At 41.7% G+C, this 576,716-nt stretch overlaps 6 protein-coding genes across 15 annotated transcripts; 2 read left to right on the top strand and 4 right to left on the bottom strand.

The window, feature by feature from the left end:
- Positions 1–66,311: 66,311 nt before the first annotated feature.
- SEC16B (SEC16 homolog B, endoplasmic reticulum export factor) lies at positions 66,312–102,483 on the bottom strand. Its single transcript, XM_080649439.1, has 26 exons — positions 102,375–102,483; positions 100,217–100,568; positions 98,777–98,889; positions 97,878–97,998; positions 96,521–96,629; positions 94,729–94,873; positions 93,970–94,118; positions 93,622–93,683; positions 91,871–92,006; positions 91,215–91,445; positions 89,053–89,150; positions 87,024–87,105; positions 83,105–83,222; positions 81,894–82,005; positions 80,188–80,293; positions 78,506–78,646; positions 77,011–77,124; positions 75,973–76,045; positions 74,223–74,522; positions 72,899–72,966; positions 70,537–70,662; positions 70,243–70,341; positions 69,759–69,867; positions 69,562–69,641; positions 68,319–68,417; positions 66,312–67,405 (listed from the first exon to the last, which is right to left on the bottom strand). Exons 2-26 carry the CDS (start codon positions 100,510–100,512, stop codon positions 67,337–67,339), a joined length of 3,156 nt encoding a protein of 1,051 aa, XP_080505565.1. The 5' UTR covers positions 100,513–100,568; positions 102,375–102,483; the 3' UTR covers positions 66,312–67,336.
- Positions 102,484–125,165: 22,682 nt separating this feature from the next.
- LOC308237423 (quinone oxidoreductase-like protein 2) lies at positions 125,166–153,309 on the bottom strand. Its single transcript, XM_080648092.1, has 10 exons — positions 153,251–153,309; positions 153,059–153,167; positions 151,308–151,404; positions 149,723–149,781; positions 149,159–149,224; positions 148,261–148,370; positions 147,364–147,445; positions 138,102–138,283; positions 135,524–135,752; positions 125,166–127,233 (listed from the first exon to the last, which is right to left on the bottom strand). Exons 1-10 carry the CDS (start codon positions 153,292–153,294, stop codon positions 127,165–127,167), a joined length of 1,047 nt encoding a protein of 348 aa, XP_080504218.1. The 5' UTR covers positions 153,295–153,309; the 3' UTR covers positions 125,166–127,164.
- Positions 153,310–170,588: 17,279 nt separating this feature from the next.
- Positions 170,589–171,017, bottom strand: LOC308237565 (translationally-controlled tumor protein-like; the record flags this gene model as incomplete). The annotated part of the gene is made up of 1 exon (XM_080648319.1): positions 170,589–171,017. One exon carries the CDS (start codon positions 171,015–171,017, stop codon positions 170,589–170,591), a length of 429 nt encoding a protein of 142 aa, XP_080504445.1.
- Positions 171,018–194,469: 23,452 nt separating this feature from the next.
- On the top strand, positions 194,470–451,807 carry RASAL2 (RAS protein activator like 2; the record flags this gene model as incomplete). Of its 10 annotated transcripts, none has more annotated exons than XM_080648919.1 (19): positions 194,470–194,670; positions 313,977–314,104; positions 328,579–328,705; positions 388,055–388,161; positions 407,407–407,516; positions 418,338–418,491; positions 421,835–421,933; positions 422,965–423,519; positions 425,822–425,966; positions 427,610–427,754; positions 428,398–428,634; positions 430,948–431,149; positions 433,317–433,495; positions 434,253–435,114; positions 440,762–440,896; positions 442,573–442,775; positions 444,012–444,099; positions 446,835–446,865; positions 449,112–450,222. In XM_080648919.1, 19 exons carry the CDS (start codon positions 194,472–194,474, stop codon positions 449,252–449,254), a joined length of 3,849 nt encoding a protein of 1,282 aa, XP_080505045.1. In that variant the 3' UTR covers positions 449,255–450,222. The 10 variants fall into 10 exon arrangements, with proteins under 10 accessions (XP_080505045.1, XP_080505042.1, XP_080505046.1 ...); XM_080648916.1 differs by having other exon boundaries at positions 433,296–433,495; XM_080648920.1 differs by lacking the exon at positions 446,835–446,865 and having other exon boundaries at positions 449,112–451,807.
- Positions 451,808–455,780: 3,973 nt separating this feature from the next.
- CLEC20A (C-type lectin domain containing 20A) lies at positions 455,781–470,034 on the bottom strand (the record flags this gene model as incomplete). The annotated part of the gene is made up of 8 exons (XM_080647808.1): positions 455,781–455,861; positions 457,261–457,346; positions 458,120–458,239; positions 463,391–463,483; positions 464,336–464,701; positions 465,642–465,707; positions 467,191–467,556; positions 469,995–470,034. The coding sequence occupies 8 exons, from the start codon at positions 470,032–470,034 to the stop codon at positions 455,781–455,783; spliced, it is 1,218 nt and encodes a 405-aa protein (XP_080503934.1).
- A 9,106-nt stretch (positions 470,035–479,140) lies between these two features.
- On the top strand, positions 479,141–487,514 carry TEX35 (testis expressed 35; the record flags this gene model as incomplete). Its single annotated transcript, XM_080647807.1, is given in 10 exon segments — positions 479,141–479,179; positions 479,913–480,012; positions 480,015–480,042; positions 480,044–480,068; positions 480,576–480,644; positions 482,188–482,244; positions 483,152–483,211; positions 486,637–486,701; positions 486,918–487,110; positions 487,467–487,514. Coding segments are annotated over 10 exon segments (684 nt in total).
- Positions 487,515–576,716: the final 89,202 nt, after the last annotated feature.

The raw sequence follows: 576,716 nt of genomic DNA, 5'->3' as shown, positions 1-576,716 counted from the left end.
GAGGTTGGCCAACCGGAGAGAGACCACAGGAGGGCTCCAGGGCATTTCCGGCCCATCTCACTCAGTCCCGATTGGCCGGACTCCAGCAGCAAACTAACCTACCAGTCAGAGCATCTGCCCCCTGGTGGTCAGTGCATGTCATAGTGAGCAGTTAAGCAACCTTAACATATCATTAGCATATTACACTTTGATTGGTTGAACAGACAACCAGATACTTAGCATATTAGGCTTTTATTATATAGGAAGGATGTTATTCTTTGTATCAGACTCCTGGTGCTTCTAGGAGGAAAAAAATAATGATATAATAATACTAGTGGCCCAGTGCACGAAATTCGTACAGGGGGGTTCCCTCAGCCCAGCCTGCACCCTCTCCAATTGGGAACCCCTAGGGGATGACCAACCACCGGTTCAGGGATCGGGCCTAAACCGGCGGTCAGACATCTCTCTCGCAATCTGGGACTGCTGGCTCCTAACTGCTCACCTGCCTGCCTGCCTGATTGCCCCTAACTGCCTCTGCCTGCCTGCCTGATCACCCCTAACCTCTCTGCCTGCCTGCCTGATCGCCCCTAACTGCATCTGCTTGCCTGCCTGATCGCCCCTAACTGCCCTCCCCTGCTGGCCTGATCTCGCCCTCAACTGCTCTCCCCTGCTGGCCTAATCTTGCCCCCAACTGCCTCTGCATGCATGCCTGATCACCCCCAACTGCCCTCCCTTGCCGCCTTGCCGGCCTGATCTTGCCCCCAACTGCCCTCCCCTGCCAGCCTGATCTTGCCCCCAACTGCCCTCCCCTGCCGGCCTGGTTGCCCCCAACTGCCCTCCCCTGACAGCCTGACCTCAGCCCTAACTGCTCTCCCCTGCCGGCCTGATCACCCCTAACTGCCTCTGCCTGCCTGATGGCCCCTAACTGCTCTTCTCTGCTGGCCTGATCTCACCCCCAACTGCCCTCCCCTGCTTGCCTGATCTCGCCCCCAACTTTCCTCCCCTGCTGGCCTGATCTTGCCCCCAACTTCCCTCCCCTGCCAGCCTGATTGCCCCTAACAGCCTCTGCCTCAGCCCCCACCACAATGGCTTTGTCTGGAAGAAAGTCAGACATCCGGAAGATGGCCAGTTGACCTGGTATAATTAGCATATTACCCTTTTAGTAGTATAGATTATATAGGATAGGATTGCTTAAATGGGGGGGAGCCTTTTTCATCAGAAGGGAGATGCTCTTGGCAGACAAAAATACATAATCCCTATATCTGGACTGATAGCCAGCCATATGCACTATACTGCCAAACCAGTCATTAAAAAACTGAACCGTGCGGGAAACCAAGATGGTGGCATAGGTAAGCACCTAAACTGCTGCCTCGCACAACAATTTCAAAACTACAATTAAAAGACAGAACAGACATCATCCAGAACCACAGGAAGGCTGGCTGAGTGGAAATTCTACAACTAGAAGGAAAGAGAAAAGCTCAAGGAGAATCAGAGGAGTGGCAAAGGGCTGAGGTACGGAGACACGCGCGCAGAGAGGAAGGGCGGCTGAGTGCCTGGCTGACTTTCTCTGGTGGGAGGGGGAAGGAAGCCCCCGACTGCACTGAACCCCAGTTCTGACTGCACTGAACCCCAGTTCCGGGTGAAACCCCGTGGACCCAGGCTCATACAGGGGGAGTCTGGACTGTCAGGTAGAGAGAAAGGCACACGGAGACTCGGAGACTCGGGGGAGCCGTGGCGGGCAGGGGTCTGGAGGCACACGTGCGTGAGTGCTTGCAGAGAAGACTGAATGCGGAGGTTGCCACAGCCTTTCCCTAGCGGAAGGGAGTCGGAAGCTCCTGACTGTACTGAACCCCAGTTCCGACTGCACTGAACCCCAGTTCCGGGTGAGCCCCTGGGGACCCACGCTCTTACAGGGGGAATCTGGACTGTCAGGCGGAAACTCAGGGGCACCGCGGAAGACAGAAATCTGGAGGCGTGCGTGCAAGGGCAGGGCTGACGGGAAACCAAAACTGTCTGCTCTGCCCTGAGACTCTGCCCCATCCAAGCTGAGCACAGAGGCTTTTGCAATTTTGCAAGTCTTATCCTATAAGGCTGTCTCCAGCACTGAACTTCTCCCAGCGTAGACACAGCTGGTCCTCACAGCCAACTGGCCTGGAGGTCAATTCCTCCCAGTGATACCAACAACAATCAAGACTTAACTACAACAAGGCTGTACACACAGTCCACAAAGGGGTGCACCAAGAGTGTCTACCTCAGGTTAACTGGGGAGGCCGACCCACTGGGCCATATAGGAAACCTACCACAAAAAGCTACCCTACCAACTCAGGGAATCAACAAAAATGCGGAGACAAAGAAACAGATCATAAACGAAAGAAATGGAGGAAAACAAACAACTGGATATAGAATTCAAAACCACGGTTATAAGGCTTTTCAAGAATATCCTAGAAAAGGTTGATAAATTTAGCGAGACCCTCGAGGATATGAAAAAGAACCAACTAGAAATTAAACATACACTGACTGAAATAAAAAATATTATACAGAGACCCAACAGCAGACTAGAGGAATGAATGCAAGAATCAAGTCAAAGATTTGAAAAATAAAGAAGCAAAAAACACTCAACCGGAAAAGCAAAAAAAAAAAGAAAAAAGAATCCAAAAAGTTGAAGATAGTGTAAGAAGCCTCTGGGACAACTTCAAGCATACCAACATCAGAATTATGGGGGTGCCAGAAGAAGAGAGAGAGCAAGATACTGAAAACCTATTCGAAGAAATAATGACTGAAAACTTCCCCAACCTGGTGAAAGAAATAGACTTACAAGTCCAGGAAGCACACAGAACTCCAAACAAGAGGAATCCAAAGAGGACTACACCAAGACACATCATAATTAAAATGCCAAGAGCAAAAGACAAAGAGAGAATATTAAAAGCAGCAAGAGAAAAACAGTTAAATACCTACAAGGGAACACCCATACGATTGTCAGCTGATTTCTCAACAGAAACTATGCAGGCCAGATGGGAGTGGCAAGAAATATTCACAGTGATGAATAGCAAGAACCTACAACCAAGATTACTCTACCCAGCAAAGTTATCATTCAGAATTGAAGGTCAGATAAAGTGTTTCACAGATAAGAAAAAGCTAAAGGAGTTCATCACCACCAAACCAGTATTATATGAAATGCTGAAAGGTATTCTTTAAGAAGAGGAAGAATAAAAAAGTAAAGAGAAAAATTATGAACAACAAATATATATCTATCAACAAGTGAACCTAAAAATCAAGTGAATTAAAAATATGAGGAACAGAATAAACTGGTGTATATAATAGAATCAGGGGCATAGAAAGGGAGTGGACTGATAATTCTCAGGGGGAAAGGGTATGGAGGGAGCAGGAAGAGACTGGACAAAAATCGTACACCTATGGATGAGGACAGTGGAGGGGAGGTAAGGGCAGAAGGTGGGGTGGGAACCGGGTGGAGGGGAGCTATGGGGGGGAAAAGGAGAAACAATTGTAATAATCTGAACAATAAAGATTTATTAAATTAAAAAAAAACTGAACCTCTTTCTTACACCTTACACCAAACAGCTGTTGCCCTTAAAATCCCTCCTTAGCCCCCACCTTAGGTTCTGCCTTCGCAGTTCACCCAGAGTAGGTTCTGACTGGTCAGTTTCTATGCCAGTCAGCGTCAAAAGCTCCGCCTCCTAGGCAGCCATTAGCTCCTCGCACTTCATCCAGATTTGGTTCTGATTGGTTGGTTTATATGCCAGTCAGCATCTCTGGGCCTATCAATGGGCCTGATCAGAGAGGCAGGGCTGATCAGCAGCCCCAAGGGGAGGCCAGAGAGAAAGAGAGGTGTGGCTGCTGGCCAGGCCCAGAGCGAAAGAAAGAGGCAAGTGCTGATCAACAACTGCCATAGAGGCTACAGATCAGACCCTGCTTCTCTCTCCCCAGGCCTCTCTCTGGGCCTGATCCACAGCCCCCTCGGCAGTCACTGCTGAGTCCGGGCTTCCGCAGCCCAGGCAGTCAGTGCTGGGTACTTACAGTTGGTCGAGCCTTCGGTCATTGTGGATGTTACGGACCCTGCATTTTTATATATTATGATACTTATTGAGCACTTACTGTGTACCAAGGTCACTGCTAGCATTCTCACAACTTCCCTGTGAGACAAGTACCAATTTATGGGGAGAACATTAAGGCAGAGAAAAGTTCTACCTGTATCCTAAGGCCTCCTAGGTCAGTGGTCAGCAAACTGCGGCTCGCGAGCCACATGTGGCTCGCGAGCTGCGGTTTGCCGCTCTGTTGACTAATGAGTTTGCCGACCACTGCTGTAAGGCATTACCCTTACCCAGAAGTTTTGACTTCAGGTTAAAGACATTAGTACATTATTAAAATATTTTTTAAGTGTTTTTCCCTAAGGCAGTGGTCGGCAAACTCATTAGTCCACAGAGCGGCAAACCACGGCTCGCAAGCCGCATGTGGCTTGCGAGCCGCAGTTTGCCGACCACTATCCTAGATCATAAATTATGTAGGCAGAATTAGAATCTGTTCACTTTCACTCCAGAATGTGACCTCTTAACCACCTCAGCCTATTTCTTCTTCATGCTCATTTTCTTGAGGTTGTCTGTGAATATCTCACAGTAACCATTTTCCTGGAGACAGAATTCCAAATTGGCTATGAAACCAGTTATTTTAATTATGCTCTCTCTGGACACCTTCCTAAATGGACCTCTGAATCAGCCCACATTTTATTATTCTAAGCTCTACATATTTATGAAGGTAACCCAGGATCTTTTGAGTTATGAATTCTTCAAACTTTTCCAACTATATTTCAAAGGCTTAGGACTCCTCACACTCTTTAATGGCTTGAAGGGACATTTTCTCTCCATTATAAATTTTAAGCCTGCTTACCTTTTAAATATTCAATATTTAGGTATTATAAGAGCAATAGGATTATTTGGTATCCTAATTGTCTTGGGCCTGTTGGTTCTATTTCTCTGAAGAACCTGATACTAAAGAGAACTGTTAATAACTTGGTCGAGGCAACAGGCAGCTGGGACCAGCCTGAGTAACCCAGGATATATGACTCCGTAATCAGAACCCAAGAGTTAGTGGAATGTGGAAGGAGGATGAGAGGAGCTGGTGAGGAAAGAGGAGAGAGGAAAGCCTGTGAACTGAACAAATACCCCTTTCTGTGACCATAGCTTCCTGCCAGAAATAAGCCTGAACTGGAAGAAAGGAGAACTTCTTATTTGAAAACAAAATTAGTTTTAACTATAACATAAGACCAGGTATATGAACTACCATGCTAAGATGACACCGCATGACATGAAGTGACAGGAGAGCTACTTGTGTTACTCTAGCTTGGACAGCAGTGTCACAGGGCCTATCTGTATTTCACTGGGGGAACAGAGGAAGCATTGGTCCCACAGAGTGGACTTAGAGAGGCAGTGGGAGATGAGTAGAAGTGACTACCTGACTTCCCACCATGGTTACACATGTATATACACATCAAGGGTGGAGAGAAGATCAGAAGGAGACCTTAAGGGCTAAACTGGGCAGGAGGACCATTGCCATAAGTGTGATGAAGGCTCTTAGCACTTTCAGAAAACAATGAAATAAGCTACTAATACTCTTAGCTCCCATGTCACCTGCCTCTTGCCATTTGTGTTAAGCTGTACTTTAGTTCTCATTTTAGCAAAAGCCAGCTTCACTGTCACTAAGCCTCACTCTGCACCAATAAAATCAGAGGGCATCCAAAGAGATCTGTTTCATAAAATCAATGGAAGTGGGAGTGTTACTGTTTTATCTAAAACCAAATGGAGCCCTAACTGGTTTGGCTTGGTGAATAGAGCATCAGCCTGCGGACTGAAGGGTTCAGGTTCAATGCCAGTCAAGGGCATATACCTTGGTTGTGGGCACATCCCCAGTAGGAGGTGTGCAGGAGGCAGCTGATCAATGTTTCTCTCCCATTGATGTTTCTAACTCTCTATCCCTATCCCTTCCTCTCTGTAAAAAAAAAATCAATAAAATATATTTAAAAATTAAAAAATAAAACCAAACGGATTTCTTTGCTCCCTGTCTGGCAGTAGGCTATTGTCCAAAAAACAAGCAAATTCCCCTGAACAAATCTTTGCTTATTCCCTGGGAAGACCCAATACACCTGCCCCAAATCAACCAAGTTACCCTTAACCGCTAGCAGCCTCCCTTCCCTTGACCCCTTCACCATATCTCATGAGAGGTGCTCAGCCTCAATAAGCCTTACTTCCCTTGGGATTCTGTTAATGTACCTTTGCCCCCCAATGATACACATGGTTGCTGCTTCCCAGAGCATCCTTGGCACATCACTGGCCCATGCCTGTTTTGCAGCATCAGAATCTCCTGAACTTTATCAGAGATGATACAGATGTAATTAAACCTGAATTCTCATCTCTCCTTGTGACAACTCAGTGGACAATTAATGATGATAAAAGAGCCTGCCAGCTGCTGCCTGACATACCAATGTGAGCTTCCAACTCCGATGAAGATGGAGGGTGAAGGGCAGGTCCCTCTGGTTCCATTTCAATCTGTCTTTTATCTCACACTAGCTCAAAAGTAACACTCACTTTGGGGAAGTTTAATTCTTTCTTCTTCCTTCTTAAATGCACCAAATAGACCAATGTCTGTGAAATAAGTAAGAAATTTCTGGGAAGAGTAATTTAAGCTTCATCACCACCTATGGTAGACTCAAGTCTAAAACCCGGGAAGCCAACCACGCTCAGAATCACTGACCCTCCAAGAGATCTGTCCACCGCCTCTTTGCCATGGGAACATAGCACATGGTAGGGAGGAAACCTCCATAAGGGACACACTTCATGAATTTTTCCACAATAATGCTGTTCCACTCAAAACTAGCTTTGATCACATTCATCCCTTTTTCTCCAAAAATTCAGGTTCAGCTTATGACTGCCACCTGATACAATAAAATGCTTGGAAGGAGACCAAAGCTTGAGGGAGAGACAGGCTGTGGAGGGAGATGACTGGAGAGAAAATAATCAAAACAAGGAAGATGAGAGGGAATAAGAGAAGGCTGTTCAACACACACTTCAAAAATGCCTGCTGAGGCTCCGTGGCAACAGAATCCGGGTGCTGGCTTCCTGTTTGGTATTTAGGGGCTTGAGAACCCACTTGGATAATTCCCAGAACGAAAAACACAAATGACTCATAAACATATGAAATAAATGTTCCACATCACTTGTAATCAAAGCACTGCAAATATAAAACAACAAGGTAACATTTTCACCTATTAAATTAACAGAGATTAAAAGAAATTCTAATACTCAGCAGAGATGAGATGGCCCATCTCTCTTTGCTGGAGTGTTAATTGGTACCACCTTTCTCCTGTGCAATTTAGTAATATGTAGCAAAAGTCTTCAAAATATGCATACTCATTGGCCCTGTAATCCCCCTTCTAGGATTTACTCTAAGGACATAGCAGCAGTTCCAGCAAAGATGGGTACAAATGTATCATTTGGGATGTTATTAAAAACAGAAAAAGTACAAAAGTAAAATATTACTGTGTTATAAATTATACTAGAGGCCCGGTGCATGAAAATTCATGCACTAGAGGGGGGTCCTTCAGCCCGGCCTACCCCTCTCACAGTCCAGGAGCCCTCAGGGGCAGGAGGTGACCTGGCGATCAGGGAAAGGTGATGCCCCATCAAACCTCTGCGGCTGCCACTGCCAGCAGCACAAGCCTCAGCCACCTCTGGTTACCTGAGCCTCGGGTAAACCTGGGCGGCTGGGCAGCTGCCATCTGAGGCTTGCCTACACCTCAGGCCAGCCCTGGGCAACTGGGCAGCCGCCATGCAAGGCTTGCCTGTGCCTCAGGCCGGCCCTGGGCGGCTGGACAGCTGATATCTGAGGCTTGCCTGTGCCTTGGGTGTCGGCTGGGCAGCCGCCATCAGATGCTTTCCTGCGCCTCGGGCTGGCCCTGGGCGGTGGGGGTGCTGAGGGGACTTGGGGATTCTGGAGGCAGGCATGCGGAGCAACCAGGCCTGCCTGGGGGCGGGCCTGGCCTTGCCGCGCGCCTGCCGCCCCGGCAGGGCTGAGGGTACTGGGCGCCACCATCTTGTGGCTGTGGGCACCGCCATCTTGGAGGGTGGGGCAGTCAATTAGCATATTTCTTCCTTATTGGCTGTGAGTGTTGCCATCTTTGAGGGCGGGCAGACAATTAGAATATTCCCTCCTTATTGGCTGTGGGCGCTGCCATCTTTGCAACAGTGTGAGGGTCAATTAGCATATTCCCTCTTTATTAGATAGGGTTATAGAAATATAAAACATATAATATAAAAATAGATTATAACATTCCTTCAGTAATTAATACTATGTAGCAAATTTATATATTTTAAAGACTATTGATATGATATGAAGCAAAAAAGCCATATCCTATATCAGTGGTCGGCAAACTGCAGCTCATGAGTAATGAGTTTGCTGACCACTGCCTTAGGGAAAAACACTTAAAAAACATTTTAATAATGTACTAATGTCTTTAACCTGAAGTCAAAACTTCTGGGTAAGGGTAATGCCTTACAGCAGTGGTCGGCAAACTCATTAGTCAACAGAGCAGCAAACCGTGGCTTGTGAGCTGCAGTTTGTCGACCACTGTCCTATATAATAAAAGCCTAATATGCTAAGTGTCCAGTCGACTGGTCAGCCGTTCAACCAATCAAAACATAATATGCTAATGATATGCTAAGGCCGTTCAACCACTCACTATGATGTGCACTGACCACCAGGGGGCAGAAAGTCAACCAGTCAACCAGTTGCTATGATGTGCACTAACCACCAGGGGAAAGACACTCCGACCAGTAGGTTACCTTGCTGCTGGGGTCCGGCCAATCGGGACTGAGCGAGGCGGGCCAGACACACCCTGGAGTCCCTCCCCGGCTGGCCAACCTCCCACATCTCTCCCCAGCCCTGATCGTGCACCGGTGAGGTCCCTCAGCCTGGCCTGTGCCCTCTCGCAATCCAGGACCCCTCGAGGGATGTCAGAGAGCCGACCTGACCCGATCCTGCAGGCCAGGCTGAGGGACCCCCACTGGTGCACGAATTCGTGCACTGGGCCTCTAGTTATATATAATGTGATCTCAATTTTTAAATTTTAATATACATGAGAGAAAGAAATAAAATACAAGTGACCGTTGAACAACATGGGGGTTAGGGACACCAAAGCCCACACAGTTAAAATTCCACATAAAACTTTTGACTCACAAAAAATGCATAACCATTAATAGCATGCTGTTGATAGGAAGCCTTCCTGATAATATAAACAGTCAATTAAACACATATTTTGTATGTTATTTGTATTATATACGGTATTCTTACAATAAAGTAAGCTAGAGAAAAGAAAATGTTAAGAAAATCAAAAGATAGAAAAAATACATCTACAGTACTTATTGGAAAAAAATCCATATATGTGTAGTTCAAACCCGTGTTGTTCAAGGATCAACTATAGATAAAAATGTTAACATGAATTATTTTTATGTAGGTGATTTTAGTGGATATTTATTTTCTATATTTTAAAAATTCTCCACAATCAACATACAGTATTCAGGAAATATAAGCAGTATTTTAAAATGTGTAAATAAAGGATTAAATATGCATGAGTCAGAGTGGGCTTTATGACAAACACACCCCTAAATCTTAGTTGCTTAACAAAATAAAGGTTGTGAATCTACTTGGAACTCCTCCCCACCATCGCCTCACTCAGGAATGAAAATTAACAGAGCCTCCACCATCTGGAGCACCAATGGTCACCAAGACAAGGGAAAGGACATTGGCAAGTCATGCACTGGCTCTCACCAACCTGTACCCAGAGATGAGGCATGTCATTTCCACTTACATCTCATTGGCTGAAGTCAGTCATATGACGACTCTTTTATGCTGCAGATCAGGAAGTTCAGTCCTACATGTGTTTAGAGGGAAGAAAATCAGAAATATTTGTGAACAGAACCGGCATTTACTACCCTCAAAAAATACTGATTTTTTTTCTTAAAGATTAATTAGATGTCAAACTGAAAGCCTTTCCTCTCTGCTGCATTAGCAGTCAAGATGTGACATTATGCATCATTCACATAACCCTAGACAGCTTGGTTCTGCTTCTTAATTCAGTGATTGGAACCTAAGCTACTCTGGAAATGTCACTATTGCAGGCAAGAGACTATTTTAAACACTAAAAGACGCAAACATACCAGAGCTACACTAAAGAAACATCCTTTCTTTCCAGGGTCTGCGGAGTAGCGAGGAAAATGCCAGCATTCTGAACATAAGCAATGTTGGAAATGTCTCCCACTTTTTCTCAGTGGTGTAGAATAGAACCCAAGCCTATATCCAAAGTCCTTAACTTAATCACTAGGAATGTTTTTCTAGTCATTATAATGTATTTTCTTTTAAATCTATATTGTGCATATAAAAAGATTAGAACATACCAATTCTAAAGTATAACTATTAACATTCCATGGACATAGACAATAGGATGGTGAAGGCCTGAGGCAGGGTAGGAACTGGGTGGAGGGCAATGGGGGCAAATGGGAAGGGGTATGTGTAATACTCTCAACAGTAAAGATTAAAACCTTTTAAAAATACTGTACAAGGGTAGCTAGTATAATAAAAATGACTATGAACCACAACGAAATACCATCATAATCCTCTATATTCAAACAGTTCATCACACTCACTCTATTAAGTACCATTTTTTATTGTTTTCGTATTAAAAAATTGACTCTATGAGTATCAAAAATGGAAGGTAACATTGCCTAAACAATAAATCAATTCACATTTTTCTTTGTTAAAATATAACTTTGACCATGTTAAAAGTAAAAGTTAATTACATGGAATGTTGGTTTGTAGCTTGCATTGACAGACCTCTCTAAGGGATACAGGTAATTACAGAAAATCCAATCCAAGCCTAAACCCTCGGGGTATCACAGAATCTTTATCATCCACTACATCTAATTGGTCATCAAATCTTGTAGATTCTGAGCTTCTTAAATGCCCATTTCATCTGATTCTTTCTCTCCATTCCCAATTGTTACATTCAGGGCATCCTATCTTTCACCTAGGCCAGTGGTCAGCAAACTGTGGCTCGCGAGCCACATGCGGCTCTTTGGCCCCTTGAGTGTGGCTCTTCCACAAAATACCACAGCCTGGGCGAGTCTATTTTAAAGAAGTGGCGTTAGAAGAAGTTTAAGTTTAAAAAATTTGGCTCTCAAAAGAAATTTCAATCGTTGTACTGTTGATATTTGGCTCTGTTGACTAATGAGTTTGCCGACCACTGACCTAGGCTACTGCAATAATCTATTCACTTGTCTTCTTCCCTTGGACTCTCCCCACCCCCAAACCACCTCCCACACTTTCTGTGAGGATCATTCTAAGCAGAGGGAAAGGCAGTCAAAGGCATGGAGGTGTGAGCAGAAACTAAATAGCAGCCTGGGTCAGTCAGAGGAAGGTGGGCTTCTGGGAGAGAAGATAGGGATGATAGTCAGGCCCAGGTCAAGGAAGCCCTTATGGGCCTTATTACAGAGCTTGCCTCAATGAAGCTAAAACTTTGCTTTCTTCAGAGACTCTGTGGAGGAGTGAATTCCCTGAGAGGGATCATACTGGAGCAAGAGCTCTATGATAGGCAAGGGAGTGAGGTGGCTAGTGCAGATGGGTCCCTATCACCCACTCTCCATACTCAGCAAGCTGGGCCACCACATACGCATATATAGGTTCACATAATGCTTGGCACATCATCAGTCTCTTGTGTCTGTTAATGGGTGAGGTCTTGCTGGACACTCTGCCAGTACATTGCTCCTGACCATGCTGCCACCCAACTGTGCTGCAGCTGAAGTCAGCCCCCATGGTTCTAGTAATGCTCAGAGTGTAAGACAGGCAGATGCTGCTGACGTTCTGGCTGCATCCCTTTGTGGGCAGCCCTTCCTGACCCCCCATGTTCTAATTACATCACCTTCTCAAAATCACACATATCATCCATATGGAAAACGTAACACACACCAGGCATTCAACCAACAACTGCTTCAGTATTAACTTCTAACTCTCCTTGGCTGCCTCTGCCCATATAGCACTTACATTTTTTAGAGTTGTAGAACTTTATGGAGCCAGCTTTCCTTTCTACTTCTTTGTGTATGTCTGTCTCCCTTACCAAGTCCTGAGCTTCTTGAAATCAGGAACCATGTCTCAGACATCTGTGCATCTATCATGATGTCTGGCACACACCGGGTGCTCTATAAATATTTGCTGAATTGAAAGTAATTGTGCAAGGGAGGTCAATCAGAGGTGGCCACTGAGAATAGACTTCACTAAAACTGGTGAATGGCATATGAACCTCACACATGAGCTGGATTCTGATTCCAAAATGGAGAGATGAATCCAAAAGAAATTAGGATTCCCAGACTTCCAATAGAGGGCAGCACATTTGTAACATCAAGACATAATCTGATGCCTAATCACTGGTCTGAGATGATAAAAAATGTGTCCCAGCCCAATAGACAGAAGGAAAACTGCAAAGAAAGCACTTACGGCTATAAATATTTTTTTCTTTATTCCTCATCTGGGCCCTGAGGCCTGTGATTTGGCCCCAATTTTTCATTTGTGGTTGCTTGTTTCAGATAATAAAACTGTTCCTTTACAATAATAGAGGCTATATTGAACCTAAAAATAAATATCAAAAGACCGAAGTCCCTGAGTGGGAGCAATTATTGCAAAAGGACCAGCCAAGCTCAAAACAGCTGTGACAAGATTCTGGTTCAGGCAAGAGGAGCCAGCCTCCTGGCTGATCTGGAGTCAACGTGGGCAGGTTGACACACCACAACAGACAAAATTTTAAAATACAGAAAACAAACAGCAATGCTAAATATACCACCCTGTGAACACTGCTCTTATTTGACCATAATGACCACTAACTCCTTGCAGTATTGCTAAAACACTTCACAAAAAGGACAAAAAATGACCATTTGACACGTGGGGGAGTCCGGGGAGACAGAAGGAAGAGCTACTTGTGAATTTCCAAGAGAAATAACACTAAGATACAATTTTGCTCTTAGGTATAAGTAGTCCCTGTAAGTAAGCAAATGAGAAGTAAGGCAAGCTGATGTGGCTTTGTTTCAATACTGTGTTTATTTGTACATTCAGGGGAAAAAATGACAAAATCATTCAATAAATTTCAAGTGCAAGAGTTAACAGGAGTCAGCAGCAATTACAGAAGATTCTCTCCACATGACCTAAGCCTAGACAATTCACAGACATTTATAGTTCAAGAAGCTCTGTGTGAAGACAATTCTCTTAGAAAATACAGCATCCATGTGCATACATTTTCCCCTTCTCAAATAAATATTTTAATATTTATGTTGTTTAGCGGATGCATTCCAGCCAGTAATTATTTGATCAATTATTTTTAAGCATGCAAGAGATTTTCTCATCATTCACTTATTCAATAAACATTTATTGAGCACCTACTATGTGTGAGGCACTCTACTCTTCCTCTTCCTCTTTCTCCCTCTCTAAAACCAATTTAAAAATTTTTTAAAGCTCAGTGTCTGGTGGAAGAGATGTGGACAATTAAACAAGGTAGTACTATGGTTCAATAACACAGAGGATTGGTACTGAACCAGCCTGGTGGGCAAGGGGTGGGATCTGAAGATGGGTATCAAAGAAGATGATTCTCAAACAGGTAGATTTGCTAGGACCTGTGGATAAAACAAGAGACATCTTATCCTCTACTTACAAATACTAAAAACAGAAATTAATATTAGACAAGAGCTTGCTCGATGCCAGGCATTGAGCTAAGTACTTTGAATACTACATTTTGTTGACACAACATTATGAATATATATGAAACCATAGGATACCAACATATGGCTATGATACAAAGAATAATAGCCCCCAAAGATGTCCATGTTCCTATCCCTGTAACCTGTGTTACATTGTCCTATCCCTGTAACCTGTGTTACATTGGCACAAAATGGTTACCTGGCAAAAGGAGCCTGGCAGGTGAAATTAAGTTTACTGACCTTAAGATAAAACTGTGGATTATCCGGGTGGGCCCATGTATAATCACATGGGCCCTTAAAGGGGGAAGAGGAAGGCAGAAGCGGAAGTCAGAGAGATGCGATGTGAGAGGGACTCCGCCAGCCTTGCTGGCTTTGAAGATGGAGGAGGGAAGGGGGCCACCATCCAAGCAATGCGGACAGCTCTAGAAGCTGAGGACAACCCCCAGCCACCAACCACCAGCCATCAAGGAAATGGGGACCTCAGTCCTACAACCACATGGGACTCAATTTGCAAACAACCTGAAAGAGCCTAGAAGCAAAATTTTTCCCAGAGCCTGCCAACACACCTTGATTTCAGCCTTGTGACACAGGTAGAGAAACGGCCCACTGGGTTTCTGACCTACGAATCTATGAGGTCACAGATTTGTATTGTTTCAGCCACTGAAGTTGTAGATATACTATGACAGCAATAGAAAACAGATATAATGGCATTATCTGGTTAAGTGATAAAGATCAATGGGGAAAATACTGCACCTACCAGTTGCCAAGAGCTTCTCAAATATCATTCCCTTTAACCCTCATGACATGCCAGGTTGATATTATTCTCCCCATTTTACAGATGACAAAACTGAAGTGCAAAGATTTTTTTTAAATAACTATAGTCACGGCTAATGAGTAGTAGAATTGGGACCTGTGCCTAGGACTGTCAGATACCAATGCCCTTGTCCTGCCCTGCTGGTCCCAGGTGATTCTTTACAGTCTGTGTGCTAGACCAGAAGCACTTTTCTGTGCATTATCTTAATTGAGTCCTGCAATGGTCTGTCATTTGCCCCTTTTTCCAAATGAGGACACCAATCTCAATATAAATTATATTCCCGTGGGAATACAGGCTTTCCAACTGCCAGCCCCATCTTCTCTGCTCCAACACCTCAGTGGTGCACAGAGTATCTGTGAATTACACACACAAACTCGGTTCATCAAATTTGCCCTGAATACACAGCCTGTTCTCACAAAGCAGTAGGAGCCGGCTGCTGTCAGGAGAAAAAAATGCTGATGGGGCCCTGGGTAGGAAGTCAATACTTAAGTGAAATTGAAACCTGTGGCTACACTGCTAGAGCTACACTTCAGATGATAATTATCAATAACGGCAGTAATAAGACTTAGAGGCAGAGAGTGACATCCTCAAAGTCTTCCACAGCTGTGCTGGGGACCAGCAATGATGCTCTAAATGTCTCATTCTTACTCAATTATTTAACGAGTTCCTAGAGTCATTTTGTGCCCTGCACTATTTTAAAAAATAATAAAATCTTCCCAACAAAATCTGCTTTATCTGTAGCAAAATTAATTTACCCAAAGGTCCTTCTGGAATATCGCTGTGGCCCAGGCAAAGTGCTAGTCACCAGAGATGCCAGTCGCTGCCTTCATGGGACTTACACTCTATCACAGAGATAGACAGTAAGCAAGCTAGCAAATGACTAAGAGAATTATATTTAAAAGATACAGCAAAGGCAATAAATAGGACTGAGATAGATGGGCGCCTATTTTAAAAACACGTAGGGGCAGAGGTTCTGACCACTGGGATTCAAATCCTGCAGCTACATAGTAAGTGCTCAAGAAATAGAGTTTCTGGTTCATAGTTATCACTTGATAAATATCAGCTGTCTTGAGGCTGTGTCTGTCCTGAAAAGTGAAGTGAAGGGAACTACTCTTCCCTGTAGATATACAGTGAACATTTATGGATGGCTCTCATTGTCTACTGCCCCAGAAAATCATGCATACTGTTATGGATTGAAGTAATACGTTCAAGTCCTAGTGCCCAGCACCTCAGAGGGTAACCTTATTTGGAAATGAGGTCATTGAAGATGTAATTAATTACGATGAACTCATACTGGAGCAGAGTGGGTCTTTAATCCACTATCATTGGTGTTCTTATAAAAAGGGGGAAATTGGACACAGACATAGACATTCATGGAAGGAAGACGATGTGAAGACACTGGGAGAAGATGGCCTTTAGCAGCCTAGGAAAGGGGCCTGGAGAAGATTCTTCCTCACAGCCCACATGAGAAACCAACCCTGCCAGCATTTGATTTTAGATTTCCAGCTTCCAGGTCTGTGAGACACCAATTTCTATTGTTTAAACCACCCAGTTTGTAGTACTTTGTTACAGCAGCCCCAGGAAACTAATACATATTCCTAAAGGGTCAGAAGTAAATATTGTTTAACACTGAATGCCCAGCAGCTGACAGAGGGCCTGGCACATACTACGTGCTCAATAAACATGTATTAAATGAATATATGTCAATAAATGAATAAATATCTAGTATGGTGGCACATAATCTAGCAATACCTGAGGAGAAATGTTTAAGGCCTACAATTACCTTGCTGATGGCAGGGAATCAACCAAATTTGGGATTGGCTATCTGTAATCAAGATGCAGACAAGTGCTTGACCAGGTGATGAAGAGGAAGTCCTTGGAGGTCCCACCTGGCAAGGGGACACAGCTGGGCTCAGAAGGCCTGTGGGGCTTGATGTCTATGTATATGAGGTCTGTTCCTGGGAGCAGCCCTCTCCTCACGTTAGGCTAGGGTTAGCCATCAATCAGTCCCTAGTCACAGAAGCTGGCAAGAGCAAGCAATGTTTCTATTGGTAAAAGCGTCTGAGGAGCTGACGGGTGTGCAACAACAATCTCAGTATGAGGAAAGTTCTAGAAGCCAGGCCCAAATTCTAAGAGGCCAAGGGAATAAGGATTCACCTCCGGGAAGTGATGTGAGAGTGCAGAGGTCAGCCTAACACAGAGGGTGCTCAATTCTCAGCCCACTCAACTGGGAGAGGACGACTGTGAGGCCTCTACAGGGAGAGGAGTGGAGATGCGAGCCAGGTGGGCAGAGGAGCCCAGGTTATCTGGTACCGAGGGCTCTGGGGCAGCAGAGGCAGGAAGATGAGAGGAGTTTTAATACAGGGCAGATGGAGTAGCAAGAGTTAAGGTGGTAATTCGTAGAGCAAAAGAAGAAGGGAGAAGAAAGAATTTTCGTAATTGAACTATTCTAATTGACTGCTGACTCTACACTGTTCAGATTCGCCAGGCAATTGCTTAGTTCTCCATTTCATTTCATCTGTGTAGCTACAGCTATCGCACTAAGTTGGAGGGGGGAGGTAGGCTTAAGAACTGATTAGGGAAAATCACTTCTTGCAGGCCTTAGGTGATTCCTATTAAAAATGATGCCAGGAAAAATCATAATTAAAATGGGAACATGGTGAATAACAAGCACCCCTTTCCTTGAATGTAAAATAAATTTTAACAGCTACCTTAGCAAAAGAACCCAACATATTCAACCTTCCAATAAGGGTAAGCAGAGTTTTCTATCAGAGTGTAATAGAAACTATAAATCAAACATTTCATATCTAGATCCTAGCCAGCTCCAGTGAGTAAAATTCTGCTCTCCAGCAGTCTTATATTATTGTGTATTTCTTTGTTTTTTGTTTTTTATTGGCTGGCTATCACACTTCCTTAAATCTGAAACTACATGGATACTGTTTCTTCATCTTAAATCTGTGAAACTACCTTCAAGAGCTATAGTCTTGACTATTTGTGACATGCTGTCCAAGATAAAGAAGCTGATCAATAATAAATGTGCCTGTGTGAGCTTCTATCAAATGCATACGGTTGAGATGGACTCGTTGGGAGGAAGGAGCGAGGGAGAGAGAGGACAGGGTGGGTTGGTTGAAGATTGCAGAAAGATTTTGGAGAAAGAGGTAGGCAGCAGTAAGTGTTCAGAGTGTTCGCTCAAATGCATTTTAGAGAAGGGGTTATATGGATAATCCAAATCTCCTGATTCTGGTACAATGAAAAGGTTCCTTCCATGAGCATACATTTTCCCTGGTCTCCCCAAACTCAGTGTGAGCCCAACAACATCCTTCACCAAGACAGAGTAGATCATGGAGGAGACAGGCTGCCCATAGAAACTTCAGGTATCTTTTCTGAGACGCTGGTTTCTAACTAGAACAGTGCTCAGAGCTATGTGGCTGACTGATGCCCTCGTCCTGCTGAAAACACAAATGAATCGTCCCCTCAGGAGTGTGGTGCAGGGCAAGATGAAACAGGCTCCTGTGGTCACGGTCACACTCCACAAACTCTCCGGAGACTCTTACCACTCTCCAAGCAACTCCTTGATCATCATAATGGGCTTGCTGGAGAGTGACAGTGAGAGTCCCCAGGTGCAGTGCCGCCAGCCAGCACTGCTGGAGAAGCCAGCTCTCGGGGGACATGGCAACCTTCACTACAGGCAACTGAGCCCTCTGATGACCCAGCCCAGCACCTCAGTGAGACAAGGTCTGTGGCCCCAGAATTCCTGGATACCCTTCAACTCCCTCACACCCTTCCTTTGCTACCCAGTTGCCGGCTTTGGGAAATCTCAAAATTATAGCAATGAAGGAGTTGAAACACCAGTGCCTGTTCTAATTTCTAAAGCTGCCCTCGTGCCTTTGCAACCATCCTTACAACATTCCCCATGCCCCTATGCCAGGACGTCTTCAGTCCAAGCTCAGAGAGGTCTCTCAGAAATGACCCTGGAAAACTAAAGTGTGGCTGACACAAGTCCACAATTCATTTGGGCAAGACCTATAGTTTACCTCTGGCCGTTTGAATCTACAGAAGCCTTAATCCAGTGCTTCTCGCCCCTGGATCCCATGAGAAGCACCTGGGGAATATTTTAAAAGAAAAATGCTAATGCCCAGGCCCCATCCCCAGAGATTCTGACTTGACTGGTCTGGGGTGAGGTCCAGGCCGGCAGCCATGTGTTTCAAAAGCTCCACAGGTGACTGTAAGGTGCAGCCAGGGTGGGCTATCAGATTACCCTCCAAGTCCTCCTGGTCCTTCTTTGTAAGGATAGACTCCTCTGAAGGAAGACATGATAAAAGTGGTCTCACTGATTATATAGCACATACACCTAGACACATTTCCTCATAAATAACTACCCATAAATAACTAATCTCCAATATTTCAGTGCCATTAGAATGTGAGAAAACACGGTCATCGAGTATGAGCACACCTCAGTCCCTGTCCTCTCGTGATTTCTCATCGCCTGACCTTCACTCTAGTGCATTAGCCTAAGGATATAACGAATGTTAACTATTCAAGAAGCCCAAATACAAGACTTTTTCTACTCTCTCTGCTCTGTCCTTTCAAGTGTTAAATTTTTACCAAGCTGTCAGGAAAAAACACCATCATGAAACTCTAACAAGATTTCATAATTCTTGTGTATGCTTGAAACTTTGAGGGAAAGGGAAGAAAATCCTGCTGCTATAAATACTCTCGTGCCAGAGCCTAAAAGACCAAAGATCTAGGACCACAAGAGTGAGTGGCCCTCATTGATCTTTAATCACTCCGTCTCCGTGCCTCTGCTCGGCCTACTGCCTGCTTTCACCATTGCTCCTTATGTCAATTATGTCTACATCTGTCTTCCCCACTAGACTGTAGCTGAACCACAACCTGTGGCTTATTCATTCCTGTACTCCCATCCCCCAACAGATAATATATACTAATAGTTTACATGTATTGAGCACTTACTAGCTGCCGGGCACTGTCCTAGATGCTTTTCACATACCATCTCATTTACCTTCAACTCTGAGTTTCATACTTTTTGTTATCCCATTTTACAAGTGAGGAAACTGGAGTACCGAGTTTAAGCAGCATGCTCACATCCACACAGGACCCAAGAGGCCAAATTCTGGCTCACTTCCAAGCCATCTAGCTGCAGAGTCTACTCTCTTAGCCACTGCTATACAAGGCTGGCGCTTTGAGAAATAAACAGTTATTTTCAAGGTTTCTATTCAGAACCAGGCAGCTGTAGTACTTATCAGATACACGACCTTGATAAAATTACTAAACCTCTAAGCCTGTTTCCTCTTCTAGAAGTAAAAGTAACCCTGAGCTCATGGTGTTTGTGTCACTATTAAATTAGAAAATGCATGTAAGAAGGTTAGCACAGTGCCAGGCATTTACTAGTAGTACGTGTGGTAAAAGCCAGATGCTGCTGCTATATGGTTGGTAACTGGGCTGCTCTCATTAGAAGCATCTCAGTTACTCCCCAATCTCAGTGGCGTTGCCTCTCTCTGCATCAGAGCAGTGGACAGTAGCCACTAATTTTTATATCATTATTTAGATATAATTTACATAACATACCATTCACCCATTTGAAGTGCATAATTCAATGGTTTTCCAGTATGTTCACAGAACTGTATAACTATCATTACAGCCAATTTTAAAACCAATTATTTTTTAGAACCAAGATAGAATCAATTATGGGGTATTTTTCATCACCCAAAAATGAAACTCTATAAACATTAGCAGTCACTCTCCACTTCCCCTAAACTCTCACCCTACATCCCCTGGGCAACCACTAATCTATTCTCTCTGTATTCTGGACATTTCATATAAATGGAATCATGCAGTATGTGATCCTTTGTGACTGACTTCTTGTCCTTAGCATAATGTTTTCGAGATTCATCCAGGCTTAGTATGTATCAACACTTCATTTCTTTTTACTGCAAATGCTATCCCATTGTATGGATAGACTTATTTTATTTACCCAGTTATTAGTTGATGGATAGTTTGGTGATTTCTACTACTTGGCTACTTTGAATAATGCTGCTATGAACATTGGTATACACATTTTTGAATGGACATATGTTTTCATTTCTCTTGGGAGTCAAATTGGCGGGTCACATGGTAATTTTATGTTTAACCTTTTGAGGAACTGCCAGACTGTTTTCCAAAGTAAATAGCCACTAATTTGTGCTTGCTTCTAGATGACTTAGAACAAGTCACTTAACCTCACCAAGCCTCAATTTCCTCATCTGCAAAATGAGGATATTATCTACCAGAGGAGACATTGTAAATACAGTGCCTTCCACTGCCTGACACCCAGCAGGTGCTTAACAAAGGGCAGGTATTCTGTTGTCCCTGGCAAGTAATCCCCCTGCTTGTTCCTCCCTCTCTAGTTGGGATGAGAAATGGCCCATACCACGAAAGGCTTGAGTGCTGCCTAATGGAGGTGTTAGGTGGATAACATCAGAGTACAAAGTCAGACGACATTTCTGGATCGTGTTATCCATCTTTAAAATAAAGAAAAATAAAGAAATAAATGACTCTCAACTCAAGTGTGTGTATGTCGTCCTTGCTTCTATAAACTGGACTTTTGCCCAGAAGCCACAAAAAGTCAATAATTGGAGTTCCATATGCTAATGTAATTTGGTGGAAAACATACAGTCATGCACCATTTAACTATGGGGATATGTTCTGAGAAATGCATCATTAGGCGATTTTGCCATTGTGTGAACATCATAGCGTGCACTTACACAACCTCAATGGAATAGCTTCCACACTTAGGCTATGTGGTCTATAGCCTGTTGCTCCTAGGCTACAAGAGCATGTTCCTATATTGGATACTGTAAGCAATTACAGCATGTTCCTATATTGGATACTGTAAGCAATTATAGCATGATGGTAACTATTTGTGTATCTAAAGCTAACTAGAAAAGCTACATTAACATATAAGCATAAAAGAAAAAAAATGGTACACCTGTATAAGGCACTGGAAGTTGCTCTGGGTGCATCAGCATGTGAGTGGTGAATGAATGTGAAGGCCTAGGACCATGGTCGGCAAACTGCGGCTCGCAAGCCACATGAGGCTCTCTGGCCCCTTGAGTGTGGCTCTTCCACAAAATACCACGGCCTGGGCGAGTCTATTTTGAAGAAGTGGCGTTAGAAGACGTTTAAGTTTAAAAAATGTGGCTCTCAAAAGAAATTTCAATCGTCGTACTGTTGATATTTGGCTCTGTTGACGAATGAGTTTGCCGACCACTGCCCTAGGACATTACCACACAGTCCGGGAGACTTTATACACACCGCACACTTAGGCTCCACTACATTATAAAAAGGTTTTCCTTTCTTCAATAATAAACTAACTTTAGCTTACTGTAACTTTTTTTTACTTTATACACTTGTAAATATTTAACTTTGACTCTCTCGCAATAATACTTAGCTTAAAATACAAACACATTGTACAGCTATACGAAAGTATTTCCTTCTTTATATCCTTATTCTCTATACCAGTGGTCGGCAAACTCATTCGTCAACAGAGCCAAATATCAACAGTACGACGATTGAAATTTCTTTTGAGAGCCTAATTTTTTAAACTTAAACTTCTTCTAACGCCACTTCTTCAAAATAGACTCGCCCAGGCCGTGGTATTTTGTGGAAGAGCCACACTCAAGGGGCCAGAGAGCCGCATGTGGCTCGCGAGCCGCAGCTTGGCGACCACTGTTCTATACCAATAACTGTGAGTAACGCATCACGCTACCACCTTGGAACGGCTGCAACGCTATGGCAGCTGTGACCTTACCAGGCTATGACGTTACTATGGCTACAAGGTCACCACAGCTACAACTTTACACCGGCTCTGCCCTTCCCAGGGCTATGACATTCTGACAGCTGTGACTTTACCATGGCTACAACGTTAAAACAGCTACGCCCTTACCTCCGCTAAGACGCTACTTCGGCTACAAAGGTACCACGGCTACAACTTTACCACAAGTTACGACATTACGCGACGTTACGCCCCGCTGCACGTCCCTCACGTCCCTCACGTCCCGCACGTCCCGCACGTTGGCTACAACATTACGACAGTGACGACTCCACGTCGGCTACGACGCTACAGGCTGGCGATAGGAGTTCCTCAGCTCCATTGTAACCTTATGGGACCACCGTGGTATATGCGGTCGGGCGTTGACCAGAGCCTGGGTCTGCGCAACATCCTCTCCCTTGCCAAAGTTTCCGGCAGGCCTGATCTCCAGCAGGACCTACAAAAACAAGACTCGGCCAAACCCTTGACAGCGTGAGCCTGCGCAAATACAGAAGCGTGAATCCCTGGTTCCATCATTCTAAAGGTCCTGATTAGCATCTCTGTTGCTGGCAGAAAAGACTGACAGTCCATCAGTCGCAAACAACAATAATGTCGCCTGCAAAAAGAAACTTAAGTTCTTGGGGGGAGTTATTGTTTTTCAGGGGAAAAAATATCCCATGGGCAGGCTCACATCACTGCAGAATTTGCAAAACCTGAGGAGAGAAAAAATGAAAACTGGAAAAAGTTAAGCATGCAGTATTTCACATTATGAGGAATATTTTTGCTTTGGGGACAATAAGCAGGACGTTTGGAAAGAACTCGCCTACAATATGAGAAAATGGAAGGATTTCTGTCTTTAGCTGCCACGACAGTAATAGGACAGACTTGAAGATTGGCTGCGATTGAGATGCCCCATTACTGCTGGCTTCGTGGGTGTGGAGGTCACACACCAGATGAAGCCTTGGTGCCAGGCTTTCTTCCAGGGCTCCAGCTTCTGTCTCCTGCAGTAACACTAACTATGGGGTAAGAAAAACTAATCTTTTTTTCTAAAGGCATCCATCACACCTATCAAAGTAGAAGGGTAAGAGTGAGAGACAGAGACTTTCAACTGGGGATTGCAATGAAAGATTTAAGAGAAAAACTTTAAGATTTGCTTACTAATAGCCATGGGAAGGTTAAGAGGATACATGATAATTGAGTAAAAGCCACTTGGGATGTTCTTTATGGGCTTTACACACACACACACACACACACACACACACACAAACTGGTTTTCACAGCCTAATTCAAAGTACCCATTTGCCACTGAATAAAAATATATGCCAGATAAATACACTGATAGTTCCAAGATGTGATATTACTTATTTTGAGGCTGATTTCTATATGAAGCAGGCATGGCATAGACCCCTTCAGTTACTAATGTACTAAAATGACCTCTTCATAGGAGTTGACACATGGGAGGCCTGTATCCCAGCAACCACTACCAGCAGGGGTAGGGGCTCTGATCTTAGAGCCAGAAAGTAAGTCTTGAATTGAGGCTATGTTCTCCATAGCCTTTGGGGCCACCCAGGCTAGCCTGCTCGTCTGCAGGAACCACCCAGGCTAACCTGCTCATCTGCAGAGCCACTGGCTGTAGCCTGTGTTCCCCAGTTCGCAAGGCTGCTCCGTGACCTTGTGCTTACGTAGGTGGCTTTCTGTAATCACCTCCTCATAGAAGCTGTCTATGTACTGCTTCATCTCTCCCACTAGACTGGAAGTTTCTAGAAGAAACAGAAAAGGCATATCTTGTTCATTGACCCAGTGACTGTGCTGACCTCATTGGTGTCCCTAGCTGAGTGAAAGAAATGGAGCATGGAGTCCAGGAGTGGAGCACACCCTGAAACTCCCCAGCCAAGGTAGACCAGGTCAAGTACTGGGAGAGGGAGGGGCCCCAGAGGGATGGTTCTGGGCAAAAACATCTCAAGGACAAGATTCCTGCCCTCCCCCACCCACCCACCCACCCAGTCAATTAGAGCTTCCTATTCAGAAGCTGTGTCTTCTTCTTACTCTGCCTTAGAGCAAAAAAGCCTTTCGACTGTTACATTTAAAATGTCAAAAGCTCTTTGCAACTGTAAAGTATTATTAATAAGTGAGGCCAGATCAGTATAAAATAGGCAGATGAGCCTGGGTTCGAATCATGATTCTGTCACCCACTAGCAAAGAGGTAAATCACTTAATCTCTCTATACCTCAGTTTTCTTGTGCAAAGTAGTGGCAACAGCAGCAAGTAATGTAAGACATATATTTGGTACTCTATTGAGTGATATTTGTTAGTGATGGATGTGTGTATGTAAAGATGTGTTTTGGCAACATTTTGAGTGATGATTCCCAAATGTTTACTAAATGTGTTCCTGTTATATCAAGTGCTATAGATAAACAAGCTATATTTCCTGCCCTCATGGAGGTCACCGTGTACTGAATCAACAGGCCCAGGACTGGCTGCCTCACAGAGAGATTATGATACTTGCCCATGGCTCCCATGTGGCAAAAGTAAGACAAAACTTAGTAATTCCCAGACGCTGCTCTTTCCAGTAGCTCACATTTCATGAGAACAGCAGAGGGTATTTCATTCTACCTCCCATTTCAACCTACCACCCACCCAAAAGACTAGATCCTAACAACCAGCGGGACCTCTGTTGAATGGGTAAAGTAGGGGTGTTCAGATAAGGATTTGAGACAATAAATTACTCCGCATAAGAAAGAGCGAGCTGCCCTGGGTTCAATTCCCACTCAAAGGCAGGTACCTGGGTTGCAGATTCAATCCCTGATCAGGGCATGTGGGGGGCAACTGATCAATGTATCTCACATCAATCTCTCTCTCTCTCTCTCTCTCTCTCTCTCTCTCTCTCTCTTTCTTTTTCTCTCCCTTCCTCCCTCCTTCTGTCCCTTCCACTCTCTAAAAATCAATGGAAAAAATAGCAGATGAAGATTGACAAAAAAAAAAATAAAAAGTTATTGAGAGGTGATTTGAGGAAGGTCTCCAACCTAAAAATCCTTTCATAAATACTATTGAGCACCTATTTCTTATTAGGCATAGACTGAATCGTGTTCACACATGCGCCTTCACTGTAGGTCATGATACACTGTATGTCACAACCAGGCGTCATTGCTGTGTTTTGTTTTTTTAAATGAGGAAATGGACTTGGGAGTTGAAATGATTTCCTGAACAGACAGTGGTGAGAATTCAATTACCCAAAGTTTATGCTTTTTAGGGTGACAGAAGGCTGAGCTCAGAGCTTGGCAGAAATAGGAAAAGAGACCAATGTGTTTTGATAAAAGGTGAAAAGGAAATGAGAGAAAGTCTTGGAGGATTTCTGAGACCAGGGCTGTAAAATTTGGAATGCAGGGCCTCTGGGGGTCTACTATATATAAGGGCCCAGCAGAGGGAAGGTTTCTGGGGCATTGGGAGCATACCGGGGCAGGAGGGAAGTCAAGAGCTCCATAAGAATTTTACCAAAGGCCAAATGTGAGTGAGGTTGAGCCTGACTGGAATCCAAGGACACCTGCTTTGTCCTTTCTGGACTACCTGCTTGCTGTTTGACCTTACTTGGACCAGTCACAAAATCTCCCAGAGTTTTGCAATTTTCTCACCTGCAAACGGGCAATATTTGCTTCAAGCAATGATGAGTGAAAAGTGTTGAAAGTGACTTGAAAATTGCATAGGGACCCTGGGAGCATGATCTGTGGGAGAGCTTCACCATTGTGTCTCAGCCACCACCTTTACTGTGTCTTAGGCACCTTCTTAGGGAATGTGACCTATATCTCGGGCTTTGTTAGCTCAGGGTCCCATTCTTTCATTTCTGTATTTAGAACCCTTTCTGAATTGTACTTGACCACATTTATTTCCTTTCCTGGATAAGGGAGATGCTGTATAAACAGGAGACCTCACACTCACACTGCAAAACTAATTGCCAAGTAATTTTGCTCTGACCCCAGTTGTGTGAAGTCGGTGTCTCCTTTTGATTGTTTCCTTATCCTCAAATGAGAGGGTTGGAACTGATCATCTCTGAGGTTCCTTCAGGCTCCAAAGCTTATGGTCTCTTGAAGTACCCCTTTTGAGTCTATCCTAGCAACTGGTGTTCCAGCACTTTCTATTGCCCAATTAGCATCATTTATCCAATGTTTTTGGCAGGTAATGTGCTTCTATTCCAGGCATCCTGAGCCAATTCTAAAAATCAGAATTCTTGGAAGACTGAAATATTTTAACCATCTTCAAATACATGACATCAAAGTCACCACTTTTCCTTCATCTACCATCTTTGCTCTTTTATCAAAAAAAGAAAGGAAAAAAAGAGGTACTGAGTCCATCTGGCATTATCTTCTTTGAATAAAAGCCCATCTGCTTATTATCTCTAATTTCATTGTCTTCTGGAATATTTTACAGAAGTTTGTTTCAATACTTTTTGCACTGTGTTTCTAATTACTGATCCGGACCATTCCTGCCGACTTAGTGGGGCACCGTGCTTGGCCGTAGTCTTTCTCTTTTTCATCTCCACAATTCTTTACTCTGGAGGCATGATGTGGCCCTTGGCCGTCATTACAGAGCCCTGGTGTAATGCTGCAGAGGCGGATTCTGAGAATCAGCGCCTTTATTGTGGTCTCCCTGGGGACTTGTGAGGCCGCCTCTGATGAATTTTTTCCTGCCTCGACACCATTATTGTCATAGGAAGGATGGAGATAATTACCTGGTTTATTATCCTGAGGCTGGCTTCATCTGGGGGCCCCATGATCACTGGAAACAGAAGGCTCATCTCTGCCTTCAGGAGTCCTGAATAGATGGGTAAAAGATGTACATTTCCCAAATTACAGCATCTCTAAAAGGCAAGGGATGGTCTCTGCGATGGAAATATTTCCAACCGGTTCCTTTTCAAAATACCCCCCTGAAAATCCAAAATGATAAAGCCATTTAAAATTAAGCTCTTTTTCTCCCCAAGTGCATTCCCATTTCTTATTCCCCCAGTTATGATGCTCTCTATCACTTCCCACAATCAAGCAAGTACTGTTCCTCCTTCTCTGTAGCATCTTAATGCTTTTCCCATCTGTCCCTGCTTGCCTTTCCCACTCCACTGTCTAATTTCAGCTTCACATCACATTGTCTCCATTCCTACAGATCCCCCTCTCTCTCAAGCTCTCTCCCACCCCACCCACCATGCACACAATTCCAGAATCACCCACATAAAATATGCATTGGTTTCATCACTCTTCCAAGTCAACAATGCTCTATGTGCCCTTCGCTGTCAGGATTAAATCTCCCTACCCTCGCTGACTTGCAGGGTTTCCACTCTCAGGCCTCATGGTCCCCCAGCCAGTTGTGTATCCCATTGCTGCCCCATGAACCCTCCTTCTAGCCACACAGAGAGTGCTCTGAGCTCTGCACTCTCAGCTTTTGCTTACACACCAACTTCCCAGGCCTGTGAAAAAGTTGAAAAGGGAAAAAGACAGAATTGGGGGTTAATTCTCACTGCAGACACCTAGGAGCTAAAAAGTAAATTGTACACTATATTTTTATAAGGCATGTCCATGATCCAGATAGGTGGACTGAGATCAGAACAACATTGGAGAGGTGATTTTAAGTTAGGCATCTGCACAGGGAATGTGAACTGCTACAGCTTAGGGGTGCCACTGCTAACAAGGACCCATACCAGAGCAACAAAGCACTATGCCTTGGGGTTGACCCCATTTGAAACTCTTCATTAAAATTTTTAATCACAAAATACTTTAGCATTAGTTCACTTCCCGTTTTGGTCTTTCTGGATCGTTCAAGGTTCTTTTGTGAGGCTATATTAACTGGAACCAGAAAGTCTGTGTAAGAAAAATGGAAGATGGGGGTGTGGAAATGAGTTTTGGGAAGAAGGCAAATGTCAGGCCTAGGGATGTCATCTACATTTGTAAGCAATGGGGAGTCACTGAAGGCTTTAGAGCAGAGCCATGAGGAGATGAAAGCAAATTAAGAATAATCTGGTCACCCTGTGCAAAATGGATTAACTTGACTGAAATCCACTCAAATACTGAAGTATTGCTGTCATTCTAATTAGACCTTATGCTTCTCCATTAACTGCATCTTCAAACTCTTCTCTCTCTAAACCCCCTGGCACTGTTGTCTTCTAAGGGCTCCTAGTGCTCTGTCTCCATGATTTTCAACCAGAGGAGAGGCTCAGGATTTGGAAATTAGTTGGCATTTCTTATTGAGGTTGTTGTTATGTTCAGAAGTTGGGGGAAGGGGCAGGTATAGTGGCATTTCATTCCCAAGGGCCAGTGATGCCAAATTCCTCAACACACTGAGGAGTCCTGAACAAGACTAGTCCTGCCCAAAATACCTGCAGTGCCTTGTTTGAAAGGCATGATATTTGATCTCTTTTGCTGCCCCTATCTTTGTCTTCTATAAATTTTCTTCTTCTGTTTGTCAACAGGCATCCCGCCAGCTGCCTGATTAGCAGGTTAAATGGTCACTCAACTGTCATCGAACTCCTTCTCCCTTTCAGGAGCACCTGGAGGAAAGCCAATGTCCATTATTGACCTAGTTCCACAGCACTTGAAATTTCCACCATGTTTTGCAATGGCTTCTATTAGCTAATTCTCATGTCAACACATGTATTGAGTAAGTTTGATTTTAGTGGTTTGCAAGTGGAGAGAACTGCAAACCAGAAGATCTGGAAACCTGTTCACTCTATGCCTTCACAGTCAGACTGTGTGGGAAGCTATTTTCAAAGTCATAATAATTCTTTCAACCCTCTAGGAAATTCACCTAGTAGGGTGCCGTTTGTGTCAAAATTTTATCATGAATATTCCTTCCTTTTTGGAATTTAAATACTTTAGTGGCCTAGTTATGAAAAGTGAATCTCCCTCTTCACTGATCTTCATTATATTACTGAAGATATATATTCATGTTTTTTAAATCTCATTAAAGAGTTGAATGCTTTATTGCCAACTCTATGGAACTCTCTTTTGAGGCCTATTACATTTTGCTTTGTAATATTGGCCCTTTTTTAAGGACTGTTGCATCTTCCTAATACATTGGAAGGGATTTGAAGGCAAACTGTCTTATTCTTTGTATTCCTCTAGCTGCTATGGCAGTGCTTAGTCCCTGGTAATGATTAGTGAATATTTGCTGATGAATTGGTGCTCAAGTTGATGGTCAATTGCATAGTATACAAGGTTTTACTCATTGGGGATTTATTCCTTGATAAAAATATTCACAAAACATTACTGTATTTTACCCCTATGATGTCTCTGTTGCAATTAGTTTCCTTTCTCAAGCACCCATTTCAAAGCCCTAGATATTTCTCTCAAGACTAAGGAGTATCTGACTGCACTCCTGCCAATCAACTAAAACTGACAAAAATGAATGTCTAAAATATACATGGAACTCCAACAAATTAATGAGAAAGATAGGAAACCCAATATTAAAATGGAAAAGGATATAACTAGACAATTCCCAGGAGAAATCCAAATGACTAATAAATATATGAAGAGATGCTCTACATCATTAATAACTAGAAATATGCTAATTTATATTAATGAGAATGTGGAGAAACAGGAGACCTAGTTCATTCCTGGTAGAGAAGAAAGTGGAACAGTCATTCTGGAGAGCAAATTGATTCTATGTGAGCTGGTGTGCAATTACCCTATAATCTGCAACCCCATTCTAGGGCTAACACCCCAGGAACACTCATCAGGACCATACAGGGGGGCATCAAAAAGGATGGTCTTAACAGTGTTGTTTGTGGCTGTGAAACATTGAGCCAGCAATTGTGTCTATAACTGGGGTTATAAGCAAAACATGGTGAACTCACGCTCTGGAAAATGATGTAACAGAATTAACCAGATGCACATTCACCAACATAGATAAATCCTAAAAATTTATGCTGAGTGGAAAGAGCAAAAAAGAAAAAAGACATATACGGAAATATTATATAAATCTAAATGTCATATATTTCAATGACATACTCTAAACACATTAGTATGTATGTTTATTATATATAAAGGGAGAGAATAGATATAGGAATGGGCATAAAGGGGGGAAATACTAAAATAAACTAACCCATGTGAGAAACCAAAAACAGGTAGATGCCATGAGCATCTTAGGATGATGACTGCAATACTGAACCTGAGGTCCGTCTTAGGATGACTTCAACTCTGCACCTTTTCTAACAAGAAAAAGGCAGAGGGTAGTTCTAGATGAAGATTTGAGGAGGTCACCTTTGAGCTAAAAGCATGAGATTTAGTGTGGATAGATATGAAAACATCTATTTTGTCTGCTCAGCAGCCTTTTTCTTTACATACTGATTACAAAATAAGTTATTTCTTAATATCTAGATACATTATTCACAGGTTTTTAAAAAGTCATTATTATATTTGGTTTTATTACAATAAGATATACCTGCAATACAGGCTGACATACATGAGTAATTATTTCTAAGACCTTTATGAATACCCCAATTCACAAAGAAGCACTGTATCACATAATTTACCCCATAATATTAATATATAACGAGTGAAAAACTCATTGTTTTGGGTGGCAGGGGGTAAGGTGTAAGACTCATCCATCAGCCATGTAATCCACCTCTACACCCCAGCATCCCAACCAGCAAGTGCAATTCTAATTCATGCTTCAACAAAAATACAAATTACAATATACTTTGTACCTAGAGGGTCATTTGCAAATAATGAGATATGCAAATTCTAAGTCAATGGAAGTCTGGAGAGTACTATTCCATGGTGACCACTCCAGTGCCCTGGAAGAATTATTGCAGCCTTTTTAAGTGTTTAATATAATATCTGAAACAAAAGAGATCATGAGCAAACCCTGCTTATTTTGATTGACAGTTTGGCCTGTGGCTTAGACCAGTGGTCGGCAAACTCATTAGTCAACAGAGCCAAATATCAACAGTACAACGATTGAAATTTCTTTGGAGAGCCAAATTTTTTAAACTTAAACTTCTTCTAACGCCACTTCTTCAAAACAGATTCGCCCAGGCCATGATATTTTGTGGAAGAGCCACACTCAAGGGGCCAAAGAGCCGCATGTGGCTTGCGAGCCGCAGTTTGCCGACCACTGGCTTAGACCATTGCAGCTCTCCTCCTTAACTCCTCTAGTAATATGATCCTGTCTGTCTCTTTACCCAGCCCTGGAAGACAAGGCCAAAATATCTGTGTTCATTTTACCTTCATTTACTTTGGCAGGATTCCAAAAGCATGGGAAAAAAACATAAATTCCAGCATCTTAGATTCTAAACCAGGGGTCCTCAAACTTTTTAAAGAGGGGGCCAGTTCACTGTCCCTCAGACGGTTGGAGGGCTGGACTATAGTTAAAAAAAAACAACCTATGAACAAATTCCTATGCGCACTGCGGGCCGGGATGAGTCCGCTGCTAAGCAGGACAGGCAGCGGCACCCGGCGGGCGGATAAATGTCCTTGGCGGGCCGCTGCATGTGGCCCGCAGGCCGTAGTTTGAGGAAGCCTGTATCTAAACAGAAGCTGATCAAGTCAATGATTCCTAACACAACTGAACTAATGGGAAATTGAGCAAGAGCTGGCAGCTCTGGCTGTGACAGACGAGATATGCATGTGAGAAAAGAGGGGGAAGTGGAGAAACTCTTTAGCCTTGAGTCAGAATTGTGTCCATCTCAGTGTCATTCCGCCTCAGGAATCTGTAGATGAAAATAATTTAGCTTTGAAACACACGCAGGCTATTCCAGAACACCGCCAACAATTATAAGTATGGAGTGGGGATACGGGAATAGGTTCCTACTGTGCAAAATTGCATGTTATTGAATTGATTGAGTTGTCATTCAGAAAAGGTGATTTTAGAAATGAAGCTAGCAGAGAAATAAAGTAGAAATTCAGATAAAATGCATCCACGTCTTGTTACTGGTATCTGTGAAACTAAAGGATTGCAGCTGGTAAAGGTAATATTATTAAACAATGACACTGAAGGTCATTCTTTGTTACCCTTTTCTAAAAATCATCTCACTTCCTCTTTGGTTCATTGATTTCACTCAGCAGTCACTTGCTGGCTGACTCACTAGGGCTAGGATCAACCAGGCCTTGGTCATACTAAGAAACTCTCATGTGCTCTTAAAGGTCTCCTAGAAGGCATATCCCATGTTCAGTCCCAACCATGAGGCACCCTCACCTCCAGCCTCTTCAATACCCCCACTAAGCTGTCAGTTCTGGTAGTTGACAGAAGGGAACAAAGACCCAGCTTTAAGGCATCTTGTGAGCTAGTCAACAGCAGCACAAAGTACATTTTCTAAAGGCACGTGACAAACTCGTGTTTCATCAGGTTTACTCAGAGAGCTGAGGGGAATCAACTCTGGATTGTGTCTTGTATGTAGTAGGTGCTCAATAAAATGTGTTCAACTGGCAGTTTCCTGCAATAGCAGGAGTCAGAGGGGAAAATTGACATCTGATCTGTCCAAAGTAATAAAAATCCTGCTGAGCATAGAAGCAAAAAGAACAGACTTTAGCTTCCCAGGGGAGAAGACTCAAGGAAGTAGCCGGTTTCCAGGACTTCAGCAAAGGAGACCGGGGGTCAGAACAAGACTCCAGTCCCTTCAGGGAAGGCAAGTGTGAAATGGAATCAACTCAGCAAGCCTAGAGGAAGTATGTACACAGTCATGGGTCCACTGCCACCTTGGGCAGGGTCAAACCTGGAGTGGGCAGAGAGCACTGCAGAGAAGGGGACTTCAGGGCCTGTGGCTCTTTCATTCTCAGCTCCATCTTCCCACACTGGCTCTCAGGATATGTCAATTTAAGTCAGGGACTTCTTCCTCTTATAGGTTTTTTAATGCAAGATTCTAGTGGAAAGATCATGAAGGAGGAATTCTCAGAAGCACTATATTCCAGTCCCAGCCCTGCTGTGACCAGCACGTGCCCTCAGACAAGTCATTTCACTTCTCCAAATCCTAGGTCCCTCCTCATAATTGGGGGCAATGATTCAACTCATTGGAGTGTTTGAGGATAAAGCCATTTCCACATATGGAAGCACTCTGTGAAGAATGGTAGCTATTTGTGTATTTCATATTGAATCCAATGTTGAATTTGTCAAATTGAATTTTCTGTAATTACAGAAATAAAGCTTTAGTGTCAAGAAACTTCAAGCATCGAGCCGACAAAATGAGTGGTGGAGGGAGCCCAAGAGACCTTTCCTGGGCCCCAGAAATCACACTGTAATTGGCACCTACCCAATGCAGCTTCACTGAAGGCCGCTCTGCTTGAAGCTGTGATCAGCAGCTAGTCTTGTATGAAGCACATTTAACTATCTGTTGGAGGGCATGTAAATAAAACTTTCACTGAGGTAAACAGTTGTTCCGTTTTACAGCCCGCGCGCACAAAACTTTTATTCTCCATGATGATATATGGCTTCTATGCATGTGGAAGTCCGAAGCATTGTTCCATGTGGCGTCCTCTAAGTGACTGGCTGATAAATGGTTATTTACTCACTAGTTTTCAAGGCTCATGAAATCCTTTAAACTGGAACACTGTCCCTAACTACCCATTAGTGATCATGGTAATTCTTCCTAATGGGATGTGAGCCAGTTACCCCGACAGCCATAATGGCACAGGGCGGAAGGTTGGGGGCCGATGAGCAGGAGCCTAAGCTCAACTCAGAGGGTTCCTCTAAACCCAAGGCCATATCACATGGTGTGTCACGTTGTGACAATATAGCAGTGCCATATTGTGACAAAATGTGGCCTTAGCACATGGCCATGTCACAGAAAGAGGTTCCAGGAAAGAACTTGGGTGCTATAAACAGCACCTGTTCCTGAATCAAGTGACTGAACCCTCAGTACTCACCTTCTGCTGGTTTCACACCAAAATGACTGTATTCAGCTGCTTGACACGATCTTAAGGCACAAACAAGAGAGTCAAGTATGTTTGTTCCATTTCCGGTCACACCTGCCATAGCGTCTGGGATGTAAGGAAAGTCACTTCTCCATCCGGGGGAAGAAGCTTGATAATGGAATGGATCCAAATTTTGCTTGCCACATTGTTGGTTTGAATTTGCAAAGTACTTACAATAAAAATAACATTATAAATAAGAGTCTGAAAATGTTACCATGGTTATTATAACAATAGTTACCAAGTATTGAGTGCTTATTACTTGTGAGAAACTGTGCTGTGCATTTTGCATGTGATACTCATAGTAAGCCCATGAAATAGGTTTATCATTCGCATTTCACAGGTAAGAACATTAAGGCTCAGAGATGCTAAGTCACTTGCCCAACTTTACAAAGCAGTGAATCCGAGGTTTGAAACCTATGCTCCTGACCACTCCCCCCTGGTCAGTGGAGACCCTTGTGTCCTTGGTACTTTCCATATTTCCCAAATATAAAAAGGAAGTTTTAATTGTAGCATCAGGAAGATATTTTGTCATTAACTTTCTAGGGTAGTCCTCAAAAATTGATGTTAGCTATATACAGGTGATTTATGAAAACATGCATCTGAGCAGGAGACCCAGGGAAAGATGAGAAAGAATATGGAAAATGAGGAACTAGGGGTAGAGAAGGAAGTCAGAGACAGAGGGGGAAGAGGAAAAGCAAATGAAATGAACGAGAAGAGGTCTTCATGGAAGAGCATGTGGGCATGGGAAGGCAACGGGGAAGGACTTTCCAGGCCGGGGGGAGCGGGGGTTGGTTTGTGCAAAAACGTGGAGGAGAAAACCCAGAGGGTAGAGAAGGTGACAAGGAACAGCAGAGGCTTTGAATGTCAAATTAAGAACTTTGGACTCTATTACATCTCCTTAACCAGTGCCACTTCTTAACCTCATGTGGATTTCATAACATAAAAATGTAACAAATGTTAAAACTGCTGTCAACTGGAAAAAGAAAGAAGCAATTGTTGGCATCTACAAAGACCAAAAAAAATTTTAAGGGTGAAATTACTTAAATGTCATATTTATCATTAGAATCATCTTTTCCTTTGAAGTAATAAAAAGACAATTTTCACATTTTCAAAATACTAATGATAATCCAACACATGGTATTGCAAACACTCCAGTATATGTGATCACAGGCCAGGTCTACTGGTATGTGGTGTTGTTTTTTTCTCTCTCTTGTGTGCTGTCCTCAACATCTTGACAGTCTCAGTAAACACTGGGGACTGGAGCTTCTGGACAAACCTTCAGCCTCAGCAGGTAACTGTAATATTAAGCAGGGAAACTGAGGCAGAAGCCCCGTTATGAATTAACTCAGTGGCATTTTAAAAGCCTTCTTGGTTATACAGGGCTCGGCCCACTGCCAGAAAGAGTTAAGTATGGGGCATCTCTCCCGGCACAGTAGACACCCACACTCACTGAGTGTACTGCCTGCCAGGCACTTGAGGAGCTCACAGTCTCATGAAGTTCCTCTATGGTCAAGGCTAACCCAGGGACCCATGGGGCAGAGCTTGTAGGTAGTGAGTGTCTATGGGTCCTGTGCTGAGAGGCTGGTGGGAAGGGGCAGGTGCAGGGACCAGGGCGGGGTCCCACACAGACAAGAAGTACACGGGCTTCACTAGCCCTCCACATCTGTGCAAGGAAGAAGCCTCCTCTTCTACACCCAGTGGTGGGAGATGAGATGGTGTCTGTTTTAGCTCTGATTATTGTGCCAAGGGAACACATGGTCACTTTCCAGCCCAGGAAGGGCCTGCCCAAACTCTTCAGTTTCATCTCCAACCTTACTGCAGCCACCTTGGACAATTTTCAGTTCCTCAAAAGCGCCACATTCTCTCCACGAAGGACCTTCAAGCAGTCTCTTCCTCTGACAGGCACATTCTTCTCCCCTCAGGCCCCTCTCCACCTTCACCTGGCTTGTTCACTCAGTGCTCGCTCACCTGTTGGCTTAAACACCACTCCAGGGAAAGCCTTCTCTCCAGACCAGGGTGAACACCTTGCTGTATACTCCCACAGCACCGGTGGCTTCCTTTTCATGTTTCTTATCACACTTGTAACTATTTGTTTGCTGTCTCCTGCCCCTGTAAGACCATGAGCTTGTACCTGTCTTGTTTCCCACAGTGTCGTTAGTGTCAAGAACAGGACCAGGCCCAGAATAGATGCTCAATAAATATTTGTCAAATGAGTGCACGAGTCATTGAGTCACATCTCTCTGGAAGGTCAGGGTTCTAGAAATTTACATTAGTCCATTGTGAGCTTCTAGCAGCTGAGACCAAGCCTGGTTCATCTTGTAGCCGTAGTGCCTTGCACTCATTTGGGTAGTGACTGAACTTTCAAAAGGGGTGACAGAGGAAGGGAGAGCATGAATAGGGCTTCCTTACACCAGGCCCTCCCCCTTTACCCATCCCTGTAAGCCCAACTCGAATTATATAGGACATCTTTCCTCCCCACATCAGTTTCCTTTTCTCCTATTGGCTTTAATCTCTGCCACTCATCTCCACTCATCACCCCTGTCTTTCTATGTTTCTCTCATGAGCTTCTATAAAGCAGAACTGTGTCTTCTTTCCTTTAGTCTTGGCTCCGAATTCTTTGCACAGTGTCCATATTCGATATACACTGAGTGGCCAGATTATTATGATCTCTAAATGCATAATAATCTGGCCACTCAGTGTGTGTGTGTGTGTGTGTGTGTGTGTGTGTGTGTGTGTGTGTGTGTACACACACATATATATATTTTAGAGGCCCGGTGCATGAATTCATGCATGGGTGGGGTCCGGCCAATCTGGCCAGGGGGAGGGGACATGGGTGGTTGGCCGGCCTGCCTGCTGGTTGAACTCCTGGTCGAGGGGACAATTTGCATATTAGCCTTTTATTATATAGGATATACACTGAGTGGCCAGATTATTATGCGTTCAGAGATCATAATAATATGGCCATTCAGTGTATATTTATTGAGAGCTGACAAGAGATTGAATTTGTTTCCAAAAATATTTTTATAAACTCCTTTCTTAGACTAAAAAAAAACAACAGGGTAGATTTTCAGGTGTGTGGCAAAGCGGAGTGAACACCTTTCTGGAACCAGAAAGGTAAAGTACCTGAGTCTCTCTCCAAGCCTTGGAGTCTATGAAAATAAGTGTCATATTGACACTGTCAAAATGAAAAAGTGCTCTTTGTGTCTTCCTTTAGATAAAGCCTGGCTTTGTCAGCGATGCTCAGGTGTCAGAGGGCACTGGAATCGGGTGGCAGAATGAGCAGGCCAGTTGCTTCAGAGTGGGCCTGCTTTCCATAGGGTCCTTCCCTAAGTGCTGCCCAGACACATCCTGGCACATTGTCCTGGCCCACAGATAATGCACAAAAGCTCACTTTGCTTTACACCAGCATTCCTCCTCGTAGGAGCTCTGCTAAGCTTCCCTACATCTTCCCTCAGGGGTAGAGATAGGAAAGGCCCCCTGAGAGGGACCCCTGGGCATGTCACTAATCCACTCACCTGCATCTGTGTCACATGTAATTACTCACTCGATGCAGAATTACCTGTACCACAGCTCCAGACTGATGAGATGTCGAAGAGCCTTCAAATTGGGGATTACACAGTGCAGCGTGTGGTGCCAAGGTTGGTCTGGAGGGTCCTAAAGCTCTGATTACACACAATCCCCTTCTTTTTAACCTGAAAAACTTCATTTCTCCTGTTTCAAAAGGAAAAATACATGGAGTGTTTTGGAGGAGGCAAAGGGTGTTGCTTGATGTTGTTTTTAACTACATGAAAGCCTTCGTAATCAATACCTAAATCCTCAGAGCTGCATTTAAAGTGAACTCTCTCTCAGTAATCTTCCCATTGGGGTGTGTTGACCTTTGCCTCATGGGAATAAGAAACTACAACTTCTTTATGGCATTTTGCAGGGAAATAATGCAAGAGGCTGAAAAGATGCTGTTTTGACTCTATCTGCATTCCTACCCAGTTTAATCACCAGAGAGGCCCTGTGCAATCCTTTTATCACAATTCCTTTTCATGTGGGTATCTTAAAGATACTAGGAACTTGCATCTCACCACATTTTCAATGCCTTGGAAATTGGGGTCAGAAAGAGCTTCCTGGACTCTTAAGTACACATTTCCTATGCCCATGATGTAGCTGCTAGCCAATCGAGCAGAGGAAACATGGCTGGCCTGAACTGAGATGTGTTATGAGTGTAAAATACACACCAGATTTTAAAACCTAGACTTTTTTTAAAATGTAAGGTACCAGATTAATGATGTTTAAATACTTGGTTACATATTGAAATGAAATGTTTCAGATATGTTAGGTTACATCAGGGTTTCTCAACCTTGGCACTATTGACATTTGGGCCCATGTAGTTGGATGCCTTTTTTCCCTGCTTTCCAGTTCTGATCTCTGAGCCTGCCTTTCCTCAGCTGCTCTTTCCAATCCTGGGTTCCCCTCTCAGCCTGTCATGTCCCACTCAGACCATAAAATCCTCAAAGGTTTGCTGTTTCAGGCACCTAGCCTTTCTTTCCACCCACACAAGCTCCCAACCTATTCTACTGTATCACATCTTCCAGGCTCCACACCTCCTCCAGCCCTTTCTAAAGTTGGTCCCTTCCGGACTCTTCCCCCGATAGTTACACCTTGGCGCCGTATGCAATTTATGGCTGAGTCCAGTCTCTGCTACCAGGCACCTCCATTCCCTCTAGGAAAGCCCAGGGCTCCTCTCCCATAACCTGCCCCCACATCCCCATGAGAGAAAAGAAATGTCAGTGTTACCATTTTACCCGTTAAGTTCCCTTTGACTGAAAGTAACAGAAAACTCCAACTCAAACTGTCCCAACAAGGAATGGGTGGGCAGCTCCACCATTAATGTGGCAACTCAATGACATTAAGGCCCCAGGTGCTGGTCCTCATTTTTGCTTGGTATTCTAAGAGTGTCCACTTCTTCCTTAGGGCTGTTCCCTTCCTGGTCCCAAAGTACCTGCAGCAGTCCCCAGTGCTCCATCCAGAGACCATGTCCAGAGGCAGAAAAAGAGCCACCTCTTCCCTGTGTCTCTTTTGAAGAGTGAGAAAACCTTTCCCATAAGCTCCTAGGAGAAATCACATCTCATTGGCCAGAACTGCATCATGTATCTAGATCTAACCAATAACTAACTGGCAAGGAGACTGGACCACCCACCGTGGTTGGCTGAGATAGTGGTTCTCAAAGTGTGATCGTTAGACCAGCAGTATCAGCATCACCTGATGCAAATGCTCTGACCCCATCCAGACCTGTTAAATCAGAAATTGTAGGGGTAGAGCCCAGCAATTTAACAAGCCCTGCAGGTGATTCTGATGCACATTGAAGTTTAGGAACTACTGACTTAGACCAATCAAGACTTGCTTCTGGGTTAAGGCCTGCCTCCCTTAAAACATGGTAATGATGAATGAGGATAGGTAGACACACACAATCAGAGTTTTCTAACGAATGAGGAAGTAGTGATGGAAGATGTAAAATAGATAGCCAACATCATCTACTATAATCACTATGTCAATTTTTTTTTTCCTTTTTGACTGGAAAAGTTGTCATCCTATATTATAAGCTTGTATTGCACATACCCCATAACCACTTTACAGCTAGGCTAAAGAATGTTTTTGGATAGCCTTGGAAAAAGTTTAACTAACACTATTTCTATACTCTATCTAACAAAAACAACGCTTTAGCAATGCAGTTTCATATTATCCTCAGGACAATTCAGTAAGGTAAGCAAGAGCAGTGGTTATTTTTATTTTCATTTTACATGTGGGAAAACTGAAGCTCGGAAAGGGCAGAATAACCCAACGAGCGGATTTCAGAGCCAGGTTTCACTTTGTAGATGTTCTGGCTCCAACTCTTATACTCGAACTTCCATGATGAGACCAAGCTGCCTCCCAAGTAAACATTGCTAGGCAGACGCCTCTGTGACCCAAGCATCCACTGTCAGAACTCTACAGGGGAGTGACCTCCTGCCATAAAGTCTTTTGGGGAGAAACCCATGACTATCTTTGTGACTTTTGTGCACGGGGTATGCTCTGATGCAAGACATTGGAACTCCAGCTACAAGAAAGCTGACAGCAAGAAGAAACGCCCGAGATTTCCCTCTCACTGTTCACTGTGCAGCACAGAGATTTTGCATTGCTGCTGCCCAAGAAAACGAGCGTTTTCGTTAACACCATGGATTTAATGAGTGACCTAAAGTTCAGCAAAAGAGATGCTATCCTGATCACATTGAAATTACCTAAGAAGGTATTTTTCTCTAGAAAATCCAAGATTTGTCATTTTATTTTGGGAGAGCTAGAGATATGGGTCATTTTTTTAAATATATTTTATTGATTTTTACAGAGAGGAAGGGAGAGGGATAGAGAGTTAGAAACATCGATGAGAGAGAAACATCGATCAGCTGCCTCCTGCACACCCCCTACTGGGGATGTGCCCGCAACCAAGGTACATGCCCTTGACCGGAATCGAACCTGGGACCCTTCAGTCCGCAGGCCGACGCTCTATCCACTGAGCCAAACCAGTTAGGGCTATATGGGTCATTTTAAAATCTTAAATAAGAAAAGAAGAACACACAATATATATGAAAATAAATTCAGCAGCAGCTTTTCAGTTAGGGATCCAGGCTGTTATGTTCTTGAATAACCATCAAACCAGGAGTTCAACCCCAAAGTTGAACCCCACATTGGGGAACGTGGGGAAACAGAACCCAAGGAACAGGGCTGTCATGTTGCTCAGCCCCAGGGCCTCCAGTGTCCTAGTACTCTGTTCAGTCTATAGCCTTGCCAGAAATTTCCTTCAGGTCCAAGGAGCACTTTTGACTAGAACAGGACCACTGAGGTGGGAATCCTATGAGCTCTATCACAGCCCAGACCAACCCTATTAGACCCTCTGAAGGTGGCCAGAGACCCACAGAGCAGAATGTGTCACATACTTTGAGATTTCCGGCAACAAAGGACTTTCACTGAGAAGAATATGTCAGCAGATATCAATGGAAACCCTGAATAAAGGACTAAGGTGACATTTTCCTCATGTCCTTGTCCCTAGGATTCTGCTAGGGAAAAGGTCGTCTCCAGATTCTCTCCTCCTGGCCCTTCCATTAATGTTTCTTACTCCTTGTGTGCCATCAGTTTACCTAGAATGATGATCTCTGAGCTCTGAAGTTCTGTGAATCTGTGCTGAGCTCTCCAGCTCCCAATTCCAACATCCCTCCAACCTGACTTGTCTTAGATGGAACGCACCTGCTCACCAGGATGCTGTCACCAAGAATTTTCTTTTTGATCAAGAGAAATCCCAGCTCCAGCTCCACTGGGTCTTGACACATCTGCTAAGTCCTGTCCCTGACGGAAGTCAGACAACTTCCTGCTGGAGCCCAGGCGGGGAAGAGCAGGTTCCTACCTCAGCCCTGCAGGAGCTCTAGAGTTCAAAGCCCCAGAAAGGGCTCCGCCTAAGCTGGGTTCATAAATGCTTTATTATTGTTCTGCTGAGCAGTTACCCCCATGCCGGGCAAGTCGGAACAAGCCTTCTAAGCCTTGGTGATGGATGTTTGCAGGAAACCCAGGGGAGTTATTAATATTCATGTTCCCATCACACTTTTTCAAGTAATAGAAGCTTGTTTTCTGTAACACATCATTAGGCAAGGAAGACAAGTGACCTCCTAGACTTTTGAAGCACAAAGGTAGCCACCAAAGACCCAGAAGAGAATGCAGGGAGAGCAGACAAGGGGAGAGGCTGGAAGGTGTTAAACGTCCTCCTTTTGGAGACTCCCAGGAGACCCTGTCAGTGGATGCAGACCTGGACCCCTGCTGAGCGAATGGTGGAATCTAGGGATGTTCACAGTCTCTCTGCAGAGGACAGCAGGACTCAGTGCAGGTGTCCACGGTCACAGCTTTGAGAGCACAGAGTGGGGAATAGGGACATCTGAGCTGAGCCATACTGCCTGCATCAGAGCCCTCAAGGGGTCTTCAGACTCAGGGTTAAAATAGCAGGGAGTCATGAGGGTTGGAATGAGCCCAGGGAGACCAGGTTCCCTGCAGCAAAAATTGGAGTGAGGGAGGGTAGAAGTGTCAGTCAATAGGTCAATGAGGATAGGAGCAGGAGAGCCAGCAATGAGGGCAAACCCCACTCTGGGAGTGCCCAGTTAAAAAGCAAGCGGTTTCCCACCCCATTCACACCTCAGAACTTCTCACACTGCACCATAATTAGATGTGTGGCCTCTTTGTGCCTCATCTGCAAAATGAGCATAAGAATAATACTTCACCTTTTTGTAAGAGTTGGTGTGCATAAACGTGCTTAAAACAGCACCTGGCACATAGTATGCTCCATTAAATGAGCTATCATTATTAGGATTATTTATGAGTCCATTTCCCTCAGCCGACTGGGTTCTGGAAGCAGAACCATGTCTCATTATATATGTTACCCCAAAGCCCAGCACAGCGCCACGCACAATTGAATTGCACAACAAATACCTAGTGGGTGAATGAATCAACGAACAAAAGGTACCTTCTTTAATCCTGCAGTTGTAGGAAAAGCCTCACATCCTCAGGCTACACAGAGTCATTTTTTCCTAATAGCATCAGGTCGTTAATCCATTCAACAAGTAATTATTGATCCCCTGATCTGGTCTGGGTGCTGTTCTGGGCGCAGAGGAGCAGAAAGAACAAGACTCCCAGACCTCGTGGAGCTAACCTTTATGGGGGAGATGGAGGAGACAAACGCAAAGGCAACATAGACAAATAAAATATGTGATGTTAGCTGCAGATTTGGCTGCAGAGAAAATGTAAATGGCAAGAACGCCAGGGAGCAGGGGGGCTCAATGTAACTCCAGTGAAGAGGGAAGAAGACCTGCCAGAGAAGAGATCCTTGCATCAGCTGAGGTGAGGGAGCCAGCCAGGAGGATGACACTTCCCGTTAGAATATCGCCCCTCTCTTTCCCTCCAGGAAGCACCAGTTAAATGAACATATAGAAAATGCCTAGTGCTATACCTGACTCATTGTAATAGCTTCACATGGTTATTCTTGTTATTCCAGTCTCATTCCCTCACACTCCCCAACTCACACTTTTCAAAATGCTACAGGAAGAGAAAGTACTGGAGGAGGTGTCGGCTATGTTGTTACTTGGGGAGCTTAGGAGGAGAGGAGGAGGAAAGGTATGATTGACTTTTTTTTTTAATGTATTTTATTGGTTTTTTACAGAGAGGAAGGGAGAGGGATAGAGAGTTAGAAACATCGATGAGAGAGAAACATCAATCAGCTGCCTCCTGCACACCCCCCACTGGGGATGTGCCTGCAACCAAGGTGCCCCTGACCGGAATCGAACCCAGGACCCTTCAGTCCGCGGGCCGACGCTCTATCCACTGAGCCAAACCAGTTTCGGCTATGACTGACTCTTAATACATGTTTTCTGCACCAGACTGTGAGCAGCTTGCCAGTAGCAATCTCCAACTTTGTAACTATGGGCAGCAGAGGACCTGCCACATAGTAGTATTCAATGTGGAGAATACCATGCAGTAACATGCAGTGGGGGGTGTACTGTAATGTGCTTGATTCGATGAGCCCGGCCAGGCTTCTCAGCCCACATGAGCTGGTGACTCCCACGGAGTGAGGCTTGACGGGACCCTAACATCTCAGGAGCTTCACTCCTGCTGCCTCACGTGACTCTTCAAATGCCACCTGGCATTATGGGTGGCGCGTGAGTGGCAGACCACAAAGGGGGTTCAGGTGATTTTACTACAGTTTGGCTTTGTTGGCATTTAGATAAATTGCCCCTTCCTGTAATTTTGAACTTTAGCTCAGTGTTCTCAGAGAAGATATAAATTATTAAACAAACGAAAGCAACTCTGCCTTCAGATCAGATGGCAATTAGCATCACCTAACACTGAGAAAAGTCCCTCTATGTGGTCCCTGTGTCAGCAGAAACAGTTTAGGATTTGGCAACGATGCTCCAGTTCTGGCTGGTGTTAATCTCAGATGTGCCTGGAATTCAGAAAGACTAATTAAAATGATTCGGCATTCTCCCCCACTACAAGAGAAAAGAAAAGGAAATTAAAAAGAGAAGAGAAGAGAAAAGGTAAATCTTGGTATAGGAACAGAGGGAGTTTACATTAACTGTTCATTTTCTATGTACCACATGTGGTACACCCATGTCTCATTTTAATTTTTACATCACGAAGTGGGTGCTACTATCTTTGTGTTGCAGATGATGAAGCTGAAGTTTACTAAAGTTAAGTAACTCACTCACCCAAAGGCACACAGCATCTGGAGGAGCTGGGAGAAGGCAGGGGACCAGAATGGGAAGCCACACCATGCATCCCAGAGGGCTCCTGGCAGGGAGCAGCAATGCCCTGGGAAGAGCATAGATGGGGACTACCCCCTTTGAATAAGTCTTCACCCATTTCAGTGACATCAGAATTATTTCCTCCCAGTGAGAAGAAAATGATGTTTCTTTATAACAAACTAAGCCAAAGTCACACGGTCCCAGAGCACCGTTTCTCACCATTTTCTTCACTGTGGTCTTCCAATTTGGCACATATGTGTGTCTCCTGTTTGATTTTAATCTATATTGCATGTGTAGATACAGAGCTAAAGATATATAGTTCATAGCTCCCATCAATGTTAGAACCAGGCCTTAGTAAATAGTTGTTAAATTCTTATGTAAAATCTATCATGAGAAATAAAAGATTATAACTGACCCAACTAAATAGGGTCCGAAAAAAAGACACCTTTAAGCATTGATTTTTTTTTTTCTGATTCCAAAAGTAAATCCCCCTCTTGGAATTCAGAAAGTGACAGGTGTTATTGACACTAGGATATGGGAAGAGGCAGGTTGAATTAATCAGGTATCAAAACAAAAATCTGTATTTACCTAAGAGTCCCTCTTCCCCTGCGAGATAGATGCCTCTTATGATGAAGAGTTTCACTTCTCGGGGATGATCTTCACAGAAATTAGGGGAAATGTGGTCTTAAAAGGTAAATGAAGAAGTTAAAAGGACACCATTAGAAAGGCATGGAGGATTCCCATGTCAGAGTTCCAACTGGTCAGACAAATATTAACAGGAAGGAGAAAAGCAGACACTACCAAGACAAAGATGAAATTCTGAACCATGAAAGCCAGGAAAGTTGGGAAGAAAATACTGCTTCAAAGATTCCTAGTAAATAAAAAATAAAAAAAGATTCCTAGTAAGACCCTTTTTACTCATCTGAAGATACACACACATGCACACACACACACTGATGAGAATGTTCCTGGGCCTTGGTAACCTTCCAACAACCATTGTTGCCAGTTGCTATGCCCTTTGTCCCAAAACACCTGCTTGGTATAACACAAGTCAGAGATTCCAGCTGAGCAGCCTAGGACCATTGAATTTCAGATTAACCAGGTGATTTCTGAGCCCAAGGAAAGAGCCAGCTCAGACATTTCACTTGGGATCACGCCAGAAGGCAGCTGCCTAAATAACAGCCCCATAACCAGCTCCACGAAGATTGTCCCTCTGGATGAGAAAGGTCATTACTCCTGACAGGAGAGGCAGGGAAAATGAGTCAGGCAAGAGAGACTGACAATGTGATAACGTCTACATCTTCCTTCTTTGGAAATTTCAAACCTTCTTAGAGCAAAGACCTCTGATGACATAGCTGCTCTCTGCCATTCCATAGCTAACCCATTTTTATAAAACAGCTAGCAATGAATCCAATAGCACTAGTATAAGTATTTATAAGTATTAACTCTAATCAATGCAAAAAATATCATTACTCCCGCCTTACTGGTGTGGTTGAATGTTGATCTATGGACCAGGAGGTTTCAATTAAAACAATCAGAAGAGGCTTCACAAGCATTGAAGGATGAGCAGGATTTTGGTGGCAATGGAGGGAAGCAAATTTCAGGTCAAGGGAACACCACAAGTAGAGATTATGAATTGTGAAAGGACATAGGGTTTTGAATAATATCAATGATTGAAGCATTGGGTGTAGGAGAAGCTCAGTGAGAGATGAGGCTGAGAACAGCCCATTAAAAAATGTGTAATGGACAAGGGCTACAGTCAAGCTTTCCGGTTTCCTGCTGCCCCCTGGCTGGCAAGCCACCTGGATTAAGGAGAAACCAAGATGGCGGCATAGGTAAACACCTAAACTGCTGCCTCGCACAACAATTTCAAAACTACAACTAAAAGACAAAACGGACACCATCCAGAACTACAGGAAGGCTGGCTGAGTGGAAATTCTACAACTAGAAGGAAAGAGAACAGCACACTGAGACTCAGAGGAGCTGTAGGAGGCAGAGGTACTAAGACACGCACGCGGAGAGGACTGGCAACTGAGTGCGCGGCTGTCTTTCTCAAGTGGGAGGGAGACAAGAGCTCCCGACTGCGCTGAACTCCAGTTCCAGGCAAGACTCTGGGGACCCAGACTCATACGGGGTGAAAGTGGACTGTCTGGCAGCAGGCAGAACTCAAGGGCAGCTTTTTCTCAGAGGTGCTTGCAGTGATTACCACGGAACACTGAGACACAGGGACCTATTAGGACAGGGCTGACGGGAAACCAATGCGGTCTGCTCTGCCCTGAGACTCCGCCCCATCCAAGCTGAGCACAGAGACTTCTGCAAGTCTTGTCTCATAAGGGTGTCTCCAGCACAGAAGTTCTCCCATCATAGACACAGCTGATCCTCACAGCCAATTGGCCTGGAGGTCAATTCCTCCCAGTGATACCAATAACAATCAAGGATTAACTACAACAAGACTGTGCACACAGCCCACAAAGGGGTGCACCAAGAGTGTCCACCTCAGGTAACTGGGGAGGCTGAGCCACTAAGCCCTATAGGACACCTAGAACAAAAAGCACTCTGTCAACTCAGGCAAGCAGCAAAAATGTGGAGACAAAGAAACAGATCACAAATGAAAGAAATGGAGGAAAGTAAACAACTGGATATAGAGTTCAAAACCATGGTTTAAGGTTTTTCAAGAATTTTCTAGAAAAGGCTGATAAATTTAGTGAGACCCTCGAGGATATGAAAAAGGACCAACTAGAAATTAAGCATACACTGACTGAAATAAAAAATATTATACAGAGATCTAACAGCAGAGTAGAGGATCGCAAGAATCAAGTCAAAGATTTGAAATACAAAGAAGCAAAAAACACTCAACCGGAAAAGCAAAAAGAAAAAAGAATCCAAAAAGTTGAAGATAGTGTAAGAAGCCTCTGAGACAACTTCAAGCGTACCAACATCAGAATTATGGGGGTGCCAGAAGAAGAGAGAGAGCAAGATACTGAAAACCTATTTGAAGAAATAATGACAGAAAACTTCCCCCACCTGGTGAAAGAAATAGACTTACAAGTCCAGGAAGCGCACAGAACCCCAAACAAAAGGAATCCAAAGAGGACCACACCAAGACACCTCATAATTAAAATGCCAAGAGCAAAAGACAAAGAATATTAAAAGCAGCAAGAGAAAAACAGTTAGTTACCTACAAGGGAGCACCCATACAACTGTCAGCTGATTTCTCAACAGAAACTATGCAGGCCAGATGGGAGTGGCAAGAAATGTTCAAAGTGATGAATAGCAAGAACCTACAACCAAGATTACTCTACCCAGCAAAGCTATCATTCAGAATTGAAAAGCAGATAAAGAGCTTCACAGGTAAGAAAAAGCTAAAGGAGTTCATCACCACCAAACCAGTATTATATGAAATGCTGAAAGGCATTCTTTAAGAAGAGGAAGAAGAAGAAGAAAAAAGTAAAGATAAAAATTATGAACAACAAATACATACCTACCCACAAGTGAATCTAAAAATCAAGTGAATAAAAAATCTGATGAACAGAATAAACTGGTGAATATAATAGAATCAGGGGCATAGAAAGGGAGTGGACTGACAATTCTCAGGGGGAAAGGGGTGTGGGGAGTGCACGAAGAGACTGGACAAAAATCGTACACCGCGCGGAAAAGCTGAGGTACCGAGATGCGCGAATCGGGAGCACTGCTGTTTTCAACCCGAAGGGAGATAAGCTCCCGATTACTCCGAACTCCAGTTTCTGGGGAGACGCGGGGGACCCAAACTCCTACGGGGAGAAGCTGGACTGTCTGCCGTGGGGTCGGAAAGTGAGGGAGGCTTGCTTTCAGGGCTGCGCGCAGGAATAATTGTTTACTGTGCTGGGGCGCGGGACACGGGGACAGGGTCGGAGATGCAGAGCCGACTTCTGGCAGCCATCGCTGTTTGCCACGCCCTAGCCCAGTGACGCCCTGAGACCCCGCCCCGCACAACCTACAAACCCACCCAAGCTCCAAGCAGTGGCTTTAGCATATGAATGGTCTGCCCTATTGCAGCTTAACCTAGCAAACTTGCAGCCAGGGTCAGACAGCTCCAAAACCTCCAAACCCCAAGCAAAGAGGAGAAAACTGCAGTTCTCCCTATAGCTCTTGCTGGGTGGCCTCAGACAGTAGCTGACCTGCACCCCATTGGAAATCCAGAAGCCAGTGTACCTAGTGGTCAGAGTGAGACACCAGATTTCAACTCCTCACATCCATGAGTGACACATTCAAGAGGCAGACTCAGTGAGCACCAAAGCCCCACTGAAACAAGTCCTGCCCCATAAGCGTGTCTCCAGCACAGCAGTTCTTCCATTATAGACACAGCGGGTACTCACAGCCAATTAGCCTGGAGGTCAATTCCTCCCAGTGTACCAACAGCAATCAAGGCTTAACTACACCAAGACTTTGCACTCAGCCCACAAAGGGGTGTACCAAAGGCGTCCACCTCAAGTGATTGGGGAGGCTGAGCTACTGGCCCCTATAGGTCACCTACCACACAAAGCCACTCCATCAACACAAGGAAGCAGCAAAATGCGGAGACCAAGAAACATGTCACGAATGAGAGAAATGGAAGAAAGCAAACTACTGGACGACATAGAGTTCAGAACCACATTTATAAGGTTACTCAAGAATCTTCTAAAAACCGCTGAGGAACTTAGTGAGACCTTTAAGGATCTTAATGAGAATACCAAAAAAATGGAAAAGGACCAGTCAGAAATTAAGCATACACTGTCTGAAATAAAGAATATACAGAAACTCAACTGTAGATCAACGTACCCCAAGAATCAAACCAAAGATCTGAAATATGAGGAAACAAAAGACACCCAACCAGAAAAACAAAAAGAAAAAATCCAAAAATATGAAGATAGTGTAAGGAGCCTCTGGGACAACTTTAAGTGTACCAACATCTGAATTTTTGGGGGTGCCAGAAGAAGACAGAGAGCAAAATATTGAAAACCTATTAGAAGAAATAATGACAGAAAACTTTCCCTACCTGGTGAAAGAAATAGACTTACAAGTCCAGGAAGCACACAGAACCCCATACAACAGGAATCCAAAGAGGACCACACCAAGACACATCATAATTAAAATGCCAAGGGCAAAAGACAAAGAGAGAATCTTGAAAGCAGCAAGAGAAAAACGGTTAGTTACCTACAAGGGAGCACCCATACGACTGTCAGCTGATTTCTCGGCAGAAACTATGCAGGCCAGAAGGGAGTGGCAAGAAATATTCAAAGTGATGAACAGCAAGAACCTACAACCAAGATTACTCTACCCAGCAAAACTATCATTCAGAGTTGAAGGTCAGATAAAGAGCTTCACAGACAAGAAAAAGCTAAAGGAGTTCATCACCACCAAACCAGGATTACATGAAATGCTGAAAGGTGTTCTTTAAGAAGAGGAAGAAGAAGAAAAAGGTAAAGATAAAAATTATGAACAACAAAGTGACATCAAATACATACCTACCAACAAGTGAATCTAAAAATCAAGTGAATAAAAAATCTGAAGAACAGAATGGACTGGTGAATATAATAGAATCAGGGACATAGAAAGGGAGTGGACTGACAATTCTGATGGGGGAGGAGGTGTGAAGGGTGCGGGAAGAGATTGGACAAAAATCTTACACCTATGGATGAAGACAGTGGCAGGGGGTAAGGGCATGGGGTGGGGTGGGGAATCAGGTGGAGGGAAGCTATGGGGGAAAAAAAGAGGAACACCTGTAATAATCTGAACAATAAAGATTTATTTAAAAAAAATAATAATAAAATAAAATTTAATTATCTAAGAAAAAAAAATTGTACACCTATGGATGAGGACAGTGGGGGGAGGAGTAAGGGCAGAGGGTGGGGTGGGAACCGGGTGGAGGGAGCTATGGGGGAAAAAAGAGGAACAATTATAATAATCTGAACAATAAAGATTCATTAGAGGAGGATCCAAGATGGTGGCGTAGGTAAACACCTAAACTGCTGCCTCGCACAACAATTTCAAAACTACAACTAAAAGACAAAACGTCTATCACCCAGAACCACGGGAAAGCTGGCTGAGTGGAAGTTCTACAACTAGAAGGAAAGAGAAAAGAGCATTTAGACGTGCACAAGCGCTGAAAAGCTGAGGTACAGAGGCGCGCGAATCGGGCTGGCGACAGGTGACTGGGAGAGCTGCTTTTTTCAACCTGAAGGGAGACAAGCTTCCGATTACTCCGAACTCCAGTTTCTGGGGAGACGTGTGGGATCCAAACTCCTATGGGGAGAAGCTGGACTGTCTGCCATCGGGTCAGAAAGTGAGTGAGGGCTGCGTGCAGGAATAATTGTTTACTGTGCTGGGGCGCGGGACGCGGGGATGCGGGCGGAGATGCAGAGCCGGCTAACTGGCAGCCATTGCTGTTTGCCACGCCCTAGCCTAGTGACACCCTGAGACCCCACCCTGCACAATCTACAAACCCACCCAAGCTCCAAGCAGCAGCTTTAGCATATGAATGACCTGCCTTATCGCAGCTTAACCTAGCAAACTTGCAGCCAGGGTCAGACAGCTCCAAAACCTCCAAACCCCAAGCAAAGAGGAGAAAACCTGTAGTTCTCGCTGTAGCACCTGCTGGGTGGCCTCAGACAGTAGCTGACCTGCACCCCATTGGAGATCCAGAAACCAGTGTACCTAGTGGTCAGTGTGAGACACCAGATTTCAACTCCTCACATCCATAAGTGACACATTCAAGAGGCAGACTCAGTGAGCACCAAAGCCCCACTGAAACAAGTCCTGCCCCATAAGCGTGTCTCCAGCGCAGCAGTTCTTCCATTATAGACACAGCGGGTCCTCACAGCCAATTGACCTGGAGGTCAATTCCTCCCAGTGTACCAACAGCAATCAAGGCTTAACTACACCAAGACTTTGCACTCAGCCCACGAAGGGGTGTACCAAGAACGTCCACCTCAGGTGATTGGGGAGGCTGAGATACTGACCCCCATAGGTCGCCTACCACATAAAGCCACTCCATCAACACAGGGAAGCAACAAAATGCAAAGACAAAGAAACATGTCACGAATGAAAGAAGTGGAGGAAAGCAAACTACTGGACAACATAGAGTTCAGAACCACATTTATAAGGTTACTCAAGAATCTTCTAAAAACCGCCGAGAAACTTGATGAGACCTCCGAAGAGCTTAGTGAGACTTTCAAGGACCTTAATGAGAATGCCAAAAAAATGGAAAAGGACCAGTCAGAAATTAAGCATACACTGTCTAAAATAAAGAATATACAAAAACTCAACTGTAGATCAACATACCCCAAGAATCAAACCAAAGATCTGAAATATGAGAAAACAAAAAACACCCAACCAGAAAAACAAAAAGAAAAAAGAATCCAAAAATATGAAGATAGTGTAAGGAGCCTCTGGGACAACTTCAAGCATACCAACATCCGAATTTTGGGGGTGCCAGAAGAAGACAGAGAGCAAAATATTGAAAACCTATTAGAAGAAATAATGACAGAAAACTTTCCCTACCTGGTGAAAGAAACAGACTTACAAGTTCAGGAAGCACACAGAACCCCATACAACAGGAATCCAAAGAGGACCACACCAAGACACATCATAATTAAAATGCCAAGGGCAAAAGACAAAGAGAGAATCTTGAAAGCAGCAAGAGAAAAACGGTTAGTTACCTACAAGGGAGCACCCACACGACTGTCAGCTGATTTCTCGGCAGAAACTATGCAGGCCAGAAGGGAGTGGCAAGAAATATTCAAAGTGATGAACAGCAAGAACCTACAACCAAGATTACTCTACCCAGCAAAACTATCGTTCAGAGTTGAAGGTCAGATAAAGAGCTTCACAGACAAGAAAAAGCTAAAGGAGTTCATCACCACCAAACCAGGATTACATGAAATGCTGAAGGGTATTCTTTAAGAAGAGGAAGAAGAAGAAAAAGGTAAAGATAAAAATTATGAACAACAAAATGACATCAAATACATACCTACCCACAAGTGAATCTAAAAATCAAGTGAATAAAAAATCTGAAGAACAGAATGGACTGGTGAATATAATAGAATCAGGGACATAGAAAGGGAGTGGACAGACAATTCTCAGGGGGAAGGGGGTGTGAGGGGTTCAGGAAGAGATTGGACAAAAATCTTACACCTATGGATGAAGACAGTGGCAGGGGGTAAGGGCATGGGGTGGGGTGGGGAATCAGGTGGAGGGGAGCTATGGGGGAAAAAAAGAGGAACACCTGTAATAATCTGAACAATAAAGATTTATTTAAAAAAAAGATTGATTAAATTTTTAAAAAAAGAGTGTATTAAAAAAATAAAAAATATATATTTCCTCCAATTCCCTTTTAATGTACACGAATTTTGTGCACCAGGCCACTAGTTGTAAACAATGCTGCAATGAACGTAGGGGTACATATATTCTTTTGAATTAGTGTTTCAGGATTCTTTGGATATATTCCCAAAAATGGCATTACTGGGTCATAGGCAGTTCCATTTTTAATTTTCCACTGTTTTCCATAGTGGTTGCACCAATCTGTATACCCACCAGCAGTGCACTAGAGATGATATATTATATTGTACCCCTGAAACCTATATAATTTTATTAACTAAAGTCACCCTAATAAATTCAATTAAATATAAAAACAGTGCACTAGGGTTCCTTTTTCTCTACATCCTCACCAACACTTGTTGTTTGTTGACTTATTGATGATAGCCATTCTAACAGGTAAACAGTGGTATCTCTTTGCAGTTTTAATTTACATTTCTCTGATGATTAGTGATACTGAGCATCTTTTCATCTGTCTATTGGCCATCTGTATGTCCTCTTTGGAGAATTGTCTATGCAGGTCCTATGCCCATTTCTATTTTCTTTTTTTCCCCATTTCTTAATTGGATTGTTTGCTTTTTTATGTTGAGTTGTATACTTTTTTATAAATTTTGGATATTAACACCCCCCCCCCCAAAAAAAAAGCCTGTAATGCTAAAGAGCTTGGCTTTTGTCCTTTGATACATAAGCAGACATTACAGGTGCTGAGTATTTATGTTCCTGAAGACTTTCCCCTACCTCTCTCTTGAACCCGGGACTACAAATCAGCTGCATGGACATGGCACATCTCCACTTGCAAACCTCATACACATCTCAAACCTAATATACCCAAATTCTTGCCCTTCTCCCCATACCTGCTCTTCCTGCAGTCTTCCCCACTTTCCTGAGGCTAGGGCCAATTACCTAGGAATTAGGTTTAATTTATTTCTTTCTCCCACACCCTACAGCCAATCCATCAGCAAATTATAATAATTCAATCCTGAAAAAATACCCAAAATTCTACCACTTCCAACCACTATCTCCATGGCTACCATGTTGGTCCAACCAACCACCATGATCTATTGTCTGAATTATTGCAAGAGCTCCCTGTCTCCCACCTGGGGTCACCCAGCATGATCCTTAGCAAATGTAAGTCAGACCATGTCAGTCACAACTCTGCTCAAAACCCATCAAGAGTTTCCCTCTCACTCAGAGTAAAGGGCAAAGTCCTTACCTTGACCTCTACATTCTATATGACCTGCTCCTGCCCCCTTCTCTGCAATCTTCTCCTACTGCCCCCTGCCCCCCTGTACCATCCATCCCTCTCCCCTGCCTGCTGGCCTCTTGACTGTCACTCATACCAAGCATGCTCTTCCTCAGGACCTTTACACTTGCTATTCCCTTGGCCTGAATCTTGAGATGGGGTGGTTACACTGATTATCCTGGATGGGGGGAGAGGAGTCCAATGTAATCAAAAGACTTCTTTTAAGAGGGAGGCAGGGGGAGGTTGATACAGAAGAGGAGAAGGCAATGTGATGATGGAAGCAGAGATTGGAGTGATGGGGCCATAAGCCAAGGGTTGTCACAGCCACCAGAAGCTGGAGAAGCATGGATAAGAGCCTCCCTGGAGCCTCCAGGAGGAGCCAGCCCTGCTAAGACATTGATTTTAGCTCCCTAAAGCTCATTTCAGATTTCTGGCCTCCAGACCAGTAAGATAATCAATTTAGTTGTTTTAAGCCACTAAGTTTGTTGTAACTTGTTACAGCAGCTGTAGGAGACTAATACAACTGGGGAACCCCTAGTGTCTGTCACAAGTAGGAAGAACACTGGACAAGGCTCCTTGGATCCCCCAAAATCCTTTCACTCTTAAAATTCTAAGAAACTAGCCCTGTCAGTTTGGCTCAGTGGATAGAGCGTCAGCCTGCAGACTGAAGGGTCCTGGGTTTGATTCCAGTCAAGGGCACATGCCTGGGTTGTGGGCTCGATCCCCAGTGGAGGCCATGCAGGAGGCAGCCAATCAATGATTCTTTCTCATGAATGATGTTTCTATCTCTCTCTTCCTCTCCCTTACTCTCTGAAATCAATAAAAATATATTTTTAAAAATTTCTTTAAAAAAAGAAGAAATAAAATTCTAAGAAAGTAAAGGGTCTTTTTTTAAAAAGTTACTGCTGCCTCTCCTGCTTCTGGATCCTTCCATGGCAAGATGTTGGAGACCGAGGTCAGCACTGTTCCAGTTCCTGTCTATTCAGCTGGGCCCCTTTGGTAACTGGAGCTTTAGGAAACACTATTTCCAAGCCTGACATATAAAATCATCTTATTTTTTAAGAGCATCTGTTTTTTGGTTGTTTTTTTTAGCTTTCTTTTTCTTTTTTCCCCAACCGGAGGAGGAGAAAGAGAAGACTTCATGCCCTGAAGGAGAAATAATTACCTTCAGGACTTTATGACTGCATTCTCAGTGCTTATGCCATTTTGATCAAAGTCAGTCATGAATTAAGAACAAACTGTAGCCTTCTATTCACTGTTTCTTTAAATAACCTTTCTGCCTCTCCTCTTTGAGAAAAAGAAAATTTTAGAACCAAAGTCTGGTATTAACCATAATGATAATGTTTCACTGGCATCATTAGGCAGTTAATGCACACGATGCTTCTCTCAGTGAGGTAGGTCAGCGTCGTTACTCCCTCTTAGCGACGGGGACCTGGATGCTGTGAGATTCAGCACTCACTCACACACTTGTCATCCATCAGTCAGTCATACAGCCAGGGCTGGAAACCAGGTCGACGGAATCTCAGATCTTTCCGACACGCAGAACCAGTAGCGGCCAAACAGCCTCCAGAAAAGAATGTGTTTACAAAAAAGAAAAATGTTTATCAATTAATAACAGGATCCAAATAGAGTGTTCTCATTCTTCAGGGGAGATAAGCCTCGTGAATAATAAACAGAGAACAGAAGACAGTGTAAAAACCAAAGGCGGTGCTGTGTGGGATTCAGAAAAAGCAGACGAGTCTAGGCAGAGTTCATTCCCCCGTGTTTTACACCAACCAGGATTCTCATAGCTCAGAGGTGCTCTGTATTTACACAGTCAGAGCACATACACACATTTTCACCATGAGGACTAGACAGCAACTCCGTCTGCAGAAGAGAATGCATGAGGCATCTGTAAATCAGGCTTTTGCACTCCTCTGTTATAGTGACTGACCTGGATTTAAGAAATCTCCTATAGCTTAGTGATGGCATTACTGCAAGACTTATATGACCCAGCCTGGATCCCTGCTCCAAAGAGACAAGACAGAGAGGTACTCATAGGGCTTATCATTAGCTGAAATGAGCTAATTATTTGAAGCAGCTCAGTGTCTCACTTAAGGCCAGCAGGTAATTTCAGTGAATTTTTTTAAAGGGATGAGTTAAAGCAATAGTTTCAGATGTTGGGGTTTCACAGAAAGATTACATGTCCTCTCCCTACTCTCCCCAAAATGTGGGGGACTCAGAAACTGTTTTTTCAAGTAAAGGCATTTTTAAAGTGTTATCATCTGCTACTACCATCAATTTATAAAAGAAAGAGCATTTTAATGTCAAATAAAGCAGAAGGGCCTAATCTCAGGATTCTAACAAAGTTCATGTAGTTCCATGAAAACTCACTAGATTCTTCTTTCTTTTTAATTGTTATCTATTTATTGATTTTTAGAGAGGGAGAAACATTGAATTGCTGTCCCACTTATTGATGCAATCCTTGGTTGATTCTTGTATGTGCCCTTACCAGGAATCAAACCCACAACCCTGGCATATCAGGATGACACTCTAACCAACTGAGCTAGTGGCCAGGGCCTCACTACATGTTCTTATTTTTCTCACCGCATTGCAGACTGGTGAAAACTTGGCAATGAATATTCTAGCTCTAGCTGCAGATCTCTGGATTAAATGCTCAGTAAGGTTTCTGATGGCTCTTAATTTACAGATCTGATTTGCCATTTTACCATTTGTATACAATTCAAGGGAAGCCATGCCACACACCTATTTTGTTCCTTGAAGCCACAGTGACAGGTAGACTGTGCTTGCAGAGGGTAGTGTCTGAGGGAACAAGCACTTTCATCCACCCATCTACCCATTCATTCATTCAACATTTATGGAGCACCTACTGAACACCAGGGACTACTTTAGGAAGTGGAGGAGCAAAGAAGAATCGCCAAGCCCACTGACACATAAATCAGGAAACAAGGAGACAAAGTTGCAACAAGACCTGCGAATAGAAGTGCCAGGGCCCATGCGAGTATGGTCAGAGATGAGGGAGGTTGGGGGGACCGTGTGCACCTGTTGCACCCACCACAATTTCCATCTTCCACCACACACCCTGGTAACACTGCTGACAATAAGGGAGAGCTTCAGATAAGGCAGACAATGATACATCCCACTGTTCTAATTCTGGAACTGCTATACCACCTCATTAATATGTGAAAATGTGTTTTAAAGCTGCTGATAAACAGCTGCACAGAGGCAGAAATGCTGGCTCCCCTCACATTTGCAAGCTTTATTGGCGCTCAAACATGGCAAGGGAAACGAAGCTTTGCTTGCATGTATAAACCGGGTAATTTGCTGTAATACTCCACATTATTGGCAGACATTTTGCCAAATCATGTCTCCCCAACCACAGTTTAAGGACACTCCTGATTTACACAGCTCTGTAAAAGGCCTCTCTCTTAGAAAGAACTGTCATGTCGGCCGGCAGAGTCGCTTTAACAATGCAATTTGTCAATAAAACAGAAGATTGACTGGCTTCCATGCATTGCACAATTTCTAATCGCTGAATTTCTATTCACTCGGAGAGCGTTTGATTAAGAATTAGATACAAGTTATATAGAAATCAATGCAAGCCCTAAATCCACTGAGGCTATGGGAAGTGCAATTTCAGGGGAAGGGGGAAATTTTATCCTAATTCAGGACCCAAGCGGCTTGTCTGAAACATTGGAGCCAGAGCAGATTGTCATTCCTCCCAGGTACTGCTCCCCAAAGCCAGTGACAAAAGCCCCAAAGTCCCTTACTCTGGGGTGGCTCTGCTCCCTATTTCTCTAGCTACACTTCCAACTGGAGGAAAAGCCCCCAGTGAAACTCAATTTCAACTACCTCCTTTCTCCACTTCCCATCTCTCCCCTCTCTGGTGACAGATTGATGGCCTCCTGAGATGCCTCCTGCATGCACCCTGTGACAGGGGACAGCAACACTGAACTCATGGAATTGATTTCCACGTGTCCCTATTAGCCCATGCTTGTGCAGGCGATTTTCATCCCTGACCTCTGCTCAGCCTCCCCAACCCCACAGAGGAATTACGGCCTGTTGGGTACCCTCTCTGCTGGATAAATATTAAATTCTGTTCTGTTTGGTACCAGGTGGCAGCTGCTCCTTTCCTTCTGGGTTGGGGATTATATATTTGTGTGATTTTTATATTGTGTTTGTTTTCTTGGCAGATGGCTTACTTCTCATTATTGGGGTAGCATGGGGGAAGGAAGGGTATAACTCTCAGGGCATGTTCTGCTTGATAAAAAGCAGATAATTAAAAGGTAGTTAAAAAAAAAAAAAGCACAGAGAGCAAAACTGTATAATTTTAACTAAACACAAACGGCCTTGGATCCTGCCATTATCCACACAACATCCAAGCAGAGCTCAGAGCAGGGTAACTTAGAGACAGGGTTTTCTTTCTAAAAGTATTCAGATGCTTCTCCTAGCACACATGTCTCCTTTGGCCCAGCTCCCCCGGCCCCCCTCCCCAGCCCAGCCCCTGGGTGAGTGGGAAAACAGACTGGGTCAGGGTGTCCCCACATCTAGAAAAAGTGAATGTTTCCTGGCAGTGTTGAGAGTAGAGGCCTTAGAATTGCAAATGCAGCATTAAGTTAAAGCCCTGAGTATAAAATTTGACCTAATTAAGACACTACCGGGGCAAAGCGTTCCAATAGCAATTACATTGGTTGTAAAGGGGTGAACTACGTTTTAAAACCAAGAAATGCTTCTGCCAGAAATAAGCACCCCTGAGGGTCAAACAAAGAATTGTAAATGCAGGATATTACTTGCCTTGACCTCACGTGAGGCACCTCCCTTCCATCAGCAGCCAGGAGGGCTGCCCCTTGGGTGTCTCTCCAAGGAGCACTGGGCTCTCCCCCCTGAAGATCTCTATCATCTCTCCCATGGACAGTTTCTCAAAAGCTGTGATGATCCTCTCATTTGTGTCCCTTGCCTTCCTTCCTGAGCCATTCATTCATTCACAGATTTTTTTTTTTTTGAGCATTTACTATATCAAGACTTCTCTCCATTTCTAAAAGATGCAGAGATGGCTCAAAGTCTAACAACAGGATGGCCCCTCATGGCAACCTCTAGGCCAGAACTAATTTGTGGACATTTTCTTGCAAACCATCTTGAGGTTCTCATGATGGGAAATGATTCATTCGGGCTATTTTGAATATTTAGCCCTTTGATTAGGGATAGGTGCTGTGCAAGGACCTGGAAATACAAAGATGAGTAAGTTACATCACCTGTCCCTGAGAAGTCTCAAGTCTAATGGCAAAAATAAACATATGCATAAACACATAAGATAATGAGTAAAGTCCCTCAGTGGCTGATGGGAAATTGGCATAGAGATACACTCTGGCTGAGACAGCTCCATAAGACTGGGAATGAGATTCAGGGTCCTGCTTGTTTGCGGACAGGTAAAACTACTGTTGTTTTCTTTTTGATGCTATGATGTTTCTTTATTTTTATTCTTGACGCTATTGCAGATGTCCCCATTCCTCTCCTCCCTTGTGCATCCCTCCACCCAGCCTCCATCTCCCTTCCCTCTGGCCATCACCACACTGTTGTCTGTGTCCATGGGCTATGCATATATGTTCTTTAATCCATTCTCCTTCGTTCATCGAGTCCCCCCTCTCTTCAGTCCTCTGAAAGCTGTTAGACTGTTTCATGTATCCATGCCTCTGTTTGTTTTGCTCATCAGTTTATTTTGTTCATTAGATTCCACATACCAGTATACTAGTAAGTGAGATCATTTGGTATTTATCTTCTCTGATTGGCTTATTTCACTTAGCATAATATTTTCCAAGTCCATCCACGCTGTTGGACCTTCTTTTTTATGGCTGCATAGTATTCCATTGTATATATGTACCACAGCTTTTTTTATCCACTCGCCTTGCTAGAACCTCCAAATAAGCTCTCAAGGTACAACTACTTTAAGTAAACAAGAGATGATAATCTAGGCCAGCCGTGGGCAAACTATGGCCCGTGGGCCGGATCCGGCTGTTCTATCCAGTTCTCTTGCTCTCCCCTCCACTCCTTTACTTTGAATTTATATTAGTTCACACAAACACTCCATCCATGCTTTTGTTCTGGCCCTCCGGTCCAGTTTAAGAACCCATTGTGACCCTCGAGTCAAAAAGTTTGTCCACCCCTGACTAGGCTCTGGGGCCCAACTTCATAGGTTCAAATCCCAGCTCCTCCACTTACTGTGTGATCTCCGGGAAGTTACTTAAACTTTCTGGGCCTCCATTTCCTCAGCTGTGAAGTAAGGCTAGTAAGGCCACCTCTTTCAGTTGTTTTAAGGGTTAGAGTAGACAACATGTGAAGAACGAAGCACGATGCTTTCTCAGCTCCATCATTAGCTGTGAAATGTTGGTCAAGTTACTTGAATTCTCAATCCCTCATTGTATGTTAAGAGAACTGAATAAACACATTTAAGCTCTTGTAACAATGCCTAGCACAAAAATCTCAGTTATTGTTATTGATATTTTTATCACTACAAACACACCTTCAATGTAATAATGAGAAAGCTTTACATTTTATATTATGTTCTCACATTCAAATTCCCAAAGACCATCAGCCTGGTAATCAGAACTTTAATTAAAGGGAGTTAGGAAAATTGATTAACCTCTCCAGGCCATGGTCTTTTCATCAATAAAGTTCCCTCTTCCAGAACCTTCCCAGTCACCTCCTTCCCTGGGAGGCAGAATCAGGGGCCTCAGCCACACACCAGCAGTGCCTAGAACAATAGTCATCCTGGAACATATGGGCCACTTGTCTCCCAACTCAACTGTGAGCTCTTGGAGAACTAGACTTGGCTTTCACCCATCTATCCCATGTGAGATCCTAAATCTATGTTTGTTGAATGAGTAACTCCAAATTTTTAACTGAGAAGTTTTGGGGATGCTGATAAATTCAATTAACTTACATAAAGTCACCAGTTTAGCTAGTGGGAAAATGTAAGCCTAGAACTGAAAGTCTTACTTTTACTATAGTGTCTTCCCTGAGACTACAAAGTCAGCCTCTACAAAGTGATAAATGGGAGTGATTGTTTTCTTTGCAAATAATTCATTATTTTAGGGGCTTAATATCAATTAACTTCCAAATGCAAGCTACTCCAGCGCATTTAAAAACTAATTTAATTTAGCAAATGTCAATGTATCTGCAACTTGTCGGTAATATACCTGTTAACAAAGCTAGTGCGAGTGCATCCTGACTCACGATATTAACTGATGTGCATTATTGGGGTGACAAATGGTTTGTTGTCATTGCCTGAAAAGCAAAGAAGCTGAAAAATTGCCTAGAGAAGTCATGAGCATGAGACTTACTTCATGGGAATCCATCCAAATACCCAAAGAGGTAGAAATGAAATCTTGAAACCCAAAACTCAAATTCTTTCCCTCCATCCAGGATGACGAGGTCTCCTCCTGACTGCACACCATGATTATAGAACACAAGAACAGTGGAAAAGAAACAGTGATTATCTTTTATATTCCAAAATGGGCTCTTAGAACTCAGAGACAAGTTTTAAAAGTCAAGGCCTTTCATTTCCAAAAGGCAGGGAGCATTAAAAATTAGCTAAAATCTTCTAGCCAAAAGTTTGGATTTATTGACATAAGCTCTGTTATATCCTATTCTGCCTATTCTGGTGAGTGGGACTCCATGGGTATCTTCCAAGCCACTTGGAAGATGCTTAATGGAGAAGCTTCTTCACAACAGCAATTGTGAAGAAGAGGAAATAAAAGGCTGGGGGTGGAGCTTAGGTGAAATGAGATACATTGAGGAAAGATCCTCATGGGATGGCATCCATGTATGTACACACACACTAAATCACACACACTCTCCACCTTGAACCCTTCTCTTCAGAGACTTACATTGCAATGCTCAGTCTTTTCCTGCCTCAGAATTCTGCAAAAGGCAGAAAGAAGCAAGAAGAGATTCTGTCCTAGTGGTTTGGTGAGTCTAAATCACATGATCTCCCTTTCAGATGCCATTGCCCCCTTGGTATTGATGATCACAGTGCACGATCACCCTTGTTCCTTCAGACTTCATACATACCCACTGATTCTTTATGCCACTTCAAATTCTGGCATAAAGATTTGCTATGCTACGCACTAGCAATGAACTTAACTTTGATCTTAACTATAAAAGGTGGTACAATTTGACTGTATTACATATCAGCCCCCAAATTATATGAATAGATGAAACCCCTATATTATTAAGGAATGGCAAGGCACTAAGTTCTCTGAAGATAGCTTTAAGTATGACAGTTATATTAGGCAGTAATTTTTGTGTATATATGTCTGTCTCCCTCACTAGACTCTGAGTATTTTAAGTGTCAAGATCATCTTGTTGGGAAAGCAGTGCAATGCCTGGCACATTATTCAATTAGTATTTGATGAATGACTGAACAAATAAATGTACATATGTCTGGGACAATGTGGCTAAAAGCCCAGATTCAGAGGTCAGACTATCTGGATTCCCATCCCAGTTCCATCCTTACTAGCTGTGTGACCTTAGACAGATTTCTTGATCTATCTCTCTTGGGTTTTCAGGTTCCTCATCTATAACATGTTGCAGTAACATAGTCTTCATAGAATGCATACCACAGCTCCTGACACAAAGCAAATACTCGAGAAATAGTGTGGCCAGTGTGGCTCAGTTGTTGAGCGTCAACCCATGAACCAAGAGTTCACCAGTTTCATTCCCAGTCAGAGCACATGCTCAATTGCAGGCTTGATCCCCAATAGGGGACATGCAGGACACAGCCAATCAATGTTTCTTTCTCACCATTGATGTTTCTCCCCCTTTCTCTCCTCCCTTCCTCTCTGAAATCAATAAAAATATATTTTTAAAATACTCAAGAAATATTAGTTATTGAAACTCAAAGTGTATGGCCACTATAGCTACCAAAAGATTCCAAGCATGTAGCTGGTTTGATCCCAAACTCTAGTCAAGAAAAAAAAATTTTTTTGTAAGCCTTCATTTCAGAAGCTGGGACATGATTTGATCCTTGCAGAATGTGAAAGACTTGCAGGCACAGGTGGTGGTGAGCAGCTGTTTTCCATCTCCGCTGAGGACCAGCTGAGAGTCTTAAAGAGCCATATGAGTGATTTGGGTATAAAGTATTAGGAATAGCTAGCTTCCTAATGTTCAAGGGTGTGAAACTCTAGGCTGAAGCGTCAAGGGAGGCCATGGAATCCCCATCTCTTGAGATTCTGTAAAAATTGGATATTTAATCGGCTCTCTCTAAGATGGTTCAAGACCAGGAAAGCATCTCACATTAAAATATCAAGCAGCTTGCCCAAGTCAGTCAAGCTTGAGTTGCGTTGCTGTTGACCTAGTTTCAGCCAAGTACTGTTATTACCTGGAGATAGATCCCACAAGGAAGAAAATGTGGGAAGCAGATTCCCCTACTTAGTGAGACTGTAATGAAACATTTAATATGCTCTCAGTCCTCATTCAAAGTAGCGTTCAGTCTCATTAAGGAACCATTTCTGAAGGACCTGAATGAATGGTGCCTGGTATAATTACTTCATGGGAGCAGGCCGCCTCAGGGCCATGTTTAGAGGCAGCCTCAGGTAAGCACCCAACACCCTATTGCGTGCAAATCATGATACACGCAATTGCCAGATTTAGATGGCAAACAGAAGAGGGGAAAGGGCACTTCCCTTTCGCTCTCTGTGGTTAAAGTGTCCCAGAAACTCCTGTGAGTGAGACCCAAATTACCACCTATTAGTCCTTTCAAGCAGAGGAATGTCTTGCATATTTCCTCTTGGGAAGAAAATATTCTGATTTTAGTGAAGACGTGGATGCAGTCTCTTGCTCTCCCTCTTGGTTGCTCAGAGGAAGAGACCAAAGAGAAAGAAGGCTTCTAAGGGAGAAAGAAAGCTAGCAGAGACTTTGATCCTGAGCAACCTGAGGTTTGAGTGAAGGCTCAAAGGGAATCTGTACAGTAGAGGTGACTGGGAATCTCGGCTGGTTTGCAGTGTTATAGCCACAGAAGGGGATTAGACAGAAGGCTGGAATGGTTATATGTGATAAAGACACTTAAATGGAATTTAACGGTTTGTTCTCTTCCAAAATTACTGAACATTAAGTTTAAACGTTTTCGTATAAATATTAAACTACATGTATTTAGCAGGATTGCAAATGTGCACGTAACCACTCAGTGTTTGTGTTGTTGTTTTTTAAAGAAAATGTAGCTTTTTCATTTCCTAAAGTTATTCCTCCTCTAGGAAGGGCACCCCAGTGAGGAGTAAGGGGAATAAAAACAAACTTGCAATTAATAATATGTCTCTCCCCCGTTAAACAGTGCCTCTTGGTAATCCCTTTTTTCCTTTAAAGAGGTTTATTCTCTTTCCCCAAAATGACTCATGCTGATGGGCAGATACAGTGGCTATAGTAGCCCCACACATTTTGGGTGACTGGTTTGGCCCTGCCCTGGCCTGGTGTCTGCTGGGGCACAGTTGGTCCCTGTGGCCTTTTGGGGCACTGTGCCATCATTCCTAAGGAGTCCACATATACCAGACTGCAGGGAGTTGAGGCCTTGCCTCAGACCATGGTCATCCCCAAGGCCAAGCTGCTATGGCTCCCAAGCCCCCTTAGACAAAGCCAGCTTGCAGCCTCTCCCAAGCTCTGGACAAGGAAAGGCGCCGTGAGTGCCCCACTCTCGGGCTCCCCTGTTCCTAGCAGCGTATTTTTATCACCACCTGCTCTACTCCCCACGCTTCCATCTTGCAAAAGGAGGAAATAAATGTTTTTCTCTTACAGCTGCACTTGCTTTGTTTTAGCGCAAATGGTTTGAACCAGCTGAAGCTGTAAAATAATCATGACCTTTAGCAACCTCACCAGCATCACCACCACTAAGAAAAGCTAATAAACAACCAAGACCTCTGAGTGACCCCTTTCATCAGACCCTTACTGGACCCAACGGAGGGTTCTTTCCCAACCAATGAACAATAGGACTTGTTTCAACCAACCACACGCAGATGAACAGGTGCATTCTGACTTCGTTGGGATATAAGCCTGCAATCCTGAATTCCCATACATGCCCTAATCTCCTCCCTTTCTTGTATAGACCCTGATTTTCCCCTTCAGCAAGTGTGTTCCCTTTGCTTGGGACGTAGCTAAGGTCAGTGCCTGCTTTGTGCACACTGTAGTCACTGGTTTTCCATGCAGAATCCCAGCAGGAGGAGGAAGTGAGGGCACAGGCATCTGCCATCTCTGCCTTCCTCTTCGGTCCTCACTCTCCTCCTCTAACAGGCTTCTTTCTATGGAGCAGGATGTCCCCCACATCTTTGGTCCCAGGAGCTCTAAGCCGCATGACCTACCATTGGTGGCAGATGGGCTGCAGGAAGAGAAACTGGCTTAGTAATGGGTACATATTGAGTAGTTTTAAGTTATTATTCCCATTCTACCTATATCAAGAATGAAAAATCCACAGTGTAATCTGTTAGGTAACAAGATAGTCAAGATTTTACTTATAGATTATATACTGATAATTTTTTTTTAAAGAAGACACAAAGTGCTCAGCATGTCCCAGGTACTTTTCTACAAGCTCAATTCATTTATTCTTGCAATGCCCCTATGCGGTAGGTACTATTGTAATTATTATCCTCATGTTATAGATGAGAAGCACAGGACAGTCAAGTAAACTTAACTAACGTCACTACGTAAACTGGGCGTGAGCCCCAGTATTCAAGTCTGAGCAGTGTGACTCCTGTGGAACTCACCCACTACTACCATAATATCACCACTGGGTGTCGGCATACCAACCTGAAGGAGGAGCAGTCTCTTAAGGAAGAAAGGGGAATGGCATTCAGAGAGGGCCTTCTAGATGCAAAACACTTGTGCATGCATTTCCTAATTTAATCTGAGAGATGAACAAACTTTTTAGAAAACAAAATACGTAGTTAATGGAGTGATTGCTTGCATCAGAGAAGCTTTTGTTCATATTTTCTTAACTGAAAAAAACAAAAACAAAAAAACGTTGGAATAGACTTGGAAGTTAAAAGGATCAATCCCTAGGTTCTTCATTAACAAAGGGCTCCTTCCAGGCCTTCACACCCTATCACACAATGAAACCATTAGAAAAGACTTCAGGGAAGAGACCACTCAATGTGCCACAGATAAGCATTTGTTATAAAATTATCTGGTTTAATGGCTACCAACTTTAGAACTGTAGTACATTAGAGTACAAAACCTGTATGTACAATTACACATACAAAAAAATATTCTTTTTGAGGAGCAATTTTTAACAATTTGACAAACACTGAGAGTCATTTCTATTTGGGGTTTGAAAGGGGGAAAAAATGGGAATTTCTAGGCTATCCACCTCGTCCCTCTGGCTCTAGTGTCCGAACATCGATTTGCAAAGGCCTGAAGCAGGGAGGGAGGGATTAACAATATCGCACATTCATTCCTCCTGTCAGGGAAGGGGTGAAGTTTTAGAAAATGTTTTCCATCATTTATTAGACTAATGTTCCATCCATCTGCATCGATAGGTTAGGTAGTTACCATGACAATATGATGCCTACAGCAATCTAACTTGATAGCCAGATGCCAGAATATGAAAAAATAGGACCAGCTAAGAAAGTGAGAGAAATATAATTAATCTGAACCACATAAAAATGTGCACAAAACAAGGACCAACAGAGAAACTGCTGAAATGCCACTCACTGAAAGGGGAATTATAATGAGAATAATTAAGTTTTAGTAAAAAAGCTTTTGCTAAGTAGTCATGAATTGGTCTATAATTGAGGAAGGAGTCAAATTAGTCCAGGATGTTGCTTTGAGTGCTCCCCCCTCAACCCCCAATACTTTCCTGCTGCAGAGCCCAGTGGTATCCTCGGTCAATCCCTTAGGCCCTGAGAATCTGAAGCCGCCGTCCTTGGTGCTGCCTCCGTGGCATCCTGCTCACTCCAGTCTGCTTCTATGCCCAGCTTTCCCATGTGATGAAGTCATTTCCATTGTGTGAAGCTGATCTTAAGAGACTGGACTGAGCTGTGTCCTGGGGGACCCTGTCCCTTTGCCTTCTTCATGCCCAGTGGAGGCAATAGGATAGCACAACCCTGCTGGGGGCCACAACCCAGTAGAGGCGCTGGGAGATTAAGAAGGGAAAACAACATAAATGTGCTCCAGGGAGATGGGCTTGGGTTGGTCATCATGACTGGGTTGGATAGCGACGCTGAGCTAGACGGTTTGGCCGGCTCAGGCTAGCAGCTGTGGGGAGCTGGAAGAGAACCAACATCACATTGGATTAGAGCCCCGAGCATGCTTCCTCCCAGGGCTGACTGGCTGGACTGAGCGAGGGCATCCTGAGAGTCTAGAACACTCCAGCTGCATTTGGCGTCCTACTGTGATGTTCTAAGTATTCACTTCCACCAACACCTTAGGCTCTTGACTATGGCAAAAGTGCCCTGGCCAGTTAGGCTCAGTGGATAAAGCATCAGCCTGCAGACTAAAGGGTCTCAGGTTAGATTCTGGTCAAGGCCACGTACCTGGGTTGCAAGTTCTATCCCTGGCCCTAGTCTGGGCACATGTGGGAGGCAAACAATCGATGTGTTTCTCTCATATCCATGTTTCTCTCTCTCTTTCTCTCCCTCTCCCTTCCACTCTCTCTAAAAATCAATGGAAAATAATATATCCTCAGGTGAGGGTTTAAATAAAGAAATAAATTAAATATGGCAAAAGAAATTCGATTTTATAAAGCAGGAAGGCCAAGTGACACATGAGAGCCATCAGAGTGCCCCAGGTCACTGAGGAGCAGCGAGTTTAGCTTCGCTCAAGGTTTGCAATGATCCACTCACACCAGGACAGAGCAAGGGTGCAGGCACACTGCTGATACCAACACCAGTTGTGTCCCTGGAGTCTCAAGAGTTATGAAATGTCTGGAGCAGTATTGATAATTGCAACACTGACTGACAGGTCCTTCTGTGTGCCAGGTCCTTCGCATACTGAATCTTCACAACTACACAGTGAGGTACCTACTACTAAGCCCATTTTACAGATGCAAAAACTGAGACTTAGAAAGGTTAAGTCATTGCTCAAGAACTCATGCACAGTACATGGTAAACTAGGATTATAAACCCGGATCTTCTTAATCCAAACCCTGTGCTAACCCCTGTCACTCAGGGCTTCCTTACCTGGGGGATCTGAGATGGGTTGTAGAGAGGAACAGCCCCTTTCAAGGGGGTTGGGGGGAGCAGGGCACCAGGGCTGAAGTAGGGCTCAGAGGAAACACCCTGTGACAGAAAATAATAGAAAATCCTATCAGTCACCACCTCCCAGATTCAACTTTGGTCAAGAGATGCAGATGGGGCCTGCCCAGTGTGGCTCAGTGGTTGAGCATAGACCTATGAACCAGGTGGTCACGGCTGGATTCCCAGTAGGGGCACATGTCCTGGTTCGGACTCAACCCCCAGTGGGGGACATGAGGGAGGTAGCTAATTAATCATTCTCTCTCATCATTGATGTTACTCTCTCTCTCGCTCTCCCTTCCTCTCTGAAATCAATTTAAATTATTTTTTTAAAAAGAGATACAGATGGGAAGCACTTCTTAATAAAACTCAGTGAATCTTGAGCAAAAAAACATGGTTCAAGTGGGCACAGCCACCCTCTGGGTCTAGGTGGCAATGAAGAGGCTCAGGTGCAGCTGTCCCTGGAGCACATGAGAAGAAAGAGCCACAATAATGATAGCATCATAAAAAATAATCTAGTCTTTGAAAGGCCTGCAGTACTATAAGAGCACTCTAACCGGCCACAAGAAATAAAAATGCTCTCCTAGCAATCAGCATGCAATCACACCAGAGTTTATTACAGCCCTGGCCATGGACAATGGTGAGCTCTGGCTCCTACTGGGACACGGAAAGTTCTATAGATTTCACCAAAGAAGCAGTTATGGGCTAAATCATGTCCTGCCAAAACTTCATGTGTTAAAACCTAAATCCCAGTACTTCTGAAAGTATTTGGATATAGGGTCTTTAAAGGGTGATTAAGGCAAAATGAGGTCATTAGGATGGGCCCTAACCCAGCATGACCGATGTCCTTGTAAGCAGAGAAAATCTGGACACAGACACACACAGAGGGAAGACCATGGGAAGACATGAGGAGACGGGGATCATCTACCAGCCAAGGAGAGAGGCCTCGGGGCAAATCAACCCTGCCGAACCCTTGATCTCCGATTTCCAGCCTCCAGAACCTTAAGGAAATAAAGTTCTGTTGTTTGTTTAAGCTTCACAGTCTGTGGCCCCTTGTTGTGGCAACCCCAGCAAACTCATAAAGAAGCGTCCCCCATAGTCCCCTGGAGTCAGGCCCCCACGATGAAGGTTCAGTCCTCGCACACACAGGCATCTGGTGTGGCCCTGGGGACAGCCATGGGCTGCTCACCTGGAGCCCAGGCAAGCCTCCATTCCCAGTGATCTCAGCGGTTCCCCCACTGGATGCTGGTCCTTGGACTTCACCCCCACCTAGAAAGCAACAAGTCAGAGCTGTTTCCACTGTTCAGCACTGAGGAGTCCCCATTCCCAGAAGGTACCCCAACCCCTGGACCACCAGTGGCCCCAAGAACGTGAGGGTGGCTGTACCTGTGCCCCTGGAGAAGGTGCCAGGGCCCGGCAGAGACGGGGGCTCTGGGATAGGTGTCAGTGAGAGGCCGGAGCCAGCCTTAGGGGGAGAAGATGGTCTGGGGGTCTCCTGCTCAGTGGAGGAAGAAAGGCAGCTTTGGTGGTTAACAAGTCCCTGCAGGCCTGCTTGTATTCCTGCAACGCCCAAAGCGGAGCCTCCACCCACAACCTGCTGTGGGGTTCTCTCCCCCAAACGCCATCTCCTTTGTGATCCCTGCTTATTAATAAACCCAAATCAACGCTGGCCCTCTAAAGTGGAAACGCTTCATCCTAACTTCTAAGTCTTCCATCATGTGCTTTGCCCCTCATAGGACCTATTTATTTCCCACCATCTCTGTCCCTTCATAAAAGCTCTACTTCACCCAGCCTGGGGAGAGCCCCCTGCCAGCTCCAGCCCTCAGAAGGGCCCCAGAAGAGGGTGCTTCCTTGTCCTCCCGCAAGTTACCTCTGAGTCAGGGCTGTCAGAGGAGTCTTCGTCCCCAGAGGGGGGTGTGCTGTCGGTGGGCTTGGAGCGAAACCAGCTGAACCAGCCAAAGCCTGAGCTCTGGGGGGAAGGAAGGGGCAGTTAGATGGCCTGTAGGTGCGAGTCTCCCAATTCTCACCAACGCTGAGATTAACCCACCCCCAGATGATGGTGGTGAGATGGGGGAGGGGACACAACCAGAGCCCAGATCGCTCAGGAGGCTGGGAAGAGAAGACCCAGTCGCCCCACCTGCGTGCCCTCTCCCCTGTCTCCTACCCTTTCTCTCTGTGCAGGGTCTGGGGAAGACTTTTTATCTGTCTCATCCGAGGACGACTCCTCCTCTTCCTTGGCTGAAACAGTGGAATTCTCAGAAATATTTCGAGCTCTGAGAATCAGTGGCACCTGGAGTTAAAGAAAATAAGCACTGACACATGTATAGCCCTCAACAGGTTACAGGGGCACCTTTACGGGACTGCATCACCTGACCTGACCTGCTCACTAAATCCATGCACATTGTGGGAACTCTGTATTTGTAAACAAATGAATGGATGGATGGATGAGTGATGATGGTGCTTTCAAACAATGGATTTTACCATACCAATATTAAAAATCATATTTATGAATGACATGTAAAATTTCATTTTATAGCATTAAATAACAAATAGAAAATAAATGTTCATATTCATATGTTTTTAACCATTTAAAAACACACATTTGTGTATGTGTGTGTATATATATATGTATATGTGTGTGTATATATATATATATACACACACATATACATATATATGTATATGTATATGTATATGTATGAGTGGCCAGATTATTATGTGTTCAGAGATCATAATAATTTGACCACTCAGTGTGTGTGTGTATATATATATGTGTGTGTGTATATATATATATATATATATATATACACACACACACTGAGTGGTCAGATTATTATGATCTCTGAACACATAATAATCTGGCCACTCAGTATATATCCTATATAATAAAAGGCTAATATGCAAATTTTCCCCTCGACCAGGAGTTCAACCAGCAGGCAGGCCAGCCAATCGCCCATGTCCCCTCCCCCTGGCCAGGCTGGCCGGACCCCACTCATGCACAAATTCATGCACCGGGCCTCTAATATATATACTAGTGTCCTGATGCACGAAGATTCGTGCAAGAATGGGCCTTCCTTCGCCTGGCTGCTGGCACCACCATCGCTCTGGCTGGAGCCACCTTTTCATTCTGGCCCGGAGCTGCCTTTCTGCCTTCCCACACTGCCCAGAGGCCCGGAGCAGCTGGGGCGGTGCAGAATGCCTGCGTCGTCACCATGGCAATGATGCACGTGTCCCGCCCTGCCCCCAGCCGCTCAGCGCCTGCTTATGAAAATTAACCCACCAGCTTTGTTGGGTTAATTTGCATACTCACTCCTGATTGGCTAGTGGGCGTCGCGAAGGTACGGTCAACTTGCATCTTACTCTTTTATTAGTGTAGATATATACACTGAGTGGCCAGACTATTATGTGTTCAGTGATCATAATAATCTGTCCACTCAGTGTATATGTATATATTTTACATATATATATACTAGAGGCCCGGCGCACGAAATTTGTGCGTGGGTATGGTCCGTAGGCCTGACCTGTGATCAGGGCCATCTTCTCCAGCTGCCCGCATCAAGCCCTGCCCCCCGCTGCCACCCAGCCCCGGTTCCCTGTTCGCCATCAGGTGATTGGTGCCTGATGGCTGGGGGAAGGAACCGAGAGGTCGGCTGTTCCTGCCCACTTGCCGGCCCCGCCCCTGCTGTGGGTGGCCATCAGGCGATCGGAGCCTGCCGCCCAGGGAAAGGGACCAAGAGGTGGTCAGTGCACCTCATAGTGACTGGTGGTTCTGCCTTTAGAGTCAATTTGCATATTAGCCTTTTATTATATAGGATATGGAAAAAGTATTGAAAGAAAATTCCAAAATATTTGACTTTGGGATTATGAGTGAGATCTGTTTGATTCTTCATTTTTCAAGTTTTCTATCATTAATAATGTACTACTTTTTTAGTCAGAAAAAGAAAAAGTATGGAAGTTTGTAAGGCCCATAGCCAATCACTACTTGAGAAATTTACATGATGTAACTCTCCAACCAGGCAAGCCGAAGAGCCTCATAAATGTGGAACCAGTGCTGCCCAGGGTTGGGGGAAGGGAGCACTCACTCAACCGCTAGACAGAATGATTCATTAGACACGCTCACCTCTGAGACCTCACAGCCTCACTGAGGACAAAAGGCACAGATGCAGTAGACCCTTCTTGGAAGTAAAGCAAGGTAGAAATGAAAATAAAGAGAGAAATAGCCAGAGTCTTCCAGGATAGGGCAGCGGGGGCATGTGTGATGTGACAGTAAGAATGTGTCAGAGGAATAGACCTGTGAGGCCAAAACTACACAGGGCCCTGATGCCCCGCCCCCAGGGACACAGACTGGTGGGACTGAGCATCAGAACAGCCTCCCCACATCCCGGGACTTGGTGTAGGAGGAAACAAGAAGAAATGAGGTGCCCAGGGAAGGGCAAGCAGGTGCCAGGCAGGCGAGGGAGTTTGCATGTGGCTAAGAAACCAGGTGGCTGGAAAACCTGACGCTTAGGGGGGCTTTGTCCTCTCACCTGTGGTTTGGAAACCACCTTTTGACCATCAGGATGCTGGAAGGTATCTTGGGACACTGTGTTCTCTCCTGTGGCACAAAAAGAAACAAAAACCGTGACTTGCAGCTGTGCCTCTTCCATCCGTCCTGAGGCAGGTAATGGGGACAGTCGGCTTTCCCAACCTCCAAGCAGCTGGTGCTCTGAGCCCCCAACCCCAAGCCGATCACAGGAAACGTGAGGCCCACTTGCCGGCCCTCTCACACAGCCACCCAGGACATGCTGCCCACCCCTCCTCTACCCGGACACCATGGTCGTTCCTTAGGAGTCCTGGAAGTCAGGGCCACCCTGAGCTAAAACCCTGGGGTCCTCCCTGGCCCTTCCCTCCATTTACGTGTCCTGTGTGGACAGGCCCTATCTCCGAAGGTCTAAGAGCTAATCCTCTAGCACAGTGGTTTGCCGACCACTGCCTTAGGGAAAAACACTTAAAAACATTTTAATAGCTGAAACCGGTTTGGCTCAGTGGATAGAGCGTCGGCCTGCGGACTGAAGGGTCCCAGGTTCGATTCTGGTCAAGGGCATGTACCTTGGTTGCGGGCACATCCCCAGTGGGAGGTGTGCAGGAGGCAGCTGATTGATGTTTCTCTCTCATCGATGTTTCTAACTCTCTATCTCTCTCCCTTCCTCTCTGTAAAATATCAATAAAATATATTTTAAAAAATAAATAAATAAATTCTAAAAAACAAACAAACAAAAAAAAATATTTTAATAATGTACTAATGTCTTTAACCTGAAGTCAAAACTTCTGGGTAAGGGTAATGCCTTACGCAGTGGCCGGCAAACTCATTAGTCAACAGAGCAGCAAACCGCGGCTCGCGAGCCGCAGTTTGCCGACCACTGCTCTAGCACATTCCTGGCAATACTCTGCACCACTCACCCACACTCAGCCCTGCTGTCCAAGGCCTGATTGGCCTAAGACACTTAGGAAGAAGACAGAAGCACAGGCCTCTGCAGGCAGTGAGCTCTTGGCCTTAGCAGGACTTGACCTTCACTGTGGTTCAGGGTTCCTTCTCCACTCTGCAGCCTCTCTCCTAGAAACTGTGATCCCAGGGGGGGAACTGCTGTTGGTTGCACTATGCTTGTCCCAGTAGAGAGCTGACTGGAAGGGAGAGAGCAATCTCCCCCGGCTATATGCAGAGCACCAGGGCTGAACCACAGTAGGCCCTCCACCATGTGCACACCCCATTCAGGTCTTTACCAGCTCCCCATTGGTCCCTGCCTCTCCCTCATCTGCCTCCTCCCCTCCAGAACTCCGCACCCCAGGCTGCCAGCCTAGCACAGGTCTTACCAGGGGGCGGGCGTGGCTGCTGGGTTTCTGCCCAGGGCCTTCCTCCAGGAGCCTCTGCCACTGCCGTGCTGCCACCGATCCCTGGCAGACGGGTCTCAGGAACCGAGTAAAGAGGTACTGGGACCCCCATCTGTCCCAAATCTCCTCCCGCTGGGTAGGAGCCTGGCTGGAGGGGCAAGGGCTGCTGTGGGCTGGGCCAGGTGGGGCCCACTGGCTCCACTGGCGGCCACAGGGCAGAGGGGTCCCCAGTGGCTTCTGAGTCACCTTGATGTCCTGAAAAATCCTGGTAGAAAGTGTTTCCTACGAACACAAGGTGAAAAGAAAGAAGTGAGACCTGACCTGTCACATTTGCATAGACTGCACACCGGGCACTTTCCTTCCCATATCCTCTTTGGGAGGTGGTCACGGGGACAGGCCCCTTGCTGTGGCTGCCACCAATGTGATGACAAGTACAACCCAGCAGTTGTGACAGCACTCAGTGCTTGCGGCTTTGAGCTTATAAAAGCGTTTCCCTGACCAACTGTATGATCTCCGAGCCTGACACCAGTGGGTTGGGAGGGCAGAAGCTACCATCTTATGTAAAGCCACACTTGGTTATGTTTGGATGAACGATCTTCTTCAAGGGTTTCCTAGTGGGGTTGGGTATGTAACACTTAGAGAGACTTCAGTTAAAATGCAAATCAAACCACAGAAATGATGGCTTTGCTCTTAAGGAAGTAGAGTGTTGGCCCTGCAAGGGCCCCTGGTGGATTTGTTTTGGCTCTGCCATTCTGCTGACTGGCCCACAGTCATGGATTGGAGTGGGCGGCTGACCCACCTGCTCCAACAGCGGCTTCTAGTGGAAGCAGCCATTCAGAGACACCAGCCTGGCTCTCCTCCTTCACCTTCACAGGCTCTGTGACATGGCAACAAAGCCGAGAAACAGAAACCCAGACCTGCCCTGAGGCCTCCCCTCACCCATCCCTGAAGGGAGAGCTAAGGTGGGAAGTGGCCAGAATTAGATGAGGCCTCGGTCTGACTCCACAGTGGGGTGTAATTTGGGGAAAGGGCACGGAATTAATTGGGGGCAATAATGTCTGCAAACCCAACACTCAGAGGCATCCTGATGGGAAAGGAGGTATGTGCTGAAACACTTTGAAACACATTTCAAATGCATGTGCCAACTGACAGCTTAAAAATCCTAAAAGCTCCCAACGTCCCCAACACTAACATGAAATAGAGGTCATACACCATCTCTGGCCTCAAGAAACGTATTTAGCTGGGGAGACTGTAGTAACAGCTGGAACATTAGACAACAATACAGTGTAACAAGTATTAAAACCTGGAATTTAGGCAGAAACTCTAACAAGCGGGCACCTGGAAGTGTCAGGATGACCGGATGACCGTGGCCACAGGAGCTGTGTGAGGAGGTGCCTGGGCCATCGGGTCAGACTGACACAGGCCTGGAAGACACTCCAGGAAGGGAGGGGCCAACATGCATTCAGTGATGCATCATCTCCTATACCAGCCGTGGGCAAACTACGGCCCGCGGGCCGGATCCGGCTGTTCTATCCGGTTCTCTTGCTCTCCCTTCCGCTCCTTTACTTTGAATTTATATTAGTTCACACAAACACTCCATCCATGCTTTTGTTCTGGCCCTCCGGTCCAGTTTAAGAACCCATTGTGGCCCTCGAGTCAAAAAGTTTGCCCACCCCTGTACCCAGGTCCCGAGAGTCAGCTACTTACACACTGGGCTCATCAGTTTGGGTACCTGTTGTGCCTTGGGCTCCTGAAATGTCTGCATGAGTAGAATGGGGGTTCCCAGTGTCTCCTGATGCCTTTTGCTATTTGAAATAAAGGAAAATCCTTTAAGCAACACAAAGAGAAACAAGAACAGGGAATAATGGTTTAAAAATTAAATCAAAAAGAAACCAGAGGGCGTGACAAAGTGAGGGAACCTCAGCCAGCCGAATGCTGGGGGGTGTGGGGGGAGGAGGCTGCTGGTGGGGGAGGTCAGGAGGGTGGGCCTCAGCCCTTCTCATCTCCCAGCTCTGCCGGAGCAGGCAGGGGCCAGGGGACCAGACCACCAGGGCCCAGGAAGGGGCAAGTGCAGGAACTCAATGCCCCAGTATGTACAGCACGTGGAGGGCGGTAGGGCTGGTTGTGCCTTAAAAATTCCACCTGTTCTTTCTAAGAGGCAGTGGGAGAAAGAAGGTGGAGGGAATGTAAAGTACAGCATAGGGAATAGAGTCAATGGTGTTGTTACAGAGGATGCAGTGTAGAATTGCATACCCAAAATCTATGCAATTTTATTAATCAATGTTACCCCAATAAATAAGAACTTTAAAATAAAATAAAATAAAATAAAAGAAGATGGAGGAAGCCCTGTTCCAATTATTGTCACAATTACTACCAGCAGCTTTTGCAATTGTCAGAACAAAAAGGAAAGGCCTGGAAGTCTTTTAGGCAAATGCCCTACATTACATGAAAGTGATGCGGGTCCACTGTGATCCATTGTTCCTAACAGAGAGATGGGAGCCTTGATCGTCATAAAACGTACTTCCTGGGACCAGAGAGAGGACGGCAGGAATGATTTTGAAAAGGGCCCACTGTCTCACAAGCGAACACAGGAAAACATTTCAGCTCAGCAGAGGCAGCGGCAGGAAGCGCAGCGCCACCCCTCCCCAGGTGAGAGGGGGCTTCAGGGTGATGGGGGCCCCCATAGCCGTCCATGGAGTCAGTGCCTGCATCCTCTGTGTCCAGAGGGAAACAAAGGGCCCGCACACTCACCCGCTCCAAGCCCACTCACCTCCAGCTCCTGGTGCCGCTTCCGGAGGCGCACAAGCCAGTCTGGCTCCAGGTCCCTCTCTCCGCGGCGTCTCTCTAGCACCAGAGGATCCGACAGCTTCAGTTTCTCTGCTAGCTGTGCCAGGTGTCCAGGCGGTAGGGGCAGAGGGACGAGAGGGGAACCGAGGGAAAGAAGTAACAGGAATGGAAAGAAAATGGGGAAAGACGCAATAAGGGAAGGGCAGAAAGTGCCTTAACTCACTTGTAAATTAGATTATAAAGTGATTTGCTCAAGAGAGAGCAAATCCAGCAGCTATCGTCCCAAAATGGCAACATACGTAAGCAATGAACCCATCTTGGTGTTAAAAACTAAGTGAAACATGAGGAGAAACGATTATTGGGCTGTATGTCCTACAAAGCTGTCTGCTTTGTACAAGTACTTCTCACACTCCCATGCTCAGTTGTTTGGAGCATCACCCTGTACACCAAAAGGTTGTGGGTTCGATCCCCAGTCAGGGCACGTACGGGTGGCAACAGATCAATGTTTCTCTCTCACAATGTTTCTCTCTCTCTCTCTCTCTCTCTCTCTCTCTCTGGTAAGGATTAAAAAACACACACACACACACACACACACACACACACACACACACACTCCTAGGACCACCTGGGACCTTGTTAAAATGCTAATTCTGATGCCAGAACCAAGTGGGGCCTGAGATTCTGCATCCCTAACAAGCTCCCAGGTGACCCCTACAGTGGGTCGAGGGACTACTTTGTATTGCAAGACTGTATTCCATTATTAAGTTTCAAAACTTTCCTCCTCCTCCATTCTGGTCCCTGAGCTCACTACCAACGCCACCCTATTGGCAGGAATCTCAGGGTAGGGTAAGGAGCTCAGCACCACCGATTTCACCGGTTACAGAACGAACCCCAACACTTGGGCCTCGTCTAAAGCAAAGCAAATATTGACGGTAGGCTGCCTTTTTCCTCTCCAGCTAATGCATTTTTCTTCAATTAATTAGAACAACTATTTGCCTGATTGTTTTCTTCCCTAGGAACTAAAAGTTGATATGTTTTGTTTTTTTAACGATATCCCACAGGTGATAAAGTATTCCATGCATTTAAAAGCATTTTAATAAGGGGCATTTCCTGTTTTAATCACTAAAGTATATTCTCTAAGCCCAGCTTTTATAATTAGAATGTTTCACCTTCACGTGCAGTCTTGCTGTACCAGAGAAGCAGATGCAAGAATGAATGTATTGCATTGCATACGCCTGGTTCCCCGTCCCCCGCATCCCAAGTCCCCCCCTCGCCCCGCCCACAGCATCCTTCTTTGCACAGTGTCAGGCCTCTGCTTATCACATCTGGGCATGCATGCATGGTCGAAGACAACCTCAGGCTCCTATTTTAAACAGCAGGCTCGGAGACGATGAAAGGTGGAGTCTAAGCCGCTTGGCAATGGCTTGCTCTGAACGCTGCAGATAAAATAGCTGCAGAGAACCCTTTGAGAAGCTCACCTTGATGAGTTCCACCAACAGCACAGGATGACTGCTCTCTCCCTGGCTGAGGAGGGCCGTGCCAACAGCTTCACAGTAATGCAAGGCCTGGGACGTAAGGCCGTAGTCTGCCAGCCGGGAAGCATAAAGGAGTTTATATACCTGCAAAGAGGAACAGGGCCAATGACTCGTCCACCCAGGCAGGGATAGAAAGAAACGAAGAAAAGACTTCTTGGAAGTCAGCTGACTGCCAGCTTCCTCTAACTCTGGCATCTAACTATCAAAGAGGGCCCGTGCCATGGGGGCATTCTGTCTGTGCATGAGCCCAAGTCCAAGCACAGCCTGCAGCTCCCAGACAAAGGACGAAGTCATATCCACTCAGTCTCCCCAGGCCCTGGTCACCATGGAAATGCAGCCCACATCCCTGGAGAGTCTAGTGTACATGGGGCACAGGACCAGGTGCCAGGGGGACATACACAAGAAGAAAAGATGGCTCTAGTGCATGGGCTTAAAGCCAGACAAATGGAGGTTAGCATTCACAGAAGCATGTACAACAGGGCGAGATGGAGCATGAGGGCTTGGGAAACAGGCCCAAGTTCATATCCCAGCTCCAAGCTGGGTGTGGAACACTGGCTACCCACCTCTCTGTGCCTGTTTCCTCACTATAAGATGGAGATAATACTATCTACCCGTTGGTTTTCACAATGGTTAAATGAGATAATCCATGTAAAGTACTTAGAACAAATGATGTGCAAGAGATGTGAGCCCATAACTCTGAACCTCAGTTTCCTCTTCTGTGAAATGGGGGTCATCATGCCGGCCTCACGGGATTAAAAATAATAAACCAGAAGCATAATAGCCCAGTGCCAAGCATGTAGAAGGCATTCACCAGAACTGGCTAATTTCATTACCATCAGCCCCGAGATAACAAGAGACGGCTGATTCAAGAAGGGAACAAGAGACTAGAGGCCTGCACCCCAAGGAGCTGGACAAGGCGAGTCTGTGGGAAAACTCTGAAAGAAGATACTAATAGGGCCATTTTTCTGTATATGGTAATCCATTCATTTTCCAGGTTTTGTTTTGTGTTCCATGTGGTGGGGTGTGCATGTGTGTGTCGCTGCTGGGCCACTTGAGCAGGCACTGAAGGAGGCTTTATGAATTGAAAGTGACAGCAGGGCATCAAGCAGAGAAGTTGAGAAGAGAGGGTAGAGCCTGTGAAGGACAGCGCCACCCGCACAGCTGAAGTCCTGGGGGGAGGAAAAGAGGGTGGGGGCCAAGGACGGAGCACGGAGGAATTTGCAGTTAGAGCAGGAGGAGTGGAGAGAGGTCAGAGAAGCAGGCCAGCAGGAGGGAGCAGAGCCTGCAGCCCCCCGCCCCCAGTGGGACCTCAGGCCCACCCCCTGCAGGGCGGCTGTGGGCCCAGGACAAGGGAGAGAGCACTGCACAGCCAGGACCCAGGCAGGATTCTCACCTGCCAGGAGGCAGGCGGGAGTCTCCAGCAGAGGCCACTGCCGCCTTTTGCTTTCATATCTTAAAATGCAGACATTTAAGGGACCTAGAAAGAAAACCCTAACCCTTCCCACACTCAAACTAAGCTGGCAGGTGACTTAGCCCAGCTAGTATGTGCCAAAGAGCAGAGCTGAAGACGCAGTTGCCCGCAGCCGCTGTCACAGCCCAGGTGCTGGCCCTGTGGGGTCAGTTACCTGGAAAGAAGGGATGAAGGACTGGGGGCGGCCCAGCATCTGGCAGTACTCGAAGATTTCCGTCCTCTGGATAGCCTCAGTGGTTGCAAATTTCAAAAACTCTTGACTAAAACCAGGGAATAATAATAAAAGAGATTGAGGTGGGGAGCGGGGTAGGAATTTGAATCCTAGTAGATGGCTGAACACCAGCTGTACCCATCCATGGCAGGGTGTCTGTCCTGGCCAGGAACGAGAGCCAGGCCTCCAGAGTGAAGGCTTTTTCTCCTCCGTTCCAGGGGAAGGAACAGAACACCGCCCTGCACCAGCCCTTGGGAAGGGATGGGGTGCAGACTGCGGGGAGGGGTGTCCTCTGCCCTCATTGCTAGAAGGTCCCTAAGGCAGGCTGCTCTCCCTCCCAGTAGGGCAGGGCACTGCATCCTCCTCTGAAACATGCTGAGAGCTCACCTGGGTGCCCTGAAAGCCTAGGATGTGCACCTGTCACAGGCCACTCCCAGCCTGAGCCAAAGGACACCAAAGAGGGAGCCATGTGACACTCCAGGAGCACCGAACAGAGACACATGGCCGAGAATGGGGAGACTGCTGAGCCAAAACCCAGTGACGGTCCCTATACTGGATGTTCACTCAGCCAGGGAGGAAGCCAGCTGGGTGACTGTGACCTGAGGAGCCATCAGAGTCCCTAGTGCCAAAATCTCTCCCTCAACAGCTCACCAGTCTCCAGGGCCATCCCTGGGTTTATGACTATCTCCATACTTTTCCTGGTATAATACAAATATAGCAGGGAGACAGATTAACCTGCACACTCTCACTGTCGTATTTGGCACAGATGGGCTTCTCTGACAAGCTAACCATGTGCTATCGGAGCCCAGGGCCTTAAAAGAGCAGGCAATAAGACGGGTGTTTCTACAGTTGCAGGCAGTTTGGTGCAGCACAGTGTGGATTCAAAGTCCAACTTGACCCCACACCAGCTGTGCTATCTTAGACAAGTTGCTTAACCTCTCTGTGCCTTGGTTTTCCTCCTCTATAAAGTGAAGATGAAAAATAACATTTTCTTTAGAGGGTACATTTGTAATGATGGAAGGAAATAATGCAAATATATTGACTGGCACAACCCAAGAGCTCAGGATACCTTAATTATTCCAGGGACAGGGGAAAAGAGGTCCAGAACTTGGAGGACTGCTAGGGAGCAAACTGGCCTTTTTGTTCATTTAGTCATTGTCTAGGGGCTTATTAAAATCCCCCTATGTGAAAAGCCTAATGCTACAGCCAACAGAGAACAAGTGAAAGGTGGAACTTCGAGTAGCACCAAATCAGTAGCTTGTGCACAAAGTCAGGGGTGTAGGAGCTAAACATCAACTTCTTCCACTTTCCAGTTTTGCCTGGGGCTGCCTAACACACAGCTGCAAGGTGCTCACACTAACATTTTATAAGCAACAGTCCCTGGTCGTGGACCCAGGGCGCCACCAAGTGGCCAGAGGTGCACAATACAACACAAGGGCACCAGTTCCCACCAAAGGCCACCTGGTGGTGTGATGCGGCACCCACTGGGCATCTCCTTGCCCAGACCCGTGCAGAAAACAACCCCCGAGGATGGGGCCGGTGGTAGCGGAAATTCACACAAGAAAATGGAGGCATGGAATCCAACAAGGGCTAAATCCATGCCCCAGAAAACATCCTTCCTGTTTCCTTTGCCCCTGAAGATCACATACCTGTGGCTACTGCCCAGCAGAGCCAGATGGTCCGTCTTCACCGTGTAGTGGCCGAAGGGCACATGAGCCATGAGGTAGCAGAAGTGAGCTGCCTCCACCAGACCCTTCCCAGCTGCAGGAGGAGGACAAGCCCCAGTCATGAACACGCCCACGTGGGCACCCATCACGAGTGGGATGGAGACATGAAGAGTGGGTCAGAGGCCAGAGGGAGAAGCCTTACAGACCCCAAACCCCACTCAGTCCCTCTCCCACCACATTTATGGCTTCAAACATTATATTGTAATTTCTTCGGCCACAATAAGGCACTGTTTCACGTCACCCCTAATGGATTTTTTATTAGGAATTTTCTAAATATTTTTGTCCTTCCTGAGGGTGAAAAGCGAGTTGAAATGCCTACACCTGAGCTGGAACAGTTCCATTGGGAGGAACAGTTTTTAAACCAGGCTTCCTGGGGCACTAATGCAGTCCCTGCTAAAATCATACCAGCCTTTTCTCAGTGCTCATAAAAATCATACTAATACTAAATTGTTCCCAGGTTTAAAATGTTCTACTACCTCAAAACTGAGTTAATTCAAGCAGGTAAAGTACCCAGCAAGGCACCTGGCACCTAAGAAGGACTCAACAAACGTCAGGTTCCCTTTGTACCCAGCTGTGGAGTGACCTGCCATCTGGGTTGGCACAACCTTACACAAAGCTATTTTACGTTTCACAGAGTTCCACAGAGAGAACCATGATTTCTCAATGTCCTGCCCCTTGACCAAACCTGAGAGCCACTGATCCGAAACATTCAATAGTCCTTAAGTGTTTATAAGGCCGCGTTCACAGAAGGAGGATAGAAATAAAGACTCCACAATTATACAGGGTAGTTCAGGCACAAATAGAATTTCCTGTCTGGTTGAGCTGGGTCACTGCAGGACTAGCGGCTACAGGAGGCCACATGCCCCATGTCCTAGCTCATCCTCAGGGGAGTCAGATAGAAGGTCCCCTGCTGAGAGGAGCCTCCTACAGCTGCAGAACTTCTGGGAAACAGAAGCCAGAAGGACACTCCTTTCCCCGAAGTTTCTGTCCCCAAACACTGAGGCTCCTGGGTCAAAAGCAAGCTGAAGGTATAGACTTGGGCCCTACACAGAACCCAAGAACCTGAGCACAGGTGTGCGGGGCTTGGGGCTACCCTAGAGGAGAAGGGGAGGACGGTGCTGACGCCTGCTTACCCAAGGTGTCCCCCATGGTGACGATCGCACGCTGATGCAGCTCCGGGTCCCCACCCTGATTCGACAGAATCACAGCCAAGTGAGGCCTCCAGTCTCCCCACTGCTTGTCCCCACAACACTGAAAAGCAGTGGGAAAAAATGAAGATTTATTCAATAAAGTAGCACTGGCCAGAATAGAGGTAAAGAAGGTTGTTGTCTATATCCTGGTTTGGAAGAGTTCAGGAAACACCCACCACACTGCCTACAATACTGCCATTCATTGATTTCACGTTCTCCTTTTAAAGAGCAAAACCCCAAGAGCAATGGCTAGGCAGACAGGCAGATACATATACATACATACATACATACATACATGGGGATAAGATAGATAAATAAAATGACTTTATTAATCACTAATTTTCAAATTTCTTCCTGGTGTTCCCAGTCCCCAATAGCTAGGGACAAAATGAAAATAAAACCCTGATGCTTCAGTGGGAGAAGGAAGACCAAACACATTGGGCTCACGAGGAGAAGAGTCCACATTAGCCTGTTAGAAGTCAGGGGAACATTGGGCTACTTACTACCTTACAAAGAGCTAATACTTTCTGGTTTTACAAAGCCCTCTCACAAACGTCACCTTATTTAATCTTCACAACAACCCTATGAAATCTAATTTCTATCTGCACTTGGAGAATGAAAAACCCAAGCCAAGTGGCCCAGCCCCATTCATTCCCAGTTGAAGGCTGTGCCCCTCCCGCTCTGGTGATACTGCAGGAGCAGATCTCCACCAGGAGGCAGTAAAGTATAAACAAAGATGTGGAAGTAGGAAGAAGCCCCACGCAAATGGTGCTTTTCCTACCCTCTGGCCCTAGGACCCACCCTTCTCGTGAATGAAGGGGAATTTCAGGGCAGGAAACATCAATAAAGAAACAACATAATGTCAAAGAAATAACATGGGCCCAGGATTCAACTGGACTCCTGCCTCTTACTAGTTGTGTGACCTTGAGCAAGTTTCTCAATGTGATTAAACCTTTGTTTCCTCATCTCTTTAATGGAGATCATAATTTCTACCTAAGAGGGTTACTGTTGATACTAAAATAAGATAGTTAGGTAAAGCTGGTTTTCACTTTATAAATTACATGTAGGTGTAAACACACACACACACACACACACACACACACACACACACACACACACACGGCAAAGAAAAGAGGTGCTTTGCAGACCAGCCTAACTTCCAGTTGTTACACAGAGCAGGTGGAGCAGGAGATTGACAGTAATAGCTAAGATGTGGAGGTCAAAACAATTCACAATTACTTGGTCTTTGTAATTATCCCAAGGAACAAAAGAAGCTTTATCCGACTCCATTTTATAGTTACTGTTTATCTGGGCAATGCAGTGTGAATGAGAATGAAGATAATAATAAGTCACAATCCTAATAGCAGTTCTCACTTATTACACTCCGACCATGAGCCATGCCCTGTGCTAAGCATTTCTCCTAGGACAGCCCCGTGCTTTGGGCACTATTATTATCCACATCTTCACATGTGAAGCAGGCTCTTTCTTGCTGGAACTAAAGAAACCAACAAAAGAAAAGCCTTTGCTAAAAACAACGAAAACTTGGAAGTCATTTTTCTGTCTCCTCCACAAGTGATTTTTAAAAGTCACTGTAAAGTAGACCTATGGAGAGAAAGAGAGAGCACACAAATACTTATTAACTAACTTCAACAAGTCAAGCATGATGGTTGATGTGTTCAGATATTCTCTCTCCTTCAATTTTCACAATAACTCTATTGGTTAGGCATCAAAACACCCACAAACATGAGAAACTGAGGCTCTGAGATTAAGGAACAAGGTCAAGTTCACACCGCAATAAGGGGCAGAGGCTCGGTTATACCTGTGCTAGCAGCCCTCACCTGCGCTTTCCGGTGGTCGTGCTTTTTTCCCACTACACCACTCATCATGAGTAACTGAAGTCTAGTTTTTACTGGACGCTGTGAGGCCAGGAAACTCTCCAACACTGAGATCAAATATGGCATTGGCACATCACCTCTGACTCCTTGGTTTTCTCACCTAAAAGTAGGGAACATGTAGCTAACTCTGCCATTGCCCTGAGCCAAGGGACGGTAAACTGATTGCATCATTTCCTGCGTTTTATGACATGATGCAATCTCACTGCAGAGCGCAGGCATTCGCCTGAATTGGAAGGTGGACTCCGTGTTCCAGTGTAACCAGTTGGCTTGATGATGGGCCACGTAAGTCATCATTTCCCTTTTCTTTGTGTGGAGTTGTGCACAAGCAATACGAAAAATAAAAAAGAATAAATTGTGAGGTCCATTTCCATTAAAGCTAGGTGTCAGCAGAAAGCCAAACCTCGAAATACAAGAAAAGGCTGCCAAGGGATGGCGAGTGAACAGAGGTGCATTCAGGAGAAGGCAGGCAGAACACAGAGGGAGAGGGTCCCACAGCCACCTTCACTGGCTGAGGAGCAGCGAAGGCCACACAGACATTCACAGGGAACGCCAGGAGATGCGGGCAGTGCCAGGTGGCCTGGAACAGGCCCTCATCCCTCCCAGCACAAACCTCCCACAAATAACTGGGCCAGGGAAGACTCGACTCCTGTAAAGGAACAAGCACAGAGTCTGCACAAACATGCTGCAAAGATAAAGGGCAAGAAGTAACTTAAAAAATAAATGCAAGGTCAAAAGAACATTCACCAGAAAAAAAAATGTTATAAAACAAAGAATTGTCACCAAATATTTTCTCATGAATTTAAGTAAAATAAAGTGATGAAACAATTTCTGTGAAGCAAGGGCCTAAAGCTCAGTTTTGAGTGCTCAGGGAAGAGGTGGTGGGAACAGGAGGAGATAACATGTGACCTGCAGAGCTCAGGGAGGAAGTGGGAGAAAAACCAAAGAAATGAGGACCAAAATGAAAAGAACATAAAAACTAAAAGACAACGATGAAAACACAATCAGGGACGTGCAGGGTAGAAATTAAAAGAGCAAAATAAATAAACAAACAAATAAATAAATAAATAAAACAAATAATAAAGTTTTTTAAGGAGAAAATTATATGCAGGGGTGGGCAAAAATAGGTTTACAGTGGTTCATGTGGGAAAAAAATGTAGGTTATGATTATTACAATAGCTTTATTAACTTTTGTATATTCATAAATTTAAACCTACTTTTGCACATCCCTATATATAATTCACATATCTATAGTTCATCTATATATGAAATGTGTATAAATGGAGTTCCTGAAAAGAAAATCAAAATAACAGAACAAAACAAATACTGAAGGATATAATTCAAGAAAACTTTTCTGAACTGTAAGATAAGAATACACATAGTCAAAGAGCATCCTGCATCCCAGGAAAAAAGTGACCAAGACTATCAACCAAGATGTAACCTCATTACTGGACTTCAAAGATAAGGAAGGAATACCTGGAGCAAAAAGACCTAGTCTCTTAAAATGGGAAAACTGTCTGGCTGGCCTCAGATGTCACCTGAGCCATATCCAACTCTAGACAATGTGTAAATTCTAAGTCCAGCTTTGAAGATCAAGGTGCAATGGAGGAAAAGGAAAGTAGTCTATAGAAGCCTAGAGAACAGTCTCTTGTTACTCACAACAAAGCAGGCAGCTGTGTTATTGTGGACTGGCAAGGTCTTTGGAATCACAGACCTGGGCCCATCCTGACTCCACTACTCACTAGCTCTGTGACTGTGGGTCATCTCACACTCTGTACCTTAGTTTTCACGTCTGCAAAACAGGACAGTAATCCCTACCTCCATGCATTAAATGACATAATATGCATCAGAGTGCTTAGCACACGGTAAGTGATTAACAATTATTTTGACTTTTAATCTTCAAAGCCATCCCCTGTTCCAGAGCAGTCCCCACCCCCTAAACCCTCGGGATGCTGGGTGTTAAAGGGTACCGTGGCTGCTTGTGGGATCCTCCCCGACATGAGCTGGAACAGGGTCTGCAGTGGGTCGTTGAGCGCCAGTGTGCTTGTGAAACTGTGGAGAGAGGTGACCATTAGCAGTGACCAAGCCAAGAGAGCCTTCAACCCATTGCCCATGAGGCACAGGCCTCGGACATATTTCTATTTGATTGTAGCAGCTTCTTTTGGAACAAGAGTTCCTCTGCTTTTCTGTTGTGCTTTTGTCACACCCACTTTTGGGGGGAGGGCAGGGGGGTGGGATGCTATTTCATTAGCTCCCCCTCATGCTATTTCATTAGCTCCCCCTCACTCCACCACACACCCCAGGCAGATCCCATTGTTGAGGGAGATTTTCTGCACCTTGGCACTGACACCCTAACTCTTGAGCAATCATTTCTATAGGCCTCCCTCCATCATGGAGGTGACCCGCCAACATTTCAAAGGGTCCCGGAGAGCCCTAGCAGTTAACCTGCACCTCTTCTCTTTGGGCCCCTCCTTTCCAGCCCCCTCCCCGCTACCGCAGCAGTCCTCCTCCATGCCCAGCCCATCGCTAGCCTGGGTCTGTAGAGCTTTTACTAAGCACTAAATAGCCATTTTCAGAGAGGCGTAGAACAGAGACTAGCAACGATCATGATGACAAACCAAGGGATGTTCTTAACCGTCATGTGATAAGCTCTACAGCCGAGTTGAGATTTAAGCATACTCAGAAAGAGATTCTTCGCAATTTGCCGGGCACCATGAAAAATCAATGGCCCAAGGCAAAAATCTTCAGCTGAGATGGATGCTACAATGTGGGGAGGTGGGACAGTTTCCAAAACCCGAAGGAGAAGCACACCCAGAGCACCGACTTATTTAACAGCGCCCTTGCCTCGCAGGCTCAGAGCACATGTCGCAATGGAGCTTTGGTGCTCTCCACCAGTCCAGTCCCTGAACAGAACAGGGTGTGTGCAGTGGGGGTACCAGGCCCTGGGAGGCCTGAGGGTTAGTGTAAGAAAGGGACTCCATGGAGGCCATCGTGCAGAACAGACTCCCGGGAGTGTGACAGCCTAAGCCACAGACTGAACTTAGAAAGTCCATCTTCTTAACCAACCCTCCGCTCAACAAGGATGCCCGGCCGATTTAAATAAAGTGAAACTAAGAGAGGAGCTTCACAGCTTGAACCAACACTAGAAGATGAACATTGTGAGGTGCCATCCTTCTCACTGTCCGACCCAAGCCTGCTTCTCCTGGGCAGGTCCCTGCCACAGATCTGTCCCATGGAGGCCATGAGAGCCTAAAGGACTATTCAGAAGCCTTCCCCAGAACCCCTACACCTACCACCTCCAGTGATCCTGATGCTCTTTTGCTATTTCATCTGCTTTATTCCAAACTGCTGGCTGGGTACTCACACCTCCATTCCTATCTCATCCTGGTTTGGGCATTTGTCCTGGTCCACATGGCACCCAGATCTTGGCACGCTGGCATGATTTCTAACTAAATGTACCCCTTCGGTCTTGTCAACTCCCACCACCCTAGATGAAGACTTCCTGATCTAATTCCCAGTCCATAACCCCCTTTCCTACCACAGCTTGTGGTCCTGCTCCCTGTATCCCTGCCTTCTCCGCAGCACCCAGACCTCCACTGCAAGACTAAGCAATAGACACGTACCGATCCTCAGTCCTAAGGCTCTGTCCATTAACCTCACGTGATCATTGGTATTCCCTCACTGATGGAACTATCAAGAACAGCCCCTCCCAAGGAAGAAGGCTACCACAATACAGAAACCCACTTACTCTGTGGAAATCCTGACTCTGGGAAATATTACTAAAATGTTTTATTCAGCTTGTCAGGTAGAATGTGTCTGTATTCAGATTAGAAGGATCTGGGGAAGAGAAATGCTACATCCAGCTCAAAAAAACAGAAACTGAAAAGATGCTTGGAGTGGGGGGCTTCTCAATGCATCTTAGATTTCTCCCCACTGTCCCCCATATTTGGTGGGGGGTCACCCTGCTCCACTGGTCTCCATTGCAAGTCCCCAGCTCACCCACTCATGACCCAGTTGTAAGTCCTTGCGTCCATCTTGCTGGATAGGAACAAAGCATGGCCCCACAAGTGGTTCTTCATGGCCCACTCCAAAGCTTCCTGAAAACAAAGCATCACATTCAATGTTTCTCGGTCACCTTCCCCTGTGCTTAGGTACCACTATCCCCTGAGCACGAAGACTCTTAGAGCCTCATATGGAAAATGGGCTTTAACTGGCATGTATTTCTAAGTTGTCCCTTTCTCCAGCCTCCACTTTGTCAAAATCCATCATGCTATTTCATTAGCTCCCCCTCAAACATAGCTTCCAGTTAGCCTTATTGCAAGCAAAAGTTACACAATACTTTTATGAACCTGAGCACCAAAAATGAGAAGCACCCTCCCCCCCCCCCGCAGGACTGAGTCTCAAAATACAAGTAGCAAGATGGTACAGTCACCCTCTATAGCCATGGGTTCCGCACCGCGGATTTAACCAACCTCATACATTGCTGGTAGAGTACACTGGTACAACCTCTAACAAGGCTATTTGTCATTATCTACCAAAATTACAAACCATCTACCCTTTGACCCAACACCTCCACATCTAGAAATTTGTCACACCTATACTATCTACACAAGGCAAATGGCAATGGGGAGTCATTGAGGCATTGTTTGTAACAGCGAAAGATTGAACAGAATCTAAATGTCAATCTATAAGGGTTTAATTAATTATAATTTGTCTATAGAGACCTGTGCAGCCATAAGACATAATCATAATGAGGAAGATATTTATATAGTATAAGAAGCAGGGGTCAACAAAATGTAGCTAAATTCAACCCATAAGCTAAAAATAGTTTTTACATTTTTTAAATGAGCGGGGTGTGGAAATAAAAGAACAATATTTCATTAGACATGAAAATTATATATAAGACAAATTTCTATGTCCATTAAGTTTTACTGGAGCACAGCCACACCCACTCATTTACATGCCATCTGTGGCTGCTTTCACAGGAGAGCAAAAGAGGTGGGGGCACCATTTCCCCATTCTATCTCTTTTTATCTTTTGATTTTTTTAATAAAATTGATTCACGATGATTTTAATCATATATTCAAGTATTTAAGTTAAGACTTGTAAAATGTGAGTTTGACTTCAAAATTAAACAAGGCATAAAAACAGGTTAATACGTGAGGTGATGGATTTGTCACTTAACTCGATGGGGGAATCCTTTTGCAATGTATACATATATCAAATCACTACAATGTACACTTTAAATATCTTATCATTTTATTTGTCAAATATAGCTCAATAACAAATGTAAAGAGATAATGTAAAAATAATGTCTAATTTACATATCAAAAAAATAAGCAAGACATCACTTCATCTGCTGAAGTAAAGTGTTTAATATTGGCAGGCACACCTTAGATACAGGCTGGTGGGGGTATAGCTTATAAACAAACTTTCCAGAAACTAATTTAGTATATACGTGAATAACTTTTATAAAGCGCATGCCCTTCAACCCAGTAATTTCACTTATAGAAGTTTATCCTAAAAAGACTTATGTGACGTGTGCTAACTGTATAATTTATAATGGGTGACAAAATATTAGATAGCCCACATAGTTGACAATAGTGGATTGGTTATATAAAATATGATGCCCTCATATGTTGGAATATTGTCCAACCAGTTTTTTTACTCATGTAAAATCTTTTTTATTGAATTTATTGGAGTGACATTGGTTAATAAAGTTATATATGTTTCAGGTGTAGATTTATATAACGCATCATTTGTATATTTTATTGTGTGCTCACCACCCCAAGTCAAGTCTCCTTCCATCATCATTTATCCTCCTTATACTCTCTTCTACCTCCTCCCACTCTATCCAACCCTTTTTTAAATGATACATTTTAATGCCATGGGAGTATTTAGAAAAAAAAGAAAGAATTTTATTTTATTTTGAATATACTTTATATGCATGGAAAAAAATGCTAGAAGTAAATATATCCCAATAATAACTGGTTTTATCTTTTAATGGTAGGATTATGGGTGTTTTTATTTTCTTCTTTGTACCTTCCTGAACTCCAGTGCTATAAAATGAATATACATTCCTCATCTATTTGGAAAAGGACTGAGTGGTGGGGACAGACAGTGGTTACTTTTGTAAAACAAGCCTGCCGAAGTGCACTTGCCTTCTTTCTTCCGTAGTAGAGCAGCTTAGTGAATTTCTCCACGATCTGGGCGGGTGTCTCCACACTGGGGGGAATCTCTCCAGTGAGCAGGTTTGCGGTCCCTGAGCTGGGCACTGGCCAGTCGTCATCGGTCAGGTTGATGAGGTTGGCCACGGGCGGCTGCCTCTTGTACTTCTCCAGCTTCTTGCAGTCTTGCATCAGCAGCTCCGCAATGTCAGACCCCACCATGGACTGCAAGGCAAAGAGGGTCATCCTGAGGGAGAAAGAATCCTCTTCATCCTTGTGGGGGCAGGCCAGGCTGAAGAAGTAGGCACGGAAGGGCCTGCCTTCTTCCTGGGGAGGCCAGCACTGGATTGCTGTGTCTCAAACTCAGGTGCCACAAAGGTTATCAGAAATGTGCACACTCTCATAGGAGTATCATCTGGCTGGTGCAGTAACCCAACACCTTCACCATATCCCAGGCCAGCAGAGAAGGGCAAAGTGAAGTTCAGTGCTGGCAAACTGGCATTGACATCTGAGCAATTTGGGAGACCACGCGTTGCTTCTTTACTATTAACTTTTATTATTATGTCATAAGCCAAATCATACTTATCCTAGGAAGGCTTACATTTTAATACAGCCTGCTCCTTCCCACCCATCAGAGAAGTGATACTCACCCCATTCTGTCGACAAAGGAGAACCAACAGTTGCCATAGTAGAGCTGCATCTCTGCTCCCGGGTGTCTCCGATTTGCGGCTCTGAGCTGCTTTCTGCTGGCAGAATGTCATGATGTCCACCTTGTGGACGTCTTCCCTATGGAGAGATTTCAGGGAGCAGAGGGTGAGCGGGCAGACTCTTCCCCATGCAGGACCGTGGGCTCCTCCCATAGTGTGAGGGTGCTGGATGGACCCAACAAGCCAGGACCAGGACAGGGATAACAAGTCTATACTAGTAGCTACAGGACAGTTGTTTCTTTGTGGAACAGGAAGAAACTTCAGATGTTCTCGCATACACTCTCTCCATTTTACAGATGAGGAGACTGAGGCCCCGAGACCTGAAATATCTTGCCTTGGGTAGCAGGCAAGAGCACTCTTCGGAGTCAGACAACTCTGGACTTAAATCTAGCTTGCCATGTCTCAGCTTACAAAACTTTCTTATCTCCTCTGAGCCTCAGCTTTTCCCCCTAAGATCAGAATAATTTTAAAAATCTACCTCCTGCCGAAACCAGTTTGGCTCAGTGGATGGAGCATCGGCCTGCGGACTGAAGGGTCCTGGGTTCGATTCTGGTCAAGGGCATGTACCTTTGTTGCGGGCACATCCCCAGTGGGAGGTGTGCAGGAGGCAGCTGATCGATGTTTCTCTCTCATCGATGTTTCTAGCTCTCTATCCCTCTCCCTTCCTCTCTGTAAAATATCAATAAAATATATTTTAAAAAAAAATCTACCTCCATACAAAAAAGAAATTAGCAAGTTATGTAGCATATATTAAGTGCTCAATAAACAGACAGTATTATTTGCTTAAGACTATTCAATAAAATCAATGCCCAGTTGGGACCAGTATCCTAGTGTCCAAAATACCCAACTCGGTGCTCTACCCACATCTGTATACCTGAGTGTAAGAAATAGACACACACATTTTTACTTAAAAGAACTGTCAAAATACTAGACGGGGATTTTCTTAGAGGGGGAGATCCAGGTTAAGAATACATTTATATAATGGTGTTGCTATTTAAAGGGCTTCCATGTGCATTAATCTCACTTGTGTCTCACGGCCACTGCCTGGAGTGGACAGAGCCAGTGTTACATCATTTCTTAAAGGGAAAACCAAGGCCAGAGAGAGTTAAATGACATGTCTGCCATGGTATATCTAGTTAGTAGGATGCCTAGGGCCAGGATCCAGATGTTCTCACATCAGTCAGGACACTCCACAGCAAGACACTGTGAATATTTATCAGAAGGGACTGGGCATTTAAAAGCAGTTCTAGCTCAATCCTGCAGAGGGCAGACTTGCACACCATCCAGGAATTCACCCGGACCAAGTTCCCTCTTCAGAAAAAGGCAAGCCTTTTTCCCCACTATGATCCACTTGTCTGTGATGTCCCAGGCGGTGCTGCACTTCCGCACTAATGTCTATTAGGAACACGGAACGCTAAAACCTCCTACCATGTCACCTTTGCAAAATGGAATTGATTTCAGATTTTTAAACCTTCACATTAATTGTTCTTCCCCCTCCTCAACTATTAAGTTGCTTCTCAAAAAGGCTCAGGCCACATTAGGCTCTGTCTGGTACCACAGAAAATTCTACTCCAATGGGGATAGACATTTTCTTTCAAAGAAGCCAAGAACAAATCCCCCCAAAATCCTATTCTTGGCAGGAAGACTGTGTAGGTCTCAAAAGCCTTTATTTAGCTGTTCATATGCTAATTTACCTGATCAGGGGTCCTGAGAAAGTTCTCATCTCTTCTTGTTCCTCAGAATCATTAAGAATAACCTGGAACAAAAATTAGATTTGTTCTTCAAGACAATGTCCATCCAATGCCCAGTATCAGAACCCAAGGCTGTGGTCCCAAAGTGCAACTCATGCCTTGTGGTGAAAGCAAGTTCTCCAGTGGCTGAAACTGAGCCAATAGCATCTCAGGGAAAACGTAAGTCCAGCATCACTTCTTTCAGAGAAGATCCCCACCCAGTTCCCCACAAGAGCCCCCTGTTCCAGGAGATGCCCGCGGCTCAGGCAAAGGGGAGCAGGGAGCATTCTGGGGACAAAGACTCTTATTTACCTCCATGCTGTGCAGTTCAACAAGGGCCGTTTGCCTGTCACTGGGAGAGTTGGGACACACACACACCAGCTGACCTCCTGGCCCAAAACTCGCAGGCACATGAGGGACGTAGAACTTCATGGGTGCCTTGGGATCAGCTGCTGAGTCAGCTGCTGACCAACAGACACAGGTGAACACTGTTAGCATGACTGCCACTGCTTTTCTTTACTTAGCAGAGTGCCACAAACACATTTCTGTGTAAATTCCACCTAGGGCCCAGATAAGATTCTGGGTGGGCTACAGAAGTAGAAGCAGATTTAAGCCCCTAAGAATATGTCAGAACATAATGCAAGGATTTTATGGTTGGTCCAAATAGTAATAATGCACAAGGCCCAGACTCTTGGCAATGGAGAGAGGCCGGGACTAGACAAGTCAGCCACATCCAGACAAAGCGATAATGCTTTGTGGCCTGCCCTTGCTTTACCAACCTGACTCCAGTCCTAACTTCCTTCACCTGCTACTTAAAAGCACCAAGGCATGCCCGTTGATGGCTAGGGGCAGGGTTCCCTACCAAGAACCCGCTATGATGCAATGTCCGGTAAAGAGAAAATGTGGGAAACGGAGCCAAGTTGACCTCTCTACCCAGGAGACCTATGTAAGCAAATGAGGCGAACAATGCTCCACTCTTGGAAACCAGGGTAAGGTGTCTTTCCAAGAAACTTGCCCTCAGCCCTCTTTCCATCAGACTCAACCAACTCCTTTGATCACTTCAGCACCCACCAGCCTGCACTGGTCTCCAAATTGTTGAAGCCGTGGGGACATAAGACTCGGAGGCATCTGCCATGTATTGACTGAGCTCATAGCCACTGGAGCTGAGACCAGACTCGTGCTGCTGAAGAAGGTTGGACTCGTGGGGCAGTGATGGCTGGAAGTGAAAAACAACAAAAACACATGGGAAGAATCAGAAACACTTTCAGAGAGATGGTCCTCCCAAGTGTTCCAAACTTTTGAATAAATACAGTGAATGTGAATGTGTTGAAAGAAAAGGGATGGATGATTTGATTGACAGGTGTTTGCTAAGGGATGCATATGTCCCAGTGGAAAGAGTGCAGGCCTTGGGCCCAGGAGGGGCCAGGAGGCCTGGAATCAAATCCCAGCTTTGTCAATACCGAGCTGCTATGACCTAGTGACAAGTGGCTTGGGCTCTCTGAGCTGGGTACCCTCATCTATAATATAATCATAGCTGCCCTGCATAGTTCAAGTACTTAACCATGCATTCATTCACCAGCTATTTAATGAGTACCTACTATGCTCTAGGCACTGTGCTTCCCCTGGGGATACAGGCACACAAAAAATTCATGGGCCCTAACTGGTTTGGCTCAGTGGATAGAGCATCAGCCTGTGGACTGAAAGGTCCCAGGTTCGATACGGTCAAGGGCATGTACCTTGGTTGCGGGCACATCCCCAGAAGGAGGTGTGCAGGAGGCAGCTGATCGATGTTTCTCTCTCCTCTCCTTGTCCCTTCCTCTCTGTAGAAAAATCAATAAAAAATATTTTTTAAAAATTTCATGGAACTTACCTCCTGGGAGGATACAAATAAAACATTGGATGCAAAAGCTCTCTGTACACTGTAAAGTGTTACATGTGTGTGGCTGATAGCATGTGGCCTGCCCTACTGAGCATTAGGTATACAGAAGAAACTGTTCTCAAAAATCATACAAATCCAATCAGGGAAATAAAATTTATACAAGACTGTCAAAAATTAAAAGCTGGTCACCACAGTGCCTTTGCATCTTTTCCATAAACCTAAAATTTTTCCAAAATAAATGTTTACTTTTTTTTTATTTAAGAGTTCCATTTTATGACTTAGGTGATATATACAGTAAGATTTTAGAAGACAGAGATGGTCTTCTAAAAAGTCAAGACAGTCCAGCTGGCATGGCTCAGTGTTTGAGCATTGACCTATGAACCAGGAGATCAGGGTTCGAGTCCTGGTCAGGGCACATGCCCAGGTTGCAGTCTCCATCCCCAGTGTGGGGCATGCAGGAGGCAGCCGGTCAGTGATTTTCTCTCATCATTGATGTTTCTATCTCTCTCTCACTCGCCTTTCCTCTCTGAAATCAATAAATATATATTTAAAAAGAATGCTTTGTAAAAAAATAATTAATAAATAAATAAATAAAAATTAAATGTCAAGAGAGGCTTCAAGCTCTGCTTTTCAGCCCTGAATTAAAAGATTCCAGCAACTTCCCACTTCCTGGGTGAACCAAACTGCTGGCAGCCTCTTCTCTGTTTCCCAGCACCTCAGAGTGACTTGCGTGACATTTCCTGATTCAGCCAATTTGACAAAAATGCAAAAGGGCCAGATCAGGGTCTCAGGCCCTTCGGATTGAAACAGAAAAATGGGGAAAAGAGGAGGGATGAGTGGAGACTCTGCCAAGAGGGGAAGAATTGGACCGCTCAGTCTGCTGGCCACTGGAGACCCCACCCCCAGGGCTCTGCTCTGCCACTGCTGACAATGTAGTTGGGAGGCACTGTCACAGGCCACCAGCTCCATGTCACTTCAAGTTACCTTATTCTTCTGGGCCCCAGTTAGCAGACTCTCCGGAAGCAGGTCCCCAGGCCACTCCTGTCCAGAGTTAGAAGCAGGGCTGTCTCTATAAGGGTTCCCACTCTGAGATCTGCAGCAAAATAACAGGAGAGGTGAGAGGGGGTCCTGGGCAAGCCAGCAAGGCTGAGCTGCTCTCTGCTGGAGGTGGTTCTGTTGCCGAATGCGGACAGGTATCAGGTCGGCCTGTGTGCTGCAGGGAGAAGCACTGTCCTTCCATTCACCACCTCAATCTGTTAATACCAGGAAAATAGGGGCTCCTGAGCTCCCCAGTGCAATTACTAGAAGCTGCCCCGAACCCTGCAGAGAAGGGTGGTCCCTGCCGCCTGACTTCTGGAATGACTTAAATCAGAGCAGTCGGATTAATGGGTTCCAGGGTAAAGGTGCCAGGCCTAAGGGCACCAGGACACGTACTAGTACAAAAGGCTGTTCCCGTCCCCTGCTTGCCTGATCCCAAAGGATGTCCCATTCTCAGGGCACAGGAGTAGGCAGAAGAGAAGCATCCCAGCCCTGGGCAGGACCCAATCATGAGAACTTTTGCAAGGCCACACCTGTCCTGAGACCAACATAGAACAAAGGCCCTGCTTTCTGATGGACCTCAAGAAACAGGATTCTCCCTGACCAGTTTGGCTCAGTGGATGGCATGTCGGCCTGCGGACTGAAGGGTCCCAGGTTCAATTCCGGTCAAGGGCATGTACCTTGGTTGCGGGCACATCTCCAGTAGGGGGTGTGCAGGAGGCAGCTGATCGATGTTTCTCTCTCATCCATGTTTCCAACTCTCTATCCCTCTCTCTTCCTCTCTGTAAAAAATCAATAAAATATATATTTAAAAAAAGAGAAACAGGACTCAGACTAGCCCAGGTTTGAGAACCACATCTCTGAGTTAAGAATCTCACCTTGCCCTAACCGGTTTGGCTCAGTGGAAAGAGCATCGGCCTGCGGACTGAAAGGTCCCAGGTTCAATTCCGGTCAAGGGCATGTACCTTGGTTGCGGGCACATCCCCAGTAGGAGGTGTGCAGGAGGCAGCTGATCGATGTTTCTAACTCTCTATCCCTCTCTCTTCCTCTCTGTAAAAAATCAATAAAATATATTTAAAAAAAGAAAAAAAAAAGAATCTCTCCTCCCAGGGTTCCTGTTCACCGCTGGCCTGGGCTATCCTGGGCTACACCTCCATCCCCGAGGACAAAACTCCCACATCCCCACAACAGAAGCGGACGGGCTGCCAGAGATGAGGGCCCAGCACCAGATGCTGTAAGATTTTCCTAACAGAGTTTGAGTTTGACTGAATCATGTTGACCTGGCCTCTCCTTTCACACTTACTGGAACTGGGTCTCACTGTTTGCTCGAAATGGACTATTCTGGTTTTCATGATGATGTTCATTGAGGTACTTTTGATCTCGATAGTCTTCATGCCGGATATAAGGACTCGCTTGCCTTGGCACTGCACCCTCAGAAAAAAAAAAATAAAATAAAATAAAGCAGGTCACTTCCTGTTTGTGAAAAGTTCCGAAAAGACACTTGCAAGCTATGAAGCTGAGTTACTGGAGCAGAGTAGGTACAAAACACATTTGCCAAAATGAATAAAATTGGTGAGAGCTAATGATGAGATGCCCCTCAGTCCTCCCTGAACCAATTAGCATGGCCCTATACAACTGTATAATGGTGAGGATCGTGTGTGTGAGTGTGTGTGTGTGTGTGTGTGTGTATGTTCAATGTTGAGACAGATTTCTCTTTGCTAGCAGCCATTAGCATATACCTAAAGCCTTACTATTGTATAGGGTATAAATTCCTAATGGCACATATCTGCACCCTCAGGGTAAATGGTGGTCAGACTCATTACAGCCCAGTCACACACTTGAGGATGTCATTGATTCTTGGTCAGAGACTATAATCTTGGCCATAATGAGAAGTAGAAGAAAACACGTGGATGAAGTGCAAACTATCCACAATATTAGCAGCATAATGATAGTTTCAGTACTATCATCTACACGTACAAAGAAAAATGACTGCTTTCTGTCTCTTCTCCTCAAGACAGCAAGCAGTAGTGTCTCTACCATGACCTCATCTGGCCAAGAAAAAGGTAGGCAGGGGCAGGAGTTCTTTCTACCCCAGTAGAGCAGGTGCCCAAGGTGAGGTTCTGAGCATCGCTCCCTTGGCTTGTGCCCCGCCTATCAGACCAGCTGCGCCACCCCAAAGACTTCTGGGAGGTTATTCCATACCTCTTTCTTCTGGTTGCTGCTGTGGGTTCCCAGGGTAGTAATAACTTGTATATGGATATTCTTCCCTTAGAGCTGGAGAGTGATACCTCTGGTATGGATCATCAATGCCTGGCCTAAAATAGCACAGAGAAGGCCAGTCATTTCAAGGATGAGTGTGGTAAAGAGAGAAACCAATGGAAGACTGGACAAACAAACAACTTCAGAGGACAGAATTGTGGCCCCAGTCTAGAACCTGCTTAAAAGGCACAGTTAATTCTACATCTCATGCACAGAAAATCCAGACCCAGAGCAGGAGTAAGAACTTTGATTCAGAACACAGCTGGGATCTTTATAGCAAAGTGTCTCATTCTTCCTCCCCATGATCCCTCTTACTCTTCAACTGCCTACATCCAACCACACAAGGTATTATCTTAGAAAGCCCTGCCCTGATAGTATCCCAGAAAACCCCTTCCAGAGATGAGCAAGAGGCCATTATAATCCCCATCCATATTATAGATGGAAATGAGATTCAAAGGTCAGCTTGAACTATCTTAAATCTGATAGTTTTTATTGCCTCTGTCCTTAACATACCTTCCTTTGAGAATTCAACAATATGGAAAGACTGGGAAAAGGAATTTCAGATTGTTAGTATTTTCAACAATTAATAATTCTTTAGCATTTCATAGGGGCAAAATTCTTTAAAATATCTGTCATAATTCCAGTGCTGAACCTGTAGGCAGATAAATATCACCCCACCTGGAAAAGCCAAAGTGGACACAGGTGGCTTCCAACATTCCATAAAGCACTGCATCCAGTGCTCTCAGAACCCAGAAGCAGGAATTCTAGATTCTCCAACCTAGAATTGCCTCACTGAGACCCCTTCCTTCTGAACATGGAGCTTGCAAGCTTACATCTGCTTTCTCTGAGGTTGATTTTTTTTAAGTTCCCATCCAATCATTCAATGCATTTTTTTCTGGATGCCTATCACATTTTAGATACTGTTCTAGGTACTAGGGCTCTTGTTGATGCTGGTGGTGTCATACTAACCCTGTATCAGAGTGGCTCAAAGACAAAGAGGAAGTTTTTATAGGGATGCCTAGGAGAGGTTATTCCATTGTCTACATATATTTACAGTACTGCCTTTTTGTAATCCTGGAATAGAGGGTTTCATCTGCTCTCTTTAATTTCACCATTCTCTCTATCCTCTCCCCCGCCCACAACACCCAATCAGATTCTGATGGCTTCTTTAAGCAACCCCACCAGGGGATACAGAAAGGGGAACTATTCTTTTCAGTCAATTTGAGAGAGCAAAGGGTTTAGCTACATCAAGGTAGTAGGGTGGAGGAGGAAAAAGGAAAAAAAAAAAAAAGAGGAAAAATAAAAGGAAAAGAAGAAGGATAAGAACCATCTGTTCGTAAACACTCAGGAGAGTTGGGTCAATTCCAAGCTCTAAAGCCATACCTTGAATACAAGTGAGGGTGATAACCCCCTTCATAATAGTCCACCCCGGCCACAGGCTGATGCCATTCCCCAGGCCTGGGTACGTAATGAGGCTGCTGGTGGTCTGCCTTGGGGTCCTGCTGTGGCTGGGGGCTCCCTCGGATGTCTTGCCATTGACGGAACCTCTCTCCCTTGTGCCAAGAGTGAGGAACAGGCCGATGATACCCATCTCTCCGAAAGCCTCGGTCTGGACCCTGGGATGGGGCTGGGGGCCTCCCCCGGGGCTGCGGCGGCAGCTGGGGAATCCAGGGCTCCATCCCTTATCTTCTGAATATCTCTCTTTTTGAGTCAGTTGTGTAGTTATTTTATCTTCCTACAGGAAAAAAACAAAAAGACCCCAAAATTATCATTACTTTAGGTTTATATCCAAACACGATGGTTTGTTGAGGTGTTTTTTTTTAAGCACTTATGGTTCTCAAAATCTATCTAAAACAAACCACATGGCCACTGATATAGAAACATCTGGAGGAAAATCTCAAATAGATACATGAAATAAATAACAGACTAGACAACTACTAGTATGTGGTTGTTGCTTTAAAAATTAAAAAGTACAATTAGTTGGAACAATAATAGATGTGGGAGGCATGAGAGACAGAACAGTAATAGATGAAGCTCCAAAACCCTATCAAAGTATTCCAATTAAATAAATGTCCATTTATTCCACCAGCAAATATTTATTCAACATTTACTATGGGGAGTCTATGCTATCATGGAAATAGAGTGGGCTTAGATCTAGACCAAAGGTCAAATCCTAACTCTGCCACTTATTAGCTAGTTAATTAGTTCAAGCCTCAATTTCCTTATTCATAAAATGGGGATCCTAATGACCAGCTTGCAGGGTTATTGTCAGAATTAGAGATAACTTATGAAGTGCCCAATTCACTATCTGGTCTATGGTTATTGTTCAATAAATAGTAGTTAGTGTTGGAGATAAAGGTTGGGGTAGTGAGGGTAGCTGAAGGCATTTCCTAAACAAAAAGAAGCTTAAATTGACCTCAAGAGACATCTTTCTTGAATCCTTAAATTCGCCTCTAGTACTCAGCCCTATAACAAGGCCATGCCTGCCTCTCCTCCAGGGGACCCAACACAACAAAAGTTTGGGATTGCTTCCATGACCACCCAGAGAGCCATGTCATGGCTGAGATTTAAAACCTGTAAGTCTCCCCAGAATCAAACTGATTTTCCCCACTTATTCCTCAAAATGGGAAACAGCTCCAAGTTCAGACTGCCTTCCAAGCTCCCCGGCCCATGTCACAGAGGAGTACCCCATCCAGCTGCCCCCAAAGGAAGAGCTCACACCGGACCTCACTGCTGCTCAGGGATCCCCTTGTGTCGGGAGAATTCGTTAGCTCGGTCAGACCCTGTTTTTTCTCTGTTGGGAACTGTTTTCAGTTGAAATATTCTGATGGAAGCCACTTCACTTGCTCCCACTCCTGAAGCTCCCTGCCTAAAATAAAAATTCTTATCAAAACAAGAGGTCAAAGGGTATGTGTGGAAATCAACATGTCACTCTGCTCAAATGCCACAGAGCCAGGGTCCACCGCTATGAGCCGAGGGCTGTAAACAGACCAGCTCAGAAGAGCAAGGCGCAGGAGTGCCTTCCACCTCAAGATCAACCCCCGCTCAGGGAAACTGGCACCCTTTTGCCTAGGTTAGCCCACTTTCCTGAAAAATGCAAGCTTTTTCTAGCAAATTCCAGCAAAAATGCTCCAGACACAGTGAAAGTGTGTGTGGGTCTTTCCTGAAGGCCCGAGGAACTCAATACCATTTGGACACATGTAAGAAAGTCTCTGTCACCTTGTCCCCAGATATTTTCACTGGGCAGCCTTCCCTGATTGCAAAGGCACAACACACAATCTCTTCGCCAAAATCCCATCATTTTGTTGCCAAGAGATACCAACTCCAGTAAGTTAGACCTCAGATTATAATTAAGCGCAGCAACCCAAGGGCAACTAAGATTCTCAGAATGAAGGTGTTCCATCCACAGGGACAAGTCACACTGCGAGTTCACATCCATGACCCTCCCTGGCCCCAGTGAGGGCAATGTTGCCTCTGCTAATCTGACAGCCCAGCAAGCACAGGTAAGAGCGAGGACACAAGGTAGCTAGTTCCCACACACCTGCTCTGACGCCTTGCCACCTTCCTTCAGCACGGCTCCAGGAACCTGGCCCAAGAGTGTCTCCTCTCCTCGCGGAGACTGCCAAAGTCCAGGTGCCACATCTACCAAGACTAGCCTGGCCTTCCAATCTACAGCCAGTCAGTTACCTTTGCAACTGCCCGGCCTCCATGGGGCTGATTCACTGGGGCAAAGTACAGCCCGGCCACCGCATGTGGGACAGGCCTGACCTGGCGTATTTGCTCGGAGCCCTGTCAGAGACTGTGCTTCTGTTTGCCTGGTTGTGGGCTGAGCCAGGTTCACTCACATGTGAAAGCATCCAAACCCCACAGCAAACAAGGAACAGAGGCACCAGGGAGAGGAAACCCAGAAAGCCCGCAGGCGGCCCGGCCCGGCCAGAAGAGCACCGCCTTGGGGCACTGACTTGGGACTCTGCCACTGGCTGGCTCCATGACCGACCGAACCTGTCTGAGTCTCAGTTTCTTCTCCTGTAAAAGGGGAATAACTATACTTAGCTTATGGTGGTCACTATGAGGAGTCAGTGCTGGTAAGATGGCACACGTATAAATAAATATGCCCTATATATCAGTATTATTTTTCCCTTTAAAAAAAAAGTAACGTATTTCCACTGGTGGAGGCAGAGGTACTCATTGGTGGTTGTAAATACCTGGTCTCTCTGGTTGGGGTTTTTCTCACTCATGTTTCTCTCCACTGGGTTCTGTTTGTGTATCAAGAGTGTTATCTAAAGGAAGTTAAATCTAATTACTGGAGACACTGAAAAGTTTTCTATTACAGTAAGAAAATAATTTCTTGTATTTACAAAATACATTTTTCGGCATTATTAAGATAATCACGGGAAGCGCATGTCTACTTTTGAATTAATATTTTAAAATGCAGAAAATCATGTCATATACCTTAAACTTACACAATGTTATATGTCAATTATATCTCAATAAGTCAGGGGAGGGGAATAAAATTCAGCATTTGCCCCAAACATTTATTCTTTCTCTCAACAAACACTTACTTAGTCTCTATAAGATACCAGGACTTGACACATGTAAATATGAAGGACAGAGTCCCTGCCTTCAAAAAGTTTGGAGCAAACTAACCCCCCATGTTGTTACTAGTCCAGGGAAGATCACACGTGGGTCCCATGATCAGATACACTACTGTACCTGAACTATGAGGATATAGAGGACATAGTTGTCTCAGCCCCTCAACTGACTCCTAGGGCCTGACCATAGAATGTAAAATTCTCTGACCAACCGTGAACATGGTTTCTTACCCCACTGGGGTCAGAGAATTCTTATAACAGGATGTTAGTCCTGCCCCAAAACATGGACTACATTACTGGGAGGCTAACTCTGGAACTTCACTTTATTGATGATAAAACTAAGATCCAGAGAAGTGAAGTGATTTACCCAAAACCACCACCAAGCTGACCAGAAGCTCAGTCAGGGTTATACTGGTGTAAGGGAGTCACCTTGCACTGGCCTTACAAGGGCTGATTATGACTTATGCAGGAATCGTGCGAGCCAGTAACGAAGCCAGTGGCAACTGGACATCCACCATGGTGGGAGTATTTACATAGCAACTGTCAAACGCTGTAAAGCAAGGTGGCGGTGGCTGTGTCCAGAGAGCCAGTTTACCAGCATACAGATTACAACCCGAACTCCTAGTTCCTGACTCAGCATTCTTTCAAACTCAAACTTGTGAATTGCCATTCTGTGCCAGCCTTCGTTGCACATCTCTGCTTTAAACATCTAGCTCAATTATTCCAAATGCTCTTTCTGTGACATCCCAAAGCATCTCTAGTTATCTCAAGAGTTGTTATGAAACTCCTCAAACACTCACCAACCAAAATAAATTTTAATTAGCTTTAATTATTGTATAGACATACGGCATACAACAGTTACATGGGTCATGGAACGAAATAGGTCATGGTGGGATTTCATCAGCCCAAAAGCTTTGTGATTTATCAGTCTCTGCCCTGCCCAGCCCACATATCCAGTTACTAAATCTTTCAACCTGGCAGTTCAATTCCTCCTGGTTTCTAACCAAGTTTACCCAGCTTGACAAATACATTAGCAGCTCGTCCCCACCAGGAGGTGGGCTAAAATTAGTCTTGCCACCCACACCCTGCTTGCAGTGCCCTGGCGTGATCCCACGGGCTCCCTCGTGCTGGAACAGCGACAGTCTTCACATTCTCCCTTCCCCAAGCATCCCATCCTCCTGCCTGATTCCTGCTCTGCACTTCAACTATGAGCCAGAACTGGATCCCTGGTCGCTTGCTAATGTATGTGAACTTCCTTTCCCGGTCCCTGCATCCTTTCCAAATGCCAGACCACCAATGAGGATCCTGCTTCAAATAGGAGCGACTACCCTGGTTTGACACCTGTCTAACAAAAGCATCCTCCCTGCTAATAATGCTGCTAATCTCTACTCACCAGACCAGGTGAGCATTTGGTAAGAGGCTGGAGAAACGTCAGGAAGGTTTGGGTGGGCTAGTGAGGAAAATAGGAGTGGGCTTTCCCAGGAACATGTCCTCATGGTAACAAGTGGGCTACCACTTAGGTGGACTTGAAACTCATGGGGATTTGAACATCTGAGCTTCATTCCATGCTATACCCAAAGCGCCTGGCACAGTGCCCGACATATGACCAGAACTCAATAAAGATTTTATTTGTGAATGAATAAACACTTTAAATGTTTACTAGCAACAACCTAACTGTACAACTGTATCCAGTAGTTCTCACATCCTGAGTATAGAGTGAAACTTTGATAGGAATTTTCTGGAAAAGGGAAAAGAGAATGCTGAAGCAGTGAGTTAAGGGGACTGAGCAGAGATTAACCAAAGTGATGCCACATGGGGCATAAATGAGACAAAATCAGAATTAAATGACCTGCATACCTTGTTAAACTACATACATCTAAAAGACACACTCCAATCAGACAGTAAAAAAATATATATATTAAATCACAATTTAAAAAAAATCTTAGCTAAACTGGGAATGACTGAATAATGTCCACGCTGCATTTCCAACAGCTGATATACTGAGGCTCTTTTTAGTCAGCAAGTAGCTCATATCTCTGTCTCCAAGAATGAATCAAGGGGTAAAGGTTTAGTGCAGAGCAGCCTCTTGACCCCAGCAAGCCACCTGGAACCAGCCTCAGAGGCGGAGCTTGTGGCTTCAGCCAGTCATTGGGCCGCCAAGGCTAGGACCCCTTCCTTCAGGGAAGCTGGGTGTCAGACAACATGCACAGTAGCGCGCGCCACTCAGCAGTCCAATTATCAGGAAGGACATGTGCCAGGAAAACATGGTCTGAGGGCCAAAGACAATTAGCCTGGCACGGGCACCATAAGCTACCAGTGCCAGTCCTGGGGCTGTTGCTCTTAGCACAACCTCAGGAGTGAAGGCTTGGGCGCAATTCAGGTTCCCTACAGGACTGAGGAATCCCATGTATGAGCCCGACAAAAAGGCTCCTTGAAATGCCACCTACCTGGCTGCCTGCAAACCTGCCCTCCTTGAACCCACCTCTGCTGCCAAGAGCCAGAGAAGCAATGTGTCGCTCAGGAAGAAGAAGGACGCCATTCTTCCTTATCAGCCCTGGGCTGGCTGAGGTGGCCCCACCTCTCTCACTTTACCCCTCCCACTTTATCGACGCCCCCTGAACCAGGATGAGTGGGGTGGCAGATGGATGCTGCTGTGACTTCTGACCTCACGGCAAGCTCCACGGCACAGGTGACTCACACACCCACTAGATGAAATAAAGGGCTGTAAAGTGCTTGGAGTGTTCTCCGAGCTCCCCAGGTCAATAGGACACATTCCCCAGAGGAGCAGTACCACCTGGTGGCCACGGAACAAGGCTGCCTGGGTGTGAATCTCAGCCTCATTCCCTGTGTGAACTCTGTAGGAGATATTCTGTATCTCCTATTCTTCTCTGTACGATGGGGATAATAACAGAACCTACCTCACAGAGTTATTATGAGAGTATAATTAGATTAAAAACCTACAAAGCTCTTGGTGTATAGTAAGTGCTTAATAAATGTTAACTGTTCTCCTCTCCCTGGAAATGCTCTAACGTGCATAGGAAGCGTTCTGCACAGTTTATCAGGAAGGGATAAATTGAGTGCCCATGACTGCAGTGACATCCACACTTTTCCTTTACACTTGACCCAGTGCCCCCATTGAGCCACAAGATCAGGGGAACATAGAGAATCTATGTCACACTACTACACAGTAGCAAAAGAATGGCTTGAGGTAAGAACATCAGAATTAGAAACCTCAAGAAAGTGCAGCCCAAGTCTTCTCACACTTGAGTACTTAGAGCCCCAGGGACAATGCAGGATGCCACAGGACAAACACCAGTTTTACTGTACCAGCAACTCCAGAATATGTTTTAATTTTAAATAAACATAAATAATGTATTATTGGATATTATGGAATAACATTCAACTTTGTGTTAATTTTTACAATGAAGTATGAGATGTCAAAGAAATTTCATACTTGCAATGGGACAGATACACACACACACACACACACACACACACACACACTCATATACACATACCCTGGACCTCCAGAAGTCACTCCAGCCACTTGGTGGAAATGCTTAAGAAACTCATTCTGAACAAGAGCAGACATTCACACACATAACGGATGAGCTGGAAGGAACCCATCCCTGCAGGTGACTGAGTGTCTAAGGCAGGGAGACTTGGGCCCTCGCTCGCACACAGCTTTCACTGACAGACCCACAGCCCTCCAAGTTCTCCACTGCTGGGTAAGAATCCTCTCTTATGTGAGACTCTCTCAGTTTACTGGCACAGAAAGTGTTTGTTCTCCAGTGGAGGTACATCCTCAGGCTCCTTATAGAAACACCCCAAAATTTTAGAGTCAAGATGCTCCTCCTGATATACCACACAAATGCATGACTCAAACTCTCATCTGAACTCTGAACAGAAGAAAACATGCCACTCTACAGCCTTCTTACTCCAGGTTCCATAGTCCTGTTTCTGTTTCCTTATAAAATATCCTTCCCTCCAACGGATGCAAAACATTGGGGGGTGAGGGCATGTATGGGAGTGGGGTGGGGGTGGGGGGCAATGGTAAGATATGTACACATATAATACCTTAATAAAAATTTGAAAAAAAAATAAATAAAATAAAATAAAATAAAATATCCTTCCCTCAGTCACTTTGGGGCATAGCAAGGGCCTGGAGGAAAGGAAATAGCAATCGAAGCCTGGACTTAGTTTTAATGGTGCCATTTCCCAGCCATATGCCTTTGGGGAAAACATAATTCAGTCTCAGCACTGGCCAGGTAGCTCAGTTGGTTAGAGCGTCGCCCCAATAGACCAAGGTTGCAGGTTCCATCCTGATCAGGGCACGTACAAGAACCAACCAATGAATGCATAAATAAGTGGAACAACAAATCGATGTATTTCTCTCTCAATCCTTCCTCTCTCTCTCTCTCTCCCTCCCTCTCTCTCTCTCTTTCTCTCTCCCCTTTCCTCTCTCGCTGAAATGAAATCTCTATGAACTCCAGTTCCCTTATCTTTAAAGTTAAGTCTAAAAAGTACCTCACAGGGTCTCATGAATGTATCAGAAAAAAAAAAGTACTGATAAATAGAAGAATGGACTTTCAATAAGTCTTTCTTTCACTCTTCCAGGTTCCATACTTCTGTTAAAGGTGTGACAAGCTAACCTGTATACAAATCTCACTGTATACAGTACAGTGTTCAAGAACTCAGGTTCTGTATTCGAAGGTGGATTTGAGTCCCAGTGCCTCCACTGACTAGCTGTGAGACCTCAAGGTTAAGGTTACGTAACCTCTCAGGCCAACTGTCTTCATCTGTTAACTGATTGTATAATAATAGATATACATTATTATGGTGGGGAAAATGAGACAATGTACTATTCATGGCATACAGTAGGTGCTCAATTAATATTTGATGATGAGATAAATGCATGATCTAGGAAATGTACTCTGTGCCTGCACAGAGTAACTGTTCAAGAAATAGATGTTGTCAGGATTTTTTAAAAGAACAAAGCAGAAGAATTATCTTCTAGGCTGATCAGGGTATTTGTCCTTATTTAGCATTTATAATAGCAGTTCATATTCAATTTTTATCTTTATTATTAGCTTAGAATCTAATCTGAGGTTATTATTTTAAATTTTCATTCTGCCTTCTCTCTCATAATAATCCATTTCACCATAACTGTCTTCCCCAGAGGAACCCATCCTTGGCTCATTGGTTTTATTACCCAGTGGCATCAGTAGAGCATTTGTCCATTTAGGGGCAGTAAAAGAGAGACCAGAAAGAATAAGAGATCTCACAAAACTCACAGTGTCATTATCAGTCACTGAGTGGAGGAAAAGCAATCACAGGACTTTTAGTCAAAGCTCTGTCCAGAAAAACATACTGGTAATAGCCACATGATGTATTTAAGGCAAAAAGGCAATTATTTAAAAATCCATTCCATGAAAATACCTGGAGTGTAAGTAGGTTCACTCAACCTGATATATACAGAGGTGGGCAAAGTAGGTTTACAGTTGTAACACAATAATTAATAAATAATAATACAAGAATAAACTCTGTGTTTCATGCACAACTTTAAACCTACTTTTGCCCATCCCTCTATGTAATCATAAACTTTAGAACTCAAAGATCAATATCTGTATGTTCTTGTCCCGCTTGTTAGTCAATGAAGCACATACTTTGCTGGTTACTCCTCTGCCTGCTGTTCCATGGACAGAAACAGCCCAAGTGTGTGCACAGCGTGAGCACATACACGCATTTTAGTGGTACTCACACTCTGTTCTCCGGTCTGGAATAAGTGACTGCAGATACAGTTAAGATCCCCAGGAGTGCTGCTTTAATGCTGAATTTAGCACGTCAGGTCAATTTCCATAGGAGCCACTTATGATACCAGAAAGTAAAGTTCAAACTCCAGTTCCTGGAGGACACTGAAGGGCAAGACAAGATGACAGAGAAGTCTCTTTTCTAAGCATAAATGTCTGCAACCATCACAAGGGAGATGGCCAAAGGTCATTATATGAGGGGAGCATTTCATAAATGAATGTTACAGATTCTCTGCAAGCTGAGTAAATACTTGCTGCCTTTCCTGACATTGCTTCTATGATGTAATTTCCATACAAGCTTCCTAAGGATATTTCCTTTCTATGCTTCCTGGCACTGTTGGAGAACTAGGATTTACCCAGTGAATTGGAGGATTGGAGTGGTTCCAGAAGAAGAATCAGTCAGCACAAAAGTATGGTGGGGAGGTTCAGCTTGGCAGGCTCTGGTGACCCACTACATCTAATCAGACTGGAGGGGAACACCCACTCAGGGGAGTGGGAAAAAGGAAGCCAGATGGTCATTTTTTAGGAATTTTGCTGAAGACTACCAGACGCTTCTAAAAGATGCAAAGCAGGTGAGTGACATCATCAAACTGACATTTTAGAAAAACACACAGGTCACAACAAAGAGAATGGCTTGGGGAGTGCCAGACTGCAGGCATGAGGCGGGGGAGGGAGGGGGGGGCAGGGTAGGCCTTAAGAGGCAGTTGCCATCGACCACCTTTTTAAAATCAGTGCAAGCCAAACTAACACACTGGTGGAGGGGAAAGGTGAGCAGGGGGTAGTGTCAGGTTCAAGAGAAAAAACAGAGGCAGAATAAATGGGATTTAGAGGTTAATTGTATTTATGCAGCTCTGCCCTGATGACGGTAGATGGCCATGTCCCTGATCAAGACTGAAATGCATTTTACAGGAAGAAGCGAGTGTTGTGAGGAAAGGAAAGTTCAGGTTGTGCCACGGTAAGTTGAGTTGCCTGCAGGACAAGGTCCTGAGAGAAATCTGCTAGGACTTACATTGGTGGTGGGTGGTGTTTGTCTATACATTGATTCTTTCCTAAAGATTTGTGTGCAGGTTATCAGGGTTGATTTAGGCATTATCTGCATGCAAATCACCATTAAAACTATGGATATGGATGAGATTGTCAAGGAAGACCCCAGACTTCAAAATAAGAAAATAATAGCTTAAGGTAAAAGGCAGAGAAAGAGAAGTTCATGAAGACTGAGAAGGCAGAGTCAGAAGCCAAAGAAGGAGAGATTGTCAATAAAGAGGAAGAGGTAAAGAGAAGAGATGCAGAAAGACATCAAGTTATATAAGAACTTGTAAGTGTCCACTGGATTCCATGGGGCTGGTGGAATGGTCAGAAAAGGTACAGGACAGTGGATAGAGCGTCAGCCTGCAGACTGAAGGATCCCAGGTTCGATTCTGAACAAGGGCACATGCCTGGTTTGCAGGCTCAGTCCCAGTAGGGGGCATGCAGGAGGCAGCTGATCAATGATTCTCTCTCATCATTGATGTTTCTATCTTTCTCCCTCTCCCTTCCTCCCTTTTTTAAAAAGGGACAGGGCAGCAAGGAGGGACCATGAGTGGTTATAAATGAGCTAGTTGGCTAGTACAAAACAGAAGACACTCAAAAATTTCTACCTTATGATGGGAAGCCAGTTAGAGGAAGAACTGAGAGACAGAAGAATAAAGGAAATGAGTGATGGATGTGGTCTCTCAGGAAGCCAATTGGGGATGTAGTTTCAAATCCAAGAGAAGGGATTACTCAGGGGTTGAGAAGCACATGTCTGCACTGAGACGGGAGGGGGATAGCAAGGCATGTATGAATGTCCATGTGGATATTATGGGAGCTAGGGTAGGCCTGCCTGATGGGGAAATTAGTATGCATACTCGTTACATTTTGTCCATCATTCTATTAAAATCTGTTAATGAGACTCCCACAATTTCCAAAGCCCAAAGTGACTGAGCTTATGGTGATTAGTTTCAGGAAGCTGAGGATGCACCATACAGTCATCAGTGATGGGTGTTTTTTTGTTTTGGTTTGGTTTGTATTTTCTACTCTAACTGAAAACACAGCCTGGTTTATTTTTGACTCAATTTAGTTTCTTTCAAGCTATAGTCTGTTGGTCATACCTATTTCAAGCAATTTCATTTTCCTTACTGTCAGGCTTTTGTGTCTTTGCCCCTCAAAAATCAGCAGCTATTGGAAAGGTATTTGCTATGATCAATAACCATTTGAAAATAGAAATTCAGATATGTAAGATGAGTCGCTACCTTTTACACATCTTTCTCAGAAGCAACCTTTTCTCCTACCCATATCACACTGTAAGTGGGCCCATCCAGAAGGATGCTTCAAGTTTCTATTATAGAAAGTCACAACTGTTACACATGAGGTCCCTTTCATCAGTAAAGCACCATTTCCAAATGGGAGGTGAGCAAATCCAATGCTGTGTGAGAGGCTTTTCAGCAAGGGAAAAACTCACACCTGGTGAGGAGTCAATTACTGAAGGGCTTACCCTTTCCAACCCACTCACTGTATAGCACATAAACAGAAGCCCAGAGTGCCATATGGTTAATTGGGATCAAGGCCAGGACCAGAATCCAGGTCTCCTGACTCCCCTCCCACTATTTATTCCTCCTCTCAGAACATCTGGTTTTCCTGCTGGGCAGCAAACTCTGAAGGGCCATGGGAACTCTTCCATCTTGTTCACTTAGGTATCCCCAGCATAGAGGTGACAATACAAAATATCTGTTAGTAGGTTAACCACAATCAGGGTTCATCGCTGTTGGTCATTTGTGAGGTTTCATGCAGAGCTGAACGTCAGAGTAAAAGGTCTCAACCGAAAGAAAAATAATCACCAACCCATAAACACATGGTTTATGAACTCTGAAAATCCCAGGACTCCAGATATGACTGGAGGGTGTGGAAGCCTTGGGAATAGCAGCTGTAGAGCCACCTCTTGCTAACAGGGTCTGTGCCGGGGTTTCATTACTCCTCCAGTTGGCAGGCACCACGCCCCTAGCCTTCTATGCAGCCTGAGAACAGAAGTTTCCACATTGCCTCTCAGTCAGCTTTAACCAACTTGAATCCTCCTTGAAATATTTAACAGGCTCTCTCCTTTCCCCCAAACACTGTAACTGCTAAGCCTCCTTTCATCTTCCCATAATCAAACCTGCCTGAATTTTTATGTGAATTGAAATCACATGTCCTTTTGCACATTCTCAATGCATTCCATGCTTCAGGGGACAGCCCCTGCGGAGTCTGCAGGCACTTCAGGGAGTAAGCATTTGAAAGTAGCATGAACCACAGTTGACATTTGTTTTTTCAAACAAGACCCTGTAAGGTTCTTCGTTTTGCTGAAAACCATGTGCCGGCTTGATGCCTTTCTACTCTGGTTGAGAGCAAATGCTTCTCAAATGAATCTGCTGGAAGCGTTTCTAACGAGAAGTATATTCCCCTCTAAGCATTCTTCAGTTTGTGTTTGGTTTGGGTTAATTGGTTAATGGTGAAAATAAGTACTTACATTGTTTGCCCCTAAATCAGGAGTTGCTGCTGCTGCTGCTGCTCTACCCCATCGTGACAGCCTGCTGTTACTCACAGCTAGCAGACACTGTGAACTTTGATGCCACGTCAGCCGCCCGGAACCGTTAGGCTTCAGCAACAGTTTCCCAGCGGTATGATTTCGTGTGTGGACCCTGACGCTGGAAACAGGACCGGGCCACCATCTTGAGAAGGTCAAAAGAAAGAAGCCACAACCTGAGATTACAGAGAGAAACCTCACAAACCACTTCATGTGATTAAATAAGAATTCCAAGGAGAACTTAAATAGTATATTGACTTTCTAAACAACCATGGTAAGTTAATAATGCACACAAAAAACCAGGATTAGAAATTGAAAAAGTAAAATTTAGTTCATTAAAAAAGTATGATGTTGGAGTGGCCAAAAACTGAAAAAGCAAATGCTCATGAATAGGGAAGTGGTTGACTAGATTGTGAGACATTTCTGTCATGGAATATTAGGATATCTAATAACAAATAATAAATTATAGCTACATCAGTGGAGGGTTCTACAGCATATCAATGAGCAAAAATATCGTATAATATTATACCACTTGGGGTTGCAATGACATATTATCAAGTAAAAAATAATATTATCCCATATGCTATTATGTATGCATTTCTAATAATATGTGATTATATATCCAAGCATTTATGTATTTAAATAGATAAAAAAATATAAAAGATATATACCTGGCTGTTAATAATACTACCTCTTTTGTTTCAAGGAAAGAGTGTACAGGAACAATGAATGAGGGTGGAAGGAACTTTTTAAGAGGCTTAACAATAAAACAGCACTTATTACATTCCATCCCAGATAAAATTACCTGTATGGGAATGGTGCGTGTGCATAAAAAGTATGTCTAAGTTTACAAAAGTGTTAATTAGATATCTTCAGTTGGTGCAATTACAGATAACTTGTATTTTATTCTCTATAATCTTATGTATATTTTAATTTTGTCAAAGAAAAAAATTATTTATATAATCAGAAAAAAAAAACAAACAGTAAAGCTGTTTGTATTATGTAAAACTTGTTGACAGCTGGTAACTTGCCTGAACTCTTAATGCTTCTGAGTCCCTCTGCTAACTCTTCAGTAGATGTGAGCTTTTCCTCTATGTTTCAATTACACTCAAGATTTCTTCAGACGTTCTTGTGCTTATCTGGAAAGGACACGCCATGACAAAGAGAAATGTAAAAAACTCCTCAAGCCCACACTTCACACAGCCCTCCCCTTTGAGAGTGATGTCACAGGTGGGTCACATCTTCACGCGCTTCCGTGATGTGTGGGACACAGGGCGGGCCCACAGCACATGCTCGCACGGAGATGTTGCTGACAGTGCTGTTCAACCTAGACTCTCAGACAATGCCTCTGGAGGTGACTCAGAAATCATTTGGGAAAATGCCAACTGAGCGAAAGAAGAAGGGAGTTGGAATGGACCGACCCATCCCTGTATTTCAGGAACAGAGCCAGAAATTGAGAAATAAACTCTTACTGGTCAGTGACCAAATAACCAACAGAAAGAAAAAAATTCACATGATTAGAACATGGGAAAGGTCACTATGAAATCACTGACTACATTTTCTGAATTAAAATGAAGTGAGATATACGAATGTAGTTGGATAGTAACTTAATTATATTGACAACACATTTTTTTTTTGTTAATTGAGGCAATCATAAGAAATTCAAGATGCACTGTCACCATAAGAGCTATATGTCAAGTAGATATATTTATGAATCAGAAGGTAAATATTGCATGTCTTTATTCATTACTCTGGAATGGGAGAAACTCTCAGTTTTAAACTTAAATGGGAAAAATACCTAAATTTAGGTAAAATTTCTAAATTCTAGAACTGTTTTTAAAAAGAACTTTTGAAAAAAAATGTTGTTCTTATACTTTCAACTACAAAAATAATCCAAAGTAGAGTTCAAAAATGTTTTATCCTAAAAAGAGCTTTAATTCAACCCATCATGTTAGATAGATATATTAGAGATTCAGAAAGGTTAAATAACTTGCCCAAGGTCACACAGTAGAACTTAGGGCTCTGGTTCTTAGAGATCATCCCCACAACGTTGTGCTATAAATATTGAGAATAGATCTGGCCTGGCCTGACTTGTTTAGATAAAGAAGACACTCATAATTACCACATTCTTGCTTTGTATGCAAATAGCACATCCTTATATGTATGCAAAGAGTAGTTAAATATGACCTGCATTTGCCATCTTATGGTTATTCTCCTTTATCTTACTAATAATTACTGGACTTAGATAAAGTGAAGGATGCAAACAGACATCCATAAAAAGCAGAATGGAAATAAATGCCAAATGTGTGATGTTAGCAGTAAATGCTATGACAGATCAGAAGAGGGGGGTAAACCTAAGGGAATTTTGAGAGGGGTAAGAAATCAATGCAAAGGGGGATAGGAACGAATATTCAAAACATGAGGTTTCTTTTCTGAGGACAGTTCTACTATTCAGGCTATTGTTGATGATATGTAACCTTAGTTTACATGGGATTTGTGACCTTGATCCAAAGATAATCTAGCAGTCTCATTTTCCACACACTTCCCCTACTTAAAGAGGATACATTTGGAAAATATGCAAAAAGAAAATATCCCTGTATTCATAAGCCTACATTTTCCTTGGCTCAGACATCTTGGGTAAATTGAGGACGTTACTAAAGTTGTCTGTATGTAACTAAACAACTGAATAAAAAGCGGAAAATGCAGTAATTGCTATGCTCCCAAACACATACCTTTTGGGTCTCATAGACACATCTTTCCAAAACTATCAGCAAATGGAAGGTGTTAGTTTAGACATCACTGAACCAAAACAATCCATGGCAGAAAACAAGTATAAATGTTTCTTCTTGAAAGAATATTAAGCTCCATCTCCTAAATTAGCGATTTTCAACTGGTGTGCCACAGGAATTTTTAAAAGATGCAATACCTGACTATTTAGTCAGGGGCACTGACCTCTTTTCCCTTAGATTGCATCGCTCCAATTTCTGCCTCAGTTTTCCCATGTCAGATCTTCCCTCTGTGTGTGTCCAAACCTGCCTCTACTAATAAAGACACCAGTCATTGCATTAAGGCCACCCTAATCCAGTATGACCTCAGCTTAACTTCATTACATCTATGAGGACCCTATTTCTAAATAAGGTCATATTCACAGGTACCTATGGCTAGGATTTCAACAGACTTTTTGAGGGGACACAATTCAACCCACAACAGGCAATTCATGGAGGTGATGTGACAGCCAGGAATACTGTTCTTCCCCAAAGAACACAGGCTCTTTGGGTCACTAGTAAGCCCTCTGAGAGCCTGTTGCAGCAGAATAGGGTAGGGTCTAGGCCTCCTTTGTAGACCTCAGTTCCCCAGGCTAAGGAAGGGCCATCTCACCAAGTAAACACGCAGCTCGGTGGGCGACCTCAACCCTGCCTAAATGAGAAAACATAGCTGATGCAGGGAAAAGCCATCTTCATAATGAATAAACAATTCAAACAAACATTGTGTTTATGGCGGGTCAGCAGTATCTTTGAATACACAGATGGAATATATTTGATGAGAAGCTACAAGTTGACAAAATAATGAAAGCCTAAAAGATTCCCTACTATCTCACCATTAGCAGCAATCAGGGAAACTGGAGAGATAAAAAAACAAAGAAAATAACCTGCGTTGTGCTACAGAACCCAAATTTGCTTAAGGGGTAATGTACTCCAGTAATCAATTATCAAGGATTAAGTGCCTATTATTGCAACACTGATACAAAATAAATAAATAAATAAAATGCACAGCACCACCCTGCAAAGAACTTACCCACCAGCTGGGGATATGAAGAAACTAGAGCAGTGGTTCTCAACCTTTCTAATGCCACAACCCTTTAATACAGTTCCTCATGTTGTGGTGACCCCCAACCATAAAATTATTTTCTTTATTTTTTTATATATATTTTATTGATTTTTTAGAGAGAGGAAGGGAGAGGGAGAGGGAGTACAAACATCGATGAGAGAGAACATCAATCAGCTGCCTCCTGCACACCACCCACTGGGGATGTGCCCGCAACCAAGGTACATGCCCTTGACCGGAATCGAACCTGGGACCCTTGAGTCCGCAGGCCGACGCTCTATCCACTGAGCCAAACCAGTTAGGGCCATAAATTTATTTTCGTTGCTACTTCATAACTGTAATTGTGCTACTGTTATGAATCATAATGTAAATATCTGTGTTTTCCGATGGTCTTAGGCTCTACAGCAGCGGTCACAACCTGTGGGTCACTTAAGACCATCGGAAAACACAGATATTTACATTACGATTCATAACAGTAGCAAAATTACAGTTATGAAGTAGCAACGAAAATAATTTTATGGTTGGGGGTCACCACAACATGAGGAACTGTATTAAAGGGTCGCAGCATTAGAAAGGTTGAGAACCACTGAACTAGAGGCACATATTAAAGACAAGGTATAGTTCATTGCTAAATTTATGATGTAGAAAGATTCAATGATACAAAAGTAGGAGAGATGAATGATTCCAGGATTATTCAAATTAGGCTTTCTGGAGTTTGATAAGTATTTCTTTGGAGCCCATTCTGTGTTTCCCAGTCACTGGGTTGGACCCTAAACCCTCAACCCTCACTCCATGAGATTATCAGCATCTCTGTCCCACAGGTGAAGAAACAGAGATTCACACACATCAAGTGACTTGCCCAAGGCCAGATAGCTCATAAATTCCCATCAGGAATTGAACTCTACTCTTTCATGGTCAAGTCCATAGCTTTTTCTGCAGTGCATTGAAGGGTGAGTCGGGTTTGGATAGATAAGGAAACACAAGGGGAGTATTTTATGTGTAGGAAATGGGATTAATATTTTATTATTACATTTTCTAATCGGCTCCTGAGAGCCAGCCTGTATCCCCAGATGAGAAGCTCTTAAAATATCTGGGTCAGTGAGAAGAGGATCACAAGGTCTCCTTGTGGTTATTTTTAACTTAAAAAGGGAAAGAAAAAACCCTTTAAAGAAAAAGAGATGATAAAAATGAAAAATACCATGAGAAATTTTACCAGCTGAATTCAAAAAGGTAATTGTTCGATAGGAACAGCTGGGTTACTGACCTGACTTGGACCCTGCAGGGAGGGGTCCCTGGTGGGTCACAGTGGTTCCTGGCCCCATCAGAACTGAGAAGGGTGGCCTGGAATCTACATCAGAAAGGGGACCTGCGACCCAGCAGAAATGGAAAGTAGGAGGCATGCAGGGGCTGATGCCACTTCCCCATACCTGCCTTTAAAATGACATTGCCCTTGATCCTTTCTTCAGAGAAAGAAGGAAGACATTCAGGAGACCTGTTTCAGAGTCTACCACTGGCTTTTGCAATTTCAGAACAAAAGGAAAGGTAGGGAAATCTTCTAAGCAATCGCCCCGTGTTACAGGAAAGTGACTACCAATTGACGTGTGAATGCTGCGCTTATGAGAGAGATATTCTGAGTGCTGCTTGATGTTTTCCTTTGAGACAAATCAGCAGCAATGCAAACCCTCTGCCCAGCTTTCCCATCAACTCAAAGAGACCAGGAATGAGGAAGCTGTAAGTTCCAGAAAATATGTCTCCCAGGACCTCGGAGGAAGAGGGTTCTGCAAATCATCCCACTGTGTCATGTGTCAAAGGCAGCACAGGAAAACTGCCTTCTCTAGGGTCTGAAGCAACAGTGGGTCCAGGGGATAAAGTGACAGATATAGGTTCAAAGTCTAAGGAATCCACTCCCTGGTTGTCTCTCTCATGCAGGGCCCTCATCATGGCCAGTGTTCCCTGAATGTTGAACATCACTAAAGGGTAAGATTAACATCCAATGCACCAAGACTACTATGCAAACTCATGGCAACCTCAGGGCGGAAGAGTGAGCTCTGGGGGTTCCTGGAACAGCAAGATCAAAAGGACCTGGTTTCACTAGGGGAACCAGCCTTCAGCGGGGCCTGAATGGATGCAACTTGCACAGAAAGGGAATGGCAGGTTCTTAGTGCAGAGAGATTTGTTTCTTCAGGTGCTGTGTACCACAGACCCCAAAGTGAGCAAAGCACATCCTGGTCCCTGTTATTAAGGAGCTTGTGGTCCAGCAATCTCCTTGTAGATTGTACTTGGTGGTCATGTCAAAAACTGACATTTATTTAGGGCCCATGATTTGCCAAGTACCATGCTCAGTGCTCCACAAATAAGATTGCACTCTACCCTCTGGTGAGGAGGTAGGGTGGAGTGCTTGGGGGCCAGGTGAAGCAGTTCTTATTTGCTCTAGAGCAGTGGTCGGCAAACTGCAACTCACGAGCCACATGCGGCTCGTGAGCCGCGGTTTGCCGCTCTGTTGACTAATGAGTTTGCCGACCACTGCTCTAGAGGAAATAAGAAGGTATTTTGTTATCAGTTCTCCTTCCTGATGTTGCCATTCTCCCTCTGCCAAAGTTAGATTCTCAAGGGAAGCAAAATTCAGAGGACGCTCCAAGCAAGACCAATTCTCTGTCTCTCTCTCCAAATCTCCATCAGCTTTCCTGCCACAGTGAACTGCAATGGCCATCTTGAAAGAAAATTTCAGAGTCATATTTTTCTCTCTCCCTCAAATCCTAAACCTGAGAAGTGATAAGAAACCAGTCCCCATGGTTTTCCTCATCCAGCCCCTGTACTGGCCCCTTCTTTAGTTTTCCCAAGATCCATAAGAACCCTCAAAGTCGCCCAGAGACCAGAAGATCCATCTTTTAGATGGCATCTCACCAGCAAAACATCCAAAGGAGAAGAGATGCTTGCAAAGTTCTCCTTACCTTCAGTTCTCCACCAGATCTTCGCAGGGAGGATATGAGATGCGAGAAGAAGTGTCTGCACATTCTCCACCTCCCAAGGGGACCAGAGATTATTCCTTGACCACCATCCCCTTATTCATTTCTGAGTTGACAAATACCATTCCCTACTGAGGCCAGAATCAGGAAGGACAAGATGAAGGTCAGCCCACCTGGAGAGTGTAGAACTGAAATGCTAAAGTAAAAGTGGAAATCCTTACACTCATAAAGATAATATCTGTTCATCAACCACAAAACACTTCCAGAAAACATCACTTCATTTGACTCCCACAATAGTAGGCAGATACTAATGTTGATGTTACTATTTTCCTTTTTTTTTTTAAACAAAGAAACTGAGGTACATAAAAAAGAGATGACTCCCTAAGGTCAAAGAGGTCAAACTGGCAGCCTAGCCTTCTAAGCTCAAATTAGGTGCTCTGTCCTCTCCAGCAAACCCACTCATGAATCCTGGTGGACAGGATGGCACTAGAGACAGGAAAGCTTGCTTACTGGTCACCCCGATGGTGTCATCTTCCAAGATTAGGGAAGTTTACCCAAATAGTCTTGATTTCATTTTATAATTGCCTAGGAATCTACCCACCAACAATATAAATCTTTCTCTTATAATATTTGTGTTTTGTCCTTGCAAACTTTAAGAGTAGTAAGTTGCCTATGCTTATGATTCCTGTGTAAAGGAGTGCTATTTTTACTTTGCCCTAAAACTATTCCTTTAAAATGATAAAGTAGTGCTTTATCTTTCTTGTGCTCTGGGATTTAATAAGTTCATATTTTTATCCTTTGATTCTCATTATTTTATAATTTTCTATCAGATTCTCCCCTTAGCCTGTGTCTTTCCAAAATGAAGAGCCCTAATTCTTTTATCATCCCTCAGAGAGAATCCTCTCTACCCTCCACATCAATTTAGGTGTCCTTCTCCAGACCTTGTCTTGCTCTGTACGTCTTTGAGGTATGTCAGCTCATTGGGACCCCCATCACTTTGTCCATTATGTATAAAAGAGCACAGTGACTTCCGCTAAAATAAAATGTAGAAATATTAGAGACCCTTTAAATAACTCAAACGTTATTTTGTTCCACGTGAGCCCAGCATAGGCTGAAAAAATATACATTCTGCTTCAACTCTGAAATGAATTTGAGCACACTAGTACTAAGCAACCTTGTAATCTACTATGAAAATTAGAATTTGCAAAGCACTTTCACATACATTATCTCATTTAACCCTCACATGAACCACGCAAGGTAGAAAACACATATTATCCTCCTTTTTCACATGAGGAAAAAAAAAAAAAGTTGAGTCTAGTCCAAGGTCAAACAGCTGGAATTAGAGCTCCAGTTGCTGGCCCTCCATCACAAGAATGATGCTCTATTCACTGTGCAATACAACCTTCCTTATAACCACTTGAGATTTATTTTAAATCATCAAACTAGCACCTCTAAGTCTCTTTCAGTGGTCCACAGCACATTCACAAAATATTCTATGGTTCTATTGAAAGAAAAGATGGTTAAAGTTGGTCTAGACCAGTGGTTCTCAACCTTTCTAATGCCGCGACCCTTTAATACAGTTCCTCATGTTGTGGTGACCCCCAACCATAAAATTATTTTCATTGCTACTCCATAACTGTAATTTTGCTACTGTTATGAATCGTAATGTAAATATCTGTGTTTTCCGATGGTCTTAGGCGACCCTGCTAGCGGTTCTCAACCTGTGGGTTTCAACCCACAGGTTGAGAACCGCTGCTGTAGAGCCTATTTACATTACGATTACACAGATATTTACATTACGAGTCATTAACAGTAGCAAAATTACAGTTATGAAGTAGCAGCAAAAAATAATTTTATGGTTGGGGGTCACCACAACATGAGGAACTGTATTAAAGGGTTGCAGCATTAGAAAGGTTGAGAACCACTGCTCTAGACCCTCTTCCCTTCTTTCGCCACATGTTCCCCAGGACAACTCAGCCATATCACAGGTATCAATATCACTCCTTGCAAATTATTCCCCATTTTGTGGTCTAGGCCATAGCTTTCTTTTGAGTCTCAGACAAGGATATAAAATTGCATATTTGATACCTCCTGGATATCTCAACAAGTACAAAACTTCATCTTCTGCCCCCATCATATTCCCCTCCACTGCCAAAACTCAATCCCTTTGGACGTTCCTCCTCTCAAATACCTCTCCAGGAACCGAGGAGCCACCCTGAAATTTCCCTCTCCCTCCCCTACTCCACCCATTTTCATCTAACACCAAGTCCATTTGCTTTTACCTCCTGTGTAGCTCACTGTTCTGTCCACTTCTCTCCTTCACTATCATCACCATCTTAGTCCAAAATATCATCATCTCTCATTGGACTTCATCGATTCCTAATTGGTCTGTTCCTCCAATCCTTTCTCCCAACCTCACATTACTGGAGGAATGCTTCCAAAAATGCCCCTAACCCACTCTGCCTAGATCACTTCAATGGCATCACATTGCTTTCAAGGTAAAGGCAAAACCACCAGTAAATGGCCCACAAGTCCCTGTCTAGTCTGGTCCCCACCTCCAGCCTCATCTCACACTAGCCTTCACTTCTCAAGCTCCAGCCCCACTAGCCTTCTCTCAGCCCCTTTTACTCACCATGTATTTTTTTTTTTTTTTAGCCACAGTGTTCTAGAATATTCTTCTCTATTTAAATTCCCAGAATTAGATATGCCTAGAAGGCTCCATCTTCAGATAGTGATTCAAGGGTCTTTCCTCACGGAAACCTTTCTTTTCTTTTTTTTTAAATATATTTTATTGATTTTTTACAGAGAGGAAGAGAGAGGGATAGAGAGTTAGAAACATCGATGAGAGAGAAACATCAATCAGCTGCCTCCTGCACACCTCCTACTGGGGATGTGCCCGCAACTAAGGTACATGCCCTTGACTGGAATCGAACCTGGGACCTTTCAGTCCTCAGGCCGAGGCTCTATCTATTGAGCCAAACCGGTTAGGGCATGGAAATCTTTCTCAATCTGAGTTAAAGCCCCCATCACAGTCTACATGGCACTGGTTTCGCATGGTTTTGTGAATTTAGTTAACATCTGTCTCCCGAGTAGATTTAAATTACCCCAAAGGGTGTCAGGAAATTCTAAAACTTCTGTTCACCATCATATTCTCTGTACTGTGCTGAGCTTAGCACATACATGCACATCAATAACTGTTTGTTAAATAAATGAATGAACCCACTAATAAGGAAATGGTTGTATATGATAAACACTGTCATTATGGAATACTAAGCAGCTGTTAAAAATAAAGATAAGAATATATTTACTAATATGGAATGATGTCCATGACATACTATTGATCTAACACAGTGCATTACAGAACATTATGCATACTCTGATCATTATTTTTAAAACCTAAGTATGTCCTTTCTTAAAAAAAACAAACACACAAATAACCTCTTTGTGTATACATATATATGTGTCTGTATGTTTTACAAGATCTGCAAGACTAACACCAAACTGCTTACAGTGGTTTCCCTAGAGCCATGGTCGGCAAACTGCGGCTCGTGAGGCACATGCGGCTCTTTGGCCCCTTGAGTGTGGCTCTTCCACAAAATACCATGGCCTGGGCGAGTCTATTTTGAAGAAGTGGCGTTAGAAGAAGTTTAAGTTTAAAAAATTTGGCTCTCAAAAGAAATTTCAATCGTTGTACTGTTGATATTTGGCTCTGTTGACTAATGAATTTGCCGACCACTGCCCAAGAGAATGGAAATGAGACAGGATAGAGAAAAATAGGATAACAAATCTATATATATAAAAGCCTAAGCAACCGTTATGACAGAATGACTGGTTGACCAGTGGCTATGACAGGCACTGACCACCACAGGATAGATGCTCAATGCAGGAGCTGCCCCCTGGTGGTCAGTGCACTCCCACAGGCAACCTTCTGCGGCCCTGATTGGGGGGCCGGCCGGCCAACCTCCCAGGGTCCCTCCCTCCAGCCAACTGGCCCCCCTGATAGGCCTTGATCACTGGCCAGGCCAAGGGACCCCACCTGTGCATGAATCCGTGCACTAGGCCTCTAGTCTATTCATAAACTTCTTTCTGGTTTGACTTATTTCAATGACCATATGGTATTGCTATAAATTATTTCAACAATACCACTTTTCAAATAATGATGCATTCACTAAAGATCAGGAAACTGACCGTTTCTAAATACAGTAAAGGGAAAAAAGGAAAAAAAATTATTCTGTATGATTCCTTGACAATGATAAAGCTCCATAAAACAGCATGTTTCCAGCTCAGCTCACCAATCTAGCAATAAGCTGTGATGATTTCCCCACGTGACTTGTATAAACAAAAAAATTTTGAAAAATCATTACTCTTGCACTTACTTATACAGTATTAGAAGGGAAAATAACAGAAAGAAACAATAGTATAAATTTTTCTTAGTTTACTTAGATTTTTTTTTTTGCTAAATAAAAGTGATTATTTGAAAATATCTTCATTTTCCTTCACTTGTCAAATGAAAAGTCTTTTGTCGTCTTTGCCATAGCTCAAATAGGAAAGATAGCTTCCTAAAGCCATGACAGAGGCGGGAGCAGAGACAGAGACACTGGTGACATGTAGACAGGATTGTTCCATAGCTGACAGCACAAAGCCTCACTCTGGTGGTTGAGCGAGGTGTGTGCAGGTGGGCAGACCCAGTTCCGGGAAGAGGGAAGGCAGGTGTGTGGGTGTGCCTTCTGCAGCCAGCCCCGCAGGGTGAGCTGGGGACAGTCTGTGCATACAGAATAAGTGCTGTCGCTTGGAGCTACAATGATTCTTTTTTCAGACTAATGGCTCAGATGGTGGGACAACCAAACAATGACTAAAATCTGAGTCAAATGCTTTCAAATCAAATTATTCCAGTGAAGCAGGAACGCAGGCAAGCAGAGAGCAGATCATGAGGGTTTCTAACCAGTACTTGTTAAACCTGAAGAAACTTGCTCTTCTTAATGACTGCCTCTTTCCATCTAAGTCATTTTGACGTGAGAGAGCTGGGACAATGGATCTTTATTACTAGTGACACCTTCTGATCAGCTCTGAACTATGGCACAGGTAGCCCCCTCTGGGCCCGTGCACTTTCCCAGTCCTGCTTCCACCTCCTCCTCTCCCGAGGCCTCTCCAGCATGTCTTCAATTATCCCAAAGGGTGTCAGGAAATTATAAAATTAGCCTCAAAGTTGGTGTCTTGGTATTTTTGAAAACTAACTTTCATTTGAATATAAAAAGAGCTCACGGAAAGGAGAAGTAAGGTTGGAGGGAAGGGATCCCCCCACCCGCCACCACCCAAGACTCAAATGTGCCACCTGCATGTGGAAGACACCCCAGCATGTGCTCTGACCCTCGAGGAAGCACCAGGTGGACCCACTACACACATGTGGGTGGTTTCCTTGACATCACCCCCCACCCCTTTTCTTCTGTTAATTTCTCAGTTTTAAATTCTTTCCCCAAAATGTTCCCTCGCTATTTGGCAATGCAGTTCCTCTATAAGCATTTTAGGTGAGGAGATCCCAAATGGCCTGGGGTACTTTTCAGAAAACAAAGCCTCTTATCATCTTTATTGGAACAGGATCCTCTTCGAGAATAACTAGTAGTACCCCCATCCCCATGGTATCAGGTATGCTTTCACCCCCACCCCACACTCCTCCTTTATAGGAATCAGCAGACATGAAGTAGAAGAAGCAGAGAACAATGCTTAGCCCCCAGCAAAGGTGTAGGACCCCTCCCCACAGACCAGAACTTGGCAGAGACTGAAGCTTACTTCAGTCTAGATGGGCACTCTACCCACACTCTGTCCTCTTCCCTGAATGCATTCACTTAGATGTGAACAAAATATATTTTTTAAACATTTTATATTGTGGTAAAATATACATAACATAAAATTCACCATTTTAATCCATCTTTAAGGAAATACTTCAGTGGCTTTAAGAACACTCACACTGTGTGTAATCATCTCCAGAACTTTCTCATCTTCCCCAACTGAAACACTGTACCCGTTAAACACTAAGTCCCCATTTCCTCCTCACCTAGTCCCTGGCAACCACCCTTCTACATTCTGTCTCTATGAGTTTGACTACTTTAGGTACCTCATATAAGTAGAATCATACAGTATTTGTCCCTTGTTGACTGGTTTAATGCACTTAGCATAATGTCTTCAAGGTTCACCCATGTTGTGGTGTGTCAAAATGTCCTTTTTTAAGGCTGAATAATATTCCATTGCATGAACATATCACATTTTGTTTACCTATTCATTTGGGCATTTGGATTGTTTCATATTCTTAATTTAATCCTACAATTTAAGAAATACAGATAATTCAAATTCAATTCAGTTTATTGAGCATTTACCAAGGGCAACTAACTGTGCTAGATATTGTGAGAGGTACAGAGGGGAATCCAACATGGTACCTGCTCTCAAGGAATTTTATGCCAAATTAGGAAAACAGGAAAGAAAGAAGTGAAAGTAATAGCATTTGCTAATTGCTTTGCCCAATCACTGCGTGTACTGCTCACAACAACCTTGTGTGATAGATGATATAATATCTACATGAGAGCGAGAAAATGAAGGCTCAGGGACCTTAAGTAACCACCTCCAAAGTGGTGAGACTAGGACTCAAACCCACATCTTGGATTCAGAATCCTGCGTATATTCCACTAGACATGCTGTTCCCTTTGGTGCAAGGCAGAATGTGACAAAGCCTTGGGAGAAGCTACAGGAAGGTAAGAAGGGAAGAGAAGAGATGACCACCCTCCCGAGGGGAGAGGCTCATTGCAGACAAGTTCTTGCAGGTCAGGAAGGCTTATACTGGACAGAGATAAGGGAGTAGAGGAAACTGCTTGAGCCAAGAGCAGAGGAGCAGTCAGGAAATCTCAGTGCATACTGCAGGACCAGTGCAGTTGTTGAACAGAAGGCTAGAAAGCAGAGATGGTCAAAATCTTGATCATAATGGAATGCTAGCTCAAGGAATCTGAATTCCACCAAGTAGACAATGGTGAACCATTGTAGGTTTTCTAAGTCAAGACATAGTTGTAGCTGTGCTTTGGAGAGGTCACCATGACAATAATGCATAACAAAGATGGAGGGGGTATAGTTCATAGGTAGGAAAGCCAGTTAGGTCACTGGAATTAGCAGATGAGACATCATTAGTCAGAATGGAAAAGAGGACATGGAGGTGAGCAGCATCTTAGCAGTGCGGATTACAGAACCTGGACACTGATCCATTATGAATGGGGTGACCCTACATTCTGGTTTGTGTGGGACACCCGTTTTCCTGGTGTAATTCCTTGCTGTTGCATCTCTTCCCTCTCAAACAGGTCCAAGTTTGGACAGTAAAGTATATGATCACACTAATTATGAGGAGTAAGAAAAAAGATTCTAAGGGGACTTGCAAAGATTTTGAACCTGAATTAATAAGGAAGGTAATGTCACCTTTAGAAACACGGGAGGGAAATCAGGTTTTTAGAAAGATGAGGAGTTTGGATGTGGACACTTTGGATGTGGACAGTTTGGATGCTGTTCTTGCTGCTGAGGTGAGGGTTTATTTGAGGGAGAGAAGCACCTTGCCCGTGGACTTGCGCTGTATCACATGAAGGAAAGCATCATTGACCTAAAAAAAAAATCCCAAATTATGTAGAAAGACTTGCATACATGCACATTTCAACAAACATTTGTTGCTGGTTCAATTCTTAAAATAGCTAAAGTATTAAGATGTGCCTTCAATGAACTATATATAATTAACTATGTGACACTAACTAATCACCACAAACCCAAAGGAAAACAATAACATTTAAGAGTAGCCCAATCTCAGAATTTATCTGTCTAACCTATAATTTTCAATGTTGTCAGATAATTGACAGCAGGTAAAAAGTCCTCAGGCCCTGGTTAGTTTGGCTCAATGGATAGAAAGTCAGCCTGCGGACTGAAGGGTCCCGGGTTTGGTCCAGGTCGGGGGCACATGCCTGGGTTGCGGGCTCAGTCTCCAGTAGGGGCTATGCGGGAGGCAGCCAATTGGTGATTCTCTCTCATCCTATCTAATAAAAGAGTAATATGCAAACTGACCATCACTCCAACACACAAGGTGGCTGCCCCAATGTGGTCAAAGATCCTGCCCCCATGTGGACACAAGATGGCCACCACAAGACGGCCAGCAGGGGAGGGCAGTTGGGAGGAACCAGGCCTGCAAGGGAGGGCAGTTGTGGGCGATCAGGCCAGCAGGGGAGGGCAGTTGGGAGGAACCAGGCCTGCAAGGGAAGGCAGTTGGGGGCAATCAAGCCTGCAGGGGAGGGCAGTTAGGGGTGACCCGGCCAGCAGAGGAGGGAAGTTGGGGGTGACCGGGTCTGCAGGGAAGGGCAGTTGTGGGGGACCCAGGCCTGAAGGGGAGAGCAGTTGGGGGATACCAGGCCTGCAGGGGAGGGCAGTTAAGGGTGACCAGGCCTGCAGGGGAGGGCAGTTAGGGGTGACCAGGTCTGCAGGGGAAGGCAGTTAGGGGCAAACAGGCTGGCAGGGGAGCAGTTAGGCATCAATCAGGCTGGCAGGGGAGTGGTTAGGGGGTAATCAGGCTGGCAGGCAGAAGCGGTTAGGGGCAATCTGGAAGGCAGGCAGGCAAGCAGTTGGGAGCCAGCAGTCCTGGATTGTGAGAGGGATGTCTGAGGGGTCGCAGATTGGAGAGGGTGCAAGCTGGGCTGAGGGACACCCCCCTCCGTGCATAAATTTCGTGCACTGGGCCTCTAGTAGAATTTAAAATTTTAAATTTTAAAGAGGCATTACATAGGTGGCAGATGGGTTTAAAATAAAACTGAAGATTATCAGTCAATATTTTGAAGGAGAATTAATAAAGGTAATTGGGGTCGCAGATTGGAGAGGGTGCAGGCTGGGCTGAGGGACACACACACCCGTACACGAATTTCGTGCACCGGGCCTCTAGTTACTGATGTTTCTATCTCTCTCTCTCCCTCTCCCTTCCTCTCTGAAATCCATAAAAATATTTTTTTAAATATATTTTATTGATATTTTACAGAAAGGAAGGGAGAGGGATAGAGAGCTAGAAACATCGATGAGAGAGAAATATCGATCAGCTGCCTCCTGCACACCTCCCACTGGGGATGTGCCCGCAACCAAGGTACATGCCCTTGACCGGAATTGAACCCGGGACCCTTCAGTCCGCAGGCCGACGCTCTATCCACTGAGCCAAACCGGTTTCAGCAAAATATTTTTTTATAAAAAGTTATCAGGCCTGTACATACTCTCCTGTAATATCTATGTGTTCTAGCTTTTTAAAGAATGGAGCTACTGGTAGAAGAATCAGTAATTTAATATTTTACAATTTTGATCTTTTTATTAAAACTGTCCTGTTTCCTGTGTGTCTGAAATTACAGTGTACCTCCAATTCATTTCTAGAAGTACAAGTTATAAAGCATAAATTAAAGAGCAGCCACAGTAATCCAGACAGTGTGATATTGTGAAAGAATAGACAAACAGTCTATTTGAAACAGAGTAGCCAGCCCCAAAATAGGTCCCCACAAATGCAGTCAGCTGATCCTTCGACAAAGGAGCCAAGGCAATTCAATGAAGAAAGGGAAGCCTTTTCAAGAAATAGTGCTAGAATCACTGGACACCCACATACGAAAAATTAATCAAGACAATGCCCTTTCATCTTTCACAAATATTAACTTAAAATGGATCTTACATTTTAAATGTAAAAGGCAAAACGGATTATGGTAGCAGGGGACCAAGTCAACCTTGCCGTGCATCCTAGCAAAGGGATCTAGGCCCCTACACACAGTGAGTCAGGAACCGGACACAGAACCAGGAGCACAGGTGGAACTTTAAAAGACTGCGTGAAAATTTCAGAAACAGAATAAGATCTACAGCACAACCCTATGCTCTTATTTGTTTATGTAACTTGAGACCAACTTGGGGGAGGCAAAGGTGTGGGAATGAGGATAAAGGGAAACCTATATAATAAAAGCATAATATACTAAGTGTCCAGTCGTCAGTTCAACCAATCAAAGCGTAATATGCTAATGATATGCTAAGGCCGCTCAACCGCTCGCTATGACATGCACTGACCACCAGGGGGCAGACACTCTGACCTGTAGGTTAGCTTGCTGCTGGGGTCCAGCTGATTGGGACTGAGCAAGATGGGCCAGGCACACCCTGGAGCCCTCCCGTGGCCCCTCCCTGGCTGGCCAACCTCCCGCATCTCTCCCCGGCCGTGGGGAGCGGGCCTAAGCCGTCAGTCAGACATCTCCCGAGAGCTCCCAGACTGCAAGAGGGCACAGGCCAGGCTGAGGGACCCACCCCCCACAAACACACACAGTGCACGATTTCGTGCACCAGACCTCTAGTAAGTAAATACAGACATCTGTAAATAAGCAGACACAAAAGCCAAAGATGGGACTCACAAAAATGAAAAGGTGCTTTGACATGAGAATTAGGATTAAACAACCCTTTCCACTTTAAATCCTCCCCAAAAACCTAAGAAAAATAAATAAGTAAAAAGCAGGGAAGCAAATCAACTGTGGCAATCTCTCTGTGGCCGGTGCCATGAGCATGTATGTGTCTTTTGGGGCTCTGTGCCTCACCAAGCCCTTTCCAATCCACACAAATTTAGCCTCGTTCAGAGGGGGTGGAAGAGGTCTAAGAAAGATGTCTGAAACACTCGTCCTCGCCTGTCAGTCACTCAAAGCTACATCTCCGGTGACTCACAGCTGCATCACTCTCCCTAATAGTTAGAAGTCACTTGTTCCCAGAAACCTGTCATAGCCCAACAACAAAAATACTTGGGGAAACAAACATAATTTGAGACATTAGTACTTTTTTCACCTGGCATCTTAGAGAAATGAGGAATCCTGCCAATAAAGGGTAGAATAAAAAGAAAAGAGTCACTTCAGATGCTAACGTGTATTGTTAATCATTTTGCACAGAAATCTTTATTAAAATGTAGCACCTATTTACCTGACTTCTTTAACTGATAATCAAGGAGGAGAGACCCTGGGGGGGTAATAATATTTTTGTTCTGTGACTTGGGAATCTCATCATTTTGAATATCCATTATTTTACCTCCTGTTTTGATGTTTTGTTACTTCTATGTCCAGCTGCCACTTCCGCTGTGATTGCAGATGCTTCTAAAAATAACCCAGCTCTGTCCCTTCCCGCCCTGTGGTTTCTATCTGGGCTGGGAAAACAGACAGCCAGCGATGTTAAGGACTGGATGCTTAATAAGAATGATAAGGCTTGGAGTGAAAGACTAAAAAGCAAAGTGCAGGGCTTTAAATCAGTCTTTTGATAGCTAATTTGGTTAGATGCCCGGGGACATTTTCCTCCTGTATTGTACAGGCTGCATCTCAGAGAGGGAGGCTCTCCACACTGATGCCCAGGCAGACACACAGGCTGTGCCCAGACCCCGATTCTCTGGCCTGCAGTGGATGCAGCCATAATTAAATCTGTCTCTGCAAATATGCACCCTGGAATTTGGGGTCAGGGTGAGGATACTGCTTTGGTTTAGGTTCCACTGTTGGAATTTTTAATTAGCTCATCAAGCAGGAATAATCGGAGTAACCTATAGTTCCCTAAATATATTATGCTGATTCATGCTTCCCATTTGAAACCAGCTCTTCCCCCATCATAGCACTATCCTGAGATCTTTCTAACTAAAAAATAAATTGCTTAAGTCTTACTTTTTATTGATTGGCATACAGAATGTACCCAGTGAATGTTTGATGAATCAAATAAACTCATGAATGAATGAATATATCTCGGACTGAGTGGGACTGTTTTTAAAAGGTAAACATATTTAGTTACTGATATACTGTCATAGTTGAATTATATTCATCATATCATTGTTCTGATACAAGTTGATCTGAACCTTCTTTTAAAAGTCACTCAACGCATTTCATCAAAAAAGATACAGATGGCAAATGTGCAAATGAAAAGATACTCAAAATCATTATTCACTAGAGAAATGCAAATTAAACCCGCAATCAGATACTACTCCATACCAATTAGAATGCCTATAATTAAAGAAAGCAACTGACAACAATAAATTCTGGCAGATGAAAGTAACAAAAACTCTCATACATTATTGGTGGGAGCGTAAAATAAGACAACCACTTTGATAAAGAGTTTGGTAGTTATTAAAAGATAAACGTAGAGTGGCAAACCATGTACAATCAAAATTCTGAAATTTTCTAACAAACAGTGATGCTGGAGCACCAGTTTCTAATCGAAAACACACACACACACACACACACACACACACAGAAAACCTATGTGCTATGGATTTTGGTAGGAATGCAATAGAAATGGCCTCATCTTCATGGGCTGCAGAGACTGCAAAAGAATTGCTTCCCACTAACTGAGGCCTAGAGAGCGAGCTGCCAACAGAGTCAAGCTTGCCCCTTCCAACATCAACATTAGTTATTCATAGGATTCCACACAGATTTCTTTAAATGGACATTCTTATCGAATGATATTATCTAGCCACCATTGAAACTGGGAGAAGGGGGACTGCTCCGTAAGTAAAGCCAAATAAATGTCTATGTGAATTTGAAAAGAAAAAGTTAAACATACACTTAGCACATGTCCCAGAAATCCAATTCCTAAAATTAGAAAAACAAAATAAAACATGTCTATACAAAACTCAAACATGAATGTTTATAGATGATTTACTTAGAACCACCAAAAGCTGAAAATAATAAAATATCCCATTAACTGATAAAGAAACAAGTGGTGGTACATCCATACAATGAAATACTATTCTGCAATAAAAAAAGAGTAAACTACTGAAATATGCAAAAGCATGGATGAAGCTCAGAAGCATTATGCAAAGCTGAAGAGGCCAGACTCAAAAGGTTATGTACTGTATGATTCTATTTATATGACAATCTTCAAAAGGCAAAATCATAGGGAAAGAAAACAGATCAGTGGTTGCCAGGCTGTGGGATAGAAAAAGGGAACTTTTTGGAGTGATGGAAAATGTTCTATGTCTTGATTGTAGTGAAGTAGTTACATGACTATATATGTTTGTCAAAACTCAGAGCGAATTTTACTATGTGTAAATTATACTCAAAAAACCTGACTTTAAGAAAAGTCAAGCCATGTATTATTAAACATGGAAATAAATAAATGTTCAAAGTTAAGTGTCAGCCTGGGTTCCTTAGGAAAAAAGCCTAATCAGAATGGATGCCCTAGTGCTCCCTTGCCACCCAGGGAAGCCAGGGTGAGGGGACAATCGTAGTAAATAGTGGAAAGAGGAGACAAACTACACAGTGTGTGTCACTGATTCTGAAACAGTCATCGCTTCAGGGGGACACACCCTGGTTGCTGTTCACGTGGGACCTCTCCAGAGGCCCAAAGGCCATATGAAACCCACTGCATGTCGAAACAGTCCATGGGGAGGAGGAAAAGCAGCAATCTATCTCAGATTCTGCTGTCAGACCAATGTGGACTGGATTCCAGGACTGTCACTTACTACACATTATTGGTCAGGTGCCTTAGCCTCTACAAGTGTTAGTTTCTTCATCTGTAACAGTTAATGGTGAATCGCACCAGATGTTACCAGGGAAGTTAAACCTCAGTCCTTGAGTTTGGCTAAGAAAGAATTCAGAGGCAAGAACTCAAATACAAGCAAAAGTTAATTTAGAAAGTCACAGAAGTAGAAGCAAGCTATGGAAGAAGTGAGCCAGCTGAGCTGCATGCACTCAGGAAATAAGTTACAGAGGCAAAAGAAGGGCCCTTGGAGCTGAGGAGAAAGAAAGGCAAAGCAGACACGCCTGGGGGAAGAAGAGGGGGAAGGTGGAGGTGTGCTCCAGAAAGAGCACACCAGGGAAAGAAAGGAGTGGGGAAAGGCAGAGCATACCAGGGAAAGAAAGGAGTGGGGAAAGGCACAGACATGCTCAAGAGAGAAAGAAAGAGAGAGAATGCACTGGGTCCTTCATTTTAAGGGGTGCATGACCAGCGATAAGCTAGGGAGGAAAAGGTCACCCTAGGGGCAAGGTCCCATCCTACAATACTTGTTTTACCAGTTTTGCCCATTGCTAGGCACCCGGGGCTTTCCGCCCTGCACTCTGCTCATGTCTGTCTAACTGCCTACTCTAACATAACGTGATAAAAATGACTTATTCCTCAGAGTTGTTATGAAGATTAAATGAGAAAATGCATATAAAGTACTTAGCACAGTTCCTGACCCATAGTTAAATACCTAATGTATAGGAGCTGCCATTATTATTATTATTCCTCTAAATGGTTTGCATATTGAAAGAAACAAAAAGAGAAGAAATAGTAAATGGATGGTGTGTGAATGAGGTACTTGAAATTGTTAGGGAGCAGGGCCTCCGAGAGCCAGCTGATAACAGGAAGGTCCACAGAGTGGGAAGAACTAGAAAAATCCTACATGCACAGCCCTCATGGGAAAAGAAAAGGGTAAATGGAAACTGACAGGAGGTTAGCAATTAGATAATTCATGTTTCAGAGGAGAGAGAGCATTAATGTGGGTAATCTGGCTTTCTTTCATGCCTGAGCAGCACATCACTGCAGAGAAGAGACAGTTCTGCCCAATCGCCCTCATTCTCTATCAACAGCTATTCCTGAGCCTCCAGTAAAGCAAACCTCAGTTGACAAGTCGTGTGATAACAGCCACAAGTTGGAAGGGGACTCAGAAATTTTATGGACTGGTGCTTTTCAAGTTTTAAACCACAAAACCTTTACTTAACAGAAAAATATAAATAGAAAAGTAAAAACTTTTTGCACCTACTTCAGCCCCAACACAGATGGGGTCCCAGAGGCCAGCAAGCTCAAGTCTATACCTGCCCACCTCACCTCCAAGACCCAACTGTGGCTCTGGAAGCATAGTCTGAAAGCCACTGTTATTGTCCTGCCCCTCAATTTTAGAGATGTGTTGACTGGAGGTCAGAAAGGTGAGAACTCAACAAAGGTGAACACAGAAGAGGCCAAAGCTGGAATTAGAATCCAGCCAGTTTTCTGATGGCCAGTTGGGTTATCTCTATTGCACTGAGCGCTGCCTTCTTGACTGACATACCAAGAAGATGAGAAAGAACAGTGTTTGGGAAGAATGCGCTTCATCATGGGGAAAAGCATATAACTGGAAGGCCTGTGAACAGTGAAGTCTGGCCTGACAGCTTGGGCTCCGCTAATCTGCATATGAACAAAACATCGCCCCCATCTATGGCAGACTAGAGTTACAAAAACAGTTTTTTGAACATTAAAACAAATTAAGCCAAAGAAAAAAATAATTCACAGTGAATGCCTAATAGATTTGCATAGGCAACGATTTTGCATATGCATGCGCACAATTACACTTTGGAGGAAGTTTAAGCCACATTAATAGGACTGTGGGGGAATGTAAAAGAGGAGTGAATAGCCAACAAAATTAACTACAGTGACTAATGGATGAATTATACTCTTATGATGCTGGGCATGATTTAGTGTTTGTTCACAGAACTCCAGCTTAGATCATCTGGTTGTACTTTAAAGTGTCTTATTTTAAAATCAAAGGTTAAGTGCTGCCTTCTTAGCCTTGTATGTTGTGGAGTTCAGAGTTCACATCAACACGGGTAAATTATTTCCTAAAGGACCACCACGCCCCTCTGTTTGGGACACCACTAATGTAGACAGAGCCATCAAAATTCACCGCCTGCATGGGCCTCACAGGTCCTGCTTCTCAGGCGGCTCACTGGGCTCAGGCTGGACAACCCAGAGGACTGGGAGAAATCCTGTGACCACATCCCAGCCTGAGAGACCCCGTTACTCCATGGAGCATGTTCACCTTTTCATTCCATAAGAGGAGGATTTATAGGATCTGGACAGAAGCTGTTTGGTAGCTTGACACAGATTACTTTCTGGCCTTATCCACACCACATTCCTTAAGAGCATCTCACCTCCTCCAGCTTAAAAACCGCTCCAACATATGGCTGGATGCGCCCTTCCTGGCAGTACTGGAGAGCCGAGGACAGGCTCCTGGAGAAGACGGGGAAGTTCTGGTCTTGGTATCGGCCCCAGTACACACCCATGGCAGAGATATTCTTCAGGAGCAGGAGATTGGCCGGCACAGAAGCAATGGTTCCCCCAGCAAAACCCACCACCACGATCCTGCCCTCCCAGGCCAGGCTAAGGAAAAAAGAAGAAGGAAAAAAAATTAAAACAATGTACACTCATATCCATTAGGATAGCAACTATTTAAAAAGAACAGAAGAGAAAAGAAAAGCAGTGTTGGCAAGGATGCAGAGAACTGGAACCCTCAGGCACTGTTGGTAGAACTGCAAAATGGTGCAACTGCTATGGAAAACAGTATGGAGTTCCCTCAAAAGAATTAAAAATAGAATTTCTATATGATCCAGCTATCCCACTTTCTGGTCTAACTTCAACAGAACTGAAAGCAGGTTCTCAAAGAGATATTTGCACACCCTGTTCACAGCAGCGCTGTCTGTAATAACCAAGAGGTATGAGTAACCCAAATGTCCATCAACTAATTAATGGATTAATAAAATGTGTATATATTTGACAATGGAGTATTATTCAGCCTTAAAAAGGAAGAACTTTCTGTCACATTCTATGACATGGATGAACCTTAAGGACATTATGCTAAGTGAAGTAAGCCAGTTACAAAAAGACAAATACTGTACGATTCTACTTATAACAGGTGTCTAAAGTAGTCAAATTCATAGAAATAGAAAGGAGAATGGTGGTTGCCAAGGGCTGCGGGGAGGGAGGAACAGGGAGCTGTTGTTTAATGGGTGCAGAATTTCAGATCGGCAATGTGGAAAAGTCCTGGAGGTCTGTTTCACAGCAATGTACATCTACTTAACACTACTGAACTGTACACTTAAAATGGTCAATATAGCAAATTTATGTCACATAAATTTTTGCCACAGTAAAAAATGTAGAATAAAATAATAAAAAAACAATGTACATTAATTCATACAGACAAAAAGTAAAACAGGTTCCCAGGGGCTTGGGAGGGGGGGGAAAGGCAGTTATTGTTTAATGGACACAGAGATTTTGTTGGGGAAGGTTACACAACGTTGTGAGCATTCAATGCCACCGGATTGTACACTTACAAATGGTTAAAATGAGAAATACTAGGTTATATATATATTACCACAATTTTTTAAAAAGAAACATGTATTAAACCTCCAGCTAGAAATTCCTCTTGACCTAACAAACTGTCAGGGGTGACCCATCTTGGATTGTATCACTTTGGATCCTTCAGTAGGGAACTATAAATATAAGCCAAAAGTGAGACAGTAGAGGGGGCAGAGGAAGTAGCCAGTTTTCTAAGCAGGCCCACTTTAGAATCAAGACTGTCTGTTTAACTATGCCACTACTTTGTGGAAGGAAACTTGGTGTAAACAAATGTCATTCCATATGCTGTACTCGGAGACAACTCAGTTTGAAGCCCTTGAACTTAGGAAGCAGGAATAAGAAGCCAGATACTTTAATGAAGCATCATTTGCTTTACACAAAGACTTACCTTAGGACTCCTTTAAGTTATGTGCTTCTCTGGAGAGTTTTGAACACTCAACAAAAATTCAAGCAGCAAGTTTCCTGCAGCTCATTGTGAGAAGTACCATACAGTGAGTGCTAAGCAGTGAGTTATAAAAATAAAGTTTGTAAACATCTTTGATATGAAATATGTGCATGTTGATTTGGTGATTTGCTTTTCTTCTTTAGAATGGAAATGAGAAGCTGTTGTCAAAACACTATTATCCAGAAGGCAAGTGACTACTAGCGGCTCTCTGTCCTGGCTCTCCATTTAGTCAACACACTCCCTCCTTTGCTGCTTCTCCAAGCACCGTCCTGGACACACTGCAGGGATGCTTGGGGGCTAGAGCACCAACTGGGTCCCCCGTGTGGGTAAGCTGCTCTCTTTGCTTCTACTTCTACTTTACGAAATAAACCACAAAATTGTGCTTGCCAGGATGACAGGAGAGATGAAACCCATGTTCCAAAGCACTCCAGAGTCCCTGGTTGAAAACAGAATGAAAATTGATGTAGAGACAACCAATTCTCCAGTGATTTTTTAAAAAATAAAACAAATCAAAGGGATATCTAGCCTGCTGGCTACTTCAAAATCCAGCAAGATCAAAAGAGTGTGCACATTTAACATCTGAACAACGATCTCCTCAAGAATTACCCACACCATGGACATAAAGTGGTTAGTGGAGGCCGGCACAGCTGAATTGAACACATGCATAATTTCTAAAGCATTAGATGTTGCCAACTACAGAGTCTGCAGTCATTTCTTGGATATTTTCCAGTGGGATATTTTGTTGTTGCTATATTTAAGCATTTCCTGATTTTCCCCTCTGCTTCTAGTTCTTTCCACGCCCCCACTCAGCTGTTCTCATTGGTGCCAATGCCTGCAGAGAAGTGAGCAGCGAAGACGAAAGAGTAGCAAGGCCAGGAGCGGCAGAGGTCCGGAAAGGTCCCGCAGAGCCCCAGGTTGAGCCCACGCACCTGCGGAGAGCGTCCAGGAAGATGTCTCCCCCCACGGTGTCGATGACCACGTTCACCCCGCCACTGCCCACCAGCTTCCTCACTGCCTCCTTTAGGCTGCCCTGACTGTAGTTCACGCTGGACTGTGCGCCCCTCTGCATGGCCAGCTGGCACTTCTCGTCACTTCCAGCGGCAGCTATTACCTGCATAAAGAACACAAAGCTTCTGAGTTTCAGAATATGTCCTAAGAGGGGCTCATGCCATCCCACCAATCTGCAACCTAAGGGTGCTAATCAAAGAAACCAATGGGACCTTGCTGACCTAACATCAGCCTCAATCCAATGCATCAGCCCCAGCACACAGCACCATTGCACTGGACCCTCCATGCCCCACCATGGATCCACACTTCCAAGAATCCTGGACCCCCAATGGGTCTAGCCAGGAGATTGTTCAGGAGACCCTCAGTAAATCTTCTCCAAATGCAAATTAAAACCACCATTTACTAAGCATCTACTATGAGTCAATTAGTAAGGACACAAACTAAATACCAAGCTGCAGCAAACGAGAAAGGCTTTTCAGACAGTAAAACAAGATTTAATGGGTGGGGGAAATAAGAGATCAACTGAAGGACTTATATGCATGTATATAAGAGTAACCAACGGATGCAAAACATTGGGGGGTGAGGGCATGTATGGGAGTGGGGTGGGGGTGGGGGGCAATGGTAAGATATGTACACATATAATACCTTAATAAAAATTTGAAAAAAAAAAAAAAAAAGATTTAATGGGAAGATCTGGACAGATACTAACCGGCTTTATTACCTAAGGCAAATTACTTATTAAGAACTAACACTTACATAGTATTTACTATGTGCCAGGCACTATTCTAAATTATAGAGAGTTATATAGAGTATTAACTCAATATATTAATAGCCCACTGATCTACATACTATTATTATCCCCATTTTAGAGATAAAGAAACTGAGGCAAAATAACTTAAGTCACTTGTCCAAAGTCACCCAGCTAATGGGAGGCAGAACTGGAAACCAAGCCCAGGTAATCCTTCTCCAAAGTTCATGCTTTAACTTCTCTCTATACTGCCTGCCTACTTCTCTAAGCATCAGTTACCTCATTCGTATATTCATCTTTATTTTAAGAATTCAATGGAACACTACTGTATGTAAAGCACTTGCAAAACTTGGATAAATTGAAACTATTGTTACACATATGCAATAACTTATTCTACTTAAACCTCATAAGAATATTATAAGGAGATATAATTACTTTCATTCTATAGATGGAGATGTAGAACCAGAGAAGTTATTAACTCAGGATCTTCTAGGTAGTAGGTGGTAAAAAACGTATTCAAACCCGTTGCTGCCTGACTCCAAAGCCCATGCTTTTCCACTCCATCATGCCTAAGGTGTGACAAAGATGGCACCAGTGGCTGCGGGGCATACTGTAAGGAGGTCTGGGGTTTGGAAGTCTCCAGAAAAGTTTCAAACACTCAGGTGCCTAGAGGTGCCCTATCACTGCACAGCACCCACCAGCGCACTTTGGCCCCAAGGTGACTTTCAAAAACATCAGTGGCCTTAAAAGATTCCAAACTCACCCATAACAATATGAAACTGAAAGCTACCTTCAAATAGCTGCAGGTCACGGGGGGCTGTCAGCACACAGTGCCACAGTGGGCAACACCTGACCAGGTCAGGCACCTGATTCCAATCCCAGGATTCTCACTAGGTCCTGGGGAGAACTGATATGAATCACTTTCCCTCTTGGTGCCTCACTTTCCTTATCTGTGAAATAGGGATAATAAACACTTTACATTACCCATCGCCCAGGGGTTTTGTGAGGATCAAGGGTTAGAGACAGCTGTGGAGGCACTGTGAAAGCAATACAAAATGCTGTGGATGGAAGATGTTATCAAAATGACCTGTTCCAAGTAGAGAGCATGATGACATTATTTTATTTTTGTTTGCTTTTGCCTAAAACCATTATTGCTGCTTAGATTAGTATCTGAATTGAAGTGAACCTTTCTACTAACCTCCTGTCACTACTCAAAACAAATGGTACAATTTCATCTGTAAGTGTTAAATAGTCACTGGTTCTAGACAATTAGACTAAGTGTGGTTTCCCTGCTAAGAGAGGTGCTAAAAGCCCTTGTTTTTGACATGAAATGTGTTAATACCCACAAGGAGCCTCCTGGTATCTAAGATTGCTTTCAGAACTCACAGTCCTTCCCAAAGGAACTTCATGTGAGAAGGAGAGATGCCACCTGCCAAAATTCCAGACCAATCCAATTATCTCCAAGCCTGCAGATCCTGGCACCTTCTGGATACTCCAATTGCATGCTCCATGGGAACCTCACACTCAACAACATCCAAAACTGAACTTGACATGTCCTCCTGTGTTCTCAATCCCAACGAATGGCAAATCCACAAATTAACCTAGTTTGCTCCTTCCCATTCAATGTCTAATAATAACAGGATCCCTTTTCAAGAGAGTCTTACTGACGTGCCATCACCTCTAACGGGCACAATGCATGTGTAATTTCAATATTTTACCTACAAGGAAAGCATTACCAATGAGGAAACAGAAGTGATTACACTACAGGCAGAGATAGAATGTGAACCTAGGTGAGGGTAACTTCTAAGTCATTGTGCCTTCAACTACATTAGAATGCTCTCCAGGAAACAAATTCTCAATTTTCTTCCAATTTAGTACATCTCAATTCATCACCTCCACTACCCTGGTTCAAGTAGCATCACCTCTGGCTGGGATTGCTCCAAGATTCTGCACTACCACCTATGGACTACACCTGACCTTACCCCATCCCTCATTCCCACTGCTTCCAGAGTGAACTTCGGAAATTCAAAGATAATCATGTCACTTCCCTACTTAACACACTCATGTGCTTCCAATAAGTGTTCAAATTCTCCAGCACCTCCTGATCTTACCTCTGCCCACCTCTATAGTCATTTTCCACTGTTCTCTTGATCCTCTGCCCCATAGATGCTATTTGCAATTCCCTGAATGCATCATGTTAATTCCTCCTCCTCTGTCTTCTAATAGGTCTTCCCACCACTAAAATGGCCTTCACTTCACTTCTTCCTCTATTCAACTGCTACGAGTCCTTCAAAAACTCAGCTTAAATGTCTCTAAAAATCCCTTCTTCTTTGATACCACTTACTTTAATTTGTTAAGTCATTAATTCAAAAAACAGTTACTGAGGACAAAAAAAATGGCGGTGGAATAGACAGACGTGTCCCAAGCCTTGTCCCAGAGCAGATAGAAAGAACAGTTGAGGGTCGCACGGGGAGTGTCTATTGGTGAGTTAAGGGAAAGCTATACTCCAGGAGAAGGTGGGGGACTGCTGGACGGGGCTCCCCTGCCAGGGCAGCCCCCACTGCTGCTGGGTTCCCTTCCAGAGGAACCGGCTTGGACGCGGACACCGTGCCATCTTGAAGGGGAAAGTGGATGTTATGGGAAGCCTGAAAATCTACAACTGCGGCACCCACTGAACAGCTGTGAACCCCAGAGCACCGGTCCCCAATTGGCACAAACACGTGGATTCAGAGGAGCTCTATACTCCACCACAGAAAGGTCAGATTTTGCCTGGGATAAGGTGAGAGAGAACTACATAACCAGACACCCGGAGAAGAGAGATCATGGGGAGACAAAGAAACAGCCCACATAAGAAAGAAAAGCAGGCATCACCAGAAAAGGAAGTAAACAAAATGGAGGCAAGCAACCTGTCAGAGAAAGAATTCAGAGAAATGGTCATAAAGTGGCTGAAAAGAATGGAAGACAAATTCGACAATATGAGCAAGAACCAAGAGGAAATAAAGAAGAACCAAAAAGAAATGAAAAATGACATCGCTGCTGTAAAGAACTCAATAGAAAGCATCAAGGGTAGTCTAGAAGAAGCAGAGGACCGCATCAGTGAGCTAGAAGACAAGGCAGGAAAAAATACCCAAGTAGAGCAGCTTCTAGAAAAAAAAAATTAAAAAGCAAGAGAGCCTACGGGAACTTTGGGACAACACGAAACAAAACAACATCCGCATAATAGGGGTTCCAGAAGGAGAGGAAACTGAGCAAGGAATAGAAAACCTGTTTGAAGAAATAATGACAGAAAAATTCCCTGCTATAGGGAAGAAAAAACCTACACAAATCCAAGAAGCTCACAGAGTCCCAAGCAAAATGAACTCCAAAAGGCCGACGCCAAGGCACATTATAATTAAATTGGCAAACACCAACGACAAAGTAAGAATCTTAAAATTGGCCAGAGAGAGACAGAAAGTTACCTACAAAGGAACCCCCATCAGACTAGCAACTGATTTCTCAACAGAAACTCACCAGGCCAGAAGGGAATGGAATGAAATATACAAAGTCATGCAAAGGAAGGGTCTGAATCGAAGAATACTGTACCCATCAAGGCTATCAATCAAAATCGAAGGTGAAATCAGGAGCTTCACAGACAAAAAAGGGCTAAGGGAATTTATTACCACCAAACCAACAATGCAAGAAATGCTAAAGGGTCTGCTGTAAAAAAAAAAAAAAAAAAAAAAAAAAAAAAAGAAAGAAAGAAAGAAATAGGAAGTAAAGAAGAACACAGGGGTAAAGAATAAAAATGGCGACAAATAAGTACCTATCAATAATAACTTTAAATGTAAATGGATTAAATGCCCCAATCAAAAGACATACGGTAATGGTTTGGATAAGAAAACACGACCCATTTATCTGCTGTCTACAAGAAACCCACCTCAGAAAAAAAGACGCACACAGACTAAGGGTGAAGGGATGGAAAAAGGTTTTTCAGGTGAATGGAAATGAAAAAAAAGCTGGGGTAGCAATACTTATATCTGACAAATTAGATCTCAAAGTAAAGGACATAACAAGAGATAAGGAAGGCCACTTCATAATACTAAAGGGAGCAATCCAACAAGAAGAAATAACTCCGGTAAACATATACACACCCAATACAGGAGCACCCAAATACATAAAAAAAACTCCTGGATGATATCAAAGGAGAGATTGACAGCAATACAATCATAGTAGGAGACTTTAATACCCCACTATCACCATTGGACAAATCCTCTAAACAAAATATCAGCAAAGAAACATCAATCCTAAATGACTCACTAGACCAGATGGAATTAATTGACATCTTCAGAACATTTCACCCCAAAGCCACAGAATATACATTCTTCTCAAGTGCACATGGGTCATTTTCAAAGATAGACCATATGTTGGGTCATAGGCAAAGTCTCTTCAAAGTCAAGAAGATAGAAATCATATCAAGCATCTTCTAAGATCACAGTGGCATAAAACTGGAAATCAACTACCATAAAAACAATCCAAAAAAATCAAACACATGAAGACTAAACAGCATGCTATTAAACAATGACTGGGTTACCAGAGAGATCAAGGAAGAAATAAAAAACATCATGGCAACAAATGACAATGAAAAAACAACAATCCAAAATCTATGGGACACAGCAAAAGCAGTCTTGAGAGGGAAGTTCATAGCTCTACAAGCCTACTGCAAAAAAACAAGAAACAATGGTAATAAATTACCTAACCCTACAACTCAAAAAGTTAGAAAGAGAGCAACAAGAAAAGCCCAGTGTAAGCAGAAGGAAGGAAATAATAAAGATCAGAGCAGGAATAAATGACATTGAGACCAAAAAAACAATACAAAAGATCAACAAAACCAAGAGCTGGTTCTTTTAAAGGATAAACAAGATTGATGAACCTCTAGCCAGGCTCACCAAGAAGCAAAGAGAGAGGACCCAAATAAACAAAATCAGAAATGAAAGACGTGAAATAACAACAGACCCCACAGAAATACAAAGGATTGTTAAAAAATACTATGAACAACTCTATTCCAACAAAATGGACAACCTGGAGAAAATGGACATATTCCTAGAAAAATATAACCTCCCAAAACTCAATCAGGAAGAATCTAAACATCTCAATAGGCCAATAACTATGGAAGAAATTGAAGCAGTCATCAAAAAGCTTCCAGCAAACAAAAGCCTGGGGCCAGATGGCTTCACAGGGGAGTTTTACCAAACATTCAAGGAAGAACTAAAACCTATCCTCCTCAGACTATTCCAAAAAATTCAACAGGAAGGAACACTTCCAAGCTCATTCTATGAAGCCAGCATCACCCTAATACCAAAACCAGGTAAAGACAGCACAATGAAAGAGAATTACAGGCCAATATCCCTCATGAACATAGATGCCAAAATCCTCAACAAAATTCTAGCAAATCGGATTCAGCACTACATCAGAAAGATCGTACACCATGACCAAGTAGGGTTTATCCCAGGAATGCAAGGATGGTACAATATCTGCAAATTAATAAACATGATACATCACATAAACAAATTGAGAGATAAAAATCACATAGTCATATCAATTGATGCAGAAAAAGCATTTGACAAAATCCAACACCCTTTCTTGATAAAAACTCTCAACAAGGTGGGAATAGAAGGATCATACCTCAACATAATCACAGCTATATATGATAAACCCACAGCTAACATCATACTTAATAGGCAAAAACTAAAACCATTTCCCCTAAGAACAGGAACAAGACAAGGATGCCCACTTTCACCACTCCTGTTTGACATAGTACTGGCATTATTAGGCATTGCAATTAGACAAGAAGAAGAAATAAAAGGCATCCAAATTGGAAAAGAAGAAGTAAAGCTGTCCTTATTTGCAGATAACATGATATTGTACATAAAAAACCCGAAAGACTCCACCAAAAAACTAACAGACTTAATAAATGAATTCGGCAATGTAGCAGGATGCAAAATTAACATCAAGAAATCTATGGCATTTCTATACACCAATAATGAACTTACAGAAAGAGAGACTAAAAAAGCAATCCCATTTATCATCGCACCAAAAAAATTAAGATACCTAGGAATAAACTTAACCAAGGAGGTAAAAGACCTATACGCGGAAAACTCCAGGACACTGAAAAAAGAGATAGAGGAAGACGTAAACAGATGGAAGAACATACCGTGTTCATGGATTGGGAGAATCAACATCATTAAAATGTCCATACTACCCAAAGCAATCTATAGATTCAATGCACTCCCCATTAAAATACCAACAGCATATTTCACAGACCTAGAAAGAACTCTCCAAAAATTCATCTGGAATAAAAAAAGACCCCGAATAGCCACAGCAATCCTGAGAAAGAAGAACAAAGTAGGTGGGATCTCAATACCAGATTTTAAAGCCACTGTTCTCAAAACTGCCTGGTTCTGGAACAAGAACAGACATATAGATCAAGGGAATAGAATAGAGAACCCAGAAATCTACCCAAATCACTATGCTCAATTAATATTTGACAAAGGAGGCATGAACATACAATGGAATCAAGACAGTCTCTTCAATAAATGGTGTTGGGAAAATTAGACAGATACATGCAAAAAAAAATGAAACTAGACCACCAACTTACACCATACACAAAAATAAACTCAAAATGGATCAAGGATTTAAACATACGATGAGAAACCATAAAAATACTAGAGGAATCACAGGCAGAAAAATCTCTGACATATGCTGAAGCAATTTCTTCACTGATACTGCTCCTAGGGCAATGGAAACTAAAGAGAAAATAAACAAATGGGACTACATCAAAATAAAAAGCTTTTGCACAGCAAAGGAGACCATCAATAAAACAACAAGAAAGCCCACTGCATGGGAGAACATATTTGCCAATGATATCAACGATAAGGGTTTAATCTCCAACATTTACAGGGAACTCATGCAGCTTAACAAAAAGAAGATAAACAACCCAATCAAAAAATGGGCAACTGATCTAAATAGACACTTTTCGAAAGAAGACAGAAGGAAGGCCAAGAGACGTATGAATACCTGCTCAAAGTCACTAATCATCAGAGAGATGCAAATCAAAACAACAATGCGGTACCATCTCACACCTGTCAGAATGGCTATTATCAACAAATCAACAAATGACAAGTGCTGGTGAGGATGCGGAGAAAAAGGAACCCTGGTGCATTGCTAGTTGGAATGCAGATTGGTGCAGCCACTGTGGAGAACAGTATGGAGTTTCCTCAAAAAACTAGAAATGGAACTCCCATTTGACCCAGTGATCCCACTTCTAGGAATATATCCCAAGAAACTAGAAACACGAACCAGAAAGGATATATGCACCCCTATGTTCATAGCAGCACAATTCACTGTAGCTAAGATTTGGAAACAGCCTATGTGCCCATCAGCAGATGAGTGGATTAAAAAACTGTGGTACATCTACACAATGGAATACTATGCTGCGGTAAAAAAAGGAGTTCTTACCATGTGCAACAACATGGATGGAGATGGAGAGCATTATGCTAAGTGACATAAGCCAGGCAGAGAAAGATAAATATCACATGATCTCACTCATTTGTGGAATATAATGAACAACATAAACTGATGAACAAAAATAGATCCAGAGACAGAGAAACATGAATCAGAACGTCAAACCTCAGGGAAGGTAGGGGAGGGTGAGGTTAAGGGGGAGAGATCAACCAAAGGACTTATATGCATGCATATAAGCCTAATCAATGGACACAGACAACAGGGGCGTGGGGGCATGAATGGGAGGTGGTGGGTAATGAGGGAAGAAGGACACATATGTAATACATTAATCAATAAAGAAATTTAAATAAAAAAAAACAGTTACTGAGTGCCTACTGTGGTCTAGGCACCATGACAGGCACTGGAACTACAATAATGAACCAAACAGACACTGTCCCTGCCTTCATGAGGATTTCAGTCCAGTGGGAGAGATAAATTAATCTAATAATAACACAAGTAAAAGATTAAGCATATACTGAGATGTATAAGGTGTGTACTATGAATGAGAAGTATAAGATGCCATGACATCATATACAAATAGTAGCGGGGGGGGGGGGGAATTAATATTTCCTGAGGGACAAAGGATACTTCCCTAAAAAGTAGCATCTGAGTTTAAATTTGAAGTGTGAGGTGTGGGGGGTGGGAGGGGAAGTTCAGAGCATCACATGTGAAGCGAATTGGACCTTGCAGGTTCCAGTTACTGGAAGGGCCAGTGATTTACTCCTAGGACCCCTCACTGATCCACAGGCAAACAGGTGGCAAGGTTCTGCTCTAGGTGACTTTGCATCCCCAGTGCCTTGCATGTGGTTTTTGCTAAATCAAGGAATACATTCCATGTTTGAGAACCATGTTTTGTGGTATAATTCGTTTAAGTGGAGACTCTAACATACGAATACCTTGGCCTGGAGAACATTTGTTGCCACGTCTATCACTGCAAGGCCTGTGGCTCCAGCTGCTGCCGTCACTAGAACAGTTTCTCTGTGCCAGAGAAAGACGAACGCTACTTCAGAAACCAGAAAGCATCCAGCAATACGATCTCACAAACATTTTGAAACCAGGACATTTTAAAGCAACAAGAGAACTTCGAGACCATTTCATTCAACCCTTTATGTGCATCCCTTCTCCAGCCTTTAGGGCTGGGTGGTACTAATGTGGTCCAGTTTTGAAAATTTCCTGGGAGAAATATTCCTTAATATCTCTAGGTAGCCCCTTCTTTTGAGCTACCACTCAATTTCTGCTCCAGAAATTCTGTCCTAAATCATTCTCATACTATACACTGCTGAATTTTAGAAGGTGGTGATCACATAATGGCACGGGTCAACTAAACCCATCTCTCTGCGGTGATTCGGGGGCTCTCTGAAAAGAGCAGAAGGCAATAGGTAAACCCAGGTAAAGTGAGGAACTTCAGCACCTCTGAGTTTAAAATATCCCAGTTAAATCCACCCAACCAAGCCTCTCGGAAACAAATACCTCAGGCCTCCACTAAAACCAGAGGGAAGAATGTTTAAATAAAACAACTCTCTAAACGAGAAGGTTTTCTAGAAGGTTATATCCCGGGGGTCTGTGAGGGATTTTTCTCCAAATTCATACTGGCCAAGTTCTACCATTCCCTCTAAGACAAAAGGATAGTCCCACCATCACCAAACCCCAATCTCCAGTCACTACTTTCTTTGGCCTTTCCTTAGACAGATTGAACATGAGCTAAAGGTCAGGCAAGGGAGAGGAAGGGGCAAGGCACTTCTGATATCAGAAAAGGGTCCTATTCAGCTCTCTGTTGTCTACACAGTCCTTACCCAGGCTGGGTACGTGCCCGATGCTCCAGGGCCATAATAGCAGTACCATAAGATACGGGCAGGATAGCAGCTTCTCGGAGGGGCACCCTTTCTGGAATCTGCCACAATGCCTATAAAAGAGGTAACAGTGACTTAGTGATTCCATACGTACCTGTTCCTAAAGGCTGCTCAGTAAATATTATGATTTGATTAAATGACTGATTTGCAAAGGGAAACACCTGTCAGGAACAAAGCCTAGAAGAAGTAAAAACCCAGCAACCTGTGACCAAGTTCAAGACTTGGGCGCATCAGTCTTCAAAAATCCTCAAGTTGCACCTGCTCAGGAAGGAACCAACAAACTTATGGAGAATGAAACACTGACCACTCTACTATACTGTATAATGGATGAGTTGGATGATAGGTATATTTTACCTCAATAAAACTGAGGGGGGAAATATGTACTCTTCTCCACTAGCAGGCACCATTCACATCCTGCACAACCAGATCTGGCCACCCTGGCTGCCTCCATTCCTAGGGCCATCTCTTTCACAAGCTCCCGTTGGAGAGAAACTCATTACATCCGGTTTAATGCCCCCAAACAGTTTTTCTACCAAAACTACCTAACTGTGGTCCAATTGAACAGCCAGCCAGTTGCTTCCAGGGCTCAGAAAACAAAATGTTTCTTCATTAAACCACTCCACACTAAGTTCTGTGCAAGAGCTATCACACCGATACTAGAAAAGGGATTTAGCATTTGAGAGAAAGAAGTGCTTGGCTGAAAAACAAGGTATGACCAAACAAATACAAAGAAAAAGGGGTGGGGTAGAGGGGCATGAGGAATGAGGGGTAGGTAAAAATTAAGGAAAAGGAAGGAAACTTTTAAAAATACCTAAACATTGATATTGAGAGATAGGGATACCTTCTGGTCAGTGATACATTCTTCAGCCATACCATTAAAGCCACTCACGCCAATAACTCGATCTCCCTGAAGGGAAAATATCGGTAAGGTAGGTTCAGATGCATCTTTCTTTCTGATTCCATACGACCCCCCAGGTTTGCCCTAACTAACTATTTAGAGTTAATGTTTAGTAAATAATTCAGCCTTTTTCTCAATCTCCCCACGAGGATGCCAAGCCAATCTGAGCATATTTTGGACAATGATATGGGTATCAATTAGAATATGAATTTAGATATGAGTTAGAATCCCAGTGTTAATTTTTTTTCACAAGAAGCTGAAACTTGGTAATTTCCTATCCTCTTAGCCACTAAAGACCTTTTGTTGGTAATGAAAGTTTAATAAAGCAAGGCACTTCTACTGCCTTCCTTCCCCCAACTCAGAATTCATTTCTTCCCCCTCCATCTCAGTTTCCCTTTGGTGTCTTCTGACAGAGACCAGGAGACACAAGACCCTTTGGCTACAAATGAGTTGGCATGTTTCTCAAAGCTACATACACATCAATTCGCTAAATTTCAACAAGTTTACCTCTTTAACTGTGTTGACATCTGTGCCTGTCTCCAATACTGTCCCAGAAAACTCCATTCCTAAAACAAATGGTTTCGAGATTAGGTTACCTGTAAAGCCCAGCACCATGGAGGTCAGAAGATCCTGATCCACAAGCTTTCTGGAACTGAGAGGTTTAAGTGCCTCCCCTCGCCTACCCAGGGAGGAGGGGGAAGAGTGCTGTACCCAAATCACAGGAAAGTGAACTTAAGATTTTCATGATCAGAACCTGAAAAGCTATAGCAGCCCCATTCTTACCAGGACACAAATGAAAATTTCAAGAATAAGTGAAAGCACGGAGGTACACAAGTACTTTTACATGTACACAAATACTTTTGACCCTGATCACTGGGGGCTTGGGCTCCTATAGCACCCCAATTACGACATTCATCATACTGGATGCCATGTCTCCTCTTCTGGACTGTGAGGCCCTCAAGGACATGAACCATATTTATTCATACAGTACTTGGCTCAAATGGATAAGCTAGTATTGTCTGCCCTTTCCTCTTCCACCTCCAAAATTTCTGAATTTAATGATCAGACATTTCCCACTTGAGCTGCCAGAGGACTAACTCAGTTAAGTATGACATGACATCTTCCCTCTATCCAGTATTTCAGCAAATAAAAACAGAGGGAAATGGTTCCAGCTGTTGAGACACAACCAAACACCCTAAGGCCAAAACACAGCAACTATTTTGCAATTACTATATCCTTAACAGTATATTTCTGAATAGAATATACATGCACTATATTCATGCTGAACTACACTTATACCTGTTTAAATAAATTTCAACAACAAAAATCAATCATTTGTCCACATTTTCAGAATTTAAATGCAATCAGATCAGGCATAATGAAAATCAGAGAAGACAATGTGCTACTAGAAATGTATAAACTCTTTCCTTCTTTCTGATACTTTGATATTGAGTTTCTTTGGGAATGTGTAAAGAATAAAAGTTTTGCCCTAGCTGGTTTGGCTCAGTGGATACAGCGTCAGCCTGTGAACCGGAGGGTCCTGGGTTCAATTCTGGTCAAGGGCACATGCCGGGTTGCAGGCTCAATCCCCAGTGGGGGGGCGTGCAGGAGGCAGTCTATCAATAGTTCTCTCACATCATTGATGTTTCTAATTCTCTCTCCCTCGCCCTTCCTCTCTGAAATCAATAAAAATATATATTTTTTAAAAAGAATAAGAGTTTTGGCTGCAAAAACAAAAACAGAACTGAGGCAATATTAAGGAATAAAAAGGAAATGACTAGGACCAATGATGATTGGGATCAGAATTCTGATGGACAGAATGATATGTGAGCATTCATTTGTTCATTTTTAAAATATTTATTGAGCATCTACTATGAGCCAATCACAATGCTAAACTGAGAGATATAATAAGGGTAAAATAGTCATGGAAATTTCCCACAATCTAGTGCTCCTAATGAGTGGTGAGGTTGACATGTCTGAGAGTCACTGACAGTGGGCAAGTACCACCGGGGTAGAGACATAGATGAAGCGCATGGTTCTGAAAACGGTGTCTTCTTCCCCTGCAGCAGTCCCTTGGCCCCTCCATACTTACCAGGTGTGAAGGGAAGATGGGGCCTTTCCTGATACTGACCACGGCAAACCAAAATATCAGCAAAGTTAACTCCACAGAAATGGACATCAACTCTGACCTATAAAGGAAATAGAGAAGAGCAGTACATATCCGTGGAGACAGTAATTGAATTATAGCAAAATATTTACTGAATACCTATTATATGCCAGGTACTGAACTAAGTCGCTATGCACAATCATGAGGCAATCAATAAGGACAATTTCCCTGCCTTCATGGTGCAAAAAGTATGGTAGAGAAGACAGATATTCAACCAAATAATTGTGAGTATTTATATGTTAAATTACAACTTCCACACAAAATGTTAAAAATAGAAATACATGATGCTATAAAGGCATATAATGGGGAGACTTAACCTTTTGGGCAAGTCTGGAGAAATCCTTAAGAAAGTAACACTTGAACTAAGAACAGCCAAGAGTTAACTATTCAAAATAGGAGAGAGAATCCTGGCACTGCCAAAAGCAATGTCATGTGCAAAGGCACTGTGGCGGGGACAAAAGAAAAACCAGCAAGCCTAGAGCACAAATAGGAGAAAGAGATGGGGTTAGAGAGCAGGGCCTATACCATCCACGGGTTTATAGGCTTTATTGATCATCCTAGTCTTCAAGGTAGGAATAATGGGAAGACATTAAAGAATTTTAAGCAGGAGAGTAACATGATCAACTGTCTTGGGAATCAAGAATCATGTGGAGGCTAGAGTCAGATCACCAGCTGATGTTTTAGAACAGCACGGAAGCTGAGGTAGTCCTGCAGCAGGGTAGCCAGCACTTTCTTTAGACCAGGGGTGGGGAAACTTTTTCTCTGCCAAGGCCACTTGGATATTTATAACGTCGTTCGCTTAATATAATTCGCTTAATATAAATTTATGTTGCTGTGAAAACTCCTAGATTTATTGAATTTCGAGTCTTGCCTGCAGTTGCCTAAATTGTTTACATATGCAGCACACACATGACCTCAAGCCACTCCACCTTGACTCACAGATGATTGGAGGATTAATGTCTTCCAGCATCTGAGTCCCAGGAAGCTGAGTGGCTGCCATCACGTGCTCACCCAAATAATCCATTCGGCCAGCAGGTCCTGTTAGTGGTGCTCAGGGCCGGAGCCACATTTCTCCCTCTCACCAGGGGTCCCCCACACTGAGGCTCACTGCCTGCTGCACCTAGTCAGAAGTGCTCATTCTCCACGCCAGCTGACATTGTGTCACCAGAGTGATCAACCCACAAGGCCAACGTGACTTCCATATTTCACTGGAAATGCCCACACCCTAAACCCCACCCCACTGCTGTACAGCCGAGGAGGGCACAAGGCACATATTCCAGGGGACGTTGCTGGTTTAGGGGAGGAGGGAGGGCAGATAATTAGATGCTGACACCCAAGAGAAAGCAACGGATATGGTCCATTTATCTGTGTTAAATCCATAACTTGCAGGTGGTTATGCAAAATGGTGTGCTAATCAGAATTCTCTGTTTCTAAGGCAACAACAGCCCTGGGGCGTTCTGAAAGCGGCCTCCATTTGTGTTTGGGGAGAACAATCTTCCTTAGACCTTCTGGCCTTTTTGTGAACCCTGAATGGGCCCACGGAGCCCACCACGAAGTTGCCCCCAAGCTGAGCGCTTGGGAACTCAATCCAGGGTGGAACCTCCGGTGGGTGTGTGGTGGCCGCGAGGAAAGTGAAAGGGTGTCAAGAGGTCCCGGAGACAGCCCAGTCACCCTACCTCGTGAGGCCCGACAGGGCGGGGGGCGACCTCCGCAATGGCCAGGGGCTGCTTCAACTCCGCGCACCGCGCGGCGCGGTAGTGGCGGCCGCCGCCCGGCCAGGCTCTCCTGCAACACGGGACAGGGATTGGGTTACTCGGGGTCACCCGTGCGGCTGCCTTTTGGAGCTCAGGAAGGAGTCGGGGTCCCACCTGCAGAACCTAAGGAAGCAACGTCCCCAAAACATCACCGCCATGTCCCCGCGCAGGGAGTCACCAGAGGGGAGGGGTCGGGGGGCAGGAAGAGCGGACGGCGCCAGCCCCGCCCTGCCGCGTCCGAGAGCGGAAGTGGGATCGGCCGCGTCCAGGGACACGACCCGACCCGGGCAGGCAGCGCTGCCAGGACTGCCCGGGGCCAGCCCACCCGCAGGGCCGCACGGACCCTGGGCGCTCGTCCCTTGTCCCGCAGGCTTCCTGGAGGTGGAGCCCACTGGAAAGGAAAGTCGTCAAAGGAAATCAATTACCCACGATTATCCATTTGTTGGCATTTTTATAGCAAATTTGGGAGCCTTTTAAAATCACACTTGGTGGCATTTAAATTGTGGTTACTGGGTCTTCTGCACGTGTGAAATCCTAAATGCATAGGTAAAGTCTTCAATGTCTGCCTTGAAAGCCTTATTAGAGTTTAATTCTGTTTGTTTGCTTGTTTGTTTGTTTGTTAATCTTCACCCGAGGATATTTGTTCTGTTGATTTTTGGAGAGAGTGGGAAGGAGGGAGAGGGAGAGAGAGAAACATCCTTTGAGATACACCTGCTGTGCCCTTGCCAGGCCAGCATTGAACCTACAACCCAGGTACCTGCCCTTGCCCTGGAACTGAACCCCTGACCCTTTGGTGCTCAGGGCTCACAGTCTAACCACTGAGCAACATGGGCCAGGGCAAAGTTCAATTCTTGTTACCAATTTCCTCACATTTATAGGACCATTTACACTAAAACTATATGGTTACTAGGAATCCAATGTGGAACGAGCTTACACAAATCCAAAAAATATTTCCAATTGAAGTCAGGCCCAAACCTGGTAGTTTTCATAGTTCTGAAGCCAGTATTATGCCTGGCACAAGATAGATGCTCAATAATTGATTCAGTGATCATATAATTCCTAGCTGAACAGGTGCACTTTGGAAAAACGGAAAACATAACAATATAATCTGTGAAATATTATACAACGGGGTAGTCCTCTGTTGCAACAGTAATCAAATGTCAACATACTGCCAGTATAAGAGAAGCACATATTATCCTGGGAAGTATGTTTCATTTGACAGGTAGCTTTAAAGGCAGCATGATGTCTTTGAAGGACATCTAGTCAGAGTATCGCCTCTCAGGTTCAAGCCCAACTCTACTATCTATTTGTTTGGCTTTGGGACTGACATCTGATGGCTGTGGGGCCCAGTTTTCTCTTCCATAAAGAGAAAACCTTGGGCAGGATAATCCCCAAGTTGCTAAATTCTGTTTCTATTTTTTTTTTTTTATGGAAACAAGAGTGCAAGATAGCAAATGACCTGGAAAGAATGATCAGGAGTAGAATGAAGAAAAAAATAGAGAACAAATATGAAGGAGAAATGAACTTTAGAGATCTGCCCACAGGCTTTGGTGGGAAAGAAATCCAAGAACCAGGTCACCACTTTTATCTTAAGAGCACTCACAAGGAATTTGAAAAGTCATTTTAGCCCCAGTCGCTCTCAGGAGGAACAAGGACTAGAAGGTGAGAAAATGGAAAAGCAATTCTTTCCAATTAGACACTTTGCAAACTCTTAAGTCATTAGGCACATAAAATCAAACCAGCAATAATGGAGAAATACTAACATTAGCACTATCAAAATGAACATTCTGGTTGCCAAATAATAGTGTGCAATAAGAAATCTCAAGTTTATGAAGGGTGAAACCAGGATTGATTGAACTGAGGATAAAATGAGCTGTTATATGTGGAAAATATTTTGTAAAATATTAGGTATTTATACAAGATATAAAAAAGCAAGCAATTTTTAATGGGGCCCCTTGCAGGCAGCAAACATTTCTTTAACCTCCTTGTGTTTGCAGTACTTTGCAACACTTTTAGAAACTTAATGCATGCTTCTCCAATGAATTATTGAAGTATCTTTAAGAATCAAATCTTTTATTCTTGATTAAGTATTTTTATGGAAATTTTTTCTGTTGTGGTCTTCATAATGTCCTTGTCATTCTCAGGGAATATAAGAATCAATGAGTTTGGAGAAATCTATCAATACTGCATCCTACATTTAATAACGATATCTGAAGAAAATAGTTAAAGTCCCTTTAAGAAGAGTGTTAGAGGAAGATGAAAGTGTCTTAGGTAATCGAGGTGATTTTCAACACTTAATAGTATATGCAAAATAGCTCTCACATTTCCAAAGAGTTACAAAGGTAAGTGACAAGGCATTTAATAGTAGTTGCTATAGTAGCAAAAGAAATATTTTGCCTCTTCCTCAAAGTGTTGCCACCACACCATACTATCTAGTTTTTATTATCATCTGGATATTTTGTTTTATTAGGGGGAAAGTGGACAGAAAGAATAAAATTTGAGTCCTGTAGAAGAGTAAGACCAAACAGCTAAATGTGAACTAATCAGCCTTCTGGGAAGAAAGAGAATCAATAACTGCCCTGCAAACCAGTTCCAGGACTCATTAGGAAGTAAAAGAGTGACTCTTCCTGCAGCGACAGCTCACATGAAGAGATGATATTTAACATCCAGAAGCTGCTGGAGGCTGAGGGTGGAGAAGCAACCCGGAGCTGAATATACAAACAACTATGATTTCACAGAATAATGGACAATATATGAACAATGTAAGCAGCATACCAGAGAATGCAGGAAATGCTCAAGTATTTCCCACAGTTAAAATGCTTTATCCACTAGTTTGTCAGCACCTGCAGACCAGACTTTGTCTCAGGGGCCCCGCTTACCACCACATCTGCACAGAGCAGGTACTCAGTATAGCAAGCTGTGTGGGAAAGCTGCCAGCACATTACCATCCAAAGCCACATCCCCCCAAAAATGTTAAGGTGGCTTGCGCCCACTTTCCTGCTGGGCATAATCTGGTCTTTTTTTTTTTTTACTTCAGTATAGTAGTCTTCCTTTCTTTGTGGGGAATATATTCTAAGACACCCCCCCCCCCCAGTGGATGTCTGAAACCTTAGATAGTACCCAACTTTATATATCCTATATTTTTCCTATACATTCATACCATTTCACTTAAAGGAAGCACCTTACGGCTTCTCTTTGGCACACCCTGAGTTGCCAGCATCACTGCTTTTTGTGCTTTGGGGCCATTAGTAAGTACAATAAGAGTTACTTGAACACACGCACTTGGATACCACACAGTGGATCTGATAACCAAGACAACTACTAAGTGACTAATGGGGAGGGGGAAGCGGACACAGCATGGAGACGCTGGACAAGGGGATGATTCATGTAAGGTAAGGAACAGAGCGGTACAACTCGAGATTTCATTCCATTACTCAGAACAGTGTGTAATTTAAAACTTGTGAAGTTTTTATTTCTATTTTTAAAATTAACATTTTTGAGCTGCAGTTGACTGCAGGTAACTAAAAACACAGAAAGCAAAATTACGGGTAAGGGAAGGACTACTGTGTTGCTATTACAGATATGTTATTATCTTCTGCCACAGTGCTGTCCTTCAAGGTTTCTGATGTATGTGGGAATAAGTTTGCCTTTTTATTGAATTCCCCCAGATTGCTATTTCTGATTGTTGCAGTTGGGGTTAATGTTTCTCAACCTCAGAGATGAGCTTTGGCCATTGATTATATGTGGTACGTATTGACCTACTCTATTCCAGAGACCGTTGGAGTAAGATTTACTCCAACACTGAATCAAATCATAGCATTTCAGAGCTGGGGTGAAGTTTCAAGATAATCTAATCACCCTACAATTGAAAACATTTTAAAATAAAAAATGAACTTATTAAAAACTCCCCTTACTCCCCAAAAGATAATCTAATCAAGCTGTTTCATCTACAAGTAGAAAGAAGAGGCTCGCAGAGAGCCTGGCCCAAGGTCACATCAAGGCTTAGTGGCAAGAGTGCCATTAGTATCTAGCTTTCCTGATTTCTTATTCACGTCTTTGGATTTCACTCAACATTATGCACAAAAATATTTCACATTTTCATAGCACTTCAAAGGTTTCAAATCACTGTCACCTAAATTGCTCCATCCTGCCAAAGCTGAGAATAATAATAATTATTGTTGCAACTAGCACTTGCTGGCAACTTAGAGCAAACCAGTCACTACGTACATGCTTTTGCCTCATTTCATTAGTACTCACAATAATCCTCTTCCTGGAATACTATTATTTTCACTCTTTTATAGATCAGGGATATAGGCTGGAAGGAGGTTAAATAACTTGCCCAAAGCCACGCAGCCAGGAAATGGAGCAGTTCAGAAGTTTCCTCATTGCCTGATGCCAGAACCACAGCGAGGACCGAATCTGGCTGCCCACTGTGCCTTCCTCACAAATGCCCTCTGGAGCAGACAAAGAAGGAATTGTACCAAACATCTCAAAGCCATGCTTTGCTTGTAGTTTTAAGATTAATTTTATAGAAATTTTACTGTAGTTCAAGCCTAGAATATAGGCACATTCCCTAAAGAAGAGAATATAGAGAAAGCAGCCTCGAGCGACGCTTGTGCAGTTAAGGGCCAAGAGCAGGAAGAGATGCTAACGTAATTAGGAGTGACTACCCTATTCCATGTAGCTGTGAGCTTGAAAATGTACTGATTTCATTTAAATTTAAAGTATAGTATGTAAGATGAAAACTATGATTATGTAAAATAGTTTACACACACACACACACACACACACACACACACACACACGAACACACGATTTTAATGAAACAATTGCTGACTAGGTTGCCTTGTCACCAGTCATAACTTGAGCAGGTACATGCAGACATTTGGGCTAAATGCTTAGCACCCAGATGGACCAATTTGGAAGAAGTGTTGACCTTGGCAATGGCTGCTGTGGCCCCCAAAATCAACCACCAGTATTTGATGCAGTGATCTATCTTTAATCTTCAACCATCATTATGGAACCAGTTTACAAGGTCGCAAGCATTCTGGCAACTTTATGAAGCCTTTCTAACCCTACCCCTAGAAAGAACAAATTCTTCCCTTCCAAATGTTCCCCCAAAGAAGTTTGTGTAAACCTGTAGTAGCTCTCTAATCTCATTGTTCGGGTGGTAATTTATCTGTTTATACCAACAGCTAAGTTGTAAGCACTGGAGATGGTTCTGATGAAGTGAAAAGAATTTAGAATCAGATATTTCTATGTTCAATTCCTGGTTCAGCCTCTTACTCAGTGTGACCTTGGGAAAGTTAGTCAACCTCTCTGTGCATCTATTATCTCATCTGTAAACCAAGCATAATGATACCCATCTCCGGTGATGGCTGAGAATTAAACAAGGTCAGTGAGTACATGGCAGCACTCAATAAATAGCAGCTCTTATGAAGACAGTTCCTGCCCTTGAACCTCTCACCATCTAGTAGAGGGAGGCACACAAATTGGCATCTAAAATGCCTGGGATAGCCGAAACCGGTTTGGCTCAGTGGATAGAGCGTCAGCCTGCAGACTGAAAGGTCCCAGGTTCAATTCCGGTCAAGGGCATGTACCTTGGTTGCGGGCACATCCCCAGTAGGTGTTCAGGAGGCAGCTGATCGATGTTTCTCTCTCATCGATGTTTTGAACTATCTCTCTCCCTTCCTCTCTGTAAAAAATCAATAAAATATATTTAAAAAAATAAAATAAAATGCCTGGGATATGGCCTATGACAGAGGACTGCAAAGAGGGCTGTGAGAGCACAGAGTTAAACCTACTCCGTTTGGAGAGCATCTTTTCAAGAAAATCTCCCAGAGGGAGGATGAGGAAGAATTAGCCAGACAGAGGGCACAGCTAAGTTTGCCCCAGGCAAAGGAGTTCATGAGAGAGAACGTGGCATGTTCAAGGAACTGCAAGTGGTACATTATAACTAAAGTTATGGTTTGAGTTATGGTGAGGGATGAGGCTGCAGAAGCAGGCGGTGGTGTTGAAAGAGCATAAGTTTTAGAATCGGGCAGTGAGAAATTCCAGCTTCACCACTTTCCAGCCATATATCCTCAACCAAGTGATTTCTATCTGAGTCTCAGTTTCCCCTATTGTAAACGATTGTGATTACATGAACTAATGTATGTAAAGTGCCTAGCACAGAATACACATATCTTTTAAACAAGATAACAAGTAGGCAGGTGCAGGGTGAAGGGGAGTCAATGGGAAAAGAAGGGGGGAGGGATATCTGTAATACACTCAATAATAAAGATACATTTTAAAAATTATAACAAATATTAGTTATCTCTATCTAGGATAAGTGTGGTAGTTATCTCATAATATATACCCATTTTTATTGAGTCAAAGGAAGGATGATAGAATGGGTGAATTCACTCACTTAACACATTTATTAGATGCCATTCATGTGCTGGACACTGTTCTAGTCATGGGGATACAGCAGTGAAAAATAAGACAAAAATCTCTGCCCTGGTGGGACATGCAGTTTATGAATTGAGATGGAGAAGAGGCCACTGGTGTCTGTAAGGGGACAGTCTGCATCATAGCCCATGGGGCTCCAGGCTTACCTGATGAAAGGCTAATATACTGACAAAGCAAGGTTCCAAGAGGTCTGGATGTGGGTCCCACCTCCTAACAATGAGGAGACTCTTGTCCCTCCCTTAATCGCTTCTCACTTATCAACCCGCAGCTTCCTGTTGTGATCCAGGGGAGCTGGTTAGTTGTGTTGTTTGGCAGGAAGAAATGTCAAGGAGGGCTCAATTCTTTCTTGGGCTCTAAGTCTGAAGTGATGGCAAGAGGAAATAGGAAAGCAGCACACACAAAAAAGCTATGGAGAGGGAGATTTGCCTATCTCAGAAGCCAAGTGATAAGTGAGCTCAAATGCCTTGTGATGCATACAGGTTTTATTTCACTGGTAGGAAAATCGTATTTACACGTGTATATCTCTTTACAAACGGGTTTGCCTAGGGGCTCTCATTTAATCCTCTAAATGACTCTACAAATAGGATTTAAACCCACTTAGTCCCATCTCTCTCCTTTAAATTAACTCCTCCCATTCCACTGCGTCCTTCCCTGTGGTACAAAGCCCACATTTCAATCATAAACAAAAACTACAAAAATATTCCTTCAACTCCTTATTCCTCTCTAGCCAACACCTAATTCATCTCCTCCCCACAGCCAAGTCTACTGAAGGTAAAGAATATGCTCATTAGCTTCCTTGCTTTCCTTCCATTCACTCTCCACTGTGATTTCCCCCTGAATACCACTGAAATTGTTCTTGCTGAAGTCACCAGTGATCTCCCATTTGCCCAGTCTAGTGGATGCTTGTCAGTCCCCATTGTGGTTGGCTTCTCACATTTGAAGCCAGTCTCTGCTGATTCCCCTACTTTTCAGCCCACTCCTTCTCAGTCTTGTCCAAAGATTCTTTGTCCTGCGCCACCCCTTTAATGTTGTCAACCAGGCTTCTATGGACCCTGAGAAGATTCATTTGATGTAAACTCCAAAAAGGAATTTCTGCTGAGATGAACTCCCCATGGTCAACTGAAGGCCCAAGTGTTATAAATAGTAACAGTCTAATGGCCATTTGTTGACAGGTGCTCTTCATGTACTCTGTATACTGGGAAGAGTGTCAGCCTAAACTCTGGATTTCCCAGCACTATACCCCACTTCTTTAGGAGTCTAAATCAACCACTGCAGGGAAGCCCTGGTTTTATCTTTCGACCAATGGACAGAGACCTACCCATCCAATCAGAACTGCACAACTATATCTTCATTTGCATCTACACTGACCAATCAGAACTGCTCTATAACGACCAATCAGAACACACAATACCAACCAAGCAGAACTGCATGATAGGGACCAATCAGAACTGTATAAATTTAGAAACCTAATTTGCATAAAATTGGACCACTTGGAAACCTGGGCAGGAACTTTCTCAGTAAAAGGCCACCTCCCAAAGGAGGGGGGGCAGACCATCATAAATAATTTCAGCTATTTGGAGGGGAGAAGAACCAAAATATCCTAATTTTTATAAGAAGTCCCAAAATTATTAAGTAAAAAATTTAAACAAAGGCCACCTCCCCTTTGCCTTGGTGAAGCCCACTTCCAGTTTCCACCAGGTGCTGCATCTCGCTGTTTTGCAAACTGTTCAATCTCTCCATTTTCTAATGTTCTTTTTGGGGAATTTTTGTTGACAGTTCTTTCTATCGCCCTAGTTTCTCTCTCTTCCTATGTGAACTCTCTTTTTTTCTTTAAATTCCTGCTCAACTTCCTGATTTATGAGGAATTCCTAACTATAGTCTCACCACCTCTCATCTTCTCACTCCTCCCCTCTCCATAATATACACAATACCCTCCTTTTGTTTTCATGACAGTTCCTGTGTAGCTTTAGTAAAGCATGCATCACATTATGTTGTGATTGTTTATGCCTCTGTCTTCCCAGGAGATTATGAAAATAATCTTTAGGGTGGAGACAGTGACTTCTTTTTTTTGTTTTGTTTAAAGTATTACATATAGTATTACATATGTTTCCTTTTTCCCCCATTGACCTCCCCCCCCACCCCGCCACCCGACCCCACCCCTGTGACTTCTTTATTTTTTTATTCTCAGAGGCGGGCACAGAGCCTGGCACATGGTAGTCACTGTGATTTAGAGGTGTTTTGCAAATTCCCAAGAATCAAACAGCTAGCAAGTGATGAAGGCAGGGCCTAAACACTAGTCTTCCGACTTAAAGGATGTAGTATCTACCTCACCACAGAGTGCAGGTATTTCATTGTAAGTGCCTCGACCCCAAAGGGCAAGGTGGTGGGGAGGATTTCCTTTTCCCCACAAACATTCCCCTGGCTACCAGGTGTGGACGGATTGTTTGGTATTTGTAGCCTTCCTTTTGCAAACTCTAGGATAAGAGAAGGAAGGGGGAAAAGATACCTCCCATATCTTCCTCCCAGTGGACAATCACGGCCATCACTTCCTTTTGAGCCAGGGGCAGGAAGCCTATCCTGGCTCATGATGTTCCAGGCTTGAGAAGAGCGAAGAGTGACCTTATAAGACACTCTGCAGCAGGGCCAGTCCTGAATATGATCACTACCATCCTGAAGTAATACTCCTGAGGAAACCTGCTAAGGTGACCACAGATACACCTGGAAGGAAAGAAACTTCCTCCTTCCCCAGGAATAAACAAGCTTTCTAGGGAGAGGCTCTGAGATTGGACAGTATGCGCATTCACCAATTACAAGCTCAAATTCCACCCGAATACACACAATCAAAGGCTTTACCAAGGCCATTATCACATGCCCAGGGCCCTCCTGCTGTTTGGGCAACATTTTAGTGCTGCAGTGAAGCAAGATAAATGTCCATCAAAGCGGCAAGGTAAAGACAGACACATTCCGTAGTGCCTTTCTCTGACCTGATGACTCACTTGGCCTTGTCATTTGTAATGCTGACAGCCTGGGAGGGGGAGAAGGAAATGAAGAGGAAAAGAGTGGGTTGTGTCGTGCATGTAATTTGTTTCACCATTTCAGAAGGCTTTTTAATGAGCTTTCTCATTAAGGGCTCTGTGAGCCGATGCTTAAAGTTTTCCGGATAAGCAAATGAGCAGGACTGAAATCAAATGGCATCAGGCCAGCACCTCATACTTTGTTTCAAAGATATAGTAACGGGGAGGGAGAAGGTATGAAAGAAAACATGGTTATTTGTGACAAGAGAGAGTTGATAACTCTTTTGTCCAAGATCATCTGAAAATGAATGATGTGGCTTTCCCCAAGCCCCATGAAAATACTAATGTCCATCAGTTATTAGAATATTAGAGTGTATCTGTGATAACATTTCTCTATCCACCGGTTCCCATGGAGGGAAGTAATTGTCCCGTGTTATCCTAGCCCTCGGTTCATATTTCTCGTAGGGCACTCATCACATTGCACCAGAGATAAAGTCCTCTCCTGACTTTGACCCAGTGGGAGCACTCAGCCTTACCTAGCCTCCTTTATATTCCCACAGCCCAGCATACTGCCCAGACACATAGCAGACACTCAATCCATGTGATTTTACCATTTAACTGAATTCATTAGGTGCTATTAGTACATGAAAAAGGAAAATAAAATAATTAGACCTGAGTATAGACTGCAATTTGGAATAATTTATCACCTTGCAAGGTTCAACAAACATTTTAATGTGCTAACAGCCCCTAATTAAAGCAGCAGCCTTCAATTGAAATGAGCAAGAGGAAGACAATTATGGTGGAGATTCAGAGATGCATTTCTAAAAAAAAATCATTGCTGGACATTGTCTGTTGGATTTCTGAACAGGAATTAGCTCTTTTGGCAATAGAGAAATCCCTTCCAGTGAGTCTGCTTAACAGAACACAAATACAGAATGCACGAAATTCTAGTTGTGTGGCCATACTCGAACCACTAGTCCAGCAATCCTGCTTGTATGGCCTAAGAAACACTTTACTTTTGACAAGTCCAGTGACTTCCAGTGGTGATATACACAAACAGTCTGGCACAGTGCTGGCCATGGAGTATGTGCTCCATAGAAACTGGGTGCCCATGGTCAGGAGATGCACAAAAAGGGGAGTAGGGCTGCCCCACCCAACTGGAAAATGGACATCAGGAGAAGGTGACACAATTTTCCCTGAAACATTTGCTCAATGGTCCAGCATTTTTATGCTTCCGAGTGTTCTTATGTGTTCTGGACTGTACTTCATCCCAGAGAACCAAGGCCATCTCTGTGTGTGTGTCTCTCTCTCACTCAAGTCCACACTTGAATAATCAGCAAGGAATCTGTGATCCATCCCTACAAGCAGAAGAATGAGGCTGGGTGTTCTCAAACTACATAGCTAGAATGTTGTTTTGTTATTTTGTTTGTTTGTTTGTTGAGCATCACTCTTTCACAAAGTGTGATCTAAGGACCATGCATCAGATCCGTGAAGATGCCAATTGAAAGGATTGATCTCCTGGCTGGACTGGCATCCTGGCATCTATACTTTTATCAGGTTCCATCCATGATCCTGCTTCCTGCTGAAGTTCAAGAGCCTCTGGCCCCAGTTTCTGACCTAGTGGTGCCTTGGATCACTAGAGGGCACCCTAGAACAACATTTTCCCCCCAGGCTGCAGGCTTCCCGCTCCTGCCAACCCACCAGGGCTCCGGTGCCCACATAGTTCTGGGCTATGGTTTCCAGGCCCATCCTGGAACCACAGTTTCCTTTAAGAAATGTAATCCAATTGCCACATCACCAAATATATCTAGCATGCATTTCCACAGAAGTACTGCTATAAATTCAATTTCTAAAGACAAATGAGACTTTAAGTCATCCTATGTTTATTCATTGACCACTTATGCATTGTATGCCACAACAACATTAGGTATTAAAAGGATTGATTTAAAAAGAAGACATTCTTCATACTTTCAAAAAAATGTGGGGAAGAGAAGGCATAAATATTAAGTCATTTGAAAATAGTTACACTTAATAGCGAGTCTATTTTCAAATTAATAAGAATATAGAAAAACTTCTACATCTGACACAGACAGATGCCAGTATATGCACAGACAAGGAGCTCCATCTTGGCCCTGAGCTGACTGGGATTCCTGAGAGGGATGGTGGAAAAGATGGGATGGGAGAGGGAAAGGGGAAAGGAGGTCAGGGCAGCCCAACCACAGCAGGTCTTTCTAATCCAGGGCCCGTCTTCCTGTCTCCACAGGCACTTACCTTAAAATGAGCACGGCAAATGCAAATCTGGGAAGAACCACTGGATTTATTGTCATATTGGCCTAGAGCTCATTTATTCAACAAATACTTGCGGCGCATTACCGTGTGCCAAAGACTAGCCACGTACAGGGAAGACAACGGTGGGCAAGGCAGACGCCTAGTGCTGCCTTCAGGTGTTTCCAATCCAGTACGAGAGGCAGACAAACAAACGGGGAATTACAAAGTAGTGCGAAAGTGATAGGTTAAGTAGGAGGTTTATGGGAGCTCACAGGAGAGAGAAACCTGACCCAGAGTCAGGCTGGTGAAGGCGGGCTTCCCTGGGGTAAAAATGTTCAATGGAAGAACTTAAAGGATAAGTTAGGAGCAGCAAGAAAAGGCATATTTGAAAACTGGGGAAGAAAGCAAGCAGATATTTGAGGAACTGAAATAAATTCAGTAGAGCTGGTGGAGCGATGGTGGGGCTGGGGGAAGCGTGCTAAGCAGTGTGAAGCAGGGGCCAGTTCATAAGGAGCCTTGTATATCCTAATGGGGTTACCTGGACATTATCCAAAGGGCACTGGGGAGTCATTGAAGGGTTATGAGCAGGGGTGGTACCATGATCAGAGCCGCATTTTAGGAGAATCTGATTGTGCCAGGGTCAGTGCTACCCTGGTATATTAATAAGCCAGCAAAGCCAAAGGAATCAGTCTTTCCCTTTAAATGAATCTCTCCCTTTAAAGCAAGCATGTCAAACAGCCCTTGGGTCTCATGTGGCCCACAACAAATATTTTTGCGGCCCAGCCAATATAACAGTATGTAAGAAACATTTAAATAAAAATTTTGTAACTTAATTTTTACAGTATCCTGTTATACATAATTATTAATAACGAACTACAACGTTCACTAATGACTGATTACTATAATTGTGTTGCATTCATTTATGTGTCTTATACGCAGGCAAACCGTTTCTCTCCACTAATACTAGTAGCAAATATCTTAGCAGCTGATTGCCACATCATTAGTCTTGTACTGACTTGTTGGGTGTGTGCAACAGGAAATATTTTGCTTTCGGAGAACAAGAAAAATAGGTTTATTTGCATTACGCTTATTAATTTGTGCAGTTATTCAGTGTCTGGTAAGTTAATGTTCAAGAAAAAAAATATTAATTTTTATTAAAATGCTCTATTATTTTATGTTAACGATTACTCATTTATTTCAGCCCTTTGTATTCAGCATGTCTCTATCGAAATAAACCTACGTTTCTATGAAAATTGAAGCTTTTGTTTTTTTGCGGCTCACATAAACTTAAACCTTGTTTATTTGGCCCATGTTAGCCTTTGCATTTGACATGCTTGCTTTAAAGGAATCTTTTCTTCCTCCATCCCCAATCACCAGCTGCCTGGGAACCCCTTTAATAAGGAGGTCTCTTTTTAAGGTCTGCTTCATGTGCCAGATAGCAGAGGAGGCAGGAGTAGCCTAAAATATGAGACTGCCATAAGCTGGATGGTACTTCTCGGGGTAGTCCTCATAAAAAGCGATCTCTGGCAAAGTGGAGAGGAGGTAGGGCCACACTGGATTGAGGAAGAGCGGCCCTCACTGGTTTGGCTCAGTGGAAAGAGCTTTCACCTGCGGACTGAAGGGTCCCAGGTTCAATTCTGGCTAAGGGCACATGCCCGGGTTGCAGCTCGATCCCCAGTAGGGGGTGTGCAGGAGGCAGCCAATCAATGATTCTTGCTCCTCATTGATGTTTCTATCTTCCTCTCCCTTCCTCTCTGAAATCAATTTAAAAATAAATAAATAAATATTTTTTAAAAAAAGAAGAGTGGTCCAAACCCCATATCCTAGGTTAGATACCCTCAGTGTCCCCACTGAACTTGTTAAAGGCCATACAGAGGGGAAACAACCAACTTGTGAATCTGAGCACAAAATTTATGCAAAATATACAAAGAGAGGCCGAAACTGGTTTGGCTCAGTGGATAGAGCGTCGGCCTGCGGACTGAAAGGTCCCAGGTTCGATTCCGGTCAAGGGCATGTACCTTGGTTGCGGGCACATCCCCAGTGGGAGGTGTGCAGGAGGCAGCTGATCGATGTTTCTCTCTCATTGATGTTTCTAGCTCTATCCCTCTCCTCTCTCTTCCTCTCTGTAAAAAATATCAATAAAATATATTAAAAATATATATATATATACAAAGAGAGGCCTTATCTACCTAGGTAACTACTGTTCTATTACTCTTATTACTGTTTATGGTTCTCACTTGGCCCACACATCAAAACATAAAACTCTTCATCGGGCCTCCCATCCTTATCTACATGGTAGCCGAGAGGCAGGTGATGGCCATAAACCTTAATGACCAGAAGAAGCATAATATCAATGCAACTGGTTGAATTTCCAATTAAAGTCTAGCTCTACAATTGTTTGCCTAGAGCAGTGGTCAGCAAACTCATTAGCGGCGAGCCGCGGTTTGCTGACCACTGACCTAGAGAATAATCAGAGAAGCACTTTTTTTTTTTTCTTTTACCATCTCCACCCTCGGGCCAGTCCCCACAGCATCCTGCACCCATATCCTCGTTTCCTAAAACTGAGGCCGCAAGGAGGACAGGCCTTCGAGTAACACAGGTTCCTCAATTCCGGCCTCTGTGACTGGAAGGCCTCACACCCAGTTTCCTTTCCTTCAGAGTAAGGAAGAGTCTGTGCAGGGCCTGGAGCCTCTGGGCACAAAAATAGAATATTGGAGCGTTTGGATTTTCCTTTCCTGACAGTGGACTTACTCAGGAAGAGGCACTTAAACAAGATCTTTTTTCCTCTGTGTGTTTTTCAAATAACACACTGAATGGGGGGAGCAAAACTGTTGTGGAGAGAAGACTTTTCAACCCCCATTCTCTCTGTTCCCCAAACAGGCTGAGTTGTCCTTGCCCCTTAATTCCTTTTCTGCTTGCACTCCACCCTCCCACCCCAGCATGTTGCCACACTCCTTTGCAAGCCTCCCCTTATTTCTACCCCCCTTTCCCCCTCCCAAATCCTAAAAATGCCACATCTCTTCCATTGTTGAGCTTATAACTGAGTCTTCCCACACAGTGATATGAAGAGACATATGATTCAAGCATCCCCATTCCAGAAGTATTATTATAGTCTCAGGAAAAAATAGGAGCCTGCTCTATGTCTGTCACCTGAAATAAACTCTCAGTTCCTTCCCTACTGATCCCCAGATGCTCAATTCTGAATATTATTCCAGCTTATTTGGCCACCCCCAAGGTTCTTAAGCCCAGCTAGTGACTGGGGGAGAGGGAGGAGCAAAGGGGCCCTCTGAAGTTGGCCACCTCAGGGTATGTGAAGCACATGTGTGTCACGTGGCGAAAAAATGTGCCAGCTAACCTCTGGGACTCCCTAGAGAATCCAGAGTTTGTGTCTCTTTGCAGACCTCAGAACAGCCTGTATGTTCTCTTCTCCCTGTTGTGTGTCTGGCGCTTCCCCAATGAGATATCTCCTGGAAAAGCTTTTCCTGTGAGGGTGGGGAGCTTTTGTTCTCTGGGAAATATGGTGCGGCTAATTAAGAGCATTGTCCTTTGAGGGGGGACGTGTCACAGGCTGTGTGTGCTTCCACCAGTGATGAGGGTAGGTGCCTCTGGTCACTGTTGCTATGTCCTTGATCTCTCTCCCTGCTGGGCTAACTGTTTTCAGGGAAATTGTGATAAAGCCCAATAAAATAAAAATAGATATGTGAAGTTAAATCTCTCTCTCTCTCTCTCTCCCTCCCTCTCTCCCTCCCTCCCTCCCTTTCCCCACATTCTTTGCAATGACTTGCGTTTCTATTACTACCTCTTTTCAAAGAAGAACCCTCCAATAGTTTGGTTTTTTTCACCCCTAGCCACCTGGGAGAAGCTGGAGGTCACAGGACGAAAGCCATATTCTGTTTCACCCTGTTTCCTATTAATAACACACAGGCATACAGCTAAAGTGAAATTTCTAGCAACTATTTTGATAGAGTTGCTTATCAGCAAAGAAATAGTTGAACCGCTCTTAGTCCTTGATCTGAAAAACAGGAGTAGAATATTTTATGGCATTCATAGGTCCCAGCACTGCAAAGTTCTTAAAGTATCTTTTAAGCTGTGTTTGGCTCCATAATGGCAACCACAATTAGAAGCCGCCTTTGTTGAGGCAGCCTTCTGCAAGGGGCATCACTTACCTGGTTTGTTCTCTCTGAAGATTCAAGAATCTTCATTCATTAAATGCTACACATATTTATTGCACATTTACTATGTGCTAGCTGGTATTCTGGGTGCTTGGGATAGATTACAGATTCCTACCCTTGTGAGGCTTATATTCTAGCCTGGGGAGATAATCAATAAATAAAACACAACACATTATATATTAAAGGTGATAAGTGTTCTGGGGAGAAAAAAAATGTAGAACAGAATAAGAGCAATTGAGAGAGGTGGGGTAAAGGAGGGAGACAGCAATGGGAAGAGAATGGGCAGGATAGTCATGAGATGTCACTGAGATGGAAGTTGACCAATGACTTGATGCAGTTAGCCATGTGGATGTCCATGTCTATTCAGGACAACTTTTCTGAAAGAGTGAAGAGCCAATGCAAAGGACATTCGATCAGAACAGCCAGAACAGCCAGGAGGCCGCTGTGTGGAGCCCCAGGTAGAGGAGGAGAAGTCAGACAGGTGGCAGGCTCTAGGTCAGCAGTGCTGGGAATGTTATGATAAGGACTTTGTCTTTTACTCTGAGTGGAAAAGGGGGCAACAGGAGGTGTTGAGTAAATCAATGAAATGATTAGACAAATTTTAACAGAATAACCAGGACTGCTTTGTAAAAAAAAAAAAAAAAAAAAAAAGACCGTGTTAGGGTATCTGCAGGTCCTCCTTTCAAAATGTATTTTGAGCAAACTGCATGTAGCTTACTGAACATTTAAAGCTTCAGTGTAGAGAAATGATAAATAATATAGAATGAAGCTGTGAGGTTAATTCCAGGCTCTGTCGCTAGAAAATTGGTTATGGGACATTACGTTCTGAGTGTATTAGATACCTTGGATTGGCTGCTCACCTAGCATGGGCTGTAAAAACATCAAGCTAATCACCATCGTCCTAACAGAGAGGAGATGGGAAGGCAAACCTTTCGTGTAAAATAAACAGGAAGACAAGAATAGTGTCTCCAGGGAGGATTGGGGGGATGGTTAACAAGTGGCACAATGGTATCTCCGGCTCATGCACTATACAGACATACCTCATTTTATTGCCCTCCACTTTATTGCACTTCGCAGATACTGCATTTTTTCACAAATTGAAAGTAAGACCCTCCACCAGCAAAATGATTACGCCTCACTGAAGACTCAAATGGTGGTTAGCATTTTTAAACAAAGTATTTTTAATTAAGATATGTACATTTTGTTTTTAGACGGAATGGTATTGCACACTTAATAGAGTACAGTATAATGTAAACAAAACTTTTTTTTTTTTTTAGTTTAAATGCATTTTATTTTTAGACAACCTACATGACATGTTTCTTTTTTCTCTTAAAAACAATGCCTCGACTCCAAGTAAGTCAAGGTCAAAATAAATGAAGAGCTCAAGATACCATCAGTCCCATTTGTCTTAGTGTGTGCATGACAAGCAGCAGCCAACTTATGATGACAAGAAGCAGCCAGTTATAATGACAGGTGATAGATCCAAATTGCCAAACTTGTTAACATTTTCCCATTTCTAAGCCACCCTTAAAGAAAATCACATCTGGGTCACACCATCCTCCCGGTAGTCCACAGAGCCACCATGGCATCTGGATTCATGTTTTCACCAATAAGGAACTGGTAGTTTTTGAAATTAGCAAGGATGGGCTTGATGTGTTCTGCAGCCCCTGTCATAGGAAGCTCTCCTCTTTCTGGTCTCTGTTCTTCAAGTTTCCCTTCCACTGATTTCATGTCATCTTTGACATGCTCCTTGTAGGCTTCTTTTGGGAAGCCGCTTTCCTGCAAAGGATGGTTCACGAAACTATCACCACCAGTGATGACTGCTTTCGGTTCCTTCGTCCTCCGGCCTTCAGCTGAGGCATTTCCTCTGATCATCGAGTCATCAGTGTTACCCTCTGTCCTACTGACTGTCTTATCCCCTCTACCTCCAGGCACAGCCCGTCTGCGATCTCCCGGATCTTGTGGGAATCGGAACATCTCATCATGGCTGATGAGGTCCCAGCAGATGACCAAGATAGCAGTTAGAAGGAGAGGACAGCCATCCTCGCTGCCTTCGCAGGGAGCCCAGGGCTCTGAGGAAGCGCTTTGCAGCCAGAGTGTTGCTCTGGAGGAGTGGGGGAGTGGACGGAAACGGAAACATAACTTCTCTAGGCACTGGGAAACCAAAACAAAATGTGTGAGTCGCTTTGTTGCAATATTTGCTTTATTGCAGTGGTCTGGAACCGAACCCGCAATAGCTCCGAGGTATGCCTGAATATAAACATTAATCTAAGAGTTTCCAGTTTCCAGACCTAAAAACTGAGACCCAAGGAGGCCAAGTTCACCTGCTTACACTCAGCTAACAATTCAGTGGTAGGACTGGGCGTCACAGCCACAAATCAAATGCCAGCTTTGCTGGTTCCCAGGGCTGTCAGCACTTCCTCGTCACAATTGGTTCCACCAAGAGCTGGAATCCCTCAGTGAAAGGAAAAGTTGCATAATGAAGCAGCATTCAGTGGGGACCTTCTATTCAGCCTGACTCCCGGCCGATCACTCTTTTATCCTGGATCATTTTCTCAAACTATTTATTTCTGTGCAGTGGTGGTGGGAACATTGACGACAAAATGGCACCCTCTTCCTCAATTTTGCGGCTCCCTGTGTGTCTGACTCACACCTGCTGACAGGAACGAGCCTCAGCTTCTTCATTCCCCGCAGAGCTGGGGGTGGATTTTAACTTGCCCTTGCCCTCCCCGTTGTCATGAAGACTGTCAGCTTAACTCTGATTTTAAAACAAAAAAAGAAAAGAAAGAAACAAAGCAACTCTGGAAATCTTTATTACCCAGCAGGTCAGTAGTGGCAGAGAGAGAGCAGCTCAATTCTCCAGTGTCACAGGGAGGGAGCAGGGCAGGCCTTTGAAAGGCCACCCTTTGACTTGTAAAACAGCAGCTAAGTTGGCCACAGAGGCTCTTCTGCAAGGAGAAGCCAGGGGCTCCCCTTTCTGTGCTCAGCCTTTCTCTGAAAATATTCTTTTCACTGGGTGGAGTGTCCTTTTGGTGATATTTATTTGGGGGATGTTTAGAAATCAAGCGTTCATTTGACCTGAAAAATAATGCTCATGTCCAATGAGAGTTTTGAACAAATGAATGCAACACACTCTTCTTATTGCCAATAGGCTGGGCTTGTGAGCTGCTGCTTCATTTTTCCATTCATGACAATAGGCTGATCCTCATTCTTAGCTCTCCCTCTACTCCAGACATTTGCACGATGGCTGGCTCAGGAGTAAAGGTTGTGCTCGCGCTCTTACAGAGAGCAAAGGTAGCGTGTTATATGTGGATTAAACCCCCAACCTTGTTTTCCTTGGTTCCTTGCTCTATGATACCAAGACAGAAACCATTAGGCACAGAGGCACTGCCATGGGATCTATTCTGATTTAGCCAATCTAGGGAAATAACTTTCTCTGGAAACAGGACTCTGGTTATTATTTTCCCACTGTGTTGGAGTATTTGACCTTACTTGCACACACATCAAATGGCTACTGATTATGCTTTTTTGCCTCTCTCCTAAAGCTGCTTTGGAATATTGAGAAAGGGGGCACAATTCAAGAGCAAATTGCTCTGATTAATATTGTATTTATAGTTTAGTCTATCAAGGTCATTTCCCTAGATGCCAGCCTATCTTTCTGAAGACAGAAATACTGTGTCAGAGTCTGTCTATCCCTACAACAGGCAGGAGACCAATGAGGAAAGTGAGAAGTAATAAGAGCGGGATGCACATTTATTTATAAATATACTAGAGGCCCGGTGCACAAAATTCATGCACTGAGGTGGGGGGTCCCTCAGCCTGGCCTGTACCCTCTCGCAGTCCAGGAGCCCTTGGGGGATGTCTGACTGCCGGCTCCATGGAGAGCAGGCCTAAGCCGGCAGTTGGACATCCTTAGTGCTACCATGGAGGTGGGAGAGGCTCCCGCTACCGCCACTGTGCTTGCCAGCCATGAGCCCAGCTTCTGGCTGAGCAGCGCTCCCCCTGTGGGAGCGTAGTGACCACCAGGGGGCAGCTCATCATTGAGCGGGATCAGCAGAAACTGGTTCTCTGAGTGGTCCCAGGTTGCAAGAGGGCTCAGGCCAGGATGAGGGACCTCACCAGTGCACGATCAGGGTTGGAGAGGGATGCAGGAGGTTGGCCAGCCAGTGAGGGACTACGAGAGGATTCCAGGGCATGTCCAGCCCGTCTCGCTGAGTCCCGATTGGCCAGACCCCAGCAGCAAGCTAACCTACTGGTCAGAGCATCTGCCCCCTGGTGGTCAGTGCACATAATAGCGAGCAGTTGAGCAGCCTTAGCATATCATTAGCATATTACGCTTTGATTGGTTGAACGGACAACTGGATGACCAGACACTTAGCATATTAGGCTTTTGTTATATAGGATATTTGGCAGCTTGGTGCCATACATATGTCTAGTCTGGATTTTTCTGCTACTCTTAAACTTCACCTAGGTCACCTCAGTTCCCTCTCAGACTGTTTCTTTGGAAACACACCCACCTCTGTTAAACCATGTTATTCTGCTTCTGTCTCTCCCCTGACCAAATTAAGCATCTGGTGGCTCTACTGCCATTATTACAAATTGACATCTAAATGACACAAGCTTGTGAAACTTGAACTCAATGAAGTCTAGCTGGGGGGATAAATGATGATGGAAGGAGACTTGACTTGGGATGGTGAACACAGATGATTTATTATAGAAGTGTACACCTGAAACCTATATAATTTTACTAACTAATGTCACCCCGATAAATTCAATAAAAAGGTTTAAAAGAGAATAGTAAACAGTCCCTATAAAATCTTGTTATACTTAATTTACTTGTGAATATTGTTTATTCATAAATTGTATAAATAGCACTCTTGCTGTTTGAAATATCACAACTATTGTATTAATAGACTCTAAATTAATAAGTCTTTGCTGGATTTTAGCTATTCCATAATTAAACTGGTAATTTTTATCAGCTTAGAATTAAAGTCATTCCATCTTGGAAAAAAACTAAAAATAGCAAAATTACTACAATTTAAATTATATTAGGGCATCTCTTTCCTGATGTTTTAGGCACCATGATAGAAACTAATCTAAAAAAAATTATATCTTTGTGTTATATGTGTTAAATTTTCCATTTTACGTTGTTTCTCGGCAGAAAAATCTTTTCAAATGTTAAAGGTAATGAAATAAAGACAGGCTTAAAAAAATAATAATAATAAAGCCTAGCTTGTATGACTCTGGCCGCCCTCCCCTTGAGCAAGATGAGTGAGATTACAGGTGCCTATGACACGGGGTGAATGGAGGGCCCAGCAGTCTTAAATTACTGGAAAACATGTAAAAATTTCCTTAATGTCTCCTTGCTTTTAGCAGTCATGTTCACATAAAAAAGACGTTACCTCAGAGTCAGTGATGCCGCCCTCAGGAACCTTGAGGTGTCCTGTTTGGTTCAGACATCCCCCATCAAAGGAGCATAATTCCCTGAGTGTTTGGGCAGAAATAGAATGACCTCATTTCCAAAAAGTTCCAAGTGACCAACGACCATGTTAGTGTAATTTCTAAGCATGGTGCTTAGTATAATGTATTTCGTATTCAGTTTGGGGTTAACGTTAAGAATTTTGGTGACAGGTTTAGCTACAAACATTTCCTTTGTTCATTTCAAAAATATTTAGTGAGTGCCTCTGTGGAATTAAATGATACCGTACCTGCCTTCAAAAGTAATAACAGCCTTCTTTTGAATGTTTGCCATGAGTCAGACACCATTCACAATGCTTCGCTTAGCTTTACTCGTCACAACAACTCTATTTGATAGATGCTGCTATGATTTCCATTTTGCAGAGGACAAAACCGAGGCACAAATTAGCAAGTCATCTAATGTTATAAAACTAGGATGTTGCAGAGTCTGAATCTGAATCCAGGCGATCTTGCTCCACAGCCTGACTTCTTAGCCTTGCACTTGATTGCTGTGGTTTCAACTGCCTTGGGTCTAAAGACATGTCAATGACTGGACTGGACTTAGAACAAATATTTCTTAGGATTAATATTTAGTAATGATTCCTTTTAAGTGCTGTGTTTATAGTGGATATGCAGACTTCACGAATCTCATCTTCTTATTAGATCCCAATATCACAACATTGGAATAACTGGCATAAGGAGGTGGTATTGTCTGATAGTTAAAAACCCAGGCTCTGGAGTCAGTCATACTTGGGGTTCAGTCCCAACTGGGCTACCTACTAGGTACAAGACCTGAAGCGGGATAACCTTTTGTCTGTAAAACGGGGATGATAAGAACACTCACCTCACAGGGTTATGAAAGGAGACACTCTGAGGGATTGTAGGAGCAGCCAGACATGTGGGACAATAGACCTGACTTCCCTGGAATTTTGTTCAGCATCTGTGGCTCTGCCAGCTCAGTTTCCACTTGATATCATTTGAGTGTTACAGAAAACCGGAGAAGAACCCAGCAATACTTAGAGAGATGGAGTTAAATTTATTACACGCGGGTCCAGAGGAAAATCTCTCTAAAATTCTGGGCCCCAACATGTGGGAATTTTCCCTATTTATATGTTTTTACCTTCTTTGTCTCCCAAATATGGGGTGTTTCCGGTCCCCTTTGCAAGTTCTTAAAGAGCCCCTATGTGCTGGGGCCTTGAGACCTCAACCAAAGGCTTGGCCTGGTGCCAGTACTGATAATTTCATACGGGAAAGGTTTAATGGCCTCTCTGAAGTGGGAGTAGTCTTATTTTCCTTATTATTTAAGCAAGCAAGCATCTACAGAAGCCAAATAGCAGGGTTACAATTTCAAACAGCAGTTTTTATATAAGATGGATGCTTCATGAGGACTTCTCTTCTACAGCAGACTTCTTATCACACAGGGCCTTACAGCAGGAGTAATGGCCACCAGGCTCTGCAACGTGTCTGGTTCCTGCTAACCCTACGTGCATGACTCCCCACCTTGCCATGAGCCCCAAAGAAGGAGGCCTGGACTTATCCATGGATGGGTATACTCAGGAAACTCCCTTCCTATCTGGGAGCGTAGGTAAACACATTCCAAGTTCATAATAACAGCTCATTTCACCAGGTGTTTATTTACCAGATACTTTGAAGTAGACTTACCTTTCCAATGAGGAAATTAAGGTCCAGAGAGTTTCCGGTGAAAGTAATAACTAATAAATGGTGAAAGCAACCTTTGAACCCTCTCAACCTGATTCTAAATCCATGATCTCAACCTCTATATATTCGGTACAGAGCTCAGAGTTAGGAAGTATTCAATAAATGTTGACTATGATTAGTAATTTTTCTTATTAGAGGAAAAGGTGCCTTTCTAGATTCAATAAGCTAAAGAACTGATGCAGTCATTTGAAAAGGTTTTTACTGTTTTTTGTTTGTTTTGGTTTGTTACTCTCATTGACACCCTAACTAAACTTATAAAAAGTTATACTTACCAAATAGCCATTTTGATCCAGGCACCTGCTGAATTGCTCAGTGGTGGATCTAGATTGGCTATGACTACCTTTTGTTTTACCTTCTGTTTATGTGGTTTTAATAACCCAAAGTCATTCTTTCAAACATTAGTGTCAAGAGCTGCCAGATCTTCTCATATCTCAATAATACCCCACCCTGCTGCTTCCTGGAGGGGACTGAAATGAGTGTGTGGGTTCTGCCAGGTTTGAATTTGGCTTCCACACCAAATCTGAGCTGTGTGACCTTGGGCTAGGTCAGTGGTCGGCAAACTGCAGCTCGCAAGCCACATGCGGCTCGCGAGCCGCGCTTTGCCGCTCTCTTGACTAATGAGTTTGCCAACCACTGGGCTAGGTACTTAGTGTTGCTGGGCTGCTGTTTCCTGCTTTGTAAAATGGGGCTGTTGGGGGGATTGAATGAGACAAGATATGTAAAACACTTAGCACAGTGCTTATCACAGAGTAGGCGATCCATAATTAAATGCCATTTTCCGTTTCCTTCTCCCAGTAGGGTTTAATTGCTCCAGTCATAGTTCCAAATCATTTTGATTATGCCAGCTTATGACATCTGAAATTTATCAGATGACATTTAAATGCATACGAGTGCCTAGTGATATCTCTGTTTTATATATTGTTTTTATTCAAGTCTAATCTCCCCCATTATATCCCTGAAAGCAGAGGCTATTTCTTATTCATATTTATATTTTCGTTCCCTGTAGTGCCTAACAAAATGACTGGAACATACTAGTATTTAATATGTATCTGCTGACCTAAATTGAAATCAGAGTATTTGGAAAAGATTGAAACGACAACAAAATAGGAAATGCTTGCAATGAAAGGTGAAGGAAATGGGTTTTGGGAGAGGGGAAATTCATATTTCCAGGAAACAAATCACGTGCACTGTATAGATTTTAATATTATATATCATTCAATACTCCTCAAGTACATCTTTAAATTTAATTAAATAATATTCCAGTTCTTTAAAGAGATAATGGTGGCAGAAACAGACAGGTTCACCTTTTTTTTTTTTTTTAATCCTCAGCTGAGGATATTTTTTCCATTGATTTGTTTTGTTGTTTTGGTTTAGAGAGAGTGGAGGGGAGAGAGGAGGTGGAGAGAGGGAGAAAGAGAGAAACATCAATGTGAGAGAGATACATTAATTGGCAGCCTCCCACATGAGCCCCCACCAGGGCCTGGGATGGAACCTGCAACCGAGATATGTGCCCCTTGACTGGGAATGGAACCTGTGACCCTTGGGTGCCAGGGCTGATGCTCTAACCACTGAGCACAACTGGCCAGGGCCAAATTCATCTTTTGAAAATATTTAATGTTTTCACTCACTAGCTTAAATGATATGAACACCTTGAACTGGAGAGATTATACCATTAATGACTTAACTTGTTTCACAGAGTGTTTTAGTTCTATTGTTGCTTATAAAAAGAATTCTCTGTGAGAAAAAAAGAATTTGCAATAGAAGTCAGTTTATACCCTCCATTCAACGAAGAGGACACTTGATAATAGATTCCTGACAGGCCCCTGATAATACGAATGGGACAATGAGCCCAAGGCCGTTTAGTTTACTTTCCCTATTATCTACTCACACTAGAATGACAAAATATTAACCCCAGATCAACCCAACTATCTGATCTCTCCATGCCCACATCTGTCACTTGGCAGACTGGGTTGCTGCCTCCCGTTTGGGTGTGCAGAGCTCTTTTTAATCTCCTGGCTGAATGATACTGTTCTTCATTCAATGGCACATGTCCTGTCAAAGACATGCCTGCTTGGAATGACTCAGTTTTCCTGGGTATCTCCCATGTATCCAGGAGGTATACACGCCATCTTCTGCTTCCTTTCCTTCTGTTTAAAATAAAGAACAGAGATTCCTGGTCAGGGCTCAGCTCTTGGAAGGGAATGAGGGTTTCTCTCACAGCAGAGCTCCTTGAGTCTCGCTCAGTGTTGTGGAAATGCACTGACGTTTTTAAGGGGCTGAGTCAGGGTGGGTTCAAGAGCAGAACTGTGGTTCTCTTTCTTCAGGTTTTATCGTTGAGCTGGGTCCACTGTTCCGGACTCCTCCCTCCCTGATGATGATCTTTTTTTTCCTCTCAAGGGTCCCACTCTCCACCTCTGCAGTCTGGCTTCTATTCTGGGGGGTAGGGGATAAGATGGGGCTCGGGGAGGGGGTGAGGAGTTCTGTCGATGCACATTACTTGATGATAATTTTTTCCAGTGAAAGTTTATTCGTTTGTTTTTAGGCAGAGTCAGAATGTTCCCATATCAAAACAGCCACTTCAAGGCAGCCACATCAAGATGTTCCTGGCATCAAAATGACTATGTCAAAGCTGTGTGTCAGCAAACTGACTATAACAAAACAATATCAAAATGGCTGTGCCCTACATTGGCACAGGACTTGCCATCAAAGGAATGTTTTCTAGAATGTCAGTGCTGTATATAATAAGATAAGATGAAAAGTTGTATGACTTTCCATTGATGTTTCCACTTTCAGTTGGGAGCTGGACTTGATACAAGGAACTCGATGACAAAGGGGCACTACTCTCTATTCCTAGTTATCAATGCCTTCTACAAAAAGGAATTAGGCACAAATTAACAAAGATGATCCTGCTTTGAACTGTGGAAATTGTGAAACACCCATACTGATTTTATAATCATGATTTTACACATTGTTCTCATCACAAATATCTTTTGGTATTATCTACCATGAATCAGCCAACAATTTCATGCCCACATCAAGGCAGCCTGGGGTGATTTGTTCACTGCTTACCACCACTGTGTTCAATCAGAAGCCTGAAAGAACCATAGCACATGCAAATGCTGCCCCAAGATGCTGCCTCTTCAGATACCCAATCAGGTTGTAAAACTTTTCTTAGAAGATTTGATGTTAGAAACCTTTCTTGACCTGTATCTTCAGGCTCAGAAAGCGTACAGGTTGGGCAGAGTCTTGCATTAGGTGTGCAATTTGTAGTGGATATTGCTCTCCCCATAACATAACTGGCCCACCTCTTCTTTGACTTCCAAGGTATCGTGCTCTCTTGGTTTTATCCTGCCTCACTGACCTTTTCTTCTCAGTCCTTTTCTACCTGGCATTTCTCTATCTGATCTCTAAATGTTGAATGCATCAATGCTCAGTGCTAGGCTTTCTTCTCTAAGAATAACACTCTCCCTGGGAGGGATCATTCAACTCTGTGACTTTAGATAGCATCTGTGTGCTGATTACTCTCAATATATATTTTCAGCCTTAACTGTTCCCAGAACTCCAGATTCATATGTCCAACATCCCCATTTGAATGTCCAAGAGGCATCTCAAATTTATAGGTTCAAAATGGAACACTACATTTCCCTACCAAGCCTTTTTCTTCTAGTCTTCTCCATCTTTGTGTTAAAATGAACTATGTAGCCATCTCTGATTCTTTTCTTCTCCTTCACCTCCTCCCCCCTCTTATCTATCTATCTATCTATCTATCTATCTATCTATCTATCTATCTATCATCTATCATCTAGAGATAGGTATCCCATTAGCAAATACCGCTATAATTCTATCCCTAAAACATATCTGGACTACATCTCCTCCCTTCTCTCTCCACTGCCATGACTCTAGTCTAAGTCCCATTATCTCTTACCAGGACTATGGCCTCTTAACTGGTCTTCCCCTTATTGGCATGACTGGATCCTTATCATCATTTAGCTTTCAGACAATGGGTTAAGGCTCAAAGGGGCCTTTCCAAACTACCGGATCAGGAAAACCTCCCTTCCCCCAATTTGTTCTCTATCAACTCACCATGTCAACTTTCTTCATAGAATATACCACAGTCTGTAATTACCTATTTCCTTCCTATGGACTGTGTTCCCTACTATAGTATGAGCTCCATGGGAGCAGGGAGTTCAACTCTTCTCTCCTCCACTCAGTCCCCAAGGTTTATCCCAGTGCCTGACCCACAGTAGGCCCTTGACAAATACTTGCTGGAAAGAATCAAGTCTTTCCAAAAGAGAAAAATCTCTTGGGGATTCCAGAAGTTTAGGAACCATCAATATTTTCTGTTGTTCAGAAACATTCCATTCAGATTGGCCATATATCAAATATGAGGGATATTTATTTAAAGGCATTAAGTTGAGACAATTTTAAGGCCCAATTCAGACATAATTCTGTGACAACTATTCCTTGGTTTGTCCCAAACTGCACATCAGGATGGTGACTATATGTGTTGGCTGGTACCACCTGGTTCAGGTATAAATCATTAGCAATAACTAAAGGTGCTCTTTTGCATAGATGTTGACAAAAGATTTAGTTGGGAAGAAATAATCATATAGATTAAAATGAGCAATATTTAATTTTTAGTTACCTGACACATAAATAAGCATACACTATAAACAGAAATGTAGTTGAGGAATGAGAAAATTTTTGCAAACTTGCATAAGAATTCATTTTAGGTAAGGAATTGTCTTTGATTAGAATAATATCTGAGAGATGCCTAAGGAGTAGAGGCTCTGTATGGGTTGGAAAGAAACGACAAAAAGTTCACAGAATCATTCTGCATAAGAAATTGGGAAATATGGGAAGAAAATAAGAGAAGTAAATGAGGAAGAGTGGGAGAGAAGGCTGAGCAAAAATGTCAGCAGGCTTAACTTTGGGTTGGTGGCAATACAGCAAGGAAACCAAGTTTCCAGTTTTAAATTGGCTGCTGGAGAGAGCTGCATATTTGCCATAGAGCCCCCTACATGATAAACATTATCTTTGACTCTTCAGGAAGAGTCAACTACACATAGCTGCCTCTCATGAATTTGGGGTGGAAAATCTAGAAGGAGTGGCTGTAACCCACCCTCAGGGTCAGTGCCAAATGAAGATAAAGGAACAGCTGCAAGACACAGAGTGAAGAATGGGAATTCAGCTGAAGCCAAACCCTGAGGTTACCAAGAGAATGGGGAACCCAGAAAAACTTCAGGGAGTTTGGGAGAGCATTGGTTTTCCCATAAGACATGAGATGGGGTTTCCAGATGAATTTATGTAAACCTTGAGGTGATATCTGACTTCACAAATAATTCAGGAGCCACTGACACTGTGATTCTGCTGCTAAATATTATCACACCTCACTAAGTATTAGTGAATTCCCTAGTTAGGGATGACAGGTAGTGTGTGTTCTAAGTTGGATCCTCCATAGCGTTAGTTAATTCCCTAATTAGGGATGATAGGTAGTGTATCTTCTAACTTGGATCTTCTTCTTTCATCATTCTATTCTAATTTATTTGTTTCTACTTTCCCCTGTGGTTTCATACTCCAATTTATACCGTGTTAGCCACACTGATAGGTCACTGTTCATTTGTTGTTGTTGTTTATTAATTGAATTTATTAGGGTGACATTAGTTAATAAAATTATATGTTTCTGGGTTACAGTTCTATAATATAGCATCTGTATATTGTGTTGTGTGTTCACCACCCCAAGTCAAGTCTCCTTTCATCACTCCCTTTACCCTCTTCTACTTCCATCCCTCTCCCTTCCCCTTTGGTAATCACCATACTGTTGTCTGTCTATGAGGTGTGTTTTATTTTTTCTTAATCCCTTCACCTTTTTCACCCAGCCCCCCTACCTCCTCCCTCTGATAGCTGTCAGTCTGTTCTCTATATCTATGAGTCTGTTTTCATTTTGTTAGTTAGTTTAGTTGGTTCATTAGATTCCACTTATAAATAAAATCATATGGTATATATCTTTATTCTTAGAGTTGGTTAGCCAGAGCAAATAATAATAATCATCATCACCAATCATCATAAATTTATGACATCTCTGTAGCGGGAGAAGTCTAGCAAAAACTAAATTTTAAGCAATAATACACAGAAAAACCAAACATTCTGCAAAGAGCATATTCAATTAAACTAAATCATTTATTAATTTAACTCAGCAAATATTTATGTGCCAGATACTCTGCTTGGACTTTAAATATGAATAAAACCCAATTACTTCTCTTGATGAGTTCATAGTCCAGTAGGGGACAAATAAAGAAATAATTACAATACAATATGGTAAGTACAGAATATAATAATAATAATGGCATTTATGAAATAATTGAAGAGAGACACTTCGTGAAGCCCATGGGAGGGGTTAGGGTTAGGGATAGCTTTTTTAATGAGCTAATAGCTGAGTTGGATTTTAAAGGGTATGGCTAGTCAAGTAGAGATTGGAGGGAAATTAGATTTGGGTCATGGGTAGGAGAGGTGAATGGAAGTGCAGATGTGCCTTCTAGAAAGGACATCAGAAGCAAAGGCATGGAAGGGAAAAAATGCATATGTTACAGAGGGAACTACAAGTAGTTTGAATTGCTGTAGACAAAAATAAGATGTAAATGAAGCTAGAGGTAAGGCTTACAAAGGTAAGGCTCTGAATGCTATGTTAAAAAGTGTAGACCATCCTGCTGCCGTGGAGAAACACTAAAGGGTATTTTTCTTTTTTAATCCTCACCCAAGGATATATTTTTATTTGATTCTAGCTAGAGAAAGGAAGGGAGAGGGAGAGAAACATTGATTGGCTGCCTCCCATATACCCACAACCTGGTAATGTGCCCTGACCAGGGATCAAACCCAGTACACCTCTGTGCACAGGACAAACGCTCTAACCAACTGAGCCACACAGGCCAGGGGAAAACACTGAAGTGTTTTAAGGCAGAAAAGTGACATGACAAGATTAGAGATTTAACTAAATTACTTAAGTGACTTAAAAAGAATTACAAAGGGGTTGCAGTTGCATCTGTGGTTGTACAAATACTTGAGGTAGACACAATAAAGAAGATTTGTTAGCAAATTATTATTCTTGTTCAGGTAAAAGGTGAAGCAACCCCCATCTGAGGCATAGTGCAGATGGAGAGGTGGGAACAGATTAGGCAATGTTTAGGAAGTTAAATTATCAGGGCATGGTAATTGACTGGATCTGAGAAATGAAGGAGACTGTCAAAGAATTCTTTCTTGGATGACAAATACAGATAATGGGGTCATGAGCTAAGATTGTATCTACAGGAGGATAAACTAATTTAATGGAAAAGATGAGTTCTATTCTAAACATGTGAAGTCCTATGTGCCTTTGGGACAGCTAGGATGAGCCAAAATAAACTAGAACTTCGGGGAGAGATCTCACTCAAAGGTACAGCATTGGAATTCATCTCTGTACAGGTGGTAGTTGAAACATTGAGGGTGCATCAGGTCACTCAGGGAGCATGTGTAGAGAGAATAGTGCCAGTCAGGGGAGATTCCAGGCAGAAGAGAAGCCCATAAAAAGAAAAGAGAGAGAGAGAGTGAGATATATCGATATTTGTCCATGTATTTTAACTGTTGAATAGTATTATTTTGTATGAATAAACCACCATTTATTTATCCACTTCTCACATAAACACATTTTCTCTTAATTAAAAAAATTAAAAAGAAAGAGAAAGTAGAGAAGGAATACTCAGAGATTTATGAGAGAACATGGAGACTGTGGTGTCATTAAGATAAAAAGTACCTGGCCAGTGTGGCTCAGTGGTTGAGCATTGACCTATAAACCAGGTGGTCACCAAGAAAGTCTGGGTCAGGGCACATGTCCGGGTTGTGGGCTCGATCTCCAATGGGGTGCATGCAAGAGGCAGACAATCAATGATCCTCTCTCATTATTGATGTTTTTGCCTCTCTTTCCCTATTCCTTCCTCTCTGAAATCAATAAAAACTATTTTTTTAAAGATAAAGAGTAAATTTTAAGAAGAGATCAATTATGTTATATGTAACACAGGGCTCAAAAAATATTTTAAATTTATCCACTTAGATACCATTTTGAGAACCGCTCTCATAGAGTACAGCAGATTGAAGACTGATTAGGGAGGAAACCCCCTTGAATATCCAGCAAGGATACTTAAACCAGAGAAGGATAGCACCAACAGGGAAAATTATTATTTTTTTAAACATCTTTACTATATTTTATTTTTTAAATATATTTTATTGATTTTTTACAGAGAGGAAGGGGGAGGGATAGAGAGTTAGAAACATCGATGGGAGAGAAACATCGATCAGCTGCCTCCTGCACACTCCCCACCGGGTATGTGCCCGCAACCAAGGTACATGCCCTTGACCAAAATCGAACCTGGGACCCTTGAGTCTGCAGGCCGACGCTCTATCCACTGAGCCAAACCGGTTAGGGCAGGGAAAATTATTAGTCAGTGTTACATATAAATATAGATATACAAAAACTAAATTAAAAACTTAAAATTCATTGAAAATAAAATATAATCAAGGAGGGTTTAATCTCAGAAATGAACTGACACTTTATTTTTTGAAATCTATTAGTGTAATTTACAATCTTATCCAATTAAGGGAGAAAATGATCACTTCAATAAATACAAAAAGTATCATTTAATAAAATAGAATACTCACTTTTTGAATTTACATTATCCTTCTTAGAAAAAGATAAAAATAATCCTAAATGTCAAAAACATATAGCAGACATCATACTTAATGGTGAAATCATGGAAACATTCCCTTTAAAATCAGGAAAAAGACATGGCTATTGTATCCATTCTACATTGTCCTGAGGGTTCTAATCAAGGTAGTAAGACAAGAAAAAAAAATAGGAATTGGTAAGGGAAAAAATAATCATTATATGAAAATAATATGATTATCTAAACAGAACATTCAAGACAATCTTTTGACATGTAATAAATACTTATGAGAGAGTTCTTCAAGGTTGATGGGCATAAAATCAATGCTCAAAAAACAATAGTGTTTCTATCTATCAGCAAATTCTCCTTAATGTACACATTTTGTTAAATTTACAGTCAGAATTCAAACAGGGTGCTTTGTGGAATTTAATCAGTTGATTCTGAAATGCACACGGAAGACTTCAGAACCAAGAATGGGCAAGGCAACTTTGAAAAAGAAAAATGAGGAGAGAAGCTAACACAGTGTGGTACTAGATCATAAATAGGTAAATGGATAAATAGAAGAGGACAGATCAGTACATATGAAACATGGTAGATGATGTATGTGAAAGTACAAAGCAATAAGGAGAAGCTGGACTATTCAATAAATGGTGCTGGGTCAATTAGCTATCCGAGGGGAAAATTAGATCCTTTCCACTGTACACATAAGTAAATGTCAAGTAGATTAAAGACTTCAGTGTGAAAGGTAGAGTAAAAAGGTTTCAGAAGATAATAAAGGAAAATATATAATAAAGGGTAGGCTTTTTTAAGGCATGAAAAACAAATTACAAACAAAAAGGTGTTAAATTAAATTTTTTATTTGAGAAAAGATGCCACAAACAATGTTAAAAAAAAAAAAACAAGACTAGGAGAAAATATTTGCCATTCAAATAACTGACAAAAGATTTGGGCACAGCATATACATAGAGGGAACTTCTATAAATCAATAAAAAGAAGACAAAAATGCAATAGAAAAAAATTGTCAATGAATGTGAATAGACAATTCAGAGAAGTGAAACCCAAATTGCCAAAAGCATATGAAAGGATGCTTAACCTCTCGAGAGGAAAATGCAAAATGTAAAATTGGATTACTTTTCATATATATGAGAATGGCAAAATTTAAAACCTGATAATGCTAAATATTGGTAAGGATGTAAAGATAAGAAACTCTCACACTCTGCTGATGGAAAAGTAAATTTGTACAAGCACAAGGAAAAGCCAATATTTTGTAAACTGGACTGTGTGTACCTTACTATATAGCAATTCAATTTCTGGACATATATCTAGAGAAACTCTGATACATATGCAGAAAGAGAATTGCCTTAAGGATGGTCACTGCTTTATTGTTTGCAATTATAAAAACCTGGGGACAATTATCAATAGTGGAATGTATAAATTAATAGTGGACTAGGTATGATATAAAATTAGACAGCAATTAAATGAATGGACTAGATCCAAGAGTATCAACAGAGATAAATCTTGAAAACACAATACTAAATGCAAAAAGTAAACTTTAGGATGTATTATATGCATGTGAATTTTATGAAGACAAATACAAAAATTCAATAGAAAAAATCATCAAAAGATTTGCATACACACATGTGCATGTGCACATATAGAAGAGACATATACCAACATTAGAATAGTCATGACATTTAGGTAGTTGGGAGAGAAAGGGATTGGATGGGTGTAAAACGAACTTCAGCTATATTTGCAACATGTTATCTTTTTTTTAAAGATCTGAAGGAAAAAATAATGACTGGGAGGTAAGGAGGTAGCAAAGACAGTGAGTATAGGACCTTCTCATCCACTCTACTTTAGTTGTCTACTTTCCAGGACCACATTCTATATCCTGTCATCACTCAGACATTACACCTCAGCAATCGTAAATTTCAGTATCCCACTTTCTGACTACTAGCTTCTAGCTCCTCCTGGTTATCCTGCTAAGGATGTCCTATTATAGACCAATGGGAAAATGACCTCTCCCCCCAAAACAACCTCTAGATTTCTAAATCTCAATAAGAGGAATCAACCGTAATCAATAATGGTGACACAGTCAGCAGCTGTTATGGCCATCTTCATCCATATTTAGATGACAGCTTCCTAGGGATATATTTTGGATATTTTTTGTCTTTGATAAGAGTCTTAAATAGGCCACAGCCATTTTTACTGATACCTTGACACTTTTATTATACCAGAGGCTAAATGTAAATGGGCTAGTGTAGCCTCCACATGCAGACCAATTATGATCATATTGGTAATATGAGGACAGTGGAATCATTACAAAAGTCTCTCTTTTTTGACTTTTTTTTTTATTGCATCTTTTGAGAACTCATTAGATCCACAAAACTAAGAAAGTGATCCTTTTCTTTGGCTAGAGTGAATAACTTGGTGTTTCTATAGTTACCATAAGAACATAGAAATTAATTTGCTAAAGATTTCCCCCTTCATGCCCAACTGGTGTGGCTTGGTGGTTGAGGGTCCACTCATGAACCAATAGGTCAAGGTTCGATTCCCGGTCAGGGCACATGCCCAGGTTGCAGGCTTGATCCCCAGTGGGGGACCCGGGGGAGTACAGGAGGCAGCCAATCAATGATTCTCTCTCATCATTGATGTTTCTGTCTCTTGCTCCCTCTCCTTTCCTCTCTGAAATCAATAAAAAGATATTAAAAAAAAAAAAAGATTGCCCCCTTCATAGATTGTGTTAGTTCATAGATGGTTGGTACTGGATTACTCAAAAGATAGAGTGGTGTTCAGAGCACTAACACATAAAAACTAACATAAAGCTTTTATGAGTTTGATACTTGCCTTTTCTAAAACAAGTTCTGTAGTGGTCATGACTAAAAAAAGAAAAAAATCAGAACTTTGTTGATTTTTCCAACACTCGGCAGTATTTTTTATTTACATGGGGTGAGGTGAGGCACCTTATTATTTTCAGTGCTTAGAACCTCTAAAGGTGTTAACAAGGCCCTGATGTTAGGGGCCCTTGTGGTTCCATCTGGGTGGTTTTATTCTTTTTTCATTCCTGTAGTCGAATACTCAGGTGAGGTCATTGTTTTGGAGGAGCTTTTACCAAGAAGAAATGACGGTGAAGTTCTGTTTGCTTCCTGCCTGATCCACTGCTTTCCCAAACTATATTGGTTGGTACAAACAGAGACCTTCTCTTAGGGGACATGGGTACTCACAAAACCCAAGATGATTCTCAAGTCTTCCTTGGTACCGATGTATGTATACCTAAGATCAAACAGTTTCTAATTTAAAATCGCTATCAAATATTGATGTGAGGAGAACCAGATTCCCCAAGTTTTCCACATCAACCTCAGTTTCCCTGTTTAGGATACTCACTTCCTTTTTACCTGACCCGCTTCCAAACTTCATTCATGCCACAGCTTCTTTCTACCCAGAATGCGGAAGAATGAATGGCAGCCACCCAACCACTAGAGGCTTGCTATCCCAGGCTCCTGAACAAAGAGACTGAGAAAGTAAGGAAATAGTCCTTTTAAGTACAAACCCCTTCTAAGGAGTCGGGAATATATTTTCTCCTTTTGCATTAAGTTCTGTTTAAGACTCGGGATTCAGGATGCTCTCTTGATGAGGGATGAGGGACAGACAAGGTTGAAAAGAGGGACATACTGAGCAATCAGGAACAGCTGAGAGCTACAAAGATAGGGCTGTGCTCATGTATAAATAGAAATGTTGCTGCTACCCTGATGAATCAGACCAGATGTTTCTCTGATGTCTCTGTTTGGTCCTTTGGTTTTTGTTTTTTTTTTAAAGTATAATTTTGCTAAAATTATATGTGGGGCCAGGAATGTGGCATAAATGCTTTAAGCTTTAATAATATGTAAAGGAATAAAATTACTGAAGAAACCTTTATTAACAAGAAAAATACCCATTTAGGAAAGAACTTGAAAAAAGGGCAAGAAGGAAACAACTTGTGATAGGGCTGATTCAGGAGATCTGAATTCTAATCCTTCCTCTGGCACTAGCTGTGTGACCTTGGGCAAGCCATGTCATTTTCCTGGGTCTATGTTTATTTTTTAGGTGTGGGAGGGGCTGGGGAGAGAATGGGGGGTTACATGGCTGGGCTTATTAAATTGATTATTTTAGTTTCTCTTGCAGCCCCAAACATCTAGAATCTAACCAGGTTTTCCTTTTCAATTTAATTTATTGTTTGCTGGCTTCCGGTTTCATTGAGGGGTTAATATGTGAAAGACTTTATGGGGGTAACACAAGGCCCCTGCCTCAAGATGCTTATTACCTAATAGAGTTACACAAAGGACTACATCACAATATATACTATGGTTGGTCCAGAAGACAGACAGCAAATGCCATGGGAACTCAGGGGAGGCAGAGATCACTGCCAGCTTGGAAGACAGGAAATGACTTGCTGGAGGAGGGCATTGGCATATGGTGGGAGGTGAAGTTGGGGGAGGGTTTGAAAACTGGTGGGTTTTGGGCAGGCAGAGATGAAGGAAAGGGCATTCCTCACATAAGAAACAAGCAGAAGCGAGGGACACAGAAAGTGCTGGATGTATTTGGGAACAGTAAAGCATGCATTTTACTTAGGAGGCAGCAGGGAGCTGTTTTTTGAGTTTGGATGTGATCTGTTTTAGGACACTTCACTTCCAGCAGAGTGTAGGATGAACTGGAGGTGGAAAGGCCTCATAGGCAGGAGGACAGCTAAAACACTAATGCATTATCTTGGTGAAAGCTAACCAGGGCTGAGCTGGGATGGTATCAGTGGGAATGGAAAGCAGGGCTTGGATTTATGCAAGCTAAGGTGGAGAAAAGAATGCAAAGGTAACTCCACATTTTCTTTCCTTTTTTAAAATATATTTTATTGATTTTTTACAGAGAGGAAGGGAGAGGGATAGAGAGTTAGAAACATCAATGATGAGAGAAACATCAATCAGCTGCCTCCTGCACACCCCCTACTGGGGATGTGCCCGCAACCAAAGTACATGCCCTTTACTGGAATTGAACCTGGGGGGGACCCTTCAGTCCGCAGGCTGACGCTCTATCCACTGAGCCAAACTGGTTAGGGCAAGTAACTCCACATTTAAGCAAGTATGAGGTAGAAACCTCAGGTTTACAAATATAAAAAGGAAGTTCAAGAAGGGAAGGGTGTTTGAGTAACAAAAAGGGGAGTTTACTTTCCTAAACTACAGGAAGCATATCGTAGTGGAGGTGTTTGACATTCACAAACACCTGATTGGACCTCAGTACTGTGGATGAGGCTGGAGAGGTTATCCAAGAGAGAGTTGAACTTGTAAAAGTGAAGAGATCACCAGGGAATTGTAGAGTGAGGCAGGAGAAAGACAACAGAATATTGAGAAATATCTAAATTCTTCCTTTACGATGAACTGGACACGGTTAATGTTATAGAACACAGGGATGGACAAAACTAGGTTTACAGTGCATTGTGACATTCTTTTGCATTAATAAAGCTGTTGTAATACTCATAACCTGCAAATCTTTCCATACGAACAACTGTAAACCTACTTTTTTGCCACCCCTGTGTAATCAGGAGGTTGCTGTGTCTTTGTGTCCAAGTGGAAAGGTAATAATATTGAAAGGGAGAGGCTGATGAGCCACAGTTTAAAAATTACATTACTGCTTGGGGGATTAGCTGCTTAGAGGTGGTGTCTAGGTAGCCTAGAACGGACTGGCTATAATAAAATGATTGTGTGTTTTCCGACAGATAATCAGAGGAGAAAATTGCACCCATACCTGGTCTTCAGGCTGTGACAGCCAAGATTCCAAATCGTCATCTCTCCTTATTATTGGCAAGATGTATACTCCATCTTTTAGAAATCTCAGATTATAGCCAGCCTTTGCTTTTCAGACTATTACCTGGGGAATTTATTATTATCCTTTTCTCCTTCCCCAGCTTTTAGTTCCCATTTGTCCTGGGTCTTGGGTTGTATTCTAAGGATAATAATTATGTAGATCACCTCTGAGAGCTTAGTGTCTGAAGCTCCAGAGGGAGGAAAAAGGAGGAGGGGTTAGGGTAGGCAGAAATGAGACTTTAGCTCTATTGTAGTTCACACACACAAAAGCCTGTTTGCAAATGCAATGTAAATGAAGACTTTATTAGCCAAGGATTTATCTTCACAATAAGATCCGGGATTACAGCAGGGACATACATGTATACATCCAAGTAGGATTAACTGCCTCCCAACAATGCAAATTGGTTTATCACTTTTGTTTTTGTTTTTCTTCAATATTTTTCATAAGTGTTAATAATTTGCAAAAACCATTAAATATTTACTTTTGGTCCCACAAGTGTTAGAACAATTCTATCTTCCAAGAGGTGAAGGAGACTCTTAAGGTGTTTAGATCTATCAGTGAATTAAAAAATTAGGAGAATAGGGTTTTAATCTGTCTACTAACTAGCTATGTTTAGGTAGGTTGCTTAATAGAATTCTACGCTCCAATTTTTTTTTCATTGGCTAAATGGATATTTAAAAAATATTGGTTTTGTTTATCTCATAGAATTATTGTTCAGGTGGTTAAAATATTTTCTCTTTAAATTATAAACATTAGGTAAATTCCAGACTTACTATTACTTAGGCAACTCGATAACCACTGCAGCTAGTCTGAAGTTAGGATGGGGAGGTGAAGCAGGGCCCAGGATTTGGAGAATCTGGATGAAGAAAGTAGGATTACTGGGGGTTGGCAGAAGCTTTTCTTTTCTTTTTTTTTTTTTTTTTTTCCAAAGGAAAGGCACATTTTATTCTTTTTAAAAAAATGTTTATTTATTTATTTATTTATTTATTTTTTAAATATATTTTTTATTGATATTTTACAGAGAGGAAGGGAGAGGGATAGAGAGCTAGAAACATCGATGAGAGAGAAACATCGATCAGCTGCCTCCTGCACACCTCCCACTGGGGATGTGCCCGCAACCAAGGTACATGCCCTTGACTGGAATCGAACCTGGGACCCTTCAGTCCGCAGGCTGACGCTCTATCCACTGAGCCAAACCGGTTTCGGCTATTTATTTTTCTTTATTGATTAAGGTATTACATATATGTCATCTTCCCATTACCCCCCCCCCCCCACCTCCTCGCTCATGCCCTCACCCCCCTAGTGTCTGTGTCCATTGGTTAGGCTTATATGCATGCATACAAGTCCTTTGGTTGATCTCGCCCCTTCCCCCCACCCTCCCCTGCCTTAGAAGCTTTTCTTTTCAGCTCCAAAATGGATAATGCCACTGAGAGAGCAAAAAACAAACCAAAAAACCCCACCTCTTTCATACACCACTCCTAATTCTGCTTTGAGATAATTGCTTGGGCAAATAAATTCCTTATATATTAACTAATAAAGAGACACTCAGAATTGTACATCTGATGCCCCTTGTTCACTTGCTGTCTGACTTCTGCTACCATGACTTCAACAGTAATTTAGTATAAATAAAAATGCTCTGGCTCCCCGTAATCTCCTAGCTTCAGCACACGCCCCTGTCGACTCAAGCACTGAAAAACACAACAGTTTAGATTTGGAAGTCTGACTGTGGAGTCAAATAAGAAATCAGGGTTCTAGATATTGGAAAGGACTACTCCAAATATATCACCAAGCCACATATCAACCAGCTCAACCACAAAAGGTTCTTGAGGGAATAAAGTTGAACTAACCATTATCATTGAGATTTGTACTGGTGGTTGATTTGCCAGGTAACCTGGCTGTTCTTCAGTTTCCTCACCTGTTAAATAAGAGGCAGGATGAGTTAATTTCTAAGGTCACTTTCTGCTTAGAAATACTGTTATTCTAAGTAAGAATTTGAATAAAATTATAAATGCATCCTCAGATCTCTTGATAAGTCCACCAACTAACACACCAGAATACCACAAAATCAGACCATGAAAATGTTCCCTTGTAGACCAATCTCTGTGCAAAGTAGAGAGAAATGGGGGCGGGGGATACTAAATACCCCAGCCCCCCTAAAGTGTAAAAAAAAAAAAAAAAGCAACATATCCTCGTGGAATTTCTGCTCCGTTTTAAGTAGCTATGTTGAAAAACACTGAAGACCTACTATGTGCAAGGCACTAAGTAGTTATTTTTCTATTTTTTACTTTGCCGGCAAGCTCTTAAACCAGAACGAGTGAATACCGCCTTGGGTGGGCACAAAATTAAAGCCAAGGTCAAGGAAGACGGAGTCTACAAATAGACCAAAAATAAAACTCAAGTGACATCATTAGAGGAAAAATAGCCAACATATTGCACAAAGATCAAAGGCAAAAAGAAAAAAGGAGAGAAACATGTTTGGTTAATACTGGGCTTTTGAGCAATCCATGTGCTTGCGAGGCCCGTCCATCCATCCACACCACACTTCCTAACCATGCTATTCCAAACCGATGACAAGTCCAGCTTCAGCGCGGACAGGGCGCAGAGCGCGGATCCCACACAGATCCCACAGTCCCAGACCCCGCTGCCAACTCTCCTCTCTGGGAAAGAGGGAGTTTCCCCAGGGCGACTGTAAAATAAAACGGCCTCTCCAATCCTTCGTCCAATAAGAAATACTCGTTCAAATAAGTACGTACGTACATAAAAGGGAAAGGATGGGAACATGGGAAAGGGAAGCTCTTTTTCTATCTTTTTAAATTTCCCGCACCCCCTTTCCTCTCCGCCTCCCCACGCCGTCTCCACTTCAAGCTTCAGCTGCAGCTGAAGAGACTGGGACTACGCGCTGCTGGGCGGTTGAGAAGAAAGTTAATTGGAATGGAGGCGGGACTGGCTAGATGAATAATTCGGTGTTCGACTTGTCCTGCCTCGGCGACAGTTCCTCCTCCGCTTCATTACAGATTGCACACGCGGCCGGCGCTCGGCTCTCGATTGCTCCGGCCTATCACCCTGGGATGCCGCCTGCCGCCGCCACCGCCACCGCCACCGCCGGCTGCCTGGCTTGTGGGATCTGCGGCGGAGCCGGAGCCGGAGCCGGAGCCGCGACGGCAGCGGTGGCTTGAGAGTTAGGGGGGCGGGCCGGCTCGTTCCAGGGGAGGGGGCTGAGGGCAGGAGTGCGAGAACCCGGGTCCATCGGCTCCCCTCAGGCTGAGGGAGCGGACACTCGGAGCCCCTGAGGCGGCGGGAGCCGGTCGGAGGGGGCGGCCCCTGGCGGCGACGCCCCCAGCCCAGCCCTGCGGGCCGCGCTCCATTCCCAGCCCGAGCCCGCTCCAGCCGCGGGAGACGCCAGCCGGGGTTTAGGGAGGCGGCTCCGAGGGGGCTGGCGGGCGAGCCGCCCCTCCCGGGTCCTTCCTCGTCCCCTCCCGGGAGGGACCCGCACCTGAGCCCGGACCCCGCCGCGGCCGGGGCCGCGCTGGACCCGCCTCCCGGTCGGGGTCCCACGCGCCGGCTGCAGGTGGGCTGCAGCGCCCGAGCCGCGGGCAGGGGGCGGCGGGGAAGGAGGTGAGCCGCGTCCGCCGGCAGCGCTCGGTCCCTGCCCCGCCGCGCGCTCCTCCCCTCCCCGCAGGCAGGGCGCGGAGCCTTGTACCCGCCCCCTGCTGCTTCCCCCCCGGGCACCATGGAGCTCTCCCCGGCGTCTGGAGGAGCGGAGGCGCTGTCCTGGCCGGAGATGTTCCCGGGACTGGAGTCCGACTCGCCGCTGCCCCCGGAGGATCTGGACGCAGCCGTCCCAGTCGGCGGGGCCGTGGCGGGTGGCATGTTGGATCGGATCCTCCTGGAGTCGGTGTGCCAGCAGCAGGGCTGGGTCCGCGTGTACGGTAAGGACCGCGCCGGGCCGTCGGAGAGGCCAGTGTTTCACCTCTTTGCCGAGGCTGGCATTCATTCCCCAGCTAGTGCCAGCCCTGCGCTCAGCCCCCCTCCTTGTGGGTCCGGTTCCCACGTCCCTTTTTGTCCCGGGTTGCCTTTCGGACAAGTTCCTCCAGACCGGCCTTTGGGTAGAGCGCTGTCTCAGTGTGGTCTCTGGACCCTTTCAGGCACCGGCAGTAAGTTGAAGGGAGTGCTGGGCTCTGCAGACCTAATTCTTAGGTGATTACTTAGAGGGAACTGTCAGCCGATCCTCAAGAAGGTCTGATGGAACACGCTATGAGATCAAGTGAAGGGGATGTCCTTTCTTTCTCTGGATTGAGGCGAGGCTGGAAACCAAGATAGGAAGGAGCTTAGCACAAGTATATATTTGGTGGGAAAAGACTAATCTGCCACCTCTTTCTGAACCTCACTTTCCAAAGACAATCGCTTACCAACTGGTGTGGACTGTTTCAGATTGCACTGTTGTTTCTGGTTCCCTTTGTAAAGTGACTGGGCTGCTACTCAGCAAGTTAAAAGCGATGAGCACACATTAAAACTTTCCCTTTCTGCATTCCTGGTAACCACCTCTTTAATTAAAACGGAATGATGAGATCCTGGGTGAGCCTTGTGGCATCACTGAAACCGTGCTGGTTTTGAAAACTCATAGCCCAAGGATTTATCGCCCGGCATTGAGGACTGAGCAGTGGCTCTCCAAAATGTTAGGAGGTCAGGATGTTTATCACCTCGCTGGCATGGACACAAAAGACGTTAGTCCTGGGTCTAACTGGGTCTAAGATGGCAAACTTGAAGCCCCCTGGGATCAAACACAACGTTAGGATGTTACCCTGCAATTATGTACATTTAAGCCTGTAGTGATCAAGTACATTACCTTTTCTTTCTTCATCCTTCTGAACAGGGCATGCGTTTTCTGTTCAAGAGTGACCAAGACTTAGAAGTTGTCTCCCTGGATAGTTCAGCTGATTTCAAGACATTAAGTCTCTAACTGGGGAGAAAGATCACAGAACTAGGAGTGCAGAGATTTGAGTTTTTGTCTCAGTTCTGCTACTAAATGTCTTATGTGATTTGGGGCAGATCAGGTCACTTTTTCGACCTCTGATTCCTCATCTGTAAAATGAACAGATCGGATTAGATAATCTCTTAATGGCCCTTACAGCTCTAAAAATCCAGCTATTCCTATAACCAGTTCTTAAGGGTAAATATGTATGTACCACATTGTATTTTGCTTGATGTTTATGTGTTTCTTGATGTTATTCTAATTAACTGAAAGCATTACAGAAAAGAAGTGGGAGATGATGCAAGGGCACCCAGTTCATTCTCAGCCAATTAAAAACGTTAGGGCCTGATTTACCATCCACCTGCTACTCCCACTTAGCCTATAGTTTATAGCAAAGGTTGGTGAGAATCTGAAAATGAGCTTGAACTAGAGTATATATGGAGGTTTTTCCCATGCCAGTCTTTTTCTATCCTTACGCAACTTCTTTGACATATTGTTTTTATATGACGTTAGAGATAGGGCCATGTAACTGTAAAAATAATAATGCAGTATTTCAGTGTCCAAAACTATTCTCTCTGGGTTTTCTAGACCTAGATTAACTAACATTCTTTGCATGTAACCCATAAAAATATGTGTTTGTTTTTGTAGTCCATTCCTAGGGCTAGATTTGTGAGAGGTGTGTGTGTGTATTCTTAAATATGTGTGTGCATATACACATACATATACGGTCTCTGTCTCATACAGTGTTCATTTCAGTGTCAAGTTGCAGACTTTCCACTGCCTTGTAACTTTTTTGTAGTCCCTATCAATTAACCAGAAGTTGTTTTTATTTATTGTTTAGAACTGCTACTTTTCTTCCTCAAAACTAAAGCAACTCATCCTGGATACTGCTTTGTTGTCTTTAGTTTGATGTAAATATTCCAAAACTGTCTGAATGACTGTTGGCTTTTTATGTTCTTAGGTAGTTTTTAAGTTGCCTATTGTATACCTCTTCGAAATGCTTTGAAGGAAAATAATAGAATATAGAAAATCAATTTGAAAAACACTAGTTCATTTTGGTATTCTTGTTTATTTGTTTTGGGCGTTCAAAATCCTGATTGTTTTGAAACATCTAGATTCTTCTACACAATTTAAAGAGACTTTGATGAGTGTAGTCTAATGTTTTTTAAAGAAACCTAGAGTATAAAACTGGGGGTTGAGAACTTGGTTTTTTGTTCTGGCTTTGCCACAAATTGGTTGTCTAACTTTGGGCAAGTAATTTTAACTCTGTGGGTCTAAGTTTCTACGTAAAATGTGGAATCTGGAGTAATTGGTATCTGTGGTCCATTTTAGCTTTAGAGTTGTCTGATTCTATGGCCTGCCCTATTATTTTACCTACAGCTAGGCCTGCCAATTTCAGCCCGACTCTTGGGGTTAGGCATCAGGCAAGCCCTGAATGCATTTAAATCATGATTGTCAGAGGATCCTGGGGAGCACTTTTATCAAGAGGTCAGTCAACTGAGTTTTGAAAGAAGGAATGTTGAGGGCAGATGTATATTTGTTTGGAATGTTTTCACAAGATAGGAAGGTAGGGATGGGGATCTTGCTCAAGTCTAGCTCATTCAATTGAGACCTAACGTGAAATAGCCAAGTGGATTTTAGAATAGGGTGCAAAAAAGGAGCTGTTATTAAGTGTTGCTGGCTTCTGGCTATGGTTCACATGCTCTGCAGAACACTAATCTTTGTAACCAATAAGCAAACAAACAACAATGACAAAGGTACCCCCCACCCCAAAGAGGATCTTAACAGAAACTTTTAGAAATGATATTTTATTAGTTTACCTCACAAAATTGGAAGACTAGGCACTCTTTTGAGCTTGCTATTGCCAAAGTTGATATAGATTATATATATACATAATCTCTAGAGTTTTGTGTAGTGCATTGTCATGATTGGAAAACTTTTTTGGAATATGTTCAGAGCTTTGTAATAGGTGGATCTATATTTAAAACACAAATGCACATCTTTGAGACATAGCTAAGAGAAAACTTTATGCTGTTTTAGTCTTCATTTTCTTTTACTTGTAAAATGTTTCATTTGTTGTATTTCAGTGTTACAATAAGTTGTGCCCATTCCCTGTCAGGACTATGAAATTTTTGACACCAGGGAATCTGTCTTGTTTATCTTTGCATTCCTATCTTGCCACCCCCTTTATTGTCACTGTGTCTAGTAGATTGGTACCTTGCTCAGAGTAAGTCAGGGTTTGTTGAATGTTGATCCATCTGTCCTTTTACCATCCAGATCTCAACCGGACTGATTGTATGGATGGTAGAGTAGCTTAAACAAAGGCATGCCACAAACAGCTAAATATGGATGCAGAATCCAAGAGCATCAAATGCAGAACATTTTTCAGATATTTATAGCCTCAAAGCAGAGTCAATTGGCTGAAAAAGCTCAGCAGGCTAGCAAAAGGAAACGGGAGCGGCAAAGCAGCCTCTCTGTGCTTTCTGGTAAACAATGAGAACATTAAAATTAACTACTTTGCCATGAATGGATAGCCAGTGTAGGACACCCTTTGGGAGAAATTGAAATACAGTCTGTAGCAACAGTGCCTGTCTTGGAGCGCGGCACCCATCAGTAAGACAGGTCTGCAAGTGTATGCAGAGAAAGTATTCTTGGAAATATAGTTATCACAATAAAGCAATCACCAAGAAATCATACAGTTTTTAATTTTAATATCAGGACTTATCTAAAATATTCAATTAATAAAACATATCAACATTATTGGTTACTATGAAGCTAGTATATAGCTCATTGTTTATTAAAATTTCTAAAGGCTGGAACTATTTCAGCAAGTAGAAGAAAAAGGGAATTAATTATACTGCATTAAATACCATATAATTCTAGAAATATGACAGTGGGAATTTGGTAAGAATTTCTCATGAACTGGGTATGAGTTGATGGGGGCAGAAGTTTTACCTGGTGTAATAAATAATAGTGCTTATGCTTCACAAATTAAGACAAAGGATGAGATACGCTTTATTGCACTTTTAGAAACTGTGCCTCTGTATTTACTTAAAATGTTGCAAGCAGTAACAAGTCCAGGAAGTTGTTTCATTTTGGTCCAGTATGAATTAGATGTGACTAACTGACCTTATACAAAGATGTTCTTAACTAACTGAATATTCTTAGCACATCATTCATTCTTCCATGTCTTAAATATGAAACCTACCATTTCTGTTTTGCTTTAATATGTAAATGAATATTATTCAAGCAAGACTAAAAGTTTTGTGTGCTCTAGCTAATTGCTTGCTAGAAGAATATCAGTAATGTGTATCTAGTACATGCCCAAATATGTTCATGTTATTTAAGTGTTTTAATTTCCTCAAATACTGTTAATTGAATTTTTATAGATGAGCATTAATACTACCGTAGTACTTTAAAGAGTCTTAGGATCTTAAGCTTGAGTTCAGTACTGAGGATGTGGCATGGACTGTGAATGTTGACAGTTTACCATGATCTCCAATACATTTTATACACATTAGGAGTAATCAGTTCTTTACTGAAATAGGAGAATTTTCAAGGCCCTAGCTGGTTTGGCACAGTGGACAGAGCATCGGCCTGCGGACTGAAGGGTACTGGGTTCAATTCTAGTCAAGGGCACATACCTTGGTTGCAGGCTCCTCCCCAGCCTGGGCCCCAACCAATCGATGTGTTTCTCTCACATTGATGTTTCTCTCTGTCTTTCCCTCTCTCTTCCACTCTCCCTAAAAATCAATGGAAAAATATCCTTGGGTGAGGATTAAAAAACATAATAAAATAAAATTGTTAAAAAAAAGAATGCCTAAGCATATACTAGTATTATTTATTTTAAATTACATTGATTTCAATGAACCCTTTATTTATTCCTTTGAAAGATAATTTATAGATCTCATTTAAATCAGGTGTTCTATTAATGTTTACAGATGAAGGACAGTTTCCTTTATAACCTCTTAGTATTTTTCTACCCTCTGTCATGTTGGTTTATTGATATTTCATTTTCAAAGAATAAAAATATTTTCAAAGAATGAAACTATACATCCACAATCCTTATCCAAAACCATTTGGATTAGAGTGTTTCAAAATTCAAATTTTTTTTATTTTAGAAAATATGGTGTATATATACAGTGACATTAACCTCCTAGTTGGGTCTGGAGCAACATTCAGGAATCAGTTGTGTTGAATATTTCTGCAGTTAAATAAATGAATATTCATACTAAGTGTGGTATAAGACTATAAATAATGTCAGTGCAGGTCAGATTTTACTGCTAAAGAGGTTATGAAAAAAAGGTTTTCAGAGCTTTTTGGATTTACGAATTGCAGGTATGGAATTGAGGTTCTGTACAAATTTTCTGACATAAATAATATGAAGTTCTAGAATGTCCCTATTTGAGAATAGTTTGTTTATAAGGATTTCCTTTATCTTTTCAGATGATAAAATTCAGTGCATACACCTTAAAAATGATGTGGAGTTGTGTCCTATTATGTTGAATGAACAATAATTTTCTCTGATTTGCTAAGGAAAAGAAAAGGGATTCACATGACAAAGAAAGTAGGCTTTACTGAGATTACTAAGGAAATAAATGATGGTAAGACAGTGGTTTCTAATGCTTTGTTTGATTAGAAAGAAGGATGAGGTAAGTTGAAGCAGAGTTTATGTAATTGTTCTTTGCAGGTTGCTCTCTTCAGTAACACAATGTGATTTGATCACCTTTTAAGTAGGTGAACCACAAAAAAAGCATTCAACTAATGACTGAGTTAATCCAGAAAAAATTTAGCTGGCTGCTCCTTTGTCCCTCCCTATTAGAATAACTTTTAAGTAACCAGAGAGGTGTTTGGTCTTGTTAACTAGAAGGAGGAGTTTACAGTGTGCTGAAATTGCTTCACCTGGTCTTGGCAGAGGGATAATTGTTCTCTGATGTTTGTAAAAACACCTTTCTTCCCAAAGGCTGTCAAGTGCTTCTTAAGACCTGTAGGTAGAGTATCCTTTACAGATTTAATGTAGCTTATTTTCTAGTGAGAAAGCATCCATCAAGAAGTACATGATACAAAAATAGTAGGAAAAATAGAAAGATGTCTTGAGGCTCAGTACAGTGGTGTTAGTGGGTTTACTGTAAAAAGAAAAAGAAATGAAAATTGAGCCTTTGAAGGCATGACAAAAGTTCATTTGCTAGATGGTCATACAGGAGTTATCATCTTCCTTGTCTTGACAGCAGGGTTCAAATGTTAGGAGTTACCTTCGTTTTCCAAGTGTTGGTTACATTAATTAGTTGTCTGCATCTACTTTGCTCATAAGGATCCAATTTAGATCCTGATTACATTCTTATTTCTCCATAAATTGTCTTCAACATTGCTCAGATTCTATTCACATGGTGTCATTTTCAGTAGGCCTTCTGAAAGTACTCCCTGTTCAACTCCCGAGTGTAAGAGATGGGTAAGACTTGTATACACCAGTTGGGAGAGTGAAAATTTAGAGAGGAAAATACTTAACATAAGGCAAGGAAACAAAATTCAGAAGTTTAGTGTGAAAAGTTAAAAAAAAAACTTTAAAGTTGATAGTCCCAAATATTTTTCAAAACAATCCTTTGTTTTCTCATTAAGGAAACTGGCTCAGGAAGTTTATTCCCAAAATTGGAGACAAATTCCACAGTTTGTCAGGATTAGAACTCAACCTCAGATTCCTCAGCCGCCTGTTATAGCTTGTAGATCTTACTGCTTCCCCTTAGGGAGATGGCCTTTCAAAGTTGGAGGTCAGGAACAATCCACTCTGAGAAATAGCAGATTGTTAGTTTCACAGTCTTAAAGGGAAACGCTGGAAGTACCATTACCTAGATAACAGAAAACAAAAATGGACAAAACATCCAGAAAGTAGCAGGATGAGAATAATTCCAGAGTGATCCTTTAGAGGTAGACTAGAGGACAGATAATATATTTTAATCTTTGCTTTCCTAAATCCCTTATCCATAAATTCTGTATTCTGCTATTGGAAGTGATATTTTAAGGAAATTTGAATGTTTCATTTATGATGCTTAGAACCCTGGATAATATCTAATAACTTTCTACCTTCCCTTTTAATTTCTAACCTCTCTGATTCATATAATTAAAAAATTAATACATTTTTTTCTAATTATGAATATAATCCATGAATATAATTTGAATTACTAGAAAATCAAGAAAATTAAAATCACCTGTAATTCCATCACTCAGAGATAGATATTCTCTTAATATTTTATTCCAGTCTTTTCTGTGTACAGAAGTACTTTTTTGGAAAAATATTTGATATCATACTATATGTATTTTACCTTCCTGCTTTTGTTCTAACAGTGTATTTTCTTATGGTTTTGGACATGTTAAAATTATTTCAAATATGTTTTTATTTTTAAATTTAATTAAAAAAATAGGTTATACATGTATATATATATGTGTGTGTGTGTGTGTGTGTATATACACACACACACACACACACACACACACACACACTCTAGTGGCCCGGTGCACGAAATTCGTGCACTTTAAAAGGGGGATCCAAAGTCAAGTCCCTGCTTATCCACATGCACCTCAAAATCGCATGAGACCCAGACCCAGCCGCCCCCCCCCCCAATTGGGCTAGATCCAGACCTGGCCAGTCCCACCCTTGTCAAGCCCCGCTGGGCAGGGGGCGTAGCCTCAGGTCCCCTGGCCTGGCGCCAGGACGGGGGCAGGCCTGAGGTCCCCCAGATGGGGTGGGGGGCGTGCCTTGAGGTCTCCCATCAAGCCCCGCCAGGTAGGGGGGGGCGCAGCCTCAGGTTCCCCGGCCTGGCACTGCGAGGGGGGCGCAGCCTCAGGTCCCCCGTCAAGCCCCGCTGGGCGGGGGGGCGCGGCCTGAGTTCCCCCGACCCAGCACTGGGGGTGCACCTTAAGGTCCCCTGTCAAGCCCCGCTGGGTGGGGGGCATGGCCTGAGGTCTCCCGTCAAGCCCCGCCAGGTGGGGGGGCACAGCCTCAGGTCCCCTGGCCCGGTGCTGGGGTAGGGGGTGCAGCCTGAGGTCCCCTGGCCGGGTGCCAGAGCGGGGGGCACGGCCTGAGGTCCCCTGTCAAGCCCTTCAGGGTGGGGGGCGCAGCCTGAGGTCCCCTGTCAAGCCCCATAGAGTGGGGGAGGGTGTAGCCTCCGGTCCCTGCTGATTGCTCATTAAGGCTCCTTAAGGGAACTTGGCTTCAGTTGTGGGTGCAGCCATCTTTGTGATGGAGTGATGGTCAATTAGCATATTCCCTCTTTATTAGATAGGATTCCCCTCCCCCCCCCAAAAAAAAAGATATAAAGGGTATCCATGAGGTCTCTCTCACCCCTCCTCCCTCACCTGCCATCTGGCAGGCAATCGTCCCTTCTACACAATCAATAAATATTTGAAATTCCTGCATATCCTTCCATACCTATTTCATGCACATGGAAGCAGATAAATAGCTACGTAAAAACTCTGCCAAGAGTGGGGTCTAAGAAATTGTTTAAAAAATACTATGTTTTTTTGTGAGGTTAATGAAATGACTGGAGTAGGCCTGTAGAAGAGGTTGGCTAGGTGTTCTGGGAGTCTGGAGCCAGTTGTTGTTGATTGCTTTATATCTGAGTTAATACTGTCATAATTTTTACTGTGCATTTGCTTTTTTCCTTTTTTACACAAATAATAACCCATTACAGGAAATGATCTGCACTTCGTGTTAATTCCTCTTTTACATCCCCCCTCTACACACACTTATTAATAATCTTGGATATATTTTTCCTGTCAGTTTGTAAAGCAGTTCCTTATTCTTCTTATGGCTGCATAATGCCTGGATGAATAGTAATTTATTTAATCATTCCCCAAGTTTTCTGGTGAATAATCTTGAATATAAGTCATTTTGCTTGAGTGTGAGTTTATTAGAAAAATTCATAAAATTTCTATGTGCATATTTGTAATTTTGACAGGTATTCCCAAATTGCTTTCTCTCTTTTTTTTCCTATTTACATTTCATCAGCAGGGTGTGAGAGTGCCTACTTTCCTACACATAGGAAATTAATAAGAGTTTTTGAATCTGACAATCTAAAAGGTAAAAGATAGTGTTAATTTAATGTTACAGTTTTTACAGTAAGTGTGATTGAATATCTCATAGAGCATTTAAATTTATCCTTTTCTGTGAACTTGCATATTTTTTTGCCCATTTTTTTCTTGTTTGTTAAATCAAGCTTTATTGATAAAATGGAATTCAGAATATCTTACTTGGAATAGCACCAGGCCCAGCCAATCATGATAGCAGAATGTAGCATTCTCCTACTATCTGTAGGGAGCTGCTGCTTGTCAATTAATAATTAATTAAATTTAAGGACTAGTAAAAGAGGTGCAAAGAATCAAGGCATTTTAGCCCCAAGACTGATATTCTTATGAATATACTGTATAATGTGCAATACTCATGGCAACAAGTAGAGAACAACCTAAAAGACAATTAAATGAAGGGACCAGCTTTATCAATAATGCCAATCCCACTGCCAAGAACATTAAGATAGTTTCCAATTAACTCTCTGGATGTTTGGCTTTATAAGATTTTGGAATTTTTCTCCATAATCATGTGCTCAGTTGAGTGTCTAGCTGACATGGCTGCTGCTCTCTCTGTCCCAAGTTCTCTGGTGTAATCACTCTCTCCCATGTCATATGCCCTTCTTTAAAGTTGAGGATGAATGTTAAAAGGTTCAATGAAGTTGAGCTGTACTCTCCTTTGGAGGTGAAGGTAAACTCCATGGCTAGATGAGCAGTTTTACCACATATCATCAGTCGATGTAGAGTCGGTGTCATCATTTTTTTTAAGGATTCAGTCTATTATAAACGGCTTCAATTATATTCCATTTTTTCCCCATTTTTAAAAGGTTGTTGGGTCTTTTTCTTAGTGATTTGTAGGAACTCTTAGTATATTAAATAAAGAACCCTTTATCTGTGATGAGTTGTCAGTATTTTTTTGTGTGTTTTTTTCCTCTCTATGCGGAAATTATTTTTATGCAGTGGAATATATGTCTTTTTACTTTTTTATGGCCTTTGGTTTTATGTCTAGTCCTTCTTTGGTTTGTCTAGTCCTTTTTTGTTTTCATTTTTTTGCATTTAAATCTTTGATCCATTTGGAGTTCATCCTGGTATAAAGTATGATATATGAATATAATTTTATTTTTAGAAAGATAGCTTTCCAGTTGTCCTAATATCATTTATTGAATATGTCTTTCCCCATTGGTTTAAGATGACTCCCCTATCCTTTTCTAGATTACCATTTGGATTTTGGGTTATTTCAAGATTTTCTACTTTGTTCTGTTGGTCTGCTAGTATTACATTGCTTTATTATCAAGGTTTTATGCTAGGAAATATAATTTGTTAACAACTAAGTTAACATAACTTATCTAACCATTATCCTATTTTAGACATTAACATTTTTCAAAATTTTTATATTACTAATCTACTAGTTATCTTTGTGCACAAGTCTTTGAATTGAACTTTTGACTTGTTCCTTAGGCTGAATTACTAGAAGAGTATTTTTAAAGGCCTGAGACTTAGTGTGACTTTCCTGGAAAGCAATTACTGCTACAAGTATATGAAAGTATGGCTCATATTTTAAGTCTTACTTCTGTGTTGCTACTTTTAACATATTGCAGTATTTTTACATATATTTCATGTGGTGCCTTCAACATTACTTAGCACCTATCAAATGTCCTCAAAGTTCTAATACTTATAAGACCGTCCTTCAAAAACTTGAGTTGTTTTTCCAATGGTACTCCTGATTAAAGGCATGTTTCTAAGCGAATGAGGAAAGGGAATGAGTAGAGTCACAGCAGTTTGTCTGCTAAAGGTCAAATCCATGACCACGGCCGTATTTATACTATGTTAGATTCTCCAACTGAAATAACATGACACACACACATAATGTCTTAGGTACTCTAAGAAGAACGTAGTTGGTGGTTTTCATCTCAACTGTTCATGTCCTCTTTCTACTCTGCTTCTCAGAGGATTAAGAAGGAATTGACATTCATGAAAGTTCTTCTGAACATGATTTGAATATAGATTCACTTAATTTTAGCTGGATGAATAACAGGTGTATACCTTTTATAGTAATGTGTTAATGACAGTTTTTTATCATGGTATCAGTTTAGGTATGTTGTAGGGAAGTTTATTGTAATGTCAAACAAAACCACATTCAAAGAATGATAACAAGAACTAACATAAATGACAAAAGTGATTTAAATCTTCAGGGGGGAAAAAAGGGTAAGAGTAGGATTTGGACTCCGAAAAATCATGGTTCATATAGATCATTAACCAGTTAACCACATTTTCTTTTTTAAGGCGTCTGTTTTTTAGAGCAGATTTATATTCACAGCAGAATTCAGAGGAAGGTAGATTTCCCATATGCCCCCTGTCCCCACACATGTATAGCCTCCCCCATTATCAAATTCCTAACCAGGGTGGCACATTTGTTACAATTGATGAAGTCATCACCATCATCCAAAGTCTATAATTTAGTTCATATTAGGGTTCATAAGCATAGTTATAACAACATGACAAAGTAAAACTTTTTGGGTGCTTACTATGAGCAAGGCACAGTTCTAGGTTTATGCCTATTAATTTATTTAATCTTCATAACTACCCTATGATATAAATACTATTATTATCTTCATTTTATAGATGAGGAATCAGAGACTTGCCTAAGTAAGTGGCTGAATAGGGTTTGAATCCAGGCAGTTCACTCTTGAGTATATGCTCTTCAGTACTATATAATTTGGCTTCACACAGATAAAAATTTCAAACTCTTTTTATAAAAAACATTGAGTGTGATGTTTGTTAATTTGAACCTTGAAGCTGCAATTTAAGTATGTGTTTTATATAGCACCGTAATATAAAATCATCACATTTGACCTGCTTTGGATGTCATGATATCAAATATCTTCATAGAGTTGTCCAAATTTATTAATTGTAGACAACATGAGAAACTGTATGTGGGTGAGTGGTGTGAATATGTCTATATTTAAAAAATGTTAAACAAAGTCTGTTAGAGATCTAAAATATTTTTTAGCAGTAATACACAAAATATGAAAATAGGTTTTTTCCTATAAAAGCATGCCTTTCTTGGCCTGTTATTTATGTTTGATCATGCCAGTGAAAATACCAAAATTTAAGAGAACACAGTCTTAAGAACCATAAGTTATATTAATCTGGGGCATAGCTTTGTTTATTCCAGGGCTTAAATTTGAAGGGGCTCTCCACTTTAGTATCAGTAATTCTAAAAAGAGAATCCACTTTCATAGAACCAGGTGAAAACATTGATCACAGGTTGGCCACATAACAGATGTTTTAGGACAGTGGACGGCAAACTCATTAGTCAACAGAGCCAAATATCAACAGTACAACGATTGAAATTTCTTTTGAGAGCCAAATTTTTTAAACTTAAACTTCTTCTAATGCCACTTTTTCAAAATAGACTCGCCCAGGCCGAAAACCTACTTCTGTGCATGGGCCACGAAGTTTCAATCGCAATGTACGTGCACGCCCACACGTGGTATTTTGTGGAAGAGCCACATTCAAGGGGCCAAAGAGCCGCATGTGGCTCGCGAGCCGCAGTTTGCCGACTACTGTTGTAGGATATTTATAGAATTCACATTTTTTCCCCCTAAAAGCCCAGGAATATGGTCTCTTGATGATCCTGGTTCACTTTCATCTTAGTTCCTCTTGAACCTAGCTATCCTTATGGTTTGTATCCTAAGGTTTATATTTCAAGGACACAGACTTAAAGCATTGTAACCTATGTGAATCAATTCTGAACTGATTGTAGTTTTTTAGAATCTGTGATTCTTTGAACAACTGGCAGTTTAGCAATGGGAAGTGAGTTACAGTCTTACCTTCAGATAAATTTATACATCTTTTAAAAATAATTTAATATGATGTATTTGACATACAACAAACTATACGTATTTAAAATGTAATCTGATATGTTTTGAAATAGGTAAATAACCATGAAATCACCACCACAATCAAGAAAGTGAACATTTATTTCCTCCAGAAAGTTCCCTTGCATCCCTTTGTAAGCCTCCCACCCATTTCCTCTCCCCTTCCCACCATCACCAGACAAGCACTGATCAGCTTTCAGTCTTTTTGGATTTTCAAGAATTTTATATAAATAGAACGTACAATATATTCTTATTTCTAGTCTGGTTTCTTTCAGCACATTTGTAGATTCCTCTGTGTTATTGCATGTACAGTAGTTAATTTCTTTATATTGCTGAGTAGTATTTCCTTGAATAGATATCACACAATTATCAGTTTACCTTTTGATGAAATTTGGGTTATTTTCAGCTTTTTGGCTGTGACAACTAAAGCTGCTGTTAACAGTTGCATCCAAGTTTTTCTATAGCCATAAGTTTTTATTTCTCTTGAGCAAACACCTAAGAGTGGAATATCTGAGTATCACATTTCCAGTTTCACTGACTTACCAACATGTAGTATTGTTAGTCTTTTCAATTTTAGTCTTCCTAAGAGGTGTGTAGTGATATTTATTGCGGTTTTAATTTGCATTTTTCTGGTGACTGATGATGTTGAGCATCTTTTCATGTGTGTATCAGACATCGATTTATCTTCTTTAGTGAAATATCACAACAAATCTCTTGTCTACTTTTAAAATGGGTTTTTCTTATTGAGTTATACGAATTCTTTATTTAGTCTGGATACAAGTTATTAATCAGATATGTGATTTGCAGTTTTTTTTCCCCATCTATGACTCGCCTTATCATGCTCTTAACAATATCTTCAAATAATAGAAGTTGTTAATTTTGATGAAGTTGATTTATCAATATTTTATTTTACTTTTGTGGATTGTGCTTTTGGTATTTTACTTAAGAAATTTTTGTCTAGCCAAAGAGCACAAAAATATTTTCAAATGTTCTAAAAGTTTTTTAATTTTAGGTCTCAAAATAGTCCCCTTAACTTTTTGTGTTTTCAGAGATCAAAATATTCCTCTTAATTTTCTCTAACAGAGTTAACTGGAAACCTTTAAGTGATAAAGTAACTGGTAACTGATAATTGTTGATGTTTTGACCTTAGTAGTTTTTTGGGATGCAAGGTATAGAACACCAAAAATAAAAACAACTGCCTTGTTTTTATTTAAAAATAAAAATAAAAACCATCTCAAAATCAGATTACATTTTCAAAATGAACTCAACTCTAACCCATTCTGTTTAAGCATTGTATGATGTTTTCATATTTTAGTTTAAAAAGCCCTTAAATATGTCTTCCAAGTAACCAATAAATCTGCATTTAAAATGTATGTACTTATATTTAAAATTAAAATATACCCTGAGTGAAGGAAATAGCAAGATCTTATAAATAAAGCACAATTAAGATTTGGAATATGATATGATTCTTTCATGTTTTTTTTAATGTGTTACAGAGTGTCAGAACAGGATCCCAGTAACCCCCTTTTCTCCAGCTTTTCACACATCACCTGTTTCATAATACAGTTTTTCAGCAGACTTACTGGTTTCCAGTTTCTGGGACCTACCCTAACTGCTTTATGAAAATCAGTACAATATTTTCTTTATGTAAAGTCAGCTTCAGAGATTTTGTAAATAATTTTTTCTTTTTCTAATTTCCTCTTACTGTTCCTTCTTAAAAAGTGTATTTTGTGTACTAAGGATTAAAAATGTATATTGGTGTAGCTCTTGGGCACGTATGATATACATCTCCTTTAGTGTTACCCATGGCAACTTTGTGAAATAGATAGGGTTGTAGATGAAGAAACTGAGTCTAGAACAGGTTGTAACTTGCTGAGAGTTAAAGACTCCGATCCAAGTGTTCGATCTACTTCTAACAGAAATCAAGTAGTTCTGCTTTCTTTTGTCATTTCTTGTCATTAAACTCTTTCCCCTGAAACCCTAGCATTCTCTCTGCTTTTTTTTTTTTAATCTTCAGCATTTTTTCTTAACCTCACCTCATTTTTGGATTTAGCCTTCCTGATACAGTTTTTCATTTCTGGGTTTCTTTGGAAACTTTTGGAGATGTTTTTAAAAAGCTAAGCCTGGCTCTAGGACTGCCTTGTTTTTATTTTTGGTGTTCTATACCTTGAAGACAAAGGTCACTCTGAGTCTTCTCTAAGGAGCATGGAATACATGGAGCCTGACCCCTGTTGTTAACTGCTGAGAAAAATCAATGGCTGAATGTGCCACCAGCCTGAGACTCATGAAATGTTCAACGGAGTGGTTTTGGAATGTTAGGCAAGTGTGAAAGCATTAGTTTGTTTTATCAGCAATCCTATTTTTGTCCTGTATACAAAAAAAATAGGCAAGTGTGGGATTGTGCATTTATTTTGTAAAGCCAACATGGGAGTTGAAAAAATTGAGTATTTTGGAGGCACTTTAAATAATAATAATAAAAAAAGATACTGTCTGCCTTAGCCATGTTTAAGAAAAAATGGAGGAAAATGAAATTTTTCAGGTCTTTAGGAATGAAGACTATAGTAGGGATGCAGTGAAAATGGGTGTCAAAATTGACATAAGAAGTCATTTATCTGTTTGCATTCTCGCATGTCATCTTAATATGAGTCAAAGTGAATGATTCATGAACTGCCTGTACTATTTGTTAGAACCAGTATCTTTGTGGTCCATGAAAAACCTATATTGGAGAGCTGGGACTTTTATAACCAGTAATGTTTTATTTATATATATGTATATATAATTTTTTTGAAATATATTTTTATTGATTTCAGAGAGGAAGGAAGAGGGAGAGAGAAATATCAATGATGAGTGAGAATCATCGATCAGCTGCCTCCTGCACACCCCCTACCGGAATCGAATCCAGGGCCAGCACTCTATGCATTGAGCCAAACGAGCTAGGGTTTTTATTTATATTTTTGGTATCCTATGTAATAAAAGCCTAGGTGGCATCACGCGCGATGCCCTTGCGCAACATCGTCACAAGATGGCCACCACAAGATGGCCAGCAGGGGAGGGCTGTTGTGGGCGATCAGGCCAACAGGGGAGGGCAGTTTTGGGTGATCAGGCCAGCAGGGGAGGGAAATTTTGGGCGACCAGGCCTGCAGGGGAGGGCAGTTGTGGGGGGCCAGGCCTGCAGGGGAGGGCAGTTAGGGTTGACCAGGCCTGCAGGGGAGGGCAGTTAGGGGAGACCAGGCCAGCAGGGGAGGGCAGTTTTGGGCGACCAGGCCTGCAAGGGAGGGCAGTTGTGGGGGGCCAGGCCTGCAGGGGAGGGCAGTTAGGGTTGACCAGGCCTCAGGGGAGGGCAGTTAGGGGCAACCAGGCCAGCAGGGGAGGGCAGTTTTGGGCGACCAGGCCAGCAGGGGAGGGCAGTTGTGGGGGGCCAGGCCTGCAGGGGAGGGCAGTTAGGGTTGACCAGGCCTGCAGGGGAGGGCAGTTGGGGGCGACCAGGCCGGCAGGGGAGGGCAGTTGGGGGCCATCAGGCTGGCAGGGGAGGGCAGTTGCGGGTGAGATCAGGCCTGCAGGGGAGGGCAGTTGGGGGCGATCGGGCTGGCCGGGGAGGGCAGTTGGGGGTGATCAGGCCAGCAGGGAAGCAGTTAGGCGTCAATCATGCCGGCAGGGGAGCGGTTAGGGAGCGATCAGGCTGGCAGGCAGAAGTGGTTAGGGGCAATCAGGCAAGCAGGGGAGCGTTTAGGAGCCAGCAGTCCTAGATTGTGAGAGGGATGTCCTACAGGGACCGGGCCTAAACTGGCAGTCGGACATCCCCCAAGGGGTCTCAGATTGGAGAGGGTACAGGCCAGGCTGAGGGACATCCCCCCATGCACAAATTTCGTGCACCGGGCCTCTAGTATCTTATAATATATAAAATTATATATAGTTTTTGGATGAAGGAAGAATTAAGAGTACAGATTTTTAAAAAATGTGTGTTTATTGATTTTTAGAGAGGAAGGGAGAGGGAGAGAGAAAAAAATAAAAATAAAGCATTTGGATGATATTTTTCATATGCAATGAGTGATATATACTTATTAACTTGGGTCAGTTAGAAATCTAATAACAGGTAGTGGAGTTTTTATTAAGTATAAACAGAATGCATTTGAGAACAAACATTTTACATGCAATAGAATGCATTTTCATCCTGTTTTATGTGACATTTGCTAATTCAGCATATATAGTAGAATACTATTGAGTTCATACTGGGTGGAAACCATCACCTGTGTCTGGTTACTGTATCTTTTAAGTTCTGAAAGAACTATTTATATTATGATAACCCATTTTTTCAATTTATTGCTCACTCTTTGGTCATTCTAGTGTATTACTGTGATGAACTCAATCCCTTGTCTTTGGAAATAAAATACCAATTTGGAGGCCAAAACTAGAAACATGATTTTTACCTCTGTTCCATTTGAGCAAAACAGTACAAAATCGTATGGTCAACTGTCTATACTATTGAGTACTTATTAAGAATACTTAATGCCTGGCCGGCATGGCTCAGTGGTTGAGCATCAACCTATGAACCAGGAGGTCATGGTTCAATTCCCAGTCAGGGCACATGCCCGGGTTGTGGGCCTGATCCCCAATGTGGGGTGTGGAGGAGGCAGCTGATCAATGATTCTTTCTCATTATTGATGGCTCTCTCTCTCTCTCCCTTCCTCTCTGAAATCAATAAAAATATATTTTTTAAAAAAACCAATACTTATAAGGTGCCCTCGCCAGTGTGGTTCAGTTGGTTGGAGTGTCATCCTGTATACCAAAAAGTGGCAGGTTCAAATCTTGGTCAGGGCACATATCCAGGTTGTGTGTTTGATCTCTAGTCAGGGCGAGTGCTGAAGGCAACCAACCAATTGATGTTTTATGTGACAGAGCTGGGAGTTTTATAACCAGTAATGTTTTATTTATATACTAGAGGCCCAATGTACAAAATTCATGCAAGGGGCTCGGCCCTCGCAGCCCTGGCTTCGTCCGGAAGGTCGTCCCGAAGGACGTCCGGTCTTATTAGCATGTTACCTTTTTTTTTTTTTTTTTTTTTTAAATATATTTTATTGATATTTTACGGAGAGGAAGGGAGAGGGATAGAGAGTTAGAAACATCGATCAGCTGCCTCCTGCACACCCCCTACTGGGGATGTGCCCGCAACCAAGGTACATGCCCTTGACCGGAATCGAACCTGGGACCTTTCAGTCTGCAGGCTGACGCTCTATCCACTGAGCCAAACCGGTTTCGGCAGCATGTTACCTTTTTATTATAGATATAGATCAGCTGCCTCCTACACGCCCCCTACAGGGGATCGAGCTCACAACCTGGTCTTGTGTCCTGACTGGGAATCGAACTGTGACCTCCTGTTTCATGGGTTGGCACTCAACCACTGAGCCACGCTGGCTGGGCCTGAACCATTTTTTAAGTGTACACTTCAGTAGCATCAAGTATATTCACTTTATTGTGTAATCATCACCACCATCCATTTCCATAACTTTATCATCTTTTCAGACTGAAACCCTGAACCATAAATAAAAATTTCCCATTCTTTCTCCCCCTTAGTCCTAGCAACCACAATTCTACTTTCTGTTTTTATGAATTTGACTATTCTAGGTACCTCTAATAAGTGGAATAATATAATATTTGTCCTTTTGTTACTTATTTCATGTAATATAATGTCTTAAAGGTTCATCCATCGTGTAGCATGTTTTAGAATGTACTTCCTTTTTAAAACAATAATATTCTAGTATATATATGTATAGACCACATTTTGTTTATTCATTTCTCCGTCAATGGACACCTTTTGAGTTGCTTCCACCTTTTGGTTATTATGAATTATGCTGTCATGAACACTGGTGTTCAAATACTTGTTTGAGTTCTTTCATTCAATTCATTTGGGTATCTGTACAGAAGTGGGATTGCTGAATCATGTATTAATTCTGTGTTTAATTTTTTGAGCAACTGCCATACTGTTTTCCACAGTGGCTGTACCATTTTACATTATCATCAGCAATTCATAAGGATTCCAATTTTCCACTTCCTTGCCAACACTTGTTATTTCTGTTTTTTTGTATATTTAAAAAAATAGTAGTCTTCTAATGTGTGTGAAGTAGAATCTCATCGTGGTTTTAATACCACAAGTTTTTTTATTGCCTCTAAAAGTATCTTACTTTGTTTTGCCTTTGAAATTAAGAACTTAAATTATTTTTCAGAAGAATAACAGTAAACTTTTCTTTATTCTGATAATGTATGTGATATTCTAACCAGCTTAAAATTGAATTGCCCTAGATTTCCTGCTCTCTTATCTTAGGGATTTCTAGCCTGGCTGGTGTGGCTTAGTGGTTGAGCATCGACCTATGAACCAGGAGGTCACTGTTCGATTTCTGGTCAGGGCACATGCCTGGTTGTGGGCTCAAAATGTGGGGTGTGCAGGAGGCAGCCATTTAATGATTCTCTTTCATCATTGGTGTTTCTATCTCTCCCTCTCCCTTCTCACTGAAATAAATAAAATATGTTAAAAAATAAAAAATAAAAAAGTGAAGGGATTTCTACTTGCTTTGTCCTTTGAAAGTTGTTCTCTATGATCCATGGGAGATTATGAAGAGAGGGAAGAGAAGAAAATAACAGTTACATTCATTCAGTTCCCATAAATGACTTTGTTAATCTTGTTTTAATGCTTCAGGTCTGTGCTCAGAAACGGATGTGTCATGCATTACACAGCATGCTGTCATGTGCAGTTGGCCTCCTCATGACTGTCTGAGTAAAACTGACTCAGAGTTTTGATTGAAGCCTGGCCTTCAGTGCAAGAGAAGCAAACATCCACTTAGAGCGGCTAGAAGATTAAGACTGATTTTCATTGTTTGGTCCTTCATTTTTATAACTTCTTTTTCTCTCAGTCATATTATGACTGATTATAGGTCAAGTCTGCTAATCTTGGATTAATTTTATTTCCAGAATGTGTCACAGATAGGAGAATATAGTGGTTTGAAGCTAGAGTTTTATCAAAGGTTATTTATATTTTTAAAGTAACTTTCCTCCTAACAATCATTATTATCCAGCACTTAATGATATTATATTTAAGTTGGGCATTTTCTAGTGGCTTTGAATTATTATTGAGTTTTAGTGGGATATACAGCCTCTTAAAAATTAGGCAGCATGAAAGAAGTGCTTTTTGTTCTGCAGTGGAAGCATTTCAAGGCATAAGAAAGTGGTAGTCCCTTTTTTCCTCTGTGGGAATAACAAAAACAGCATTAACTCTTTCTATCCCAAATAGTAAGTAATTATGGCACAATAGTCCTTTGTGTCATTGACAATGCTTTCTCTGATTTTAAAAATTTCAAGGATAGATTATTTGGGAAGAGCATATTTTTTTGGGAACTTCACTTGAGATACATACATGATATAAATGAAATGCAAGAGTTACAGACGAAGTGGAATATAACCTCAACCACATCACCTCTTTATGTGAGAGAGAACTTACCCTTTTATTTCTGTATATTTTGTATAAGTTAAATCTTGAATACTATCTTGACTACAGTGTATATTGACTTGAATGGTTTATCATATGGGAAATATAAAGAAGCCAAATGTCACATCCAGTATATATGATTTAGTCTCAGTCTTTGGTTGTTACCTTTGCGGGGGAAAAAACCTCAAGGCTAAATACTTTTTTCTTTACCTTATTGGGCAGATATAACCAAATATTAATCTTGATCATCTGACTTTGCTTTTCCTGTCGTGTGTTACTTCCTTCACTTCCTCTTTCTTTCCTCCCTTTTTTATTTTTACATTTAAAATCCAATTAGAAATAGTATTTTTTGTCAGGTTATCAGATGAATTTGCATGATCAAATTTCCAGGTAATTAGAGTGTAACTCATTAAGTGCAAAGACCCTTTCATGGCAAGCTTCTTGGATAGGAATATTCAAATTCATTCTTTTGCTCTCATGGAAAGTATACACCAAACTTAATTTAACATTCTCTTTATAATTATTGGGAGTAGTGGAGGTGATGGTTTTCCCAGATACTTGGTATTAAGCTGAACATTTTATATTAATTATCTTATTTCTTCATCAACTCACAGATTCGATATTAGTATCTTTAGATTAAGGATTAGGTGAATTATCCCCAGGAAGTAAACTAATTTTAATTTTTCCAAGGTCACATGACTTGTGAGTGGCAGAATGCAACAGTGAATTTTGGGCAATCTGACCACAGAGCCTGTACTCTTAATCACTATGACATTTTTTTTTTTTTTTTTTTGACTGTATGAAAATCCCCATTGGGCCTTTTCTTGAGCCTTTACATCTGCTTTTTAAATTTTTGTTTCTTCATTTTGAGGCTCTTTAAAAAATAATTTCCTACTGTCATAGTAACATAACAGTTTTTATCACTCTGTAGGCTTGAAGATCAGATAAACAAACTTGGTAGTGTTACTTCTAATCTCAAAGTGAATAGGTCCTAAGTGAGAATAGTATAAATTACCAGATGATTTACCTCCAGATATGCAAAGTGTTACTATGGTAAGATACCATGTGTGACACCTGAGATTTTTTTTGTCCCAGAAGGATCAAATACTTTATTATTGTATTTAGATAAATATCTTATATTTTTTATTCCAGTTATCTTGTTGGCACTATGACATGATTTTTTGTAGATTTATTTATTTCACTAAATGTATGCAAACAAGCAAACTTGGTTTATTGGAATTGTTAATCCCAAGAGTTAATAAACAGCAGGTACTTTGTAGTCACAATTAAGTCAAGCCCACAAATATTTATTTTCTATGCAAGGTGCTGGGTGGGATACAAATTAATGTAAAGTATGGCTCCTCCCTTTAGAAGTAAACGGAGTACAAGCATATGAAAAGTAAATAATTTCTAACTGAATGGATACACAAGACACTGGATTACCATTAGCTCACACAAGTAGAAGTAAAGTCTGGATGTGGGAGAATATAACTTTGTATATTTTGAATTTTGAAATTTTTGCTATGAGCTTGTTTTCTTTTCACAATATAAATACATGCTTAAAAGAAGAGAAAGGAAATAACTTAAGTAACAGTTCAGTACTGTAGTAGAAGCAGTAACCCAGTGATGAATTGGTGAATGATTCCTGTTTAAAGGGGAGAAATCTCTTTGGATGTTTAATTTGAGTTGCAAGCTGAACAGAAGGGTGGCTTTTTCTTGAGGTTTGGTAAATGAGTGTTGTAATTGTATGATTTGTACATCTTTTACATTGCTTTCATTCACCTTTTGCAATTCAGAAATTTAAATGATACTTTTACAAGAGTTTGGGGCAGGGACAGTGAAATTTGTGAGTTGAGTATAATTTGGAGTCTGTTAGAGCTCAGTGCTTTGCTGTCATCCTTTTTTTCTGTATCCCTTCTCTTCCTCTCCTTATTTCCAGCTTCTTAGCAAACTTGCCTGAGGACTTAACTTAGCTTCACTCCTAAGTGTTTTGCTTCCTTTTTTGAGGTGTGTGTGTGTGGTGGAGGGTAAGTCTAAATGGCATGAAACAAAATGCCTGTCATCTGCCTTTCCATGACCACTTTGGTCACATTGTAACAGCCACCAGTAAACCTGGCAATTCCCTGAACAGCAGGACAAACTTGAATGTGGCATGTGTGCAAGAAGGTTATTTACTTTTCTTAACCTAAAAAGGTAAAACCAGAAAATAGCTCCCTGCTTTTGTTTTGTTTTGTTGTTGTTGTTGTTGTTGTTGCTGTTTGTTTGTTTTTTTGAGGGAGGGGGCATGTTTGATGGGAGGGATATTAATTTAAGTTGCTGTGTAACTTACTATTTAAAATTTTTTGAAAATGTGTCTTTTATATGTAATTAGGCATGTTCGTATAGTAGAGTTTCTGTAAAAATGCTGGGTAGGATTCTTGCTCTGCTCACTATGAAAGTCTGTTCATAGGACTCCTGTGAAAGAGAGAATAGGGAAATCCCTCTGAGGTTTAGATAACTCACACCAGTTAGGAATCCTGGGAGAGCCTGGGTGCTAAGTCAGGCAAAGCCTCTTATCTTTCTTACTGTACTCAACATCTAAAGGGCACTTCACTTATTTTTAGGTAATTATGTTCTGTAGCAGTGATTGTCAAATCAAGGGGAGGTATGACAGGATCATGCCGGGGCGGGGCGGGGGGTGCTTTTCTAAATAAATAGCTGTGTTGTTCCCCAAGATTCTGATGAGTGTTGGGAAAGGAAAAAGGTTGAGGCAGATGTCCATAAGAAACAAGGTAAGGAATTTAATAATTGAGATATTTTAAAATTCTAAATCTATTGTTGTATTTAACACTCCCCTCCCCACCCCTCCTCCCCGCCCCGGCCCCAGCCCCTCCCTTTATCTCACAGTTTTGTGGATCAGAATTTCAGGAGCCAGTTAGCAGAAGAGTCATTCTGGCTCAGGGTGTCATAGCAGTGTAGTCAAGATGTCAGCCATCTGAAGGCTCATTTGGGGCAGGAGGATGGCTCACTCTTATGACTGTTGTTAGACCTCCCTTCCCCACCGGCTGTTGGCAGGAAGCCTTAGTTCCTAGCCACGTGGGCCTCTCTGTAGAACTGTTTTAGTGTCCTCAGGACATGGCTGCTAGTTCCCTAGTGACCCGAAAGAGGGAGCAAGGCGGAAGCTGCAGTGCCTTTTATGACTGTCTTAGAAATCATAAACTGTTACTTCTGTCTTATTCTTTTCCTTAGAAGTGAGTCACTGAGCCTACCCACCCTTAAGGGCAGGGGAATTAGGCTACGTGGTATTTTTTTTACCCTAAGGTTATATTTACTTCCCCACTGAATTCCTCACAGGTAATCTATTTTAATGGTAGTGAGATGACAGATAGGGCTAGGACAAAAACAGTATATTTCTTTTTAAAAATTTTATTTTTCAGCTACAGTTGACATTTAATATTATTTTATACTATTAGTTTCAGGTGTATAGCATAGTGGTTAGACAATTATCTTATATAATAAAAGGCCAGTGACCATAATGACCGGAACGACCGCTTGACCAGTCACTATGGGGTGCATTGACCACCTCTTGGTCCATCCTCCCGTCCCCTCCCCCCCCCCCCCCCCCCCCGGCTCTGATCACAGCACGGTGAACAGGGAGCCACGGGGAACCAGGTGAGTGGTGGCAAGCAGGCGGAAGATGGCCCTGATTGCAGGCTAGGCCTAGGAACCCTACCTGTGCACGATTTAGTGTGCTGGGCCTCTGGTATAATTTATAAAGTGACCCCTCCCCAGTATTTCCAGTACCCACCTGGCATCATACATAGTTATGATACTAGAGGCCCAGTGTATGAAATTCATGCACTAGTAGGGTCCCTAGTGGCTGCCGGCTGCCGGCTGGGGTACTCCCTCCCTTCCCCTGGCTGGCCCTGCCCCTTGGTTGAACTCCTGGATGAACTCCCGGTCGAGGGGACAATTTGCATACTATGCTTTTATTATATTGGATTATTGATTATATTCCTTTTGTTGAACTTTAGGCTTCATATTTTAATGGGAGGAATACTAAAGAATTTGTGGACATATATTTTAAAACTAAATGAGATATAAAAGAAAATTGGTTTCTCTTTTCTAATAATTGGCATTTAAAAATATTTTGAGTCCTTCCATTGCAAGGTATTATGGACTTATACAGGTAAAAGACTCTGCTCTCTAGAATATTCTAGTCCTAGTTGGGAAAGTTAGGCATATATAAATATGACATATTCCCAGAGTACTTGTGACTTGCTTTTTCAAATTAACATTGCCTCAATATTGTTCCAATTTATTAACCTTAATTAGAAAATGTTAAAAATCTTGTCTCTTCATTTTTTAAAAAGAGCTGTGACATTCCTGAATATTTATTAGTTGAACTCCTTTGGGTAAATTCAGAGTTTCTATAATTTAACTAATTAATATCTATATTATGCAAAATGTATAAGGTATAGAAGAGAAATAACAGCATTTTAAATATGCCCTATGAACTCTTTGAGTCTTAGAAGAAATAACCATTGTTTTTTAATTATTCTAGTTAGCTAATTGCTAATGTAAAAGAAATACAGATGCCAAAGTGAGGGTTTTGAATACAGAGTTAATTATCCAGACTGCCAGTTTATAGATCTTTTTGTAAACTGCTGTCCTTTTTGTAGCTCTGAACTTAATTAAGCATTTCCTCCTAGTAAGATCCTTTCTGTTTAAATATAGAGGCATTATAATGTAGCAGAAAGATGGTGGGTTTGGGATTAAATTTGGGCTCAAATCTTTGCTTTGTTATATATTACCTATGTGACCTTGGGCCAGCTATTTAATCTCTGAGTTTCTTGGTCTATCACTGAGGTTTATTGTGAAGATTAAATGGAAATCATACGAAGGGTTGCCCAGGGCCTCTTAGATACTCAGTAAATGTTAGTTACCTTAATTTTACTCATTTTCCTTCAGGAATGAAGAGAAAGGCAGTTAGGAAAGGTTTCCTTGAGATTTATTTAAACTAGGGGTGGGGAACCTCCTGCCCGAGGGCCCTATAAGGCCCGAGAAATCATTTGGTCTGGCCCTGCCAAGGCATTAGGGGTGGTTGAGTTAATTAAATATTTGACCAGATATAGCAGGCTAACTTTTAAGTTGATAATTTTGTATGGCCCGAAAATGATGTTACAAATATCTAAATGGCCCTTGGTAGAAAAAAGGTTTCCTATCCCTGATTTAAACTGAGAACCAATAAAGGTCAGCTGTATCCAGTGCGAATAACATGTGCAAAGCTATAGTGAGGACAAGCTTGACAGTTAAGAACAAATCAAAGGCTTTGTGTCTGGCGCACAGTAGGGATAACATTGGAGAAGTAGGTTGGAGCCAGATCTTACTGTAAGACCCCTCCCCTCGAGGTTATGGCAAGCATTTATTTGTATTTAATTCTGAATGTAGTGGAAACCATTGGAGAGGTTAAATTTGTGAAGGCTGTAACTCTGATTTTCCAAATTTTGAGACAGTATGCTGCAGTTAATCCTCGAGGAGGGATTTATTTTTCTTTTATTCAGAATCTGAGGTTCTTAATGTTTATGACTTGGTTTGAATTTTTTTTTTCTTTTTCAAAATTCAGTGAATAAACTTTTATAGAGGAGATTCATGTAGATCTATGATCCTTTCTCTGTAAGAACTTTAAAATAACTGCAGGGACTGAGATAGAACCTCCCTCCCCTCTGTTCTGTTTCTGCTTCCAGAAGTTGTTTTTCTTCTGCCCTCTTTTTTCCCCAATTACTGAATTTTTATGGAAGTTAGGGATTGAGCATTTGAAGCGAGTTCTGCTGTCTCCCTCTGTTGTTTTTCTATGCAATGTTGCACAATTTTCACTGTTGGCTAAGCAAATTTTCTGGAACACTTTCTAAGGCACATATATTCCCATTGCCTTTTTTCTCTTCATGCTAACAACATTCTATTGCTAGGCATCTATCATCTGTGATATATAGTAGGAAATAATACTGAGAGTTAATTTATTAACCTGTTAACTCTTAATTGACTCTTTGAAAGTTTCCGAGTTTTATTTCACAGAATGAAAAATCTTGTTAGTACTTTTAAGAACAGAGTCAGCTTTAGATGCTGAATGATGCTTTCTAATAGTCAAATATTTTTACTTTCATAAAAGTCAACAGTAGAGTTAAGGATTTTGTGAAATAATTTATATGTGGCCAAAAAATTACACCTTCAACTTGGATGATTTGGTTAAACCAGTACCAAGTACTTTTTTAATGAAGTCAAAATATATAATGTGTCTGGAGTGGGTACCATTTTTATTCACTATTTCTGCTCTTCTGGATAATCAAAAACATTGTGGAAGTGGAAATGTACTCACTTCTCTCCCACTTTCCAGAAGCACCTAGGAATGGAGCAGGGTGTGTTTTCTAACTTCTGTTAGCTATGGAGAAGGAAGAAGAAGATGACTAATATTTAATTACTTTTTAGTGTTTTAGCTAGTGTACATTAGGTAGTTAGTTTTCCCATTTAATTCTTACAAACATTTTATAACACAGGTGATATTCTCCAGAAACAGAGTAACTTGTCCATCGTTACACGATAGCACAGTCAAGATTTGAACCCAGGTCTGTCTAATTCTGAAGCTATGTCTGTCCTTCCTTCTTTTCCCTTTCCTTCTTTCTTCCTTTCCCTTTCCCTTCATCTCCTCCTTTATCTGTCCTTTCTCTTTCCTTTCTTCCTTTTCTTTCCTTCTCCTCTATTTTCTTCTCTCCCCTTTCTTAAAAAAAAACACAAAAACAAATTCCTTTATTATTATTGTCCAGGTACATTGTTGAAAATTATAAAATATATAACCCCAAAGATTCATTTAAAATTGATTTGTCCAAACCAGTATCAGTATAGTATCATGCATTTTACCTACTTGTTATGTCTTTAAATAATTTCCAAATATAGTCCTAGAGAATAAAGTTATTGGCAAGATTCAGTTGAGAGGAAATTTACATATTACCTCCTAAAGCTAGTTAATAAAAATTTTCTGTCACTCCTATGTTTTCAACAAATATTCCACATGAATGACAAAGTTAAAATGAAGGTTAAATATTTTTAGACACATCAGTTAAGAATTTAGACTATTGTAGGAATATGAAAATGGTGATTGAGGTCTGCATTTGCACAAGCAATCTGTTTGGAATATGAAGATCTTTTGGCTGCGTTTATTAAAAGGGGAGAATAATAATTGATGACCATTTTAAAGTCATGAGCTAATTTTCCTGGGGTTCCCTGACATTGTCAGATGAATAACATCATATACTGTTGTATATTATTATCAAAATGGTGGTTCTTTTATGCCTCTTATGAATATATTACAAATGTAAAAGTTTTTTATGAAATACTTTTTCAGAATAGTGTCAAGAATTAGAATTGATTTTATCGTGTGTGTTTTCTCTATAATGCATCACAATGTCATTGTGTTGGTCTTTTTTTCAGAATGGATAGTGGTGGTCAGGTAGTGGATAGTCTGTGAGCCATATGACTTTCAATAAATCGCATAACCATTTTATTCATCAGTTCCCTCATTTCTAAAATGTGATGGAAATACCCTATTTCCTTAGATTTTGAGCTGCAAACATTTTTTTACATTCTAAGTGCTCTGTGATCAGGATGTATTTTTATGATTGCCATATCTTACTGTCAGCCAGATGACAATAGAGATGAAGTTACATAATTTTTTGTTGTTGATATCTTCTAAGATTATAGCATCCAGCCACTCTCCTATATTTGATGATAGCACTTACCTTGACTTCTTTCAAGGATCAAATTAGTTAATACATATAAAGTACTGAGTATCTGCCACCTAGTAAATGCTATATAAGTATTAGCTATTTTTAGTATGTATTACAAATATTATAAGAGTGGTTGGCTGATTTATTTATAACTTTAAGATTATGTAATTCCTTTTCTTTGTGGAACACAAAGCATTTTTCCAATGGACATTTTGAAAAAGAAAATGAAATTTTTTAATGTTACAGATATATAATAAATAAAAAGGAGAGATGATTACCAGGCAGAAGAGGTAAATGAGGGTAGTAAAAGTGGCAATAATAAGCAGAATACAATTTATACTTAATACAAGGATGTAAGTTTCTATACTTTTTCTTTTCTATGTTGACATTAGGGAGTAGATTCTAAGAAAATATCTAGTAGATTCTGACTTCTTGGAAGATTGTCAATCTTTATGGCTATAAATTTTCTATGTAGGTTTCTCTTTCTGATGGGACTGAGGAAACTTTTTCTTAAAGGACCATATTTGTGAAAAATTGAGCACTTATATTTTTGTTCTTATTGTGATTTTTTACATGTTGAATAGTATTACAATTAGTCATTACCTGATTATCTCTGTAAGCCTTTTCACTGGACTCTTTCCTGATACTGCTTCTGACTTAAAAATAGAACTCCAGAGTGATAACAAGAGCTTTTGAATTTTTAAAAGTAAGTCCTTATCATTTCATTCTTCATTGTGAAGAATTTGGTACAGGGTTGTAGACAAAGTAGTCTTGAGTTTATACCAAGTATGAAGTTGCCTGTGATAGGGGGAAAAATACAGGGAAGTTAATTCTTTTGATGTGGTACTGTACTGTTCACTAAATCACATGAACTTTATGTGAAAATTATCATATAAAGTTATCAATTGTCATATTACAAGTTTTTTTTAAATGTAGATTTTTTTCCTAGGGTGATTTCCTTTGTGGTAAATTAAAGTAGTGGTAAAATAGTTTAGATGCCTTATTACCTTTTATGGGAATGAAATGTACATGAATTTTGCTGTTTTGTGATAAGAAAGTAGAAGGCTACTTTTCACTGAGCTCCTCTGTGTCAAAGCCTGAGCACTTTACATGTGCACTTATATTTTACACAATCTTTTTTTTACATATTACCCTATGAAATGTTAGAATTTTTATCCCCATTTTACAATGCTGAAAGAGGTTAAAGAGCTTAGTAAATGCTAGGATTTGGACCGGTTTCTACATTATTCTAAAACCTCTGAAAGCTGATTATAGTTTAAAACCTAAATAGCTGGAGCCTCTCTTTTCAGATTAGGTCAGTGCTTCTCAACCTTTTCTTCCTTGTCTCCTTCACAACCCTCCCATCCCCCACTCCCCAAGTCTTTTTAAAAAATACACTTTATTTTTTGAGCAGGTTTAGGTTTATAGAAAAATTATGCAGAAAGTACAGAGAGTTCCCATATCCCAACCCCCCTTCCCAAACATGCACAATTTCTTCTGTTATTAGGGTGGTACATTCATTATAATTGATGAGCCAATCCTATCTAATAAAGAGGAAATATGCAAATTAACTCTCACACCATCACAAAGATGGTGGTGCCCAGTCCACTCAGCCCCGCCCGAGTCCCCCAGTCCTTTCAGCCCCACTGTGGGGTGGCAGGGTGCGGCCGGACCCACCCTCACCCCCCCAGCCGCCCAGGGCTGGTCTGAGGTGCAGGCAAGCCTCGGATGGCAACTGCCCAGCTGATGCCCGAGGTGTAGGCAAGCATTGGATGGTGGCTGCCCAGCCGCCCAGTGCTGCCTGAGGTTCAGGTAACCAGGGCTGGCAGAGGCTTGCACTGCCGGCAGTGGCAGCAGCAGAGGTGTGATGGGGGTGTTGCCTTCCCCTGATCTCTGGGTCGCTTTCTGCCCCTGACGGCTCCCGGACTGTGAGAGGGGGCAGGCCGAGCTGAGGGACCCCCCCTCCAGTGCATGAATTTTCATGCCCCGGGCCTCTAGTATTAGTATATTATCATTAACTATAGTTCCTAGTCTACATTAGATTTCATTCTTAGTGGTGTATAGTTCTGTGGGTTTTGACAAATGCATGATGTCATGTGTCCACCATTACACTCATGTAGAATAGCTTCACTGCCCCCAAAAGTGCCCTGTGCTGTACCTCTTTATCCCTCTTCCCTTGAATCCCTGGCAATTATTGATAATTTTACTGTCTATATAGTTTTGCCTTTTCCAGAATGTTACGTGGTTAACATCATACTGCTTTTCACTTGGGCTTCTTTCACTTAGCAGTGGACATTTAAAGTTCCTCTATGTCTTTTTATGGCTTGATAGTTCATTTCTTTTTATTGTAGAATAATGCTCCCCTTTATGCATATACTACAGTTTGGTCATACATGTATCTATCAGAATATCTTGTGTGTTTCCTATTTTTGGCAGTTATATATTTGTGAGCTCTTCACTTAGACTGAAAAAGCAAAATATCAAGGAGTCTTAGACCTCCACCATGTAATTTTAATATCATAGATATAATGTGTATTTGTTTGTGTGCTGTGCCTTTTGGAAGGCCATAACCATTTTAATAGCTAAAATGTTTTCATCTTCCAAGAACCATCTTTAAGGTGACCTTATTAGAGACCCCTGTGACTACAGAAGCTCAGCCATTGTGTTAATATTCCTGGTAGCAGCAAAGAGGAAGGGTAAAGGGCCAAAAGATTCTTTCAGTTGAGTCAGTCACATATACACAACCATTCCAGAAGATCCCACACATCATTTAATCTCATTAGCCAGAATTTAGACATGTGGCCACATCCAGCTATATGGGAAACTAAACTAGGTATATTGCTGCCCCAAAAGAGTGGAGTTCCATTATTAAGGAAGGAAGAGAAGAGTGTATGTATATTGGATAGGAAAGTAGCACTTTCTTCCATAGTGAGGGAAATAATAGTTTTTGTTTCCATTGAGATACAATAGGTTATTCTAAAAATCTTAGTTGATCGTTGAAAATTTGCAATAAAGCCCTGACCTGTGTAGCTCAGTTGGTTGAGTGACACTGAAAGGTCACTGGTTCAATTGCCAGTCAGGACACATGCCCAGGTTGCAGGTTCAATCCTTTCTATCTTTTCTTTCTTTCTTTCTCTCTCTCTCTCTCTCTCTCTCTCTCTCTCTCTCTCTCTCTCTTTCTTTCTCTCTCTCCCCCCACCTCCCTTCTCTCCCTTCCTCCTGCTCTCCCCTTTCTCTTTCTTTTTCCTCTTCCTTCCTCTCTCTCTCAAATCAATGAAAATATATTTTAAGAAAATTTGCAATAAGTTAAGTTTAGTTATCTAGCAATAAATTTAGTCATCATTAGGAAGATCTTTCTTACACATTTCTTATTGGAAAGAATACGGTGAAAGGAAGGGATTAAGCAAAAACAAACAAACAAATAAAAGAAACTCATAGACATAGACAACAGTATGGTGATTACCAGACAAAAAGGTGGGTGGGGGAGGTAGAATTGGGTAAAGGAGGAATAAATGGTGACAGAAGAAGGAGATTTGACTTTGGGTGATGAGCACACAACCATCCAAAAAAAAAAAGAAAAGAAAAAAGAAAAGACCATGGGTGATTGCCATTGACTTATATTCAGAGGGCTTTAAATAGGTACTTCTGGGAAATAAGACAGATTATACTTCGATTTTTCACTATAGAGAGGAATGTTCTTTCTCTTTCTTCTCATACCTGAGCTGTGGAGTCCTAAGGGGGTTCTGACATGATTTTTGTAAATTAATGTTGGTGTAGCTTTATTTCGCTATTGAATGCTTAGTAGTTACAATCAGATTGCATTCTTTGTTTTCTGACATTCAAAAAGAAAATTAGAGAAAACTTGGGCTATATAAATTATTTCACAAGTCACTCAAAAGTATTTGTTGGGGCCCATTTTTGCATGTAATCGTGTTGCTTTTAAAGCTGTTGCAAGTTCTATTGCTGAGATGCTTGGGAAACATGTTCCTGTCTCATTCTATTATTCTTAGATGATTGAGTTGGAAATGTTTATGCAGCTTTTATAATGGTGACTTATTGGCTAAGTATGTGTGCCTGCTGCTTTCTTTGTCATTTGAATAATGAATTAACTTGTAGGTGGCCATGGGAAGAGGTTGTTATGAATGGATTTTGCCTACGCTTTTTTTGGTAGCAAATTATATTTGCTGCAAGGTTGCAGCACCATACCTTTATTTCTTCAGCTATTATAAAGCTATTAATTTTCACAGTGATGGGTGGCAGTAACCTTTCTCACACCAGCCAGGCTTAGCATGGTGGATGTCAGGTTAAGCTGTGGGTGGGGATGTCTATATAAAGGGTTGGTATGGTATGAATGCCAAAGTTACTTAATTGCATAAAATGCTTCCTTTTAGCTATTGCCTTTGGCTATTTCCATTTGTCTTAAGATTGGTTCATTTATTTTATACAACTTGGACTATTTATGAAGTTGCAAATTACAGCTATAATTAAATCTTTCTTTAAATTGGTTATGCCAAAGTAGATGCTTATGTAGATGATTCAGATTATTTTATTTTGAACTTTTATAATAGGAGAATTGGACATTTTAACTGTCTTAACTTTGGCCTTCCATTCTACTCTCATTACCGTAAGTTGTTTATATGAGTAAAATAGGTAGTAAATATGAACAAACCATTAAGATATATATGAATGCAATGCATAGGCTCCCTTAGGCAAACAAATTATATTATACAAGCAAGATGTTCTTTCCCTGGTGGTCTGAGATGTAGTGACAGAATTAGATTGTATATCTACATATATAAAAGGCTAATATGCTAAGTGTCCCTCCCTCCATCCGACTGGTCACTATGACATGCACTGACCACTAGGAGGCAGATGCTTAACGCAGGAGCTGCTGAGCTGCAATGACTTGGCAGCAGTGGTTTTCGGCTGATGCACCCTGAAACCAGATAGGCGGGAGCCCGATTCCTCGCGGGGCTGCGCGATTCTACCTTTAGCTGTGGGTTATGTTGTTGCTGGGGCACTGTCAGTCCCTTATCTGGTTTACTGCACACTTGCATTTATGTTCCACACCCTGTGTGATAGCAACTTTGCAGAGTGCCCTCTTGCCCTCTGGGACCCCTTGGGGATGTCAGAGAGCCAGTTTTGGCCTGATCCCCACAGGCCAGGCCGAGGGACCTCACCTGCCAGAGGGACCCTGCTCACTCCGCAGATGCCTTTCGAGCCATGGTGCCAACCCAGGTGCGGCTGGTCGGGGAAGGACCGCGGGAGGTTGGCTCCAGGGCGTGTCTGGCCTGGCTAGCCCAGTCCTGCCACACCGGCCACCTTCTAATTAATTTCCTTTTAATGTACACAAATTTGTGCACTGGTACACTAGTACATGTATAACCAGAGAAAGCGCACCTTTATTCTTGAAGTGATGTGAGTTTCATTTTATCTGCTTTGTCATAAAATGAATGAATTGTTAGTTTACGATAAGCATCTATACTGGAGTAATTGGTATTTCTTAGATTGTTTTTCTTTAATCATTCTTTAAAAAAAGAATATAAAACTATGAGTAAGGGATTAGAGAAAAGAAGTGACAGAAAATGGTAGGGTTTAGTAAACTGCTTTGACTTTTAATTTTGACCCATAAGGGCCAAGTTTCATATATACACTGTAAATTGTATGAAGGAACGCCATTTAATTAGTTTCCTAAATGATGGATTTAAACACAATGATTTTATTAAAAGCATAATGTGGTTTATCTATTTTATTCTTCACTATTAATTAGGTTAAAGTTTAGAAATTTGGAGAGTTGTCCATGGCTAGTGAAAGTTGTTATTGTGCACTTAGGTGAATGTGCGTGTGTAAGTATGTGGGTTTATTTAGGTAATCTTGGAGATTGCCTTTGTAATTTTGCAGATTACATTTTCTTTTACTATAATTTTTCACTTCCCTTTTGTTTCTCCGATCTGGAAAAAACAAACAGGACTACTGTGACAGGTTCTCTCATTCTTTCTTCCCCTCCTTTCACCTTCCCTTCCTTCCTTCTATTAAATATAGATGATAAAAAGTATTATGCCAAGTGAATGACTAAATCAGTATAAAAGTGTCCTGTTGACCTAGATTATTCTAGGACATATTCTAAACTATCTAACCTATTCACTAATTTATGCGCTAGATGTTGATAAGAAAATTAGGAAGCCTTTCAGATATTTCTAAGTTACAGAGAATGAGTTTATATTCTTAGATATTTTTTGAGTATTTGCTATATACAGGGGCACTTGTAGGACTTTTAACCTTTTCTATTAAGGAGCATGCCAAAATCTGATTAAGTAAAACATATTTCATAAAGTGGATTTTTGTTTGTTTATTTCTGGTTGTTGTACATATTACCCATACAAGAAATTCTACAATTGTTGTGGTTTTAATTCAGTTTTTTTCTTAACTTCAATATTTCTGCCAGTGCCTCCTCAACCATGGCCATCTTTCCTTCTGCTGGTCATCTCTTCTTAATTTTCTGTTATTTACCTTATAGAGTTTGTTGTCTTGCCTTTTCCCATATTTTGTCTTAATTTCCCTTTTTGCCAAACTTTTTGATTATCAGTTGGAGAGAGATTCCATGTTCCTTCTAGGAGCCACATTGGAACAAAGTAATCATTTTAAAAAGGATGCTCTTCTGGATAAAATAAGGTAAAGAGATTAGCCAAAGAACATATATGCATAGCCCATGGACACAGACGACAGTGTGGTGAAGGCCAGGGGAAGGAGTGGAGTGCAGGCTGGGTAGAGTTGGGGAAATTTGGGGGATATCTGTTATAGTGTCAACAATAAAAAATAATTAAAAATAAAAGATTGCTCTTTATATGAAATAAAAACTGTCCTATATAGTATTTAAACACTTTACCATTATCTTTCCTTCTGCCACCTTCCTAAATGGGAGGCCAATTTGATCAAATAGTGCAGTCTGAATGATTTTCTGTGGCGCTTAAATAAACTACATTTAACATGCAAATAGGATCACTCTGATAGTTATCTATTATCTGAACATTGGGTATACTACTTCATTAGCTAATGGAAACAATTAGACTAGAAATGGCTGTTATTGGACTGGATTTGTAAACTGCCACAACCCCCTGTATATAAACATTGTGAGTTCTGTTAGTGTTGGTATCTGCTTTATATAATTCAACTTGTAATTTTTCCACTTTTAAGAGTATTGCCCTATTTTAGAAGAATTGGAATTGTAAATTTACTCCTTGTCAGGTCATTATATAAACTTGTTCCTTAAACATTTAATCTTTTATAGATTTTCCTGGGTGTTTTTTTAAAAATATATTTTATTGATTTTTTACAAAGAAGGGAGAAGGATAGAGAGTTAGAAACATCGATGAGAGAGAAACATCGATCAGCTGCCTCCTGCACACCTCTTACTGGGGATGTGCCCGAAACCAAGGTACATGCCCTTGACCAGAATCGAACCTGGGACCTTTCAGTCTGCAGGCCGACACTCTATCCACTGAGCCAAACCGGTTAGGGCTTTCTGGGTGTTTTTAAAAAATGTTTTTGAAATGATGATAGAAGCTGTATATTTTAATTTCCCTAAATCTCTTCATAAAAACAGAACAACTAGGATACCTAAGTGAATAATTCACAGACAATATTTATAACAAAACTAGATAAAATATTCCAATGAACCTCAAAATATAAACAAACAAGGAAATAGCACCAGTAGCTACAAAACATGTATAACCAAAGATTCTGTATCAAAACAAACTGACTTTAAAGTATAACAGCGTATGTTTTTATGAATATGCACCAACCCAGGAAATATTGCTCCCTTGAGCCCTCCCCGAAAACATACTATAAAATGGCATTGTCCTTTAAGAGTTTTTGCAATGATGGGAATGTTCTCTTTTGGTGCTGTTCAATATAGTAGCCCTAGCCACATGTGACTGCTGAAGCACTTGAAATATGGCTAGTGTAACTAAGGAATTAAAATTTTTATTTTATTTTAATGAACTTAAATAGATATGTGCTAGTTTTTAATGGTGCAGCTATTGAATGAGCACTACAACAAAAATGACTGGCATGCCATAGGACAGGCAAAATATTCCAGCTAATGAAGAAGGAATGACAGACTCAAAATGAATGAATTGATTAATTGATTGATTATGTGCCTACCAATAGTTGATAACATTCCCAAAAGAAAGACAATCATATACAATGTGTCTCTTGATGGAAGCACACAATAACTTAAGAAGTAATCTTGCAATGTTTCTCCAAAAAAAAGCTATACAGATGGCCAATAAATACATATAAAGATGCTCAAAATCATTAATCATCAAGGAAATAGTTTGGAAGTTTTAAAAAGTTAATTATAGAATTAATAACATTATCCAGCAATTCTACTCCTATGTACCTACACAAGAGAAAGAAAACATATGTCTGCACAAAAAGCTTGATATTATCCTTTGCATATTGATGTAGCTGTAGCTATTTAATACTTGCCAATTCATCATCACCATTTCCGAGAATCCCTCCACACTTAATTATACCTGTTACTGAGAATTGTAAAAATGTAGAACGAGAAGGAACTAGGAGGTCATTTAGTCCATAAACATTGTTTCGGAGACGAAGAATCTTAAACTTGGCATAGTTATGTGGTTATAAGCAGAGTCAGGTCCATATCCCAGCTTGCTTGACTCTGATCACTACTCTTTCCCACATCTGTAGCATTGTGACAATGGATAAATGGTAAGGAGTGGTCAGATTACTTACAAAGACAAAATGAATATTTGGGTTTAATTGGCTCATAAGTTCAAGTAAAGCGGGAAAGGGAACCAAAATAACCAACTGAAACAGATATAAAGGATTAGATAGAAGATATGTTTATATATGTAATATATATATAATATATATATATTTTGTATGTGTAAATATAGCTTAAAATTTTTTAAGATTATTTTACTTAGAGCAGATTTTGGTTTACAACAAAATTGAAAGGGAGGCACAAAGATTTCCCATATATTCACTGCTACCACATATCCCCCATTATCACTCACCATAATGGCACATTTTCACCATTGAACCTACACTGACACATCATAATCATTCAAAGTTCATATTCTACCTTAGGGTTTACTTTTGGTTTTGTACATTTTATGGGTTTGGAGAAATATATACTAACATAATTCCATCATTATAATATCATACAGAGTATTTTCGTTGCCCTAAAAGTCCTGTGATCTGCCTACTCATTTCCCTCTTCTACCATAGCCATCCATCTTTTTACTGTTCCCATAGTTTTACCTTTTTCAGAATGTCATATAGTTGGAACTATATAATGTGTAGCCTTTTTAGACTGGCTTCTTTCACTTAATAATATCCATTTAAAGTTCCTCTATGTCTTTTCATGGCTTGACAGCTCACTTCTTTTTAGTGTGACTGAATTAAGGTACTATAAACATTAAGGTTTTCAACTCCTTTGGGTAAATATCAAGGAGCACAGTTGCTGGCTTATGTTCTGTTATTGATTCAGTCTTTTTCTACAATAAAATCCAATTCTACAAACTATGAACAAGGGTGTAGACAGATAATCTAGATGAAAATGCCAGCAAACAGGATCATGATTCTGTATTCTATGAACCCATAGGTCATTGGAACATTTCAGACATAAATGCTATTCTGATGTAAGTTGCTTGGTTCTAGTGATCGTCATCAGGTTGCATGCTTTGTCTTCTAATAAAATTTCTTAATTATAATTAATGTATATTTCCCTTAATATACTTGATTTTTGTTTTTAAATGTAAGATATTTTTAAGGAAGTTCCCCCCCCCCTTGAAAAATATTACTCACTCAGTATCTTAGAAACCAGAAAAAAAAAAAAAGATTAGAAATGTGATGACATCCTGTTGTTATAATTTACATTTACTTCATAAAAAATATCTGTTACTGTCTTCCAGGAGATTTTTTTAGTTAGTTCTAAAGCAGCCTCCTACATATTTTTTTATTCAGGAGACAGATCTTGTTGGATCACTGTCATCTTGACAGCTTAATTTTTTCTTTCTCTTTAGAGAATGTGCTGAATATGTTGGATGTCTTCTCTCAGTTTTACTTAAAGCCCCAATGAATGACTTGACCACTGATGACTGTCTTCCCACAGACTGTGGGTGTACTCTGCAGGACTTTGTTGAGGATATTGTACCTCTATTCTATGTAAGGAACAATTTAGTTAGGTTCCATTGCATCCTATATAATAAAAGTCTAATATGCTAAGTGTCCAGTCATCCGGTCAGCCATTCAACCAATCAAAGCATAATATGCTAATGATATGCTAAGTCTGCTCAACTGCTTGCTATGACGTGCACTGATCACCAGAGGGCAGACAGTCAACCATTCACTATGACGTGCACTGACCACCAGGGGGCAGACGCTTGCTGTTAGGACTGAGTGAGACGGGCTGGACACGCTCTGGAGCCCTCCTGTGGTCCCTCCCTGGCTGGCAACCTCCATGTCCTTCCCCAGCCCCGATCATGCACTGATGAGGTCCCTCGGCCTGGCCTGTGCCCTGAGGGTACCCCCCCTCCCCCAGTGCATGAATTTCGTGCACTGGGCCTCTAGTCTCTATATAAGTTGTTACAGAGATTCTTAGAACTGGGATTCTCTTCTTCTTCCTAGTAATTAGTAATCTGCTAGTTGAGTTCATAGTTTCCAGAAACCTGTTATAAAATAGTGTTTGATTGCTGCCCATCATAAACCTTATAATTCTTGCCTTGTTTAATGATTATTAGGTATTAATTGCATAGTGTATTGTAAGTTCTGTTCAGATAATATTTTCTTGACACCTAGGAACTTGTAATTACTTTTTTTAAATTAATGTTTTTCAATATAAAAATAAATCTATTACCACATTATAGATACAAAATAATTAGCCATTTACATTCAGTAAACATTAATCTTTCAAGAAAAACGATTTTAAATATAATATTACATACAATGAACATTAATATTTCAGGAAAAAAATTTAAATATAATAATATTACCCAAACTGTACTAACACTATAATATCACAAAAGTTGTAGGAAATATTAAAAATCTGCAAATAACAGAATTACTTCTATTATATTCTAAAATATTTTTTTTCTCTGGCTCTATTTTTCTTCATCAGTTTATGTTGTTCATTATATTCCACAAATGAGTGAGATCATGTGATATTTATCTTACTCTGACTGGCTTATTTTTGTAATTACTTTTTAGTAATAGAAATTTGCCACCCGAAAATTTCTAACTGGAAGCTTAAAATTATTTCACTTGAGATAGATTAAGTACTGGATTTTATTAAAAAAAAAAACTATCCGCTATTGGCTGCTGAAAACACATACGTAAATACAAAGAAATCAAGTTATTGATTTAGCAACAATAGTGATTTAAGTTATTTATTTTGAGAATTTTCATTTTTTGTACATTGTAAAAATCTTTAATCTCTAAGTAAGTATTAATTGTGTGATTTGTACTCTCTTTCCTTTCTCATTATATCAGTTAGTTTTAGTATACACATAAGTAATATGCTGATTTAATCGATTCTTTGTAAACAATAAACAGGATATAATATGGATGTTGATGAGAAACTTCGGTGGTTATAACAATAAACTGTGGGGGAGATTATGTTTTTTGTTGTCCAAATGTCAGCTGTGCTCAGATATATATTTTTTTATTTGGAAGAAATATACATGAAATTAGAGTGGTTAAATTACCAGTGTTAGCTAAAGTATTAGACTTCGTTAAAGCCAGTCAGCAATTCTGTTTAGAAGATTAAGTGATTGATTTTTGGATAGTTGACATTTAACAAGTCTTGTTGAATATATAGAGAAGACAGAAGTAAGCTAAAGGCATCAAACATTATTAGATTTTCTAATAAATACTCTCCTTAAAAACACAATAAAAATGTCAGTGTTAAAAACCTGATACAATGATGTATAAATGGATGATAGTAATTAAAATATAACTTTAGAACAGGTTGAAAAATATGATTATATGTAAGATCCATAGTAGTGTCATTTCATGAATGCCAGACCAATGTATTTTGTCTATGAATCAGCAATTCTATTTAGTTGAAATACTTACTCATGACTATCATTGCTTATTATAATACTGGACATTATGGGTAGCCTTCTTTGTGTGTATAAAATGTTAGTATATATTTGGTGGTCCTTGACTTGCATAGCAATCCTGTTTTGAACATTTTATTGACTTCCCAAACTTCTTTCTGTACGCGGGATTGAATATTCAATAGTCTGTTTCCTGAGTCTTGATAATTTTGAACTTGCATTGTGGTACTTCTTGCTCCAGATAATTGGCAATGATTTTCTAGCTTAGGCAATTGGGCTGGGAATGGTCCAAATATTTTCACAGTGTCCTGCCTTTGGAGGGAGCCTCCCAGGAATCCTAGATTGCCAGGTGCTTCTCTGGATCACTGCACAGCCGGAGCCTGGGATTTGTTTGCTTACAGTGATGCCCATCTACCCAGGGTTTCCCCAGTCTTGCCCTTCCCTATGTCACCCCTCTGCATCTTTACCACCCAGTTTTTTGCTCTTGTGGGGAGTTGGGCTTGATCGATGGAGGGAAAGGCTGTTGGTCTGCAGGAAGGACAAATACCAGGTTTCAATTTGCAAGGCCACAGGTTGTTGAGGTGCCTCTGAGGGTTATCTGCAGTTTCCTGGGTTGCTGATTTGGGGTAAGGGTGGTGTTCAGGTAGTGCCCTCAAAGCCTTAATTAGGAATTTGATTATATTTTTTAGTAATCTGGGAACATAACCACCATGATAGCATATGCGTCTATTTTTAGACACATACATTCAGCCTTTAAGTGCATTTTTGGAATATTTTATATAAAAGTAGGGGACTGCCAATATTAAATGATGTTTTACTATAAAGTTTATTGCTATAAGATTTGTATAAGATTTTTCTCTTTTAAAAAACGTATCTTTATTGTTGAAAGTATTATAGATGTCCCCCTCTCCCCCCCCCCCCTACATTGGTCCCCTCCACCTTGCTTCCATCCCCTCCCCAGGCCTTCACTGCTCTAATGTCTGTCCATGGGTTATGTATGTAAGTTCTCTGATTAATTCCCCCCCTTCCCCCAAATTCAGTGTGTTATTAACTTGTTCAGTGGTGATTAGTTTCAGCCCTATACATCTCATGGAAACCACTATATAAAAAAAAATACTTCTTACTATTATTTCTTTTCACCTGCTTATTTCTAAATGGTAATTTTTTCACATGGGTCCAGAAAAAAATTAGTGACCAGTGGACACATTCTGTTTGGCTGCTTTGTTTGCTTGCATGATATGTATCAAGAGGCCAAGTTTGATATGCTTGGTTGCAAAACCACCTTATTCTTTGTTTAACTTACTGCATACATTTTATTTGAATTGCAATACTCCTCTTGGCATTTGAGCTCAAAGCTCTGCTTTAGAAGAATAGCATGGGGCATCCTAGTATAGTGTAGGGATACGTTTGGGAATTAGATCAACTTGGATTGAAAATCTTGCTCTGCCTCATATCTTGTGTGTGTCCTTGGACAAAGTAGTTGACCAGTTCTTGTTTTCCTCATTTGTAAAATGGGGAAATAATATTATTTTTAAGGATTAAGTGAGACATTTTATATGTATCATCTAGCACATAGTAGATATCCTATAATTCTTATTGTAGTTAGAAGAACCAGTGGTATCATGGCAGCTTTTGCAAAGTATTAGTACCTCTTACTTTGATTCCCAATATTTTCTCCCCTTATAATTTAAATCCGCAGGTTGCTCTTTGTAGAAATATGTGAATGGATTTGTCCCTTAAAATATACTTGATGCTTCTTTTAATAGGTATTAATTTCATTCCCATTTTTCTGAGGTCATAGACAGTATTTAAGTGTTAAAAAGTATTATAATAAAAGTGTTTCTTGGTGACTTCTAGATCCTAAGTCTTACATTCAGATTACTGGATAATATTTACTCTGTGAGCTCTATATTGGCAAAATATACTCTTTTAAAGTCTTAATCATCTGGAACTAGTAAGGTAAAATGTAATTTGAAGTTTGGAATATAAACAACAGAAGACTTAATTTAGAAATTATTCTTGGAAATATAATTTTAAAGGAGTGAAAGTTTGGGTTTTATTTTTGTTCTTTATCCTTCATATTTTAGTCTTTTAAATATGGCATGCATATCATTGCTGTAAGAAACTTTGCCCATGAGATGATGACACCATACCATCTACATTGATGGTGTCCTCTATCATGTATATATATCCTCTAAGTAGGCCAGTCACATAATACGGGAGGGTAGATCTGGCATATCTTATTTCAAAGTAGTGCTACAACTTTGTCTTGGCTGACCAGACAGTCTCCTTGTAGTCTAGTACTTTTCAGATGCCCTAGAAAATGAAATCAGACAAAACAAAGTGATGAGGGAAAATGTTTCTAAATGAACTGATTTACACATCTTCCTGCTCTTTTCTAAAATGCTTTCACTTATTAGAGAATTACTGAAGAATAAAAATTTTTCCCCTCTTCTTCATATATTCCATAAAATACCACTTTGAATGTCTGTGTTCAGAGTAAAAATTGAAATGATCAGAATTTTTAAATTTTTACTCATTTTCTGGTAAGATTGTTCTGTGGTTTGGAAAACCTCAGTAGAACTTGTGTAGAGGCATATGAGCAGAAGCATAATAATGTAACAAAACAATAAAGTAATAAAGTTACGACTTCATAAGATAGTTGATAGAACTGTTTTTTAATAACTAAGCTCATGAATTGACATCAGGATCAGGGTCATAATAAAGGGGTCCCATTTATATTAAATTTCTTGTGTAAACATTTATTAATCCTGTCTACTGAAGAAAAGGTCATTAAGACAGTTCCTGATTTATAGAACATTTTGAAAGAAGATAGCTTGATTGCTTTCAATAATGTGCAGAATTGGCCCCAACTAAATAAAGAGTATCCTATATAATAAAAGCCTAATATGCAAATTGTCCCCTTGGACGGTCGTTTGACCAGGAGTTCCACTGGGAGATCAGGAGTTCAACCCCTCGCTATGACATGCACTGACCACCAGGGGGTGGCGCGGAACGTGGTAGGTGTCAGCGACACAGCCCTGGCAGTGGGCGGTGGCCCCGACGAGAGTGGGACCAACGCGGGATGGTAGAGCAGGTGAGTGGGTGGCTCCAATCCAAGGTGAGTAAGAGTGGGAGCCTGATCCCCACAGGCCATCCTGAGGGACCCTACCCATGCACGAATTCGTGCACCGGGCCTCTAGTAGAGTAATAACGAGGCTTCTTTTGTGAGAGAAAAGAACTTAAATGGGTGAGGCTCATTGCATTAAGCATGTTCATCATTCAGAATCAGTACCCAAAAGAATTTGATGCTGCGAACTGTGGTGTTCCATTGAACATAATAAACTCCACATTCTCTCTGATTGTTTCCTCACAGGTGAAGATTCCCCCAAGTGTTCCTCCTACTGTTTTGTTTTTCCTACTGTTTTGTTTTGTTTTTGTTTTCACCCAAACATGCCTCTCAATTTAAAAATCGAAACATAATTTCCATACTATAAAAATTTTCCTTTTAAAAATGCACAGCTAGCCAAAACCGGTTTGGCTCAGTGGATAGAGTGTCGGCCTGCGGACTGAAAGGTCCCAGGTTCGATTCCGGTCAAGGGCATGTAACTTGGTTGCGGGCACATCCCCAGTGGGAGGTGTGCATGAGGCAGCTGGTCGATGTTTCTCTCTCATCGATGTTTCTGACTATCTATCCCTCTTCCTTCCTCTCTGTAAAAAATCAATAAAATATATTTTAAAAAAATGCACAGCTAGGTGGTTTTTAAGATATTGCACAATAACTTGTGCAGCCATTACTATTATGTAATTCTAGAACATTCATCACCCAAAGAGAAACCCTCTATGCATTAATAGCTACTGCCCATTTCCCCCTCCCCTAATCTCTGGCAACTGTTTTACTTTCTGTCTTTATGAAATTACTCATTCTGTATATTTCATAAATGTGGAATCATCTTATGTGGCCCTTTGTGACTGGCTTATTTCACTTGGCATAATGTTTTCAAGACTCATCCATTTTATAACATATATCAGTACTCTGTTCCATTTTATGACTGAATAATATTCCATTGTATGAATACTAGTATACCATATTCATCAGTTGATTGAAACAGTTGTTTCCACTTTTTGATTATTATGAATACTGATATGAACATTTGTGAACAAGTTTGTTGATTTGTTTTCATTTGTGTGTGTGTGTGTGTGTGTGTGTGTGTGTGTGTTGTCTAGGAGTGAAATTTCTTGGTGATATCATAAGTATACTAGTATGTTTAACTTTTTGAGGAACTGCCAAAATGTTTCATTTTACAATCCCACCAACTATGAATAAAGATTTCAGTTTTTTTCATAGTTTTGTCAACACTTGTAACTGTCTATCTTTTTTTATTATACATATCCTAGTGGATATGCAGTGGCATGTCTTTGTGGTTTTGATTTGAATTACCTAGATGACTAAGGATGATGACTATCTTTCCATGTGCTTATAGGATCTTGTATATCTTCTTTGGAGGAATATCTATTCAAATCCTTTGCCCATTTATTTTAATGTTGATTGTTGATTTGTAAGAATTTTTAAATAAATTCTGGATACTAGACCTTATTAGATACATAATTTGAAAATATCTCCCATTCTGCATGTTGTTTTTTCACTTTTTTGATGCCTTTTGAAGCACAAAAATTTTAAATTTTGATGAAGTCCTTGTGTGCTTTTTGTGTCATAGCAAAGAAATCATTGCCTACTCCAATGTCATGCAGAATTATGCATGTGTTTTCTTCTAAAAGATTTATAGTTTTAGCTTCAAGCAATATCAAGAAAGTAAAAAGACAACCTGTAGGACGGGAGAAAATATATCAGTATACCAATACGGAAATGGTGACCAGAATATATAAAACCCATTTTGAGCCAGTTTTTGTGAATGATGTCAGGGGTTAGGTCCAACTTTATTTACACTTTTGTATATGGATATCCTGTCATTCCATCACCGTTTGTTGAAAAGATTATTTTTTCTACATTAAATTGTCTTGACACTCATGTCAGAATCAATTGTTCATAAATATATGGGTTTATTGCTTTTGATCTGTATGTCTGTTTTATATCTTTACCACATAGTCTTAATTGTTGTAGCTTTGTAGTAAATTTTGAAATTGGGAAGTGTGAGTGTTCTAATTTGTTCTGCTTCTAGATTGCTTTAGCTATTTTGGGTCCCTTGCAATTCCATATGAATTTTAGAATCAGATTATCAATTTCTGCAAAAATAAAGTCAGCTGGGATGTTTGTAAGGATTTTGTGTAATCTGTAGATCAGTTTGGGTAGTGTTGCTATTGTAATAATATTAAATCTTCCAATTCATAAACTTGGGATACATTTTCATTTATTTAGGTCATCTTTAATTTCTTACATTGGTGTTTTATAGTTGTCAATGTACAAGTGTTCCATTTCTTTCGTTAAGTTTATTCCTAAGTATTTTATTCTTTTTAATACTACTGTAAAAGAAAAAGGAATGAGAAGGCATATTTGGTAAAGTATTAACTTTTGGGGAATCTGGATGAAGAGTATACAAGAACTCTTTTTATAGGTCTTTAACCTTTCTAGAAATCCAAAACTATTTAAAAAAATGTTTTAAAAATACTGTATATAAAAGGAAGACAACTGCTAGACATAGAAATTAGCACTTGGATTCCCCAATGCTATACTAGTATATTACCTGTCAGGTCTTATTTCTGGAAAGAAAATTAATTTAAAAAGTAGAAAAAAAAAGTCAGTAGAGGTCACTTTTTAGTTTAAATTTTTAATCACTTAGGGACATGGATTTTTACAGTTTTATTGCAATCCTCTCTACTTTCTGTTCTGAGGAAGATATTTGCAGTTGTTAATCAAAACAAACAAACAATAAAATCTTCTTAATTGATACATGCAGTGAGACTCCCCCCCCCCCCCCCCCCAATATTGGGCAAGATATTTTTCATCTTTAGCATTTTCGTTAGGCTTTTAGTAACATGCACACTAAATTACAATGTGCGTAAACCACTAGTTATTATAGTTTTAAGCTATTGAAACACAAAATGACAGTGGACTTCATCTCTGTGCAGAAGACTTGAAATTTAGAGACAGATAAAGCAATAACAGAATGAGAAAAATGAAGATTTATATTTTCAAGTTGACTATTGTGAAACATAATAATGTAAATGATTTTCTGTGCCTTTTGTCTTAATTGCTGATATCTATACTATACAAGATGGAAATAATTTCCAATATAAAAATATGAGCTTATTTTACAGATAATGAATCAAAATAATAGATTGTTCCTTATTTGAGAGTACTGTTTTGAAATCCGTGGTTTGCATAATTTAATTTTTCTTTTTAAAGTAAGAGGAACACATATAAAAATAGACAGCTGCTTTTATAGGAGAAAACAAGTTTTTAATTGTCTAAGAGCATTTTTAAAAATAAAAGTTCATCTTGGATTTAGAGTGTGTTTTCAATTTAACCAAACAACCAGATTTTCCTATCAACATTAGAAACGACTGAGGGCTAGCTTGATTCAGAGCACTAGCAGATGGCATCCTACTTCTGGCAAAATGGATAGAAAATTCCTTAAGCACCCACTTGCATATGTTCTTGTCTTCATAAAATCCTGTGCACTTTTAAACTTAAATACTCTCTACAGTTTTAAGAAAACATTTATTAAAGTTGAAATTGGAGATAGCACACAAACAGGTAAGATTTAGTCTGATTGTAGATCCTGTGACAAAATGAAAACTGCAGACCCGAAAGTAGACTGCCTTATTATTGGCAAACTACTACATATCTGTTATGTGTAGATATAGCTATATACACGGGGACAAAATTTATCAGAAATATCATTACCAGAAATCTTCTCCCTCCCTTTCACACCTTCAGCTTAATTTCTAGAGGTTATCTTTTTAAAGTACTTTATAAAGGACTAATTAGTAATCAGAAGGTTCACTGGTAATCTATGAGAGGTCACTCCTATTTTGAGTATGATATTTTCTACCCACTTTCATGTCTTATTTAAAATTTTGGATTGTGTTATGTTCTACTGGTATCTTTAATGTGGCCTGTAGGGTCTCAACAATGTGCACTTAGCTATAGAGGCTAGTTGCAGTGCATACTGGTCCATGTATTCCTGAGATTTTTGCCTACAAGCTTATGTTTGACTCGACAACAGTCAGTGGGGCTGGGGCTGTCACCATCATATGAAAAATGGGTAGTGGATTACACAGAATGACCTCATTTATAGTCATTCTCATTACTGCCTTTTTTTTTTTTTTTTTTTTAGTTTGTCAAATGTTGTACAGCTCATATGTGGAAACCTAAGTCTTTTAATATGTGTTTGAACATGTATGATAATGGTGGCTCTATAAATTTATTCTTTTAACTATGAAACTATTTTTCATTTAACATTTAAGATTTCCAAGACAATGAAGAAAGATCAATGAAATTATACTTAATTTTCTACTTTTATTAGGGCAGTAACAGAGCAATAGAAGATATAATCATTAACACTTAAATTATTTTTAACATTGATATATGTACAGTTGTCTACTTATTCTTTAACAGTGTGCCATTTGTCAATTTTCAGCATCTTTTTGACTACTTCCCTTTTTCTTCTTATCCAGTGTATACTAAAAGAAAAAAACCAATATCTATTCTTATAGTTGAATATCTCTAAGTCTTACTTAACTATCATGGTTCTTTTTTCTTCCATCTATGATTGACAGGTTGTATTCACAGTTTAACAAAACCTCAAGGAATCTTGGGTAACAGTTCTTATTAGAAGATTTTATTTTGGTGAATGTTCATTTATTTTTATATATCTCTTAGAGAAGGGCTTGCTTCACTTTTCATTAGGTTCATTTACTTGGTTGAGTTCATTTTTTGAAAAGGGTTCTTTTTAACCGTTACAGTTGATACTGATTGCCTCCCTTTTTGTGTATTTAATGAGGATGCTAATAATGGAATAGTTAATAGTGGTCGGCAAACTCATTAGTCAACAGAGCCAAATATCAACAGTACAACGATTGAAATTTCTTTTTGAGAGCCAAATTTTTTAAACTTAAACTTCTAATGCCACTTCTTGAAAATAGACTCGCCCAGGCCGTGGTATTTTGTGGAAGAGCCACACTCAAGGGGTCAAAGAGCCGCATGTGGCTCGCGAGCCGTAGTTTGCCGACCACGGGTATAGTAGATCCAAGAGATGATCTTTATCTTTTACCCTTAAAAGAGGAAAAGTCAAGAGACATGCAGAGAAGTCTTATTGGTTCTGTTTATGTCACAGCTATTACTTGATGAGTCCTCTTCAATTTTGTGCCTCACGTTTGTGCCTTTTCTCAACCATTCTATTTATTATTGAAATTAGCCTTTTAGGGTTTGTAGCCATATGCTGAGTTCTGAATGTAAAGAACAGTTACAATTCTATTTTCAACCTTTAAAATGAAGACTATAGTTTTTAATTATGAGACAGTTTTAAAATGGGATGGAGTTAGGTGGGTGGACCTTTCCAAAAAGCAACTTGTAAAAGTTACTAAAGTATTTATGCTTGCCAGAGTGCTGCCTTCTTAACATTCCACTTTATATTTTAAAGAACTTACACGTCATGGAAGAAAGGAAGGTTTAAAATAGATTAGCAGTTTGGCTAGGAGATTATGAATTTATTTCCACTCTTAACATCCTTACTGTGTGTCTTTGTCCTTCCCCATCCTCCTCACCCTGATTTACTTTATATTTGTCTTTTCTTGTTTAGTTTAAACTGCTCCTCATTTCTGAATACATAAATTAAAAATAGGCAATACGCTATTGTTACTTGGTTACTATGTAATATTCCAAGACATTTGAAAGTAGATTCTTGACCTGCATTTTATTGGGAATAAAATGTTGACCAGAGAATGACATATTTATGAAGTAGATTAAAGGATTTCCTCTCTTTATTTTAACCTAGAAAAAGATACAGTAAATTGCCCCAGGAACTAGATATCTTGAGATATAGAAATTCTGTGGTCTTTCCCTGGAAGTATGTGAAGACATAGTTTACACATGTTTTGGTAGGAGCAAAGAACAGGAAACTGCTAAGTTAAATCTAACAATTGCTATTTGTGGAAAGAGCTAAGTCATAGTTAATTCCTCCATTGCAATAAAATGTATAATCAGAAAAGGGAATATCTAATTAGAAGCACACTTCTTAGAGGCTTAACATGTTTTTAATATTCAATCATATGCACAGCTATTTAAATATTTTCTTCTGTTTCACAGCAAACTTTTCAAGGGGAGTTCTTTGGTAGTTCTTTTTCTTAGAGTTGGTCCTTCTGTGTTCACTTTTAAAGTTGATTTTCTTTGCTTTTTTTTCTGTGAAGGACATGTTCATTCATATTTTATGCTCATTTCATATATCTTTTTTATTCAGGAGTTTTGATCTACCTTTATCCCTTTCTCAGGTCGTTAGGTTTCAGATGTTAATCATCCGTACATTAGTGTTTGTTTACAATTAAACACATGTTTAGGTACACATATGCGCACACTGTGTGTGTGTGCACACACGTGCATTTTGTATTTTCTTTCTTTAGTTTTGTTGATTTGAGTTCATCATTCTCCTCTTTCCATTCCTTCATTCAAGTCCTTTTCAAGCCTTGAACCTGGGCAAGGCCTAACTAACTTTGAAACTATTACTGGCTAATCCTATATAATAATCCTATATAATAAAAGGGCAATATGCAAATAGACCGAATGGCAGAACAACCAACCAAAGCGTAATATGCTAATGATATGCTAAGCCTGCTCAATTGCTTGCTACAGTCAACTGGTCGACCAGTTGCTATGACGTGCACTGACCACCAGGGGGTAGATGTTCCGACCAGTAGGTTAACTTGCTGCTGGGGTCCGACTGATCGGGACTGAGCGAGATGGACCAGACATGCCCTAGAGCCCTCCCATGGTCCCTCCCCGTCTCAATCATGCACTGGTGGGGTCCCTCAGCCTGGCCTGAGCCCTCTCACAATCCTGGACCCCTTGGGGGATGTTGGAGAGCCGGTTTCAGCCCGATCCCTCAGGCCACTCCTCTTGGGAGGGCGCCAGATGCAGGGCTCATGGCTGGTGAGTGCTGGTGCGGCAGCATGAGTCTCTCCCTGTCTGCACTGATAGGGCGCGAGCCTGCGGCAAGCACAGTGGGGCCAGGATGAGTAGGAGTGGCAGGTAGGAGCTGCAGACGGTGTTGGACTGCGGGTTTTGGCCCAATCCCTGCAGGCCACCCAGAGGGATTCCACCCATGCACAAATTTGTGCACGGGGCCTCTAGTATTGTCATAACTATGTATGGTGCTAGGTGGGTACTAGACAATGGGGGAGGGGATCACTTTGTAAGTTATATAAATGTCTAACCACTATGCTGTACACTTGAAACTAATATAATATTGAATGTCAACTGTAATTGAAAAATACAAAAAAGAAACTATTAATAGCTGTTTCATGTTTGGAGAGGTTGTCAATGAAAAATTGATAGGAGATGAAAGGATGTGTCTCTAATGAATTTGCAAATCCTTTATGCCTTTTTAATGTTTTTCTCATCCCATTTCACAAAATCAGTTATACCTACAAATTGGTCCAAGTAATAGTGTGTTAGGGGTTAAGGTAAGAAGAATGGCCACTTCTGATTATGGCCTAGATAACTTTTAGAAACTGTTATGGTCTAAGAGAAGCTGACTACAACTCCAGCCTTTAACATACAAATTAACCCTGCAAACTACTGTTTAACAATATTAAATTCTGCTTATGAAGAAGTCTGACAGGTTTTCCATTTAAATTTGGTATTATTATTTCTACATCAGTGATTCTCAGTGCTATCAGACTCACTGTTCACTTGTTATGGCAAATATCTTGTGATATTTATTCTATCTTGAAACAAAATTCATATATGGGTGTATGTATATCTGTATATTTATATCTATATCTTTATTATATACATTCATACATTAACTTCACATAAGTCAAAAGTAACTATAATACCTTACGTAATATAAATGAGACATTTTAAGGAAAGTAATTTAGAATTGGTGACATGATTTTCCAAAAAGGTAAACAACCTTGGTAAAATTCCAAAAAAAAAAAAAAAAATACAGTCTTTATTTATTTGGTAATTTCATTCTTAGAAATTCAGTATATGCTAAAAGTGTGTTGCCCTAACCGGTTTGGCTCAGTGGATAGAGCGTTGGCCTGCGGACTGAAGGGTCCCAGGTTCGATTCCGGTCAAGGGCATGTACCTTGGTTGCGGGCACATCCCCAGTAGGGCGTGTGCAGGAGGCAGCTGATCGATGTTTCTCTCTCATCGATGTTTCTCTCTATCCCTCTCCCTTCTTCTCTGTAAAAATCAATAAAATATATTTTTTAAAAAAAGTGTGCAAAAATGCCTTATGTTTTTGTGTAGAACGATTTAAGTGTTAGGCTTAGATAATTATTTCACTCATGCAAATGTATGGTAGTACATTCTTTCACTGAGGGGTTTAACATGTGTTCCTTTCTCCCTCCTCCCTCCTCAGGGTTGGAGGAGGAGAGAACTCTAAAACTCAGAGTTCTAGAACTCTAAAACTCTTAGGGGTGCATAGCTAGCCCTATTTTGAACCACTGTCCTGGAGGAAAGGTCAAGGGGGAAATAGTTCTAACAGTTTATAGTGTCTCTAGTAAGGCATTGTGGCCCATTCAGGTAATGAGCTTTATGGTAGGATGCATATAATAAATGAAATATAAAAGGTCATCACCACATTATGCTATATATCTGAATATAGCATTTGCCTTGGCTTAAAGTGTATAAACCTGTCATTCTTTTTTAGGGCATAAGGTCCTAATCTGGGATCTGGGTACTCCTTGTAATTACACAATTTGTGTGTATTTTCTTTCTGGTCAGATGGTCCATAGTTTTGAGTAAATCCTTAAAGGAGTCCCTGAGGTAATGATAAAGTCTAACAAGTGTGGAAGGAGTCAGTTCTCTTCCTATGAACCTTGGAGCACAGGGCACACCCTGAGGTTGACTGGAATTAGCCTTACCTTTCACACAACTTCTTTCCTTTTTGATTAGAAGAAAGAGGGATTAAAATCCTATAATTGAGGAAGTCCATTTTTTATAATTTAAGTCTCTTGAAACCATGGCTTTGAAACTCAGAAGAAAAGCTAACATGTTGTCACTGAGTATCCTGCCACATTTCAGGAGAATTTTAATTATTGAGTCAAGCTTTCCAGGATATCAGTTATGACAAACAAGCTTTAAAAAAATAAGTGTTTCATATTGTAATCAAGTGTCACATTTAAAAAAAGAAAAAGAAAGGCTTTTCTCTTTACCCTCCCTTCCATTTACTCCCATATATGTGACCAAAGTTCATACCCAATGGAAATTACTTTTTAGAGAGGCAGTAACGTTAGGAAAAATTTTACTTAGTTTATGCTGCCTCTTCCTTTTCCTTGTTATTCCAAGAAGTTTCAAGAAAAATCTTTGTCCCCTAATAAATGAGTATGATATGAGAAAAGCATTAGCATATACTCTTTTTCTCTTCTTGGAAAATGCCAATAATATTCTTGACCTTCTCTTTAAATGCTTGATCTAGGTCACATGGTATCACCTCCTAGTTGTCTTTTTATTTATTTATTTATTTATTTATTTTTATTTTTTTTATTTTTTATTTATTTATTTTTTTTTTATATATACCTTCAGTTTATTGCTGTAGATCTTTATGTAGATCCAAGATTCTGTCAGGTATTAAATTTCTTCTGCTTGAATAGTTACTTTAACCTTTCTTCTAATACAAGTCTGCTGGTAATAAGTTCTTTCAGGTTTTGTTTTTTGGAAAAAGGTCTTTGTTTCTCTTTCCTTTTTGAAAGATTTTATTTTCTGGGTGTAGAATTCTGGGCAGTTTTGTTTTTTTCCTTTCAGCACTTTAAAGATATTTCTCCATAGTTTTTTGGCTTTCTTTTTTTTAAAATAAATCTTTATTGTTCAGATTATTACAAGTGTTCCTGTTTTTTTTCCCCCATAGCTCCACTCCACCTGATTCCCCACCCCACCCCATGCCCTTACCCCCTGCCACTGTCTTCATCCATAGGTGTAAGATTTTTGTCCAATCTCTTCCCGCACCCCTCACACCCCTTCCCCCTGAGAATTGTCAGTCCACTCCCTTTCTATGTCCCTGATTCTATTATATTCACCAGTCCATTCTGTTCTTCAGATTTTTTATTCACTTGATTTTTAGATTCACTTGTTGGTAGGTATGTATTTGATGTCATTTTGTTGTTCATAATTTTTATCTTTACCTTTTTCTTCTTCTTCCTCTTCTTAAAGAATACCCTTCAGCATTTCATGTAATCCTGGTTTGGTAGTGATGAACTCCTTTAACTTTTTCTTGTCTGTGAAGCTCTTTATCTGACCTTCAACTCTGAATGATAGCTTTGCTGGGTAGAGTAATCTTGGTTGTAGGTTCTTGCTGTTCATCACTTTGAATATTTCTTGCCACTCCCTTCTGGCCTGCATAGTTTCTGCCGAGAAATCAGCTGACAGTCGTATGGGTGCTCCCTTGTAGGTAACTAACCGCTTTTCTCTTGCTGCTTTCAAGATTCTCTCTTTGTCTTTTGCCCTTGGCATTTTAATTATGATGTGTCTTGGTGTGGTCCTCTTTGGATTCCTCTTGTATGGGGTTCTGTGTGCGTCCTGAACTTGTAAGTCTATTTCTTTCACCAGGTAGGGAAAGTTTTCTGTCATTATTTCTTCTAATAGGTTTTCAATATTTTGCTCTCTCTCTTCTTCTGGCACCCCAAAAATTCGGATGTTGGTACGCTTAAAGTTGTCCCAGAGGCTCCTTACACTATCTTCATATTTTTGGATTCTTTTTTCTTTTTGTTTTTCTGGTTGGGTGTTTTTTGTTTCCTCATATTTCAGATTTTTGGTTTGATTCTTGGGGTACGTTGATCTACAGTTGAGTTTCTGTATATTCTTTATTTCACACAGTGTATGCTTAATTTCTGACTGGTCCTTTTCCATTTTTTTGGCATTCTCATTAAGGTCCTTGAAGGTCTCACTAAGTTCCTCAGCGGTTTTTAGAAGATTCTTGAGTAACCTTATAAATGTGGTTCTGAACTCTATGTCGTCCAGTAGTTTGCTTTCCTCCATTTCTCTCATTCGTGACATGTTTCTTTGTCTCCGCATTTTGCTGCTTCCTTGTGCTGATGGAGTGGCTTTGTGTGGTAGGTGACCTATAGGGGCCAGTAGCTCAGCCTCCCCAATCACCTGAGGTGGACGCCTTTGGTACACCCCTTTGTGGGCTGAGTGCAAAGTCTTGGTGTAGTTAAGCCTTGATTGCTGTTGGTACACTGGGAGGAATTGACCTCCAGGCCAATTGGCTGTGAGGACCCGCTGTGTCTATAATGGAAGAACTGCTGCGCTGGAGACACGCTTATGGTGCAGGACTTGTTTCAGTGGGGCTTTGGTGCTCACTGAGTCTGCCTCTTGAATGTGTCACTTATGGATGTGAGGAGTTGAAATCTGGTATCTCACACTGACCACTAGGTACACTGGCTTCTGGATCTCCAATGGGGTGCAGGTCAGCTACTGTCTGAGGCCACCCATTAGGAGCTACAGCAAGAACTACAGTTTTCTCTTCTTTGCTTGGGGTTTGGAGGTTTTGGAGCTGTCTGGCCCGGGCTGCAAGTTTGCTAGGTTAAGCTGCAATAGGGCAGGCCATTCATATGCTAAAGCCGCTGCTTGGAGCTTGGGTGGGTTCGTAGATTGTGCAGGGCGGGGTCTCAGGGCGTGACTAGGCTAGGGCGTGGCAAACAGCAATGGCTGCCAGTAAGCCGGCTCTGCATCTCTGACCATGTCCCCCGCTTCCCGCGCCCCAGCACAATAAACAATTGTTCCTGCGCACAGCCCTGCAAGCAAGCCTCCCTCACTTTCCGACCCCACGACAGATAGTCCAGCTTCTCCCCGTAGGAGTTTGGGTCCCCCGCGTCTCCCCAGAAACTGGAGTTCAGAGTAATCGGGAGCTTATCTCCCTTCGGTTTGAAAACAGCAGTGCTCCCAGTCGCCCGTCGCCAGCCCGATTTCGCACGTCTCCGTACCTCAGCTTTTCAGTGCTTGTGCACCCGTCAATGCTGTTTGCTCTTTCCTTCTAGTTGTAGAACTTCCACTCAGCCAGCTTTCCCGTGGTTCTGGGTGATAGACGTTTTGTCTTTTAGTTGTAGTTTTGAAATTGTTGTGCGAGGCAGCAGTTTAGGTGTTTACCTACGCTGCCATCTTGGATCTCCTGCTAGTTGTCTTTTTAAAAAGTACAGAATCCCTTATCTATATCTTTTGGGAGCAGGCTTCAGGATTCTTCTAATATTCCTCATATTTCCTTTTTATTTGCCATCTAAAATTAATGTTTCCCTGATAATACAGTTTCCACTATAATGAGTTGGAAAATTCTAAAAGCTTTTCTTCAATTTTTGTTGAGACAAAAGGTGTATATATTTTTCTAACACACACAATCTGAATGATGCCCTAACATAGGCTTTTAAGTAAGAATATCATGGGGAAAGAAGTTAATGGGGACTTCTTATCAGGGTAGCACCAAGGTTTTGAATTTTGTAGGTTAGATGAAATTAAACTTCCTAGACCAAATTCCCTAAGTGATTAGGTTGTGTTGGACACGGGTTATAATTAAGTTAGTCAAGAAGGCCTAAACACATAATAAAGGAGAGGGTAATTAGTTTCCTGCTCTGCCTCCAGATTTAAGCAGTGCAAAGGATTCATGCAGGAACCTTTTGACTTTGGCATTTACTTTCCAAGGACAATTGCAGGCAGCAGCTAGTTCCTTCATGAGCTAAATTCAGTTCCTTCCTGAACTTGCTTTAAAAAATAATCATCCTTGCCAGATTTCAACTTCTGAATTGCCTGTTTTCAAATCAGTAAAAATTATTGTCAAATCCTGATTGCTGTATATTGCTTACCTAGAGTCACAAAAAACTTTTAGGAAAGTTTTACTGTTCTGTGGAGCTGTTGGCACTTCTGTAGCTAAGGTGAGATAGTGAGAGTCATATAGTGCATGGCACATTTTAAAATATATTTTTATTTATTTTAGAGAGAGGAAGGAAGAGGGAGATAGAAACATTAATGACAGAGAAACATCGATTGGCTGCCTCCTGCACGCCCCCTACTGGAAATTCAGCCTGAAACCCTGGCTGGGAATCGAACCAGTGACCTCCTGGTTCATGGTTTGATGCTCAATCACTGAGCCACACCAGCTGGGCCGCATGGCACATTTGACAGTAAGGAGGTTCTAAATTTTAGAGCTAATGTCATTGACTTGACTTCTAACTTTGGGAGAACAATATTTTCTTGTTTCATTTTTATCATTAATAAAATGAGAGAAAATGATCTTAATTTCCTTTAACTTCCCTGATTTTAACATGCATTTTTTCTTTTTAGTTTAGTTAATTATCCCCATTAATCTCATTTAACTTTGAAATTTTTAATTCTTTTTTTAGAGGAAAAGTCATATATGAGTATGGAAAACATAATAACTCCAAGAGTGTATGATGAAAGTGAAGTCCACCTCTTACCCTAGTTTCTCCTCCACCCCAGTTTCTTAGGCCTCTCTTCCAGAGCTAATCACTATTGTATCCTTCAGAAATATTCAGTGCATACAAGCACATATGAATATATGCGTGTGCCTCTTTTTACCAGTTAAACATATTTATTTAATTACTTAACTTTCAAATCACATTTTATATTTATTTTAAATATTGCCATTCCTTTGAAATGAATTATACATTAATAATAGTTATAATTATTTAATGATAACTAAATTATTTAATGAATGGTAACTGAATTATTTAATTATTTTCTAGATCATTTTTTCTCTTTGATCTTTAATAGAAATAAATTTATGGTCAGTTAGTACTTCCATTTTAAAGATGGTAAGGTATGTGATATTTCTGAACTTCCAACTTTTTAAACAGTAGTTATAATAAGAGTATTTTATATTTGATAATTTTTCCCCATTTGATTCAAATGTTTTAAAATGTCTTGTGTCTCGAATTTTGCTCAGTGTTTTACTTGCATTATTTGAAATTCTTACAATAAATTTCCAGGGTTGATATTATTCTATTTGAGTAACATGGAAACTGAGCCTGATAATGTGTTGGTGACTGCTTAATGGTTCCTTGGGTTAAAAAAAAAAAAAAGTCCTGATTTGTAGCATTTGCTGATTTTTGTGGTATAAATGCTCCCATTATGGCTGATTTCAGGGTACCAACTGACTTCAAATGAAGTTAGTGAAGGGGGACTTGGGAAGAGGTAGATGGGCATAGTTGGCTCTCCAGCAATACGAGCCAGCTCTAGCACACCAGTGACTGAGGCTTTTAAAAACACAGTAACTGCCTTGGCCAGTATTGCTCAGTTGGTTGAACTTTGTCCCATGCACCCAGAGGTCACCTGTTCGATTCCTGGTCAGAGCACTTGCCTCATTTGCTGGCTAGATCCCCAGTAGTGCAGGAGGCAGCAGATCTCTCTCTCTCTCTCTCTCTCTCTCTCTCTCTCTCTCTCTCTCTCTCTCTCTCTCATTTTCTCTAAAAATCAATAAAAACATTAAAAAAAAAAAAGCACAGTAACCTTTCTTTGGTAAATCAAAGTTCACACTCACATCAGTCTGATTCTAAAGACTGTACTCTTCTATAATATTCCTTTTCTTTTCTGGATAAAAAAATAGCAGAGTACTGCCCCTTCAACTTGAGGAAGACAGAGTTGGAAGAGACAGAGGGGAAGAGAATGTAAAGAGAAGGGGGAATGAGGGAGGAGGAAAAAAGGAGTTTTAAGACCAAAAATCGAGAACAACTGATTGAGACTATTTTGAAGGTGGGAAAAGAAAAGCAAGTCTTACTAAAGTGATAACTCAAGTTCTAGCAAAATATGCAGCAATCTTATCACTCTCAAGAGGACACGCAGCATACAGAAATGATAAAAGTGGTTACCACATCTTAAGTGGGATTGTGTTCAGACAACACCCTTCCTGCAACTGATCTATTCTTACCACTTTTATTCACACCAACTTTAACCAATGACCACCTCATTGTACACAAAAACATCTAACAAAGTAGCTAATGTAGACAATAAATCTCAATCTCTTATTCATATGACACAGAAAATACCCACAATTTTGGGGGGGTAAAAAAGAAAGCCAAATATGCTTTTGTACATTCAGAATTTACAAAATATCAAGTGGGGGGTGAGATAGAGTTTCAGAGCACATCTAGGAGTGTTCATCTATTTGAATTTTTCAGAGGCTGGTTATGAAATATTTATTAATCTGGATACACTACAGTAAAGTCCTTTTATATGTGGTTTTGAAATGCTTAAGGTGGCAGATTAAAAAGTTTTTCCATATGTTTATAACCAATCATATAAAAGCCATGTATTTCACTGAAATGTTCTGAGTTATCTTAATGACATTTAACTTCTTTCATAAAGCATATGTAGTTTTAGCTGAATAGCAATAACACATAACAAGAGAATACATTATTAATTTTATAAATCTTTTCCTTTCCCATTCTTGCAAAATTACATGGTACCAAAACCATGATATTGGAAGAAGAGGAAAAGCAAGGCACCGTTGCTATCCTAACCATAATGTTTACTTAGTTTTATAACTATAGATGTATATACAATGCAGGAAAATATTAAATGCAGGAGAATATTAAAATAATAAAAATAGGAACTTTATTAAAAAACATTGTTACACCCTAACCGGTTTGGCTCAGTGGATAGAGCATCGGCCTGGGGACTGAAGGGTCCCGGGTTCGATTCCGGTCAAGGGCATGTACCTGGGTTGCGGGCACATCCCCAGTAGGGGGCGTGCAGGAGGCAGCTGATTGATGTCTCTCTCTCATCGATGTTTCTAACTCTCTATCCCTCTCTCTTCCTCTCTGTAAAAAATCAATAAAATATATTTTAAAAATAAATAAAATAAAAAATAAAAAACATTGTTACTCTGTATATAAACAACCATAAATATACCACTTGAAGCTGGAGAGAAGAATCCACTGGAATTTAAGTCTGCTGGACAGTTTTCATATCAGATAAGAAATAGATATACATTTTCTTCTAATTTGTTGGATTTAATATATGACTTAGTGTTATTTATAATATTTTCTTATTCTTTTAGTGTCTTTAGACTCTGTAACAATGTTCCCATTTCATTTGTGATACTGTGTCTTTTTTCTTAATTATTCTGATTAGAGGTTTTTCAATTTTAATCTCAAAAACTAGCTTTTGTTACTGATGTATTTATAATTTCTTTAAATTTTAGTGATAAAATTTTGATTTATAAAAGAATTACAAAGATACTACAGAGTTCCCATATACCTCACACCTATTTTCTCCTATTAATATCTTATATTGATTGATACATTATTGTTTACTAAAGTCATATTTTATTCAGATTTCCTTAGTTTCTACTTAATATACTTTCTCTGTTCCAGGATCCCATCAAGGATACTCCATTACATTTAGTTGTCATATCTCCTTAAGTGCTTTTTTGCTGTGACAGTTTCTCAGACTGTCCTTGTTTTTGATAATGTTGATAGAGGAATGTTTAGATTGTGTGCATACTGACCTGTGTATCTGCACATATCACTGAATATTTCTAAATGTAACCATCTGTGTCTGTTTAAGCTGAAACATAAGTTTATACTGGTATCTCCAACTCTTATTCTACCTTCCTTCCATGGCTTATTGATAAACTCCCACTCTTAACAATGAAAAACCTGGCTCCCACAATCTGTCACCCATTTCCTTAATTGTTCAATTCCAATATACATGTATAGGGGTTTCAGAATTGTTACTCCATATCCCCTGTGGGAAACAGTTTCATCAACTAAAGCATAGTGCTTATATATCATTTCTTTTGCTTTTAGTTTTACAGACTCTATTAATACCCAAAGTGACTTAGTTAGGATAGCACCTCCCCCCTCAATGCCTCCCCCTTCAGTGAGATTGTGTCACACATTCATATTACAGATAGATTTTTTTAAAATCACATTCTGCTTTAATACTGGAATCTCCTGACTTCCTAAATGACTTATTTTTAATATGTATATTTAACATGCACTCTTTTGTGCTGTAAAGTTCTATGGGTTTTGACAAATGTTTAGTATCATGGGTTCACCATTACAGTATCATACAGAATAGTTCTAAAAAAAAATTTGTATACTTCACCTCTTCAACATCGCTGCCCCCTCAGTCCTCTAGCAACTACTGATTTGTTTACTGTTTCTATAGTTTTCCCTTTTCCAGAATGTCGTACAATTGTAATAATAAATTATATAGGATTCTCAAACTGGCTTCATTCACTTAATAATATGCATTTAAGAGTCATCCATGTTTTTGTGAAGCTACATAGCTCATTCCTTTCTTTTGTTGAATAGTCTATTGAATAGGTACTATATATTGAAGGACATGTTGGTTGTTTCTAGTTTTTTTGGTAATTATAAATAAAGCTGTTATAAACATCCAAGTGCAGCTTTTTGTGTGGACATAAGTTTTCAAATAGTTGTATAAATACCTAGGAGCATGACTATATAAGACTGTTTAGCTTTGTAAAAAATTGCCAAAGTGTATTTCATAGCGTCTGTGCCAGTTTCCATTTTTACCGGCAATGAATGGGAATTCTGCATCCTCACCAACAGCTGGTGTTGCCAGTTTTTTTGGATTTTAACTATTTTAATAGGGGTATAGTGGTATCTTACTGTTTTAATTTAAATTTTCCCAAAGACAGATGATGTTGATAATCTTTTCATATGCATATTTGTTATCTGTATTTTTTTTTTGGTTCAGATCTTTTGCCTATATTTTAATTGGATTATTTTCTTAATGTTGGGTTTGAGGGTTCTTTGTATATACTGAGTACAAGTCCTTTAGCAGATATGTGTTTTACAAGTATCTTTTCCCAATATATGGCTTGCCTTGTTTTCTTTGCAGTGTTTTTTACAAAGCAAAAGTGGTTCATTTCAGATATTTGTATTTTTCAGTTCCATAAATTTCATTTGGTCCTTTAAAAAATAACTTTCACTTCTTTATTATCATGTATTTGTTTACATTCTTAAACATATTTACAATATCTATTTTATAGTTTTTGTTCATTTCATCACCTGTTATTTCTGGTATTGTACCTAGTGACTAATTTTTCTACTGGTTATGTTTCACAAAACTTCTTAACATGGACAGTAATTTTTTATTGGATTTTGGACATCCGGAATTTTACCTTGTTGATTTTTCGCTTTTTGTTGTCTTTAATTATGCGTGAGTTTACCTTTCTTGAAAATCAGCTTTTTCGTTTTGAAGCTTGATGTAACACTGTTAGGATGGGTCTAAAGAGGCTTTTTAGACCCAGTGTGGCTCAGTGGTTGAGCGTTTACCCCGGAACCAGGACATCATGGTTTGATTGCTGCTCAGGGCACATGCCCGGATTGTGAGCTCCATCCCCAGTAGGGGATGTGGAGGAGACAGCCAATCAATGATTCTCTTTCATCACTGATACTTCTGTCTCTTTCCCTTTTCCTTCCTCTCTCTGAAATAAATAAATAACATATTAAAAGTTAAAATAAAATAAAGTTGCTTTTTGTCTTGGGCTAATTTTGTCTTACTGCCAATGTGTAATCCTTTGGGGATAACTACACATGCTTTGGGTATTAAACAAGGTTTCTTCTTCTTAGACTAGGTAGAGGGGCGCAGTTTCAAATGTCTTCCAGAACTGAGTGAGTTGTGAGGATTTATCCTAGCATTTTTTCTTGTTTGTTTGTTGTGTTTTTTGCCAGTAGTAATGAACTTTAATTCTACATACATGTAGCTTAGTTATGCAACCAGTAACTCAAAGGAATCCCCATGCAGATTTCTGAATTTCATTATGTAATTTCCTTTTCTCTGGTATTTTAACCTGCAAATTCCATCAGCCTCAATCTCTCTTAACTCCCATTTCTGCCTCCTGAAATTCAGGAGACCATTGTGTTCTGCCTGTGTTCCCTCTCCCTGTGCCCAAATTCAGAAATGGCTTCAGCTGAAAATCCGGAATTTTCATAAGGTTTATCTGATATGTTTTTCTTCTCTTAGGGGTCACAGTCCTGTGCTTCCTGTTTCCTAATATATGAAAAAAACTTTAATATATTTTGTCTGGTTTTCTAGTTGATTATAGCAGGAGAACAAGTTCAGTATCAGTTGATAGTCATGGCACGAAATGGATGGCCATAGTTTCATTTTTAGCATAATATTAATTACGTTACCCAAAGTCTACCACTAAAGAAATTTAACTTCACAGATTATTTAAAATATTTCCTATTTAAAAAGCATGTTTAAATAAAACCTAAATAGAGTAAAATTCTTTTTTTTAAATTCTTATCTGAGAATATGTTTGTTGACTTAAGGGAGGGAAAAAGGGAGAAACGAACATCGATGTGAGAGAAAAACATTGATTGATTGTTTCCCGTACTAGTTCCAACCAGGGATTGAACCCTCAAACTAGGTATGTGCCCTGACCTGGAATAGAACCCACAACCCTCTTGGTGTACAGGATGATGCACTAACCAACTGAGCCATCTAGCCAGGGCTAAAAATAGTAAAATTCTTAAACTTACATTCTGATTATATGTTTAATTCAGTAAACATTTATGGAGTATTATAATTTAGAAGAAGGTAAATTATACTCAGTATTTAGAAATATTTGTACATTAGCCTAGGTGTGAACTAAATGGCATTATTCTAGGGTGAAGAACTACAGGACTCACTAAAAGTACCTAATTTCTCAATTTTACACCCCTCTCCCAAAGTTACTGAGTGCTGTTCCTCAGCTGTTTCCTCCTTCCCCCCCTCCCTCCCTTTCTTTCTTCCTTCCTTCCTTTCTTGATTCAGTGATTCATCGATAGGGCCACTAAGTGCTCTTAATATGCAGTCACATTCACTGGCACCAGTCCTAATATATAAAAAGCCAGGGGTGTCACGACTGAAACAAACGGACACACTACCGAACACAGGCTGCGTGGGGCGACCAGGCTGGCAGGGGGGTTAGTGAGGGACGGCCAAACGACTGAACAGCAGCTGCGTGGGGCGACCAGGCTGGCAGGGGGTTTGTGAGGGATGACTAAATGACTGAACAGCAGGCTGCGTGGGGCGACCAGGCTGGTAGGGGGACAGTTGGGGGCAACCAGGCTGGCAGGGGGGCAGTTAGGGGCAACCAGGCTGGCGGGGGGGGAGGGCAGTTAGGGGTGACCAGGCTGGCAGGCAGAGGCGGTTAGGGGTGATCAGGCTGGCAGGCAGGTGAGCAGTTAGGAGCCAGCGGTCCTGGACTGTAAGAGGGATCCCGGATTGGAGAGGGTACAGGCTGGGCTGAGGGGACCCTCCCCTCGTGCATGAATTTTATGCACTGGGCCCCTAGTGTGTGTGTGTGTGTGTGTGTGTGTGTGTGTGTGTGTGTGTGTGTGTGTGTGTGTGTGTATAGTGGTCAGATTATTATGACCACCCCATCAGTACTTTGCTGGGCCACCTTTTGCCTTCAATACTGCGGCGATTCTTCTTGGCATTGACTTCACGAGATGTTGAAAGGTGATGTGATGAATCTGACACCATGCCTGATGAATAGCATTGTCCAGTTTTGTGAGATTTGATGGTTGTGGAACCAGCTGCCTGATGGCTCTTTTAACTTCATCCCACAAATGCTCAATTGGATTGAGATCTGGTGATTGTGGGGGCCACCTAAGCAAGGTAAAGCCTCCCTCATGTTCTTGAAACCACTCCTGCACAATATGAGCACCGTGGCATGGCGCATTGTCTTATTTGAAGAAGCCATCTCCATTGGGATATGCCATCAACATGATAGGATGAACTTGATCAGCAGCAATACTTAGGTATGTTGTGCTATTCAGATGTTGTTCCACATGAATTAAAGGGCCCAAATCATGCCAGGAAGACATGCCCCAAACCATAACACTGCCCCCACCAGCTTGAAGGGTTGTAATCATGCATGTGGGATGCATGCTTTCATGCTGTTTTCGTGAAATTCTCACTCAGCCATCTGCATGATGCAACTGGAAACGTGATTCATCGGACCACATGACTTTTTTCCAATGTTCGAATGTCCAATCCTTTTGTGTTCCTGTGTGAATTGGAGATGTTTTATCTTGGTAACTGCAGATAGCAAAGGTGTTCGAATAGGCCTTCGGCTTCCATATCCCATACAGTGCAGTGTATGGCTAATTTGCCTGCAAACGTCAGGTGGTCATAATAATCTGGCCACTCGTTATATATAAAAGCCTAATATGCTAAGTGTTCGACCAGTCACTATGACGTGCACTGACCACCAGGGGGCAGTCATTCTGACCGGTAGGTTAGCTTGCTGCTGGGGTCCGACCTATTGGGACTGGGTGAGACGGGCTGGACATGCCCTGGAGCCCTCCCACATTCCCTCCCTGGCCAGCCAACTTCCCGCTGTCCCTCCCTGGCCAGCCGGCCCCCATCGGCCCTGATTGCTGGCCCGGCCGAGGGACTCCACCTGTACACGAATTCATGCACCGGGCCTCTGGTTATAAAATAAAGTCCCATAGGGTAGTTAGAAGCAGCCAGGATAAAGGCAAAGTAACCATAGCAATTATTGTTATCCACTTCAAATGTTGATTTATGTTACCTTTGTAAAATCTGGAGCAATTATACAGATATCAACTGCATCATTATCAACCATGAGTTACTATAAGTGAACGACTCATAACATTCTCCAAAACCACTATTATATTGCAACGTCATTATGGCATAAATAAAGGACTTTCAGCAATAGCCTGTGTGCCCTGGTATATATACTCTAAAATTTTTTAATAAAAATTGATTGTTGTATGAGGATGTAATAATTAAATCTTGGTCCAGTAGTTTAGTCATTTTGAAAATAAAGATGTTGTGACTTTGTGAGAACTAATAGGAATACTTACATCTATCTGTTATTTTTTTGAATTAGTAATATGTACAAATACCAGATAGAGAAGGAAAGACCTATAGTCAACCAGAGAATTCATCCTGAGCCATTGGTTTCAAGTCATGCTTCTTTTCATGAATTTAATTAATAATGTAATAGATACATTTTCTTGGAGGCTTTAGAATTCTTTAACTTTTCAACAAAGGTCATAATATCTCTGTTGTATATAGAGTTATATTTAGTTTATAAATTGCTTTTATTAGTCATAACCCAGTGGTCTCCAATTCTACTATAAATCAGAAACTGAGCCAATTAAAATAAATCTATCTGTGAATATACTTTATACCAATTGTCTCAAAAGTGTGGTATGTACACTACTGAAGATAAACAAGATAATCCTCTGGAGTTCAGGTTATAAAAGCATTAGCACTTATATTGATAAATTTTTATCTCTTTAAATTTATATTTTTCAGTGTATATAACCTGTTCTGAGTCAGTATCGATATGTTAGGATAGCTGTTGTAGATGACACATCTATATTAAATTAAATTTAATATTTTTAAAGGAATTTAACAAATATTTAAGATAGATTTTATTTTATAGATTTTAGAGAGAGGAAGTGAGAGGGAGAGAGACAAACAATGATGAGAATCATAATATGGCTGCTTCCTGCTTGCTACTGGGAATGGAGCTAGCAACCTGGGCATGTGCGCTGACTGGGAATCAAACTGTGACCTCCTGGTTCATGGGTTAACCCTTAACCACTGAACTACACTGGCTGGGCAGATTTAATATTTTTCTTAAACAATAAAACCAATAATTCAGAGATGCAAATATGTATGTTTAAATAAATAGATATACAGTTAGATAATATTGATCTGGCTTAAGCAACTGATCAATAAATGGTAGAAATGCATCTATAGGAGGTAAAAACAGTAAGGAATTTAGAGGTGTACATTCTCCTGCCTTTAATGTGTAATGAAGTAGGCAAATGAATGTATAATTTTTAGTACTCCCCACACTGAGACTATTCAACTATTTCCTTTGCATTCCATCTCCAAGAGACTGGTTAAGGAGAGGGAAGAAGTACAGAGTCTCAAGTCCTAGGATGCTGGCACTGCCCTTGGGGAAAGTTCAGACCTTGCATCACTTCTTGGGTATGCACGAATTTCTAGTTCCCATAGAGAAGCTGATTCCTGGCAGAAGGCAGATAGATACAGCAAGACTGAGTCTCAACTTGAGAATCAGAGAAATTTTCAAAGGAATAAAGGCCCTTAGTTAAAGGGTAAAATTTCAATAGCTAAACAGGTAGCAATGAAAAATATATTTACATTTGGATCACATTTGAGGGAATGCATTCCAACAATTTCAAATTATTATACCATGACATAAATCAGTGTGGATGCATGTGGCAATTACCTTTATTAATTCTCCTTCAAAATATTGACTGATAATCTTTCAGTTTTATTTTAACCCCATCTGCCACCTAAGTAATGCCTCTTTAAAATTTAAAATTTTAAATTCTACTAGAGGCCCGGTGCACGAAATTTGTGCACGGAGGGGGGTGTCCCTCAGCCCAGCCTGCACCCTCTCCAATCTGCGACCCTTCAGACATCCCTCTCACAATCTAGGACTGCTGGCTCCCAACTGCTCGTCTGCCTGCCTTCCTGATTGCCCCTAACCGCTTCTGCCTGCCAGCCTGATCACCCCCTAACCACTCCCCTGCCAGCCTGATTGATGCCTAACTGCTTTCCTGCCAGCCCGATTGCCCCTAACTGCCCTCCCCTGATGGCCTGGTCACCCCTAACTGCCCTCCCCTGCCAACCTGGTCGCCCCCAACTGCCCTCCCCTGCCAGCCTGGTCGCTCCTAACTGTCCTCCCCTGCAGACCTGGGTACCCCCCAACTGCCCTCCTCTGCAGGCCTGGTCCCCCCCAACTTCCCTCCCCTGTCGTCTTTCCTAACTGCCCTTCCCTGCAGGCCTGATTGCCCCCAACTGCCCTCCCTTGCAGGCCTGGTCCCTCTCAACTGCCCTCCCCTGCTGGCCATCTTGTGGCAGCCATCTTGTGTCCACATGGGGGTGGCCATCTTTGACCACATGTGGGCGGCCATCTTGTGTGTTGGAGTGACGGTCAATTTGCATATTACCCTTTTATTAGATAGGATAATCTAGGTCACTTCTAATTTGCCAACAGTCAGTATACTACTTTCCCTGTTGTTAAAAGGTCATTAAATGTTTACTGTTTAACTAACTGCATTTGAAAAACTACTTGTAAGTGAACTTTTCAGTAATATGCATTGTGGATTATTACATGGATTTTGAGTTACTAAGCTTGTTAAATTAATAAATTTAAGACAATAATTGGGTGTCAGTACTTACATGCCTTTGGGGAATGGGCCTTATTTTCTTCATCTATAAAATGGAATAATACCTTCCTTGTAGAGTGCATTGAGCATTTTTTAAAAAGACACATGAATATGAATATCATAGACTTTCAATTTAAGAAATAAAGTTGAATCTTTAATTTTCAAATTTTTTTTATTTTTAGTGCTTATTCGCATTGATTTAAAAAAATATTAGTTGCCAATGGTATCACATACGCCTAAAAATCTATTGCTTTGCAAATTTGGGGGCCATTTATATGCACTAAAAACATATCAAAAAATAACTGTAGCACTAGAAAAAGAGAAAAGTCAAGCCACAAAATGGGAAAAGATATTTGTAACATATAAAACAAAGGATTAATGTAAAAAAAAGAGCTTCTCATTTCCCACAGAGTAGACTATGATTTCCATTTTGTCCCCATTATATTCCATAGGCACTTGTATTTGTGGACTAATGAACCCTTCTTAGCAGCTATTAGTGTCCATGACTGTTTCCCCTAACTGGACTGTGAGGTAATTGAGATAATGTAGAGTACATTGTTATTTATTCCCAATCCTTTGAACAACTCTGAGAATACAGTGACTGCTTTAAAAATATCTGTTGATGTAATTGAATGAATGTTTTGACCTAAGCAGTTTTTCTTAAAAGTCTTTTCTCACTAAATATTAATAATTAACTATAAAATGTAGAAGAATACTATGAAGTTTCTGAAGTTCTCCTAGATTTCTAGGATTCTAGTACATGTTGGGATGGTCTGTACTTTGGAAAAGGATGTCTAAAGTGAAAGTGACCCTGTAAAATTGTAGAAGTCACTAAAAACTGACAGAGTAATATATTTAACTAGTTCAGTCATCACAAGATAGTAGGTATTCAATAAATATTTGTTGAATGAATGATAAAAATACCCAAGAAATACAGTGAACAGTAACAAACATAAGTAACTGAACAAATATAAAAACAGCATTTTCAGATTGCTGTCTATATGGTTTTCTTATGTGACTCTGTGATCTACTAAATTGCTCATGCCAACTAGCACATATAGGAACTAGGAACATAGATAAGTAAACCCAAGCAGGGGAGATGAAGAACTGCATATTAGTGATGAATGATAATAGTCTGAGGGAAAAGATGACTAAGAGAAATGAAGAAATTTAAGGTTGCTACTCACATGCTTGAGGTTTACCAGTGATCCATATGGCTGTAATTAACAGGAGATGGTCCATTGCACTTGTAGGTATAGTTTGAGAGATAGTTTGAGTTTTTTTTAAAGTATGAAACATGCCACAAAAAAACAAGAATAAAAAAATGGAAAAGGTTTTTATATGACAGAAAAAAATGCTGATACTATAATTTTAGTTTTAAAAACTTATTAAATTTAGATTTAGTATTTAAATGTAGGAATTATGTTGATATCTATATTGACAAATAATCTTAGAACGTTGCTACCATTTGTGAACTTAAGAGTGATGTGGTAAATTTTGGAGTGTAATTCTCAGGAGCATTATAATAATAATGCAAAATAATGTGTAAAAGAGAAGCTTGAAGAATAATGTCATGTAGGGTATCAAATATTGGAGGGGGACTTTTATGAAATGTATGTGATTTTTAAGAATTCCTTGTAAGAACTTTCTGAGAGAATGAGATCAGAATTGGAAAGTTAACATCTAGCCCAGGCTCCTCATTTTTTATGGAATTTTTATTGTTTTGATCCAGAATATCAGTTCTTTTGTTCTTGTCCCAGAAGGTGGCCGATTCTCTGAAGATAAAGAAGAATCTGTTGAAGAGAAGTTTGGGTTTCTTGCCATTTCCCAGACTATCACTCAATAGAATTTACCGAGTATATGGCAGTCATCACAGATTCCTTATTTGTCTAATGATGTGACTGTACTTTCAAACACAAATGCAAAACTATAAGGGAAATCCTTTACTTTTAGTTGATTCATGTCAATACTACATGTATTGCGCTTTGAGATTTAAGGATTTCAGCCCATAAATAGGGATAAATTTGGCAAGCCTATATTTCCAAAGATCAAACACTTCAGAAGGTTTTCCAACTCCAGCCAGAAGCGTACAATTTAGTGGAGGCTCATCTTAGTGCTAGGATTGGCCTTGCTCAAGGTTACCTTTTCTTTCTGGAACTTAGACCTCTTTGAGAGGTAGCCTTTCTTACCTCATCTGCCTTATTTTTTTTCATTTTCCTTGAGTCATGCTGACTGTGTGGTATGTTTAACTTAGTCTTCATAATTTAAATATCATAATTTTGAAGTATTTGAGTCTCATTGTTCCAATAAGAATTGTATTTACACATAATCACTTTGGATTTAATTTTTTTTTTGTTATTCTAGGTGGAAACTTAGATTATTGATTTTAGATATTTCTTATATATATATATATATATATATATATATATATATATATATATATATATATATATATATTATTTTATTGATTTTTTACAGAGTGGAAGGGAGAGAGATAGAGAGTTAGAAACATCCATCAGCTGCCTCCTGCACAACCCCCACTGGGGATGTGCCCGCAACCAAGGTACGCGTCCTTGACCAGAATCGAACCTGGGACCCTCCAGTCTGCAGGCCAACGCTCTAGCCCAGCCGTGGGCAAACTACGGCCCACGGGCCGGATCTGGCTGTTCTATCCGGTTCTCTTGCTCTCCCCTCCGCTCCTTTACTTTGAATTTATATTAGTTCACACAAACACTCCATCCATGCTTTTGTTCCGGCCCTCCGGTCCAGTTTCAGAACCCATTGTGGCCCTCGAGTCAAAAAGTTTGCCCACCCCTGCTGAGCCACACCAGCCAGGGCTAGATATTTCTTTTTTAATAATATATGCACTTAGTGTTCCTCTAAGCACTTCTTTGGTTGCATCCCAAAGATTTTGTTTTAATTCTATTTAGTTCACATTTTTTAAAAAAATTCTTTTGAGATTTCTTCTTTGACTACTGTGTTATTTAGAACTATGTTGTTTAATCTCCATGCATTTTGGGATTTTTCAGATATCTTTCCATTATTGATTTCTAGTTTAATTCCACTAGGGTTTGAGAGCATACATTGTATGATTTCTAGTATTTTAATTTTGTTAAGGTTTGTTTACGGCCCAAAATGTGGTGTATGTTGGTGAATGTTACATATGAATTTGAGAAGAATGTGTATTTTGCTGTTGTTGAAGTAATCTATATATGTGAATGATAGCTGGTTGATGGATGGTACTGTTGAAGAGTTCAACTCTGTCCTTACTGATTTTCTGCCTGCTGGATCTGTGCATTTTTGATAGAGTGGTATTGAAATATCCAGCAACAATAGTGGATTCATCATTTTCTCCTTGCATCTCTATCAGTTTTTACCTTATGTAGTTTGATACTCTGCTGTTAGGCACACACACATTAAGTATTCTTATATTTTCTTGGGAAATTGACTCCTTTATCATTATGTAATGCCCTTTTCTATCCTGATAATTTTCCTTGCTCTGAATTCTGCACTGCTGAAAAAATAGCTACTTCAGCTTTCTTTGATTAGCATGTTATATGCGTTAGCATGTTACATCTTTTTTCCACCCCTTTACTTTTAATCTATTTGTGTCTTTATATCAAAAGCATGTGTCTTGTAGACAACATTTGGTTGGGTCTTGTGTTTTGATGCTCTCTTACAGTCTGTCTCTGTCTTTTAATTGGCATTTTCAGACCATTGACATTTAAAGTGACTATTGATATATATGCTAAAACAGGAAAGAAAATGGAATCATATAAAATACTGTATTAAAATCACAAAAGGCAAAAGTGGAGTGGAAAACAAATATAGGAACAAGGAACAAGGGTAACAAATAGAAAATGATAATATGCAAATTGACCGAATGGTGGAACAACTGGTTGCATGATGGGCACTGATCACCAGGGAGCAGACACTCAACACAGGTGCTGTCCCCTGGTGGTCAGTGTGCTCCCACAGAAGGAGCACTGCTCAGCCACAAGCCAGGCTGATTGATGGTCACCTCTGTGGCAGCGCTAAGGATGTCTGACGGACAGCTTAGGCCCTAAGCCACAGTCAGACATCCCCTAAGGGCTCCTGGGCTGCAAAAGGGCGCAGGCCAGGCTGAGGGGACCCCCCCCCCCACCCAGTGCACGAATGTCGTGCACTGGGCCTCTAGTAATAAATATAATATAGTATAGTATAATTATAAAGTATAATTTTTTTTAAACTTTTTTAAGTGGTTGCCTTAGAGTTTGCAGTATACATTTATGGCTAATCCAAGTCTGCTTTCAAATAACACAATACTGCTTTACAGGTAGTGCTGGTACTTTATAACAACAAATATTTGTATTTCTTTCCTCTGGCCCCCTCAATTTTGGGGCTTAGCTAAACCTACCTTAGTTTAAGCTGCTACGTTATTCATCAGATGTACAATGCTCATATTTATTTCAGATTATCAGAGTATTATTCATTTTCCAAGTATGTATTCATTAAAGAACATATGAAACCTATTGAGAGCTTGCAGTTATCTCTTTATGCTTATGATTTTCTCCAAATGGTAATACTAACATTAAAAATAATTTTTAAGAAATCCTAAAAAGCCAGAATATAGTTTCTGCACCAACTAAATTGGTATTTCTGGGGGAAAAACTTCAAAAAAATTTTTAATTAAAGCAATATTTCCTCCCTCTTTTTGCCCTCTTCTAATTTCACATCATCTCCCCCCCCCCCCCCCCCCCACTCCCCGCTATAACACTTCTCCATCCATACCCTTGATTCAGGAAAAGCAACTCTTTGGAGTATAATAAAAACAGGCATGGAGATTCCATGATGTTGGTAAAAGCAGCATTGATTTAGTAATCTCACAAGGAAATGTCCAAATACAGCAATAACTAATATAGAGATGCATGGGCTGTGAAGACCTATGGTAAGAAGGTTTAACTTAGGGAGGGCAAAAAGGCCTTTCTCAAGAAGAAGCACTTGAAATGAAATCTGAAGCATGAGTAGGCAAGTGATGAAGGGTGGAAGATCCTTCTAGGACAGGTAGAGGGAGCAGTGTAAACAGGAGCAGTGGGAAAGAGTGGTTAGTATGGTAACTAAAAGGATTCAAGTTCTTTAAGAAGGAGGCTGAAGGGGTGGGGTAGGTAGGAACTATGATATGTTAAGGAATTTTGGTTTAATTGTGTTGTTTTCATAAGAGTAGTGAGAAGCCATTGCAAAGTTTTAAACAGGATGTAGTCAATTTGTATTTTGAAAACGTTATCTGACTATAGTAAGAATAATGGTTTGCAAGGTTCATAGGAGATGTAGGTAGATGAATTTAGGAGGCTGTTGTAATCCAAGTGAAAAACGATAGTAGGTTGATTTAGAGGAAATGGAGAGAAGTAGATTAAATAATACTTAGGAGGGGAAATCCAGCAAGACTTATAAATTGGATATTGAATGGTAAGAGAGGGGGATGGATAATGGTGCCTTCCACTAGGATAAAGAACATTGGAGTGAGACAAGATTTCAAATGGAAATATCATGTGTTAGGTTTTATGCATTTGAATTTGAGTTAGTCATATAATGGCAAGTTGAATATAGAAGTATGTTGCTAAAAGGAGGCAAGGTATGAACTGAAGGTATAAGTTGATGTGGTAACTGTGAATAATGATGTGCATGGTAAGAATATGGAGAAGGGGTACCAAGGACCTCGTTTGAAAAACTCCCAACATTTAGAGACTAGATAGAGAAAAATGAACCTCAAAGGAGACAGAAGTGTGATCAGAGAGGTTAGAGGAAAATCAGAAGTTTTTATTTTTTTTTTAAAGGCTAATATCATTAGGAGTATTCTGTGTTTTTGTTTTAAAATGTTCTCTTATTTTAAAGAAAGTATTAATTCCAATACTTGTCTGTTAAAAATAATTTTTCTTTAGCCCTTCTAGACATATCTTTGTCTCATAAAGGAGAAGCAATTGTGTGCGTGTCAGGTGTGTCTTAGAGTTCTACTACTCAGAAGGGAGGTAGTTTCTTCTACAGGAAGTGTTTCATCAGGAAGCAGATGTGCTCCAGTGATAGGAGATGGGAAAGGGATGTTTTGTTAATAATTACTTAGCTTTGTATAAACAAGGGCTTTGTATTTTTGAAAGATGTCTTCTTCTGGTTTACAGAAATTAATCCTATTTTTAAAGCTTTTCATGAGTTGATCTGAGGTATGCATTCTCTTATTCTAGTAACAGAATTCTAGAACTGTTAATTGTAGCATACATCATGTCTTCTGTTTCAAAAGAGCTTATGGGACACATGGAACAGAATTCCAGTATAGAAAAGGTGTGTCTTAAGATAAGAAGTGGTGCCCCCCTGCCGGGTGGCTCAGTTGATTGGAGCATCCTCCCATACACCAAAAAGTTGCGGATTTAATCCTCGGTAGGGGTGCATACAGGAGGCAACCGATTGATGTTTATCTCTCACATAGATGTTTCTCTCTCTCTCTCTCTCTCTCTCTCTCTCTCTCTCCTGTCCTCTCTTTAAAAATCAATAAACATATCCTTGGGTGAGATTAAAAAAAAAAGGATAGGCAGACTATTTGTAAACTGAGAAAGCTCAAATTTTGCCTTTCATCTCTGATTACTTCCCTTAGTTGAAATAAATCTAAAAAGACACATTGATGTTTCTTTCGCTCTCCTTCTCTAAAAATCAATAAAAACATATCCTCTGGTGAGGATTTAAAAAAATGCTGCAATTCATAAAGTACAGGAGATTGTAGGAATTTTAATTGGGCTTTATATGTTGTAGATAATCTTTTTTTAAAAATTTTATCTTTACTGTTGAAAGTATTACAGATGTCCCCATTTTTTTCCCCATTGACCTCATCCACCTTCCCCCCATCCTCCCCCCCTCAGGCCTTCACCACACTATTGTCTGTGTCCACGGGTTATGCATATCTATAATAATAAAAGTATAATATGCTAATTAGACCGGACTTCCTTCCAGACAACCTTCTGGACAAAAGCCTGGGCTGCGAGGGATGCCTGGGTCTCTGGTGCCTGCCAGCAGACGGAGGGAAGCCAGTGCCGGCAGCTGGGGGAAGGAAGGCCTACTCTTGTACGAATTTCATGCATCGGGCCTCTAGTTATGCATATAAATTCTTTAGTTAATCTTTCCCCACCCATCCACCCATCCCTGCCTATGCTCTGAGATTCATCAGTCTTACGGTCTGCTGGAAGCCATTTGGCTAGGATTATTATATGTTTTATTCTCAGCACACCACCATGAGAACTATTAAATCTCTATATCAGCGATTCTCAACCTTTTTAATCTCATGGCACACATAAATTAATTACTAAAATTTTGTGGCACACCAAAAATATATTTTTTGCCAAAAAATAGGTATAAATTTTATTCATTCACACCTAATGGCTATTGTGTTGACTGTGGTCATTTTTTAATTCGACAATCAATCTAAGGGAAAAGAGGTCAATGCGCCTGACTAAATAGCAGATATTGCATGTTTTAAAAATTCTTACCACACACTAGTTAAAAATCGTTGCTCTATGTGTTATATACACTCTCACAGAATATTGTAGGCAAATATTCTCACTTTGTTTTCAAATCCCAATACAATTTTTTATTTTGGTGAATCTAAACTGACTGAATCTCATGGGAGACTTGGGAATTTCAGGCTGAGGTGAGTGGGTGGATGGGTGGGTGGGAAGAGATCAACCAAAGGCCTTGTATGCATATATGCATAACCCGTGGACACAGACAATAGGGTGGTGAAGGCCTGGTGGAGGCGGGGGAGGGGAGAGGCTAGAAGGGGTCAGTGGGGAAAAAAGGGTCATATGTAATACTTTAAACAATAAAGATTTAAAAAAATTGATTTACAGCTTGCTGTTCACAATTTGGTCCATGGATCAGCAGCATAGGTACCACCTGACAGGGGTCCTCAAACTACGGCCCGCGGGCCACATGTGGCCCACCGAGGACATTTATCTGGCCCGCTGGGTGCCGCTGCCTGTCCTGCTTAGCAGCAGACTCGTCCCGGGCCGCAGTGCGCATAGGAATTTGTTCATAGTTTTATTTTTAAACTATAGTCCGACCCTCCAACGGTCTGAGGGACAGTGAACTGGCCCCCTGTTTAAAAAGTTTGAGGACCCCTGAAAGCTTGTTAGAAATGAAGACTCTGGCCCTCACCAACGTTTACTAGAGCAAACTGCATTGAAAAAAAATTTTTTTTGATTTCAGAGAGCAAGGGAGAGGGAAGGAAAGATAGAAAAATGAATGATGAGAGAGAACATTGATCAGCTGCCTCCTGCATGCCCCACACTGTGGATCGAGCCTGCAGCCCGGGCTTGTGCCATGACCAGGAATCGAAACCATGACCTGCTGGTTCATAGGTTGGTGCTCAACCACTGAGCCGGCCAACTCTGCATTTTAATTTAATCTGCAGGTAATTCTTCCACCCAGCACGATTTGGAAACAGAGGTATTGCTTTGGGTTTTTTTTGTGTGATTGATTTTCTCTACCCTCATCATGAGTTTGTTCTTTGGTTCTTACTGTTCTGATAAAGAGAGGAGGAAGAAAAGAAAAAAGTGAAAAAGTTTGAACTGAATTTACTAAGGTTAAGAGCTATTTCCCCTTTGCTTTTATTGTGCTTTCCAATGGCAAGTTCTCCTGTTGATATTTACCTGTTTTTTACCATACCAGTTACATGCAACAGTTCTGCTGTTATGCTTGTTTTGAAAATGAGGATTTGTACTATGCAATTAATATTAGGGAACATATGTTTTTGTTACATGAATTTTATGTTTGCTTAAGTGCCCTTCATTTGAGAAACACTAATTGAATGCAGAAAACTGTGCTGAGTAAAACTATGCCACATAGGAAATGTTCAAAAGGCATACAGTTCAGCCAACCATCAGCAACATCAATTCTCTTCTTGTGTTGTGAGTCACACCATCCACTTATGGTGTCATAGCTGTTTCTAGGATTTCAGGTAACACTCCTACCACTGCACAAAAACAATAAAGCTGCAATCCTGAAGCCCACTTCTACATTTTTTTTTCAATGTAGGCTTTTTTTCAAGGTAACGGACCATACTTATTTTGGCATTTAGATACATAAAATGTTCTACAGTTTTTATTAGCTTCCTGTCTTATGTGTTGTTGAAGTTTCTGAGTGTTGCTCTCCAACCCCCATCTTGCCCATAAGTCCCTTAGTTTTATTGTGCAGTTCCGTACGGTGTGGTGACTTTTATGGAATGCATGTTACATTATAGCAGACTAGACTATACTAATAGAATCTCAAGATTAAGAGAATCTCAAAAGAAATTGGTTCTATCCATTATGCCTTAGACTTGGTAAAAATCCCCTTCCTACACACTTCTTTAACACCCTATATAATCCCTTTCCCAATGTCAGCCTTTCCTGATCAACTGGCATTTTCAAGAGGGCAGGGACAGTCTTTCCTATTCTTTACTTGTTCCTCTAGTCCTAATGCAGTGCCTGATACATTGTAGTGGCTCAAAAATAATTTGAGATATGACTGAATATAAGGACTTGCATACTTATTTAGGGAATTCAGATGTTTCTTTTGATTTAGTAACCAGATTGGTTCTTAAAGCTGTCCCTCCCTCCCTCCCTCCCTCCCTCCCTTCCTCCCTCCTTCCTTCTTTCCTTCCTCTCTTTCCTTCCTTCGTTCCTTCATTTCTTTTTTGCTTTTTTTCTCTTTTTTATTTTTTATTTAAATCTGTGTTTTAAATGTTACATATTATTATTAAGAAAATTTTAAGGTAGTTGATACTTGAGGTGGCAGAAACTTTCTTGTTCTGACACTTCATTGATCAAACAATTTTTATAGTAGGTTTCATATGAATGTAACTTAGTGGTACTAGTGTCATTGTTTCTACAAATTTTTAAGAAATTATAAATCCTGTGAATAGTTTCTTTAAAAATTCATAAATTCATTATACAGGGTGGGGCAATAGTAACTTTACAGTTGTTTTTATGGAAAAATAATATAATAAATAATAATACACAAACACTTATGTACTCACAACTGTAAACCTACTTTTGCCTAACCCTGTATATATTTAAGAAAATTCAGAAAGTGAAGAATGCCAAGTTATTATTTTAAATTCAGGTTAAAGATAAAACTAAGAGAAATAACAATATAAACTAGGCTTTCCTAATGAGAGAAGCATTTGTCCAAGCAAACTTTAGCCAGCTGTGAGAGAGAGTAATCTTGCCCTTTATTTCTTTGCTTATTTGTTCTTAGAGGCTGTCACTTCCTCACTCTTAGTTCTTTGCTTTCTGATTCCACTTGAATCTTTTTCAGTTATTTAATATTTTCCAGTTCCATATTCCTCAAATAGAGAAGTTTATGGCAAGGAGAATTGTGGTAGTTCCTCAAAAGAATTGAGTTGATGAGTTTAGAAACTACAATAATTATTTTTACCCATAACCTTACTTATTTAGTGTGTAAAAGTAAGAATTTTCTCATTTAACGTTGAGTTTCTGAATTTCACTGTGGATTACAGGGCTCAAGTTCTACCCTTCCTGTGCAACTTTTTTCTAAATCGTAGCCTTAACTTAATTTTCCATTGAGGTATTTTAATAGGTGATCTTGATTAACTTCCCTCTTCCATAAAACCTGTGAAAGTACATATTTTGTTATAGTGCCCAAAAAATACTCTGACACAGACACCATTACCATATTAATAATAAAAATATCTGTATTATAAACCCAAAAGAAGTAGTTGTGGAATTTAAGTTTACTTGTGTACTTTTTTTTTTTAATTTAGGGTACTTTTATTTTGATGTAATTTTAAACCTATAAAAAATTTTCAAGAGTGCAAGAAATTTCCATATACTCTTTACTTAGGTTCAACAACAATTATGTACATTTTGACCCATTTGCTTTATCATATTTTATCTACCGTTACACACATGTTTTTTCTTGAATCCTTTAAAAATTGGAAACATCATGCCCCTATATCCCTGAATACTTATGTCTGAATTTCCTAAGAATAACAACATCCTCTTTCATAACCACACTAAAATTACCAATATAAGGAAATTTAACCTTAATATGATTCTATTTTATAATCCATAACTCATTTTCAAATTGTATTAATTCTCCCAGTAAATGTCCTTTATGGCTATTTGCCCTTCTCCCCATTTCAAGATCCAATCCAAAATCATGTTAAAGTTAGGACAGTTATTTTGTATATCTTCTTTAATTTGAGGTTACCGGGTGTTGCTTGTGATTAGATTTAGGGCATGCTTTTTTTTCTTTGCAGGAATAACACATAAGTGATAGTTTTATCCATCACAGTTCATCATATTAGGAGGCACAAAATGTTAGCTTATTCCAGTATTGGTATTCATTCATTCTGTGATGTATTAATTCCTTTCCTTAAGCCCAGTTACACAGAAAGTAGTTTCAGAATTGCTATCCCTAACACCAGATAAGTAAACCTACTAGAATTCAGTATTGCTTACAGTATTTTAAGGTAAAATTTAATTATGGAAAAATACATAAATCTTAAGGGAACAGTTGGATGAGTTTTGATAAATACACCCATATTCACATCTCTAAAGACTTAGAAAATTTCTATCACTCAGAAAGCTTCCTGGTGAACATTTCTTGTTAATACTGCCCCCTCCCTCAATTGACAACTGTTTTTCTAATTTTTTCCCCATTATAGATTAGTTTAGACTGTTATAGAACTTCATAGCAGTGAAATCATACAATATGTATTTTTTTTTGTGCCCAGTTTTTTTGTTGTTGGCATAATATCTGTGATATTCACCCACATTGTTTTGTGTATTATTAGTTCATTTTTTTTTATGGCTGAGTAATACCCCATTGTATGCAAATAGCACAGTTTGTTTATCCATTCTACTGTGATGGATGTTTGGGTTGTTTTCAGTTTATGGCTATCCTATATAATAAAACTCTAATATGCAAATTGACTGAATGGCAGAACTACCAGTCGCTATGACGTGCACTGATCACCAAGGGGCAGGTGCTCAACGCAGGAGCTGCCCCCGGTGGTCAGTGTGGGTCCACAGCCACTCTGCTGACCGGGATGAGCGGCGCTCCCACAGCGGGCCGATCTCCCCCACCAGTGCACGAATCCTGTGCACCGGGCCTCTAGTAATAAAGCAGATATGAACATTCAAGTAAAAGTATGTACATTTTAATTTTTTGTATGTAAGTGCCTAAGAGTGGAACTGCTGGGTCATTGGATAAATGGTTATTTTTTTTAAATGTTGAATTTGTTCTTTGGTATTGTAACATTTTATGATCCCATTACCATTTATGAGGATGTTGGCCATAACTGGTGTTATCAGCCCTTTAAATGTTAGCCATTCTAGTGGTTGTGACTGATAGATATCTCATTAGTTACTAATGAGTTTGAGTTGTTTTTTAATATGTTTATTGACAATTCATATAGCTTTCTTTGTGAAGGGTTGGTTAAACTTTTTTGTCGGTTTTTAAAAATTGGGTTGCTTTTCTTTTTCCTAATAAATTGTAGGACTTATTCATATATTGTAGTACAAATTGTTTTTGAGATGTTTATATTGTGAATATTTTCTTCCATTTTGTGGCTTGCTTATTGACTAAAAAATAAATTTATTTGGGGTGACATTGGTTAATGTGATTATATAGGTTTCAAGTGTACATTTCTATGATACATGATTTGTATATTGCATTGTGTGCCCATTATCCAAGTCAAATCTTCTGCCCTTATCAGATATTTGACTCCCTTTACCCTTTATTACTCCTTACTCCCCCTTCCCTCTGGTAACCACCATACTGTTGTCTGTGTCTATGAGTTTTTTTATTGTTTTTCTTGCTTATTCTTTTGTTGCTTTCAGTTTTATATCCCACATATGAGTGAAATAATGTGGTTCTTAACTTTTTCTGTCTGACTTATTTTGCTTAGCATGATATTCTCAAGATCCATCCACATTGTTGCAAGTGGCAGTATTTTCTTATGGCTCAGTAGTATTCCATTATATATACATACCATATCTTTATCCAATCGTTTATTAAAGACCACTTCAACTGTTTCCATGTCTTGGCCACCATGAATAATGCTGCAATGAACATAGGGGTGCATATATCTTTGCCAATAAATATTTTCAAAATTTATGGGTAGATACCCAGAAGGGGGCTTGCTGGGTCATATGGTAACTTTATTCTTAAAATTTTTAGGAGCCTCCATACTGTTTTTCATAGTGTCAGAAGACCTGAACAGATACTTCTCCCAAGAATACATACAAATGCCCAATAGATACATGACAAGATGCTCAGCTTCACTAACTATTAGGGAAATGCAAATCAAAACTACAATGAACCCTGGCTGGTGTGACTCATTTGATTGGGTATCGTCCCATGCACTGAAAGGTTGCCAATTCAATTCCCAGTCAGGGCATATGTCCTGATTGCGGGCTCCATCCCTGTTAGGGGGCGTTGAGGAGGCAGCCGACCTATGTTTCATTCTCACATCGATGTTTCTCTCTCACTCTCCCCTCCTTTCTTCCTAAAAACAAAACAAAACAAAACACACACACACACACACACACACACACACACACACACACACTATAATGAGATACCACCTCACACCTGTTAAGAATGGCTGTTATCAAAAGACCAGCAATAAGTGTTGGAGAGGTTGTGGAGAAAAAGGAACTCTCATTCACTGCTGGTGGGAGTGTAAACTGATACAGCAATTATGATTTTCTTAATGTGTTCTATTGAATAGAAATTTTAGATTTTTATGAATTCATATTAATGTTTTCCTATTATGGTTATTGCTTTCTGTGTTCTAAGACATTTTGCCTACCCTCACTTCACAAAAATATTCTCTTCTGGATTCTTTGACAAGTATTATTGTTTTATATTTTCCATCTCGGTTTATTTTCCATCACAGATTAATTTTTGTGGATGGGTGGATGTACTTCATAATAGAGACTAGAGCTTAATGTTTATTCTTTTTCTTCAAATTCACATTTCTGAGTGTGTGTGTTTTTTTAAAACAAGAAACATATTATGCTTGTGAGTTACTCTAATTTGATATGCTTTTGGGAAAGCCGAGTACTTCAACATTAATATAGAAATGTACAAGTTAGAGACTACATAAGCAAATGAAAATGAGTTTATTGCTTTATGATAACGGAAATAAAACATTTGAATATGTTTAAAAGAATGGGTATATTACTAAATTTACTGTTTTTACATTAATAAGAGAAACTTGTGTGAGAACTTTTTCATTGTACACATTATACAAATAAATGGATAGTTTTTTAGTTTTTCAGATGAAATCATTTTTTATTTAACTTGCAAAGAGATTTGATTGCCATGTTATATCTCTTTTACTGGTGGTCTAAAGTCTGTCAGGCTTTCCATTTGAAACCCCTATTTTCAGGAGTTTATGAGAAGACAGTTAAAAAAAAACACCCAACCAAAATCTTGGCATTCATGGTCTTGGTTCAATAGAAGGTACTTACTTTAACAAAATTTTAAATAGTCAGCTCTTTTTTTAAAATTGTAAGCAGCACAAAGAGGAATAAAGGAATTTCTTTGGTTAAATAAATTGGGAATAGTTTTCCAGACAGCTTACCCCAATTCAATTTACAAAGCAAACTTTTCCCTTTTAGAAATCATTTAAGTATGTATGGTCCTATGTTCCAGTTGCCACAATATCTTGCCTCAGGATTTTTTTTCCTTTCTATCTTTCCTAGCAAATATCCTATGTCCCTCTTCTCTTTTTATCCATTTATATGTTTTGTTTTGTTTTTTTAGTTCGCCATAATATATTTACAATAAAAATGGCTTTAAATTTTGGCATTCTTTTGTCCTTTTCCCTCTACTTTGCAATGCCTACTCAAAGCAAGACTACCTATTGGTCGGAAAACAATATTAACTTTGAGAGAAGTGTTATAAATAGCAGTGCTTGAAGTTAAATGTCTGAAATCCAAACTTTAAAAACTATTCTGAAGAGCTGCTACTTAAAAAGCAGGCTTTTAGTCAGGGTTTTTTTCTTCCGGAAAGTGTGGCTGTCAGCTTGAGGACTTTCACATTCTGTTTTTAACCTACTATCATTTGCATGGTGAACACTTAAATACTATTGGTCCATAAAGGTGTCTGTGGGTTTTTGTTGCTTTTATTTCACTTCTTATTTTTAAAAAAATCATTTCCTGAAAACCTAGTACAGACATGTAACCTACTGGAAGGGAGCAAGATGATCTGGAAACCTTTACTTTTGCTGTATTCTGAAGATAATTTGCTTCAGGCAAGAGATTTTTGGGTGCTGCTGAAATTTCGGAGATCTGGGAAAATGGGGTAATAGAATAACATGACACCAGTCCTTAAGCAGCAACATCTGCTGTGGTTCAAAGCCACACAAAGAAAGCTACTTAAGCAGTTGAATGTTTTGGACTGCACGGACAAGTGTGGTTCAGCTGCTAAGACTGCAGCGTAGAGGGAACTTTCAGCTTAGAGAAGTTGTTTAAAAATGGAGTCCTGGAAGATGAACATCTTTAAGAGACAAACATCACCTTATCCTCCAAGCTATCGAAGATCTTTATCAGAACCTGCTTATGCTAATTCAGAGATCGGAACAAGCTTAAAGAGTTATCCATGGTGTGGTCCATTGAAAAGCAAGAGGAAGAAAAATGAACATGATGTTTCCAATCTAGGAAAGCCATTGAGTGCCTATCGGTGGCAAACACATCCTAGCTTTAGATGCAAAGGGGGCAAGAAAGACAGTATGCAAAATAATAAAGGAGACTTGGATGAACTACAACAAAAGCTCATGCCAAAGATGGTTGATACTAATGCTGCTGCTTCTGCTAATGAGGTCCTTGGAACATCAGCAGAGAAGCTGAACCTGGCCAACACCCGGTCACTTCGGGTTCCATTCACCAGATCTATTTCAGAGCCAGAACCCCGCTGCAGTATCAGATTTGTGAGACCATCGCTGACTTCAGGGAGGTCAGTGGAGTCTGAGCAGCAAGGATATTTCATCCGTGGCATTTTCTCTACTCTTTCCAATGGCTTCTCCAGGATGCTGAGTCTAAAAGGAGAATCAACCAATGAGCCAGTAAGAGAAGGTATATTGTGATGCATAAGGGGAAAAAAAGAGATACCTGATTTAATTACTATCGGAATTTTAATTACTTCTGTTTTATAATAAGCTAAACCACGCTATTTACTCATTATGACCCAAATTTATGTAATAAGTACACTTTTTAAAAAGTGATAAACACTACTTCAGAGACCCCTCTTCAATGAATAATAATAAATAACAGTAAAATATGGGTTTGGTTAAAGAATTTTTGTGTTATGTTATACTCTTGAACTCCGTTTTAAAGTCTGTGTAAAAGTGTTTAATTTTTTTAATCTTTAAGTTTTTCAAGTTAAATGCAATTTAGAGGGAGCATAATTGAATAATTTCCTCATGACAAAGTGAGAATTAAAAAACATAACTACTGTTATCCCTTTATAAAAATTAACAAATGTTATTAAAACTATTTATAGCAGAATTGTTTTGGTAGGTTTTAAATGTTGGAATTTTGATTTGCTTATGTCATAAAAATATACAATTTGCATATGGGAAGTGGAAGATGCAAATCTTGAATATGTTTTCAGATGACAAAATTGAAATTTGTGTTTGAGAAAACAGAATCGTCAAATTTTTAAAAACCTCATTAGGACTTGTTTAAATTAAAAAAGTTTTATGTTGATGGTAGTATTGTTAAAGCCAAAATATAAAAATAAAAAAAAAAGGAAAACCTCTGATGGCCTTGGAAATGACTGACCGAATCTGATAAGCTGTCTCAATTATGTGTTGAGACCTATGTTTATTTGTTTGTTTTGTGTTGTTTTTCTTGAAAATATTAACACTGAAACTTTGATACTATTTTCATTCAGTTGAGAGAATTTTTGGACAAGCTCTGATTATTAGAAAACTTTAACTTATCTTTCTTATGAGATTGGCCACATCAGCAGAACTTTTAACTCTAAAATTATGGGAATTAAAGAATTTTGTTATTGCAGTGTAATTTAATATATTTTTAAAATAAAATTGGAGAATGTGAGTGATATATAAGAACTAAGTAATTTTGCAAATATATGTGTACCAATAACTCAGTATTTTTTCTAAACTCTGCCTTCCCTAGATTTTCCTTGACTCAGTGAGTTTTAATGATATACTAGTACTTAAGTGTTTTTGATTTTTTGCTTACTTTTGGCTTACAGATAACTACCAAGAGTAAAATCTTTGTTGATGTGCCTCTATTAACATTCCATTAAAATTTTTGAGCCTTAGCTGGTTTGGCTCAGTGGCTAGAGTGTCGACCTTCAGACTGAAGGGTCCTGGGTTCGATTCTAGTCAAGGGCACATGCCCGGGTTGTGGGCTGGATCCCCAGTGTGGGGTGTGCAGGAGGAAGCCAATCAATTATTCTCTTTCATCATTGATGTTTCTATCTGTCTCTCCCTTCCTCTCTGAAATCAATAACAATATATTTAAAAAAATTTTTTTTGAAAGGCTAGGTAGTTGCATTTCCTTGGATAGTAGTATACCTGTTTCCTTTTCCGGTGATCATAGGCTGATGTAAAGGAGCATTAAAGAGAATTAAGAGTTTAAAATAAATTCTTAGAATCAGTGCCTCTCAGTGGTTAACGTGCGCATTTGATAAAAGAAAACTATAGGTGTTTGGTTTTTTTAGTATTTATGTTTATAAACATTTTTGGACTTTGGTAGTTAACTTTCACTTTTTAGCAAGTATGCCAAATTGTTGACCATGTGTGAAGTGTTTTGAGAATGTGCACCTGCTTTTTACACATTTTGTTCTACTTAAGGAGATATGAAATATTCTGCATTTATTACATCCTAATCTTATCCATTCTAATGATAGAATAACTATGCATGTGGAAGCATGTACAGAGTTTAAGGTGTATTTATAAGAGATTTTAAGTTCAATAATTAAAGAATAGTACATACTATTCCTCTACCAGTCAGGTCAGCAATTTTTATTAAACAGTTACTATACCTCCTGAGTGCTTCACCAGTGTAGAGCCAAGCTCTTTAAATTGGACTGTAATTTTAATGCAAAGATTGGAGCTATTTTTTGTCAAGCGTGCAGTCTGTGTCAGTGATTTTCTAACCTGCAGTTGTGAATTTTTCTTTATTTCTCTTTCCCCACAAGGGAAAGAGTATGTTTGGCGTGGCAGATGTGAATTCTACTGCCATCTATGCCAATTATCATTTGTAAAATTTAATCTCTTAATTTCTCTTTACACTTTTGTGGAATAGTAATTCCTTTCTCACAAGTGATAAATAAAATTTGAAAATGCTATGTAAGTTATTACAGTATTGTGGCAATGTATGGAAATATAAGAACATAGATGTCTTTAAGACTGTGTTAAGAAAATGAATATATTTATTAATTTGAAACCCACTAGTGTTTGTTACTTTTCTTCTTTAATATAAATTGCAAGATGTCAGAGGCATTAAATAATGTATGTACGTATTTAATACATTTAAAATAGTGTTTGGCACATAGCAGCTATCTATATTTAGATATTGTTTCTATTAAGAAAGTGAATTTACATGGATACAGTTGTTTTTAAAAAGTAAGGAAAAAAGATACTTGATTCATAAGTTTGTTATAATTATTAAATATAAATTGTAGTGTTTTAATCTTAAATTTTGTGAACTCAAACTTGTTCTGAGCATGTGCATGTTCTGATAATAAACAAATAATAATTTCTTATATCATAACTGAACACAATTACCTCAAGCTTAAAGCAATGACATATATATACTATTCTTAGGGTCTTCAACCAATTTAAGAGGGAGAAGCTCAAGGCTTCACTACTATTCTGTGTTCAACTCTCCAGTTGAACAGTATGTATTCCTTCATCTGATACTATGTGTAGGTCAAATGATAAAATATTTAAAAAATTAAACATTTTCTTATGGCTAAAAGTAATTCCAGCTGCATTTGGGCCCATGGCTAAGCATGGAGTCAACTTGCTTACAATAGGGGAAATAAATTGAACGCTCATTAAGAGAGGAATAACTAAATAGATATGGCATATCAGATCAACAAAATTCCATATAATCTACATGGTTGCCACTTACTACTCTGAAACTTAGTAGAAACTATAAATTGTAAAAGTACATGGGATGTAAACCATATATATAATGTATGTAACACTTAGAAAGTAGAAATTACTGGGAGGCAATTTTATTCCTAAATTATTTTCCTTCCTCTGTTAGTATGTATAGTAGGTAGGAATGAAAGCTTAAAAAAGTAAGGAAGTATACTAATTAAAAAATGAAATAAGAAAGAAAATGAAATATACTTTAGGTAGTTCTTCTTTCTGGTTATAATTTATGCTTTATCATGTCATAGTAATGAGAATATCCTCTTTCCCAGTGTTAGTTATATTATTAAAGACCCCCTATTTTAGAAGTTAGAAGACTATTTTTTCTCAATAATTTTTTTAATATTCTCATTCCATTTTTAACAACTTTTTCATACAAAATGTTATTGAAAAGGACCTTATATGTTAATTCAAGAATTGTTTATTTAGTTCCTAAGACACTGTTATTGGTGCTGGGAACATAGCACATTATTTATTAACTAGGGGCCCAGTGCACGAATTTGTGCACCTTGAAAGGAACTGTGGGTGCTATGGTGGGCACAGGGGCGGGTCTTGGCCCATCCTCCGTAGCCCCACCTGCTGTGGCCTTCTGTCCTGTCTGCAGGCAGCCCCGCACCTGCTCTGCCGCTCCCGCTCTGCTGCTCTCACACGTTGGTGGCACCGGCCCCGCTCGCACCCGCTGATGGCGCGGAGCTATTGGGGCTGGCGCCATCAGCGGGTGTGAGCGGCGGCTGCTGCCCCAATCGCTCCTCAGGAGCAGGGGGAGGTGGTGAAGCCCTCAGGGGCGATTAGAGCCGGCAGACACTGCTTGCACCCACTGAGTGATCAGGACTGGCACCAGCAGCGGGTGTGAGTGGGGCCAGCGCCGGCAGCAGGTGCGAGTGCTGGGTGGGACTGCGGTGCACAGGAGCAAAGAATTTTCAATAACCTCCAGAGGCTCACCCTGATGACAGCAACTGGCGCCCTGCCTTGGTCTGGAGTTCCCGCTCACCTGCTCCACCATTCTGCCGCCGCGGCCGACGCCTGCCATGTTCCATGCTCTGCCGCCTGCTGCCGATGGCCTACATGTTCCGTGTGTGCCCCCTGGTGGTCAGCACACATCATAGCGACCAGTTGTTCAGTTGTTCTGCTGTTCAGTCTATTTGCATATTAGCCTTTTATTATATAGGATGTGAAGCTTCCTTACTTATTCTAGGGAACCAGTAACCATATTAGAAAAAAAAAGTCTAAGTTCACAAGAAGTACATATAATAAACAGTGGTAAAGTCTAGTTAGTGTACGAACTTACTTAGTGCCTAGATCTTTTTCTATAATTGAATCTTCTGTTTGCTTTATATTATCAGTTAACAATAGATGTTTCTACAAATTTAGAGAAATGTTTTCTTCTTGCTATTTCTCCTGAGAATCTGTGTTTCAGCATGCATATCACCTATTCAGCTAACATTTTGTCATCCATCTGTTGCATCTAAGCTGTCCTGAAGTTGTTGATCCAATATTTTGTCATTTATGATATTTATGTTGTCTGTTGTTAAGCAACTTTGAAGTTAATAAATAAGTTTTAAAAATAAGGCAATGAACTTCAACACTTTAGGCTACTTATGTATAAGTCTACTGTATTAGAAATTATTCAACATATCAATATAATTCTTTCATTAAAATTTTTTTTATTGATTTCAGAGAGGAAAAAGAGAGATAGAAACATCAATGATGAAAGAGAATCATTGATCACTGCCTCCTGCATGCCCAACTGAGGATCAAGCATGTGACCAGGGCATTGCCTTGACCAGGAATTGAACCATGACCTCCTGGTTCACAGGTTGATGCTCAACCACTGAGCCATGCCAGCCGGGCCTTTCATTTTCAATAAGTGTATTCTGGGTATGTTAATCTGCTAAGGCTGCCATAACAAAATACCACAGACTAGGGCAGACTATGTAGCTTAAAAAACAGAAATTTATTTTCTTACAATTCCGCAGGCTGGAAGTCTAAGATCAAGGTGTGGGTGGAGTTGCTTTCTCCTGAGGCTTTGTCAGCTTGCAGATGGGTCTGTCTTTTTGTTTTATTCTCACTTGGCTTTCTACTGTTCATAGGTGCCTTTAGTGCAGTGGTTCTCAACCTTTCTAATGCCGCGACCCTTTAATACAGTTCCTCATGTTGTGGTGACCCCCAACCATAAAATTATTTTCGTTGCTACTTCATAACTGTAATTTTGCTACTGTTAATGAATCGTAATGTAAATATCTGTGTTTTCCGATGGTCTTAAGCTCTACAGCAGCGGTTTTCAACCTGTGGGTTTCGACCCACAGGTTGAGAACCGCTAGCAGGGTTGCCTAAGACCATCGGAAAACACAGATATTTACATTACGATTCATAACAGTAGCAAAATTACAGTTATGAAGTAGCAACGAAAATAATTTTATGGTTGGGGGTCACCACAACATGAGGAACTGTATTAAAGGGTAGCGGCATTAGAAAGGTTGAGAACCACTGCTTTAGTGTGTCTTCCTCTTTTAAAAGACACCAGTCCTGTTGGAGTAGGGCCCCATCTCATTATGACCTCATTTAACCTTAATTACCTCTTTAAAGGTCCTATGTCCAAATATAGTCACACTGAGGGCTAGAGCTTCAACATATAATTTTTAGGGGGATATAGTTCAGTCTGTAACATCAGGGAACAAAGGTCTCAACAATTATGAGGTTATTAATGCAATATATTAGTGTGAAATTTAAAATGTTGCATGACATAGTCACAAATATGCTCAACTTTAAAATGCGTGGTTTGTCAACCTCTGGGTACTTTATACACATTTATCTGGTTTCATCATCTGAATAATCTTGTTGGGGTAGTTATTCTCATTGTAAAAGTAAGGAAGTAGAAACTCAGAAAGGTTTAGTTACTTCCCTATGACTACCCAGCTAGTCAGTGGTGAGTCCCAGGTCTTTCTTATTCCAGGTCCCTTTTCTTACCCTTTCATTTTGGTGGATCTCTGAGCATATGGTATTTGAGAGATTTTTAAGAACCTGGGAGTTTCTGCCCAATGAGCACCGCAGAATAATGGAGCAAGAGGAATATAGGAGTAGAGGTCAGCACATGGAAGTTGGAGCCAAGGAGTAGATGAAATCACTCAGCTGTGTGTGTGTGTGTGCGCGCGCGCGCGCGCGCAGAAGGTGTAGCGTGGAGGCAGTCAGAATGTTAAGATTAGTGTCCTGACCTTGGCGCATTTGATCATACTTATTCCAGGCTTATCAGAGGCTATTAGCTGAACCACTCAACTTTCATGATTATAGACTTAGAGTTTACCTATAGTGGTGGCAAGTTTAATGTTCTTACTTTATATACACACCGCCGCCGCCGCCGCCGCCGCTGCTGCTGCTGCTGCAGCTTGAGGTGCTGATGGAAGCTGCGGGGCGTGCCTGCGACCAACCTGCCCTGGTGTGAGCAGGCCCCGAGCGGGCAGCACGTTCCATCAGCGACTCCATCAGCGGCCGGCCAGGCATACGCGCATGGAGGTGAAGTTGCTGGTGCCTGCTTTCCTGCAGGCCTGAGCCCCTGAGCAGCTGGGGATAAGCTGGTGATCCCAACTGCCTGACAGCCAGGCGCTGGCGTTCGGCCTGGTGACTGGCGAACGGGCAGAAGATGGCCCTGATAGCAGAAGGCCAGGCCCTAGGGACCCTACCTGCACGATTTCGTGCGCTGGGCCTCTAGTCTTACATAAGTGGAATCATATAATATTTGTCCTTGTGTATAATTTAGTTGTTTTGAGTATATTCACAGAGTTGTACAGCCACACTGCAATAAATTTTTTTTAATATATTTTATTGATTTTTTACAGAGAGGAAGGGAGAGGGATATAGAGTCAGAAACATCGATGAGAGAGAAACATCGATCAGCTGCCTCTTGCACACCTCCTACTGGAGATGTGCCCGCAACCAAGGTACATGCCCTTGACTGGAATTGAACCCGGGACCCTTGAGTCCGCAGGCTGACGCTCTATCCACTGAGCCAAACCGGTCAGGGCATCACACTGCAATAAATTTTATAACACCAGAAAAGAAACTCGGTACCTTTTAGCAGTCACTTCCCAACATGCCCTTAACCCCCCACCAGTGTTTGTGGGTTTATTCCCAGATCCAGTTTGTTTTTTTTTGTTAAAGATAGGCAGAATCCATAGGTAACCACTAATGTACTTTTTGTCTCCATAGATTTATAAATTTGCCTATAGATTTCATATAATGGAATCATACATTGTGTGGCCCCTTTTTTTAAAAAACTATTCTGTGCTTTCTTCTAGCATTCATATGGGTTTGCTTTATGCGTGTCAATCTTTGTTATTTTATTTATTTTTAAATATATTTTATTTATTTTTTTACAGAGAGGAAGGGAGAGGGATAGAGAGTTAGAAACATCGATGAGAGAGAAACATCGATCAGCTGCCTCCTGCACACCCCCTGCTGGGAATGTGCCCGCAACCAAGGTACATGCCCTTGACCGGAATCGAACCTGGGACCCTTTAGTCCGCAGGCCGACGCTCTATCCACTGAGCCAAACCAGTTAGGGCTGGCCTCTTTTCTTATTTTTTTTTTTAAACTAGTGGACATTTTAATGAACTTCCCTCTGTGTAGCTTCAAGCTACTAGGACACAGGCCCCACCAACACCCTTAATCTCCTCAGCTCTTCTGCTGAAGACCTTGGCCTTCACAATGACAGACTGCTTTGGGAGCTTTCCCTTCCCCAGAACTTTGCAGTAGCCCGATCACACCACATCAGTGATAGGAGCAGCTCCAGTCTTGCTTTTGGCAGCATTTACCCACGTCTACTCACTGATCAGTGTCCACAGTCTTTCAAGGTTGACAGTTGGGAAGAAGCTCTGGTTCCTCTTTAAGTGGTAATGCCTCATACCAACTTTCCCAAAGGAACCTGGGTTGATATTCGTTGAAGTTGATCCTGTGATGCAAGCCAGCAGCATAACGCCCCCCCCCCCCAAGTCCTTTCTGTGCTTACAGATGCGGCCGTGGCCGTGGGTCATGTGGCCCCGAAGTCTGGATGGAATGCCAATGGCTGAGATGCAAGAGCATCTCTTATTCAGCATAATACTTTCAGGGTTCATCCATGTTATAGCATCTATCAATACTTTTTCCTTTTTATAACTAAATAATATTCTATTATGTGGCTATACTACATTTTGATTTATGTATTCACCAGTTGATGGACATTGAATTGTCCTTTTTGGCTATTATGAACAATGCTGCTATGAAAATTCATGAACAAGTTTTTACATGGATATATGTTTTCATTTCTCTTGGATATATTTACACTTATATTTTGTAAAGGACATATCCTGATCCAAAATAATGATTTGGTGTTTTGAGACCTTAAGTCACATTTAGTTTTCCATTTGTTATCTAAACATGTGACAGTCTTGCTGTTTTATATCTATGTATTGGTTCATTTAATAAATATTTGTACCAGGTATTTATAATAGTTTCGTGTTAATCGAATAGTTTCATTAATTAGCATTTTTTTACACCTGTGCAGAAAATAGAAACAGTATGTTTTTAGTTACATGTGATTTAGTTTCCAACTAGAAGCTTGATTATTGAACTTGTCAATTTGTCTTCATTGCCAGGATGATAGTTACATTTTTATCTGCCTGAGGCAGTTTGTAGTCAATTTCTCACGCTCAAGGCTGGTATATCTTTGTGAGGAAGCAAAGAGAAGAGTAATATGAGTAATGACTGAATCTATGATTATGAAACCTTACCCATATGAGTATACAGGTTCTTAGTGACTGAGCTTTAGTCAGTAAACCACAGGCATTTTTCTTGTCTTTCTCATGTGAATTTTCTCATTGACATATCCTTAATTACTTTTTCTCTTAGTTTTTAGATTTGTTGATGATTATTCACTTGTCTTTACAAAATAGAAATCTTGTGTTGTGTCCACGATCTTAGATGTTTTCACCAAAATGTCAAAATAGTTTGAAGCTTATGGAATACCAATTCAACTATAACTTAGCACAGCACATAACCATAACCTTGGTCAAAGTAAAGGGTATTTTGAATGCTATGTGTGTGGTTTGTTGTTCTGGAGAAAAGTAGTATCTGGTGGTTAGAACATATGAGTTGTCAGCATTTTGTGGGTTATTTCCCAGATCCAATTGTTGTGTTTTTGTTTTGTTTTGTTTTGTTTTAAGATAGGCAGGGTCCATGCCTGGTATATGTTTAGTGGAATGCTTTATATACTATGGATGTACTATAAACACTAATGAAGATTTTATACTATTGGCAGAAAAATGTTCAATAAATTACTGACAATATATATTAAGTAATGGTAGCTGTAATGGGTGCTTAGTGATTCTATTCTTTAAGCTTTCTTTGCAAAAGGCATAATTAACATTCTTTCCTATTAGTGATGGTATTTTAAGCAAACCATAAAGAACTTTGTGTGTGTGTGTGTGTGTGTGTGTGTGTGTGTGTGTGTGTATTATTGATTTCAGAGAGGAAGGAAGAGGGAGAAAGATAAAGAATTATTGATTGGCTACCTCCTGCATGCCCCCTACTGGGAATCAAGCCGGCATCACCTGCATGTTCCCTGACTGGGAATCGAACTGTGACCTCCAGGTTCATAGGTCGATGCTTAACCCCTGAGCCACACTGGCAGGGGTATTAAAGAACTTTTTTAAAATTCAAAGTATTTAGACATTACTGTCTTTGTGAGGGACTGCTGAAAATCCTATGTAATGAACTCATCCATTTCATAGTAGTACTTGCCAGAAATTCAGAATAAGGGACATGCTTTAAGATTGTGTGATGATTCTAGTATGTGGAGGCTAGGCACTGATAATCTAGTATTTAAGTTTTATTTAACTTTCATCCTCTTGATAACATCCTAAACTGGGAGTTTTAAAAAATAAGCCCTCTTGTAATATTATTGGTCCTTGAGCTGGACAGAGATGTTCTGCCCTTAAAATAAAGTAATAAAGGCTTCATCCTACCTTATTAAAAACAGATAAATGGCATTAAAATATTTTTCAATTATAATTCTATAAATATTTCTTAACATTTTAGTGCCTGGCTTCCTCAATGATAAAGTATGGTTCTTAACTCAAATTTCTATATTTGATTACTTTATATTTAATACCCACCATTGAGTTACTTTTTATCCTGTGACTTAATTTTAGGGCATGGCCTTTCAAACAGTTTTGTTGTTTTTTTAAATTCTTTATTGTTTAAAGCAAACAAACTTTTTATGAACACCCATTGTCCATAGTGAACAGGGGTTGGTTGCTAGTAGAAATATCATGATGGTAGCTGGGTTTTTTAATCCTCTCTAGCCTTTATTCCAATTTATTAGATTGACAAGGCTCAGATATTGCTATTAGTCCCTAGGTTGATACTGTATTCATCTTTCTGTTTTCTGTAGAATTTTAAATGTATAATTTTGTTCAACTAGAAGGAGTTTAATATTTCTTTGTGCAATCCATCTCTTCATTACATTTTTTTAACCAATGAGGAGTGTTCATTTAAACACTATAACAGAGTCATTTTTGTTATTGTTAGCCAGTTTTCTTTCTCAGCAATAGATGACTTCAAATATTAGATGTGAAAGAACCTTTTATCCAAGAGTAAGTGGAATTGGAATAATACCACTTAAAATAAATCATTTAAAGCAGTTGCCTGAATTTCATACTAAGTAACATATTAATATATGCATGTGTGTATGGGGGTGTAGAGGATGATTAGGAATTTATCTTTAAAAAATATGAAGTGGACCTGGCCAGTGTTGCTCAGTGGTTGAACATCGAACTATGAACCAGGAGGTCACGGTCAATAACAGGTCAGGACATCTGTCCGGGTTGTATGCTTGATCCCTAGAGTGGGGTGTGCAGGAGGCAACCGATCAATAATTCTCTCTCATCATTGTCCTGGTTTAACAACACAGTTTTAAAATAAAAGTGCAGGACATAACATGCAAGAAAGAAAAAATAATTTTCCATTTATAAATAAAATGAAAAATTAGGATGAATTTATGAATATGCCTGAATATTTACATTTTGATAATCATGCTCTCTCTGGAGTGCTACATGTTAACATTTTAAATGAGTATTATTGATGTAAATTGTGTCTATACTTTGGATCAGATACAGAGTGCTGAGTATTAAAGAATGAAGCATTCTCGGTGTACAGATATCCAAAGATCTCTGAGCTATGTTATAACATGAGCAGCAAAGGTAGCTGTGTTTTTGTTTAGTTCTTTATAGTTTTCAAACCCTTTCAACTGTGTTATTTGATAATAAGTGCATTGTGAAAAATATAAGTTCACTTTGTGTATGGGGAGAAACACTTTATATATGGGAAAATTCCAGAAGGAAGCTCTTTCCTCTTTTAAGGCAACTGTGGATTTGGTAATGAGAGATGGGTGACCCTGAGAGTTAGAACTGAATCCTTCACCAGTCTCATATATCTATCTGCCTATCTTATATTAATTTAACTAGAATAAGTTGGGCCTTGATCCTGTGTAAGATTCAATAACTTTTACTTAATATCTTCCCTTTCTCTGTCAGAGATGGGTGACCAAACATTGTACTGGGAAAAGTGAGTGTAGGGTGGCAAACAACCTACCAACATATCACTGCAGTGTCTTGGGCAACATTACTTACTCTTCATGTGCTAACTATTCAATGCAAATAATAAAAGTACAGATGAATTTCACCCTCCTCCTCCCCCAAAACATACACATATGGAGAGGGACATGCAGATGCTATAATTGGACCACTTAGTCTGAAAAGCTCTTTCCACATGACTTTTCTTTGTTCTCTTGCTATGGTGTTTACCTATAGCTCTCTCCTTGTTCAACTGGTCACTCACGCTGCTCTAGAGGTAGTATAATATTCGTATGTGACCTCACAGTTTACTGGTATCAACATTTTATCACTTTAAGTATAGTGTAGAAACCTTCTATTTAGGTCTGTCTACCTTTCCCACTTTAAAATATTGTCTTGAGTATCAGATGGTATTATAATTTTTGCTTTAATAAAATATAAACTTCTGAGGATGATAGAATATATCCTCATATTTCTGCTCTTTTTATTATTTTTTCTTCCTTTCTAATACTCTAACATTTCTTTTAATTATTTTCTCTCTGAAGAATTCTCTTTTGCCATTCTTTATTTTATTAAATATATTTTTATTGATTTCAGAGAGGAAGGGGGGGGAGAGAGAGAGAGATAGAAACACCAATGATGAGTGAAAATCATTGATCGGCTACCTCCTGCACGTCCCACACTGGGGATCAAACCTGAAACCCAGTCATGTGCCCTGACAGGGAATTGAACCGTGATCTCCTAGTTCATAGGTTTAGAGCTTTCCTTCAACTGAGAATGCCTTAATTTCCCCTTCATTTCACAAGGATAATTTCATCAGGTATAGAATTTGAAGTTGACAGTTTTCTTTCAGCATTTGAAAAATCTTGTTCCACTTACTTTGTGGTTTTAGATGAGAAATTGACTGTCATTTGGATTGGTGTTTCCCTATAGCCATGGTCGGCAAACTGCGGCTCGCGAGCCACATGTGGCTCTTTGGCCCCTTGAGTGTGGCTCTTCCACAAAATACCATGGCCTGGGCAAGTCTATTTTGAAGAATTGGAGTTAGAAGAAGTTTAAGTTTAAAAAATTTGGCTCTCAAAAGAAATTTCAATCGTTGTACTGTTGATATTCGACTCTGTTGACTAATGAGTTTGCCAACCACTGCTCTAGAGGTAACATGTCATTTTTTTCTTACTGCTTTCACAACTTATTTTTTGTCTTTAGTATTCAGAAGTTAATTATGATGGGTCTTGTCTTGGATTTCTTTGGGTTTACTCAGCTTCTTTTTTTTTGTTAATCCTCACACAAGGGGTAGTTTTTCCATTGATATTTTTTCTTTCTTTTTTTTTAGAAAGGGTGGAAAGGAGGGAGGGAAAGGGAAGAGAGAGAGAGAGAAACAGAAACATCGCTGTGAAAGAGACACATTGATTGGTTGCCTCCTGCATGCGCCCTGACTTGGGCCGGGGATTGAACCTGCAGCCCAGGTATGTGCCCTTGACTGGGAATCAAACCTGTGACCCTTAGGTCCTCGAGCTAATGCTCTAACCACTGAATCACATCGGCCAGGGCAACTCAGCTTCTTGAATCTGGAGGCTTATGTCTTTTGCCTACCCTTTTGGGAGGTCTTCAGCCATTATTTTTTCCAAATACTCTTCTGTCTACTCTATTTCTCCTCTCCTGGAATGCCACTGATAGAAGTATTAGATCTTTTGATATTGTCTACAGGTCTTTTTAATATTTATTTTTTCAGTCTCTTTTTTCTTTGTTGTTCACATACAGTAAATTCTGTTTTTCTGTCCTAAATTTTGCTGATTCTGTCATCTCCATTCTACTATTGTAGTTCTGCTGTTGTATTTTTGGTTCTATAATTTTCATGTAGTTTTTTAATAAATTCTATTTCTTTGCTAAGATATTCTATTCTTTTTTAATTTGTCCCAAGGTAATTTCCAATTTATTGTGAAGCTTTTTATGATGCCTGCTTTAAATTCCTTCTCAGATTATTAAAACATCTGAGACATCTTAGTTGACTGTTTTTTTGTTTGCATTCATGCTGTGATATTCTTGTTTCTTGGTATGATGGATGATTTTTTTAAATTGAATCTTGAACATTTTGGCTGTAAATTGTAGGTCCAGTTTAAGTCTTTTATTTTAGCAGGCTGCCAACCTATTTAGGTTTAGCATGTAGCTACAAGCCTAATGTTAAAAGGTATGGTTCCTATGACAATTTAATTTTCAGATTTTTTGCAGCACTATTTTGGTCTTCTTGGTTTATATGGGCCTCCTACTCATTTCTGCTGGAGCTGGCTGGGGGAGCAGCAGGAGCTTTCCCAGAACAGGCCATCTGTGCCTCTAGGAAGGAGAAGGGAGTCTCCAGCCCATGGGGACAGGCCTTCTGGGCTGGGATGCTGTGACAAGATCCCCTGCCTCTTGGAGATGGAGAACAATTCCCCAGGCTGGACAATCCCTCTTTTCAGGATCCCCTCCCCTTCACCTCTGTCCCCTGCTACCTGGTATTTCTTGGTGAGGGAGGGTTGTCTCAGGTCTGGAGGGGGGAAGGGGTATGTGGTTCCCTTGGCTGCTCATTGTTTGCAGGCCTCCCCACCATACTCCCAGGCTAGTACTGTTGGGCTTGCCTAGTGTTGTCAAAGGAATGAGACTACCCAGACTGCTTTCTGTTGCTTGGGGCAAGGCTTTGGGTCACCTTCTTCTGTTGAACCCGGGGTTATAAGATGTCCTGCCACTATGTTGTTTCTCAAGTCAGTCTTCTTTCTGTTTTCAGCTTTCTGTTTTCAGAGTTCTATGGCTACCTTTTTAAGTTCCAAAGTGTAGTTTCATTTAGCAGGGACCAGTATGAAAAAAATGAGTGTATGCCATTGTCTGGCCCAAGATTCATTCTTAATCCTTTGTTATTCATATTTTTCTTTAGACTGCCTAACCTGTCATAATCTTTATCAAATTTCTGCAGTTGTTAAATGGTATAACTCTTCTATAGCCTTACTTATCAGAACTTTTGTATATGAAATCTGAGTTCTTTTCTATCATAGCTCTCCTCAGCTTTGTGAAATCCTATTTTGCAAGATTAGCAATTTGACTATGCAGTGACTTTGTACTCATACAGGATTCAAAAATGATCAAGAAAGGTTCAGGGCGAATAGTATTCAAGCAAGGGTTGATTTATATGAGGGGTAATTTAACTCGTGAAATTATTGTTTTCAGTAAAATTTTATTTTTATCTGTGAAGACTACAGTGAATATTTATATAAGCAAAAATTTACCTATATATTTATGTACTTATACTTTATTTTTTAATTGAAAGTTCTCTAATCTAATATTTTTATTATACAGATGAGTAAAATAAAGTTAAAAGAAGACTTAAAAAATGCCTATATAAAGATCTCCTTATAATCTAAACAGAGAAGCTTTGCAAAGGTTGGAAAGGGGTACTGTTAATTACTTTAGGACAACAAGGTGTAATCCTGGGTCACGTGGTCATTCAACCTAGATCAGATTGCTGGTTAGTACAAAATCTGGTTTTATGAGACCCCAAATATCCTGACTCCTGTGGCCCCATGTATCATAGCATTATGATTATGATCATATAGAGTCATATTACTTTGGTTCAGGTCCTGACTTTACTAGTTATTAACAGTGTGGCTGTGATCAATTTACACAAGTTCTCTGTACATCAATTTCTTTATATGTAATATGGGAGTAATGATAGTGTACCCACCTTACAGGGATGCTATGAGGCTTAAATGAGATTAGGCATGCTGGTGCTGTTATTACTGTTATTTTAAAATATTCTTACATTAGAAAAGGCAAGGGCTAATTGAGAACTAGTAGCTTCAGTGTGAGATTAAGAGCCATGAGTCTGGGGTTCTATTTCTGTTTTGCTCCTGACTCACTTGGACTCTTTGGGAAACTGCTTAACCTTTTTGTGGCTGAAACTTGCCATCTTAAAGCTAGAAGAATCTTGCTATCTGCTCACTTTATGTAAAATGGTAAAGAAATTTTTGGAAAATGCTTTGTGAAAAGGTGTTTCATAAGCACATAACTTTATTCATCTCAGAACTGACATTAACTTGCTCATTAAATATGTATGGCTTCTAATTTGCTTAACTAGTAATCCAAAATTATATTAATGTATAATGTGGGGATGTTGACACTTCCGTTAGAACGTTTCCTTTTGTGTTTTCTCATAATTTAAAAAAATATAGATACTTGCTGCCACATTATATTAGAAATATGTGTAAAAATCAGTATGTATAAATTATTGATAATGACTGAACAATAATTTCTCATTTTTCTACTTAGTTTTAATTAAAATGTAGCTTTGATTCTTTTTAAAGAACAAAAGAGGATAGAAGTGGCGACAAGGAATGGTTGATTAATTATAATGAGAATAGAATATGGACTAAACTGTACCTTAAAAGAACATTTAGCCTCTTCTCCTGCCACAGTAGAATTATATTTTAATGAATTCAGTTGAATAATCAGTGATTAAGTAGCTACCATGGAAAAAAGTGAGAGTTTTAGTAGGGAAAATAGATGACTATTTACTTTGTTCTTTCATTATCATTAATGGTATAGGTAATCTTTTCAAAGTTTGTGGCAAGTAGAGGCAGTATGTGAAATGAAATCTTATACAACATTTTGATTATTTTGAATTAGCTAGACTTAGCTAAACGTTTTTATGAGGTTTAAAGAGTTACATGGTCAGTTCAGAAAAGACATATACATAAACGTTTCAAATTTGCCAAATTGATTTCTTATTGAGGTCCAGAATCAGTGCTAATTTAAAATTTTTTGATAAAGGTAAAAAAGTTTTGTTACTTAAAAGGATAAAGCACTTGAAAACTTGTGTAGTCTGAAAAATGTCTTGGGAGTCTTTTTGTTCAAATAATTTTCCTATAATTTACTTTGAGATTATGACTTGTACTGAATGATTTTCATTTCATGATTATGAGGAATTGAAAGAATTCAAGATTTCAAAATAAAATTAAGTGGAAAATTATATTCTTAAAATACAAATTGTTGCATTTTAAATGTAAAATTAGTACTATAATAAAAATCCAGGTGTAGATTTATTCTCTTATGGTTCAGGAGGCCAGAAGTCTATGAAATTTACGTGTCAGCAGGGTTGGTTCCTTTTGCAGGTCCAGAGGGAGAATCTGTTCTGTGCCTCTCTCCCAGTTTTAGGTATCTGCTAGAAATCCTTGCCATTCCTTGGCTTCTCGCTCCATTACTATAGTCTGTGTCTCCATTATCACATGGCCATCTTTTTTGTGTGTCTCTTCTGTGTCTCCATATCTCCCATTCCTCATAAGGACATGAGTCCTATTTCAGTATGAACTCTTCTTATCTTGACATTTTACTGGAAGGTCATCAGAGTAGTTAGGCAACAGAAAGAAGGAATAGGCATCCATATTGGGGAAAAAAAGGAGTAAAACTATCTCTTTTTGAAAATAACATGTTCAAGTATAGTAATATCTTAAGAAATCCACTAAAAATTTGTTGAAAATATGAATTCAACAAGGTTGCAGAGTGCAGGATAAATATACAAAAATCAATGGTACTTATGTATACTTGCAACAAGTAATCCAAAATGGAATTCAGAAAGCAATTCCATTCACAGTAGCATCAAAAATAAGATACTTAGGAATGAATTTTAAAAAAAGAAGTGCAGAATGTTTACTCTGAAGACTTCAAACACAATTGGAAGAAATTAAAGATATACATTTTTAAAATCTCATGTTTATGAATTGGAATACTTAATTTTAAGAAGCAATACTCACTAAACTGATCTACAGATTTAATGAAATCCTGTCAGAATGCTAGCTGACTATTTTTTGTTGAAATGATAAGCTAATTCTAAAATTTGTACGAAATTTCAAGGAACCAGAATATGCAAAACATTCTTGAAAACGAAAAACAACAACGACACAGTAGGAGGGCTCACATTGCCCAATCTTACAGTTACAAAACAACAGTACAAGATAGTGTAGTATTTGCTTAGGGATAGACATATATATCAATGGAATAAAATTGAGAGTCCAGAAATAAAACTATGTGTTTAAGGTCAACTGATTTTGAAAAATGTTGCCTGTTTAATGCGGGAAAGAAAAGCATTTTCAAAAATGGTGCTGGGAAGGCCAGGCCGGTGTGGCTCAGTAGTTGAGAGTCGGCTCATGAACCTGGAGGTCACAGTTCAATTCCTGGACAGGGTACATGCCCAGATTGAGGGTTCAATCCCCAGTAGGAGGCGTGCAGAAGGCAGCCAATCAATGATTCTCTCTCATCCATGTTTCTGTCTCTCTATCCTTCTCCCTTCCTCTCTCTAAAATCAATAAAAATATATTTTAAAAAAATGGTGCTGGGACAATTTGATAGGCACATGCAAAAATTGAAGTTTGACCTTTACTAGCACACGAGATACATAATAAACTCAAAATGGATCAAAGCTTTTCATGTAGGTGCTATAACTATAATATCCTTAGAAGAATTAATATGGAGGTATATCTTCATGACCTAGGCTTTAGCAAAAGATTTCTAGATAAGACTCCAAAAGCCTGAGCAGCAAAAGAAAAAGTAGATAATTAGAACTTAATCAAAATTTAAACTTGAATGCACTAAAGGATACCATTGAGAGAGTGAAAAGATAACCCCACAGAATGGGAGAAAGTATTTTCAAATCAAGTATCTGATAAGCAGTTAACATCCAAAGTATCCAAGAAACTCATACAACTCAATAAAAAAACCACACCAAACAATTAAAAATTGGCGGAAGGATTTGAATAAACATTTTTTCAAATGACTGAATGGTATATGAAAAGGTGCTCAATATCACATAATCAGAAAAATTCAAATTAAAACCATGAGATAGCACCTCACACCTCTTATGGATAGTATCAAAAAGACAAGAGAGAAAAAATGCTGCTTAGGAAGTGGGTTAAAGGGAACCCCTTTACACTGTTGATGGGAATATAAATTTGTACAGCCACTGTGGAAAACAGTGTGCGGTTCCCCAAGAAATGAAAAATAGAACTACCATGTGATCTAGCAATTCAACTTCATATTCAAATGAAATGAAATCATTATCTTGAAGATAATCTATACTCCAATGTTCATTGCAGCATTATTCACAATATCAATAGTTTGGAAACAAATATCTGTCTGTGGATGAATGGATAAAGAAAAAATATGAATATATAAACAGGAATATTTTTCAACTTTGAAAAAGAAGGAAATCCTGCTATTTACAACAACATGGGTGAACCTGGAGGGCATTATGCTATGTGAAATAAGCCAGACAGAGAAAGACAAACACTGCATTTTATCACTTATATGTGGAATCTAATAAAAAACAACGAAGTTGAACTCATAGAAACAGAGTACAATTAAGATTGTCAGGGACTTGGGGGAAATAGAGAAGTTGGTAAAAGTGTACAAACTTGCACTTATAATATTAAGATCTTTGGATCTTAGAATATACTACAGGCCTGGTGCACGAAATTCGTGCATGGGGGTGTGTGTCCCTCAGCCAAGCCTGCACCCTCTCTAATCTGGGACCCCTTGAGGGATGTCCGACTGCCCGTTTAGGCCCGATCCCAGTGGTATCGGGCCTAAACGGGCAGTCGGACATCCCTCTCACAATCCAGGACTGCTGGCTCCCAACTGCTCGCCTGCCTGCCTTCCTGATTGCCCCTAACCACTTCTGCCTGCCAGCCTGATCACCCCCTAACCACTCCCCTGCCAGCCTGATTGATGCCTAACTGCTCCCCTGCCAGCCTCTTTGCCCCTAACTGCCCTCCCTTGCAGGCCTGGTCACCCCTAACTGCCCTCCCCTGCAGGCCTGGTTACCCCTAACTGCCCTCCCCTGCAGCCCTAGTCCCCCCCACTGCTCTCCCCTGCAGGCCTGGGTCTCCCTCAACTGCCCTCCCTTGCAGGCCTGCTTGCCCCTAACTGCCCTCCTCTGCCAGCCTGTTTTCCCCTAACTGCCCTCCCCTGTAGGCCTGATCGCCCCCAACTGCCCTCCCCTGCTGGCCATCTTGTGGTGGCCATCTTGTGTCCACATGGAGGCAGCCATCTTTGACCACATGGGGGCAGCCATCTTGCGTGTTGGAGTGATGGTCAATTTGCATATCACTCTTTTATTAGCTAGGATAGAGGCCTGGTGCACGGGTGGGGGTGGGGGCCAGCTGGTTTGCCCTGAAGGGTGTCCCGGATCAGGGTAGGGGTTCCCTTGGGGTGTGGGGCGGCCTGGGTGAGGGGCCTGTGGTGGTTTGCAGGCCGGCCACGCCCCCTGGCAACCCAAATGGAGGCCCTGGTATCTGGGATTTATTTATCTTCTATAATTGAAACTTTGTAGCCTTGAGCGGAGCCAAGCCTCCTGCTGGCTCCGTGGCTGCAGCCATTTTTGTTGGGATTTATTTATCTTCTATAATTGAAACTTTGTAGTGGAGGCCAAGGAAGGCCAGGGCTGCAGGAGCTTGGCTTCCTCCATTGCCAGGGGCAACCCAAGCCTCCTGCTCTCTCCAGCTCTGTGGCTGCCACCATTTTTGTTGGGATTTATTTATCTTCTATAATTGAAAGTTTGTAGCCTTGAGTGGAGTCCTGGGCCTGCCAGGGTGTGCAGAAAGCTTGGCTTCCTCCATTACCGGGGAAACCCAAGCCTCCTGCTTGCTCCATTGCCACAGCCATCTTGGTTGGGTTAATTTGCATACTCACTCCTGATTGGCTGGTGGGCATTGTGAAGGTATGATCAATTTGCATCTTTCTCTTTTATTAGATAGGATAACATGGAGATTATGTATAACATGGTGACCATGCTGGATAATACTATATTGTATAATTGACATTTTCTATGAGAGTAGAACTTAAGTGTTTTCATTCCAAAATAAAAACATAAATATGTGAAGTAATGGATATGTTAACTCGATGGAGGGATTCTTTTACCATGTATCAAATCATGTTGTATACTTTAAATATATTACAATTTTATATGTGAATCATATCTCGTTAAAGTTGACAAAACCCCACATTGACATACCACTTCATACATATTAGGATAGCTATTATTAAAGAATAGATTAATAACAAATATTGATGAGGATGTAGAGAAGTTGAAACCCTCATACATTGCTGGTAGAAATATAAAATGGTGTAGCTACTTTGGAAAACAACCTCACAGTTCCAACTAAACATAGAATAACCATATGACTCAACAGTTGTACTTTTAGGTACTCAGGATAAATGAAAGCATATGTCCACATAAAACTTGTGCACAGATGTTTATAGCAGCATTATTCATGAAAGCCAAAGGGTGGAAACAACTCAAATGTATATTAACTGATGAATGGATCTGCATGTGGTATATTCATACAATGGTGTACTAATACCTGCAACAACATGGATGAGTCTTTAAAAATGTTATGCAAAATGAAAGGCACATATTATGTGATTTCCTTCATATGAAATATTTGAATAGGGAAATATATGGAGACACAAAATAGATTAGTGGTTTCTTAGGGTTGAGGAAGATGAGATGAAAGTGAGGGTAATAGTTAAAGCATGATGGAACTCCTTTTTGAAGTGATTAAAATGTTCTATTATCAACGCAGGTGATAGTTGCACAAATTGTAATTATACTATAGACCATTGAATTGTGCACTTAAGTGGGTAGATTTTATTTTCTGAATTATATTTCAGTAAAGCTATTATAAAAGAATTGTCTGTTTTCCAAGGTAAATTAGATATATTTGATGTCACCGCTATTGTTTTAAAACTGTCATATTGAACTTTTGAGTTTAGTATAGAATACAGCTACAAACAGCCTTAGCAGAGTCTGAGTTACTAAAAACAACCAACCACCAACAAACTATTTTAGACCTAGTGATCTTACAAATTGCCTGAAATGTGAGATTTGCTTTGCCATCTTAATAGATGTCAATTTTGCTTCTTAAAAATATATTTGGTAATCATTGTTTTAGCACACTCAGAGATTCAAGAAAGTTTGATGTCTTTTTATCTTGTGTGTATATGTTTCTAGTTTTACCTTCTTATATAAGTCTTCATTTTGTCAACATTTTATAGAGTTCTAATTAAGACCTCAGCTCAATATTGTACAAATAAAATTGTGTCAGTGACATGGTAAAACATCATTTACTAGTAACAGGTGTAAATTTAAACCTGAATATGAAAGATGACACGATAGCAAACCAGAGAAAGACATATAAAAGACAATTGTTCTTTAGAAAATGGGTTTAATAAGGATTTTTCTTTCTTTTTTTGTTTTTTGTTTTTGTTTTTGGAAAGGGAGAAATATAATGGTAGATTTTATGATTTTAGGGTCTTTTTTATTCATCTTATTCTTGATTAAGCTTTTTAGAATTAAGATATCTCAATATATTTACTTAAAATTTTCATTATGTTTAACACTATGACTTTTGCTCTTTGCTTTTAAAATCAATTAGATGTGTGATCACACAAACCTTTTTAGAGTCTTTCAAAGAAGAAAAAAACTTGTTAGCTTACAAGTAAAATTATTTTGCATTATTTTATTTCCATAACTCAAAGTTTTTCTATGTCCTAAATAAATAACTTCACTAAAATATCTGGAGTATTAGTTTCCTGATAGTCATACCATCATTTTTAAGAAGTTTGCAGTCGTACCTGCATATAAATGTTGACTTGATAAAGATAGGCACCCTCACAAAATTCAACTTGACAGTGAATTGGAAAGCACAGAATCTATTTTTGGAGGCTTTAGGGGACTTATATAAAGCCCACAATGGCTTTCTAAAATTAAAAAAAAAAAAAGTCTTTTAGAGCCCTGGCCGGGTAGCTCAGTTGGTTAGAGCATTGTCTGGATACGCCAAGGTTGCTGGTCTATTCCCAGTCAGGACACATACAAGAATCAACCAGTGAATGCATCAATAAGTGCAATAGCAAAATTGATATCTCCCTTCCTTCTTTCCTCCCTCCCTCCCTCCTCCTCTCTCAAATCAAATAACATTTTTAAAATTCTTAAAATCTTCTATTTCTCTCCTATATTTTGTCTTGTAATCGACCCTTTATACACACCATTCAGTTCTTTATATTACTGTCTGTTAAAAAAAGTTTTTAAAATGGTTAAATAAACCATTTGCAAAGATTAGAACAATGTAATATATGTCTTTAAAAGTATCAAGTAATATATAAGTTCCCTAAAATATATTTAATACTTAATAACATGACTTAAAATAGGAATCAAATACAATCTTCATCCAAAGGAGTTTGTAACAAAAATGTTATTCTAGCCGAAAGCGGTTTGGCTCAGTGGATAGAGCGTTGGCCTGCAGACTGAAGGGTCCCGGGTTCGATTCCGGTCAAGGGCATGTACCGTGGTTGCGGGCACATCCCCAGTGGGAGGTGTGCAGGAGGCAGCTGATCGATGTTTCTCTCTCATCGATGTTTCTGGCTCTCTATCCCTCTCCCTTCCTCTCTGTAAAAAATCAATAAAATATATTTAAAAAAATGTTATTCTAAAAAAATGCAAAACTGACTAAATAGAAACTCTCTTTGCCCTGTAATCTTGGCATTGTAACTGTCCAATATGAGGTAATATAAGAAGAGCCGCTGAAAGGCATGGCTTTCCATTCCTATAGCCCAGAGCTCCCTGCTGCTGCCATCATCATCAAACAGCTCTTGCAAACTCTAATTGCATTCTGTAAATGCTCCCTATTTTTCTTGTCAGTTTCCAATCTGCATTTTGAAATACATGCTTAAAATATTTATCTCCTAAATAGAAAAACAAGAACTCTGGAACTGTCAAAACTCTCAATGACACATGTAATTAATGGAAAACATTCCACAAATACAGTTGATGTAAAGACAATATAACTATTTAGGTCGAGAGAGAGAGAGAGAGAGAGAGAGAGAGAGAGAGAGAGAGAGAGAGAGAGAGAGAGAGAGAGAGAAGAGCTTAGGTATCAACCTTTTAAAACAATTTAGCCCTAAATACCACCTTTTTAAGGAGATCTTTGTAAAGGATTATAAACTTGTTTCACTTTTAACAATAGTATAGTTAATCGTTTTAGCCTGTGTTTTGTGTTGCAGTAGTTATTCTAGCTAGAATAAACAAGTTTACATATAAACTTATAGGTGAATTCCAGGTAGATGTTAGGTAAGGAAAAATGACTTTTCTAGGAAAGTCATACAGGAAGAAATTATTTTTAAATATTACTAAATGGGTACTCTATAATAGCAGAGCATTATTTATAAGGATTAATCAGAAGTGTTTATGTGCATTGAATTTTAAAAATCTGTAATGTGTACTCTCTATTAATAGGGCTATGTACGTTCTTAATCCTCTCTTTTGCTCTCATTAAGTTGAAAATATAAAAATGAATAATCAAATGATTGAGGAATGTTGCTGAGTATATTATTTGGAAGAATTATTGGAGCAAAATCAGTATCCCTTCTCTGTTGGAAACAGTGACTTAAATAGAGAGAAAGTGGCAGGCTTCTGGTATTGTTAGGAAGGTTGTGCTCCTGAGCTTATATAACTGCTGGGTATTTAAAGTTCCTGGTATCCTTGGAAACATAAACTGTTTGTGATACCAATTGGTGCTTGTATTTCAGTGATGTCATACAATTTACAGATTCACACAATGGATCTCTTGTTTGTGGACCTACACAGGAGTTCAGATAGTTTTGGAAAAGCAAAGAAATTGAGGCTTAAGAGTGTGTGTGTGAGAAAGAAAAAGGGGGGAGAGGGGAAAGTGGGGATGGAGAAAGATAGTTTTTTTTTCAGGCTTTAATTTTACAAATCAGTGACAACTTTACTATCCATTCCGTAATCCTTTGAGTTTGGATTCAACTTTTTGAAAAAGCAAAAAACATCACGCACCAAATTTCTTACAGTTTTACACTCTTGTGGTTGCATTTGAGAAGTATATACACATTTTTGTACTAATAAAAACTTACAGAAAAACAGATGAGGATTAATTGCTCTTCTCAAGTTTACCCATCATCTATACAGTAGTAAGAGGCTTATAGAGCCAGGAGTATTTAAAATAATTGGTTAGATTAACACAGTGCCATTAAAAGGATTATTTTCTCCCTATCTGAGTGGTTCAGTTGGTTGGAGCATTGTCCTGTACACTGAAAGGTGGTGAGTTCCATTCCCAGTCAGGGCACATACCCAGGTTTGGGTTCAGTTCCCATTGGGTGTACAGGAGGCAACGGATCAATGTTTCTCTCTCTCTCTCTTATAACAACTTAGCGCGCGCTCTCTCTCTCTCTCTCACGTGCGCTCTCTCTCTCTCAAAATCAATGAAAAACATATCCTCAGGTGAGAATTTTAAAAGCAAGGGTGGGGGGAGATACGTCGATTCATGGCACATGGTGTACTAGAACCTGTTCAGTGGTACCAAATGGAAGTTTTCTTTTGTTAGAGCAAACTCGTGTAGTTTGGTGAGTTTTTAAAAAAAAATTTTTTTTTTTTTTATTGATTTCAGAGTGGAAGGAAGAGGGAGAGAGAGATAGAAGCATTAATGATGAGATAGAATCATTCATTGTCTGCCTCCTGCACCCAGCCTAACGGGGATTGAGCCCACAACCTGGGCATGTGCCCTGACTGGGAATTGAACCGTGACCTCCTGGTTCATAGGTCAACGCTCAACCACTGAGCCATGTCGGTTGGGCTAGTTTGGGGTTTTCCCCAGAATATTTCCAAGGAAATATTTATTTACATATATTAAATAATCCTGAAAGTCATTCACAGTTTAAACCTGTTTTTTCTCTGACATTTTATTACAGTATTTTTAGCATCAATAGTTTTGAATTGGAATAAGAAATGAATTTGTTTTATCAAATGTGTGAAGTAAAAAGAATAATGAGAACTAACATTTATTGTAGGCTTACAATATGCTAGGTACTGTTCTAAATGCTTGAAATTTTTCTTTTAATCCTCACCACATCCCTGTGAGGTAGAAATGATATTGTTCCTATTATAACGATGAGGAAACTGAAGCACCAAGGGGTTAAGTATCTTAACTAGAGTTGCACAGCTGGTAATCAGAAGAGCAGGGATTCCTTTGCAAGCAGTTTGATTCCAGAGTCTGTGCTCTTAACCATCTGACCATGATGCTTCTCAGTAGCAATGATAATGAGAGCTAACATTTATTGAGCATTTTTCTTTGTGCCAGAAATTGGAGTAATTGTTCTCCATTCCCTCTGTTGTGTTAACTCACTCAAATAACCTAAGTTGGGGACATGGGTTTCATTCTGCTAAATTTCTGTGCTTTGATAGCCTCTTCTTAAAGATCTTTTCAAACAATTCATATGTGCTGAGGATGTAGCTGTCATATACAACCACCCTAACTTCCTCACCATAGTGATATATTTTCTAATGTTCAATATATTTAGTGTTCAGTGTTCAATAAACAATTATTATTCAATTTCTCTTTAAAAATTAGTACACATTGTTAAAAATGTATATATTTAAAGTCAGTATTCAGTACTTACACATTTTTTAGTCAGTACTCAATTGGATTAGGCATGGGTGAATACCATTTTGCATTTCCTTTCTATGTTATTATTATTATTTGGTTAAGAATTGCCTTATTTCTTAATTTGTAGCTATTAATTATTCCTCTATTCTTGTGGGGTTTTGTCAGTCTCTCTCTGTTTCTCTCTGTCAGAATTTCTCTCTCTCTCTCTCTCTACATATATATATATATAATATATATAATATATACACTTAATTTAAGCAATTATGATAATGATGCAGTACAGGGTGCTGTCAGAGCATATAAAAAGAACAATGGACTTAGTCTGGGAGCAGTAGGTGGAGGAGAATATAAGTACAGATGACCCCCTCTGCTTCCATGATCACGGAACCCCCCTCTTAATATATAATAATATATATTAATAATAATATATAATAATAATATATAATAATATATATTATTATATATATATAATATCTTTACTGTAGTTTTGGGGTTTTGAGATGGATTGAAATTATATATGTTCAACGTGCCATTTTAACCTAGTACCTGTCACATATTTCTTAAAATAAAATTTTAGTAAGACATTTGAGGAGCCCTTGAAGCAATTCTAGGTTCTTCTATAGGTGAGGGTAGAGGTTTGGACCTAGATACACAGATCTAATTTTTAACTTGATTTTTTTTTTCTTTTGACTGAATGTGACCCAACTATATTCATTGGCTTTTCCCTCAAACCTGATCTTCTTACAGAATTTCTAATCTCAGTAAATGAAACCTCCATCCATCTCTCAACAAAAATGCAAATCAGTGGTGTCACTTCTCTGTTTAAAACCCTTCAGGGGCTTCCTTTCCTTCCTAGGATCAAGATCAACTTTTTTAAACGTTGTTTATAGGTCTCTGTTGATTTTGGCCCAGACTGTTTCACCAGCCTCCTATCTCTACACATGCATCAAACAGAGGGGCCTCCTTTTCAGATTGTTGGAGAAGTAGAACCACTTTCTTCCTCAAAGGCTTTGGGCCAGTGATTGATTTGCCTGAAATGCTAATACAGTTGTCCCTCAGTTTCCACTGTGGATTTGTTCCTTGACCCTTTGCAGATACCAATATCCCTGGATGCTCAAGTTCTTTATATAAAACTAGAGGCCTGGTGCATAAAATTTGTGCATGGGTAGGGTCCCTAGGCCTGGCCAATGATCAGGGATGATCAGGGCCTTCTGGCTGCTGGCTGGGGCCTCCCTTCCCCACTGCTGGCTGCCGGCCGGGGCCTGCCTTCATTCTGTGCCCGCCCCCCCCCCCCCGGTGGTCAGCACATGTCATAGCAAGCAATTGAACTCCCAGTCTCCCGGTCAAACTCCCGAGGGGACACTTTGCATGTTAGCCTTTTATATATATAGATGGCATAATATTTGCATATAACCTACACACATCCTCCTATATACTTTAAATAATCCTTAGATTACTTAAAATACCTAATACAATGTAAATGTTATGTAATAGTGTGTGTCATTCATCTGAGAATATGGACTAAATATCATCCTGTAGCATTTCTTTTCTCAGCAGGATTGTGTTCCGTGATCATGTTGTTTAAAGATTTCATGTAATCTGAATATGTTTTAAGATAATAGGAAGGCTCAGGAAATTCATACGGAATTGTTTAGGGAATAATGACAAGAAAACCTGTACATGTTCACTGCAGATACAACCATCGTAGGCCTAACTACATACTACACATCAGCAACAACATTTTTTATAATATCTTTATTTGCTGTTGGTTTAATCCATGGAAGCAGAGGGGGTCATCTGTACTTATATTCTCCTCCACCTACTGCTCCCAGACTAAGTCCATTGTTCTTTTTATATGCTCTGACAGCACCCTGTACTGCATCATTATCATAATTGCTTAAATTAAGTGTATACTAATTGTGCAGTATTTGACCTCTCTTCTAAATTTAAGTTGCATTAGTTCAGTGACTAGGTCTGTCTTGTTCACTGTTATATTCCCAGGCTTGAGTACACAGTAAATAAATACTTACAGAATTTAAATCACAACAAAGAGAAGTTATATTCATATGCTAGAAAAAATCATACATTGTATATTAAATAACTAAGTTCAAAGATAACTGAACTAGGTGTGTCATTTTTGAGCAAGTAATTTTATGTCTTTGAGCCTCATTTTATTAATCTATGAATTGAGGGAATGTGATTTATTGACCTTGAAGGTATCTTTCAACTCTGATTTGTTTCCTAAAGGATCTCTCTTTTCCTGTTCTGTGCATTTTTTTTCCTGTTGACTTTTATTTTTGTTTATTCTCCTACTTAATGCTCATCATTATTTGATTTTCTAGATTCATTCTTCTCTCTTTACTGTCTGTAATGTGCATGTATTCTTTGATATCTGAATTCTCAACATCCAAATATTTGCCACAGTGACTTGGAAATATTTAACCTAAAATTGACTCTCCAAATTAAAATATTGTTCTGGCCCAAAACATTAAGTTGCACATGAACCTGGGTGAGAGAATATGGAGTAGACTGTTCTTATATCATTTGTTTTCCCAACAGGATGTGTTTTGTAATTATGTTGTTTAAAGGTTTCATGCAATCTGAATATCTTTTAAGATAATGGGAAAGCTTGTGAAAAGTAAGTGAGCCTAGGAGAATTAGAAAAGCTCTTAGGTTAGAAGAAAAGATGGAAATGATAAAGATTAATGAGAGATAAGACAAAACAAAAAATGACATGAAAACTTGCCTGTGCATGAGTCCCCATGTAGTATGATTTTTACCTTTTTTTGTGGGGAAAATAAAATTATGAAAATGTTGTTAGTTTAGAAAGCCTTGTTAATTTTATTTTATTGTGCTATTTGCATCATTATAAATTACTAACAGATTATTATTTATTTACAGTACATGTTTACAGTATACAGAAAATGGAAATTGTATCTGATACTCTACTATGTACAAATGTACCCACTAACAAGTTAGTTGAATATAAATGATTTTGTATGCTTATTTTTAAATATAAAATTTTTGGTGGATTGCATATAGGGTTATGATTTTAAGGATACTTAACAATACCTGGGGAAATTAATTGGGAGTTTTAAATGTGTTTGAACTACATTATTCTTTGTCCACTTAAAATCACAAATGGTCTCCTGTTATATGAAAATTTGCCATCCAACACATTTTCAGGAATGAATTAGATTTGTATAAGAGGGATGTCTGTTCTACTTGTGTTGGTTGTATTGAAGAGAAAAAGCTAAGTGCTTGCTTTTACTGCTTTATAGTCTCATATTGTAGGTGTTCATTCTCGCCTACTCATTTGAGGTCAGTGGTTTAAGTTTTATGCATTCTGCCTTCTTCTGTTCTTTAGATAGGTACTGTCACAGTATTGGCTGTATAACCAATCGCTAAAACCTCAGAAACTGATCTCTCAAAAGTGGTAAACTATTTATGCATTTTCCCCCTTTTCCATTAAGAATCACATTCCTTTAAAAGCTCTAATTCTTTCCCCACAGCAGCTGTTTCTAAAGGAAAGTGATGATATTCAGTTCAAAAAAGAGGCAAGTGTGGGGCCATATTAATATAGGAAGAGGTACTAAATATAACAAAAGGAATGAGTATTAAGTGGTGTTTGAGATGAATTCTTAGTCTAGTTCATTTTTCTACCAGTAATAGGAACATGAGACGTGAAAAGGATCTTGAATATAGATCATTTATGCAATACAAAGGTTATGTTTTAAGGGCCAGACTAGTATTTTCTTACACTTTTCTTAAATTTGCACCATACTTGACTGTTTAAGAAAAACTTGCGTATAGACCTTTGTGTTCTTTTAAAGATTAATATGTAAATGAATTATTTTGAGTATTTTATATTTTTCTGACTGGGTTACAGTATGAACTACATATGTGAGGGGTCTATTCGGATTGAAGAGCAGGCTATGACTGACTGTCATTTGTCATCATTTATTTATTTATTTAAAATATTTTTATTGATTTCAGAAAGGAAGGGAGAGGGATAGAGAGATACAAACATCAATGATGAGAGAGAATCACTGATTGGCTGCCTCCTGTATGCCCTCTACTTTGGATCGAGCCTGCAACCTCCAGGCATGTGCCCTGACTTCCTGGTTCATATGTTGATGCTCAACCACTGAGCCACACGGTCTTGGGCACCATCTGCCATTTTGATGCTGACCATCATTCATAATTCCATTCAGTTACCTAATCTGTATAATTGTTTAAGCAGTGCTTGGACAGTGTGGGGATTATGGGACTTATGCCTTTTTGCATGTCTCAGAAGTGGAAGAAAGTATATGATCTGCTCTTCCTGCCGTAGTGCAAACTGTGTACTTGTGATGTGGTAGGAAGAAGCAAATCCAAACATTATAGGAAATGTGTCCCATCCTAACCATTTTCTTAAAAGATTACTTAGGTAATCTTAGTACTTAGGTTATAGCATCAAACTACTGTTTATCAAGTACTTGATTGCTATAAATAAGTCACATTTTCAATGAACTTATTACATTGTTCTCAGATGAGTCACTGGGGCCTGTGACAAAACAGAGTTAGAACCCCCATGCTTACGTCTGAGTGCTGCTGAGACTGAGAGGGAGGCAGCAGAGGGACTCTTTTGCAAACTTTAGACTAAGGGAAATTATTCACCAGAAAGAAGTGTCGCCTGTTATCTCCCACTTGCCCTCTTTTACTCTTAGAAAGAAAGGGTGATGGTAAGCATAGGGTATTTACTGACTAGACACCAATGTTTCAGTAGCTTAGAAATTAAGCCTGTAATTGAAGAAAAACTAAAATGGTTACCTAAGGTTAAGATACATAATATAAATTTTTAACAAATAGTTGTGGTCTCATTGTGAATTTGTGATAAGGATTAAAACTTATATTTTCATAAAGGCACTCATTTCTGAACTATGATTTTATAAAACATAGAGTCATTTATTACTCAGTACCCTTATTATTCACCAGGGTTAGTATGACCATATTTAAATCTACTGGAGCCATTGATTCGTGTGCACTGTAATGTAACTTGCCAGCTCTGAGGTTCATTGTATGTTAGGACTAAGCGGACTTCACAGGCAATGATTTTAGTGGTTGGATGGTTATCAACTTAAGAAAATTTTTGTTTATTCTGGAAGCAAGGTATTTTCTGACATTTTAATAGAATATGGAGGTGGCGAGGTAATGAGGAATAAAATAAGTAAGATTAAACTTCATTTTAATATCCTGATGGGTTTGTTTTTTCTTTCTATACTTTAAGAATGAAATAGAATGACTTAAAATATATTGTATTGATGGGAGGTAATTAATAGCATCTGGCCTAGGCCTAGGGCAGGCAGCATTATCACATTTATAAAATATTAAGAGAAAATAGTCCTTTGTGTACTTAGGGAAATTGATGTGTCCTTAGCTAGTTAAAGTACAGTGGCTATGTTTTAAAGTTATTTATATGTATTTTTACTTCTATAAGATATTAGTGATTTTAATTCTGAAATTTTATAAAGAAACTAGAGGTTCAGTGCATGAAATTCAGGCATGGGTAGGGTCCCTAGGCCTGGCCAGCAATCAGGGCCCATCAGGTTCCCTGCCTCCCCACCTCCCTGCCTCCCTGCTTCCTCCTTCCCTTGCTCCCTCAGCACCCCTCTCCCCCGACCACTGGTTGCCTGCCATGTTCTGCGCTGCTCCCTGGTGGTCAGCGCACATCATAGCGAGCGATCGAACTCTGTTCTCCTGGTCGAACTCCCAAGGGGACACTTTGCATATTAGCCTTTTATATATATAGATGCTTATACTTGACTTGGGGTTCTAAGCAAATTCAGAACCAAAAGAAATCTGATCATTGAAATTTGAATGTTGGGAAGAACTTGCCATTTCTAAACCAGGTTAGTTCTGGCATGGAAATAAACACACACACACCTTTCTACAACAGTTCAGACCCATGCAGTTTACAACTACTTGTTAGAAATGTGTTTCTATTTTAATGTATTAAAATATCCCTGATACAGATAGATTTCCCAAAACTGCGTCTTTGTTTTTTTTAGGTGGTACTAAGAATCAATGAAAGGCTGTTGAGACTGAATGAAACATTAGAGTTTGTGTTTTAGCTGGAGGAATGAATTTCTCTATAGAATCCTCTGTAAAACTTGTTTTGAATGGCAGTAAATAGGTTTGGGATGTTAACAATTGCTTTTAACTTATGTTGGGATTTTAAAAAAATGTGGCTTGTAAATAATGTGATTCAAAAGCAACACAGATGAATTTCTAAGGAGCTGAAAGACACAAAAATAAAATTTCCCACAGCAATTTTTTTTCTTTGACATACTCCATATTTGGGTCATAGATTTAGTCTTTTCCACTCTATGCCTATTTCTGCTTCTAATTGGATCCCTTTTTTACTCTCCTATTATAAGTCTTTTGAGATGCTTTCTAAGTCTGGAAGAGACAAGATGCTAACCTTCTAAGAGAAAAGTTAATTTGTGGATATTTATAGATATGCCTAATGGAATTTCCAGTGAGTCTTTAAGAGAATTACTCCGGATGACATTCAGTGCTGATACTAATTTATATTTTGTCAGGAAACCCAAGTTATGCTATAAATATAGTATCCTATATTCTAATTTTTATGGACAGGCGCTGTCAATATTTTCTTACTTACTAGAGATCATAAGACTACTGTTCAAATTAAATTACAGTGGGCAGTTAGGTCACCCACTTACATAAGAAGGTTAGTCATTTGAATGAAAACTTGTCTGGGCCACAAAACCACCACATTTCCACATAAAGTAGGTGTATCCTCTCTGTTGAGGTAGTCTTGGTATTTGCTCTAAAAATAGGCCTACATTGTGGTAAAAATCTAATCCAATTGTTTATCCAAATCATATTAAGAAAATCAGCTTTTTAAAAATAAGTTTTTGTTGATTTCAGAGAGAGGAAGGGAGAGGGAGAGATAGAAACATAATTGAGAATCATTGATTGGCTGCCTCCTGCATGCTCCCTACTGGGGATCGAGCCCACAACTCAGACATGTGCCCTGACCAGGAATCAAACCAGGACCTCCTAGTTCATAGGTGGACGCTCAACCACTGAGCCACTCCGGCCAGGCAAGAAAATCAGCTTTGATAGGACTTTTAATTATAGGCGAGGATCTCCTATTGTGTCAAAAAGGATTAAGAGTGAGTTCCTTTGAAGCTTTTTGTGATGATTTTAGGAAATTCTAAAGTGTAAAGAAAACTTTAAAGTAATTTAAGATGCTTGGAATACAAGAAGAGAATTGAGGGTGGAGTTGGTGTGGTATAGAGAAGCTGTAGATATAGTAAATCCTGCTATGCACAGTGCAGAGGAGATGAGAAGAAGCAGGAAAATAGGGGGAAACCGTTGGTGAACTTGTCCAGCCAAGTCCTAGTAACATTTTGAAATTATTTTAGAGGGTAGTTGATAAGTTCCCCAAAACATGTAGAGCAACACATTTTAGAATAGGCAATTAAGTCCAAAGGAGCACTGAAGATAATAATGGACACAATAAGGGGCCTTAAGAAGATAGACATATACCTAAACTACCCTAATTTCTGACTTGTTTACTTTCTATAGAACTTAGGGTATAGTTATGCATATTTGAGTAATTATGGTATACGATATCATTTTAACTTTCTTTCAGTCAGTCAATACCAGTAATACCATTCTGTGATAAAAAGACTGAAAGTCTGTAGAAAGTAATAGTGATGAAAACACGCATCTAATAGATAAAATGCTCTTTCTTATGATTCACAGCTCTCCTGCTCTCAGGGGTTTTTGTTTTCTAACTTCTTCAGCTTGAGGTGCTCCTTTAGCATAATAATTAAACAGTAATAAGTAATGTATTTTAAATGATTCCTGCAAATATATTCCTGAAAGGTGTTAGTCCTTCGTAGCTAAAGATCTTTTAGTATGTATTGAACTGCCATAAAGTCTTATTTAATGGATCTAATGTGTTCTTATGATTAAGATACATTGTAAGGTTTACAACAGCCCAAATGAGTGAATAGTTTATATGAAAAAATTTTAAAGTGACAAAGTAATGGTAACCACTTGGTATTTTATAGGGAAATGAGACATTTAGAAGAGTGGAGACATTTAGCTTTGACATTGTATACCTTCATCTCAGAGACATGATGGTAATATGTTTAGATCTTTCCTTGAGGAAATTGCTTCCTATGATTTTAAGGTATTACTGGCCTCTAGTGGTAATATGCTATAGTTTAAACATTCCTAATTCTTATGAGTAACTAGAAAGAAAGCCTTTTTAAAGGTCTAAGCTGCCAATAACTTCACTTTCTCAGTTCTAGGTCAACAGTACTCTCAAAGTGTGCAAGCGACAGCATCTTCCTCTTAATGACCAGGGCCTCTATCTTTTATTCTTGTCTCTGAGTCACCTTTACTCTTTATTTTGAACTAGAGGCCCGGTGCACGAAATTCGTGCACGGGGGTGTGTGTCCCTCAGCCAAGCCTGCACCCTCTCCAATCTGGGACCCCTCGAGGAATGTCCGACTGCCCGTTTAGGCCCGATCACCGGGATTGGGCCTAAACGGGCAGTCGGACATCCCTCTTACAATCCAGGACTGCTGGCTCCCAACTGCTCGCCTGCTTGATTGCCCCTAACTGCTTCTGCCTGCCAGCCTGATCACCCCCTAACCACTCCCCTGCAGGCCTGATCGCCCCTAACTGTCCTCCCTTGCCAGCCTGGTCACCCCCAACTGCCCTTCCCTGCAGGCTTGGTCACCCCTAACTGCCCTCCCCTGCTGAACTGGTCACCCCCAACTGCCCTCTCCTGCTGGCCTGGTTGCCCCTAACGGCTCTCCCCAGCTGGCCTGGTCCCCCCCAACTGCCTCCCCTGCAGGCCTGGTCCCCTCCAACTGCCATCCCCTGCAGGCCTGGTCCCCCCAACTGACCTCCCCTGCAGGCCTGATTGCTCCCAACTGCCCTCCCTTGCAGGCCTGATTGCCCACAACTGCCCTCCCCTACCGGCCTTCTTCTGTCCACATGGGGGCGGCCATCTTGTGTGTTGGAGTGATGGTCAATTTGCATATTACTCTTCTATTAGATAGGATGGTACTGGTTTAGCTCTAAAGTGACCTTTCATTATTTTAGGGCATATACAATAGTGATTACTGTGTTAAGTTTGTGCTTATGGTTATAGAGTGTTTCAGCCCTCTTTTCTGCATACTTCTCTTTGTTAACAGTTTTTATTTTCTTTCTTTTTTTAAAAACAGTTTTTATTTTCTTAAAAGAAAGTTAAGATTTTAGTTTACCATTGAGATTCATGTTTAGACTCATCTCTTATTTGATTTTGAAAAATGTTACATTTGAAATACTAGTTTGCTAAGTAGGATAATGATTTGTCATTTTTGTTTTTCATTTGTTACCTAGATGTGAAAGGGCCACCTACACATCGTCTGTCTTGTGGCCAGTCACCCTACACTGATACGACAACATGGGAGCGGAAGTATTGCATCCTCACAGACAGCCAGTTGGTGTTGCTCAACAAGGAGAAAGAGGTGAGAAGGATATTATTGAGAAAAGCTACTTCCCTTTTCTGACCAAATTCCTGACATAATATAGTTTTTACTAGAGGCCCGGTGCACGAAATTTGTGCACGGGGGCGGGGGTGTGTCCCTCAGCCCAACTTGCACCCTCTCCAATCTGGGACCCCTCGAGGGATGTCCGACAACAGGCCTACCAGGATTGGGCCTAAACGGACAGTCGGACATCCCTCTCACAATCCAGGATTGCTGGCTCCCAACTGCTTGTCTGCCTGCCTTCCTGATTGCCCCTAACTGCTTCTGCCTGCCAGCCTGATCACCCCCTAACCACTCCCATGCCAGCCTGATTGATGCCTAACTGCTCCCCTGCCAGCCTGTTTGCCCCTAACTGCCCTCCCCTGCTGGCCTGGTCACCCCTAACTGCCCTCCCCTGCAGGCCTGGTCCCCCCTAACTGCCCTTCCCTACAGGCCCGATTGCCTCCAACTTCCCTCCTCTGCTGGCCTGGTCACCCCTAACTGCCCTCCCCTGCAGGCTTGATTGCCCCCAACTGCCCTACCTTGCAGCCCTGGTTCCCCACCCCCAACTGCCCTCACCTGCTGGCCTGATCGCCCACAACTGCCCTTCCTTGCAGGCCTGGTCCCTCCCAACTGCCCTTCCCTGCTGGTCATCTTGTGGTGGCCATCTTGTGTCCACATGGGGGCAGCCATCTTGTGTGTTGGAGTGATGGTCAGTTTGCATATTACTCTTTTATTAAATAAGATAGAGGCCTGGTGCATGGGTGGGGTCCAGCTGGTTTGTCTTGAAGGGTGTCCCGGATCAGGGTGGGGGTTCCCTTGGGGCGTGGGGTGACCTGGGTGAGGGGCCTGTGGTGGTTTGCAGGCCGGCCACGACCCCCGGCGACCCAAACAGAGGCCCTGGTATCTTGGATTTACTTATCTTCTATAATTGAAACTTTGTAGCCTTGAGCAGAGCCAAGCCTCCTGCTTACTCTGTGGCCGCAGCCATTTTTGTTGGGATTTATTTATCTTCTATAATTGAAACTTTGTAGCCTTAAGTGGAAGCCTGGGCTAGTCAGGGTGTGGGGAAAGCTTGGCTTCCTCCATTGCTGGGGAAACCCAAGCCTCCTCCTCGCTCCGTGGCTGCAGCCATCTTGGTTGGGTTAATTTGCATACTCGCTTCTGATTGGCTGGTGGGCGTGGCTTGTGGGTGTAGCAGAGTGATGGTTAATTTGCATATTACTCTTTTATTAGATAGGATTTATTAAATAGGATTTGCATTTATGAAAATGAGGCTGTATGAATGATAAACTATAGGTGCATGAGAGGGCTGCATGGCAGTTGCTGTAGCTCTACACAAAAGAACACAGCCTCTACCAGTACAAAAATGGCCAGCAAGGAGGATGCAAGGGAAAATCAACACTCTCTCTTCTCCTGACTTCTGACTTCTTCTTTTAATGATTTTTTACAGAGAGGAAGGGAGAGGGATAGAGAGAAACATCGATGAGAGAGAAACATCGGTCAGCTGCCTCCTGCACACTCCCTACTGGGTATGTGCCCACAACCAAGGTACATGCTCTTGACTGGAATCGAACCTGGGACCCTTGATGCCTAACTGCTCCCCTGCCAGCCTTTATTTTGAGTCCACAGGCCGACGCTCTACCCACTGAGCCAAACCAGTTAGGGCCTGACTTCTGACTTCTTGTCATTGTTACCTAATGGCCAAACCTAACTTGAAATCAGAAGAAAAGATTACTCTTGATGTGTTCTGTAGAGGTTTGCTTCCTGAAACACAGTGCAAGGGAGAGAAGGACAGAGTAGATCTAGAGAGGCAGACAGAATGTAATTAGTGCTGTTTTAGGTGAACTTTCTGTCCCTCTAAACAAAAAAGTAAAAAACAATAACAACAGAACCCCTTGAACTTACCATATACTATGACTACTTTATTTATCAAATAAATTCCACATCCAAGTAATTCATTTCATTATTGGTGATTTATCACATGTTGCCATTCTGATTTAGTAGGACCAGTAAGCCATCCTATTGCCAACCTCCACAACATAAAAAAAATAATGAATATGATCCTGACAAAGGGATAATGGAAGGGAAGGAGAAGAAAAGATCTGATTCAATGAAAGAGAAAGATAATTGCCAAATATACTGTGTGTATATACACAGTATACACCACACACACACACGTATACACACACACCTATAGGTAGAGTATCAATATAGTAAGTAAAGTAATACTTTAATATTATCAAATTTAATTTTATTAAAATAATTTTTAAAAGGGTCCTTTTCTCGAGCAGTCTAGTATATGTGGATTGTGTTTATATTAAGTAGACAAATAATAAAAATCGGTAGAGTGAATATTAGTAGAGAAGATTTTTAGTTACCAATTTGAATAAACAGATCATTCAAAATGCACATTTTAACCAACCTACTCTGTCTTCAGTTTTTTTAAAATCACAGTTATGAACAGATCATTTGTCATCTTTATGCCCTTCCTTACATTTTATTCAGCTTAGTACTGTAAGAAATGTAATAGCCTAAGGATAGATAGCATAAACATGCCTTATTTAGAACCAAAATATAGTAGGTGTACCGGTTAATAAGGCGGATTTTTTTCAGTAGATGGAGTTACACATATGTTGATATATATGCGATTTGATATGTATGCTATTTTGTTGTATTGACAAGCTTCAAAACTTCATATGCCAAATTTGCTGAAGGTATTAACGTCATAGGTATTTTTACACTTAAAAATGTCGAATTTCATGCCAAAAAAAGAGCATTTGCGGGAAGTTATAATTCATTACTTTATTTTGAAGAAAAGTGCTGCTGAATACTTTGGGAAGCTTATGGTGAACATGCTCCATCCCAAGATACTTGTGAATGCTGGTTTAAACGCTTTAAAAGTGATGATTTCTATGTGAAAGACAAAGAACATCCAGGTCAACCAAAAAAGTTTGAAGACCAACAGTTACAAGCATTATTGGATGAAGATGCCTGTCAAACTCAAAAACAACTTGCAGAAAGATTAAACGTTGCTCAGCAAACAATTTCTGATTGTTTACAAGCAATGGGAAATATTTTATAGGAAGGAAAATGGGTGCCACATCAACTGAACGAAAGACAAATGGAAAACCGAAAAATCATCAGTAAAATGAAAGAAAGTATTTTTTGCATTGAATTGTGACTAGTGATGAAAAGTGGATTTATTTTGAGAATCCCAAACACACAAAATCATGGATGGATCCAGGTCAACCATTAACATCGACTACAAGGCCAAATCGGTTTGGAAAGAAGACAATGCTCTGCGTTTGGTGGGATCAGGAAGGTGTGGTGTATTATGAGCTTCTAAAACCAGGTGAAACTGTTAATACTGATTGCTACCGACAACAAATAATCAATTTGAACCACGAATTGGTTGTGAAACAAACAGAATGGGCCAGAAGACATGGCAAAGTAATTTTGCTTCATGATGATGCACCATCACACACTTCAAAACCAGTTAAAGACACATTAAAAGATCTTGCCTGGAAACTATTAACCCACTCGCTGTATTCACCAGACCTTGCTCCTTCAGATTACCACTTGTTCCGATCGATGGCACATGCAATTTCTGAGCAGCACTTCAAAACGTATGAAGAAGTGGAAAATTTGGTCTCTGAATGGTTTGCCTCAAAACAAGGAAAGTTCTATTGGGATGGTATCCACAAATTACCTAAAAGATGGGGAAATATGTAGCTAGCAATGGACATTACTTTGAATAAAGCACTTTTGATGTTTCTCTTGAAATTATCGTGTTTTGTTTGATTACAAAATCCACATTATTAACCAGTACAGCTAGTAATCCACTGATTAGATATTACTGATCATTTGAATAATCCAGGCCTGGGTCCCCTTTTGTCTCATAAAATAACTGTCCATGATGAATAATTTTCTAAAAACATTATCTTAGGTACTTTATGCCTTTTCATGCCAGTTATCATAAGTAACCCTAGATGCCCAGGGAACTCATCTCCCACACTCTACTTTTGGCTCTGTAAATCTCCTTTTCTGTCTCTGTCATTCACTCATTCTTCCCTACCTCTTGAAACCCCTTCACTCTGCCCTCTGCAACTTATGGTCCATCAGCAGCAAACTCAGCCGTTCTTCCACCTCTTCCTGAAGGAGTCCCTTAATTTTTGGTCTCATGAGAACCTGTATCTTCCCTGAGGATACTGTTTTCTGTGAGGTCCTGTCAAGTGTTGGCTGTTTTTCTCCCACAGCCCTCAGACCATGCTGCCTATAGTAGTTGTCCTTCTCCTCCCATGGCTGCTTCCTGTCTGACCTCTCCCCAACCCCTTTACACCTTGTTTGTCCCTCACACCTCTGATATCCTTTCTTCCCCCTTCACCCGGCCTGAATATTATGGTCAGTCATTGCCATTGCTCCCTTGCACACTATTCCCTTGCCCTTCTCTTGCATCATCATTCTCACTTGACGGTGAGACAGCTCACTTAAATACTGCTCCTCATCTTCCCTGCCTGCTTCCATGCAGCATAATGTGTCTGGAGAAAATCACTCCACCATACTGATGGTCTTTAAACTAATGACTGTAAGCCTCATGTAAGCCCCTAATGTTGCTTGGCAATTACAAAACACTTTTCTAGTCCAATTATTGTGCGGCTCTTCTGGACGAGTGTTTCTCAATCTATGTGTGGTGAAGGACCATTTTTTTTCCTCTCACCTCATTGTGAACAATAAAATACAATAAAATGAAATTTGTAAAAAAGACAAAAATACAAACCCAGAATTTTTATTAGATTTAACAAAAATAAAATTACAATTTAAAAAATATTCACAGAGTGATCATAACATAGGAAAAGAAGGAATAGAATTACAAAACTTACACATGTTCCTGGAAAGTGTGTTGTACAATGAGACAAATCCACTGATCTCAACTTCTGTACTGTTACATTGTTTATTAGTAACAAACAATTTGTAGAGCAGCACATTGGACCACACTTTGAGTAGCACAATCCAGTGATTTCCAAGATTATTTTTTACATCTCTTCCTCTTTTCTAAAAATCCCTTCTCTATTACCCTCGCTTACAATTGACTACTTTGCTTCTTACTTCACTGAGAAGATTCAAGCACTCAGAAGAGAACTTCTGCATACTCCATTGCCATGTCTGCCTATCCACCAGCACCTGTTTCCTATACCCTGACTTCCCTCCTTTGACTATGGTTCAACTGACCACCATCCGACAATCCGTCCCTGCATGGGTGCCCATTCAAAGGATGTAGCACTAGCAATTCTCCCCCACCCCTTTAGTTTTTCAATTTTTTGCTGTCCACTAGCTCATCCCCACCAGCATGCTATTATTTCTCCTATCTTAAAAGAAAATAAGCTGATATCAACCTCACTTCTGCATCCAGTTACCATCCTTTTCTGCTTCCCTTAATAGCAAAAATTCTCGAAACTTGTAAGCTCACTGTCTCTTAATTCCTCTTCTCTTGTTCTCGCTTAAACCTACTCTGATCAGACTGTTACCCAGAATACTCTGCCAAAATTACTCTTGTTAAGTTTACTGATGACCTCCAGATTACTAAATTCAGTGGTTGGTTCTCATTTGACTTAATTTGTCAGTTACATTTAATGCAGTTGATGGCTCATTTCTTCTTCTAGAACAACTCTCTTCCCTTGGCATCCCTGACACTGTGCTCTCTTAGTTTTCTTCCTGACTCTCTGGCAATTCCTTCTAAGTCATCTTTGCAGATGTCTCTTCTCTCCAAATCTTTACAGGGTAGTACCAGTCCTTGGACATCACTTCCTAGGACTCTCATCCCATCTTATGACCTTAAACACCCTCTAATGCTGATGATTCCTAATTTTATGTCTTAAGCCTACACATCTCTGTTGTCTATCTAGAATCCATATCCATCTGCTCATTACATATCTCTACTTGAATATGTAGTAGTCATCTTCAACAAGCCCCACACTGATCCCCTAGTCTTCCGAAGCCTTCCAGAGACCTTCTCTTTCTTCATTAATGACAGCTCCATTCTTCCTAGTTCAAAGGCTCACTGTGATCCAGCCACTCTGGCTTCGGCACTGTCCTTGAGCACATCAGACATGTTCCTGCCTCAAAGCCTTAGCCTTGGCTTTTCCCTTAAGATATTTGAATGATTTCACTTTTTCTCCTCCTTGAACTCTTTGTTTAGATATCACCTGCTTAATATAGACCCACCTATTTAAAATTGCCACCCCTGCCCTGGCCGGGTAGCTCAGTTGGTTAAAGCATCATCTTGATATGCCAAGGTTTCTGGTTCGATCCCCAATCAGGGCACATACAAGAAGCAACCAATGAATTCATAAATTAGTGGAACAGATAGATGTTTCTCTCTCCCTCTCTGTCTCTTTCTGTCTCCCTTTCTCCCTTCCTTTTCCCTCTCAAGTCAATCAAATAAATAAATAAATTGCAATCCCTCCTGTATCTCCATCCAGAACATCTGATCTAATTATGTGGCTCTGTTTTTTGTTTTTGTTTTTGTTTTGTTTTTTTTGTCCCTTAGCATTTGCCACTTTCTAAAATGCTAAAGAATTTATTTGTTATATTTATTGTCTTTCTTAACCACTACTGGAATGTAGGCTTTAGGGCAAGGATTTTTTTCTGTTTTGTTCAATGTTGTATCCCTCAGTGCTTAGGACAGTTCTTGACACATAAGTAAATTCTCAATAAATATTTTTTAAATAAATTTTGAAAAAGCCAAATTATAAATTTGATTCCTGAAGATCCATTTTCTTAATATAAGTGTGAGAGGCGATGCACCTGTCCTTTTATCTTTTCTTTTTGTGTGAAAAATTTTTCCAGAACATGAGGCTTAATCCCATGTTTTTCCCCTAAAACTAGATAATGAAAGAGGAAAAAAATAATCCATAAAATGCTTTTCTATTGTTGATATGTGATTCCATCTGTATTTATTGAACATGTATTATGTGTGCAGTATTGTGATTGCAGAGATGCAGGTTTGGGGACATATTATGGTAAATTAAAAGTTATAACCATTTGGAACTCCATGCAGGTAGTGTTTGCACAACATTGTGAATGTACTAAATGTCACTGAGTTAATTCACTTTAAAATGGTTAATTTTATGTTAAGTGAATTTCACCTCAGTAAATTATTTTTTCTTAAGATTACAATATAATCACAAGGAAAGATTAACTGAGATATTGCCTGGAGTGGGTTATGGTGTGAATTGGAGATTGCCAAAAAAGGTTTTACAGAGAAATCTGTGATTAGGTCATGTCCAGGGAGAAACAGAAGCTCACCTGGAGGAAAAGAAGGGAAGGATATTTCAAGTATAAGGAGACAGATCAGGAAACATCTCTCTCTTTGGTAAATTGCAAAATGCTCAGAATCCTTGGAATACAGCTTGAAGAAAAGTGATAGCTGTCAAGAATCAAATGAGAAAGTGCCTTGAAGGCCATGCTAAGGAATTTGGACGTAATTCTGGAAATGATTTGGATCATGGAAAGGTATTTGAAAAAGTCGGTGACATCATCAGATTTGCTTCTTAGAAAAGTAACTCTGTTAATCATGTGGAAAATTGAGTGAATGTTACTGGAAGAAAATAGAAAGTTAGGTTACTGTAGTATTCCAGGTAAGAGATGAGCAGTTCATGAAATAGTTTGCAAAAATAGTTAATGCCTAAGACAGATATGTTATACCATTATTAAGTTGGAAAAACTGAATTAAGTCTCTAGGATAAGAAAATATTAAGCCATTGCTGTAACTACTACATAAGTGATAAATTTAATATTCTCTTAATTTCATTACAAGAAATGATTAGAAATCGTGTGTGTGTGTGTGTGTGTGTCTGCTGTCACTCACTATCAGCAGGAGTATAACTCTCTCTCACCCTCACAAGTTTTCATGAACAAATTAGAATTTCTTGAAATAAGGAATTTAAGGAATTTCCTGTTAAAATTATCTAAAAAGGCTGTTTTAAACCTTAACAAATCATGGGGGTGTTTATTGCTGTGCTACAGAAATCAATTAAGAAGATTCTGTAAGGATTTAAACTGAATCCTTAGCCAGGCACTGCTGGAATGTGGGAGGATTATATTAGTCTAGCATCACTTGTGCATTCAGTGTGTGGGATCTTTTAATGCTGTCTCTTAACTCTGCATGTTTCCTGTCAGAAACGGGAAAAAGTCTGCCTGGGGGATGTACATGGGAAGAGTGTTAAATACACCGATTGCCAATTTGGGAATGTAGCAGAAGGGTAGGTCTGTGCAGAATGCTGAAAGAAGAGAAGTCTGCCAGGAGTATCACCTTGAGAAATGACTCACTGGCTTAGTAAATTGCTTCATGTAAATTGTGCCAAATAGACATTGCTTATGTGTAATGAGATATACTTCCCTGCCCGGATGCCAGGAAAGGCCCCAGCTGGCTTGGTACTAAGCCATTTTAAAGAGGGTGTAGGAGGCCATTTGAATTCCATTTTGCTTGCAAGAGATAAGACCAAGTAAACCAGAGATTAAGGAGTTGAGGGAAATGGTGGAGAAAGCAATCATGAACCCCTCTGAGTGGAGCCAGTATAAAAATACAAACAAACAAAAAACCCCCGAAATTTGTTGAGTTCCTTTGGCAATAACAAGTCATTAGGAAGAGTTAACATGGCTCCATTTTTCTTCATTCAGAGTCCACTTTCTGTAGGTGGGATTTTTAAAGCAGGATACTAGTACACAGGTAGCAGGATAATAATAATGTAATTTTAAGATAAAAATTTTTTTTCTTTCTTTGGAAAAGCAGTATTTATACTCAGATATATTAATGAAAATAGCCATTAGGCTTTTACACAAACAGCCAAAAATCAGCTGTTACTTACCTGGGGTAACTACCCATGGCATATTTCATTCAGAATGACTTTCAGATTATTCAGCAGATACATAATGTGTCCCTGTTGATCATGTGGAAAATTCATGTGTTAGGAGTTATAAAGAATAAGACACAGTTCTCTCCTCTCTCCCCCACATACCAAATTTAGTTGTGGAAATAAGACAAACAATTTTAAAATGGCATTTGAGAAATATCACAAATAAACTGGATAGAATAAAAGAAATCCATTTATTCTAAAGGACTATAGTCTATGTCATTAAGATGCTATTGGTAATGGGCAGTTACCAAAGGAAGCTTAAGAAAGGAAGGGATTTGATCAAAGTTATGTGTTAATGAATATGTTTTAAAATCGTTTCTATTGATTTCAGAGAGAGGAAGGGAAAGGGAGAGGGAGAGAGATACAGAAACATCTATAAGAGATTAAATCATGTATCCACTGCCTCCTGCGTGCCCCCTACTGGGAATCAAACCTGCAACCCACGCATGTGCCCTGACCAGGAATCGAACCATGACCTCCTAGTTTATGGGTCAATGCTCAACCACTGAGCCATACCAGCTGGGCTGTGTTATGAATATTAATCTATAGGATGTATTGGAAGAGGGAGAGATAGGAAGGAGAAAGACCAATTAAGAGACTACCATTCCTCTAATTTAAAAACCTGAAAGGTTTCCCAGTGCTTCTTGAATTATGCATGGTCTGGTATTAATGCCCTCCCAATGCGCTCATAATGTATTTTGGTGTTCTAGCCCCATTTCTCCCCTTGAAGAGACTCTAATTAAATTGGCAAAACAAAATAAAAAAGTCATATGCTTACCAACTTTGCTGATGTTAATGTCTTTTTCCTTTGCCTACAATGGCCAACCTCTCTACCTATTAAATATTCATTCATTCATTTGTGGGTTGGAGCTATTTTAAGATTTGGGGATTGACTGGTAAGATACAAGCTGTTAAGTTACATGGAATTAGTTGCTCAAAGGAATAATTATAATTCATTGTAGTAAGTAGAATGACAGAGAAAAATCTGTTATTGGAGGAACCTCAGGAAGGTGTACCTGAATCTCCTACCTTAGGGAATTGGTAGAAAGGGAAGACTCCTGGAAGAGGCAATGTCTGTCCTGTGCCTTAGGATGAATAGTTTTACCTGGTAGGTAAAGAATAGAAAAGAAAATGGGGGAAATATTTCAAGCTGAGACAACAGACTAAGCAAAGGCACTGAACTACACAATAGGGACTGTATTAGGGAAATGCAAGCAATTTGGTGTTCCTAGAATGTAAAGTCTGAAGCTGATGCTTTTAGCATAAGAGTTCTTTTTGTTTTTATTTTTGTAGAAAAGCTTTTGAGAAGCCTTATACAGCAAACAGTTCAGAATTATGCCCTGACTGAAGCAGAAGGCTGCTTTTACCCATCACATACATCCACTGTATCAGGATACAGTAGACTTGAGCATCACTTAAACATCTTTAGAGAAAAAATTACAGAGCATTTTCTTTTGATAGTTAGCATAAACTTGGTTTCCTGTACTTGACTATTTAATCTGCATGTACACAGATTGAAATTGAAGTTATTTTATGTATAATTCTAAAAAATGAAAGGCAATTTGTAGAAAATATGAGGTACCCTATCTAATAGAAGAGTAATATGCAAATTAACCACCACTCCGCTACACCCACAAGCCATGCCCACCAGCCAATCAGGAGCGACTATGCAAATTAACCCAACCAAGATGGCTGTGGCCATGGAGCGAGCAGGAGGCTCGGGTTTCCCTGGTAATGGAGGAAGCCAAGCTTTACGCACACCCTGGCCGGCCTAGGTCTCCACCCAAGGCTACAAAGTTTCAATTATAGAAGATAAATAAATGTCAACAAAAATGGTGGCATCCATGGAGCTGGAGAAAACAGGAGGCTTGAGTTGCCCCTGGCGATGGAGGAAGCCAAGCTTTCCATAGCCCTGGCCTGCCTTGGCCTCCTCTGCTCAAGGCTACGAAGTTTCAATTATAGAAGATAAATCCCAGATACCAGGGCCTCCGCTTGGGTTGCTGAGGGGCATGGCCGGCCTGAAAACCACCACAGGCCCCTCGTCCAGGCCTCCCCACACCCCAAGGGAACCCCCACCCTGATCCGGGACACCCTTCAGGGCAAACCATCTGGCCCCCACCCATGCACCAGGCCTCTATCCTATCTAATAAAAGAATAATATGCAAACTGACCATCACTCCAACACACAAGATGGCTGCCCCCATGTGGGACACAAGATGGCCGCCACAAGATGGCCAGCAGGGGAGGGGAGTTGGGAGGGACCAGGCCTGCAAGGGAGGGCAGTGGGCGATCAGGCCAGCAGGCGAGGGCAGTTGGGGGTGGGGGACCAGGGCTGCAAGAGAGGGCAGTTGGGGGCAATCAAGCCTGCAGGGGAGGGCAGTTAGGGGTGATGAGGCCGGCAGAGGAGGGAAGTTGGGGGCAAACAGGCTGGCAGGAGAGCAGTTAGGCATCAATCAGGCTGGCAGGGGAGTGCTTAGGGGGTGATCAGGCTGGCAGGCAGAAGCGGTTAGGGGCAATCAGGAAGGCAGGCAGGCGAGCAGTTGGGAGCCAGCAGTCCTGGATTGTGAGAGGGATGTCCGACTGCCCGTTTAGGCCCGATCCCGGTGGGCAGTCAGACATCCCTTGCGGGGTCCCAGATTGGAGAGGGTGCAGGCTGGGCTGAGGGAAACACCTGCGCGCCCCCCCCCCCCACTCCGTGCACAAATTTCATGCACCAGGCCTCTAGTATGTATATAAATAGTATTTGTAAGTAAATTTATTTGTGCATGTTGCTCCTCCATTGTCATGGATGGTTTGGAACTGACAAAGAGGATCAGGATTCAGAAATTACGTTCAACTTTGTTATTAGCATATCTTAGATCCCTGAGAAGCCATATACTCCTTACTATGTCCCATTTGCCTCATCTGCAACGAAATGAATTAAAGCACTTGATTTTATTTTTTTCCTGAGGAAAAGTTGGACTCAAGGCACAGTACAAGGCCAAAGAGGTTAAAAAGAATTCCTCTCATGTTATAGAACCTAGAAGGTACATAAATTTTAAAGATTAATTCAATATAAATAATGGTACTAGTAAATAAATGTGTACTAGTAAATGTCCTGGCTGGTGTTGCTCAGTTGGTTGGGTGTTGTCCTATGCACCAAAAGGTTGCCAGTTCAATTCCTGGTCAGAGTACATGTCCAGGTTGTGGGCTCTATCCCTGGTAGTGGGCATGCAGCAGGTAGCAGGTCAATGTTCTGCTCTCACATTGATGTTTTTCTCTCTCTTCCTCTCCCTCTAAAAATCAATAAAAAATATTTAAAAAAATTAAACTAGTAAACTAAATTAGGGCAATTAGAATGGACAACATAGCTTTTCTAAAATTGACTTTCTAAAACTGATTCTCTGATTTGGTATCCCCTTATTTTTTTAGGATGTGTACAAAGATCGGTGAACTCCAACTTAGTTTGAAAATACTTGAAATATGATCCCTCTAATATTCAAGTAGATCAATATCTTGTAAAAATATTTTACATAGGGATCAATCTATAATGTTGTAAAAGATTCATAAGAAGTGCAGGTTTAGAATAAAAGTCAACACTATTCTCCCATATATCCCAAGTGAGAGATAGTATACCCCAATTGTAAGTGATACTTTGAATGAAACCTTTTATTATATTTTAAGTTACAATAGTGGGAAATGAAGAGTCTACACGAAAACTTTGAGAAAAATAATTGTGAGTGAAATTTAGGCCCAAATAAGTTTTATATATTTTATGTATCTTCTCCTTGGACATGGTAGAGGTAAAGTATATGATAATAGAAGCCATTTCTTATTTTTTTCCAAATGTAGTCTTTATACATTTTCACAGGAAAGATCATAGGTCATTTCCTCCTATAATATAAAAAATAACTACTACATTTTTTCCTTATAGCTTGAACTTTCATTATTTCAGATAATAGGTGCTTTTAGAACTTTGAGGAAAATAGTTGTTTATTTAGGTTCCTCTGTTTGTTCAGAGATACAAACTTTCCACTCTACTTATATTTACCCCTATTCCTTTCTACTTTTAAGGCAGGTAGAGGTTACATTTTTGCCTCTTACTAGATGAGAGCTATTTAACCTCTCTCTACTACTCTTTTAATTATTTAAGTAGAGATAATATAATTTTCATCCTGAAAGGGCTGGATGACTTGGATTACCATTTGTAAAGTTTTATATTACAGAGTGCTTTTGGAATAGTTCATCTTTTTATTGATACTATTATTTGGTTTCCCCTTATTTTTTTAGAATGTTACCATTGTTAATTCTGTTTTTTGATTTCTCAGTGTGCAAGTAATGCAAGAATAGTTATGGTAATGAGGAAATAGTGAATTTTTGGTCCTATAAAGAGTGTGAAAATTTTTAGACATTAGGACTTTGCTCTTCAGATTCTCAGTGGCTCAGAGAGAGTTTCCCTTGCTATCACCTGCTTGACCCCAGTCATAGGAGTTAGATTACTGAGGCAAAGTTGAAGACATATACATTCAAGCCTGTGTGTATTCCAGTTTTTCTAGATCAGTTTATGTGATATGTATTCACTGCAGTCATTTGTAAAAATAAATTATTCCTCATCTGTAAAAGGGGGTTAATGATGGCTCCCTCATAATGTCACTCATGTAAATTCCTTAGGCCTGCACATAGTAAGAACTCAGTGCTAGTCATTATTATTGAAATTGTTGAAATTTCAAATGAGAGCCATAAGAAATGAGAAACTATGATTAATTACTAATATATTTTACTGATATATGTTACCAATACTATTCTTAATTTTGATAAAGGTTACTAGCAAAATCTCACTGAAAATGTATTTTATTAACTACTAGAGGCTAGGTGCACGAAATTCAGGCATGGGTAGGGTCCCTAGGCCTGGCCAGCGATCAGGGCCGATTGGAGCCTTCCAGCTGCCACCTGGGGCCTTCCTTCACCTCGCACTGCCCCCTGGTGGTCAGTGCACATCATAGCGAGCTATCGAACTCCTGGTCTCCCGGTCGAACTCCCGAGGGGACACTTTGCATATTAGCCCTTTATATATATAGATAAGTGCTTAATTCTAAAATTAAAGAAAAGTTGGGTCATTTTACTACTTTTATTTAGCAAAACCTTCTTTTAAGAGAATGTTGTAGCTAAATCTTTCTGGTTGACTTTTATTTTCATTTACCTTATTGAGCATTGGGCAGAATTGGAACTTGTGAACCAGTGTCTTATGTAAAAGAATCTTTTATTTGTGTGGGTGTTTTGTTTTGTTTTCTGAACTCCCAAAACAGATGCACACCTGGATAAGATTTGTACATACTTCAACTAAGCTAATTTACATACTCACCTTTCCTGATCTTTTGGTTTTCTTTTTAAAGAAAAGCTTCCTGAAAAGGGGTTGGTAATACTTTACCATTGTGTATACTTTATTTCTACATTTCTTCTACTTTTCTCTGATGATTACAAACTCCTGTCTTTATTAACTGAAAACATTATTCAATTGGAAAGTTGTTATGGCGAACTCACTATTAAGTTTCATCTCTTTTTCTTTTGGTTAACTAGATACCCACGGAGGGAGGACAGGAGCAGCAGGCCGATTCCACCAAAGGGAGATGCCTGAGAAGAACTGTCAGTGTCCCTTCCGAGGGTCAGTTTCCTGAGTACCCACCAGAGGGCACCACTAAACTGGGTAAGCTAATAAAATAAATTGCTAGCTTTTATCTGGTAATTTATGGACTTGTTGTTGAGTGTTACAATAAAACAAAACATCCTGTATTTCCCATTAAGGAAGCGCATTGATATGTTAACCAAGAGTTAGAAGTCATTAGAAAGTTTTATTCTTTGTAACCAAGTGGCAGCAAAGTTATTTTTACAGAGATAAAATTTATCTAAGCTTCGTAAGTTTGCTGTACAGCCCTAGACAAGTTGGATGGTGTATTGTTTCTGAGTTTACTGCTTGGCTTTAAATTTTGAAAGACCATTAGGTGATCTTGTTGAAGTACTGAGATTAACTGGGTAGCCAGTACTGTATGGAAACTTAGTGTTAAGTGGTTTGTGTCCTGTTCAAGCTACTGATTCCGTCTTATGTAATGTAATGTCAGATCAGGCTACTATAGCTGAGCTAATTTTACGTATCTCATGTAAGTTATATTCGGGACTATGGTTAAAGGGGTGACAGAAGAGAGAAATAAAAAAAAACCCATATGAGTTATTATACCCTAAAGAAATTGTCAACATCAAAGCAGCTCTTTCCCTGTTTCCTACCAAATGTATTGTTTCATATTTTGCATGCTTGCCAATGGATATATAGATATTTAGGTCAGGTAATTTTAAGGGAACATAATTAAAATTAAATAATGAAAGGATTTGAATAGTAGAAAGTGCTTTATATCATTGGTGTTATTTGTTTAGTGAACTTAGACATTTAGTCACAGACATTTGCTAGGTAGATAAGTCAGAACTATTTATAGTCTGTATGTTGGCGAATATGTGTTTTTGAATATCAGGGTTTGGTTTTTCTTGTTTGTTTTTTCTTCATTTCTCTTCATAATTTAAATGGAACTCAGAATTCTTGGTCAGAATTTGAATATTTTATTTCTCTTTTTATCCTATAACAATTGTTGCTTTTCTAGAAATTAGTTAGATTAGCAAACACTTTTGTCCAAGGAATCATACTGAGAGAAATCAGATTTTCCTCTCATTTTATTTCCATTGTACTTCTTTAGCATGTATTGAGTCCAGTTTAGGTATTAGCATAAATTGTATTGCAAACCTGTCTGGGTGTAACCATATTATACCCTGTTTGTATTTCATGTATGTGTTCTATGTAACTTGGACTGGCTCAAAGTCACCTTCTTTCAGTTTCTTTGCTATCATTATTCACAGTGTTATGTTGATTACTATCATTGTCGCTCTAGAAACCTTTGACAAGCTTTAGCCCACAAAGAATATATATTCATAGTCTGAAGAATTGTTATAATTTTAAAGAAGAGAGAACTATATCGTAAATTGTTAAATATCTTCAACATTCCATGTACTAGTCCCAAAGACAAACTAAGATGAGGTGGCCAAGGTGCTTAGTCCAGAGCCAATCCTCCACTTTCTGTCCTAGACAAAAAGTCTTGATTCATGGCAGACCATGATCATTTTTGGAGTGGATGTTCTAAATTAGCACTGAAAGCTATTGCTCATAAATATTAGAGGGGAAAAGACTACTTTTAGAGCCATTTTTTTTTCTTACATGCCAATCTAATGTTGAATTAGATCATTATTCTATTCTATTTTTATCTCCTAGTGATTTGTCTTTTAGCAAAATTTCATGCTGTCAGATATTGAATTGAATAATTGCTGTATATGTACCATTCTATGCCAGTCCCTAAGTGAAAAGAGGTGTAACATTTCTGTCTTTAGAAGATTCTTACGTAATTAGGAAGATAGACATTTCACAGTACATGTTATTAATGTGTTATATTGTGTGACTTTCATTGATTTTTGATTTTTTAAAAATCCATTTGTTTATGCAGCAAATAGTTATTGAGTGACAACGATGTGCCAGATGCTGTTCTAGGCACTTTAAGACCCAAGAGTGAACAAAATATATACAAAGCTTTCTCCCCTTGTGAAGCTTACATTCTATTGAGGAATGATAGACAGTAAGCAAGAGTAATAAGTGAAATATACTGTATACTGTGCTAGATGGAGATAAGTACAAAGAAAAAAAAGGAAATAGAAAGCATTGAGGGAGAATGCCTCCCTGTTAAGTGACATTTGAGTCAAGACCTAATAAAAGTATGGAAGTCAGGCATGTGGATACCTGGGGTGAGGATTTCCACTCAGGGGAACAGCAAGTATAAAGGAGACATATGCTTGGAATGTTTTAGGAGCAGCATAGATGCCAGGGAGGCTGGAGTGGAATGAACAAGGGGAGAGTAGTAGGAGATGACATCATTGAGCAGATTATGAAGGCCTTGTAGATAGATCATCGTGAGGGCTTTGGCTTTTGTTCTGTGAGATAGGGAGCCGTTGGTTTCTATATTGAGAATAGGGATGCAAGAATGGGAGTTCAGAGACCAATGGGAATGCTATTGCAATGATCTGGAGAAGAGATGATAAAACTTGGGCCATAATGGTGATAGTGGAAAGGCTTAGAAGTATTATGAATACACTATATTATGAATACATTTGAAGGTAGAGCCAACAGAATTTGCTTGTTGGATTGGATGTAGGAAGTGAGAAACAAAAAAATGAAGAACTTTGGCTAGAGCAGAAAGAATGAAATTGTCGTGTGTGGTTTTTTAAATATTGTTTTCAATTGAATTTTAGAGAGAGAGGAAGGGAGAGGGAGAGAGAGAGAAACATCAGAGAGAGCAAAACATCTATCGACTGCCTCCTGCATGCCCCCTACCAGGGATTGAGCTCACAACCTTGTAACTAACTATGTTTTTCTACATTTATTGACCTAAGTGATTAAAAATTTGAGGAAACTTTGAAGAAAATAAATATTAAAGCATAATATTTTCTCCAAGGCATTTCTAAAATTATAAAGGATAACTTTTATAGGCCAAATTTTTAAAGGATATTCATTATTCAGACCTTAGTTTTTAACTCTGACATTCTCTGTTAAAGTAATCTCAGTTACCTTTATGTATAAACTAATGATGACTCTCTATTCCCAAGATATTTATTTATTAGGAGTATCTAGATAATTTATGACATATTTTCAAAATGCTAAAATCTATGAAAATACGTGGTAGTAATAACATTGAAGGAAGGAGAAATGAGTAATGAAGATTTAATAGTCAAGAATTTTTCAAGTAATAGAATTAAAAATGCTGATAAATAATGCCTGTTTGGTAGCACTCAATATTTAGATTGACTATTAAGTTGTGTGTGTGTGTGTATTATATACATACATACTCACACTATTCAATAGAAGAAACTTGTGAACTTTAGGGTAATATACATACAAATAAGCAAAACATTTATGAAAAAAGTCAGCAGTCTGGTATTTCTAGCTCTGAAAATTAGAACTCATCGAATAATGGCAGTGCTTGGTTTTCTTTGAAATGCCCTAAAAATGTCGTCTTGTTTCCTTCCAATAAAATAAACTACGACTATTTCACAATTATCTAAGCAAGCTCATGCTAAGAGAGCTATATAATATCCATCCTTTGTACTTGTATTCCGTCATTCCCAGATTTCAGTGATATAGTAGAGGCCTGGTGCACGGATTCATGCACTGGTGGGGTTCCTTACCCTGGCCTGTGCCCTCTCGCAATCCAGGACCCCTCGGGTGATCGGGCCTAAACCGGCAGTCCAACATCCCCCGATGGATGTAGTAGTGTGGGAAGCGGCAGGCAGCCGGGGAGGAGCCCAAGCTGGGTCAGGCACCGTGCCATTCACGCTCATCCAGTCCCACTGAGCCTGCTGCTGCTGCTGCTGCTGCTAGGTATACTGCACCTGCGCTCCCCAGCCGTGAGCCCTGTGTCTGGCGCCCATAGGTCAGCTGAGCAGCGCTCCTGCTATGGGAGTGCACTGACCACCAGGGGGCAGCTCCTGCGTTGAGCATCTGTCCCCTGGTGGTCAGTGTGCATCATAGTGACCGGTTCAACGTTCGGTCGACCAGTCCCTTAGAGTTTTGTAAAAATAGCTAAGTTATTTGAGGAAAGGTCAAATGAGCTCAAGAATTATCAAAAGCATTATGGATAATTAAGGTAAAAGCCCTGAATAATTTCACTGAGGTTTTTGGATGGGTGGCTTTGAGTTTTCTTAAAAACTAATATATTTTTACATGTGCTAAATGGATGAGGAATACATAAATACTACAATAACTATAGCACTTTACCTTGGAAAATTATCCTGAAATTTACTTGTGGTAGTGGGCATCAGAGTAGTTTTTAGATTTATTGTGAAGTGATAGAGGGAGGGCTTTTTGGAAATTGAATAGAACATTGTCATAGGAGATGTGTATGGATGTGGCTTATAGCACAGGCAGTGAAGTGAGGTCACTGGTACATGTTTGAGCTGTGTATGTGAGCCTTTTGTGTATTCATATGTGGCTTGGTTCAACTGAGGGCACTTTTTTTTGTTCAACTAATGTTTCTCACAGATGAAATCATGATAAAAAAATTGATGTACGGTCATTGCAAGTGTTCCCTAATATGTCAGTTATGGTGTAACATTCACATTTACAAAACAAGGATTAAAACAGAACTGACCTAACTACCAACCTGATTTAATCAGGTTTGTCCATTAGAAAGAAGCAGCTTGCATTTAATTCCAAAATCACTTTTTAACACACTCTTATATTTCTTCTGGAAATTAGTTATTTGGAACACAAAGCTAGTATGAATAAAATAAAAACTATTACTTATGTTCTCAAGCTAACTGCTAAAGCCAATTTTTATTTTACTCTTATGAACTAAATTTAGATTAGCAGTGAGAATATTTTTTTCTATGAAGAAAGTAGTTCTCAGTTCTAAGTCAAGGTGCCATACCACAATTCCTTCTAGCTTGTGAGTGGGAGTTTGATTCCTGATTTGCTTTGTTGTCTTCCTCCCCATCCTCATCCTGGCACAGTAGAGATTTGTTCACTTCTGTGAAAGCTGGTTCAAGGCAGTGCTGCCCCTCTGGTTGTGCAAATGATGCATTGCCCAGCAACTAGGGGTGCCTGTCATTTGTCTTCATTGATTTGTTGTTATTTAATAAAATTTCCAGCAGATGGCAGCAAAGTGTCTTAAATAATGGATTCCTTTCTGATTCATGTAAGTCATTTGTAAGGGTTGCTGTTGGGGTTGCAGTGAAGCCAGAAGAAGGAGAAACCACGAAGGAAGTCAATGTTTCTATGGACCAGCTATTTGCTAGGTTTATAAAGCTGTGTCATATATCTTAATATTTGTTAGTCTAACTTTAAAAAAAAATTTTTTTATTGATTTCAGAGAGGAAGAGAGAAGGGAGAGAGAGATAAAAACATCAATGATGAGAGAGAATCATTGATCGGCTGCCTCCTGCACGTCCCACACTGGGGATCAAGCCCACAACCCAGACATGTACCCTGACCAGAATCAAACCCAGAACCCTTCAATTCGCAGGCTGACGCTCTATCCACTGAGCCAAACTGACTAGGGCTAACTAACTTTTTTCAAATAAAAAGATAAAGTATGTTTTATCCTTCAACCACGACTATATTTTTCTACAGTCAAGGCCTGGAGAGAATTTCCAAATTTGACCTCACATCATGAGAGGCCCACAGACATGCATGTGGACAGCCAGCCTATACAGTCAAGTTCTGTGGGGATCGTTGCCCAGGAGCACCAAAGTCATGCTCTCTAAAATGTGGTGCCTGACCAAGCTCAGAGGGTAGGCCGGGGGGTGGGGGCGTTTAAGAGATCAACCAAAGGACTTGTATGCATACATATAAGCATAATCCATGGACACAGACAGTAGCGGGGAGAGGGCATGTGCTGGGGGGTGGGAATGGCCGGGAGAGGTCAATGGGAGAAAAAGGAGACATATGTAATACTTTAAACAATAAAGAATTTAAAAAATAAAATGTGATGCCCAGGCAAGGAGCCCCTCTTGACCAGTCCTAAGGCAATATTGATCTTTGTAAACCACTATGGTGGTGGGAGAATTGGGTGGGAAGGGGAAATGAATGGCATAAACAGGAGTATTTTTTTAGATTTATCCTGGACTTCTGGGGATAAAATTGATAAGCATATAATTGTATTTTTTTCCAGAAACCACACTATAATTATGGTAAAGGAATTTTTTAAAAGATATGGTACATCAAGGACAAGGGAAATGAAAAAGAAGAAAACAACCACAAAATAATAATAATAGATTGAAACTTGGAAAGCAAATGGAGTGTGGTAAATGACGTAGCTGACTTGAGAAAGCCAAATCTTAATCTGGCTCTGAAGAAAGCCAAGAACCAACCTGAATTGTACCACAAAGTTTTCAAATAGTTCAGGAATCGATGGTATCAGGAACATATGATGGTAGATCCCTTAGTCTTCTCCTTTTCCCACCCCCACCTCAACCCTAATACAAGCCTGCAGGTTAATTCTCTGAAGAAGAAAACCCTAAAGGTCTCAGATGGGGACATACCAGGCAAAATTGAGAGCACAGGGCCCTTTCCTAATTCAAGGGAATGGCGTTGAACATCTGCACACTCACTGAATGAGACTCTTCCACCTGGCTTCTCTCACCTGTACCCTCCAGGCAGAAGATCGGAATACCATTTGGAGTATTACACTAGTCTAAGAGGAAAGACCTAAAGATAATGACATTCCCAAGACTAGCAAATATCTGAAGAAAAACTAAAACAAACTAAAGAAACTTGGAGGATCAGAGACAGGCGGGGAATATAAAATTTTAAAAAGAATCATTAGTCTCCTCAAAGAGTTTAAAATATTGCATGGGTGAGATAAGAACTGAATGTTCTACAAGACCAAAGAGCTGCTGTGTGTTTAAAAAAGAAAAGTAACAGAAATAAAACTTAGTGTGGATTTGAAGATGAAAATGAGGAAATATTGTAGAAAGTAGAGGAAAAAAGTGATAAAATAATTAAAAGTATCAGTTTAGAAAGTCCAATATCAAAACTGAGTTTCAGAAAAAGAAAAACAAGGGAAGGAAATCATTAGCAATTTAATTCAATAAAATTTCCCTCCAGTGAAGGATCCTAGTTTCCAGATTGAAAGGGCTTACTGAGTGCCTATGACAAGGCATTTTCAGGAAATCTCAATTTATCTGTGGTGACAAAGACAGTATTACAAACTTCCAAAGAAAGGAAGAACATTACAAGCTAAGGATCAGAAATCAGAATGGCTTCAGACTTCCCATCAGCAACTCCGAAGCTAGGAAACAATGAGGCATATCCTCCAGCTTCTGCAGGGAAATTAGTTATATATCTAGCTAGAAGCCATTAACTACACATGAGGATATTTTCAGACATGAAATATTTTTAAAATTACCTCTGGCACATCGATTCTTCTGAAGCTAGTGGAATATATTTTTCACCAAGAAGGAGTATGACATGGGATATAGGGTAGGAGAGCTAGCACTGGGCAGACAGAGGGAACCCTCAGGAGAATGCCATAGAGAGAGCCGAGTTAAACAGCTCTGTACCAGCTGCAGAATGCAGACAACAGTTCAGAGTGGAGCAGTCAAAAGGCTGTAGTGAAGACTTCTCCAAGAAGACACAACTGATATAAGTGAATGTGTTTAAACAACAGGAAATGAATTGGGATAGAATTAACAATAAGTACATAGAAACCTGAGCAAATGAACAACCAGACAACAGCTATAGGAGAAACAAAAAGGTAGTTCAGGACATAAAAAAATGCTTAAATAGCACCTTCTGCATATCAAGCACTTTATGTATATGAATTTGCTAATCCTGGTAAACCCACCTGGTACTGTTGTACAGATAAGGGAACTGAGGCATGGAGAGGTTAAGTAACTTGCCTATAACTAAACAGGATTTGCACCTAGGCAGTCTGCCTTCAGGATCGTGCTCTTGACCATTATACTGTATTACACATAGGATTTGTTATGTGGAGGACTCTGAATAACATCCTATCTAATAAAAGAGTAATATGCAAATTGACCGTACCTCCGCTACACCCACAAGCCACGCTGACCAGCCACGCCCACCAGCCAATCAGGAGGGAATATGCAAATAAACCCAACCAAGATGGCTGCAGCCACAGAGAGCAGGAAGGAGGCTTGGGTTTCCCCGGCAATGGAGGAAGCCAAGCTTTCCACCTGCCCTTGCCAGCCCAGGCCTCCACTCAATGCTACAAAGTTTCAATTACAGAAGATAAGCCCAACAAATGGCTGCCGCCACAAACAAGCCGAAGGCTTGGCTCCACTCCAGGCTACAAAGTTTCAATTGTAGAAGATAAATAAATCCCAGATCCCAGGGCGTCCGCTTGGGTCGCTGGGGGGCATGGCCGGCCTGCAAACCACCACAGGCCCCTCGCCCAGGCCGCCCCACACCTCAAGGGAACCCCTACCCTGATCCGGGACACCCTTCAGGGAAAACTAGCTGGCCCTACCCATGCACCAGGCCTCTATCCTAGCTAATAAAAGAGTAATATGCAAATTGACCATCACTCCAACACACAAGATGGCTTGCCCCCATGTGGTCAAAGATCCTGCCCCCATGTGGACACAAGATGGCTACCACAAGATGGCCAGCAGGGGAGGGCAGTTGGGAGGGACCAGGCCTACAAGGGAGGGCATTTGGGGGCGATCATGCCTGCAGGGGAGGGCAGTTAGGGGTGACCCGGCTGGCAGAGGAGGGAAATTGGGGCTGACTGGGTCTGCAGGGAAGGGCAGTTAGGGGGGACCCAGGCCTGCAGGGGAGAGCAGTTGGGGGGTACCAGGCCTGCAGGGGAGGGCAGTTAGGGGTGACCAGGCCTGCAGGGGAGGGCAGTTAGGGGCAAACAGGCTGGCAGGGGAGCAGTTAGACATCAATCAGGCTGGCAGGGGAGTGGTTAGGGGGTGATCAGGCTGGCAGGCAGAAGCGGTTAGGGGCAATCAAGAAGGCAAGCAGGCAGACAGTTGGGAGCCAGCAGTCCTAGATTGTGAGAGGGATGTCCGACTGCCCTTTTAGGCCCGATCCTGGTAGGATCGGACCTAAAAGGGCAGTCGGACATCCCTCGAGGGGTCCCAGATTGGAGAGGGTGCAGGCTGGGCTGAGGGACAACCCCGCCCCCATGCACGAATTTTGTGCACCGGGCCTCTAGTCCTATATAATAATCTACACTAATAAAAGAGAAATATGCCAATTGGCCATCACATCATGACGCCCACCAGCCAATCAGGAGTGAGTATGCAAATTAACCCACCAAAGTTGGCAGCAGCCCCACCCCCCAGCCGCTCCTGGCCTCTGGGCAGCACGCATGCAGATACGGAGCGGCCAGGCAGGGCAGGACACCTGCTATAAGGGGGAGGATGGGGGGGCGGAGGGAGCTACAGGAACAGCTCTCTGGCTGGAGGGAAGACTGAAGGCGGCGGCCAGAGCGAACGCCTGGGTTCCGGGTGCCAGAGGAAAACTGGTGCTGGCAGCCAGGGGAAGGAAGGCCTATTGCATGAATCTTCGTGCAACAGGCCTCTAGTCCTATATAATAAAAGGCTAATATGCAAATCAACTGAACAGCAGAACAATTGCTATGATGCACACTGACGCTTTATACAGGTGTTGCCCCCTAGTGGTCAGTGTGCTCCCACAGGGGGAGCGACACTCAGCCAGAAGCCAGGCTCATAGGTGGTGAGCCCAGCAGTGGTGGCAGGAGCCTCTCCCGCCTCCTTGGCAGCGCTAAGGCAGTCAGACATCCCCTGAGGGCTCCCGGACTGTGAGAGGGCGCAGACCAGGCTGAGGGACGTCCCCAAGTGCATGAATTCCATACACTGAGCCTCTAGTATAGTCATAATATTGCTTGTCCTTACCAGAGTTACTATATGTAACTGTTTAGGAAGGGTGAGAGAATAGGAGGTGTGTATGAACCTACTGGGCTAATAATGGGGGAAAAAAAGTCGAATTCTCATCTTCCATAGTGGAAAGTCAGTAGATGTGTCTAAAATGGAAGAATTTAAAAATATCGATATAGCCATATTATTTAAGACTCGGTGATGACTATCAAAAGACTGTCTAAGAGAGATAAAAGTAGCTGTTTCTGGGGAAGGAAAAGTGTTAGAAGAGGAGGGCTGGGGATTGCTGGTGGATTTTTTTTTTAAACAAGTCTTATAAAATCAGTAGACTCTAAACTACATGCATATATTTATTAACATGAAAACTTTAAAATAGGGAAAGGCATATGCCCATGGTCGGCAAACGTGGCTTGCAGGCCACATGCAGCTCTTTGGCCCCTTGAGTGTGGCTCTTCCACAAAATACCACGGCCTGGGCGAGTCTATTTTGAAGAAGTGGCATTAGAAGAAGTTTAAGTTTAAAAAATTTGGCTCTCAAAAGAAATATCAGTCGTTGTACCGTTGATATTTGGCTCTGTTGACTAATGAGTTTGCCGACCACTGGCATATGCACTTCACAGGAAAGAAAAATAAAATGCCATTTAAATAACAAAAAGATGTTGTACCTTATTTATAATTAACAAAAGCAAATTAAAACTATAACGAACTACTGATTTTTACCTCTGAGATTAGCAAATATAAAAATGTTTGGAAGATAAGGAGGGAACAAGCACTTTAGTCCATTTTTTTAAAATAAATCCTTATTGTTCAGATTATTACAGTTGTTCCTCTTTTTTTTCCCCCATAGCTCTGCTTCACCCAGTTCCCACCCCACCCTCTGCCCTTACCTCCCCCCCAGTGTCCTCATCCATAGGTGTACAATTTTTGTCCAGTCTCTTCCCGCACCCCCCTACACCTCTTTTCCCCCGAGAATTGTCAGTCCACTCCCTTTCTATGCCCCTGATTCTATTATATTCACCAGTTTATTCTGTTCATCAGATTTTTTATTCACTTGATTTTAAGATTCACTTGTTGATATGTATTTGTTGTTCATAATTTTTATCTTTACCTTTCTCTTCTTCTTCCTCTTCTTAAAGAATACCTTTCAGCATTTCATGTAATACTGGTTTGGCAGTGATGAACTTCTTTAGCTTTTTCTTATCTGTGAAGCTCTTTATCTGACCTTCAATTCTAAATGATAGCTTTGCTGAGTAGAGTAATCTTGTTGTAGGTTCTTTCTATTCATCACTTTGAATATTTCTTGCCACTCCCTTCTGGCCTGCATAGTTTCTGTTGAGAAATCAGCTGACAGTCCTATGGGTACTCCCTTGTAGTCCTATGTAACTAACTGTTTCCTCTTGCTGCTTTTAATATTTTCTCTTTGTCTTTTGCTCTTGGCCTTTTAATTATGATGTGTCCTGGTGTGGTCCTCTTTGGATTCCTTTTGTCTGGGGTTCTCTTTGCTTCTTGGACTTGTAAGTCTATTTCTTTCACCAGGTGGGGGAAGTTTTCGGTCATTATTTCTTCAAATAGGTTTTCAGTATCTTGCTCTCTCTTCTTTTTTGGCACCCCAGTAATTCAGATATTGGTACACTTGAAGTTGTCCCAGAGGCTCCTTACACTATCTTCATATTTTTGGATTATTTTTTCTTTTTGCTTTTCCAGTTGGGTGTTTTTTGCTTCTTCGTATTTCAAATCTTTGACTTGATTCTTGCGATCCTCTAGTCTGCTGTTGGATCTCTGTATATTATTCTTTATTTCAGTCAGTGTATGCTTAATTTCTAGTTGGTCCTTTTTCATATCCTCGAGGGTCTCACTAAATTTATCGGTGGTTTCTAGAAGATTCTTGAAAAACCTTATAACCGTCGTTTTTGAACTCTATATCCTCCATTTCTTTCCTCCATTTCTTTCATTGTGACCTGTTTCTTTGTCTCCACATTTTGGCTGCTTTTCTGAGTTGATAGAGTGGCTTTGTGTGCTAGGTGTCCTATAGGGCCCAGTGGCTCAGCCTCTCCAGTTACCTGAGGTGGACACTCTTGGTGCACCCCTTTGTGGGCTGTGTGCACAGTCTTGTTGTAGTTGAGCCTTGATTGTTGTTGGTATCACTGGGAGGAATTGACCTCCAGGCCAATTGGCTGTGAGGATCAGCTGTGTCTATGATGGGAGAACTTCTGTGCTGGAGACACCCTTATGGGGCAAGACTTGCTTCAGTGGGGCTTTGGTGCTCACTGAGTCTGCCCCTTGAGTGTGTCCCTTATGGATCTGAGGAGTTGTAATCTGGATGGTCCCACTCTGACCTCTGGGTACACTGGCTCTTGGATCTCCAAGGAGGTGCAAATTTAGCTCTGCCTGAGGCCACCCAGCAGGAGCTACGGAGAGATCTGCAGATTCCTCTTCTTCGTTTGGGGTTTGGAGGTGCCCAGATGAGGCCCAGCTGTGAAGCAATGCAAGCTGCTTGAGGTCTTGCGCCTTCTTTTGAAAGTTCTGGGGCTCTCTGACCCAGCTGCAGTTCGTTATGTAATTTTAGAATTCAAAGGGCCAGACTATTCATATTCAAAAGCCTCTGCGCACAGCTTGGGTGGGACTGGGTCTCAGGGAATCAACAGGGCAGAGCAAACAGCTATGGCTGATCATCAGCCCTGCCCTGAGAGGCCCCCGGGTCTCACTGTCCCTTGGTAATCACTGCAAGCACCTCTAAGAGAAAGCCGCCCTCGAGTTCTGCCTGAAGCCAGACAGTCCAGTTTCTCCCCATATGAGTCTGGGTCCCCAGAGTCTCACCCGGAACTGGAGTTCAGAGCAGTCGGGAGCTTGTGTCTCCCTCCTGATTGAAAATGACAATCGCGTACTCAGTTGCCAGCCCTTTCCACGCGTGGGCTTCTGTACCTCTGCACTTTACTTCTGCACCTCCTCTGAGTCTCAGTGTGCTTTTCTCTTTCCTTCTAGTTGTAGAATTTCTACTCGGCCAGCCTTCCTGTGGTTCTGGATGATATCCGTTTTGTCTTTTAGCTGTAGTTTTGAAGTGGTTGTGCGAGGAAGCAATTTCAGGTATTTACCTATGCCACCATCTTGGTTTCTCTCCACTCTAGTCCATTTTATGCCATATTGCTTTTACAGAGAGCATTTTGGCCAAACTATCCATCCTTTTTCTCCCAGAAGCAGACTGCTTCTAAAAATTTGTCCTCCAGACTTATTCACACTAGTCATTGTATCATTGTTTATAATAACACAGAGCAGGCACAACCTAAATGTCCCTCCATAGGAGGTTATTTAAATAAATTGTTAAATCTAAATAATGAGCTACTATGTACCTATCAAAAAGAGAGTAGCTTCATGTATAGTAATGTGAAACAATTTCCAAGATACATTATTAAGGACAGAGGGGGAACTCAGGTGCAGAAATAGTATATATACTGTACTATGATTAATATAAGAAATACCATGTGCACATAAGCATATATGTGTAACACTAGAACTGTATAGAAGACTTTAGCAGTGGTTGCTTCTGAGAAGAAAACTGGAAACCTGGTGGATCATGGTGGGGTGGGGTGGGGCAAGGAGATTAACTTTTCATTATATAACACTTTCTAACCTTTTAACTTGCAAGCAAATGAATGAGTTAACATTCCTAATAATAATGGTAATAATACTAATAACTATAATAAGGAAGAAGAGAGACAAATAAAGGGAAAAAGAAACCTGCCTGCACTGAAGGTGCATTTCAGCTCTTCATGATGTGTTCCAGAAACAGGGAAACATTTAACTAAAATCCGAGAGAATTAAATTAGGGGAGTATGTTATGTTGATGCCAACCTGTGCCTTTCACATTACCAAAATATACTGCTTTAAAAATTAGCTGACTTTCTTCTCACTCCCCAGTCATTCATTTGTAGCAGGATATTAAATTGGCCATTAAAACAGCTTAGTTTTTTTAATTTATCTGCAGTAAAGAAGAGCAATTGAATCTGACTAAACAAAATTTCTTGACATTTTTATGTTAGATAATTATAATCTAGTAGCTTATAAAAGTAATCTCTATTGGCTTTTCCAGGAATGTTAAAAGGATATTTTCTTCTCCTTGCCTCTTTGTTAAGTAAAACTTAGCTGAAATAATGCTGGGGAACAAGTTTTCTGTGGCTCATAAATGTTGTGCCTATGACAATGTATCGTGGAGTCAGGTGTTACTGTTTCTGTCACGGTTTCTCATTTTGCTTGGACATGTTTAAATCAACAGATTAAATAATTTGAGGTATGGTATTTTAGGAAGCATCCCGTGTCTATATCTCATAACTTTACCTGTTTTTTTTTTCCATTTCTACTTGCATAGTTTGGCACATTTTTTTCTTCTCAAGTACAGTCGTAGTTCACCATTCTGTTTCGCAATGGAAGTAGAAACACAGGGGTGGAGTTGTTTATAAAGCATCTTGAGATTTATTTTTGAGTCTTGATCTCTGCCCTTGGCTGCCATAGAACCTTTTCCAAAAGGAAAAACATATGATTCAGATAGGTTGAGCACAATTAGCTAAACATTACATACTTTGGTTGTGTGTTTTCCCTCCCTCTCTGTCTGTCTCTCATCCAGGATTGGCTAAGCTTTTACCAAAACCTTTTTAGTTTATATTTCAAACAGGATTTATACATCAGATAGTTGCATTTGTGTTCAAACAGAGTGGAACTGCCTCCAGGGATGAAGCATGTTTTGTTATGACCCTCTGGGCACCCACCTGCCCTTCGATTTCTACGGTAACAATGCTTAAGAAAGGAAGCTCCCTAGTTTTTCATGAAGCTGTTGTATTCAATGGATTGTTTTGATTACTTTTTTTTTCTGACATTTACCACCTATTTTTCTTTCCTGTTATCTTCAGAAATGTGCATGGTAACTTTTTTCTCATTTTAATTGGTGTTTAAATACAACACAACAGGAAATAACCATCCTTTTTTTTTATTCTTCTTCTGCTTACAAGATCTTATTTTGTCTGAGTTTGGCTTGTTCTTTCTAACTCTAGAGAGTAGAGAGTAACAAAAAGGTAGAAAATAGTGAAAACAACATGAATTCATAGGGTAGGAGGAAATAAGAGACTGAATTAGAAAGAGAACAGCTAGTAAAGAAAAATTATTGTTTTATCTTAGTTCATGTTTTTTCCACTTGAAGGCCTTTAGATTTTCCCTCTCACTTTAATCAGTGTAGTGATGTCAAAAGAGTTAAAAACACTTTTAAACAAATCTTTTGTAATTAATTTTTAAAAGTAGAAATTATAGAGAAGTATTTAATTGTATGTATTCCTAGGAACCAGGTAAGCTAGTGAGGGAGCCAGTGAAATAATACATTGGTGTGAGCAAAAGTAAGAGGAGAAAGAAGAATACAGTAAAAGCAGAATATCATTGGAAATGCACATAACAAGTAGGTAAAAATAACCCTGGAGTAGCCACTAAAGCTAGACAGTTCCCAAATGGTAGATAAGCCTCCCAAAAAGAAACTGCATGCGAAAAAGAAGTGAGGAGAAAATTCGGCCCCTTCTAATAATGCTTGACAACAGAAATATAGCATAGGGTTATAGGTAAAAGATGAGCTTTTATTGCTAACTGTGTTACTTTGATTAGTAAATTAGAATTACACCTGTATTTTTATAATATTTCCCAAGCCTTAGCAATGAATTTAATTGCTGTTGTATTTATACCTAAATAATACATTCAGATATAGGACTTGTCTTAGTTCAGGCTGCTATAACAGAATACCATAGGCTGGGGGGCTTAAACAACATTTATTTCTCACAGTTCTGGAGACTGGAAGTCCAAGATTTGGTGCCTGCTGAGAAAACCTCTACCTGGTCACAGATTGCCAACTTCTTGTACCCTAACGTGACAAAAAAGAGGACTCCAGAGCTCTCTGGGTACCTTTTGTTAAGGGCACTAGTCCCATTCATGAGAGCTCCACCCTCATGACCTAATTACACCCTAAAGATGCCACCTACTAATACCATCATATAGGTGGTTAGGGTTTCAACACATAAATTTTGGAGGTACATCGACATTTAGTCCATTGCAGTGCTATTGGCACTTTTTAACTGACATAGCAATTTAAAGAAAACGTAATCTTGTGGGATCTAATGCCCACCTAAAAGGCTGGTTTATGCATTTTCCACATTAGAAATAGTGATTCATAGCTCAAACAACTGTGTGTTGTATCAGTTCTGTCAGGGAATGAGGATAGATTAAAAATTTCATTAGCAGAAATTTACTTCCCTCTTATTCTTTTTTAATTATTGAGATTCATTAATGGATTTTCAAAGTGTTATTGGACTCCAAGAAGTCATCCTTTAGTATATATTTACCTTTTAAAATTATTGGATACTATTTCTGCTTTATTGATAATAATGCCATGCTATTTCAGAATTGATAATTGTACCAAAAAATGTATGCCTCCAAAAAAATAAAATTCTATTTTCCTCACTATAGCCCTCTTTTTCTTCATTTTCCCTATTTTACCTTCTTTCCTATGGACTTTGGTCATATATTTTAAGTGATGGTTCTTCCTTTCTACAAAAGCATAATGTTATCCCTATGGTATAAACTAAGATCCCATCATATGAATGCCTTACTGAAGGACCAGTTTGATGTAGCAAATTGTCCAGGTAAATAGTATAATTTCATGCTCACCAATGTTTCTTCTTTTTAAATTGATTTTTGAGAAACAGAAATGGGGGGTGCGGGGGGAATATCAGTGTGAGAGAGAATCATTAATCTGTTGCCTCCCCCATGTGCCCAGACCGGGGATGGAACCTGAAAACGGGTATGTGCCCTGACCAGGAATTGAACCAGCACCTTTTGATAATGGGATGACACACCAACCAACTGAGCAACACTGGCCAGGGCATATTTCTTCTCTATTTTGAATGAAACTTAAAAATTACCGAACTCTTTTTAAATTCTAGTATTTTTATATATCCAAATTTAGTTGCTGTTATTAAGGGCCTCTTAAATAGCTTTTTTAAAGGCATACTGTATTCTAGTATCCATTTACATTAGAAGGAGTGTTTTTAAGGCTACACAAAGTCTTTTTAAATTAGAAACTAGATATGGGAAAACTATTAAAAGACCATAGAGACTGTTGAATCTAAAGGTAGACTTGACAGGAAGACAACTTTGTCTTCCGTAGGAAACTAATACACTTGTTTATTTTTTCTAATAAATTCTTAAATAACTAATATGGTGTACAGAGTTTATCCTGGCAGTGGTCCTATGAAGCAGGTGTAGGTATCACCCTCATTTTATAGATAGAATACTGATGCCAAATAAGTGGCAGAACCAGAATTCAAACCCAGGTCTGTACAACTTCAAATCCACTTTATTATTTATGGTGCTTCTCCATCACTTTATACAAATCACAATCACTAATGGGTGATTTCTGGTTTAAGAATGACTTAAAATACTGACAAGTATCTGTGAGACCTCATCTCCCTTCTCTTCTTGTCCCAGCTAAATTTTGTTCCTGCAGATTATCTTGCGTTTTGGAGTCAGTCTTGTCATTCATCAAATATTTTTTTAAATTCCTGTTATGTGCCACTCACTGTTGTGGCCTGTGTGAACAAAATATTCACGATACTGTAGGCAGCAGTACAGACAAAGCTTCTGCCTTCATGGGAGCTTATGTTCTGGGAGGAGTAGACTGACAAATAGTCAGCTTTGCAATGTGTCATGTGGTGACCGATGGGATGGAGGAAAATGAGGTAAGGTGAAGGATCTAGGGAATGCTGTGGGTGGAGAGGGGGACAAAGGAATATTATTTTATGAGATGATCAGGGAAAGTCCCCTAGTTAAGGAACATTTGATATAGACCTGAAAGAAAATTTACCATTATTGCAGGTTATGAGTTTCCAGTTTAAAAGGGTCTTTTAGTGCTCAGCATAGTGAATAAAGATAGACCCTCTTCAGAACACATTGTTGGGTAATTTCAGAACATCTGTGATGAGGAAAGCTGGCTAAATGTTTCAAGGATTTAAAACAGAATAAAAAATATTCTATAGAGGATTTGCATAAGAGTGGCATCAGAATTCTTGACAATAATATTAGAAACTAAGACCATGGAGCAGTCACCTTAAAGTTCCAAGAGGACATGATTTCTAAACTGAAATTGTATTCCAAGCTAAAGTATCTGTCAAATAAAAGAAAGGGTAAATACAGAAGAACAAGAAGACAACAAAAGGGATCCCCAGATTATCCTTGAGTGGAAGTCCCAGAACGACACTGTGTAGCTGGCTAAGAGCATCCAGGCCAAACGGGGGTAAAAGGATGGGAGACTTTTAGGGCCTTGCCAATCTAACCTCAGCATTTCTAAATAATACTCTTATACCACTACGTTTTATTTAGAAATGTTGTGATAAATAACAAAAGAAAAGCGAAAAATTAAAAGGAAGAATGCCTTTAGTGGGGTGGGTTATGGGGCTGCTATTTTTTTATTAGCTTAATTGATTTTAAGTATGGTTGATTTTTTTCACAGTGTGCATATATTTGGTAAACTAATGTGTGATGTAAGGAAACAGCCTTCTGAATGTGTAAACTCAGCATGATAATTACTGTAGGGTTGTGAAAATAAGATACTAAGTTTCCTAGCAGAGTGCTGGCACATTGTAGCTGCTCATTAATGTTAGTTTCTTTCTCTCTGCCAGTTTTGCAGAGAGGTATCTGTAAGAAAAGATATCTTGAATTCCAAACAATCAATATGTGAACACATTTTAAAACCCATCTAATTTTTAACTAGGGTACTGTAATTTCAGACTTTAAGTACTGATTATTCATAGTTTAATAGATTATGACAAACATTCTCATGAGGCCAGATTTTTTGGGAGAACAACTCTCTATATTAAAAAGTAAAGTCAGCAATAGTAAAAATATAATTTTTACTATATCATCCCGATGCACCAGGGTTGCGGGTTCTATACCTGGTCAGGGCACATACAAGAAACAACCAATGAATGCATAAATAAGTGGAACATCAAAGTGATGTTTCTGCGCGCGCTCTCTCTCTCTCTCCTCCTCCTCCTCCTCCTCCTCCTCCTCCTCCTCCTCCTCCTCCTCCTCTCCTCCCCCCATTCCTCTCTCTCTCCATATTCAATAAATAAAAAATTATGAAATACATACATATGTATGTCCACAAACATAGTTTATGTATTAAATTTTCAAAGAAGGTAAAGAGCTCTGCAGTATAGCTATGCCATTTTTGTAGTAATAGTTTGGCTATAGTTGATCAAAACTTTAGTCTCAGCCAAAGGAGTTGTTATATCTCTTTTCCTGCTGCAATTTCTTTCTACCTCTTGGGTATAATTCTGTCTTTTACATCCCAGTTAAAACTGTAAAAGAAGTGTAAACCAAAAATTTAATTTATTTGATGAAATTCAGCACTCTTTTTCTTCAGTTACTTTCCATATACTCCTTACTGTCAATTAAAACATGACAGTCTCTGTCTCAAGCAATATCAGCATTTCTTATACTTTCAGTAAATCTTGGTTGACTAAATTGCCTTAAGTTATCAGAGTCCTCTGTGGCTGGAAAAGCATAAATGTTGTTGAATGCTAAAATGAAGACACCAGTGTATAACAGATCCACTTTGTGACAGCATGATTATCAGGTGGCTAGTAAGCCCTGCACAAATCTTTCTTCAAAATTGTTTGGTTGGATAAGTCCAAAAGATTGGGCAAATACTGGAACAAAAGTGATGTGTTAATTTTTTTGTTTTAATGTTGCTGACTAGAATGTATACCAAAGATTCTGCAAGCTACCTACCGGGAAATTATTTCACAAAAGCATTCCCTTTGCACCTATCCTTGGGTGATCTAAAATGTCAGCATCTTCTTATCAAGGCATCTATCGTTATAGTACAAGGAATGTAGTGTCTTATTTCAAACTAGAGGCCCGATGCATGAAGATTCATGCAAGAATGGGCCTTCCTTCCCCTGGCTGTTGGCACTGCCTTCGCTCCGGCAGGAGCTGCCTTTCCACCTTCCCACGCTGCCCAGAGGCCCGGAACGGCTGGGGCAGTGCAGAACGCCTGTGTTGTCGCCATGGCAATGATGCAAGCACCCCACCCTGGCTGCTTGGCGCCCATGTATGCAAATTAACCTTCCATCTTTGTTGGGTTAATTTGCATACTCACTCCTGATTGGGCATCGCGAAGGTATGGTCAATTTGCATATTTCTCTTTTATTAGTGTAGATGTTCTCTGTGGATGGAGCAGGAGACTGAATGGTACCCTTAGTAAGAGGAATACTTTTTTACAAAGTCACAGACTTTTTCACATGATAATTGAAGTAGGATGTACTCTGGACCATGTAATCACAGAGAATCTGAGGTGGTAATATCTTGTGAGTCCTGCTAAATGTAGAAATCATAAAGATACTTACAACAAAGATGTAAGCTTTAGGGAAAGAATACAATGTCAAGTCAGAAATGAAATATAAAAATTGTTCTCATTTTGTATTTTTTTTACCCACCTCTTTTTTATAGTACTCCCCTCCCCGAAATGCACAGAACACTATTTTTATTTTGTTTTACTCAACAAATGCTTATATAGTGGTTTGTGCCAGATACTGTTCTAAGCACTTTAAAAATATTTACTCTCTTAGCCCTGTGAGCTAGATACTGTTATTATCCTTATTAATTTCTTTTTTAATATTTAATGAAACTGAGGCATTGCTTTTCCAAGACCCTGCAAGTAGTAAATGGCAGAGCTAGTATTTGAACCTGGTAATCTGGCCTTAAAGTCACCACTATACTATGCCCTTCCACTTGCTAATATGACCTTACAATGGTGAGCCAAAGAGGCTGAGTTCTGTATTCCTTGGTCCTATGACACTGTCAATGGATATATCCCTGTACCTTTACAAAAATAAATTTATTAGTAGAATTGTCTCTTTTACTATTATTTAATGTAAAAAAAAGTATAGTTATCACTTCAAAAATATTAAAAGAATAATAGGGTTATTTTGGTTGCTATTGGCAGCCATAGGGATGACTGTGATGAATGAAATTATGTTTACAGAAGATGCAATTTCAAGCATAATTTAGAGAATTCTTTTTAAAAATATATTTTTATTGATTTCAGAGAGAGAGGAAAGGAGAGGGGAGAGAAAGATAGAAACATCAATGATGAGAGAGAACCATCGATTGGCTGCCTCCTGCAAGCCTCCTACTGGGGATCAAGCCTATAAGCCCGGGCATGTGCCCTGGCCAGGAATTGAACCCTGACCTCCTGGTTCATGGGTCGACACTCAACCACTGAGCAACACTGGCTGGGCGAGAGCTTCTTTACAAAGAACATGTTTCCAACTTAATAACACTCATTCAGTATTGAGTCCAAATAAACATTGAACAAGAATGCACAATATTTTTCAGTATTTTCCAATTCATCATATTTTTTAAAATTTTATGTTTATGTGCATGAGTATAATATAGAATTTAAAATGTGCATCATTAAAGTTTTAGGAAATTTTTAATGTTTTGTAGGCAACAATCTTAATTAGGCAACAATTGATGGTACAGGTAAAGAATATCCCTAGTAATCAAATTTTACAAATCCTATATAATAATAGCCTAATATGCTAAGTGTCTGGTCACCCGGTCGTTCGTTCAACCAATCAAAGCATAATATGCTAATGATATGCTAAGGCTGCTCAACCACTCATTATTATGTGTACTGACCACAAGGGGTCAGACAGTCGACCAGTTGCTATGACATGCACTGACCACCAGAGGGCACACACTCAGACAGGTAGGTTAGTTTGCTGCTGGGGTCCGGCTGATCGGGACTGAGCGAGACAGACCGGACACGCCCTGGAGCCCTCCCGTGGTCCCTCTCTGCCTGGCCAACCTCCCATGTCCTTCCCCAGCCTTGATCGTGTACTGCAGGGGTCTCTCAGCCTGGCCTGCACCCTCTCACAATCCGGGACCCCTTGGGGGATGTTGGAGAGCCGGTTTCAGCCTGATCCTGCAGGCCAGGCCAAGGAACCCCACTGGTACATGAATTCATGCACCGGACCTCTAGTTTATACATAAGGACAAAACTATATTCTTAAAATCAGTGTTGTGGCCTGACATTCTCTTGCCAATGAGACAGAAACTATTGTATTTATTTCCTGACATGAGGGGGAAGGGATAATTTCAACTCCTATATCCAGATATCCCTGTTCTTATTTCTCAGAATGGCTTCTGAGAAATCTAGGAGTGGGAGTGGGAGTCTACCCTTAGTCATCAATGACTATTTCCTTAGCAAATTCATTAATATTCTTTTTTCTCTCAATTTTGTCACCTGTGAAATATTAGTCAAATATTAGATAGACTTTCCTGACGTATAACTGTTTTTCACTTACTTTTGTTTGCCTATGAAATTGACATTTTAAGATTAGCATGTTAAATTTATTACTAAGTTTTAAATTAGTTCAAGTTATCCAAGTCATTTAATAATTTTACTATATCCTGGGAAGATTTAACTGTTAATAGTAACCTCTACTGAAGATACATTAAGGGATACTACATCACATAATCATAATTCTTGAGTATGCTGAAAATAAAATTCTTTTTATTGAAATTACATCGCCACTCTCACTGAAACAAATCTGTTATAGAAGATTTTCAAGTTTTCCCTGGTAATAATATTTTTTGTCTTTAGCTTCAGCAGTAATAAATTTAGATGTCATGTTTTATTGCCAAGAGAAAAGATGTTATCCCTTGTGAGAACAGAAAAATTTGGCTTGTTTTCAAAGCAAACGGTGAATCCGTCCTTGAATGCAGTATTTATTTATGTTGCTGAACTACATTGTGTTTTCTTTGTAGGATCGTTGTGTTGGAATTGATCATGAATTGATCATGTGCCTTGTCCCATAGTTCGGTGCCTTTTATACCATTACTTTTGCCTTTTCTCTGAGAATATCTAATTCATTTTTTATGGCATAGAACTTTTTTTCGTAACTAATATTTTTTTTTTATTGTGCATGCCAAAATTTAGAAGGAAGTTTTGACCTCTTGAAAGTTATTTTTCATATTTACTGAGATTCTATAGAACTAAAAATGATGATTTATGGAATTGCTTATTCCATGTCCAGAGTATTTTAAACTTGGCTTTAGCAGAGTTGATGATCATTTATCTCAACTTTTAAAAAAGGAGAAAAAAATCTCATGTCATACTTAGGAACTTTCAAAACTAACCCTTCTAAAAAAAAAAAATAGGGGGAAAAGTATTTTGAAATGTAGTATTAGAAATTAAAATGTAATAAGACTAGTATTATTAAATGGGACAGGATTGCCCTTTTGGAGCCTTGAATATAATTTTTTAAAGGGTGTTATTTTTATGGTTCAGAAGCAATGAGTAGAAGTAAATTTCCCCCTGCTTAAGAACTTAAGTTTTCCTTTGGGGAATAGATTTTCTAATAAAAAGGATAAAAAAATAAATGAAAAGGATCAGTAACTTAATTTTAGCAATTTTTTAAAAACATACGTTTTTATTGATTTCAGAGAGAGGAAGGGAGAGGGAAAGGGAGATAGAAGCATTGATCTGCTGTCTCCTGCATGCCCCCTACTGGGGATCGAGCCAGCAATCTGGGCATGTGCCCTGACTAGAAGGGAATTGAACTTGCAACTTCCTGGTGTATGGGACCACGCTCAACCAACTAAGCCACACCAGTTGGGCCAATAACATTTTAAAGATTTAACTAAGGAATAATCTTCGTACAGAAAAATAATACAGAATATTTACAAACGAAAGACTGAATTCTCCTGGCCATGGTGGACCGCATTGGCTGTGGGTTCATAGATAGTGAAAATTACTCTGAGAGGCCACTTCTACAGACTAGTATCCCACCCATTACAAGTAGGTCCTAGTTGGGTGAATGATGAAATGACTGTCTTCCCTTGGTATATCATTATGTTGGCTTCAGTTAGTTTCTTAAGGTCATGTAAACCTGAGATATATGTGTTCTTTTCTCATCACATGACATGCATAGTGGCGGGCTCAGTCATGAGGAAGTGGACAAACATGGTCCCTGTCCTGGAGTTATTCTAAATAAGGCATTACCCTTATCCAGAAGTTTTGACTTCAGGTTAAAGACATTAGTACATTATTAAAATGTTTTTTAAGTGTTTTTCCCTAAGGCAGTGGTCGGCAAACTCATTAGTCAACAGAGCGGCAAACCGCAGCTTGCGAGCCGCAGTTTGCCGACCACTGCTTTAAAAGTATTCCTAAGTCTAAATACTTACATAGGTTTGATACAGGAAATAATATTATTTCACCATCTATCGATCCATCCATTTATCATTTATGCAGTTCCTACTAATACCAGGCATTGTTCTAAGCTCTGGGATAAAGTGAAAACAAGACAAAGCGCCCCTCTCCCCCATCTACCTCACATTTTGGTGGTGAAAAGAACATTAAACATCAATATATATAGTATGTTAGGTAATAATGAAGACTATGAAGAAAAGAATAGCATGGGGAGGGGTGGGAATACAGAGGAGAACTCTGGGTAGGAAATAAGTTAAATCACCCTAAGAAAATAATTTAAATTTTGGATTGAAAGGGTAAATAAGAGTTTGACAGGCAGCCCAGGACAGGGAGGAACTTTCAGTCAGAGAAGCAGCACACCAAGACTGGAAGACATAAAACAGAATTACCAATAGTAATGCTTTCTTGTCAAAAAGAGTTCATATTGATTAATTTCTTAATAGTAATAAATTAGTAACATGTAATGTTAATTTATAAATAAAATTGATTTTTTAAATTTTAAATATATTTTTATTTTAAATATATTTTTATTGATTTCAGAGCAAGGAAGGGAGAGGGAAAGAGAGATAGAATCATCAATGATGAGAATCATCTGCCTCCTGTATGCCCCCTACTGGAGATTAAGCCCGCAACTCAGGCATGTGCCCTGACTGGGAATTGAACCATGACCTCCTGGTTTGAAGGTTGGCACTCAACCACTGAGCTATGCCAGCTGGGCTAATCTATCTATATAATAGAGGAATGTGCAAATTAGCCAGGATGCCGTAACGTCATGACCAAACAGCAGGGACCTGAGGCTGCATGGCGCCTGGCCGGGGTGAAGAACCTCAGGCCGCCCCCTCACCCAGCGGGGCTTAATGGGGGACCTCAGGCCACGCCCCATGCCCTGGCGCCAGGCCAGGGGACCTCAGGCTGTGGCCCCGCCCTGGCGCCGGGCCAGGAGACCTCAGGTCACACCCCGCGCCCCAGCGCCAGGCCGGGAGACCTCAGGCTGCAGCCCCTGCCCGGTGGGGCTTGATGGGGGATCTCAGGCCATGCCCCTCACCTGGCGGGGCTTGACAGGGGACCTCAGGCCACAGCCCCTGCCCAGCAGGTCTTGACGAAGGACCTCAGGCCGCACCCCCAACCCTGGCGCCGGGCCAGGGAGCCTGAGGCTGCGCCCTCTTCCCGTTGGGGCTTGACGGGGGACCTGAGGCTGCACCCCTGCCCTGGCGCCGGGCCGGGTGACCTCAGGCTGTGCCCCCTGCCCGCGGGGCTTGTCGGGGGACCTCAGGCCACGCTCCTCACCTGGCGGGGCTTGACAGGGGACCTCAGGCCACAGCCTCTGCCCAGCAGGGCTTGACGGCGGACCTGAGACTGCGCCCCCCACCTGGCACTGGGCTGGGGGACCTTAGGCTGCACTGCCTGCCCGGAGGGGTTTGACGGGGGTGGAGTTGGCCGGGTCTGGGTCTCCTGCATTTTTGAAGTGCGTGCAGGTAGTGGGCAGTGATTTGACTCTAGGTCCCACAGCGTGCCCCCGACTCTGACAGGAAGGAGATTTTCATATACATTTTACTAATTTTCTTTCGTCTCTGACACTTCTATTATAAAGGGCAAAAAGCAATATTAAAATATTTCCTCTAATTAACTCCCTTTTAATGTGCACAAATTTCGTGCACCAGACCACTAGTTTATTAATAATAATAAAGTTTACTATTATTTGAAGTGTTGAATAATGGAATATCATCATATTTGGATTTAATAAAAATTATTTCCTCAACAATGCTTCTCAGATTTACTCAGATATTAGAACTCCAAGTTGTAAAAGTGCTTTTTACAGAACAGTCGATTCTTTTTAAATTAAACTTCAGATACCTAAAGATGTCATTATTGATCTCAATTTGGTCTCATGTAGACTTCTCTAAGGTTTACTTAAGAATGATTAAGAATATCCTATATAATAAAAGCGTAATATGCTAATGATATGCTGAGGCTGCTCAACCGCTCGCTATGGCGTGCAGTGACCACCAGGGGCAGACAGTCAACTGGTTGACTAGTCGCTATGACACGCACTGACCACCAGGGGGAAGATGCTCCAACTGGTAGGTTAGCTTGCTGCTGGGGTCCAGCCAATCGGGACTGAGTGAAACGGGCTGGACACACCCTAGAGCCCTCCCGCGGTCCCTCCTTGGCTGGGGAATTCATGCACCAGGCCTCTAGTTTAAGAATAAAAGCTCACACTTGAGAAAATTATATGTATGAACTTTTTCTGTCATTTGGGAAAAGACTGCTGTTACTCTGTTTTCTAATCAGAACACCAGTGTTGTTCAGGAGCACAGTTTGAGAACTGCTGCACCACAGTATATTCATCAAATGTACAGTCTACCTGTGTGGAGAGAGCTGGGGAGTCACTGTCTCCTGCAGCAGGCAGTGCTGCAGAAGGCTGTTTCCAATGGCTCTGACTTCCTTTTAGTGAGCTGAAATCTCTCTTGAAACTTAGACTCACTGTTTTTAGATCTAACTCTTGGATACTATTATGGAAATCAGGATCCATTTCTTAGAATTATTCTCAGGAGTAACAAGTAAAAGTAATTTCATTGTGCTCTGCACTCTTTTAAGGTTGGTTATGAATGACACTTAATGATAAGGTTGGGTATTACCTTTGGTGAGAAAAGGTAGTGTTGTTGGGGTGTTTTGTTGCTCTAGGGCAGGGTGGGAATCTGCAGTCTTCTCAGTCTTCACAGTCAGACCCTTAGTTTGTTCTTTTCTATACAACATTTGTTTTTGTCTTTCTTTCCCTGTGATTCTTATTAGAGAAGCAATAGGGTTTAAAAGAGTATTTCATCTGAAGTAGAAATAGGAAACCAAAAATAAAAGCAGAGGAAAGATCAATGTTAGAGCATTATGATTCTTGGAGAAAGATAAGACTAGATAACCAAAACCAAATCATGACTTAATTAAAGGAAACTTTAAATTTGCTCATTGACAATTGGGGAAAGAAAAGGGAGGAAAAAAAGATATTCACACATATACATACATATGTATTATGTATAAATAATGCAGACATATATAATTATACATGTATGTATATCTAGATATTGTGTGAGATGTCATACATATATACACACATAATATATAGAGAGAATATATGTGTTCCACCAGCTGTTTGTTAAATGGTAGGTAACAGATTGATACTGTGCTCTTCTCAGTGATTCAAACTTTGAATTTTTTAACTGATCAGTCCTGACATGCTAACCTCAGCAACTAAGCAGCTGCATAATATGTTAGGTCATCATATTGATAATGAAGTTGACATCATGGACTTGCCTTCCTTTTTTGGAGTGTAGGAAAAAAACAAACGCTAGAAATGTGTTTGATTTTGAAATAATTATAATGGTGACTGAGAAAAGTGATATTGCCTATAATTTCTTCACATCTAGATGACTTCTAGAGCCACTCAATTTATAAAATTAACTTTTAAATTATTATTTCTTTTTAAAATGAAGTTCTAGCTTAAGACCTGAATGAATGGCTTTAGGAAAAGAAAAATTTTCTTTTCTAAATTTTAATTAATTCCTCTGTGATAAGTTAAGGTGAATTTGTTTTACTTCTCTACCTCTAAAATAGGACAGATTTTGAAATAGATTCCTTTAAAAAAAAATCACTTTTTTAAAACAGAGATGCACTCACCCACCTACTTGCCCCTTGGGACAGAAGAAACGAATTACCAGGTTGGTAAAACATTTGCTTCTGAAGCAGATTGCCTGCACCCGGTGCTGTGAAAGACGCGCAGTGAGTAAGGAAGGGTGGCTATTGTTTAGTGCTCTCTAGCAAAAGAGTTGGGAGGGGAAAAAAGAATTGAGTTTAACTGGCATTGGCTCTGGCTTTTCTGCATTCCAAACAGTCTGAGGCACAGAGCAAGAGCAAAAGAGAGAGAGCGAGAGAGCGCGGGTGAGCACAGTGTACAAAGTGTTTTGAGTTTCTGACTGGCATGCCGGAAAGATCATGTTAGCAACACCCAGAAACTTCCCAGAATGCAGACCCCAGGTAAGAGTTCCTCCAGTCTGTCTGAGACTGAAATGAAAAGTTTGTATAGATTTAAAGGGAGTGTAGCTTTTCTATTTTGATTACACAAATGCAGTGAATGTTTACCTTTGTGATTATTGGCTTTAAAAAGATAGGTTGGTTTTCATTACTGTGAGTTCATGTGAATATTGTGGAGGCTATCAGTGTTCCCATACAAAATACGGCACAAGAATAGCCACCTGAGAAACGCAGGCCAATTAGAAGGGTAATGATCGTAGCAAAATATTAACACCGCAGTGTTTACTTGTTTTTTCTAATAAGTTGTAGTACGTTATTATTCTGTATCTTCCCCCAAATTCCTTGTGAAATATTAAATACCTGGAAATGAGTATATCTCATTTCTCTCTGGAAACGTCAGTAAGATTCTAACAGCCTTGATTCAATCTTAGTAGCACTTCATAAATCTGTGTCATTTGAAAATTCAACAAGTTGGATCCAAAAAAACAGTGAAAGCATTCCAATGAGAATCTTGCTTGTTCTTTCTGTCCAAGGTAGGCTTATAATGTGCATTGCCAATAGATGACAGGTATCTCATTAGCTCATTGAAAGTTAAATCTGAAAGAGACTTCAGAGATCATCTGCAGTCCCATTTCTCCATTTCCAATGAGAACATTGAGGTCTGAGGGATTTAATCTTGCTCAAGGTCACAGAGTTAGGAACAGAATTAAAATGAAAATCCATATCTCCTTATTTTCAATTTACTATTTTTATTTATGGAATCAGTTACATTTAAGTTTTATTTTCCATCTATACTATATCTGCAGGCCTCAGGTACCATGAATTATTGCCTGAATAGGCCAAATGCTTTATAAACTTCAACTGAAATCTGTGGAGAGGAAATATTGAGGAATAAACATCATCAAAGCATATTGATACCATGCTCTTGTCAAAACCAAAACTATATAACAAAATATTTAGAGAAGAAAAAAAACGGGCTTTCAGTTAAGGAAAATGTCTATAGTTTGTATGATGCTTTTATGTAAATAATTATATAGCTGTGGCATATTCTGAATATCTGTATATGAAATTAAAACTTTCAAATTGATTTTAATGTCTTTTAAAGACTTTGAGACTAAAAAAATTTCTGTATAATTTTAGTAAAGCTTTTCCTAGATGCTAATATCCATTTTTTAAACTTTTACCTATTTACTGAAAGCAAAATGTCATCCCCCGTTCACTGCCTTCTTTGTTGATTTCTTAAATATATAAGAAAACATTTAAAAATTATCACAACTGTTTGGACCAATTGGTTTCTTATGCAGGGTCTAGCTCCGTTTCTTTCCATTTATAATGGACTTCTGTTACTTCACCTCATGAATTATGTGTTAGAGGATAACTTAAGTGGAGGATCTGGAGTGTCACAATGCACAGTGAACATCTGTCTTCATACATTTTCATTTAGTTCCTAAAAAAGGCTGCTGCCCTTTCCATTTTTCTGGAGACCATTATGGGGTTGAGAGAGGCCATACTATTCTAGTGAGCTAAATGGTAAAGATAGCTATTGTCAAAAGGATCTGTCATGGCCCTTTACAACTCCTGGGAACAGGTTTGGCTTGACTTGACTATAAGCACAGTGAAGTAATGTTGTTCTTTTGTGTTAAAGCTTGACCTGCTCATTCCAGTTTTCGACTGGGTCTGTGTAAATGCACTTGTGATTTACAAGGCTGTGTGGGATGAGCAGTTACGTTGTAAGGAATAAAGGAATAGCAGTAAGTTTCATAATTGCTCTCGGCTATCAGAAACCAAATTACAAAGTGCGTTCTCCACCCAGGAGGAAACAAGAGACTGTTTGTCTTGCTGTAGAGTACATTACTTAAGCACACTGTTTATAAGAGGACTGATGGCTATGAGAATGAGGACATAATGCTCTATCCAACTTAACAGTGCTCATGTTATATTACACAGGACTTAGGTTTTTCTCTAATCTTTTATCCTGCAAGGGGTATGAAAAGAATTGCCATGATAAATGTGTGTATATTATGTTATGTGTGTATATGAAAGATAGGTAGGTAGGTAGATAGATAAATAGATAGATAGATAGATAGATAGATAGATAGATAGGGACCTTTGGCCTGGGTGTATTTCCCCATGTCAGAAACAATCAGAAGTCATTAATCTGTGTTGCCGGTAGTTTACTGACCTAACTGGAAAGAAACTACTTTATTAACCAAACTAATTATTGTAAAACATTACTGTGCATTAGAAAGAGAAAAACATTAGAAGGAAACAAATACTCCTTTTTTTCTCCGGAATAAAAATGCCAGATTATGAAGGTTTATTCTTTCTTTGTCAGAGAAAAGCAATAGTAAGGTGCTCATTTTATGACTAAAGACAAATTTTAAATGGGAATAAGTGGATAGAGGAAATGAGTGGCATGAGAAAAGAATCTCTCAACTGTATGTGAAAAAATTTTCTTATAATCAGTGTTTTTTAGAAGGCAGGCCCATTTTCACTAATTGTTATTTCTCCCTTGATATAAGTTTGTTTAAAAAATGTTTAATGCCCTGGTCGGCTAGCTCAGTTGATTAGAGCATCATCCCGATGCACCAGGGTTGCGGGTTCTATACCTAGTCAGGGCACATACAAGAAACAACCAGTGAAGTGGAACAACAAAGTGATGTTTCTTCTCTCTCTCTCTCTCTCTCTCTCTCTCTCTCTCTCTCTCTCTCTCTCTCTCTCTCTCTCTCCTTCTCTCCTCCCCCCATTCCTCTCTCTCTCCATATTCAATAAATAAAAAAATTATGAAATACATACATATGTATGTCCACAAACATAGTTTATGTATTAAATTTTCAAAGAAGGTAAAGAGCTCTGCAGTATAGCTATGCCATTTTTGTAGTAATGGTTTGGCTATAGTTGATCAAAACTTTAGTCTCAGCCAAAGGAGTTGTTATATCTCTTTTCCTGCTGCAATTTCTTTCTACCTCTTGGGTATAATTCTGTCTTTTACATCCCAGTTAAAACTGTAAGAATGAAATCTCTTTAAACAGAAGTGAAGACAAGACTGGCCAGGGGTCGGGGCTTGAGGCTGGACGTGAAAATGCTCTGAGCTGTCAGATTAACTCTTTACTCATAAAAATTACCTGGTAATTCACTCGAAACTCTGGGAATCCTTTTATGTAGACAACATGGTGATATATCCCTTTCTGTTCCAGTATTTTTAAAAAATCTATCTTTATTGTTGAAAGTATTACAGATGTTCCCTTTTTCCTCCCATTGACCCCCTCCAGCTGGAACCCCCAACCCCCACTATTTTCTATGTCCAATGGGTTATGCATATATGCATATAAGTTCTTTGGTTAATCTCTTCCCCCTCTTCTAACCCCTCTTTCCTTTAAGATACATCATCAGTCTATTCCATGCTTCCATGTCTCTGGATTCTGTTCCAGTCTTAACCTCAGTGGCCACTAAAGAGGCAAAGTTACGGGCTGGTTTTGTTCTTTCTGTTCCTGTTTGTTCTTTCATTCCCTCTAGGTTATTTTTGTTTTCAGTTTCCTGTATGGCAGTTTTAGTGAAGCAGGTGACTATTGTGATACAAGCTTTACCAGATTCTTACACTTCAGTTGCATAAACTTTCTTAAAATATCTAATTCTTTATTGCAGAAAAGGGAATAACTGATTATATCCTGTTGTTTCCTAGTGAACAGTGATTCAAGAAAATGAGTCATGACTCAGCAGTAAGAATGTTAGTAGTTGTCTTTTTTTTTTTTTTTTTTTTAAAGTGCTGATGGGGATTCGGTCTATCAAAATTCCACATTTAATTATGGGTATGATCTCAGCTTGGGTTTGGAAGCCTTAAGCATTGCAATTGAGAATACTTTCTTTGTACATACTTGACAAGTATGAGAGTTTTACTGAGTCAGTCATTAAAATTCAGATGAAAGTCTATCTTCTCGGCTGCCCTCCTCAGACCTTACCATTCAGCTGAATTAGGAGCACCATGAACTTAACATGTGGAGAGGAAGCCAGCGAGTTCTTATCAATAATTTGACTCCACATTTTTGTCATTCTCAGGCTTATAGTATTTTATGAGTGAATGAATTGCTAAAACAGCAACTTGAAGTTAGTTTAGGTTAGTGCAGTCCTGTTCTTTGAGGAAGAAAAAATTACCTGGATCTATGCTCTTTCTTATGACAGACTATTGAGAAAGTAAGAAACTTGAGCTGCCAGGATCAAGCAGGTGTCATTCAGGATCAGGTGTCACCTAGGATAGCCTACCTGTTGGACAGGTTGCTAACTCCGATGTCTTGCATCTAATTCCAAAGATGATGGAGTATCTTTGAAGAACTTAACAGCTCTATTGTGTAGTTAACTATTCATAGATACTACCTTTAGTTAATATGAACACTAGAAAAAACTGGATATTCTTTCCCTTCGTAATATTTGGGTTTGTAACTTTTTTTCTAAGCTATACTTCAAATGGGTTGTGTGTGGTTGATTTTATTTCTGGTCTCTTGAGTCAGGAGAAGGTTAGAATGTTTGGGACCCTACATCAGTGGTCGGCAAACTGTGGCTCGCGAGCCACGGTTTGCCGCTCTGTTGACTAATGAGTTTGCCGACCACTGACCTAGACTCTCAATTCCAGTAATTACAGGCTGTTGTTGTTCCTTGTGATTAAACCCCTATCCCAGTGGTCGAGCCGCGGTTTGCCGACCACTGCCCTACATCAATAATACTTTTTTTCTAGGAACTCCTAGAATATAGTGTCAGGTAAATAAATTTATTTCATTTTTTTTAAAAAAAAGAATGATGTGTCAATGTGAGTGGTGGGAAGACCTACACACACACACACACACACACACACACACACACACACACACACACACACACACATCTGGCCTATGTGATTACATAGAAAGAATTAGGTTTATTTAGTCAAAGGACAGGACAAGATATAGTAAGTCTAATTAAGAGAGAAGGATAATCATCTTTTGTGTACCAACAGCTTGTTGCAAAGAGCTCATTTCTAAGAGTTTGCTAAGTATGGTTATAAAATGCTTATTAGGATTTTCTCCAAGTGTGAGAAACTAATTACTCAAAGACAGCGTAATAGATTGTTTTATTGCTTTTGCATATGGTAGGGGAATTACATAACAGTATTTGGTCCAATTTTTGTGAGTTTCTATTACACAGCTGAAATTTAAGGATACTTTTGATAAATCAAAATCTTTGTCATCCATATAATTTGCTAACATACATGTTCAGATTTTCCTTGAAGCATTTTGCCTCCACTTGAAATTCACTGAAACGTCATGGTAGCTTTCTAAAATAATAAATGTCACCCTATTTTATGAGTACCATCATTTTATTTGTAAATATTTGCACAAATACAATTGTTAAATTTTGAAATATATTTTAGTAGTTTTATTTATTTCTTTGCCTTATAAATGTTAACACTCAGTAACTACTTGATTGATGATCAACTTTTAAAGGTAAATTTTCCCAAAAAGTACCTTTTTTTTCTATTGGAGCCAGTGTCAACCCTTTTTAGTAACAAAACCAAAATGTGGTATAAAGAAGAAATCCTAGGAGTTATTAGTGTTATTACAAAGAATGAAAACCAGTCTTCCTTGGAAACATTCTTTTAGCTTTATATAAACTAAAACAGTCTGCAGAGGAGTTTATCCTATGTAATAAAAGGCTAATATGTAAATAGACTGAACGGCAGAACAACCGAACAACGGGTCGCTATGATGTGTGCTGACCACCAGGGGGTGCACACAGAACATGGCAGGCGTCGTCCACAACAGGATGGTGGAGCAGGTGAGCGGGGGCGCCAGACCAAGGCGGGGTGCCGGTCGCTGTCATCAGGGCAAGCCTCTGGTGGTTACTGAAAATTCTTTGCTGCCGAGCGCCGCAGTCACGCCAGGTACTTGCACCTGCTGTCGGCGCCAGCCCTGCTCGCACCCACTGCTGGTGCCTGGTGCCAGTCCCGATTGCTTGGTGTCATCAGTGGGTACGAGCGGCAGCTGCCAACCCCAGTCGCCCCTCGGCTTCTCCACCTCCCCCTGCTCCTGAGGGGAGATCGGGGCCAGCAGCCACCTCTCACACCTGCTGCCAGCAACGGCCCCGCTTGCACCTGCTGCCAGTACCGGAGCCACCACTCGCACCCACTGCCAGCACCAGCCCCACTTGCACCCACAGCCGGCACCGGAGCCACCACTTGCACCCACTGCCAGTGCCCAGCACCAGTACTGATCACTCAGCGCCATCAGCCGGTGCAAGCGGTGGCTGCCGGCCCCAATCGCCCATGAGGGCTTCTCCACCTCCCCCTGCTCCTGAGGGGCAATCAGGGCAGCAACTGCCGCTTGCACCCACTGACGGCGCTGGCCCTGCTTGCACCCACTGCTGGTGCAGGCCCCAATCGCTCTGTGCCTTCAGCCGGTGTGAGCAGGGCCAGTGCCATCAGTGTATGGGAGCAGTGGTGGAGGGAGTGGGGCTGCCGGCAGATAGGGAGGGGACTGGGGGCCGTGCCTGGAGGGGCCAGGTGGGGGCGCAGAGGATGGACTGAGACCCACCCCTTCTGTGCCTACCGCAGCCTTGCGGCCCATAGTTCCTTTCAAGGTGCATGAGTTCGTGCAATGGACCCCTAGTTATAATCTAAAAGGCAGAAAATTAGTGGAAGTATATCTAATTGTCAATCCTTGATGACACCACTTTTTTTTTCAAGGTTTGGTTTTTTGGGGGCGGTTTATTTGTTTTATTTTGAAATGGCAGTTTTTTTAAACCAGAAGTCAGGGTTTCCTCTGGTCCCTTTTAAAAGAAAATCCAGCTAATTATTTGCCTTTTTTTTTTTTTTTCAGAAGCATGCATTCCTGTTAAGAAACTACAAAATGTTTCTGACAATGAAATTTTAATTAACAAGAAATAGTGAGCTTCAAGGGTGTGATGACTTTATTGCTATAAAGTACTGTGATTTATGGCAGCTTCCCAGTAGGTTTCTCCCAGTGTCAGAAGTTATAATAAACCCATTTTCATTTTGCTTAGGTTTTGAATTAAATATTCAAAGGTAGACTTTTTCTTTCTCTTTTTCTCTTATCAAACCTGTTACAAGAGAATAGAAGCTGTTTTAAGGCTCTTTATGTTTAGTCCAGATGTTGCTTATGTTATATTTTTCTCTGATAATCATCTGATGATAATCTGACAGTCTGAAAAGAGGAAATTTTAAGTCTTAATATGCAATCATAATATGTAATGAACTTCTACACATCAATGAGAAAAAGGCAAGATTGAATGCCATTTTATAAAAGAGGTGATCCAAATGGCCATTCAGTATGTGAAAAAGGTGCTCAGTTTCATTAGCCATCAGAAAAATGCAAATTTAAACTAAAATGGAACTACACACCCAACAAGAATGTCTAAAATGAGGACAACAGAAATTACCAAATGTTGATAAGAATCTAGAACAAAAGGAATTTTTATACACTGCTGATGGGAGTATTCATTTTTACAACAGTTTTAGAGAACTATTGGACAATATCTGCTAACACTGAACAATGCTTTGTGGCCCAGCAATTCCACTCCAATTTATGTACCCAATAGAAATGCATACATAGGTTTCTCAAAAGACTTGTACAAAAGTGTTTATAACAACTGAAAAATCAGAAACTACCCAAATGCTCATCAATAGAATGGATAAATTTTGTTTCCTTACACAGTGGAATTCCATACAGTATTCACAAAGAACAAACTGCTTCATGCCACAGAATGGATAAATCTCAAAAATGTATGTTAAGCATGAAAGTTAGTCTCAAAAGACTATCTGCACAGTGTGATTCTGTTAGATACAATTCAGACTCATCTGATATAATAGAAATCAAGATAGTGATAATCCTGATAGGGTAATGACTGGAAAGGGTGTGTGAAGGATGCTTCTGGCTGCCGGTAATATTCTGTTCTGGTTTGTTTAATCCAGATGCTGGTTACTGGGGTGATTTCCATCTGGATTCACTTATAGTGGCATTCTTCAGTAGATCCCCACATCTCACCTGTTTTACTCACACTTGGTGTTTTCATGTTAGCATACTACATTAGTTTTCCACTGTTGTATGACCACACACTTAGTGACTTACAGTAACACCCATTTATTATTTCACATTTTCCATAGATCTGAAGCGCAGGCAGTGTAGCTGGTTGACTGCTCAGTGTGTCAGAAGGTCAAAACCAAGGTATCATCCAGGCTGCATTGTCATCTGGAGCTCAGACTCCTCTTGCAGTTGTAGGATTGAGATCCCTGTATTTTTTTGCTATCTATGGGCGGAGAGTTGTTCTTAGTTCCTAGAGATTGCCTTTGGCAGCCATTCCTGTAGCACTCTCAGAACATGGCATATTACTTCTTCAGAGCCAGTGAGAGAATCTTACACAATAGTGTATCATCACCTTTGTCATATAATGCAACCTAATCAAGGGAGTGGCTATCCTATCATATTATCAGGTCCTAGGCTCCCTCTGCACTCAAGGGTAAGGGATTATTCAAGGATATGTACACAGACACACATCATAAACACCAAATCTTTGTACATGATTCTTAATTGTGCTCTCCCTTTTCCATCTCACAATTGAATGTAGACAATTTTCCTTGAAGTTAATGATATTAAAATTCTGGCATGGTTAACAACTCTTATCTTTATATCAATTAAATTAATATTTGTTTTATGAGGTCTCTGCTTTTCTGTGATATCAGCATTTATATTTTTGATCCACCACCCGTTTTTATTAAAATAATGGAAAACACAATAAAGTGTTTGTGTAAACAATGCTGAACAAGTCCTAATGCCAAATTTACTATTGATGAATACGTGACCCCACCTCATATTTATCATCAAACGATGAATGACAGTCCTGAATTTAAAAAAAAAAAAATTAAAAGTTAAAGACCTACCCATTCTCAAGTTATTTTGCTGTCAAAGAATGATCTGAACTCTAAGGAGGCCCCTAGGCCCTTAAATATGTTGCATATCCTCATCATTGTGACAGTTTTCTGCCCATTTTTAAAACTTCCAATTACAGACCTTTCCAAATGCCTGTCATTTAATGCCTCATAGTTCTTGACAACCTGTGCCATTCTTCTTCTTCACATTTTTGTGTTGAAGACATCTTTTCATTATGTCTATACTTGTAGATCCTTAAAGGATGTTTATTTCATTGTAGATTTATCTGTTTCCCTTCTTATAAACACTTAGTGTTTTTTGCTTTTGCCATTACCAACTTTGTGTTAAACATCTTCGTACATATATCTGTGTCCAGTTGTTTGTGCTGATATTTCTAGATTGGTTCCTAGAAAAAGGTAGTTTGCATTTCATATTTTGATAGATTGTATTAAATAGCCTTGCATATTTGTTCAGGGTGTCTTTTTTGCTATTTGAAGCTTTAAATTTTTAGGTTTTTTGGTCTTGCCTCTATTTTTCATTGTAGTTTCTGGCTTTTGTGCCATGCTTAGAAAGGCCTTTTTCAATTTGAGATTAGGCCATGTTTTGACATTTATTTTTGGTTTTATGAAATGAGATCCCCCCCCAGTTTTTTAGCCAATTGTCTCAATACCTTTTATTGAATTTTTTATTCTTTCCACACTGGTTTGAAAGCACCCTTTATTATCAGCTAAAGGGTGTATATCTTCTTCTGGATTCTTTTTCTGTCCCAGAGACCTATTGTTTTATTCCTACATTAATATCACAATGACTTAATAACCACAGATTTTAATGCCTTCCTCTTTGATAAAGTAAATTCTCCTCTAATTAGTTCTTTCTTTCAAAATATGTTTAGCTTTTTACTTATGCATTTACTTTTCCAAATAAGCTGTAGAATCAAGTTGTCCTCCACCCCTTTTTATGTATTATATGTTTTAAATAATCACATATTAGGAATGCCTCTTATAACATTAACATCCTTGTTATTTGGGGGCTTTGCATGTCCAAAGTGTAGCTTCCTAAATCCAAATGAATGAAAATTCAGCCTAGCTTCATTAGTTTCTTCAGCTCTAATAATTATGCTAACATTTCTGGCAAGTGAAAACAATGTGGGAGTGTATTCATTGTTATATGATTTATATGTAAGTGGTTTGAGGTTTTTATACATATTTACATATTTAGGGTACTATTTAAAGTGCTGAGCTATAGATTTCATAGAATTTAACTATATTCCTATTACATTAAATATATCCTCAGCAAAATATAAGGAAAAGTTATAGTCTGACATATACTTTAAGCTTCTTTGAGGCAAAGGTTATACATAATTCAAAAGAATATCAAGATGGAAATGCATTCACTTTACTTGAGCTCTAATTCCTTTTGAAAACGAGTTATTCCTTCTTCCAATTCTTTGTCATAACAGTATATTGAATGTTAATAAGTTCAATAGTAATCCTTCAGCAATTTAATAGACATTTTAATATAATATAGACTATTACTTTGAATTATACTTGCAATTAGTACTTCTGATTTCTCAGTCAGCATTGCTTGAAGACATTTTGTTTTTCAAATAAAGAACTTTGTATGATATTGAGGTAGAATTTATATAGTGTACTTTACACATAGTGGCATATTTAATTTTATCCTTAAAATATCAACCACCATCAGTGTTAAATTTCTTGACTTTGATAATTGTTCTTGGTTATATGAGGCTGTCCTTTGTTTTAGAAAATATACTCTGAAAGCTGTTGGTGGTAATGGGCATAATGTCTTTCTCATATGGATTAGAAAAAATGCATATATATTTAATAACTAGAGGCCTGGTGCACGAATTTGTGCACGGGTGGGATCCGGCCAGCCAGCCCCGATCGGGACCGATTGAACTGGGCTGGCCATGGGGAGGGGCCGAGGGCAGTTGGCCAGCCAGCCCCACCCCCTGGTCGAACTCCTGTTTGATCTCCCAGTCAAGGGAACAATTTGCATATTAGCTTTTTATTATATAGGATAGTATAAACAGAGAGAAAGGTAGCAAAATGTAAACAGCTGGTGAATCTGGATAAAGGGTGTGTGTGTGTGAGTTCTGTATACTTTTCTTTACCTTTATGATAAGTTTGAAACTAGAAAAATATAAAATTACCCCTTTCCCCCAAAAATCTCCACCAATTTTACTATAATTAGTTATCAATTTAGGAAATGGTCTATTGTCACATTTCACCTGCCTTTGTTCATTCCTAAGTATCTAGTATTAATCTGTTCTTGTGTGCAAAAATAATAGAGCAGGAGAAAAGAGACTGAGTCAGTAGTTTTCGTTTCTTCAAGAAGGGTGGAAATACCTGATGAATTAGGAGGAAAATATGGTGCTTGTAAAATAGGAAAATAACTCTCTTCTGTTGTAGATTTAAAAATTCTACAGATTAAAAGCAGATTATTTATTACACCTTATTTGGATAACCTGTTAAAGTGTAAGGTTTTTATATGAATATGTGTACATGAATGTTCATATGCAGCATTATTCATAATATTAAAAAGTGGAAACAACTCAAATGTCTATCAGTGGAATAGTATTCAGCCATAAAAAATGAATGAAGTACTGATACATGCTACAACATGGATAAAACTAAATGTGATACAAAAGGCCACATGTTATATGATTTTGGTTATATGAAACATCCAGAATAGGCAAATTCATAGATTAGTAGTTGCTAGAGTCTTGGATGTTGGGAGGAATGGAGAGTAACTGCTAATGGGTGCTGCGTTTCTTTTTGAGGTGATGAGAATGTTCTGGAATCCATTTATAATGATGGTTGCACAACTATGTGAATATATTTAAAACCATTTTAAAAGAATGAATTTTATGCCTGACTGGTGTGGCTCAGTGGTTGAGCGTCACCCTATGAACCAGGAGGTCACGGTTCGATTCCTGGTCAGGGCACATGCCCGGGATGCAGGCTCCATCCCCAGTGTGGGGCATGCAGGAGGTGGCTGACCAATGATTCTCTCTCATCATTGATGTTTCTATCTCTCTCTCCCTCTCTCTTCCTCTCTGAAAACAATCTACATCTATAATAATAAAAGCATAATATGCTAATTAGACTGGACGTCCTTCCGGACGAAGCTGGGGCTGCGAGGGAAGCCGGTGCCGGCAGCCGGGGGAAGTAAGGCCTACTCTTGCACGAATTTTAATATAGCTCTTATATAAAGAAAAAGTAAGGCCTAACAGATCTCTCTAGTCTCAAGACTTGCCACCTAATTAAGGAAGCGAAGATCTGATAACTTTACATGGTTTGCCTTCCTATTATCTTACAGACCTCATCTCCTTTTATTTTTCCCCTGGCTCATACAATCTACCTGCACTGGTCTCCTGACTATTGCTGCTTCTAGGCCTTTTTATTGTGTTTCTTTTTCTTCCAGAGAACCCAGAAACCCTTTACTCAAAAGTTAATCTCTCAGAGATGCTTTTCCTGTCTGCCCTCTAAGATTGTAGACCTCTCCAACATTACCTATCCCTCTTCCTTGCTTTACTCTTCTCCTCAGCACAGTTCACCATCTAACACAATGTATATTTTACATTTTTATCTTGTATTTTGTTTATCTCTTCCCTCTAGAATATATGCTCTATGAAGGCAGAGATTTTGTCCTTTCTTTACAACTATATTCCAGGGCTTAGAACAATGCTTGACACCTTTTGACTCTTAAGTTGTCAAATGAGTAAATCTGAATGTATAAGTACAGGTTGTTATAACAAAAATCAGGAATATTAAGCATAATCTAGAACTTGTTCTTGGGTCCTTCATAGCTCTGTTTATAAAAGGCAAATGTATGGTACTGGATTATCTTGATGATATTTTTCTGCCTATTCTGCCCTATCTTCGGTATAATAAATAAAATATTTATTTTATTATATCCAAAACCAAATTTTGTTTTGGTTGTTGATTTTAAGACTAATGGTATGGATCCTTCCATTATGAATATATGGGGTTCTTTAGCATTAATCTACCTTTGGTATATAGAATCACAATTTTACTTTAATAAATCATTCAATAAACATTTATAATCATCTACCAGGTACTAGGCATTAAAAAACATTTTTTTAAATTAGTAAAACAATTTTTGCCTTCTATAGGTGCAAGATATAGTGGAGGAAATCACTTGGAAACAAATAATTTCAATAAACTAATGGTAATAACAAAGAAAGTTTAGGTGAGAAAACCATTAACTCTATCATAAGGTGTCAGGGAAGACCTGGAGAGGTAATATTTGAGCTGAGTCTCAATGAATCAGTTTGATATCAGGTATATACAGTAGAAAGAATGATACTTCACAGGAGATGCCAAAGTCAATAAAAAAATTTTAGCACCTACTATGGCCATATAGTGCTCTACACCAATGAATAAAAAGGATAAATTTTTCCTGCTCTTCTGTAGATTACTTTTAGTGAAACATGCCAAGGCCTGCATGGCTGAGCCAAGGGGAGTCTGGGGGCCCCTCCCTAGAGAGAAGCAGTAGCCACATCACACCAAGAAGTTTGACCTTGATGCTCTAGAGTCTAGGCTCTACAGCAGCGGCCCACAGGTTGAGAACCGCTAGCAGCGTCGCCTAAGACCATCGGAAAACACAGATATTTACATTACGATTCATAATGGTAGCAAAATTACAGTTATGAAGTAGCGAAAATAATTTTATGGTTGGGGGTCACCACAACATGAGGAACTGTATTAAAGGGTCGTGGCCTTAGAAAGGTTGAGAACCACTGCGTCTAGAGTCTAGAGTCTAGACCAGCCGTGGGCAAACTACGGCCCGCGGGCCGGATCCGGCTGTTCTATCCGGTTCTCTTGCTCTCCCCTCCGCTCCTTTACTTTGAATTTATATTAGTTCACACAAACACTCCATCCATGCTTTTGTTCCGGCCCTCCGGTCCAGTTTAAGAACCCATTGTGGCCCTCGAGTCAAAAAGTTTGCCCACCCCTGGTCTAGACCATTGATTTCAGCCTGGAAGCTACACAAATACTATGTGTCATAAAGTTATTTGTTGCAAAAGGATTATCTACTAGTTCATGCTTAGGTGCTAAGCAAGCATAGCCTGTGGATTTTGATATTTATCACACCTTTTCAATTTTATGTAGTTATTTTGAGTAATAAAAGATTAATTTAAACATAATTCATAATACCTTTTTTTTTTACATTTTCTGTTTTCTCAATCAGTTGGTGCTGTAACTATAACTGCTTTTAAGTCACTATCTGTCAAAATGACTAATCTTAAAAAGAGATCCTAAAATATTCAGCCTGATACCTCCTGCCAGTGTTGAAGCTGTTCACACTTTTAAAGCAGACAAAACTTCAGTAACTATTTATTGAACTCCTTCTAAGTGCCAGGCACTGCTCTAGCCACTGGGTTACAAAGATTAATAAACAACTGTCTACTGTGTCCTCAGGGAGCTTACAGTCAAAATGAGCAGAGTCCAGATGAAGAATAGTAAAGTGAGCATGGAGAGAAGGATGTGAATTCAGGCTCTATTGAGACAGTAACTCTTAAGCAGTGAAAATTCTCTCACTTGAAGTAGGTTACTAGAATAGAAAGAGCAAGTTATTGGGAACAAAGGCAATGTTTTGTGAATGCAAAAAACACCCTACCTTTGTTGTTTAATTTCATAGAGGAAGGGGGGAGAGAGAGAGAGAGAGAGAGAGAGAGAGAGAGAGAGAGAGAGAGAGAGAGAGAGAGAGAGAGATCAATAATGAGAGAGAATCATTGATTGGCTGCCTCCTGCATGCCCCACACTGGGGATAGAGCTGCAACCCAGAGCTTGTACCCTGACCGGAATCGAACTGTGACCTCCTGGTTCATAGGGCAATGCTCAATCACTGAGCCCTGCTGGCCGGGCAACACCCTACCTTTTTAAGAGTGTTTTCTTATAGCAACAAACCCGATCAATCTCCAGAGAACAGGGATATGAGTGATCTATGTGTCTCTGAAAATACCTCTTCTGCTTGAGTTTTCTCTGCCTATTAATTAGGTGTAAGCCTATGAAATAACCTTAAACTATGTAAATACATAATGTAAATCATATTGAAAATCTGTCTTGTTCTGACTGCTTCACAATGACTGTGTGATGGATTGAAGGACAGTCATTTGCTTCAACGGTGGATCTCTGAACCTTCAGCCCAGCAAGTCCACTTTTCTTACTTCTTTCAGATTTCAGCTTCCTCTCCCTCCCTCCCCTCCCCCCTCTCCTTGCCCCCCCCCCCCCACCTTCCCACCCTCCCTCCCTTCCTTCTTTCCTCCCTCCCTCTTTTCTTTCTCGCTAAGAAAGACAGAGCTATTGACTGGAAGCCCAGAGTTGCCCCTAAGTTCCGACCACCGGCTCGAATTCTTATGAAGTGGACTTGTAATATCCTTAATGTTGCTGCTGGCAGTCTGTTACAGATTCCATTATTGTCGATCAATGCAGTCGCCATGCGAGGTGGGGGGAGGAATGGAGGAGGAGGAGAAGAAAGGAGGGATGAGAGCTTCCTATTCACAGATTTATCAACCTGCCTCGGCTTGCAGGAAATCTCCGTAAAGGGGGCTGGGATGCTGTTGAAATAGCTAACGCAGGAAGGGGTTAGGAGGCTGCAGTTCTCTCCCCTGACTGACTGAAAGAAAATTTGAAAACCTTTCTTCTCAGAACAAAACAAAATGCTGAATTTGTTCTTTTGCCTTTGTTTTTGTTTGATGATATGCTTTACTTAACTGATTAGCTATTGTGCTGTCCAGTTATCTAAGCTGCTCCAGTGTAGGAACCTGTTTCTTTTTCTTTGAGTGTCTTTATTCTTTATTTTCCTTCGCTTTCTCCTGTCATTGAACACAAATCATTATTCAATTTTATTCCTGCTTTCTCTTTCAGACTCAAGCTTAACACCCAGAGACAGACAAACCTCTCTCTTCTCTTCTCTCACCCTCTTTTAACCCTCTATTTCCTTCCCCCTCCCCCGTTGTATTAGATTGATGTCACAGAGACAGAATTCAGAGTGGAGGGAGGATCACATTTTCTCTTTCATTATTACAGCCTGGCTAGCAATTTAAGTGTTGCACCCCCAAGAATTTAGTCTCTGTATCTTTCTTTTCCCACTTCATCATTCACTAATTGTGCTCTGTATGGAAAAGTTTTCTGGCTGGAGAATGAGTCTCCTTTCCCCCGGTGATGTGGCCGAGTGGTTGGATAGTAGCACCGAAGAGGAGAAGAGCCTTCTGTCATTTCTGGGTACGGTAGGGCTCCGCTTGTTCTTTTAACCCGTTGTTGTCTGCACTTCTCTTACTTTGGGGAGTAAGACCCCACATTTTGCAAAATCCACTTTTGGATTTTTAAAAGAGGGGAAGAGAAATTAAGAAAATACGTTCAAGTTTTGTTTATGTCTGTAGAACTGGTGCCAACAACATTTGCTATGAGAAATAAGAGACAGTTTGCTTTGCTTTAACAAAGAGTGCCAGCTCCATGCAAGGCTTATCCTGTCATCTGGGCAGCTGTTCGTGCTATTTAGACAACTTCTGCTAGCCAAAATATATTGTTGTTTTGCCATACCCCTCAATGCAGGGATGATGAGGCTTGCTGTATGAGAGTGGGAATAGGCTTTGTGTGCAAGAAAAGCTAACATATGGTTTGAGAAGTAGCTTTTATGCAGAGTGTGAAATATCTGTAATGTTCATATAGAAGATTTCTATGGAGAAAAGAAATAGGACACATGGATCAGCCATTACTTTAACTTCCCAGTTACAGATGCTTTCTAATGAATTTCTTAAGGAAAGGAATTATTGATCATGATATTGGTATAATAAACAAATTCTTAGGAAAGTTAGATTATATCCAGTTGTATCTTAAATGTAATATGATGGCTTGATACTTATAAAAATCCTATTTTTGTTAGATTAATAATTGCCTTCAAAGTTATCTTTTTTATAAAATTGATTTATCTCATAATATATTTCCCTAAATATAAGGATACTTTTATTATAATGGGCAAAATTTATGGTTTTCTGATTTATTCCTCATGAATATTCTCTGACCTGTAAGTAGTCTTCTGCCACCCCCCAAAATATCTCTATTTTAAAATCTTTTTTTATATTTAGCATAAGTTTCTGTTTTGTTTTATTTAATTCAGTTATATTGTCAATCTTAACAGTTTATAAATGATTTCTTTTTTCATGCAATTTAGCAGTAAAGGGTCATCCTAATCAAATTTTTTCTAATTCTATAGAAACCCAAGTACACATATTTAGACACTAATTCTACTCTTAATTTGCTTATCATAGTTTCACATGTCTTGGACATTTAGGTGACTTTAAGAAATATGTGCACCTCTTAACTCTTCATTTCTCTGCAGCCTATCTCATTCTACTTGCTTCCCATTCCCCTCCCCCCACACACATAAAGAACCATCAGAGAAGAAAAGCAAATACAAATATCCCTGAGTGAAACCAGCCACTTAGACCCTACTGCATCATGGGAAAGGAGGGCAGAGTCACCACCGAAAATGTTTTCCTTGCTCTTGCATAATATTTCTATAAATTTTAATTATTTCCCTCAAGATTAATGTCTTTCTTTTTTTGGCCATTACCCCACTATGCCTGTAAAGCATTTGGTCAAATAAATAGAAATGGGCAAACAAAAAGTACTGCAGTCTGTGCCCCTTCTTGCCCCTACACCCATCCTCTGTTTAGGAGAGTTAGTGAGTCCCTCTTGATCCACAGATGGACGTGATAAAGACAAAAGATGTTAGAGCATGCTTGGAAGAAAAATGCAAATTCCTACAAATTATCCACCTAATGAAAGAAAACTTTGGCATATGTAACAGATAAAACACAGATAAGTTAGAGTCAGATGCTACTCAAGGGCTATAAGGAGAAGTTTAGTTACTGAGTGAGTGGATATCTGTGTATCCCACGCTCCACGGTGGCAGGGCTGAGCCCTGGGTGTCAGCAAGTCTTATTTTGGGGATTGAAGCTCTCTCCTGACCTTGAATAGCTAACCTCCTTCTGTGGGTAAATAGGAATTTCCTAAACTCCTCTAGAGAAACTAGAAGCAAAACCATCTCACATATAGCTTGAAATAGCTTGAGGATTAAACAAAGCCCTTGTGACGAGTCGTTTGCTAATGGAATTACCATTAATAAGAGCTTCCCAATGAAGATGCTAAGAGAAAAATAAAAATATTGAATTTACTTTATTGTGAATCTAGGATAAGTAGAATCAAGAGTTGTTGTCAGAGAACCTATCAAACTATGCTTTGTTTGCCCAAGAATTTTATGGCAGCCTTCTCTCTAGGAGAGGAAATGAAAGAAAAATACTTTGTTGGTGAGGCTTTACTACATCACTTTCGAGCAATAGCCACTTAATTGATGTTCAGACCTTCCTGTTAAATTAGTGCACTGCTGAGTTGATAAAACTTTATAAAACTGTGCCCTGTTCTTTATTCTAGTCTAAAATATTCTATGATTCCCTCATCACCTACAGATAAAGTCAAAACACCTTACTCTGGAACTTATTCTGACCTGACATGCCAGTATTCCTTTGGGTGGGGAGGACTTCATTCCATCAAATTGATTTACTTTCTATATCTTGGACAAACATTGCCCTTCCCTACTTTTGCATGTGTTGTTTCTTCCATTGGCAGTGTCCCTTTATCCAAACTGAACTTTTCCAAAACCCTACCCCTGTTTCAAATCTTGCTCATGAACAAGACTGTGCTAGGTACTATGGCTGGGTACAAAGAAGTACAAGATAAAGCTGTCTGTGCAAAGCATAGAATTTGGTTAGGGAGAAAACATGAATTATGTACAATTAAGTGAGAAAGATTTAAAAATTTAAGACAATGGAGATAATAAAATAAAATAAGGCAGTACCTGATGGTGAAATGATTTATCCAGGCAAAACTTGCTTTGGGAATTTGAAGAAGGAACACATTATTTTTGATTAGTAACACTGAAGATTGCTTTACAGAGATAGGATGTAATCTGAGTCTTAAACAATGGAATAGATTTTTATAGAACTAGTGTTTTCTGTATGAAAGGAGTGGCATGAGGAATATTAAATTAATGTTCATGTCCAAATAGTAAATTGATTTGAAAGGAATGGAAGTTCATGTAAAGAAATAATGAGAGATAATGCTTAAAGGCTATTTGGTGGCTCGCTGTGTAGGACTCTGACGACAGGCTAATGACTGTTTTATCCTGAAAGCAGTTGTGGGAAGAATTAGAGATTCTTGAGCAAGTAAAAGATATGGTCAGAGTAGCTTCTTAGGCAGGCATATCTGAAAGTGTCCCAGTAGGAGGAAGAGACTAGAAGCAGTTAAACCTGTTTGAAAGCTATTACAGTACTCCAGATATTAAATAACTTAACCCTCTATGTTATAATTAGTGATTTGCTTATTTATTATTATAACTAGATTGTAAATGCCTGCAGGGGCTCAATCATCTGTCTTTTAGCTCCTAGTACACTTTAAGTGCAGATGAATATTTGTGCACCTCAGATGAATAAGATGAAAAAGTGGAGAGATTACATAGATCTGTCAGCAAAATTGGTGACAAATTAGAGGAATGGGGAACATAATGAGTCAAAGACTAATTTTGAACTTGGGAGGATGATGGTACTGTTAACAAAAATAGAGAAGTTGTGAAAGGGACAGTTTTTGAGGGAAGAATATGAGTTCTATATAATAAAAGGCTAATATGCAAATGGACCGAACAGTGGAATGACTTGTCGCTATGATGCGCACTGACAATAGATTGAAGCATAAATAAATCTCAACAAATTTCAAAGTCTATCTTATACAGAAAGCATTCTCTTAATCATAGCTGAACTAAGTTAGAAATTAATAATAAAAAATTTACTTTAAAAGCCTTTACTTTTCGCCCTAGCTGGTTTGGCTCAGCGGATAGAGTGTCGGCCTATGGACTGAAGGGTCCCGGGTTCTATTCCAGTCGAGGGCACATGCCCGGATTGCAGGCTCAATCCCCAGTAAGGGGCATGCAGGAGACAGCTGATCAGTGATTCTCTCTCATCATTGATGTTTCTATCTCTTTCTCCTTCTCCCTTCCTCTCTGAAATCAATAAAAATATATCTTAAAAAAAGAATGCAAGCCTTAAAAAATAAATAAAAACCTTTACTTTTAGAAAATTTTAAAGTTATTTATATTTAACTCTTTAGTCCCAGAAGAAATAATGGAAAATATAAAATACTTAAAACTGAATATCCTGAAAACAGTACATTCCAAAACTTGTAGGATATTGCTAAAGGAGTTATTAAGTGAAACTTACAGCCTTAATCTTTTACATTGAAAGGAGAAAAGATGAGAATTAATGAAGTAATTAAGTATTCAACTAAATAAATTAGAAAAAGAAAGAATAAACCCAAAGAAAGTTTAGGGAAAGAAATAATGAAGATAACAGTAAATGATAGTAAAATAGCAAACAGAAGTAAATGTAATAAAATAAAAAAATCAAGTGTTGTTTCTTTAAAGTTATTTCTCCAATGAGAATAAAACTGTCAAGACTTGTTCAAGACAAAAGAGAAAGCACAAGTAAACAATGTTAGAAATGAAAAAAGGGACACCATTACAGAAAACCAGAGACTTGAAAAATAGACTGTCATGAAAAACTTTGTGATAATGTATTTAATAATTTAGAGAAAACGGATATTTAAAAAAAGTAATTTATTAAAATTGATTATAAAAAATAAAAATGTAAGTAGACCTGCTACTTATAACCATTAAAGAAATTGAATCAATAGTTTAAAATCTACCACTGATTATGGTTTAATTTCTCATAAAGTTTGACTTCTAAAAAAGAATGAATCCTGTATTACAATTGGATTAATATTTCTAATCAGTGATAAATTCAGTTTTTCACTGTAAATGAATGACTTGGCATTCTGGTATCTAAATTGAAAAACAAAAAATACCACGATCCATGCAAAAAACCTAAGCATATCATTTGAATCCATTTTTAGTCCCACGGGAGTCATCATTCCCTTAAGAGCTTTTAAGTCTTACATCATTTTTTAGGGTATTTTCTTATGGGGATATGCAAATTAAAAACTAAAGGAAATCAAGCCAAACAGATATCTGAAGACAATAAGGATGAATAAGAAGATATCAAGACTTATCCCTGATTCATTTATGTTTAAGTATGCTTCTTATTAAAGCTTGGAAATATGTGAATTTTCCAATAGAGTGATGCATAGAAGGAAAAACCTCAAAACTTTTAAACCTAATCTCCCATGAAGCTTATTTACCAAAATCTTAATTATAGCTGATGATTCACGTTAATATACATAAAAAGAGAGTGTTCCTTAAACTAGATTAGATGGAGTTCTTTAGTTCCATTTGTAAATGAGAGATAACTAGAAAATGTATTGATAATTTTATTATGTACTAAATCAAACTATATGAATTTATTAATATTTTACTAATTAGCATACAAAAATGGCAATTCTAAATGATCACGTGTTTATTAAAGGCAAAAACAAGGTATGTAGGCTATGCTGAAATGTTTTTTAGTTTAGTTAAAATTTATTTATTACTAATTATTATGTTGTATTCTGTTTTAATACTTGCAGACAAGCAAGAAAGGGTACAAATGGTATATAAAAACATTATAGGAGAAATATTTAACATATAGAAAATTCTGTTAAACATTATGGGAGAAATATTTAAAGTAGAGAGAATTTATTTGAAAATTTAGACAAGATCACCATTATTCAAATCTAGAGTACAAGACTTCATTTGCAGAACACTCTATTGGACAGAAATATAGTTTGGTAACCCAAACTAGAGAACATATAATCAAGTAATAGGAATTTATAAATGTGTTAATTGAAAACCAAAGAAATGTTAGTAATTAGGCCTGGTTTTATAGAGGTAGATGAATTGAAATTTGCGTTGAAGGTTACCTAAGATGTGGCAGATAAGTAAAAACCATTAGTAAAGGTAGACACTAGGGATGAATATGGTCAGTTTGAGATAGATCAAAGATCATCTGAATAAGGCAATATGTTGGAGAGTGTTGGTATAATAAGGTGGGGGCAGGTACCTGTCTATCTTAAGATCTCTAGGAAGGTAATTATATTAAGAAAGTAGTGTTTTAGGGAGGTTAATACGGTAATGATGAGCAGAATAGCTTTAAGCAGAGAGAGACTGGAGTCACTGAGGTCAGTTAGGAGGGTCCTGCCATAATCTGCATGAGACATAAAAAGTCCTGGAGTAAGGTGTTAGATGGTAGTGGAAAAAAAGAAACAAAATGAAGCCAACAGACACTTTGAAAGAGAGACTTGCAGTGCTTGGAGGCAAAAGGGGTACAAGTCAACATCATAGGCTCCTCCCTTTTCTATTACCTTCACTAATAAGTGATGTCCAATATAAGCAATTTTTGTTTTCACACAGTTTCATATGCATATTTGAAATCTAATCTTTTATTAGGGGCCCAAAAGTTTGTATGTTTTCAGTACTTTAAATACTTTCTGTTAAAATCTATTTTAGGATGAAACCCCAAATAGTCTTAAAAGGCCCTGACACAATCAAGGACCAAATCTTTTTTAGGATTTTAAAGATGAATACTGAAATCATAGTATAAGTAAATCAAAGATTATACTCACAGTTATATATGAAACATACTAATAATGAGAACAATAGTCAGTTATAGAAAAAGTTTAGATAAGGTCTTAGAAATCTCTGTAAATTAGAAGGCATTGTCTTCTAGAGTGGACAAAATATGACTCACCAAAATGAAGCTGTGAGATTAAGAAAATTTTATAAATAACTAGATTGAAATGCTCAAAACAGTCATTTTTATGCTGAATAATGCTTTCTTAGTTATTTAGAGACTAGAGGCCCAGTGCACGAATTTATGCACAGGTGGGGTCCCTCGGCCTGGCTGGTGATCAGGGCTGATCGGGGAGGGGGGGTAGGAGGAGGGCCACAGGAGGTTGACTGGCTGACCCCCCCCCCCCCACCCAATAGGGGCCCATAAGGGTGGCCGGCCGGCTGGCGGGAGGGACTGCAGAAGGTTGGCTGGCCATGGGAGGTTGGCTGTGGGAGAGCACTGACCACCAGGGGGCAACTCCTGCGTTGAGTGTCTGCCCCCTGGTGGTCAGTGCACATCATAGCGACCAGTCGATGGCTGTTCAGCCGTTAGGTCGCTTATTCTTTTATATATATAGATTGTTCTTTGTAAAACCTAAGATCGTAATGCTTTTAATCTAGCTTTGTCTCATAGAATTGGCCTAAGTAGTTGTCGTTCCACTTAGATATACTGAAGATTACTTAGCAAGATAGAAGAGCAAGGCTTTTTTTTAAGGTTTAACACTAGGGGTTATTCTTGATGTACATTCTGTGGGTTTTGACAACTATATGGCATGTATCCATCATTACAGTATCACAGAGTATTTTCACCACCCTAAAAATCCTCTGTTCTTCACCTATTCATCTCTGTCCCTAAAGGCAGGTTATTTTTTGGAGGGCTTTTTGTAACTTTTTTATTCAAGGAATCAGTAGTAGATATTCTTTATAGCTTGTTTCTTATTTTGTTCAAATTTTTCACCATTAAGCTAGTAAACTTTTTCCCTCTTCATCCCATTGCTTCACTTCTCTTTGTTTCTTGACTAGAATATTCTTTTTAGCATCAGAATTCCAGGATTGAAAATTTTCTTTGATGGGCTTTTTTTTTTGCAGTAAATTATTGCTGAAAGAGTTTGCTTTCATTTTCTTTAAAATATGAAGAAATGTGTGCATATGGTTCAAGTTCTTTGAGTTACTTTTAGGAAGAGTCTCCATGATAATGTATCTTATTTTTTCTCCTTTACAGCCAATAATACAAAACACAAGGAGAATAGGATAGTATGCATGGTGATTAAAAGTACAGGCTCCAAACCACATGGGTTCCAGTCCTGATTTTGCCCTTTACCACCTGTGCAAACATGGGCAGAGTAACAGAACATCTCCTGTTTCCTTATCTGTAAAATGGGGGCAATAATCCCAACTCAGAAAATTATTGTCAGGATTAAAGAGAGAACTCATATAACACTCTTGGCATTTAACAAGGATTAAGAAATGATAGTTGAGCCGAAACCGGTGTGGCTCAGTGGATAGAGCATCAGCCTGCGGACTGAAGGGTCCCGGGTTCGATTCCGGTCAAGGGCATGTACCTTGGTTGCGGGCACGTCCCCAGTGGGGGGTGTGCAGGAGGCAGCTGATTGATGTCTCTCTCTCTCATCAGTGTTTCTCGCTCTCTATCCCTCTCCCTTCCTCTCTGTAAAAAATCAATAAAATATATTAAAAAAAAAAAAGAAATGATAGTTGAGTGTTGTAGTTATCCTTATATTTTCATCATTGTTATTAAGATCCCTGGTTGCTAGCACCAAAGCCCAAAGATATGCTTTGTATTTGAAACTAAAGATACCCTGTAACCCTAAGCTGTTTCTTAGCCGTTCTGGTTGCAAGTGTTATTTGCACTAAAACTATTCTCTACCATACCATCCAATATCATCATGTGAAGTAAGTCCTAAGCTGAAGAAATGGAATACTTGTGGATGTTCAGATTCCTTGACCAGAGAGAAATCTGTTCTCCTATTATATTAACAAGAATAAATTTATTATTATAATAATAGAGAATAAATTTATTGAAGTAAAGTAAAGGTGGGGAGACTGGGTGTCTTTACTTTCTGAGAAGTCACCACATTTTCATACTTAGCACCAATTTGAATGTATTGAAGTAAGTGTCTAGTGCATGCAACTTGAAAGGACTGCTTATTTGAGTGAAGTATTGCATTCTAAGTGATACAAATTGGATGAATTAAAGTGGCTCTGGGGATTTGTATTTCAGAGCAGCTGAATGGTAGTGACTGTTGGTACACAGGCTTTAAAGCAGTAAAAGTGGGACACAGCAGAGAATGTCCCACTGAGAATCAGGTGGATGAAGTCTATGAAATGCCCAGATGCTATAGTATTAGCAACTATATAAATGTAATATGTAATTTTCTTCTCTTTGCTCTTGTCCCTTTTCCTTTATAAAATGGTTCTCTACCTGCACTTTTAAACTTCCATTACCTTCAGGAGCCCTCCAACAAAAAGTATGAAATTCCATTTTCATGAAGCCTTTTTTCTTTCACTTTTTGCTATTTGTTATTAAAATCCATCTTTACTAGAGAGGTACAAACTCATTTCCTAATACTATTCTTTCCTTCCTATTCTGTTTCTTAAATGTATTATGTGCCTCCTATGGAAGAAGTATTCTTCTAATTTAGAATTCACAGCATGGAGAGCTAAGTTATTTGCTTACCTTATCCTATCTAATAAAAGAGTAATATGCAAATTGACCAACACTCCAACACACAAGATGGCTGCCCCCATGTGGACACAAGATGGCCGCCACAAGATGGCCAGCAGGGGAGGGCAGTTAGGGGTGACCAGGCCTGCAGGGGAGGGCAGTTAGGGGCAAACAGGCTGGCAGGGGAGCAGTTAGACATCAATCAGGCTGGCAGGGGAGTGGTTAGGGGTGATCAGGCTGGCAGGCAGAAGCGGTTAGGGGCAATCAGGAAGGCAGGCAGGTGAGCAGTTGGGAGCCAGCAGTCCTGGATTGTGAGAGGGATGTCCGACTGCTCGTTTAGGCCCAATCCTACTGGGATCGGGCCTAAACGGGCAGTCAAACATTCCTCGAGGGGTCCCAGATTAGAGAGGGTGCAGGCTGTGCTGAGGAACACACACCCCCGTGCACGAATTTCATGCATTGGGCCTCTAGTCATAATAATAAAAGGCCAGAGTCGTCACGACTGAAACGACCAAACAACTGGTCACCATGAAGTGCATGGAGCACCTCTCGGTCCCTCCCCTGTGGCCCACAGGCTCCGATCGCAGCGCGGTGGTGGGCAGGGCTGCAAGCGCGGCAAGGCGCTCGTGGGTTGGCAAGGTGGTGGGCGGGTGGGCGGGGCTGCGTGATTTCATGTGCTGGGCCTATAGTTTATTAATAATTTGAACCACTTCTACTTATTGTTATCATCATTTACACAATATAAGGGAAAATAGATGATAGTGAGGTCAGCTCATTCACAGCAACATTATACACACTGAAATTTCAGTGACCTGAATGGTTGCACACAGTTTGGTGTGTATTCAATTTTCTATCATGCTATATGTTAAAATGTTAATGATTTTTAAAAAGGTTTTTGAAGTGAACTGGAAAATTCTCCTTTTAAGAATATTAGAACACTTGTTTCTTAAATATAATATAAAAAATATTAAAGGGGCCTGTGAATATTAGAATTGGAAGGGCATTCCCATTCATTTATATTTTATAATCCTGGACAACAAAATGACTAGGAATTGGTTTGGGTTGCTATTCATGTGAAATATTTAGACATACTATATATGCCAAACTGACTGCATCTGTGAATATGTAATGTTTTTCTGGTCTGTCATAATTAGAGAAATTTGCTATGAGAAAGATATTTTGGTTCCTGCGTCATTGTCCACCAAATATATCTTTCTACATTGTTTGTTCATCTTTCATGTTGAATTTTCTGAAATGGCTTTCATATTGGTGAGATTATTCCCTTTTTAAAAATTTGCCCCCACTGGCCCAGCCTGCATAGCTCAGTGGTTGAGCGTCGACCCATGAACCAGGAGGTCATGGTTCCATTCCTGGTCAGGGTACATGCTCGGGTTGCAGGCTCGATCTCTAGTGTGGGGTATGCCGGAGGCCCTAGCCAGCAATCGAACCAGCAACCTCTTGGTGAATGGGTCAATGGTCAACCACTGAGCCACGCCAGCTGGGCTATCTATCTTTTAAAAACACTATTGTAACTTAACCTAAAAGTGGTAGACATTACCAGAATTCCTGGCATTTTAAGCTGCATTATTAATGTTACATATATGCATATATGACATGACATATGAATTTTGGTTAAATATGATTGAACAAAAAGTAAATATAGTTTATTTTATGCTTCTAAATATATGGTCATAATGATGTCATATAGCAGATAACCTTTCTCTTTTGATACTTTCAGAAGGTTTTGAAACTAACCCTCAGTTAAACATTTATGTATTAGCAAACATATATGATAAAAACATTTCCTTTTACTCTTTTTCCAAACATAATATTCCAGAATTATTTCAATCACATTCATTATTCAAAATCCTGAAAAGAAAATAATTAAAGTGTCAGTAAGTATATGTCCATAGGGTTTCTCTGTGATTTGTACCTTTGGGTGAAGTGTATTTCACCTGGTGGTTTTTCTTTGAGTCAAAAGCTAAAGTTTTTATGTGTAGGCCTGTAAGCTACAAACAAATAGGAGCACTCTGCTACAAATAGTTCCAGTCCCATGGGCCCCCTGCTGCTGTTTACCCTAGAACAGTGGTCGGCAAACTCATTAGTCAACAGAGCCAAATATCAACAGTACAACGACTGAAATTTCTTTTGAGAGCCAAATTTTTTAAACTTAAACTTCTTCTAACGCCACTTCTTCAAAATAGACTTGCCCAGGCCGTGGTATTTTGTGGAAGAGCCACACTCAAGGGGCCAAAGAGCCGCATGTGGCTTGCGAGCCGTGGTTTGCCGACCACTGCCCTAGAAGCTTTGCGTTAGTTCCCAGTGTTCTTCCCTGAGAAATCTACAAGGCTGACTTCCTTACCTTCTTAAGTATTGTCTCTCACTCACCTTCTCAAGGCAACTACCTATTCACTGTATCTAATTACTATACCTCTTCATCTCCTTAGCACTGTCTTACTTTTTTTTCACCCCTGAATCACTTTTGACATTTGCTTCCTGAAAAATAAACTAAAGGCCACGAAAACACTACTAGGTTCTAAAGGCAGAGGTTGAGTTCTGTTTGTTGAACAAGCACATCCTCCACCAAAAGTGCTTTTGCCCTTATAATTATCCAGTTGTCAATTTCTTCACCACACTTTTCAGAGAAAGCACATTGATAAAGAGGAAAATGTGCATGTTGAGGAAATGATGTTATAACACTACACTTTGTATTTAGAGAGCCCCTTTTTTCCAAAATGCTAATTTTGCATCAAAGCATATGAACTCATTCATCTTGTCTTCATCGCTGGTTGGTCTGAATAACCCAGTTTATTAATGAAGATCAGAGCAGGAAAGGTGAAATGGCTCACACAGGACACACAGATAGTTGATAGTGCTGCTAAGAAAAGCATCCAAATGTTCTCTCTGTTCAATACATCATTCTATGTAGGGCTGGATTGGAGGTTATCTCTCATTATTTTAAGTTGTCACCTCATCTCAGTTCATACCTAATGGCAAAGGAAATGATGAGTTAAATTTAAAACTTAAGGGTTTTTTATAACCTTTTTTTGTCTTTCAATCTGAAGATGAAAAATACTATTTTTAGATGATGAGAAAGTGAACAAAATGTTTCAGACCTTAACTGAAACAATATTACATGTCTCAGCCTTAGAGAGCAAGCATATTTTTAAATGACTATAATTAAATATTGTGACTATGAAAGATCATTAATTGTTATAGCAGGTGAAAATAATGCGATAGCATAATAGGAATGGGGGTAGGGGAGAAAGCTGTCTAATTTTGGCCTACTGGAACCACTATAGATTTTTGGTCCAACTCAGCAGAAATGTAGCTTTAAGAGCATAGTAGCAGCTTTCCTTTCTAATTGGAGACTTAAAAGTTAAAGGTGGCTGAGCCAGTTTACTATGGTATGCAGGCCTGCCTGTGACTAACCCAATGAGTTGTTAACTCTGTTCTTACTGACGCTGCCACCCTGTTTCTAAATGAACACTGGTTCCTGGGGTATAAATTCTTCTCTCAGCTTTGAAATAGTTATGAATCTTCTGAGAACTAAAGAACCTGGATATTAAAAGGCCTTTTTTGCATTGTTGTGGTTGAGAAAGTCAAGAAGTATAGACTTCTTACTATTTTAATAGTTGATTAAGTTTACCTTGTATTCTTTATCCTTTCTTTTCCCTCTTTAGGGGCAATTGTTCAAACTTCAGGAATAACTTAATTTCTTCTTTTGAACCCAAATAAATTCTTTAAGCTATGTCAGAATTGTGAGTTATTTTTTTTTCATGATACAGAAAGAGAATCTAAAAGTAAAAATCAAACAAATAACATATTTGTTAGAGTTTGAAATGTGGTTACTCATTTTAGCCAATAATTTCCAAATAGTTAAAGGCACTGAAATATATTTATTTAATGAATTTATCTGACTGAAAAATAAAATTAGATGTTTGGAAGAAAGTGAAGAAATAAGTTTCAATTTTATTTTCTTAGAACATCGTAAATTAAAGGAAACTTTCATTTTATCCTTGCTTAATTGAACTTTCTCCTAATTTGGTTTCTCCATCAATTATTCAGAGATTAAAATATATTTTATTGTAATATTCAGGCTCCTCCTATACTTTCTAATTATAAGTGCTCATCAGAGGAAAGATGAGATTATATTCTACCTTAACCAGCCCCTCCACCCAACTGCATGCTCCCCATAAGACTTTCCTAATTTGGAAAATCACTCTTTAATGTCATGTTGCTGGAGTCTGATGGTCTTGTTCAATGTGTTTCACTGATTTGTTTAAATTCAGTGCTTTATGCCATTCCCGTGAATTTTAGCTAAATATACTGCTAATTTTTAGCAGTGTGCACTAAATTGTGTGTGCCTAATTCTGAAAATGACTTTGTACATTAAGGCTCATTTAACCATTGGTGGTTAGTGAGAAGTTGAGAGACTTACAGTTACTTATTGGTCATGATTGTGAAACACAGTAATAGTGTGGAACTTTCATCTGCTGCAGGCATGTAAGGCACTTTGCTATCAACCTCTCAGTCATTAGGAATGCTGCAATTTGGCTTATGTTTCACTAGTCAAGATGTCACAGAGATGATATTTAGTCGTGGGCAGCCTATCACTATCCAACAGGCAAACATAGTAATAGGGTAAGCACTTCCAATTGGATTTTCACAGGAGAGATTGACTTGTGTGCATTACTGAATCTGTGTAAAATGGTGTCCTTTTGGCACTAGCTAAATATAAATTTCAGTAAATGTTTTTTCTTGCTGCAGATTAGTACAATACAGTGAAATTTTCTGTAATTGGGGGGAGGCAGTGGTTGGGCGTCTGCTAATAGCCTGAAAATAACTAATGAGGATGTGCAGTGAGAGCGATTGATTGAATAGCTGCAGTCCTATGTGTTCTTTCTCGCTTACTCTCTCTGCAAGCTGTAGAGAGGGAGGGGGGAAGAGCAAGACACAGGGAGGGAGCGAGAGAAAAAACGCTTTCTCTTAAGTGGAAGTAGCACGGATCCCAGGGGCCAGGAGGCCAGAAATGGAAGTTTAAACTGCATCTATCTTTTAAAGGGAGAGCAGCAGGAAGCAAAATGTCAGTCTCCGGAGTCACGATTTACTCCTCATTTTTTAAGATCTGGAAGATAACACAGAATACTTTTTTTAGGATGTTTTTTTTTTTCCTTGTTCATGTTGAGATTATTTAATGTTATCTGAGAAGCTGGATTCCTATGTGTCTGTCAGTTGAAGTGGAGATGGGAAGCAGTTGTGATAAAGGTATAATATGTATATATCTATCATCTATCTATGTGTGTGTATGTGCATAAATATGCATATGTATATCACTCTATAAAAATTAAATGTAACCTTAATGTAGTGCATAGTGGTTAAGTTGGATATTTATCACATTATGTGCAAAATCTGAAGCTTGTTAGATAGTTTGAACAGATTTAGGATTCCAGAGTAATGTCTTAGTAAGGTCATATTGGGAGAACAAGGAGAAGCTGATCTATTTTTATATCTGCATAGGCATATATGTTATTTTCTCCTGGCAGCAGCTTTCACTCTTCACATGGCCCTTTGGTTGCAGTCTGGTGAATCATCTTATCTGCACTGAACTGAACTTTGACCTTTGTGCAAGCACCTTCAAATCATGAGCAACACTAGACTATTTTGTTCACAAGAATATAAAAAATTTCTATTAACTCCTCTGCTGCTGACAAATAGAAAAGTAGATTCATACATTGTAAGATACAAATATTAAGTGAACTTATAGATATTAAATATAGCTCAAAAGAAATTATTTTTATATGTGCACAGATGAGACATAAGCAGTCACACTAAAGCAGATTCTTAACTATGACCATCTCCTAGTGTCTACATAGTTCAAACACCACAGAGATAAAAAGAGAAATTATGTGGTTCTAGAATATAATGCACCTTTAAAGCAAACTGATCTTTTTGGGGGGTGGGGAGTGGGGATAATTTTCCAATTAAGTTACACATTTTAAATTTTGGGTTCTTAATGGTGTTTCTTTTTCAGAGGTACCAGCAGAAAGATCTCCTCGCAGACGGAGTATCTCAGGGACCAGTACCTCCGAGAAACCCAACTCCATGGACACTGCATATACCTCACCCTTCAAAGTACCAGTAAGTGTTTCTCTTCTCTAAAAGGATATTTCACTTTTGTGGTTTCTTCTTAGAGTTACACTTGCTAAAGAGTAAAACATTTTGCTCCTCACGAATTTCTTTACAATACTTAGGGTTAAAGACAGAGTTGTGAACTTCTATAGATTAACTGTATTTAATGTCCACTACTTTAAGTGTACGGTTTATTAGGTTTTAGGGAATTTTAATTTTACTTGTGGGATACTTCCAAATTATGTAACTAAGTACATTAAATTCAAATTCCTCTGAACAATAGAGTACAAATCTTTGCAGAATGCCCTTTTATCAAGTCACTGGCCAAAACCTATCACAATTCTATAAAGATGCTGGTGAGATTTTTTTTTCCAGAGCTGGAACATAAGTAGAGAATGATAAGACTCATAAAGTTGCAGAGAAAATTATAAGAGAATTTAAACAATTGTGAGTTCTAATTCTGAAATCTGGTCTGTGCTTTGCCTAAGTCTGTTTTAAATGACCATTGAAATGCTCTAGAAATACCCTGGAAGGAATATCCTATTTTAAAATAATCCTTAAACTGACAGGTAGTACTGAGACTCAGTATTAACTTCAAAGGAATGCTGAGATGGAAAGGCTGTAAGTGATCAGGTCAGCTGACCACCAGTTGCAGGTGTAGTTTGGACCATTTTGATAAAACTGATTAATCCATATTTTAATTCACTCATTTTCTTTGTTTATTGAGCAAGAAGTATACTTACATTCTAATCATATTATTAAAATTCATTGAAAAGAATTACTTACATGATCTTGGTCATTGTTGTAGATACAATGGAAATCAATATAAAATAGAAATAGATTTTTCTATGGAAAAAACGTTTTCTTTTAATTCAGCCAAGTTAATATGTTATATTCTTTATTTACTTATTCCAATGCTATTTTTTTTAAGTTGGGATGACCTTTTAAGTAGAACTGATATTTTGAGATATGTAAGTAGACATTCATTAGTAAGATAATAACTTAAATGATGTTTAATTTTGGATTAACCCTGAGGAGCAAGATTTCCCTTTATTTTATCTTAGTGCCTTGTAGAGTTTGTGAATATTTGTTATTGTGCCCTTTCAAATTTTTACAAACTTTTCATTTTTAAAGTTCACAAGCAAATGTTGGATTAATATTCTAAACCAATTTTGATAAGAATATCAAAATATCAGATTTCATGCCTTTTATTAAATTTCTTTGTTCCATAGACATAGCTACCTATTTTTAAAACTTTTTATGAATGAAGGCAGCATTTTTCCCCTCTATTCTTCTTATTTTCCTGATGAAACATAGATCAAATATACTGAAACTAACTTCCATAGATAGAGTTTGGTACAAAGGGATTGAATTAGAATTTGAAGTTTTAAGCCATCATGCTGGCATAGAATGGTGAATTCTTAGAAATTTTCTTAAGTCAGTAACTGAAGAATATCCCTCTGCAGGATGGTACTTCTAAGTTGAGTCTGAAGTTCATGACTGGGCTTTTAAATTTTGAATTAATTAAAAACAATAATTTTATTTATATTTAAATATTAAGTTGACATCTAATCTAAGGTTTACCTTAATAATAAGACTGACTATTCTTGAGTAAAAGTAATAAAGTAATAATGCATACATATGAAGGCTAGCACTACTTCTGGACAACTTACTCAGTTGTTAGTTTCCCGACCGTCTCAGCTACCTCATAGATTTAGAAATATTAAGGGAAAGAAGAGACCTTTACCTAACAAATTGCAGTCACCAAACCTATGCACTGAGCTCTCTGGGAGAGTTTAACCATTCCCAAGCCCTCACCTAGATGATGGTTTGAAAAAAAAACTATCAGAACACCCTGTTTGCGGAGTCATAAAAAACAATCTGAATCCACTTAGGATAAAGGCAAATAGCCTTACATTCATCAATAGCCCTATGGATACCATTACATTACAAGATGGATGGTGCATAGTGCAGTAATTGACATTGATAATAATGATCTTGAATCATCAAGAAAAAGTGAGGTTATATTTGTTGTGCTGGACTTTTTAAAAAGTGGAACTGTATAATATTGTGTAATATATATCCAGTAAGAATATTTAAAATTTTGAAGATATGTGATGCTTATAAAACTTACCAGAAAAATCTGGTTTGTAAAGTACCTTGTTCCTTGGTAATACTGGATAAATAATTTATATTCTTTTAAGAGAACCATAATATGCTGGCTAAATGAGGCACTGCAGTACTTGGATGTCTGTGGACGTACATTATATTTTTTAAATTTACATATAACACAAATAGCTAATGTGACTTACTTACATCACTTAAATGTATCGCCAGTAAGAAGTATGTCTAGTTTTTAGACTAATACAAAATACTTTCATAAGGAATACTACGGTGGACTCTCTGAATACAGAAAAACAGTACAAAAAGGAACCAAACCTTGAGATACTTAACTGTAAGTTATTTATACAGTACCACGAGGGAGATCATTTCCATGTTAAATTTATGAAGGGGCAGAAGTGAGATTTAAGTACAAGTACTTGTGGTTCTAGGGTTCAGGTGTCTTTACTATGATGAACAGCAGGTTCACTGTTCATTAGATGAACCAAAAAGGAATTAGTAGTGGACTCCCCAAAAGGTCTTTTTTTTTTCTCATAGCAACATTTTCAGGCTTACTGAAAGCAGAGCAGATGAAATAGATTTTAGCAAGGTTTGACTAAAATTATTGACACTGACACACTTATCGAATGCTTGCTTACTTTGAGCAAAGTATTGGTGATTCACCAATTGTTGATAACTTTCTTGGCACTCTGCTTGGTACTGGGGAAACAGAAATGGATACAGACATTTCCACTCCCAGAGTACATATAGTCTAGTAGCAAGAGACAGAAAAAGGACCAGATTCATAAGGAGGTAGATAAGCATGGTGGCATGAGTTTTTAACAATGTATTATGTAAACTAAGGCTTTGCCGAGGAGCCAGGATTTGAACTGAGTTTCAAAAGCTGAATGAAAATAATTGACAAGGGAAGAGAGTAAACCAGACTGAGGGAACAACATTTTGGAAAGATACACTTTATACAGTAACTGATGCTTGCAGGGAATATGGAAAGTGTTCAGTGAGGCAGGAATTGAAAGTATATAGGCAAAAATGGCGAGAGAAGGCTGGAAAGGTAAGTTGGGACAAGGCTGTGAGTGGATTTGTTTGTCAAGTTTAACTAAATTTTGCTGGCTGCTGAAACATTAGATATTTGTTTATTGCAATATTTGTCTTGGCTCAAAAGCTAAACCACGTTTATAAATACTGTGCAGTATCGGTAAATTACATGACTCTTCCCCAAGCGACTCTTTTTCCTCTTGACATCACTCGGTGAGTGATGGGTGAGGGGCTATCATTCTGTGGAGGGCCAGCCCAGCATCCACCTCTGGCTACCAGCTGACACTGCTGATAGTTCTAGAGTAGGGTTTAGCATCAGGGAGATCCAAGAGAAGCCAGTGGGTAAGAGTTGCTTATATCCTGCTCATTGCTGCTAGATGAGGCAGAAAGGAGCCAAGGAATAACTATAGCAGTGAGGCCACATCAGGTAAGCCTAAAACCTTTATATGTCCTCCCTACTCCCTCAAATTTATACTTTTATATAAATTTGTTCATGTATATTCCTTACTTAGTGTAAGCCATCTTTGTGCATGTAGTAGGCAGCAAAGTCAATAAGTTTAAAAATAAGGACATACAAAATGAAAAAGGGAACTTATATTGACACGTGAACCTATATAAGGCAATGACTTGGTTTTTAGGAATGTTTAAATGTATTTGTATTTTAATTTTAGCCATAAGAAAAAGCAGCGATTTGCAGGATAGCTGTTCTGTTCTTCCTCCATTTTCACCCCATATTTCTTCACCTTAATTCCAATTGTAGTTATAGTTGATCCTTGAACAATGAGAGGGGTTAGGGCAGGGGTGGGCAAACTTTTTGACTCGAGGGCCATAATGGGTTCTTAAACTGGACCGGAGGGCCGGAACAAAAGCATGGATGGAGTGTTTGTGTGAACTAATATAAATTCAAAGTAAAGGAGCGGAGGGGAGAGCAAGAGAACCGGATAGAACAGCCGGATCCGGCCCGCGGGCCGTAGTTTGCCCAAGGCTGGGTTAGGGGAACCCACCATCCCAGCAGTCGAAAATTTGCGTATAATTTGTCAGACCTCTGCATACGTGGATTCCCAACTATGGATCGAAAATAGTATCTGTCAGTCTTTGTACCTCATTAGATAATAAATATCTCTTTTACTCATCTTTGTTGCTACCCCAATGCCTAACACAGTACCTTACACATAGTAGATTCTCAACAATAATTGTGAATGCACAAAATATGTGTGAATTATTGAAGGACAAGAATAGAGTATCTCTCTACACATATTCTCTTGGTATTACTGGTGATGTCTCCAAATAGATTACTTAACTATTTAATAACCACTAAGGGATGATTTGGAATAAATGAGTGTACCTGTGCAGAATATATTTTTCCTTAACAAAGAGAGACTTGAATTTGTATTTGGAATTCAGGGCTATGATATTTTATGTGTATAGGGTATGCTGTATCTACTTACATTGATTAGGAAGTGAAATTAGATAGATTTCTTTAATGACTTGTTTCTGTGGCTATTTCTTTGAGCCCTTTTGGTGTCATACATATACATAAACTCACAATGTTTCTACAGATCTGAATTTTGACTGTTAGATCCTTCAAGAACAATTTTAGTCATTAGAATAGTTTTCGCCTCTTTTTAGAGGTCCTATTTTTCATTTTTTCTTTAACATCCTGGTAGATTTTTTTGTCATATTTGTCATACTTGTGTTTTCCTTTAAATAATATATCCATTCTATGTTTCATACATTGTTAAAACTACATTTACATATTACAGGGGTTGTTAGGAAGAAATGAGTAAACTACTGAAAACTTATTTAGGTACTTACCGTTTAATTCAAAATGGGAAAATAATCATGTCTTGCAATTGTATGTGTTTGTTTCACTTGCCTTAGTTTTTGGAACAGCCTCCTTTCTTGAATATCCTTTTTATAAAGTGACTATTGATATTTATGATTTTTTTTTATCACTTCTCCGTAGAAGATGCCATCAATTTAGTTTTGGCTAAGAGAAGGCTGCTTGTGTTCCGGGCCAGGTGCTGGGTATAGTGTTCTCATTTCTATAACACAATGGTCTGAGTTGGCCTTCCATGTGAATATAACACAATGCAGTCGCAGCTGCTTCATTCGTATTAGCTTTGAGCTTGGCTCTGAAAGAATTCAGGCACTAAAATATATGCCAAGACAACCAGAAAGCATAGTTGAACTAAAGCAGTAGCTGACTATTTCTTTGTAACTGTCCTTGTGTTCTTGTCACAGAGACACCTGAGCATTCCCAATCAGATACATACACTAGATACAAAAGACTGTCAAAAGATGAAACCTTTGCATCGTTTTAGGGAGAAAGTAAAGCTTTGGAATAATAAATGTAGACTAAGTTAACTTCCTGCGTAAACAGAAATGTCACATCTTTTCTCAAGTTTTGAGATTTTAGGTGCAGTTGATATTGGTCTCTGTTTTGTATAGAATCCTGAGTAAGACCAATAAAAGCCTCAATAAGACCTTTGTTTTTCCAGGTTAAAAAAAAAAACAGAAAACTTCATGCTCACTTGATAAAGACCAGAAAGTGTTCATTGTCCAAACCAGTGGTTTTCAACTCTGACTAAACCTAAAAAAATCACTTAAGGAACTCCACAACAATGCTAATGCCTAGAATCCACCTCAGATCACTTAAATGAAAATCTCTGGACTAGAACCTAATCTTTTGTATTTTTAAAAAACATCCCAGAAGATTCTAACATGTACACAGGATTTAGAACTATTTGTCTAAATAGTTAAAATATTAGGAACTCATTTTAGTCAATGTCTTTCTGTAGACATCAGTGTTTTCTTTGTACCTTCAAGTCTGATATTTTCTCATTGGCCTAATATTGCTCACAAACAGATTGCTGCATTGCATATTAGTTACCCTTGTAAGTGTTGGCCACAGTCAATTCAGGCGACCAGTCTACATTTATAAAACATTGCTTTATTGTGGTACGGTGACCTCTGACCAGCCTAAGGATCTCAGTCTCAGGGCTGAAATAATCTATTTGAATTCATAGTACCCAAGCTACTATACTATTTCAATTTTTGTATTCTCATTGCTATTGTATTCTAGGATCCTTAAAGTTCTGTCCCCTCCTGCTTAAATATTCCATATCCATCTTTCTTCCTTCTCTTTGCTGATCATCTACATGGAATTAAAATCCATAATAGGATCACCCTGTAGTGATATCTCCTTTAATAAAGGGTGTATTTTTATTCATATATGTATGAATATATAACATATGATTTTATATTCATATTATATTTCTATTAAAATTTTACTACCAGAGGTAAAAGTAATGAATAAACACAGGGATGTCAGAAAAGAAAAATTATAGTCTAAAGATATTAAATATTAACTATACCTTTAAATCATTTTGTAATCAGAATGGGTATAATTTTAAAATCTTTTCATGATAAATGTCCTGGAAAATACAAAATTTGAAGCAGAGAAAAAAGAAACAAGAATTGATATGACCCCTTAAGTGAAATAGAAAGGACATGATAAATACCTGGAGGAAAAGGGAGCAGGTATGGCAGGGAATAGTGCCAAGATTCTAAACTTGAAACAAAGAATGATGGGAACCCTCCTCAGTCTATACTAATAAAAGCATAATATGCTAATTAGACCGGATGTCCTTTGGACGGGGAAGGAAGGCTTACTCTTGCATGAATTTCGTGCATCAGGCCTCTAGTCTGTGGATATTCCTAGAAATGGGTTTGCAGCAGTGCTGACTAGTGGAGATTCCCACTTATCCTGCCCCAGGAGCGGAGGGCTCTTTGAAAGGGAGGATGGGATGAGCTCACTTACAGCTCATTCTTATGGGTAGTGTACTATACGCCCCTCTTGTCGAAGCACAGATATTTTTCTTCTGCTTTACCATTAAAGGAAGCTTAACATCTTTCATTTTACAATTAGAGATAAATGTTTTCAAGGGATAATGCCTATTTAAGGGAGCTTATAATTAGCCTCTGAGTGTAACTGATATTAGATATTAGGAAGATAGAAATATAGAAAGGAAACCTTGCCAACTTCTTGATTTTGCTAGGATTAGCTGTACAGAAAGGTATTTTTGTACCTCTCAGCTATACCTATACTCGGCAAGGTACAGCCATTGCTGGTAAACAGTAATATTCCCGAGTTCCCTTTCTAGCATCAGGCCCTTTCATTCTATTCAATAATACCAGTACCATTCCACTTGATTTTTAAGTACTTTATTTATTTTATATTAAACATCTACTAATTTTATTGTAAATGAACTTTATTCCAAGCAGCTTATTTGATTAAGATATCATTTTAATTTTTTTTTGTGAGGCTGTTGATTAGCTATTAAAAGAAAAGGTGCTAAAAGCATTTGAATAGACATTTCTCCAAAGAAGATACACAAATGGCAATAGAGATATGAAAAGGCACTCAACATCATGAGTCATTAGGGAAATGCTAATCAAAGCTATAGTGTGATACCACTTGTACACACTAGGATGCCTAATCAGCTAAAGGATAGATATACTAAATGTGATCTATCCGTGCAGTGGAGTATTATTCCACCATAAAAAGAGTGAAGTGCTAATACATGCTACAACATGGATGAATCTTGAAAACATTATGCATGCTAAATGTTGTATGATTCAGTTTATATGAAATGTCCAGAATAGGCAAATCTATAGAGAAAGAAAATAGATTAATGGTTGGCAGAGATTGAGAGGGCATGTAACTGCTAATTAGGTACAGGATGTCTTTTGGGAGTGATGAAATGTTCTGAAATTAGACTGTTGTGATGGTTATACAACTTTTTGAATATGCCACAACCCCTAAATTGTATACTTTAAGAGGGGGAATTTGATGACATGTATAGTATATCTCAATAAAGTTGTTTGAGTTTTTTCTTTAAGTTCAGGGGGAAAAATAGAAGATATCTGAATATTTCTTAATATTGATTACAAATTGAAATGATAATATTTGGGGTATTTTGGGTTAAATAAAATGTATTTGGGTAGGAAACAAGACAACAAAATAAATTTCATTATATAGTGGCTGCTTATTTCCTACAAGTTTATTTAGATGCTTATTACTGACATATTGCATATTTGCCTTTTTATGCAAACTACCATAATTTTGCCTGTTATAAGACAGTTAGTTACATACATTTTTACTCAAGCATATAAACATAAGAAAAATGGCATTTGGTTTTAAAAAAAAGAAAGCAAATTATGGCAGGCATATATGTGGAATATTTTTAATTTTTGCAAATTTCCCCACCTGAAGAGTTATTCATATCTTATATAGTACTAGGGGCCCAGTGCATGAATTCGTGCACCTTGAAAGGAACTGTGGACCGTCAGGCTGTGGTGGGCACAGGGGCGAGTCTTGGCCCATCCTCCATGCCCCTGCCCGGCCCCTCCCACCCCGGCCCCATGTCTGCCAGCAGCCCCACTCCCGCCACCGCTGCCGCTCCCACACGCGACGGTGCGGAGCGATTGGGGCCAGCACCAGCAGCAGGTATGAGTGGGGCCGGCACCGTCGGTGGGTGCAAGCAGCAGCTGCTGCCCCAGTTGCCCCTCAGGAGCAGGGGAAGGTGGAGAAGCCCTCAGGGTGATCAGGGCTGGCAGCAGGTGCGAGTGCCAGGTGGGACCATGGTGCATGGAAACAAAGAATTTTCCGTAATCACCAGAGGCTTGCCCCGATGACAACAACTGGTGCCCCACCTTGGTCTGGCACCCCTGCTCACCTGCTCTACCATCCTGCCACAGCCAACGCCTACCATGTTCCATGCTCTGCTGCCTGCTGCCAATGCCCGCCATGTTCTGCGTGTGCCCCCTGGTGGTTAGTGCATGTCACACCGCTTGGTCTGTTTGCATATTAGGGTTTTATATATATATAGATACTTTATAATCTCTTTCTTAAGTTCATGTCTATTAAATAAACTGCTTGACCTTTTTCATTTTGTATATAGTCCATCTCTGCCTCTGCATTCTTAGAAGATGTTTTATATGTGGGCTAGTTTAATGGGATAATGCTGAGATTTTCCCATTAGAAGGATCTTTTTATTATTGTGTAGGAGTGAAATCGGGAAATAGAAAGCAATGCTATTTGGGAGAATCTTCTTGTAAACAGTCCTCTGTATTCCACTGACACTTATTTCTGATGTCCCACAGTAGTTTAAAATCAGTTCAACCCAAACTGTATTCACTTATGTTTTTCCCAATAACTCCTTCCCCAACCCCCCACCCCCCCGTGTTTCTAACTTTGTAGTACTACAAATTTCTGCAGTCCTCAGAGCCAAAAAACTGAAGAGCCATCGTATTCTTTTCTTTTTTCCTCCCCAATTCAGTCATCAGATCTTTGTCTTCAAATTCATCCATCCCGGACCCGCTACCACTCACAGACTTGGATTATCAGCCTTACTGTTCTTCCCATGAACCAGTTCCAGGCCAGCTTCATGAGCATGAGACCAGTACAGCACACAGGGCCTGCTCTCAGAGAGCCCTGTGCATGAGGTTTAATGCTCTGTGATTGCCATCTCAAAATTCTTAATGATTCATCTTTGGGTTTGCATTTTATAACTGAAGTCCAATGGGACAATGAGCATGTGCAAGGCACAGTCCCACCTCCTGCTGCCTCCCTGGGATGGAATCTACACTGCCCACATCCCCACCCCTAGAACCCCAGCCAGCCTTCCCTCTCTGCCTCACCTAGCCACGACTGTCACTTTCTGATCCTGGCACAAACGTGGGAAAAGTAGGGGTTGAGACGCGCACTCTGTTGTCTCATCTCAGGGGAAGGGTTTGGCGGGTCCTCCTTGCCCCTGCCTGTCAGCATCACTGATGTCTGGCAGGTGACCAAAGGCCACAACTCAGTTGGGACAAGCCTCTTGCCCATCCCCAATCCAGATACCTAGTGACTTGCAGTGACAACCATGGAAAGAAAAAAGGCCTGGCTCAATTTCCCTGCCCCGGGCCAGGGCATGGCAGGTGGATTTGGTGGCTGGGGAGAGGCAACCTGGCAGCCAGTGGGCCACCCACATAGTGAGTCATGGGCTATGGGGCCCAAGTAGGAAGGTCTGCACTTGCTCTGTGCCCAAGGGAGCCTGGCAATGAATAATAAAAACACATGGCAGATGGAGGGAGAAATCAAATTAGTGCTTTACTAAGAGCCAAGGGGCAAGGAAGGGATTAACTATTTAAAATTTTATGATTTGGGGGTGATAGAAATTTTCTCTGTCTCAATTGTGGTAGTATACATTTGTCAAAACTCATCAAGCTACTCAACTAAAAACAGTGAATTTTGCCTTTGTATATTATACCTACATAAACCTAATGTTTTAAAAGAAATAATACATTTAAAACATAATACATTAAAGTTAAAAGTCAAAGGTTTGAAAAAAATGTAATAGGAAAATAATAATCAAAAGGAACCTGACATTACAGTGCCCTATCAAATAAAAATGAACCTCTAAGACAAAGAGTATTATTAGGGATAGAGAAGATAGGCTAAATATCTTCCATTTGCCCCCCATAGCAAATCTTGACCTAGCAATATGTGTGTTTTTTTCTTTATTGATTAAGGTATTACATATGTGTCCTTATCCTCCCATTACCCCCCCACTCCCCCACTCATGTCCTCACCCCCCTGGTGTCTGTGTCCATTGGTTAGGCTTATACGCATGCATACAAGTCCTTTGGTTGATCTCTCCCCCTTACCCCCCACCCTCCTCTACCTTCCCTCTGAGGTTTGACAGTCTGATCGATGCTTCTCTGTCTCTGGATCTGTTTTTGTTCATCAGTTTATGTTGTTCATTATATTCCACAAATGAGTGAGATCATGTGATATTTATCTTTCTCTGACTGGCTTATTTCACTTAGCATAATGCTCTCCAGTTCCATCCATGCTGTTGCAAATGGTAAGAATTCCTTCTTTTTTACCACAGCGTAGTATTCCATTGTGTAGATGTACCACAGGTTTTTAATCCACTCATCTGCTGATGGGCACTTAGGCTGTTTCCAAATCTTACCTATGGTAAATTGTGCTGCTATGAACATAGGGGTGCATATATCCTTTCTGATTGGTGTTTCTAGTTTCTTGGGATATATTCCTAGAAATGGGATCACTGAGTCAAATGGGAGTCAACGTTTATTATTATAATATCTGTTATCTATTATAATATACACATATTTTGCTTTTATATTCTAATTTAACCTAATAAAATCAAGATCTGATTAAGGATGTTTAATATGTTAATTTCTGTGTTTTTATATTTTTTAAAGTTTCATAATAAAAGTTTTATTTTGCTTAATGAAAGAGAAGCATTGGATGTTTGTCACAAATACACACACAGAGATTCTGAAGCATCAGCTCTGATCTAGGGAAACAATTTTAATTTATGATAGAACCTTTTCTTTTGATGCTTAAAGTTGCAAAACAAACAAAACAACGCCTATCCAAAACCTGAACACCTCCACCAGGGGAAAAATTACCCACATTGAAACTGCTTGTGAACTGTAATGCACCTTGCATCTGTTTGTTATTTTATTATTATTCTTACCTAGAGTTTCCCTTCCTGTCTGGATTTCCAATAACTGGAAGATAAACTAAGTAAATAAAATATGATGATTGGAAAATGGGAGTTTCCCAAGGATAATTTTTATTTACCCTTCCTTTTCCTTTTTCTTTGTTAATTTTCGACAGTTAGGTTTTGGTCAACATTTATTGAACATCTACAAGTTCTAAGTTATATTAAGAGATCAAGAAAGGGAATGATTTATATATGACATAGCCCTTCTTCTGGGGTAATTACAATCCTTAATATGAACTGCTAAACTATGTAGAATACACAGAGATTAATTTACTAATTAAACTAAAACTTTAAAAGCAAGAATGAAAACAATTCTCACCTGGGTCCTTTTTAGTTGACAAGGTGGCATTTCCTTAGTGAGTCATATACCATTTTAAGGAACTATTCAAATTACTTAATCACCTAAAATTCTACAATCCCTTATGTGGTCACTGATATGAAAGCCTCAGACAAGACTAAAGCAGGGTTCTGCTGCACATCACTCTGTTTTTGTGGGAAAGGTGATGACATGTTTCTCTGCCTCCACTTCACCATGTCTTAAGGGAACAGAAACGCTAGGACACGGCAAGTCAGCGTCTCTTATGGCCACCACTGAGGCTTCGGAGCGTGGTTGCCTGGCAGCAGTTTTATTTCAGTTACCAATGATGCCCTGATAGCCAAGTTTAGTCTTCGGGGATTACTCCAATTTGCAGGTGGTGAACAACTTTTGTCATTATCTTAACATTTACCAAGCTACCGAGAAAGGCAGCATTTGGCTCTTTCTTTCCTGGCAGTTGCTAATTTTAAGCCTTATTTTGACAGAAAAATAGTGAGTATCTACTAATTAAAGTTTTATCAATTGAGGAAACAACTTTGTTGTTTAAAACGATAAGCTGTATACTCTTTTTAAGAATTGTACTCTTTTTACGAGTCAGCATTTCAGAGGAGAATTGGATGAGGTAGAATTTCTTTCGAGGTTTATTAATATTATTTCAGATTAGGTTGGTGTCAGTGAGAAGGATGAGATCAGTTCATTTGTAGTCTTTTCCTTTGTTTCCATTTATGCTGTTGGGTTTTTAAGAGTGTGCTTGTTAGGAGCATCCTTTACTCTCCACAATAACGTAACATATAAACATCAAAACGTCAGGTAAAAGAAAGAGAAGCATCTTCCTCTTGGCATCCATTTTTAAATTTTATATTTGGATTTTTTCACTCAGTGTCCATATAATCACTTACATATGAAAAGAATATCAATAGGGTTTCATTTTAGTTTAATTATGCAGATAGGAGTCCTAGGGACACATTTTTCTAAGTTGGTTGTCACACTAGTGGGTTTTTTGTTTGTTCATATTTTTTAACATACTGCATTTCTGCTTCTTTGTGGTATATAACTCTATAATAAGATATGTGTAGAAATTAATTATAGTATACATGGGGAAAATACATTTTACTATAGTACCTAGAGTATTTGAAGCGGAATTAGAATGTGGCATCAATTAAATAGTATTACATATTGGAAAGCACCTGGCCAGTTCTTGATACCCAGGAAAGCTTCAGAAAATTCATTCAGTCAACAAATATTTATGGGACATTTATAGTGTACCAGGTATCACTATAGGCATTGGCATACATCACTGAATAAAACAGCCAAAGCTCTCAGCTACTGTGGAACTTCTAGTTTCCTTCCCTTTCTTTTTGGGGTAGTTTCTAGGAGGAAAAATTGTGATTTCACCCAGCCTATTCAGTAGTCTCACCCTAGATTCACATTCAGTTAATACTTACAAATACCCATTTTCTGTTACTTTAAAAGTACTTTTGTTTTCAGTTATCTTATTCTTGGGAATGGTCCTAGGAAAAAGGATTTTTTAAATCCTCATTTTACAAATAAGGAATCAGAAACTTAGAAATTGGAGCCAGGATTTGAAGCCACGCTTTCTGATTCAGAGTTCCCTGTTCTTTCTATTATGGCACTTGTAGCAAAAACAGCATGATGGCTTTTATTCATTCCACTGTCTGTTTTATTTCAGTTCTGCAAACATTTGTAGAACTGAAAGCCAGATCTCAGACCTGTTCTGGGAATGCAAAGACTGTTTAGTCCCTGCCCTGAGGAGTTCAGGGTTTAGTAGGGAAGACTTTTGGCATATAAGTAGGCATGCAGTGTGCTAAGTGTAAGGCTAATGCTATTTATAGACACTTGGAAGCACAGAGGAGGGGCACCGAATCTAGAACAGGGTTAGGACATGTCCAAAAAGACACACTGGAGGAGACTATCCATGAGCTGAGTCTGAAAGAGTAACTTAGCCAAGGACAAGGGAGGAAATAGGAGCAACAGCAGAGATGAATGGTGCATGTAGAGAAGTGCATAGGCTTTTAGAGTTGCTGGAGTGTAAAGCATGAAGCAAGAAATGGCCAGGGATCAGTCTAGAGTGGTTAGTAGAAACCAAATGAAACCATATCCTACAGACAGAACTTTACCAGGACCACTTGTATAGGTATCTTTAAATCAGTTATCCACCCCAGTCCAGTCAGCTATAGCCAGAGCAGAAGAATTGCAAAGCATAGTGACTTATACTTAAGGAATTGTTCAGAAGGGGGGACCACTGGGAAAATGTCATACACTCTGAGGCTTCCCAGAGTAGGTAATGTTGTTGAACGGCTCAGTGCATAGTTGGTCCAGGACAGAAGACTGGCCTAGCTTGGAGATAGTGAATTTTTAGTGGCATCATTGTGTTTGCCTATGTGGTCTTCCTGAACGGCTTAGGCATGGGATCAGAATTTAAACATTGGTCCAGTTTTTTATTTTGGGTAGCTGATCATTAAGAGAATGCAGGTTGTTGGTTATTAAATAGCTTCAAATGATTGACCATGAAGTCCAGGTTGGATAGAAAACAGGGACAGGGAAAAATGGGGTGGTCAAGAGACTGGAGATTTCTGTGAAGTTGAAGAGCAGATGGATTGGGAGAAATATATGGTTAGGAAGAAAGGTCAAAGGTGAATATTACTCCTTAAGATGTCTGAGGTGGAGATTCTCTGAATGATGGTAAGATCTAGGTTATGGCTCTAGGAGTGGGTGGCTGGAGAGGAGGATGAGGATTTTGGAGTCAAGGAATTGTGAAGCTAGGATAGTAGATGGATCACTACCTGGTTATTTACTAGTATGGTGTTAGGAGTCAAGAGATAGAAATTGAAGGAGAGATTAATTCATGAGAACAGCAAAGAATAATAAAGGATACTAAATCAAGATGGTATAAACCTCAAGAATATGCTTTGTTTTAAACCAGAATTTTATGGAATAAAATTATCTTATGAAATAATAATTTGATTCCAAACTATTATTTTATGGAATAATGGTTTGGAAGCTGTCATGGTAAGCTTGGAAAATCCCAGCACCTCAGCCTGGGTACCACCAAATATTGAACAAAGGAGAATGAAAAACTCCCATCAAATAGGGCTCTAAGCTAAATTGTATTCTCAGGTGAAAACCATGTTTCAGCCATGTCAAGAAGATGAAAAAAAAAAGAATTTTATATAGCAGACGCTACTACCTCTGTGAAATATCATGGCTATTTTAAAGTTTCCTTCATCTGTGTTCCACAAACAACTATAATTTCATGTATATAGTTATCAGATATTTATTGAACACTAACTAAAGTTTAGACACTGTGGTGGAAATTAGATAGATATATATAGCTCTATACTTACCCTCAAAAGTTTAAAGGACAATGGAAGCAATAATTATACATTAATAGCTGGATAAACTTCCTTTCTAATCTTATTTTCCACTACTCCTAATCATATGCCAGCCAGACTAAATCTACTTAATGTATACCCTGTGTGTTCTTACCTCCATGCCGTTTCTCATGCTGTATTCCTTGGCACCCCCAAACCCAAATTCATTCTACTTTCGGATCTAGCATATTCCATTCTTCCATATAACTTTCACTTATATCTCCAGATGATGTAACCTCTTTTTTCTCTGAATTCCTGAAATCATTTCCTATGTACCTCTCTAAAATAATACATTGTTTCATCAATTCTAAGATGCACATTTTTTTTCACTGTTTAACATCTCTGTAGATTACTCTTTTAAGATATGCTCTGTCATCAACATTCTCAAAAGAATACAGGATGATAGTCTGTGAAAAAACATGAATGACAACTCCTCTGAGTCATACAGTAGCTCAGAGAATGAAGAAGCATTAGGACTACCTTAACCAATTTATTTTGTGTATATTCTTTTTTTAAAATATATTTTTATTGATTTCAGAGAGGGAGAGGGAGAGAGAGATAGAAACATCAATGATGAGAGAGACTCATTGATTGGCTGCCTCCTGCACACCCACAACTGGGGATTGAGCCCGCAACCCAGGCATATGCCCTGACCGGGAATTGAATTGGTGACCTCTTGGTTCCTGGGTCGACGCTCAACCGCTGAGCTACACCCGGCTGGGCTGTGTATATTCTTTTTATGTAGATACCAGAATCCCAATGCAGGAAATCGCGCAGCCCCGCCCACCCACGCATGCCTTGCCGTGCTTGCAGCCCCGCTTACCCGTGCGTGCCCCACCCGCCAGCTGCCAGCCTTGCTGCGATCAGAGCCTGTGGGCCGCACCATGTGAGCCAAAATTGCGTGAGATCCCAGACCTTCTGCGTGAGGCAGGACCCTAGACCCCAAACCCACCGCATAAGGCAGGACCCCAGACCCGCCACGCTGGCAAGACCCATCAATGCACCTCCTGGTGATCGGTTGTTTGGTCATTACGGCGTTACGGCCACAGGCTTTTTATATATATAGAGAGATAGATATAGATGTGACATAAACTTCCTAAATACATTTTTAAAAAATTTCCTTAACACAGAATAAAAGATCTCAGTGATAAAGCATTTTGTTATAGTTTAATTGGCAACTTTCTTCCTAGCATACCTAAAATAATGGTGTGACAGTCGGTGGTGTGCTAGATTCAAAGAAATAAGATAACTTTTATTTTAGTTATTAAATATGCCAAGCATTAAGAATATGTATCTTCCTAATTGTGTCATATATATTTATATTTAATTTCTATATCCTATATTATATGAGCTCCTTGAGGGTAGAGGATGTGTTTGTTTTATCTTTGAATCTCTATAACACGTAGCACATTGCTTTACAACAAATAGACATAAAATAAGTATTAAATAAATGGATTAAATGAAGTATTCTATACTAGTAAGTGCCACCAAGGGGCAAGTTAGAGTACTATATGAGTGAAAATTTACTAGTACAGTCTCACTTAACTGCTTAACTGTGTTTGTTAGAAATGTGTTTATATATGGTGTTTGGTCAAGCCCTGGGCTGGATCTCAGCTTAGGCCAGTGGTTTTTTAACCAACCGTAAACAAATCCTAATAGAGTTCTATAAACTTAGATCTGGTTTGCTGACTACAATTCTGAGCAAATGTGGTGACTAGTCCTTGTTGAATCAGAGACAGTAGTAAATGAGCCTTTACCTTGGAGAACAAATAAAAGTGACTTTTCCTAATTACGCTCTGATTGTACAGGAGACCAGACAAATGCCTGTCTCCAAGAAATATGGTCTTAAAAGACAGCCTTGTCATTCAATCTCTGTAAACCCATAATAAAAACAAAACAAACAAACAAAAAAACAGCCTAGGGGATAAAAACAGCCTAGGGAATTTGTCTACATGGTATTTTCTAGAAATTTTTACCATTATTCTTTGTTATGTAAGAACAGTAAGAAATGGCATAAGCATTTTTTTTTTTTAGTCAGCAAAATGGTTCTACTTCTGATTTAAATAAATTTGTTTCCATTTTTTCTATTGGAAAGAATGCCTGTATGTTTACAAAACACTTGACATAGGAAAGTACTGTAGTAGTCCACTCTGCTGTTCATTAAATATTTCCAGTTCTCTTTTTAGATACATGGTAAGATTGCACATCCTTTCCCTATCAAAATTAGGTGTGGGCATGTGACCTTTTTTGTCCAATGAAATGATATCATAAGTGACATGAAGTTTTAACAGCTGGTACATAATTTGTTGCATTTCCGTTATCCTGCTGCAGCAAGTATAGAAGCACATGGATGGAGCCTCTCTTAGCCAAAGTCCCTGTGTCAGAACAGTATAAAGCTGGGCCTCCAACTTCCTTAATTGATCAGCTTATAGACATGTAGCATGGTTTATACCACTAAGATTGTGGAGCTGTTAGATAAGCATAATCTTGCTTATCCTGATTAATATAGCCTTCACCCCAAAACAGTGGGTATGGTGGTAACTAAAAGAATATAAAAGGTTTGACGTGCTGATATTTCTTTTTCTTCCTTATGGAAATAAATACTGGACATAGTTTCTATAAGATAATAATAATCTCAAGGTGATTAGGGTCATTTTCCATGTGTCAAAATACTTTGAATTATAACATTTTCTCAAGGCATTTTGATGTATTCTATAAGGTGTCCTTTCATCTGCCCACAATAGAATTGTTTCTTGAAAACAGTGACCATTGTCATTCATTCCTGTGTTTATTCTTTTACTCTACAAACTTTTTTTTTTAAATATGTTTTTCTTGAGTTCAGAGAGGAAGGGAGAGGGAGAGAGAGATAGAAACATCAGTTATGAGAGAATCATTGATTAGCTGTCTCCTGCACATCCCCCCAAAAGGGATTGAGCCCGCAACCCAGCCATGTGCCCTTGGCCGGAATCGAACCTGGGACCCCTTCAGTCTGCAGGCTGATGCTCTATCCTCTGACCCAAATCTGCTATGGCCAACAAACTCTTTATTGAAAGACCATTATTTACTAGGTGCTAAGACTAGGAAGATGTTCAAGGAACTTTAGATAGTTTGGTAGAAAGTGGCAGGAGGCAAGCAGGGGCCAAAACCTATAAAGGACTTCATTCTTCTGAAGTTTAGATGCTTCGGTGGTTTCATAAATGATACTTATTTCATTTTAAAATAGTTTCTCTACATTTGAAACTTAATTTTACAAATATATCCAATTTGATATAGACCCAAGTTTTAACACTTTTGAGACCACAACGTATTATTCTGTACTGATTACTTAATCTTTTTTTAAATCCCTCAATGCACCAAGTAACTTCTCACCTCAGGGCCTTTGCATATGCTGTTCTCTTTCTTTTTTTTCTTTGATTTAGTTCAGAAAATTATTTGATCCTATTTCTATTGAAATTGTTGACACCATCTTCTATATTTTTCTATATTATGTTGTTATGTTTTTAAAATATATTGTTAGAATTAGTTTTTCTACTATTGCTAGTATAGAAACTATTTAAGAAATAAGAAATGAAGTGCTATCAAAAAGTTTAATTATCCCAATTATGATAGAAGAAAAAAATGTGATCTCATTATCAGGTGGTTTCAAGCAACTATTATTTACAAATTAAAAAATTAAATGCTGAGCTCTGTTTCTGGTCTTCATTATAAAAATCTGAATAGCGTTTGCAAAGGTAGTGCAGAAGAATTTGGAGACAGCAGGGTTCCCTTCTGGTTCTCTCCCATCACCTCTGCCTTTTCATTCTAGGGGTTCTTCAGCAAGCGCCTGAAAGGCTCCATCAAGAGGACCAAAAGCCAGTCAAAGCTTGACAGAAACACGAGCTTTCGGCTTCCATCTCTTCGCAATACAGATGACAGGTAGGAAATTAACTTGCTTAAAACAGAAAAAGCAGTTTTACAGTGGTTTTTTTTTTGATAAGGCATGTTGGTCATCTGTAACTTTGCATCAATGACAATTGGAAATATCCAATACAAAACTTACTTTTTTGTCTTGCTCATATTAAAGCAAGGTCCAAAATATTGACTCAAATACCTAGCCAGTTTAAGAATCTTAAAATATTGGAGAATGTATGGATACATAGTGCTGTTTTATAGAATCAAGTTCTACTGGTCAGAGATAAGCCTTTTTTTTTTTTTTTTTTTTTTTGTAGAATGACTATAAGGGATGATGATGATGAAAGCTAACATTTTTATGGGTACTGTACCAAATGCTTTATATACATTTTCTTGTTTAATCTTTATACTAATCCTATAAGATATGAAGTTAACCTCTTATAATCCTACTAGAGGCCTGATGGACAAAATCTGTGCAAGTGGCCTGGCCCTCGCAGCCACCGCAGCTTGCCCTGGCTCTTGCAGCCCCGGCTTCATCCAGAAGGTCGTCCGGCTGTTTGGTCTAATTAGCATATTATGCTTTTATTATTATAGATAAGTGGCAAAAATGGTATTTGAACTTTGGCAGTTTGGCTCCAGGGTCCACACTCTTCACTGCTATGTTTTCCTTGTCCAGCATATGGATTAGGTCTTATTGCTTTTCAGTGGCATCTGGAAGACATATATGAAAAGGAAGCCTGGATTTCAATAATTAGAACTACCAGCTTGAGTAAACCCCAAATGCATAGCTCACTAATGATAACAACCTTCCAAAATCATTGAATGTGTGCTAGAATGGATACATTTTTAATACTTCATATTTCATCATTATTAAATAAAATCTAGGAAATAACACTTATTGTATCTTGACACATCATCACCATCATCAGTATTTATTGAATACTGACTATGTGCCAAACCTTTTTAATGTAGTTTCTCATGTAATACAACCCTAAATACTACTATTACTATCCTCATTTTACAGATGAGGAACTAAGGCAAAAGAGATTGAGAGACTTGCCCAAAGTCACATTTGAACTCACATCTGCCTTTCATATTTGATACTCTTATTTATACTTGGGTTTCTTTTGTTTCAGTAAGTCCATTGTTTTCAGTTATCTGCAAAACAGACTTCAAAAATATGGATTATAATCTCTGTAATAGCAGATTATAGACTTACCAGAAAGAATTACTCTCATTTTATAGAGGAAGAAATGTGTCTCCCATACTGAGTTGATAAGAACTACTGCTTTATCTACTCTCCTTATCCTTGAAATACATTAGAGGTGTTCTATGAAATTTGCAAGTCTATTCAATTTGCAGTGTAATTGTATTGTTCATTATCTCTATTATACCTTTGTATTAAGGTAATCTTAAAAAAACTGATCTTTTCTTCTCATATCTTTTACTTAGATTCCTATTATTCTGTAGCTTTTATCATTATAAGAATTTAAATTATTTTATAAATATTTTAATAAAAGGGAATGACAATTTTTTTCAGAATATTGGTTTTTTTTTAAGAATAAGGAGGTTGTGCATCAACTAAAACACTCTCAATTCAATAGCCAGCTTAACAGCATCCTGTGTAAATGAGGGAGACAAGGAGATAGTTTTTACACGAGGTATGCTTTATTTTTTAAACTTGCACTAAATATCACTTTCTTATTTTCAAACAGATGCTCTCTTCTATTCCATTTTGCTTTAGGTAACCTATAGGAATTCTTGAATTGAATTACCAAAAGATTATATTCTCTAGAGTTTCTTACATCACTGCTTTGTAGTTGGTGCATAAGAAAAAGGACATATGTCACCCCAAGCACTTGTACATCAGGGTTTATAGCAACGTTATTAATAAAAGCCAAAAAGTAGTGATGACCCAAATGTCCATCAACTGATGAATGAATTAAAAAACACAGTATATTCATACAGTGCAATATGATATGGCCATAAAAAGGAATGAAGTACTGATACATGGTACGACATGGGTAAACTTTGAAAAAACTCTATGCTAAGTGAATGAAGCCAGTCACAAAAGACCATATATTATATGATTCCAATTATATGAAATATCCAGAATAGGCAAATCTTTACAATATTTAGAGACAGTAGATTAATGATTGCCAGAGGCTGGAGATATGTGGGGGCAGAGGGTGATAAATGAGGAATGACTGCTAATGGACATAAGGTTTATTTTTGGAGTGATGAAAATGTTTTAAGTGTAGATTGTGGTGATAATTCCACAACTCTGAGTATACTGAAATACACTTTGAATGGGTAGTTTTATGGTATGTGAATTATATCTCAATAAAGATGTTAAATTGTTTTTTTAAAGAGCTAGCCAGGAAGTACTTTACAATGAGCCTCATTAGTCTATAATCTCCACTCCAGCAAACAAAGCTTCCATTGAGCTTTTTAGTGCATTTCTCTTAAATAAAAACAGATAGCCAAGATTATCCAGATATTGGAGGAAAGTCTCCAACATGAAAGACAAATAAATAGGAGGAAGGAAAAAGAACCCAAACCAAACAGAGACAATATATAGAGCCAAAAACAACTTCAGAACATAGTGAATATTTTCAAAAGATAAGATTGTGTATCTGTGAGACAATAGCAAGAAGGAACACCAATGAAATAAGGAAGAGAGCTTGGAAATTAAAAATATAAAAGCTAAAGTCATGTCCCTCTCCCAGAAAGTGGAACACAAAATGAGAAAAATCAACTCAGAAGATTCTAGTAAAAGAGAACATAGAAAAATTTTGGAGAGGAGATTGTTAAAGAAATATACAAGGAAATTTCCTAAAACAAGAAAACATAAAAGTCCACATTGGAAATACCACCAAATTCCCAGCACAGTGAATGAAAAAAAGACTCCCCCTCCCCCGCAAACACACATGCTCACGCACACACATACACATCACTTCACATCATCATGAACTGTCAGAACACTGAGACTTAAAAAATACCTTAAAAGCTTCTAGAAAGAAAAAGTAGATTACATATGAAGAGGGGGTGGAGGACTGCATTGGAATTCTTAATAGAAATATTGAGAAACAGAAGTCAGTGGAGCAATGTCTTTAAAATTCTGAGTGGAAGTTATTTTCAGTCCAATATTCCAAACACAGGGCAGTCCTTGAATGTGAGACTGAGAAGTCGGGAGTTGGTTGTGTAAGCAAGCAATGGGAAACATTTAAACATTTTTTAGTAAGAAAATAACCTAATCAGAATTGTGCTATGTATGGTCTAATCCAGCAGTGGAATTTCAAATGACTTCGTTTGCAGAGACTAAGGTTGGGAGGCCAGTTAGCAAACAGCTATTTGTAAGAAATAATGAAGGCTCTGAAGAGGATAGTGGCAGTGGGAATGAAGAGGCAGAGACAAGATAGGAGGAACATTTTAGAGGCAAAATCAATAGGATGTCACAAAGTCATTATTGTTCCAAAGCCATCTAATCAGATAAAAGCTGGTAAAGTGATTTCCTAGAATCAATATTGGCAGCGTTTTCACATTAAAGCCATGTTATGTGGGAGAGTGTTGGGATAGGAGAAGACTCTGATATTTCTGCCTTTCATTCAAATATACTTTGAAAAATTTGAAAAACTAGGAAATACTGAAAAACGGTGATCAATTACATTGTCAGGCATTCCAGGATTCCAAAAGCCGGTCAGGTTGCCAACTTTACCCTGGAAGTGCTGCTTAAATCCACCAGTCTTGAGGTAAAGATAAGCACATGTAGAATTTTCTCACCCTCTTCTAATGTCCCTCAAATAAAAACCTTCAAAGTAATATTCTCTATTCTGAGGCTCACTGACAAAGCTTGTTTGTTCTTTGTCAGGAGATACCTAAAACTGAGTGTAGTGTTCTTGAGCTTCTCCTATTTAGAACTATTGCTTTAAGTTTTTATTTTGAATTTATCTACTCAAAATAAGTTGTAAAAATAGTACATAGGTTGCAAACCTTTCTCCCTGCTTTCCCAGTAGTGATATCTTATAATTGTATGCATATCAAAACTAGGTAAGTAACATGGGTACAATACTATTAACTAGATTACAGACATTTTTAAGTTTTCTCCAATTATTGTATGCACTCAATTTGTGTGTGTTTATAGTTCTCTGCAGTTTTATCTTATCTATACATTGATTATCTGTACACTTCCACAACTAAGGTACAGAGTTGTTCCTTTTCCAGAAAGAACTCCTGCTGCCCCTTTATAGTCATACCTGCCTCTCCCACCCTTCCCTGTCTCCTAGGAACCACTAATTTTTTTTCGATTTCTTTTCTTTTTTAATATATTTTTATTGAAGGGAAAGGAGAGAGATAGAAACATGAATGATGAAGAGAGAATCATTGATTGGCTGCCTCCTGCACGCTCCCCACTGGGGATCGAGCCTGAAACCTGGGCATGTGCCCTTGACTGGAATCAAACCTGGAACCCCTCAGTCCTCAGGCCGACGCTCTATCCACGGAGCCAAACCAGCCAGGGCATAATTTTTTTTACATTATAGGTTTATTTCAAGAATGTTATATAAATGGAATCATATAGTATGAACCATTTAAGATTGGCTTTTTTTCTTCCTTTTTTCCCCCCACTAAATAGAATGCCCTTGAAATCCATCCAAGTGGTTGTATCTATCAATAGTTCTGTTCCTCATGTTGCTGGCTAGTATTCACTGTATGGATGTATCTGAGCTGGGTAAGCCATTCACCCACTGAAGAACATTTGAGTTGTTTCTAGTTTTTACCTATTATGAATAAAGTTGCTATGAACGGTTGTATACACATAAGTGTTCCTTTCTCTGGTGTTAATACACAAGGATGCATTTGCTGGGTTGTATTGTAAGTACATATTTAGGTTTATAAGAAACTATCAAACTATTTTCTGGAGTACCTGTACTATTTTACATTCCCATCAGCAACGTTTATGGGGTTTTTTGGTGTCCCAAGAGATTTTCACCTATGTTTTCTTCTAGATTTTAGAAGTTTTATGATTTTTAGCTTTTGTTCAAAGGTATTAATCAAAACTGCAAAGTTGCTCCTGCCAAGCCAGTTATAAGGAGTCTGTCTTCCATTGTCTTTTTTCCATCTACTCATAACATAGTGCCTGGCATATTGCACACCTAGTAATTATTGATGGATAGATGGATTCATACATATATTCATTTATTCAGCCAAACTAGAAACTAATGGGAAAGCAAATAGTCATGGATTTAGGAATGATTAACAAGTAAATGTCATTGAACTCCATCAATTTTTCCTTCGTTTACCTAACTCTTTTCACCCATACTTTATTTTATGGCAATAATGTGATTAAAAGTCTAACAAAATTCAGAAAAAGAGAAAAATTAGTAGTCTTTTCACTCACACTTTAAATAGCAAGTATGTTAGTTGAGTTGCTTTATGAGTGTGGTTTGGTTTAGTTTCATGAGTGTTTTTTAATTCAATATAGTTGTGTTTATATTAAATTGTTTAGTAGGCATAGTAGAGTTTATTCCATTTCTAATTTAAGGACAAAAAAGGAATATGGTACAATTTCTGTAAAGAGATTGTCATATTGGAGGCTAGTTGAATTTTCTGCCCTCCAGAACATGTTTTAATATTTATAATCTTGTTTTCCTTCTGTGTCCAAATGCATTTATATATACATGTATTTGTACCAAAATACCTTGAATGTCATTTTTGTCTATGATGATATATTTCCTTCCCATGTGTTTGTTCATTTTAAGTGACAACTCAGGCTGACAAGTATCCTTTTTTACCATTAGCAGCTGGTCTCATTAGACCATCCTGTCTAGAGGCAGAGAACAGGGAGAAGGAAGATCAGCAGTGTATGTTATGTTTCCATAAGTAGCTTGTTGTGTGGGTTTCTTTTAAGCTAACATAAAAGCAGTGAGTAATATAAGCAGCGGGGACTGGCTTTAAATGCAGCAGGTACCCAGTGCAGCTAGAAGGCCTTTTTATTTTTTTGACACAAAAGTAGAACTCTGGTGAATGAACTTTAATTTCTTTCTTTCTCCTTTAATTCATGAAAGGAAACCTTTAGCATTGTAGTATAGGAAAGGATCTGCTTTTACAAACAGAAAACATCAGTTGGATGTTTTCATGGATACCAGGTTTGAAAAACAATTGAAATTGGGAAACAAGTAAAGCTACATTTTTCCCAAAGTAAGATCATAGATGCAATTTTTTTAAAAAAATGATTAGACACTGTGTAAATTTGCTGGTGTTAGGATAACCAAATTTTGTTAATTACTACCTGGGAAATTTTCAGGTGAGGCAAACTGCCTTGAATATAAGTATACATTGTTGCACCCGCTTATGGCTGAGCTCTCTCTTCAAGAATTCAGCGGCGCAATACGGAGTCAGGACTGCCAAGCCAAGCAGAAATTCACCTGCACCGGAGTACAGGATTTTGTGTGGCAATAAGCATTTTTAATGAAAAGTTTCCCAAGTTTGGGGCTGAATCTAAACATGTGGCAGATTGAGCTAGCACATCCAAGCACTATTGGTGCTTTGGGGGAAATCTGGCTTTTTAAAAAATTGGATTGTTAAGCTGAGTAAAATCCAGCTGTGTTTTACTTAACACTGCACTAATCAAAGTTAAATTGACTCCCTTTTTCTTCGTCATCACTGTATCCAATGGTGTTGGCTCCTCATACCCCACCCCTTACATTTGTCTTTTAAGACTCATTTCAGATACGCATGTGTGTTAAAGCAATATAATAGTCACTCACTGTAGTAAGTAATAGAAAGCCTCTTAAAGAGGTCAGAAGCTGCAGGTAATCTTCATTTGCAAAGCAGTTAGATTTTTAACGCTTACCTCTCACATTGCTAGAGGGAGGTCTTAGAGCTCACACAGAAATCAAGAACTACTAAGAACTAATATCGCTTCTGGAAAGCAATTTCATGAAAGCGAGAAATATTTAAATTGGAGCCCTGAATTATTGTTATATGGTATTTGGCATTAGTGGGTAAGGGTGTGGGTGTGGATCAGGGAAAGAACTTAAGGGATTCACTTTCAAGGTTAGGTTTCTTAATGAGGGTCATTGTCAAAGTGGACTGGAAAAAATGTTTTAAACTTTCATCCTCTCAATAAATTCACATTTTGCTTTCCATTGGATAAGTAAGCTGCCTTACCAGCTGCTAATATTCTCTATTTAGCAGATCTAAGAAAATCAATTCTTATGAAGGTACAGGAGATGGTAATCATGATTTAGAGGGGATTTGAGGGAACTGATGCTATTATGTATAAACTAGAGGCCCAGTGCACAAAATTTGTGCATGGGGGGGCGGTCCCCTCAGCCCAGCCTGCACCCTCTCCAATCTGGACCCCTTGGGGGATGTCTGACTGCCGGTTTAGGCCCGATCCTGGGGATTGGGCCTAAACCAGCAGTTAGACATCTCTCTCATAATCCTGGACTGCTGGCTTCTAATAGCTCACCTGCCTGCCTGCCTGGTCACCCCTAATTGCCCCCCTCCCCTGCTGGCCTGGTCGCCCCTTACTGCCCACCCCCCACCCCCCCCGCCAGCCTGGTCACCTCCAAGTTCCTCCCTTGCTGGCCTGGTCGCCCCTAACTGCCCCCCCCACCTGCTGCCGACCTGGTCACCCCCAACAGTCCCCCCCACCTCCCGCTGGCCTGGTCGCCCCACACAGCCTGCATGTTCAGTTGTTTGGTCGTCCCTCACTAACCTTCATGCCGGCCTAGTAGTAGGCAGCCATCTTGTGAGGGTGTGAGGGTCAATTTGCATATTGGCTCTTTATTATATAGGATATTTGCACAGATAATGCCATCCCCACCCACCCATCCCCCAGCCATTCCCAGGCTGCTTGATCTTACTGTTTACTGTAATCCTGCTTCTCTGGGAATTACTTCTGTCTTCGCAGAGATACTTTCTTCTCAATACAGGAAGGGCTTGCTTATTTACTCAGTAGTAATGTGGAACATATTAGTGACTTTGGAGTTCGGTTCATTGGGTGGGTGTTAGTATGTACACATACATACATACATAAATGGTGAACAATAGAAGATTCTGAATTATTTGTTAATAATTGCCATTTCAGTAACTGGGAGGAGTTTTGAATTCTAATTCCAAATAACTTGGTTGCAAAATCTGTTTATAGCTGTGTTTGGAAGTTAGACCTAAGTATTGAAATGAAGTTTGTTAAGCATTGGAAATTCAGCGAATAAAGAAATTTACCCAGTTTTTTCTAAAAGAAAAAAGAATGTGTAACCCAGATAAGATAAATGTAAAATCATACCTAGAAACATTAGAGTAAGCACTGCACAGAAAATAGAATAGATGTGAGAGAAAGATTGTACTTGCAAGGTAGGATGTAGCAAATACCTTCTAACAGGAGGCAGGGAATCATATGAAGCAAGCTAAAACTTCTCAGCTTTGTTTCCTAGTAGAGTTAAGAGATTCTCCTCCACCCCCAGGTTGCCTCAGTTTTTCCTACAGCCTTTGACTATGAGAAATGGTTAATGGAAATGGGTGAGGGCCTTGCCATTCCTTTCTTTCTCTCTTAAAGTGGTCAAGCTTGCAGAGCATGCTCCTTGAGTCCTTCAAGCTGCCGCTTCTCCCTGCTGCCTTCCGCTCTATAATCTCCTTATAGGTGTAGCACCATGGCAACAGGCCCAGCCGAGAGCCCAGGAACCTTGTTTGTGTTACCTAAGGGGCTGATGCAGTCTGAGAAAGAGAGGAATGAATATTACCGATCCTGCTGTCTGTTTGGAAGATGACTTCATGTTCTGCTGTTTGTCTTTCTGTTCTGCTTCTATTGAGGACTTGAAATTACACCTGGAAAACATTGATCCAAAGATGTTATCAGTAATTGAAGGCAGCAGGGAAACCATCTTCTATTGGTTCTTGTCTTCTAAACAGTTGTTTTCTGAGATGTAGTTCAGAAAGTGACTTGCTATACCGTGACATGTGGCACCGGTATGCTTTGGGGTTGCACTGCCAGTTGGCTGTACAATTGCTTCATGTAGGTAGACATTTATTTTGTTTGCAACAAAATTAATTTCTGTTTTATAGTATTTTCCTAGAGAATTTTAAAAATGAAAGTGAGCCTTTTGTCATCCCTCCTTCTATGTTAAATATGCCTTTTGGTTTCCTGTTGTGAGGCTCACTACCAGAGTGTGAGGCTTTTTCCCTCCAAATAACTCCTCCTGGGAAAATGGGCTGAATTGTTGTTTTCTGTATGTTTAAAAAAGATTACAGTATCCTGTTGCCTCAACCAAGCTTCCTATGAAGCATAGTGGGAAAGTTGTATGCTAATTACATTAAAGTAAAATTATTTTAGCATTTAATTATTTATAGTTGTTGTGCTGTCTTTGCATTATATAACATGTCATTATCTTATCCAGTAAAACAAAAGAAATAAATGTGGAGTTGCTACATTTTTATGTACAAAATATTATTTGGCTTTTGTGCACACTTTTATGTATTATTAATGCTAACTATAATTATTGCCTTTTTTACCTTAAAAAGACTGAATATCAGAGCACACGTTTGTTAGTCTAAACATTAAATGGTGGTTGGGTTTTTATATATGGAAAGAATGAACTAAAATCCTATTGCTTAAGATGTTTCTTATTATATGGAGTTTATTAAATGATGTTAGAATGGAAACAGAGGGAAAGAGCAGCCTTTAGTGCTAATTTTCTATATTTCATTACTTTATAATTTAATTGAAAGCTACTCTGACATTTCTGATATTTCAGTTCCTTTTAATGTTATCATGGTTATTTTAAGGAAATGAATGAAGCTGCTTATTAATTACAAAAATTAATATCTTCACACAAGGCATTTCTTTTTATCCCTATTACTAGGTACTTGTGCTCGAAATATATATATTTATTTATATATAAAAAACTGTTTTCAGCCAATAAATACTATAATTACTGAGTAAAACTGCATGGCTATCCATTACTGAATTCAAAAATATTGTGCTTTATATTGTTTGACTTTGCTAATTCCTCCAAGGGGAAGATAGTAAAGTTCTAGCTCCTGTGGTGACAAGAGTCATGATTCCCAGCCTTCTTTTTAAACAGCTAGGAAACAAAATCAGTCAGGATGCCTGAATGGTGTTCACAAAGCACTGTTCTTCTAGATGAGAGCTTGAACATTTCTTTTGTGGGTGGGAGGTTTCTTCAAGGCATTTTATTCTTTATTCATATTTATACAGTAAAGCATGGATAGAACCAAAAGCTTGCCAGAAAAGAATGTCATATTGATATGGAAATCAGACCTTTTGAAAGGCAGGGTCTTGTGCTGAAAAGCTTGGCTTTGACTGTGTGTGTGTGTGTGTGTGTGTGTGTGTGTGTGTTTATTCTGCCAAAGCAGAAAGAAACAGAATGAGGATTTAGCCACTACTATTTTATCAGTAATAGAAGAGGATAATCTGAAAGAAAGAAATAATGTCTTTTGATAATACCTTTATATAAATAAGAATATATAAGATAACCTTGAATAGTATATATTTCTCCATCTCCAAACAGGAGTGAGGATAAAAATGTCTGTACTGGAGCTTTGAGCTCCCTTGAGACTAGTAAAATTATGGGATGTATTTTTGCTTTATTGAGGAAAAAATGTGTGTGAGTATACAAAAATATATATACGATTTATATGTGCCACATAAATATGGTTACTGTTATTAATGTTACAGATTAACTACTAATTTGCTCCTCATTTATTTTTTCCTTAGTCATTTATACATTTCTTGTCCGCCTCCACTGTATTAGACTGTCATTTCTTTGTTGGCCATGTAGCATGTAGTTACACTGTCTTACACATCTTTTTCTATGTTAGGTCTCGTGGGCTGCCTAAACTGAAAGAGTCCCGTTCCCATGAGTCCTTGCTGAGCCCATGCAGTGCAGTGGAGTGTCTGGATCTTGGCAGAGGGGAGCCCGTATCAGTGAAACCGCTTCATAGTAGCATCCTTGGACAAGACTTCTGCTTCGAGGTAAAAAAGTATAGAAAGAAGGAAGAGTAGTCGAACAACAAGCAGATTTTCTATCCAATAATTCTGTGATTTTATTACTATGGTATTGATGATTTGATCATCTTAACTAGTTTTCCGTTATTGGAAATTACCTACTTCTAGGAAAAAGGCTTGGAAATCTGTCAATCTAATTATATTGGTGGTTAAAGTTATCACTGATGGCTTCTCATTCCTTTTAACTTAATTTGCTTTCAAAATAAACGAGTTCTTTAGTACATTCTCAGCAGAGGCCACAAGACTAACAATAACATTAAAGTTGTATTTCAGTTTTTCAGTATTGGTAAAGATAGCAAACACTATCTTGTTATTTTTCTCCTAAAAGTTTAAGCCCCAATTTTAATGATTCTCTGAGGAAATTGACCAAAAGGTAATTTTTCTAACTGTATCATGGGTAGTTTAAGCTCTGGGACCAAGTCTTATTTATTTTTATAATCCCCAGCACCTTGCCCAGTTCCTGGCACATTACAGGTGCCTGATTTCTTAAATGAACAAATTGTCCTTAACAATTTCAACATGTCACTAATATAAAACTTATCAATGAGATTTTTTTTAACATTCTTTTTTGGGGGAGAAGGGTACTAAATCTTCAAAATCTCCTGTGAATTTTACATTTATAGCGCATTTCAATTTGGACTAGCTACATTCATTTCAGGTGTTCGCTAGTCATATGTGGCTAGTAGCTACCATATTATATCAGAATATATAATCTGATCTAATTTACTAGGTTATAATCTGAGATTGTGTTAATATGTGAGCACACATCAATTTGGACAAGTCACTTGTTAGTGTTTTTTTTATAAGACACTTGAACTTCCTGTATTTTGAAACTCGGTTCAACAGGTTGTACACCAAGCCCATTGTTAACTGCTAGGCATATACACTGAGTGGCCAGATTATTATGATCTCTGAACACATAAAAATCCGGCCACTCAGTGTGTATATACATATATTAGAGGCCCGGTGACTGAATTCGTGCATGGGTGGGGTCCGGCTAGCCTGGCCAGGGGGAGGGGACATGGGCAGTTGGCCGGCCTGCCTGCTGGTCGAGGGAACAATTTGCATATTAGCCTTTTATTATATAAGATATACACTGAGTGGCCAGATTATTATGCGTTCAGAGATCATAATAATCTGGCCACTCAGTGTAGGTCACATGTTCCATTTTTAAAGAAAAGTGATAATAGTGGTCAGGTTAATCTCCTAAAGACTAAAAATCACAGGTGAGTTGCCTAGTGGAGGAGAATAGGTTCCAAAGACAATAACCCAATACTGGTAACTGTTTTCAATTTCATTAGTACCATCTTATAATATTATAATGAAGGTGATGCTACGGGGCACCCAGGGAGGCCTCAACCTGATCCAGGTCCTTGTCATAGAGCAAGAAGGAATTCAAGAGCATGACAGAAAGATTTAACAAAGCGCAGTAATTTATTAACATGACAGTATGCACTTGAGAAGTGAGAGCGGGCAATCTTGGAGAATGAGACATGGTGATGGGGTCTAGGTGGAAGGTTTTTATTAAACACTAGAGGCCCGAAACACAAAATTCGTGCACGGGGGCGGGGGTGTCCCTCAGCCCAGCCTGCCCCCTCTCCAATCTGGGACCCCTCGAGGGATGTCCGACTGCCCGTTTAGTAGGATCGGGCCTAAATGGGCAGTCGGACATCCCTCTCACAATCCAGGACTGCTGGCTCCCAACTGCTCACCTGCCTGCCTTCCTGATTGCCCCTAACTGCTTCTGCCTGCCAGCCTGATCACCTCCTAACCACTCCCCTGACAGCCTGATTGATGCCTAACTGCCCTTCCCTGCAGGCCTGGTCACCCCTAACTGCCCTCCCCTGCAGGCCTGGTCACCCCTAACTGCCCTCCCCTGCAGGCCTGGTCACCCCTAACTGCCCTCCCTTGAAGGCCTGGGTCCCCCCCAACTGCCCTTCCCTGCAGGCCTGGTTGCCCCCAACTGCCCTCCCTTGCAGGCCTGGTCCCTCCCAACTGCCCTTCCCTGCTGGCCATCTTGTGGCGGCCATCTTGTGTCCACATGGGGGCAGGATCTTTGACCACATAGGGGTAGCCATCTTATGTGTTGGAGTGATGGTCAATTTGCATATTACTCTTTTATTAGATAGGCTAGAGGCCTGGTGCACAGGTGGGGCCCAGCTGGTTTGCCCTGAAGGGTGTCCTGGATCAGGGTAGGGGTTCCCTTGGGGCGTGGGGCGGCCTGGGCGAGGGGCCTGTGGTGGTTTGCAGGCTGGCCACACCCTCCGGCAACCCAAGCGGAGGTCCTGGGGTCTGGGATTTATTTATCTTCTATAATTGAAACTTTGTAGCCTTCTATAATTGTAGCCTTGAGCGGAGTGCAAGGCAGGCCAGGAAGCTTGGCTTCCTCCATTGCCGGGGAAACCCAAGCCTCCTGCTTGCTCTGTGGCTGCAGCCATTTTTGTTGGGATTTATTTATCTTCTATAATTGAAACTTTGTAGGCTTGAGCGTAGGCCAGGACCGGCCAGAGCGGGCGGTAAGCTTGGCTTCCTTCATCGCCAGGGAAACCTAAGCCTCCTGCTCACTCCGTGGCCGGCCACCATCTTGGTTGGGTTAATTTGCATACTCGCTCCTTATTGGCTAGTGGGCATGGCTTGTGGTTGTAGCGGAGTGATGGTCAATTTGCATATTACTCTTTTATTAGATAGGATGGGCAAGGGGTGAGGGGATTGAGTGGTCCTCTGCTTCTGTCTCTGGTAGGGTGACTGCTAATGCAGTTCATCCTTTCCTCTCCTCTCCAGATAGTGATTTTTTTTTTTTTTTTTTTTTTTTTTTTTGGTCCTCCAATTACAGGAAACTGAAGAGGGGGAAGCAGGGGAACAGGTGGTGAGCGAAGGTTGAGTTTGTGGTGTTCCAGACAAGACGGAGAAGGGGAGGGGCAGAGCCTGATGCCTCAAAAGCAGTCCCAAGAAACTGGATAATCTGTTTTAGAGAGGCTCTTCCCTTTTTATTTATTCTTTATTAACTCTCTCAGAATTGGACATATTCATTAGCATTTCATTTAAGATGTGTCCTGGAAGGTTTTTAATTTTGGTATTTCAGAACAGTTTTAGGATCCTAAGCTGAATTCTCACTGGCCTTTGTTGTCTCATCAGGAGATAAGTGAGGATGCAAAGCAAAAAGTAGATGTAGATGTAGAAATCACAAAGCTGGTTTCATGTAGTATGATTTTGGTTCATAGCATATCTTAACTCATAAACAATACAAGTAGGAAACTAGAGCCCTAAGCCCTATGTTTTCTTTTCCTTATGTCTAACCTTTATGTTGAAGGTTACCTACTTGAGTGGAAGTAAATGCTTCAGCTGTAACTCTGCTTCAGAAAGAGATAAGTGGATGGAAAACCTTCGCAGGACAGTTCAACCAAATAAGGTAATAGTGGCTTTGAGGTCTAAACAATGTTTAACTCTATAAGCAATAAATTGATAGACGCTAAATGCAGTGATAACACCTTAATTTTTATAGGACTTTCTAAACACATTTGCCATTTCAAACATTATGCCATTTTATGCTGAACATAATTATATTGCAGACATTATCATGATTTTACCAATGTAGATAAGAAGACTCAGAATTTAAGTAACCTGCCCAAATCAGAAGCTAATACATTATAGAAATGGGACTAGAACACAAGTTTCTTAACTACTTATCTCTTTTTTATTTGTAGACATCAGTTCAGTTGCCATGAGGCTAGCTACATGAGAACTTACGTTACAGAATGATATTTTTAACCCAAGTAAAATAGAATGTATATGGCTCTGTAAGATTCTGAAACATTCTCTTTAGAGCTTCCTATTATCCTGAACAATGATATAACAATTCCTTTCATTATTTATTGACTAGAGGCCAGGCGCACGAATTCATGCAGTGGGGTCCCTCAGCCTGGCCTGCAGGAATGGGTCCAAACTGGCTCTCTGACATCCCCCGAGGGGTCCCGGATTGCAAGAGGGTGCAGGCCAGGCCGAGAGACCCCATTGGTGCACAATCAGGGCCAGGGAGGGGTGCGGGAGGTTGGCCAGCTGGGGAGGGACTGCGGGAGAGCTCCAGGGCGTGTCCGGCCCATCTCGCTCAATCCCAATCAGCCAGACCCCAGCAGCAAGCTAACCTACCAGTCAAAGTGTCTGCCCCCTGGTGGTCAGTGCATGTCATAGCAACTGATCAACCGGTTGACTGTCTGCCCCCTGGTGGTCAGTGCACGTCATAGCGATGGTTGAGAGGCCTTAGCATGTCATTAGCATATTACACTTTGATTGCTTGAACGGACGACCGGATACTTCTCATGTTAGGCTTTTATTATATAGGATTACCCATAATAAAGTATATAAGCAGTATCACCTATTTCAAAAGGAAAATGTCTTCCTGGGATTTCAGCTCTCAAACTTAGCTTTATTACTTCTTTATAGGACAATTGCAGACGAGCTGAAAATGTTCTTCGTTTATGGATCATTGAAGCTAAGGACCTCGCCCCTAAAAAAAAATATTTCTGTGAACTGTGCCTTGATGATACCCTCTTTGCTCGTACAACCAGCAAGACCAAAGCAGACAATATTTTCTGGGGTGAACATTTTGAATTCTATAGCCTTCCACCTCTTCATAGCATCACAGTTCACATTTATAAAGATGTGGAAAAAAAGAAAAAGAAGGACAAGAATAATTATGTAGGTCTAGTCAACATCCCCTCTGCTAGTGTGACTGGTCGCCAATTTGTAGAAAAGTGGTATCCAGTGAGTACACCTACACCGAACAAAGGAAAGACAGGAGGACCTTCTATTCGGATTAAATCACGTTTCCAAACTATCACCATTCTGCCTATGGAACAATACAAAGAATTTGCAGAATTTGTCACCAGCAACTACACCATGCTGTGTTCTGTCCTTGAACCAGTAATTAGTGTGAGAAATAAAGAGGAGTTGGCTTGTGCCTTAGTGCACATTCTTCAAAGTACTGGCAGAGCCAAGGTAAGTGGAAAGGAGGATTACGTTACCCAAAGCTTCTTCCCTACCTTGTATGAAGAAACCAAAATATGATACTGTGGAGATGCAAATTAGAGAAATACTTATTGCTAATGCTCAAAAAAGAAAAAAGAATTGAGAAGGAAACCTACTAGCAGTTCTTAGATACAGAAAAGATAGAGATTATAAAACTAAAGGAATAAAATGGAGAGATCACAAATATTTATTTAAAGTTCATTTGCATTGAAGTTAGATACCACAGCTAGTCCTTTATTGTCTGAAAAATAAATTGGTGATATGGGCGTGATAATCCCACAGTACATTCAAGGCTGTTTCTTACGGTGTTTTACTCCTCACTATATCTTGTCTGAGTTAAGATTAACCAGTAACATATCCCCTGGTCACAGAAGGAGGTATTCCAGAAGCATGCTGGGTATTAGCAAGCATCTTCATGGGATTAAAATCTATATTTGGAATAAAAATAGCAAGGGATGTTATATAATTGGCGTAATATGAATCATATTTCATCCTGGATAAAAGTAAAAATTTAGGAAGATGAAGGAAGAGAAATGTGCTAATTGTATGAAGAACAACAAGCAAATGATAGTCTTTGATCAGCCTGAACTAGAGTAATTATCACCTCTATGAGGCATACTCATTTCATTAGGCTGAGTCACTATTACATTATATACAAATTGGCCACAGTAACATTGTGTTTCAGACCTAGAGGTGTTCACAGATAGAATAACTTATTTACAAAAGTGCTATTACGCTTTCTTGATTTAAATCAGAATATGCCGATATATTCAGTACTTAGTCCCTTATCTAACTGCCTTCCTATTGATTATAATTTTTGTGGTTGGATTTACTGATAATAATCTTTAGGTTTCTGGCATTAAAAAAGCTCAAGAATTTGGGGTGAGGTGTCACTGAAATTTTGATTGTCATCTTTGAAATTGTAGGGTATGTTCTTTCTGCTTTTTAGTAGCTCAAAGTTCAGGATATATGCAGAATTTTTAAAACAACCTTATTGAGGCATAATTTACAAACAGTAAACTATACCCATTTAAAGTGAAAAATTGAATGATTTTTGACAGATGATGCTCCCACTGAAACCACAAGCACAACCAAGATACTGAATATTACCATCACCCTCAGAAGTTTCCTCCTGCCCCTTAGCCTGAGAGTTTAAATAGTGATTCCTAAGTCTACAACTCTTTTTACACACTTAAAGGTGCCCCAGAGTAAGTCCCATTAATGTTCAAAAATGCTTAATTTTAAAATAAATTCGAATATTCCTGTTCTTATACTTAGAGACTTTGATATATCCAGTGAATACATAACATTCAAAATATTTGATATCACATTTCAAACTGAACAATAAACATGTTCTTTAAGACCAGTGAGAAATGAAGCAGCTCTTTATTAAGAAATTTATTTCTCATCATGCCTTCCTTCTCCGTGGATGGATTGGGGGTGGAGGTGTAGCAGACAGATTGCCTAGAAAATAAGGTAAAGTGTTGAGTTCAAGAAATTCCATGTTGATACTGTGGACCAATTTGTAACTGTTAGATATTGAATACCTAATATGTGCAGAAACTGTTAAGTGCTTAAAAATATGGAGGTGAACAAAAATAGACACTATCTCTGACCTCATGGGGCTTACAGTCTTTTAGCGGAAATAGATATTAATCAAGTAATTACAGAAATAAAAAGTGATTAGAGTGAGAAATGCCGAGAAGTGCGCTATGGGGACCTGACTAATGGGGTTCATGGCAGTGTTGGTCAGAGTAGACTTCACTGAGGAAAGGATGTACGAACTAAGATCCAAAAGATCCCAGGAATTAACTTCATGACAGTCGGGGCAGGATTGGTGGGGTGAGTGAAGCAAAACTGAGAGCAGCATTTGCACAAAATTTGTGGAGAATAGACAGCACTGTGTGTTAGAAAAGACTTGGTGTGTTCGAGGACCTATAAAGGAGGCCCTTGAGCCTGGAGCAGAATACAGAGAGAGTGGCACAAGATGAAGCTAGGAAGGTGGACAGAAACCAGAACATACGGAGACTTGTCAGCTGCACTCAAAATTATGGTCCTTATTCACGTGCAATGGAGAAATCTGTGAAAGAATTTTAAACTCAGGGGTGGTGACACCTAGGATTTTATCCTGACTTAACTTTTTTCTTTCAAATGAATCTGGTAGCTTTAGTTTTAAAGCAGGGTTCCCAGGATGTCTGATATTTCATCAGTCTCTTCTGATGTATATTATTTATTCAGTTGCTTTCTGCCTGATTGAACATTATTCTACCAGGATTTTCTGACGGACTTGGTGATGTCTGAGGTGGATCGTTGTGGAGAACATGATGTCTTGATCTTCAGAGAGAATACCATTGCCACCAAGTCCATTGAGGAATACCTCAAGTTGGTGGGACAACAGTATCTTCATGATGCCTTGGGTATGGAGAAGGAAAACAATTTCTTTTCTTCCCCTTTGGATTTTAAGTTATTTCATCCTCATGAGACAAACAAATTGGGCTAAACTTCTGGGTGTTGTTTAGGTCTAGCTGACTAGAGTGTTATTCAAGATTTGGCTTTAAGAAGTCTCTGCAGTACTCACCAGTGGAAGAACAGCAGATGGGTTTATTACAATTTGTACAGAAAGAGAAAGCCCATCAGCATGTGCAGCTACCCCAAGATCCTCAAGTGTCTGAGATACACAATAATACCAGTGGGGGTGGCCTGTTTCCCCAGACGTGTTGGTTATTTACATCATGATATAAATGCATTGTCTTAAAAGTGTTAACATTTGTTATTATGCATCAAAAACTAGGAAACTCTTGCCAAGTCCCACAACTCTCAGTTTCTATCTTCAAGGCCTTCAAATTTTTCAACAATAACTGACTTTTGTTCACTCAGTAGTTCCTGTTAAGCCACTCACTTGCAATTCCAGGCGTCGACCACTAAAGTCAGTCACTGTGCTGGGCACTTCAGTGCACATCATGATAAAACAGGCATGAGTTCCTTGGAGAACATAGTCATTTCTTTTATCTCCATGTCCCTGTACTTCACACAGAATGTAGACCAACTCTGTCCTATAAAAACATAATGGAGTTCTACGTGAGTACTTGAAATTTCCTAGTAGTCACAGGTGAAATTAATTTTAATAACATTTTAACCCATTTTATCCAAATATGAACAGGTAATCAGTATAAAAATTCTTCATGAGTAAAAATTCTTTTACTTTTTTATACTATTTGAAATTCAATGTGTATTTTACATTTATCACACATTTCAATTTGCACTAGCTACATTTCAAGTGTTCAGTAGCACATATGACTATCAGGAGTAGACCATAAAGAATGTTGAATTAGTTGGATAGATTTTGCCTTCAAAGCGTTTACAGTATAGGGAGGTAAGAAAAATAAGAATATAAATCCCTACAACTAAAAAAGAGAAATCATGTGCTTTTTCAAAGACTTAAAAAAATTGATTCTAGCTGATACTGAATGTGCTATGGCAGGAGTCTAATGATACAATTGAAGATTTCATCATAAGCATTAAATAAAATAAAAAGACTTTTCAATGAAATCTCAGAAAAACAAATTAAGTATAGCTGAGCGCTCTGAATCATTAAAATTGTGCTATAGTTCATACTTTTTGGGAGGGAAAAAAGGGATACTATTTCTAGACTACTTAAAGAATTATCTAAGAAAATTGAGTTGAAAGTTACCAGGTATATTATGTAATATTCATTTCTCTTGATTAAAGCATTACTATTTACTTCACAGGCTCTGTTGGCCCCCTTTACCTTTCTGATTGAAATCAGATTGCATGCTGATGTCCTGTGACACACAGGAAATACCACCTATGGGATACAGAAAAGCAGACCCTAAAAAGGCCTGATTTCCATCCTTGGTGACAAAGGCAAATTCTTTTTTAGCGGTACTATGTTCATACCTGTTGACTTAGTTCTGCACATGAAATTAGATGCTAGATAGTAATAAGTTGATGGTTCACATGGAAAACACAGAACATTCTGGGCACAAACTTTAAACCCTATTTATAGTTCTACTATCTGTCATCTTCTCTCCTCAAATAGGGGAGTTCATCAAAGCTTTGTATGAGTCAGATGAGAACTGTGAAGTGGATCCCAGCAAATGTTCATCTAGTGAATTGATAGACCATCAGAGCAACCTGAAAATGTGCTGTGAGCTGGCTTTCTGCAAGATCATCAACTCGTACTGGTGAGCTGGTGTCAGTGCTTCATCCACCACCTTAGGAACTTTCATTTTCTATATAAAAGTCATCACGGTGTTAACGATCATTTCCCAACCAAAGGAAGGGCTTGGGGGGGCGGGGGGGGGGACTGACAGTTTCCCTAATACCTTCCTGTCTAAAATCTAAATCTCCATTGTGAGCCCAAGAATTTCTGAACTATCTACATAAATACAATGTTTGTGTACAATATTAACGCCACATTCTCTAATGGGTTTCTAAAATATTTACTGGTGTTAAAAAGATGTGTTAGTTATTTTTGATCATTGCTCCAACCCCAGCAATTGGTGAGATTTTGGAAGATTCTGGATGAACAGTCTTTAGAGAGATTATGGTGATCTTGATTAAACCAGATGGTATAGTCAGGAGCCTCATGCTATTTTCCCACTTTGCAAAACTAAATTTATACTAATTCCTGAGTTTTACAGCTTTGGGTTTCTAGTCTCCATCTGGGCTTCTGTGAATTTTCCACCACCTCTCAGTCACAAACCATGTAAGGTCTCCACTAGGCCCTCATTGCCTGGCTCTAGAGCGGAGGTATGTTGGGCCAGAGTGAGATTGCTTGCACTTTCCTTGGGTATTTAGAGATTTTGATCTTTTTTCCTTCCCCAGTGTTTTCCCTCGTGAACTGAAAGAGGTGTTTGCATCATGGAAGCAGCAGTGCTTGAACCGCGGGAAGCAAGACATCAGTGAACGGCTCATCAGTGCCTCGCTGTTCCTGCGTTTTCTGTGCCCAGCCATCATGTCTCCCAGTCTGTTCAACCTAATGCAGGAGTATCCTGATGACCGCACGTCTCGGACTCTGACTCTGATTGCCAAGGTCATTCAGAACCTGGCTAACTTTGCCAAGTACGTGTTGCTACCATAACCCCTTTTTACAAAACATTGTTTAAAAAAATACATGAGATCTAAAATTTGGGTGGTGATAGTGCTCCTCATCACTCATGTTATAAGACTTTCATTGTGGTGTTATTATAAATAACAAAAAAATTAGAAACAACTTAAATATTCATTTTATAGAGGAGTGGTTAAGTAACCTAGGGTACATGCATTCAGAACATTTGCAGCTGCTATAGACAGTGTTTTCAAAGAATAGTCAATAATATGATGAAGATATAATTATATTAAATGAAAAGGGCTATTAAAAACTTTAGGGGAAAAACAGGATATTAAATGGTGTATATGCTATTATTCCAGCAGTTTAAAAACACAAAAACTTTAGTATAAACAAGTTGGGAAGAACAGTCAGACAAATTCTGCAGTTACATTTTCTAAGATGATTGGCCTGGCCCCTTTAAACAAGTCAATGTCATGAAAACTGGAAAAGATGGAAGGGGGCTGTTTTAGATTTAAAAAGACTAGATGCAATGCTTGAATCTTATTTAGACCTGAATTGGAAAAAAGTCTATAAAAGTCCATTTGGGGACAATTGGTGAAATTTAATTTTAAAAATTTTATTGTGGAATACTATGCTGCCATAAAAAAGAAGGAATTATTACCATTTGTAGGCACCTGGATGGAATTAGAGAACATTATGCTAAGTGAAATAAGCCAGTCAATGAAAGAAAAATATCACATGATCTCACTCATTTGTGGATAATAAAAAACATTATAAACTGATGAACAAAAAGATAGATACAGAGGCAGTAAAGCATCAAACAGACTGTCAAATTACAGTGGGAAGGTTAGGGAGAGGTGGGAGAAATAAGAGATTAACCGAAGGACTTATATGCATGCATATAAGAATAACCAACGGATGCAAAACATTGGGGGGCATGTATGGGAGTGGGGTGGGGGGGCAATGGTAAGATATGTACACATATAATACCTAAATAAAAAATATAAAAAAAATTTATTGTGATAATGACATTGGTTTATGTAACAGATATTCCTTATTCAAAGTATGTACATTGAATAAGGAGAGAGAGAGAGAGAGAGAAAGCGAACTTGACAAAATGTTAACACTTTGTTAATGTAGATGAGGCATATTCTTTCAATTTTTGGTAGATTTAAAGCTTTTTTAAAGGACATTGGAAAGCAGTTGGAGGAAATACACACAAATGGAAACAGCAGATAAATTCAGGTGATAGAGTGGGTGCATCCACACTTTTTTTCTACTTTTCATTGTTTTCAAACTTTCTCAGTTTGTGTAATTTTTATACTTTATAGAAAATAATTTTAAGGAATCACTGAAAGAAACTTCACACTGGCAGAATTGATCAGAACAGACTCACTCAATAGTGAAGCTTAAAGACAAGATTTTCTTAGCAATGTACTGAAGGAAAAAACTAGAACTTCAGTGAGACAGATTGTTTCCTGGTTTAAATAGTTACTTTTTAGAAGTGCACTATTTTAACTTTGAGTACCCTATAGGTAACCCAATGCAAAAACATACATATTTACCCATATTTGAGCTAGTTTTAGTATTTCTGGCCTATTTGGGAACAAGTTTTATGCCTTAAGCTAGGCCGTGAAGATAGCTAGAATCTAGATAGGCAAAGGAGAGGAAGTTCTTCTCTAGTAGAAATATATAACATGAGCAAAGGCTTGGAGAAGAAAAAGAGTATATATATTTGGGAAACTTTGAAGAAGCGAATGATATTGAAGGTTTATACTCATGAACATTTGGTAGGTAAATGAAGGTTATGTTACAGAGAGCTTTAAATACAAGAAAAATGAGTTTTAGCTTTATACAATAGAAAATAGAAAGCTATTCAGAAGTTTTGAGTATTAATATTAAGAAAGTATGTCTTAGCATTTATCACTTATAAATAACTAGAGGCCCGATGCATGAAAATTCGTGCAAGAGTAGGCCTTCCTTCCCCTGGCTGCCAGCACCGGCTTCCCTCTGGCACCGGGGACCCGGGCTGCTTCTCTCCTCTGGCCGCCCACAGGCACCCGGGACCCGGGCTGCTTCCTTCCGGCCACCCACAGACACCCAGGACCCAGGCTGGCTTCCCTCCTGCCCCAGCTTCATCAGGAAGGACGTCCAGAAGACGTCCAGTCTAATTAGCATATTACCCTTTTATTATTATAGATAAAATTAGTCATTTACCTCCCCAAAGTAAAAAAAATTTTATAGCTCTGTGTACAGTCAACTCAAAATGATCACCTCTCTTTTCCTGAATATGTTCTTTGTCATTTTCTCTCCCTCTCCTTTAGATTTGGTAATAAAGAAGAATACATGGCATTCATGAATGATTTTTTAGAACATGAGTGGGGTGGAATGAAGCGCTTTCTTTTGGAGATCTCTAATCCAGACACCATCTCAAATACCCCAGGCTTTGATGGTTACATTGACCTGGGACGGGAGCTTTCAGTTTTGCATTCCTTACTGTGGGAAGTAGTTTCCCAACTTGATAAGGTAAAGTAGGCTGGAATAGTAAAGGGAAAAGGGAGGTAGAGAACTTGAATGTACCTGAATTCTGCAGAGCATCCACAGGATGATAGCACTCACCTTTCTGTTAATTGAAAGCAATCTTTTGTCCTGTAAGTCTCAGAATAAATGGTTATCATTTCTGAGTGAAATAATGCACCCTACAAACCAGGAAATTCTAGAAAGCCATGAAATTACTTACCTATTTTTCAAGTAATTTTCTGCATTAATGGAGTATATATTTCTATAAATAAATAAATACAGTATATATAACGTATCTAAAAACTTGCCTAGAAACTAATATCTATTATTAGTGTATGTAGCCTTATTCATGTGCAGTAGGATGAGATAAGCCTTATACAGCAATTCCTAACAAAAGGGTGGACTAACATGTTTAATTAGCTTTATCCTTGAGAATTTTTTTGTTGTTATGCTAGTCAGAGGGCTTAATATAGCTATTAGTACTACAGAGTTATGTGGGATCTGAAAATCCTGGTGGTTTCTTTCTCTATAGATGTAAATTAAGAATACAGAAAACAATTATAATTTTTAATCATTTATTTTCTGACTATAAGCTAAGAATTTTATTATTAAAAGCTAATAATTTTATTATTAAATCTTAATAAGAATTTTATATTAATAACTAGATATATACCATACCAATCATTTTCTTCCTTCTGGGATTTTGCAAAGAGGAATAGGTTTTATAATGGAGAATAGTCTTAATAGACGTAGATTAGATTTATCACAATAATTATTTATTGATGCTTTTCTTTACTACAGGTACTTTATAAATATGTTGGTGTGGTATGTTAGAATAACTTCAAAAGACAAAGTTATTTTTCTGTGATGAGAATTTGTTTTCCTTCATTTTTCTGTTATCCTTAAAAATGTTCCAATAATATTGGAGGGGTGTAAAACCTATTAATAAAGACCACTTTCCTGAGGAAATGTAAACGGTAGGGTGTCCACTGCTGCTTTAAACATTGTAAAATAATAAACCGTTCCTTATTCTTGAGGACCCCTTCTATACTTGTAGAAATGCCAGCTGGACTTTAAGTTGCAGCTGTGCTGAGGGTAAATCCCTTGACTATGAATCGTGGCTCAAGAAGGTTGAGCATGTAAAGGCATCCTCCAGGTGACATTTGAGCAGGCATGCTACTGATTTGAGCAGGGTTGAAGAATCTCTTGGCTGTTGAAAAACCATAGAAGACCCATAGGCAGCCATGTAAAACTGCCTAACAGTTGAGCGGTCCTATAAGACGCCATGAGAATAAGAATTCCCCAAAGGAAAAAATGACTGAGATGGATAAAACAAGTACTAAAAAGTTATTCTTTGTTGAATAGCTGTATCAGTAAGATGCAGATACAGTTTTCTTGTGAAATAAGCCTGTTTTATTCAGGGTCAAGGTCTTTTTAACAGGCTTTGCTGTGTAAATACACTTTCTCCTTTTTTACCTCTGTTTGGTCCTGGGAACCAGGAGTACATTTAGACATATTTTATAGAGAAAGTTTACCTTAGTTTTCTGTGTGTTTTTTTAAAAAAAAAAATTGTCATGCTTATGCCAACTTAGTTGGCAATAATAGGTCCAGGTTCCCAAGATTAAATAGCATAGTTGATAGCAATGTCAACTGTGTGTCCTGGAGTGTTTTGGACCCCTGCATGCAACACTTACTTTCTTGTATGTGGCATGCATTTCTTTCCTCACATAATCCCTTTTCTTTGGAAGTTTTATCACACTAGCCTTTTGGTTAGAAGGTATTTGGTCCTTCCCCTATCCTCCCCCCACCCCCCCAGCTTGATCTACTAGCCTTCCAAAGATTTTGTTTGCTTTGCATGCCTATTTTAGTTGGAATGGCAATATTTTGGTTGTTTTGAGCATGTCTTTTAATTTTTATTTGCATAATCCTAATTTCTATTTCCTTTCTTTCCTCGATGTCTGCTGCACCTTGTTTCGCGTCCTCCATCCATCTCGACGCCATGGTTCCGCTGCTCCATAACAATGCATTATGAACCTGCCACTCCCACACGCAAACACCTACCCTTCCCTCCAACCTACACCCCTTCATCAATGGGCATCATGGTCCCCAAAACAATCTGTGGTGGATGTCGCAATGCTTATTATCCAATTAGGGTGAAAATTCCTTCCTACAGGCGACTGTGGCAAAACTGGGACCTCTCCCTCGCGTTCTTGCTGATATCACCAAGTCTCTGACTAACCCTACGCCAATACAACAGCAACTGAGACGCTTCACTGAGCATAACTCCAGTCCCAATGTCAGTGGAAGCCTCTCCTCCGGGCTGCAGAAAATATTTGAAGACCCTACTGACAGGTATGAAAGAGAATTTGAAGTACTGTCCCAGAGATATAATGTTTGAGATTTGGCAAAAATATTTTTAACTTATGTGTTGAATTTACAAACGTTAAAGTCTTGAGCAATTGGAAATAATCATCTGATCTGAGATAAAGCCAATTGTTTGTCATAATAATACACAAGATCTAGGATACTTATTTTCTAGAATGATATTGTAAAGTTATATTTAACAAATGCAGTAAAAAACTATGTCCTGCTTAATGGAAGACTTAAGGGCTCTATGAAATTGACATTTTCATATATTGTTGCACTCAAAAATCTGGAAAACCTCAGTTAAAAACATTTTGTAACTGGCTGTTTCAGCTACACAGTAGACACAATATTGATGCTTAGACTTTGTTTGCTTTGTGTTGGCAAGATTTGTGCCTTTGGCATGGGCCCTTGGGTTGTGCACTTAGAGCCTCTCCTCTTGAACAAATTAAATATGAATTGGGATATCTTGGGAGGCTTAAAGTCAAATTAGAAAATGGTTGGAATGCTAGTAAAAATGGAAGACAGTGATGGAGTGGTATACACAGTATTATTCCCCACCTTTGGAGAAAAACTAAAAATGTTGGATTTTATTCTGAGAATCGTAAGAATGAAATCTGAGCTTAGATGTAAGTATCTGCATTGGGCCTGTGAGCCTTCAGAAGAGTTCATATGCCTGAATTGAGGAATCTTAACTACGTTGAATGTGTCCAAGAGTAATTAAGGGTCCTTTCTGTTTCTACAGTGATTTGCATAAACTAAAGTCTCCAAGCCAGGACAACACAGATAGCTATTTCAGAGGGAAAACATTATTGCTGGTTCAGCAAGCCTCCTCCCAGAGCATGACTTATTCTGAGAAAGATGAAAAGGAAGGTAGCCTTCCTAATGGGCGGAGCATCTCCCTCATGGACCTCCAGGACTCGCACGCTGCTCAAGTGGAGCATGCGTCCGTCATGCTCGATGTGCCTCTGCGCTTGACCGGAAGTCAGCTTTCCATAACCCAGGTTGCCAGCATCAAGCAGCTGCGGGAAACCCAAAGCACACCCCAGAGTGCACCCCAGGTCAGAAGGCCCCTGCACCCAGCCTTGAACCAGCCAGGCAGCCTCCAGCCCTTGTCATTCCAAAACCCTGTCTATCACCTCAGTAACCCAATCCCAGCAATGCCAAAGGCCTCCGTGGATTCCAGTTTGGAGAACCTAAGCACTGCCAGTTCCAGAAGCCAAAGTAACAGTGAAGACTTCAAACTCAGTGGACCCAGCAATAGCAGCATGGAAGACTTCAGCAAACGTAGCACTCAGAGTGAGGACTTCTCCAGGCGGCACACTATGCCAGACAGACACATACCTCTTGCTCTGCCCCGGCAAAATAGTACTGGGCAGGCGCAAATCCGAAAAATGGACCAAGCCAGATTGGGTGCCCGATCTAAAGCCGCAACGTCCCTGCCACACAGTGCTTCCTTACGGAGCACGGGGAGCATGTCGGTAGCCTCGGCAGCCCTGGTGGCCGAGCCTGTGCAGAACGGAAGCCGGTCCCGGCAGCAGTCCTCTTCCTCCAGAGAGAGCCCTGTTCCCAAAGTGAGAGCAATCCAGAGACAGCAGACACAGCAGGTAGGGCGAGAGCTGGATGACCTGGCTTCTACCTGGTCCAACTGTTTCCTTGGGTCTTTGTGTAGAAATCATTGGGAAACCCCATTGCTACAAGGTCTCCACTTAAAAATATTTCTGCCACCTTTAAATGGGAAGAGGAAATAAAAGGTTTGGGAGGCTTCTAGTGAGGTGAGGCAACAGAATGTAGCTTGACTCATCACCCTGAGAACATTGTAACAACCACGCAGGGGCCTTGCCTTCCCTTCACTCAGCACTGAGAACAGATCCATTGTGTTGAATGAATAATTACACACTTAAACTATGAAATCTATAGGCCAAATCAACTAGAAAGTATTTGGGGACCTGGACATTAATTCTCCCTAAATATTTTTTCTTAAGCTTCCAAAATAAAGTTTTGTATTCTGAGCCAAGAGTTTAATATTCCCTACTCCATCCTCCAGCTCCCTCTGGAAATATCAAGTCCCTTGTGCCTTTTCCTGGAAATCGCCAGGAAAATAAACAACTGAACATCGATAGTGACAAAGTAAAGGATGGGGGGTGGATAGACACACAGGTGGTTGACGAGTATTCTTAACATTTACAACTTACAATTTCTTTTTACATCTGGCGTGGGGAATTTGTGGCCCACAGGTCCGCAAAATCATTTGGTCTGGCCCTGCCAAGGCATTAGGGGTGAGTTAATTAAATGTTTGACAAAGTGTAGTAGGCTAATTTTTAAGTTGATAATTTTGTATGGCCTGTGAATGATATAAATATCCAAATAGCCTTTGTCAGTAAAAAGGTTCCCCACCCCTGCTTTACAAGCACAAGCCCAGCTAGTGTCCTACCCAATATTAATATAAGATTGGTAAAATCTTTTCTTCTTGATAAGAAGGTTTCCCAAGAGGCAACAATATATATTTTGTTCTTTGAAACAAACTAAAAACCTTAGGAATATGTATGAGTGAGTGTGTGTGTATGTGTGTGTGTGTGTGAGAGAGAGAGAGAGAGAGAGAGAGAGAGAGAGAGAGAGAATATTTATTACTTTTATCTGAAAAAGATTTTTCTCCTGAAAAGTTTTGTATTTGTTGAATTTTTTGAAACCTAATCATACTTTATAAGTACTAGGAAGCTTTGTGATTTAAAAAAGGCCTTTGTCAGCCAAATAACTTGTCAGAGGAGACTAAAATAAAACCCCAATGTATCTCTTTAATATATTTGCATTTTTATAGGTAGGCCTTTACTAATTTGGCGGCTTCTGCCTCCATTCTGCTGTGATCAGAGTCATTGCTCCTACTTTGATAACTATGGTTTAATTATTGTTTAAAAAATTAGAACATTTGCAGAATTCTTGGATGCAGAGAAAGAGGAAGGGATGGAAAACATGTCCAACTTCAGCTGATTCTGGTGGCTGACTTCCTGGGCAAAACTTCCTAGTTAGCCATTCTTTCCTAAGAAATAAAGGTTTTCTTCAGTCTTAAATTTTTCATTTTTATTTTGTTGTATTTTCCCAAATTTACCAATTCATTTGATTTAATAAGCATTTTCATTTAAAGAAAAGGAAAATTATCCTCCTATATAATAAAGAGGTAATATGCAAATTGACCATCACTCCAACGCACAAGATGTCCACCCCCATGTGGACACAAGATGGCCGCCACAAGATGGCTGGCAGGAGAGGGCAGTTGTGGGTGATCAGGCCAGCAGGGATGGGCAGTTGGGGAGGGACCAGGCCTGCAAGGGAGGGCAATTGGGGGCGACCAGGCCTGCAGGGGAGGGCAGTTGTGGGGAACCTAGGCTGGCAGGGGAGGGCAGTTGGGGGCAACCAGGCTGGCAAGGGAGGGAAGTTTGGGGTGACTGGGCCAGCAGGGGAGGGACAGTTGTGGGGGACCCGGCCTGCAGGGGAGGACAGTTAGGGGCGACCAGGCCTGCAGGGGAGGGAAGTTGGGGGTGACCAGGCTGGCAAGAGAGGGCAGTTAGGGGTGACCAGGCCAGCAGGGGAGGGCAGTTGGGGGTAACCAGGCCTGCAGGAGAGGGCTGTTAGGGGCAATCGGACTGGCACGGGAGGGCAATTAGGGGCAATCGGGCCGGCAGTGGAGCAGTTAGGCGTCGATCAGGCTGGCAGTGAGTGGTAAGGGAGTGATCAGGCTGGCAGGCAGAAGCGGTTAGGGGCAATCAGGCAGGCAGGCAGGCGAGCGGTTGGGAGTCAGCAGTCCTGGATTGTGAGAGGGATGTCCGACTGCCCGTTTAGGCCTGATCCCACCACCGGGATTGGGCCTAAATGGGCAGTCGGACATCCCTCAAGGGGTCCCAGATTGGAGAGGGAGCAGGCTGGGCTGAGGGACACACACACACACCCTGTGCACAAATTTCGTGCACTGGGCCTCTAGTATAATATAATACAATAATATACATTGTTTTCCTTTTCTTTAAATGAAAATGCTTATTAATTGCTCATATAGCTATATCTCATATATACACATTTAATTTGCTACTGAGGAGGCTAATAGTCATTCACACCTTATTGTGAATTAGTTTCCACACATTGCTTTTATGCCAGCTTCCAGTTGAGATCAACTCCTTTCGGAGTATTGAAGTGTTTATTGAGTCAAGAGAAGAAAGGTAAGTAATTTTAGAGATGAAATATTTTGTGGAGGCAAACAGCTACTAGGGGGCTTACCCATGAGCACCCTGAGGATGAGATAGGGAGAAGAGAAGAATATCAGATTGGAAGAGAGGGACAGGACAGGGAAGGACGTCTACTTACTTTTAACGTTGACAGTGGATGTCTGCCTAGCCCTGGATAGAAGAGAGGAATGCTCACCCATTCCTCCTTTAGTCATCAATTCCCAGGGCTCATGACTCAGACAGATTATTCAATTGTTTGTTACAATATTTGTGCTATAGGAAAATATAACACCTATCACATAGCACTCAGTACATGTTTCTGTAGGTGATAGATGGGCGGTAATAAATGTATACAGTCTCCAAACAACTAATTTAAAATTTTGTCACAGCCATTAATGCATTAAAGAATGTCTATATTATATTGCCATAAAGTGAGGCATAGCCACAGTGAGATGTCCAAGTACAGTTTTAAATAGTCACCTTTGCTTATGCCTTTGCTGGTACTGCCACCTCATATCAGTTAAACCATAAATCACTATATTTTGATTGCTCAAGTTTCTGGTTTTTCTACACTGGCTTTTTCTAGGCAGATGGTTTATTCTTTCGAATTTATGTTATTTTTTTTTTAAATTCCTTTCTGTTTATTGCTTGCTCTTCTCATCTTACTCCCATGAAGCCTCTGAAATTCTATATAATCAGCGCATTTTTCAGGCAAATTCCTTTACATATTATAATTGCAAATTGTGTTAGAGAATTCTTCTCTCCCCAAAAATAGAGGACTTCTTTGTGGGGATTGTTCTGTAGGCGTCTGCAATTATCAGTGGCTTTCTCCTGTGCAAATTCCATTTGTATGTGAGCACAAAGGAGTGGCCATTGTTGGCATTGTAACTAGCCTCGGTCTCCTCCATCTACTGAATAAGAAGGAAATAAAATTCCAGTAAAACAATCTACAGAGGGATTTTTTTTTCCAGGAAACTTTAATTTTTGTCCCTTTTCAGCCTCTGTGTGGATTTATTTTTTCTCATTTTTCTCTTCATTTTGTTTTTCATGCATCATGTACTCTGTACACATAAAACACTTTATCTGCAATGTCTGAGTTGTTCAGATATAGCATGTTACCTAAACTTAGAAGTTCAAATTTGAGGAAGCTCTTAAAATTGGTATTTGACCAGCCTATTGGAATGATGCTGTAGTTTTCACATTTGGATTTGTTGACCCTCCCCTACACCAACCTCTTCACGCACTCTCGGCATTTACTTATTAATTTAATCCACCCATCTTTGGTGTTGATAGCAGAAGTGTTGTTATTCATTGATGGGAACCTGACCATTTCAGACTGTGGAGGAGTTGAAACCAACAAGTCTCATTTATACATAGTAAATATTAGCAAGGAACCAGGGAGCTGCCCCTTCTCATTGTCCTCAGCAGAGCCAGGCTATGAGTAATGATAGGGTCAGAGAAACTGCTCCTCAGGCCCTTTTGCCCTAAAGTAGTATGATGGTTCCCAGAGAAACCCTATACAGCTTTATCTCAAGAGGGAGATGTTCTTAGTAGGAATTCCTACTCCTTTACTTTTTGTCTTTTTTTTCATCCTTCATTTTCTTTAATGATCCACTATTGAAAGTCAGTGGCCATAAAAGCTCTTCCTGAGGCTACAGCGAAGCAAAGTGGGATCTGAATCGCTTACCAACCTCTCTTTCAATGTCTTTGTCTATAAACTGGAGGTAATAAGTTCTGCTATATATCCAGCTTATGAAGAAGATGGAATAATTATTGGAGAAAAGCCTTTGCTGCACTTTATTACTACTATATGTAGTAATAAAGTATAGTTTATTACTAAGAGGAGGTTTAGAGGAAAAACAGTGCATCTTTACCTTAGTAGTAAATTATAGTAATGAATTCTGTCTAGAGTATTAATAAATAATTCAGCCCTAACCAGTTTGGCTCATTGGATAGAGTGTCGGCCTGTGGACTGAAAGGTCCCAGGTTCGATTCCGGTCAAGGGCATGTACCTTGGTTGCAGGCACATCCCCAGTAAGAGGTGTGCATGAGGCAGCTGATCTATGTTTCTCTCTCATCGATGTTTCTAACTCTCTATCCCTCTCCCTTCCTCTCTGTAAAAAATCAATAAAATATATTTTAAAAATAAATAAATAACTCAAATATTGACAGTCTAATTAGGAAATAAGACCAGCACACGTAAGACCAATAGAAAAAAAATGTAAACAGTATATAGTTTTTTTCGTATGAAGTATATATTACAACAAAAAATAATTTTGAAACAAAAATCACCTCTATTTTCTTCCAGTCTAACACAATAACTAATTTTGATTTGTTCGATATTACTTTACCATCTCTTTATAATTGTGTAAAGGTTTTATCATGAATACAAGGCATAGTTAATATTGGTCACTTATTTTTTCAACAGTTATTTACTACCTACCATATGCCACAGAAAGTGCTAGAATATATTAGGAAGTGGTTGAAAATCAGATTCAACCAATAAAATAGGAATAGACCTGAATGCCCAGTTCCCATTTTACAATCTCTCATAATTCATTGGACATTGTTAATCCTGGAGATATGGTAGCTACCACCATCACCAATGGAATGAAACCACTCTTATTTTTATTGCTCCTCATTTAACAGTTAAAGCTGAGATTACCCTAAGGAACTGCTGTTTTTAATATGTTATGTTTTTAGGGGCTAAAGTTTCTCCTTAGTGTGTTCTTAGGAGTATTGTTAGTTTGCGGTACATACAGAGGCACTCAACACCATAACAAATCACAGGGAAAGAAAGTTTATTCAAGCAATATCTTGTTAACTTGTATAAAGCAGAAAGCTATTGAATTAGCTGCCTTGATGTAATAAGTTCCAAACAGTGAAGTTGTTATTAGTTTTGGTGGCTACTTTAGCTCAAACTACTATTGAATAGTAGAAAACAGGGATCATAGTTATGTCTTCCAACAATAGTTCTCTTTGTGAAACATAACTAGTGGATGAGCTGTCTTGGGGATGCTAATAAGTATTTCTGATGCAGGTTCAGTCACCTGTGGACTCTGCCACAATGTCCCCAGTAGAGAGGACAGCAGCCTGGGTTCTGAACAATGGGCAGTATGAAGAGGATGTGGAAGAAACTGAGCAAAATCAAGATGAAGCCAAGCATGCTGAGAAGGTAGAACCAAGTCTGTCTTTATTGACGTATTGCCCCACAGTGATAGGCCACAAAAGGGTTGTCTAGCCAAGGACCTGCTCTGTCCCTCCCCAGCTTCAGCTTCACCTCTTATGTTAACCATCATGTACATATCTATGAATAATAACTAGTAGTGTCCTCATGAGGAAATATACAGAAAATGTCCATTAAGCTGGGTTGGAGGGCACCAGCTCTATTTTCTTTTTATGTAGGTTGCCTTAATTTGGAGAATACTCCTAAGTTTCTAGTAATTTTAGGCACTTATAGTGTTTCTATAAACTGGTTGGTACTCTTCATCAAAGACCAAAATTTCCCTTAGTCTAGACTTCCTTTCTCTGTCTTGATAATGATTTTTTGTTTGTTTTTTCTTTTTGTCTTTTCTAGATAAAGAACTTTTGGTCTTATAGTTGATTTTTTAAAAAGATATCTATTGACTCAGTTTTTGTTTTATTTTTTTTAAAGTTGACATGGAAAAAAATTATCAAACAAGAACTTGACACCATGTATGGCATTATCTTATTTGATAAGAAACTTGACACCATGTATGGCATTATCTTATTTGATAAGAACCAGACAGCTAGCTTCTGCTTACCTATCAGCATGACCCGAAACATGCTCATTGATGCAGTCTTCCTCTTCAAACTGTCCTAAAAATTGTCATCTTTGACCTTCTGGATTAAATCATCATTTAGGACCATGTTGTTGAAGAAGCTAATTGTCTGTCAATTAAATGAAACATTATGTGAAAATAGATTGCATTCTACAAATTATTGTACAGATTTATCACTAATTCTTAATGAATTTATCTAGACCATTTATAACAAAGTTTATGCTTCTCACCTTGCCTAGAAATTTGACATTCCAGTGTACTCAAACCCCACACCCAGCACCTTCAGTTTAAGAAAGGGCCGTGTAACCAATTGAATTATATAAAACTTTACTTATATAAAGCTTTTGCGAGAAAACAGACCTCTGTGTAGAGAAAGGAGAACTAAATTGGACAGGTGAACCACATCGTGAAAAAGGGCCAAGAGGCAGTATCCATCAGCCCTAAAGTACTTGTAGACCTTTGGCTTAATGCCTGTGACCTGAATATTTTATACTTTTCTAGTTGGGGAGAAAGAAGCAATAGTCTACTCTCCCATAAATTTCTAGTTACTTATTTAGTAGTGCTTAACATTATAGAAATGTTGGGTGTTCTCTACAGGGCTGATTCTAGCAGAGTGAAGGAACAATGAGCCGAGCTCAGTCTGAAATCCTACAGTAGAGAAAATGACAGAACCTTTCTCTTGTCAACAACTGGCTTTTGGCTCATTTTAAGTGATTTGTCAGGCTTCTGAGTGCTTGATCATTTTATTTTCCTACTCCTATTTGATGCCATCACGGATTGGATGAGGCTTGCAGGAGCTGGTAGTTTAATGTGGACAGAGACACATTAATATATAGATTTGGAATGCCAAGTTAACAATATAAATGTAATTTTAGGAGGAGGGCAGAGCTCCATTCCCATTTGTGCCTGTTGATAATTTTCAAGAACATCAGCAGTAGGTGGGATGGCAGTTCGGATGGTATCCAGCTACCTTGCCTCAGAGGGTTTCTTTTTTCAAAAGCAAATCACTGATTCTACAACTTGTATAACTCCTTTTTCTGTCCTCTAGTATGAACAGGAAATCACTAAACTGAAGGAGCGCCTGCGAGTGTCCAGCCGGAGGCTAGAGGAGTATGAGCGCCGGCTGCTGGTGCAGGAGCAGCAGATGCAGAAGCTGCTGCTGGAGTACAAGGCCCGGCTGGAGGACAGCGAGGAACGGTTGCGCCAGCAGCAAGAAGAGAAGGACAGCCAGATGAAGAGCATCATCAGCAGGTTAGAGGGTCACCTGGCAGTGGGGGTGGGTAGCCAGGCACACAAAGAGGTGGAAAGAGGAGCCAGAGACTCCTCAAGGAACGGCAGCAGTGCCACTTGCAACTCTGCGTATGCTCATGGCACTTAGTATAAAGGTGATGATTGGTTCTGTCTCTTAAATTTTCCAAGTGGGAGACCTCTGTGCACTTCCTTTTAAGATAGAGGTGTTCTGTTTTCTTTCATCGTAACAATTAGGAAAAATAAAAGCTTAATGATGCACTTGAGAGGCCTTAGAGGAGAACTGGGTTTTAAAAACCTAAGTATTCAGTGTCCAAGACGAACTTAGTTTTTCACAAAAGTTTCCAAAAACAGGGAAGGAAATTTCTCTTGGTGAGGGCCAGAGAACCAAGAGAAGAGAGTGCCAAGGATGTCAAAGGAGACTAAGGTAATGTTAGAATGTTAATTTTACCCAACACTCACATAGCACTTACTATGGGCCTGGCTCATTTCTGAGTCCTTTACAGATTGTTTAATCTGTTAGTAATAATTTGTTTAATGCCAACGTCTGAGGTAGGCATATTACTATTCTCATTTTACAAATAAAGAAATAAGCAACAGGTTAAGTCACTTGCCCATGGTCACCTAACAGTGCAACCAAGATTTGAAGCCAGGCTCAAGCTCCAGAGTCCATGCTCAATAACCACTGTGCTTCCATCTTGTCAAAAGCTGTGGAAGGTCAGGTAAACTGAAGACAGAAGAGGTCTGCTGTTTCAGCCGTACAGTCTTACTGAGGGCAGTTTGATGGGGTTTAAACATCAGTGGGGTGAGATGTAAATGGTGGATGAGAAAGAAACTAGATCCACTAATTAGAGTCCTCTTTGAGGACCAACCTGTGCAGGGAACAGAAAGGATAGCTGTCACAGGGTAACTTGAGATTAAGAGGAAGTTGTTGGGTTTTTGTTGACTGGTTTGATATTTTAAGATGAAATGAGTTGTGCTGAGGGATCTGAGGGAAGAAGTGATCATGGAAATACTGTCCCAGAGGAGATGAAAATGTGAGTGACCTAGTCACAGGTAGAGAAATTAATGTTGGGTGTCTTCCAAGGTAGGAGAGAAGAAAGAGCACACGGTTTCAGATCTTTGATTGGGATGGAGTGGAAATATTGAACTAGGATGAGTTTGGATTTCTTGTCCTCTGCGTTCGTTATGAAGCCCTCTCTTTGAAGATGCTGAAATGTCCTTCCTGCCACTTTCTAGGCTAATGGCTGTGGAAGAGGAATTGAAGAAGGATCATGCTGAGATGCAAGCAGTTATTGATGCAAAGCAGAAAATAATCGATGCACAGGTAGGCAGGCTCGGAATCTGGTAGAAGGCACTTGTTTATAATAACTGTTATTTCCTGACTTCCCGTCCCTTGTGCATGCCAAGGCATGTACTGGAAAATGGGTCACTGGGAGGTTCTCAGCATTATCTTTTGAAGATATCTATATGATCTCTCCACTTCTCCTTTCTTTTACTAGTGACAAGTCTGTTAACCCAGCAAAGTATTAGCGTGCTTAGTACAGTTGCTTGACAGATCTCAACCTAGTGCATGAAGGGGTTTACTTCTTTCCTTATGGAAAGTAGGGCGTTCTCTAAGGGAATAGCTGTGAAAAGTAACTGCATGTGTCTGGCTTGTGACCTCCACTGACCATTGCTTGGCTGTGATGTTCACGGTCTTGTCAGTCACGTCCACTGTGCCATCAACCTCTAGCCCCCAACTGTAGGGGAGAGATAAGGTTGTCAAAGGTACCCTTCCTTATTCCTTTGTTTCAAGGCTTGGCATTGATGCTTGGAATTTGCTTGGTTGTTGGCTGTGCTTAGAGAGCCTCTTTCGATTGATGAAATCAGTCTGGGCCTTTGCTCACTCTATACCTGTGACAGCAATGGTGTGATGACTGCCAAGAGTACCTCACAGGGACACATCAATGTTCAGAACAAAATCCAGCAGGCAGAAAATGTTTCTTAATTCTTTTTCATTTTATCAATGCAACATATAGTCGTATGTCTTAGAACGAAACAAATCACAAAAGGCAGCTGCGGTTTTGAGACTGTCTGGTCTGCCCACTGAATGTGTCACCTGCCTGAAGACAACCCAGCCAGGTGTGCATTTCTCACCCTTAAGTACATACCATATCCCTCAGCTGTAAAATAAAATTGGGAGCAGGGACTTCATGTTCTGCTCTCTTCTCTGCACGTCAGCCTGTGTGAGAGCCCCCATTGTTCAGAAACATGCCCTTGCCACCTGCATTCTAGGTGCTGGGTGGGGGTTGTTTTTAAAGGCACTGGGGGTGAAGCTGAAAGCACAGCCATCGGAAGAATGCTCCATGGGCCTCGTACTCCTTCAGAGACACCTGACCTGGAAGTCGAGTGATGCTCTCTCGTCAGCATAGTTCCCAAAATATTTTGGACTCTCAAACTCTGTAGTTTCTGGCTATTTAGATCTCCTAAGTAGCAGAAGAAACTTCTGTTGTAATTATCTTACATGGTCCTTTAAAAACAAAAACAAAAACACTTTCAGGTGTCCCCAGGGTGAGTGAGGGAAGGGTAGTGGAGATAAGGCCATCTCGTTGTGTACTATAAAAACTCATCGCAGAGGCTTAAGAGAAACAGCCTGAAGAAAGAGGGCAATTTAGTCAGGAAAACTAGTATTGATAAGTGTTCACTTTGGAATTTTCAATATGGCAGTATAAAGCAGGGAGAGTTCTAATAACCACACCAGGAGAGGTTTTAGTTCCAATAAGATACAACAGACCGTTTTAATAATTTCAGCTGGCCTGACATTGTGTTAGCCTGAAGCAGAGGGAGCATGGCTGTGTCATAGTGGTGGCTCTGCATGCAGGATTGCCCTTTTCTCGGTTGTTCATCAAGACAGCTTCATCATCAGCTTCTCATTGTTAGCCCACCCCAGCCCCTGTTTTGACATCTACAGTAAGATGACTGGGTATGCAGCAGGAGCCCTAGGATAGAAGATGAAAGCGAGAGAAGGAATTGAATTTATCAGGGCTCAAATGCTCTGGAAAACAAGGACTTTCTGTCCGATAACCAGGAGAGTGGCACTGATCAGGAATGGAAGAAATATTACCCTCAATGCACCAGACTTGTGGTCTAGCTCAATTAGATAATATTTTGTGCCCATCTCTCAAGACAGTGGTGTTCAAATGATTTGATTCTATGGACTACTTTGGTGAAACCAGAGGCACCTTTTATAGATCAGTTTCCAGCTGCTCTTACTGACCACTCAACAACAAGAACCACTCTCAAATAATAGGTCGCATGACACCAAAGCTTGCTGAGTATAATCAATTATCGATTCCAACATAGGCATTACTGTATAGTACATTTTCGACCAGATGCCCTGTGTGGATCCCCAAAGAATACTGGGAAAATCCACTAGAGCACATGTGGAAACCACTGCACCATGCACAGCACAAATCAAACACTAAAGCCAGTTTTTGAAAAATTATAATCTCCTTAAAGTTAGGTTTCCCAGTCCCAGCTGTTGTCTTACTGATACATTAAAATATTATTATAGAAAGAGACTCTGAACACCCTTTGAGTGGCTTGGTGCCACTAGTAGAAAAAACATTCTGAAATGAATATAGTATCTTTCCTTATACTAGAGTTTGAGCCCAGCATTTCCCGAGATGCCATGCCGGATGCCCAGTGAACTGGTTTTCATCTCTCTCAGCAGCCCCGTGTCCCACAGGAAAGGCTTGTCTGTGAATTCAGCCTCTCCATCTCCTAGAGTCAGCTCATGCCGCAAGGCCAGCCTGGGCCAGCCGCTTTCTAACTGGAAGGGGGAGGATGAGCACTCCATCGGTGAGGGCGGGTCCACCGTCCTGGACCTTGTAGCACGGCCATGGGGAGCCTAGTGATGGTACTAAGGGACCATTTCTCAAACATCAGTCCAGGGATCTCTCCCCTCCAGGATCTCTCCATGTGACTCAGATGGAGAACAGAGAAGGGCTTCCTCTTCTGAGAAGCAAGCAGCTGCCTAGGTACTGTTGCAAGTGATACCTCCACTGTGTTAAATTACAGGTCCTAAATGGAGATGAGATTATTCAAACAGGCAAGTAAACCCTGTCGTTCTCTAGCCGAGCAGTTCCCAGCCCTGGCCCAGTGCACTGGCCTCCTACACATTCCAGCTCCTGACTCCCCACCCTTGACATCCTTCCTGTCAGGCCTGGATTAGATTGTTCTGTCTTTCAGTCCAGGCAGAATCACAATGTCAGAGCATCTTTTGTCAACTAAACATGAACTTCAAAAGTCCCTATTTGATTTTTTTTTCTTTTACTTTTTGTTTTATTTTGAGAAGTTGGCAGTGAGGGGAATTACAAAAGGGAGTTTTTCCACTTAGAAACTTTTATCGGTTTGGGGGAGAGGAGTTGTTTGGCTTCTGTTGTTACTCTCAGAGTCAATAAATAATTACAATCATTCTTAACCTCTTTGTAACCCTTTAAGAATCAAATGATGTTTTATAATGCCTAATTTTTTTTTATAAACCTGGAAAATCCTAGAGATATGCTAGTATAATGAATATTCCTTAGTATCGGGGCCTTATAGATTAGCCTAATGTTGAATTATCTTTTTTCATTATTTCAAGAAATCATGTTTTTCTGTGTAGGGATCATAGGGTAAAACATCGTATTTGTCTCCCAGTCCTTATTTTCTAATAACCATGGGCCAGTCCTTACCGACTGACTGATTTGGAAAAGATCTATACTTATTATCCCAGTAAATTCCACTGGCTGTAATTTTTTTTAATTATTATCATTTTTTTAAAGCCTCATGGATCTTTCTTTCTTTGAGTTTTGCCTATTCTTCCAACAAGATACTCACCTTCCAATGTCAAAAGCATATTAGATTAGTGGTTAGTTAATAATGCTGATTTTAGGTATCTTACCACCTGAGTTCTCCATCAGGGAAAGGAAGAATTTTTTTTTTTTTTTTTAATGATAGTAAGCATGAGCTGGGTTTTGGTTTTTATACTGTTGAAACTGTGACCACCGCACTGCTGCCTTACAGATCCCTGCCCCACCCCAGAGTAGGGAAGCGTCATTTGATGCTGTGTCTGCACGTTTACCTAAATCCCCCTCCCCCGCCCTCACTCCTTGGGCAGTGGTCTTTACTCGTATCCCTGCAGTGCGTTCCCTACAGAGCCCCCGTGGGCCCTGTGTTGCTGGCTTCAACAGCAAGGAGCAGCGCCAAAGCCTCAGTCCTCCTGTCCTCTCCACCTGACCGTGACTCACCTTACCATGCTTTTCCCCATAAATGCAGAAGCTTCTGGGGTAGGAAAGCTCCTTTTGGCTTTGGTGATTGTTCCTCATTTGCCATTTTCTTTTTAATTTCATGGGCATAGGCAAAGCCAGCTCTTCTTGGCATTAACTTCTGGAATGATTTACCTCACTGGTAGGGTGATTTTTTTTTTTTTTTAATTTAGATGGCCCTACTTTTCTTGAGATGCTTTTTTTTTGGGGGGGGCCTTTTTTTCCCCCCCTCAGGTTTTCTTTTTTTTTTTTTTTTTTTTAATGTGTGTGAATTCAACACCCTTTGGCTCCAAAATACTGGTTCTAAAGCGTGTGTTGTTGTTTTTCAGAGACTCAAAAGTAAAATGAAAGCACTCTCCATGTGGGGTAGCTTTCCTGGAGTAACTCTGAGCTGGAATGAGTCCAGGAGCTTGTGTTCTCTGTTTGTTTTCATGTGTTATGTTTATGGCACCCCTCTCGGCCACACCTCCCTACCTGTATCCAAGTAACTCCCTGGTCTGAGCTTTTGGCTGCTTTCCCCCCTCTTGCGTGTTGCATCCTCACTTTGTTGGTGACTATAAACTGCCACCATGTGTTGTTTTTATCTTGAGCACAATGAGTTCTCTGCAAATACGACTGATGTGCCCTCTTTGGGGGCTAAGGACCCACAGATCACTTGCACTTCTCTGTGAAATGAAACCTCTGGTGCTTCTTTCTTTGCCATCTAATGTCCATGTTTTAAATTTGACCAAAAGCACTTAATACAGTCAGGCAGCTTGACCCTGTGTTGCATAGTCTGAAGTAACACGTGGTGTCACTTTACCTTGATATCTTAGTGTCCTGAGGGATTATTAATAACACATCCTGCTATGCTGACAGGACAAAAAGAGAAAATAAGCACAGACCCGTTGGACTCGGTGTGCAGAAAGAGGCAGAGACGTTCCATTGATCCAGAAAGCATCATGCGTGCAGCAGTGTGATAGAAAGTGTTAGAACAGTCATCCTAAAGCGTATTATGGTGTGATTTCCTGTGTGGAGCCGGAATAAAGCCATGATTGGTGTATTGTAGGAAAAACGGATCGTGTCCCTGGATTCGGCCAACACCAGACTGATGAGCGCACTGACCCAGGTGAAGGAGCGGTACAGCATGCAGGTCCGAAATGGCCTCTCTCCCACCAACCCCACCAAGCTTTCCATCACGGAGAATGGTGAATTCAAAAACAGCAGCTGCTGACGGCCTTGGTGACTAGACAGACTGTGGGAGGAGACAGAAGGAAATGTCCCCGCTCTCCTGTCCACTGCCCTTCCCCCAACCCCACCAGGTTTACAGAATATTGCTACTTCAGAACAGCAGTGAGGTGAGAAGCTCTCAATTGAAAAAGGAACCTTGTCTTTCAGGGCATAAGGCGAAGACTTCCGAGGTCGATGCTTTTCCCCCATGTCTCTGTGTACATAGGGAACTTAGTTCTGGGCCATGTACAGAAAATACCACTGTAATATACCCAAAGGAAGTTAATAATGTAGATTACCTTTTTAATTATTGCTATTTTTATTATTGTTTTCCTCTTGTTGAAAGCACTGCAGTTGTTAGTTGTATGAGTGAGAAATGAGCCCAGTGGGTCAGTAGGTAGAGACCCAGTGTCTGTCTGGTAGAAGCGCACGGCATACAATAGAACATTGTCAGAATGAATTTTTCAGGGATTCACCTGCCAGTTTAAAAAAATCCCACTCCGGCCCCCTGGTCCTTTAGGAAAACATGCAAATACTAAGGTCTAAACAAAACATTTAATCCCACTGATCAACCAAGACTGGCTCTGGATGGACAGCTACTCCACTTTGGGGATACGCTGCTTCAGAGGACACAGACGAGAGCTCTTGCATCAAAACTGGACTTTAGGAGGGAGTTCTGTTGAACTCCTGTTGATGTTTTATTCCTTCTGTCTATAGCAGATGGGAATTTTCCATTTTAGATAGGGGGCTGTTTTTTTACCCCAATTGTAATAAAGGGTGTTCTCTTTCCTCTTTAGAGTTTACAAAATTATAAATATTTGTGTCTCTACACACCATCTCCACCTTCTCACACCCACTGCCCTTCCCTCTCCCATGGTGGCAGCAGCGCCACCAACAGGGTTTACTCTCCCCTGGAGAGGTTCTTCAAATATGCTATCCATAAATCATCCAAAACAGACACCCTTTCTTCCGCACAGAAAAGGGCTAACCATACCATAGCAGGAATCTCTGACTATTTCCTATTTAAAAACAAAACATTTTCTATTTGTAAATTATAATTTTTATTTGGGATAAAGATTTTATTCATTATACTAGCATATCTCTAGGCAGGGTAATCTTATCTCAATCTTTAACTTCTAAGTTGCTCCTTTAATCACTTAAGTAAAATTTGGGAAGGAAATCCAGATCTGAAGCGTCACTCTGAAAAGTGATGACTCCTCTTGTAAGAAAAGAAACACAAAGTGGGGGACAGCGCGTTCCGTGTGTTGCCCCCATGCTCTCAGTAGATCGTCAGTAATTACTGTCTCACCAGTAGTCATCCCTGGCTTCAGTGTAGGACAGAAACAGTCTTGGAAGCCGATTGGTTTCCTTTTTTCCAAAGGTGTGAATTGTCATCTTGAATGCAACCCTAATTATCAGAAGCATAGAATGTTACATGTTAGCCATTATATATACAAATATATATACATATTTATTCACACATGTGTACATATAACCACACAAATAGAACTCGTTCATGCCTTCTGTGCTGTGAGATATAATGTTAAAAGGGTGTTGAACCTCCTTAAGCAAGATATAAGCAGTTGTTTCATTTGGCAGAGAACATTTCTCAAGTTAATGCTTTTTTAAATGATAAACTTTAAGGAAATTTTTAAAAAGGAAAAGAGGCGTGGGGGAAGAAAGACCGGAGGGAGCCCTGTGCAGGAGTGAGTGTTTCTACATAACAATATTTGGAAGGGAACAGGAGAATGTTTATCTATTGGGTCCTCTTTTGAGTGAAGCCTAGACAGCGGCCCCGAGTCCCTTTCACTGTGCCCCAGCTTATGTTCTGACACTTTAGCGCTGCCCTCTCTCAGGTGGATCTCTGTGTTGGTCCTTGTATCTCAGCAGCCTCCCAACCCACGAACTTTTAAAGCATTTCCCTTCATAACACTTCCATTTGTGCCAGTCAGAAATCTCAAACAGGAGTTTCTCACAGTGCTTATCTGATCTGCAGACCTCATACCCACATGTTTGGTACCCATGTATTTTCTTGACCCTTGATAGTTATTTTACAAATTCTTCTCTCTCCTCTCCAAGCTGAGGGCACACTGTAGTCAAAATCACTTATTAAAATGGGGGTGGGGGGTAACCAATTCTGCAGTAGTGCCCTTTGTTGGGAGAGGATAACATAAACATAGGTCTGCTGTTTCTCAGCTCTAGCCAGGTTTAATTCTAATTCATTCTTCATAAAAAGCCTTCAACTGTGTTGCAGAAAACCTGGTAAAAGTATTGTTGATGTCAAGGGCCTTACTTATGTAACATGGGTGATGTGCTGCTTGAGGTTCGGAAGCTCTCAGATGCTGGTTATGGGTTACGGAAGGCTGATAAACTTACCTGTTCTGGGGGCCTAGACACAAAACATCAAATGTGTTTTTGGTGGATGCAGTTTATCTTGTTGGCATGTGGGAGCTCCTTAGAGCTTGCCTACTTTGGAAGATTAAATGCCCAAATGTTTGGATAGATTATGCAGCCCTCTATTATCAGGTTATCTCGAATGAAGAGAAGAGAATAAAAAATAATAAAGTTAGACATAAGCCAGAAGTTCAGAGTTGTTGCCAGATGTTAAATGTTAGATTATCCTTTGAGCCTGTTTCTATACAAATATTTTTCTGAGTTTTTCTTTAGAAAATCCTGCAATCTATAGAGCTTGTCCTGAAAGGTTTTTTCTCAAGTATGAAGAAGGCAGCAACAGCTGACTTTTTAAGGAGGTATAGCTTCGTTGGCTTTGCTCAGCCCCAGTAGGTACCAGCCTCTATGCTATTGGGAGGAGAGACATGGGGAAGAAGTGTGTGGACTCAGATGGCCCGGCCTTGCGCTTCTACCCAGCACATTGCCACATTGTGTGCACTGCAGAGAACAGGATTGTGTGGAATTTGGAGGTCAGGGGGCATGCTTACTAAGTTTAGCTTGTCCCACTACCAACCAAACGTGGCCACTGACAAGAACAGTGCCGATAGGATTCAGGAAAAGAGCTTCATATTCCCCTTCTATATCAGTGGGCCAAAGGAGTTACATTTCCATCAAGTCATCATATTCCCTGAATCTCTGCAATATAATAAGCGCTGACAGAGGGGAGGTTGTAACTAGGCAACTCGAGCACTGTCTGTGTGCTGGGCTCTATCGCCCAGGTGCCGTTGGGGTCTGGGGCAGTCTGTCGGCAAGAAAGATAGCAAAATGAGGTAACCATGCTGCTGTAGCTTTTGGCTTTTTCCACTTGGTATCGAATTGGTCAGAATTAGCTTTTTCTGGGCTGCTTCCACCTTTCCCTGTGATGCTGTCAGACAAGGCAAGGGACAGCAGAATTTTGTCATGACCACTGTGTGCCCTTGAGAATGAGCTTGACTTTAGAAGTCAGGCTTCTCACATCCTACTCTCCCTGTGCTCTTTGCTTGTGGATCTGCAATTCTGTCCACCCTGTCCCCAGAGGTACACCAGGTTGGGAGCAGTTCTGTTTTGGAACCCCAGAGTGAGCCAGTTGCCATCAAGTGAGCTTGCATTGGTGTTTTCCTTCCATTAGGTTTAGCTCTACTTATCTCCAGTTGGGAGTTCCTGAGAAGTCTGGTTGTAGGATTGAACTTGGGGAAGGAACCCTCTTCAGAATGACTAAGTCCCCTATGACCTTGAGCCCCAGGCTTGCCACCAGACTGAACTTTGTCACTGGGCCTGACTCAGCAGCTCCGAAGCCCATGCCACAGCTTCGCTGACTTTTCAGCCACACCTTTGGAGGCCACCTTCTCCTGCAGACTGGAAGGGGCTTTCCTCTCCCATCACCTTCCCCTTTCAAGTCTAGCAGTGAAACCTCCTGTTTGCCCCAACAGTAAACAGTTGCCTTCCCACCCCTACCTGGGGGCCAAGAATTTGTTTTTATTGATATGTCAATTGGAAAGACCTATTTTACTAGTTTTTTTTATGTTTTTTTTTAATATATTTTTATTGACTTCACAGAGGAAGGGAGAGGAAGAGGGAGATAGAAACATCAATGATGAGATAAACTCATTGATTGGCTGCCTCCTGCATGCCCCATACTGGGGATCGAGCCCACAACTCAGGCATGTGCCCTTGACTGGAATCAAACCTGGGACCCTTCAGTCCACAGGCCGACACTCTATCCACTCAGCCAAACTAGCTAGAGCAGGTTTTTTTTGTGTTTTTTGTTTGTTTGTTTGTTTGTTTGTTTTGTGTGTGTGTTTTAAGTAAGATATACTGGGGTGTTGAATTTTTAAGTAGAATCTCTTTCTGTGTTTGAGTGATTGCTTTAGTTCCAGAAGCATTCTCTTGTGGTCATGACCCAGTTATGGAGCTCTTGAGTTTAGGAAAGACAACAGTGATGAAATTTGCATGAGAAACGATAAATATCTCATGAGGAGTGAAAGAACCTGAGGAAGATAACATGATCCAAAGGGGGACTGTGCACAGCAGCCTTCTCAATAGCCCAGAGGTGCAAGGAAACGGGAGGATTTACAGCCTTGCTTGCACTTAAAATACATAGATATGTGGAGAGACAGTTTCTGCAGATACCATGTGCACACCCAAACAAAACACAAATCCTGGGGCTTCCTCTTTCTGAATGTTAATCCACCTACAGAGCAGTGATTCCCAAACTTTCTTGGGTTGTTTAGATTTTGTTCTCACTTATTAGATTTTATGACAGTGGTTCTCTCTTTTTAAAAATGTACCATATGTGTTATATGTATGTGTGTGTGTGTATATATATATATATATATAAGTTAAAGTAATTTGAAATTGTTATGATTTGACATTGTCTCAAGAACCCTAGGTTTCGTTATTGATACCTCAGGGTGTCATAGAAAGACAGTTGAATCTCGCTGATCTGGATTCAGATCAGTGAAGATCTGTGAAGATCAGTGGGATCCAGAAAGAAGCAGTTTTGGTTCCTGATCAGTTAGTCCTCAGGTGTTTGCATAACTAACCCAGCTGGACTTGGCAAATGCGGTAAGCCACCCAAGGAAAGCAAAATGGTAGTTTTTGCCCAAATTTCATTATGCATTTTAATTTCCTACTCAGTTCTTATTTTTCAATCAAATGCCCTCATTTTTCCCTAGGGAATTTTTTAGTTTGGGACCTAGAACCAGATGTACTTGCTATAGAGAGATTAACACAGAAGCTGTGTTTTAGGAGCCTCCATCATCTGTGTGGGGGTACACATTTGTGTATAAATAGCATGTCTGTGTCATTTCTAAAATCCCAAGGGAAAAATTTCAATTTCCAGTTCACCAAAAGATTAAATGCTAAGTGAGTCAACAACCCCTGTCCTTCGGAGAAGTTGAAATAAATAGCAAAGCTTAAGTTTTGACTGGTGCTTAGACATTTCCTAGTTACGTTAAAATTAACTCAAGCAGACAGCAGCACATTAACCTGAATCACACCTGTGAGGAATTTACCTTTTAAATTGGCTTTTCCTTTTTTCATCTCCAGGGCCTTAATAAAAGTGTGTTAATACACATGACTATTTTACAATGATAGCTCTAAATAATTTATTTTTTATTTCAAGAAAGAGAAATACACCTTAGAAAAACAAAACCCAAGATTTTATTTTATTTTTAAAGCCATATTTTTGTGCTGGTAGCACTTAGATTGTTCCACCTGTGAGATCCATATCTGCATTTCATTACCTGGGTTTGTTCTAAAGAAGATTTATTTTTGTTCTGTGAATAATTTTTGATGGTTCTTGTACATGTACAGATATAGATACGTTTGAGGTCTTTTATTGATAATCTTACAAAGAATTCAAATAAACTTTAACTTTAAACATTTCAGACTAAAGTTGCTATGGTATGTGACATATTACTCTCTTATTTCTTGCATGTATACCTGGGTGATTAGGACACTTAGAGAAAGACCAGGAAAAAAAATATATATGCAGGAACATTATTTTGAAGGTATAGTTTAACATTAAAAACAATGTCTTAGAAATTCCCAACTTACAGGTAAGAAATATTTAGATTGAGGGCAAATAGCATGAACATACACTATGGTTTTTTGATAAGACCCCAGAGAGCTCCTCATTCTGGAGAATTTAAAATCCCTTTAAAAGATTGTCACTGGTAAAGAAAGCAGCCCCTATATTTGGAACTATGGCCCCACTTGGCTTCCCAAACCACTACTGTCCTCTCTTAGTTCCCCAGAGAGATTAATGGGGTTTGTTTCAGGATTTGGGTTTTGTTTTTTGTTTTGTTTTGTTTTGATTTTTTTTTTTTTTTGGTGTTGTTTTTGTTTGCTTGTCATTCTCAAAGTTATTGTTCCCAAATACCTCCACCTTCCCTTGTTTCATACCAGTTGCATATGACATTTTCTTGTGTGCTGGTGGAGGTCTGAGTTCCACAATTAGCCTCTTCATGTGTGGAGTTATTTCTCATTCTGAACTCCTTGGAATTAAAAAGTGAAAATGTACTCAAAACCCAGAGAAGACTGTGTGAGAAGGAGACTGCAGATTAGTAGACATGAGCTATTTTTTATTTACTTCAAAGCCAACCCATTTCAATCTGAATTGCTCATCTCCTAACATTTGCTTTAAGACTTCATGGATCTGAAACATCAAAAAGAGAAAAACTGTTAATACTGTCTTGTCGTCTCTATCCTAAACTGTCCACCTATATACCCTTCATTTTTCTCAGTCTCCCTCCAGCTGCCTGCCTTTGTCATTAGCACTGTCACCAATGGGAAGGCACATAAATCAGTTTGTTAGGCCCTTTCCAACACCCCAGCCAACAAAGAAAGTTTGATGGCAAAGGAGGCTAAAACAAATGACTTAATCAGTGCTTCTCAACCGGGACTGTTCATCAGAATCACTACAGAACTTAAAACACACACCACACACACACACACACACACACACACACACACACACACACAATTCTTTCTAGAAACCTGAGTTTGCAAGATTTTAGAATAAATTGCCTAGGTGTTCTTTCTTTGGCCTGTGAGTAAATTGCAATAATCTATAAGATACATGCCAGTCTGTAAAGTTATGGTTTGGGCTGGATGGCCCATAATGAGCTCTCTGGCTCTGACATTATATGATTATGTGATATAACTGAAATATGTGCCCTTAGGCCATATTCGAAATCAGCTTGAGGCTTTTGTCACAATATTTAGGAATAATTCTTCCTTTTGACAATCTGCCATCTCTCCCATACTAGTACTTTAAAGGAACAAGGAGAAAAAACCTCCTGGAAGAAATGTATATTTAGAACAATAATAATATTGATAATAATAGCTAAAGTTTATGTTTATTGAGCACTTACTATGTGCCAATTTGCTAAGCACTTGGAATATTTCGTTTAATCTAATACCAACCATATGAGTTAGGTACTGTTGTTCCTAACATATGAAGAAACTGAGACTCAAAAAAATTAAGTTACTTGTCTAAGGTCACCATAATTAAGTGGAAAGCCAAGACCCAAATTCAGGTCCTTCTGACTATGCTGCCTTAATTTGTGTGTGTGTGTGTATTAATCTTCACCCGAGGATTTTTAAGAAAGTGTAAGAGAGAGGGAGAGACAGAGAGAAACATTGATGTGACAAAGACACATAAATTGGTTGCCTCTGTACACATCCCAACCAGGGCCTAGGATCAAGCCTGCAATCGAGGTATGTGCCCTTGACTGGAATTGAACCGGGGACCCTTCAGTCCAAAGGCTGACGTTCTATCCACTGAGCCAAACCCGCTAGAGGTCCTTCCTTCTTTCCCTCCCTCGCTTACTCCCTCCCTCCCTCCCTCCCCGGAAAATTGTTGGCAAAAGTTACAAAAAGATCTGAAAGGATCTCAGAACATGAGCCAACCTGTCACCATGAGCCAAATGGATAGCAATGGGAACAGATGAGTGAATTTTCCAAAGCTTTCTCTCTCCCTGTATTGGTTTTGACAGTATTGCCTTGCATTGTCAAATCATCTGGTCAAAATTAGAAGTGGGCAGAAATCTCACCTCACTCAAAAATTGTTCTTTCATATCTTCCGAGTCCATCAGAGCTGGGATGGTAAAATCTGCTTTCAGGATTCCAAAGAATTGCTCTGAAAAAGAAAGGGCTACCTGGTTCAGGGGAAATTATCTTACTGCCATTTGAAAAATTCAAGTTCTTAGCAGTCAGAGTGCATACTGGACACCACAGATGGTACATGTGATTTAGGGTTTCAAAAAGGGAGAGGAAAGAACCTACTGAACAGGAGAATGCTTGGCCACAATTAGGACCAACCAACAGTGGCTGAAAGAGTCTTACGTCGTAGGGTAACACTGGCCCTCCTCACACATCAGGCAGTTATTTTCCATTCTGTATTTCCCACCTTCCTCTTAATAACTCTATTAAATAGATGCTGGAAATATACACCCCCTCCCTGGGCCCACATTCGTAAAGGCCCACTCTACCCCAGGAAACTAAGTTCTCTAAGCCTATAAACAAGCTCAGCCTTCGGCCGTGGGCCACGGTAATCATCACAGAACTACCAGTTCATAGTAAGACTACTTTATATTTGTATAGCACTTTATGGTTTATAAAGTACATAATTATTTCACTGTGATGTGGGCAGGGTAGTTTTAACTCCACCCCTTTTGCAGGTGAGAAGTGAGAGATTCCACAATGAGGAAAAGGCTCACTAAACTTTCACAGCCATCAGGGAGCTAACTAGGATCCTCACCCTTGTTCCTCCTGCTACTGTTCTGAACCTTCCCACCATCTCACACTGCCTCATAAGAAGGTCTCAAGGAATCTGTGCGAAGGAGTGGCTGTCCACATGGAACTGCTTACTTGTTACAAGTGAGCGGGAACTTGGTAACCAGAAGCAGTTACCTGATTCTGGCGCTGGGGGTTTTCCTTGTGGCTCCGGGTGGTTAGATGCGCTCACGTGTTGGGCCTGCGTGGCAGGAGTTGTATCTCTTATGTCAGTGCCACTTCCTTCACTGGGCATAGCTGCAGGAGGTAAAATGAAGGAGTTACCACAAAGATGGCCAGGAGCAAGGCAGTCTGAGGTTGCTGACTGCCCCTGAGCTGGGAGACAGGCCTGGGCTCACTGCCCATGCACACAGTTGGTGCAGAAACGTTCAGGTGGGAAGCTGAGCCCCTGCCAGTCCTCTTGCCTGCAGGCTGATGTTCCAGCCCTTGAGTTGCTACTCCATCATCTCATCAAGTGCCCTTGGTACAGGATGTGTGGGGCTTGTGCAATGTTATGAGATTTCTACTCAGTAACAAACGTTTTCTTTTGGCAGTTCCTAACCAAGAGGCCCCGACCCCTTATGTCTGATAGCCACACTGAGCCCCACCATGGCATCCTGGGACCCCCAACATCTTCATCAAAGTGTGTTATCAAAATATTCCAGAACCAAGCTCAGCCTCCCCCACAACCCCCTCTGCCCTGCGAGGCTACCCATCTGCTAAGGCACCAGCCAGGGACCCCAGGTGCCCTCGGCTGCTCCCTTACTCCCTGTCACTTGCTCTCATGTTCAGTCACCAAAGTCCTGTCAGTGCCTTGCAGGTATCTTTTATTTCAAACATGGAAATAACCATATTGTTTTTATGGTATATTACTGTAAAGTATTTAAGCAAAAGTATCCCTCCGATGACCCAGGGGCAACCACTATTAACTTGAATTTTTTTAATTTGAATGCATAAAAATCTACCTTCATATATATATATATTTCAGAGAGGGAGAGATAGAAACATCAATGATGAGAGAGAACTATTGATTGGTTGCCTCCTACATGCCCACACTGGGGATCGAGCCCAAATCCTGGGCATGTGCCTTTGACCGGAATCGAACCTGGGACCCTTCAATCCACAGGCCAATGCTCTATCCACTGAGCCAAACCAGCTAGGGCAAGGCTGTGCAGTATTTCATCGAATCTACCCAAATTTATTTCACCAACTTGCTTTCAGTGGACATTAGATTGCCTCCAGTTTTTCAATGTAACAAACAGTGCTGCAACCAACAACCCCATGTGTTGGAGGATGCATGTACTGGTGTATGTGTACATCTTGTGCTATTATTTCCTTAATAAATGTCCATGGGTAGAATTTCTGTATGGAAGGGTGTGCCCATTTCAAAACTGACACGTATCACCAGGATGGCAGCGCCGGTTTACTTTCCTACCCAATGTCTGAGATCGCTGATTTTCCCACGTTCTCATCAGCTTTATCACCCTTTAAATCTTTGCCAAACTGGTAAGTAAAAAAATTCATTGAAAAAATACAGCTTGCTTTTAATTTGCATTTCTGTGATAAAGCTGAGCATTTTTAAAAGTGTGTTTGTCTTTCTATCTCTTCAGTTAATGTCACTTGCATATGATGTAAAGTCAATTCCCTCACGTCCCTTCTCATTCTGCTGCTCCAAACCTGCCCTGGGTTCCTTCCACTCCTGGCCGGCCGCCTCCTCAAATGACATCTTCCTTCCCCACCCCAAGAACTGTCAATGTCTTTAATGAAATGAGTAAATCTGTAAAATCCAGAAACACATCTCATCCCCTGAATATCACCACTGTTAACATTTTCACACATTTCCTCCCAATCTGTTGATGTTTCCTTTCAACATTGTGTGACTGTATTGTGTGTATAATGTTGATTCATGCTTTTTTCCTTTAGCATCTTAACACAGTCATTGTCCCATGTCGTCATAACTGCCTTGCTTCTATTAACTACAGATCTGAGCATTTGGCTCACTCTGATGGTTCCACCACTGGCTGCGGGACAGGTCCTTCAGAGTTTGGCCCCAGTCTACTTCTTCAAGCTCACCCCTTGCCACTGCCTTCCCAAAAATGTGACCTCCATCTGGTCACATCAGACTGCTGGCCATTTCCAAACCACACACTTTCACGTCTACCTGCCTTTGCCTATGCAAATCCTTCTTCATTCCCCCTTATCCCTGGGGATATACACTTGAGTGGCCAGATTATTATGATCTCTGAACGCATAATAATCTGGCCACTCAATGTATATCCTATATAATAAAAGGCTAATATGCAAATTGTCCCCTCCCGCTGGCCAGGCTGGCCAGACCCCACCCATGCATGAATTCATGTACCGGGCCTCTAATACACACACACACACTGAGTGGCCAGATTATTATGCGTTCAGAGATCATAATAATCTGGCCACTCAGTGTATGTTCCAATTTCCTCCATGGGTGCTTGAAACCATGGATAGTATCAAATCCTATATGTATACTTACGTGTTTTCCTATACATGCACACCTTTGATAAAGTTTATAAATTAGGCACAGTAAGAGATTAACTTTGTGCTAATCCCTCTCCCTCTCCTCTCCCCTCTCCCCTCCCCCCTCCCCCTCTCCTCCCTCTTTCAATTGATGGCTACTAAGTGTCTGATGGGCAGGTAGCCCATACAGCAGCGATTTTCAACCTTTTTCACCTCATGGCACAAATAAACTGATTACTAAAATCGCTGCTATACGGTGTGGGCAGAGTGAGACAGCCCAAGATTTCATCATGCTATTCAGAACCACCATGCACCGTTTAAATCGTATGAATTGTTCATTTCTGGAATTTTTCATTTAATACATATTTTCAGACTGTGGTTGACCACAGGTAACAAACAGAGTAAAACCCTGGATAGGAGGGACTACTGTACCACCTTGCAGGCAGAGTGGAAGTCACTCTCCTGCCAGGGCTCTGGTTCACACTGGAGCGGCGCCCACCAAACTGCCGGCTGCCCCTCTCGCCCCTGTTAGCTAAGCTCTTTCAGAAACAGGAAGAGGCCCTGCTGGTCTTGGTATCCACAGTCCACTGCCTGTTCAAAACAGGGACTCAGGAAGTGGTTGCTGGATTAAATCATCGACCAGTGTGCAAAAACAGTGCTCCAGGCCTGGAAAAGATACGGAGGCATGAAACAGTCCCTGCCCGTGAGATTCCACAGTGCCGTGAATTCATAATTGTGATCGTTCACAATCATTTCTAATCAATAAGATTAAAATGAGGTAAGGACAGAGGCAGGAGATGGATGAATCACAAATCATTTCACTAGAGCACTGAGGTTAAAATGGTAATAACCACCATTTCTTGAGTATCTGCCAGATGCCAGACACCGAAAGCTACCTCATGGCAATGGCATTCCCCCCCGCCCCCCCCCTTCTCTCCCCGCTCCTCATTTAAAGATGAGAAAAATGAAGTTCCGAGAGGGTAGGAAAGTTGCCGAAGGACACACAGTAGGTAGGAGAGCCAGCGTTCCGTCAGTCAGTCTTCTGCATCTTAGTAGAGTGTTTCTCCCCCAGACCGCCCACCCAAATTATTACCCACGGAGGACCGGCATGCGGCCAGGGGCCAGGCCTGTGGCCCAGCACACCCCACCCGCCCAGCCTCAACCCCTCCACCTGGGCGTGGAAGCCAGGGCGGGGCTCCCCAAAGGAGGAGCCAGGCGCTGGGGCCGGTGGCTACTGGGTCCCCAGGCCCCACCTTCGAGGGCGGGTGGGCACGTGCTCTGGCCCTGGCCGCTCCCAGCAGCCCCCGGGCGCGCAGGCTGCCCCCTCAGGGCGCGGGGTGCGCGGTGTTCCTCCCGCCCAGCGGGCTCCCTGAACCCAAGGCCCCGAGCCGCTGTTTTGGGCCCGGAAAGCTCCTGGAGGCTCGGAACCGCGCGACCGGCCGCAGGTAAGTGGCCGACGCAGAGCACCGCAGACACCGCAGGGTGAGCCGAGCCAGCCCCTCCCCCGCCGCTGCCCCCTGCGGAGTCACGGACCTGCCGTAGGTCGTGGGGTCCAGGGCCTTTCCTTGGGGACAGAGGTGTCCCTCGGGGCTGCAGCCCCTGGGGTCTGGGGACCCACCGGGCCCTCGGAGGCCAGAGCGCCCAGGGCGGGCTATACCCTGGATGGAGCCAAGGCCCCAGGCGCTGGGAGGAAGCCCGAGTCCGACGGTGGCCCCGGCCCTGCAGTGGCCCTGCGGTTCCTTGGCGCCGGGCCCTGCGCACCCACTGTGACAGCGAAGCAAGGAGGGCCTCCTGAACCCGCTGGGTGCGGCCTGGGTGGCAGCCGGGTGCCAGTTGAGACCTTCGGGAGCAGAAGACACTCTTCCCGGCTCCTGAACCAAATCTGACCACAGACGCGGCCCTGGTGCTGTGAGGGCCACATTCCTTAGCTCACAGGGGGCCCCTGCAGGATCTGGGGGTCCCCGCCCAGTACCCCCAACCCACCTGCAACTCCTACCTGCCAGCCGCCACCCAGTCTACCACCACTCCCCTTTGCAAGCTAACTCTGCCTTCAAAATCACCTCCTCCTCCTGCAAACCCCCAGGATCTGGGACAGGCTCCTTCCATGTCCCCAACATGCCTGTGACTACACAGTCACCACCGCCTTTCACAAGTTTCTCCCAGCCGGCCCTGCCTTTTGTCTGTGTCCCCAGAAGGAATGAAGCTCTGGGAGCAAATCCCCTACTTTTCTCCATGTCCTCAAAAAGGGAAGTAGGAATTTGTAAAGAAGCCAGCAGAACTGGGAATATGCCCTCAGTTATCCTAGTTGGCTTTGAAGCACTTGGGAAGCAACACGAAGTAATAGTCCTGAAGATGCTTCAGGAATTAAAAATTGCTAAAGGAACACTGTCACCGTCATTCCCAGCCGTGTCCCACTCCTAGTCCCCACAGCTCACCTCTCATCTCCTCCCCTCCCAGAACTAGAAGGGATTCCACAGGCACCTCTCTTGTGCGTCCCTCTCTGGATTTCCAGCCTCAAAGGCCTCTGATGATTTTTCCGCTCAGCGTCTCAGGCCCTGGTCACCTCACCTGAGAGACTGCACAGCCTCTCTTGGTCTCCTGGCCCTGGAACCGCAAGTTCAGTGGCCCAGTTCAAGGAGGGGGGTTGATGGTGACCGAGGCCTCCTTCTCCCGACCCCAGCTCACCAGCCGGGTGCTGACAGGGAAATCCCTCTCGGTGTGAGTAAGTGGCCCTTGGTTGCCATCCAGTTGGCCCACCTCTTTTCTGGCCTCTCCCAGGCCCTCTGGGAGGACCCATGGGACCCACCCTGTGCTGCCGCTTTCAGGCCGCCCTCTCCACTTCCAGACCCTGGAGACCCCAGGATCCAGCCAAGAATTAGGCCACACACCCGTACAGAGCAGAAAACAGGAGCGTACCTGGTCTGGGCGTCATCCCCTCAGTCACTTCCGAGGAGGGAGTGCGGAAAAGCTGGGGGAGTGCTGCCGACTGCCGGTGTCCAAGAGAGGGGTCTGCAAGTAAAGACTGGGAGTGAGTGTGAGGGGACCCCCGCTCCCAGGTCTGTCGCAGGCACCGCTCCATCACAGACCAGACTCAGGAGGACGCAGGTATTGTACACCTAGGCGTGCCCACCACAGCTTCAATCCCAATAGCTCTGCAAGACCTCCCTTCTGATTTTACACAGTAAGGAGTTTCTTTGGGGCTGATAAAAATGTCCTAAATTTAGGTAGTGCTGATTGGACAATCCTGTGAATGTACTAAAACCCATTGAATCAGACGCTTCAAAAGAGTGAATTTTATCACAATAAAGCCAGTTAAAAAAAAAGAAGAAGGAAGAAGATAAGAGGAGGCAAACTATGCACAAGATCCAAACAGCCAGGGTAGCCTCCGGCTCTGGGCATTCATAGTGACAATAGCAATGACAGTTGCTAAAACCTGTGGGTGCTTCATTCTGTGCCAGGGGCTCTCCGAGGTCCTTTATATGCATCCTCATTCAGCCCTCAAAGCCATCCTGTGAGGCGGGTCATCGGGTCATTGGTACCATTTTGTTCAATATATTTTCCCCAATGAAAAGGAGACTCATTTCTAGCCAGTGATAAAATCTGATTCCAAAACCCCTGCTCTCAACCACTTCATTGCCCAATAACCAATTCCTGTTGCTAATCGCGAATGCCCTGAGGCTGGATGGGGCCTGGTCCATTCTTTAAAGAGCTCCCAGAATTAAGATAAGCTTTGCTCCAAAACTCAGTTACCCTCCGACTAGAAGTGCTTCCTTAGGTCTATCTTCAGTGTCTCCTGCTGCCAAGCAAACCCATTTCCCATCCCATGCAGACCGAGGGCCAGTAGGGAGGACTGCCACGCACCATAGAAGCAGATGAAGGGTTGCAAGGAAGAGCAGACCACTGAATAAACTCTGGGGGTGTAACGTACGTAGGTGCGGAGCCCCGCACACAGTCCTGCCCCAAACTTGGGCACCTGCAGCCAGGTGGGGATGCTGGCACCCAAGTCGCTGGACCAGCTTAGAGACCCAGAGGCCGCGTTGAAGTAGAGGCCAATCCAGGCCTCGGTCTCACTGGTGATGGATTTCAGGGCCTCCATGCCTGCCTCGTCAGTCACCATCTGCAGGTCGGCCAGGTCTGTGTGGTGGGTACGGCAGTACAGCAGGGCTGACAGCCATGTCATTCCTTGGTTAAATCGTTTGAAGGTCAGTCTGCCAATCTGGACCACCACTGGAGGAAAAGAACAGAGAGACCGAACACCTGTGATTCTAAACAAGGGAAGTTTGGAAAGGGCCTGGTTTGGCACCACCCGAGGGGTTGATTCCGGACGGAGACCTGAGAAAGGAAACACCTCTGTTTGCGGAATTGGGAGTCACATCCTCAGATTCAAATGGGGCCTCTACCTCTGACACATACCTGTTCACCGAAGCCCATCAAGATTTGCCTGTCATTTCCCTCACTTCCCCTGTCTGAAGTGATTTTTAAAGCACATAGTACTCACCATTCCTGAGCTTCGCAGGTGGATACATCATCTTTTAAAATCCTCACTATAACCCTGAGAAGTAGGTGTTACTAACTCCATTTTATAGAGGAGAAAAGAAAGGCTTAGGGAGATGATGACCTGCCCAAACTCATGCCATATTGCCTGGCAAGACAAGGGGCACACGCAGGTGTGCCCACCTTGGAAAACTGTCATTTTCACTCCACAGCTCCATACTCCATAACAGGCAGAAAACCAGCTCCACAGACAGGTTGACTGAGGAGTGTACTAGTATTTCCTTTGTCACGGAATCTCTCTACACCAGACATGAAGGGGGAACGTTTTTTTAATACCAGGGCAGTGATATCCAGAGGGAAATCCCCACCCCCCACAAGAGGGATAGGCCGGGCTGTGAGGAGGTGCCTCCTGCACCTCACTCCCAAGCCATGGAGGTGGGGGCATCTGAAGAGCTGGGATGCAGCCTGGGCTCTGCCACTGTTTGGTTGGGGCCCTTGACCAAGTCACCTCCCCCACTGGATCCATGTAATAACAAAGGCACTGACTCTCTCCAGGGGTGTCAGCCTGGGGGCAGCAAAGCCAGGGATCCCTGAGCCAGGTGGAGGGGTGGGCGGCCCTGCCAGCTGGTTTCAGTGGATACGTCAAGCAGAAGGCAGGCTCCTGGGTCTGCACCTGGCTTTGGGGTGGTGGTCAGGCTGAGAACAGGCTCCTCGAGGTTGTAGTGTCTCTCCAGAGGATCTGGAAAACAGAAACAGACCTCGAGTTACGGGGCAGGCGTGGGCTGCCGGGGACCCTCTGCAGGCGCCAGGAGCTGCCAAGCTGAACTTGGGAGAAGCCTAGCTCAAGGTTAGACGGGCTCCTTTGCTCCTATTTACATTCATTCTGTAAAAGTATCTGTTGAGATTAGTGTGTGGCAGATGGTATTCTAGGCCCTGGAAATATAGCAGAAATAAGATAAGCAGGATCTTTGCTCTCAAAGAGAATAGAAGAAGGAAACCGCCTTGGGGCAAAGGCCAGGCCCTAAGGTGGGTTTGAGGAGCAGAAAGCAGCCAGTGTAGTCAGAGAAACAGGACTTGAGGCCAAAGAGATCAAGCACAGCAGGTGGCTAACAAGGGGTGTGATTCTAGGTACTGAGGGGTCTATTGAACGTGTGTAAGCGAAATGTCTGACTTACATTTTTAAGAGTTCCTTAAAAATGTAAATGTATAGGGAGCCCACTGTGGGTGGGGCAGACCCCAGGAGGAGGGGTGTGCTAGTGGGTGGGCCCGCAGAGAGAGAAGTGGGTGGAGTCAGGACTTGTCTTGGTGGTGCCCTGGACACCAGACTTAGTATTAGAAAGCAGCTCATACACACTTCCTTGGTGGGGCTCCCATCCTAGCACACCACCCCCACTGCATCCGGAATCCTAGGTCACACCTGGGCCACTGTGGGCTACATTTCAAGGCTCTGTGACAAACATGGTGGAGAATTGGGGATTCATCAGGTTGGTCCTCTGTGCCCCTATTTGAGGGATCAGGGTGGTATTGAGTTGGGCAGGCCTTGACTGACTGAGAGAAAAGCAGAAACTGGCATTTTTACCAGGAAAGTGCTCTCTGGTCTCCAACCATCCCCATGTGATCTCAGACAAAGGTCAGTGGAATGGGCCACCTGGGCAGAGGGGCCAGCCCAGGGCAAGGATGGCCAGCACCATGTGCACTGAGTACTGATGGGGGACTTCCTGCAGAGACGCCCCAAGGAGCTGGCTGCACCCACCCACTTCCCAGAAGCAGGAAGCCCCCCAGAGAGTGGCTGGCCTACACTCCTTCCCTCCCTCCCACCTTTTACCCCCTCCCCCTCCCCGTTACCCGCCCCACCCCCACCCCAGGAGACAGAACCACCCTGTGCTTTGAGAAAAGATGAGAGACCTTGAATTCTGCTAGTTTCTGCACAGAGGCAAATGAATCCCCAACCTGCCTGCCTTCTTCCTCTCTCTCTTTTTTCTCTTTTCCTAAATCTTTAATTGGCAGAAGGAGGGGACAAAGTGGAACATTCCAGATTTTACTTTTTCTCTACCCTGATTTATACCCATTTTGCTGGCGGATTCTTGGAAATGAGGGACAGAAGAGAGAAATTAAGGCTGAGGAATGTAGCAGCAGGGCCAAGGTAATAGATAATTGGAAAGACCTGAGCGAAAAGCGGCCCTGGGAGAAAGATTGTGTCCAGACTGGGGCTGTGAACACACCGTAGTAGCAGATGAAGGGCTTCTGAGCTGTGCACAAGGCGGCCCCCAGGTTGGGGATGATGGACACGGAGTACAGTGTGGCACAGATGCCCTCCTTGAAGATGGGCAGCGAGCTCCACATCGGAGTGGTGAAGGTGGATCCGCTGGACCAGCTCAGGCCGCCGACGCGCACATTGTAGAAGAGGCCGATCCACGCCTGAGTGCCGCTGGTGAGGGTGTAGAGGGTCATCATGCTGCTCATGCTGTTCATGCTCTGCAGGTCGGCCAGGTCTGTGTGGTGCCCCCGGCAGTACCGCAGGGCGTCCAACCAGCTCAGCTTCTCCTCCACCCTCGAGAATGTCTTGCCATCACTCACCAGCTCCTCGGCTGGGGCAGGAGAGGCTGTCACCGTATGGCCATCTCCACCCCACCCCTAGTTCTCAAAGCCAGCCTTTTCTCTTCCACTCTGTCCCTTGCCGCTGGCCCTCCCGTGGCCCATAGCTCTGCCTCAGCCTTTGCACGAGCTGCTCTCTCGTCCCCGGAAGAACTGACCACCTCTGTGCGCTCCCTCAATCCCCTCACCTCCCCCTTCCCTTTGCCCAGCTAATGACTCCACCCCATGCCCCATTCTGAGTAGGTGCCTGCCTGTGTGCTGTGGTGCACCTTGTCAGTCCTTCACAATAGTTGATAGTGTTTACTGAGCACTCATGGTTTCCAGCAGCCCCCCCAGGACAGGTGTCACTGTGCCTATCTGACCGCTGAGGAAACCAAGTCCAGAGAGTTGAGTGACTTGGCCACCCACCCAGTGGGAAGGGGTAGAGCCAGGACCCAAGGGCCGTGGGTGGGGCTTCCAGGTCCAGGCCCTTAGTCATCCCATGTACCGCCCTGACGTAGGTGTCAGGGGCTCGGAATAGAGGCTGCGCATAGAATCACCTGGGGAGCCTTTCAAAGACACGAATTCTCAGGCCCACCCTACAGCAAGGATCTGAATGTGCTGGGACCAGCATCAGAATTTTTTTAAAGCCCCCAGGGAAAGGACCTTTTTGCTTGTCTGGCTCCTCCACCAGGTCCAGGCACCTTGGGAGCAATGAACAAGCCATATTCATCATACTCTCAGCAGCCAGCACATCAGAACGGCTCCATGTGTTGAAAATGAGTGAATGAACAAATGAACTAATGAGCAAATTACACTTCTCCTGGGAACCAGCCTCAAGACCTCTGTGTTCGCTTCCTTGCTTCCTGACTCCATACCCTTGCCAGGGTCCCAGCAACTCTGCCCAGGTCCCGCGGTGCAGAGGGGTCAAGAGGGATGAAGGGCCTGGGGCCAGGATCTTGGGGGTCCTAGGCCTTAAGGACCCAGCCTCAAGCCAGATGCCGTAGGAGAGGAAGACGAGACAGAGGAACTGGCACACAGAGTGCCCAGCCTGTGCCCTGTGTGGGGGGCATGGGGAAAGGACCAGGAAGGCGCTTGCCAAAAGGAATGAAGCTGCTCACACCCACCAGAGTTCCAGATGCCACCTGTCGCTGAGAAGAATTGGAGGAGCGCTGTGTCAGAGGAAAGAAATAAGTTATTCTTTCATATGATGTGTGAATCACTTGGACACTTTTTTGTTGTTGTTAATCCTCACCAGAGGATATTTTTTCCATTGATTTTTTTTTTTTTTTTTAGAGTGGATGGAGGAATGGGGTCGGGGTGCGGGGGGAGAAGGGGTCGGTGGAGAGAGAAACATCGATGTGAGAGACACGTTGATTGGTTGCTTCCCACAGGTGCTGGGGATAGAATCAGCAACCCAGGTACGTTCCCTTTACCAGAAATTGAACCATGACCCTTTGGGCTGACACTAACCACTGAGCGAGCACACCGGCCAGGGACACTTTGCCAAGTTTTATCCTAATCTGTTTAATTTTTTCAAGTCTCTGCCTGTGGCCCACCAAATTGATTTTAGGCTCTAATGAAAAACCCTGCTGCCCCGCTGATCTCCTGGCTTCATGCAGTGTCCTGTGGCCTCCCAGGTTCTGCCCTCCACCACTGAACTCCTGCATGTGTCCTTCCGGCTGTCATTCTGTCCACACACATAGATGCACCTTCCGTCTGCTCCGTCCTGGTGCCCCCAGCTCATTAAATGGCTCCCTCCCTCCAGTGTCTCCAGCCCCAGCCCAGGAGTCACGGCTGGTCCCTCTCTTTCTTTCATTCTTGGCGTCCAGTCCCACAGCAAGTCCCGCCAGCTCTACCCAATGTGTATCTTGAGCCTTCATGAACTTTCCATTTCTTCCCATGCCCACTGCCACCCTGGCCCAAGTCACTGCTGGACTCTCACTGGGACTCACAGCACTGGCCCCAGGGGGTCTCACTGCTGCCCTCATGGACAGAAGGACCTTTCTAAGATATTCCTTCTTGTCACCCTGACTGTTTCCTTAACTGCACTTGTCACATTCTGCAATCATTTTATGTACTGTCTTCTTGCCGAATGTCTTTAACCCCCGCTAGACCCTGAGCTCTGTGAAGCCACGCACCTATGAGGCACTTCATTACTGCATGTTGGTTAGGTGCCTCCATGAGGACGTGAGTGAGTGGAATGAGATGAAGCACAGCAGGCTCTGGGTTCTGGCCCCTGGGCCTCAGAAGGGGAGGGACAGGGGGAGAGGAGCCCAGCCAGGGGCAGGGGGGAGGAGGCAGCCAGCAGGGAGAGGTGGCTGAGACCTCCATCACCAGGCCTGGACTGACAGTTGAAAAACATTGTTTTCCACTTTGTTTCCCCTTCAGCCTCAAACCCATGCAGGGAGCCCAGTGTGTGGGGGGGGAGAGGGGTACACGAGGTCCTTACCTGCTGCACAGAACAGGCTCCGCAGCCCCAGGCCCAGCATGTCTGCAGCACAAGGCAGGCTCCTCACCCCTGGCAGCGCCTGCACCTGAGCCTCTGGTCTCTTCTTCCTTGCTCTCCACTCTCCTTCTTCCTACCCAAACTGCAGATTTTACTAAACAAATACTTATTCGGTGCCTACTGCCTGCCAGCCATTGTGTGAGTGCTGGGGGTGCAGCTGGAAGAAAGCGGAGAAGATGTGTGTCCTCCTGCCAGTGGCAGGGATGGCAACAGGGGTCAAGAAACTGATGAGCAGAGATGAGGGGAGCCCGGCTCCGGGGCTGGCTGCTGGGGTGGCAGGAGTGGGCGGCAGAGGGCGGCCAGGTTAGGCCCAGGGTTCCTCAGGGGCCAGAGGGCCAGGAGTGGGAGGAGAGAAAGGGGCGTTGGGGAGGGAGAAGGAATGGGCATGTGTGGGCCAGGCTTTGCTGGACTCTCCTCCCTCACAGCAGCCACACCAGCCACCAGGGGCGGCTGGGACCCCCATGTCACAGGTGAAAAAGTTGTGGCTCAGAGAAGTGGAATAACTTGCTCAGGGCATAGTGGGAAGCAGCAGGGCAGCAGTGCAAACTCGGTCACTGGCAAGCGTAAGGTGGGGAGGCAGTGGGCCCCCACAAGTCCTACCTCAGTGAGATCAGAGGCCTGCCAGGTCCGGGCTCGGCTCCCTGATTAAGCACAGACCAGAGACCAAGGCACTTTCTCTGGGGAAGCAAGAACAGCTCAGACTCTCTCTTTCTCTTTCCTTGTCCCTCCCTCCCAGCATCCTGTTTATGTCCAGCTTCTCTCTGTTCCCCTAAGGGCTGAGCTTTTGAAAACCACAGCCTGGAAGACTTTTTTTTTTTCTGCTCTCCACCCTTCACATCCTTCCCAGAGGAAGAGCAAACAGCCCCTCTACAAAGGCAAAGGCAGGAGCTGGTGATGCTTCCAGTCACATCCCGCCACAGTGTTCTCTCGTGCAGCGATGGCCTCAGGTGACTCGGTCCCAGGCACACAACCCCGTTTGCCTCGGCCTCTGAGGGTCACTCCCTGGGGATAGGAGGGAAGCTGGCCATCCTGGCCTGGGAAACACCCCCCGCCCCCTGCCAGGACCACCTCTCTTGATTTAAGGGCCCTACTGGGCACCCTGGGGTTGAAATCCCAGTTCTCTTTCTCCGGAGAGACGGTGAGCTCCCTGAGAACAGAGACTGCGCCTGACCACCCATAACAAGGGCAGCAGGCCTCTCAGTAAGGCTCTGCGTTATGGTTTGTATCAGGAAGACTTGCTATTATTATTCTCTTTGGATTCCCACTCCTACCTAGGACCCTGTCTGGCACCCAGCGCTCTTGAATGCAGGGTAGGGGAGGGGGCTGGTGATGAGGGAGGAGGACAGCCCTGCTCCCCAGGACCCGAGTTTCACTGGTGTTGTGTCAGGAAAGCCAGGCAGAGGAAGGGGTGAGGGAGAAGGAAAGCCAGGCAGGGGAGGGGGAAGGGGTGAGGGAGAAGGAAAGCCAGGCAGGGGAAGGGATGAGGGAGAAGGAAAGCCAGGCAGGGGAAGGAGTGAGGGAGAAGGAAAGCCAGGCAGGGGAAGGGGTGAGGGAGAAGGAAAGCCAGCAGGGGAAGGGGTGAGGGAGAAGGAAAGCCAAGCAGGGGGTAGGGGTGAGGGAGAAGGAAAGCCAGGCAGGGGAAGGGGAAGGGGTGAGGGAGAAGGAAAGCCAGGCAGGGGGAGGGGAAGGGGTGAGGGAGAAGGAAAGCCAGGCAGGGGGGGGGGGAGGGGTGAGGGAGAAGGAAAGCCAGGCAGGGGAAGGGGAAGGGGTGAGGGAGAAGGAAAGCCAGGCAGGGGAAGGGGAAGGGGTGAGGGAGAAGGAAAGCCAGGCAGGGGAAGGGGTGAGGGGAAAAGGCAGGAGTGGGCTCCCTCAGTGACCCAGGAACAAACACAAGGTTTGCATGAGCTGCAGGAAACAAAGGGGTTCATGGAAACTCTGTAGCATCCCCCCTCCCCCCCCCTTACCCCCCCCCCCCTCCGCCAACACACACCCACAGGACATCCTTAGGTAAAGGTTTACAATGTTCACTTTCCCATGGTCCATAGACCTTTTTTCCCCGGACCCAGCAGATCCCCAAAGCGGAAGCTGCACCTCTCACACTTGCTTTTTTACATCAGGCAGGTGTTCTGCAAAGTGGTGGCTGCCGCCCGTCTGGGGTCTTTGCTAGAGATGTGCACTGTGGCCACAGCCAAGCAAAGTCCAGCGGGCAGTTGGCCCATATGTACTGAATAAATGAGTGGACCATATACTGTTGTTGACCTGTTGGAGTCAGTTGTGCCTCATGGGGCCATTTCTGCCTGAGGGGAAGGTTCTGTACAGCCAGCCTGTCTAACTCCCTGCACAGCTGGGGGAAGCAGCAGGCTCCCAACCAGTAGGCCTGTGCTGCCCGAGGCTGCTCTTTAAGGCCTCTCTTCAGGACTGCCAAGTAGAGGGGCGAGGGTTGGGGGGGCGCAGAAGGGATGGGGTTCCTCCATGTGCATTGTCGGTGAGGTCTCCTGGGAACTTATCTTTGTTAACCCCCGTTTTATAAATGTCAATGGGAAATGCTGACATGGGACATGGGCTGCCATGGCCGGGACAGTCCACGCCTCTAGGGAGGCGGTTAAACGTGCTGGCTGCGTAGCCAGGCTGTCTGGGTTCATTTCACAGCTCCCCCCCGCCCCCCCCCCCCCCAGGCTCTCTGACTTCAGAAAATGCCAGCTCTGCGTTAAACAGTTTCTTCGTCTGTAAAATAGGAATAATGATAGTGCCTACCTCTTAGGGTAGTTGTGTGGATTAAATAAACACATTCAAAATGCTTGGTTTAGACACTGTTTTATTACAGGGTTTTCCCATATTCCCGGAGGTGAACCCTTGACCTAGTGCAAACCTGCAAGCAAGACTGGCAGGTCTCCAGGTAATCACTGAACCAGAGAATCCAGGTCCGCCGGCCCAGTGCCTCTCTCCAGGGTGACACAGTCCCTCCTTAGCAATGGGACAGCCCAATGTCTCTATGCCCGAGCCATCCCATCCTGCCACAAGGAAAGATGCTGTGTAGCCCCGGCTAACTTGCACAACTGTCTGGTATTCACCAAGCTGCAGACAAGCTGTGGGAGGCAGCAGACTGGGGAGTCTGGGGTGGGCTTGAGCTGGGATTCACTCTCTTGAGAGCAGGTCTGAGAATGAGCCCAGAGGGGGGTCCAGACAGAGGATAAATATGGTGGTCAAGGGTTGCTCCAGGGAATCTGGAAAAAGGTATTTCTTCCTGGAAGGATGGATCCGGAGGTCTGGGAAAACAGGCATCCCTTGCTTTGCTTTCTTGTGATTCATAAATGTTGGTTTTTTTACAGTTTGAAGGCAAGACCCTCCCCCAGCAAAAGGATTACAGCTTGCTTTAGTGCCGTGTTCTGGAAGCTGAGGGAGACGGATGGAAATGAGCTGTGCTCCAGGGATGATGTGATGGGTGATGATGGATCGAGGATGAGGGAGAGACAGGTAATGTGATAGTTAATTTTATGTATCAACTTGACTAAGCCACAAGGTGCCCAGGTAGTTGGTCAAACATGATTCTGTGTGTTTGGCGGGGGGGGGGGGGGGGTGGTGTTTCTGTGAGATGCACAGTTGAGTCGGTGGACAGAGCAAAGCAGAGCGCCCTTCCGATGCGGGCAGGCCCCCTCCAGTCGTGAGGAATGAGTAGAATTAAATGTCAAATAGAAAGAGTTCTTTCTCTCTGTGGACTGTTTTGGAGCTGGGACATGGTGTACTTGGACTGGAACTTACACCATTGTCTCTCCTGGGTCCCCAGCCCACAGAGGGCAGATTGTGGGACCCCATAATCCCGTGAGCCAATCCCTTGAAATAGATAGGTAGAGAGGTAGGTCTCCTGTTCATTGTTTCTCTGAAGAACCATACAGGTAACCAAGTGGAAGGCAAAATAGAAGGCCTGTAGAAGGCCCTCGGGTCTGGCAGGAAGGAGGCCCTCTGAGGTTCCCAGTGGGGTCAGCGAGACGAAGCTGATGGACCCCAGGCCAGCACTGCATCTCCTTCCTGCGGACTCTGGGGCTTCCATGTTTCCAGTTCTCTGAGAGCTGAGGGAGGCCCATGTACAAACCCCAATGGTGGGTGCACTTACGAATATCCCATGATAGGCACACCTCGGCGATAATGCGGGCTTTGATAATCCAGACCGTTGCAGTAAAGTGAGTCGTAATCTTTTTTTGTGGGAGGAGGGTTTTGCCTTCAAATTTGTAAAAAATAATAACATCTGTGAAGCGCTATAAAGCAAGGTCTGCCTTTATTTCCCGAGGACCTCTGAGGACAGGAATGTGTTACCTGCAGACCCCTCTGACGTGGTGGGTTGTCAGCTTGACACACACACAGCTCAGAGGACACCTTGCTCTGCGCTGCTAGAGGATGTGCAGGTTTAAGCCCCGTCCAAACTGCCGTACAGTGTGACAAGGCCAGGTGAAGGTGAACGTGGCCAGGAGGAGCAGGGAAAGCTGCTTTGTATGCAGCACTCCTGCTGGGGCCGGCTAGGAGCCATGCTGAGGACAGTCCCTTTCATCTGTGGAGACAGGGCCCAGCGTGGAGGGGGTGGTCCCACTGACGAGTGAGGGAGCCTGGCACCTTCATCATCTTCTGAGGGCCAGGCAGGTGTTGGTGCTGGGCAAGCCCGGCATGTGGGGGGTAGCAGAGACCTGCCTGGCTCCTGTGCTGGGGTTTAGGGAAGCACCTGCATCTAGAGGAACTAGGGTACGGGGAAGCTCTCAAGGCCAGGAATGGGGTCCAGCAGAACACGGCAGAGAGCCAGCTCCAAGAACTGGGCCATGCCCCTCCCCTGGGCTCCCTCACCATATTGTAAGTGCCACTCTGTTGTCACCTCTGACAGTGATGAGTTCTAGGGGCCAGGGCCATGCAGAGTGCTTGGCACATAGCAAGTATCCTGAACCAATAGGGGACTCGATGTGCAGTCCCTGCACAGTGAACCTGAGCTCCTTGCTGAGAGCTGGCCTGGCCCTGAGCCTGGACCAGGGAAGCCTGGCAGGAGGTGTGGGGCTGAGGGCGGGGCAGGCCTCAGCAGTCACAGTTCTCTGGATGGGTTATACTGTCACAGTTTTTAGAGGGGTGAGGACACAATGGAATCCCTTTTGTTTAATCAAGAATTAGGTAAAAATAGCCCTGCCAGTGTAGCTCAGTGGTTGAGCATTGACCTATGAACCAGGAGGTCACAGTTTGATTCCTGGCCAGGGCACATGCCCGGGTTGCAGGCTCGATCCTCAGTAGGGACATGCAGGAGGCCGCTGATCAGTGATTCTCATCATTGATATATCTCTCTTTCTCTCCCTTCCTCTCTGAAATCAATAAAATATGTTTTTTTAAAACTTATAAAAAATAAAGTAACACTTTAGGGGGCTCGGCAAATGTGTGGCTTCAGTGTTTGATTCAATGCAAGTAGTCTTCCCCAGGGAGCCACTTTCACAGAAGTTTTGCTACACAGCGGCATGATGTCACGTATGCCTCCCTCTTCAGCTTCAAGCTGGAGTCCAGGGCCCCAGAGGTTCCTTTGTCACATGGTCTGGTGCCTGCAGGAGGTGACCCTCCGTGTAGTTTTCAATCCACTAATAACTGCTGACTCCCTAAAACGTAACTGCTAATAGCCTGCTGTTGATAGGAAGCCTCACCATTAACATGTACTGTATTTTATATGTTACTAGAGGCCCGGTGCATGAAATTTGTGCACGGGAGCGGGGGAGGGTCCCCTCAGTCCAGACTGCACCCTCTCCAATACGGGACCCCTCAGGGGATGTCTGACTGCCAGTTTAGGCCCGATCCCCGGCAGTCAGACATCCCTCTCACAATCCTGGACTGCTGGCTCCTAACCACTCACCTTCCTGCCTGCCTGATGGCCCCTCACTGCCCCCCTGCCGGCCTGATGGCCCCACGTAGCCTGTTCGGTCGTCCGTTCGGTTGCAATGGTTGCTTAGCCTTTTATATAGATATGTATTATATACTGTCCTCTTATAATAAGGCTAGACTAAAGAAAATGTTATTAAGAAAATCGTAAGGAAAACATTTACAATACTGTACGTATTTATTGGAAAAATGTGCATATAAGTGACCCATGCAGTTCAAACCGGTGTTGTTCAGGGTCAACTATAATCCCTCAACAAGAGCCATCCAAAGAGGATGCACCCAGTTTCATTGCTTCCGTGCTAAATGGGGATTTGGAGGTGTCCGATGTAGAGGGAAGGCTGCTGGGGACTAGGATGGCAGCTGTAGAGAGCCTGCCAGCCCAGAGGCCGGAAGAGCCAGGAGTATAGCTGCCCTCCTCTATTTGGACTCCACCCAAAGAGGCAAAGGGACACCGGCCAAGCGAGGTGGCCCAGGGGCCGTATTTGGCAGGAGCAGGGCGCCTCTGATTCTTGGTGGCTCTTTATCTCCCTCGCAGGCTGCTCTGTAACTACCGGCTGTGGGCAGAGGAGCAGGTCCCCCTCGCTGGGTCCCGCGAGGCCCTGTCGTGTGAACGCACAGGAGGAAAAAGCCCGCAATCCTCACACAATACCTTCGCTCTGACTTTCCACTTACCGTTAGATATATCGAATTAGCTGGAGATTTACATTCATCTGTTCAGAATATTATGTTTTGTTCCTGAAATAGAGGTCCTAGAAGTTCCCATGGTAGAAACTGGATCATTGTTCCATAGAAACAATGTAATAGGATTATGATTCTTGCCAAAGTCGGGCACACTATTTGTAGAGATGATCAGAAATTGCATAGTAACCAACGTGTCAGTGAGCAAAGGGGACCGTCCCGACGTGATAAAGCTTTATGAGGCCTCTGTAAATCAGTCAAGTAGGATAATGCAGTAACCAATCACATTAAATCTCTGAAAGCTGTATGTGAGAGGTTCTGGGGTAGGAACCATCGAGCCCCTGTGGCTGAGGGCTGTGCCTGACTGTGGGGGATGTCCCAGGGTGTTGTGAGAGCCAGTCACCTGGTTCAGGTCCATCACGGTGGCCTGGAGACCACAGCCGTCGCGATCCTGGGCACCTTGGTGAAACATTCTGCCCCAGTCCAAGGCCTTTAGAACGCGGGGTCACCCAGTGGTCAAATCGCCCTACAGCATGACGACATTCATGTTCTCTGGGCTTCATCGTAGCCCAGATCCTGGGATTCGGTCCCGCTGCAATCACAAGAGACCAAACCCAGAGGCCAAAGGCCAGTTTTAAATCCCCTCTTCCCCACCAGCCTTTCCACACAACACTGTCTTCACTGGCTGAGAAACCCTCATAAAGGAAATCCAAATAGCGTGGTTGGAGAAGAGAGACGTGTGGCTGCCTCTGTGTCTCCGTTGTGAATGCTCCTTTTCCAGCAAACTCCAGTGGAACCTGGGTGGGCGTGTGCTCCTGGCCCCATGCCAGTGGGTGTTGCCAGGGACGGGGGTTAGGAAGAGCGGAGCTGGCATTCCTCAGGAGGAACTGCCCGCAGCCTGCAGGGAACAGTTATGCTGCAGCAACACCCAGTGTGGCGGTGTCGCCCTAATGCTTCGTGCAGTGGCGACACCTTAAGGAGAAGGAAGCAACCTGAGACTCCTCAGCTCGGGTTTGTCGCGTGGATTTCCCGAGCCCTTGCAGAGCGCGTCGAAGACGACAGTGCGGTACTGGGAGCCAGATACTGAGTCCCGTGAGGAGGAACCGGGGGTCTGTTAAATGTCTGTCCAAACGGTGATGACTTTACGTGTACAATGCATAGAGCAGTTTCACAAGGAGGCCTTGATTTCGTTGAAGACCCAGTTTCCTGATGTGTAGGCCATGGCCTCATGGGATCTGCTGGGCTGGAAGGAGGCTCTGGGAACAGCAGCTCAGCCCAGCCAAGCGAAGGCAGGGAGAGCTGCAGCTGCAGCCACAGCGAGGAGGAGATGGTGCCCACATCCGGTAACTTCAGACGCAGCCAGTCAGTTTCTGGAGTGTCATGCTCAGGCCTTGGGGTTTTTAGAAAGCTGTGAGAGGGTGAGGGGGGCTCGGAAGCTCCCCACCACTCCCTCCCTCCCCACACTGAGCAGAGTGACAGTCATATTCTCCTTTGGTTGTGACAGAGTAAGAGCAAGGGCTGTCACAGGTTGGGGGCTGTGAAATAACCCCCAGGAAATACATCAGAAAGGCCGCAGGTGGCTCCCCAGGAAGTCCCAGTGCTCGCAGCCTCTGGAAGGACAGGCGTGGACAGGCGCAGACAGGGCTGGAATGGAGGGAGGTGTGAGGAGTCATTGCGAGGTGTGTTGTGGCACAAACTTCACATGCAGTCTGCGCTGGTTCCTGTACCCCTGTGCTGTCTGTCCTCTATTCCCAAACTGGCCTTTTCGGAAGCAACTAGTATTCTTTAGAATCCGCCCCTCCCCCCGCCCCCCCCTTCCCCGAGGCTTCTCACCTTTAGCATTGACCACGGGTGACCTCTTCCAGGATGATGGAAGAAGCAGGGCAGAGACTGGTGGTGGGGAGAGGGGACAGGGCCAGCCACACAGTCAGACAGGGAGTCAGATCTCATCCTGCCGAGACTGAAGCCGCCCCCGCCCCGGTCCCCCCAACAGAACAGAAAAACCCAGGTTAGCATGGTACCTGCACCTTGGACCAGAGAGGCTTCTCAACCCAAGACAGCTTCCAGTCTGAGGGAGGGTGCATCCACGCCAGGAGAGCGTGGCAGAGGGAACTGCGTGGGCTCTGGAAGCCAGTGTGCGGGCAGACCCCTCCTCCGGTCTCCTCAGCAGGGAGACGAGCCTGCGGGGGCGGAGCCAGCAGTTCTTGCTGCTCCTGAGGTGTGCCTTGTGCTTCGGCCAGAGCAGGCACGGTCCCTCAGGGTGGACTTTGCAGGACACCTTCCCCCACGCGGCAGTCAGACCTGAGTCCCTCATCTCAGCGGCCAAGGCGCCCCAGGCTCAAAGCTGTGCTGACACTCCAGGATGGCATGTGGGTCCTGGGCATTGTGACCTCAGCTGCTCCACACACAGAGGTGGTCACCCGGCCCTCACCTGGGCCTGTAATCTGCATAGGACAGTGGCCTGGTCACAGGGCCCGTCGTGGGGAGGTTGGGAAAAGAACACTCTGGCCTCCTCCATCATGTCGGCCAAGAGGGCAGAACTGAAGAAAGCAAACCTGGTAAAGGAGAAAGAACTGGACCCTGGGGGGCCTCTGAGCCCCCGTGAATGGAGGTGGGGTGGGGGTGGGTACAGAGACCCCCTGATGACTGCTGGGCTTCTCTTTCTCTGTCTGAGCATGAAGTGACCACTTAGCCCAGAAGGAGGGTGGGACTGATTCCTGGCCTCGGTCTGGGAAGGAAAGCAGCCTTGGCTGGCTCCCTCGGGGACAAGGACACATAGTCCCGAACCCCACCCCTATTACTCCTGGGGGCGTGACCCCACCCAGGCCTGCGCCAGGCCCGCATCTAATGGGCATGTCTAAGGTGTACAGTAACTTTATTATATAAACATAATTCTCTTCCTCACTTTACAGAGGAGGAAACGGAGGCCAGAAAGACTAAATAACTTGCCCACGTTGGCATGGCCAGTAGGGAGGACAGCTGAGATTAGAAGCTGAGTCTGCACTCCTGAAATAGTACTTATGTGGCTTCTGAAAGTTCCCGTAAAATTCCTCTCCACCCAGGCACCCCCAGCAGGGAGAGAGCTGCCTACTGAATGGGCAGGCGATGCTCATGAGAGATGTGTAACAGCAGGACAAAATTGGAGTCGTCCTGAATTGGGGGCTGGGGGACATGTAGGCCTGGGCTCAAGCACAGTTGGACAGGCAGGGCCGGATGAGGGTCCTCCTGTCAGGGCCGGGGGGGTAGCCACCCTGGTCCTGATACCTGTATCCCAACTGCCTCTCTCCGCAGAGCAAGAACTACAAGGCAATTTGCCTGGAATTGAAGCCAGAGCCGATCAAAGTAAGAAGCTCTTTTGAGCCCATGCCAGCACCCAGGCCTGAGAGCCGTGGGAGCTGACCTGGAGTCAGGGGTCATTCGCTTTGCTGTGGCCAAGACCTGTCCCAGGTGCTGGGGGTACACTGAGAGAGAGACAAGCTCTCTGCTCTCATAGAACGACACAGTAGTAACTAATCAGATAAATGCACAAATCAGGAAACAAAATCAGTAGTGTTAGTGCTATGTAGAGAATTAAAACGGAGATCTGACGGGGAGGCTGCTGTAAATCAGGGGCCAGGATAGCCCTCTCTGAGCTGAGAGCTGAAGGAGGAGACGCCGGCCCCTCAAAGTCTAAGGAAGAGCACTGTAGGTCGAGGAAGCAGCTGTGCAAAAGGTCCTGAGGCAGGAGTGAGCCTGGCTGTTCAGGGACAGAGCTGAGGCCCAGGAAGGGAGTGGAATGAGAGGAGCTCGGAGAGAATTGAAGGATGGAGGAAACGGCTGCACAGGCGGGGCCACCAGCTCCCCTCTGTCACCCTGGCTGGTAGGGAGGAACAGAAACTCGGGGTGATCTCTCCTGCCTTATCTACTCCACACCTGCAATTTCCAATACCCTGTGTTTCTGGTTTTAACCAACAGACATATGAATACAAAGGAATTAAACCAGAAGGGCCATTTACCAAAACGGGAGGGACGAGGGAGCTAAAGGTAGGTCTTTAAACCCCGGCTACTAGGGTGGGGTCAGCCTAGTGAAGGGGGGCTGAGCAGCTAAACAACTCCCATGGGGGATAAACTGTGACTCCATTCTCTTTAGTTATTTTGGTTTGTTTCCTTTAACTCCTAATTGTGAAACTAGAGTCCCAGTGCACAAATCTGTGCACCAGTGGGGTCCCTTGGCCTGGCCTGCGAGATTGGGCCGAAACAGGCTCTCAGACATCCCCTGAGGGGTCCTGGATTGCGAGAGGGCACAGGTCAGGCCAAGGGACCCCATGCAAGGAGGTTGGCCAGCTAGGGAGGGACTGTGGAAGGGCTCCAGGGCGTGTCTGGCCCATCTTGCTCAGTCCCAATTGGTTGGACCCCAGCAGTAAGCTAACCTACCAGTCAGAGCGTCTGCCCCCTGGTGGCCAGTGCACGTCATAGAGAGCAATTGAGCAGCCTTAGCATATCATTAGCATATTATGCTTTGATTGGTTGAATGGACAACCAGACGACCAGATACTTAGCATATTAGGCTTTTATTATATAGGATAATTTCAGACTTACAGAAAAGTTTAAAAAAATGACACAATGAATTCTAAAATACCCTTTGCCCAGATTTCCCAAATGTTGGCATTTAATCATGGTTCTTGCCCTCTATCTCATATATGTATATATTCACACACACATACACAATAAATATATATTTTTTCTGAAACATTTGGGAGCATGTTTCTCTCAAATTTTGGTGTAAATTTCCTAAAAACAAGAACACTCTCTTATATGGCCAGTAATATTATCAAATATCAAAATCAGGAAATTAACTTTGACACAGTATTCATCTACTGCCTTTATTCTAATTTCAACAATGATCTCACTAATGTCTTTCATAACAAGAGTATTCTGGGACCCAATCTTGGATCACACGTTGCATCCAGGCTCTGTGTCCCTTAGTCTCCTGTCACCTGGAATGGTTCTTCAACCTTTATCTCTTGGACACTGACATATTTTAGGATTAGAGACCATTCATTTTGTAGGATGAGCCTTATGTGGGGTTGTTTGTATATTTTTGGTGGTCATATCCCAGAAGTGTTGAATGCACATGATGTCTGGATGTCCCACTCCCTGTTTTCTTTCTTTCTTTTTTAAAACATATTTTTACTGATTTCAGAGAGGAAGGGAGGGAGGGAGGGAGGGAGGGAAAAAGAGAGAGAGAGAGAGAGCAAGGAGACAGAGAAACATCAATGATGTGAGAGAAACATTGATTGGTTGCCTCCTCCATGTCCCCTGCTGGGGATCAAATCCACAACTCCAGGCATGTGCCCTGACCAGGAATCGAAGCATGACCTCCTGTTTCATAGGTTGATGCTCAGCCACTGAGCCACGCCGGCTGGACTCTTCTATTTTCTCAGTAGCTCCTTTCTCTCCTCCCTGATGGGAAATCTCTCTGTCCTTTCTTATCCACACCCCTGGATCTTTTCTTTCCTCCTTTGACACTTCCCCTTCCATCCAAGACATTTCTTTACTCTTCCTCTTCCCAATTTTATTTCCTCAGAATGATCTCAGGGAGGTGAGGGAAGAGCTCAAGGAAAAGATGGAGGAGATAAAACAGGTAACAGGATGGGACTTTCCAGAACTTGAAGGTGAAGGATAGCTTCCAGGAAAGTGCAGTGCCTGACTTTGAACAGCGATGAAATCACGAGTTGCATGGAGAAAGCACTCCAATGAACTCAGCCCAAATCCCCTAGAGCACTGGTCGGCAAACTCATTAGTCAACAGAGCCAAATATCAACAGTACAACGATTGAAATTTCTTTTGAGAGCCAAATTTTTTAAACTTAAACTTCTTCTAACACCACTTCTACAAAATAGACTCGCCCAGGCCGTGGTATTTTGTGGAAGAGCCACATTCAAGGGGCCAAAGAGCCGCATGTGGCTCACAAGCCGCAGTTTGCCAACCACTACCCCAGAGCATTTCAGTGTTGGGCAGCTTAGGATATCTACTAGTATTTGTTTGATGCTTCAACCCAATGATTGAGTGATAAGGACTCCTAAGGTGTCTTAGGGATAAGGTTGGGGAGATATAACTTTAGTGACAGAGAGGGGCTGATTGGAATTTGGGGTAGTCAGGGACCAGTTCAGTTCTTCTTACTCACCTCCCCTTAGCAAGCTGCAGAGCAAGACCTCCCCTCTTGTTTCCCTGATGGGCCCACCTAGAGCATCCTTACGAAGAAGGGGAATGCTCACGCGAGAAGGTGTCACTGAAGCTGTGGTCTGAGCTCCACACGGAAGCCTGGCAATGGCCAGACCTAAGTTGTGCCAAGGCTGGTGGTGGTGCTGACTAGATACTAACTGCACCCTAGTCCCTTCCCCGACCCCTTGAGAAGGAAGTGGCTTTAATGGGCCATTAGTTCATTTCTTGAGCTTCATCCAGCTCACTCCAGCAGAGCAGCTGCTGCCCTTTGCTTAAAATGACTCCACAGTCAGTAATATAGGCTCTGCGCCTTTCTTCCTTGTTAGATAAAATGTGTAATGGACAAGGATTTCGATAAACTCCAGGAATTTGTGGAGATTATGAAGGTAAGCATTTACATGGGCCAGTACCATCCTAGGATTTGTGGAAGGCGATACCAGGCCCTGCCCCAAATTCTATTGCAAGGAAGAATTTACAGGTGAGTAACAAGCTAAATGATAACTGCATGTCACTTTATTAAGAGTTTAGAGATGTGAGTGATGAAGGTAGGCTGGAGTAACCAGAAAAGTCCTGACAGAAAAAGTGAGTCTTCAAGGTGAGCCCTGAAGGCTGCATTGAAGGCTTAATGCAAATCTAACCAAAAGCCTAATAAGATTATTTTTGAACTCAGCAGTCACCAAGAGGATCATAGATATTGGAACCGTGGTTCTCAGACCTTGGTGTTGCAGAATCACCAGCACAAGTAAACACAGCAGAGCCCGAGTCCTATTTCGATGGGACCTGCAACTACCCCTACTGGATATTGAAATTCATAATAAAGCCATAATAATCAAATTAAGGTGGGACAGCCCCAGGATAACCAGCACAGAGAACCCCGGAAGAGCCTCTCTGCCTGGGTACAATGAGGATACTTGTGAGGATTCCTAAAACCCATATGCCCAGGCCTAGGCCCAGATTAACAGGCTGGGGCACAGTTGAGATACTCGCCCCGGATGAGAACCTGGTCCTCAGCACTTCTGCAGTAGCTACTCACCTGGCTGCACTCACCTGAACTGTGGCTCTGACCTGCCCACTCATACCCAGGCCGTACCCCATAACAATTGCATCAGAACCTCTTGGGATGAGGTCCAGGGTCAATAGTTTTTAAAGCTCCCCATGTGATTCCGTTGTACACTAAAATTTGGGAACCTTCCTCCCATCTCTATAAAATTTAAAATACAATGAAGATTTTTTTAAAGGTCAGCGAGAAGGAAAGGGTTATGTAATATTAACATTGCTTGACTATATGAAGAAAAGACTTAATTCACTTAACGCTGTAAACTGAAATAGTCTACAACGTGAATTTAAATATTAAAAAACAATGAGAAAGTGTGTATAAGTATTTAACCAGATGTTCTAAGCATAAATACAATGGAATAAATCACAAAAGAAATATTGATATATTTAACAATATTAAAAAATTTGAAATTATCACAGAAAAGCACCATAAACAATTGAAAAGCAAACAACAGTTTTGGAGAAACAATTGTTTTTTCACAAATGTGATAGGCAGAAACAACAGGTTTTTTATCTGCAACATATAAAGTTTACACAAATCAATAAGAACCAAATAGAAAAATGAGAAAAGGGCAGGAATAGATAGTTCACAGCAGGGAATATAACTAAAAAGCAGTAAACATTAAAAGAGTTTACCTCATGGGTAATCAAATAAATGCAAATGAAAACAATGATTAGATTGTCACATTCAAACAAGCAAAGTTTTAATTTATGACAATTATAGAATAAGATAGGAATGCTTTTGTACTGCTGCTCAGAGTTCAAGTTTGTACAAAACTGAAAAGGAATTAGACTGTAGCTATCAAAAAGCATTTAAACTCCTTGACTTATCAGTTTCACAATTTTAACAGAAAAATAGGCAAATAAGTTATGGTATGTTCATATGTGGAAAATTAGGAACTATTAGAGTCAGTGCTTAGGAAGAATGTTGTAATGAGAAGTAAAATAAGCAAGATACAAGGCATGTGTACAGGCTGATCTCAACTAAATGGGAAAAAGTAGGTAAGTGAACATACAGAAAAAAAGACTGGAAAGAAATATACCAAAAGGGCTATTGTTATTTCTAAATGATGACAATTTTTTCTTTTATATTCCTCTGTGTTACCCAGATTTTCCGCAAAGGGCATGTGTTATTTCTGTGGTAAAATGCAAGCACAGTGAGTGTTTTGTTAGTGGGTAGGACTGGGCATGAAAGGCACACAAAGGAGGCTATTTCGGGCGTAGGCACAGCTTGTGCACAGCATGGAGGCAGGAGGAACATGAAGCGTATCACAGTCAGTGGGGAGATCAGTCATAAAAGTGGGATCATTTGGGGAAACTGTGAGAAATAAAATGGAAGGGGCACGAGGAAGTGGGTAATGAAGGCTTTTGAAAGACAGGCAGACCGGCTGGGACTTGGCTATGTAAGCGGTAAGGGGCCTCTGGAGATTCTTAATCAAAGAACATGCTAGGAGCAGCATTTCAGAAAGCTGAGCCGGCAGCTGTTTGCAAGGTGGCCTGGGGACCCTGGGGAGCAGAGAGGGGTCATCTGGAGCAAAAATACCTGATAGGAAGCCACATCCAGCTCAAGGTGAAGAAAGCTGGACCAGGTGTAGGAATAGAAAGGAAAGGATGAATCAGAAAGATGCATCAAAGGAAAAACAACATTCTTGGTGACCGATTCAATATAGAGAATGAAAGACGAGGAAAGCATCCATGATGACATCAAAACCTTAATTTGTGTAATTAGAAGAAAGTGGTGACAGTGACCGGTGGTTGGGAAATAGAACTAATTTAGAAGAGAAAATGAGGTCAGTTTGGGATGTGAGGAGTTTGAAGTGGTGGTGAGACTTGTAAAAATATGGGATGTTTGACTCTGGTTTTTTGGACCCAGGGAAAATTTTGACTTCAAGGATATTTTAACTCTACTTATGAATACAAAATTTATGCTAACATTTAAAAATGCTTTTCAAGAAGGTATTTTTTGAAATCATCTCCACCCAGACAGTTTTTACTACAGTTCAGTAAACTGTTTCCCAATCTTTCATTTTTTTATTAAAATTATTTTCCTCAAAATAAATTATTTTTCATTTACACTTTATGATTTTTGATCCAACCTAGTTATGTCAATAACAAATATTGTCTCTGATAACATCTGCCATTTCAGAATTTCTTTTGTGACCGCTATTCCTATTTAGTTCTCCCAGGTCAATTTATCTAAACTTTGCTGAGATTTTACTATCCTTTTAGTTCTTAGTAAATAATAAATGGGAGGTGCCATTTGAGCTACTATCAGTTTTGTGTTGTATTGACCATTTCTGCCAGAAATTGGGTAAAAGATGGAGCAAACAAATATGAAATATCTGGGTGTGTGGCAGGGCCAAACGTTGGGTCAATGTGTCTTTGCGGTAGGGGGTGTCACACAATTTGTTTTCTTGGTTCTGCCATTTTATAGTCATGAACCAAGGCCGGTAAGGGTTTCATCTAAGTGTGAGTTCAGATAAATCACTTCCTGGCCTCTGACTCACCTGGAGACTTTAGACAAGCCCCTGATGACTCTGTCTATTGCTCAGCCTAATCATGGAATGGGGGAGGGGGAAAAGGAAGGCAGCCCATGTCAGCTGCACCTCATAAACTCCCCCACCCAAGGCTGGTGAGGATTCTGAGGAAGTACAATGCTGAGGTGTGATCTCTGAGTGATTTACAGAAAGGCAGGAGGAGGGGACTTCAAATGCCCTTCACGATGTAGAGTCTAGCTTTGAATTCTCTCTTGAAGGAAATGCAGAAGGATATGGATGAAAAGATGGATGTTTTAATAAATATACAGAAAAACAGCAAGCTGTAAGTATAACCTGCACCCATCTCTCCTCGTCCCTAAAGAATCTCCCCCTTCACGTTGCTAAATGTCCTCGGTCTTCAGACCCTCTGAGGAACTGTCTTGCTTTCTGTGGCCCCAATGGCTTGGAGTCAAGGCCTTCCACGGCCACCCGTGCTATGGGTATCTCCTTGTCATGTTGGAACTTGTCTCCCCAACTCTGCTCCTCCCTGACTCCCCAGTCCCCTTAGAAGAGGACCAAAGGAGCATCAGGAACTCAGGCAGATAGGAAAGCCTGACACAGATTCACAGCACCGGCTCAAGAAACTGGAGGGAGTTGAAGGAGCATCGCTTTCTATTCACAAGAAGAATATGGCACTACAGAAACTCAAAAAGGACCCACTGGACTCCCTTCATCAATGTGGGACCTGCTATGTGAGTGAAGCTCGCCACCCGCCCCCCTCCGCTGGGGAGCTGTACCCTGGGCTCCTGCTGTTGCCTCCCCTCCCCCTGGGCCTTCCTGACGGAAACCTTTGGCCGTAAGGATTGCACCCCTCTGCGGTCCCGGGGAGGCCCTGGAGCCTGAAGTCCTCTCTGGAGTCTTGCCCTATAGGCCTGGGGAGAGTCCTAAGTCATGACCAAGTAGGTAGGACTCAATCCTGGATGTGTCTGCCCCAAGTGCCACTGTATTGTTCTGCCCTTTCCTATAGCAAAACTTGAGGTGCCCAGCAGTCTGGCCATCTTGGACCAGGGAAAAATGATCTTTCTTGTGCTGTTTCTATCCTCTACAGGAGAAATGTATGTTGTGTGCCCTAAAGAACAACCACAATCAGGGGTAGGTAGATCCATACGAGATGTGCCTTGTCTCAGTTGGGTGCCCCGTCATCCCCAAGGCAGAGGCTCAGGCTGCATTTGCATCAGACCTTACCTGTGCCCACGCAGGCTCTGCCCCCACCACATCCACTCAGTCTTAGAGAACGTGGCACCAGGAAGGAGGATTGGGTAGCCTAGCCTGGAGGCAGCTGCCTGGAGGTTCCTGTGGAGGGGAGGGTGCTCGCCAGCTGCTGATCGGACCTTGCCTCAGATTCCTGCCTTTCTCCCCATCTAGCAGGAGACCACACCAGGGCTGGGCACCCTCCTCATCCTTGGCATCTGGAGCTGCATTCTGATGTATCTGTGCTTCAACCTCTACATGATCGAGGTCATGCTTCCAACTTAGTGCTGCCACGGAACCCACCAGAGCACCAGTTCATCCTCCCCCAACTCCTTGAGCTGCACAGTAGAGGCTTGTTGCCCCTTCCATACCACCCCACCCCAGGCCTCCCGCCACCCGGATTAAAATCTTCATTGAAAGCCAAAGGGGGTGTTGCCAAACTCGAGTATGCAAAGAGTGTCACTTCCTTTGTTCTCCAGTCCCTCTTCCCGCTCCCTGGTGGATTCGTGGGAAATTCTGTCTTGTCATCCTTGGGGTCATCCCCCCTCCCTATTGTCTCCCTCTGCTCCACCTTATTCTGCACAGGCCCCAGGTCAGAAGAGAGGGGAGGCCTTGGAGATATCAAACACCTTCCTGTGTAGTCACGGGAGACACCCCCACTGCCCTATGCAACCACTCCCTCCATGTTTGTGGCTCTTGCATTGTATGTGTGTGTTGAGGGAAACCTGAGAGTTTGAGGTAACGCGGGGAACCCCCAGAGTCTAGTGTGCAGGAGCACTCAGGACCCGGTGCTCAGTGGTCACCTTGGGCACTGAGGACCCACCCTCCTTGTCCTCTAGCAGATTTCCTCCTGCCTCTCCACAGAAAGGACACATATCCATCTCTTCAGAGGCCTTAGGTCATTGCAAAGGTGGGGATGAGCCAGTGACCTCTCCCAGCGACACTCTGTCCTGCCCCAAATCCTCTACCTCGGGGAAGATGAAGCTTGGCTGCTAGCTGAAAATGAGAGCAAAGAAAGATACAGAGAAAACAGGATTTCAATTAACTCTCCTGCCATGGGTGTGCTTCTTGGCACCAGTTTGATGGAGAAACTCATGCGAGTTCATATTTTATTTAACACCAGCTCTTGCCTGTTTCATCTCTTTGCCAAGTTGGCTGCTTTGACTGTTAGACAGTCTAGTAAGTAACTGGTCATGGCTACATAGTAATGAGCGGTGTATTGGGTGCTTTAAATCAGCGGTCGCCAACCTTTCGGACCTCGCAGGACACCAGTGGTCCGCGGACCACCGGTTGGCGACCGCTGCTTTAGATATATTTTATTTTTTTAGATATATATTTTAAAAACAAACAAAAAAAAAACAAAAGAAAACGTAAGCCTTGCCTTTATAGTTTTAAGGAGATGGTAAACATGTACAATAAAAATCTGGACCCTAAGTAAATCAGTACAATGGTCTTAAGCATGTGATGAAAGCAGCAATGGGGCAGGAAAGGGGAAGGAGAAGGCCGGGTATCGCCCTGTGTCGTTTCCCTGCTGTGGTAACAGATTACCATGCAGGCAGTGCCTGGAGTCAACACAGAATGGCTCTATCTGGGCTGAGACCCAGGCAGTGGCCACCTGTGTTCCTTCGGAAGGCTCTCGGGGAGAATGTTTCTTGCTTTTTCAGCTTCCAGAGGCTGCCTGCATCCTCTCTCACAGCCTCTTCCGTCTTCAAAACCAGCAATGGCCAGTCCAGTCTTTCTCATTCTGCAGCACTCTGATCCTGGTTCTTCCTCTGCCTCCTGTGCCCACTTTTAAGGACCCTTGTGACCACATTGGGCCAACCTGGAAATGCCGGATAGTCCCCTTATGTTAAGGTCAGTTGATGAACAAACTTCTTTCCCTTTGCTGTGTAACATAACATATTCACAGGTTCTAAAACATGGGCATCTTTAGGGGTTGTTATTCTGCCTATTGCAGGGGACTCCCCAGATGCTATCCTTTGGCTACCAAACCCCCAAACATTTGGGAAGACTTCATTGTTCCGTTCTATGCTGTGGTTTTCAAATAGGCCCACAAATTCTTTGATACCTTTTCAAGAAGAGACTGAATCCTCTCTCTTTGAGTGAGAACTAGACATAGTGATTGCCTGTAAAGAATAGAATACAGTAGAGATGATGCTGTGTGGCTTCCAAGACTATGTCATAAAAGACATGTGACGTCTGTCTTGCTCTCTCTTGGACACTCATTCCAAAAAGAAATCTGATTGGGCAGGTTGGGTTGGATATCCACCTTGGTCTGATCAACTGGGTTCTGTGTCACAAAGAAGTGGGGGCATGTAGGCTGGGGAGACCCCCAAGAAGCTCAGTACACAGGATAGGAATAGCATCTTGGGCAGAAGAGATAAGATTAGCATAATTCCATTCTAGATGAGGTGACATTGAGACCTACAGAAAAAGCACAAGCTCACCAGCGAAGCTGGCCCACATGCAGCGCCAGCAGGAGTGAAGGGCTGTGGCTCCCTGAAGGTCCATTCCCAAGGACAGATGGGACAGCTGTTTGCAGCCGGGCAGACCTGCCCCCTCAACACACACACTTGTCCTTCTGTTGCCTCTGAGTTGGATGATGTGGAACTGGGGCCTGAAGGGGCTTGGGGATGGTCAAGGGCCAGGGACTGCAGAGACCATTACACCGTCTTGGGCTTGACAAGCACCACGGAATCATACGCACAAAGGAGACTCAGCACCTCCGCTCAGCTTGGCCGCTCTGGTCCCTGATGACCTTGTCTCAGTTCTTGAAACTGGCATCCGCTTAGGTTTGGAAACACATCGGGCAATGTGGCCACAAAATCAAGTCTCAAGAGCCAAGGGGGTCAAGAGGGGGCCAACACATGACTCACTCAGGGGAGGCAGCAAAAGTTCAGGTGACAGACAATTCTTGTGCAGGGCTCTGACCTTCATGCTGAGGATGAACATGAAGATGACTTAAGTGTTGCCTTTAGAAACCAATGAGCTGCATGGAGAGGAAAGACATATGCAGGTTACAACCAGTGAGAAGTTGGGAAACTTTAAATGGCCAAGTGGCCAAGTCATTGAAGAGTTGTGTAGAGGCAAAGGGCAGTCCAAGGTGGATATCCAAACTAACTTGCTCAAGCAAGTTTCTTTCCCTGGGAATTCAGAATTGGAATTTGGTGAGACTCAGCTGGCCCCCAGAACTAAGGCCTCATAATTGGGAGCTGGAGAGGCATCTGCCACCATTAGCCAAAGAAGCAGAGAAAGCTGATCTGTAGAAAAATAAACCCAGTTTTCAGAGACACAGAATAAAATGGGGAAGCGGGGAGAAGTGGTGACCCATGCAGTTCCAGAGAGGGGGCTGTAGGTCTGTGCTAGCCCAGCCTTCACTGCGCGAGAGCCCCAGACTCTTGGACTGCAGGGTCTGGTTCCGTTTAAGCAGAGAGGCTTTCTGTTACCACCAAACAAGCCTGAATTAAGGAATCTCAGAGATTGTCTGATCCAATCTCCTCAATTTACAATGAGATTCTGAGGCCCCGAGAGGTGCAGTGAGGTGCCCTCAGCCACACAATCAATTAGAAGCAAATCCAGTACCCAAAGCCAGATGTTCTGACTCCAGGCCCAGTGCTCTTTGCCCCCTTCGCTCTGTGGCTCTCTGGGGCTGGTGGCACTTCCAGGGGGCGGAAATGAGGTGAGAGCACAGACCTGGGGTCAGCTGGATCAGAATACAAGTCAATGGTGTGGCTGTACGTAAGTCAGTTCACCTCTCTGAGACTTAGTGTTTTCATCTGGAACATGGGGATAGGAACATCTAGTTCACAGGGGCTTGTGAGGGTTAAATGAGAGTATATACAGAGGAGTTAAGGTGTGCTTTTAATGCCATGACAACAATGATGATGAGGTCAGAACTGCCTTTCCTATATTAATAGGCCTTCGATTCTCAAGGTCAGTTTCCTGACACCATGACTAACTCCAGTCATAACATAGCCAGGTGTGCAATGAAATGAATGTTGCTCTACTTTAAGAAATAAGCAAATGACTTATAGCTGTTGTTTTGAGAGGAGGAGGATGTGCATATTAAGAAATCAAACATTAGGAAAATACACAAGTGGTAGGGGGATTGGGACTGGCTAGAGGACAGAATGGGTCCCTTGTGACACAACATCTCACTCCTGTGACCTCAGTGTCCCGTTCCCATAATTGGCTCTCCACAGCCCACCCACGGATAACAGGTGCTGCACCCCAGGCCCTGACCCAAGCAGTCACCAGAGAACATGAGGGTGAGTCATTTGGCAGCAATCAGGAAGCCAGTGGACAGGGCTGGGCCCCAGAGGCCAGGCTGTGTCATCTATTCTATCAGTGCCATGGGCTCGTCACATGCCCACTCACAGCTTCTCTGGGTCTCAGGCTGCAGCCAGCCCTGGAAGGTGGGTTAGGATGGGCTCAGGCATCTACTACCCCTGATGGGACTACAGACTAATCTCTCTCAGACTCAACAGGTCTGATTGCACCCATTTCACTACAAGGGTACTCGTTGTAGTGTCATTTATAATATATGCTTACAAATCAGGAACAACGTAAGTGGACACCAATTGGCTAAATAGATTATGGCACACCCAAAAAATGGACTGCTCAATTGCTAATAATATCTTGTTGAAATATGTTTAATGGCCCTAGCCAGTTTGGCTCAGTGGATAGAGCAGCCGTGGGCAAACTACGGCCCGCAGGCCGGATCCGGCCCGTTAGGCTGTTCTATCCGGCCCGCAGAGCCGAAAGAGCGGAGGGTTCTCTTGCTCTCCCCTCCGCTCCTTTACTTTGAATTTATATTAGTTCACACAAACACTCCATCCATGCTTTTGTTCCTCTGGTCCAGTTTAAGAACCCATTGTGGCCCTCGAGTCAAAAAGTTTGCCCACCCCTGGGATAGAGCATCAGCCTGCAGACTGAAGGGTCCCAGGTTTGATTCTGGTCAAGGGTACAGACATGAGTTGCAGGCTTGATCCCCAGCCCTGGTTGGGGCATGTGCAGGAGGCAACCAATCGATGTGTCTCTCTCACATTGATGTTTCTCTATTTCTACCCCTCCCTTCCACTCTTTCTAAAAAAAAGAATGGAAAAATATCCTCCAATGAGGATTAACAAAAAAAGAAAAATATATTTAATTAGAGGCCCGGTGCACGAAATTCGTGCATGGGGGTGTGTGTCCCTCAGCCCAGCCTGCACCCTCTCCAATCTGGGACCCCTCGAGGGATGTCCGACTGCCTGTTTAGGCCTGATCCTACCGGGATCGGGTCTAAATGGGCAGTCGGACATCCCTCTCACAATCCAGGACTACTGGCTCCCAACTGCTTGCCTGCCTGCCTTCCTGATTGCCCCTAACTGCTTCTGCCTGCCAGCCTGATCACCCCCTAACCACTCCCCTGCCAGCCTGATTGTTGCCTAACTGCTCCCCTGCCAGCCTGATCGCCCTCAACTGCCCTCCCTTGTAGGCCTGGTCCCTCCCAACTGCCCTCCCCTGCTGTCCATCTTGTGGCAGCCATCTTGTGTCCACATGGAGCCAGCCATCTTTGATCACATGGGGGCAGCCATCTTGTGTGTTGGAGTGACCGTCAATTTGCATATTACTCTCTTATTAGATAGGATGCCATCAAGAGGTGTTGATTATATAATGTTAAATGAAAAAAATTATGAAACAGTATTAGAATATCCCACTTTTGGTGAAAGTGTGTGTGTGGCCCAGCTGGTGTTTCTCAGTGGTTGAGCATCGTATTATGAACCAGGAGGTCACAGTTCGATTCTCAGTTAGGGCACATGCCTAGGTTGTGTTCTCGATCCCCAGTAGGGGGCATGCAGGAGGCAGCCAATCAATGATTCTCTTTCATCAATGATGTTTCTATCTCTCCCTCTCTCTTGCTCTCTAAAATCAGTAAAAATGTGTGTGTTTTTAAAGTGTGTGGTGTGCCAAGGAGGCATGCATGAACTGAAAAGAAATACACAAGAATAACAGCAGTGGCTTTCTCTGTATAGTAGGATGATGATTTTTCTGTCATTCTTTGTACTTATCTATCATTTCTAATGTTTCTAGGTATTATTTGTATAACAAAAAACAATTAGTTTTTTTTTAAAGGAAGAGATAGTTGGCCCAGAAAAGACCCTTTGGAATGGAGAAATAGTCAGTTGAAATCTCCTAAAATATTTTGTGATGGAAAACACCTTAGAGCTTTCTGTTTCCTGAGAATGAGCAGTGAAGTCCTGCTATGTCCAAGTGCTCATCCAGAGGAAGGGGCAATTAACCTACTGAAAGGACAATAGGAAACTCAACTCAAATGGCTTTATGTTTATAGCCATAACTGATTCAATATATATCTTCCCATCACTTCCACCGGCATCTCTGCCACCCCATCTCCCTTTTCTGGATTATTACAATGGCCTTGGAATGTAGTAGAAGTCCCCTACAGTCTGCTCTTAACAAGCCAAAGTTGTCCTATTAAAATGTTAGGTCATGTTGCTCTTACGCAGAACTTTCCAGTCTTTTCCCATTTCTCTCAGAGCAAAATCCAAAGTCAATGGACTGCAAGGCCCTGTAGGAACTGCCCTGCCACTGTTATCCCCGCCCCACCACACGCACATATTGTTTCTCCCCTCACTTTCTGAGCTGCAACCACACTGGCTTCCTTCTCTTCTTCACACCTGCCATGTACACTGTTGCCCCAGGGCCTTTGCACTTACATATAGTGTTCTCTCCCATTTCCTCAGCTCCACCCCCTCAAAATCACCTCCTCAGTGACTCTTTCCCTAGTATTCTATACAAATAATATCCCCATCCCCAGAGTTCCTTATCTTTCCTCTACTTTGTTTTCTCTTCAGCACACTTAATCATCAACTTACATACCATATATTTTACTTGTCATTGTCTGTCTTTTTCTACTAGAATGTGGGCTCCTTGAGAGCAGAGGCTTTGCTTCTGTCACTGTTCTATCTCAGGGTGTAGGGCAGTGCCAGGTGTGTAGCAGGGGATAGGTAAACACTTCCTGAAAGGACACATGAACATAAAGATGTTCACCATATGCCGAGCACTGTAGGCTCTGTGCTAAGAGCTTTACCTGGGTTGTTCCACTTTGTTCTTACAACAACTTATGAAGTCATTCCGTCTCTCATTCTATGAAGTCATTCTGTCTGTCAGCCTATGAGGTCGTTGTCCTTATTTTATGTAGGATGAAACAGGCTTGGAGAGAGAAGGTAACAAGTAATCTGTCCAAGGTCACAGAATAAGTGGCAGAGTTGGGACTTGAACCTGAGCATCTGATTTCAGGACCTTTTTTCTCTATACTCTTGCTTCTCGGGACGTGGACCAGCAACATCAGCATTATCCAGGAGATGGTTGGAAATGCAGAATCTCAGGCTACATCCCAGACCTGCTGAACCATGGTCAGCATTTTAACAAGCCTTCCCAGGTGATCCCAGGACTCACTGAAGTCTGAGAAGCAGTGTGCCATGCTATGTATTTGGAACATAGGGGGCCCTCACTCTGAACAAGGGGCTTCCCACAGTCTGAGTTAGATTGGCCTTGGATTCTGTACCTGTATAGGTGGTTCCCCTGCCTGCTCTCTCCACACTCAGGAGCTGTTTAGTATCTGCTGTGGCAGTCCTGCCAGAATGCTGAAAAGGGTCTGGTGCAGATAGCAAATCCTTTGGCTTCCCAGTCCAGCTGCCCCGTGGGCCTCTAGGGGGAGCCAGAGTTTCCTGTTGATTAGTAAAAACTCAATGCCAGTCTCTGTCGGGGAGCCAGACCCATTGTGGGCAGGGTTGCTTCTCTTTCTCAGAGGAGTCTCTCAGCTTGCTTAGGCAAAGCCAGACCTATCCCTCTCCAAAACGTGTGAGAAGACCCGTTGGCATCAGAGATCAGCACTGAGCCTGGAGTAGAAGGTATTTCTACTCGACATTTAAGCACTCAGGCCAGGGAGGTTGTTAAAACACATAACAAAACCTACTTTCAATTAAATCATTAATGCCTGGGAACCCAATCTGACATCCATTTTTATCACCAAGAACTGTTTCCAGACTTGACATTTATGAGGAATGGGCCTAGAATAAAATCCTCACTCACAGCCTTGCCCAGGGCCCATTAAAAACAAGAGTACATATAAACCCAAGAACTATGCAAAAGACAATTATAAAAACACACCAGCAGAGGGTGCTGGGTCCCCATCAGTTCCTTCCTTTCCAGAAGGAAAAGCTACGAAAAATGAAAGAAAGGAAGGATATCAAATGAGGCTTAGAGTCTACACCATGGCTCCCACCCTGGCTTCATCTTGGAATATTGTCGGAGCCGAGGACACCTGTGATTTGTGCCTACAGGAAAGCCAGTGGTCTCCCACATAGCGATCAGTTCCAAAAGGCCACCCCCAAATCCAGTATTTGGAACTCACAATGAAGCGACTTTCATTCACTCCTTTATTTACTTAACCTGCACTTGTGGAGCATCTACTCTGAGCCAGGCACAGGGCTAGGTCATGCCCTTTCCCATAAAGTGGTGCTATGACAATAGATTTGGGGTCAGAGAAAAGGCATAGGGGAAGGACGGTGGAGGAGAGGACGGGAAATGTGGGAAGAGACAGAGAAGAGGAGGAGGAGTAACAGGACCCTGGGGAAGAGGAAGGGAAGTTGGGTTCCAATCCCTGCCTGCTGCATGTAAAACTTTGGGCCTTAAAGGTTGTCTTGGGCACCTTCCTGTTGCCCTTTCTAGAGTCTGAGTGGGACGACTCATCTCTCCAGAGCCTTGGGGCGCGGCCAGAACAGAGTAGCCTGCCCTGCTCATCATGGCTACCATGCTCCCGAGTTCTTTATTCTCCACTCCCAGCCACATGCCAATGCCTGCAGCTTCATGTTGATAGGATATCAGTTCATTAAACTAATGCGCCCTGATGTGTGACAGACTGATCCTCCCTTTAAAGGAGGACCAGTTGCATCTTTTAAAGAGCACTCAAATTCATCTCTAATTGATTAATTCCCAAACGGTGCGCTAGAGAAACATGACAATTTCAGGCTGTTTGTGTCTGGGACCAAAGCCTGGGGCTCGCACACAATCAGAGGAACTGGCAGGAGGGATTTCTGCGGGGGTGGGAAAGTCATTGGCAAATCGAGTATTTTCAGGTCATATCTTTGAGCGCTTTTGAGTGTGACAGTGACTTTGTGGGTGTAATTCGGTATGGATGAGGCCAGCGGGAGAAGGTCACTTAGAGAGGAAATAGTGGGCTGGATGCCGGAGAACCGCTTTGGCAGGAGTAACGGCCTCCAGGTGCTAGGGGCCTGGCTGTGGCAGCTGCAGGCCCGACTCTACAAGGGCCACCACCTGGGAGCCTTGCCTCGCTGAGCCTGCCCTGCAGCATTGGGCCCCCGGCAGGAGCTATACGAGGCCCATACACATGCGCAGTGCCCTGCTGGCGGCCACTGCCCATGCGCAGGTCCCTGCTGGCGGCCACTGCCCATGCGCAGGTCCCTGCTGGCACCCACTGCCCATGCGCAGGTCCCTGCTGGCGGCCACTGCCCATGCGCAGTTCCTTGCTGGCAGCCCACCTGCGCCGAAGGTCCTGCCTTGGGTGGGGCGGGGCCGGACGTCTAGGGGCTGTGTCTCTCCTCTAAGCACCTGTGGGTGAAAGGTAAGTGCAAACTAAAGGGCCAGGGGAGGGCAGTATGACATGAGTAGGATAGTTGTGACGTGAAGGAGGACAATGTGACGTGGGGAGGGCAGTGTGACGTGGGAGGGCAGTGTGACGTGGGAGGGCAGTGGTGACGGGCCTTCACCGAGACAGACACTCATTGCAGCCCCAAGTGGGCATAATGGTGGCACTTGGATGAGCCAAAGTTGTCCCTAAGATGAGTCAAAGTTGTCCCTCGGATGAGCCGGGGGCACCGTGCACATGGCTTCCCTCTTTAGCCGCCTCCTGGGCTTCCCAGAGGTCCGGCTGAGAAGCCCACCCACTTGTTATTTCTCTGAAAGGAGCGCTGGCTGTGCAGAGAGGGGCCAGGAGGGAGGAAACCTGTTTGTCCCCAGGCCTCGGTGTGGTAACGGGAAAATCTGGACACCAGTCCACACAGAGGAATTGACCGCTGGGACCCCTCGGCCTGGGTCACTGTTTTCACCTCCTGTTCTGCCTCTCAAAGTCCCAGTCTCAGTGGTGACAGAACTCAAACCAGTGGCTACCTTTAGGGTGGGCAGATGACAGGGAAGAGGCCCAGGGGACAGTCCTAGAGAGCTGACAAGATCCTATTCCAGGGGTGGGGAACGTCTGGCCTGAGGCCTGTATAAGACCCACGAATTCATTTGGTCTGGCCCTGCCAAGGCATTAGGGGTAAGTTCATGAAATATTTGACCAAGTATAACAGGCAAATTTTCAAGTTGATAATTCTGTATGGCCCACAAATGATGTTATAAATATCCAAATGGCCCTTGGCAAAAGAAAGGTTCCCCACCCCTGTGACCTATTCCTTGATCTGTGGGGTGATATGGATGTGTTCTGAGTGTAAAAAAGTATTCCTTAAACTGCAAATGTAAGATGGTGAAGCTGCTTTGGAAAACAGTTTAGTAGTTCCTCAAAAACTTGACATGGAGTTCCCATGTGACCCAGCAATTCCACGCCTAGGCATATGCCCCAAAGAACTGAAAATACATGTCCACACAAAAATGTGTACATGAACAGCTGCATTATTCATATTAAATGGAAACAATCCAAATGCTTGTTAGTTGATGATGAAAAGATAAGCAAAGGCGGTCTGTCCTATACAATGGAATATTATTCAGCCATAAAAAGAAATGAACTACTGATTCATGCTACAACACGGATGAACTTTGGAAACATTATGCTAAGTGAAAGAAGCCAGTCACAAAAGAGGATATATTGTAGGGCTTCATTTATATGAAAAATCCAAAATAGGCAAATTCACAGAAATAGAAACTAGATTAGTGATTGCCCGGGGCTGGGGGAGGGGAAATGGGGAGTGACTGCTAATGGATATGGGATTTCTTTGTGGGGGTGATGACAATGTCCTGGAATTATTACAGTGGCAATGGTTGTACAAGTCTGTGAATATACTAAAACTGACTGAATTGTACATTTTAAAAGGGTGAATTACATGGTATTTTATGATGAGTTATACCTCAAAAAAAATTGATCCATCTATGTGTTTATGATGTGTGCCCTTTGCTCTTTGTGTGTTATATCTTAATACTTTTTAAGAGTTTACTTTAAAAGTGAAGGTGCCACTACTCTGTTGTTCTGGCTCCTGATTTTGAAAAAATTTCCCCACTACTGTCCCAGAAAAAATGCCGCCTCCTCCTCCATGAAGGCTCCCTCAGCCCTCCCTGAGCCCCTTTAGCACTTAATGTCAACACCCGCTTACTTGTTGCTTGTAAAGCCTGGCCACTCGGTGTGGCCCATGAACCAGTGTCACTGCATCACTCGGGAGCGTGTTAGATGTGCAGCAGTTCGGGTTCCCCAAGCCTAGCCAGGCTGCAAAGGTGTTCACCACCGAGTTAGGGATGGATAGTGTGTCTGGTTAGCATCATTCTCCATCACAGAATCCAATGTTAGAGCTGCGGGTCTCACCTCCACCTCTAGCTATGCATTTGAATCACTGGGGAAGCTCTGGAAACGTGGGCCCTGGCCTCCCCTAGACCAGTCAGATCACCATCCTGCAGGAGGCCTGGGGCTCCCGTGGTTGCCAGTGCTCCCCGGTGATGCAGATGCGTGGTCAGAGTGAGATGCTCGGTGTCAGGCAGACAAAGTCAGGATTTTAGTGGGTCTGCTCACATTTAAATATAGCTAAGTAAGCGTGCTGGGAAATGGTGACAGCCCCTGCCAGGTAAATGACAAATTGAGTTGATAGAGTGTCAGCTTTGTTTTGTTTTCTGAGTCACTTGAGGTTATTTGAAGCTACTGTGTCCAACCTGAGTCACTTCTCTCTGGGTCTCTAGAGTGTGGCTACGATCCGAGTAGGCCGGAGGTTGGCTCCCATGGGGTCAGCTGTGTGGGCTCCCATGGCAGCAGGCTTTGGCAGCACAGATCAAGCACCCAGGGAAAGCAGCTAGTCAGCAGAAGTCACAGTTGGGAGCAGGGACAAGTTGTGAGGTTGTGGAGACAACTGGCCTCCTGCCCAGTGGGAGTGCGAAGCTGTGTCAACCCCAGCAACCCCAGCTGCTGAACCTGCAGCGCCAAGCCCAGATTCCATCTCCACGGAAACCAAGTCCCTCCCGTCAGGATCTGGGTCTAGCACTGAATAGTGACTTTCATCTGTGCCACAGTGGAAAGTTAAACTGGCTAATTGACAGGAGACAGGGAGATTTAAAGTAAACGTGTCAGGAGCCGCCCGATCCCTGACAATTGGGGTTGAGGGCAGTGTCTAAGCAGTCATGAGACATTCTGGGAAAATGTGATTCAAGTTTCCAAAATTCCATTCTCAGGTACTAATTGTGGCACAGAGCAAGGCCCCCTTGCTGCCACCTGCTTGCCGAGTGGGGGTGGGATGGACATCTCCTGAGCTACCATGGGAGCTCCTTGGCCTCCTGGTCTAGCAGGAGCCTGTCTCTTTTAGGCCCACTTGGCCCAGAGGGAAGGCTTCTACCTCTCCCCCGCACCCAGGGTTAGTGACTAAGCTGACCTATGATACTCTCCTTCTGCTCTGCCTCATTCTGCTTGCCTCATTCTGCTCCGGGGGCAACCCCTCCCTTGGACCTTCCCTTTATCTCGGCCCCACCCAAGTTTATCCACTCTGACCACTGAACAGCTCAGCGCTGCTCATGGTTCCCCAGCGCTGGGGCCCTTCTGTCTTGGCCTGTGTCAAGAACTTTCCTGCTCAGACAGCCCTAGCAGCTGTGACCCGGCCTTCCTGGGACCTCTCCCCTCTGGCCCTGGTCCTGGCACTACTTACCTGCTGCCAAGTAACAGTAAGGCAGGGATCTATAACCAGTCAACCAACCAGATGGTCTCTTGGTCTAGCTGCCATAGCCAAAATTAAGTTCTCTTCCATCCCTACACCTTTTCCCTCACAGGTCAGAGCCCCCAGGTGCCTGGGCCAGGATAGGAAGCTTGAAAGTTCCACAGGGGTGGGGAGAAATGAGAGCACCTGACGCCTTCAATTCCCACAGGGCCTGATGAGTCCTTCCTCCCGCCAAGACTCACCTGGGGGAATCCTCCCAACAAGGAAGGGTGCTAGAAGCGAGGCAGCCAAAACAAAGCAACAGTAACAAGCCTAAGGGGCAATTTTGTTGATGGAAACAGTGAAATGAACTAGTTTTTTCTTTAAATTTAGAGAATATCCAGATTAAAAACGTCACCTAGAGGTGAATAAAAGGGCAAGACTTTGTGTGGATACATCCTTCAATTGCACATCGGCCATATCCAAAGCAAACATTTACAGATGCAAAACCTGCGGGGGCGGCGGGGGCGGGGAAGGGTGAGGAGCTGTACTGTACACAGCCATGCAAAAATGACTCATTTTTCACCTTCCAGAGAGTTTTCTTAGTGGTGTAGTTCCTGCCTCTGCAGACAAAGAGGGTGCTGTGACCACAGAGTCTTCATCAGAGGTCTGGTCAGACTTCAGGGATGTGGTGACATCTGGTTGCTGATGGTTGAGGGGAGGCTTGGTAGTAACAGCAGAGTGGTTTATGATGAGGGCCCAGGAACTCCCTGAAATTGCATGAAAAATATTGCATGTGTGCACATGTCATTCTTCTGGAGCAAGGTCAGGGCCTTCCTGGGATCCTCTGATGAGAACAAGCACTGCTCTAGAACAATATTTCCCCAACACTTTCCCGATGCTCCCAAGGCCTGATGGGATGCACTGAAAGGCCAATTTCCATCCCCACCCATTCAAGTCAGGCATTTAATCCCAACTTCAGTCTTCTGCTGTCTCCTCATTCCTTGCCGTGGTGGACATCCAGCCCCAAATGCTCCCTCCCTGCCACCTGCAGCCAGAGTCATCACCTAACTTGGATGTTTAAAAGGGATTTCATTGAACATATCCAAACCAGAACACTTGATTCACTCCCCTCCCTGAAGCCCCATCCTCCCTCAGTTTTCCCTTTCACAGTAAATGGTATTATTCTCTTTCATGAAGAGGAGGAACCATGCAGTGGTTTAGCACACACTGAGTTCAAATCCCAGTTTTTACACTTGCTAGCTGTGTGACTTTATGCAAATTGATTAACTCTCTGTCCCTCAGTTTCCTCTTCTACAAAACAGGGACAATAATAACACGTATATCATAAAAGTATTTTGAAATTTAAGTATCTTTAAAATATGTCAAGGATTTAAAAGAATGCTGGGTAACAATGAATATCAGCAGTTGTCATTATTCCTATTGCTCCAGACAAAATGCTAAGAATGATCCAGAGGAAATAGTGAAGAGAGGGACTATATGAAATGGAGACACTCTAACCAAGCTGCTAAAATTGTTAACATGATAAAGGTTGAGGCATGAGGAAAGAGCCCATTCTTGTCCTAACTAGCCTGGGAACTTAAACTGTCCTGAACTTTCCAGCCCTGTGTCAATGCCTGGATATGCATCTGGACCTCCAGCTAACCCTCTGACTACCCTGAAGGACTCATGTGTACATTTTGACATCTATTATCCAGACCACTGGACGTGACAGGCCTCAGCATCCACCATCCTGACCTCCTGACATCTGACTGATAATCATCCTGGACCAACTCCATGGGCTAAGAATGCAGGACCGATGATTCGCAAGAATGTACTTTTTACTCCGAGAACTTTTAACTCTTCTCTGTTTTTTGGAACACTTCTAGGGTTTTGCCTAGCCATGTTCCCAGTGTGCAAACTCTAAGATCCTTGAATACATCTCTATTATTTATTTCTAGCAAAGTCTTCAGACTCTTTCCCAGTTTGTTCCATGGCCCTTTATTTCTCTTTCCTTTACACATCTCGCCCAAATCCATCAGCACCTGTCCATTCCACCTTCAGATACATATCCCAAATCCTGTCTCTGCACATCATCTCCATTGCTACTGGCTGACAGCAAGCCACATCTGTCACTTCCACTGGCTTCTGATTAATCCCCTGCTTCTGTGATGCCCAGCCTCCTCACATCAGTTCTCCAAGTGGCAGCCAGACTGATCTTTTTAAAATGTCAATCAGATCATATCCATCCTTTTCAGACTAAGAACCCCTTTCTATGGCTAACAAGATGCTCCCTGTTCACCGCTCACCGCCTACCACTTCCCCTTCCCCTCTTGGCTCTGAATGTCTCTCAGTGGTCCCTCCTTTGCCCTTGTTGTCCCCTCTGCCTAGAATAATGCCAGAATAGAGGATGTGGGATCGGGCTGTTGGCCTAGGGCAGTGGTCGGCAAACTCATTAGTCAACAGAGCCAAATATCAACAGCACAACGATTGAAATTTCTTTTGAGAGCCAATTTTTTTAAACTTAAACTTCTTCTAACGCCACTTCTTCAAAATAGACTCGCCCAGGCCATGGTATTTTGTGGAAGAGCCACACTCAAGGGGCCAAAGAGCTGCATGTGGCTCGCGAGCCACTGTTTGCCGACCACGGGCCTAGGGTGGTGAGAAGAAGTTCCTCTGTGGAGGTGACAAGGGAGCACACTTAAAGTGTTGGAGAAAGCCATGAGAATACCTGGTGTTGGGAAGAAAAAATAAATTTATTTTTTCACAGTGACCTGATTTTCTGCCAGTTGTGTTGCAACGAGTCTCCTACACCCCTGCAGGGAAGTATCCATGGTTGCAAGGTAGCCTCAGGCACGGGGGGGTGCAGCCTGGGGCTGGAGGCGATCTACTCGGGTGGCCAAGTACCACCTTCCTGGTCCACATCAAGCAGGGCGCAGTGCCAAGGGCTGGTGGGCGGCAGGACAGCCTGGTGGAGTCAGGTGTTCTATTAGCACCTGGCTTGAGGCAGCACACCACCCTCCCCTTCTCCAAAGCCTCCCTCGCTCTCTCTGAGCCTTTGTCTGCTTCCACGGGTCGAGGAAGTTACCAGCGGAAAATATTCCTTCGCTTGCTTTTTGGAGGTTGAAAGAGAAGGGTGTGGAGACCCATAGGAAGCAGGAGGGGTTTTGTGGGCAGCTGTCTTACAGGTTTCAGGGACCGAAGTATAATAAAGGCCAAGGGCAGCTCAGTGAATAAATGAGTGCTTGTAAGTAATGGTTAACCCAGGACTCCAAGACAGTGCCCGGTGACAGTGCTGCTGACGTCTTGATCTTGCTCCACGATGTCCAGCAGAACTCAGACACTGGGGGAAATTTAAAGCGCCACTGAAATAGTAGATGTTACCATCTTTGTCCGCACTATGAGTTCTACTACCATTCCAGTTTCTTCTTTTGCTAAGAGTGGCTTCGTTCCTGGCACAGGAATGATAGCAACCTTACACTCGCATTGACTCGGCGCCAGGCATTGTTCTTAATTGTCTGGTGATCTCAGCTTCCAGCGGTGGGAGGCAGCTAGGATCACGGAGACATGCAGTTCCCATAGAGCCCACTGGGTGGCGCAGGCGCAGCACTTTGTCCTGCACACTCAGGACCTCCGGGACGCTGCAGCCTCAAACACCTGTGTCCATCCCGCCCTTTGCTTTACAGCAACTTTTCTCCTGGGGGATTTGCATCTCACAGAGCAGGCTCCAAAGCCATGGGCTTGACCACAGATGGACTGAAATGAGGGTTAGGATTGGGGTGAGAGGGAGGCACTTGCTAAGTGAAGTGAGGAGGCACAAGGTGATCTGTGATCAAGGCCAGGCTCGTGGTCAGCCTGCTGGGTCCTGATCTTGGGGTTCCTGTGCTGATGCTGGTGCAGGAATAGGAGGTGTGAGGGAGGCTCTCCCTGGTGAGGGGAATCAAGGGTGGAGATCGGGGGCAGTGATGCAGTGGAGAGAGGAGTAGGACTAGATACCTAGTCGTTGGGCCCAGGCCTGCTGCAGTGGAGTGGGGGCCCTCCCCCTTCCCTTTCACCACCCTTTCCTCTCCCAGAGCATCTTCTCCTGAGTGTCTCAGACTCCAGTGGGAACCAGCCCTCTCCCTCTGCTTCTGAGTTGACCCTTCCTCCACAACTGGACAAGAAACCATTTAGCTAATATGAATTTGGTTTTCTCCTTGTAGGAAGAGACATAGGTGAGGCGGAGGCCCTGGAACTTCCTATGAAACCTGTCCGGGGAAGCCAGGAAGTGGATCTGGGGACAGGTGCCTGAGCATTCATGGAGTCCTTTGGAGCAGCGGTCACCAACCTTTCAGACCTCACAGACCACCAGTGGTGCGCGGACCACCGGTTGGCACCCACTGCTCCAAAGGTTTCCTTAAACCAGCGGTCGCCAACCTTTCAGACCTCACGGGCCACCAGTGGTCTGCGGACCACCGGTTGGCGACTGCTGCTTTGGAGTGTACATTTTAGGCCACAAAACCACCTTCCACCTCCACTTCTTTGGTATATCCACACAACACCTAGGTTGTTTCTATGTCCACAGCAGGCTCCTAATAAGGGCTTATTATCTGACCACATCAGAGGAAGGAAAGCAATATCAGAATACTGTGCCCCTGGGCTGTTTGCAGATTCCACTTCTTCATCAAGGTTCTAACTCAGTAAGACTAAGATGGGCCCGGAAGCTGAGTTTTTAACAACCCCCTCCCTTCCCCCCACTAATCTGAGGCATGGTGAGTAGGCCACACGTGGAGAAATATCAGCCAGGGCTTTTATGCACCACTGTGGGGTGATGAGAAGCATGGACTCAGCAGTCCCACCACGGCTTGGTATGGCTTCAGGCCTCCTGTACCATTGTGTCCCGCCCCCAGCCTTCTCAGTTTTCCAGTGCCTGCTTTTCTTTTGTTCCTGTTTTTTCCCCTTGAGTTCTCTGGAATGTTGAGCCAGATTCTTTCAGAAGATAAGCTCTTCAGTCAGTTTTTAGGGACCTTCAGACAGTTGTGAAGCATTGGATAAATTCTGTAAGAAATGAAATTCTCATTTTCTAGTCATTCTTATAGAACCTGCATTCTGCAACTCTTTTCTTTTCTTAAACGGAGAAGTTCTGATTTGAGCCTAAACCCCAGCATACACACCCCCAATTCTCTGAGCCTTCTGAACGTCAAATCTCAGAGCTGTCAATCACAATTTCTTTAACTTTTTAGATGCCTCATGGTGTTAGAAGGGCAGGTTGGGGGGGGGGGGGGGAGTTGAAGAAAAAAAATTAGAAAATGCCTAAATTTCTTTATCTACTAGAACTTAAAGTAAGTGCACTTCTCTGGGGTTTATTTTCCCCTTACAACTCAATCTTCCATTATAAAAATAGAAGGTTGGCAGCCCTGACCTGGGTTGCTCAGTGGTTAGATCTTCAGCCCATTCATCGAAGGGTCTCTGGTTCGACATGAGTGGGTTGCAGGTTTGATCCCAGCCCCACTGGAGTGCGTGCGGGAGGCAACCAATTGATGTGTCTCTCTCATGTCAATGTTTCCCTCTCTCTTCTTCTCCCTCCTTCCCTCCCTTCTATTCTCTCTAAAAAAAAAAAAAAATCAATGGAGCCGTGGATAGCTGGTTTGGCTCAGTGGATAGAGCGTCAATCTGCGGACTGAAGGATCCGAGGTTCGATTCCAGTGCCCGGGTTGCAGGCTTGATCCCCAGTAGGGGGTGTGCAGGAGGCAGCCAGTGATTCTCTCTCATCATTGATGTGTCTCTTTCTCTCCCTCTGCTTTCCTCTCTGAAATCAATAAAAAAAATAAAAATACATATTTTAAAAATCAATGGGTAAAGTATCTTCAGGTGAGGATTAATAACAACAATGAAATAGAAGTTGGCAGACAAATTATACAGGGTCCTTAGTTGCATATTTTATTACTGCATTTTCAAGGGCAGTATTTTATAATCGCTCTGATAATCTGAGGGATGACATCCTTGCGAATGAGTCAACAACACCTCTCCTGCTGGTGTCTGCCCTCTAGTAACCCTGTGGGAGGGGCACAAGGCCCGGGAAGGGATCATCACAGAACGTTAATAAAGCGGACGGCTCTGTGCTGGCGCCGGGAATGCTTCTGAGACAGAAAACAGCAACTGGGCTGGACAGGCCTGTTGTTTGTGCCCTTGGAGAGAGAAGTGAGAAATGGAAAACGGTCTCTTTACCTTCCCAGTAAATACAGGGCCTCGCCTAGAATTTCCTCTGACTTCGTGTCCTGAAGACACTGGTACTCAAAAAATGAATGTTCTCTCAACTCTGTGAGGGCAGATGGGCTCTGTGTGAGGTGAGAGAACTTGGAGAGGGTCATAACTGACCTCCAGGTGCATGTAAAACCCTTTAGAAGGCTGGGGAGGGGGTACACTTTAATCTTTTCCTTAAAATTATATGTTGAAGTTAAATTTGGTCATGTTTTTTCCGGTACTTAATGGGCTTCAGGAAAGTGGTGATACATTTCATTCTTTGTCTGAAGGACGCTAACCTTGCTGGGATCCTCTGCTACGGAAACAGCAGTTTCACTCGCTGTATTTGGTAACCACAGGGAACTTGCTCTGTGCAGCCATAGGCTGTCTGGGGACCTCTCCAGCTGTGGTCCCCACCTGAGGGCCACACAGAGGGCCCAGACCAGGAGCACACCACTGGGCCCCAGAACATGGGCCCTTCAAGATTTGTTTTGACCACCTAAGCACAGAGTATACCATTTCCACTTTTAAAATGGTCCCATTATCCCTGAGAAGTGTCCATATTATTGCCGGTTTGCAGAGGGAGAAAGTGAGGAGGAAGGAGGTCAACAGACCGGCCCCCTCACCGAATGTGTGCCACTCACCTGGGCATCCGGGGGGCCTAGAACAGTGGTCGGCAAACTGCGGCTTGCGAGCCACCTGCGGCTCTTTGGCCCCTTGAGTGTGGCTCTTCCACAAAATACCATGGCCTGGGCGAGTCTTATAACGCCTGAAGAAGTGGCGTTAGAAGAAGTTTAAGTTTAAAAAATTTGGCTCTCAAAAGAAATTTCAGTCGTTGCACTGTTGATATTTGGCTCTGTTGACTAATGAGTTTGCCGACCACTGGCCTAGAACATCAGAACCCTCAGTAAGTGCTTTTGCAATGAAGGATGGGAGAAGGGCTTTGGGACCAAGCCTCGCTGTGGTTTGCAGTCTAAATTCTCTACACTTCATCACGGCTTCTGGAATCGAAAAACCTGGACAGTCATCTTGAGCTTTCTCATTGAAGACCCGAGACATCTGTTGCTCCGTCTTTTCTCCTTTATTTCTGGAGCTGCTTAAGCCGATTACCATTTCATGTCCTAAACTGAAGAACAAACTCTATAGTTATAAACATGAACATTGCAAAGGACAAGCTCCAGCCCACGGGGAAGACAAGTACCTGCAGGACAGCTACACAGAGCCTGGGGAATTCGTTCCTAAATCCCGGAATGGCATTTAGAGATAGAGAAAACAAAAATGTCTCGGTCTGACTTGATTCTTGTCACAGCTGGGCCATTCTTGGCAGGCCAGGTGGACAGTGCCTGTGTTGGGTAGACACACCCCAAAGCGGCCTGATTCAGACAAAACATTTTGCTTCTGAAACTTCTGAAACCTTGTTGGCCCTTGAAGGTGGAAGAGCCCATCTGAATATTTTAGGGACCATTTAAGCACACGTAGTGACGGCAGGTCATGGGAGAGGTGGTCTTTGAGGAGCTTGTCTTCATTCTGAGGGCCACACAAAAATAAGATGAGCAGAAAAATGAGGTCTTGCCAGAGTGGTTTTCCAGACCAAAACTTAAAGAAAAAGATGCTCAAGGAAGTACATGATGTGGCCTCCAGAAGTCTAGTATAAATATAACGGATGGGTGTTGCCCCACTTCTCCTGAGACCTGGTTCAGGTCCTGCCTCCTCCAGGGAGGATCTTGAGGCCACACTAGCATCCAAGCACTTTCTTTAACCTCATCTCAATTATTTTTGTGTGTAGAACACACCACGGTGTTCAAAACAATCCACTCTTATATTTGACTGACTCTTTTCTCCAATACCCAGTTTGGGGTCAGGGACTGTATCTTCAATGAGAAGAATGATAATGCCCAGTATGACTATCTTTCAATCCAAGCGAGAAGAATGCTGGCCCTGGGCAGCACTTTTGAAGTATAAGCCCACATCCTACCTTCTAGAACATTCTCCAGGAACTTGGGGCATGTAGGTCTGTCCTCCCTGGGTGGACCATGTTGCCAGGTCATGGAATAGCTAGGGGGCAACTATTTGCAGGGGGTCTGACAGAGTTTGGACACAGAGCTGGGTGTCCACGTGCCTGTATGTGCGTCTTTTCATGGTGCTGGAGCCTGGTGGGAAGGGAATGGGGTTGGGCTGAGGCCAGGCACTATGACTATTTCCCTGGGCCACCATGTTCTAATACAGAGTTCACAAGGAGGCCGAGGACTCTGCATTTGAAATGGACTTTCTAGTCTCATGTTGCTCTGAGGAACTTGAAGGGCAGTGAGCTAGGAGTACTTGATGCACACAGGTTGCCTGGCTTGGAGTGGGCGGGGAGAAAGAGGCTCCCTGCGTAAGGAATGTGGGCTTCCATTGATCTCTCTCCAGCCCCACAAAGTTTGAGGCAGCCTGGGTATGTCGCGGGCAGCTCAGTTTGATTCTGAAATCCTGACAGCTCTGTTTAATTCTCATCTTGCTATTGCTATCACCTATCTGGAGCCAAGAAACAAGACACCGGAAGAAGGAAGTGCCTAGCTAAGCTTAAGAAACAAAACCATGGGGACTTCTCAATAAACAAATTATGGAAAACAAAGTGGAATGAATGAAAAGACTCTGTTCCAAGACGGAAATAATGTTAAACAGAGAGTTTAAGGCAGAGAGAAAGGCAACCCAGATGGAACTGACACCATCTCCAAAACAATGTGCATTATTGGTAGTATTGACTTAAAACACAGCATAACTTCATTCCTTTCGATGCCTCTGATTTAAAGTGTATGTGTACACGGTTAGGCTAGGGACACACAAAACTGCTTAACAGTTTTAGGAAGAAAATTCAGAGGACAAACAACAGTGCAAGGGGGATGTTAGGCTTAATTAAGAAATCAGCTCATTAAAGGACTTCAGCACAATAATTGTTGGTGTGTGGATAGTGCTGTGAATTATAAATGAGTCATCCATTCTTTGAAGGAGCCTGAATAGGATCTCTCTTTAGAAGGACTTGGGGAGCTTTTGAGTAGTTGAAAGGAAGCAAATTGCATTTCATCATTGTCTAGCAATAATTATGGGGTTCTTTCAAGCCTGAAAACAGGTTACATCTGCTGGGATTTTATTACACGTGAGGCCCTTAGTTGAGTGCTTTCCGAGCATTTAGCCCTCACAGCAGGCCTATGAAGCATCAGGTACTATATTATAGCCATTTTATAGATCAGAAAACTGAGGCACTTGGAACCTAAGTGCCCTGCCCAAATTATCCAGCTGAATACTCGGGAAGGACAGACACACACACCAGGCTCTCTGCCTTTAAGAAGTTTACTATCCAGTTTATTTTTAATGTCCATTTTCCAATTTTATTAAGTTCAGACCAGCTTCATCTTCCAGCTGATCTAAGTTTGGTGAGTTTCACTAAAATAGAACAACAGGAGATTTTTCTAACCAATTAGCTATTGTCACACATTATAACCGGAATGAGGGGAAAGCTCTGATGTGATCTCTAATCCACACTTGGGAATCAGCTGCCCAAAGAACATTCTTTTTTCCAGATTGTAACGCGGTATTTATCACGCCTGAGCTATGACAGAAATACTAATGATTTTGTAACAAAACCTCAGGGAGGCTATTAACAAGTTGGCACTTGTAATTCATGTGGAAATGCTCATTTTATTTATCAGAACTGCAGCAATGGTGTTCATTTAATTAAGAGGCTTGTACTGTGGAAGAGTAATTTTGAAAAGTTCATAATATTGTAGATAAGCATGAATTTAAACTCAAAAGAAAATTGGTTAAGTAAGTGGCAGCTTAATTTTCCTTTGACCATCTCATCTTCTATGGTTTGAGAGCTGTTTAATAAAGGAATTTTACAAATATGTTGTAAGATTTTTTTTATGGCAAAGTCATTTAAATAGAAACTGTTCTAGGCTCATAAGTAGCCAAGAAAAAAGGTGCCTCCAACTTTTGATAATAGCTAAGGAAAGCTATCTCTGTGTATTATCAGGTAGGTTAAGATCTAGCTGTTTTGACTGCAAAGAAAGTGTTGGCATGGTCTAATCTCTGTGACAGGCATTATAAAACTAAGAAGGTGAGAAAGCTGGTTTGCATGAGAAGGAACTGGGAAAAGCAGATAATGGGAGTCAGGTGGAAGGAGACAAAGGTATTAACAAAAGGTGGCCAAGGCGAACACTACTATTGGTGACTAACAGCCACACCTTCATCAGCTGGCTAAGCCCTAAACTAAGGTCTGGCTATCTCTTGGACCCAAGTGTCTGCAGGTGGGTGTGCCACTTTCATGGCCCAGCCTTCCTAGGCCGCCCCTCTTCAAGGTCTGGATTCATTTGTTCACAGCAGGCATTTATGTAGAATTAATTATGTGTCAGGCACTGGGTTGAGTCAGGGGACACACCCATGAACAAGGAAAGCAGGTCCCTGGCCTGTAGAGCTGACATTCTAGTCAGAGGAGACCGTCGGTAAACAAGTAGATAAATAATTTTGAGAGATGCAAATGTCGATCTGTGCTGTAGAAAATAAAGCAAGGTAAGGGGCTTGAGTGTGATGGAGGGACAGAGAGGCCTCTCCATGGTGACATTTTAGCAGGGAAAGAGCCAGCTATGGAAGCTCCAGGGGGAGAGCACTCCAGACAGAGTAAGTGCAAAGGCCCTGGGGCAGGAAGGAGTTCAATGTATTTGAGGATGAGCAAAAAGGTGCCAACACAGCTGAACCGCACAGAGGAGAAAGTAGGAGATGAGGGTGGAGGAGACACAGAGGCCAGATCATGTGGCCTTCTAGGCCATGGCCAAACTCTTGGATTCTCTTCTAAGTGGAATGTGAAGTCATTGAAAGATCTTAAGTAGGGAAGTGATAAAATCAATTTCCACTTGTCAAATACTACTCTGCCTACTCTGTGGAGACTGATTTACAGGAAGATGAGAGGAAGGAGATGAGTGAAGAGAGTGACCAGTGCTAGCATCCATCTTCTTCCCAGAGATACATGCGGGCATGGGTCTGTGACCCAGCTGGGTGGGGCTGAAGTCTGTCCATGGATGTTTCTGTGGGAGCTGGAAGGGCAGATTCATAACAGTAGCAAAATTACAGTTATGAAGTAGCAACGAAAATAATTTTATGGTTGGGGGTCACCACAACATGAGGAGCTATATTAAAGGGTCGCGGCATTAGAAAGGTTGAGAACCACTGCTTTAGCTGAAGGAATTCTAATGAACACATGAGGTTAGGGATGGAAAGCAGATGGCCAGGGAGGAGTGGAGGAAAATAGAGGGAGGTGGACCTGGCTTGGACCTGAAGGTGGGTGGGGTCCGAGAGAAGGGAGGCAGAGATGGTGTGAGCTTTTGGCCCAGAGATCTCAAGTAGAGAGGACTCTGTGACCCCAGCACCAGGACAACTGCATGTTTTCTGTCTAAACATCCAGGTTACTCACTCCCCCCGTGACAGTGCAGCTGCGGGTCCTGTGAACAGCACACCCGCTAACAATTCTGCGTTTTAAAAAATCAGAATGGTACTTAACCAAAGAATCAAGAAGACAAACGAGGACAGCGCCTTAGTGTGTATAACTTAGTGTGGGGCAAAGCAAGGCTAATCCACCGAATTTCCTTTCAGATACAGGGAAAGAAGATCCTGGAATTCCCTACAAACTCTGATGAGAATTAATAAAGATGAGCAAAATATCATAGATATTGTCTTTATTCTGTGTGGCATCCTCGTTATTTTATTGTAGTGAATGATACATATTTATAAAGGTTTCTATAGCTTCTCTCTTGTCTCAATCCCCAACCTTGTTTTTATATTAAGGGCTTAAGTTCCTCAACCACAAACTGTCCATCCTACCCCAGAAGTTGTAGCCAAACCCCACTCAGGGGTGAAGTTTCAGTTTGGAATGACTCGAAATCAGAGTGCCTCCTAGGGGTAGAGTGGTGAAGAGTCAAGAAAGGTAGGGAGAGGCTCGATGTGGAAAGGAAGGGAACCTTGTTGTAGAGCAGGTCCTGGTGTCCCTTCACAGGTGCTCTCTTCATTCTCCAGTCAGGCATCATCGCCAACACACGGAGTCCTCGGGGGCTAGGGTTACCCTCTGGTGAAATGGGAGCAATGGACTCCCCAAGGGGCCTCTGAAAGCTGCTGCTGTGCCCAGTGTGTGCTGTGTGTCTGTGTGTGCATGACTGTCTGTTAACAAAGTTGAGTGCAATAGCACCTTCAGTTTTCACGTCCAGCTCCCTCTCTCCACAGGCATCAGTTCGTGGGGCAGGGCCAGGCATCAATTTGAGGCCAAACACCAACTTTCCACAACCTGTATGAGGCTTATGCTCCTTGCCATGTCTTCTCTGCAGTCGCTCCGGTAAGGAGGCTGCAGGTGGGCCAGTCCCACCAGTTCACCTGGCATATCTAGATACCCCCACCCACACCCACCCCAGTGCATAAACCAAAGTGTGAGATAAGCAACCTTGGGTTTAATAAGATTAGAGGGACAGCCAAGGACAGGAGGGCTTAGCCCGAAGCAGAATCCCCTGGGCCCTACCCCAACATCTCATTCACTAGGCCAGGCCAGGGCTGGAGAACCTGCACTCTGAACTCATCCCACCCTGCCCCCATGAGACTGATGCATTGATTTGCAGACAGTGTGCAAGACTGGTTTAGAGGGAAGGGAAGCTGGAGGCCAGATCAGTGTGATTTACATCGTGTGACAGAAGGCAGAGGCCAGATGGCTCCAGGCACCACCAGAGAGAGGAAGAGGAGTAGGTGGACTCCAGGGACAGAGGAGGGATCAAGGTTCAAGGTGGGCTGTGACTGGAGGGGGAAGGGAAGGAAGCCAGCAGGGGGAGGTCTGCATCCAGGCTTTTCCTGGAGAACTCGGCTCTCACACATCTAGGGGAGGGGTTCTGGGCTTCCTGTCCTCCTGCTGCCTCCAGCTGGCTCTGCTCCCTGACAGCAGCTCTCCTGGGGACAAGCCAGGGCCACTCCCTGGGAACACACGGGTTACAGCTGCACCTTGGCCTCAAACACGGCCTCTCCTTGGCCCCTGCCTGATAGTTACCAAATGTGAGGTGTGACAGATTCCTGCAGGAGGACAGCGAGTGGAAACCATGGCTGATCCCAAAGGGTTTTAGTGAGAACACCCGCACCTGACATTTCCAGTGCTCCCTCTTCCAGGGGATTTAAAACTGTTCCGTCACAGGGACTTCGGGACCCAGGAACATTGTTTCAAATGGTGTACACTAAGCACGTCAAACTCGCGGCCTGCGGGCCACATGCCTCATTTAGTTGACCCATGTTAGCCTTTTGAGTTTGACATGCTTGATGTACACAATGGGTTCATCAATTAGAAGTATAAAAGTTACTTTTCTTTCCATCTATTTGTTATTTTGTAGGGAGAACATTGATCTCATTTTATAGACGTAGATCACTTCTGGATCTAAATGGCTCACTTATTTTAGAGATTCTGATTTGAAGCTGCTTGTTCCCTACAGATTTGTCCTTTTGTATTAAGGAAGTCCACATGCCTGTGTTGGGACCCATGGGCCTTAGGACCCTTGTACCCAGAGAACCTCACCTGAGAAGTTCACCTTCTGCTGGCTTTGAGCTCATGCAATGCACCTGGCTGAGGGCTCAGCACAGAAGGAAGGGCAGCCCCGAAAATCACGCTAATCCTCACCATGGATCCGGGTGTCGCCATGGGAAGGGTCCTGCGCCACTGGGGAAGAGACTTCACAGAGATTACCGCTTCCTTCTACAGATGAGGTAAGAAATAGGAAGTGATTATCTTAACTCCCCAGAGAAAAGTATCTGCAGCCAAGTTTGTGTTAGGCTTAACGGGGCAGCGTAGTATCAAGGCTGCAAAAGTGTGTGTGTGTGTGTGTGTGTGTGTACTGTCTTTCATGGTCCCAAGTTCTCTCCCTGGGAGTTAATTCCCACACAGCTCTGAGCTGTGTCACCTATCCTCTCCCGGTAGTCACAGGGGAAGCCAGACCCTGTGCCCACATTTCTTTTATTAAGATCTGGCCTGGTGTCAGGAGCCTTCTGTTCCCCTGGGGGTGTTGGGAGCAGGGGAAGATAGGACAGGTGGGGCCCAGCAGACCTGGGAGATGTGTAAACTGGGTTTGGTTCGTGGTAAAGGAGTTAGGGATTTTGAAAAAAAGTTATTTGCCTTCTCACGGAAATGGTGGCCCCGCTAGACCCCCAATTGCCACTGACAACTTATCCACTCTCTAGACCAGCCTTGGGCAAACTACGGCCCGCGGGCCGGATCCGGCTGTTCTATCCGGTTCTCTTGCTCTCCCCTCCGCTCCTTTACTTTGAATTTATATTAGTTCACACAAACACTCCATCCATGCTTTTGTTCCGGCCCTCTGGTCCAGTTTAAGAACCCATTGTGGCCCTCGAGTCAAAAAGTTTGCCCACCCCTGCTCTAGACTCACATTGTCTTTAGCAACATGGAGAAGTTGTGGGTCAAGAAAGCCAAATGTTGCCCTAGCCCAGTGGTTGGCAAACTCATTAGTTAACAGAGCCAAGTATCAACAGTACAATGATTGAAATTTCTTTTGAGAGCCAAATTTTTAAAACTTAAACTTCTTCTAATGCCACTTCTTCAAAATAGACTCGCCCAGGCCGTGGTATTTTGTGGAAGAGCCACACTCAAGGGGCCAAAGAGTCGCATGTGGCTTGCGAGCTGCAGTTTGCCGACCATTGCCCTAGCCCGTTTGGCTCAATGGATAGAGCATTGGCCTGTGGACTGAAGGGTCCCTGGTTCAATTCCGGTCAAGGCCACATGCCTGGGTTTCAGGCTCTTTCCCCAGTAGTGGGCGTGCAGGAGGCAGCCCATCAATTATTCTTTCTCTCAGCATTGATGTTTCTCTCTCTCTCTCCTGCTCCCTTTTTCTCTGAAATCAATAAAAATACATTTAAAAGAAAAAGAAATCCAAATGTCCTCACTTTAAGAACTACCCCACCTCATTTATCTGCCAAGTTCCGCTAGTTATCGTGTGACCTTGTGAAAGCCACACTTAACCTCTCTGAGCCAATAGGGCAATTTCGTGAGGTCAGTGTAATACAACATAGGGTCCTCTTGAGAAACCAATGCAATAGGGAACAAGTAAGCTCTTTTAAATTCCTGGTGTGCTCTACAAGGTGGGGGGTATTATTAGTACCCCCACTCTTTCTACAGCACCACCCACCATTGCTCTTGAGACTCTTCTGGCTTCTTTCTTGGACCTTCTTGGGCTTGGTCCCAGCTGTGTTTCTAGTGTGTCTCCCTCCAGTTCTGGCCCCCAAAGCCTTTGCTCCTCCAAGCTTATCTGTCCCTTGAAACAATCTCTCCTCGGCACTCCATTAGGGAGAATTCTGACATTCATCTCAGGGATCCCCGTCTTTTGGCTATAATGGTTTGCTAGGGCAATCTCTCATGATTTCACAATTTAAAAAAAAAAAAACAACAACAACAGCTTTCTTTTGAAACAAGGGTGTAAGCTTGTCACAAGTACCAACATGTTGGCAACCATAAGAGCTTGCCTGGGAAAGGTTGGCCCAACTGTACCTAGAGTCTTTGTATTCAGGCTGAAAAGAAATGCAGGTCAGCTTGTTCATTTCATTGCTCAGCTTCCTCCTTCCCCCTTAACATCTTTTCCTATGCATTGGCTCATTTTAGCCTCCCAATAATCCCTACAAAGTAGGAAGGCCATGTCCATTTTTGTAGTGAAGATGGAGGTTCCAAAAAACTGAGTGATTTGCCCAAGGCCCAGAACAGCCAGTCTAAGGCTAAGCAAGATGGGAAACTGTCTTTTAGTTCCCATTATTTTCTGTTAACACCACTGTCATTTGTTCTGACTTGTCCCTATGCCCTTTATTCTTGATTCTCACAAGAACTTCTATCTCCAGGGAAAGTGTCCTGGCTTCTCACAGGTGCTTATGTTCTTGGTAACACAATTTCTTTAACTCACCAAGAAAGTCAGTCACAGAACCATGCAGCCATTAGGGGTCAACCAAGATCATGTAGCCAGCCTCCTGCTTTGAGCTCCATGGAGGCCTAAAGAAACCAATGGTTCCTAGCTGGCTGAGGGAGCCTTGTGATGCCACGACCTGCCTCAGAGTTCAGAGCAGAAGGTCCAGGGTCTCTCTCAACTCAGCTTCATGTTTGGGGGCCTCCCTTTGGGTGGGAGAACCTGAGCTGCACCCTCCACCTGCATTCCCATAGGCATGATCACCAGACTATAAGGGCACTAATCCCATTCATAAGGGCTCTGCTTTCATGACCTAATCACTTCCCCAAACTGTGGGTCTTATTGTGCCAAATGTTTGCTGGTTTCTGTTTTTCTGGTGGTGGTATTTTGAGAGGGGATCTGGGGGATGGGAGTGGAGTTAGCAGGGGCTAGAGAGGCGGAAAAGGAGATTGGGGAAAGAACTTCGGGGGAAGAGCAGAGATGAGAAATGGGGTGGAATGTGTCGGTGTGATGTTCACGTATCTTACGTTTCCCTATGAAAGGTTCAGTCAAATTTGTTACTAATTGGTGCTTTGGGAGTTAATGGGGGAGGGGAACTGCAGAAGTGGGATGGGACTTGTTGGGCATGAGATGAAAATGGGGGCAGCCCAAGTGCTCTGGTCCTGCACAAGTCACAAACTGGAGATTTCATTGTGGAAAAGGGGCGTCTGTTGTTGGCCCATATCTTCAGAGCACTGATCTCCAAATCTGAAGATAAATGTTTACCAAGAACTTCTCCTTTATGTCTATTCCATATCATTCCCTTTTAAACTCAGATTCAGATCTATTTTTTTCAGTTAGGCTCCAGTTGAATCCTTGCCAGTGTCCCAAACTTTGACTCACAAAATCCAGAATTGTAGAAAAAGGCATGCTGGGGAAGAAAGAGTATGTGGCCAGAGTCAATGGAAATTGTGGACCCAGCAGTTTTGGAAAATGAATTACACAGTTACAGAGACTGGGACTGCAGCCATCGGAAGGAGCTATTCCTGTTCTGCAGAAAAGATAGTGAATTCCCACTGGGTGAAATAAATTACAGGGAAAGTCAGAAATATCTGGTTCTTCCAGTGGTTTAAATTCTCATGTTGATTGACGCCCATCAGAAGCAGCCAACAACATTGACCACAAAATGGAATAATGGTGCTCATCATTAGTTCAAAGGTATCCAAACTTTGTCAAGCACAATTTCATCTCCTCAGCCCTATCTTATCTCACCTGTAAATCCATCTTCTGTCTATAGGTGATGGCAGACCTAAGCCTGCTTCCTGGGCAATGAAAATCTCCCTTGTTTGTTAACACAGCCCCACCTTGTTAAGCTCAGGGTATTTTGTGCAGAAACATAGTCTGTACGGCTATTATAACAAAACTAGAGGCCCACTGCACAGATTCATGCACTGTTGGGGTCCCTCGGCCTGGCCTGTGGGGATCAGGCCAAACCCAGCTCTCTGACATCCCCTGAGGAGTCCTGGATTGCAAGAGGGTGGTTCTCAGGTGACACGCCCCAGAATCAGGCTCCCTCCTCTCTGGGTCCAGGGTGCAAGTGAAGCAGATTTGGGGCTGACAGTGCCTCAGCAGCAACCTAACCCATGCTCATTCCACGAGGAATCGGGCTCCCTCCTCTACTGATCGGAGTGTCTGCCCCCTGGTGGTCATTGTGTGTTATAGCTCTTAGGCAAATTGTCTAATGGTCTGACGGTCACTTAGGCTTTTATATATATAGAAGACTAGAGGCCTGATGCACAAAGATTTGTGCAGGAATGGGCCTTCCTTACCCTGGCTGCCGGCACCACCTTTGCTCCGGCCGGAGCCACCTTTTCGCTCTGGCCCGGAGCCGCCTTTCCTCCTTCCCAGGCTGCCCAGAGGCCCAGAGTGGCTGGGGCGGTGTGGAATGCCTGTGTTGTCGCCATGGCGACAATGCAAGCGTCCTGCCCTGCCCCCGACCACTTGGCGCCTGCATATGCAAATTAACCCACCATCTTTGTTGGGTTAATTTGCATACTCCTGATTGCCTGGTGGGTGTCGTGAAGGTACGGTCAATTTGCATCTTACTCTTTTATTAGTGTAGATACCTCAGGCTTAAAAACAACAGAAATTCATTTCTCACAGTTCGGGAGGCTACAAGTCTGAGGTCAAAGTGCCAACATGAGTGGGAGAGCTCTTTTCCAGGTCACAGACTTCTCCCTGTGTCCTCACATGAAGGAAGGGGCTAGGGCCCTCTCTGGAACCTCTATTATTATAAGGGCACTAATCCCATTCATGAGGGCTCTGCTTTCATGACCTAATCACCTCCCAAAGGTGTGATGTCCTAGTACCATCACACTGGACATTAGAATTTAACATGAATTTGGAGCGGAAGGGACATGTTCAGATGATAGCAGTGCTAAAATTTGCAAACCTAACCAGTGTCTGCCTCCATGCAGGGCCCCATCTTTAGAAGTAACTAGGTGTGTGTGTGAGAGTGTGTGTGTGTGTGTGTGTGTGTGTGTGTGTTTAAAAATGAAGATGCAAACATTTATCCATATTCACATATATGCATATGTCATACATTTACATATCAAAGGGAGGGAAGGTAACTAGGTCTTATAGGGCAATAATATAGTAACTGTTTTGAGGGATCATTGCTTTTATATAAGCTACCATTTAGATTTCAGGGCACATTTTACTTCTCATTTCACTTGACACATGAGAAAATTGTTGCAAGTTAGTTGAGCTGTAAGGTGAACTTGACTGTGATAATGGGACACAGTTCAGCAAAGACAGCAAGGTCAGCTGACCGGTGTTCTGTTCTCCTCGGCATGCTATATCTCCTGACCTGGTTCAGGATCACCACTTTATTCTCCAAAGACTATCAGATTAGCACCAGAGTGGCCCAAGAATGTCTTGTGTACAATTAACTGGTAAGGACACCAACCAATGTATATAGAATGAATGGATTGATTAGTATGTGTAATTAATCCTAGAGAGCCTAACTTTGCACTGAACTGTCAGCCTAAATTCCTTTTCCCAGAGAAATCTAGAGATCTTGGCGGGGTTAGGAGGGTGGGAGAGCGGGGGGCAGACAATGTCTGTTTAAATCTCCAGTCCTGCTATTCCAACTGTGTTGGTCAAGATATGCTAGATATGCTATGGTAACAAACAGCCCTCACATCATAGGATTATGCAACAAAAGTTTATAGGTCACACCATATCTGTTGTTGCTTTGGGCAGTTATCCAGGGCAACTGCCCTCACATGTTGACTCATTCTTGTGGCTCTTCCTTATCAACACACTGATTGTCACAGCAGGGACAGAGCCGGGGAAGGGAGGGGCAAATAAGTGCTTTCTCCTGGAAGTGACATGGGTCATATTTCATTTGCAAAAAGCAAGTCCCATGGCCACACTGAACTCCAAGCAGGTAGATGTATCAGTTATTGGTTCCTGTAAAATAAACCCCCTCAAACTTATCCTTTCAATGACATAGTATATTATTTCCCATGTTTTTGTGAGAAGGCTGGGCAATTCCTTAGCAGGTTTTGCCTGGGTTTGCTTCTACAGCTGTATTTGGTTGGAGGATCAGCTGAGCTGAAAAGTCCTAGGTTCATGTGCCTGCTGTTGGTGCTGGTTGTTGGCTGGGGTGCCCCGGTGACTTCAGGTGGCTTCTCCTCCTCCAGTAGTCTCAGCTGACTTCCTTCCATGATAACCCCAGGACAGTGTTCCAAGGGGACAAAGGTAAAAGCTGAAAGGTCTTGAGCTTGCACAACCTTTCTGCCACATCCTGTTGGCCAAGGGGAATCAAAGGCCAGCCCAGATTCAAAGTATGGGGAAATAGTCTCTTGATGAAAGGGTTGTAGATATGTAGCTATGATGTGTTTTAATCTATTGCAGCAGGGTACCTGTACAGTTGATTCTTGTTATTTGTGATAGTTACATTCTATAAAGTCTTTGCCAACACTGATTTAGAGAATATGGCACCATTGCTCCTAGGAGAAATTCTAAGTTAGGTTCCTATGAGCTTTGGAACACATTTTCATAACTGATCAATACATAAACTTGTTGTGTGTATGTATCTACTTATGATACCTTATTTAATATATATTGTTGACTCATTAATGTTGAACTCATGGCCAGCAGCACTTTGAATAAAAGCCAAAGGCAAAGAGAGAATCTTGAAAACAGTGAGAGAAAAACAACTCATCATATACAAAAGACTCTCAATAAAATTAACACTTAAAACACTCCAATTAAAAGGCAGACATTGGCAGAATGGATAAAATATACCAACATGATACAACTATAGGCTTTCTATAAGAGATACATTTTAGATCCAAAGACACAAATAGATTGAAAGTAAAACAATAAAGATATACCATGTATACAGTTACTAAAAGAGAGCTGGAATACTATATACTGATAGCAGATAAAACATTATGCTAATTAATTATACTATATCACACTAATATATGCCAAGATTGTTAGAGAAAAAGAAAGAAATTTTGATAAAGGTCAATCCATCAAAAAAGATAAAACAATGCAAAATGTCAACAGAGTCCCAAAATACATGAGGCTAAATGACAGAATTGAAAGGAGAAATAGATAATTTAGCAATAATAGTTGGGAACCTCAATGCTTCAGTTTCAATAATGAATATGAAAACTAAACAGATCAACAAGGAAATGGAAGACTTAACCATCACTATAAACTGACTAGACCTAACAGATATCTGTAGAATACTCCACCCAATAACAGCAAAATACTAAGCCAGGCAGTTGACAACTCTGTCTTAGCATTTATTTCCTCCTTTTTCAGAGCCTCAAGGTTTGCCAAAGGTGAGAGCATAGGGTCTTCTCAGGTCTTTTCTGAACATGTACAAAGCCCTGGGAATGCACCCAGCCCTGCATATGCCTGTGGACTTGTTGATTCATATTTTACTCCATAGCTTTTCTTTTCTACTTTTCCTTCAGCCTATTGTTTATCCCAGGGGTTGTAAAGTTAAACAATTACCTTTCATTTTTGTCAACAAGCATACCAGGCTATTCACACTGGGTGAACACTAAGATAGGTCAAATAAAGATGGCCTTGCCCGTGGGGTCTTATCAAGAAATCACCAGACAGGACAAATAATGACAATTCTCTGGGTTGAGTGCTCTGAGCTTGTTTTGCCCCTCCCTCCCTCCCAAGTAGCAGGTAGGTTTCTGGTTTTCACTGAGATTAAGGACTGTTGGCTTACAAAGCCACCACAGAGCTGGAGGGGGACATGTTAAAATGCCACTAAGTTTGCTGTTCTTACTGAAATTCAGTGGTTTTTCTTGAATAAATGTCTACAAGTTGAATAAATAGGCTAATCAAAAAGCTTTTTGTTAATTTCCAGAGCTTTTAAAAAGTTAACTGCCAATTTTTGCCAGTTTCCTCATTGCCTTTATAGAGGAAAGAGTTTTTGGGGGTCCTTACTCTGACTTTTTCACTCATGTCAATTGGTAGCTATCATTCCCATTATATCAGTTAAAATTAGGTTCATCCACATGTGACAAAAACCTGAAGTAACAGTGGCTTAAGCACACCAGTTCTATTCTCTCACATTAAAAACTTTAAAGTAAGTTCCGAAAGTTTAGAATGTTCAGAGATAGCAGCTTCTTTCAGCTTTCAACTGCATCGCTAGAGTATGCCGCTCATCTTCATGGTCTAAGGCAGTGGTTGGCAAACTGCGGCTCGCGAGCCACATGTGGCTCTTTGGCCCCTTGAGTGTGGCTCTTCCACAAAATACCACGGCCTGGGTGAGTCTATTTTGAAGAAGTGGCGTTAGAAGAAGTTTAAGTTTAAAAAATTTGGCTCTCAGAAGAAATTTCAATCGTTGTACTGTTGATATTTGGCTGTTGACTAATGAGTTTGCCGACCACTGGTCTAAGATAACTGCTAAGACTCCAGCTATCATATCTGCATCCCAGGAAGCAAGAGTGAGGAAGAGGTGATGCAAACACACACCCTTCCTTTAAGGACTTTCCAGAAATTGCACATGATATTTCAGAACACAGTCACATAGTCACACCTAGCTACATGGGAGGTTGAAAAATATGGTCTTTATTTAGGAGGTCATGTGTCCAGCTTAAAACCAAGGGTCTGTTACTAGGGAAGTAGGAACATTAGCTATCTCTGCTACATGCATTTGACAGGTGAGAACACTGAGGTTTAGAGAAGTTTAGGATTTTATCAAAGGACACCCAGGCAGTATGCAGATCAGGTGGTCTGACCCTAAAGCCTGTACTTTCAATCACTTTTGCCATTCACATTCAAAGAAGTTAAATAATTTGATGAGGTCCCATAGCTGCCAAGTGCAGATCTGGCCCTAAAGATCATCCTTTTTCTATTACTTACCCTTTTTCTATCATTTACTGTGGTGGGCCTCTAATAACCGTGACAAAAAAGCAGACCTCACTGTTCAAGCTGGAAATGCCCATTAAGAGACCTCAGTTAAGTGCATTGAATGTTCTTTAAACACGGGGCAACAGCAGGCACCTGAAGGGCAGCAAGTGAACCAAGTTGATAGATTATTAGAAATAGAGCGAGTGAGAAACAGACACAGTGAAACTTGCTTACTTTCTGAAGTAGGATTAAGGAACCAATTTGGTACAGGTTGTGAATTGCTATTTAGAAATCAGTATTAAAGTGTAGTCTTGAACAGAAAGCTAAGCCATTTTGTTTTGTTTTTCCCACAAATCTCCTGGATTCCCAGGCCCCACTTCACCCAGTGGGGAGGTTTTTATTAGTCCATTCTACTCACATCTGGCTCTGGGGGGTTGGGAGCGGGTGGTGAGGCCCATATAACCCCAGGTCATAAAGGCCCATTGAGCCTACCCAAGACCTAAAGGAACAGACTCTAGGGCCTGCTTTGACTCACCATTTCTTTTTCTTTCTTCATTAACTCTTATTTTTCTTCACCTTGGATTATCCTCAAGCTGAGTTCATTGAGATCTGAATAAGTAAGGTCGTATTGTAACTACAAATTCAGGGCAGGTTTTCAGGCACAGTTCATTTCATGGTGTGCACAGAGGACACACTCACCAAGGGGATGTCAATGCAGTTGCAGTTCGATAACCAAACAGAAGGACAATTGAAGCTGTGGTGACTAATACAGCCCCATTCAAAGATAATCTATTATTCTCAGTGGTTTGAATCAGTAAAAATAAAAATGGCTCCAGCAGCTAGAGTAATTCTAGCTCTATCTAATGGTGTATGTTTGGGCTACTGAAGTTGAAAGCTCATGGTTGGACCTTGAGCCCCATAGGGAGCTGCCATCTGTCCCTTCCTTTGCCCTGATACCCCCAAAATAACCTCTGCTCATGCCTTTCTTCCACATGTATGCATGTGCAGGCAGACACACACACACACACACACACACACACACACGTGCAAGAATAACTCCACATTGAGCTTTTTTTTCAGGCTTCTTCAAAAGTTAACAGATGTCCATCATGAGAATACCAGGTTTCATTTAATTTTAAAATTTAATTGAACACTTTATCTTTAAATAGTTATAGATTCGCACGCAATGGTCAGAAATAATACAGGAAGATACCATGTGATTTTTACCCAATTTTCATCAATGGTACCATCTTGCAAAACTATAGTACAAATCCTAACCCTAATATTGCCATTGGTACAATTCCACATCTCATTCAGAATTTCCCCTGTCATATGTGTACTCATTGTGTGTGAATGTTTATTTTGTTCTGTGCTATCTTATCACATGTGGAGGTTTGTGTATCAGTCACCATCTCTTATATTCCCTTTGTATGACCCCATCCATCTCTCTCTTACTCCATCCTCCCTTGATCCCCAGCCATAGCCCCTAGCAACCACCAATCCTTCCCCATTGCTATAATATTTTTTGTTCCAAGAAGTTATATAAATGAAATCATAACATATGTAATCTTTGGGGGATTGGCTTTTTTTTCACTCAACCTAATTCCCTTGAGATCCCTCCCAGGTTTAATATATATTAATGGTTGGTTCCTTTGCATTGCTGAGTAGTATCACAGTTGTTTTAACCTCTTACCCACTGAAGGATATCTGGACAATGTGATCCAATTTCTCTGCATCCTTGTCAGCAGTTGATATTATTTTAGCCATTCCTTTTTTTGTTTGTTTTGTTAATCCTCACCTGAGATATTTTCCATTGATTTTTAGAGAGAGCGAAAAGGAGGGGGAGAGACAGAGAGAGAAACATTGATGTGAGAGAGACATATTGGTTGGTTGCCTCTCACACAAGCCCCGACCAGGGCCCGGGATGGAGCCTGCAACTGAGGTATGTGTCCTTGACCGGAATCAAACCTGGGACCCTTCAGTTCGCAGGCTGATGCTCTATCCAAACTGAACCAAACCGGCGAGGACTCTTTTAGCCATTCTGATTGGTGTGTAGTGAGATCTCATTGTGCTAATTTAATTTTTTAAATATATCTAGTTTTTTATATTTCAGTTTTAAATTGTTACTGATTACTTGTACAGCTTCTGTGTATTTTTATTTGAACACTTGGTGAAGTGTTGGAAAAATTTAAATATTATTCCACATAATTCTATCTCATCAGAACACACTTTTTTCAATATGCCAAGAATTCCGTCAACACCTGCTTTTGAGACATGCTTTGATGCACAATTTTGAAACCTTTTGAAAATCGTCGCCTCCAATGTTAACATCACATAGACTACATGACTAATGTAGTTAAATGGCTATTCTGGCCTTCATGGGCCTACTGTAAAAAGAATTGCTTTGTCCATATACCAATTATGTTTCTATAGTCATTTCTAATAAAAAATGAAGACTACGAAAAATAAACACCTGTCTGTTTCTCTCCCAGCCCTTCCAGAATGAAAATTCACATAAGCTACACCTTGATTCCTCCACTATGTGCACCCGGGGTTCCCCCACAGCTTTCAAGTCACACTGTACTTGCACCTGAGGGGAAGCAAGGTAGGAGGGGAAACTCAAGGTAGAAGGAGGAGCTCAGTCTCCCAGGCTGCTATGTCTCTGGGAGGGAAATCTGACATTTTTAGCAAAGACTAGAATGTTTACTTTGAAAAAAGTAGAGACCCAGTTGCCTGGATTCAATCAGGAATACATATTGAATCTGCGGGTGACCTGTAGTCACTTTGTCCCTTTTTGAATGTCCAAAGCATTAAGGAGAAAATGAGACAGCTCTACAAATAACTCATACCTGCTGGGGCTGTCTCTGCTGGTCCTCCGGGGGTGTGTATACATCACCCTACCACAAATGCATGGAATGAATGGTGTAAAAACCCCGAAACAGACATCAGCTCTATGGATTACCAGGGAGTCCTAATTGGGTTCATTAGCAACAAAACTTCTATAATGTCTATAAATAGCAGGCACATGCCTCCGTAAGCAGTGCAGCTATTTATTTTTTCAATAGGGGATTCTCATGTTACAAGGACATCACAGATTACTGAATAATTTATTTAATGGTAGATTATATGGGCTTCATTCTTTGCCAATGAGCTCATACCCAAATGTCTAAAGTAGATAAGGTTAGCACATGCCAGAGCTCAGGCTTGGGTGAGCTGTTTATTTTTTTGTTAGACATGTATAACAGTTATAGTCATATATACATATTTTAATATTCTCTCAGCTGCAAACATCATATACAATAGAGGCATTACTTTATTATTGACAGTTAGCTAACTCATAATAATACTGAGAAACACAGACTAGAATAACAAATGACCTTGTCTAAACTTGGTGATTTTAACAAATGACCGTGATATATAGGGGTATGTTTGTTCTCTATGAAAATGTAAGGAAACAACAGGGGAGCAAAATTCAATATAACGATGGAGATGAGGGGAGAAAAAAATTTGGATGGTATTTTTCTGTGAACGTCTATTGTTATCTTTTCAGTGATTTAGAGTTGAAAAACAAACATTTCTAAGCTCACAGATCTTAGGCAGTTTGCTTTTAGCTGTGTACAGTTCTCAGGTGAGCACAGGTACCTTGGAAGATGGGCACACTTTTCTGTCAAATGCAATTTTTTTATCGAGATCGAATATGTTTTAAAAGAAAATTTAAATCTGACAATAGAAAGATGGCAAAAGACCTGGACAAGCACCTAACATAAGAGGAAATTCATGTGGTCAATAAGTGTGGCAAAGGGGGGGCTTCATTTTATTAGCAACTAGGGAAATGCATATTAAACACATAGTTAAACTTTTAAAGTTTGACAATAACAAGTGCTAATGAGGATGGCAAATAACTATAACTGGTTGGTGGGAGTTCAGGTTGAAGCAACAATTTTGGGGAACAGTTGCTGTTATCCATTGAGGTCGATGATTCACACACCCTATTCACAATTGACAAATGCCACTGTGGGAAATGTCCATATGTATATCCTGCAGCCCAAGACCTATACAAGAATGTTTATAGAAGCATTGTTCATAGCCCAAGCTAGAAACAACCTACACATCCGCCCAGCAGAGAGGGGCTATGTGAAAACTAGAGCCACTTACAACAGCAGGGATGAATTTCACAAACATAATGTTGAGCAAAAGGAGCAAGATGCGACAAAGAGTAAGAGTTGAGGGACAGAAAGCTCATAAATGGGCAAAACAACTTTGTTACCTATGGAGATGTTATAATGAACAAGGAAACCCTTATAATAAAAGTCAGGATGAGTGATTACATTTAGAGGAAAGGAAGGCTTGTGATCAAAGAGAATACTCTGAAACTTTTGTACCCTGGAAAGGTCCTATTTTTTGATCTGGCTGTGGTTTCATATGTTTTCACTTTGTAATTATTCACTAAACTGGATATTAATATTTAATGCACTGTAGTCATCCTATCTAATAAAAGAGTAATATACAAATTAACCATCACTCCATGACAAAGATGGTAGCGCCCATAGTGGCATTGGGGGGGGAATGCTGGCAGTGTCGCCCTGGTGATGTGAGCCCAGTGACCCGCGCCATGGCTGCGCCGAGGGAGGGGCCTCTGGCCAGAGACTGGGGTGCAGGACGCTGGGCTCGTGGTCACCCCCAGTGACGAGCCCAGTGTCCTGTGCCTTGGCTGCGCAGAGGGAGGGCCTCTGGCCAGAAGCCAGAGCACGGGACACTGGCTGTGTCGTAGGCCAGGCTGAGGGACCCCGCCCCCATGCACGAATTTCATGCACCGGGCCTCTAGTATGTATATATGTTTTATATGCATGTGAATGACATGCTTTCTGACCATTCTATTAAATACTAAAAGATCAAGATTTTTTTAAAAAGAACTCCTAGAGTATTAGGCTAAGTGAAATAAGCCAGTCAGAGAAAGACAAGTATCACATGATCTCACTCATATGCGGAATCTAATTAACAATGGAAACATGGAACAGAGTATGGAATCTTGGAGGGAAGGCGGGGGAGGGTGGGTGGGAGGTGATCAACCAAAGAACTTGTATGCATATATGCATAACCCATGGACATAGACATATGGTGGTGAAGGCCTGTGGGGGGTGGGGGGTGGGGGGTGGCGGGATGAGCTGGAAGGGGAAAATGGGGGGAAAGGAGAACATATGTAATACTTTCAACAATAAAGATTAACAAAATAAAAAAGAACTCCCACCTTGGCCAGTTTGGCTCAGTGCCTAGAGCATCAGCCCACACAAGGAAGGGTCATGAGTTTGAGTTCCATTCGCAGACAGGTTTGATCCCCGCCCCGCTTGCAAGGCAACCAATTGATGTGTCTCTCTCACCTCTCTCTCTTCCCTCTTCCTTTCCTTCTCCCTCCCCCTCTCCTTCTCTTCCTCCCTCCCTTCCTTCCACTCTCTCTAAAAGTCAATAGGAAAAATATCCTCAGGTGAGAATTAACACAAAAAAGTTAAATTTATTATCTTTGAAAAATGAACTTTAAGTGTTCAGTTTAGTTGAATGAACATTTAAAACAGGAAGCCAAATCTTATGCACAGTTCCACATCAGAGGTGGTGCAGAGGAGACAAGAGCGCACTGGCCACACCAGCCCTGACCTCTGCAGCGGCTTCCCTGGGCAGTTCTCTGGGCCTTGTTCCTCCTCTCTAAAGAGGATCAGAACTCCTCTGACAGTCTCCTAATATATTTTGGGAGTTCTCTGTGTGAACTTTAAAAAGTTTTAATAAGAAATTCTTTCAATTTGATGAACCTGAAGAATAGGAGCAGCATCTGGGTCGTCTCGCAGTGCCGTCATTGCTCTGTGTCCATGGTCACCTTGGGGCTCAGATGTGCTCTTTTCCTTGTCTCAAGCCAGTGAGAAGAAAACACAGGTGACCATGAGTCAGGTCTGTGTTTGCCAAATGACCTCATGAAAGGTTCACAGCCAAGGTTTTCACAGGAGTTTGTGAGCTTTGTGTCATGGACAATGCCTGGCCCAAAGAAGTGACTAGTCACACAAGTGACAAAGTGAGGTGTGAGTTCCTTCACAAAAGCACATCATCTGTCTCATTCAATTAATGTTGTTACCTTGAGTTTTACTGGTTTGTCCAAACCATGAATTTGTTTTGACTCTATGGTTGTAGAAGTTACAAGCCTGTGGGATATATGCCCAGTTTCATGTTTGTTCATATTTAACAATCTTACAAGGGAATGTATGTCAACACTGGGAATCCTTAAAAATTATTTTCCTGGGAAGGCACCACACGTCATTCGAATTTGACCCCACTGACCCCAGGGCCTCCTCAGACCCTCCTGTGATTCTGCTTCCATTTTGGAAGTCAGGCACTTTCCAAAGCAAGTGGCAGGGTGTGTGCCTGGAATCTGACCCCTTGCATCTGTTCAGGGACCTTTTCGGGAGGCATTTTCTATTGTTATGACTAGAGGTGGGAGCTGGTCAGTAGAAGTCAAAGATGCTACTTAACATCCTGCAATTCTCAGGACAGCCCCCCACCCATAACAAAAACTATCCAGGCCATAATGCCAATAGTGCCCAGGTTGAGAAACCCTGGTTTTTCTCCCGGCAGGTTTAACTTCCATAAAAAGAAAGTCTTCACTGTGTCTGTTCCCCGTTGATTAAAGTAAGGTAGGAGTTTTCTTTGATAACTTACATTTCTCAGAACCTGTTTCCTTCCACACAGTACACACACATAAGCAAGCAAATGCCATCCCTTGGGTGTGACATAAGGTGCATGCCTGGCTTGATTTAAAAGCGGAGGTTTAGCGGGGTCAGCCATTTCACAGTGTTTTGAAGCAGCCTTATTCCTGGTCCTCCTCTATCGGGACCTATTCCACCATCCACCCAGTGGTGTCCTTGCTTTGTAGGAACCCAGTGCCAGAGGTTTGTAGCTGGTGTCTGGAGGGAAAGTGGTCCAAAGGGATTCCCAGAGGAGCCGATGTCTCCTCCAGAATAAAATATTGGGAACAGTATTTGAACAGAAGTGTTAGTGAGGGCTTCAGACAGGTTAGAGTGATTTCACCCATCTTTTTTTTCCCCCCCTTTTTTATTTTTTTTAAATAAATCTTTATTCAGATTATTACAATTGTTTCTCCTTTTCCCCCCCATAGCTCCCCTCCACCCAGTTCCCACCCCACCTTCTGCCCTTACCTCCCCACAACAGTCCTCATCCATAGGTGTATGATTTTTGTCCAGTCTCTTCCTGAACCCCCTCATATCTCTTTCCCCCTGAGAATTATCAGTCCACTCCCTTTCTATGCCCCTGATTCTATTATGTTCACCAGATTATTCTGTTCCTCAGGTTTTTAATTCACTTGATTTTTAGGTTCACTTGTTGATAGATATGTATTTGTTGTTCATAATTTTTATCTTTACTTTTTTCTTCTTCCTTTTCTTTAAGAATACCTTTCAGCATTTCATATAATACGGGTTTGGTGGTGATGAACTCCTTTAGCTTGTTCTTATCTGTGAAGCTCTTTATCTGCCCTTCAATTCTGAATGATAGCTTTGCTGGGTAGAGTAATCTTGGTTGTAGGTTCTTGCTATTCATCACTTTGAAAATTTCTTGCCACTCCTGTCTGGCCTGCATAGTTTCTGTTGAGAAATCAGCTGACAATCATATGGGTGCTCCCTTGTAGGTAATTAACTGTTTTTCTCTTGCTGCTTTTAAGATTCTCTCTTTGTCTTTTGCTCTTGGCATTTTAATTATGATGTGTCTTGGTGTGGTCCTCTTTGGATTCCTTTTGTTTGGGGTTCTGTGCGTTTCCTGGACTTGTAAGTCTATTTCTTTCACCAGGTGGGGGAAGTTTTCAGTCATTATTTCTTCAAATAGGTTTTCAGTATCTGGCTCTCTCTCTTCTTCTGGCACCCCCATAATTCTGATGTTGGTACGCTTGAAGTTGTCCGAGAGTCTTCTTACACTATCTTCAACTTTTTGGATTTTTTTTTCTTTTTGCTTTTTCGGTTGAGTGTTTTTTTGCTTCTTTTATTTCAGTTCTTTGACTTGATTCTTGTGTTCCTCTAGTCTGTTGTTGGGTCTCTGTATAATATTTTTTATTTCAGTCAGTGTATGTTTAATTTCTAGTTGGTCCTTTTTCATATCTTCGAGGGTCTCATTATATTTATAGGCCTTTTCTAGGATATTCTTGAAAAGCCTTATAACCGTGGTTTTGAATTCTATATCCAGTCGTTTGTTTTCCTCCATTTCTTTCGTTTGTGATCTGTTTCTTTAATGCCGCATTTTCACTGCGTCCCTGAGTTGGTAGGGTAGATTTGTGTGCTAGGTTTCCTATATGGCCCAGTGGGTCGGCCTCCCCAGTTCACCTGAGGTGGACACTCTTGGCGCACCCCTTTGTGGACTGTGTGTACAGCCTTGTTGTAGTTAAGTCTTGATTGTTGTTGGTATCACTGGAAGGAATTGACCTCCAGGCCAGTTGGCTGTAAGGATCAGCTGTGTCTATGCTGGGAGAAGTTCGGTGCTGGAGACAGCCTTATAGGATTAGACTTGCCAAATTGCAATAGCCTCTGTGCTCAGCTTGGATGGGGTGGAGTCTCAGGGCGGAGAAGACAGTCTTGGCTTCCAGTCAGCCTTGCCCTTACGCGTGTGTGCCTCCAGACCTCTGCCTTCCCTGGCTCCCAAGTCTCTGCCCGAGAGTCCAGATTCCCCCGCCCCCCCGCCCCCGTAAGAGCGTGGGTCCCCAGGGGCTCGCCTGGAACTGGGGTTCAGTGCGGTCAGGAGCTTCCGACTCCCTTCTGCTAGGGAAAGCCCGTGGCAACCTCTGCAGCCTTTGTGCACACTGGCGCGCGCCTCCAGACCCCTGCCCACCGGGGCTCCCCTGGGTCTCCCCCGGGTCTCCAGGTGCCTTTCTCTACCTGACAGTCCAGACTCCCCCTGTATGATCCTGGGTCCACGGGGTTTCACCCAGGACTGGGGTTCAGTGCAGTCAGAACTGGGGTTCAGTGCGGTTGGGGCTTCCTTTCCCCTTCCGCCAGAGAAAGTCAGCCAGTCTCTCAGCCGCCCTTCCTCTCTGCGCGCACAAAGACCCTTTGCCGTACCTCCAATTCTCTGTGAGCTTTTCTCTTTCCTTCTAGTTGTAGAATTTTCACTCAGCCAGCTTTCCTGTGGTTCTGGATGGTGTCCGTTCTGTCTTTTAGTTGTAGTTTTGAAATTGTTGTGAGAGTCAGCAGTTTAGGTGCTTACCTATGCCGCCATCTTGGTTTCTCCGATTTCACCCATCTGAGGAATGTGGATCAACCTCCAAGGTTGACCTCAGGGCCCACCTAATTGGTCTTAGGGCCTTTACCAGCTCTGGGGAATGTTTGTCCTCTTGCTATCCACCCCGATACAATTCTGTGTGTGTTCATATAGATCCTGCTGTGTGTTTCTGGGTCCTATCTCTCCCCCATCAGATATTTAACTCCTTGTGAACAGAGACTTTGGCAGCTTCTGTCATCAGTGGTATATGGCCCTGTGTACTCAGCACAGTGGCCTGCTCTGCAGGTAGCCAACATTGTCAATGAGCTATGAAAAAACATCATGTGGGCCAGATGGGATTATGGGTGATGGTTTCCTAAATACTGCCCACCAACCTCCCCAGCCCCTCCTCTTCTTCACCTCTTATTCTAGTGGCCAAAATCCAGTCACAGCCAGCCTCTCAGCTTTGGGAGCATTGGAATCTATGGCTTTCTCCCAACAAGAGAACAGGCCTTCACCCTTAGGACCAAAGAAAGGAATATGCTCTCACTGACCATGTCTGGACATCTGGATAGATTCCCTGAGGAAGAGATGGGGCAGCTCCTCAATCTATACCCCTTCTAGCACTCCCCTCCCCCACACTATGCACATGGTCATAGAGACTGCAGTGGACAAGTCTTCATCCATCCCTGACAACCATTGATACAAGGCAACTGACTGGATGCCTCTCACCCTGCCTAAAACTACTACTCTTTCCTCTTCCACCCCTTTTTAAAAATAGAAAAATATAATCCTTGTCTGGCCTGTGTGGCTTAATTGGTTGAATGTCGTCCCATGCAGCCAGAGGTCACCAGTTTGATTTCTGGTCAGGGTACATGCCTGGGGTTGTGGGCTTGATCCCCCAGTAGAGGGCGTTGAGGAGGTAGCCAATTGATGTTTTTCATCAATGTTTCTCTCTCTCTTTCCTTCTCCTTTCCCCGTGTCTCTCTAAAATCAGTAAGAACATATTTAGCTCGGCCTGCGTGGCTCAGTGGTTGAGCATCAACCTATGAACCAGGAAGTCACAGTTCGATTCCCAGTCAGGGCACATGCCCAGGTTGCTGGCTCCATCCCCAGTAGGGGACATGCCAGAGGCAGCTGATCATTGATTCTCTCTCATTGTTGATGTTTCTTCCTCTCCCTTTCCCTTCCTCTCTGAAATCAATAAAAATATATTTATAAATAAATAATAAAATAATAATACTCTGTCTATTATGTAGTCTTTCAAAGACACAGTGAAGGCACCATGCCTATGGCACAACACAGTGCTCGGGGTTTGGCAAGTAGGGTCCCTTTTCCTGGCCTGGACTTTAGGCGTCTGTTCAGAAGAAGCCTGGCACTGCTGGGAGGCACTGACAAGAAGGAGGGGTGCAGGCATCTGCCTTCAGCACACACAGCCCACAGACTTCCTCTCCCCGGGGGCTCTTTGGTTGACATGCCTCCTCCTTCGGTCATAGTGTTAAGGAAAACCAGAATAAATAAAGCAATGCTCAGAGAGTTTGGAGTCACACTTTATTCACCGGTGGGCTTAGAGAAAAATGAATTCAAATTCTAAGCAGAGCTATTAGCAGAACTTTCCTTTTTATTAAAAAACCAGCCCTATGTGTGCTTAGTGGTTATCTCGCTGGTGGCCTTGAAAACAACACAGTTCTATCCAATTAAAAAATACATCTGGCATGGCATGGGAGTATGGGCGTATCTAGTCTCTGGCCTACAAGGTCAGATAGCTACGTTTATCTTCCTTATTATTCAAGCAGGCTAGAAAGCAAAGTTATTTTTTCAGAATAAGAGGCTAAAAAAAATAGCAGAGAATTTCCAACAGTAGTTTTACAAAATAGGGGTTAGCCTTCTCAGTAGAAGTGGTTACCCTCGTCCTGGGTCTGCACACCTGAAGGCCTGGGTGGCTTGAGGCAGCTGACTGCAATAGGATGAAACTGTGGCTGAGGAAGAAAGCAAAACTGAAAGCCAGGGTAGCTGAGCATTGGCTGTGAGGGGTAAGGCCACAGAAGGGAAGGCCCATGATGGGGTCAGAGGTCCAAAGGGTGAAAGTACAGCAAGTAAGGTTGTAGGAGACAGGTCAGTGGGGACAGTTCAGGGGGAAGTCCATGAGCATTCCCAGGCTGGGATCTGGCGTGAAGCAAAGAGGGAAGTGGACTTGACAGCCTCCAGGTGTTTAGGCAAGACTCCACGATTCTTCAGGTCCACGTCAGCCAGAGTTTAAATCTGTGATGCTGAGACTTGGTTGGGGTGAAAGGAAGGAGTAGTCGTAATTTTTCCTTGACTTTACGGCCAACATAGTGATGACCTGGGGCCCAATTTATGTCTCTGAAAGGCAAGCCAGACCTTGTCCTAGCCAAAGCATTGGCAAGTCACCAGCTCAGTGGTGGGGAGTAGCTAAATGTGGCCCCTCACCTGGTGTGAGCCAGGACCTAACTTTAGCCTCCTATGAGCACATGCAAAGTGAGGAGCCAGCTGCCCCGTCAGCCTCACCCAGGGCACTTCTGTTTTACATCCTGCACCTGTGGAGGTTTGCATGTCTCAGAGCAAGCATATCAAACTTGCAACCGGAGGGCCACATGCCTCATTTATTTAAATGAGGAGGTATGTGGCCCACCGGCTGTGAGTTTGACATGCTTGTCTCAGACCTTGCTGGCCAGACCTGAGGCTAAGACCCTCCTAGACTCACAACAGGACTCCTTGTTCCCTTGGCAACAGCCAGCTCATTCCTCCCCTCCTACCCTAGAAGCAAAGCTTCTGGTGGGTGGCGTGGGGGGAGGGTCCTTCAGGAGGAGGGCTGCGTGGAGGACTTCCCCTGTGAGATGGAATATGATCCTACAATCAGTCCAGGAGCCCATGGTTCAGTTTGCAGGTGATCCAGGCTTCTTATTCTCCCTTCCTTCTAGCTGCAGCCTTTTGTTCTTGTCATGGTCGATTAGTTTGCTAAACAGAGGTTGGACTGAGAAAATGAAAGGAGGAAAGTGAGGAAATTAATAGCTCCAGTAAAAGGTCTGGTGGGAAGGAAGTTAGAACCAATTAACCAACTGAGATTTCCGTTTTCCCATAAGCTCTCTGGCTCCTGCATGGTGCATAGCCAGCGATCAGAATGAATGTTGGATGTAGGCACAAAACACATTTTACACCTATTTGCCTATGAGTTCTCTGCTCTTCAGCTTGAAAGATGCTCCTCTGGGACCCATGTCATTAGGCGACAGACACCATGCACATGCCTGCAGGCTGGACGACAGGAGGCCTTCCCAGTGAAGACGATGGGGCAGGGATGTCTTCTTGCCACTATGGAAAGACACAGGGACAGGCCACGGGAGTGGAGAAAGTGGAAGAGGCAAAACAATGTCTCTTCCTACTTCAACTCTGGGGAAATGCCAGCGTCCTGAAGTCTGGCCCAAGGATGACCACATTTTAGAAAACATCAAAGAACAGATCTGAGCAGTGGGAAGAGGCCAAATAGTTCATGTCTCAAGTGCCCCCTTGGCAAGAAGAGTGGATCTTACTGCCAGGAATCCCAGGGCTAGAATTCTCTGCTGGTGGCTCTCTCCTTTCACCTTATTTATTCTTCCTCTTCACTGGACTCTGTCACTCAAAAAGAAATGCGGAGATGGGCTGCATAGTTCCAGAAAGCGTCTCTATGACTCCACTAAACTCAAGTGGGCTCGGAACCTATAGGAGAGGTCAAAACAGGTGCAAAGGGAGGAAATAAATGTCTTCTGAGTGACAGCTGCTAAATGGAGCTCTATGGGTTGATGGGATGTGGGACAGAATTATTGCGCCCATTTGAAATCCAGTTTCTGCCCTGTCCATGACAAGTCATCCAAACCGCAGGCCCCTCGGGAGAGCCATCTCGTTTAAGGGGGGGACCATTGATGTCATGGACCTAAAGCCACTCTATTCCTAGAAATCACAGCAATATCAGTTGAGTTCCTACCCAGAAAACAAAGTCTATCCAATTTAATACAGTACCCACACCCCTCTACCTTTGCTTAACAGCTGGTGACTATCTGGGAACATGGAGCTACAACTCACGTTACCCAAGTCAGTTTCAAATCCCACGCTGGGTGTCATGCAATAGACAGAATGCCCTGGTATTGTGGGCAGTGTGGCACCATGACTTCTTAAACTGCCCACCAAATCAAGCCTGCTATTTAAGTCAGCCCATGACTTTGAGAAATTGACGTGGTTCCCTCTGATGAACCCCATGCACAGACCACTGTTCCCACCCCCACCTTCATTCCTGAGGTCTCTGACTTCGCTGGCCCAGAGTGGACATGTGATCACTACCTCAGATGAGCTTTTACCACTCACGGTGCTGCAGCAGGAGGAACATTATAAATGACCGTTTCTCCAATACGACTCAGAGAAGAGACCTGGTGAATTATTTTGTATGGACATGGGGTACGCTTAGAGAAGCACAGGACATGACCTTGTTATTCCTGCTAATATGGATTTCCAGACAGTCATCAATCTAGGTGACAAAACCAGCTGGCACACATGGAGCACCTGCTGCAGAAGACACTGTGACCCAGCTGTGGGGGTGGGGCGTGGAGACAGAGCGGGGTCTGTCTGTCTGTCAGGGAAAAGTGGAGAGGGCAATCCAAGAATAACAACATGGAAGGGAGAAAAATTCAAAGAATTCTACCTTCAAAAAGACCATTTCTCTTTGGAAACCATAAAAGGAAGATCACGTTGTTTGGTCCCAAGTAATGTGGCTTTGACCTCTAGCCCAAGGGTATGGAGAATGGTCAGTCATGGGGCTGTGCAAATGTGGAGAAGCCAAGGAAAGGAGCCTTTCTCATTCGTATGGCATTTTCCAGCTGCCTTTACCCACGAGCTTGGACCTGATGCTCACAATCACCTCTGAAGTAGATAAGAATTCTCATCTTCATTTCACAGATGAAAAAAAAACAGGTCTAAGAGAGGTCAAATGATTTCTTGAAAGACACACTTTAAGTGGTAGAGCCTGGTTTAGAACCCAGGTGTTCTAACTTGAAATTCAGGGCTCTTCCAAGCTATGGCAGTGGATTTCAAACTGTGTACCCAACAGAACCTCCCAGAGAGGAAGGGTATCCCCACTCCCACTCAGATGGAAGCAGCTCTAATTTTATCCATTCGTGTTCCACTCCAGATCTCCTCTGTAAGAAAAAAGGGGGGTAGATTGGGAAGTCACTGTACTCTGCCATGATCCCTCCAGTGGGGTCCAGCCATAGGACAAGAGGCCACTTGGAACACATTCAAGGAAAGGAGGAGGGAGGTACCGGCTCCACAGGGCAACTGCCCATGCACGTGCTCTGTACCACAGGTCTTCTCTTAGAGAGAGAAAGACAGAGCTGAGGCCTGTCCAGTTGGGGAAGTATTTCTGGGGTTGACATCATGGGTCCTGCTTGGTCAGCTTTGTGGATCTTGTCCAGACAACTCTAAAGCCCTCAGCAGACTCTTAGTCACAAACTGTCCAAGCTTAACCAGCTACAGCAGCCCCATGCCCGGCAAGCAATGCTTCCAGGCTCCTCCCTGCCCAGCCTCCAGTGAAATGCATGCTTATCCCAAGGGTGTGCTGGTACTGGGGTGTGAGGCCACTCAGGGTGTCCCCTCCACCAGTCTGAGCCCCAAGACTTCCCAAGAGTGTGTCCCTTTTCCTCCAGGCTCTTTTTTCAAATGGCTCTGTCTACTCTCCGACTGCGGCTCTGATCTTTCCAGAACTCTGCATTGCACTGACTGATTTCAGCTTCTCTAAACAGGAACTGTTTAGAAACAGCCTCCTACTCTCCCCAACTTCCCACCTGACAAATATTCTGGCTTCCCAAGGGCCTCCTGGATCTGCGCAGAGTGCAGCAAACCATTTCGTGATTTTTTTTTTTTTAATATAATGATTCCAGAGAGGAAGGGAGAGGGAGAGAGAGATAGAAACATCAATGATAAGAGAGAATCATTGATTGGCTGACTCCCACACTCCCCCTACTGGGGATTGAGCCCACAACCAGGAATCAAACCAGTGACCTTTTGGTGCATGGGATGACCTTCAACCAGTGAGCCACACCCGCTGGGCTGGGTGTGGGTTTTGACCCTTTAACCTGGACTACTAGAAAGATCCCTGCTACAGATAAAGGACTTGTCTGCTTATCATCACAGCTGATAGTATGAGATGCTCAAATTTTTACAAAGCACGTACAGCTTGACTTGTCATTTGTTTTCATATCTCTCTCCTTTAACTATGTGTGACAGTAGGAAACCACACAGACCTGGGGGCGTATTCCAGTTTTGCATTTACTAACTGTATGACCTTGGACAAACTGCTCAAACTTTCCTCATTTATATACAGGGTGTCCCATATACACACTTTAACATCTGATAACTCAATTTTGAAAATGAAATGGTATTTTAATAAACACTGCCTTTGTAATTATTCAAAATGTGTGTATACATTTTTTTGGGGGGACACCCTATATGAAAATACTAACCACTGTGCAAGATTGGTGTGTTGTTGTTTTCATTGAAGAATAAATAATGAAGATATTTCTTTACAGTGCTTGACACAGACTCAGATTTCAGTAGATGCTAGATTCTTCTTCATCCTTAAGGATAAAAACCAAAACTTATCTATGAAATCTACAGTGTCTGGCACATAATATACTCTCAGTAAATGTTTGTTGATGGTATGAATGAATAAGGAGTAAATCAAGAGGTTCATTTATGAAACTGATGAGACAGGCCACAGGAAGTGTTGAGTCCTATAAGACAGTTAACAGTGTTATAATTTGAGAAGTGAGAAATGTATCCTAAAGGGGTAATAAATGATAAGAGAGAATCATTGTTGTGCTCTTTATAACAGTGAAACTTTTGAAATAAACTAAATGCCCAAGAAAGGAGACCAGGTACAATGAAGTGTTTTTAATATAATAAAATGCTATGCACTCACTTTTAAAATGTAGATTGAGAATTACTATTCTATAAAAATACCCAACACGAATTTTAGGTGAAATGGTGTGTTAGAAAATTGCACTCATATAAAATTATTTATCTTTCAAAAGAAAGAAATGCTTGGAAGAATATTAAAAGGCAGTGATTATGTCTGGATGGTAGAATTATAATTTTAATGTTATGTATTGTTCTTTTCAATGCAGATTAAATTTTTGTAAGTATCAATTCTTATAATAGGAAAAAATTTTTCCTTTGGGAAACCAAAACACATACAGTGTATAGTATAATAATAAGTAGTTTTGTTGTTGGGTTTTTTGTTATTGTTGTAAATGTCTAAAGCTACTTTAAACTCATTTAGACTCCATGGAAAATGTATTGAAAGCTTATATGACTGCTGGGAGGGTCAAGGTGTGGCTGTGCCTCAGGATAACTGGAAATGGATCTGGCAGACTGACTGTCTGGGTGTTGGTATAATTCCTTCCACTGCAGGCCAGCCTCCTCCATGGCAGGACACACCATCTCAGTGAGTTCAGAGCTGCTCGTCTGCACACACAGGGAGAGTGAGCTCTGTGGTCCCCAGGCATAGTTTCCCAAGATACGCTGCGGTCGGCCCCACTGGGTCAGAGGTCTGTCCCTAACTAGTCGCTGTGCCCAGGGCCTGGCAGTGCTCCGTAACTGGCTCAGCTCGTGCCCCTTCTCACTCTTAGATCCACCAATGTGGCCCAGGAGGCAGGGTCCTGTAAGAAGAGCTTAATTAATGGGTTGAGAGATGATTGCCACCTGCCCTCTGTACTCTTCTACTGTAAACTGATATTTCCTCAGAGTTGAAGAGAAGATATGACATTGGCTTAATTCCTGTTCTCAGCAGAGGTACAGAGTGGCCAGGACTAGATTGACAGCTGTCAATATTGGAAGCGGTGAGTGAGCTTCCCTGATGTGTCCCTGTGCTGGTGCAGAGATTCACCTGGGTCCTCAGAGAGCTTACAGCTCAGCCCACGGCCTGAATGCTGGTTAGATGGTGGCAGCAGCTTCCATCGTCAACTTTACCTTACCTCTCTTCCTGGACACCTTCCATCTCTTCCATATAAGCAAGGAGAAGTAGGTCTTCTGGAGAAGGATGGATTTTCTTAGTGTCTTGCAAGGAACAACCAGAGCTCAATAAAATATTCAGTGGTTTCCATCCCTCTGGGTACTCCCTGTCTCCTTTACTTACTTAGAAGGTAGTCATTTAATTTCTTTCCAAAATAGAGTGGCTATGTCTAGAAAATAAGCACTTTTAAATACAGTAGAACTTTGTGATAGTATAGCTCACTGTTGTAATTCAATCTGGAGTAAGTTATTATGGTGGAATGGGGTCACTGCACTGTGAGCCCTGGTAGTCAAGAGCTATGCCTTAGCCATCTCTGAGCCCCAGCTCCTGGCGCAGTGCTGGTCCACAGTAGGTACTCAGAGGTTAAGGGTATAGTCATCCCAAAATCCCCAGTAAATGCCTGAAAACTGTGATAGTACTGAGCCTTATATATACATCATGTGTTTTTCCCCAGTACATACATATCTATGATAAAGTTAATTTATAAATTAGGCACTGTCAGAGATTAACAACAATAAGTAAAAATAGAACAATTACAACAATACACTGCAATGAAAGTTATGTGAATGGCTTTGAGACCATTCTCATGTAAAGTCAGGGTTACTTGGACACCAGCCCTGTGATACTCTGCAGTCTATCTGACAACCAAGATGGCTACTAGTGACAAAGGGGCAGGGAGTGTAAGCAGCGGGAACAAAAGGATGAGTCACGTACTGGGTGGGGTGGACAGGGGCAGTGCCAGATTTTATCATGCTACCGAGAATGGTGCATAACTTAAAACGTATGAATTGTTTCTAGAATTTCCCATTTAATATTTTCAGATTGCACTTGACCGTGGTAACAAACTGGAAAGCAAAACTGTGGATAAGGAGGAACTACTGTATTCAGTCTTATGGTTCATTTTTAACATACTTGTTTCTTTCGGTTCCTGTTTGTGTTTTGTTTTTCCTTCCTCCCTACCTTTTTCTGTCTATTAAGGGTGCCACACCTTCCCCCAAATCTTCTGGTTTCTGCACTAAATCACCTTCAGTGGTATAGTCTTCCTCTGAGTCTTTAGGATGATGTTCCCTTCACCGTGTTCTATAGCATTTCCCCATATAATGCATTTTCCCCCTATTTCGTCATTCTTGACCAAGGTGAGAGCTATCCTCCTACCAACAGCGCGGCTGTTTGAATTGCCGTGGGTGAGGCTCCTTGTGCACTGGGCACTGGCCGAATCCTCGTCTTAGTTCTGTAACGGGGAGCTGGTCAGAAGTACAGCTCCCAGCCCACTATGGGCAGTTATCTTGTTCTTGCCGTAGATTTAATGCAGCTTCCCAGAAAACACATTGCTCTAGCACAGTGGTTGGCAAACTGCGGCTCGCGAGCCACATGCGGCTCACGAGCCGCAGTTTGCCGCTCTGTTGACTAATGAGTTTGCTGACCACTGCTCTAGCAGATCTGCTGGTCCCCAGCCTATTTATAAATAATATAGCACAGATGAGATTATATTTCCAAGCTGCACAAAAGGATTTTAGGATGGCATCACTTATCTACTGACTTACATGCCTCATCCCTTAAGAGCCATTGTAGTGAGGGTACCTTGAGACACGTTTTCTTTATGATGATACTTAGTAATCATTAAGCACTGAGGGGAACAAAAAGAGTGGCTTTCTTTCCTCTTCAGTACAAAGAGGTCTGAAAAAAACCACCAAAACCATGGCAAGTCTGGCAACATGTATCCCCGTTTCCATGGCCGTGTACCGTTACCACGCATTATTTTCCTTGCTTTTCAGTGCGAAATTGTTTTTTAGTTACAGCTGAAGGGATATGCATCAACAGTGGCTTAAATGATAAGGAAATGTGTATTTAGTAAACAAGAAATGCGGAGGTATGGTCTCAGGGATGGTCAATTGTGTTATCAAGGAGCTCAAGCTCGTTCTTTCTCTGACTCACTAGGCATATTGCTTTTTATCATCTTGCTTATTGCTTCATGGATTTAATGTAGCTGCCTCAGTTCCAGGCATCACATCCATATTCCAGATAGGAGAATGGGGGAAGTAATAGCCCCGAGCTTTCCTTCGAGTTTTTCCTTTTAATCAGAAAAGCAGAAGATTTCCTGGGAAACTTCTAGCCATCTTTCATATGTCTCAATGGTCCCAGCTGGTAACATTTCACTCCTCACAGCAAGGAGGATGAGAACTTTTACAAAGAGAAATAGTATAACCGCAACTGCATTGAATTTATTAATCTTAATATATTCCTGGAGTCAAGGTACATTGCTTCTACACACCACTGACGTCCACCACCATCTGAACAAAATTAGTGTTGTGTTAGCGATGACGGCTGACAGTCCAGGGCAATCTTGGCGGCTTTATTTTTAGCTTTGGTGATGGTAGCCGTAGAAATGACCAGTGCTTTCCGAAGATAAAGGTACTTTGAATGTGGTGAAATATGAGTGGTTTTGATCACTGGTAATTAATATGGAGTTAGTGGAACTGAATATTAATATAGCACGCTTAAATAATGACGGCACGGCTTATTGAACTCTAGAAGATGACAGAGAAATCAAATCCTATAATAGAATCAAAATTCGAAGTGAAAAGTAGAAGCTGCTGTGAGGGCCTGTCAGGCTCTGGATTTGGGAGCAGGTATTGGAGCTGTGAGTTTGGCTTCTGCAGATAAAAGTCCCCCACAGGGGAAAGGTACTCCATGGGAGGCACGCCAGTCAGAGTCACACCGACCACCAAAGGCCAGGCCAGGGCTTCCCTGGTTTGTGAAAGGAAGCTGGAAAACTGCCACTCACCACTGCCGAGGTGTAGCTTAGTGTCTCGAGAACCAGTTCAGACAGAAGAGGGATACACAGAGAGAGAAAAAAAAAAGGGGGGGGGGAGAGGCTCCATATATGATGATCCTATAAACCCAGTTTTAAAATACATGAAGAAATCTTATGCCAAGAAAGACAGCCAATAAAATCAATAATTAGAATCTGAGTTTTTACAGGAATAAAAACAAAATAGTAAAAAATCTGAAACAGACGTGAAAATATGTACATGTAGGATCCTTGAAGAGATAAATGGAGGTATTACATCCTTGACCGGAATCAAACCTGGGACCTGTCAGTCTGCAGGTCGACACCCTATCAGCCAGTGCAAACCATTGAATTTTTTTTAAAAAATAGGATAGATTCTACTAGTATATGTAGTTGAAGAGAGAATTAAGACATTAGAATTGGGAGGAATTCACCCAGAAGGTAACAGCTTCGAAGGGGTCATAAAAATAAGACAGAGAATGACCTGTGCTGTGGTGATAGATAGGGGCTCAGGAAAGGCTTGTCAAAGGACACAGACACTTGAGTGGTGACCTGAGCCAGTAAGGATGTGAGTGAAGTGAATGTAAATAAAAATAAATCCATAGACACACAGTAGTGGTAATACCTATTTTCTTTTTCTTTTAAATATATTTTATTGATATTTTACAGAGAGGAGGGGAGAGGGATAGAGAGTTAGAAACATCGATGAGAGAGAAACATGGATCAGCTGCCTCCTGCACACCTCCTACTGGGGATGTGCCCGCAACCAAGGTACATGCCCTTGACCAGAATCGAACCTGGAACCCTTCAGTCCGCAGGCTGACGCTCTATCCACTGAGCCAAACCGGTAATACCTATTTTCCAAGTTGCTGTGATTAAGTAGGATACAGGAAAGCACAGAGCCCAGTGCCTGTCACATGTTTAATAACAAATGTTAAGACCCTCTACCTCCTGCCCTAAGAACCTGAGTTGATAAGAGTAGAATTTCGCATTTCACTTCCATAGAGGGGGCTTTGGACACCTCTGCTGGAGCCCACCATATTCCAGGGGAGTCTGAATCAGCTGATGGTTTTTAAATGTAATAATGGTGGATTTAGCTCTTTGTGACAAAGTGGCTGGAACATTGTCAGCTGTCCGTGTGCCTGGTTTCTCCTTCTGCTGCTCTCCCTTGAGAACAAACTCTATTTTTCCCTCTAACATTAACTAAACAAGCTAGTCACATCCAAAATATAGAGATGACATTTTAATATATCCAGGCAGCCTGGCTAGTAGTTTCCTCGCAAATCTTAAATTTTTATCAGTGCAACTCTAAGCATTTCTCCCCGCTATGTCTTGTCTGGAGCCTGGATAGAACTTCCGACTGAGGTCAGGGAAGGGGAAGAGACAAAGCCACCCTCTTTCTGAGCATGCAGCCTTTTCAACTCACAGGCCCCTGATGGAAACGTTTCCTAATGAAAGGAACAAAATAAGCCTGGCTCACAATGAACAGCAACAGAATGTTCCATCGGACAGGGAGCAGCTTCTTGGGACATGAGAATCTGAGAGACTGGATTGCATTCAAAGAAAATGCCCCCAAAGTGAAAGAGAGCTAGCCCTAGGGACCGAGCAACATAGGAGAATCCGTTTTACAGGAAGGGGGAGGTCCCTACCAAGGCTAGGGGTGGGGGCTGGGTGTCCTAGAAACTGAACTAGGCTGGGTGTGAGGCTCTCTTCCCTGAGCAGGAGAGATAAGGGAGGGTGTGATGAATAGGATGGAGCAGCTGGAGATGCAGAGTGTGTGTTTTGTTTTTCTAACCAGAAGGGAGAAAACATGTTCCACCCTCTCTGAGTCTGTGCTCAGAAAAAGGTTGTTTTAAGAAGGAAAGAAGAAAGAGGAAGAAGAAACATCCTTTTCTGGCTGTGACTAGGACAGGCATTTGCACTTGGCTCCCAGGGGCAAGGCTCCCAGGGGGTCCCCTCAGCATCTCAGTCCTACCCTCACCAGCATGATTATCCCACACTAAGAAGTCTATAAAAAATAAGACTTCCCCTTGTTTACTTTGAAGTGTCTCCCCTCCCCCCCCCCCAAACACTGCACATCTCACCAAGTATGAATTATTTAAAAGAACACAATAAAGAACTGAGCATTACATCTTTGGCTCAGTTGGAGGCAATGCTCATGCTCAGAATAGGAGAAAATAATAGGAATTGTAGGGAAAACCTAGAGGATTTTAACATCTCCCACATCCTACGGTGTGTATATCTATCCCCTGGTGTCTTCTGAAGAAGGGGAAAAGAACTTTAAGTTCACAAAACATTGAAGACAAAATAAAAAAACCAGATGTTTGGGGTGAAGTTAGAGAGAAAATGATTGCACACCAGCAGAATGAGAGTGTGAGGTATGCAATTGCATAGGCATGTGCGCTGCAGCGTCTTGGCATCTTCGCATGGGCACAGATATTTGGTCTTCAGTGTGCTTGTCCATCTCGCACACACATGCCGCTTGAGATGCATCTTTAATAAGATTTCAGTCCCTGTGGTAGGCAGGTAGGAGAGGCCTTAAATGGAGGAAACTTCAACATGAGAGTAGGTCATGGTTTAGTTATCAATATTTATTTTATCAGCCATTGCAGTCAGCTCCTTACATGTCTGCTGGTTAAATTAACCCAGGGCACCATAACAGCAATTGGAAATGGAGTGGATTCCTTTCCTTGGAGACAGTCATGTTGCTGCTACCCCTTAATCAGGCCATATAACCAGTCACCTACCTACAGAGACTGCCATAGGGTATATGTTTGAGAAACAAATTAAGTTAGTTTCACAATTAAATCCTCTCATAACCTACTTCCTCATTCTAATTAGAAACACTGTATTGATCTATGTTCTTTCCTTACACTTCAATACGTATGGTCACTTTAAAAATCCATCTACTTTTTAACGTTAATTACCTGTCTTCGTGTGCTCTTCCAAAACCCACAGCCCCTGTGACAGCCAGGAGGGTACTGAGGACAGATAGGAGTGGGAGGGCTTCCAGGCCACATACTCTTATAATCACTCTTCCAAGGTCTCAGTCTTAATTTTTAAAAGGCCTTTGTTGCAGACCTAGAGGTCTAGCGCTCGTGTCTGTTGAGTCCCAGAGAGTGAGAGACTTGGGAAGCAGGAGCCCAGGGAGGAAATGACCTGTTCAGCATTGTAAGCAAAATAGCAATTAAGGCCAACTAGAAACTAGGATTCACTGGTTCCAAGTGATCTTTGTGAAAAACACTTCTCCAAATTAAATTGGAATATATTGAACAGCTATGTGTAGGGATTTGTTTTGTGTCGGGCAAGTTAAGTGCAATCAAATAAAGTGCACATTAAAAAAACACCCTGGCCAGTGTGGCTTGGGTGATGTCCTGTGCACCGAAAGGTCCCGGTTTGATTCCCGGTCAGGGCACATACTTGGGTTGCCAGCTCATCCCTGGTAGAGGGCATGCAGGAGGCAGCTGATTAATGTTTTGTTCTCACATCAATGTTTCTCTCTTTCTCCCTTTCTTCCTCTCTTGCTAGAAAAAAAATAAATCAATAAAAAATAGAGTAGAACAGAAGCAAGTAATCCAATTTACTTATCCAGTTAAGTAAGAATATTCATTTAAATGGCTAAAAAACTGACACTAGATAGAAAAATAACTGTGCCTCTTGTTGGCTGAGACTCAGAAACCATATTAGAAGCCCCCACTCCCTTGTCTCCTGATGGAATCAGCAGTGAGTTTAGCAGCTGCTCTGTTATTATAATTCAGCTACTTTATTTCTGTTTTAATCAGAGCAGATTATTTTCAACCAAACTAGCATCTCTGGATATAATCTACACTGTACGACCTCTTTAAGCTAATGAGAAATGGTTCTCTCTGTTCATTTCATGTTTGTGCAAAGTTAATTAATCTTGACCAGTATCGTTATGCTAATAATATAAGTGCATTTAGCTCTTTCAGGCAATTTCTATTATGAGAGCTCTTGAAAGTGCAACACGGAAGAAAGAATAAAATGGAGCAGACATGTAATTAGGGACATTATGAAGATCCTTTTCCGGGTATCAACTTGTACTTGAAGCATAGGAGTTTGTATCTTTGTGTTACATGCCTGTATCCACTTCTGGGCCAGGTTGATCCTCCAGTTCCAGGGGGTAAAATCTCAGATGCCTATGGGGGCCAGGAAGATAAAAGGTGAATGAATGAAACAGGCAGGGTTCAGCTGCTTGTGCCCGTGTCATCTGAGTGAGGATCTTGGGATCTTGGAGGCCTGGACCTGAGGGAGTACCTGACCCATCTGATACCAGAGGGCAGAGACCCAGAGTGGCCAGAGAAGCCAGAAAAATCTGAATTTGAGTGAAGTATCCTGATTTTCAAGTGGCTCTATTAAAAAAAAGATTTCTGTGGATTTATCTGGAATCTTAGGGAGCAGCTATCCTCTTGATCTCACCAACCACTGTCCCCTAAATCCAAATGCAGCCCAGCGCGAGGAGACCCCTCTCCTTCCCTATCATGACTAGACACAGATATGCAGAGAGACGTGACACCCACCGCCGCCCCTGCCTGGCTCCCCACCTGCTCCCCAAGGGCCCTTGGGAGCCAGTCCGTGGAGTGTGAAAGGCAAACAGCCTGACCCCACTTCCTCCTTTCTCTGAGTGGGAGGGCACTTGGTAAAAGGTGTGGAGTGGCTGAGGTGAAGAAAGTTCGTGCCCTGGGTCGGTGCCTGCTGTAACTGGGAGCCGTGGGCATCCTGGGAAGACAGCTGCTTTAGTGTCAAGGTCTAGTACAAGTATTGTCAGTGTCTACTTGATTCTGGCACCTGTGTTTGAGGCCTGCGTTCCTGTGTTCCTTGTCCTTCGTATGCCGGTACCTGGCCTGCCTCCCAAACTCTAAGCTCCAAGGTCTTCCTGACTCTCTCTCAGTCTGGGTTTGACCCTTGCACCACTGCTCATACCCACAGCCCAGAGTGGGGCTTAGTTGGGAGGGGGATCCCTGCTGGGGACCACGGGAGTTGGGGGGGACTTGGGAACTGGCTTCAAGCCCAGCCCTCCAGGCTCCACCCTATCTTCTTTCTGACCGGCTAGAAATGAAGATATCCTATTAGGAAATGTCAATAATGTTAACAAATGTTGCCTCACTTTAAGGGGGTTTCAAGGAGGCCATGGCAGGCAATTTTTTATAATGCCACATTGCAGGAGGGCATTGTAAATGGGTAAGAGAGCCCCGCCTCGGAACGCATGGGCCTGCCTCTGGTTGGCCCAGATCTGTGGGAAGCCTGGGCAGAGTAGGTCCCCAGGTCTCCGCCAGCTCACTGAGGTGCAATCGTCCCAGGGTTCAGCAAGGGGAATACGTGCTTTCTAGCCACTCAAGTGGTCATGGGCAGGATGCAGTCCCTCCTGAATCTAGAATAAGAGTCTCAGTGGGGTCCTAACCGGGTTGGCTCAGTGGATGGAGCGTCGGCCTGTGGACTGAAGGGTCCCGGGTTCGATTCCGGTCAAGGGCATGTACCTTGGTTGTGGGTACATCCCCAGTAGGGAGTGTGCAGGAGGCAGCTGATCAATGTTTCTCTCTCATTGATGTTTCTAGCTCTCTATCCCTCTCCCTTCCTCTCTGTAAAAAATCAATGAAATATATATTTAAAAAAAAAAAGAGTCTCAGTGGGAATAAGAGCCTCTTTTCCTCTGTTGGTTGGGAGAGACCTGGGTCTCTGCACGGAGCAGTGCACAGCATGGCGGCTGGCTTTCTTTAGCGTGAGCAAGAGAGGGCAGGTAAGATGGAAGTCAGTCTTTGTGACATCCATCATTGCTTTGTTCTGTCCCTGGGAATTGACTCACTAAATCCAGCCCACACCCAAGGGAGGAGAGGACTCAAGGGAAAGAATGCCAGGTAGCAGGGATCCCTGGGAGGTATTTTAGAGGCCCCAGGGCATGGGGCCTGTGTTTGGGGTGCCCTGGCCCAATTCATTAGATGTGAGGGAGAGACAGAGAGTGCCCTGGCCCCAGTGGTGCCCCTTGGCCACTGGAGGAGGTTTCTAAAGGCCTTTGCCAGCTATAAAAAGTAAAGTAAGTGGACTGAATGTTGAATATTCAACAAAACTAGGAAAAAACAAGATTGAAGGTATTTTAAAAAAGACATTGGATGGTATCATCAGTCCCACTGCCTCCAACTTTCTCCTTCCAAAGCCCTCACCTCTAGGGTTCACTTCCCACCACCCCATAGCCCGTGGTTTTTTCTTCCCATCTGGGACTCTGCCCTCCCTTATGGGGGAACTTGCTGCTCTCTTGCCCTCCTACCTATGAAGCCCTCCTTAAATTCATCCCAGGATTCCCCAGGAAACACAAGATCACAAAAAAGAGTATTTCCCATGGACTCAGACAGTAGGGTGATGAAGGCCTGGGGTGGGGGCTGGAAGTGGGCTGGAGGAGGTCAATGGGGGGATGGGGGGTGGGGAAGAGACATGTGTAATCCTTTTAACAATAAAGATTTAAACAAACAAAAAAGAATATTCCAGGCAGAGGAAGTGTTTCAGAGTGCAGACACAGCGTGGCCTAGGATAACACACATCTGGGCACACTGGCCAACTGACACAGCTTCTCGGGCAGCCAAGAAGTCCTCCATTTCAGTCCTTAGGTCAAATTCCACTGCCACTCCAGGTGGCCTGGCACCCACAATAGTTATGGCGATGGCTGGGGAGCCTCCTTGTGCAAATCAAGGACATAAACCCAAAGGACCCGTTGAGTTGCCTTCTTTAATCTTGCCATTAAATCTCTTTTGTATTATCTGGGATTGTGGTGGTAGTCATAGAAAATGCTATGGAAATTCATATTCTTGGATTTATAATGACCCTACAGCCTGTCACTGGTTTGTTTTTCACTTAGGTAGCACATCCTATACCGGGCCACTTTTCATTTTCTCAGTCCTCCTTCCTCTACATGTGTAATGGCCTGCAGACAAAGGCTCAAGGAAGGGGGAATCCAATATGATGGAGCCATGGTGAAATACCTTGTCATTTACTCTCCTACATCTTCTAACCTCCTCCCCAGCCATTTATCTGTTTTGAAATTTGATGTCTATATAAATATATTTTTAAAATAAAAATGTGCACTGAAAAGACTCCTACTTCTACCTTCCTGTCCCCCCTTCCCAGATCCCTTTGATTGGCAGCAGGGCCCTAATCTGGAGGCCAAGTTGAACCACCCCAGAGAGTCAAAACCACAATCAGGAAGCATTTACACCGGACTCTTCTATGCAAAACAGCCCCACAGCCCGTTTCCAATTTCGGACCTAATTCTGACTCCTCCAGTGTGAACCTCCTCCTCACCTGTCTTTCAGGATGTCATTTCTACAGTGAACTTTCTTGAAAAATCATCCTTTCATGAGGCTCCTTTCCAATATCCCCTCCCCATTCTTTTTCTTCCACCTGGCAGCAGAAGACCTTTTCTGTCCCCTTGGAGCACCCTGGCAGGACACACAGCTGCTGAGGAATTCTTCAAAGAAACAGATTCTTGCTTGATCCCTGACCCACTCACACAAGCAGAGCCCACGGCAGGAAGGCCCAGTGCGCGGCTGAGTGAGCCAGGGCATCGCCACCCACCACGCACAGCTGTTCTGCTATTTTTACACTCCGAGCAGCCACCTGACTTCAAGGCGCTTTGGAGATGCACCTCACACCCTATCTCAGGAGGTGATCTGGGGTGGGGCCCACTCCTTGCTTTTAACACCCATAACACCTTTGTAAGCTAGAAAAGTGACTTTTTGGGAGGCTACTCTCAGTAAATGATCAACATGAAAAACAGCCCTCAATCAAACTTCATTTACGTCCACCTGGTCTAGCCCCAAAGCGCTAGACTATCCAGCTGCTTTATCTCTACCTGCACATCCAGGTACCACCTCACATTCCACCTATCCGAAGGGGAACTCCTCCGCTTCCTCCAAAGACTATCCTCCTGTCTCTGCCTGTCTGAGGCTTTTCCGGTTACCCAAACAAGGAGCCTCGGGGTAATCTTGATTCTCTTCCCTTCCTCTCCAATCACCGTCTTAAAATTAACATTATTTTATCTCCTAAGTAAGTGTTCATAAACTTCTCTCATTCCCACAACCTTTGTCCGGTTCAGGTGCTCTTCACTTCTCACCGGCACACTGCAACAGTTTGCCCAGCAGTCTCCCCACCTTCCTCCTCATACACTTTAAGTCCCACCACCAAGACAATTTCTAAAGCCGTATCTCTCTCTAGCTTAAAACCCTCCAAGGTTTCCCGCCAGATTCTCCATGCTATCTGCATGTTAGGATCACCTGGGAAGCTTTAAAAAAAATTCAGTGTCCAGCTTCCACCCCAGAGATTCTGATTTAACTGGAGAAGGCATCCATATTTCTTTTTTAAACTCCCTAGGGAACTCTTAAATGTGCAAACTCTAATGAGAACCACTGACTTACAGGAAGGAGTTCAAGCTCCTTCTGTGTCACCCAAAACTCTCCCTGACCAGACCCTGCCCACCTCTCCAGCCAGCCCCACTCCTGCCTCTCCACCCCTTGTGCTCAATGACACTGAACTGCTATAGTTCCCACCACCATGCTATTGCTCAGGCTGTTCCCACAGCCTGAAACACCCTCCCTACTGGACCAACATGCCCTGACTCCCATTCCCGACTACCTACCTCAGCACCTTCCCTCACTCCCTGGTGCTCCATAGAACTTTGGACATGTCTCTGTTACTGCATTACCTATTTTATGGTGATTCATGTGTTCATCTTCAAAAGCAAAGGGGAGCCATTCATTTTCAAAGGGTTACTTCATGGAGCCCAACGTAGCTCTACTAGGAAAGTACAGCTGGGGCTCTCGAGCACTGGAACCCTCAATAAGAAAGCTGCCTGAGACTGAGGCACTTCCTCTCTGTCACTCTCTCCCTGGGGTTATATGGCCTCTGGTCTTTCTTCATTACTTTTGGATCTTCTTAGCAGACAACATTCTCTCCTCCTGTGTGTCCAGATGGTCCAAAAATGGCCACTCAGCAATGGCATCTCAACTCCTGAAGATACATGTTCTCTCTTGCCCCAACACTGACTAGCATCCTGAATGTCAATTCCAAAGTCCCAGAAAATATATTCATATTGGTCCAAGAATTCACCCCTGTTCTAATCAGCTATGGCCAAATATGGCTGCTGCACAAGAAGTCAGGTCTTAGGAAAAAATGGGATTGGATCATGAGATGGGCAGACATCCATCCCAAAGATGATAATTATACCACAAGAGTCATGTGGTAAACGTGTACAGATCAGCAACAGCTGAACCAAAGGAGGAAACCATTATCTTAGTCTTGGTTGTCAGGGAAGGTTTCACAGGAAAGTTGATGCTGGACCTGGGCCTTGAAGAATGAGTATGATTTTGCCAGGCACATGGAAAAATAAAGGATATTCTAGGGGAAGGCAAGGTCAACAAGATACCTGGGAAGTAAGTTTTAATGTAAAAGTGCATAGAAGTGACGGAGATGGTGCCAACCTGGCGGTATCAGCAGATGGGGCTAGAAATGTGGGTTTGGTCCAGATTGTGAGATTCTTTGAGTGACAGGTAGGGAGAAGGTGATGAGAGCAGGTAGTAGATTCTTATCAGACTTCATAGTTCAAAGACCACCGCCTATGATTCCTCATCTAATCTCCACAGTACCGTCATAATTTAGGTAAGGCTGGTTTCTTTTCAATTACAGTTTACATTCAATATTATATTAAGTTTCAGATGTGCATATAGCAAAGTGGTTAGAAAATCATGTACTTCACAGAGTGGTCCCCCTACTGCTTTAAGTACCCACCTGGTCCCATACATATTTATTTTGATGCTATTGACTATATTCCCCATGCTGTAATCTACATCTCTGTGGCTACTGTGTAACTGCCAATTTGTACTGCTTAATCCCTTCTGCTTTTCCACCCAGCCCCCAAACCCCTTCGCCTTTGACAGCTGTTAGTATATTCTCTATATCAATGAGTCTGTTTCTATTTTGTTCATTAGATTTCACATATAAGTGAAATCACATGGTATTTGTTTTTCTCTGAGTGGCTTATTTCGCTTAGCTCAGTTGGTTAGAGCATCATCCTGATATGCCAAGGTTTCGGGTTCAATCTTTGGTCGGGGCACATATAAGCAGCAACCAATACTAAATACATAAATAAGTGGAACAACAAACTAGTCTCTCTCTCTCTCTCTCTCTCTCTCTCTCTCTCTCTCTCTCTCTCTTTCTCTCTCTCGTCAATTTTTAAGAAATTTTAAAAATTTCCCAATCACTGACTAATACAGAGTATATTGGCCACAGTCCAAAATATATCACATATACTTTTTTCACCAAGATTATGTAACTCAGCTTTATAATATTTCCCCTGGTATCCACTTACCAAAAAACTACTGTTTATTGTTAATTGTCTCAGTATATATCTAGAAATAAAAGCTCAATCCTTTTTTAGTAGGACATGAAAGTCATCTTGTGACATAAACTTGCTGTGGTTCACAGTGTGAGGCGGTAACTAAAATGTTCATTCCTGTGACTGAGTGACCAGAGGAAATTCACCATGGTTGCAAAGGTCAGTTGAAAACAAGGAAGATTATAGAGGGACATTCTCAGGGCCGGGCAGGGGCCTGACCACAATCCACAGCTCAGTCAGGTGCAGCTGTGAGCAGGAGGGGGTGAGAAGTGATCTGGGATGGGCTAATGCTGGGCCTCCCGTGGATAAACACCCCAAATAAATTGAGCTGCTTTCTGAAGGAAGCTTGGGCCTTTCCAAGCTACTGAGTTGGTTGGTTGGTTGGTTGGTTGGTTGGTTGGTTGGTTTGTTAGTTGGTTTACTTGCTTGCTTGTTTGAATTTGAGTTCTGAGCTGAATCTAGATAATACTGCCTTGCTCACATATCCATTCAAGGGACAAGTGTTAAATCATCATGCTAATAAGAAAAATTTGTTAAATGATTTCATCCTCTCAATAGATGCCAAGAAACAATTCAAGTCAAATCAACATTTATTCCTTTTGAAAACTAAACTTTTTAACAAGAAGGGTTTCTGTATTAAAGTTTCTTCCTTAGCCCTGGCCTGTGTGGCTCGGTTGGAGTGTTGTCCTGTACACCAAAAGGTGGAAGGTTCAATTCCCAGTCAGGGCACATAAATAGGTTGTGTTGGAGCACATAAGGGAAGCAGCTGATCAGTGTTTCTCACATTTATGTTTCTTCTGTCTCTCTCTCTCTTTCTCTCCCTTTCTCTCTCTAAAATCAATAATAAAAAAATATAAAATTTTTTCTTAAAGAAATAAAATTAAGAGCCAATGTATATATATAAAAGGCTAAGTGACCAATTGTCCATCCGTCCGAACGGCCGACCATCTGACCAACTGGCTGGTACATATGACGTGCACTGGCAATTTAAAAATAAACATAGACTCACACATGTGTGATACATATAAAGCTCTTGATGGTGCCAATTGCATGCATGTGTTTTGATCTGGCATTGTCGATCATGAATTTGGTTGTTTTTGTTGACATTTCAATTACAGAGAAAGGGTGAAAAGCGATATTAAAATATTTCTTCTAATTAATTTCCTTTTAATGTGCATGAATCTGTGCACCAGACCACTAGTATTATATAAAATGGAGAATTTCTTCAAAGCAGAAGCAAAGCTAGTGTACTCTCTGCCATCATTACACTCCACATGGTATTGAAGTTCTGACACCAGCATTCTGAAAAGGGCAGGAAACAGGCATCTACACAGGAAAGGAATAATTAAAGTATATTTGGGAGATGATATCATTATATACTTACAAAACCCAAGAGTGACAGGTGACAGAGAGCGATGGAGTATAAGACAAATTCACAAAGTGTGGTGTTATTCTTTATACTAGTGGTACATATAGTAAAAAGAGAGTCCATTATATAAAAGTAACAAAACCCCACAAATTCTTAAGTATTGGCTTAACTTGGAGTAAAAAAAAATTTATCTTATTGAAAGAAATGTAAAACATCATAATAGGAAAAATAAAGGGAGACAAAAATCTAACTTGCTTCTGGTTAAGACAGCAAAGATATTCTATCTTAACTTAATATGTAAATTTAATGCAATTGAAGTTTTCCTAAGATAATTTATACAACTAGACAAATAATGTCAAATTAGTCCAAAAGAAAGAGCCGTCAAGAACAACAAAATAGCCCTGGCTGGTGTGCTCAGTGGTTGGAGCATTGGCCTGCACACAGAAGGGTGGCAGGTTTGATTCTCCATCTAGGGCAAGTATCAGAGCGCATGCGGGACGCAACCAAGAGATCTGTCTCTCTCACATTGATGTTTCTCTCTCTCTCACTCTCTTCCCCTTCCTCTCTCCCTTCCACTCTCTCTAAAAATCAATGAAAAAATATCCTCAGGTAAGGATTAACAAAAAAACAAAAAAAATTAACAAAATATATTTTTTTCAGTTTATTGATGCATCCTGTTAGATATTGAAACATAACTAAATCTTTATGAAATTTGTATGGTATTGACATCAAAACAGGGAGAGGAGGGAAATCACTAATTCAATAAAATGGATATTCTAGAAATAGATTCAACAGCTTTAGGGACAAAAGGTCTAGATGGGGGATGGGAATGTAGCAGTATAACTGTGGAAAAAGAAACATTATTTAAACAATCTGTAGGAAAACAGGGGAATAATTATATATGTGTACATGTCATTCTATTTGGAGTGACTTATTAAGAAAGTATCTGGTGTCTTGCCTTTTGACATGGTTTATGGTTTTGTGGGGCCTTGTTTTTCTGCTGTGGACTCATCAGCAAAGACTGAAGGGAATTTTCCCCTTCCCTCTCTCAGAAAAGGCAGCCAAGCAATCTGTGTTCCTGGTTCCCAAGGAAACAAGCCTTGTTTGGGGAGCACTGGTTTCCAGGCAGGAGGAGACTGGGTTGGGGACCTGAGATGTCTAGAGTTGGGGAGAGCTTGAAGCCAGGCAGGGGATGGTTGGTTCTCTGGTTGGAGCAGGGAGCACACAGTGCCCCGGAGGTGATGGGACTTGGAGAGGGGCATGGGTGCAGGGATGTTGTCAAGGCCAGAGACACCTGGCTGCTCAGTTTGAGAGCAACTGCCATGCTGTGTGGCCTGGTGAGGAGACAGTGCAGCTGCAGAACCTACCAGCTGTCCAGAGCCCCGAGTAGGTTTAGAGAGGCAGCATCTTGTGTGGTAACCAGCTGGACTAGTGACAGGGGCCTCTTCTCCATCCTCCTAGACTGAGTGACTCCCAAGGGCCTGGCATTGCCCCGGGAGGGGGAGGGAAAGCGAGGACCCCTCCCTGAATAATTACTAGTAGGCTCCGAGAGCCCGATCCTGAGCTAGAAAAATAAAGTGATAGTTTTTGCACCTCAAGTGCAACACAATAATTCATACCCATTACACACATCATGCATTTCGATAAACCCAGGTGCTTCAAAGAATTATTACACAACCACCACAAACTATTTTGAAAACTAGGAAACAAGCTAGTATACTTATCCCAAGGGTAGAGAACAGATGCATTTCTGGGTATCAAAAAAATAAAAAATAAAAAACAGAGGCGATTAGACAGAGGGGTCATGGAAAAATGTACAGCCTGACTGGCATTTAGAGAAATACAATCACATATTGTACCCAGATTGCCCCCAAATGCCCTGGGAGTTATTCTAACTCAGGATCAGCTGTATTTAATCTATCAGTGACTATTAGCAAAATGTTTCAAGGACAGGGGTATAAGGCCAGCAGTGTGATATGCATTTTGCACTACATTTGACATAAAAAGTCATTCCGAGTCCAAGTGAACAAAGGACTTATTCAGCTTATGCAGTGTCTTACCTGAGGTTTCTTCCTGAAGCAATGCTGGAGGTGTCTGCCCTTCTGACTCTTAGGAACAGTCATGCTCTCTCACACCACAAGATGCTGCCTGGGAAGCAGAGCTAAGCCTAATACCATGAAACAAAGCCAAGTCAACGATTTCAGTGGGCCCAACACATAACCTAGGTCAGTGGTCTGCAAACTCATTAGTCAACAGAGCCAAATATCAACAGTACAACGATTGAAATTTCTTTTGAGAGCCAAATTTTTTAAACTTAAACTTCTTCTAACGCCACTTCTTCAAAATAGACTCGCCCAGGCCGTGGTATTTGGTGGAAGAGCCACACTCAAGGGGCCAAAGAGCCGCATGTGGCTCGCGAGCCGCCGTTTGCCAACCACAGACCTAGGTATCCTCTGTCATTAATCCATTTAGCAAGGGTCAAGGCTAAATGGGACCCTTCTGACCCCACAATTTAGCCACTGAGATTTTGAGGTAAAAAAAAGTTTACATGGTGTATTAGGTTTCTACAGAGAAATAGAACCAATAGGAGGTGTAGCTATAGATACAGATGATATAGCTATAGTTGAAGAGAGAGAACAAACCCAAAATTGAGTTAGTTGCGGTAAGCTCCACAAGACTTAATACTTAACCTAATTGTAGTTTTCATCCTCACCCAGGAGTGAAATTTTAAACCTCTCTGTTTGGAATTTCCAGGTCAGCTCCACTGAGGTTATCTACCTGATTAGACCCCCCTGTAGGGAACATCCTCAGGCCCCATAAAGGCACAAGAAATCATTTGGTCTGGCCCTGCCAAGGCAGTAGGGGTGAATTAATTAAATGTTTGACCAAATATAGCAGCCTAATTTTTAAGTTGATAATTTCGTATGGCCCACAGATGATGTTATAAGTATCCAAATTACCCCTGCCCCAACGGAAGGTGATCTGGTCTACAATTTTCCACTCTTTTAACTTTCTTGTGCATGTCTTTATTTACTGCATAGGGATGCTGCCTGATTCATGAATCGTTTAATAAGCCAATCAGATCTTTAAATTTACTCTGTTGAAAGTTTGTTCTTCGTGTGTGTGTGTGTGTGTGTGTGTGTGTGTGTGTGTGAGTGTGTGTGAGACAGGGAGAGATTTATTATAAGGAATTGGCTCTCATGACTGTGGAGGCTGAGAAATCCCACTGTCTGTCATCAGCAAATTGGAGGCTCAGGAAAGCCAATGTACTTCCAGTCCAAACTCTAAGTCCTGAGGAGCAGGGGAACCAAGTCCCAGTTCTAGTGCGGGAGAGGTCCCCGCAGAGACAGAATTTGCCCTTCCTCCCCCTTTCTGTTGTATTCAGTTCCTCAACAGATTGGATGAGGTCCACCCACTTTAGGGAGAACAATCTGCTTTACTCAGTCTACTCATTCAAATGCAAATCTCTTCCAGGAACACCCTCTCAGACACACCCAGAGGTAAAGTTTAACTAGGTATCAGGGCATCCCTTGGCCCAGTCACGTTGACACAAAATGAGCCATCACACAAATATGTAGGGATCATCAAGGATTACTCAGCTGCCTAACACTATGACTCTGAAACATTCTCAATGTGTGTCTCATTAGCAGGCTTAGATTGGCTCATTAGTGTAACTGAACCAAATTATAGTTCATGATATAAATTTTTTAATTCCTCAGATTAATTCCACTAAATTTCAGAATGAACAGAGACATCATGGATCACTGGGAAAAGGAAAGTAGGTAAGAATAATTCCTTCTATGCCCCTGATTCACGTTAGAGTCACAGGATTTTCATTCAACATGATTATCATTAAAAGTAAATGAATGTACTAGCATCCATTTAATTGAATTTCTGATCACATGGCCCACTATTGTGAAAACTTGATCATTCTTCTCCAATTAATTGAGTTAACCAGGTCAAATTTCAGTATGTAGTAAAATTAATTTTTAATTATACTTGTAGTTTGAACAAGTTCAACATTTTGATTAGACCATTAATGGCCTTAAGGATGCTGGTTATTGACATTGTCCAACTTTTTATAGTTTTGTTTTCTCTGCCGACAAAGGATGCTCCTTCCAGTGGCTGCTCAGACTAGGTCTGTTTTCTTTCCCTTCAGCAGCCCAAGATGGGGTTACACATTTAGTCAGGGTAGTGGCAGGAGCACTGAACCTGGTGCTGTAAGACCTGAGTTACGAGGCTACCCCATTTATGAGCATGTGACCTCATGTGAAATGGAAATTGTAACACCTGCTTTGACATTCTTCCCTGAGCCTCCTGGTAAGGCCCGACTGAGGTATTATACAATGGTCTTTGTAAAGCACAGCCCCATAAACTGTAAGGTATTATTTTTTTAATATATTTTATCGATTTTTTTACGGAGAGGAAGGGAGAGGGTTAGAGAGTTAGAAACATCGATCAGCTGCCTCCTGCACATCCCCCTCTGGGGACGTGCCCTCAACCAAGGTACATGCCCTTGACCGGAATCGAACCCGGGACCCCTCAGTCCACAGGCAGACGCTCCATCCACTGAGCCAAACCGGTTAGGGCTGTAAGGTATTATTAATGGCACTCTTGGAATCAATGTGCTTAAACCCTAGAGTGCATTTAGAATCATGTGATTTGCTGGTTTAAAATACTCATTTCTAGGCCCTACTCCTATAAAGCCTAGTGCAGCAGATTCCGGGTAGAGTTCAGCAGTCTACATTTTTATCATCTAACATTACCACTACCCTTCTCCTGACATGTGATTATATATGAACTAGAGGCCTGTTGCACGATATTCGTGCAAGAATAGGCCTTCCTTTCCCTGGCTTCACTCCCAGCTGCCCAGGGCCGCCAGGGAGCCAGCAAGTCCCCGCTCCCTGGCCACCTGGGAGCCGGCAAGTCCTCACTTCTGTCTGGAGCACCACTCCAGTAGCTCCCTCCACTGCCCCCCTTCCCCTCATAGCAGGCTTCACGCCGCTGCACGCTTGCATATGCAAATTAACCTTCATCTTTGTTGGGTCAATTTGCATACTCACTCTGATTGGCTGTGGGTGTAGCGGAGAGATGGTTAATTTGCATGTTTCTCTTTTATTAGGTAAGATGGTCCAGGGATGACAGAGACATACTGATGGAAGAATGAAATAAACCACTTCAGAAATGGCCTGTTCATGGTAAAAAACATTTAAACCTGTAAAGAATTTTTGTGAGTTTATTTGAGCCAAACTCAAATTTGAGCCAAACTGTTGACAGTTGCCAGGAAGCAGAATTTCAACATATTGAGATAGCACTTCCAAGAATGGTGGTTTTTCACCTATTTTTATACCTTACCATAAAAGATGGGGATGTAAGTAGATTGCATGAAATCCATCAGTGATAGATTAGGGAGGTGGGAGAAAGCAAAGCGGGGAAACCTCTGGGATTGGATAAAAAGTAAAATGATAGACACGTGCATCTTTTACATAGATGGGTACAGGATAGTTACCAGTCAACAATTAACAAGGTAACAGTAACAATGAGGGAATTTGTGGTCTCTGCCCTGGCACCATTTGTTGTGCTCTGAGGGGTTTGGAAAAAGGGAAATTATAAATTATCCTGACATTCCACAGGTATGTTATCTAGATGCAAAAAGGCAGTAGGCTCAGTAAAGATCTAAGTTGATCTTTGTCAGGGAAGGTTCTGGCTTAGGACATGACTACCCACTATAAACTGCTTTTTAATTAAAGGTTTTAATTTCAGACCATCCTTTGTGGTTACTTTAGGTCTCTTGAGTTTGCAAGGCTACCAGATAGGCCTTCCCTGAGTTAGGTTAGCATGTGGCCCTTTCTCGTCCATAGGCCCTTCAGAAGAAATCAATGAGGTCCTGACAGCTTTGGATAAGCTTAAAAAGGCCACTGAACTGATGGCCTGTTGGAAGATATAACCCAAATGAATTTAGTACAGAAAAAGATATTTATTGTAAAATTTATTTTAGAGTTGGTAGAAAATAATGGAAAAGAGCTTTTGCTTTCCACTGTACCTTCGCTCCCTCTGTCCCATTTGGGGCACTATTTCTGGCTTCACTCCTTCTCTGACGTGATTTCTGTCCCAAATGAATGCCCTCCCTCTGGTTGTTCCTTTCCACTTTGGGGAGACAAATGGAGTTCTGGTCATTTTAACAAGGTGTGTACTGAGCCATGTGGGCGTGCCACAGGCCAGATGGATGAGTAAGAAACAAAGCTTCAAGAATTCTGGCAACCACTGGTGTGTCCAAGATGGGAAGTAATACTGGTAGAGCTGCTATCTCTCAACAGCCACAGAATCCAATGGTTACCATTTTGTCATTCCGGATGGGTTGCATAGGACTAGCCCTGGGCTAAATTACTAAGTCACTGAACTCACTCTCCACTTCCTCAGCATTCTTCTTTTCTCCGTGCTAGACTCTAATCATTTCTAATAATTTATTTATGCACTTTTAGGGTTTTCTGTGCAGATAATAATCACTTGTGGATGACATTCCAACCTTGACAGTGTTGGGCCTCCTTGTTCTTGATTTTAATGGAATGCTGCCATTTTCCTGTTAATAGTGATGTTTGCTGGGGGTGTTGTTTGTTTGCTTGCATCTTTAAAAAAAATTTAGGTGACATTGGTTTATAACATCATATAAGTGTCAGGTATGCAATATTATAAATTGACATCTGTATGTACTATATCATGTTCACGCACCTGGCACCTAGCGGCACTTAATAAATATTTGCTGAATTGGACAAAATTAAGATGTTTCAGAGAGAGTTCAATAGAATTTTGGCATGTGACTTGTCAGCTCTGGCCGTGGGCAAGACATAAAACCTTCCGAGCCTGAGCTTCCGAGCCTGTAAATGAGAGACTACCACCGTTCAGCCTTTGTAAATGTTAGTGACAATGTGTGTAAGGTGTCTGGCACAGTCCCTGAAACACCCACATGGTACACACACACACACACACACGCACACTCACACACCATGTATGTGCATTTTAAAAAATTATGATTGTATGCAGTAGGTGTTTTGAAGGCACCCTGAACGTGAGAAGAGAGGCATTTTGGCAAGATTTCAAACATCTACAATTCTCCTGGCCATTATTAATTCTTAGGAAAATATGACTGCTGGTTTCAAAGGAAAAAATACTTTGAAGATTTTTTTTTTCATTAAAACTCTGAAGTCTTAGATATCACATAGTGATTTAGTGAGTTAGATGTGAATCAGAACATATGTATTGAATTTACCTTGGAACCCTATGTGTTGAAAACCTAGCTATAAAATGGGCTTGGCAGTCTCTTGCTGTCCAAGGGCTGGAAAAACAGCGTGATAATTCTGCTGAACCCGAAATGGCCTTGAACTCAGCAAATAGACCAAACTGATGAAGAATCCCAGGTCGCTTTTCGGGGTCCTTACCACATTAAGGCATACACAGCCTGCTATGATTTGGGATCATTTTTGTTTGTTTTCTTTTGGTTTGTCTCAGAAACCTACGGGGAAAAGGGTCATCCCCTTTGTTCTCTGTCTAATGTTACATATTAGATGGTGAACTTATTATAGGAAAATAAGAAAATAAAAGTACAGCTAACTCATCCCACAAAAGTACCACTGAAGGGCTTGAAGGTATGTTGTGGACTATACTATGAATTTGCTTGGTATTGGCCACTTAAATGCTGGTGGCTGCCTGCTCCACACAATACTTTTTGTGTAACCATGAAAGTATCTGGTGGTTGAGGTTCAACCTTCTTTTTGAAAATGGGTAGATACCAGCTCTATTTTCTTCTCTCTGCTTTTCTATAAGACTAAACCTGCTGTTAATTTTGGCAGAGCGTGTGTCTATGTTTATCTAAAAATGGTATCAGCCATTAAGATCTCTATTAAAAGAAAGAAGAAGAGGTTGGGTAGCCCAGAGGAGGGGGAGCAATTCACCTGATGGGTGAGTTTAAAAGGTGAAACTGGATGACGTTGCCTAGCCCTCCCCACCCCATTTGAAGCCAGTCCCCATTGGGGACCACATGTTCTCAGTTTCTCCTTGTCCCACTTCTTACAGAAGCCTGTGCTGGCCAGGTATTGCCTAGGATCGGGTGGAAAAGGCTAATTCTGGGACTCAGACCTCAAAAAACTCACTTGCCCACAGACACCAGCCTCATCTCCCAACAACAGATGTATTTTTGCTCCCATTTGCCTTACCCATTTGTCTTATTTCTCAGTTGATTCACAATCCAGCAGGGAGGTGGTTATTAGCTTCAGGGCAGTTGTAATCCATCAATAGGCCAGGGTGATGTGGCTTAGAACTCACCTTTCCAGGGTCATTACTAAGAAATCTCTAAGGTTGTGGTGAGAAGCTGTCAACACTTGCCCACAATTCCTTTCATGTTCAAGTGTTACTTGGAATGTTCTAGTGTGTCGAAGTTTGGCATCTCAACAGAGGCCTGGCTCTTGTAGGCCCTGCTCCAAGACTGATTCCTTAAGAAAATCTTGGCTTTTCCTGAGACACATTTCTACTCCCACAACCAGCTCCAGGCAGAGATGGGGAGGCCTTTGATCTAGACAGGGATCCTGGCCAGGTCCTTTTAAGTTTCGTAACTGAGCATTAACCTTCCCATCTGCCCACCTGGGTTTCAAAGTGAATGCCTCTCTCTGCCTATAAGGACAGAAAGGAGTTCCTGAGTCCAGGTCCCTGCTAGGGAAGGTAATTTTGAATTGCTTACTACCCCGCTTTTCTGAAAAACCCAGTAAGAACATCTTATTTAGGGAAGATACTTTAATATTTGCTGTAGGAATGATTATGAAAGATTGTCTAGATCTGTGGTCGGCAAACGGCGGCTCGCGAGTCACATGCGGCTCTTTGGCCCCTTGAATGTGGCTCTTCCACAAAATACCACGGCCTGGGTGAGTCTATTTTGAAGAAGTGGCGTTAGAAGAAGTTTAAGTTTAAAAAATTTGGCTCTCAAAAGAAATTTCAATCGTTGTACTGTTGATATTTGGCTCTGTTGACTATTGAGTTTGCCGACCACTGGTCTAGATGAAATATACAAGTAAGTGTTCCTGCTATGTTTACTATGAAGCTCTCACTAGCACCATTCAGAGTATCTTCCAAAAATTTCTATCTGATGACCCATATGAGGGCTATTTCAGATCTTGTGCTAGGGAAACTTTGTCTCCCCCGGGAATTGAAATGCTTCTTCCTCTCAGGTGATAATTGAAGAACCACTATTCCATCTTTACCTTGGCTCTAAGGAGGCTGCAGCCAAGCCTCAGCCTTCAAGCTCAATCATAAATGCTCTGTTGACCCTTGTGGTTGACAAGGGTCAATCTTGCTTCTTTCTTCTTTATCCCCTCTCTTTTATTGATTTTGATATCTTATTCATTTTTAAGACTATTGTTCATTATTTTGCAAAGAGGCAAGATATAACTAAACGAAATGAAATTAAGATTCAGTGATTGCTTGAGGTTGGGGGTGCATGGGAAGAGAGAAAACGGCAACAGGACATGTAGGAACTTTTTGGGATAATGTAATTTCTACATCTTGATTATGGTAGTGGTTCCCTGGGTGTGTCCATCTGCCAAAATTCATTGAACTGGAAACTTAAAATGGTGTGTTTTATTGGAAGTAAATTAAAACCTCAATAAAGTTGATGTATTCCTCCAACTAATGTGATGTTTCTGCAGGCACATTGCATTGTGCTGCGCAGTAAGAGTGTACACAGGTATATATGTTGTTCACTGAACAAGGGTACCTTGTCAAGGGGCCCGAAGGCTCTCTAAGCCAGGGGTCCAGCACAGGGCTTGGTCTTCAGAGAAGAAGCAGCCTTTTCTATTTTGGAAAAGGCTTTATACATATATGGATTCCTAGAAGTCTTGCTCTGAAAAATATAGTGAAAAAGAATATAGACCAGTAGTCGCCAACCTTTCGGACCTCACGGACCACCAGTGGTCCATGGACCACAGGTTGGTGACTGCTGATAGAGACAATCCCCAGCCCTTGTGGAGCTTCTAGTCTACAGGGGAGAGGGTGGTAATAAGCCAGGAAACATATAAGGTGATTATATTTGTAATAAGAACTGCATAGAAATAAAGAGGAGGATGTAATGGAGAGTGTTGGCCTGGGGGAGATGCTTGCTCTAATAAGTCATCACAGAAGATTCTTAGAAGATGCCATTTCAGCTGAGGTTCAAGTGATAAGAATCACCCAACCCTGTCAAGTGTGGGAGAAAAGCATCCCAAATAGAGGGAACAGCAAGAGCAATTGCTCAGAGGCAGGAGCACAAATACAAAAAACAAGGGCCAACTCACTCAACTGATGGCACAAATAGGATTAGAACTCAGGCTTAACTTCAGTTCAGCCCAGCTCTTATTTATTGACTAGAGGCCCGGTGCACAAAATTCGTACACGAGGGATGGGGTGTTCCTCAGCCCAGCCTGCACCCTCTCCAATCTGGGACCCCTCGAGGGATGTCCGACTGACTGTTTAGGCCCGATCCTACCGATCGGGCCTAAATGGGCAATTGGACATCCCTCTCACAATCCAGGACTGCTGGCTCCCAACTGCTCTCCTGCCTGCCTTCCTGATTGCCCCTAACCGCTTCTGCCTGCCAGCCTGATCACCCCTAACCACTCCCCTGCCAGCCTGATTGATGCCTAACTGCTCCCCTGCCAGCCTGATTGCCCCTAACTGCCCTCCCCTGCTGGCCTGGTCACCCCTAACTGCCCTCCCCTGCCGGCCTGGTCACCCCTATCTGCCCTCCCCTGCCGGCCTGGTTGCCCCCAACTGCCCTCCCCTGCAGGCATGGTCCCCCCCAACTGCCCTCCCCTGCCGACCTGGTCACCCCTAACTGCCCTTCTCTGCCAGCCTCATTGCCCCTAACTGCTCTCCCCTGCAGGCCTGGTCCCCCCCTAACTTCCCTCCCCTGCAGGCCTGGTCCCCCCCAACTGCCCTCCCTGCAGGCCTGGTCCCCCCCAACTGCCCTCCCTGCAGGCCTGGTCCCCCCCAACTGCCCTCCCCTGCAGGCCTGGTCACCTCTAACTGCCCTGTCCTGCAGGCCTGGTTCCTCCAATTGCCCTCCCCTGCTGGCCATCTTGTGGCAGCCATCTTGTGTCCACCTGGGGGCAGCCATCTTGTGTATTGGAGTGACAGTCAATTTGCATATTACTCTTTTATTAGATAGGATAGAGGCCTGGTGCATGGGCGGGGGCTGGCTGGTTTGCCCTGACGGGTGTCCCGGATCAGGGTGGGGATTCCCTTGGGCGTGGGGTGGCCTGGGCGAGGGGCCTGTGGTGGTTTGTAGGCCGGCCACATCCCCCGGTGACCCAAGCATAAGCTGGAAGCAGGTATCTGGGATTTATTTATCTTCTATAATTGAAACTTTGTAGCCTTGAGCGGAGGCCAGGGCAGGCCAGGGCAGAGTGAAGCTTGGCTTCCTCCATCGCCGGGGGCAACCCAAGCCTCCTGCTTGCTCCAGCTCCATGGCCGCTGCCATCTTGGTTGGGTTAATTTGCATACTCGCTCCTGATTGGCTGGTGGGCGTGGCTTGTGGGCATAGCAGAGATATGGTCAATTTGCATGTTTCTCTTTTATTAGATAGGATTGCCCACCATGTCTCAGGAACTATTCCCTGCCTGTCAGTCCAGAACTGTTCAGGCTTGGTAGGGTTGAATAATAAGAATGACAGAATTAGTGAAATGGAACTGCTGGAGACATGTTAAGATAAGAAACAGCTTCCTTTAGACGGCTGTGGGTTTACTCAGATGAGTATTTCACAAGACTTGATTTTTGCCTTGTTTTAAGAAATGTTTCCATCCTGAAATTGAGATACATTTTTAGAATAATTAACATTTTAAAGCAACCAATTCTGATTCCTATGTTGAGAGCTGTAGGAATGAGAGGACTGGGTTAAGGAACTGATGTGTGGGGAGAAAGCAAGGGTACAAATCCCTGGTGAAAAGTGTTGATCAATCATCAGGATCCCAGTCATCTCTGAAATCCAAGGAAAGCAAGATTGGTCTGGGAGCCTTGCAAGGAACAACTCAGATCTCATGCCTCACTCCAGCCACAGAACACTGACACCTACCACATTCCCTTCATCTGTGTGTACTCACGGCTTGTAAATGGCAGCTAAAAAGGGGAACTACCTCTTCTGAAGCCATATCTTTATCATTTTTAAATAATTTGCTGGCTAGCAAAACCAAAATTCTTGGAATTATGTTGTTCGTCTCCAACTTCTCTTTTGAGTGAAAGAAGTTACAGCCATGCTATTAAGCCCCAGCCCACATAAATACACCACAAAACCACTATGTTCCTCACAATAGTAACAGAAATGAAACCTGCCATCTTCAGTGCAAACTGGAGTGTCCTGAAGCAGATGAAAAAGCTAATGAAGAGAGCAAGGCCACCATTTTAAAGGATGTTTTCCCTTAAGGGTGAGGGCTTTGGATTTTGTATTTGTTTTCTTTTTAACAAAAATGACTTTCATAATTTCAACTCATAGATATTTTCTCAACTGACCCCTGATCCATAGATGCCACCCCCTAGCAGTCAAGTCTATACTGGACAGCTTCTCCTCATTCAAATTCATTCTGGTCCCTTCCAGTCTGTCTGAGTCCAATCTGATCTCCAGTGGAGGTGCAGTAGACTCTTGCTTGTACAATTTGCTGCCCACCATTTCCTCCTTTTTTGGAGCAGCTCTATCCAATCACAGTGTGGTTTCTGGAGAGACCCATCTCCTAGGACCCACCTCTCAGGCCACACTTGATGGGTCCAGAGGCAGCTGGGCCTCAGAAACTGATCAGGAACTTTAAGGCCTTCAGGCAACACCCTGAGCCGCATATCTCTGCTTCTCTCTCCTTCTGCTTCTCTCTTTCTCTCTACACACTAGCTTTCTCTGTTGCTCAGTCCATTTGGTAGAAGATGACAGTCTCCCCAAAGTTAATATTTCTGTTTGCAAGCAACAGGGTGTCAGAGAAACCAACAACAGATTTATAAATGGGCCTAAAGTGTAGTAAGAGCCAAGAGCTTGAATAATGTGGGCAAGAGTCTAACAGTCCCTTTTCCTGGTTTCTTTCTACATATGTATGTCAAAGTAGCTCTCTGTTCTCCAACCCACAAAGGAAATAATGGCCACCTCTGACAGCTCCTCAGGTTGTAACTTCAATTCAAGAGAGCAGTTGTACTGAGTTGGAATCTTAGCCTAATTCCAAATTCCTGGGAAAACTCCTTGATTTCTTTCCCTGTGGGATGTTACTGGCGTTTTGGGCAGGGCAATTCATGCCGTATGGAACTGTCCCATGTATGGAAGGAGTTTTAACATGTTGACTCCTGCCCATTAAATGCCAGTAGCACCCCCACCCTACTGTTCATGGCAACCATAAAAACGCATCTTCCCTCTACCAAAAGCCCCATTGAGGGGCAGTATCACCATAATTTGAAAACCATTGCATTAGACATTCCAACCTAACCTGGTTTGGTTTGGTGTCTTATTTCTAGAGAATTCTAATGGTGGTTATAAATGGCTAAATCCCAAGAGGAATTTCCCTTGGAATACATCTTGAATGACAGAGGCGTGTGGAACTCAAAATGACATTTTTATTTCTTTATGATTCTGAGCCTACTATATTTGTTTCTGAAACAAAATGTTTTTAGAGTTATTTAAACCCTCTGGTTTGATTTCATATTTGTAAGATAAAGAAGTTGCAGTAGATCAGTGGTCCTCAAAGTGTGGTCTCTAAAATAGCATCATCTGGGAGTTGTTAGAAATGCAGATTCTTCAGGCCCCACCTCAGACCCCAATCAGAAACTCTGGGATGGAGCCTGTGTATTAACAAGTCCTTTATGAGGTCCTGATGCAAGCTCAGGTTTGAGAACCTCTGCTCTGGTCCATCTCTGAGGTCTCTGGTAGCTTTAATGTTCTGTGGTTTTATTGTGTCTCTCCTACTGAGGACAACCTTTCTCCCAGTTCATTCATCATTTATTTGGTGCTGACAAAGGGCCTTCAAGGGATCTGGAAGTTCCTGGAAACTCAGGGGAATGGTTCTCCTGCATTCAGACCCAACCTCTCCTTGCAGTAGGTACAGGTTAAAGGTAAAACATTTAATAATCCCACTTGCTCAGGAAACATTACAGAAACCAAGTGATGCATAATTAAGTTCCACATAGAGGCTTATCTGCCTTGGTCTCTTACTAAAATGCTGGAGCCAGTTGCTTCTAAAAGGAGCAGGGCTGTAAATCATTCCTGTGAGTTTCTATTACTAGTCATAGAAAAGTTTACCTTAGCCTTCTCTTCAGGATAAATGTTTCTTGGATTACTCAGGTGGTAAGAATATCTTCTAGCGCCTTCTAAATTCCTCCATCAGTCCAGAGTTAACTCTTGTCTGTTAGAGGAGTCTAAGCTGTGCCCAAGAAAGTATTAAGTTTGCTCTGATTGGCTGGTTAAAAACAAACAAAAGTCTCTCCCTTCTTGGCTTATGGATTGCTCCTATCACTGGAGGTCACCCACTCACTTTCACTTCCTTGTGTTCAACAGTACCTAACTCTCAAAGCTACTTTTTCAGTCCTGACCTTGCCTCAGTTTCAATTTCTGACTTTTATTTTTGTTTTTACATTTTCATTTATTTATTGAATGAATAACACATTCATATACTTCAAAACTCAAATGAGACAAAAAGGTATATAGTAGAAATCTACATGCCCACTTCTCTTCTTCCCCTGAACCTCCATCCTCCAGGTTCAATTGCTGATTTTTGACAATCTTGGGGATCCACTTTTATTTATTTTTTATTTTTTTTAAAGCTACTATCTAGAATACATTTTATTTATTTATTTATTTATTTATTTATTTATTTATTTATTTATTTTTGTTAATCTTCACCTGAGGATATTTTTCCATTCATATTTAGAGAGAGTGGAGGGGAGAGACAGAGAGAGAAACAGCGATGTGAGAGAGACACATTGATTGGTTGCCTCCCGCAGAGTGATCAAGCCTGCACCTGTGTTAGGTGCATGCCCTTGACCAGAATCGAACCCGGAACCCTTCAGTCTGTGGGCTAACGCTCTATCTACTGAGCGAAATCGGCTAGGACCCGAGATCCCCTTTTAGAACTGACGTCACCTGAAATACAGTCTGTCTAAAACAAAACCATCAGTTTCCCCATTACCCTGAACCCAAACTCTTTAAACCTCTTTGTCTTCATCTGTAAAATGGGATAATGATAGCGCTTTCCTCATAGGATGTGTATATTCCTTGTATAACCATCACTTGTAAACTTTAGTACTGCTGGGCAAGTAGCACTCCGTAAAACTTCATTATTGATAACCCTGTAATCATCATCAGCTCTGCTTAAATTAAATAACTGGGTGTGGTTTTGCCTTTCCCCCCAATCTTCCAAATTGGCAACTCTAGAGTTCATGTTTTCCTTCTCTCAAATCCTTTCTCTCCATTCCAGATAATTTGGCTCTCATCTAGCTTTATATTATTCCTTTCTTGATGAGATTTGGACTGGGCCATTGGAATGAGACAAAAATGCCCTGGGAGGCTGCCCTTTTCTTGCGAAGGCTCTTGGACAAGACTGCAGAGGAGACTCAGCTGATGGGTCACACGCCTTTGCCTCATGCCCCTTCCCACGTGGACTCTCCTTGGCTCTCCTCTGGGACATTGCTGGTCATTAGTAGTTCATTCCCGACATTGTTATTTCCCTCTGGGTCCAATGATTGAGATTGTTATATTTTAAAATACAAGGTTTCCTGGCTCTCTTTAGTGCATCTAATCTGTCACAATAGCTTACTTTTCCCATCCTGGACTTCCACAAACAAATGTAATTCTCATTTTCACAATGAAAGACACACACACACACACACACACACACACACACACACATTAGAACAAATCCTATCTGTCAAGTATTCTAGTGCTTAAATACCACTTTGTAAAGAGTATGATAAACCACTATGCTGTTTACCTGAAACTAATAGAACATAATATTGTATGTAAACTGTAATTGAAAAATAAAATAAAATAATAATAATAATAATAATAATAATAATAATAATAAAAAGACAGGGGAGAAACCAAGATGGCGGCATAGGTAAGCACCTAAACTGCCGCCTCGCACAACAATTTCAAAACTACAACTAAAAGACAGAATGGACACCATCCAGAACCACAGGAAAGCTGGCTGAGTGGAAATTCCACAACTAGAAGGAAAGAGAAAAGCTCACAGAGAATTGGAGGTACGGCAAAGGGTCTTTGTGCACGTAGAGAGGAAGGGCGGCTGAGAGCCTGGCTGACTTTCTCTGGCGGAAGCGGGAAGGAAGCCCCCGACCGCACTGAACCCCAGTTCTGACTGCACTGAACCCCAGTCCCGGGCGAAACCCTGTGGACCCAGGCTCATACAGGGGGAGTCTGGACTGTCAGGTAGAGAGAAAGGCACCTGGAGACTCGGAGACCCTGGGGAGACCCGGGGGAGCCCCGGCGGGCAGGTGTCTGGAGGCGCGCGCGCCAGTGTGCACAAAGGCTGCGGAGGTTGCCACAGGCTTTCCCTAGCAGAAGGGAGTCGGATGCACCTGACTGCACTGAACCCCAGCTCTGACTGCACTGAACCCCAGTTCCAGGAGAGCCCCTGGGGACCCACGCTCTTACGGGGGGGGAACCTGGACTCTCGGGAGGAGACTCGGGAGCCGGGAAAGGCAGAGGTCTGGAGGTGTGCACGCGCGCAAGGGCAAGGCTAACTGGAAGCCAAGACTGTCTGCTCCACCCTGAGACTCCACCCCATCCAAGCTGAGCACAGAGGCGATTGCAATTTGGCAAGTCTAATCCTATAAGGCAGTCTCCAGCACCAAACTTCTCCCAGCGTAGACACAGCTGATCTTCACAGCCAACTGGCCTGGAGGTCAATTCCTCTCAGTGATACCAACAACAATCAAGACTTAACTACAACAAGGCTGTACACACAGTCCACAAAGGGGTGCGCCAAGAGTGTCCACCTCAGATGAACTGGGGAGGCCGACCCGCTGGGCCATATAGGAAACCTAGCACACAAATCTACCCTACCAACTCAGGGAAACAGTGAAAATGTGGCGTCAAAGAAACAGATCACAAACAAAAGAAATGGAGGAAAACAAATGACTGGATATAGAATTCAAAACCACAGTTATAAGGCTTTTCAAGAATTCCTAGAAAAGGCCGATAAATATAACGAGACCCTTGAAGATATGAAAAAGGACCAACTAGAAATTAAACATACACTGACTGAAATAAAAAATATTATACAGAGACCCAACAACAGACTAGAGGAACACAAGAATCAAGTCAAAGAACTGAAATACAAAGAAGCAAAAAACACTCAACCGAAAAAGCAAAATGAAAAAAAAAATCCAAAAAGTTGAAGAGAGTGTAAGAAGCCTCTGGGACAATTTCAAGCGTACCAACATCAGAATTATGGGGGTGCCAGAAGAAGAGAGAGAGCAAGATACTGAAAACCTATTTGAAGAAATAATGACTGAAAACTTCCCCCACATGGTGAAAGAAATAGACTTACAAGTCCAGGAAGCGCACAGAACCCCAAACAAAAGGAATCCAAAGAGGACCACACCAAGACACATCATAATTAAAATGCCAAGAGCAAAAGACAAAGAGAGAATCTTAAAAGCAGCAAGAGAAAAACAGTTAATTACCTACAAGGGAGCACCCATATGATTGTCAGCTGATTTCTCAACAGAAACTATGCAGGCCAGACGGGAGTGGCAAGAAATTTTCAAAGTGATGAATAGCAAGAACCTACAACCAAGATTACTCTACCCAGCAAAGCTATCATTCAGAATTGAAGGGCAGATAAAGAGCTTCACAGATAAGAACAAGCTAAAGGAGTTCATCACCACCAAACCAGTATTATATGAAATGCTGAAAGGTATTCTTTAAGAAGAGGAAGAAGAAGAAAAAGGTCAAGGTAAAAATTATGAAGAACAAATACATATATCAACAAGTGAACCTAAAAATCAAGTGAATTAAAAACCTGAGGAACAGAATAATCTGGTGAATATAATAGAATCAGGGGCATAGAAAGGGAGTGGACTGATAATTCTCAGGGGGAAAGGGGTATGGGGGGGTGGTTCAGGAAGAGACTGGACAAAAATCATACACCTATGGATGAGGACAGTGGAGGGGAGGTAAGGGCAGAAGGTGGGGTGGGAACCGGGTGGAGGGGAGCTATGGGGGGAAAAAGGAGAAACAATTGTAATAATCTGAATAAAGATTTATTTTTTAAAAAATCAACAACAACAAAAATAAAAATAAAAAGACAGCCATCTTGACCGTGGGGATGAGAGGAGAGATGTGAACGAAGGACTGCCTCGCTGCCCTGGGTCAACATTTCACTAGAAGGGAAAGGACCGTGCAGATGCCCACATTTCTGCATTCTGATCTATATTCAATCAACCATGTTTTTGCCCTTCCATTCTTAGCAAATTTTATACCAAGGACTGTATTTAAATCTAATTCTATGAGTCATTTAAAAAGTTTTTATAGTTAAGCACTTAATTTTTTCTTTTTAATCCTCACCAGAGGACATTTTTTCCGTTGATTCCAGAGAGAAAGAGGAAGGGAGAAGGAGGGGGAGGGAGGGAGGGAAAGAGAGAGAAATATCAATGTGAGAGAAACATCCATCGGCTGCCTCACACATGAGCCCTGACTGAGGTTCGAACCTGCAACCTAGGTATGTGCCCTCACCCGGAACCCTTTGGTGGGAGGGATGATGCTCTAACCACCTAGCAACACCAGGCAGGAAAAGCATTTAAATTAAAATATATATTTCTCATCCCCTAATAACAAGTCAAAATGAGTGCACAGACCTCTAAGTGCTCTCTCCTAAGCCATGTTTGAGCCTAGTAGAGAAAGGCTTCTCAACTGAACTTGCCATTGATCAGAATGCTTGTAATCCTGCCGAATAAAGGGGTTAAAAGAGAGATGGCTGCTTAACCAAAGCTAAAACGTCTGCCACCTGGCTGCAATATTTCATATTTGATTAAGGAACATTAGATTTATTAGGCCATGTACCTCAATTCGCAGCAGATGCTTCCTCTGCAGGAAAATATTGGGCTCAGGCATTTCCGCCTCCAGGAAGTCTTCCCTGACCCGGCCTCCCTGCCCCTGGCCTCGGTTATTTTTCCAGTGTTTCCATACCCACTGCTGTTCTCAGTGTGAGGGGAACTGTCTTGGGCCTTGTTTTAGGGGCTCCCCTTTGACCCTCCTTTGGACTGTGTCTTCCTTACAAGACAAATAACCCAAGGACCAAGGGGATGTGCCCACTCAGAGCCTGTGCCTTCCCTTCCGGACTGTAATCTGGGTACCCAAAGCCCCAGAATGCCCTCTTGAATGGCCTATAGCCCTCCTCCCTAGGTTCATCCTGAAAGTGGACCACACAGGTGGTGAACACACCCAGGGTGTGGGTTAGGCAATGGTTATTTGCTGCTGGGGAGAGGCTTAGATATGCAATCTGGGGCTTGGGATGGGGGTGGAGGGGATTCACATGCATGTGAACCTGACCCTCACAGTACAGGATGAAGCTGGGGTTGGGAACTCAAAGGAGTGAACCAGGGGTAGGTCTGAGAAGGTAGGAGGATAGAACATATTTTATTGATAGTTAGTTACTAGGTTTATAATTTTAAATACTTAGACACACAGCCTATGGGCCTCTCTTTGTACCTTGCCCAGGGCCCTGCAACTGATAAAGGTGGGCCTGTTCATGACACCCTGGGGACATCTCTAGGTTTGCAATGCCAACATTGTATAATCATCTGTCTTCCTGGCTGTGGTAGTTGCCACATAGTCCCTCAACCTCAGGGCCCTTGCACAAGCTGTTCCCTCTCCTGGAATGCTCTTCCCACTGACCACATTAGCCTAGTAAACTTTTCATTTATCTACCAGACCTCAGCTGAACCATCATTTTCTCAAGAAAGTCTGTCCTGACTTCATAGATTAGGCCCTCCTGGTTTCCCACTCTCATATCTCCCTATACTCTGATAAAACTGAGGGCAAAGTATGATACTAATAACAATAGTAATGTTAGTGATAATCATAAAAGAAGATAGTCATTGACCACTTGCTGAGTGGTAGACATGATAGGTAGGCATCATGACTGTTTCTCCCCTTTCCTGGCTCCTCTCCTGGTCTATACCACTGTACCCCCTCCTCACCACCACTTCCCCATCAAGCTGGCTTCCCGTAGCCCTGCTGCCTTGAGCACGTCCTGGGTGAGCTAAGACTATTGAGAGCAGCAAAAGTCCTTGGGTAAGGTGGGTAGCTTCTCATCAGTGTGAGGTTCTCTCCAGCCCTGGGTGCTCACCACACCCGTGGTTCCTCCCCAGGAATCGGTTGCCCCCCACCCCGCCCCTCCTCTGTGTCTCTAGGACACTCTCCAGGCCTCTGCCCTGCCCTGCCCTTCCCTTTTCTAACACTGGACCGACAACTTTTTCTTGTTCTCACTAAGATTTTCCATAAGAAGTCTGCAGAGTTGGCCCTTCTCATCTAGGGAAGCAGAGGATACAAGAGGCAACAAGTACCTTCCACACAAGTACCAGCCAGGACTATAAATGCTTTCTATTCCCAAAGTAGAAACCAGAGGGGAAGAACACCTTCTAAAGAGAGAAATACAGTGAGGGTAGCTGGGCCTGGAGAGTGAGTGGCATCTTCCATATGCTTTGGCACAAGTTGAGATTTGGAAAGTCCTTTATCAAGGGCAGGGTTTCCTAGAATACTTGCCCAAGGCTGATCCTTCTACCTTCCAGAAAAATGTGGGTTAGTTTCCTTTTAAAAAAACAAAACAAAAACCATTATCAAAATATATTTTACATATCAGAAAATTTACCCATTTCAAGTGTACTACTCAAATATTTGTAGTAACAAATACCAGCACTGTACATATATTTAGAGCATTTTCATCCCCTCAACAAGGTCCCTGGTTCCCTAACAGCCCCAGGCAATTGCTAATCAACTTTCTGTCTCTGTAAGTTTGCCTTGTCTAGACATGTCATGCAAATGTGATTGTAATATGTGGTCTCTTGTGTCTAACTTATTTCACTGAGCATCATGTTTTTGAAGTTTACCCATGATGTAACATGTCAGCTTTCTATTCCTTTTTCATCTCTGAGTAGTATTCCATTGTATGGCGTACCACATTTTATGTATCCCTTCACCACTTGATGGACATTAAATTTGTTTCCAGCTCTTGGCTGTTATAAATAATGCTGCCAGGAATACCTGCATGCAAATCTTTGTGCAGATATATATTATAATTTCTCCGAAGTAGCTAGCGAGGAGTAGAATTATGTTTATGTTTAACTTTCTGCTGTAAACTGTCAAACTACTTTCAAAAGCAGCTTTCCTGTTTTTCATTCCCATGAGCAATCTCGGATTATTTTCTCCTCCCCCAGGTCATAGTACAGGTATCCTCTAATCATTGATCAACTCCCAGTTTTTTTTAGTCTAAGAATTAATTAGGTCCTTGCAAATGTTTTAGCTATGCTCTCTTGGGTTGAGTTATGCTTTGTTCTCTATAGTGACCTTAAATAGACATTTATGATGGTTACACTTGGTATGTACATGTGCCATTATTTATTCATCTAAAATACTCAGCTCTTTAGACCAGCTCCAATAATCATTTAGTTTTTTTACTGACTCAGGGGATGGCCATGCAAAAGTACTAGGTGGGTAATAGTATACTTCTCAGAAGATCCACCAGGTAACTGAATCCCTGGAAAGTAGATTTCCAGAGTCTAACCCAAGATGGTATCTTCTAGAA

This window comes from Plecotus auritus (assembly GCF_963455305.1).
Source record: "Plecotus auritus genome assembly, chromosome: 12".
NCBI classification, from domain to species: domain Eukaryota; kingdom Metazoa; phylum Chordata; class Mammalia; order Chiroptera; family Vespertilionidae; genus Plecotus; species Plecotus auritus.
The sequence above is the reverse complement of the archived record's forward strand: the minus strand, read 5'-3'. Positions and strand labels throughout refer to the sequence as shown.

What these genes read in the sequence shown, in the direction of transcription:
- LOC308237423 (XM_080648092.1), bottom strand. Translation starts at nt 153,294, where the DNA reads ATGGCGGTGATGTTTTGGGGACGTTGCTTCCTTAGGTTCTGCAG. An exon ending in AATGTATCACTGACCAGAAG is followed by an intron (nt 148,371 to 149,158) that starts GTATCCCTATCT and finishes CCTCTTTTATAG; the next exon opens with GCATTGTGGCAGATTCCAGA. An exon ending in CAAATGTTCTCCAGGCCAAG is followed by an intron (nt 138,284 to 147,363) that starts GTATTCGTATGT and finishes TTCTTTATGCAG; the next exon opens with GTAATAGCTGCCGCTGGAAG.
- SEC16B (XM_080649439.1), bottom strand. Translation starts at nt 100,512, where the DNA reads ATGGAGCCCTGGATTCCCCAGCTGCCGCCGCAGCCCCGGGGGAGGCCC. An exon ending in AACAGTGAGACCCAGTTCCA is followed by an intron (nt 96,630 to 97,877) that starts GTAAGTGTGAAA and finishes ATTTTGCTGCAG; the next exon opens with ATCTCAGAGTGGGAACCCTT. An exon ending in TTCTCAGGACCCCTGATCAG is followed by an intron (nt 92,007 to 93,621) that starts GTAAATTAGCAT and finishes ATCTCTCCATAG; the next exon opens with GGAAGACGTCCACAAGGTGG.